The 556871-nt window shown below is 40.6% G+C and overlaps 9 protein-coding genes and 1 long non-coding RNA gene across 16 annotated transcripts; 6 read left to right on the top strand and 4 right to left on the bottom strand.

Moving 5' to 3' along the window:
• Positions 1 to 1935: 1935 nt before the first annotated feature.
• Positions 1936 to 11813, bottom strand: chrnb4 (cholinergic receptor, nicotinic, beta 4 (neuronal)). The gene is made up of 7 exons (XM_058628596.1): positions 11607 to 11813; positions 10847 to 11189; positions 7670 to 7815; positions 5527 to 5571; positions 5184 to 5293; positions 3742 to 4795; positions 1936 to 2896 (listed from the first exon to the last, which is right to left on the bottom strand). The coding sequence occupies exons 2-7, from the start codon at positions 10893 to 10895 to the stop codon at positions 2732 to 2734; spliced, it is 1569 nt and encodes a 522-aa protein (XP_058484579.1). The 5' UTR covers positions 10896 to 11189; positions 11607 to 11813; the 3' UTR covers positions 1936 to 2731.
• Positions 11814 to 26472: 14659 nt separating this feature from the next.
• LOC131459486 (ubiquitin-conjugating enzyme E2 Q2-like) lies at positions 26473 to 42603 on the top strand. Of its 2 annotated transcripts, none has more exons than XM_058629376.1 (13): positions 26473 to 27165; positions 27541 to 27645; positions 32063 to 32185; positions 33654 to 33707; positions 34049 to 34189; positions 34755 to 34839; positions 35396 to 35456; positions 35547 to 35637; positions 35734 to 35792; positions 35906 to 35954; positions 36375 to 36479; positions 37057 to 37123; positions 39305 to 42603. In XM_058629376.1, the coding sequence occupies exons 1-13, from the start codon at positions 27007 to 27009 to the stop codon at positions 39334 to 39336; spliced, it is 1131 nt and encodes a 376-aa protein (XP_058485359.1). In that variant the 5' UTR covers positions 26473 to 27006; the 3' UTR covers positions 39337 to 42603. The 2 variants fall into 2 exon arrangements, with proteins under 2 accessions (XP_058485359.1, XP_058485360.1); XM_058629377.1 differs by having other exon boundaries at positions 26474 to 27165; positions 36375 to 36470.
• A 47123-nt stretch (positions 42604 to 89726) lies between these two features.
• Positions 89727 to 181897, top strand: zgc:158464 (uncharacterized protein LOC791139 homolog). Of its 3 annotated transcripts, none has more exons than XM_058628930.1 (7): positions 89727 to 90609; positions 110769 to 110901; positions 156747 to 156965; positions 166268 to 166414; positions 172235 to 172409; positions 172545 to 172664; positions 178420 to 181897. In XM_058628930.1, exons 1-7 carry the CDS (start codon positions 90175 to 90177, stop codon positions 178604 to 178606), a joined length of 1416 nt encoding a protein of 471 aa, XP_058484913.1. In that variant the 5' UTR covers positions 89727 to 90174; the 3' UTR covers positions 178607 to 181897. The 3 variants fall into 3 exon arrangements, with proteins under 3 accessions (XP_058484913.1, XP_058484914.1, XP_058484915.1); XM_058628931.1 differs by lacking the exon at positions 166268 to 166414 and adding an exon at positions 157806 to 157904; XM_058628932.1 differs by lacking the exon at positions 166268 to 166414 and having other exon boundaries at positions 89728 to 90609.
• Positions 181898 to 185385: 3488 nt separating this feature from the next.
• Positions 185386 to 190721, bottom strand: ubl7b (ubiquitin-like 7b (bone marrow stromal cell-derived)). The gene is made up of 11 exons (XM_058628933.1): positions 190616 to 190721; positions 189806 to 189980; positions 189588 to 189707; positions 189410 to 189495; positions 187527 to 187611; positions 187382 to 187439; positions 187165 to 187298; positions 187028 to 187077; positions 186763 to 186939; positions 186367 to 186480; positions 185386 to 185745 (listed from the first exon to the last, which is right to left on the bottom strand). Exons 2-11 carry the CDS (start codon positions 189978 to 189980, stop codon positions 185605 to 185607), a joined length of 1140 nt encoding a protein of 379 aa, XP_058484916.1. The 5' UTR covers positions 190616 to 190721; the 3' UTR covers positions 185386 to 185604.
• Positions 190722 to 192568: 1847 nt separating this feature from the next.
• Positions 192569 to 258777, top strand: cd276 (CD276 molecule). Of its 2 annotated transcripts, XM_058630113.1 has the most exons (8): positions 192573 to 192883; positions 205424 to 205521; positions 216429 to 216779; positions 219214 to 219510; positions 240449 to 240586; positions 243927 to 243968; positions 248383 to 248421; positions 257896 to 258034. In XM_058630113.1, exons 2-7 carry the CDS (start codon positions 205476 to 205478, stop codon positions 248403 to 248405), a joined length of 897 nt encoding a protein of 298 aa, XP_058486096.1. In that variant the 5' UTR covers positions 192573 to 192883; positions 205424 to 205475; the 3' UTR covers positions 248406 to 248421; positions 257896 to 258034. The 2 variants fall into 2 exon arrangements, with proteins under 2 accessions (XP_058486095.1, XP_058486096.1); XM_058630112.1 differs by lacking the exon at positions 248383 to 248421 and having other exon boundaries at positions 192569 to 192883; positions 257896 to 258777.
• Positions 258778 to 274015: 15238 nt separating this feature from the next.
• LOC131459091 (uncharacterized) lies at positions 274016 to 361295 on the top strand. The gene is made up of 3 exons (XR_009240199.1): positions 274016 to 274287; positions 301048 to 301118; positions 361194 to 361295. It is a non-coding gene; the product is annotated as an uncharacterized LOC131459091 (long non-coding RNA).
• insyn1 (inhibitory synaptic factor 1) lies at positions 335054 to 381011 on the bottom strand. Its single transcript, XM_058628518.1, has 3 exons — positions 380808 to 381011; positions 378910 to 380491; positions 335054 to 336586 (listed from the first exon to the last, which is right to left on the bottom strand). Exons 2-3 carry the CDS (start codon positions 379051 to 379053, stop codon positions 335771 to 335773), a joined length of 960 nt encoding a protein of 319 aa, XP_058484501.1. The 5' UTR covers positions 379054 to 380491; positions 380808 to 381011; the 3' UTR covers positions 335054 to 335770.
• Positions 381012 to 470017: 89006 nt separating this feature from the next.
• loxl1 (lysyl oxidase-like 1) lies at positions 470018 to 487963 on the top strand. The gene is made up of 7 exons (XM_058629993.1): positions 470018 to 471570; positions 476149 to 476257; positions 477692 to 477829; positions 482926 to 483082; positions 483298 to 483393; positions 483735 to 483850; positions 485057 to 487963. Exons 1-7 carry the CDS (start codon positions 470415 to 470417, stop codon positions 485061 to 485063), a joined length of 1779 nt encoding a protein of 592 aa, XP_058485976.1. The 5' UTR covers positions 470018 to 470414; the 3' UTR covers positions 485064 to 487963.
• A 7987-nt stretch (positions 487964 to 495950) lies between these two features.
• On the bottom strand, positions 495951 to 501569 carry LOC131459720 (secretory carrier-associated membrane protein 5-like). 2 transcript variants are annotated; one of them, XM_058629783.1, is made up of 7 exons: positions 501403 to 501569; positions 500961 to 501040; positions 500753 to 500872; positions 499163 to 499319; positions 497914 to 498015; positions 496979 to 497096; positions 495951 to 496842 (listed from the first exon to the last, which is right to left on the bottom strand). In XM_058629783.1, the coding sequence occupies exons 2-7, from the start codon at positions 500965 to 500967 to the stop codon at positions 496663 to 496665; spliced, it is 684 nt and encodes a 227-aa protein (XP_058485766.1). In that variant the 5' UTR covers positions 500968 to 501040; positions 501403 to 501569; the 3' UTR covers positions 495951 to 496662. The 2 variants fall into 2 exon arrangements, with proteins under 2 accessions (XP_058485766.1, XP_058485767.1); XM_058629784.1 differs by having other exon boundaries at positions 500961 to 501020.
• A 9327-nt stretch (positions 501570 to 510896) lies between these two features.
• On the top strand, positions 510897 to 555849 carry igdcc4 (immunoglobulin superfamily, DCC subclass, member 4). Of its 2 annotated transcripts, XM_058629481.1 has the most exons (20): positions 510898 to 511383; positions 527795 to 528106; positions 533559 to 533700; positions 536054 to 536187; positions 538206 to 538340; positions 539208 to 539360; positions 540522 to 540932; positions 541027 to 541191; positions 541427 to 541564; positions 542001 to 542183; positions 542755 to 542967; positions 543308 to 543409; positions 543504 to 543693; positions 544468 to 544595; positions 546625 to 546795; positions 546880 to 547014; positions 548095 to 548197; positions 548363 to 548594; positions 548711 to 548839; positions 549605 to 555849. In XM_058629481.1, exons 1-20 carry the CDS (start codon positions 511317 to 511319, stop codon positions 550130 to 550132), a joined length of 3771 nt encoding a protein of 1256 aa, XP_058485464.1. In that variant the 5' UTR covers positions 510898 to 511316; the 3' UTR covers positions 550133 to 555849. The 2 variants fall into 2 exon arrangements, with proteins under 2 accessions (XP_058485465.1, XP_058485464.1); XM_058629482.1 differs by lacking the exon at positions 548711 to 548839 and having other exon boundaries at positions 510897 to 511383.
• The last annotated feature ends 1022 nt before the right edge of the window (positions 555850 to 556871 follow it).

Below are 556871 nucleotides of genomic sequence, written 5' to 3'. Positions count from 1 at the left end.
CGTCCATATTAAATCAACAAATGGCCTTCAAACAAGAATTATTGTTCTCTGTGTGCCGCTGTTGGGAGTTTTGGTGGCTCTCAGTGTGACAGATGTTTGATTGATTTTATTTTTATATACAAAGTTGTTCATATCCCCACCATCCCCCCAAAATGGCAATATGTGCAATGTTTCTTTTTTTTTTTTCGACTTTATCATTTTGGTCACATTTACCCAACTGAAACTGCCTTCGATGATGAATAAATCCCTAGTAGCACGTAGGGTGACCAGGTGTTCCACTTTGTGGGGGACTGCACAGCATTTGCATCCCATATGTGTCCCATATTCCACATAGTGAGACAACATCCCATACTGTATTATTGGAAAAAGAAATAAGCAAAGAAAAGAAGATGCAGCTACAACAAACAAACAAAATGGGGAAAGTACTTGTAACTGGGCCAAGCCAGCTGAAGGAGATTCTCCTTGAGTCATGTAGTCGTACAAAAGCTTTGGTCAGAATTACAAATACTTATTCAGTTATTTATCTCTTACAAGTTGTCATACCTGTAAATGATGGAGCGTGTGAAAAATTGCTGTTGACTGGTTGTATATATTATAATCCATATATTTTATAAAGCACCAGTAGCATAATTGATACATACAGTCTATCTTGTGTTGATTTTTTATGGTAAATCAACATTTTACACTACTTCTCAGCACTGATAACAGGCGTCCCACATCAAAATTTCTCTTTGTCCCTCATTTACTGTGTTGGGATCTGGTCATCGTAGCACCAGGGATGCCATCTGGTGTCATCTTAACTCCTTTAAGTGGGGCAAGCAAAAGAGAATTGCTCCATTGGGGGACATTCACAGAGCGTGGAAATGCTAATTTGACCTTCAAGACGTTTTCCTCGTCCCAAATGTTAGTACACGTACACATTTAGGTCCTCAGCTGTAATCATATCATGCAGTAAAAGCTGTTGATTTAAACAGACATGGAGAGAAACATGTTGATGAAAACTAAACACCATTCTCTGTAAACACAAGATATAGTTGTGGGTAAAAATCCCAGTAGATCAATCTCAACAATACTCAGACCAGTTGTTGCCGTGAACAGATGTACTTCATAAGGTTGACTATGTTTATTATGGCAAATCCTTGTTGGAGACACAGACGCTTGCATAACTGTGAGAGTGTTTCAGTTATCTCTTACTAGCGACTACTGACATAAGGTTAGTGATTAATGGGACCTTACACCGAGTGATGAAAGACAATCTGTCCCACCACCACCTCCTTTTGATTGAAACTGAAACACATGGTGAATTATTGATGGATAAGATGTGACCCGGCCTTGTGTCTTCACTAATGACAGGACACGAACAGGTGAGTAAGCAAGAAAACAAATGATGATGAAAACATAAAGTAAAGCACACTCGGTCATTGACTAGATACTGATTGCTATCACTTGTTTTTAATTGGTCTCGCAGAAGAACCAACATTCTGCAGAATCTCTAACGAGCCCACTCAGCACTGCTTATTGAACAGTAATTGTGTTCCTGCACTTGCCCATCCGTACTAATAAGCACTTAACAGAAATCAATCGTGGTGCGAAGGCACCAATCTGTGGCCATAAGATTTCAATGTCTGATACAAAGATACAATAGTTGTGGTTTTAATTAAAATCAGCTCCACCTCTAAGGTTTTGTTGTATCAGCATATGTTGCTTGATCCCACTTTGTGTGAGATGAAGTTGGCCCATCTTCATCTTCAAAAAAAAAAAAGATATGGGCTCATTGTGGACACATTTTATCACTGGCAACATTATGTAGATTAATCCAGCACTTTGGCAAACTGCTGACAAGTTTAAGACTCTATTGGGCGTACGAACATTTGGTCAAACTGAATCACAACACTGTTACGTCTTTATTATTTATTCTTTTCATTGCACATCACATTATGGTAATATAACTTACAAGCAAGATTCGTCACTCCTATCCCATCATATTGGTTATAATCCTGCAACAGTTCAGCGTGTGTGATGTCTTGCATAATTGTGTACAGTGACGGCTACGTTATATCCAGTATTGGAACAGTCCTTTGAAGTTATGAAGGGAAATGTTCTCAAGGCAATTAGTCACTTGCTACTAATTCCTTAGAGGGGGACATGTTTTTGTCTTTTCCACTGCTGTACATTTTTTTCTATTTACCTGTGAACCTCTCAGGTGCCATATTGGTGGAATTTGATGCCAATGACACACACACACACGAGGTTTGTGCAGCTCTTCTTTTAAGGACACTGTTATGATTTTGATTCATTTGGATAGCTTAAAGGGTTTCACCCATTTTTTTCCCCATTTGGTCAAATAAAGAGTAAACTGTAAACAATTACGACACTGCTGTGTTTGTTTAATTCACATTCTATTACAGAGTTGGATTTCTTTAAAATTTTATTTTATTTTTTACCTTTTACTCTTTTTTTTTTGTACTCATAAAACTTAACCACTTAATGCCTAACCCTAACCTTACTAACGACGACGATTCAAATGTTAGCCCTTAACTTAACCAGTTTCTCAGAAATGAGGTTCTGTCTCAGCAGAATCAGGTTTTGGTCTCCATGAGGACTACTGGTGCAAGAGAAGGTTCTAAAGAGGTAACAAATACAAGTATACACACACACACATATCTATTTGAATGTCTTTAGCAGCTCAGTTGCTCAGTAAAGACTCCAAAGCTGCTCAGTTTCCCTGTCATCAGATGCGTGGTGTGTCTGAACTGGGTTGCTGATTGGGAATAATCTGATTCTGGAAGAGGGGCTGAAGAAAGAGACCCAGGGTTCCCACCACACACACTATCACAAAGATCCACAGGAACAGGCGATCGACCACCATGGCCACGTACTTCCAATCCTCTATCACCTGCAAATACAAACATATCGGGGGTAAATTAATGAGCAGAGCAGGAGGGCACAATGTGTGACTGAGTGAATGAAACGTTAAATACTGAAGGTGTGTGTGTGTGTGTGAGAGAGAGAACAACAATTGCCAACACATAAACTGAATTGGAAGTAAAAGATTCTGACTAAGTGCTGTAATATTTGAATGGGGACGTATTTAAGTTACATCCTTTCAGGACCTATCCCTTGGTGAGACACACACTCTGAAATATCTACTGACCCTTGTGTCCTACTTTCAATGCTGTCCTTGATACATTTTGAAAAGGGTCATTTCTCATTTCTCAAGGTCCCTACCCCCAATGTATTGATTTGTCAGGGGAAGCAATTGATTAGCTCATGTCTGACTTCAATTTACTGAGTCACAGCTAATACTTAAGGTTAGTGCCATTCTTTCCTGCACCTCAGAGGTCAACGACTGTATGGTCAATGTTATTGTATCGATATATAAACACTTCTGGTTACGTTTACGTTCCATAGATACAGTGTATTAACTGTGAACTCATCACTTACGTTGAGGTCTTACAACAGCCATACTTTTAAAGGCATAGTTCAGGTTTTTTGAAGTGTGATAAATTGATATACTGGCACATCAGCGCTGCGTGAGCTGTGCATGTCCCCTGCTGACCCCCTGTGCCTGGAGCCAGCAGCAGACATGGTGGTCAGTGAGGACACAAAGAAACACTACTTTTATAGATATGTATATATATATATATATACATATATATAAATATGTAATGACATTAAACCTAACAAATGCCAAACACTGCATATTTTTTAATAAAACCTTTGGATTAATTGTATACATACACTCTGATCATCATCATCTCCCATCATGTGCTCAGCCACAAAGCGGACCCCGTTCACTGCCTCCTGGACATCAGCAGCCCACTCTGAGGTGCTTCTCTGATGAAGGTCCTTGGTGGAGGTGAAACCAGCAGGAAGGTAATCTGTGGAGTGTAAGTCTTCCTTCCTGTTGAAGTGACTGTAGCCCATTGAAGGAGCTGCATTTTTGTGTCCTGGGGTGGAGAAGGTAGATTCAGAGGTCAGCAGGGCAGAAGATGACATGGCAATGCCTGTTTTGGATGCAACTGGGTAACCTAAACCCAAAATGTCTCTCCTTGCACATAGGCACCGCCGGTGTCGAAGACGCTGGCGGGCGGAGTTGTTGTGAGGGCGTCTCATGAAGAGTAAGGCAGGAAGTTTGACAAGAAATACCAGCTTGACCCAGGAAGGCATAGTGTGGGTGCTGGGAGAGCGGTGGTGCACGTTGAGCACACACACACTGGTGATGATGGAGAAGGTCACCAGCACCATGGTGAACATCAGGTACTTGCCAATCAGAGGCACGTCCAGTGAGGTGGGAGGAACGATCTTGGAGATTAAAAGCAGGAACACAGTGAGAGCCAAAAGCACAGAGATGCAGAGGGTCATCTTCTCTCCACAGTCTGAAGGCAAGTAGAAGACCAGGATGGCCAGAGAGGTGATCAACACACAGGGGATGATTAGGTTTATGGTATAGAAAAGGGGCTTTCGCTTGATGATGAAGTCATACGTGAGATCTACATAAGTGGGATCCAGTGGGCTGACAGTCCGTCTGCCTGGAAGAGCCAAAATATCCCACTCGCCGCTGGGAGTGAAATCATCCATGCTAGCCGCTTCAGACTTCAAGATCAGGTCAATCTCAGTGTGGTCGTACGTCCATGAGCGGAACTTGAGGGTGCAGTTCTGCTGGTCAAAGGGAAAATGCTTTACCTCGATCTTACAGGCGCTTTTGTAAATGGCTGGAGGAAGCCAGTTGATGCTGCCATTGAAAAGAACAATGGCATTGGTGAAGACCGTCACCTCATAGGTACCATCAGCACTATCAGAAACAGAAGAGAGGTTGGTTTCAAGGTTGCAATCAAATAATCCTAAATACTGAAATCAAATAAACAGAAATCTTCACTGTGTATAAACTCTGGACGTCATCTCTGGAGATGTCAGAAGAGTAGGCAAGGAGAGCTTGCTTGTAATGTCAATTTTATAGCTTTTTATTTGCCAAGTTTTTTATTTGGTGTTATTATTTGGTCCTAACTTGTCAGACGTCTATGTAGTAAGAGAAAATTGATGATTCTGTTCAGAAATGCAGGATGAAATGAGGAAGAAAACGGACAAATCTTCCGCTCCTCATATTTTAAATACAAAGGTTTCTCAAACAAACAGAGATTTTATCAGCAACATGACATATAGGCTGCTCCAGTGACGCTTACTTATTGTACAGAACAATATCTGGCAGCCATATGTGTCTGGATGGAATCCGCAGCTTGTCGATGCCTTCGTACTTTGTGGGGTCCCAGGAGAGCCTGTAATCCACCCAGTGCTGCAGAGACACAGAGATCAGGCCGTGAAAGTCTGACTGTCACACTCGACACCAGCTCATTTCTAATTACATGCTTCATTATCAATAAAATACCCGGTGCGCAATTATAGAAGCAGTTGATTCCATTCTGATAGAGGAAGGGTGATATGGTTTAATTCAAGTTCAGGGAGAAAGACAATTAACAAGACAAGAGGTTACAAATAGCCTATAAGACAGAATTTCATCACATTTACCTGAGTGATCCAGACATTTGTGGTCATGATCTGCTCCCTTTCATTCTGAAAATGTGTAAAGAAAGGTTCAAAATTAGTTTTCAACACATGGGTGCTGACATTTAGTTGTTGTATAATTAGTGTAAACTGGTGTGGAGTGGTTTACAGGCACAAATCTCAATTCCCTGCCTGAAAGGCTAATTAACCGTGACATAAAACAGCAAACATATTCTTAAGACTAAGCTTTTATTAAATGAGCCTTTTGTGAAGTGGATGTATTATGTTCCTACTGGCAGTCATGTTTTCAATGAGTCTGTGCCCGACTGTCCCCTGAGATAAATGGCTAAATTAGCAAGATAGTAGTATAGAAGTATACTTTTTCATTTGTTTCCGTGTATTGTCACTAATTCTTGTGTCATTTCAGATCCTGCCTTTCTTCCATGCCAGGCAATCAACTAATTTCCCTCCCCTGGTTTTCCCCGCCCATCTCCTCACCTGCAGTCCATTTGCTCATTAGTCCCCTCAGTGTATATATACTAGCCCATTTTCATTTGATCCCTGCCACATTGTCTTGTGTTAGTTTTCCAGCCAAGTTCTCCAGCATTTCTAATTAGCCTTCTTGTTCTGACCCTGTTTCGCCTGATTGTGACTCATCTCCTGGGTTTGACCTGTCAGACCTAGTAAACTGCCTTTTCCTCTGCCTCGTAGTCCCGCTTTCGGGTTCTCCCCTTGCCAGTACCAGCAAACGTGACGACAACAAGTGATTGGTCTCTGTTGTTTTGACAATTCTGTCGAGTCACACAGGATGAATTACCATCTCCAGTGTTGGCAGGAGCACCAGCAGTTTTAACTGCAAACCATAACTTATAAAACGTTTGTATGACTAAGGTGTATCATCCTTCTACACCTTCTACAGTATTCTCAAATGCAATATATTTTAACATTTAAAAATTGAGGTAAAAAAGAGAATTCTCCCAATGTCAGGAGCCCAACACAAAAAAAATCACTCATCAAATGGTTGTAAAATACATAAAAATAAAAGTAATAATAATGAAATACAAGCAATAACAATTTGCACTAATGACTGATCGCAATGTCCGATTACATAATTGCAATTAAACTGTCCCACTTCCCTCTAATTGTCTTGTCTGACATCTGGTTTGAAGTGAGGTCAAAAGTAACTGTATCTCTTCTCCTGTTGCTTGTTAACATGCTTGTTTATAGCACTGTCATGACACTGTCATGACATACAATTCCAATAAAAGTCTGACCAAATGCCAATTGCCCAAAGGGCTACAACGGAAACTCATAAACTGAGCCGGTGAATGAGCCTCGCTGCCTCCGACTGTAGCTGGGAGGAGCCTCCACTGTAAATCTGAGAGGAGCCTCTGTCACTGTGGGTAAAACAACTTTACGGCCCCTTTTAATGCAATGTGCTGAAGTTTCAATCTGCACATGACAGAGGCAGAGTGACCACATCCACCCTTGACTTCATCCGTCCTGCTCAACACAGGCTGGATTGGAAATGAACTGCATTCTCAAAGCCGTGGAACACATGATCGGTCTTTCCTTTCATTTCTTTCCTCTTTCTGTCACTCTGGCTTCCTTTTCTGACACCATCTTAGTTGCTCCAACACACAACGGCTGGATGATATGACCAAAAATGTTTTTTGGATACTGATATTTAATGTGATAAATGTCATATAATAGAATATTGTTATTTGAAAAACCCTGTTATTTGTTTCTTTTCAGCGTCTTCATTGGTAGAAAATGACAAGCACTTCAGCAGTTATATGTAAAGTGTGTTTGTGCAATACCCACACTCTCCAGCCACTTTATTAGGCACACATGTTCAACTGTTGAACACAAATATCCCATAGACCAGTCACATGGCAGCAACTCAATGCATGTAGGCATTCAAACAATGGAGGGAAGGTGATTTAAATGACTTTGAATGTGGCACGGTTGTTAGTGCCAGACTGGCTGGTCTCTCAGTGTTTCAGAAACTGCTGACCTACTGGGATTTTCACACACAGCCACCTCTAGGGAGGATTACAGAATGGTCAGAAAAGGAGAAAATAATCCAGTGAGGTATCCAGAGGGTGCACACACACAAACATAAACACACACTACTAAATGCAAGCACATCCTCCCGATGTCTTACCACACTGATGAGCTGTGCAAGAGACACTTGGAGCTTCACTGTAACTCTTTCGGTCCTGTTAACAGCCGGACGGATGAGCGGATTGTAGCGCTCCTTTCCCAGCAGCCAGTTCATGAGCCGCTCCTCTGAGTCAGCACTGCTGATGCCTGGTGACACAGTTTGTACAGTATTTTTATTTTTATCCACAGTTACGATCAAAATGATGGAATCAAGACAACATTTTCAGACAAAGTTGCTGTGGTCGATGAAAAATTAGAATTTCAAAGTGTATTAATATTTTGTCTCTTTAAGGCTGCAGCCCCTACTTAATAAATAAAGTTGTCTAAAAAAAAAAAAAGAGGGACAGAAGTGTGGCCCTCTCAAGAAACATGAAACATAATTTGATATGAACCATGTGAAATGATGGGTTGTTACTAACCGACCTGTCTACCTGTGTGCATTCTGCCCGTGCTTTCATCTTCAAAAACCAGCCAGAGTGGCGGCTATATTTGTAAAAACTTCACACTAATTGCTCATCATCTCCCTGCTGAGACGGCACAGACATGACCCCTGTTCCTGTTTTTATACTTTGTACTTAATAAGACCAGCAGCTGTCAATTAAGAAAACCAGGATGGCTACTTTGTGAACGTGGCACTAAAATTTTAATGGAGACCCCAAAGCCATATTTAAATAACTTAAGATGAAGGCAAATACTTCTGCAGAATGTTATAAAATGAACATGTCCTTCCATCAAGACTAGGCTTATAAAATGCCAATACGTCAGCTCCATCCATCTCTTCTCCTCATCCGTGCTAAACGATGGCCGTGTCAAGGGAAAAGACAAGCTTGATGAAAAGTGATATATGAATAGCACTGCCTTCCTACTACATCTTTACATGCAGGCAGTTATGTATGTATATTAGTCTTCCTCTTCCCCCGTATCAAACTGAGTGTGTCATTATTGGCTCACAGACTCCTGGAGCTTTGCAGATTGTGGCACACTGACACTCCGGCTCCTCGGGTCACTACATGCTCTACATGCAGCCATGACTGTTGCCAATCATTTGGCTGCAGTTCCATCCAGCACAGTCAGATATCAACAACACTCTCCAGCAGATGGTGTGTTGTCAAAGCTGTTGGAGACCAGAGTCAAACAAGCCCCACTGTCCCCAGAGGCAAAGACCACATGCAGCTTGTTAATCACCTGCTATGTGCATGTGTGTGTGTGTGTGTGTGTGTGTGTTGGTTAGGTTAAAACAAACTTGAGAGTGTAGCATTGACACTGCATTGGTTGCGTCTGAGGTCATGTGTTTTAATGCAACAAGTCAATACAATAAGTCAACTGTTGGAGTTGGTGTGGTTACTGAGTAAGTGGGTATGTGACTGATGAAGCATCAGAACAAACCAAATACCAAGGTAAATGTTAAATGAGGTGTCACAGTATAAACACCCTTTTTTTTCCTCTTCTTCTCATCTGTACACTGCTGTAGCTGACGTCAGAACAAAAAAGACTCTATTTTGGAAAGAAGCCACACAAATCTCTTCACTGGCTGTATTCATAAAAATGAAAGATGGTATAGATAGCTGTTTGTCTCATGATGGGGAAGTTGGGGACATCAAAGCATAGGGTACCAGATCACTAAAGTGAGCACAGTAGACGGAGAGATGGAAACCCAGGGAAAACAGATTCCAAGTGTGTAGTGTTCACTAAATGGCTAAAGTTGTGAAGTAGTTGTGAAGTAGTGTTTACATCACACCCTTTTTGGTATTGGAAGGCCACCTAGTTCCCTGATCTGCTTGGGAAAGGTAACAATGAACAGATGAGTCCTCCATTTGTTGCAGTCCCATCATTAGATGTAACTAATTATTACACAATGGACTTCAAATTTGAAATGTACACTTTACATCGCACCCAAACCAGTTATCTGGAAAATGTAGAAGCACGTAAAGGAAGGACTATGTGGCAGTGTATTTATACACAACCTGTGTGACGGTGGATCACGTTAAAAAGTTAACAAAGATATATTAAGATGGAGTGTGTTGTTTTAACTCCATTAATCAGAGTGTTCAAACTATACTGTCCATCAATCACTTAGGTCATGGGAAACAGACAAAGTCATTTCCTGAAAATATTGTTGTATTTGTTGCTTTTGTTAAAAATTCAAAAAAGCAGGACTGTGATGGTGTTGAAATACAGAAAACAGAACACAATGTTATGAGCACATCTGTCTATGCAAATGCTATTTATTCTAAAATATTAGTGACTAATTTTATATAAACCACAGGCTTCATTTCTTTGAAATGACCATAATAATTCATTTTCTATTTTATTATTAAACTTTTTAATAATTAGAAAATAGTAGGGGTGCACACTATTATTGGCACAATATCGGTGTCTGCCAATATTGGCTTTGAAATGTATCAGATATCGGCAAGCACAGCAACATCCCCTGATATGGAGACTAAAACAGTAGGCTGAATAGGTTGCTGCCTCACCAACTATTATGTGTTATGTTTAATTATTTTACACAATGAGAAAATGTTTATCTACATCTGAGTGTGCAAAATATGTTAATTTCACGACAGAAGAGACTCTATGCCTAATGATCTATGCAGAAGATATATCGGCATTGGTTATTGGTCCAGGTTTATCAGCATATCGGCCAAAAGTCCAATATCATCATCCCTAGAAAACAGAATAGGCAAAGCTAAAAATCTGGGGTATGTACTAGGGCTATAACAAATCATTAATTTCATTATCGATTAATCTGAGGATTATTTCTGCAATTAATCCAAAAAATGGCAATGATTTCAAATGTTTTTGTTTTTTTTAGTAGTTATACATTTTGCAACTTTTAAGGATGTTTTGTGGTATGAAGCAAAGAAGCCAGGACATATAAATTCACATTTAAATAACTGACAGATCGAGAGCTTTAAACAAAAGAAAGAAGTGAATTTATTATCAAAATATTTGCCTAATAATTTAGTAAATGATTAACAATCGTTGCAGCCCTTGTACGTACTATACATGTTAAAATGTTTAAGAATTTAAAAAAAACTTCTCAAACTTCTCAAATCAAAAGCTGACATTATACTTTGGGAGAGGTAAAAGAAGAAGAAGAAGAAGAAGAAGAAGAGGCTCACAAAGACGCACATGCCAGAAACCAGTGAATAAATGAAAAGACAGACACACTCACAGTGAATCAGGGAGAAAAGGTAAGCGAGGACGGGGAGAACCCGAGTCATTTTCCCGACACCATCTGCTCCGTCAGTGATGAAGCCTCACGGTTGCCGCGTCCAGCGCGCTTCCTCTGGGACATGCCGGACTGCAGGCGCTCAAAGACCGGGAAACTGCCGTCACAGCCGCCTCTCTGCACACGCTCTGTCTTCACGCTCCGCCGCCAACGAGCACTGAGTGACCGTGCAACCGTGGCGCGCTGCTCTCGTCTCCTGCAGGACCTCCACCCAGTCTGACCAGCCACTGCAAGTTCTCACCAGCTCAGCTTTAGATGGTGGGTTTCATCTGCCGATTGCTCTTCACTGTATTTCAAATACAAATTAGTCGAATTTATTTATTAAGGAATAAAAGCTTTGTTGAGTTGTGGGAGGGAAGTGACTTTAGTAATATTTTCCCCACACTTTGATATATTGTTAAGATTCAGCATCTTCTTACATGATTACATAGAAACTGCAACATGTAACATTGTCTTAGAAATAAATAGAATGCTATTACACAGCCAGAGCAGGGCAATTTTTCTCGCAGAAAAAGAATATATACATAAAATGATTTAGAACAAACAATATCACACACAAAAAAAACAAGATGAAAGGCTTTGAGTGTCCAGCCTACACTCAAATTTAAATTGAAACCTATCCTATATTCAAATATTATTGTAAACAAAGAATGTGACATTATTAGTCATATTTACATATGACTAATAAAATATTACAACTTACTTCTGATAATTCCCGTGCGTGTGTGTGTTAATAACTGCCCAAACATACTTGACTTCAACCAAAAGTCGGCTTGAAAATCATGGACTTGCAGTTCATATTTATCCCGGTGCAGATGTTGATACACACAACAGGGTTTAATTCTCTTCTCGCCAGCAAACATTAGCGCGCTGCTGTATGTGACAATCTCTGTGACTTATGGCGACTTCACCCGGCTTTGGCAAGTGTGCTCAGGAGAGGACAGTAAATAATTCTCTGGTCATGCGTCCAGTCAGGACCGGAGCAGCAGTGCAATCTGAGGGGAGCAGATTTACGACGGCCTCACTGCTTAAAGGCTCATTATAAAAGCTGCTAAAGGAACTGTATCAGACATGAGATGCAGCCCCAATGACTCTCCTGGGGTTATAAATTTCAACTCCACAGATTTCTGTATGGCATCACTGAGAGCAGATCATTTTAAGGACTGATCTTTAGGGGGGGTCTGGTCTTTACTTATTCGATCAGGACCCAGTGGCAGAGCAGTGGATCCACAGTTTGCTCATTTGTTTGAAAAATCCTATATATGCCAGACGTCCATCCATCCATCCATCTTTTACCACTTTGTCCTCCACATGAGGGTTGTGGGGGGGCACTGTGCCAATCTCAGCTGACATAGGTACTATGGATTTTAAGGAAAAAAAAGGTGGTGAAAAGCTGGAAAGAAACACGTTAAAGTTCATATGCAGCTATTTGTGGTGGCCAATTTGGTTTTTCTTTGGTACACAAATGTGGCTGTGGATGAATGATAAACACTTAAACACTGAGGGAGAAAGTGGATGTTTCTATTGAATGAAAAGCACAGAATGACAGTTTGATAATATAGGGTGAGAAGCTTTGTCATGACAGTGCAGTGCACTCCGTGTGATTTCACATGGGGAAATGGGGATAACCTGCATTTTCTTTGAAACACCAGATTAGGGGGAAATGACATTGCATGAGCGATACATTCCACCAGTGTGGGTTTTGTCTTTTCATTTCCACACCAAAGTGACATTAAATTGACAATTGATTGTAATATTCTAAATTTACAATTAGCAATATGAGTGGTGACACATGCCTGCTCAGAAAAGAACAATGTGACTGTTCATTTTGTAAATGACCATCTATTTCATCAGTGATAAAAGCTCAGACATCCTCCTTGAAATGCAGACAGAATCATTGCTGAATGGAGAGGAGGTAAGTTGGACTTTGGCTTAAAGTCAAGGATTCCATCACTGATATCTCATCAATAGACAAATGAAGGCCTGTCAGAGTCATGAGGTCAAACATAAACAATACAAATTTCAAAATGTCCCCTTAAACATTTGTGTGATGGTAAGTGTGAGGCTACAATCTGTGTTTTCTGCACTCCTGCTCTCTTCTCCTCACAGCTTATGTCTTCACACAAATTACATTCATGCTATAACTTAATGATGCATTTCATGCATGTCACACATGGTGAACGATGCCTTCTTTTGAATGGTTTATGTTTTTATGCGTCCACTGCAAGACAAATTCCCTTTTGGGCAATAAAGGTTTCACTCATTCATCTTTTATTAATCCCAGGTGTGCAGCCATATAACTTTACTGGGGTTTTTTGTGCTAGTGGTGAGGATCAATGGATTGGATCTGTTTGTTGTTAATACTTCAGCGTGGTCCAGAATTTCTTACACGCATCGGCCACTTCATTAAAAACAAAGAATAAAGTGATAGACGATAAAGGATAGAGTGGTTTTCTGGTTTAAGACTAAACTTGTGCATTCAGAAATAGTCTCCTGTATATCTTGTTTTAGAGAGTTTGACCTTTCTTTAATTTTAAACCTGTCTCACCATTATCCTCTGACCTCTGGCGTCAACAAAGCACTTTAACTTAGAGAACTGGGTTTTTCTGATCATTCTTTGTGAACCCTGGGCTTGCATGTGAAAATACCAGTAGAACAGCAGTTTCCATTCCACATTGAAAATTGCTTTAAATCACCTTTTTTTCTCCCCATCACATGCTTATATTGTCTATAAGTTGCTGCCATGTGAATGGCTGATTAGATATTTGTGTTAACATGCAGTTGAAGTGTACCTAATGAAGTGGTTTGTGGGAAGTCTGTGTCTTTGTCCACGGCGTTACAACCAGGGGAAAACAACCTAAACAAACCATTTTAAAGGTTTATTTAAAAACAAGCACAAAATGTCCACAAACATATGTCATTCAATCAAACATGCACACCTGCAGCCCATCTCACACTCACATGCAGACACACACGCACAAGGAAAAAGTAGTCGCGACCCTGCGGTTGTAACATGTGGGATTGTAATAGATTTAATTTAATTAGATTAGGATTTAATCTAAAGATAACCTAGAGAAAGTGGAAAATACTGTTGCTGAAGCGGTTGTTTGACTGCAGCGTGAAAACGTGTGACTCCCCAACACGAGCCACATGACTGGTTGACAGAGAACGTGTTGACGCACCGACTGACACTAAGAGCATGAGCGTGAGACATTTTTCTGTGTGCCAGGGAAGCGTGATGGAGGAGAAATAGCTAATCAAAGAATTGCTGCTCTTGCAGTACCATGTTGCACCACTGCAGTCACATCCTGTGAGGGATATATATCAAGCAGGCAGTTCATTACCTGAAGTGCTTGGCTCCTCTACCAGTGAGTCTCAGCCTCATGTGAAGGCATCAATTACACGCCACACGTCGCCTGCACAGGGATCAAACTATCTCGTTGGTTCATGCCATTTCTTTAAGTACTAATGATGAAAGAGTCTGATATTTTTCTACATAGTCAAAAGGAAAATCACTTTTATCACCAAAGGGGTTGTTTACAGTATTTTTTGTTATATACTAAGCTCTCTGTCTGCTTCAGGCTTCTGGCTGGAACTAACTATTAAATGTTTGGCACATCCGCTCGGCCTGAGCCACAAACTTTGTATCTATTATACACTGACCACAAAAAGAAAAGTGGTTTATTGATTATTATTCCTTCATGCAAACTGTCTTATAGGCTGTTTTGAAAAGGGCAGACTTATCAAAGAGTGGACAGTCTTCAGCACGTGCTTTCAGACGTGCGATTGTCCACAGAAGTTGTTTTGGACATCCACCTGAAATTGTCCTGCCCAAACCTTAATGAGAAAACGCCCACAATTGTTTGGAAGCGAACCAATATTGGAAGAATGAACAAAGCACAGTAGGCGGCCAGTGGGAGAGGTCATGTTTCTGTCCAATATCAGTTATGTCAGACTGAGCCGTCTGTAATTAATAGTCTCAGGAGAAGACAGATTAGCTTGTTCATTAATGTATTCGGCTGTGGTGATATCGCTCCTCAGTGTCAGATTCAATATGTCATACAGCCTCAGTGATGAAGATAAATGGTCTTGTGTGACAGCAGCAGATAAAGCAGGAGTTAATGTGACCTCCTGAATGTACTCCGTAGTGCCATTTTTTTTCTTTCTTTTTTCTTTTTCAGCTGAGCAAGGGGTATAAAACCATACCTGTCTACAGGCGCAGCCTCACAAATCCTGAAGGGATCGATTGGTCTGAGCCATCCTTGATATCCTCTTTCCCACAGAAGTCTGATTTAGAGGTGGCCTTCTCCTAATGTCCACAGTCAAGGAGCTTGTACGGTCACTTTAGCCAACGGTGCCCTCACTGAGGATTTGGATTGAAAGATGAAAGGTTGGTTTTGCCAAATCGTGTGTCAAAGTGTGAACATTCAAAGGCCGACAGACAACTATGATGAACAGCTGTCACTTTGCCATTGTGCGCTGTTCAATGCATACCATAAAGAATCTACAGCCTTTGAGAGTGTCTTGAAAACAGTAAATGGACAAGAAAAAAACTGAGAAAGCACAAGTTGGTCTACATGTTTGAAAACAACTGTCCTCCTGTGTTGATAGAGCTGGAAAAATGATTCCGTTTGTCACTGCGAGGATTTTACTTTGACACTTTTTACTGACTTGCATTCCTGCCATCACAGCTGACTGGAATCAATTCTTTCTGCCCTAGATGAGATCTTAATGTGCTTAGGAAGGTGTGTCTAAGAGCTCCTGGATGTGCTCTCAGTTGAAACAAAGCCATGCAAACTGTATCTGTAAATCTTCTCTTTCCACTTCTTTGGTTACAAGACAGAGTCGGACATCTGTCACAGGCTAAATTCAGGGCGATACACAGATAAAACGGTTAAGGATAAGACACAGATAAGAGATGTTTTGTTGGTTGGTGGAGACAGTGCTCCTGGAATATCTGCTGTGTAACCGCCTGCTTTTAATTGGATGTTTTATTTATCTATTCATGTACTTTATTCTTTCTCATGTGTACATTTATAAAAGTGTCATTAGTATTAAGTATGTTTTTTTGTTTTGCGTTCATGTTAGTTGCCACAACGGATTTGGTACTGATACTGATGTGACACTCAGACTATTGCTTGTTGCTCCCCTTACACACAGAAATTGACAAAAGCATTAAACCCAAATTGTAGTGCTAGTTTATGATAAACCATAAATATAACCTGGTACCAATTTCTCTGAAACATAAAGATTACACATTCCACTAACAAGGTAAATAAAGCTTCTAAAGATATTGAAATAAAAAGTCTTAGTAGCTTCATGACGTCTTTTTTTATCATGGCAATATGTTTCTCAGATGTCCGAAAATACAGTTCCATCCTAGAGTGCGTTGCAGCATAGAAGCACACAGTCAGGTTGTTCACTCCGTCCATTTTGGAAGTAAAATGTACTGAGTCTATCATTGATATTGTATCAAGATGAAATAATGCTGCATTAAGTTCTCTGAACTCATCTAACAGGAAGAACAGGAGACTGTGGCCCTGGACATAATTATGATAGTTTAGGACTGACAGTGCAACTCTGGTGTGGATCTTTGAAGCTGAAGCCCTCTCCCGGGACTCATAGGGTGAGAGCTGCAAGATTCAATCAATGGCTATCAATACTGGACATGGAAATGACCTGCCTGGGCCTGACCAGAAGTGTGAGATGGGTAATACACCACTGGTCCCACAGGGAGAATTCATCTAGGGGAGCCCAAGATTAATCCACATTTGCATGAAGTGAGAAACTCATTATCTAGCACAACATACACGGAAAATAGCACATGTGGTTTAAGTCTTACTGGTACAAAAAAGTTCTAGTTGTGAAGAAAATTAGGCAGGCTGTTATCACAAATAGTTTGGATCCATGGTGGCACCACCATTAAGCATCAGTGCTAAGGAAATACCTGGAAAGTGCCTTTATTTTTGACTTGGCTGATACGGCCATGGTGTATCAATGCAGTGTGTGTGTGTGTGTGTGTGTGTGTGTGTGTGTGTATTGCGTCTCTGTAATATCTTGGGATAATGACGTACATTTGTCCAGGATTATGTTACCGTGATTCAATTCTGTGTCTGTGTTACCATCAAACCAACTCTCTGGGGAGAGGTCTGGAGAGGATGAAACCTCTCTGTCACATCCATGGTGCCCGAGAGACCACAGAGATCTCATCCTGGGGGGGGGGGGGTTGGGTGGCTGGGTTCAGATGGTGAAGTGAGTGATAGCACTGCGTCTGTCTGGACCGGCTGCTAATGATGCAGGGCATAGAAAATCAACTCACCACAGGCATCATGGCTTGTAGCTACTATAAAATAAGTTTAACAGATTTGACGTGAAGCAGCATTTCCCAGATGGAATTCTGACTATCCATCAATTAGCTGAAAACAAATACCCTCAGGCCAAAGAGGATCGTTTTCTTTCGTTCCTGGTGGTGGAGTTGTAGATGCTTTCCATTCCTTTTCTGTCTTGGATGTCACGCACCAATACTGTGAGCTTGAATTATGGGATAATCAACAATTTTGACAAAAATATGATGGTGTGTACTACTGATGCATGCACTGCTTGGGCAGCAAGTATTACCCACATTAGTTAGTAATAAGTGGGTAATACTTGCTAATAGGTTATTACCAACAATTTTACCACTCATTGCTATTCAGAACAATGAAAGCAAGTATGATAATTCAAACATATAAGGCTAAATGAGTCAGTGTGCCAATAAGCACACATGAACCTAGTTACAGTAGCTTTAGTGATGCTATTGGGCAGATTTCTGAACCATTTGATTAGCAGTTCCCATTCCAGTCATTGTGTTAAGTTATCTCATCAGTTTCTGACTGTAGCTTCACAGTTACTGTGAGTGGAATTCATCTTCAAATGCAACTCATTTGAGCATACTTCCAATGTGTTAAAAGGATCTTTCAAACACATGTCAAAAATCAGCTTGACGTAGACTGCTTCGATTAAATGCAAAGAAAGTTGAGAATTTAACAAGATTTTCTTTGACCTTGAGTACTGGACATTTGAGACATCTTATGTTTCGTTTTCTTGTAATGTAATGTGATTTATTTGTTTAATATGGCATTTGAAATGCACATAAGAAGAAGAAGAGGCCAGTTTGATATTAGAAACAATGATTTTCCATTTCCTACTTGATCAATTGTATGGTTGTGGAACCTCTCCTTGGCATTCACCAGAGAGAAATGTCAGGGCTTTGTCCTTGGATTGATTGGATCTGCGTTGTGATCCTAGCATTGTATAATTTAGCTTGAGTAGCTAATCTTAAAATGAACTATGTTCCAGTTCATTTTCAGCCTGCATGGCCGATTATACTGCTAATATATGAAGAAGTGATTGGGCCAGTGTGAAAAAGTGGCAGGTCTGACTGAATCTAATCGGTCCAGCAGTTGCCCTGGTGAGCTTTACAGAGAGGTTACTGACTGGTCCACAGGTAGAGGTAAATTGGATGTGTCACAGCTCCTAGGACTCCAGATGGTGTATTGCTCCCCTTGAGACTCTCTCCATCTTGGAATCTCCACTGTGAACACAATCATTGGTGGGATTTGTTATCTGCCACACACAGCTTCCCAGCACAGCCACCATATGTCCCGAAATTTGCGTCATTGTATGAAATCCCTCTCTCAAACCTGTCCAGACTCACAGGAGACATGAGGTAGAGGTTAGAGAGGCGCAGAAACTTTACTGTGAAAGTTTCATGTGAAAGACAGTGACGGGAATGGATCCAAATACCATGTGTCAAAGCCCCCTACTGGTGCATCACACTTCAAATTGAAAAAGAAAACTGAAATATTTTGCTTGGAACAATGTTTGCCTGGTATTGCTTTTCCACAAAAATGATAATGTCCATCTTAAAATTAGCTTTATTAAAAACTCAGTTATCTGTTCGAGCTTAACTTGACAAACCATCAGTCCAACGCTTCTATCTTCTGTATAGATTATTCATTTACCATCATAAACACTGTTTTCCCAACTTTTTTTTTATATTTGGACCATATTTTTTGAACATATCTGACCTGAGCAAATATTTTTACTGTACTATAACCCTACAACAAAAACACATTTAAAAGGAGCAAATGTTTCATTGTCTGGCTGGCTGGTCCTGTCCAAGGTTTTTCACTTGTAGATTTTTTCTCTATCTTTGTTCTGTTCTTTACAATCCTCTTTTTACTTCCTTCCTCACTCTCTCTTTCTCTCAACAAGGCTTTTCCAATTCTCTTGTACAGTTTAGTGTCTTGCATGACTTTTAAACATATATGTTGTTTGGGCACAGAAAGAAAAGCTTGCCACTATTTTTATTGAAGAGGAGCAAACTGCAAAATTTGTCTATGGCCAAAGATAGGAATTACATCAGCTCTAAAAACTTTACTAACTGTTGGATTTACCTTATGAAGGCTGTGATTCTTCTTCATTTGGTGGGGCATTGGCCTCGTGTCCCCTATTGACCAGCCAACACACTGGAGGCATCAAATAAAAAATGTTTCTCATTCATTTTAAATGGAGCAGTGTCAAGGGATGCCAAACTGGTCAGGGGTATGGAATGTTCAACTTCTCAAGTGGCAGCGTAAGCAGCATTTTGTGGAAACAAAATATACCAACAAAGTGCACTAGCCAATCAAATCACATTAAAATGCATTCAGCTCAAACATTACAAGGCCCAAATGGAGCTCTTGGACAAAGTTGTTCTCTCAGTTGATGGTGAGCCCAAGAATGGCAGACATGCTGCATATCACATCACTATCGCCCTCACTTTAGCAATGTTGGCAACCCTTGCTGCATCGTCAGCCCTGACAGACACTGCTCTGCCAAACACCGATAACCACCAAGCGTCAGCTCACTCGCCGTCAAGCATTAAAGCCTTGCAACATGTGTGAGTTTGCCGTTATATTTAACCCAGATTAAAATTTAAAGTCATGTCTTATAGTTTCACAATGTCAGAGGGCTTAGTCAGTGTACTGTGCACTGACTCTAACGCCACTGATATCCACATGTGATACATTTAAAGTTTGATCTTCATTTCTGTTGGGTGGTCTTTGACATGCTCACTTTGCAGCTTGAGTAAGTATATGCTTAGCTGTAGACACTGCAGTCATAACTCTGGCCATGACTGAGTAAAGTGCCAGTCTTTGCCTGCATGTGTCTTGCATATTCAGGCCCACTGCCCGGGGGAATTCCAGGGTATGATTTAGATGATATTAGTCCTTTTAGCTAATTGACTTAAGCTGGACCTCCTTCCCCCATTGTCAGCCTGTCAGGGCCTCTCACTGGCCCTGTAAACAGTATTAGCTTTAGGACAACAGTGGTGCATGCTCATTTACAAGACCCTCCACCAGTCCATTTTAGCTTTTCCAGAGCAGCAGTGCCCCGGGAAGTAAATAGACTATGGCTTGAATGTGATTAGGCAGCAGTTTACTTGGTTAGACCAAATGAGAAACAACAGATCCCACCGAGCAGTGATGCTCCACAGATAACCTTTATCCAATTAGGCTGGCGCAACACAGTCCATTTATGCATTACACTGTAAAACCTATGAAAAATACATGACTTTACAAAATAGCATACAGACATTAAACAGTGATTCTTTGCATCTTTACATTCAGTTTTGAAATACATTCAAACCCACCACTCTGCATTATAATGTGCATCATATCTTTTATGTTTTGTATTTTAAGAAAGTATGATCACTTCCTTGAGCTCGGGCTATAAAACCAGCACTCTGCACTGTAGATGAGATGTGTTTTTGACATTGATAGTGTTGTAAATAGTAGTCTGTCATTTCTCTTATGTGTGTTATAACTTTAATATATATTTTCTGGTTTACTTCCCCTTACCTGTCACAGTTTTGTTTTCATTTAATGTGATTTTGAATAAACAGAGTCACACTACTGCACTTATCCTTTAAATCCACCTGTAGTTAGAAAGGTACTGCTGAGACACTTCTTTCACGACAAGTGCACTTCAAGGTGACATGTGCTCTTTATTCAGTGCTATTTAAGAGTGATGCCCCTCTGTGGGCTCATTGAGAAAACACTTAAATCCACGGTGAAACCATGGAACAGATGTGCACCTTTTATTTAATTATGTTTTACAACACACAAAAAATTAAAGTATAATACACTGTAACCCCAGTTTACTTTTCTTTCTTTCTTTCTTAGAACTAACATCAGACGAGAGAGACTGATTTCTGGACTTTCATTGTGAGAACTGCAATAAGCAATGACTGGAGTTCTGGGGGAAGACAAGGACATGGCCGGGTGTCCCAGGTCCACAAAAAAATGACTTGATACATTTTCCCGATGTCAAAAATGGTGACATAATGTTTAGAATGAAAATCAAATAATATATATAATAATATAATAATGTTTATTGGACCATGTACAGTGGCGAACAGACAGACATGATAGTGAAGTATAAACAATAAAAAGCATCCAGGAGAGATATTGCACCAACAGGTTTTAATGATGTACTATGAATCAGGTGCATGGTGGCTACTTCCCATTCACATAGTAATAAGAAATATAAAGACACTGTAAATTCTATAGCATCTGTCAGTGGTGATGGTGATACAAGGACATATGCTTCACTCAGAGTTCTGTGTCCTGGGTGTGAACTGTTCTCTCTGTTCCCCAGAAGAAGAGAAGTGAGTATTGCTCCTCCTTGGTGGGAATGCTGCTGTCCCTGCTGACAAACTGCCCTGCTGTATATGGTGAATCAGCAGTGTGGGCGGTTGAGCAATGGCTCCGGCTTCTCCAAAGCTAAACACCTAAAACACCTCCATATCCCTACAAGACACCGGTTTAGCACCACTGTGGCTCAGCGGCAGCAGTTTTCTCAGAAATTCTGAACAATTTATGAACTGTTGTTTTGGCTATTGATGTTTTGGTAGACTAACACGTTTTGATTGGCTGTCACTATATCTATAACACTTTTTTGCATTAGAAAATTCACTTCATGTCCCCATTTCACAGTTTAATTCGGTCAATTATTTGCATATGTAATTCGTATGAATATTTAAATGGGATGATGAAAATAAAACATGGTGGCAGTTGTGTGTTTAAATCTCAAAAGAAAAAAATGTTTAAGGTCAAGCTAGATGAGAGAGAAGACACTGAGAGCCTCCATGCCATGACATGAAGGAATAATAAAGGCTGTAAATGGTAGGAAATGATTTGCTCTTGGTGTCGGGGATGGAATGAGGAGACAAGCCAGGGTTTTAATTAACTTTTGGTTGGGTGCAATTGGAGGACAGAGGGACAGGATAAATCACCCAAGACAACAGCAATCTGCCTCTTTATTAGTGCGTCCTGGGGCGCGCTGTGACGAACTACATGTCAGCTGCTCAATCATAAAACACTTGTGAAAAGACAATTGAGATTCAGCCACCGACATTTGTTTTAGTTTGTTCCAAACCCTGACAAGGTTCAAGCATTGCTTTGTGACATCCTTGAATATATATGCTGCGGAAATAGATTTTATATACTCTAAGGCTAGAATAATTAAACTTAAGTTCAGCACTGAGCTCTACAATCAATTTCCCAGTTGTCTGTTACCTCCCATCCATTTACATACTCTGGATTTAATATTGCAGCAGCATTCAACAAGAAACCATTTACAATATTTATTTTTTTGTTTGCAGAGCTATCCGGGGCAGCCAATACAGCCAAGCAGAAAGAGAATGTGGTATGTGACCGCAGGGTTGCTGGTTTGACTCCCTGCCAGATCAGGGGATGGGGTGCACTTGAGCAAGGTATCCAATCCCAATGCTCATTCTTAATTGGACACTCTAAATTGACCCCAACCAGTCCCAAGTCTGGATAAATGGGAAGGTTGTGTCAGGAGGGTCACCCGATGTGAAAAAAAGGAAATATAAAAATGTTCACTCACTCATCTTCTAGTGCTTTATACTCCACATGAGGGTTGTGGGGGGTGCTGGTGCCAATCCCAGCTGATAGGGCGAAACGCAGGGTACACCCTGGACAGGTCACCAGTCCATCACAGGGACACAGAGAGACAAACATCCATCCACTCTCAAACTCACACCTACGGTCAATTTAGAGTGTCCAATTTAAAATAGAAATGTTATTCCTTGTAAATACACAGTGTGTGTTTTATTAATTGGGGGAAATGTGGCTGTAGCTTCTCAGGAGCTTGTCAGTTGTGCAGGGATGCAACATGATCAGCACGGTGGGTTAATTGCTTTTGGCAGGATGTTATACAACTGCAATTTTCTATAACATGACACCCAAACAACAGACACGAGGAGAGAACGGTCCCTCAACACAATCTCCTCAGTAAGCTGTCAATACCGAGTAATTACACGCCAACAAGGATGGATACTAGTGATTTAGCCTACTAGTGAAAAGTCAGCCTGGGTTACACAGGTCAGAGGTAAAACCGCAGAATGTATGTGAGAAATTAAAGATAGAAAACATTCAGTCAGCTTTAGAATGTGTTGTAAATTTGGATAGTGAAGGAGTAATAACCAAGATGTGATCTTGTCAAGATTATGAGTTTTATGCAGACCTATACATTACTATGATCATAGTCTGGCCAGTACCCTGACTTCTGAATGACACTGCCTGAGACTCTGACACTCATAAATGCAGGTAATTAAAACAGAAAAACACACAAAGAAAAGCAAGACACAATTCGCCACACGAACAAACCACCATTGTTATTTGTACAGCGTCACCTTCACTCCCCTACCCCCCAAAAATGAATTACAACATTTGCCAGACTGGAACCTTGACCTTTCTTGTGAAACCATTACATTAACAAATCTCCTGACCTCCCTTGAGTGCGTTCAGGTAGATTGTTGGAGTTTATTGCACACAGTTGCAATTTTCAACACATGCAGCTTGACATATGGCTGGCAGGGTAGGTCAGTGAGTAAGGACACAGACCTCATTGGTTAATTCCTGGTCATTGTTGTCCATGTAAGGCCTTGGTCAGCAGCTGTATGTCCGCCCACATCGCCATTTCCACGAATAGGTTTGGAAAGAGGGCTAAACCAACCCGACCTTCTTAGTTTGGTAGCCTTTAAAATAACAAATCGATATGCTGTTATTTAACAGTGAAAGCTTCAATTGTAACATATTTTACTGGTGCTTATCCACAAAAGATGTACACTCTTACATTAGACACTAACCACTAAACTTCAGTGTGTCTCCTGCGTCCTTCTCAGAGGTTACCCAGTTGAAAGCAGGAGCTCATATGATAACATTATTAGTGGTGGCAGCACGGCACTATTTTGGACATGTCAGCTGCTCCCACAACCTCTTCTGATATAGCACACAAAGGCAAAGGCCTGTCAAGTATGGCTTCCCAGAAACCCACCCAATTTGTCTAATTCAATTCAGATACCTTCTTGAAGCTCTCACTCTGAAAGTGAATATTGGCCTTTATATAGAAATGGCCTCACCAATCAAAGAGTAACCTTGTGGCAGACATATTATTTAATTTGACAGAATACTGTAATTTGTTCAGCCATCAATACTGATGGAATACATAAATATAGAAGAAAGAAAAATATCCATGTAACCCAAAACACAAAAAAGCATAACAAACATCTTTGTGTTTTCCTTTGAAGCAAACCTTAGTTGTTGAGATGTTAAAGCTAGCACTGCCACCTAGTGGCCTTCAGGTACTACTACAGAGATGACCCCAAGTACAAATACTGGTGAAATGTAGCCTGCAAATAGCATACAACATGCAATACTCTACAGCTGATTGTTTTTCATGGTTAAATATAGACTATGGGACAACATCTCACACACACAGACAAACAAACAGGTAGAGGGACAGATACACACAAATACAAACTGGGGATGTATGTTATCAAGGATATTGTATTTATACCCTCCTGACATTTTGCCCTTTCTAAATAGTGACTAAATAGGGGCTTAAACTACCATTATTTGGAATAATATGCCATTTATACCTGAGCCGACTAAAGATGGTAAGAATTGTGTGTCAGCTTTAACTAACAATACACTGAAATGCTAATTTATAGAAGTACGTCTATTTTGTTATGACATCTGTGCCTGTGACATCTCACATGTGGCTTGGAGTTCATACTGAGCATTTAGCAGTATAAAATACTAAAAAGCTATACTATATTGCCACTCAGCCTAAAAATTGCAGGACATGAATATTATGCCATATGCCCCAGTCCTATTCATGAAGGCAATGTTTTTCCACTATTTTTAACGCATGTATAAAGCTTCCCAGCTTTAAGTATGATGGGCTTTTTGCACAGCAGCCATTCTGACATGTTTTGACAGAAATGCCCACGCATTATTGACATCACATAAGTGATGGCCCTGTTAAATTCATACGAGTCAGGACAGTGTGACTGTGAACAAGCATGCACCCTGAACCTGATAAAGCTAACTCAGCCATTGTGATTTGATTATTTACTCCTGTGGGTTTGCAACTGTGACCAGTCAATTGCTGAGGTGCAAACAGCTCATTATTTTTGATTATACTAAATGTTTTCTGGTCACTTCAGTGCTATAGCCTATATACAGTACATGGTTCTCAAATTGTGGTACGTGAACTTCAAGGCTAGAAAAATCAGAAATACTGTTCTACTGTATATATCAGGTTATGTAATCAGAGTGGATCTGAGGAATTTGACCAGATGTATAGAAAAATAAACAAATAATAAAAATAATAATAAAAAAAAATTAAATAATAATAATAATAATAATTACCTTATCTCTCACTATCTTAATCAAATTTGGCTATACCAGTGTTTGAAGTATAAGCGAGGAAGAGGAATAGCACTGTGTTTTAACATAATGGTGATAATGGTGTTACCACAGCTCAAATAATGCAACTATAACCATTACTATATATTATACAGCTACATATTACTGTTAACGTTAATATTATCCCCATCCATCCTTCATCTACAGTTTCACACCCTGTATGAGATATTGAAGATAATAGTGATGATGATAATTGTTTAATTATTAATGTTATTGATTTGTGGAATGTTCCTGGTCTCTATCTTTTTCTCTTTCTACTCATTGTTAATTTCTAGGAAGGTTTCTAGTAGAGGATAGGTTAAATGCAAAAAAGGAATTTCCCCAGCAGAACTGATAAAGGACTCATTTATTTTATATAAGAGCTCTATATTTTCACAGGTGGTACAGGTTGGAGAACCACCCATGCAAATCTATGCATGGGCTTTAGAAATTTTGGAGAATTTTTAATAGCTTCAAACCTCCAAAGCATGGTAACCTTTGTGGAAGATTTATAATTTAGTACCACAAAGAAATAATTCACTAGAAAGGGCCAGCTCAAAGTTGTGTGTTTATTCTCTGGTATGAAGCAGGAATGTGGTTATTCCTGCCTTAAAAACAACTCTGCATCACATTTAAGAAGAGTTTTTCCCCCGCATAAGTGTTGATTCAAAACATCCAATACTCCATACTCCAAACTTTCTTTTATTTTCCCACCACCCAGAAATAAATTGAGGACGCGCTGAATGCTGGGATTCTGCGGGAGCGGGGAGATTGCAGGACGCCATCTTTAAACCCCACAACAGGGCCAGCTACAGTCAAACACCGGGATGAAAAACACTGTCCCTGCCGCGGGATACAAGTTCCTATTGCGGGGACTGTGTAGTTATTTTCCGTTGCAGTGAAAAACAAGGAATTATCCGGTGGAGTCGTGGGGAGATGATTACGAGATACTGCGACAGCCTCAAAATGTTGTTATGATAGACAGACAATAACAATAGACGGAAAGACAACAACGGACAGGCTCACTAGCATTTCGCTGAGTACTACGCTGTCTCCATTGCTAGCTACAAGCTAGCTGGTTCACTAGCAAATCTGTCCGGTCGCGCTGAAATCTGACCTGGACGGTGTTAATAGCGGACGCTGGGTATCCAGCTACATCAAGCGTGACAGGCGGTCACATATTTGCCACTTCACAACTGCCTTATCGCTGGTTTTGTTTTAGGTTGTAGCCTCAGCTAGCTAAAAGCTAAGTCCCGACTTCTCCCCCTCCCCAGCGGCCCAGCCGGAGATGCATGGAAGATGTCGGTGTCGGGGCTGAAGGCCGAGCTGAAGTTTTTGGAGTCCATTTTTGATCCAAACCACGAACGCTTCAGGATCATCGACTGGAAACCTGACGAGCTAAGCTGTCAGTTTAATGTAACTGGGGAAAAGCTTCTTATTATCCACTGTAACATAACGGTAAGGGACAACCACACAAGTGCTATGACTTTTACACTTCCCCGTTGCTCGCTAGCAGGCTAAAGTTAGCTGGTTAACTTATTAGCCTTGTAGCATTCTACCTCCAAAACGGTTCGATTTGGTGCTATGCGGAACGGGTTTTAGCGTAGTTTCATAAGTGTCAGTGGTAGCTACGCAGTTTCGGTCGTGTGGACTGTCCGACGTTAGTCAGTGTTGACAAGTTAACCTAAGCTGTTAGCTATATCTGCACTCTGAATGCTAATGTCGACAGCCCAAATGTTGCGTTATGTTCCCCGCCACTGTACATCAGATGGATATTTGTGACTAATGCACATAAGTGACTGTCTCTTGTTATTTGTTACCCATTGCCTCCAGGAATCCTACCCATCTACCCCGCCAATATGGTTTGTGGACTCTGATGACCCGAGTTTGGCGCAAGTTTTGGAGAGGTTGGAGGATGTGAGGAAAGGCAACACTCTGGTAGGTATACCGACTTGTTTCACTGTGAATCAGGGAATAGTACTTAATGTTTAGTATATAGTGTGTGTACAAACCAGTCTACAATTGCATTATTTAATATGCAATAGGTCCAACAGTCACAACAGCTTCACGCATTTTAATTGCCAGATGATCGATCATAGTTAAACCAAACTTAGCCAAAATGCCTCCCTCATAGTATGCCTGCTCAGTAGAACATGTGACCTAATGAACTGGCAAGCTGGCTGAATAGAGAAAGCCTATGAGGGTGCAATTTTTCTTCTTATTATTATTATTATTATTTTTTTAAATCCTGAATGGCAATTTATTTTTTTGAGGCCATAATTTACACCCAGACAATTTTGATTAAAGGCCGTCTTTTAACTTGTATTCCAAACAAACTAACTCAGCCAAAATCACCACCTCCCTGGCAGAGGAAAGAAGTATTGACCAGGCTCCTCCCAGCAGGAGCACATACTGGGGTTTATTGTGCCCTAATGTCAGCCTGCTGTGATCGGCATCATCAGAAGGGACAGATAATTGTGGTGCTAAATAATCCGTGAGACCTCCTTAATTACTGGCTATTGTGCAGATGCGTTATCTAGTCTGTGCATTTGATGCTGTAATTTAATTGTTAGATAACACATGCTTTTGTGCTCAAGCAGACTTTGCTTTGTCATATTCCATAGTATTGACTGGTGCCATTTTTGAGTATTACATTTCTTAACATTACTCAGGGCTTATTTCACTTCCTGTGTGGATGTTCACTGTTCAAAGTTTAACTAACAACTTGCATGTTTGTTTATGCCTGAAACAAACTTATGGGTTGTATTATTAGATCACCTGGGTGAACTTTGAGGTCAAAATGTCTGTGACAAGCAGCTCATTATGTTATCCTGCATATATGGTGACACCCTGAGCTCCTCCTTATCAAAGCTGCATGCTGTTTGTGGGACACAAAATATGCTTTTTATTGACTTTTACATATTTCCCTTCAGAGTCTATTTTGGCAGGCTGTGCTAAACACATCCTTTTATGAATGTTGTTTGAGGTAGAAATCATCCAGATTTCAGTTGCGACTGATTACATGAGACTTGTAGTTACCACTGGTTAAAGGTAAATTTAGTTTCATACTCAACATCACTGAATTACGAGCAGCAGCACAAACAAACAAGCTATTGTTGTTTTTAATACTCAAGTAAGATATTGATCTAGTTCTGTTATTTTGTGAGTAACTGTAGTCTGACTTAATGCTGCATACAGCTTGAGTCTGCGAAAGGAGCCTGGATACCTTACTAAGAAGTCTCATGCAGCTCTTCATCAAAGAGCTCACTGTGGCTGCTGCTTCTTTTTGCCATTAATCCCTGTGATATTTCTAACTGATACACTATAAATACAGAGATCAATTATTGTCTTGTAGATAAACAAGAGTGGCAAATGTTAACACAAAGTCCCTGCTTCATTATGAAAGGTAAAATGTGTTTTAATATACACATATAGGGTTGCAGCAATTGGAAGTGTTAAGTGAGTAGGGATGGGCATTTCAAGCAAAAATGACAGGCTTGGTGTTTCTTCTAACATTATTTGGAGTCACATTTGTTTATTTCATTTCATTGTGTTTTTAGCACACATTTCTCTCCTTTCCTCTCATCCTACTCTGTTGCTTCTGAGGGCACACACAAAACATCTTAAAAATTAAACATGGTCCAACTTTAACTTGAAAAGCAGCCTAGGAGATATTGTTCTTTAACACCCTGCCACTCATCGAGAACTAGGATCAGGGCTGCAGTTCTGGAACGCTGCTGGTGTGGGGACATTCAGCTGTGTTTTATTGTGAACGTTGCTTTGACCTAAATGAGCTGTCAGAGGAAATCCTCCTATTGACTCTACAGCACAACACCACAGGTTTACAGGTGAATTAAATGTAAACATACAATGTCTCCATACATCCTGTCTGAGACCTAGACTCAAAGCACTACATGACCAGGAGAATAAAGAGATATAATCATCACTCTCTTAAGCATATATATTTTTGATATACTGATGAATAATCATATCTACTGATAGATGTTTAATAATCAAATAATCAATGCAGGCATATTAATCCCTATGTAGGAGTAACATGCATACATAATCTGTTTCTAAAGTGTTTCCACAGGCAGCCAGTTAGCTGTACTCCAAACACACACATATTTCTATACCTTCAATGGAGCGTATAAAAGTAAAAAGTAATTAACAAAGTCCTTGAAGGTGGTAAAGGGATAAGTGAAGACTCGATGAGCCCTTCAAGAGGAACGCCACACTAATATTGGGAAAGACCTCCCTTTACACTGAAGAGTCTTGTTTCTTTGTGGTATCAATTCCACAAGATGTTGCAAACAGCCATTAATTGAGATTGATGTCAACATGACACACATTGACACCATTCATCCTGCCAACTCTTGTTCTACCACATCCCACAGTTCTTTAATGGTATTTAGATCAGTTGCCTTTGGAAGTTCACTGAACTGATTGTAACGATCATGAAACCAGTTTGAGAGGACTTTTGTTTTTTTGACATGGAGCATTATGATGCTGGAAGTAGCCATTAAGTGGTAAACTGTGACCATAAAGTGATGAACACAGCCAAATTGATTAGACCCAAAGTATGCAGGAAAAAAATCTCCACACACTACATTAAGGTTCAGCATGTCATGATATCTAAAATGCTTTAATGTACAAAGCAGATGTTAAGAATTTTAAATTTTAGAATTTATGATTTTAAATTATCAAAGCCGTTATATGGAATCGCAGACCTTAATCTGTTATCAGAATATTTGCTGTTTATAATTAAATGATAGTGATTCTTAATAATTAAATGCAAGATAACGTGCTGCATTAAACTCACACTTGAATCTGCATGAAGGGCTCATGCAGATTTAGCCTCGTTTTTTTTTTTTTTAGTCTGAACAGAATAAAGATTTTTCATACAACTCCTCCTTCCAAGGTTCACAAAGAAGGAAAAAAAAATCTGAAGAGGTCAAAGTAAGGAGGGGTGAGGGAGTGTGGAGAGTAGGAGTGGGTGTGCAAAATGGGAAGAACAACCTCTTTCTCAGTCATGTAAAGTGGGTTTTTTTGTGTTTTAAATGTTGCTTGTGTTTCTTTTTGTGGTCTCCTCTTCCTTTTGATTTGTTTTTTTTTCCCCCATCATCTCCTCTTTGGTCCTCTTGTGAGACTGGAAAGGTCCTCTCTTCCTCCACACACATGCTCCTCCAGTTCTTTTTCTCCTCTTTTCTGTGTGTCACTATCCTCTCCTAGCTCACTTCTCTTGGCAAGCTCAGTTCAGAACCTCTCATTTACAGTGTTGTTCTTTGTCCTCCAAGCTTCCCCCATTAAGGAAATTTTCATCTCCCTCTGCTCCTATGCTAGTTTGTGGTCTGTGTGAGCCTCACAGAGAGATTCTCTTTCTACTTGACGTGCAGGATTTCTTTTTTCATTTTCTGAAGCTGCTCCTCAGTATTTGTTTACCTTTTGCTGGCTCTGCTCCTCCATCGTTTTGGGACATTGTTGAAGGTGGGAGATGAGCTCATCGTTGGGATATTTTTGAGCTAATCGCCTCTCATGATTTCCGTGGCGGTGAGGGCCAGTTTCTACAAATCTTACCCTTCTTTGTGGGTTTCTCTCATCCAGCCATGGTTATACAAGAGTTAATAAGGGCATTTCACTAAGTAGAGAGCCTAAATGGTGAGATGTTTGGTGATGCTGAGACGGCCAGCGTAGGACAGCCTCTTACTTTTTGTGGGGGGCTGCAGCCACAGCACAGAGAATCAAATATGCTGCAGAGGAGTGAATAGAATGTTTTTAGGCTTGGCACCTCCCTATATTAGACAGCAGTTTTGATAATATTGTCTTGTGGGTAAAGTACAAACCTTGCCTTCCTGTTGATAGATGAAATCAATCCTTTTTCTCACTGTTGCACAGATGTTTTTGCAGTGGCATTTGAGTTGCACCAGATTTGGCAGAACACACCAGCTGACGGCAGCTGTTTCTATCGGTGTTCCTGCTCATATCTGCCCCACTAGCAACTCACTGTTCTCTTAAAAATGCTCATTTTGAAGTAATTTGAATAATTACTCTCAATAAAAGGCATCCTGAAAACTGCTTTGCGTTACACAGTTGCAGTTAGAATGCCCAGCAAAACAATTTGTGAATGGTGCAGTTTTATTTTTCTATTTTTCTGTCTTGCACAAACATGAATTATTCATTTTGTAGTCAGAATCCTAGGATATTCAAAATATGTTTTAATGGACCTCACTCTCATGTGCTTGTGTTTGCATGTGTCACTTGTTTGCCATGTGAAATGGTTGTTGAGCTGCATTTGTGATGATACATGGTTTGTCTAACTCTGTGTCTCCTCATTTTTGTGGTTTGTATTTTTCAGCTTTTGCAGCAATTGAAGAAACTCATTTGTGACCTTTGCCGGCTGTACAACCTCCCCCAACATCCCGATGTGGAGATGCTGGACCAGCCCCTGCCTGCAGGCCCTGTGGGACTAGACCGAAAGGCAGGCTGTCCTATTTTGTTCTTGCCTCATAAGTATTTCCTTATGTAGAGCCCTATGAAATTTGTTTTCTTCCTCCAAATTCCATAAATTCTTAAATACTGTTTTCCCCCCAAAAAATAAACTTATGTATGCAACACATTGCACTATTTTCTCATGTGCTTTAAGTCTGAAAGGCGTATTTTTAGAGTTCGTAAGTAACATTAAGTGCTTTTAAGCAAATGATGGTGTTCTTCAACACAATCTACTTTAGTGTGTGTGTTTAACTTGGAGAAGTTAGAGAACAACATATCACCCGACTCCACTCTAAATTTAGGAGTTCGTTTTCAATTTAGCAACTTTTTAGATGTCGTGTTTGTCTCAGAAGGCTGCTTAGACTTTGTTGTGAAGGGAAGCTGCACTCGTCCCACACGCATAAACGTCCCCTCGGTCTCTGCAAAACATTCTTATCTATGAGAAAAACTGAAATTTCAGTGAATAATGACAAAGTCCTCTAGATTCTGCATTATGGTTGATTCCATTTTTATTGCCTAGTTCCAAGATTCCATCCTGGTTTTCTGATTGCAGTCATCATACGGCCCTACTTACTGGATAAGAAAGGGGACATGCATATTTGTAAATTGGTTATTACATTTAAATACTTTAAAACCATTGCAACTAATTGAATAATAGTATACAGTACACAGGGCCTTAACAATTCAGTGCATACAGTACGTATTCAGACCACCTCCCCCCCCTTAGGTAGCAGCCTTTTCTACATTTTTTTTCTCCTTGAGTCTGCACCCCATGCCCCAAAATGATGGGTATTTCTTGCAAATGTATTGAAATGGAAATATTGTCATGCACAACAGAGCCAGAGTGACAGGTACACAGAAAAGAGAAGTCCTTGGTGTCATTTAAAATAAATATGCAGATGAAAAAATGTCTGTCGATGCATCAAAAATGCACACAACGACGTAAAAGCACTCATGCAAACGAGCCGAGGCAACCTGCTCTAATTAACGCTGTACATTTATCTGCTACAGAACAAAGCACTAAGTTATGATCCTTTATGTTTTAAAGAGAACTGTTTTGCTTTATATGAAACTGGCAAGGCAAATTAGACTCGGGCAGGCAACCAGACTTCAAGTCACAGACCTGTGAAGAATCGGGAGGATGGTTAGTGAGTGGGCCAATAATCCAGTGGGAATGACAGCCCTCAGTGCAGCTCTCCATTGACCTCTGTTATTGCCACCAGAGGTGCTTCAATTACTTACTAAATAAAGGGTTGGGGTACTTGCATCACTTTAACATTTTACACACAATACAATTGCCTGACTTCTTATCCATCTGTATGTGACATTGATGTTTGAGCTTTTAAATGAGCTCTCCCTGTTTCATGGTCAATAAAGATGTTTTTGTGTGTGTGTGAATTTAAAAAATGTGTCAGACAGTCACGTAATAACCTTGTCTGTGACGTGTGTCTGTATAGCACGGGACAGAAGAGGTCACTTCTGAAGAAGAGGAAGAGGAGGAGATGGGAGAAGTAAGTTATAATCTTTGGTTTATTGACCTCATGTATTAGCAAACTTTAGATGTGTTTTTTTCCTGCTTTTTCCATCTGTCATATTCAGATCTATAGTTTCACAACCAAACATTTAACTTGTTGCATCTTTCTTATCTTACATTGGCGTTCATCCTTGAGCTACTATTTCAAAGGGATAGCTCAGGTTGTTTATTTTGTGTGGTTGTTTCTAATCTATGCTTTACTGCTGTGTCAATTCCTCATAAAGTCCTACAACCCTGAACTATCCCTTTATGTTGCACATATTGCTAAAGAACCAGGAAATATCTTGAATGTCTAAAATAACACAACCAAACAAACAGGACATAGAGGATCTGGACCACTATGAAATGAAAGAAGAGGAGCCCGTGGATGGAAAGAAATCTGAGGACGATGGCATAGAGAAGGAGAATCTAGCCATCTTGGAGAAGATCAGAAAGAACCAGAGGCAGGATCACTTAAATGTAAGTTTGTCTATATTTACTTTTTTTTTTTTTTAATCACCATGGTACATGTGTTTGAAGCCTACCTTTGATGTACATGGAATATGTGTGTGCTCACTTGATCATATTGCCAGCAGTGATTATTCTTAAAAAATTAAAACTAAGGACGTGACAATTCACACATTTATCTGACAGGTGGCTTAATCTGCTCCTGTGCAGTATCTTCTGGTCTTTCTCGGCATCTGCACATCAAAGCAGGATACTTGTGGTTTGTTTTTCTTTGAAAAAGGGCTCTCTGCTTGCTCATCCTGATCTCTGAAATGTGTGAAAAATATAATTATACCCGAACTGTGAACCAGTAATGCAGGCATCAATGGCTTATGTTTCAATTTCTTATATATTTTTTGGGGATCAGCAAGACATTCTCCTAAGGATTATAAAGATATAAATGTTGATGTGAAGCAGAATAAAGCTTTGTCTCTGGTGTTGTTTCATATTAAGTTCAAATGACAGGTTTGCTCTCCTGGTGGATTACAAAGCACTACGCGCTGTGTCTTGACTGTAATTGTTGTTTTGTGTTTTGCAGGGAGCCGTGTCTGGTTCAGTGCAGGCCTCTGACCGCCTGATGAAGGAGCTCAGAGAGATCTACAGGTCTCAGAGTTATAAGACAGGTACGCACCTGTCACGAAGGTCTCTTTGTTGTAAATCACGGTGAAAAGAGGACTTGCTAATAACTCCACTTAGATACAATCCTTGTGATGCCATAGAATGATATGGGTGCTTATTAAGAACGGTGATATGGGCACCATGATCAAATGAAAGCATTTTGGACTGAGTGTAGCTGTGCAGGATTCAGAAGATGACCTCAATCTTTATGGGTTCTCCTGAGGCCAGCACCACCTCTGTGTTGCTCAGTCTGCAGTGCAGTAAGCTTCTGCACCCTTGCATAGGACTGCATTTAGTTTGCAGTTGTGGCTTTTAGCAGGTTGATGCAGTTTCCTCACAAATGAAAAAAGAAAACATGGCATTCTTTGAAAAAAGAATAAAGTAATTACTCCCAGACCTCAGCTCTTGAATGGAGCTTCAGGAAACAATGGGCAGACTAACCCGATGAGTGGGGTACCTCATTGTATTAACTTTTAGTTTACATTGTGAAGATGTATAAATTATCATGGTTAAACATGCATTGGGAAATATCTGAGACTCATAAATTAATTTCTTTTGCAGGCATCTACTCTGTTGAGCTTGTTAATGACAGTCTGTATGAATGGCACGTCAAACTAAGGACGTAAGTAATGTTCAGATTTTGTGTTTATTTTATATTCATTTGCAATGTCATAGTAAACACAAATTGACTGGATAATTAAATGACCACCAGGGTGGATCCTGACAGCCCATTGCACAGTGATTTACAAGTGCTGAAGGAAAAGGAAGGAATGGATTACATTTTACTAAACTTCTCATATAAAGTAAGTGGCACTGACTTTGCATTTTTGAAAGTAAACTCTGTCTTTGAGTCTCTGGGATCTGTAAATTCACAGTTGACTGCTTTTTTGTTGCTACAGGATAATTTCCCGTTTGATCCACCCTTTGTCCGGGTAGTTTCACCTGTGCTCTCTGGAGGGTGAGTGTGTTCGGCTTGTACAATCTTGTTTCTCCCATCTCCATAGTTAATTAAAGTGTTATCTGTGAACAATCTGACATGTTTTAAACAGGCTTTTTGTCTATCTTTTTAAGTTATGTTCTTGGAGGAGGTGCCCTGTGCATGGAACTTCTCACCAAACAGGTATTTTCATTCTATTTTCTAATTTATATTTGATTATGTTTTCAAAGCCTTCATTTAATGTTAGTGTGTGCTGCTCCATGTAAAAAAACTGTAAATGAACATGAAGCACAAATCCAGTCTGGTATATACTTGCTGTACATATAAAGTTTATCCTGTAGCTATTTCTAGCTTCCAATTCTTCTCCCTGTTTTTAAAAAAACAAATAGTGGATATCAAACAATAGCAGTTATGATTTAAAAAAAAATGGAGGACAAGAATTCATGATATGCCGACACTCATAGAGGCAACAAACAGGAAGTTAGCAAAGGTTAGAGGAAGGACAGCATTGCTGATGTCTGTTTTAAATATTACTAGGATTGTATTTGTATTTTTATTTCCCATTTATAAAACCTGTTCTTACACTGGATTTGTTGATTGCAGGGTTGGAGCAGTGCCTATTCCATTGAGTCTGTCATCATGCAGATCAATGCCACTTTAGTCAAAGGAAAAGCCAGAGTGCAGTTTGGAGCCAATAAAGTAAGTGAGGTAACACTTGACGTTGTTTTTTTTTATTGTTTGTTTGTTTGTTTTGTATGTCCTTGAGTGTCGAAAAGAAACTTATAAATAAAATGTGTTATTATTATTATTATTATTATTATTATTACGACGTTTAATTTTAAGCCATTAAATGTCCTGTGATAATGTTCATCAACATGTAATCGATGTTCTGGTCCATAGTGACAAGTGCTCTCTATCTGCTGGATATGTGCAATTTCTTTTTTTAATCAAACTCAAGTGAAGCAGTTTGTTACCACTGGGATTTAAATGATGGATGACTTGCCTCATACTGCTGCAGTTTGCAGTTTCTGTCACTTGTTCTGTTGCTATAGGATTTTTCGGTTTATTGAGTGAAGTAAAGAAACATGGGCATAGTCTACATCAAGTCCTTTAGTATCACTAAGATCCACCTAAATTAAAAGTTAGACCTTCCGTAATGCAGAACGTGTATGTAGTTACAAAGCTGGTTCTTGTGAATGGTGATGATCAGTTTCTGTTCTGTACTGTCGTCATAATCACACACTAAAGTTGACTTGGATTTTGTTTATTTAATCTTTTCATGCAGAACCAGTACAATCTTGCCAGAGCACAGCAGTCCTACAAATCCCTTGTTCAGATCCATGAAAAGAACGGTAAGTATCTTTGTCTCTGGTTTTACACAGTGCATTACTGACCTTGTTTACTGAAACCGAATCCCTTCCATGCATCAAAGTTGAGGGAAATGAGTTCTCACACTGTCAATGTATCTACCAGACATTGACAGCACTACATGCACATTTTTTATATTGACTTTGTATGGCTGCATGAAGCCTAGAGCCTTTTACTGACGGCACCCTTTCATATTTTCCATAGTGCATATGTACTCTTATTCACACTTGAGATCTAACAATCAGACTTATTTTTATATTGCACATTTCATACAAATTGTAGCACAAAGTTCTTTACACGGCAAAAATACTGAATAAAACGAAAGCCAGACTGAAAAGCTTTTTCCTTCAGGTCTTCAGAAAGGATATTTCACAAACATAGGCCATAGAAACAAAAATCCGCCTCCATAAATTTTGGTTTACGCGCTTGGGATGATTTTAAAGGTCAGAACCAGAAGACCTGAGGATTCTTGAAGGATTTTCATGTAAAAGCAAGTCAGATAAACACGAAGGTCTAAGAATACTAAAGGCTTTAAAAACCAAATAAATGGACCCTGAAACTGGTAACCAATGTCAAGACTTCAGTATTGATGCGATGTGTTCTTGCATTCTGGTCTTAGTCAACAGATGAGCAGCTGAATTCTGCAGTAACTGTAAATGAAATATGTTCCATGTTGGAAGACCACAATCAAACCAATAGTCAATTCTACAGGTGATAAAAACATGAATTAACATCTCTGCAATGACGTGGGAGAGAAACAGTTGGTATATTCTTAAGATTAATACGATTAGATAAAATCCTGTCTTTAGAATTAATTTCATTTGCCCACACACCAATTAGTGTTCGTGAATTTGACCCCTGCATCTAACCCATCCTTTTTAAACAAACCGGGGGCAGGAGCAGTAGGCACCACTTACCCGTGCCTTGTGTTTTGATTTGTTTCTCGTGTGTGATTTAAAATAAAGATCTGAATCAAAGACAATTCCTAGATTTTTTACTTGATACCGGGAGTTCAGTGCCAGAGCTTTTAGTTTGCCATTGATTTTCTCTCTGAGCGTCATTACTGATGATTAAGACCTCAGTTTTGTCCCAGTTGAGCTGTAGGAAAATGTTCTGCCATCCATGATTTAATATATAAAATGCATTTAAAAAGACTGGATCATCAGGATATACAGCAACATAAAGTTGTGTTACCATCAGCATAACCATGGAAAGCATGGTAATAAGCCTCCTGATGACGTCCCTGATTGGCAGGATCTATAGATAAAACCTAAAAATAGGACCCTAAAAATGAGCCTTGTGGCACTCCATATTTCACATAGCTATTTGATGAAAAAAGCAGCTCCTGCAATTCCACATGCAATGATAATACAGCTTTCCAGTTCCACATGGTGGTCTGTTATCCGTCACGTGTAGTGTTGTTAAAGTGATATTCAAATGATCTTACTGACTCGACAGTTTGATTGTGCTCTTGTTTGAGTCTGTAAGCCTAACATTAATAAATGAATCAATAATATGCTCAAACACATCTGATGAATATGCTGTTTGACATCATAGTGATGATAAAATCAAGAAGGTTTGTCATTTAAAGCTGTAGTGCATGACTTTTAAATATTTACAAATGTCCATGATATTCAAACCATGTTCAAAGGAGTTTACACAATGCTGATAAAGACAAAGTCAAAACAGAGGCAGAATACCATCTACAACAAAGATCACCTAACTACTCACTGCAGCTTCAATTGGAGAAAAATCACTGGTTGTTCGAAGATGACATTTATGCTGCTCTTCTGTTTTACTCCTGTGACAACACACGCTGCATTTAGAAATGGTGTAGGGAAGAAAAAATGTAAATTACTTTTACTCTGTAAGAGGTTATATTTAATTGCAGTATAAAGTAAAAAATGTGTGAAGTGAAAGCCTGGCTGAACGTAGTTAAAATTCCTGACCATGAGTCTCTGAGGTCTAACCCCTAACACACTTAAAAGCCTGTAGTTTCTGGTTCTGGCCAGATGAGGTAAGAAATGCAGATACACATACTATAGTAACAGAATTCCTCTGCGCCTCAATGTGATACAATTAGTGGTAGAGATCTCTTGCATCTGGATTGTGATTTAATTGAACTTTGTTTTTTAATCCTTCTCTGTTGTGTTCTTTGCCCCTAGGCTGGTACACACCCCCTAAAGAGGATGGCTAAAACAGACTATTGCCTTTCCTGCGCCGGGACCACATGTCTTAGATTTTTCTTTTTCTTGTGACCAATATGTTTTTTAATCATGCAAACCATTTTGTTCTCTTCATGAGAGTTTGAAATCCAAACCAAATTCCCCCCTTTTTTCAGTTACCACCCAGATAACTAGCACATAAACTGTCTCGCATACATTCACTCACCCAATCTGACATCCAAGTTCATCGGCTACCCGCGAGGATGTCTCCTCCCCTGATATTTATCTCTCTGTGCATCTGTTGTCTGATACAATCTATTTTTTTTTTTTTTTTTCCATTGCGTCATTCATTCTGTACTCCCAAGAAAATGATGGAAGAACAGCACGCAAAACTCACCCTTTTGGTTTTGGTGTTGAGCATGTCCAGGCTACTCGCTGGCTGCGATTTGAAAGGTGGAGCATGGCTTTATCCTCCAGCAGTGGACAGTTCCTCTGTGGCCACAGACTGGATCTGAGAATGGCATGCGACATTCCCTGATATGATACAGTGGGGGGCTGGGAAGGACACTTACATGCCGGTGGTGGGAAGGACCACTGCCTTTTCTCTCCATGGATGACTTCTGTAATATTGTGCTCATATATTATCTTTGTGATGCCAAGATTCCTCGTCTGGAATAACATGCTTCTGAGGCTAGCTTGCTTTTAAACCTCTTATCTCCTAAAGCTCGAGGCCTTGAGGTGAGGAGGGGGAAGAAGAAGAAGAGACTTTTGACAGCCTTGGTGAAATAATTCAGAACAGCATCTAAAGATGACGGCCACTGTCGTCTTCATAACCAGCAGCTTGGACCGCTTCCCTGCTGGAGAGATCTGCTGTGTGTGTGTGTGTGTGTCTAGACTGGCAACAGGAGAAATATGGCCAGGCAAAGCACAGGTGTGTTTGGATAAGATCTCACTGTAATGTAGTTGATTTTAACTTCACATGTAAACATGTAAATTTGTATTTCTGCAAAAAAATTTAATTGTTTATAATGTAACCTTGTCTGGGTCTTTGACCAGGTAGAGACTGTATTACTATATTTCCCCCTGTGTATTAACTGCAGGGGCACTGCAACCTCTTGACCCATTTAGTATAAGACAAAGGTTGTTTGATGTATGCTCTTGCAGCAGAAAACACAAGTACACCATGTTCTTATGTAAGATTGATGACTACTGCAGTTTTGTTCTTTTTATTTTTTTTTTATATTGATTTATAATCTTCATGTTATTGGCAACAATGACAGTACCATTCCCCTTTATCCGATAGCACCTCTTCACAGCAATGAACATGACGACAATGGCATAGACGCAGCCTTCTCTGGTATTCCAGATGTTAGGCCATCCACATCCGATCTCTCAAACCGGACGAACCTCAGTAAGGCTATGCAGTGAAGACTCGGTCCTGTGGAGTTTTGTCGTACCTAAGAAAATGATTCTTAAAAAGCTCAACAGTAGTAGTCGCCTGCTTTAGTTCTTGTAGCTGGTTCACATCCCAACCCCTTCGCCAATCCTACGAGTCTGAGAAGAAAGTGACCTTTTACCTTCTGACTTTGACTTGACCTCGTCGCTGCAAAACAAAAACCCTGCAGCTACAACGTTACAAATTCACAGCAATAGTCTTTAAACATTTACCTTCTGGCCTCACACCTGGGAAGATCGACTGGAGTCTGTTCCATTTCCAGAATATTTGTTCAGGTTTTATAAATATTTGTTCAGATTTGTCGCAGGAGAGACCCGGCTCTTCCCATCACCACCTCCGTGGTTACTATTCCTAACCACTCGCAGCACCGCTGTTCCCCCTCAGCGTGCTGGGTCTTTGATGTAATGTGAATTATATGCAGAAAACTGTGTGGAGCATTCCAATTAATGCAGTTACATGTTTATTGTGGGTGTTCTATCGTGTGGTTATTTGTATATTGTCCTGATAAACCAGCATTGAAAGCTTAGTTATGCTAATTCACACAGTCATTCCTCAAGTTTCACCACCTGTAGGATTTCTTTGGTGATACTAACCTCAGTCACAACACCAGGAGAGATGGGTGTAAAATAGCTTGTTCATTTTCAGCACTTTTTTTTGACTTTGCTTTTTTGTTGAGGTTTTTAGCTTGCAGGGTTGAACAAGTGTCACCATCCTTTTTCTTGTTTCACCACAACCAAAATTTTAACATGACTGTGGCTCATTGTAATGGTTGTCCACTGTTGTGATACCGTTGCTTAGGTACTCATCGCTTCATTCTGGTCACATTGTCGAGTGCAACCCACCCCCCCACCCCCCCCCCCCCCCCCCCCGCCCTGCATTCTCTGGAGAAGCAAACTCAGGAATACATACGGCTCACGTGCTAATTGATTGCTTCAGAATAATTGTCTCAAAACGACGAGATTTAATGTGTTAATTTTTTTTGGGTCATTTAATAAATGACGCCCCAGTTTTACCAGTAGAGTTACAGTGTGTTTTGCTGTTGAGTTGCCCACGCTTAGATTTCCTGAATGCTATTGAGGTCGATGATAATCGTTCAGCAAGTTTGTTGGAATGACCAGATCGTGTGAGTAAGGACTTGCTCCCACCATCATGTGCTTAATCAGGGGTTCAGAGCACATCTGCCCTGTGTCTTTGATATTGCTGTATTTTGCATGTCAATATATCAATGGGTGTTCCCCCCCCCCCCCCGCCAAGCTACTGAAGGCAAAGAGTTGTTTAATTGGCTGGTTTGAACAGAGAAGACAAGTATCCCATTTTTATTTTTTTCCCCTTGAGTCGTTGACGTCAGTGCATGGGATGTTTCCCCCTGTGCGTTGTTTATTGAACCATGTCAGATAATATATGAGACACAAGGACTTTACAGACATCATACCTGCTTGGAAAAACCTTAACGATATTCCAGGGTTCCCAACAACAGTAGCCATTCAGTAGTTGTGTGCCGTCAGAGACGGATGGAAACCTACATCTTTAACCTGATCTTTGGAGTAACGCAGCACTCAAGTCTGTTACGCACTGAATAACAGAATTACTTGTCACACCGAAAACAAGCGTAACTAACACAAACCCTCTCTGCTTTAGCGAGCGACGCATTAGTTTGAGGTCTGCCTGTTTCTGGGTTCTTTACCTTGCTTCATTAACAAAGTTGGCCGGGTTATAAAGTTATGCACTGTTAGCATGCTTTGGTTTGGTTTCTTTTTTAAACATTGCAAGGGTGATTTTGACCATGTAAAGTAATTTGTAAACTTGCATCAAGTTTATGAATAAAGAATTTTATGAAATAGCTCTTCATTATGTTGTTTATTGACGAAGATTCAATAACACACTCTTGACAGACTATTTGTGACTCGGGAGAGTCAATTGAACACAGTAGTCTCTGGAATTATTGATTAGTTATCCGCTTCTGGCACCAACTGGCCTCACTTAACATTATGTCTGTATAATACAACATTAGATTGTCTTCCATCTTTCATCCTCACCCACATTACTTGCTTAAGGTGTCTTGGAGACACGGATGGGAGCCATCTGCGGATCCACCACACTAACAATCAGTGACGTGCACAGACAGTTAGGGCGTGGGCGAAAATTAAAAGGGCACCTACTTTGCGCCACTAGTTCACTTAAGGCAGGCATGTCCAAAGTGTGAACTGGGGCCAAAGACACCCCAGCCCTGGGGACTGAATTTTCATGTGGACCTCTGTATGAACCTCCACACATTATTCTTAAACGATCACTGAGATGGCCATTTTCTATAAAGCAATGAACATAATTTCTTTAAGGACACCCTTTGGGAAACCTTGTCATGTAGGGACAGTGGGGAACTTCATAACCTTTTTTCACTGGAAAGGCACTCCTTTTGAAACTCCTTTTTGAATTATTTTTTATATATATTATATATATATTTTGCTTTACATGTGACAAATGATTGGCAGCCAGTAGGGCACTCATGTTCTTACCACTCTAGAAGATACTTTAGTGTGCATCTTGTGACTCAACTGGGCACTCTAGTGTGTTTTTAGAGTGGTTTTGTCCATTAGGTCGCCCCACTCCCCTTGCACGCCCCACTGCCGACACGTATCAATGACCTGTAGTTTCTGTCATGCATATATGCTTTTCGGCTACCGGGTTTCTAGTGTTTTCCTGTAGATGATGTAGTCAGTTACCAGACTCGATCTGGACACGAAACGCATTTTAATGCCAGTTGAAAAAGGGGGCCTCGGTTGAACTTGGATCGGAAACAATGCGGAAGACCATGATCAAGCATTCACAACAGTGCATACTATCTTCACCAATCTCCTGCTGTGTATATACAACATAATCAACCATTACAGTGTAGATGAGTTGTATGTGTGCGGTGCCTTTGATGCTGAGCAGGACATACAAAGCAGATCACTGTTTGTGCCAGTTTGCTTTGGATGGTTTGTGATTTACTGCACCTTTCTAGACGTTAACAGCCAGAGCTGGTGGTGCGATGGTGAAAGATAAACACACTTTGTCCTATGTTTGTAAAATGTCTTCCTGTGTCTTGAAGGTTCATTGGCTCACCACTGTCCATGGTGGTGTGTGTGTGTGTATGTATAAGAAGACGCCACTAGATGGTAGTGGTGCACTCTTGTAATTTGAGAGAATATTTTGGTCACACTGGTGATGAAGTGGTTGGATTGTGCTTACAGTTAGTTTCCTTCAAGGTTGATGAGTGCACTTAAAAGGTCTTTGGTTCAACTTGAGAGGGTCACCTGATATGTTCAGCTCATGTTCCCCCGTCAGTGTCTTTGATTAAGATCTTATAATCGTGGGTTGTGCTGCTCTTGCAGATGTCAGATTTGTGAAAACCAGTTATTATGAGTAGCATGAGAGCTGTATCTTTAGAGTGTGTGGTTGATCCTGGACAGATATCAGGATGTCAGGGATCAGTCAAACCAACAAGCATGTCATGTCGTCTGTGGAACGACAACAATATCAAATGAATGGGCAGGTAGCGAGAAGTGGAACTCTGCAGTTTGCCAGTCTAGAGCAGCAGTTTTTATTTTTTCTTTATATGTGGGTTTGACTCGCCGGCCTCTTGGAGCAAAACCGCTTTATCCAGGTACAGCCATGCTCTTTGTCGAGCCTGTCCGTCACCTCAGACACAGCACAGTGTGATGAGGCTGACACAGCCTCTGGGCCCACAGGGAAAACTGGCTATGCATCTCTGTGATTAACTTGCTTGTACCCGCATTGAGACGGCAAGAAATAGCTGACTGGTCCTCCTTCAACCTGAGTGAGAGCGCAGCACAGGGTGGGCTTCATTCACAATCAGCAGGAGTTGATATAATGGCCTGTGGTGTAATGGCTGCATTTACTTTGCCTTCTATCACTAACTGTCTTGAGTGTAAATGCACAGTCACATTGAGTATATCAGAGAGGCTGTGTGTGGGGTTTCTTTTCTACTGGTCCAAGGAATGTTGAGAAATGGACATGTGCTGTTTTTATTTGCTAATACAATGAAAAGTCAGTGGATTAAGGGAAGGTAATGGGCTTATTAGTTAATGTTGTCTACATAAAAATATCTTATCCTCTTTAATCTGCAACACATTTTTACAAACATTTACAACAAAAGTATCATGGTTAAAATAGAATGTACATGGAGATTGTGCATAGGAATGAAATTTGCATTAAAAACACACTATATACAGTACATGCATATACACATGGGTCTAAAGTGAAAAGATAACTAGGATTAATAGCATTAAATAATAACAGCTCTCACATCTATAGTATTAGGGCCAAACATCTTTTGGGAATAAAGTCGTACTATTATGAGAATAAAGTCGTAATATTATGAGATACTTTTTTATCATAATCTTATTAATTGTATTGCAACCGAACGCAGCTGTAATCAGCAGACCCTGCAGTCTACCACTACCAGGCATTTCCTCCTCCAGTCCACAAAAGAGATGATTTCCTCCTCGTCTGTGTGATTGTCATCTGCGTGAGACTCAGTTTCTTGCACCGTCTGTTCAAAGTTCATTTTGGTGTTGACAAGTCAAACATATTAACTATTTCTTTCTTTGTGAAACCAATCAATCAAACTGTAACTTCATGAAATGCTCTGCGTTTCTCATCTTGACGGCTTTATTCTCGAAAGATTACGGCTATACTCTTGAAAGATTACGGCTATATTCTTGAAAGATTACGGCTTTATTCTCGAAAGATTGCGGCTATATTCTTGAAAGATTACAACTTTATTCTCATAATATTACAACTTTATTCTGGAAAGATTACGGCTTTATTCTCGAAAGATTACGGCTATATTCTTGAAAGATTGCGGCTATAATCTTGAAAGATTACAACTTTTTTTTCATAATATTACAACTTTATTCTGGAAAGATTATGACTTTAGTCTCGAAAGATTACGTCTTTATTCTCATAATATAATGACTTTAGTCTCGAAAGATTAAGACTTTAGTCTCGAAAGATTAAGACTTTAGTCTCGAAAGATTAAGACTTTATTCTCAAAAGATTAAGACTTTATTCTCACAATATTACGATTTTATTCTCGAAAGATTTAAAAAAACACTTTCTTCAGTTTGGCACCAAACCACCATCTCTATCCATCAAAAATGAACATGACAATGGGTAGAAAATGACTCTGTTTGTACACTTTATCTTGCGCCCACAGGATTTCTCAGCTCCTCCTTGATGCTTGCACAAAAACCTTCACTTCATATACAGTCTCATTAGAATGTAACTAACTGCAAAACCCTGCAGTTATCTCTTTTTTCCACATTCATTTAATTAATGTAATGTGTTGTTGCCAACTCCTCTGCCCAGGGTCCCAGAGACGCTTTAAACTGGACATCGGCATAGTAACTAAGACAGATGCTTTTGCAGACAGCAGGTGCTTCCTGATACACACAACCAACGCTTTTAAAGTGTAAATTGAGAGACGAGGCACAGAGCTGCAGTAATGACGACTGGCTTTAAGACTTGGCAGACTCGGCGGCTGTAGAGGAAAAGCCATTGTGTCTCTGAATGGCCTGATTTTAGAGCGGAGCATCTGGAGGGCAATAAGACAGGTGTCATCTCAACAGACACTGTCACTGTACAACCACACACAAGTCACACATTGTTCCCTTTGGAAACAAATCATTACGGTCAGTGAAATTAAAGTCAAATGGGAAATAGGCAAAGTGTCGGCAGAGTTGCGGGTCATTACAGTCTCTCATCATTTCTGTTGTTTTATTGTCAGGTCAGATCTGGTGGCTGTACTAATGATCACATGAGGAAGTGAAAGCAAGCGTGTTTGCACAAACGGTTGAATGGGTCGACAAAATACAGGACTGTCGCGCGCCAACCGCTGTGGTGGTTTGCCATATAAAACAGATAGTTCAGTTCAGTTCACTCGATTTTCTGTCTCACAATCCAAACTATAATGAAAACAGACACAAATGTGAGAAGAAAAATAACATCTATACACAGTAAGATTTTTTTAAAGCACTTTTAAAGCAGCAGTGTAAAGAGGGGGTGCAGAATGCCTTAAAGATCTTCTGTGGTCAGAGCACATATTGGGATGTAGTGGGGCACAAAAACCCACAGGAATCAAGACAACTGCACTGTATTTTATATTTGTTTTCCTGGAAATGTCAAACTTTTTATTATTATACTGTAGATAGCGCAGGGGAAGCAGTATTGATTGAAAAGTACCAAAGTAAACGGGACTGAAAATGTGCTTCCACTCCATGACCACCTTGTCTCCAGTAGACGGATTCAGAACTCTCATTGATGGCTAAAAAAGGTATGGATTTTGTTTGTTTTGTACAGTAGTTAAGATTTAATGATGCTTCTACTGCGCTTTATAGATCTTAACGTGACATTAGTGGTGGTTTAAGCTCTGTAGCATCCGGTTGAGAACAACTCCTGTATAACAATAATCACGATGGTGGTGGTCTTCTAACTTTTTTTGAACCTCACTCACCTATCACTCTACCACTTTATCCTCCACGTGAGGGTCACGGGGGGGGGGGGGGTTGGGGGGCACTGGTGCCAATCCCATTTTTGGACTGTGGGAGGAAACCGGAGAACCTTTTTGGAACCTAAACCTCAACACTGACTTGTTTTACAACTGCTGAGTTAAATTATCACAGGTAAACTACAAGTAACATTTAATTTCAATATTGAATCATTGTTTATTAGTAAAACTTGCACTTTTTAAAGATGGTATTGTGAGAATATACTGTATCAATCTTGCATCCTTCGGGACGTGGTGATAGTCTTCCGTTCTCTCTTTGTCTTTTTCATTTCAAAAAGTAATCGTCATCATCATGAAGATCTTTTGAATTTACCATTTGTCACATGAGCAGATCAAAGTGTCTCGCAGCCTTATCGAGTCCAGAGGCTGCAGGTTCCTCTGTCTTATGAACATATAACCGTGTTGCATAAATTTTACCTGATGATCTACGTACCCATCCATCCATCCATCCATCCTAGACCCCTGCCCTTGGACAGGAAATGTCTCAATAAACATCACCAGTCAGTGACAGATTCACCTCCAAGGACTTGGAAATGAATAGGTAGGTGAAATGGTGCACTGAAAATCCTATAACTCTTGGAGACACACACAGAGACAGAGAGAGAAAGGGAAGAAAAACAAGTAAAAAAGGTTAGACTGAGGGATAAACTATAACATTCTAAAAGTGATAGATATCATTACTCTTTCTGCTGCTTTGTGTCACCCTTACACCACCTCTGCTCGGGGGAAATGGAATAAAAAAAAAATTGCTTTTTATTTTCCAGAATTCATTTCACAGATCTATAGGTTTTTGAAATCGAGTGTTAAATCAGCATTAATGTTATAGATCATACAAATTACACCTAATATCAGCACCTGTATTCCTGAAAAGAGCTTTTAGAGATTTCCTGATAAACATTATCACCTGATCCCTGGAACATATTCGCGCCGTCCAGTATTTGCTGTGACAAAGAGTGCGACCGCAGATTTTAGTCGATACTGCAATTCCATTTTGGACGTCGACCAGGTCTTATTTAATTTTCATCAACCCAAGCATATTTTTTTTTTTTTTTGGGAGAGCACAATTGCTCACAGCACCACCGAGAGACTGACCTTCACAGTCCCTCTTTCATTTCTCTATTAAAAGATTCACTTCTAATGCATTCACAGTTTGCCTCTCAGGCTGCAGCATTGTCACATCCAAAGAGTCACAGTGCATACATTACACTAAAAGGCCAGCAGTAAAATCCTATTCTCCCAGGCTCTGAGTATATGTAAATATTAATGATCCATGGATCTGCATTTTTCTCCATATTTTGCTGCCGCTGTGGCTCTTTCTTTTTTTTTTATATACAAATCAGACCATTCTTTTGATTTTCAATCACCCTAGACATCCACTCACTGCATACATAACAGCCAACCACCACTTCTTAATAAACCACTGAGAATATTGTTAAAGTCTGATAAAGATCTAGACACCACAGTTTTTTTCAGTGTCACATAAGACCTTTAATGTTGGTTGTTTGGGTCTTTTCACTTTGAATGTGTCTTGCTCGTCCTTCCTTCGCTGAAAGATAGGCTGAGGTTCAGTACAGCGTGACGATGTGCTTCCCTGCACAGACTTATACTTCAGACCAAGCTAAATGGATTTCCATTAGAGGGGCTATGACTCATTCCAGATGCTTACTCAATACGGTGTGGGCACTGTAGCAGAAAGTTTCCTCTAGACAGAACAGAAAAGGGACAACAAAACCAAACACTCATGGAGGAGATAGTGTCCGCAGACAGCTGGGCCTTTTACCTTTTTGCATACACAGAGTTTGTCACTGTTATGGCTTTCTTGCAGTGGAGACTAAAAGGATGGCTGCGACTTTTAGGAAGACGACATAATGCAAGTTAAAGCAACACACAACATCTTATGTGGAAACTTTTAATGTGATAAAGTCATGTAATGCAGTTCTTCTTGCAGTCACTTGCCTGCAAAAATGACGTTGAGCCGATTCTTCTGCCCTTTATCCTCCACATGAGGGTTGCAGGGATCTCAGGTCATTTCCCTGAAACCGTCGTTTTACTTCCAGTTACACGTCCAATCAGTGACGATCCTCATTTGACAGCATGTGCCTACCTTTTCCATTGCGGTTAATGTCATTGTGTTTTAGTTAATGTTAGTGTTTTCCTATTTGTGTTGGTGATTTGCACTTCAGGGCCACCGTGTGTTCTGGTTGGCACTTGAGAGGCCTGAGTTTATCGGCCTGAGTCTCTTGGAAACCGCAGTTCTCTGTGTAGTTCTGTGTTTAAAAGGAAAGATACAGTTCAACAATGGTGTCTGAAATGCTCACTGTCTGATCACTCAGTAATTTAATCATTAGAAGAAAAGCAAACTTTAAATCTAGATGAATTCATTTCAAAATGTGAGATTAATTAGTTAATTTTTTTTAATCTATTGACACTCAGCAGCTTGCTGAGCTCAAACTATGCTTGCGTGTGTGTGTGTGTGTGTGTGTATGTCACAGAGAGTGTATGTTATGTGTTGCTACCAACATGGATATATCTCTTCAGCACCATGTCTGGACTGAGGCTAGACCTGCATCGGACAATCAATAGGGAAAAGCAATGATCTCAGTGAAATGGTCCATCCATCTCACTGTGATTCCCCCCGTGCAGCTGCAGAGAAGAGATAGAACTGAATTATTTTCTGGGCATCGATTTAAAACTGTCTATAGAAGCAGCAATCCCCTCCCTTATTAGACGTTCTGTGGGATTTTAATGACAAAAAGAAGACAATTTGACAAAGATAAGCAGATACAGAACCCATTTGTGTTTTGTTTTGAATCTATTGAAGCTTATATGATGTTCATTGCCAGTCAAAAAAAATATAGTGAAAGAATGGACTTCTTGATTTTCATTTCAGCTGTCAAACTAATTTTTATTTAAATGGGACCTTAAATTTGTTTCCTCTTTTGTTGGAGTGCTCCTTCTTTCCTTCCAAACATAGTGTAGGACACAGACTGCAAGTTGTCTCCTTTCTGTTTCATTTTGTCAAACTTAAGGTAAACATCTTTAAATGATCATGTATGCAATTAAGAAGAAGACTTTGTGAATAATATGCCTCTGTAAGAGGTGGGGTCACACACTCTGTTGTTGCATCGTGTTGAGGAAAAGAAGCCAGGGCCGGACCACAAACTCTTCTAGAGCCAGTCTGACAGAAAGGGCATTAAATGACCAAAACAGATCCCAAACAAAAGAAACAACAAAAATAAGCCCATAACCAAGTGGAAAGGGAACTTGTCTTGTAACCGGAGGGTTGCCAGTTTGAGTCTTCACCAGGTCAAAGGACTGGGGTGCCCTTGAGCAAAGTACCCAACCCCCATTGCTCCCTGGGCGCTGCTTAGTGGCTGCCCACTGCTCCTAATTCTTGGAAGGTTCCTAGTAGAGGATGAGGAAGAGGAATTTGCATGAGCGTATACTTTGTATAAAGTATATAAAAATATAAAATGACAAGAAAACATATCAAAAAACGAAAAAGAATGCATGAAAAAGGTCACGTACAGTATCTCTTTGCTGGTGTAACATGGGAGACAACTGAAAACACAAGTTCCACACAGATAAACAGTGGACAGCACAACTAAATATTTGTGGAATTATACATATTAACACATTTGTAATGCTGCAGGAACCAGTGAAACTTCTTTTAACCTGTGTAGCCTTCAGTATTTATCCTTTCGGCCCCACTAGTCTGTGTCCATGTCTGGACAGGTGTGTCAGTTGGTGATTGATGACGCCCTCTTCATGAAGCGCATAGTGCATCTCCTGGACTATGATTTCCCTCGATGGCTCCATCAGTGTTAGATGCTTGAGGAACTGGAGGAAGAAAGGGGGGGGGGGGGGGGTGAAAGGCAGGATGTGGAAATACTGGGTGTATAAAGCAAAGATGAGTGGGGGCAGGGGGGCGGGGGGGGATGGAGAATGAGGACGACTGAAGGAGGGATGATGGGGAATGATGGACCTCCTGGGATGAGGCTAAAAAGCTCCCCTCATCCTAATCTCCTGCTCTATATTGAGAGGCAGCAGGAGGGATGTTGTGGACGTATAATGGCAGCGACAGATGGAATCATCATGACCTGATGAATGGGATCTCTACATTGGCTAAATGGTTGCACCACCATGGAAGAGACAGGGGTGAACGGAAAAGACAAAGGACTCTCCATTACTGAGGGCATGATTGGATTAACAGGATTGGCTTTTTGCCATGATGTCATATTTGAATTGCTATTAACATAAATGTGTGGGATGTCTTCAGGGATAATGCCGGTGTTAATCCTGACCATGCAAGAAACAGGAACAGATTCATGATGGTGAGATATAAGTAATGGGGTTGTCTCCTAAATTAATTTTGCCCAGGAATTGAACCCACAACCTCCCCGTTGAAAGGCAGCTCACTCTATCACCAAGCTATTATTGTTCAATACTTAATCAGAAAATCACTTTTGATACTTAAAAGCACAGTAAATGTCATATACTTTACAACCTTTACTTAAAAAGTGACTTTAACTTCTACCAAGTCATTTTCTGGTAAGATACTTTTACTCAAGTATCCCTTTTAGGTACTTTATACAAGATAATAATAATAATAATTGTTATTATTATTATTTTTGGAAATATGACCCCTGGGTTATTGTCTCAAGAAATGTACATTCAACTTTGTCTCATGGAGGAAAATAAAATCACATTTATCAATATTAACGAATCACAACACATCTGAATTGCAGTACATATCGACTCACCACCACCAAAATATGAAAACTATTTAAAATCTACAATGTCCAAGCCACACAATGAACTTTATATCACTTGTATAATTGTAATAGCAATTCAAGCTGTTTTCAGGTTACAAAAATCTGACACTAAGATCAAGAAAACTAAATGTTTCTGCCACACGGACTGAAATTCCTGTTAAGAATGGATCATTGTCTGAATGTGTGAAAGCCAAAAGGTAGGAGCCGCTACAAGAGAGATAAGGCTATAGAGCCTCAGTGGTTGATAAGCATCTTATCAGCCTGTTGTCTGAACTCTCAGAGGAAAGCTGTTGTATTACAGAAGGTTGGACAATCCCGGCGGCCTGCAGATAAAGGACCGGCTTTTGTGTGTTTGCACTGTGCACATTTAAGAGGGGGAAAAAAAATCCCTTTGACTGAAGATCAATTAACTCATGCATCATTTCTCTCAGACAGGAAGTGTGCGATGCAGTGTGGAGTCATATTGTACTCTTACATAACTACTTTGTATTTTCATCTTTTTCTATTTCCCTATACAAGTCTGTATTATTATATTTTCAGAGGCTGATAATGCACATCACCGGCAGAGACATAGATTATGTTGTTTTTCTGTCAGCAAATACAGTACATGTGGGATCTTCTGGCTGTGACATACTGTATGTTAGTATTAGATTGCTTTCCTGGCAATCCAGTGTAGGGCCATTTCATTTTCACATATATATGAATTATACCACCCTAAATAGACATCCTTTGGAGCCGTTGAGCTGTGGAGCTCTGGAGCTGCCCTGCACCGATTTCACACAGCCAAGCCTCGTCAATCTTTCAGTCCATTCAGTTCACAAAGGGCTTCCTCTGTCACTAGATCTGTCAAAAGACCACTGCTACCCGGATGGGTGCAATTCCATTAAGAAGGCCCTCCACCTTGGGTCTGAGAAAAAGGTCTTATCAGAGCCCTGCAGCGAGCCGAGTTTTGCAGCCATCCATCGTCATCTGTGAGAGGAGGAGTGAATACTGCTGACAGTGTCTCCACCTTCCCTCTATTCTGCTGTCTTGTCCTGCACAAGGGAAACATCACTGCCATCCTCTCCAAGTGCAACCTCTGCTCCTCCTCCCAGACTCAGCGACCGCAATGAAGCATGGACACTCCGGCATAAGCTGATGTTTATTTGGCCACCTGGGCAGGAGGATGAATTTGATTGATGATTCTGATAAACCATCGCCTCATCAAATAAACCTATGGCAAACCGTTAATAATCTTCCCACTGAGCATTGACATCTGATGCTTCAGTCACTTTGTTTACACAAATACAGGACAATCACTTCTCTCTTTTAAAGTGCCTTCTTTTTTCTGTTTTTACACCGGTCTTGCTGCTATATTTTGTTATCTTATGTTAATTTATATATAGTCATAGTTTCTGGAAAAAATGTAAACAACATTTCTTATTCTTATTTTTTTGTTAATATTTCTATTTTCTCTTTTAAAATTGTTATTTATATATTTGTATTTTGCACCAAGGGAGTGGCACCCAAATTTCATTGTCCACAAAAAACGACAATAAAGGCTATTCTGATTCTGATTCTGATTCAGACAGAGCAACGTGAGGATTCTTGTATCCTTTGCCACCAGATGAATTCATTTTCAATAATCATTTTAATTAAGTTTTTGCTTGTTTGCTGTTTTTTTAACATCAGTGTCACTTCACTGTCCAATGCTCACACCAGCTGCAAATGTCCGAAATCCTTTGCTACCACACTTATTATTTTAATCAATAACAGGATTTTGAGGTTACTATATGGAATTAAATAGTCAGACAAAGGGCACAAATAGCACAGTTAATGTAAAGCATATATATAGATATAGAGTCTAGACAGTCTCTTAACCAAAAAATATTATAGAATCTAATTTTGTCACATTTTATATCATACCTTGTTGTTAAATAACAGATTATAGCTACTTTTACTATTCAAACCTAAAGTGTGTTTTCTCAGAAATCATAAAGAAACCTTTTTATTTTGCACAAACAAAAAGCATCACTTAATGTCACGTCACGTTTTATGTTCACTCAGAGCAACACCCATTTACATTTCTATACTATTAACATTCACCCACACACTCTTAATGAATGTGCTGAATGAATAATTACTCAGTATTGTACTCATGTCATGTCCCAGGATTGAGACTGTGTGTAAGGTGCAGATACTCTGTGCCTATTGTCAAAAAGTGTTATTGTCAAAGTCTGACATCTCATTCTCAGCCTGGTATGTATGAGTGGAATAGAAACCTGAAGCAGAGAGCGCAGCAGAGCCGCAGTCGTGCACATGATTTAACAGCACACGAGCTCTGTCACGTCCTGGAATCAATTTTTAGGTCCCAACGTGACACTTTTCAAATCAGTGAGCTGCAGGACTAACATGTCATTCATGTCATGTCAGGGACTAATAAAGTGGCAAGAGATTTGTTCCCTGTTAATAACGTCAGGAATCTTTTTTCTGTTTTTCCTGTTTTATTTTGAAACCAGCATTCATTCCTGTGCTAGTTCCTCATTTCCTGTTAAGCTCTTTCCCGCCAACATTCAACCACACCTGTTGCCAATTTACCTCTGTGTATTTAAGCTCCTCTGCCACAGGATGTCTTTGTTACTCCAGTGTACACAACATGTAAACAGTGTAATTGAGTTATACTGAATTATATACCGTTACTTATTTTCTTATCAGGAAGTTGGTAACCCTACCTGGTTTTGTGGATTTTGCTTCGCGCTTGTCTGTTTTTGGTCGCCTGGATTTTTTTGGACTGCTTTACTCTTGATTTCAGCTTGCTACTACTCCAGAAATGTGAGTTTGAACTTTTATCAACTACTGTATGTCTACTGTCTTCTCTGCACTGAGGCCTGTGTCTCTGGCCTCGTCATATACAGTTAAAATAGAGCCAGTTTTAGTTTGGTGAGTTTCTTTGTGCCTGAGTTTGTGATAGTACCGTACGAAAGTACAGGAACAGCAATTTTCTCGTTAACTAATATGCCAAAGAATACCCGCAGGTCTTTGTGCTGATGGGAGTCATGGGACAATTTATTATTTGCAGCTGTCAACCATTATTTCTTTTTATAAAAAGTGATATAATAGAAGTGGTATCTCCAGCTGTTTAAACATCACCTTGCTCTGCAGGTGTTGGCCTTAAAAAGTACCTAATAATGCCTCAGCAGATTTTTTGCACGTTCTGCGTTCCTTAAGTTGCAGCATCATCTAAAGTTCAGCCAACTTAGCGCATCGACTTCTATGGCATTTTTAGTGTGTTACAGGAAATGGCAGGGGTACATGACTTGTTTGTTAGCAAGAGCAAGTGCTTGAACACGCAGTAACAGTCAGCATTTCCATATCAAGCCAGGTTTTCGGTGTTGGTGAGAAGCTTCTGTTGGACACAGCAGATTTGAAAGGATATACGACAAACACGTTTACTAAAAAAATGGCTCCTTGACTGTCAAAATAAACTAAACCAGAACATTTTTCAATCAACACTTGCACACTGAAACATTTCCTCAACCTATCCACCTACCATATACAATATTAATACATTATATGCGGTCTATAAGTATAGAAGGCCTCCTTTATACCTGTTTTTTTGTGATCGGATTGCTATCGGATAGCACCTGACCACTTGTAAATACACCCAGGGACCTATTGTTACCTGATCTGACAAACCACCACAAGATCAGCAGAAACACATTGGTGGCTCCGAGCAGTGGCAACAAAACTGCATACAACAAAACATCTGAACAGTAAGCCTTGAGATAGTGTATCTGGTCAAGATGCCTGGTGCCTTGGTTTCTAGGGAGGGAACCTTGAAAGGTGCCTAGTTTGTGTCATCCTAAGTTATGGCTGTTAATATTGGTTATAAGAATATGTGATTAATTAAACTTAATGTTGGCTGAAGATCAAATTTTCTCTCACAACGCACCTGGAAATCTATGGGAGGTGACGTAAGTGGGGGGGATGACCGTGATCGGACAGTAATAGCATCTTCATGTGGACATTGGAGATGCATGTTAATTCCAGGTATAACTGCATGTGCTGCAGCGTTGTCTCATCACAGAAAACATATTCTAAAACCAGATGTAAAAGGGGGCCATAGAGATTAAAGGCAGGATGTGTGATGGATGCCTTCTAAGTCCTTCAGATATTTGATATACTCTGTATTTGATCTGATCTGTTCCTAGACATGTGTATAATTAAAGGTGAATGCTGGCAGGGATCTAACAGTGCTTCATCAATCAATCAATCAATCAATCAATCAATCTGGTTAAGATTCATTGGTCGACAGGTGGTTAGAAGCCTCAGAAACCACCAGAGAGCTACTACAACCATCTCATAGAAAGTTAGGATCCATTAAGAGGGAAATGTCTACCCAGGAAGCCACAAAACTTTCTCCCTCTGTGAAGCCATTTCCTGGCTTAAATGTCGGTCTGTAGTCTTCCACAGGGTCTCCCTGCTTTGTAGTAGAGTTTGACTGTTCGATGAACCACAGTCTTGCCTGAGTTGTGTCCTCCTCCTGTCACCGGGGCTTCTCTATTAAGTCCCAGCAAAGGAAGGAAAGGAGAAAAGTCACTCTAATTATCCACCACTCCCACAAGTTATGTTAATGGTCGTTTCTGGCTTAAGTAGGCTATCTATATGCAAAGTCTCTTCTGATGAATTTCTTCATTATTTATTGTTAATGTATTATTGTATCCACTGTGATGAGGAGAGAAGGCTGCAGCACACTCCGCCCCGTGGTGAGTGCGACAGGAATTTGGTTTGAACAGAGAAGACTGAGCTCCAAGGTCGAGCTTCACACTGAAGTACACTGAAGTACTCGGCCAGTGTTAAGAGTTAATGTCACATTATGAGCTTTCACTAGCAGCTTTTATTTGGTAGAAATCGCTTAAGAGCTCAACAGACTTCTTCATGAGTTAACTGCTCGTGTTTTCATGGACTATGAAACTTTAATTTCTCACTCGGATATAATCACTTAGACAAACTATGCTTATAGCTGTTTATTTTACCGTCTCACCTTGAACGTTTCAAAAAGGCAAAACAAAGAAGAAGGCAGCTCACAAGGAGAAATAAACTTACTGTGTCATGTGGAGGTTATAGACTTAATGAGCACTATGGGAACTCTTTTGAGAATGGTTTGAACGTCAGAGACATTTGTTTAGATTTAAAAGTGGCGCACAAACGCATCAAAGCGGTCATGCTCCGCCTACGTCTCCTACTTTTTCCCCCTGCACTCATCTCAGCATGCAATCAGTTCACCTGTGGTGGGAGCACAATTAATCTAATTATTTCCTGGTCCTCGAGCCTGTCATCGCCAGATTGTTACAGACCTCTCTCTGTGGTTAACATCACGGCGCTCTAGAGGATATCTTAGTTAGTCCTGCATTATTCATCTCATCTGTTAACCCACTCTTCAATAAACTATTAAACTGCCTTTGCCTGCCTAAAGTTTTTATAACTTTAAATACAAAGGCTGTCATCATGTCGTCAGCATCTCTAGTGTGAACACGGCGTCAGTCGCCCAGTACTCCCGAGTACTTATTGGGTCTTTCACCTTGAGGTTGCCCTCTGTGGTCTGTCCATTCCCCCTGAAACAGGAGCAGGATTGTGGTGAACCGAGCACAACTAATCCTCTGCTCTCAGGAACACTGACCTCAATCAAAGGGATAACTTGATCCACTGGCCCTGCACTCTGAAGCCCACCAGGAACTGCTCAGGCCCTCAGTGGATTGACGTGTGACTGTGTGTGCGTGTGTGTGTTTCCGAGTGGTATTTGATGCGCAGCTCAAAGCAAATTGTTCCTATAAATTCATATTGCTCTACTGTGAATCCAGAGTGGTATTACAACCATATCATTTTACAAAGTAAATTTTTCAGAATTTTATCACAGACTACTGTGCTTTTGTGACATTCTATTACAGCCTTTGAATATATTTCATGTGCCTCAAGGTCACTAGAGCATTACACATGGTGTCATCCCACCATTCAAGTGGAATCATGGAGACTGCTGACTCTGGAGTTATACAGTAAAAGGTTTTTCCACCGCAGCAACGATATGCAGGAAGGTGGCGATTGGCGACACACTTATCTCATTCCAGGTTCGATTACACTCTTAATGTTTCCTCTCTCCATTAAGTGTATTTGATTTCCCACTGAGGGGTATAGCGTGCAGGGCAAAGATACGAGAGCAGCGTCAGGGCCAAGAGGGCAGCGCTCGCAAGTATCACTTCCACTGATTTGCCTGGAAGCGGACAAAAAGTGGCAATGCTTATACAATTAGAGTGGAGACTTTGTCAGACCTCATTTTTGTGAGAGGGTTTCAGCCAGAGCCTGCAGAGAGAATTATTAATTCACTGCTCTGGCCCCGCGCTGTGGAGATAGAAGGATTATGCAGTGGGGGATGACAACATTTTGACCTTGGAGGCGCTTTTGCTCTGATTACAAGGAGGGAATTAGGTTAAAAGTTGCGGTCAAAGGGGGAAAACACTAATGTGGTAAAGGGATGGTTGAAATTCTTTGACATGAGACAGCGAGTACAACTCACTGAAGAAGATAACAATGAGTCGGCATTAGTAGTGGATTTAAAAGTGTCGTGGACAGAGATGCAGAAGCAAACTCAGTGATAGAACAATACGGTCACTTGTTCAATCCCAAGGGATTGGGTGCCCCTGAGCAAGGCACCCAATCCCCAATATCTCCCTGGGCACAGAATTGCTGCCCACTGATCCTGCACCCGCTTGTGTGTGTGTGTGTGTGTGTGTGTGTGTGTGTGTTAGGACGAGTTCAATGCAGAGGACAAATTCACAAAATCACTGATTGGCGTGCGTTCGCAAATAATTACTAATTCAAACATACTCGGATCAAGTGAAGTATTAAATCTATACAGTTGTAATTCATTATTTTTGCATGTGTTGTTACTTGGGACTTCCAATCACCTAAATTAAGCAATTAATCCACAGTATGCTCTTGATTAATAATGATTAATTGCATCTTTTGATCTTAATGTTGAAGCTTGTAATGACCAGCTGATGTGTGTGTTTTTGTGAAACAACAGTTCTTGGCAAGTGTAGAGTGTAACACGTCTCCCGGTGCTAGCTAAATGATTTCTGTCAGTCCCTCATCCTCTACACTGATCATTTGGCAAAGGTCTTAGTGATCCAGTATTAGTCGGCGTCTCGCTGTTTGTTATCCACCTATGATTAACGCAGTCCACCATACGACAACTTTTTTCACTCTCAACTCCATCACTGTTCACGTCAATCTTCAGCCAGTGTGGGTGTGAAGGCTCATTGTGTCTCGTTCTTCTTTGGACGGTGTGTGGTTGCATTTGTGGACAACGGTAACGGTAAACTGCCACAGGAAGAAACAAATCACAGCAGCTTTAATTGTGACAGCAATTACTGACTTTCTATTGGGATGCTCTTGTCTCTTGATGGACTTTGTGTCAGCATTTGGATTCAAAATGAGTTTTTTGCAACCAAGATTCTTTGTGTTAGTTGTTGGTCAACTGTGTAGTTTATTCTTTGTGTGTAGTTTAATTTTGAAACTCACTTCTTGTCTTGTTTCTGTCGTCAGTTTGCTTCCCATCCCCTCGTTTACTCACACCTGTTCTGATTGTTGTCACCCGTGTTCAATTACCAGTCCTTAACGATCTGTGCTCTCCAGTCTCTTTGTTATGGCGTGTTTCCACCGGCTCTACTCGCCTCGGCACGGCACGGCACGGCATGGCACAGCTAAATTGCTTTTCTACTATACAGTACCTGGTACTAGGTACGTTTTTTTTTAGTACCTGCTCTGGTGAGGTTCCAAGCGCACTAAGTACATACTATGCGTGACGTCGCAGGCCACTGATTGGTCAGAGTGCTGTCACAGGAAGAGACGTCCGACACAAAAATCAAGCTGAAAGTTGCCGAACTATAGATCAGTTAAAAATACTTAACAATCCTTAAAATGTGGGTTAATCTCCAACAATTACCAGGGAAATGTCTAAAATCTCAATATTTAACAGAGGAGTCTGGCATATTTTAGACTGTGTCAGACAGAGCGCTTGTGTGTGTGTGTGTGTGTGCGTGTAAAACAAAGTCGCTGCAGTTTCGTGCAGCCGTACAGTGATGACTTCGCCCACGTTGAGTAGGTACTTTTTTTCTAGTGGAGATGCTACCTAAACCGTGCTGTGTCGTGCCGAGGCGAGCCGGGACCATAGTGGAAAAGGGCCATTAGATTGTTTGCTCTGTCCTTCCTCTTTGGAATGAGCTTCAGTCGATTCTCTCTTGGATCTTGCACTCATTTACATATCAGAATCTTTTCCTTTTAACTGCCTCTTGTGTTCATCTACAGAGATCATTTTCATTCAAGAATTTCTTTTTCTTTGAATTCTGGGTCTGGTTTCTGCTTTTGTTCAAAAACTTTGTAGTTAGTTGAGCCAGAGCTACTGTTGGGCATGGTGTTTAAATGTCATCTTGTACTTTATATGAAAAGAAAAATTCAGTCAAAAATACAAGAGACACTACTCTCGGAAATGTAGTAGAAACAAAGTATGTTATGGGAATGGAAATGTAAAATAAAAGCACATGTCATTATTGAGTAAATGTTCTCCGATACTACTTTGTGCTTCCCATCACAGCAGTGAATCCACAGTAAGACGTAAATCAGCATATAGAGTACCGGTTCACTTATTATACTTTAACCGCAGCACAACACTGTTTAAATTGAGGTTTCCAATCATGCATTTTCCTGCTGATAATCCTGGTCTGAGTTGTGGTGGAAAAAGAGGCAATCAGAGAAATCGCCTCCTCTCACACTGCTCTCGCTGATTGTTGTGCTGCTTCTCTATCATGGGTAGTCAGAGAGAGGGAGATGGAGAAAGGGTTGTCATCTTGTGGAGTCTTTTTTTTATTTGCAATTTAATATTAGTTCTCTCTGTCCAAATGTAAATACTATGAACACAGGCTGTCACTGAGTAATAAATTGAGTTTTTCTTTGAAAGCCGGGGTTTGACTTTTTTTTCTTTTTGTCTTTAATAAATTAATGTTTTTGTTTTTTTTAAAAAACACCTTCCCCAGGAAAAACAACAGCATCAGAAATGTGTTTTCACTGAAGTGACAGCATCTTCTTCTAGAGGGAAGTGATTGTTTATTACAAAATAGAAGCGGTGCTTTTTATCATTAACATTCTCCAATCTGAACTAACTGGTTGTTATTATTAGAACTGTAAAATTACAGGTTCCATAACTTTAACAAATTAGGTCCAAAGCTATTTCTGTGTAACCATATCACTTCATAAACTCTGCTTTTTCCAGTTGTCATTCATCGTGGATTTAGAGGGCAAAGTCAAACAGCATCTTCCTGCAGATGTCACAAACAGTACATTTTGACATTTATTTTGAATGACTTGTGTCTGTTGCTTTGCTCATTTGAAATTGGACTGCCCTCCCCTGCAATTTATATTAACTTCTGCACATATACAGGAGTTTGTTGTACATCCCCCCCATGCAGATCTAGCGAGAAAGAGAGGGTGACGGCAGCAACATTACGGATCCCAACTGCCGTAAGGAGTCAACACTTTTCTGCAAAGCTACTAATATCATTTTAACTGAAGTCTGAAGTCAAGACCAATAAGGCCTGAGTCTCTGCTGGAAATGTCTTGTTGTTTCTCTTTTGAAGCAGGAAACACATGACTCAGTTACCATTGATTCTTACATACCTCAAGCAACACGTTTATTTCTGAGGTGATGGATGCTGCATAGAAAGAGGGAAGGGGAAAATAGATTTTTTTTTATTTATTTTTTTGTCAGAGGGGATTACGTAGTGCCAGAGCTTCCAATTAGCTGTGTTTCACATGTCAGTGTAAATCAGAGAAGCTGCAGAACCATGTGATAACACTGATGGGAACAGAAATTAACAGGCACAAACAGCAAAAAGAAGATTGACGCGCCTGTGTGTGTGTGTGTCTGTGCGTGAGTGTGTTGGGGGAGTAATAAGGAGAAAGAGAGAATGGGCAAAGCAGGAAAGTAGAGGGCAAGTGATAAATGGGGTCATAAAAGAGGAACAGAGATTGGAACAGGGGAGTGAGAGTGACAGGAGAAACTGATAGGGAAAAAGTATAAATGAAGATCTGATTGATTCACCTTTTTTAATTTATTTTACCGTCCGTCATTGTCATGGTGAGATGTCCTCTTAAGTAACGAGCAGTTTGCATGCACTGGCATTTAAAGCATGCATATCATCATCATCATCATCATCATCGTCACGGTGTGTGCTGTATTGCAAGGTTTTCTGCAGATGTTGCAAGGATACCAACATGTGTGTCCTGCTGCACACATGCAGCTTTCTGCAAATGGATGCTGAGATTGAAGGCTATGTGTGGGATTTAGAGGTTGTGTTCTGCCGTTACCCTCATCATCTCTACAAGACCAGTCCCATTTTCCACCCTCAGACTTGTGGATGTTGGGATTGAGCCTCCTCCATCTTTTAAAGATCATTTGTAACCTTTCTTTTTTGTATTAAAGTATCAGTAGGCAGGAATAATGTTCTATATTTTTGGTTGAGAAGTCGGAGTAGCCCACTCTTTAAAGCCATAGAAATGTGTATTTATATTTAAAGGCACATTCCACCATTGGAGAGATGAATGTCTATTAAAACTGGGTCATCTATGTAGTAGAAATGTGAAATAATATTTAAAGCAAGTGACTTCTAGGCCAAGAAAAATAAAATTTTGGCTCATGTAGATGAACGACAACTTCAAATTGGAAAGGGAAAAACAGAATATTTTACAACTCAGTGGGAGGGAAGCACAATGTTTAAAAAATACTATTGTTATTCTAGCGATACAAAGCCACATGCAAATCAGTGAAGTGTTCCTTTAAGGTTTTATTTTGGTTGCCTTTTAATTACGTCCTCCACTTACTTGTCTGTGAGGATGGAAATATTTAGTAGTAAGAGTTAGCCAGTGGGGCCAGTGGTTAGTGTAGTGGTTAGCCTTTACAAGCAGGAAGACCCAGGTTCACAACCCTGTTGGAACAAGGGCCTTTCTGCATGGAGTTTGCATGTTCTCCCCGTGTGTGCGAGGGTTTTCTCCGGGTTCTCCGGTTTCCTTCCACAGTCCAAAAACATGCAATATGGGGATTGGGTAAATTGGACACGCTAAATTGACCATAGGTGTGAGTGTAGGTTTGTCTATGTGTGTGGCCCTGTGATGGACTGCCGATCTGTCCCCACCTGTCGCCCTATGTCAGCTGAGATGAGCACAGCACCCCCGCAACCCTCATGTGGAGGATAAAGCGGTAGAAGGTGGATGCACGGAGTTAGTTTTGTTCTTGTGCCATGAGAAAATCAACTTTACGCTTTATCCCTGCTGTTTCTGACATTAATATATGACAATTCAAGCTGTGAATTATTCGTATTTTTGCTCCTTTTAAGATCAAGAAGTCAAGACATGATGTGTGTACCGTGTGTTTCAGGAAATCCTTCCTGACTTCATGATGCTTCACAGCACACAGTCTGATCAGCACTGAGGAGATGTTATCAAAGATGAGTGGGATGTCTCTCTAATGGCTGTGCATGGAGCAGTAAACATGCAGTCTCTCGCTCCCACACACACACACATACATACTCAGGTTTGCACAGCTATTCGTCTCCTTGACTTTCATTCGTTTGGACGGCAAAAAAATGTTATCCTTAACCATAACCAAGTAAAACCTAAACCTAACAGAACTAAGAGTGAGCCACATGCTTCCATATCATATGAATCAGAGAGTAATGCACTTTTTTATCTTGGTGTGTTTTTACCAGTGGCTCAGGAACCCAGACACAAAAATACATGAATATTAAACATATACATGTACTGTAAATCCATTTTTTTAAGAGTGATTTTAAGAGTGATTCAAATAGACACATCTATATTTCAGCCCTGTGAGTAATGAACACAGGGAAGAATCACACAATTCCTGGTCATTTACTCCCCTGAAAACAAGTCACACATGGGTCAGAGATGACCTGACATTTGGGTCCAATTTAGGTTGCCAAAAAAAACAACATTGTCCATCAGCCTCAGAAAGCCCCCCATGTGTGTCTGGCCATGTGGATTGCCATGGTGACCCCACATATGTCCCCATGCTGTGGGAATAAAGGTAATGGTTTGGGCAGAATCCAGCACAAATTGGGCCCATGGGCTCAGATTTTTGATCAACATAGGTGGAAAAGACCCTGAGCCATGACACCACTGACAGACAGATGTTTGCTTTTCCAGTTAGGACTCAACATGGAGCACATGGGACCCACAGCAGGTTTCATTAGATCATTGAAACCTATAAATCCTCTGTTGCACTAAGTCATAGAAAAAGATTTCACCTAACAAAGGCAATATTTGTCTCCACCTTTGGGCGATGACATATTGCCCACCGAGGATTCCCAGAAAACTGTGTCCTCATTAATCTATATAAAATGTGAGAGAAGTAATTACACAGTTCTTAAGGGAGTGGAGCCAGTGGTGTGCACCACTGTTCCTCATCGTACCACCTGATTCATGGGTTTTAATGGGCTTTTAAGCCAGATTAAAACCTGATGCCCGCCTCTGTCAAAGCAGTCTTCAGTTTCAGGGAAATCATTTATAAGATTGCCAATAAAACCAAAGGACCTCAGCTGAATGCTAAATGAGTCAGACAAACTGCCACATCATGTTAAAGTGCATATCGGTAAGGATGGATATTGCCTTTCCTTGATTCTTTAATTTGTCACTTTTCTTCCCTAGATAATGATAATAGAGTCTAAAGTCAAAAAGTAAAAACTCTGTTTTAACTTTGAAATTAAACAAAAGATGCAAATAAAAGAGTAAAATTCAACACAGGGTGGAATAAAATAGGAATAAATAAATAGTTTTAACTTTAAAATAAACTAAAAATGCAAATAAAAGGCAAAAACGGGTGGAATAAAAAGGAGCTAGTTGAAGGCTAGAGTTAAAAATATCTAGTGAGCTGGGTTTGTGATGCCGGTAATGATGAGCAGTGCTGTCACTAAATACACCGGACTCCTGTTATGTTAAATATTGAGATTTTAGACATTTCCTTGTCTAAAAACCCACATTTTTAGGATTGTAAAGTCTTTTTAACCGATCTACAGTTCGGCACTGGTCGGCTTGATCCTTGTGTCGGACGTCTCTTCCTGTGACGGCACCCTGGCAATGTCACACATAGTACCTACTAGAGATGTGGATGGAACCTCCATCTGTGCATCTCTAGTACCTATTCAGCGCGCTTGGAACCTCGCCAGAGCAGGTACTAAAAAAAAAAGTACCTGGTAGCAGGTACTATAGTGGAAACGAGTAGAGCCGGTGGAAACACGCCATAAGACTAGTGTGTTCCACTACTTCTGATATATCTGTAAACCTTGAACATCTGGCTGCAGAATTCATCTGCCAGCAAATCCAACGCTCGAGGAAGCGCATAAAACAGAGGTTTTTGAAGGAAAATTAAATGTTGGTTTTCAGACGGTTAGGAAACAGCAGTTAATATTTGGTACTGTCACAGAATATTCATTTTCTCAACAGGGGAGTGCAGTAAATTTATTTCCTATTTTTCTTTTTTTTGTCATGGATCATCTTTTGATGTGTTCAGCACTGAGCCAGAAACAGGGAGACGAGCCATATTAAGTGTAGCCCACTTGAGGGAAACGCAGTGGAAACTGCCTAAACTCTTGCTCAGCTCATATCTTCCTCAACACCCAGCTCTCCAGCGGTCAGATGGGTGAAATTGATTGCCCTGCTTGCCCTATATATGAACAGTCACTTTGGGATTTGCTTTGCTGTAAGGAGCATCAACCCACTCCACCCCTGAGTCCGAATTGATTATAAAACTGCTTTTTTGCTGACGCAGACATATCTGTGAGTTTGAATATGTGTGTGTGTGTGTGTGTGTGTGTGTGTGTGAGTGAGAGGAGGAGAGGGCACAGGATAGAGAGCGGGAGTTGAGGGAAGCTATAACTGAAATTGCATTAAAGCCAGAGCAGCAGCAAGTCATTTTTACTGGGCTTCACGTGTGTTGTCTTGATGGTAATGTTATTTAATCATACATCACCCTGGGATTATGTTGAACATTGTAACACCTTCCTACTTTTCCACATACACAAAGATAATTATGTTTACATTTTTCATGTTGTTTTGTTTATATTGCTTTATATAGTTATCATTATTCGTTTGATCTAATTTGCTTCTTGTTTTGAGTCCTCCTTTGCTTTTTTATTTTGACATTTATTTGTCCTGAAAAGTCTGACATTGCCTCCCTGTTGTCCTGTTTTATTTATTTGTTTATTGCTTTCTCTGTCAAAGAACAGCTAGTCCTGGGTTATTCACAACACCATTAATTAATGTTGGTAAAACTAAACATGATTATATTTTTTTTAAGTGTATGGCAAAATGCATTGTTTTGATGAAAATGTCGATGATAACTGTGACCTGATCCCACAATCACATACACTGCTGCAAAGAAAACATTATTCTTTAAACATTTTTAATGGGAATGCATTTGCTACAGTTATTAAGTTAGTTTAAGTAAAATGTACTTGTTGTTTAGTTTCAGATTACAATAACCAATTTGAATTATTAGTTACGTTCTCATCTTCAGCTGTTTATACTTCTCTAATACTTAGACAAAGTTGTAGAATGTGGAAATATTTCACGAGACAGTTATTTACTTTTTGATACAGTCAGGGTAAAAGTCAGAGTTTTATCAAGCCAAAACAAATTTCAACTTTGGATGAAGGTTACTAATGGCAGCAAGTGTGCAGCATCTCCATGCGGTGTGAAACGTATAAATAATAAATAATATCAGTGACAGTCACTGGAGTTGTGTGTAGATGCTTTTGTGTGTGTGTGTGTGTGTGTGCAGCCTTTTCTTCTCTCACTGTGAGAATTTGAACGCACAGCTTCATTATATCTTGGGAATATGGGATTGAAAACTTTGAAACAGCAAGTGAATACAAACGGAAACTAACAACCACCACAACAAAACACTTCCATTTGGCCAATATTCACACGTGTTCTCAGTGTGTGTGCTTTCTTTAAAACAAGAAACAGAAAGACAAGGTTGTGTGAATGTGAAGCCAAAGCACATTCCTACCAAATTAACACTGACACGAGGAGGAAGAGTATCCTGTCCTGACCTCATTAATGTCTCCACAGACATATACACACACACACACCTGGTAAGCACAGTCTGTATTTAATTGGCTATTTATTATATTTTTAAACCACCTGAGCATAAAAAAGGAGAACAGTCACTCCAAAACTCCGCCACTATTTTCTCATTCTCATTTTTAGATACATCATTGTTTCCTATTTCCCCAGCCTTCCTTGTACATGTCCCAACCCGCCACCTCCATAGCGCTGCCCAAAGGCAAATGGTGTTCCATAACTCCCACGACAATGATTATGTTTGACTTTATTATTATAGCTTCGCTTGTTTCGTGATTTCATTTTCCAAATGACAAAAGAAGACAAAGCAAATTACATTCACGGTTTGTATTCGCTGCGATCCATTATCAGTTTTTCCAGGGTGGATTGTGTGTGTGTGCCTCTATATCTCAGTGGAGACAAACAAATCCACCCATGGAGCCATGAGGGGGAAATGTTACAAACAAGGACATAGTGGTAATGCACAAGGAAGGATGGAGGGGGAGAGAGGAGAGCAGAAGAGCCTGTTGAGAAGGTCACGCTATTAAAGATGTCACATTGCATTTCGACCTCGCTCTGGCAATCTGCACACAAATGCCAAATACCTGAATATTGTAGGCTGAACAATTTAGCGCTTTGACAGGGAGTCATCCATCCACGCAGCTTTGGCTGAAGTGTGCTGAGCAGAGAGCAAGAGGCGGAGCAGAGAGAGCGCAGGGTCTTCTCCTCTCAGTGATGATGTCTCAAGCCAAAAAGGGGCTAAAACTGACAAATGTCAAAGACTGCCTCTCACTCGGCCTAGAAAGTGTAGACACGTTACATCATCAGATGAGGGCAACGTGTGGGAAGAGTGGGCAAGAAACCAGAGGAGGCAGGACACCAGTCGTTTAGAGTTAAAGCTTTAACATGCACATTACTGCCAGTATCAGATCATTAGACTATAATGTACTCAAACACTTATTTTGTCATTAGGAGTTGGATGAACTGCAGTGTTGCCTACGTAACAACATTGATCACAGTTTTCCAGTTTTATATGACATTACTTTGACCGTTAATGGAGAATTAAATGACAAAAGAAAAAATGCTCTGGTGCTGGCTGCCATTGGTTGCTAACTTTCCCAAATATGTTTCAGAAGGTGATATTAGTCTACGTTGACTTACAACAACCCCCATCAGTCTCATCCTCTCCATGTTTTATGGTCATTTACTGAGGATAGATAGGAAGATAGATATTTTTGTGTAAACTGTTAGTGAAATTGTTTTCAGGGAAACTGTAGAAACCCACAAGAATATAAGGTACATATGAGTTGTTGTCTTGTTAGGTTTCTCTGTAGGTTTGTGGTTTATTGGGAGAGATTCAGCAACAGGGCCACATGGTTGGTGTAGTGGTTAGCACTCTTTTCTTGGCAGCATGAAGATCTAGGTTCGCCATCCAGGCAGAAAAAGGGCCTCTTTACATGGAGTTTGCATGTTTTCCTTGTGTGTGTACTTCCCATAAAACATGCACTAAATTAACCATAGGTGAGAGTATGAGAGCGGATGGTTGTTTGTTGGTCCTTTTTTATTATTATTATTATTATTATTATTATTATTATAGCCACAAAGGTCCTATTGAGATACAATCTCTCTTCTTCAGGACCTTCTGGTCAAGATAGCAGCGTAAATAGTACAAATAGTTACAGAGACAAGACAATTTCAGATATAAAACTCACAAAAGAATATAAAAGTTAAAATGACATAATTAAAGGAGAGTAAAAAAAAACAGATCTATTAAAGTGCAGAACTATACAGGCCATACCAACAAGATCCTTAATCTCGATTAATCCCAGCTGACACACCCCTTGTCAACTGGGATGAATGGATTGATTCAGCACATGCAGCTAGCAGCAATGTGATCCATTGGTGACAAATGCACACAATACAATGTAAAAGAAAGAGACAACACACTGGCAAACTAGAACTGAATATTTCCTTATTTCATCTGACGTTTCATAGGGGATTTGCCTTGGAAAGTAAAGTGGATGATGTCATTAAAAGGATGATGTCTGTTTCCTAGATTTAAAGACACTTTGGCTAATGTACGTACACGAATCAACAAAATATATAACGCATTGTTTTACAATCAGGCAGAAATGTTGCGTGTGATATCAAAGATGGCAGAATATGGTACATTGTCATATTGGCAAGTGCGGAAACACAAACGGATCTATCACAAAAGGTCAGTAGTGTGACACCCAGTGGACAAATCAGGAACAACTAGTGTGGAAACACAAACAGACAGACACACAGAGCCACTAAAAACAATCCTTCACTCCCACTCTGTGGGGTGAAGTAATTAACTGTCCTTCTATTCTATTCACAGTGTGAGACTGGAGCACCCATTTCATTCTTTTGAAGGTGACATAGACCGGAAGCTCCAATTAACGCTGCGTTTTTGTGTGTATCTGCGTCATTACCTCGTTTATGAAACCCTAAAGTTTCAGAACAAACAGTTCAGCCACTGCTGAGAAAATAGTGTTGTATTGTTTTCCTGGGCTCTGCGAAGCGGATCGACACTTCCTTAATTTGATGTCGTCATCAGAAATCCTCACCACCGTAGCGCCTCCCGGTGCGGGCACTAGTCCGGGCACATCCGGTTGCGTACATTCAACCGCAGAAGAAGAAGAAGAACTAGTCTCGTTGTAGCTGCTGAGATGCAGAGCATCCACCGTGCCAGAGGGGGAGCTGTGTATCTGAGAGCTGGCCTATCTATTACGTCACTTCCAGGTACCTGGCCAATCACAGGACAGTTGTAAAGCTCTCGTTGGCTGGCCAATCACAGCAACTGTTTGGTCTGAAACAGCGCGGCTGACGAGAGCGTCAGTGAGGAGATATTTTGATCGGCTCGTTTGCAGCGATTAGGAGGTTTTTAATCATGAAAACATGTTAATATATGTAAGTAGACCTCCATAACTAACATATATGTGTGATACAAGCATTCGATGTCACCTTTAAAAGTATATCATGCAGCTTTTCTTCACACGACAACGTGCTGCACATTTCATAGTTGCAAAATGTTGCTCAAATTGTACAGAAGAGGGAAAAAAAAGGAGGCTGCATCTGAGAAAAGGGGCTCTGGAGGGCGTCTGTCTGGTCTACTTAGCCCTCATTTTCTGTCTGGGTAATTACACCTGAAATTGGGGGAGCCAGAACACCTCCAGTGAAACTCTTCAATTTCTCTACGGGCCCCTCATGTGGATGCACACAGTATACACACACGCACACGCAATGATACGCTCTGTCACACACACACACACGCACGCGCGCACGCACAACCACACGCGTGCAATCTCAAATGGATGTTTTTTCTTTGCATTTTTTTTTTTCTCCTCTCCACCTCCCAGCCTCTTTCCCCTCCCACACTCTCTTCCCATTTCCTCAGTATCTATTAGGTGTGACATTCCATTCTGCTTTTTAATCACCACTCTCTTCTTTGTCCTTCTGTGGCCAAATAACTTTGTAGCTGACGGCCGTAAAAAACCCATGAACTCCCTGTCAAAAAGCGGCTTGCAGGTACAAACACAAAATCACGATATTGGAGTTCACGTGCCTGACGTAAACCTGAATATTTGATAACGGTCTGTAATACTGCAAGTTAATTGGAGAAGAGCTATAGCCCCTTTAATGCAGCCTGTTCAAAGTGTGAATGTGGTCCCTTTATCCTGCTCTTTAAAAGGTATGAACAGGGAAAAAAAGACCTGGCTTTAGGCTGCCTTCCAATCAATGTCTTTGTGAACTTGTGAGCTGGATGTTGTTGTGTTACATGTCATGCCTCTGATTCCAGAATGCCAGCATGCTACTAAGCAACCACAAAGGCAGGGATCTGTCAGCTCTGCTTAGATCAGTGTAAACAAGCACAGCCAGCATAATGATGGGTCTTCTTGATGGAAATATAGCAGGATATCCATTTTAAAATGGCTTTAGATTTACCCGGGCTGTTGAAACATAAGTGTGCAGGCAATAAATACTCGGAAATACCCTCAAGAGCATCATGCGACACATGATTTATGGGCTTCAAGGGATAAATTGTGTCAAATAAAGGATAAAAAAAACCGAGAGGACAGTCACACAAAACATGCATCATAAGGTGTCTTTGCAGACAATTGAAAATACACCCTATTCATTCGTCATTCTTGCTACAGCCTTGGCCTTTTAACCTGGGTATGTAATATACGTATCTGTACCATGACAAGCACCCCGTGCACCCTGTTGCCGACGTCTCCGCCTTCCACTCGTGTCACTGATGAAGACGGACATATGTGAATGGTTTTCCAGGGCTACACGTCGCCGGTGGTGAGACAGAAAGTCAAACATATGCATTCAAAGTCTCAATCTCAGTGTGGCTCCACCAGCAACACCCACAGGTGGGTGCCACTGATGGCTGCATGAGCTCTGCCCGTGTTATGTCGGCTCAAATCACTCTTATCTCACTACAGAAAATGTCTTTGGCTGTCCTTGGAGGGAGAGCAGTCAGGGATGGAGGCAGGCAAGTGTGGGGTGGTGTGGGGGTACAGCAGTGGGAGGAGGAGGAGGAGGAGGAGGAGGAGAGCCGGGTCGTGGGGGCTGGGTTTCAAGTAACCGCAACACATTTGTATTCCACTCTCATCTGCGCCGGGGCGGGAAAGGTGGACAGACGTGGGAGCAAAGCACAGCAGGGTTTTTGGCAGGATTGTGGCAGAGGTTCAGGAATCAAAGATGCAGTGTTACAAGACCTTAGCATCACTCTGCACTGCTTGACCTCTGCTGGCAGGCACGGAGATGCTAAAATAAACAATGTGACGAGACGTCAGAGTGAAGACGGACTACTGCGAGGGGGGGAAAAATAAACAAACAGTGGAGACCGTGATCCTTCGTCGATTGCATTGCCAAACAAATATTTTTAGATTGCTGGTGAACCAAAAATCCACCAAATACGGCATCAGTCACATCTTGCAGCCGGCGGCTTGTTGGTCACTGCCTCCTCAAGCTGTAATATTATGAGGAATCAATAAGACAAGTCTGTATTATCGTTCACTCATACATCTGGTATAATCACTTTTTTTTCAGCATGCATGTGTTTGCGGGTTGTGTTGCTTCCTTTGGTTTGTTTGGAGGAAATTTGATCAGCGTAAATAATCCATTTGCTACGTCGCACAGAACTGCTCTAAATGCAAGCGTGCACTTCTTTTTCCGTGGACATTCAATTCCCCGCAGTCTATATTCAGTTTGATGTGTCACTGCACTTAGCTGATGGTCTCAACCAGATTGACTCAAAGATCAATGTTCTAATAGACACACACTATACCTAATCAGGCTTATGAAAACGGTTGTTTGACCCAAACAACTGCTGATTTTGCCCGCGCGCTGCAGAAGCAAGCGTTTAACGCTGAGTGATGAGCAGGACATAACCTTAAAATGAGAGGTGGACAGTGAAAATTATTCCAAGGCTGGATTATCGATCTGGTTGCAGGGCTAAGTGGCTCCAAAAGCCTCCCTGACATCATTTCACCATTAGTAAAGATAATGGCTTTTCCTGAGTGTGCACTTTTCATCATACGAACACATGCTCGCACACGTGTGCACACGCACACACAGATGAAGCCTGTGCAGCTGATCATGTGTCAGAGGAGGAAGTGTTGATATGGTGAAATGGGATTTATAGAATTAGTTATTTTTTGCACAGACACCAATTAGTGATAGTGGACATTTTTTAACGCTGCCTGATATGTTATGGACCAAACAATTACTCGATTAATCGTAAACAGATTAATGCATTATGAAAATAATCATTAGTTGCGGCTCTAGCAGCACTTTTCTGCACCCGGGAATCAATGGGAATCGGCTGCCTTGCTCAGGGGCACCACAGGCCTTGATCCATCCTGGGATTTGAGCGGTTGACCCTCTGGGTACAAGCCCAATTTCTTTCGTCTTGGCCATGAGCCATATAGGAAACCAATTATTTAGCCAGTACCTCAACAGAAAATCATCATCATCAGAATTCTAAACACTTACGGCAAGTGTGATCCTGATTTCCTTTATTTTGCATCATCATTTTCTTTTCCTAAATTTAGAATTGAACTGATGAGGTAACAATGAGTCATAGACATGTTGATGGTTAGCACATTTCCTCCCGTCTGTCACTGCACACGCTCAGTTTTTGTTCAAAACTAGATTTATGTATCTGATATTGCAGAAACAAATCATTAATGTGAACCTATCATCTGTTTTAACCCAGCTGCAGCACACACACACACACACACACACATCTCCCCTCCCACGGGCAGTCTTCACAGTATGATCAGATCCATCATTCTTCATCCTCCAAATCATCAAGTGCCATCACCGCCGATGTCTGGACTCCAAGGCGATGTCTCAATATTTCCCCCAACACAGACTGCACAGTATGTTATCATCACTTCTTTTGTACAACCTGCAATAAAAAATATATTTATATTCACTTGTCTCTCATGATTGAATGAAAATACCATGCGAAGAAGCATTTGCAGACACCAGTGTACAGCAGCAGGACAAGAATATGGTCGATTAAGACAAAAATAATTAAAATCATCTGAATACCAAATCATACATCTTCCGTTTCAATTGGAATTTTGCATATTTAATGAAGGTATCAAAAGTTAAAAGTACAAACGTCATCCTTGTGAGCGTAGCACGACTAATAAAAACATACAAGACATTACTGTTCGCAGCAGCTGGGTTATATTAAGGCTCAGTCTTCTCCTGCATCTACAGTAATATCTAAAACATGTAGAAGGTTCTAAAATAACGTTCCTTTTAACTTTATTTGTGTTTTTCTTGTTTTTTCTCATACGTATATGGGCAAGGAACCATACATTACCTTTACCATAACCTTTATTTTCTACATAAACTTTTGATAACAAAAGGAAAAAGGTGTTATTTTTCAATGAGTGCCATGTTACTCCATAATCTTGCAGGAGAAACAACGCTTTGTTTGTTTTCATATAACCGTCAACGGAAAGACATGACAGTTGATAATAAAACCTGGACATTGCAGCTTGTGAATGTGTCTCAGTCATCGCCCTAACAGACACCACAAAGAGGACGAGCATAGCTGCCGTGTGTGGTCCTTTTAGGCTCCACGCTTAGTCGGGCTTTACTGTCATAAAAAGGTCACAGGTAAAATATTGGAGCCTGCGTCGCAAAAGGTAACCGTTAACACATCACTGGCCCGTCACGCGTTCACGCTCTGTTGGTCATTCAGGATAAGGGTGCCGGCTGTAACTCAGAACTATAAGAGATCACAATGTGGAATGTAAGAAAAAGTCTGTTCTTTTCCCTGTATTATGTATTGTACACCAGTCTCTTAGTCGCATAATTATGTAACTGTGTGTGTGAGCGGACGCTGGCAGAAACTGCTCTCTTGAATTTGCATGCGTGTGTGGGCATATGTGCATTTTGATGCAGTTAGTCTGTCTGCAGAGACGCCCTGACCTCTGTGAAGCTTTGTCAGAGCTTTCATCAAACCAGGACAGGGAGGAGAGCGAAATCCAGAAATGTCAGAAATCCACATCCACAAAAACCTCACACACGAGCACGAAAATGACCACACACAAAACCTACAGGCAAATACTCAACACAAACATCCACACACACACACGTGTCATGCACACACAATTGTTAGGGAGGAGGGGGTCGAGGTGTCTGCATCCTGGTTTTAGTGCCATTTTATTTAATGAACGCCACAAAGAATATGACTGCGCCTCGAACAATACTTTATGGGTGAACCCTTCGGTCAAAGCAGCTCAATGCAACTCCCAATTTATCTTTTTATATCATTTACTTCAATTTAATATATTGTGAGTGGACAGCCCCCCCGGGGGCTCAGTTTTATCACGAGGTGCTAATTACGCTCACACAGGCTGGACATTGGCCTGCATGCATTTGTGGAGATGATCAAATTAAGCTCTGTGAGGAAAGAACGGGCAAACGGTCGTTCCAGTCCTGTATCTATACTGTTGGTTATTGTCTGGTCGTATTGTGTGTGTGCAGCAGTCACCACAGAAGCAACATTTCTTTTTTTATTTTTTTTTAAGTAAACATTATCGATAACAACTAAACCGAAAGAACAAAAGAAGGAGCAAAATTATAGTTTCTTAATGAATTTCTGCAGTTTCAATGTAAAGCATAGAGGAAAACACAGAGGTCATGGCCTTGAAGATGGCGTATAACCTCGTGGATATTTATAGCACAGTGAACCAGGTTTCCCTGTGTCTCCCTGACATTGTGTGTCTCTCTGTTGTTCCTCACAGCTTTTCTTACCCGTGACGATACAGACTGCACATTCTCTCGGGGGAGAAGCTGTCACAGGGTCTGTATCCTGAACAGAACAGGGAAAGATGGCATCGCGACATGTTGTGCTGAAGTTCGAGCTAATGCGAATGCAAAATAACTTCCCTACACTTCCTGTTGAACTGCTGGGTTCAATTATTTCCTCGTGTACTATATTCTGGAGGGCTTTACACTTGATTAGCTATCACTCCAGAATATATCGCTCTTACTGTCATTTGTTTTGTAATAAGGACATCTTTGTAAAAATCCAACAAGTCTAAAACTGTGAAATTGTTGTTTTGCTTGTGATTTATTTATTATTGCAAAAATGTAATTTCAGACCATGCAACATTTCACAGACATGTGTCTTTAAGGAAATCATCACATAGCCTTAAAAAGACGCTTAGGGGTGGAATATTTCACACAATTCCCCGTGCATACAAGCTACAAGGCTGCTGTATAATGCACACGATCACCATCATCATCACGACCGATGATCCCTCTACCTACCAGAGATACACTAGTGAAATTGAAATGTCCTTTGACTTTGCTCGGAGGTTTTCTGCTGGTTGTCTCAGACTATAACAGGCCCAGAGTAATGGCGGCTTCAAGATAAAAAGTCAGTGACAAAAAAAGAAGGACAAGAGAACCGCCTGCGGCTCTCCTACATTCCACAGCTCATTAAGGTACTATACATCTACTGCTGTTTCTTTTTTTACCACAGTCCCTATTTCTAGAGAAAACAAGCCTGTCTCTTTCACTGGGGACAGGTTCATTCTATGCAACGCAGCAGGATTTGAACAAAATGATACTTAACTGGATCAGAGGCGCGGTAGTCATTTGGGATTTGAGTGTACATTTTGCCTGTCACACATTTTCCCCTAATAGATAACAAGATAAGAGTGTTCATTTTGGAATGAGACTCTCAAGAGGGAAATAAAAAACCGGAAACACTGCTGGTTTTACTTCTCCATTAACGAGCCACAACTCATCGCAGAGTAAATTAGGGAGGAATTTAACTCGGGTTGGACATGAACGGTTCTCTGTTCTTAATGAAATTGTGCGGATGGGTGGTAGGTTTTTGTTGTGCTGATGTTGACATCATTGTCAGTCAGACATGTGCTTCAGCTCAGATTGACATAATCTCTGCAAATGTTTCATCAAGTGCCGTGTGATGACCTGACCTTAAATCTTCAGTCTGGAACATCACAGGTCACAGGTTACAGACATTGTTTTTGTGTGAGCTTCCTGAAATAAATAAATAACCTAATCATGTGCTCATTACATTTTTCCCAATCAACTACGTAACGAAGGTTATGTTTAACTTGCATAGCTTTATGTCCCACATTGTAAACAAAAACAAATGTTATTATTCACATAAACCCTAAAGGATTATGTATGAAATTCATTTATAAAGACTTAAACTAAGCACATTTTCACTACAATTTTTAGTTAGTTTTACTTAGTTTTATAAACAGTTTCTGTTAGTTATATGTTTTTTTTTACCTAATTTAACGAAATTTTGAGTTATTTTGGGAGTTTTCGTTAACCTTGATCCTTATTCGTATTCGGGTGGCCTCTGGCAAACCTCTATCTAAAAGGAAGGGATGTGAATCCTCCTGATTAATTGAGCGGGGGCTATTGAGATCACCTGTCTACTGTTCATGCCACAGGATAAAGACTTAAACTCATGCTATGTGTGTAATGAGGCTGCCAGTGGCAAGTCATCAGCCATTCAGCCTGGACATCCTCATGTCTCCCACATTACCTATCACACATCCATCATCCTCAGGATGTAATCATCCCCTCTAAAAAACGCCACTTCTATGGAGTGTCGGGGATCAGCTCCTGTGCACTGACAAAACAGCGAGAAAATTACTTATCACTCACAGTCCTGTGATTGTCGAATACTGCCAGTCTCTCCAGGTTTTTGAAGGCGAGTCTTGAGACTCTTATATTTCCCCCCCTCATGCTGTTGTATCCGTTTCCCACCTCAGAACATAAAATGAAGATGAGAAGCCCATTGTCTTGTGGTAATTTCCCTGGGGTGAAGCCCATTGAGTGCTACCGAGCTGTGTCTAATTTGTCTGGGAAGGTGTTATAAAGGTACTCAGGAATGCTGGATGTTCATATTTAGTGGCATGTGAAATCTCACAGCAGCTGCGCTTCTTCACAACCCCGGCAATGTTTTCTCATGTAAACTGTCCATGTCTCCCACTGCTCGACAAACTCCAAAGCTATGTTGTTATAGTTATTATGCACCTGGGTCGGAAAATAAATGTTTGTATACAACTCTGAGGAAAAATTAAATTGAATTCCACTGCAGGGATTTAGACTTCAATTGGAATTTGCCCAAAAAAAAAAAAAAAAAAGTTCAGCCGCAGAATTTATTCAGTCAATATGCAATTAGAGAAGAGAAGCTGTTATTGATACGCTAAAGATTCAAGAGAAGAAGCCGACCACAACATTTAAATACAAGCCAGAGATCAATTTATAACAAATACTATGGAGTAGTAGTGCCACATGTAAAAAAAAAATTTAAAGAAGAAAGAGACTTTTTTTTCTCAGAATTCTGACTTTTTTCTAAGAATTTAAAAAGTAAGAATTCTGACTGAATTTTTTTTCTTTCTTTAATTTTTTTACACGTATATATGTATTTATATACAGTATATATATCTATAGATATGTATATATGTATATATATATATATATATATATATATATATATACAGTATATATATATCAGGATAATAAATGTATCTTTAACACCATCCCAATTTTCAAAACACCTGTGTGTAGTAAATGTTCAGCGTGTTTTTTCACAAAACAGAATTACACAGTGAGGATTTTTGAAACAATATTTATGACGGCACAAACTTCAAGTAGCTGTGATGAAGTGCAACACCGGTGCAATCACTCGCTCGTTTTTATTTGGAGCATGTTCCCTATTTTAGTTCTTAATCATCCCGCCCTGCAACAAAGCACATCAATCTGAGTATCACTCTGGCAATTACTTATCGAGCGGGCCCATCAATGTTCTTTATTTTCAGCCGCTTCCTGGCAGCCTGCACCCATGTGCATGGAGAGCAGGGGAGGAGCACATTATATTATTGCAGATTTTCAGCTGAATACTCTGTTTAAAGCTGTGAGAGTTGAACACTCTGAGAGGAAAAGGCAGAAACAGGCAGTCATTAGAACAAAAAAGATCTTCGAGACAGATTTAAGAGCACACTCATCCCTGATCTGGATGTGACACATTCACATTAGCATGACAATGACAACGCAGGAAGCCATGGAGTAACATTTCTCATCTCATCTTCTACAGACACTCAAAACTGCAGCATGGTAATTCAACAATAAACACTCAACAACAACAAAAAACAACAACTCACAACTCTTCACAGCACCATGAAGCATCCAGAACCCTATAAGACCATCAGGGACAGGTTTACTGTGTGTTTCCCAGAAGCAGAACCAAACAAAGCGAAGCAGCATTCAGTTATTCTGCACCTCACTTGTGGGATAAACTTCCTAAATACCCGAGGTCTGCTCAGACTGTCGGCGCATTTAAATCAGGCCTGAAAACTTTATTGTTTACTGGAGCTTTCTATTCCATTTTCAAATAATCATTTTAGTGCATTTGAAAGGCAAGATTAAAATGATAACTTTTATTGGCGAATCACACTTTTATCTCTTGTAATTTCAATGTCTTGGTCTTATTGTGATTAAAGGTTGACCCATCTTTTTTCCCACTTGGTCAAATTTAGTGTTGGATTTCCGTAGAAATTGTATTGAATTTTTTCAGATCTTTTACTCATAAAAAACTTTGAATTGACAGAAACACAGTGAAGAGCAGTCTGGGGCTTTTATTTGCATTTTTTACTTTTTGTCGGTTTTATTTATTTATTTCAATCGCAACTTCCTCTGTCTGTCTTCTCATATCCACTGTCTGATGATCAAATAACACATTTATCTCTGGAAATTAGTATAAAAAATATATTTAAAAAAAAAAACTGAAGTGAAGTGGCCCTTTAATGTGATTTTAATGTCTTGCTTTTATTGTGTAATTTATCTTTTAATGTATTCCTGTGCCTCTGTAAAGCACTTTGAGTTGCCCCTGTGTATGAATAGTGCTCTACAAATAAACTTGCATTGTCTTATATAAACAAGCACAATCTGCTCTCCATATACACCCAGATCCAGACAATTCGTTCTACTGTGGAACTGCACTAATAGGTTGCTATGAGCTCTGCTTTTAAAACTGCAATATTCACCTTATCATACACCAGCCACAGTTTACCTGCACAGTTAGAGGCTTTGGAAGACACTGTCTGGAAATCCAAATTAAATGAAAAAGAGCACAAGGATGCCTCAAGCCAGGCAATCAATATGAGTTTAACTGTTGGCAATTCTCACTTTGGTAATTGTGGTTTGGAATAATGAAATCGTATTCAAGTGAAGCATGACCAACACAATAATCATTTTGTTCCTGCGAGGAACTGGAGGAAAGAGGTTGGTGGGAGTAGATTTGTAGATAATTATTATCAGTGGAAGAAAATCTTCCACTTAAAAAAATTATTTGCAACGCTGGAGTTTTGTAATTACTTGGCGGATTTTGAGACCCATAAAGATTCTGACGACAAAATTGGATGTCACCTCACACACACACACACACACAAGCACACACAAGCACACACATGCTGTCCAAAATTGCTGTTGCATATCAGCAGGGTATTGTGAAGGGACTTTGAGGCGACGAGAAAGCCAGCGTTAAATTTTCATTTATCAGGTGCCACTGACCATGTCCCACTGAGTGAAGAGGCAGTCGTTTGGACCACGCTGCTCTGATCCATCATAGTCACACACAATACGCTTACATCCCTAACAATGATAACAAACACCCGTTAAAGAAAGATTTGAATGAAAGAGTGCAACTAAAATAAACATAAAATGCAAGGGCTGTAAAATGTTGTATGATTGTTTAATTTCAAATGACTTTTAAATATGTGGAGTACAAACTCGAATTTTATTCCCTCTTTTCTATTCCCCCATCAAGGCCATAAATCACTCAGGATATATGCCAAATACTCTAAATGCTAAATACAAATATATGCCTCATTTTTCTTCTACTATTGGATATTTTGCACAGTGCAGATTCCATCAATCTGGGTGACGCACTTAGCCAGGTTGATTCAAAAGTTAATTTCTCATCTGGGCTGCTTCTCTTGCCAGAAGATTTTAAAGCCCTCCACAGAAAAGCGAGAGAAGACGAATAACTAAGGCCGGCAGAAAATATTTAAGAAGATAAATAATTGACAAGGCTGCAAGTCTCACTATCACATGCTGTTAGATCTGTAGAAAACACACAAATGTCTAGTGAGACAAGACTGATTCAGAGGACTGCCCCGAGCTGGAAATGCCAAAAGGGAAAGACTTTGCAGCCGGAAAAAGCTGACGCACACTCGTCCAACATCACACACCTGAGATTAGATTTGTTCCATCACCGAGCTGAGTCTGAAGATACTGTTTACTTTGCAAGAGCCGCGTTTCACGGGTTGTGTCAGAGGGTGAGGAATGAGCTTTTAGGAGAACCAGAAAAATAAAAAGACGGGAATCTCATTTCAGCCTTGATCCATGCTATGAATCTGACATATCCACCAACAACTAAATATCCCAGTTATCTAAGGTCACACTGGCTTCAGTCAAAAAAATCTAATTTTACACAGTTTTCAGGCTGAAATACTGTTTGCGTACGAAAAATAGTGGTTCAAGCTGCTGCAAAGCTGCTTAGTGTGTTGAAGTGAGAGCAATCAATACCCAAAGAATCAATATGAGTAACTCTAGTTGTAGTAGTTGGAGTTGAGTATCAGTGCTAATCTCTAAAGGATCAATACCAAAAACTAAATCAATCAGTCTCATGTTAGATCACATTGTGAACACATGAACACTCTTTTTGAGTGCAAAAATCTCTGTAGCTGTTGTGTACATGAAATATTGCCTCGTTCTTTCAGAAAACGCACCCTAGGAAACATTGTAACCAGTTATTTTGTAATAATAAATATGAAAATGTATAACTTTATAAGTGTCATGTAGCGGTGAGAAAGCTGTCATGCTCCGCCCTCTTCTCTGCCTTAGTCTCCTCCTCCTTTTCCTGCATTCACCACAGCATGCAATCACCAGTTCACCTGCAGCGGGAGCACACCTGCTCCCAATGTAATCGTCAGTGATTAGTCCTGATATATGAGTGACAATTTCACAGACAAAAAAATGAAAAAATAATTGACAACACACTAGTTTTTATTTTTGGTAAATGCTTAGTTTTTGTGACACACAAACATAAGAACATTAATAAATAACCCACAATAGACACATTACATTGTTTGCCATGAGTCTCAGGGAGTTCAGTCTGACAAAAATAAATAAATAAATAAAATAAACCCTATAAAAGACTAGATGTTTGATTCACTTGAACGTGTTTAACTTGCATGTCCCACATTGTAAACAAAAAGAAATTAAAGACATTTTTATTATGAATGAAAACGCTTTAAAATTTGACGGCAAATAAATGCACTTCCTATGAACCCAAAAAGATTATGTATTAATTTACAAAGACACATTTTTTGCTACAATTTTAGTTTGTTTTATAAACGCACAATTCAGTTTCAGTCAGTTATAATTCATTTTAAACTCTAGTTTATTTAGTTAATGAAACTAGTTTTTTAAATTTAGGTTTTTGTTAACTATAATAACCTTGTTCCTCACTTTGATATTTCATGGGGAATTTGCCCACACGGGTGAAGAGCATGACATCACTGAAGGGCAAATACAATGAAAACGTACCTAACCCTGAATAGAAATAGTTTTGTTTTTTTATGCATTGCGTGCTGGAAACAAAATAGATAACATTAGTGTGATTGTGTTTAAATATCATAATGAAGAAATGTTACATCTTATATCTTTACATGTAAGTTACTGCCAAATAGTCATACCTAAGTCAAGCATCTTCTATATAACTCTTCCACTGCTAACTGTCAGTGCAGAACAGACGGTGTTGTTTTAATTGAATTCACAGGATGTGCATTAACTACCAAGGATCAGTGACACACGCGCAGAGGTCAGGCTTCACTACACTGCAATATACTGCACCTGCTTCCACTGTCGCCACTGACATCTGCAATAAAATAAACTAGTGAATGTCCATTTAGCTCATATCTATGCTCACCTGCATCCGAGCAAACAGGGAGGATCGTACATGGAAATCAGGTTAGGCATCTGTTCTCGTCATCCTACGAAGCTAAGCCACCTTTTCTTGTGCAGTGGTGAAGCTTTGTGGAACAAAAATGCACCCTGCCACACAGTTTCTGGACAAGAGAGACATGAGGACGCAAACACAGTCGCAAAGGGTGCAGAAATGAGAAGGATTGATCACACACACACACACACACACACACACAACTGAAACAGAAGAGATGGAAACCCACAGGGTAACATGGTTTTATTGGGGAGCAACTGAGTGCTCTCACCTCTACTGTGTTAATACCATGGATGTATTTCAGTTTCAGATACATTTTTCTATTTGCCCATATTTGCTTTGTGTCCAAAGATGTCACACATGTATATTTTGAACGCAATTGAGTGAGGAGTTGATTAAAATAAACACTTAGAAATCAATTAGATCTTTAAATATCCACATAAACTGTGATTTCAAGATGTAGACTGAAAGTGGCGACAACATAATGACAGGTTTTTAAGTCTTCATCCAACTTAGACTGGACGTGTGTGTGTGTGTGTGTGCACGGTATTCCTTATGTTGTGGGGACCTAAATCTGTTTACACAGTCACATTATGGTGACTTGTCTTCCTAAATGACTAAATTTTAAGGTGCAGACATGTTTTAAAGTAAGGCTGAGGTTAAGTTAAGGTTAGGGTCAGGGTTAGGATTAGATGAGTCGGAATTATGGTTAAGGCTAGGGTAAGTCTCCAGGAAACGAATGTAAGTCAATACAATGTCCTCTGAAGTCATGTGCTGGGTTATAAAAGCTGATATTGGCCTTCTGGCCCGACAGAGCAGAGGTGGAAAGGTTACTGAAATGTTCTACTTAAGTACTAAAGTACGACATTTATTCTAAATAAGTGCACTGGTCTAAAAATGTACTCAAGTTAAAGTAAAAGGGTAGCTTGTTTAAAATGTACTATTTAAGTTACTTATTTACTTTTTTAACAAGGTTGGTGTTCTTTCTTGTGTTGTGCAAAAAGGACGAGGACACAAATCTCACATGAATTGTTTTTAATTAAAGGCAAACCTTTTACAAATTAAAGTGCTGACAAAATAAAATATGTACACATACACATAATGTATACACAAAGTTCACAAATGCTTTAACTTTCTTACTCACTCACTTTTTTACTCAGTAACGGATGTAATTTAAAACATAGCGAACAGTACTTGCACAAAACATGCACAAGTAAAAGTAGTAAGAGTATAACTAACTTCATGCAAATAAACTATAAGGGAGAATAATCCTGATTAATATCAAATTAAGAGGAAAGAAAGATAATAGACTCCTCAGAAGTCTTTACTTTTCTTCAGTTTTTCCTGACATTGAGTTGAATTCTGCAGCGATATTGACGTGAGATTATCCTCCGTTTTTATCCTTTTAAAGTTTTGTTCGACACACTTCCTCTTTATGAGCAGCTGTCTCACCTCCTCCTACTCAAACTGATTGTACATTCACAGAGGGAGCGTCTCAGCACAACCTCTGCTGTCTCCTTGAGCAATTACATATTGATTTCCCTGCTAAGGACCTTGGTGAAACAGTCGTTGACAGATGGGAAATTTACACCATCAAAGATGTTCCACTTCCATCAGTCTGCAGCACCAAATCAAAAATCAAACCCTTGAGTGACTCCGGGTGGAGAAAAAAAAAATAAGGACCTGATGCAATGCAACAAATCTTTCGTATGTTTGATTTAAAACGTCCGGCATCTGCATCTGCTTAAATCGCTTAATCATGTTTCCATGGAGACCACTGGAGTGCAGCTGTTCGCTGTGTTTACCAGACAGGGTATAAATATTTGGGATAAATAATTAATCTGTGAGAAAAAGCACACATTTGAAACCACATTTGGAAGATTTTCAGGAGCTGAATCAGATTGTATTAAAAATATAATATATTAAAATAACCTATGGTGGAGAGGTCATACGGGCACACAGCACACCTGTGATTAGGTGTGTGTGTGTGTGTGTGGTATTCATCAGTTGTGGGGACCTACATCTGTTTACACCTAATGTAAATGACTACATTTTAAGGTGAGGACATGTTTTAAAGTTCAAGGTATGTATAGATGTCAAGTATAGAAAGAGACCAAACTGTATTTATTGAGACTATTTCTTCCATAAAAGCTGACATCTGACCATTTATCAATTAATTTACGTGGTTGTGTTTATCTTTGTTGAGACTGGAGGTTCTCTGCATTATTTCAGGTTAGACTATAGCCCCCTTTCCACGGCACTGCACGGTTTAGGTTGGTTTTCCACTACGAAATAAGAGGGAAGAGTCATCACTGCACAGCTGCACGAAACCGCTGTGACTTTGTTTTACACGCGACACACGCAAACGAGTGACGAGTGACTTGTAGAGCTGTTGTTTTCAGGGAACTGAATCATTAGAATCAATTAATTAAAAATGTTTGTTCAGCACTTCCTCCATCAGACTCTGTCTGACACAGTCACTGGTCTGTAATACAGCGGCAGGGTTTATGATGCAGGTCGCCAGTCACGATCAGCAGTGCTGTTGCTAAATACACCAGACTCCTCTGTTAAATATTGAGATTTTAGATATTTCCCCGATAATTGTTGGAGATTAACCCATGCTTTTAGGATTGTTAAGTCTTTTTAACTGATCTACAGTTCGGCATTGTTCGGCTTGATTCTTGTGTCGGACTTTTGCTCGCGCCTCTTCCCGTGAATGCACTCTGACCAAGCAGTTGGCCGGCTGTCGAGCTGGTGAAAACACACCATATAACTGTACTGCATGGTTCAAATGGTTCTGGTGCCTCTTAGGACCAGAACCATAACCTCTAAGTGTCCATGTAAACATAAATGCCTTTGTACAAAGTGCTTCAGTTGTTTGCTCAGCATTTCTTTACATACAGGCCTCGTTTTCACCAGTGTAAAGTGACTCAGTTACTGTTGCTTGTCACTTAAAAACATAAAAAAGCTCTTCAAAGATTCATCGGGCACTCTTGTGCATGAGTAATGCAACACTAGCACATGTGGATAGTGTACACATATATATATGTATATATATATATATATATATATATATATATATATATATTTATTTTAAGTATTTTAAAATTCAGAAGCTTTCAGTGTCACAGTTGATTCATGAATTCCTTCTCCACTGCACTGGTGCTCCCGTCACACTAGACCTTGCAGCCACGCCCCCCTGTCCTCCTATAACTGGGCGTGAAACAAAGGTGAACTTTTACTCTGAGTCATGTCATGACATGTCATGTCATCATTTCTTCAACCTGAGTCGTGACGTGACATTCTGCACAATTCGCTCGACAGCTGAGGGAAGAAAACAAGGCATTACCGTAACAACAAAGACCTTACAGCGTACAAATTGGTGTCCTAGTCATATCATGCAGCAGAAATACTCTGCACACAGTAATGCAAATCATTTTTTGGGAAACATTCCTGTGACTGACTTTCTCTAAAATATGGTGCTGCTTTATTCTGATAAATCATTTTTGAGAGAATCCACCATGACATTACCTGGTCCTTCTTTAGATTCATTTCCAGTTGTGCCTGAGAAACCGCAAAGCCAACAGACTTAAGACTTTAGTGTGCAACTTTTAAATATAGACATATATTGGTCTGATTCAAACTACTGTGAAATGAGTTCACACTATGCTGAACAGTGTACCAGTGGTTCTTGTGATCTTGTGTTACCCGGTGGCGTCCCTGCACTGCACACAGGGAGTGATACGTTTAATGTCAACAACACCATTGCGCTAGTAAAGTGAGAAGGCTGCAAACTGGTTAATTATTGCACTAGTGATTCATAAGATTACTGGTATAAGCTGCCACTGCCACTGTAAACGCACAGAAGCTATAGTACTGTTTGACGGCGCACACAAATAATGTTACCTTCTGTCTGTTCACGGAGACTAACATCAACATAATAACATCAAAAAAAAAAAAAAAAAATCACCTAAAGTTATGCTGCTTTAAAGAGGAAAACAACATTTTATTGCACAGCCTTTCAAACGCTTGAACTGCGTACAATATCTTGAACATAATAACATTTAACTACAGCAAACTAAAGTGGTCACTGCCTGAGCTTTTGTTATTATATACAGTATATATATATATACCTATATAATGTATGCTGTATCTGAAAGGAGCTTTCTCATTGTATCTTTACTGACTGTAAATTAAATTCTTGGTTCAAAGCCAGTTCTGCAATATTTTTGTTTCTGTCGTCTGATGAGAAGTATTGACAATGCTAATAGACTAAAAGTCTGATAAACGTCTTCATAAATCCTCCCTGGCAAGAAGCGGACATGCTAGGACTTAAGAAAGAAGACGATTTTCATCCCATCCCATGACTATGAGGTAGTGGATTACAGGATTTGCATTTTAAAAAGCGTCCGTGATGGCAGTGGAAGGAAACGGGTGAACGCAATCATGGCAGTAATGCCAGTCAGACACAGTAACCTAAATAACACACCTGCTCCTGCCACAGATCTTTTAATATCAGGCAGGCTATTACCCTGCAGTTCTGGCAATATTTATATCATATCATATAAATGCAGCACTTAAGTTACACCCACAGTATAGTCGTACAGTTTACCATGTGTGAGCTGGGTTGGATATTTCTCTTTGCCCTTCTCTGCCTCAGAGATTTGGGGTTGTTGCAGGGCTGGAAAAAAACAAAACACCAGTGCTGCAATAAACAAAGGACCATCTGCAGCCATTTACTTCACCTTTTTGTTTTAAATCTTTTATGTATAATATACTAGTTAAACAGATTAAAGTCCTGGTTGTGGGATGAAGGAAATAACACTGGTTAAAATGTCTCTGTGCTCGGCCCAAAGTGCTGCAATGGCAGAATTTCAGGGCAGAGATTGTAGATCCTGTTTTGATCTTTGAGAGCATGGAGTTGTCTCTCCCAGTAGGCTGTCAGGGTTAAACTCTGATCTGTACACTGTGACTTGCTCAAGGCTGTGTGTGTGTGTGTGTGCGCGCTCGCGTGTGTGGTGTTATTAAAAAGAAATATTGCTTCATAAAAACACACTGTGCTGCAGAACATGACTCCTGTTAATGCAGACTGTTGCCGGTGTCTCTGGAAAGGGGGAAATGGGATTATGTTTCATCTGCCCACCGACTGCAATTAGTGTTTAACATGTGAAGCCATGACCATGCCAGTTAAAGAGATTGAAAGAAAAAACCCAGACCTGGACAGAAGTGTTAATCTGCATTTGTTGCTTTGTACAATTCTACTCGTGGATTTGTGTATTGGACTTAACTACAACAGTGTCCATTGTTACTACAGACTCCAGCATCTCTCTCCACTGGTCATTTGCAATGCAATTTGCAATTAAAACAGTCTGCAGTGGCCATCTGGACACGAGGACACTGAGAATGAGCAGAGGACATTTTAATTTTTGGCCCTGCTGGTGGGGAAGATGAGGACTTGAAGTTGTTTTGAGCATTTGGATCTATTACCTTTTTTTTGTGTAAATGTTTGGAAATATAATGTAGTTTAGATGAGGATCAAAAGGAGAGGGGTTTCATTTTTATTTTATTAACATTTAGCCTACTTTGTCCATGGATCCCTATCACTGGCAAGCTAATTAAATGCAACATTAACCATGAATATTTAAATGAGGCTAACCTCTTGCACTGGTTCACATGAAGTGGATTTACCATTAGATCTGAAAAAGACAGATCATGGTCAGAGGACATCATCATCAAGCGATGTGACAGTGAATGAACACATTTATCGTAGAACAACAAATGTCTGCTTCATTTACTGTTATTTTTGTGGTACCATTTCTTCCTTTCATCAACATATTCACAATGTGTGTTTTTAAAAGTAAAAAAACCAAAAAAAAAAAAACAAGCACACATTGTGGGATGAACTACAGCTTGCATTATGAAATCATGAGTCCAGGTGTATCATCAACTCCCCATAGACCATAGAGGACAATAAACAAAGACATTGTTGTGCTGTGCTACGAGCCGGCCACTTTATTAGATATTGCCTCTGTAATCCTATTGAACTCCAAACAGTTTGTAAAGAAATATAACAGCATATTTCACACAAAGAGCAGGGATTTTTGGTGCCATACAAACACTGGTCTATACAAGGGGCCTGCAACTTTTAGGATGAAAACATTAATTTTATCCCCTCTCCACCCAAATAAAATTAATCTTGAGCCGCAAGTCCCATTTGACCAATATAATGAAGATAATAACATGTATAACGGTTTTTATACAGCTAAACTATACATAATATAATATATACTTACTACATATTATATATATGTTACAAATAAAAGAACGATAGGAACTACAAAAAGAAAACTGTTGACGTTTCATTGCTGTTTGCACCCAGCCTCTTATAAAGTGGAGAACAAAATACAGAACACAGAATAATGTAGACCTAGTGCTTCCATTGTTTGTGGCAAATTAATGAAATTAAAATCAATCCACTTTAAAATAAATGAAGGAATATTTGGGTTACATGTAGTTCATGCTTGAGCAAACCTGCCTTGCTTAAATAGGTATGTGGATCCAACAGGACTCCAAATGTGTACTTCTTCATGTACATGTCATTTCATTATTTAAGTGTCGGTAATGGCTTTACACATAATCAAACACAAGTTTGTCGAGGCTTTTTTAATATTGCATTTGACCAAATGTTAAAACACTTATTATTATTTTTCTGAAAACTACTAGGAACCACTGCAGAGGGGCTGATGAGCCACATGTGGCTCCAGAGCCTCAGGTTGCAGACCCCTGGCCTGTACAATCACACCAGTGAAGAATGAGCGTAGTTTCAGATGACCGGTAGGGGGCAGTGAGAGTTCTCAGGTGGGGAGCGCAGGTTTGTTTGTCGGGGGGCGTGTGTTCGGTTGTTCCTCTTGCACAATCGCTCCCATGTTGTTGCGTCGTCTGGCAAACCTGACGTGGGGATCAGCGGAGCAGTCAGTCAGAACGGCGACAGAGTGTGTGAGTGAGTGTGTGTGTGTGTGAGAGAGCGAGAGAGAAAGAACGAGAGAGAGAGAGAGCGCGTGAGTACACGCGTGTGTTTGAGTGTGTGTGCGAGAGAGAGAGTGACAGAGTTGCGGCTGGGCAGATCAGAAAAGTGCCTGTGGTCTCTCTCTATTACTCCTCCCGGCTCACTCACACTCCACAGCCGCACCAGAGTGGCGACACGCGCTCCCAAGCCCGGTCGTCTGGCCGCGGGTGACCCGAGGATCCCACTGTGACCGGAACACGCTCGGGGCTCCGCTGGAACTAAAACTACATTCACTGACTTGTGAGCGATGCACTGGCAGCATGGCCAAGTGGTTCAAGGAGCACCTCGGATTCAAAACTACCAAAGCACCTCCTCCGGCGCCTCCGAAACCGGACTACAGACATTGTCACACCGGTGTGCCCGGTGCGCCTGGCTTCCAGCAAACAAGCTCCGCGGCCGCCTTCCCGAGCCCCGTCCAGCCGGACATACTCGCTGCCTACAAACTTCAGAAAGAGCTGGACTTCGAGGACCCGTACACTCCCGGTGGAAATATTTCGTTCGGGCAGAACTTAAACACCGTGGTGGGCTCGCCGGATATCAAGTATGTGTCGCCGAAGCACCGACTCATCAAGGTGGAAACCATCGAGAAGAGCAGCCCGGCTCCGGGCGGCCCGGTCACCGTCACCCAGGCGGTGGCCGTGGGCAGCGTCAAGTCTCCCACCTCACCTGCTCCGGACCACGATAACAAGGACAAGGTGCGTATAGGACTCGGCAAGTTTTTGGTTTAGTTCAACAACTTTTTTTTGTGAACTTGCCCAATGAATATTTATTTATAGATACAAAAAGCGGTTATTCTAATTCAGATTTTAGTTAAATATTCAGGTTTTACGCATTACCGCGTGTGACGCCATTAAAAAATATAAACCACTCTGCATTCCAATACAATAATGAAGACTTTAAGATTCAGTTGACCATGTCCGAAACAGTAAAGTATTTCAATCATTTGACAAGTGACCAATAACTATTTGCAGGGCTCTAACTATGCTGAACATCTCCCCACTGAGTCTACTGAATCACAGAAATACACTCTTTAGATTGTTGTCTCCATGGCACCCAGTGTTGACAGGTGTACATGATCAAATTAATGATGGCTGAGTTCCATTTCGCTTTCCACAAATGTTTAGAGTGCATGCTGACTCCCTGTGTGAATCCAAATAGCCCCAAAATAGTGTCCTCTGTGTTTTCCCAGTCACTTTTTCTTTGAATGAGAAATGTCACGAGGTCAAGGACTTGAATGTGACAAAGAACGAAAAGACAACTACGGTGTTAAAGCTGTAGTGCTGCATTTTTAACGAGTTCAGTTTTGTTGAGTTCAGACAATTCAAGTGAAGCTAAACAGCTCTTTGTAAGTTTTTGTTTCAAGTAAAGACTGACAAAAGGTAAGGAGGGAGCACAACCGCCACATTGTTGTCCAACATAGGGAAACAGGTTGGACTCGGGTTTAAAATGCACCTACAAAAAGTTTCAGTAATACATTCTAGGACTAAAAAAGTTGGATGATAAGCAGTTTGATGGGATAATTGCTTTTAGCAGCGGGGTAGCGGAGAGGGATGGGTGGTGCCAGATCCGTTTGGCTTACATCATTAAGAGGCACTGGCAGTGTTTTAATAATGGTGGACATCATGTTAGTCATAGATATTGTGCAATGTGGTCACAGTTACAGTCACTGATGAGATTAACGTAAAGCTGACAGTTATGCACAGGCGACGGTAACTGATAAGCATCAATCTCCATTGTAGTTTAAGTTAACTGTCGCTGCTGCTGCCTTTGATTATGTAGCTGCGTTATCTCCTTTCTTTTCATAAACAATGGCTCAGTCAGTTATGTCTAACGCTACAGGACATGCGAAAGCTACTGTATTACGGCTGCTTCGGACATATTTATGGCTCACGTCACTCGGGGTAGTAACTTTTTGGATGCGCCACGGCTCACTGGCTGTCGCACTCTGCTGACCTACACGGGCCAAACGGAGCCGTCGTTAATGTAATGGCTAACACCTGTGCCAGGATGTCTGCTGTGAAGCAGGCCTGTAGTTTTCACTGTCACGGAGCAAACAATCTGTGTATGAAGCATTTGACCTCAGCTATACTCGTGTCAGGAATGAATCATTACAACCGGCTCAACTTGTTATCACGACCGCACAACAGCTGTCCACACAAGTTGCGACACACATCCACCCCCTGTCAGATAAGTAACCTGCACTAACAGGGTGTGCTGTGGTGTGGTGTGCTGTGCCGTGCTGTGCCGTGCCGTGCAGTGGAGGGAGCAGCCCAGGCTGTGTTGACACACACATCTCAGTATTTCAGTAGATATGAATTTAATAGTGACGTCTGAGTGTCTTTTGTTCACTTTGTGCAGGGACATTAACTCACAGTTCACCACTGGGTGAAATGTACACATGCCTGTGCGTGTGTGCGCGCAGCCTTTTCCCAAGCAATTCCATTGATGTAGACTTAACCCAGTGTGAGTGTCTCTAATTTAACTTTAATCTAATCTTATTTAACTAGACAGATCAATTTAGTGAATGTTCTCATTTTGCAGTGATCCCTGCTGCTGCTGCCTTCCGGGGAGTGTGCGGGGGGTGGGGGGGTGGTATTACTGGTGATGAGTTTATGGATGTATAGCTCTAATTTGAGCCTCTCTCGGCACACTTCTGTGAGCATAACAGCTCAAACATTGTGTCTTTTTCGCGCGCCCCCCCCCCCCCCGTCTTTAAATGTGGTCCCAACACGGAGCTGATCGCACATTCATCAGTACAAAGTGAATGTGTGGAGACGTCCAGGCAGAATGCATGCAGACAGTTGTACTGTCATGTCAGGCCTCTCAGGAATTCACACAGCAGGTTCATTTGAAGGAACCTGAGACGCTTCGTGACGGCAAGGTTAAGGACATACTGTATGATGAGTGTGATCCCGCTGAGGAATGCGCCTGCACGACTCGCGCACGAGAGGAGAAATCACGACCATGTGAAAATACACACTGTGCACCACTGTTTCCTTCTCGGATCACGCCATTCAGTGACAGCCGTGCTCCGAAATTCTTGCGGTTGTCTTAATTTCACCTTCATGCTACTTCCGCCTCCTCCTCCTGCCCCCGTGTTTGCTTTTACACCTGTACTGTGTCCTGTGGCGAGCTCACAGTTGGTTTTAGCTCCACATTTTGAATCAGAAGCCCCGGTGTCTACAACGTGTCACAAGAGTGGTGTTGTTGTTTTTTTTGTCTTGTCCCAGTGTTTACTGGCATGGCTATTTTTTTCCTTTTTCCCCTCATGAAACATGAATTTCATGTGTTGATGTTTGTAGGATTCTGCCTTCAGCTGGTTTTCATTAACATCCATCTTTTATCAGCAAAACAAACGGGTAGCCAGAATCTCCACATATCATCCAACCACTGCAACTGTTGAAACTGATAAATTAGAGTTGTCTCTGGTTAACTAATGCCAATTTGGATCTGCTCAAGACAGGTGTACAGTTGCCTCCCTCCCCCGAGCTCTTTCACCATTTAGCTTCAACACACAGACAGATGATTATGTAGTGTGGTTTAATTACCTCATACCTCGTAGTGTGAATGAACTAAATCATTATTGACAACTGATTGACAGGTGCTGGGGGATACATTAAAATGGCGCAGTTGTGGAGAAGCAAAGTGTGATGGGGGAAAAAAAAGGTTATATTGGTGTTTTGCTGAACATAACCAGTCTTTTTTTTCTCAGTTTTTCATGAATTTGTTTCAAAATATTTTATATTGATGAAGAGGCAACAAAGTCATCACATAATCTGTGTCCTAACGATGCAGCAGTAGCAAGCCGCTGGTAAGGACACACACTTTTTCCCCAGAGCTGGTGTTGTGACATAATAAACACCCCAGTGTAAAAAAACATGGTAAATACTGAGTGAATGCTGTTTTCTTTGTGGTAAAATTAAGTTAACAAAAACCCCATCCCAGTGGTCAAGAGAAAAGGAAGTAGAGTTGTGATAGCAAGGCTTAAAGGGGACTAATATAAAGGTGTATAGAGGTGTTGCTGTTTTATGTTTTAACATAATACACACATAACATAGTGCCAATTTTAATCTCAAATGTTGTCCATTTCAGCTCTTCCACTGACTAATCCACAGATTATGTTAAAATTATGAAGACTGTGACTTGTTTTTCCAGTGCTGCTGTTGAATCGAGAGTTAAACCTTACCGTCGCCGAATTCTCTCAGGAGGAGAGAGAAGTTTGCAGCAGGAATAACTCTCACACATAAGACGCAGAAAACAAAAAAACAGTCTTGCAGTTGTCACATTTAATAAGCCACTGGGTGCAATATTTCTAAAATGTCAAGAAATGAGAACATGCCTGCAAATATATTAGCGGATGTATAATTGGCACTTTGAAACCTTTTCAGTAATTCACCGTGCTCTTCAGTAACTACACTGTTGCCTCATTGAGCGCTGCAAGGCTTACAGTGTTGTGAGGATTACAGTTCGACCCAAAGCTTCAACTGTGGCTGGACATGATCATTTTGTAAATCTTTGTCAGAGAGACTCTCCAAGTGAGGATTCTTTGAGCGCTGTATACAAACTTAGAATTTTACAATTATATATGAACACTTGTTTCAACAGTCTCTGTGGGAGGATGCTCATTTTGCTGTTACTCTTCCCTCAGGCTGATGTTGACAGGTTGAATGTGTTAGGTCTGTATTCATTCTGATGTTGCAATGCTTCATGTTGGAAATAATAAATGAAAAAATTGTCAGTCTTCAACAATATTGTCAGATTGAACCATGCTTTAGTGCATTAGTCTGTGGAATTAGATTTGTGTCAGTGTTATCAAACTACACTTCTAAAGAAGCAAACACTTTATGAATTGAGCAAACAAAAATGAACCACAAAATCAAACACAATATCGATTCAATCATTCAAAATGATTGTGTTTTACGATTTTGAAAATACACTTTTTGCTTGCAGTGATGTCCATGGGCGGGCCTTAGGAAGCTGTCTGCTGATTGGCTACTGAGGTTTGGAGTGACAGCTCAATTGACCGGAAGTAGGCACAGGCTTGGATATCCCAAAGATAATCTGAGAAACGTTAGATACTTACAATTATGTTAATTACTACAATTATTACAGATACAAGTATCATAAGTACCTTGTCGGATGTCGGCGGGGAAAACTTGGGGGAACGAGTTCCAGACGTAAAGAAATCACAAACTCAAGCGTATCTGATCCCTGTGAGCAAATTCACTGTCTAACCCCCAAGAGTTATCAGCACATAAACTTCAGTTTTATTGAGCATGAAAATAATAATCATAAATGACAGTAACTGTAAATCTGGCACTTTGCTCAAAGCCCGCACATTGATGCACTAAAGTTGAGTCAAATGAGTCGGTGCACTTGGACTTCTGTGCGCTACGGAATGTCATTTTGAACTTTTATCATACTTTTAATTTTAGCATGATTAGACTCAAACAGCCTCTCTCTGTCATCTAATATTTCATAACCTTTCCTCATACTTTAGTTTAGCCATTGTGTTCTTACTAATAACAGGAGACACTATCTGCTGTGTTTTCTACTCGACTAAACACTGACTTGCAGGAGACGGAGCAAAGAAGCCACTGTCTTAACAGCATTGCTTAGTTTCATTGATGATTTAATTACTTGACTCATGAATGCTAATTATATCAGTGCTTACCTAATTCCTGAAATGCCAATAGCAGCATCAAGTGAATTTCCTCAAGTCCATTTCAATTCACCAGCCTCCACTGGGTAAAAGGGAAGATAAAGAAGTTATCTTGATCTGTTCTGCAAATGATAGTATATCAGCTACATTTTCACATACCCTTTTTTCCCCCAACCGTCTCCTGAGAGGTGTTGTTGTCTGTTGAGAATATGTCTGTCTGTAGTTTGGAGTTTTATTGCTATGCCCATTGTCACTTGTAGTTCCGTGTTTTCAAAGCATTGTGATGTGTTTTGGTTTTTAATGATGCCAGGCCCTGGTCATGGTATAGTAAGCTGAGGGAAATGATCAATTATCATCTCGCCATGGAGCTAATTAAAGGCTTCATCTCCCAGCTCACTGCTCTACTCGGCACTAACCTAGCCTTTCTCAAGGACACCCGCAAGTGATGACGGACTCCACTTGGAAACGTGTAAACAAAAGCAGCGGTGCGGAGCTGACGGGCGGCAGCATCCTTGTGAAGTGCTGCCCGTCATCGTCAGTATCTTGGCTGATACTGTAGCTGCGCCTGAGAAACTGCTGCTCCAATCACGCTTACACTCCCTCCAGGGCTCTGGGTCCCTTTGACTCAGTGATCCTCTGAGCCAAGTTGCATATCTATCTATAGAAGTATGCATCAGAAGCTCAGACAGCTAATGTGCAGCCAGCAGAGGCGTATGGATTGACAGATGTCCTCTGTGCTTATTTTCCCTCCATGCGCTGTTGTATAAGACGGCACGCTCAGCCAGCAATTCAACTTATTATGCAGGAGGGCTAAAAAAACCTTTTCATTGCTTGAAAAGGTTATGTTTTGCTTCCTGTCAGTATGTGTTTCTTTGTTACTGGCATAATATCTCACAAAAAAACATTGCATTGAAAGCAGGTTGAATCTTTAGTATGTGGTAATAGAGGCACTCATCAGAATAAGGTGAGGAAAGTGTCGACCATTTTCACCTATAACTCGGGAATTGAGTCCAAATGTCCTGCATTATTTCTTACAGTTCATGTGACCCCATGAAGGGAAATGCTACGGATTTAAAATACAGCACAGATGTACACGAGCAGCGTCTTTATGACCCGTTTCAGACTGGACATTTAAAGCATGGGTTTAGTGCGCCTGAACATGTAGCATGTCAGAACCAGTAGTTAGTGGTGTAGTGTGGGCTACTTTAGTGGGTGTACTGTCATAGCCACTAACACCCCCACCCCCCCAACTCTCTCACACACACACACACACACACACACACACACACACACACACACTTTGTAAAGTAGTTATCAGTAATAATGAGCACAGCATCTACAAAATATAAAGAAATAACAAGCTGCATAGTGTAAGCTTGCTTATGAAGTGGACACAACAATATTAACAAAGGCAGACACTGAGTATAACATCCCTACCTATCACATACTTGTATACCAGTGGAGGTGTTTTAGGATCAGGCTCCCGTCTCGTGCTTGCAGCTACAGCAGTGCTCTGAAATGTCTGTAGATTCGGGAACAGGCTGTAGAAAACACTCAAAAAGTATTGCTTTCTTCCTTCTCATTTCCCCTTGCTTCTATGTTTATAACTGTGATGCATTAGTGTGCAGGGACAGTAAACTGCAACGGTCAAAAAACACACTAAAAGCAGCATGGGTTGCCAGACCAGCAGTGCAATAACCTACAAAAAAGTATGCAAGTGGTGAATTTTATTATATTTAATTAGTGTTTTTAATGAAAATGACTCCAATTTTAAATTGCAAAAACAAATTACATGGGTGCAATTTCTGTCAAAAAATGTTGATATGAATTAATGCACATTTTTAAGTGGTAATACGGAAATCCTGCACCCTTTTGTTTTGGGTATGCGCCGTATACCTGCATATCATGTAGACTACACCACGGGGAGTAGTGTGTTATAGTGAACCGCAGTCCTAGATGGATCTGGGACACCTCACAGCCTCCAGACAGAAAGTCCGGCATGTTCTGATTGACAAATAAAAGCACAGAAGCACTCTGCACGTGCAGAAGTCACTTTTACCTCAGGTTCTCGTTGAGGAACTGCTGCTCCGACCTGTCCTGAACAAAGCAAGAATCATTCACAGCACTTTGGACGCTGTTGTTTGTTTGTATTCAGTCCTCTGACTGTTGTCTGGCCCTGCCCCGCGGTTCCTTTGAATTTCATCACATCGATTGTAATGATTGGTCGAGTTTGGTACCGCTGTGTCATCTGTCACGTCTGCCGGTCACGCCACAGCATGGATTTATGGCTCTGTAATCACCTAATGCGACACAGTAACTGACCAAAAGATCATGTGACCTTGGTTGAGGCCTGCAGGCAAGTCAGATTTATTTTTTTTCTGGTCTTGATGCAGAACTCTCCTTAATATGATCAATAGCTATGTTTACATGTGGAAAATTTCTTCGTTCCAAAAAGATAAAAAGATACCATTCAATCGTTAACATGGATAAAAAATGATCCAATTGTGGTGTGTGTACATGTGCCTGAAGCATTCGGAATGGACTATTTTGGACTATAAGCTTCACTTCCACGTCCATGTGTCCACTCGCTCTCCACTATCCATCTCATTTTCCTCCTCTTCTGCATCTAGGACTTGCGTGGCTGGTATTTATTCCTTTTTTGGGATGGAAATACGCCATGTTATGTCACATTTGCGTGGATCAGACGCACCAAACCAGACTCTTTATATGAACACCAATCCGATTGGCGATCAGCATATCCCAGCCCTCTCGTTCGGAATGAAATAGATTTCCTAAGGTGTGTGTGTCAGATCAGCATTTTCGGATTTACATGACATATTTTGTATTCCGATTAGGCTTTTATTCCAATTACTATGTCCATTTTAACATAGCTAATGTTTGATATGTAGGTCTATGCATTATTTTGTGTATTTCTGTATTCGATCATGTAATTAATATCTCGGTTGAACTCTAGCTTGTTAATCACAGTCTGAGAGAAACCACAGTACTTCAGCACAGGTAGATGAGAGCTCATAGTGTGTGCAAGTGTTCGGCTTGTCTTCGTTTCACCACGCTGTGAATATCTCTGCTTGGTCTTCCACCCAGGCGCTCCAGATTTCAGTGCAGTTTTTATAAATGCATCCCACTGGCCTTTCATGCCCTCATCTTTGCTCGTGATAGAAGAAATGTCAAGCACAAATGTCAATATCACCTGAGTCTGTGAGATTGGTTTTCCTCTGGGAGCCAGAAAATGAATGAAAGCATCAGAAGCCATCATGTTTTGTTATATCGCCCCATTTTTAAGCGCGGTGCTTTTTGCTCTCGGTATCAGAGGCTGCCCAGGGTGATAGCGGGCTCGAGTGGACTAAAGTGTCAGATCGTTGCAGGATGTGTCCTTGTTGTGACGTTTTCACAAACCTGCTCTGTGACTGAATAAAAGTCATAGAGTTGAACATAAGTCTTTTTTTTCCTTTCTTTCTCCGTTGAATGATTATGTTTTTAAGAAGTCACCACAGCTCTGAATAAAACATAATCCCAGCATAATAAGTACAGAGTTGGAACAGTAATTATCCACAGTCCCAAAACGACGTTGATGTTTTACTTTAGTTTATCAGCACTGTGACAGTATGATACGCAGGTGGAACAGATTACTGTAAACGATGTGTTGTTCATGCCGTGGATTTTTTACAGTTGTTGTTTCTCTTCATCATTCTCAGCGGTGACAAATTTCTTACCATCAGCAGTGGAAAGATGTGTGACTCACATCTTAAGCAAGCACATAATTGTTTTGACAATTGTGATAAATGTATAACTAAGCCAGTGCGTTGCCATGGCTGCTGTGACGAGCAACAGTGAAATATAAAGTGTGATATTGCTGCTGTAAGTGTGAGATGTGTGTTCCCAGTCTGATGTTTTAACTTTCTACTGAAGTGTTAAAGAATGCCATGCATTTCCTGAGCTATTTTAAGCATCGGAAGCAAACTCACTGGGCTTCTTCAAGACTAGACACGATATTCAGTCTTAATTACCTTCGCCAAAAATATACAATAAAGTACTCTTTTCATGACAGACATTTTTTAACGCTCAGTTTTTTTTTTTTTTCCACCAGCTTTACTTTCATTGAGAAAAGACTGTCACAACACATTCCTGTGACCTGAACAAAATCCTTGAAGAGTACTTTGAAAGGGAGGAAGGAGCACAGTGCACTGCGGTGCACAGCTTCATACTGTGCGTGTTTAAGGTCCGCCTCGCTCTAAACAGGATGAAGTCATCCGGTGGATATGCTGGAAGCCATAATGTAACGCTCATTCTATTGAGCACTGAAAGGTTTTTCAGCTTTTTGTCGAGGTATAATTTTGGTAAATGTATACATCGCATCACATTTACATCACGGTGCTGCAATCCCGCCTCACTGGTTTAGTTTTACACACGACCATCTCACCACATGTGTGTGGAAGTTCCAGACCTCTGAAATGATGGCCTGTAGCTATTGTTTGCTTATTTTCCCCTCTTCCCCACCTTCTGGGAGCCTTCCCTCCAGTTTAAAGAGTCCCCGATGGAGGCTGTTGTGTTTGTTGCTCGATTTGCTTTGTCTAGCTTTGCACCAGAAGATCAGTCATGTGACTCCACCAGGTTACAATTAGTCTGCAGACTAGTGCCGCAGCTCTGGCCACTGGGGAGTTGTCAACACATGGCTCTGTTTTGCTTAATGACAGTGTGTATGTAGCTGAGTCTAGAAGGAGGGAGTCCTGGTAGGCAGGCAGATCGTCACACACCGATTTAAAAGGAAACAAATTGTGCCCTAAGGTTGCAAGCCATCTGAAAGGGAGAATCACTATGTGAAGTTGTTGTTTTTTTTTGCACAATTTTGGTGAAATCAGATTTTCCTCCCAGATACTCAAGAATTCTTTTTGCATCAAAATACAATATGCGGAAGAGAGCATTTCTCTGTGCGTGTGCAGGCAGTTGTTTTTGTGTCACACTGCAGCAGACGGTCAGACCTCTGTCTGGCCGTGGGATCTGAGCGCCCACCAGGAAGCTGAACACTTGCATTTCTCCTAGGTGGGATTCCAGACTCTTCATTTCATACTTTTTATAAATGAGACACAACTCTGATTCTGTTGTGACGTCGCTCTGATCTGCTTCCCATTGCGCTGGCATTGTTGAAGCTAAACCTATTTGATTATGTGATCGGAATGGTTGGGTTGCTCCAGGATTAAGGAAGTGCTCCCTTCCTGACAGGAAGTGTTTACAACTTGGTGACATTCCCTTTTTAACTTGACAAGTCTGCGCTCGCCTCTCTGTGTGTAGGCTGCGTGCTCTGGCTGCTGCAGCTCGCTCGCTAAAATATATCCATGGTTTATGTTCTCAGCTGTTTCGAGCCCGAGCAATCGAGATGTCAGAAATGGTGACAAATGGCGATGGCACGTACTTACACATTCTTGTAGCTGCTGACAGCTGTTTGTGGCAGCAGACTGGTGATTGTTCCTCACCCCCTCTTAATATAGCCTCTCTCGCCTTATGCTGTCCTACATGGAGAGGTGGGAAGCCACGTAGCAATGGCAGTGTGATTGCTCTCCACCCTGCATATTCTCCCTATTGTCGGATTTGGCGACATACAGGAACCTCGACGTGTCCTTGCCACACACACACAGGTGATCTGAGGCCACAGTTTCCCACCTTGACCCAGATGTCCTCGCGTTGAAACCTCTAGCTTTCCTTACAGCCAGACTGAGGCTGAGGTTTCTCTAATGGCTTTATGAATAACTGCCCTTAAAAAGCCATGATAAACAATGATGATTTTGCATAAGTGTCCTGTGAGAAACATGAAAAGCGGAGAGAACTGCATTGAGATTGGTAGGTTAGAAAATGTATATTCTGCCAGCCAGTGTATACCTCACACTTGAATGAAAAACAAGCTTTTTATTAATGTTGGAAACCTTTTGTAGCCATGTTGAGGGTCGCTCTATCATTCGCACGGGCACAGGATTATTGTATTTTATCAAATTTAAACTTTCCATCATAGCGCCTGAATTATTCTGGAGTGTGGTGCCGCACCACTAACTGTGTGTAGCAGAAACACTGCCAATAACTTAGTCACACAGGGATCGGAGCACGGGAAGGAAATTGGATTTTGTCAAGCATGTCTTAAAGTACTTAATCTTGGATATATCTGCCGCACATTAAGAACACCTTTACAGGGTGCAACCTTCGGGCTCCTCTCTCTTCTCCACTGGTGGTCGTGTGGAGTTTGTGTCAATGAAGCAGGTCCCTAGGGACTTCTTCACTGCCTCGGGAGGCCATGCTTTCATTTATCAGAAAAGAGCGGCCACCGAAAGAATGTATTGATTTGCGAGGGTCCACATTTAGCTGGTTGAAATTGTCAAAGACGGATAATTACCCCGTAAGTGACTTGCTTAAGTAGAATTTATAAAAAGGGATGGATGATTAAGATATATGTTTTTTTTATGGGTGCAACTGAGCGCGTTTCTCCGAAATTATCACTATTATTTATTCACATCTGCTTACTTTATAGCCTGAAAATGATGACACAGAAGTGGTATCGGGTGCCAGATGTTTATTTTATTCCTCTAAGTAGGATACATTTAGCAGTGCTTTAAGAACTTTAGAAGTGTGAAAATAATTTATGATGCATAGCAAAGCCATCCTTGTTACCTTTTGACCTTTTAAAACACACAAAATGTTAAACTTTTTTTGTTTGGGTATACGTTTTGTTTGTTTCAGAGGCCAGAATTGATAGATGAGATTGTACTTTAAAATCCTTTTTTTTTTAATTGCGTAAACTAAAGCAATAGGGCTTTAAAGTGTGTGTAAAGCGATAAAAGAAATCTCTTCCATCTTTGTCACCTCACAGGAAAATGTTGTGACTGACCTCCTTGCCAAATTCTCTCTCTGTCTCTGTCCTTCCGTCACTTCTATGCTTTTTAGTGGGGACCAAAGCAGCTGAATGTTGACAGTGTATGGGCAGAAGATTTTTTTTTTTTCTTAAACTTAATCTATAGTTTTAATAAGTTCTTTTCTGGTGTAGTTTTCTACGGGCTTAACGTCAGGTTTGCATTGATAATGAACACATTGTTGATGGAGATCTTGTTGAAACCTTTTCCCATGCATGCAAGTATGCAAATCATGCAGATGTACATGATTAGCGAGTGCATATGTGCAACCCCATACTGTGGTGTTATGGGGAACTGGAAGTTGCGTCCCTTTTCCTTCATGCGTCACTGATGTTTCCCTACAGAAGTGTGGTGCATGGTGTCAGTGTCGCTCTTGTTGCATCTGGAGACGTTCCCATGCAAACCGTGATCAACAACACACATAACCTCCGTGGGCCAAAAAGAACCCGGCCCCAGCATGGATGCCGTGCGGAAGCTGCCCCACATGGGCAAGAGTGCAAGAGTTCTGAGGAACTGATGTGGTCCCAATGTTAAAGTGGGGGTTGTGCGTAATAAATAAGTCGGCAGCCAGAAGGGAAGCTGTTAGACACATGTGAAATTGGTGGCTGAGCTCGGGGATGTATAAATGGTGTTACCATTAATCCAGTGTAGTATACTGTACATCACACACAGACCATAATAGTCCTGAACCTGCTGATGTGAATTCCAAGTAACCATGTATTGTAGTTTTTCTGAGGCTTATGGCTGTGCTTCAATTTATTATTAGGTAATACGTGAAGAAAAAATGAGATGTGATGTGGCCAAAAACAGTATCATGATTGATGATTTTATCGATTCATTCACTTTTGCAGTTCAGGTCAGATCAGTTTTCCCTTTAACTTCCATCCTCAACCTCCTCTTGGACCCCTGCAGTTAAGATAAGATCCCTGGAAGTTGGGACATTGATTGAAGACGGTAGAAAGCTGTAGAAAGATGTATTGTTGCTGTTGTTTACAGTGGGGCCTGCCATCTTGTATATAGCTTGTATTTTTTGAAATTTTGTTCAAATCCCTCAAGGGAAAATAAAAACATCAACTTGTAAGACAAGTAAAAGCAACTTGATAATTATTACATTAAAGTGTTAGCTGTATGGCAATGTATATATCTATTGAATTATGTGCGTGCCCTAGTGTAAAGAGATGTTTTCACCTTGTTTCCTCTGTCACTGGACAAATTGCATGTTTACCAGCGCCGCTTTTGAATAATTGTCCAATTAGATTCAAAGCAAACCAAAATAATACTTAATTGAAATAAAGATGTTTTTTTTTTTTGTTTATCTGCAGTGACGTGTTCTTCATCTCTGTACGGACTGCAGTAGCGTTTGACTGATTGTGAAATAGCGTCCTCATAGTAAATGTAATAATCTGATTAGCTGCCTCAGCAGACTCCCTTAAGTGGGCCTTTAGAGGAGGCACATCCCTCTTCTAGGCGCACTGAGAGGCAAAATGCTCAAGCAGCAGTCGTTTTTTTTTCAGGAAACATTTCAATAAAGTTTCATTAATGTCAGCTCTCTAGGGTGGGAAATTCACTCCGGCACTGTCTCTCTGTTACAGGCGGCACCAGTATTCCATCTGCCTAATCTGTTTCTGGAGATATAGAACCCAGTAGTGTTCAGTCTTCATGAGTGGGGGGCCTTCAATGAATTGTAACAAGATTTAAACTCGTGTCTCCGAAATATGAACGTCTCGTATTGATAGTAACTGCATTATTTCAACAGAAAAGCTGTGATTATTGCTGCTTAAATAAATTGCCTTAAGGGAGTGTTTCGTACCAGTTCCCAAACTGTGGCCAGGTTCTCTGCAGGTGACTGCACACCGAGCATCCATCCTGTGTTTAAAGACAAAGATAAGGTGCAGCAGCCGTCAGCAGAGGCACTTACCAGAGCTACAGCGTGCTGACTTTTGCTTTCACTGGACCATTTGAACCTTTTTTTTTTTTTTCACCCGGACGGTCGAAACTGTCATCTGGACTGAAAATAGCGTCTTTTCGTTCTTTTGTCTTTTATCCCTTGCCTTCCTCTCTTCTGTAAAATGTCTTTCTGTCCTGACAATAGTGGCGTGTTTAGTTTTTGTTTGTTTTGTTACACTGAAGAACAAAAGAGCTGTAGCAGCAAAAAAACAAAGCCTTTTCAAATGCCTTGATGCAATTGAGCTGCTAAGCACTGAGTTGTATTAGGTTATCAGTGGTTGAAATCCCTTGTGGCGCGAGACATAAATCACACACGTCAGCCCCCCCCCCCCCCCCCCTCGTCTACAGCTACAGCCTGCTGCTGCTGCTGCTGCTGCTGCTGACTTTTCTTCCAGTCTCAGAGGGGCTTTAACCTTGACTAGTCCCTGACGCATTCAATCCTTCCTAGATCAGCCAAGACATTAATATCATATTCTTGTCAGGACTCATTCAGCGGGAGTGAGACTATATTTCCATCTATGAACATGTCTGAAAGTGTTTGTGCTGTTTGTCGCATGGTGAAAATAACCAGTCCACCGCTACATTGCAGCGGCTTTAAGTTGTTTATCGTTTTAAATGGCCAACGCTGGACGTACTGCGTGCTCAAAGGGCCGACAAACACAGCCGCCTGTTATAACTGAATCCCCAACTGTGTGCTCATTTTCCACCAAAGTTAGATTCTTCTGCTCTAGATGAACTGATTAGCTGGCCAAACACAATCTCGCTGTCAATTAAGAATGCAGAAAGAGTTGAAGCCTGTGTTTTCTCATTTCTAATGAAAGACCGAGGCCCAATCGAATTGCAATCCTAGAGGCTCTGGCATCGTTGAACAATGAGCCAAAGTGGCAGGTGCCTACTCCAGTCTCCCTCCTTTTACTAATGTTCTCCCACTGTTCTCACTGATTTGAAATCAGCTTTATCGCCTGACAGCCATATTGCATTTCAAGAAGTCTGTTACGGGGCTGCCAGAGCTCTGGCAGGTGGGCCAACCTGGGATCTGAGCTGTGGAATGAAAGTAATTGAGTGAGTTCTCACTCTATGCTGCCGAGCAGTAAAGGACCCAACCAACACATGGACACGGCCTAAGCCTGTGAGGCAGCTTTGTGTGATTCGTACAGGCTTGCATCACAGCTTAGCCAAGACCTGATATATTAAGGCTCTCGGCAGTCCCTCCGCAGTGCTGAGAGGGGAATTTTACTTTCATGACAAGTGTGGCTTGGCTGCAGTCCTGACACACCCTGGCATGCCACAAGGCAGATGGTGTGTCCCCAGGCGACGCCATCACTCTCGAGCACCCCTCTCCTCAACAACCTCATGCTCCTGCTTCTGTCGAGTGCACAGTCATTAGTGCAGTGGGACACATTGCAACAATTTGGAAATATCAACCACATCTCCCACCGAAACATGAACCGGGCTGCAGTGGCTGAGGCCTTTTTAGAGGTGGTCTTTTGATGGTTTCAGTCCTGAGAAACCTGAAAAGGATCAGTGTGGGCCGCCTACCGTTGAACACATTACTGGGGTAGTGATGTTATGATTGTGACACTGGGTGGAGTTGATACTGACTTAAAAAAAAGGATAATTTGTAGGGATTTCCTGGTCATTCTGAACTGATTGGGAATTGGCAATCATCCCATACACCTGACCACACCATTTACTCTAGCTTTAGGGCTTTCATCAAGCGCGGGGCCAACAGCTGTACACTATAGCAGGGCTTTATTTGCGGTAGACTCCTAGTATTCATTTCATATTACTTATGTTTGATATAAGTGGTCATATTATAATATGATGCCTTGTTTTGATCCGCTCTGGTTTGCTACGACCTCTCCCTCTGTAAACACTCATGCACGCTTGACACTTAGTGGGGACACTGTGGGTGAATGTTGCTGTAACTTGAGTTTGGAATTTGTCGGTGTTTGTACAGAATGTACACGTAAACGCTCCAGCCACCACCTGCTCACCCAAACCAAACCGAACCAAACCACCTGTTCAACAAACATGTAGAGAAGTGTTATTCTCACAGTTTTGGTGGCAATTTAATGACATGTTGTCCACAAACACAGTGCTGGGTTAGCTAAAGCCCAGCCCTCCCTCTCCCTCTTCCTCTACCAGCAGTACCTGCTGCAAAGACGGATGACTTAAGTCAGGAATATGAGCTTGTTTTTATTATTATTATTGTTGTTTATTTCATTTTTAAAATTACGGACAGTAACCATTTTACGGTAGCCCGTGGCCAAGTGGAAAGGGAACTTGGCTTGTAACTGGAGGGTTGCCGGTTCAAGTCCCCACCAGGTCAAAAAACCTGGGGTACCCCTGAGCAAGGCACCCAACCCCCATTGCTACTCAGTGTCGCAGCCCACTGCTCCTAATTCTAGGATGGGTCAAATGCAGAGAAATGATTTCCCTAAGGGGATTAATAAAGTATAAGATTTAGATTTTAAACAAATGCTATGTACTTAGAGATTGAGATTTAGTATCCTCATATACTCAAATGGAAAACGACCAGAAAAAGCTGATTAGGACACCCGTGATAATCTGTGTGCCTAATATTGTTTGTAGAAGAATGTAGCTACACTTTTGAGACACTTTTGAGAATTAAGTCAGAATGAAAGTGAAACTTAATCCCACCACAACCAACTTCCTTCAGTGTAATTTGTTAGTAACCTTTTTTTTTTTCTTTTAAAAAAGGCTGGAATCAGTTTTTTTTTATCAGCTTAAATTTGCTTTCGATTGTTGGGGGGGGGAGAAAAACGATTGCCGTCCCTGCTGACTGGAAGAAACATGAGTCAGGTGCTGAAAAGAGGTTTCACTGCTCTACTTTGTGCTAAATATACACGTGCTTGTAAAATGTAAGTCTTTTTTTGTAGCGTAAGCCGTTTGATGACAAGCCCCTACAAACCGTATGTGAGTGTACAGTGTGTGCACCACAGGTGCCAAAATTAAGATATTCAGTGTTTTCAGCTGCAGATGTATTCTTAAAATCAGACCCTGAAGTTTAATTGAGAGGTCTTGATTTAATGTGTGATACAAGTTGTAACTTACCTCGATGTGTTATGTAAAAGAAGATTCTACTTAAATTATGTTAAATGGACATCAAGAGCCTTTAGAGAATCTGTGGAGAGTATTTTAGAAGGGTATGAAGGGTCTTCTTTAACCTTGTGGACTCCAAAAACCCCAACCTATTTTCTTTTTTGATTCTCTGATTGCATTAGATCCTGATATCATTCTCTCGGATGCTATCAGACATTTCCATCACATGCCCTGTCCTTAATTTGTCCTGCGTAATGTCAACAGGAAAGGCAAAAGATGATGTCATGCGCTTGGAGCGCCTCCACATGTACTGTAACTCCCGCCAGAATGTTGTGCTTTTATTTCCTGAAACATGCCCGAACATATATATTGGATAATGATGAAGGTGTACGAAGCGGCGAGGTGTAACGAGGTTAATGTGCTAAAACTTGACTGATGAAAGCGAGATTGAAAGCTACTTTTGTCATCTTTAAGCAGCTGAGGATAATATAAGAAGTGTTTAATCACATGTTTGTTTTTCACTCGCAAAGTTCTAGCCACTCTTCTCCAGAATGTGCACCACAGTCACATGGACACTGGCCATCATCCCTTCCATTTAGGTGATTCATGTGTTTTTTTAGTGAGGGTTACTTATTCTTAGGTTTGGGCTGTATTCTCAGTGATGGATCCGAAGTGGGTTTGGCACGTAACACTGTCATTACTGATGGTTCTGTTTCCATGCAACAAGGTGTGAGATGGTAATGACACTGTGGCTGTGATGCATAATTTGAGTTTTGGGACCTCTGGGCCTGCAAACATGTCGCTTGTTACGATGGCTGCATTTTAATTAAGCATGTGAGGGGAAATATGTACAGTTGTTTGTGGCCCAAAAACAAACCAGGGAAATGTTTGAACTGGATATGTCCCCCCCTGCTTCAATTCACAGAAGCAAAAACATTTGAAGAACCCATAATTATGTTGTGGTAGAATAAAAGTCCTGGTTATTTTCCCCAAAACAGATGAAGAGGGAATATTGAAGAAGTTGGATTAAACACACAGGATCTGCTATGAAACCCATCCGTGGTGTTTACTTCCTTTTGCTATTGTTGCCTAATCCATGTATAGTGCTGGTGATCTGTGCAGGAATATACCTGCCAGCCTTTCTCTGTCACTAAGCTGCTTTACTCATTATCCCCTTGAGCTTGTGACACTTTGGAAACATTGGTGCTTTCCCAGGTGAAGAGAAATCCAAGCGTTTGAGTTTTTGCGGCCTCACATGGGTGGCCTACATGGGGTGTTTTCTTTGGCAAAGATGGGCAGGGGATGGACAGCGGTTGTTCTCGGGAGAAGGGTTGCTACAGCACGAGGTCAGATCCACCTCCAGTTTGCTGGCGCCCAGCCTCATCCACCAGATGAGTGATGAGTTTGACATTAATGTGACCAAATCCCTTCCTGCTCACACGAGTCATAGGGTGTAGTGCGTAAGGGTAGTTATGTAAGGGTTTGCATGCTCACATAGGTCTGTGCATAAGCTTGTCCTTGTATGGGTTTAACATTATATACACAAAACGCACAAAAACACTTTTTTTAATCGACAGAAAGCTCAATAGAGGGAGAAGGTTAGTTTTTCTAACAGCTTGCCCACGTCTTTGAACTCAGAGCACAGATGGCTCAGATGGAACATTATTTCCTTTCAAATTACCTTTACTTGTTCCTGTGGCGTCCTAAGAAATGTCGCCCCAAAGCTCTATAGATGTGTGGACTGTTGCTCCTCGCTCCCTGAGGCTGTATTTCTGGATCTCAGGACATCCACCTAATTGCCATCCATCACAAAAAAAAAGACTGCATTTAGACTGTGGCTCACTGCCAGCTCAGCTCAAATCTGCTAAATTGTTTGTCTTCAGAAAGTTGAGCGGTTGTGGTTCTCTTCTGTCGTCAGGGCGATCATATAATTAGGCAGACCAGCAGTAGCAGAGAGTGTGCTGTGAGGCTAAAGGCTGAGGCATTGTGGTGGTGTGCTGAGGCACACAGAGGTAGAGCGTTGTTTATATACAGTACTTGTCCATCTCCTGGTCTGCCTCGGTGGATGTCACTTGATTTTTGCCCATAGGCCAAAGGAGTACTGGTGGTGCAACTTCCCTGATATAATTGTCACAGTGTTCCACGTTGTTACATTCAATAACGCTATTATTGTCACATATGGTTACATGTCGTTACATATAATAATATACGTTCATTCAGATTCATTTGCATACTATCACATATTGTTATATACCGTCACATTTTGTTGACAGTAACAAAAGTAACATAATAGTATTATTGTAAAGTACTATTATATATTGTTACATAAAGTTAGTTACATAGTTACATGCAGTCACACATTATTAGATACAGTTATATATAGTTATTTACAATTGCATATTAGGGCTGAACAAGTTTCAATATGCATTATTTTGGAAATTGCGATGGGATTCACGATATCGTGAATAAATATCATATTTAAAGGAGTAATTGTTCTCCTTTTCTTTTGAATAACATATTTAAAATGATTACTGTGTGTGATATTTGTGCAGGTCTGTGAGAAACAAAGATGTTTTCTTCAGTCTGTAGCATGTCATGTGTATAGGTCAGTTATTGTTATTGTATACAAACACTTATTGTTACATACAGATGCATATAGATATGTACTGGTATATATTGTTACATGTAATGCACCATTTCATTCGGTTGCATATTGTTACTTACATATTGTTAACCCTATTATGACCATCAAGATAATCAGGCTGCCTGGATTTATATTGGTTTTATGGCTGTTCAATGTGTGCTTCTGCCCCTTTCTGCTCCTTTTTCACTTTCAATACCTGGCAGTTATTCAATTTAGGAATACGGTACTGAGAAGCTGACGGTGAATCTTGTCTGTCCTGAGGGCTACTGTAATGACAAGTATATGGACGCAAAGCTCTATTTCTCTGCTTTCCGGTTTCCGTCCATCCATCTTCTACCACTTTATTCTCCACGTGAGGGTCGCGCAGGTGTGCTGTGCCAATCTCAGCTAACGTAGGGTGAAAGACGGGGTCACACTCTGGACAGATAGCCAGTCCATAGTTTTCTAGATGTCACAAATGGTCCAGGAGTTACGGTAATGAGAAGTTATGCATGCCAAGTCCTGTCTGCAACAGAAGGGTTAAATATGATTACATATGGTTACGTTATGTTAATGTTGTAAAGATGAATTGCCACCTTTCTATTTTAACGTCTGACCTTTGCTCTTTTATGTGTCCTACAGCTTATTATCCTTGAGGACTACGCCGACCCTTTCGATGCTGAGCAGGCTGGGGGCACACAGACCACCACGGAAAAAGTGACGACTGAGAATGACGGCTACATGGAGCCATACGAGGCTCAGAAGATGATGGCAGGTAGGCGGTCATTTGCACACTTTGAGTAACTACGAGTCTCAGCGGAGTGTTGATCAATATGCCGTGTGATTTTTATGTTTCGTAGCTGGGAATTGGGAGGAGAGGCTCAAAAGGCTGAAAGTCAATTTACATGACGGGTGCATCAGGGCAGAAATGGCCCGTGGTGTCATGAATGATACCAAAACCTTTTTCAGGAGCTGTGACTCTGTCCCCAGAAATCATTGCGGCCTTTAAGTGCTTCAAAAACATACCTTAGCAGAATTGGATCAATAAAGGGAAACGTTCATTCATCTAAAGTGTGCCCACACAGAGACAGACACTCACTGTGATTTCCAGGAAGGACTTTTTTTTTTTTTTTTTTTATAAAGACACAACAATAGATGTGTGTTAACATAAGAATTCGGCGGAACCACGTTCTCCGCACAGCTCGTGTCAGAGTACACACATCATTCTGTGGCTAAACGAGCACAGCAATGACAAAGACAAAGGAATGTGCGGAGAGTGATGAAACCTGAAACACAAAACATGTGGCAGCTGTTTCCTCCTCTGGACCGACATATGAAAACGTTTGTATTCAGACCTTGATGTAGTGACCCAGTCATTTCACCCGTCATTTGACGGTGCCTCTCACCCCCTTGCTTACAGCATTCTCATCAGCAATTTCTGTTCAATGGGCCTCCGGACCTCTGACCCCAGTCATTGCCTCAGCTGAGAATAAAAGATTTGAAGTTTTATCGGCTCTTTCAGGTGGAGGAAGAACAAATCCTTCACAGCGTCACTTGATTCTTTAACTTACTCCAAGGTTTTCTTTGCTTTCTACAGTGAACTCGACACACCTCTGAAATCTGGTGTATTGACGAAACACAGTGTTGGCAGCAACTGTGCGTTTGATTTGATGAAGTTGTCATTTTGCTGCTGTTGTCATTCCTGGTTTTCTTGTCTTTGAAGCACGAGGCTGTGCAGTTTTCCAGCTCCTTGCTTTATCAATCATATCTATTGATCAGCTGATCTTTCTGCTGTTTGGACTCGTGAGGCATTGTTTTTCTCTGAGGTGTTGGTGGATTTAAGTCAGATTCATTTCACACACATTAGTGCACACGGAGGAGTTCTGTTTTTTTGCACTGGGGAAAAATTGATAATATTGGCTCTTATGACATTGACAGGGTCATTATCTGTCTATGCACAAATCCATTGATTTTATGAAAGCATAAGCACAGACAGGCTATATTGACTATGCTGTAGAATGTAATCGTATTAATAATTATAACCTTCATTATAATTTGAGGGGTCCTTAAATGCGTGTGTGTAACACTAGTTTTGTTGCATAATTGAACACTTTGCAAACACTTTACATTTATAATTATGAGTAACTGAACCAACTTGGTAGTATGTTGTTTAGGGCCGCAATGATTCATCGTTCCATCACTTAATTAATCACCACCTATTTAGGTAATTCACCTTTTGATTTTTAATAATTAAAATGGATTATCTGATTTTGTTAGTGTCTTAAAATGTAATATTTTCAGATTTCTTTGCTCCATATAACATAGAGATCAATAGAACTGAATGATTTTGGTTTGTGGATAAAACAATTAAGAACATCATATGTTTTGAAGTTTTGGAAACGCATATGAAAAAATAATTGGCAGATTAATTAATTCTGGAAGTAATTGTGAGTTGCTGCCCCAGTGTTGTTAAACCTTTATGTATCAAGGGTAGAAACACTGAGAGCCAAAGCTGTTTTTCTTCTTTTTGTATAGCATCTTTTCCATTGCCCCCGAGTCAAGTTTGTACATTTGTCATGTAAATGTTTTGGTCAAGGTTAAGGAAACCTCAGTTGTGTTGTAATAAAGTGTGTCAGGTGCTGCTCTTTCAGTCATAGTCTTGCAGAGTAATCGCTGCATCTCTCAGTGACGGTGTGCTGCTCAGGCAGAACCACACACTCCGTTTATTTGGTTTAAAAAAAAAGAAAGGAGAGTGTGCAACCATTACATGGGCCTTTGCACTGCAGGAAAGAGAGGACATGAAATCTCGAAAAGTTAGCAGCTGGTATCTACCTCTTTCTGTCGCCGTTGCTCTCTGCCATTTCTCTTCTCTGTCACTCTGCAGGGTTTTTAATTCACCCAAATGTCGACCCGCTCTGTGAACAACACAGCTCTCAGACTTTTGGCGAACAGCCTCCCTCTCTTCTCAAGTCTCTTGCGTTCACAGATGGGTGCAGGTGAACACCAAACCTAATGGCCAACACATCACAAACTTCTGACTGTCAGAGCAGTCTTTTACAGTTCGCCAAATTCATTCACCTAGAAAACATTTTGTCCTCCAGCTCCAAGTAAAATCACCATTTTTTAGGGTTCACATATAACAAAATTGTTTAATTTCATGCAATCACTTTGTATACAAGCATGTTAGGGACATTAGTAATGGCGAGTATGAGGTCAGTGTTGTGTGCAAATTAGAACAAGTTTTGCTCACTCAAGCCATGCCGTGTTTTACCACTAGTAGCGTGTTCTGAAAGTCAGTGGAAGAACGTTCACACGGCGATGCATGAGAGTCTACTATCCACTATAAATCATTCTGTCAAAGTTTTCTGTGCTTAGAAGCATGTGCAAGTACTGATGACTCCGATTACACTCTGTCAGGTTTGTGTGCCGTCACAGAGAGATATTGATCTTAAGTGCCGCGTTTCGAACGACTGCAGTCTGAGACGCACACAGTCCAGAGTAAGATTGTTGCGTGGGTTTGAGAATCATAAAGCCCCTCCCATGAATGACATGTTGTTGAACTGCACATTGACAGAAATATACAGCACATCATGTTTTCAAAGCAGTCATGATGATGTAGTTATTTTTTTGAATACGCGGCATTCACATTTCCGATGCACAAACATGCACATGTGCGTGGAAAAACCCAAAGCAAAGAGAACAGAGCCGTTAACATAACCCTGTGTGCGTGCGTGCGTGCGTGCGTGCGTGCGTGCGTGTGTGTCTGAACGTGTGTGTGTGACTGAACGTGTGTGTGTGACTGAACGTGTGTGTGTGACTGAACGTGTGTGAGCTGAACTGGCCTCATCTCTTTCTCTCATAAGCCATCTCTAGTGAGGTAAAGCTGGCTGATTTATGGGCCTGCTGGAGGGGCATGTCACGACTTCCTTAACCTGAAAATCCAGCCCCACCCCCTCTACACACACACACACACACACACCACCCCTCCAGAAGCTGCTCTCCACCGACTGCTGGCCGGCACTGACTGCACCACCCCACCTGCACTTGTGTGAAGGTGTCTGCACAGCCACAGTGATCCATCCCCACGCTTGTCATGTCCACACGTGTCAGCCATTATTATATATACTGTCTTTATACTCCTTCAACTATGTCGATTTGTGCGTCTGAAATTCAGCTGTGTGCTGTTGAATCATTGGTCGGCTGTATGTGTTTTAGGTGTAAGTTCAAGACAGATTTCACAGATAACATTTTTCAACACATGATCACAGTGACACACACACACACACACACCTGTCAGTATGGACATTCCCTGCATACCTTGGCACCAGCACTAGCTCCTTATCAGAGGAAGAGCTGTTGGAAACAACGCTAGAAACACATTTTTTGTGTGTGTGATGTTACTTTACTGCTCCACTTGACTCTGTTCTCGCACACACACACACACACACACACACACACACATTGTTGTAGCTGTTGAGACTTGTTCCACTGACACAAGCACACAGGGCTGGGCCAGTTCTGCAGAGGGGAGTGTGCGTCAAGCCATTTCTCAATGAACACACACACACACTGATCCCTACTCCCTCTCTACACACACTTACACACATCTTTACTTCCTACTCACTCAGTCACTAAGGTAGACCGAGCGCTCACATGTTACATGCCACTGTGAGGCTTGATTGTGGGCACTGCTTTGGTGGCTCGCAGAAGTTACCAGAGCAGTGCGTGTCACTTTGTCGCAGGGTTTGCTACTGTTCATGCTATGCTAAAGTAATGGCAATGTGGTGTCTGCTGTTGTTGTGTGCACTCTGCTCAACAAAAGTGGAAGAACGACCTTGCTCGAGATCTCTGTTTAGACAGTACTGTTCTAGCATACACACGAAACATGAATTACCTGGCATCTGTGCTGGGGAAATCTGCATGACTTCACTTTTGCACTTGGGCGCTTGCCAATAAGTTTACGCACAGCGAAGGATCCACAATGCAGTTTGGCGTCGCGAGAGGATGCCCATTTCAAAGTCAATGTCGGTTAACCTCCACCTCACATGTGGGAGTGCGCTGTTCAGCAGACAGGCGAGCAGAAGGGCACATGACCATGTGACATTTTTTTTCCCACAGAGCAGACAAGGAGGCCTGTTGTACAAACGACTCATCCGAACAAGCACACAGTCATCTTGCCAGTCAGACTCAAACTACAGCAATGTTGGCTCCCAAAAAGAGTGTGTGTGTGTGGGGGATGGGGTTAAGTTTTGTTGCAGTGGTGAATTTATTACACACTGCGTCAAAGTTGAAACCTCAATTCCTCCTCATCCCGTGTTTCTTGTCATGCTCTTAGTCATTTGGCGGCAGGAGAGTTGTGCAACAAGGCCAGAGCACCCGGAGGGTAAAAAGCCTTGACGTTTTCCATAATGGTTGACTCACGGTCGATGGGTGTTTGCTATTTCTCCCGCTTGTCTTTATTCTTTCTATGTCTGAGGAATGTGTTGGGAAATGTCTCCCGGCACTGGCACCTCCTGCACTGCGCTCCTGATGATGTGGAGATGAACATTCAGTGCCAAGGAGATGAGTCATCAGCAGTGGAGCCTGATTAGTTCAATTACCCATGGTCGTGTGGCACTGAGCCCCCTGTTGGCCCTACAAAATAAATTCCTGAGTTGGCAACAACTGTAGCAGGTGTAGGGACACTGCAAAATATAAGAGGTTGAGGAAGATGGGTAAATTGAGATGAATGAAAGGGGGCGGAATCTAAATGAAAGCTGAATGCAAACACTGACTGAGACAGAAAAAGTAAAAAGAGTGACGGGACAGAAACGTTGGAGGTGTAAGTGGGAGTTGGGAACAAATTCATTCAGCACCTGTGGTTTAGTTTGCAGGCACAGTTTAAGAGAAAATAAAGGAGGCATGGTGTGCTGAATGGTTTCCATCTCCTCACTCACACAAGAATGAAAACTCACCCCAGGCAATTACAGGTACATGTGGTGGCACATTTCTGCTTTTATTGCCCCGAGCTGTAACTTGAGGAATATCCAGAGCGTGTACCAACAGCGACACCTTCCCGAAGGTCAATTATAACTTCTACACAACCTCTGGAAGTCTGTGCTGTCAACATGGGAATGCTAGCTCAGTGTCATTTGCAGTTGTTTTTTTTCATCTCTGATCATTGCTATCTGTTCAGTTAGATGTTGGAGGTGTTGGTAATTGTGTGTCTTAATTTGAAGCACAAATATAGTGTAGTTTTGTCAATTCTGTATTATCTGCATTAGAGCCAATCGGAGGCAAAGACCTGTCCCTTCTCTTTCTTTGGTTGGTTTTGACCACAATCATTTCCTTTCCTGAGTGTGAGTCACAGATGGACTTTAGGAAAGCGGAAAGGTCAAGGCACTTGAAAGGCCTTTGGTAGACCTTTGATATACAGCCCTGAATGCATCACCTTGAAAACCTCCGGTGTGGATCGTATTCAGTATTGATGCGTTGATACAGGTTGATGCGTTCTTTCTAAGCGATCATGACGTTTGCAAGTCCTCCGTGGGAATAATAACACAACTCAAGAACAGGTGTAAGTGGGCGACATGTGGATGCAGCTGCAGTGTTACATCCATCTAAAATTCAACACAGTCTGATGTCACCCTGCTCCCTGACTGTAGACATTACAGCTACAGCCTAGTCAGCAGGTGCCAGGTTTTGTCTGGAAGCATGGTACTGGCTTATGTCACATCTGCATTATACATGAGAAGTGACTGACCGTTATTAAAAACTGACTTGACATGGCGGTACTGATTGAAGCACCGAGTCTGTTTTTAGGCTTGGCGCTATTGATGGAGCCTTACTGTTTCAACTCATGAAAACAGTCTGTAAAAAAATGCATTATGCAATAAGAGCTGTGTCTGCTTTTATATCTATAATAGGAAGTGCACCCATACAAGTCGTTGTAGTTCCTTAGTTAAATCAGTTCCTTTGTTTTCTCCATCACATCAATGCTTTGTCCTGGAACAAGCATGAAAGTGTAAAACAAAAAGCACAAAGCAGAATTTTAATAGAAGTTGTTTAATTGTGCAGCAACATCTTTGATAAATGATTCATTCGAAACAGAAGACCGTCACTTGGCCATCCGTTCCTTGGTTGTTTCCAGTGTCGGCTGCAGAAATCTCTCCAGCTGTTTTTGTAGGAGAGAGTGAAGTTTCAAAGACCTGAAGAAAAAGCTGTAATTTGTATGTGACATTCAGTGGGAAGGAGAATGAGGTTGTACTGAGCTGTGTAACTGTGTTGTACCAAAAAAACGGCGCACATGCTCGGCAAAACATTTCCTGGCAAAACTGATGATTTAAAAATAGCCGTGTGTTTGACAGTGACATACAGGGTTATGGCTCTGTGTGTATGTGTGTGTGTGTGTCTCTGGCCTCCTAGATAATGGGCCAGCCGAGTGTGTGTGTGTGGTGTGGATGGTCATTTGGCGAAGCTGAAAGAGCGGAAGGTGTAGGAGGTAGGAGGAGGAGAAGAGAAGCGCAGCAAGATTGACGACTTATTGATGAAATGTGAAATCTCCAGCTCCAGTCTGACAACCTCCCTCCTCCTCACTTAGCAGCGAATGTCGCCCAGCATAGGAGTGTGCACCAGTCGCACATGCCTTTGTGCATAGCTTTGCTGCTGGACATTTGTCGATATATTTGACGTTTCCTCGAAGATAGTGAGGCGAGAGAGTGCAGGTGAGGGTGAATCATAATGTTAATTGTCATCATATACAACAGTTTGTTCTGTAAAATTGTATACTCAAACAAAATATATATAACAAAAAGAGCCGTCGTGCAAAGCTGTTTGTTTGTCATTGGATTTTATAATAGCTAAACAGAATAACACAATACCAGCAAATAATAAAATTAAAACTAGTGGTGAAACAACTGATTTATTAGTTGGACAATTTTTATAGGAAAGGCGATCATCTCTTTCTAATTCCCTCTGTGGTGGGGATCCCGTGTATCGCATTTTTAACAGACAAGCTGATTTCACACTGGCACACATGGGAAAACAGAGAAATAGTAGAAAAACGGAGAGGAAACGTCTCCATTGTGCTGTGGTGCCAGTCTCAGTCTGTTCCAAAACCAACGAATGGATGGGATGGCAGACCCACTCTCTATTCATTATGGCTGCATGAGTGGGGAGGGGCTGGATGACGTTGGAGGGACCAGGCAGCCGCTGTGGTGCAGGTTGGAGGTGCTGAAGTCATTCATTTTAAAGGTAAGATTAATGATACCATTAATCCATGCCTGTGCCACTGCAGAGGTACGACACTACAGAATTCATACTCACAGCTGGCCCGCAGCACACATCCATGCACAATCTCTGTTAATAGTCGCACACTAAGGTAGAGGTGTACACAGCTGCTGTTTTCCTCTCTGTAATTTGATGTGTCAAGTGTCCTTAAGTGGCGATGAGACTCCAGGTTGTAGTTTGTGTCCTTGTTGCAGACATTTATTTGTCGAAGATTATTGGCTTGATTTTATTGGCTTGTGAGAGAGTGAGAGTGACGGAGGGAGGATGACGAACTGTGCTTTTTGTAAGGGCTGCAGTCAAACTGCAAATGAAATCATGCCATGTTGAAATTCCTCTGTGACAGAGAGCTGTTCGGCGACCAGTTCTCTGCAGCTGTTGAAGGACACGACAGATGAGCACAAAAACCTTCCACAAAAAAAACTGACGCTGGGAACAGCAGACAAGACCTCACGACACAAATGTACTGGAACCAGAATCAAGCATACTGTACTGGGTAGTGTGGAAGGGTGTGAGTCAAAGACACACGGCTTTATTAACCAGCAGAAACATTGTAAGCTGTGTCCTTGATATGAAAAAGGGCTCTGTTCAGCAATACTATCAGACCTGACTGAAGGAGTGTTAGATACCATATAGAGTGGCAGTTATTTTGAGCAGTAGAACTTTTTGTAGGTGCTTCTTTTTGCTTTTCTTTTCTTTTAAGTCATACTTCAACAACCTGTTAGCAGCTGTCTTGCTTTACTAGCGCAGTGTTTCTATTGCCTCTCTCTGTCATGTCATAAAATACAATTCATATTATGTGTGCAGTTCGGGAATATCGCCAGGTAGAACAAGATCCAAACACTGCTATACTGAGTAACAGAGAGAGTCGTGTTGAGCTGATAAGCTTAATCATTGCTTAAATCTAACGAGCATTTGTTTATATTCAAAAGTTACTCACCATATTTTTAATTAGGTTTTTGTTTGTTTGGATTTCTGCTTTGGCGATTTGCCATCCAAAGCTAAAAAAAAAAAAAAAGAAGAGAAAAATGAATCTTATCTATCGTCCCCCTCAGAGTTAATGCTTTAAAAAATGTTTGAATAGTGGTAAAAGCTGAGCTCAGTGTTGGTGTTTGAGAAGGATTTTTCTGTAGCCTTATGTTTTAGGACATACTCATTTGCAGTTTGAGCACACTGGGATCAATACCTTCAAATTCACCTTGTCCTTGTGCTGTTTGATGAGGATTTTCCACCATAACCCAGAACTAATATCCTCTCACACACCCAGAGGCTCGTTTTGGTCCCTTTTGGGTCCAAAAGAGAAATGAAAGAAAAGATGATGGAAGGAAGACGAAAGGAATGCGACAGAATCAGAGAATGGAGGACAGACCTGTTCACTTTCCGCAGTTTTTCCTTGTTCTCGTATTTTTGCATGTGGAGCCTGTAGCGTAAGCTGTGCAAGTTCCACATGCATAAACATGCCCGCTGTCTCTGCAAAAGCTTCCGACCTCTCAAAAACGAAATTTCAGACAAATCATGACAAATTCCCTAACATTCCTTGTTTTAACATTTGAGCCAATTTGTATTGCTCAGTTAGGTAATTCCATCCGTGTTTCCGCATCACGGAAATCAAATGTATGGCTCCTAAACAGTATTCCTACATTACTACAAAATGTTAGAAATTTAGGAAAACCATCTCACTGTTTGTGTGCTGCTGAGGCCTGTTACTCCCTGCTACTATATATTTCATATACTAACTTGCGCCGTAGTTGTCATGAGTGTCATTAATGATGCGACTGGAGCTGCATTTCAAAATCCATAAGACACGCCTCACGTACACCCCGTCTCAATTGGCGGGCTATTTAAGCTGCGTTTTCCTCATCGCTCCCCTCTGCTCATCAGTGCTATCCATGCTGCTGTTGCTGCTCATGCATTCAGCCCCAGCATCCACTTGCTGGCTCCGGGGGGGTTTAAGATGCTTGCTCGTCACTCCCGCATATGGCAATGTAACAAATCTGGAGGGAGTGATTAACCATTTCACGCATATCTGTGCATCTATAATCGCACTCAGACGAACACTATCATTCCTTTCGACAATCATCAAGTTGTTGACCCCGGCACTTAAGGACAGAATAATCAAACTTGTTTTCTATGACCTTCTCATTCCAAATACTAAAGGTCAAGGTGGAAAAAGGCTAAATATAATATGCAAATATAAATAAAGTATCTTTCACAAAACAACAGAGTGCACAAATAACAGCCAACAGTTTAATTTGGGCCTATCATCAAGTTTATTAGTTGCAGCTGTTGTGACGAACCACCACCGGGTATTTTAATCCATATCGGTGACGCTCAGCACGTTAGCTACAAGTGAGAAGTTGCAGCCAAATGTTTTCTGGTAATGCTAATGATGCTAGCTAATGGTGTACACCTGTACACTTCCACGTTTTGACTGAATATAATTAAGCAGACGTCATCCAACGTAAGCTTTTAATCATTTTACCATGTGGTATGTTTGTCTCCCTCTATCTGTTTCTTACTTTCTACCGTCGCCATCCCTTGAGTTTCCTTCGTCTCATTCTCTGCATCCGTCTTTTCCTCCGTCTTCTCTACCAGTCTAGCCAGGAGGTGGTTGTCTGGGACATTCCTGTTTTCACTGTGATAGACTATAGACTAAGCTCTTTTATAGGATTCTTGTTGTCTTGTAAAATAACCCTGGAGTCTTTTTCTCTCTCGCGGAGCCAATTTATTGGTGACATTTATTTAGGGATGACCTTCTCTGAGTGTATCTTTCAGGGACACCCAGCATTATCTTTCCTCGCAGGATAATCCTGCCATTATTGTAGCTTGATTTAAACATTTACCCTTTTCCTTTTTTAGTGTCAGTTTACATCTCTGTGCTGAACAATGCATATTCATATAATATTAGGACAGTGCATCACTGGTTATAATGTAAGACCATGGTTCATGTTGAGACCACTAATTAATTAAAATAGTAAACCACTACTATAACACATGGGGGATTTTAACGGTATCGGAGCATGTCAACAGTGCACTCCAAAGATTCAAGATCCAATTAAACAGATGGATGTTATCACAGAATACACTCTCCTGTGCATGCATCCTTACCTGAGCGGTGTTCGAGTCTGACGGTAAGCCAACACAGATGCTTTTGGAAGTCTCCACTCGCAAATGACAAAAACAAATGTAAAGCCATTTAAATGAATTACTTTGAAACTAAAAAAAACAAAATAATGGTCTGTATAGTTAGTGCAGGCTTCAGGAAGACCATGAGGATCTTTGGCAATACTCACTGTTGCTATATGAATATAAAATGGATATCTTCATACAGACAATCTCTGACCTTTAACTCTCATTACTTATTCCATCAAGAGGATGATTACTCATCGGAAAGGCTGATAATTTTGCTCTCAAGGAAAATGGCGACGTGTGATTTGGCTCCCCCTGTCTCCCTCTCTCTCCCTTTCTCTGTGTCCTACGATACTGCCTTTGTTTGCATCACATCTTATCAATCCCGCAGTGCGATTATCGATGCAGGGAGGTGAGGTGCTGGGTCTGCCTCAGGCCCGGCTGGTGGATTTTGGGTTGTAATAGGTTGGCGCAGGCTGTTAATTTGATACGGTGTGTGGCCGAGGAGCCTCATTAGGGACGGTAGCTCAGAGGGAGACTGGGCCCTTCATCATCACCAGGATACCACTGGCAAGAGCAAAATGGGATGGAAGCAAAGGAGGAAAAGGAAGACAGTCGGAAGGTCATTTGGAGAGAGGTTGAATGTGATGGAGAAAGGACAACCGTCCTGATAACATTAGAGCAGCATGGGTCAGTGGGGAAAAGATTGATGACAGATAAAGGACAAGTCTTAACCATGGACTAGAAATGGGAATATAACGTTATTTTCAAAACTGTGTTTTTCTTTTCCCAGAACAATTGGCCTATCTAAGTCTTGGTGATATAAAAGTCAGATGTCGTCATTTATCTGCTGCTGTTATTTGCACCTGCGTCATCGGTAAATGCAGTGAATGTGTGAGGGTGAGAACTGGTGACTGCAAAGGAGGGAAAGAAACGGCTCAGGAGTGATATCACCAGTTGATCTGAAATTGGAAGGAAGATGTGGAGGGGTAAAAAAAAAAGGTGCAAAAACAAAAAAAAAGATGACAGGGTGAGAAGAGAAGCGGAGAATGAGCTAGTTCAATGTGAGAGTTCATATTCACTTGAACATTACATTTTCCTGCCTGCTGTGTTGCCTCAGTGTGGTCTCACAGATGAGATGCAGCCACGGACAAGAGTGAATTATTAATGTGAAGATCTCTTTCTCCACCAAATCCAATAACTTGCCTATGATTTGGCTGTCAAAAAGATTGGTTGCCTGCGTAAGGGAAAGTCCTTGATATCGTGGCATTGCGAATTCTCCTTCCTTGGTAATTGACTCATGCACAGTATTGACTTTCTGGTCACAGTGATTAAGGGAGCCAGACCAGACTGGAGCCCAGAGTGTGGCTCCTCGGGCTGGGTCACTGGACCTCACAGCAAGCCTTCCCTGGATGACCTTTGTGTAGAGCACTGAGCCGCTGTTAACCCGCAGCCTAGTGATCTGAAAATACTGATCACTGTATTGACGTGGAACAGTGGAAGCTGAGAGCTACTGAATGGTTGGCTTGACTGCTGTTCTTTTTTGTCTCATGCTTTCTGTCTCATACTTTACTGCTAGCTTTTTTGCAACTTGTCTGAGGTCTTAAGACATTTCAATATATTTTGTTGGCATGACATTCAAAGCACAACTACAATAACAATATGGATTATTAGTAATACATAAAAACAACGTACAAAGAAGCCAAAAATAATTGGAGATGTGGAGTTGCATGTGGTACAATCCCATTAATTCCCATTACACTGCCTTTTTCCTAATGCCAGTATTATGCTAAATTAAAGGCGACATAGAATGCTTGTATCACACATATATGTTAGTTATGGAGGTCTACTTACATATATTAACTTGTTTTCATGGTTAAAATCCTCCTAATCGCTGCAAACGAGTCGATCAAAATATCTCCTCACTGACGCTCTCGTCAGCCGCGCTGTTTCTGTGTTGTGATTGGCCAGCCAACGAGAGCTTTCCTACTGTCCTGTGATTGGGCAGGTACCTGGAAGTGACGTAATAGATAGGCCAGCTCTCAGATACACAGCTCCCCCTCTGGCACGGTGGATGCTCTGCATCTCAGCAGCTACAACGAGAGTAGTTCTTCTTCTTCTGCGGTTGAATGTACCCAACCGGATGTGCCCGGACTAGTGCCGCACCAGGAGGCGCTACGGTGGTGAGAGGAGTGGTGAGGATTTCTGGTGACGACATCAAACTACGGAAGTGCCGATCCGCTTCGCAGAGCCCAGGAAAACAATACAACACTATTTTCTCAGCAGTGGCTGAACTGTTGTTCTGAAACTTTAGGGTTTCATAAACGAGGTAATGACGCAGATACACACACACAAACGCAGCGTTAATTGGAGCTTCCGGTCTATGTGGCCTTTAACACTTAGCCTTCCAGTGACAACAATACTATCTTTAGCCCGTAAACACCAGAGTTGAATGTTGGTCACAAAGCCAGATTGTGTCCATTTGTTTCCCTCCAGGCTCTTGTAAACTTTCAGTGAGTCTCTGGAGTAAGATGAAGGGAAAGTTATCAGGAAGTTGGAAATGTCAGGATACTGCATGTCTGGAATAATGTCCTCTCCTGCTGTTTCAAAACTCAGTGGGGCATTATATGGGTCAGATATATTCAGTCTGTCAAGTTTTGCGATATATTGGTCGAGTGTGCAGTGAACTCCTACACGTTGGATCCAACAGGGTCCCATTCATTTCTGCCGCATCTTAGGTGCCCACATGGTGGTTCATAGGGACCGAGTCACGTGATGTCCGGAACTCTATAGCTGAAAATGTAACACTTGTTCACAAAAATGTAACACACTGCTCTTTAAAATTACATTTTGGCATCAAGAGTTGGGGAAAGTGTTTCTTCCCCCGTTTCACTGACCACAGCCTCTTTAGGAGGCAAAAGCAGACCTGTGGTGAGAAACCCTGCAGGAAAGTGACCTCTGTTCATGTGGGACTTCAGGGGTTCGATCATCACAGGGGACGAAGCACGGGCTGGTTGACCTGGACCTGGAGTCTCTGTGGTGGACATTTAGGCGTTTTGATTGCACTGCTTCATGCCTTCAGAATACAGAACCACAGGCAGAGGTAAACAACCATGAAGGACACTGGCTGCGTAGAGATTTTGTCTGTGTGTAATCTGCTTTACCTCACAGGTAATGTGTGATATATTCAGAAAAATTTGTCTTTTTAAACTGTCATTTTTCCATAGATTTTAACCATAGCAAAGGTTTTCACAGTTGACACATTAAGCTACTTTTTTGGGAGCTGTCATCTGACTTGACATGAGTTACCGCTGTAGAGAAATAAAATTGCAAAAAAAACCAAAACAGAGATGATTCCAAAATGCATCATAAAATTTACCACTCTGGTGATCTGTGACATTTTAAATGCTTAGAGTTCATTAAAATTTCACAGAAAGCTCCACTTGAAAAGTAAGCGTTGGAAACTCTGCAAGCTTGAGTCAAAGCTTTGCTCATTTGTTTTTTATTGATTCCACTTTGATTAGTACCCCACTGATCGAGACTCGGCCTCCAAACTGCGCTCCAGTGTGCACTTGTGTAATTGGTGGTTTGGAATAATGACATCAGTCTGACATTCAACAAGTATGTGTCCTTGTGAGCAGCCACACATGACGGCTGTCGTCTGACTCATCCTCTGAAGAAACATGGCGCCCTGTCACTTCACTGCACGCCGACCCTTGAGCAGTCTCATTCAGTCTCATGTCTCGACTGATTCCTCATACTTACTGACACTCATCTAAAACGTGTACACTGTAAATCTCAGTCAGAAACGTTTTTGCATTTAACATTTATTCCTGTGTTCACTCGTCATGTCTGATTATTTTTTTCTCAAAAAAAAGTGAAGAGTGTAGATTTGGACTTCAGTAAAATAAGACAGGTTTTTGTGTTTCAGCCTTGTCTGGCCCTGCAGCGCCTTACTGTCTGGAAATAAATGCTGTTATAAGCTGATGACAGCACTTTGGACATTAATGTGCTATCCACCCACCTATTCTGATATTATTATTGGCTTCCTGTTTTGTAATCAGAGCAGTACACTAGAAAGCTTAGACAATAGCTGGAGAGATTTTGAAATAAATTCTTCTTTAAATTAGCCTATGTAGACAACCAGGAAAGTCCAATTATTTTACACACTCATTATTAATTCAATTTAATTTTAAAAAGTTTTACTAAAATTATTCATTAATTTGCTAAAAGGAACGTTTAATGTGTTTTTTCTTCAATAAAGACACACCAGGCCTCAAATATTTGTCTTGACTGCTTCCAACCTGCATTATATTTGAACCAGTGTGTGGCTCAAACATTGGTTTGCCCTCACGTGTGACTAAAGCTTGTGTGGATGAAGGAAAACAAGTGAGGTAAACTGGCAACAGGTATCATCACATCTCAGCTGGTGACATTTCTCAGGTCTTATTGACAGCTCCACAAAATCCTCTGTCCTTACGACCGGCTTTACTGTCCACCTGTCACTGAATCTACCTAACTGAGTAGATGCTGTTCAGCAACATGTGTGGCGGCACATGTTATGCACAACCTTCAAATTTGGGTAATGAGTGCAGACAAGATGGCTGACAACATGTCCGTGTGTCCGTGTACATTATGTGTTGATATTGTCCTCGTGTGCAGGCACATCATCTTTGCACTCTTGTAATGAGTAGTGACGGCGTGTGTGAGTGATCAGTGCCCGTTTTGTTTGGTCTCCGATGCACTCAGAGAAAGGAAACCTCTTCTCACTGCTCTGTTGTGCAGGCATTAATATCATTATCAGGCCCCTCAGTAAGCCCAAGCAGATGTGATGTGATTGCTTGCACAAGGCAGCAGTCGAATTGCAGAGGTGAGTGCTTTGTGTTTTGTGGTATCTACAGTAATACCGGTCTGTACGTTGCATCTGTGTACACATTTCTGTGGGTATTACAGGTTCTATTTTCTGCTCAAGTCATAGCCCTCATGGTGGGAGACAATAGGACATGTCATCATAGGCACTATGCGTAATCCTGCCACATTGGTGGATCCCTGTGCTTTAAAAAACAACAACACATGCATGTGTCTTGCATACAACCTGTGCACACACAGTTTACTTTTCTGTTCAAGTCTGTGTGTATAAACTATATCAAAAAAACAACGGCACCAGAGTGAGGTGTGTCTAGTATTAGAGTTTCAAAGTTATTTATAATGTCGTAAATATGTACATCAGAGCGTGATCAATTTGACATGAGCAGGTAGTTTCGTTAACACAACATTTGGATTTAGGTCAGATGTAACCATAACAATTGTCTGTCATGGACAATGTAACACAAACTTTGTAGGAATGCACAATATTGGAGTTTTTGCCAAAATATCACCAGTGCTTGGGGCGGATTACTGATATATAGATATATATGTGTTTTTCCCTGCTCCCAACGGCACAGGTTATTGAGTCTCTTCTATAGTGAAATGAATATAATGTTTTGCATAATCATGTTGCAGCAGAGGTAAATATAATTCATTGAAAAAAATAAATAACTATAGAAAATAATAATTGGAGAGGGCACCAGCACAGGAGATATAGTCAATATTGGAGTATTTTGGCGTGTTTGCTGATATCCGATAATACATCTTAAAGCCGATGTCAGCTGATGCCGATGTGTCGATAAAAACTTAACACACCTGGGCTCAGGTCATGTTCGAACACACACAACAGAATGTCTGTCGGGATTTGGAGTTGGACAAAAAAGATTTGTCTTGTGTTTCCTGGGCAATGTATACAAATGAATTATGAATGTTTAAAAGTAAATCTCATCAAATAGCATGAGCAGCATGTAATTTCTCTCTGATAAAAAAAAAATTGATTCTTCCATAATGTTCATTTCGAAGTGAGATTAAAAAGTAATTACTTTATGGCATCCAGTGATGTTGGCCTTGTGAATATTATCAGTCTCTTTGTTTGCACAGGACCATTCCAATGTGGATTCTTTTTTGGCCGTGCACTGATTGTGAAGGTGATTGGATCCATGTTATTATTCTTGATGATAGGAGGGCATCTAAGTGATCCGAGCATGCACTGTATGCATTTTATCACAGTATCATTTCAACGACATAAGCAACCATGGTTAATTTGAAAACCATTAAGCTTGCCTTTAGAGCCTCCAACGCTGGCGATTCAATTTGATCCTCCTGACTTTTCGTATTTTGCCAGAGTGGAGTTGTTCCCAGCAGACCCGAAAATGTTCAACGTCCGTCATTCTCACAAACCGAAGAGTGAGTTGCAGAAGTGAGTGATTAACTAACTGCACTCAATTGCTCCATAATGCCCGGGTGTTCTGTCTGTAGGCACCAGTCTTTGCTCTTGCCGACAAATAAAGTAGGGGCATCCATTACTCGCCACCTCTCCACGTCAGCGTTGTCCCCCTCTGCTGCTCCACACAAATGCCAGGCTACAATGCCTCAACGTGCGCCTCTCAGATGCCCCGCGATGCGCTGTCAGCAGGCCTGCGTGTAGCTGTCAGCGTGCCACTAGCAGTTCATCCAGGCTGGGACACCAAGCCCATCAGCATGTCTGTGGGGACACTGAGAGCCCACCCACAGGCTAGCCGTGCCCGGTCAAGCTGGGCCAGTCGTGGGGTTGAATGGAGGTAGGCTATATCCCGAGGAGATGGATTGATGAAGAGAGCAGAAGCTTTGTTCTGGTTGGAACATATGGCCTCCCCAGTTATCCTGGAAGCTTTTGGTCACCTCTGAATCAAACCCCTCATGAAACTCGGCTTTGTCACTGTTTATACTGTTGTGAGACTGAGTCATCTCTCCTCTTGGCAGAGCGTTGCTGCTCAGCGGGCAATGGGATCTGTCAGTGAGCAGAGAACAGCTGGTCCTTTCAGGGCAGACTGCTACCCCACAGGACACCCTGCTTGCACACTGTCAGTCTAGCTGATCTGCACCCACAAACACACAAAGGAGACTTGGCTTTGTGTATTCCTCCTCTTTTTGTCCCTCCTTGGTGTCCCTTGGTTGACATTAGCTTGAATTGAGCTTAGTTACTTATTATGATTAATTGGTTTTGCGAAAGATTCTACCCTGTTTTCAACGTGGAGCAAATTATGGTGGGTCATCATTTTCATTCAAGTGCAAGCTAAGATACTGTGTATGTGAATTTTGCTTGTGGAAATGGTCTAACCATTAATCAGATAGTTTCTGAAAATCACTGAGTGAGAGGGTGAAGTTGTGGACAATGCCTGTTGTTTGGTATATGCTGATGTTAATTAGTCTGGCAGCGTGTTAGCTCAGATTCTGAGAGTGTGAAGGAATGAAGTAAGCCGATGTGGTTGCAGTATCAAGAAGTGAGACTGACGGCAGACTACGTCTTATGTGGTTCTTGGAGACGGCCTTTGGCTATAAGTTATAACCTCCCTCCCGTGTGTGCGTTTGTGCAAGTTTTTGAGGTAATCTATGTGTTCTGCTCGCTACCATTTGCGGATCTCATTTTATTTTTTTTTCTTCCATCCTCACCGAGTTTCCACTGCACCTGAGTAGTCTCGTATGCCCCCACAGCTGAGCCCATGCATTGATGTATAACGCTCTGATGAATTCCCCAGAAGAGAAACATACTTAGTGTCTTCAGGGGTTTTGAGGAGAGACCCTTACTATCTGACCAGAGTACCCTCTGTGCTGATAGGCGGATTCAGCATAACAAAACCCTTAAGCAGTAAAGTCTCTATACTTGGATTGCACCAGGTGGGTCATTTCCTCAGCAGAGAAAGAAAGGCAGAGTGTGGAGTCTGCAGAACCATAAGAATAACAATGGGCTCTTCTCATCCTGAATCAATCAATCATTTAGAGTAGTCTGCAAATGATTACAGTGCCGAAGCCATTAGGAAGGGCTCCAAATAATTATGATAGTGCTGGTTTGTGGCATTAAGGGGAATAAAAACCAGAGGAGACGTAATTTCATGAGATTGAAAATGGTTTTGTGATTATATCGAGGCAAAGTGGAGAATTGAACATGGACAGTTTTTGGCACAAGACCCAAATAACTGTGCAGCTTTTGCAAGCTATTTTAAACTCAATCATTAGAATTTCTAATTTTAGTATTCCAAAAATAAAATGGCCTCCAACACACTCAAGGGCCATTTGCAGCAGAGTGTAAATTGGTCAGGAAGTGTATCAGTATGTTCATTATTATGTCAGAGAATGGAGGACAATCTAGGAACAGAACAAATTAACACTCCATGGATTTTAGTTTCTTTGCACTAGTAAAGGTTATTTGAAGGCTGCGTTTGTTAAGTCAATTGTGATAGAATTTTCATCAATTCAGAAATTACACCAGGCTGAAGAAAAACCTGATACAAGCTCTGGGTTTCTCTGTGCATCCATACCATACCTGCGGTTTTAGTGACGGAAGGAGAAAGGCATCAGATATTAGGCAACCCTCTTTGTTAGGTAGTGCAGGACACCTGAAATGGTCCAGTAGATGGTTTGGGCGTCGATGAGAAGCCCAACCGGATCCTTTCAAAGTACATGCTCAGACACAGAAAAAAGAGGACAGATTATGGACGGATGTGGCTACAATGAGGAGCTTTTGTGGTCTGCTGCCTCCAAGTTCTGAAAAACAGAAGTACACCTAACATTTACAATGCAGTATCTCTTTTTTGTTAACCTTATTTCTCTGTTGCATAGTTGAAGGCACTATGTTAAGCTTTTAGTTCCTTTTTTTTGCATTGCTCCACCCCTTGTGCATACATCCCAAGGCAACATGTAGCGGGTTTTATCCTTATTTGTTGAAAGATGCATTGACTCTTCTCCGAGCCACTCCTCATCTTTAACTGGAAGTCCACTGGGATTGTTTGCTCTGAATATTACATTTATGCATGCAGGTAGTGATTATGCATGCAACTGCAGGCAAAGTATAAAGTGAGTCTGTGTATACACTTCTGGAAGTGTGTCAACAGAGTGATGTGGCTTCTCTGAGGGGAAACTGCCATGTTTATGTCCGTAAAATACATTCAAAATAGGACTTGACATTTCTCCTTACATAAGAGACATTTTTGTGGCGTTAGCCCTTTCATGGACAAGCTGTCAGAGAAATGTCAGAAGGTATATTTTGGACATATAAATGTTAATTTGTGTTGTCAGAGTGGACTTTTTTTCCCGATATCTCTGATCAGCATTCTGTAGAGTAATTGCTGTTTCATCTTCAGTAATTGGACTCTTTGGGCTTTCTTGGAGCACTCTAGTGTCATGCAGAAAATCCCAGCCTGAGCAGCCTGCAGCCTCTCTCAGACAAGTCTGACCTAGTATTTCAGCAGTGGCTGTACACTCTGAGGATACAGACAGTGGTTGGTGGGGGTTTCGGAAAGGAGAGGAGCGGGTTTATGCAAAGCTATAGCAGCAGTTTTACTTTTCTGAAACAGTACTGCTTGCCTTTGTTCTTCATTTCTCATTCTAGCTTCTTGTCGGCTCCCAGGAGAGATTTGTTATCACCCCTTATATTAATCAGAGTTTCTCTCCAGCTCCTTCCAGGCTCTTCTCTTTTTTCTGCCTTTACCTGCTCTGTAGCCCTCACCATGGAAGTTTACTTATGTTAGAAATCTTTTGGGACCTGGTCAGAGACCCTGTGACACACTCAGGTGGGCTTAATGTGTGTTTACTGCGGCTTGGCATTATTACCAGAGCTTTGTGGAGGCGTGTGGCAACAGAATGGCCATGTCTGTGAAGTGAGCGCGTGAAAAGAGACGGAAGCACACTGCTTCCCTCCCACCCACACTCTTCATATCCTGACAAAGGAAAGGCACTCACTGGGTCATGTGGTGCCAAACTTTTGAGGATTGCCCCTTTCTGAGCTCCTTTCATTCCCTCCCCGTCTCTCTTCCCTCTTTGCTCGGTGTCACTCCTCTCTGCCACTTAGCCTCAGTATTTGCAGGAGGAGGATTGTATAAGAGCTGGACTGGTTCTGCTCCTGGCAAGCGAGGGAGTTTAATTGAAAAGGAGATCCGGAAAGAAAACTCCCATTCCTTTTCAGGCCTGTGTTTCGTGAAAGCACAGAAATGTACAAGAGGAAAGAAGATGAAATGTACAGGAGAGTCCGTGAAAGAAATGGGTCACATTCTTAACAGACAATGAGGGACTTTAGACAGAGAGGATTTCTGACATCCTACTTGTCTCTGCTCTCAATAATGATCCCAGATTTTGGGATCATTATTGGCCTAACAAATTGAGGGCATAGAGTATATTTTTCTATACACAGGGCAGTTTATTTCAAATGAAGTGCACCAACACAGCTGGTCTCTAGTTTAAATAAAAATAGGCAGTGAACCATTATTTTGTAATGAACTAATATTGCTGAATACCTTTTGGGATGTTGGTTGAGAATGATGTGTCGTATGTACTTTTCTATTAAGTCTTCCAGTGGTAGATGGGTATGTGCTGGTGATGGCGCCGTTTAAGTGTGCCTGTTATGATGATATGACAAGTTTGCTCCTGTTTGTGATCTTACCAAGTAAGACTGACAGTTCATCTGGGAGTCACTTGTACTCTATTGCATGTTTAACTTCCATGTGCCTCTCCTAAGCTGCTCTTCAGAACACCAGTTTGTCTGGGCTTCCTGTGCGCGTGTCAGTCTCCCTGTTGTTGAGCACCAATTCCCCTATCCTCCTAACTGTGTCAGCATGCTGATGATGTTTACAAAGGAGATCGTTCAGTGACAGAGGTGGGACTGGATCAGCTGATGGGTATCGGTGTTCTCAACAAAGTTAGTTAATGCCAGGCCTGCAGCTGTACTACATTTTGCAGATTTGCCCAGGAGATCTGAGTAAGTCTAAAACGGTAAGCGAGCACCACTGCCCACACAGTGGAGCTTTCAGTCTGCTCAAGATACTATGTAAACACAAGATCCCTGTGGCTGATTATTTATTCAGGAGAACTGAAGGCCTTATAAGGTTGAGAGCCACGGAGTCAAAAGGCTTCTTTGCCTATTAATTGCCTTTGATCAGTAGTTGATGCATAATTGAGAGAGTTAAGCGGGCTATAATGCAGACAATGCAGCTGCTGAAAATGACCTTTCATGTTTGCTGCAGACTTAAGATACTGAGTTGAGATGTGACTTTGGCAGGTTTCTTTAAGCTCTTTTTAATGGAAAAAAAAATAATAATCATCTTTGCCTTTTCAACAGTCAATAAGCCACAATTTGACATATCTCAGACCCCTGTGCTGCTTGTGTTACTGTTATGCATTAACTGTTCTGGATACATCAGTCTTAAGATTGATTCATGCTGTCTTCGTAACGACTTGCAGGCATGCTCTTTAAGTTCAAAGTGTCCCTGAACAAGTGGGAACAGAGAGCCTGTTTGGCAAAGTCACTGTTGGTGAGCAAGAGCTGTCTGGGCAAATAGGCTGCCCGCCACCAAAACACGTGTTGTTAGAGGCTCGTCCGTTTAACAATTGCCTTATATTATTTTCTTTATGCTTCTGTGAACTGAACTGTCCTATTTTATTTTTTATATGTAGATTATATTTTGTTTTATACTGTAGTTAAATCTTAGGAATGGATTGCACCAATTGAATGGTACAAATAGTACCAAGAATAGTTTGGATTCAGGTTAAGCTTGAGAATCTTGTTGCTGTTGATCTGTATTGGGTTGGAACTCAAATGATTCATATTTGGTACACAGCATCACCACACATGTACACTAAAGATTGTTATGCTGCTGAAAATGACCTTTCTTTTCTTTCTTTCCTTTTTAAACAAAGAACAACCTTTGTAATCTTGCTGAGTAATGAGTCTACCTGCTTATTCTTTAAAGCTGCTTATTGCAACTACTTACTATTGTTGTTTTATTTTCTTGTATGTACTTAGATTGTGTTCCCTTTCGGTTCTTGATCAGCTATTTACCTCAATCCCCTCAAAACAGGGTTCTTGTAAAAAAAAAAACACAACTGTTTGTTGAGCACACAAACTGCAGATAAGTGTTATCTTATATCAAGTCAGGAAATAGTTGAGGAATTCTTGATTGCTTTCTTGTCAAAACAGGGACTGCCCTGTGTTCATTTGTATTTTCATCTGATTAGCTTTAAGTGGAGGTCAATAGTGCAGGAAATAGTGTTGTTGTGCAGTTATCGGACTCTTCTGACACAGCAGGTTGGTGCATCTCTCTTCCATGAAGATAAGTGAGTTGAAGCTAAATCTCTGCTCTGGGACTGTCAGCTCTCCTTCACAGCTGATTTGTATTCATGGGGTTTGTGTTGCATCGCATTGCCCTGACCTGACCTGACATTTTCATATTTGACTCACCTGATTGGCCCTGTGGTAGGAAGACAGCCTGCTGATGCCATCGCTTGATGAATGTGGTTAGGATGTTGCTCCTACATGAACATCAATGTTACAATATAATTAATATATATAATTTCAAATAAACCAGAGGCAGAAAATAACAAGGACACAGTGTCATCTATGGATGTGGTATTCAGAATCAGGTTTCATATCAGCTATAATAAAGATACACCTTTAATTTCCAGAGTAAGAACTATCCTTGTTTGCCATCAGTCTCAACTGAGACCTCAAGAGAAATCTTTATCGGTCTGTGGAAAAGCAGAAAATAGAATGTCTCCATCTTACGCAAGGAAGCTTGGTGTGGAGCACTGCCCCCCCCCCCCCACACCCACCCTGTCTATACCAGTTTAGCCGCCTTGCTCAAGTACTTGCAAAATAAACAGAACACTGGGCAGCAGCAGTTCTGCCTGGCTGGTTAATGCAATAAGAAAAACATCCCTCAAACTAAGTTGGGTCAGCCCGCTGACAGGCACTGACTTTCCTTGTTTACCTGGACTTAAACATTACACTGGACACAAACAAGAGGCCAGAATTGACATATTCCATCTAGTATTTTTTTGCCAATTGATAAATGGCCGATTGCCTTTCCGTCATTTGTAGATTTGTAGTTAGGCCTGTCGAGCTTTGTGTCCTTGCACAGTTAACCATGATAGCAGTTGTAGAAACATCCGCTGAAATGTATTGAGTTCCCGATTTCACACGGAGGTTGAGTGAAGCAGGTAATGAAATTTCTGGCCAGCCACTGTCGATGCTGCTGTCAGAAATGACAACTGCAATTAGCAGATTTCCTCCGTACAAATTGTGTGCGTTGGTTGGAAATAGTGTCTGCGGCTGATTGGTTTGGAAACGAGAGCGATGTAAAAGCTCTGGGCACTATAGTCAGCATTTTAACCAGATGAGTAATTAGATGCCTAAAGAATGGGGACTAACCAAGGGATTTTCCATACTAACGCTATGGTGTGTAACAATTGGGGAATTACATATTTAAGAGTAGAAGCATGTGGCACTGAATATCACATGTGACTCTTAAATATGATTTTTTAAGTAACAAAATGACAAAATAATATGCGGTAGCATTAACTAACACTCGACTTCCTCACTCTGTAGTAATGTTGGCTTTACTACAATAGTTGGTAAGCTTTTTGTTATGTTTTTGGTTTTGTAATGCGACCAGCCCCACCCATGATTGCATTTCCTACATCCCTGTGAACACACAGACAACATATGAAGAAAACCAAAGCTTGTCCTGCAAGTCTACTGTGCCAGGTTACAGTTGCCAAGCTCTGATTGGATGAAAAATTCATAGGTTTTTTTTTTTCTTTCTTTTTTTTGTCCACCCCCGTTCATTTCGTCAGATCCAGCATCCCAGGTGCAGTGTGGGGTTTAGTAACACCCTCTACTTAAACGGGCTCACAGCAGGGACACACCTTCCCTTTGCTGCTCCACATCCAACCAGCCACCTTTCAATAACCAGCCATTTTCTCCTCCCGACACCGTCTCTGCTACACGTGTCCTGCAATTATACCAACTAACAGACCCTAAAGCCCTGACAGTCACACCTACTGAGTCAAGACACATTTAATTAAAATATCCTCAATTTTATGATCTTTAAAATATATTCTGACATGCCGATACCACGGACAATAAAATGCTAAATGGAAAAAGCAGAACTGAGATTCCTCTGCTCTTTTGAACTTGAACACACGTGACTGGGTGACTGTCTATGACATTTAATGCTATCACATAGAGTTTAAGGCATTAGCATCATCTCAGTGGGAGCAAGTGTAATTGAGACATGGCACGTGGTCAGAAATCTGATGGCAAGCTGTGTTTTAAATGGAAATTGAGAGATCAGGCAACATCAGTTAGTGCTGATTATGTTACTCTGAGAACAGTTCAGAACTGGGATAGATGCATGTGTTTGTGGATTAAACCCATCTGGTTCGCTCTATTATGAGGGCTGTTAAGGAGAATGTTTAATTTTGCTTGACGTGGCATAAGGAATGGCATGTAGCAGGTGCTAAGTAGACTAACAAACTCATAAACTATATAAAAAATATATCCCAAAGTTGTGCTGCTTTTCTTCTCAGGCCTTCAGGCGACCACCAGTTCACTTGTTTGCACCTTTTTAAAAAGACAAAAGAGAAAAAAAAAAACACACAAGGCAAATGACTCGTTACATCTGTGCCACGAGAGTCGGGTTCTTCAGTGTATGACGCGCAGTATCTCATTTAGCAAAGATGTTTATTAGTTCATGTGGGGGGGGGGGGGATAATGCTGCGAGCAACACGCTGCTGTTTGGCAGAGTATCACGCCTCCATCACTGTCACAAGGATGACAGGAAAACTGAGACCAGCTGCCCAAGCCCATTACTGCAATTAACAGTGATGGGAATGTGCACACACACACACACACACAGTCACACACAACCATACACTCACGTCCTGTGACACATTTAACTGTCTGGCTTGAGTTCTAATGGAAGGACTGGCTCGGCTTTTAAAAGCGGTCAATTAAGCCCAGTTGAAGGAAGGAGGGAACTCGGCTTGTAACTTAATGAATGTCAGGAGACAAGTAATAATGACGTGTCTGGAGAATATGACTCTGGCATGAAAATGAGCTCATCCAGACTGCCGCCTTTGCGATAATAGTGATTTATGTGATAGGGATGTAACATGTACCCATCTGTGGAGCGTGACCTGTGAATGAAAATTAACTGATTAATACCGTCTCTGTTACAGAGGAGGATGGTAGTTACAGGCCATAAGGCACGAGGTCACAGGTTTGTCCGCTGCAAACATTAGCTCTTAGTGGTGTCTAATGTTTAATATGTAATTCACAAGTAATTCTCATCAGACAGTGCCAATTATTTTAAAAAGCCAGTTATCTGCCCAATTAAGCTTCTCACCGATTAATTGTTCTGTGGCAAGAAACATCCTTGTCCGATCACACAATCAAATTTCAAACTGTGTGGGTTCATTTCTTTAAGTGCGTGCTCTCAGAGCACCATGTGGATTCCTATTCCAGTTCCCACCAACCAATGCATTCAAAATAATAAAAATCATTTTCTCTGTACTGTGGTGCAATCCTAAACGTTGACATGATTGGACCGTTATGAAAAAGATCCTTATATTGTCCTGTTCAGTTAGACCCCTCTCTGTGTCATGTTCACTGTCATTTCTTTTCATGTTGCTTTCATGGCCTCATGCATTTTTATTTTTTATTTTTTTCTGGAAAAGTGCAAAGCATCTTCTAAATGACACACAAAAAAATCATATGTGGCACCAAGAATTAAACAAAGGAGAATATAGTTTCAAATAATAAAGATTTTTTTTTTCTATCATCACATGATAAAGTGTATCATTATATTACATAGCCCTAGTTTTCAGTATGCTGCAGCAGTTAAATCATTCAAGGCCTGCTTGTGACATCAGTGTGAACATGATGTACGAGGTAAATTCACAGCTAGTGAATTAGAGCTATACTTTCTTCTTCATCCCTCGCTCCCTTCTTGTTTCCTTATTCAGCCTCTCTCTTTCTCCTTCCTGACTGTCTTTTAAACCTACTGAAATTGATCCTGGCCTATTTTCTGCTCCTTATACTCCCTGAAGTCAGCAGAAATGGGCTTGTTCATTGTGTTATTTAGCTTCCCCTAACATCATGTCATTTCTGAACACACCAGCATGAGGGGAGTGAAGAATATATTGTGTTTTTCTGTTGTATTATCAATGGACACTGGGTGGAAAGTAGTTTCTTCTGCTATTAATTTTTCCTCCTTTTAACCGTGTTATATTTTAAAATTTGAATAATATCTGGTGGAGGTGGTAAAGTTTTCTTGAGGTCGATTCCCCTCTGGCATTAATAAAGTAGAGTAAAATAGAAAATAGATAATTCAGGAACGTCACCTGAAAGAGAGATGACACGTCAGTGCTTTAGGTGAATATTTAGGTCCTGTTTTATGTTGTCCCTCTTTCCCCACCGCGAGTGTACATTATATCTGTTTGTAGCTCAATGCAACTTTGAGATGACTCTTGTTCCACTTAGTTAGAACTCAGCACTGTCCTCCTGCCAGCCATCATTGTAAACACAGCAGCACTCCTTGCCAAAGTACTTCCACAGATGGCTCAATGAAGCTCTCTGCAGTGTTGTTCCTGTTTATTCAGCACTGCTCATCCCCTTAATGAAATAGCTTCATTACAGCAATTTGCACTCATTCAGCATTCCATGAGAGCACATACAGATGCTCGAGTTGCACCGGTAGCTGTTGCGGAAAATAACTTGCCCCGCTCTTTAAACACAGCGGTCATTCTGATGACTGGGAAACCTTACTTAATGTGTTTGTCACATGGCATGTTTTGATGCCTCTGATGCGTTTTACCCTCTCTGTCTTAGTCGCTCATTTCACTTGTGTACTTACGGCAGCCGAAACAAAACGTTCTAGAACTAAGCAGCGGAGACATTATGCATGTGGGAGTTTAGTTTGGTTGTCCTGAGGCCCATAGTTCATTTCAACATTCAGCCTCCTCAGCGCAGTCTTGTCACTGCTTTTGGAAAATGTATATTCACATTTTATGTCCACTTTAAGGGAATACTAAAGATAAAGTAAAGATATACTAGACCACCTTCACATCACTCAAAACTGCAAAGGTTGTTGCTCTGAGAGGGACTGTTAGTCTTGATGGCCATTTCCTGAGCACACTATGCACCATTTGTTTAATTATCTTTGTGTTATTAGAAAGCCAATATAAATTACCATAGGTTACCATGAGTCATTTGTTATAAGTGGCCATAAATCACAGTGAGTTCAATTAAGATATTGCCCACCTTTGTGTTGTGCTAAGACGTGCAGCTGAGAGCCAAACTCAAATGATTCACCTCACAGCCTCAGTAATCATCTTCAGACCTGGTTACACCAGCGGTGACCTAATATATCCTCCAACGACAGTAATCTTTCTTTGCTCTTTGCATAATATCACAGCACTTCAAAGCGCTGTGCTCTAATGACCCAACACAGTGTTGTCAAAGGGAATACAATAGAGTAGTGTCAAGTGCAATCTGAGGTGCACAACAAAGTGTCTCGCTGCCAACTCTAACTCATTGGATCCATTCATCTCCTGTCATTCCACCTGTTCATTGTTGAGGTGCAATCACTGAGCTGTATGATGGTTTAAATATGAAATTATAAATAATTTTCAACAGGTTTTACTCGGTCCCCTTCCCTTTTTTTATATGAATGCACTCTTCACATAAAATGTTGATATTTTAACTGAAATTGTGCATGGAGTGCTGCCTCCATATGTATTTTAGCGCGACACATAGAATATGTATCTGCTACCAATTCTAGCATCCAGTGGCTTTGATATCACCATGCTTAGTATTCATGCTTTTCCCTCGTCCTGCTCTCATCATGAAAGGATATGATTTTCACATTCCTTAAAGGTCATGAAGACCGCAGCCATGTTAAAGATGAAGCGCCACGTGTGTGTCTCTGTTACCTGTTCTAATAAACAAGCAGGAAATTGAAAGTAGCAATTCTTGACAGGAGGGCAAACCTGTCTGAGATGAGATTTTCGTGACATTTGAGTATCCTTTGCTTTTCTGTGCTTATTTAACTTTTTTATGTGCCCATGTGGGTGGTGGAGAGTTGTCTGGCCATTATTTTTTTATTTTTTTATTTTAAATAAACCCTTCTCAAGTGAGCTCTGTTTCTCATCCATGGAGACAAAGCGCTTTGCAACATCAGAAGACCGGGATTGTCTTTGATCCAAGGGTGCAGTGAAGAGGCAATCTGTCTGTTAATTGTCCAGTGTTAAGCAGACTGGTAGGATCTGCGGTCAGATCTGCACTTTCAGCTCTAATGCATTACTTTTCGGATCAGTGTTGCTGTGCAGCATCTCGCCACTAATTTGACATTTCACAGCTCCAACTTGATGATTTCATATCCTGCAATTGGAGTGCAAATCCCCAGTGGTTCTCTCCGTGGCTCTCATTGTTGAAGCCGTTGCATTTCCTGACAGATTTTGCCTATTGCATTCATGCATGCTAAATAGGCGCCAGGTCACTTTGAAGCCGATAAGGGACGACATGCTCACGCAAGAATAAAATTGACAATAATATCGATGAAAGGGGCTGGGAAACAAAAGATGACCGCTGCTGATGCCGGCAGCTGGCCATGCCTTCTGTGACAGGGGAGCCGCCAGTGCATTTGTCATGACATGTTTTCTCCCCATACTAAATGTTTTTTATCAGTTCTTCAGCAGAGTGTGAAATTAGCATTACATAACTGAATGACTGTGCCATCAAAAGATAAGGTCAAGAGAATGTTTTAAAACTGCTTTATTCAATGTTTTTACCGAATTGTACAAGAAAATCCTAAATAACATGAGCATCTACAAACAAGCTGAGCTAATGGTATCAGCTGTCTGGGCAACAGTGAAGCCATTCCTCATAGATACTATGTAGCATGAAACTGCTTTTTATGTAATTGTTTTTTTTTGTAATCTGTTTGAACTATTGGGTCATTTGTTTTGGAGTCAAAGACAAACCTGCAGATTATTTGCCTTGTGGTAAATATTATTTACTGGAACAATGAGCACTGAAGGAATCCTTACCCTCAAAATACAATGACAATGAGTTGTTTAGTAGTGAAGAAAGCAACTCCAATTATTGTTTACAATGATGTGATTCATTCATGTTGACAGCATTGTTTACCTGTTACACTTAATGGAAATGGAGTTCTTTTACTTTACTAGATCACTTCATTGCATTAAGTTAAATGTGGAAAATACAACCTTTTCTGTAGATATTTAACCAGACGTTTGTGTGCAGCAGATGGTTTCTGAAAACAAATCCTCCCAACACCTGACTGTCTTGATGTTGCCACAAGAAAAACACGTGTAAATCTCATCCTTTTATTACTTTATAAAATCCAACATAATTTACAACTAGCTCCCAGAAAAGCTTTCTCTATTTGTACATTAAAGTTTTTTTTGGACATTAAATCCGTCTAACCATAAAATCGCAATTGTTAATCCTATTTTTGTGCCCTCAGAGAAATTTGGATTCGATTTAGTTTGCTCCATATGTTTAACATTTGGGTCCAACATGAAACCTTGTGGATAGGCCCGGGGCCTTTCACATAGTGGCAGATGGTGGATTATCCAAACAAGCGGACAAATTACCTAGGATGCCCCTCTGTGCCTGGGCACTGTTGAGAGCGACTGAGGGGCCAGCAGACAGACCTGCCAGCAGCGGGTCAGCTGGCACCGTGGGCTGCTCACACACTGCCCTGTCTCACTTCCTGTCACCTACCTCTCTTCCCCTTCTTTCCCCATTTTTTCACTGACAGCTCGAACTCTTTCCTTTTCCTCTTGGTAAAGTCTTGGAGTAGATTCTGTTGTTTTTCATCTGTTTTTAGGCGGAAGTAATAGCTTTGAGTCGTGAATTATTTTGATCGAGTTCATCTCCCGTTGCTTGTCGCTAAAGGAGGCCGTGTAATTATACGGCCAACAAATGGCCCTTGTTCCACCAGAATGTGTTGTAGATAAAACAATAAAAAAACAAGGTAGCGGTGTCATTAGTTCAGCTGAGCTCCATTTCTGGAAGCGACACATACAAGGCTAATCTGGTTTAGTCCATAAGAGTTCTAGGAAGCCATGTGTCACCTTCCAGAAAATGTCCAGGACCCTTAATTCACTATTGTCATACAATAGACCTTGATGGTGATAAATGATGCTTTTAGGAGGTGAGTCTGAAGTCCTAATAGTGATCAAATGCCTCTTTCCTAATTGAATTGTCCTGCAGACATTACACAGTCCATGTAAGTGTATCAGAACTGAAGACTTTTTTGTGCTCTGTTCCAACAGAGCCTGAATGGCTGATGAATGTTATTAATGAAGCCTGCTAATGCAAGCAGACAGCCATTCAAATGTAACCATTTCAAGGGAGCAAAGCCGTTATGGTGGAATAATCCCCTTCATCCACAACAACCACATCATCTATTTAAGCCGTTCATGTATTTATGCATGAGTTCTCGGAGTCATCAGCATTTTTCAGCCCGCATCTCTGCCTCTCCGTTCCTTGCATCCGACCAGGACACACACACACACACACACACACACTCCTGAGCTGAGCTCCCCGTTTCACAGGCTGCCAGCGGGAAAAGGTCAGCCATCATTTAGCCAGCAGAAAATGTGTTTGCTGGTGCCTCATCCTCCGTGGGTATGTCCAAAAGAGTTTACACAACAGCAGAGGAAAATGTCAGTACATGGCAGGCATGATCACGCCACACTTTTGGCTTTATTCTACCTGAGTTGTGAGTTGCGTGGATTAGCAGAGAACGACCTCTTTGCAAACAGTAAAACGATGAATCATTGTGTTTTCTCTTGGTTTAATCACAGTGTGTGCATAGAAACATGACATTGAGTCATCAGAGAGCTTGTGTGTGTGTGTGTGTGTGTGAATCTGAAAGATTCTGGAGAATCTGAGCCTGGAGGAATTGGCCCCTCCTTTTCCTGACAGGATTCTGGTAGCTTCCTATGTCTCAGCAGGAAGTACAAGAAGTCAGACTTTATTTTTTTTATTTTTTTCAGGCTTTAATCTCCACACCCACAGGACAGAAGCCTCTGTTTTATCCATGTGTTTAGGAGGACATGTCTCGTACACTGCTGGAACATTCTGCCGTCATGTTTGTCAGTTTGTCTCTCTGCCTTTTGTCTGTTTCACATTTCACACACACATAGAAGGCAGGGAACATATTTAGCCAAGTAGACGCACATTATACTCTTCTCCCTCTCTCTCTCTCTCATCATAAATCACAAGTCTCTTACACGCTACTGGAGTTGGCAAACATACTCCCTCTAACCCGTTCTTCATCTGCCTAATTTCCTGTCACACTGACTTTTCTCAGTAAAAAAACCAAAAAAAAAACCTGTTTTATTCACTGGAGAAAACACAAGTTAGAATTGCACTTGTCAGAGGTTAACGGCACAACTGTGCATAGCAGAGAGATTAGGACTGTTCAACATTCAGCCCCCTCACTAGTGTGGAATCCAGTCTGTATGTGTGTGTGTTCCCCCGAACAGAGCTGATGGGCAGCAGTCAGCGAGGGAAGCAGCAGGTGCAAGAATGTGTCGGCAGCTCCGAGCAGGATGGTTTTTGTCAGCCCGCCCTCGGCTAACTCCGCGGAAGAGTCCGAGGGTGTGCCGTTGTGAAGGCATCTCGTACGTAGGTACAGGCGTGGTTGTCAGCCCCTAGTATGAACTATGTGCATCAGTTATCTGTGCCCTCCGATGTCTTCGTGTAAGGAAAAGGCCTCTTGTTTTTTTGTTGTTTTTTTTTAAGCTGGCCTGACTTGTATGAGCAAAGTCGCCCACACAGCTGGAGGAGGAGAGGAATCCAGAAACCTTCCATTTGCTGGTTCTGACTGGAAACCAGGCTCACAGGCAGATATGCAGCCTTGTGAGGCTCTGACCTGGTATTTTAGACCGCTGTAATGAATGGTTTTCCTCTACAAGGTGGAGTTTTCAGCATGTGTGTATCTGTCTGGGAGTGCGCGTACGCTTGCGTGCGTGAATAATTATAGTAGAAAATGAGTGGTGTGCTATTCCCTCTGAATAGCATGACGTAAAGAGGGAGATGGCTTAAATCAACACCAGCATTCCTCTGTGAAACACGTTCGGCAGCTGCTCATAACTCTGTGATAACACACTCCCTGCCCTTGTGACAGAATGAGCTTCATCATGCCCATCGTCAGGACTGCATTAAGATTTTGTCAACATGTTTTTGGGAATAGAGTTTGTTCCTAAAATAAAAACTTCGTTAGATACCTCAGTACTGCATGTTCTACTTTGACTAGTAATAAGATGTTATCCTTGTGTGCTTGTTTTTATTTTATACATACAGTAGCTGGGACAAACTTAAATGACACGAGCAGTTATGTAATATGTAATATATGTAATGTCAAACTAGCTTCTGCTTTGTCATGTACAGCATGACTAAAGATTGTTCTCAACCACCTCCAGAAAGTTTCTTTCCACAATGGCAGCAGCATGTTATTGGATTCGGGAAAGGGGGATGAAGCAAAGATTACTCATGTAGCATCATGCTTTTTTTATGGCTCTGAGTGTTTTTTTATGGGATTGCCACTGACTTGTAACCGCTTCTACTTGCTCACAGCCTATGAGAAATGACCGTGCAACTCCCAAGCCCGATTCCAGGCAGTTGTTAATACCGATGCAGCATTAGTGACACGGCCCTTTTCTAAAAACACTGCGTCGGCAGGGATCGCTCCTTAAGCCGTAGATTCACTCGTGGTATTTTCGGGGGATTTGGGTCTGTAAAAAGTCAGTGGTGCACTGATGGATGTTTGGCAGAGTTTCCCCCAAACGGCTAGTGGTGCTGCTGTTACTGTTTGCGAGGTTGGTGGAGGAGCCCACGTGGCACAGTGCAGCCACATGTCTGGGGCCCGGCCAAAAAAACAGGCGTCATAAAACTCAGGCGTGGAGCCTGACACAGCAGACACCGACAAAGTGTTATTAATGTGCAAAGTTATGATAGGTGGAGTTCAGTTTATGGTTGTTGGTTTTTTTTAAGTTATCAAATGATGTAACCGAGTTTAACAAGAAAAGACGTAATGAGGCGTCACCTGCGGCACGCGTCATATTTGTAAAACAATATCTTTAGCCTTCAGAAATTTAAATATTTTTCTGCCAATAACTTAATTGTGGTATTTTGACCCAAGGTCACCAAAAGTATTGTATATACTATCTCATGAAAGAATGACAGGACTGTAGGGGGGTGTTAAAAGATTAGCCGCGATAGCAGTAGCTTCGTCAAGGTGTACATTGCAGCTTTTGTTTTCATGGGTAATCAGTTTTGTTGAGCTCATTTTGTACAGCACACCCTCAGGGTCAATCTTTATTAATTGTCGCTTGGAGTTTCTCTTGCGTGTTTGACTCGTGATGGAAACTGAGCTTACCTTTTATGAGAGGGCTCTTTGTAGACTGTAAATACAGCAGATTTGACACTCCATTTGGAGCAGGACTGAGCTGGTGCTGTCAGTGTACTTGAGCGAGATTTGTATGTTGCTTTGTTTTTCTTTGTGTTTTGTTTTATGTCACCGTAAGTACGTACGTATCACTGCTCAGGTAGTTTACCAGTAAATCAGCCTCAGGTGGCCAAAGAGTGAAAATGTGTTTGTGTCTTTTCAGCCAAAGCAACATCCCCTCTTTTTTTGTGTGTACGTTGTGAGTTGTCTTGTTTACTCCTCGGGGGCAGGTGCTCAGCAGTATTGATTTTGTACACTCTCCTCATGAATTTTAAAATCCATTTGATTAACGGAGGGCTGTGAAAAAGCTAATGAAATTTCAGAGCCACATCCTTTTGTAAAAGAAGAAGAAGGAAAAAAAAAAAAGCATCATCTCATGCAGTGTTGTCAAATATTGATTTAAATGCCAACAAGGGATCTAGAAATTTTATTTGTGATGCTGCGTGACAAAACGCTTATGAGATTAAACGAAGGGCAATGCCAAGACAATAATAGAAAATATCAAATCGCTGTGGAGAAGGCTGAATAAAGACGACGTTCTGTTAATGTCGGTCACATGCACACGTTTCTGACAACATATGAGAGAGAATAATCAGCATGGACAGGATTCAGTGTTTTAAAAAAAAAAACTAAATAAATGCAACACATCTTGCTTACAACTTTGAAGTAAGCTGTGAAAGATGCCAAAGTCCTGCTTACTCACCCTCTATATTTCATTTCTGTCACGTCTTCAGACAATGTTGCTACAAAAAAAAAAAAAAAAAAAAAAAAGAAATGCAGATGACCATCTGCCACTCTGTGTTCACTCCTCCATTGTGTGCTGTAAACGGGCAGGTCCACACTCAACTGCACCTGCCTGGGGCTCAGTTAGCATATTCGTGCCAACTGGTTGGCATGCGGTTGAAATCGATGAAAAGATGTGGCGGAACATAAGAGGATGCTTTCTTCTCACTCGCTTGCATACCAGAGTCTAAAATGGCTGTGAGATCATGTCTGCTTACTTACGAGTTTTGTCTGTAAAGTCGTGTCATCGCAGCACAGACCGTATTTCATGTGCCTCCTCTGCCCCGGCCCGTCTGACCTGTCAGAGTGAATCAGATTTGATGGGTCTGAGAAGTCTGACTGGACTCCAGAAGCTTCTCTGCGGGCTCTTTTATCTTTGATCTAATGGGAGCTGAAGAGAACAGACACACTAACGCACACATTGTAGACGTTTGTCCTTTGTCGCTCATTGGTGGAAATACAGACGGAGAGAGACGCCACGGACTAGAGTGAGCTGATATTGTTGTCGACAGAGCAGTCACAGTGTGAATTGCGTCATGTTCATTATTAGGAACAGGCTTTTTATGTTTTTATTTATTATTTTTTATAGCCAAAAAACACAAATCTGGAGAGTAAACAACACTACAGCCTCAAGCTGTAGTCAGACACGTGTGCATTCGATTTTAATTAGTCTGTGTTGAATTGCAGGTGTCTCAGATAGCTGGCCTGGACTTTTTTTTGGATGTCGGATTCAGATCCATATGTCTGGCTGTGTTTACTCTACTTTTTTTTAATATTACTCTGCTTTGAGCCGTGTACTGTGTTGTGACCGATTTGAAAGAAAATGATTTCAACAGCAGAGACAAGACGAGCTGCTTAAGTTTCAAATTGCCGCTCTCCCTGAAGGATAAATTCATTTTAAATTCATTGTGTGCGCCACTGACACAAGTTGCTCTGTATCATTTGAAATCTTTTTGTAAAAGTAGTCGTAGCAGTAATAATAACATCTATGAACTAAATAAACACATGTACACTATGTACAAAAGTGTTGGGCCACCTGCTCATTACAACTACAGGAGCTTTTATGACATCCTGTTTAAATCCATAGGTATTGATATGGAGTTTGCAGCAGTCACAGCTTCCATTCTACAATATTTTCGGAGTGCATCTGTGGAAATGTTTGACCATTCACCCAGAAAAGCATTTGTGAGCTCAGATCTCCATTCTCGTTTAGCTCAAAGGTGCTTGATTGGTTGAGGTCAGGGCGCTGTGCTGGCCACTCCCCCGAGCATGCACGCCTTCACGGACCTTGCTTTGTGCACTGGGACACAGTCATGCTGGAACAGAAAAGAGCCTTTCCCAAACTGTTCCCACCAAGTTGGAGGTATAGAATCGTCCAAAATGTCTTGATGAGCTGAAGCATTAATATTTCCCTTCACTGTAACGAGGGGCCTAAGTCAACTCCAGAAGTCACAATCCCATACTATTCGCCCCCTGCACCAAACTTTACAGATGACACAATGCAGTCAAGCAGGTAACGTCCTCCTGGCATTCACCAAACCCAGACTCATCCATCAAACTGTCACATAGAGAAGCATGATTCATTAATCCACTGAATAAATCTGCTCCAGAGTCAAGTGGCAGCGTGTTTTACAACACATTTCAAACTGACTTGTGGCATCCTTGACAGGATCACACTCAAATTCACTTGGATGTATAGAATAACCCATTCTTTTTTTTTTTTTTAGAGCTAAAACAATTAATCGATTACTAAATTAATCGGCAACTATTTTGATAATTGATTATTCGTTTCGAAGCATTTTTTCCTGATTAAAACATTATTTCCGATTGTTTTAGCTTCTTAAATGTCTTTGCTCTGGATAACAAAGAAATCATTAAAAGTTAATCATTTTGGTTTGTGGACAAAACAAGACATTTGAGAACATCATTTCCAGGTTTGAAACACCAATCAACATTTTTTAAGGTTTTCTGATATTTCATGGACCAAACGATTAATAGAGAAAATAATCGACAGATTAATCGATTATGAAAATAATCCTTAGTTGCCACGCTACATTTTTTAAGGCAGACTGTATGACTTTTGTTTTATACCCCACCCCCAACCTCTCAGACCTCAACAGCACAGCCACTACACGCAGAGCTCACACTATAGCACTTGACCCCAGTCACCCACTTAATCTATACTTTGTGCTCCTTCCATCAGGCCACCGTTACAAGTCACTCAGCTGGAAAAAAGTCAGGTTCAGCAAAAGTTTCATCCCCAATGCAATAACTGAACTGAACAAGTTGGTTGGTGGTGGCTACATGCTGCTACATCATTGTTTTGTATTCACTGCGGAGAGTACAATAAAAAAAAGGACAATAAAACTAGTATTATCCACCTTAACCTCCTATGTTTTGGTGCTGTTAGTCTTACCCGTTGTGTAATCTGTTGGTGGTTATGTTGTGTTTTACTCACACGAGGTTATGGCCGATCAGCTTGCTCACTGTAATGTAAACATTGTTGGCAGCTTATGTGCTAATCCACCTAAACTGTATTTACCTGCTCGTTCCTCGTATGGTAATGTAAAACCTACATCAGAGAGTCCAAAAGCTGCATGCGCAGAGAAAGACCAAGGTCACTGCTGTTTAACTATTTGCATTGCCAGAGCTTTGTTAATGCACGCTTCCCAGAGGACATGCACGTCCTGAGACTGCATGGATTGGTAAACACATCACAACACTGCTCCAGATAAAGGGAACAGATCAATACCAATCCTTCCAGCATTCTCTTTTCCCTTTTCGTCTGAAGATGAAAACTGCTTTTTTATTTAAATTTTTTGGTTGTTTTTTTTGTTGTTTTGCTTTTTGGCTCCAGTTTCATCCTCATTATATATTTGATATGCCTCTTAAAAAGCTTCAGCGCTGAAGTTCAGGAATGGTAAAAGTGGTATTATGCTTGTAAAAAGCTGCTGCAGTTTCCACTCACTGTCATATTAGTAAGAGTAAAACTGGCTGTGCAGATCGCAGCAACAAGGAGAACATATTTGCTGCTATCCTCTGTTTGTAATCCTGTTTGTGAATAAAATGTCGGGGTTTCAGCATGCATCCGTCTTTGCTAACGAGAGACTGCCCAAGGAGAGTACAGTGACTGTCGGCTTCGCTCAGCATGGAGGCGATGGAACTTAATTTCCCACAGATTTCTTAGCGGTAGTTTCTGTCTGCATTGTTGTGCTGCAGGCAGACATTATAAGATTATCATTCAATAAGGGGGAAAAAAAAAACACATTGAAGAATTTCTTTAAACTTCCAGGAAGTTATGCACATTTGTGTGTTCTGGCTTTGTTTGAATAAGCATTCTTAACAAAGACGCTACTTGATCAGGCCTTTTTGAGGCGTCAGATGTAAATGTAGCTGTGTTGTGAATTCACACTCTGTCCGACCCATGTCTTTATTTGTTGCTTGGCTACAGTATTCCTCTTGTGCATGAATAAGACTCTTCTCTCACGTGTCTTCCGGCAGAGAAGAGTAGAATGAGCAGTCCTGACATTCCTCGTGGGAATGTGAGCTGGTTGAAGGGTTGAGTTAGCGAGGGGGGTGGGCGTATGAGTGGGTCTGCTGACTGTTGCTGGAGGCCTATCACCATTAATGGGCTATTGACCCTCCTTCGCGTGGGGGCATGAAGTGACTATTTATCACAGCCACATCCCCGTGTCATCAGACTCCCATGTCCCCATCCATTGCAGCCACACAGGCAGATTATTTGGCATCATGTCAAGAGGCGCTCACTGGTGTTGGCCAACTCATCCTTCTTCTCTCTTCCTATCCCTGCTTCTCTCACTCTCAGTACGTTTATCTCCTCTCATCCTCCCCCGTTCACTTCGCAGAACCAATCCCATCCTCGCGCTGCCTTGGCCTCTTTAGCAGTCACACACAATCTGAACTCTTGGTGCACCCTCCTCTAATCCACCACCAGTCTTATCTACGCGCAGGAACAATAGCCACAGAGCGAGCACGGCTCTGAATCGCAGCCTGCAGAAAAAAAAAAACATTTGCTCAACTTCCACAATGCTGCGGGCATCAGCATCCGCCAAGCAGCCTGTCACTGCCTCGCAATAAGCCCTTTTCACTGTGCTTCAAGAAAAGGTTCCAGCATCTGCGTGTTTGACGATCATCCAAGTGGTATTTCTGCAGTGCAATCAGGCAAAACCATGTCAGTTTGCTGATCTGAAAGCTGTTTTAGGATTCGTGTAGGTAGGTGTGGGCACCTTTTCAAACGGCTGTCCCCATTCATCTTATATTAATGAGCTTTCACCTGAGTCCTAATGACCTGTAATTGCAATGGTGCTCCACGCAGGATCAATGGCACCGTCCACGCAGTGGCCCCTGCAGTGGACAGTCATTTACATAGGTGAGGCATCGCCCGTGTTACGACGTGAGGCTCGATCAAACCACAGGGAGTCCCTCAGTGGTATTCCATCATTCCACGTTAAAGAGCAAATCCACTTAATTACCCGTTGAATGCCGGACTTTGTTAATTAACAGTCATTTCAGTGATCATAGGAAACTCTGTAGCTTGTCTGAGTTCAGCGCTTGACTTTGTGCTATCAATCTGTCCAAGAACTGTTATATTTACACATATTCAGGGTAACGCAGACATCTATCCACCATCTTCACAAGTTGCCTGCAGTTTGATTTATGTGTTGTCTAGTCTTATACGTCAATAGAGGTGAACAGTGTAATATGCTGCCAGAGGGCATTACCATGGTTGTGTGACATCAGTTATCGGAGCTCTACAGTATACTTGTTTGTATAATATAAGTTTGCACACAGCACTCATTCTTTATGCATCGTCTTCTTTTGTTTTTGCCGAGCAGCGTTACAGCACCACTTACAGGCCTGGCATATGTACTGCAGAGTCGTTTTGGACATTTCATATTGATAAAGACATTTCCCGAAAAGGCCGTGTTTACAGAGAACTTTCAAAGCGTCAAAGAGAAAGGTTTGTTAATGTTTCATTCAGTTTCTGTGTGGAAACGACCTATTTTGCTGGGAACATTTTTCATGGAAAGCGAAAGCGAGCATTCAAATAATATGTTCATTAGCTCCTGGACATAGAGAACCTTTTCACGACCACATTCTCCTCCCATCACTCTCCTTAACTTTTGCCGCATTCTCTGTTTATTTCTCCGTGTGTGACGAACTTGCATCACCTGCCTGTCTCTAATTCTCTAACCTCCCCCCCTTACTCTGTTCACCTGCTGTTGCTCTTTGTCTCTTTCTCGTTTTTGATCCATTTCCTCTGATACTTCCTTTTATTCATATGTGCTACTTAGTCTGGTTTACTTCTGTCATCAACCTCCTCCCCCTTGTTTTCTGATTTATCTGTGTTGTCTCTTTTCGGCTTACTCTCTGCTCCAATTGGGGAACGAATCGATGTACATGTCAGCATGTTGTGGAAGACACTCTTCAGCTTCTCTTCCTTTAGGCATTGAGGGAAAGCACTCGCAGACATACACAAGCATTGGCAAGACTTCACAGGGCCATGTGACTGGATGCACAAATCTTAACGCCCATTTAATGTTGACGTGAACAATGCACATACGTAACTCGTTTGAAAGGCTTTTAGATTGGATTTTCTAACATTAGTCCACTCGGGCAGCCCAGCTCTTTGGATCTGTTTCAAAGAGCCACTCACGTGTCATGACATGAGGTACGGCTTCGAGAAGAAAAAAAGCATTTGTAAGCAAGCACAAGCCAAAAATAGTGTAGCGAGACCCAAAATACTTGTCTCTCAAGGCCAAAGCAGGAATACACTTTGGCTGAACCTCACCTTCTAGGCTTTCCAATAGTGTGTGTGTGTGTGTGTGAGACAGGCAGGCAGAAGCCTGAGAGTGCACCCACCACAAGCCTGGCACAGTGTGGGCCAGGAGGAAGGAGAGGGAGAGAACAGAAACAGCATGGCTGCTTTTGTTTTTCTTCTGTTTTTGTTCTGTCACAAGGCTGATGGAGATGCAGCAGCACACAATTTCCTCACAAAAAGACAAAGCCTGTCATGTGAACACAAAGGCGGCAGGCGCATGGCTCGTGGAGAAAAAAAGAAAAGGGAAAAAAAAAAGCCGTGCTTATTGATTGCTGACACTTCAAATTGTCTCCAAATATCAAATCAAGCAAAAAGAGAGATTGAGGGATGAAGCACACATGCTAATTTTCTTCCCTTTGTGGAACAATGTTATCAGAATTAGGGAATACATCACCACAAAGCAAGGAAGGTTGTTTTATCTTTGCTTATTGTTAACCATTTTTCCAGAGGGAACAGTTTTTTTCTATCTCCACTGATGGAAGCAGAATGACACTCCGTGGTCGCAGGCCGCCATGGGTCAAGAAACAAACACCTTCACTTGTCAGCCAGCTCTTTGACTGACGCACAGTACCTGTGTGTGTGTATGGTCCCTGGTACAGCTCAAATCTGTGACTGGCGCCTGCAGGATCGACAATGTTCACTCAGAATGAAGTGAACCAGAATGAACAGAATGAAGCGAAAGCTGCTGAAATGTCTCACTGCGACATTCTATACAAGCCTTTCTGCGGACGCTCTGGAAAATGTGTCTTTCCTATGGAACAAGCTTGAACAAGCCAAGGCATGAGTTAACCGCGCATGCATGCAGTGATGTATACTCAGTTTCCTGTGTTACTTCATCGTATGAATGCAAGCAGCAAGAGATCTGTCTTGTTCATAACCAGCCTGACGGAAATGAAAATAGCTACGCCAGTGGAGGATTTCTTCAAAGGTGCTGTAGCTGATACAATTCTTGAAACCTTGGGGTTTTTCTGACCGTTGTTTTCCTGTGATGTAAAGTCAATCCCATTTAATCCTTCATGAGTGCAAAAAAAAAAAAGATTGTGCCCCTAAAAGCGCCCCTAAGCAGCAACGTCTGTCTGGCTCAGTTGGCGTGGGTGGAAGTCTACATTTATCTGTAGAGACGGATAAATGTGTGTTTCTGTTACATTCTAGAACCTTTAACCTTGCAATCAAAGCACAGTTATAGAGTTGTATAAATGATATCCCTTTTATTGGTGGGCAATAATTGGATGAGGACAAATTAGACAGGAGTGGCTGATGAGGACTAAATGGCCTGGTCAGTCTTTTACATGCAGCCGGATGCATCTGCCAGGTTGGTTGAAGTTAATGCTTTTTGATTGAATCCAGAGCTCTCTTCCTGCCCTCGCACGACCATGATAATATGCCCCGAGGACTCCTAAGAGGAACAGGATCCTCCCTGGGTTTATTGCAAGGAATTTTTTCATCTCTCTCCCACAGGATTAATCTCTCCAGTTCATGAACCAGGAGAAATGTTGATAACAAAGACGAGAGATCTGTTGCTTGCTTCAAAACATCTCCATTCTCCTAATTTGGAGCTCACATGTGGAAACCTACAGTGTATTCAACTGATGCATACTTTACAGTAGGGCTGGGCAATATAGGGAAAAAATCTTATCTTGAATATATACTTTCTTATTTGATGTTGATCAATATCACAATATAAATCAAGCTTAAAGGTAAGGCTGGGACATATGGCTTATAAATAATATCTGGATAATGTTAAGCTACATCCCAATAAGGGTTGCAAAGGGGCTGAAAATCCTCAGTAAATTTGAGAAACTTTCCATGGGAACTTTACTCGTGGAATTTTGGAAATCTTCCAAATACGAAACCTTCCATGGGAATTATTGGAATCTTATATATATGTGTGTATGTATATATATATATATATATATATATATATATATATGTATATATATATATACATATGTGTATATATATAGTTATTTAATTTATAATCTGTAGTGTATTTCACATATTTACCTAATATAATGATTGTCACAGATACCTTATCACGATATGTCGATATCTAAAATCTAAGACAATATCTTGTCTAATGTCCCGATATAGATATAATATCAGAATGTTGCCCAGCCCTACTTTTATGACAGTCAGTCTCATTAAGGAGAATTGGTTCTGGGCTCAAAAGCAGCTGTTTTGTTCACAACAGTCTGCTCCACTGTCCCCTGCTGCTGCTGCTGCTGCTATATATATATATATATATATATGACTGTTGAATATCCCTTTGAGAGCAAGAGCAGCCAAAACCTTTTAGTGATTTAGAGTAGATTCACAGGTGCTTAAAATACTTAAAACATTCAGCACTTTAAATGGATAGTGTACTGATTTTAGTCGCACCAAATGTCATAAAACTGTTAAAAAAAGACAGAGTAAAACTGGTAAATAACATTTTGCTTTTTTTGGGGGGGTGGGGGGGGTTGTAAAGACCAAATGAAGGGCAAAAGGCAAAAGAAAAGGAAGTGCAGCATCTGGACAGGAACTCCGACATCCGGGGAGGTACAAAGTCCATCGAGGGGGAGGGTGTGGTGCACGACCTCCCACCCTAAACAGAGGGTAGAGGTCAAAGGTGGAAGATAGACTGCAGCTGCGTTGCAACATGCAAACCCCACTGCCATGCCAATCACTGCAATTTGCCTAGACAGATGTGTCCCCACCTGGTTTACCAAGCATGCTTTTAAAAGGAGCTGTCAGAGGGAGGAGGGAAGGAAACACTGAAGCAAACCAGAGAGTAGCAGGAGGAGGAAGGGAAAGAGGCCAATGAGGTTCCTATCTGCAGGAGCAGAAGTCTCAATCCACTGCAGCAGTTAATCCAAGGCAGCGTGCATCCAATTAACTGTTACTTCCCTGATGTTTTACTCACCACCTCACCAGTAATACCCCATCCCCCATTTTACCCCATATGAGCAACCTCCGTTTGACTCTATCAGCCCTTTCTACAGCTATTTGTTCTTCTGCAGGGGAGATAGGACCTCATCATGTCAGCATCTCGTAATACCGAGTCTTTTAACTGCTAAGATCAAAGACTACAAGTTTGCCTAATGCAAGATTATGCTGAGATACCAGACCTGGCAGCCTCACCTCACTCCACCCCCTCTTCCTTCACCTCCACCACCACCAGCGGGTAGCTCCATTAGGCTGTTCGCATTGCTCATTTTTCCGCAAGAGCTCCCTTGGGCTGAGAGGCAATTATGCAGTAGTGTGGCATAATATTTCATTCTCTTCACATTGCATTGCACTATGGTGGCGCTGGCCGCTAACAGCTTCATGTGGCCCAGGAGGAAGGGTGCATGCTGCTAACAACTTCATTCGAGTAGAGGGAGATTGAAGACGGGAAGAGGAGGAAGCAGTAAAGGGAGGAGGAGGAGGAGGAGGAGGAGGAGGAGAGGAGATTCCATAAGGGCATGATGCTTCATTAGGAGTCTGGTCTCCACATGGAGAAAAGAAGGAATTCAATTTTATTTTTTGTATTTGAGGGAAGAATTTCATTCAGAAAACCTCTCTGAAATGGTAACAAAAGGACCACAAACCGGCAGCCAGCTCTTCTATATGTCATTTTGCAGCATCCTTAAATATAACGCCTGATATGAGATGCGCTGACGACGCGTTCGCACACGCGCACTTTGCATTACTGTAGGTGCGTGACGTTTTGTGCTATCAGAAACATTCCAACGGTTTCTGAAAGCTGAGAAGTTGGTTATTATTACCGTAATTTCACTTGTGCCGTTTCATGAAGCTGGAGAATCAGAGTCTTTGTCGCCAGAGAGGAGAGAGTGGGACGAACACGTCTGCATAGTTTCCAATTTTCTTGACCTGTTTTTGCACATCGAGAGACAAAGAAACAAGGCGGACATTTTAAGGGTTAGGTGTTAAAGGTTTATGACTAAACACACAGTATATAGACAGCAGTGACACAGCTTGATCTATGCACAAACCAGCATGCAGGAAAATGAGATTCAGGGTATATCGTGGAACAAATCACCACCATCATGCCCATCATTTGTATTTTCCCTACCACTATAACCGATAAAAAGCACACCATGTTGAGAGTCTAGTAACTGTCCGCTCCAATGATTTCTTTTCTTGCCCTGCTCTCTCGCTCTCTATCTTCAGATGAGTGTCACGTCTCGTCAAGTAGCTGCTTTTGAGACCGTTGAGAAATCTCTCGCCTCCCATGTCTGAGGTTGTAAAGTTCTGTGTGGAATCTTCTCGTGGATGTGAGCCCACCAAGAAATATCGGCGACAGTTTTAGCCCCAGTGGTGTTGAGGCTGTAACAACAATATTGTTTGTTTGTTTGCTTTTTAATAATATTAAATGATTCGACTTGATTGCTACGATTATTGTGGTCTTTAGTGACTGCGGTGGGATTTTCGACATTAACTTACGTCCCTACTGTATTTTTGAAGTACTAAGTGCTGTATTGAAAACTGCTTGGGTACTCACACTGAGAAGCAATTTATTTTTTAGTACTGTTTGGTGTTTGGTGTTCCAAATTAATTTAAATGTTTACCCTCCATTCAACTGCTGTTGGTTTGAGAGAGAGACGCTCACTGATGAGTGTGGTGTTCAGTCATACTTCAGTTCTGACAGAGCAGGCATGTATAGCTTGAGGCAAGGCAATTTTTTTTTTTGGGTGGTGTTCAGTGTGTTTCCATCTCCGACCTGCCTCCTCTCTCCTCACTGCAGCTCTGCTGGTGTCTCTGCTTCTTCCTTCTGTCATTAGTTCAGGAACAGTAAACTGCCTCCTCATGTAAGAGGCCCCTTCCTGCTTCCACGCTACCTCAGCTGAGTGAGATTTGCACTTGAGATACAACACGAGTGTGAGAGTTCCCAGCATACATTAAACACCTCGTTGACAGACCTGCTTACCAGCATCTGTGTCTGTTGTATGTCACCATTAAAACTCATAGAAAGTGTCTAACTGTATTCACATGTGTATTATTTAAATAAATTGTTTGACTTTAATTTTCACTTTTGCCCACTATAGCAATCCTACTTATCGTTAATTGTACCTGCCATGAAAGCGGGTAGTTTTGCTTTCTGAGTTTATAAAAAAAACTCAGAAATTATTATTAAATATTATCACATTCACCATTACAACGTGTGTTGTTTTAGTGTCTCCTAAAGTGCATTTACGGTGGTAAATCCTCTTAATGACCGGTCATTCTCCTCGATTGTAGAAATCCGATCCGGTGGACGAGGGCCTAAAGAAGGATCCGCGAGGCAGCTCCCTCTGTACGACACGCCATACGAGCCGACGGAGAACGGCGGAGACACGGACCCTGAGCACCCGCGCTGCCCAAGGGAAAGTCGGCTGCCCCAGGACGACGAGCGACCCCCCGAAGAGTATGACCAGCCCTGGGAGTGGAAGAAGGAGAGGATTTCCAAAGCATTTGCAGGTATGACAACCAGTGCAGAGACAAGAGACGACTGAACTTTATTACACCAAGATACCCATGATTTCGACATAATCACATCAGATAATATACGACTTAAGAAGATTTAAGTTAAACAAGTCTATGCATTCCCACTTTACTTGTCTTACATGATGTATTTAAGTTCAACTGTTTTTGACAGACAGTAAATTAGCTTTCTTCATCCTAATTTAAATGGAAATAGCTGTTGCATACCCATGTTTCTGTTTCAAGACTTTGAATCTACCCATGTTCAAATTCAGTGTAGCCAGGACTGCATTTTTTTCATTTCAATCTCAAATGTTTTAACAAATATATCTTTCTTTTCTGCTTAACTAATCCAGGTGACTGTTTTCCAGCTCTAACCTATTTGCTTATGGCTTCTGACAGGTTTAATGTTTCCGCTGCTGCTTTAAACTACGTACCTCCTCCTTCTTCTTCTTGTTCTTCTTCTTCTTTTTTCCGCCTGTGTTCAAACACCTGCTTAGTTCACTTGCAGGTGTCCAGCATATACTGTGTGCTGTTTCGATCCAGCTGCTGTCTGTTCAAACTAAGATGATATCTGCTGCTTGGGGGGGAAGGCATGATTGGTTGTGCAGGTGCATGTAGGTGCAGGTAGTCACTGTGTTGTGGGAGCTTTAGCATGGCTAACACAGCCATAACATCAAACAGGGCTGTTCCTGGAAAGAACATGGCTTTGGACTATAAATATGCACCCCAAATTAAAAAAAAGAAAGAAAGAAAGAAAAGAAACATCAAGCCTTTTAAGTGATTAAAAAAGCCCCTTTCTCTTTATATTTTTTCTTTTTTTTTATCCTTGAACAGCTCTGCTTTGTTATGACTGCATTAGCTACGAGGGCTCTGTAAGTGGCACTGGATCAGATCCCCACAGAAGAAAGGACTCCACCTCTAAATCCCTAACAGGTACCACTGGAGACGGGGCTGGGGGAGTGTCTCATGTCTGTCTGTGTTTTTGTTTTTTGTTTTTAACTTCTTTCATGTTCACATTGTGAAAGTGATGTCTGAACCTTAAAGGTCACACAGACCCTTGTGGTTTGGGGGTGAATTTCTATCTTAAATCCTCAGTACTAATGATAAAAAAAACAATGTAATGTCATCATAAAGTCTAGCAGTAGATTGAGGAAAAGGTCACTTCACCCACTCCAGAGGCAAAATCAGCTTGATTTGAGCCGTTTCTTGATTCGGATGACATTATCAAGATGCTACAGTTGTGATTATCCAGTGTGCTAAAAATGGCACCGTCACTGTGGAGACTCAAATCAGGATTTTAGTGGACACACCAAGTGTTACAAGTGGTGTCAGGCGAAGGGGTGATGGGGGGGGAGGAGGGTGGGAGCCACGTGAGAGTGAGTGAATATGTGTTCACTCCTCCCTGTGAGCGTGCTGTGGGCTGAGAATAATTAACACGACGTATAAAAAAAGACCTTCATCTTTGGGGATGTATTGCTCACAAACCTAAAACTGTCCATGTGACGTCTGTATTACAAAGCTGTCGTGACATTTCCCTTCTCCATAAAGAGACTAAACAAACACACCAATCAAACAATGAGCACATGTAGAGTCTTACCGAGACATTTCCTCAGTGTTGATTGGGGAATATTACCTTCAAGGCATGAAATACAAAGAAAAAAGGAAAATAATCACACTTTAAATATCCACTCTACTTCTTCTATTTGGTTTAAGATGCACAAAGTCTTGAATTGGAAAGTGCACAGTAACATCAGGATCATTAAATCGAGACGGTTACATTTCCTTTTTTTAATTATAGTCACTTGAACAATGCCTTTTAAAAAAAAATGAGTTTTTAAATTGAGCTTTATAGACTTGTTAATTTTTATCCTCCATCCGTGTGCTGAACATGAAATGGTATTTTAATAAAGGCAAATGGATATCTGTAGATAGATAAAGTGAGATCTATTTAATCACTGATGAACACGTTTGGGAAGTGGAGATCAGGTGGTGGATTTAACTTTCTATGACCTGTATTTATGAAGTTATGAAGGGCTTTACTCAAAGTGCTCATTCATACATATATTTTTAGCGTACTTTATATGCAGCCCTTTCCTGTCTATCACACATCTATCCTGTTTGGGTTAAGTGCCTCACCTACCCACTAAGCCACAGTGTCCCACATGTCTAAAACTTCCTTGATCAATACAATATCTGAAACCTTAGGGAAAAGGCAGTTTTTTAATTGATGAGATGAGCCGCAGTAGTAGAGGTCAGAGAGCAGAGATGACACTGACATGGTCTTCGCTGTAGTTGTATAGAAGATATAATCTTAAATGTGTGTTAAATCTCTTTATGTGGCATCAAAGGGAAGAAAGCTTGTGAATGTTATTTGTGAAAGAAGCATTAAAAAAAAAGAAAAAGGTTTGGTGTATACTGATGCTTATCTATAATGAGCATACCAGTCTAATACCTTCCACTAAGTGAACATCTTGTCATCTGTGGCAGCCGTCCTGATTTACACAGAGCTTACTCTTGTTTGGACAAGCTCTGCTCCAACTCATTCATACTGCACATATAATATACGCGTCTATAGACACAATGTTCTTTCTTTTTTTCTTGCTTTCTTGTATAATGTAGGCACTCAGGTGTCATTCTCATAGGAGTCACACTGTTCTTCCTCCGCCACTGATTAGTTAAATAAGGGATGCTGCTCTCTTAATCGCTTTTCCTCTCCCCTTCATTATTTTTCTGTCAAGCAGCACTCAGAGGAGGTTGTTTCGGATGCTGTTTACTAACGCGTCCCTCTTTCGACTCCCCTTTACAGGCAGTGTCCCTCTTTTGATGATGATTAATTTAATTTCCTTTGGATGTCAACGCGTTGGCTGGGAATTGGAAGAGCTAAGTCCTTAAATTGTCTTTCAAAGGAGAAAGGTGCAGGCCAAAAAGGGACTTTGATTTAATGCACATCCTCTATTTGGGCAGCAATAATTCCCCCCCCGCCCACACTATTTGGAAGACGGGGAAAAAAAGAATAAAGATGTGAAACACGTCTCGGGGACAGACCTTGTTGGTTTTGTTGATCGGCCTCAGATCCAGACATCAAGAGGCTTACAGAAAGTTACCCCGTCTTTCAAGGTTGGACTTTGTGCACCTGCACCTGAGGCTTTGATCTTTGCAACCAGCTTACCTCAAATGTCAAGAAAGCACACAGTGCCTCAGCGGTTAAGTCCATTTCTGAAGCAGTTCTTTAGGACTGCTGACAGCGCTGTTGTGTCCGCTTCAGAAATCCGTCCTGCATCACTTTTAAGAGTCAGCTCGGGGTAAATTGTCAGTTTGCTGTTCGCTTAATCTTAATCTAAAGTGTCCCATGACATAGAAAATTAGATTTCCATGTCTTTATTTTCTTATGACGCAGGTGTAGGTGCTGCGCAGTTCCCCTCGGGGAGATATGCAAATGCTGTTTGGTTTTTAAACAATTGCTTAAAAAGCAGATTCATTTTGATAACGCTACTCTTTGCTTCATTGTTGGCTTAGGTTCGTGCATCATGTTTGTGAAATTGATTTGAAGGAAAATATAAAAAGATCATCTGTATGTTTGGTATACGAACTATGACGAGTCTTACTTTATTTTATCTCCTTTTAGTATTTGGAGACCTTATAAGTTCTTATTCTCCATGGCTTAATGTGAATGAAGCCATTGTTTGTATAGGAACAAATAAGAACATGTGAGTATATTAATCTGTTTATGAAAAAGAAAAAAAAGTCATTTCTAAACCACATATTTGCAAGAGAATTTGCACGTCATATTTCCTAAACTGTATGTTTTTAGGATCTGTTTTGTTTTAACTTTGGCTGTCTGCAATGGATGATACCATTATTACACTAATTTACAACATGGTGTTTACCCTTCAAGTCATAGCCTGTTGCACATGGCTGAACAGGAAACGCATTAACGGCTCGGCAGTGAAATCAGTGATTTAAAATGTTCTCCCGTTGCCGTTTCAGCCACTTGTGTCGGCAGACAGCTTCATTTATACTCGGCTCTATACTGCACCATTTGCTGGGCCATTTTTGCTCCTTTATGTTTCTATAGTTTTCTGAAGCTCTTTATGGCTGTGTAATATCAATGACTAATGACGCTGTTCACAAGGCTGGATTTCAGCGATGCTCAAAACACTCGTGGTTTTACATCCCAACAATTATGTGGCACATCAAAACGTCTGCAAAATAAGTATTAACAGATAATGAAAAAAAAAAAAAGATGTATAACCTCACTAAACCGTGCAGTGTTTGTAAAAAGAAAAGGGGGAATAAATAAAGTACAGAGTAGTGCCTATGCCCTCCCTCCATGGGATAACACAATAATGCAATCTGCAGACTATTTGTCTTCATTAATGACAGGGAAAGGGACAGCAGACTAATGCTCATGGCTACAGCTACTTTTCCCTCAGTTGTCCCCATGGCTGCCTGCATTCTCACCTCTATACAACATGGTCTGGCGTTATTATTCACTGCTCGCCTCTATCCTGACAGGTATGCAATGGAATGTAAATACCCTGCCTTGTTAAGGTGCATGTTGGTGGCTGTGTATTTGCGGTTCGGTTAATCACTCATCCCTCGCTGTTTTTTTCGAAAGAACACACACACACACTTGTCACAGCCTCTGTCCCGCCTCTGTCCCGCCTCCCTCTCGTCTGTTGAGTGTAGGTTGATGGATGATCCTGAAGGTGAAGAGTGAGGAATACACATTAGAATATGACCACATGAAGACGCTCACATGCAAGGGCAGTGGAAAGTGCGCTCGCTCGCGCGTGCGTCCGTTTTAATCCTGCGCGCTTTGTCGCTCTGCATGTGGCACGCTCACTCACAGACACCCAGACACGGACACGCCACCGTCGGAAATATGAACCTCATCACAGCAGGAAGGGGGATCAAGAGCTATTGTTACCTAATCTCTTTGCCCTCTGGTACCTGTTAGTAACTCCTTTCTTCTGGCTCCTGGCCAGCGGGGTGCCGTGCATTTAACAGGGACGATTACAGTGGGTGCTGTCTGAAGTTTCTCCCTTTGGTGTTGCGGAGCATTATGGTTTCTTTTTAAATGAATCTTCATTGACTTAACGACCCAGAAATTCAAGGCTCATGTCCTAAAATAAACACCTGGTTTTGTTACAGTCCTGCAGTGGTTATTGGCACCAGCTGTTTTGTGTGTGCCATGGTGTGATTCAGGTTTTCCCAACTGCTGTCTGCCTGTTCTGGCGTCCTCCTGTCCTCTCCTGCGACTCCTTTCCCGATAACCTTTCCCGACTGCCCTCTTTCTCGAGCGTCTTTGTGTCATGCCGTCTTTCTCTGGGCACCGCCGCGGGCGTTATCACACTCGCACACATTGGTCGCGCACAGCTGCACTGTACACCTGCCTCACAAAGTATCGAAGAGACGCGTCGCCAGCAAGCCCTCCAGAAGCTCCCGCTGGCCAGCCGTCACTCACCTATCTCTCACTTCTTTCTCTTTTTAAGAGAGGAAGGAAAAGGAGCCCAGCTGTCATCTCATGTCATTCCTGTGCCACTATCTTTTTTTTTTTCAATACAAACAAACAGATCTGTGCTTTGAAAGAGAGCTGGGCCGAATAATGTGACAGATACCATATGCAGAGAATTATGAGGTGGCATTTCGCTTCCTCCCAGAGCGTTCCACGGTGGTTATCTGTAATGATTCGGGTGTAGCGATGGAACTAACGCATCTTCAAAGGAGGCTGCTTTTGTTTTCCCTGCGCTTTTTGGCTCGAAACGTGTGGCACAAACATCACAATCTCCGGGCTTGTTGTGAATTTGCATGCAATTAGCCAACCAGATTAAGCAGAACCAAATTAAACGGCGTCGGTGGAAAACAAGCGTCGCTGGTGATTTATGGCGCCGCAACTGTTTACAGGGATGAAGTCGCATGGGCTAATGAAAAGCCGAGGTAAACGAATACCCAGCTTTAAAAAATAGATGTGCTCCTCCTGGTCACAACAAAGGGGAGGTAAACTTTAATTTTGAGAAAACAAAAGGGAACAGGTGGCCATTTTTCAAAGATTCAAGCTTTCAAATCATGGATCGTTTATTATAGTCCAGTTTACTGAAACCTCATCATCAAATGTGCTGTGTTAAATCCAGGTGAAATGCTGCCGAGTATCCTGCAGATCCAGAGAATGTTGACCGGCACAAGGAAGAGATTTTTGTGTGGTTAACTTGAGTGACCGATGTTTCATTGATTTGGATTCATTCATAGTGGACGGCAGGTATCGTGTACTAATATGGATTGAGGATAATCCATTTAAGAGATAGTGTATTGATCCAAATGTAATCAGATAAAATGGCAAAGATACAGTCATCTTTGGACTTATTTCAGCTTCCCTTAGAAATAGTCATTAGGCTCTTTGTGGTCACATTCAGGGAAGGACAAACGTATGTGCACTGTAATCATTAATTGCAATAGTCAGAATCAGAGCCTCCAGATTGGTGTTTTCATCCGGACTTTCACCTCCAATCTTGAAATTATAATGTGGCTGATAATCAGCCGATTACATGGTTATTAATATTGTTTGTATGTTTCACAGATGGTCGTGTGATGTAGATGAAAGTATGAAAATCTTGGAGGCAGCGCGACAAAAACCTTCAGGGCTGATGTGTAAATAAGCTCCAGTGTGTTTACCGGTGTACTGCTTGGACAACACTTCTTGGCGTAAATATTGTCTCGTCCATTTCACAACATCACATGCAGACTCCACGGTTATTAAGGAGGGTCTCCGGAAAGGGCAGAATTTTTGAATCCTTTTGAGAGTGAGTTCCATTCGCCCCAATTTTGCAACAAAAAAAAAACAAAACTGGATCCGCTTACCTCGATTTCCACAGTAGCTTAATGTAATTATTCAACTGTGAAACCAAGCAAATCTGATCCACACTCGCCCGCATCATCTCGTCTTCCTCACAGTGACTCTGCGGAGTGCAGGCAGCCTTCTGCTCCCCGAACAATTACACACTAATCTGCAATGTGAAATGAGTATTAGGCTTTTAATCTCATAGGAAGAGAGTCCCTCACTTCACCCCAAACTAGAGGAAGTTATATTATCTTCCAGAGTTTGTGACCTTCTGTCTCCAATCCCCGCTGCGCCACCACCCCACACTTTTCCCCCATTAGTATAGGCAGCAAACGGCTTCTCCTTCCAGCCACCTTTCCCCCGATAAGCCCCCTGACACGGTAGCCCCGGCTATTTAATTGCTTGTCAGACCAAATATTCTCCAGCTTTTCCCCTTCATCTTTGCAGATATTGCTTCTCATTAGCATGTATTTCGAAACCACCGCGCTGCAATTCCTCGCCGGGTTATGGACAGGCAAGTCAATCAAATTATGTTCATCCTCCCACTGAAAAGCAGACCGTACACCAGCCCAATAAAAGATAGTGGCACACTCACGGTCATGAATGCGGCTCCCGTCTTTTTATTATAGGCAGCTGAAGTAGCACTTACCTCGCTTTAGACGAGCAGACACCGCGCTGAATCAAAAATGCGACTTTACAGATCTGACAAAATAATTGCCATTTAGTTGAGTTAAAACTCGATGTTTGGATATTGACATAATAGCAAGACATTTCCTGTTAATTACACAGCAAAAAAAAACACACATCCTATCATAACGAAGCATAATGAGCAAAAGGACAAAAAACAAGAGCCAGATTTCTGATACGCAACCTTTGTTTAACGAATGTCTCTAGCAACTTATCGTCGTGCCCCTAAGCCTCGTGTGCTGCTTAATTAACTTCTGCCAATCTGCTGTTGCCATTTTGCTGTTGCTCCTGTTTGTAAACATGCTGTTGAGTCTCGTGAGGCCGCCGCTGCCCTTACATGACTGCTGTGACTCGTATAGCTGTCAAAGTGATCAACTGAAGAGCTTCTGTTGCCAATTTTTAATCAGTTTAATCAGGTTTCTTTTTAATTTATTAAGAATAGCAGATCCATTGTACTCTCAGGACTGTCATTGTGTTTTTATTCTTCTTCTTTGTCTTCCATTATAAGCAATAACCAGCCTGAACTGTAACTCTAAACAATGTCCTTTCCTTACTCTCACCCTCACTAGTACCATGGACAGTGACATTGTATTGTTCTCCTGTTTTGATACTAAAACAATGTCAACAACAATAATAAACATATAATCGCATATGCAGTGCAAGAGCTATCCAAACACTACTACTGACAACGTGACTTCATTAGCCTTGGTTTCAAGTCCCTTCTCCGTCTCATGTCTTAAGTGTCCTCCGCTATTTAACATGTGGCTCTTCCTCAATGATGGATGCTTTTGCAAGAGCGTTCAATTCACTGAGGGTAATATGCTGGCTGGACATTATTTAAGGGACAAAGCCTGCCCGAGTGTCCATCATCAGGATGGATTCTACTGAGGTTTGTTCCAGTGGGAGATATTCTCTGCATCCTATGCATTATTTTCTCTGAAGGTGTGCACTAAAAATAACAACACACTGCTCCAGCAGCTTTATATTATTCATTTTTTTTACCTATGGGGCACGTTGTGTATTTTTTTTCTGAAGATGTGGGGTAACGGAGAGGGGAAGGACGACAAGGCCAAGCACAGATTATTTTCTCAATTCATTTTTTTCGTTTGTTGTTTGGTCCATATGTGATCACGAAATGATGATGTTGTTCTCCAATGTTTTGTTTTGTCCAGAAACCAAAATGATTTAGTTTTAATGATTCCTTTTGTTATATGGAGCAAACAAAGCTGAAAAAGAGGCTAAAAAAGAGACTTTTAGAGAGACTTTTATTGATTAATTGATTATCAAAATATTTTGCGATGAGTTTAGTAGACAATTAAAAATGGATGAATCGATTAAGACCAACATTTCTTCAGTGAATTTGATGTTCAGTAGCATTTCACTAACTCAAGCCCTCTTCTAACTTCAAGCCCCAAGTTCTTTCCTCATTTGATCTGCAAAGTGGAACCAGCTATCACCACCCCACCTGTCTTTATCACTAACGAATCTTCCTTTTTCAGTCCTGTTGTATTCTCTCCTTCTCTACTTTACAGCTGCTGCTGATTCTTGGATCAGAATATACTGTAAACCAGCTCTCTTCCACGATGCTGGCACTGCATACTCTTACGCTGTTCCTCACTTACCCCCTTCTTTCTTTTCTCTCTTTCTTCCCTCTATTTTCTGTCATTGTTCCCTTGTCTTCACGCCCTCTGTCGTCGTCCATTTATGCCTCTTGTTTCCGTCCTCTCCTTCCCTCCACCTCTCTTCTGGTGACTTGGGGGACCACTTGCAGTAGAGATTAAAGTGATCAAGGACCTACCATGGCCCCCTCCTGTTGGCCAACTCAACACCAGCCCTCCCCTGGTGGAGGAGCTGGAGTCTCCCTCCCAGACAGCTCAGCCCTCGCCGGGACAGACAAGCTGTGACCAGCACCACCATGGTGGGTGTTGGTGTTCACATTGTCCTGTGTCTCTCCCCCCCCCGGTTACTGTCCCTCCTTCCCTCCCAGTAAGTCTGTCCATTTGTCCATCCATCTTCCCCCAATCATCCATCCATTCATCCGGGACCATCCTTCAGTGCGGTTACTTGTCTGTCCCTCTGATTTCATTATGGAACACTGTGAACAGTGAAGAGTGTGTGTGTGTGTGTGTGATTGGTTTCCCTGTCATTTGCCGGTCAGTGATGACTCACTTGAATAGTTCACATCTTTCAGAGGCACAGTATAATGTGAATTTAAAGTCTTAGTTCAGTAATGGCTGTTCTCTTCCATCTGGATTACATGTGGCAGAAAATCTCTAACTCCTGTGCAGCTTTTTAGGGCTGAAGGCTCATTAGTTTTAATTGTGCTCAACTGCCTTCTGCATGGGTAATTGCCATTTGCTGTGACCCCCATTTCCTCTCGTCAACATACTCATAACTGTCCCAGATGTCTCTCTGGCCCACTGTTTTCTACAAGTGGCTCACGTGAATTGATGAACTGAACTCATTTGAGCTAATGTCAGTCACTGAGTCTCTTCACTGCAGGTTTAGCCGTATTTACCCTCTGATCACAAATGTACTGGATCAGCTGAAATCTGCCTTCAGTGGCTGTGAAGTGAAAATGGTGGGTAGTTGTTAGGTCCCAGGATGCCAAAATAGACCGCGAAAGAGCAGAGGTGGACAATCGCTTAGTAGGTTTAATATCTTATATATTTGACCTGTTTTATTCTGATTTCTAACCATCTCCAGTGTTGGGTTAGTGAAGGGTTATCAGAAAGATATTTCAGGTCTGGAACAATGTCTGCTCCAGCTGTTTCTGTACTATGTGAAAAGCACCTGTGCCATTACTGGCCCTTGGCAGCATTCGTGTTTGCAGAAGCTTCTCCTGCCAACATGGCAGTTTAAACAAACTGAGTCATGTGACGCCCCGGGGCTCTGTAGTTGATTTTTGAAGCTGTTCCACAGACAAACACTCCCACCGTCGTAATTACCCAGGGAAAAGAAGGACGTGGAGCAGCACTAATGCCAGGAATGGGATTTCCCCTGGCAGAGTGGGAAGACGTCGAGTGAGGCCGTGTAAGAGGACACCTCAGCGCGTCGTAGGCGAGGACAGGGCAAGCGCTTGATTTATGTCCATAAATCCATGGGAAAGGTTTTGGTTCCCTCTGCGATGTGAGTGGGTTTAAGATTGGCATCCAGCTGTAAAGCGATCCTCTCGCTGTCTGAGTCAGTATGGCCCCACTCTACATCTTTACGGTCAAAGGTCACTTTGCCAGACACAAGGGGGCCTAATGGCCTCCACGTCCCCCGTGAATACAGTTACCATGCACTCTCTTGACCCCGGCATGTACACGCAGCCGTAGTCACACACCAAGACATTACTCATCCATTATACACGGGATTGCTTACACTTACATTCAAGACCGGCTCAGCCATGGTAAAGACGACGTATGTGTTTGTAAAAGCTTAAAGGCTATGTGGTTTGTTTGAAAATCATCACCCCCCCCTTATCAAAATTTAAATAACGCTTGATATCACATCTACATGTAAATGAAGGCCACCTTTGTCAGAGTATAATGAAAAGCTTCTTTGCCTTTGTTTATGACATGAATTAATTATCCACTCTTTGAAGCAGATCTTTCACCTTCCTCTTATCGACACTAAGACGAATAGAAAAATCCCAACTTCGTTTCAAATAGCTGGCTCTTTAGAGGGTCACCCCTTTGTCTTGGAAAACAGCGTTAGACTATCTTTTGGGGATTTCTCTATAAAGAAGAAAAAGACCATGTATTCATAGATGTGAAATCCTCAGAGATTAAAAAAAACGTGACGGTATAAATCATTATTCGAGTTGCCATTGCACATTAATAATACCAACATTAAAGCAAGGGGCTTATTTAAAGGCATCAGTTTGTGCAGTATCATGTAAAGCTGAGCTCTACTTTCAGCGCGTGGCCGTGCATTCTAATGAGACGCAGACCTGCTAATCATATCACACGTTCCAGCTGGAAAAGCTCATTTTCACCTCACAATATAGCGGATGACGGCTCACCTCGCCCCTCAGACTGCTGATTGTTTTTGATAGGAGTACCATTAGTAAATGAGAATTAATTACCCTGCTTAATTAGAGGAATTTGTGCAGGAGTGTGTGCAGAGGGGGAGGAGAGGGAGAAGTCGCCGTGTTCAGAGAACGGAGAGTGTGTCACTGCTGTGTTTGTGTGTCGCGGCACTGCAGTGAAGAACGAGGCCGTCGGGGGGGGGGGGGGGGGGGGGCGTAAGGAGAGTGACACCCTTGGAAAGTCGACTAATCTATTCTCTGCTTCTTTTTTTCATTTGAGTGTTTTTGTTGTCTCGAGTCCCGCTGTGTTACAGTGTTGCATGTCACGTCGCTCTGGTCGCCGTGTAATCTTGGGAATGTCATTTTGACCTCTGTGTTTATCATCCCTCGCAGCCGATCAGCTCCATTTCTGACGCGCTGCTTTTTTAATTTATAGCACTGTCTATAAAGTAAGCTGTGTGTGTGTGTGTGTGTGTGAAGGGGGCAGGTCTTACAGCCATAAGTCACCATCTGACTGACAGCTCAATCTAATACACAGATTCCTCTTTTGCTGCACCTTACAAGCAGCAACTCAGGTGACCTACACACAGATGCTTGGATGTGTGTGCCACACTCCTTTCGGCCATGTTTCTCGGGGGAACGAGTTTGGGTTCAATCCCTTTTGATGTTCAGCCTTAAAACGTCATCTTTACGATATTCAGCCGCTGACATGATGCCATTTGAACCCGAGCAAATGGAATTATAGACTTTTGTTCCGTTGGCAGACTCTCTTCAAGGTAATACTCTCCCTTTTTTGAACTCTGCACTCTGCCTCTGAAGTCTCAGCTCTGACAGGAAAGGTTGACAGGGTTAGGCCTGCAGAGAATTGCACCTCAACCCTGTTTACATGGAGGAAGGGGAAAGAGGGTTTAATCAAAGTCAAATAAAGAAGCGATTGTGTTGAATTCAGGGAGACGGAGGAATTAGAAGGGATGATGTGTGAAGAGCTGCGGTCTGGCAGATGCTTTCGTGGGCTGCAGATATGGAATGTGTGGTGAAACCAAGATAACAGTGATTATCCTTATGCCACAGAAACAGATACCTTTAGAGTTCTGGTGAATGAAAGGAACATTATGTGCAAAGTGTGAAGTAATGCATTTGGCAGGTTTTTGAATGTAAGCAAGTAAAGTTGAACAATTTTGTTGCAGGAATAAGCACAAGTGATCACATGACATGACAGCGCTGCATTAGGACCAGCACAGACTGTGGACGTGACAGATCCGGCATGTCACTGCTCTGTCTGTCCTTTTCTCTTTTTCCTTTTCTCTATCTCTTTTTTTCAGTTTTTGATGTGTACACACACACAGGGAAAGAGCCGGAGAGGCAATGAGTTGAGTCGAGTGTGAGACGCAAAGATCAGAAGACGAGGTGTGGAGGACAGAGAGCGGGCCAGACATTCGTATGCAAACAGAAAGAGAAATTGGAAGTGAAGGCAGGAGAGAGAGAGCAATTTGCTGCATCTTCATGTTGTGATCTGTCAATGCTGACAGGGATGAGCGGAGCAAACGTGCATGTCCCCCTGGTCAGTTTCCATGGAAACACTATCTCTCACCCGTACACACATACTGTATGCTCATGTTATTGGCACTGTATTCCCAGACAAGTCAGTACATGGTTCAAAATGACCGACCTGCGAAAGTTTATTTAAAGAAGTGATGACTTTGTGTTTCATGCGGACTCACAGTAGCTTCATGTTACCACGCATCGGGCCCTTTAACGTAGTGAAGCTCAAGTTCATCATCTTCCCTCAGTCTGAGGTCAGAGTCACAGTTTACCCGGCTGTAATGCAACAGAACCATTTGGCTGTAGTTTTTAAAGGCTCGGCTACAGCCCGATAATGAACGGTAGTGCAGAAGCCACGATGACGGTGATAGCGGCGGTCATTTGAGAACAATCACTCCATGAGTTCATATTTAGGGAAATGCATCAGTGAACGTGAGGCCGGAGAGTTCACCCTGCAGTTGAGTGTGGAGGTGAAGGGGAGCCCCTGGTGGCTGGAGGGGAAACAGCACTTATCTGACTCTGAAAGACTGATCCTTTAATTTAGTAAAAAATCTCATGGTATAAACATATGAAAGTTAGTTTTGTTATTGAAGGTCTGTCTTCCAGGGACTCGGCTCCTTCCAGAAAAGTCACAAAATCAATCTGATGAATTTGGAAGTGATTATTGTGGAAGGAAAGAAGGAAGAAAGTTCTATATAAACTGATTTTCTAAACCCAGCTCAGATGTACTGTGAGGCAATTCATTTTACATTTACCAAAAGTCGGGAACTTGGGCCAGCTTTTTTGGAACTTATTAAATTTCGTAGTGTAAAAAAACAGCAAAATACTTCAGATTGTTAGAACTGAACTGCATTTCATGTGCATCAATTCCATTTACGGCATCAAAGAGTGTTTGTGTGTGTTTTCCCATGTCGCCACAAGAGTCAAATGTGTTGACATGATGTTGTCTCTTTTCACCTTAATTGATTGATAATATCAGACTCCTCCACTCAGTGTGATACAGGAGCTCTTGGCAAGCTGCTCACACACTGCACGGCGTCATGTAACCCCTCTTACTGAAAACACAGAGTCTAGACAGTTGCGGGGCCTTCTCCACTGACGTGTCATGAAGACCCACAGTGCCCGTCTGTCTGCAGTTGCTGCCATGTTACAGCCAGAGACCTCAGCACGAGACCAGTGATGCAAAGGTGTATTGTCGACGCAATGCAAAACAGTCAGTGTAGGAAGTAGGGCCTCCCTTTTTTTGTTTTAGTAGCATTTCAGTGGATCAAAAAAAAAAGGGTCTTACCAAAACTGATGGTGCTGTGACATAAATCACAGTGATGGATGAATGAGAGAATAAAAAGGTAGCCCTGTGTCGGGTGGTAGAAAAATACTGTATATAAACCTCCATTGTCCAGCCTTCCCGTTACCATCTGCCACTTTCACCCGTCCTCATGAATATTATCTCCTCTCTCGTTTTCATGTTTGCTGTTGTAAATAAATAGGCTCACAGGCCTTGTTTCCTCTGTGTGCTGACTGGCTGTGAATTTGCCTCATGACCTTGATGTCAGTCACGTCACGGGCAGAGGTCACCGCCGCCCCCTGCATACCAACAAACACATCCCTCTGAGTTGCCAAGAGAGCTTGTCGTGTCCACAGTAAACTGTGAGAGTTTATAAAAGCCATGTTAATGTTTAACTTGCTGCACTTGTGTGTGGGAGTTGTGTGTGTGTGTTTACATGAATATGTCCACATATGGCATAAGAACTTTAGTTTCAGGTGTGTGTGTGTGTGTGTGTGTTGCATACACCTGAATTTATACACACATTTGATTGTTTGAATGATTTGGAGGACGTTTGCATGTGTGTGTGTGTGTATTTGCTGTCACTGGAATGTTGACACAGTGAAGAATCGATTTCTTTTTGCCTCCCACATTGTGTGTGTGCGGTGACCGGCGCTGCGTTCGTGCGTTGTTCGGTTTCAGTGGAAACATTCACCAGCTGTTTACTCTGTCACCTATACAAATATCTCCTTCCTCTTAAGCACACTAGCATTTCCAAGTGACCTTTGACTAAACTCCTTGACTTTTGTTGTGTTACCAATGTTGTGTTGTCACGGTAGTGGATGCTTTTTTTTGGGAAACATCGATCATTTCCAGTGAGAATAATCTTTCAACTGACGTATTTTCTTATATTACAGTTCAGTTTGATGGTGTGGAGAAGTCTAGAATGTCTCCAACCAAGGATGGGAAAACTCGCCCGCTGCAGCGACACTCCAGCAGCTGTTTGGTCAACACTAAAATGACATCGCTGGACCACTGCAGCTCCTCTCTAGGGGAGCGCATTGACCCCACCATGCCCCTGGAAAGCCAATTGTGAGTCAGGTCCAACCATTTCTTTCCATTTTATGTTCTTGAGTGAGTTTGTCCACTTGTTTGAATTACTCTGTTCTATTTTGTGCTTGTTCCTCCTACTCTCTCTCTCTCTCATTCTCCCATGGTTCACTGCAGCTGGTACCACGGAGCGATCAGCCGAACAGACGCAGAATCTCTGCTCCGGCTGTGTAAGGAGGCCAGCTACCTGGTGAGGAACAGCGAGACCAGCAAGAACGACTACTCCCTCTCCCTCAAGTAAGGACAGCCATTACTACTGAGTAGGGCATTAATGACTTCTCATTTTTTCCAGATCGACTTATCTGTCACTAAAGTCGAGTCGACGAGTCGTTTGATGACGTCATCACAGTGGGGGAACGTAAAGTTCTCTGTACGCTGACAGTCAAGAAAAAAAAGAATCAACATGTCCTCTCAAAGACATTTAAACAAAACAAAACTTAGGCTAATACCTTGAATTTTCAGGTAATATTAAGTGCACAACAGTGATTAAGTGATTAAGATCTCAAATTATGGTACAATACGGAGCACAAAGTAGTGCACACGGCACCTTTGTGCATTTGTTTCAAAGTGTCAAAGCTGACCGGCGGATTACACAATCTAATGTTTGGCTTGTAGAGGTCCTTGTGAACATGTGCCCCAATTATCTGCTGACTCTGTGTTTTTGTTCACATAGTAATAACTTTGACCTCTCAGACCCCCCCCCCCTCGTCTTCCACCAACTTCCTATCTGTCCGTGGTCCTCCACCTCTCCTCGTCCTCCCCCTCTGACATTGTCAGATCCTTGATTTTCTGATGTGCACTCATCTCAGTAAACGGTGGCCTTCACTCTAAACTCCCGATCTCCACGACGCCGAGCAAGGAGTTCAAAGCAGCCGCTGATTGGTTTAGTCCGCTGTGACATCTGGTAGAGGTTAGCTTGAAGGCTCACAGGGCGGTCACATCCCATCCTTTTTGACAAACGCGTGACGTGCAGGTTTGATTTGCTGATTGTCACCTCTGTCAGCTGACAGGAGCAGGCTGCCAAAGCCACAGTGTCTGGAACTTAACACAGTATCTGACTCTATGCGATTCTACACCTATGTGTTTGTTATTAAAACCCAGTGTCTTTGTTGACGAATGCTCTTTTCACTGTTACTTGGACAGGCTCCGCCGTATGACATTTAGAAAATCTCCCCAGCTCGGCGACGACCTTCATGTGAGATAAAATGATAATATGCTGAGAGACATGGATTAGCTCCACTGTTACAACAGAGCTAATGTAGCTGCAGGCTTGTATATCTTGGCAGGGGACGCAAACTGCTTCTCACTGCTCCAGTTCTCTTCATGCTACTGTAGCTGACTGCCCCCGACTAACTGCTGGTCTCAGTGAGTGATCATGTGCTTGTGTTTGTGTGACTGCTTCTGCTTCTGCCTCACTGAATCCTCTGACTTCTATCCAATCAGCTACTGGCTGTGACTGCAAACAAGAACGTGATGTATCATCTTACATAAAAAGGGACGACCTGGACTTCTAACCAGTAGGGTTATATTGTCTTGTATTGACAACAATCTTGCTATACAATACATATTCCAATACAGGGCTCGCCGTACAATATATGGAGATATTTTTGGGCTGCTAAATGATGCAAAGAAAGCAGCCTAGAAGGAGTAATTGTTAGATCACGGCGATATTTTCATGTGCTCCATTGCTGCACGTGTTTATTTTGTAACCTTACGAGTGGGGATATCATTGGCATAAAAAAAAACGGTTTCCCAAAACTTTCTGCTCCCCCCTCTCTCTGCATGCTTACGAGGCATCTCCAGACACCTCATATCTCACGCCTCTGCCGTCAGTCAGATCAAGGTCAGGAAACAATCAGTGGGCCGATCGGTGGGAATGACAGGTGTCGCATCACTGCAGCCCGAGGTGATGTTTGAGCTCCGCACTGAAAATGAGCGGGGGCCCCAAGGTGAATATCTTCCATGTCTGAGGTTGCTGAAAAATGTATAAGGTCGTCAGGTGGCACGTATGTGTACTGCATTATTAATAAAGACAGACAGTGCTGCGAAAGACCCCGAGTCTCGAGAGTACTCAGGCCTGACGGAAAGCATTTTCCTGGTCTGCTGTGGCCTCCCTACCACCTTCTTTCTGCCTCTGTGTCCCTCACCTGTTACCCACCACTGTCTCCTTAACTCTCTTGTTTTTGTCGTCCTGTGGAGAGGAATCTTTTAGGTGTTTGAAATCTACCAAACCAGACCTCACAAGTCTCATCCTGTGTTTTTCCACTGGCTGAGCTGAGGAGAGAGGAGAGGAGGAGAGGAAAATCTCATTGATGCTAGATCTCAGGCGAGCCAGTTAAACAAGCAATCAAAAGGACTAAGCATCTCAAATTGTATTCCTCCTTCAAAAACTCATTTATTGGGTTTGTACACGGAAGATTTGGTCTCCCGTTTGTGACACAAACTACTTTAATTACTCTGTGGAGCATAAATCTAAGCTACTCTATAAAATCCAAGCCAAGAGTAAAATCAGTGTTTTGTTTCACTGCTCTCGTTTCATCCAGACTGAACCTATGAAGATGACAGCTTTTCTGTCTTCAACATATGAGCTGGACTGCATTACGCTAACAATATTATTAATATTATTATTTTTCAGTCGCATCTTCCAGAACGGTTGCGATTGTCCCGGGCAGACTAATTCAATTAGTGTTTATATGAAATAGTGGGAGCGCGCAGGATATCTGATGCCCAGTAATGCTTAAAAAGGTCATCGCTTCTGCCAAGAGTCATTATCCTTTGGCAGATGAGTTTGTCTCAGTTTCCTTTTCTTTCTTTCTTTATTTTTTTTTATTTTTTTTAAACTGGTGCCACAGATTCATAACACTGAGAGCATCATTCATGGAGCAATACAATATGTAGACGGCCGAGATAAGCTCCTGCCTTTAGGTCCTGTTAGGTTCAAATCAAAGTCATACTCCACCATGAACAGGACAGCAGACCTCCCCGATGAGATTAATCCTGATTAGACAATAGAAGCACACAAACATGGGGGGGGGGCTGATGTGATAACACCACAAAAGACCTGTCTTCTCAAAAATAGCCCTATATTGGTTTTATCAGCAGCTTTGCTGTATCGCTCTGTCGTCCCGACTCCTGTGTCTGCGGCGCTGAAACATGATAAGCTGCCCCCAAACACTGACTGGAAAGCCAGTTGGGAATCTAAAAATGATGCTATTGATGTGTTTGCCATTCTAAGTGTGGCTTTGTGGTAACCTGATACCTGTCTCTCAGTGCTCAGAATGAAGATTCACCAAATGCACTTAGCAGGGAAGAGAATGTATTTTTTTTAAATAAGCTCTCCAGGCAGCACTTGCAGAATGTTAGAGTTGCAGCAAATCATGATTATTTTATTAAGGACAGGCTCAGATATTGAGACCAAAGGCACAGTAATAGAGAATGCTGATTGTTGTGTCCTTCAACCTCAATGAAACCTTTCTAATATTCTCTATTATTTGGCAACATAGGGTTACACAATTCACTGAGGTAAAAAAAAAAGAGAAGAAGAAGCGTAGTCTCATATATAACCATTATTGGTTTAACCGTGTTCTCATGACAGATGCCCCCAAATTGAACCCAGCGCGCTTTTCTCTTCTCTTTTTTTTTTTTTTTATACCCCACACTTCACGGTTATCTCTGTGCTGGGTTCTCTCTCCGCGCATCAGGCACAGAACACATCCGCAGGCCGTACACATGCAATTACGAGATAAGTAAGAATGAACATGCCTCATGTTTTAAGGTGCCAAAGGCCCAGTTCGCTCTCCCGTTCATCACAGATAATGGACACATCCACAATTATTTACATACACGTCCACATAATGTGAGTATGAGAAATTATAGAGGGGGAAACGAAGTTGTACACCAGCGATATTCTTGTTTTCTTGTTTTTCCCTGCTTTTCCCTGCATCCTCGATAGAAAGAAACAACACCTGTTTCACTGAACACCTCGTGTACATTCATCCTGTGTGCACGCTGACCTTGTGAGTGCTATCTCTCGGATAACGCCGCGCCGTTCACAGCTCTCACGCTCGCCTGATGTCAGGTGTTTTTGGCTGCTTGTCACAGAAACTTGATAGTGTCATTCTCGGGACATGTCCGAATATTCTACGACACATCCGTCCATTTTACATGAGGGTCGCGGACATAGAGCGATAGGCGGGGGGGGGGGGTACACACTGGACAGATTGCCAGGTCCATCACAGGACCACATAGAGAGACAAACAACCATTCACTCTCACACCTATGGTCAATTTAGAGTGTCCGATTTACCTAATCCCCATATTGCATGTTTTTGGACTGTGGGAGGAAACCGGAGAACCCGGAGAAAACCCACGCACACACACGGGGAGAACATGCAAACTCCATGCATGAACTATGATATTAATTAATATTTGAGAGCTGATTAAAGGCATTTGCAGCAAGTGATTGAGCAGTGTCTGTGCCTACAGCAGTTAAATCCCGCTGATTGAAAAGGCTATTATGCTAATGCGTTTTCAGCATTTGCATTGTATTTGGCTGTTATGCTAATGACATATTAATAACAAAAGGGTGAATTTAAAAGCAGGATATAGGGATCATTAGTTTCGTATCAGCCCGTCGCTGAAGCAGAGCAGTTTTTTTTTTAAAGATCACTGGCGAGATGTAAAATGTATCGATCAGAGGCTCCTAGCAACACGGAGAGCTTTTAATTTGCTGTGCATTCATTGCTGTAGCTTAAGTGATTTATCCTGAGGGTTCATTAGCAATGCCCTTGTGCTCTGGGATGTGAAACCCAGAACCTTAAGCAGTCTGCCTCTTACTCTCCTCCCCCAGGCAGCTCCAAAGTTATCAGACGTAATCCACCTTTCAGAATATTGTCACGTACTCCCGGGAGCAACTACTGTGGGAGTAAACGAGGAATGGGCTTGTCGAGGAGCGGTGATGTGTTTTCTTTATATTAAAGTCAGATCCATTCTTACATGCTTTTTTTCCTTCTATGTACAAAAAGTGAATAAATAAATAATCTCCATAAGCAGGTCAAAGTGTTTATTTATCTGGTGAAATCTGAAAACCTTCTCTTGCACCAGCATCAGGCTCATGAAAGCAAAATCAATGACATCCCATTCCCATCCATCTCCAAATCCATCCATTATACTTTTTTCTTAGAGCCTTGCGCTGCAGCCCGAGCCAGAAGGGCCCCGACGGCCTGAGGGCCCCGGCGGCCTGAGGGCCGGGCCTACGGGCCGATTACGACATCATTTTATCTCCCAATTTGAAAGATGTGTTTGTGTTTAACTTTAAACTTTACACCAATTCAAGCGGCGACACTTGAACGCAGCAATCCACTCTGCGCTCACCCTACCCACTCCACGTCACTCACCTAACTGTCACGGAGACTCACAGATCACATTATCCCCCCTCCCCTGTCACATCACAAACATGGACAACATAAATAATCAGTGGAGATGACGAGCTGAAGATAAGAGAGAACAAGCGGGGAGTAAGTTTAAGCTCATTAGTACCAAGTGTCCAGTCAAAAAACTACATAATCAAGTGAACAACCTCTAAATTCACTTAATCCATCTTCTACTGCTTTTTCCTCCACGAGGGCCGCCTCCCATCTCAGCTGACATAGGGCGATAGGCAGGGTACACCCTGGACAGTTAGCCAGTCCATCACAGGGCCACATATAGAGACAAACAACCATTCACTGTCACATTCACACCTATGGTCAATTTATATTGTCCACTCCAAGAGTGCTAACCACTAAAAGAAAAGAAACACCCTAATTAACCTATTTTAATGTCTGAAATAGTCGGACTGGGCCGGGATCAAGCTCCACCCCCTATGGCCAGGGCCGGGCTGCTACTTTCTGGTAGCGCCAGACTGGGCTATAAGCCGAAAACAACACGTCAGCTGGAGAAGTCAACAGCCTAACGACTAACAACATGTCCTCTTGTCTTTCCCGTGTCTCCAGGAGCAGCCAGGGCTTCATGCACATGAAGCTGTCGCGGACAAAGGAGAACAAGTACATCCTGGGCCAGAACAGCTGCCCCTTTGACAGCGTCCCCGAGATCATCCATTTCTACTCCAGCCGCAAGCTGCCTATCAAGGGTGCCGAACATATGTCCCTGCTCTATCCTGTAGCCATTAGGACACTATAGTGCTACGGGCCACCTGCAGGCATCAGACGCCATCCACCCACCCCCTCCCCCCCCCCCACGCAGCACTCACTGGACCACCCCGGTGGCTCCTCTGCTCTTCTCCGTCCCTCTGGGCCGAGCCCCGTAGGCTCATGGGGAAGAAGAGCGGCGGGCGTCCCAAACTGCTGATCCTGACTCACCTCACTGGCCGACAGAATCCAGAATCCTGTTTCGAAGGCCTCCTGCATACTACGTCACACTTACAGACTCAGTGTTTTGCAGAAGTCTCTTTATTATTTTATTGTACTGTATTTTATTTTTATGTTTTTATTTATAACAGTCACCCGCTTTATCGAGTCACGGACTGATGAACGTCATTTCACCCTCGAGCTGATTTCTGGCACTTAACAGTCAAAGACAAAGAAAAGGTACACCGTTGAAACACTTGTCACGCAGATGTGCAGGACCTTCAGCAGCGGAGCGCGCTGTACCCCCCCTTTTCCTACGACAGTCGTGTGTGAGCAAGTGTGTCTGATGGTCTCGTTTGCTTAGGCTCTGCTGTTATTGTAATTGTTTGTAAGGGGACTTGAAGATTGTAAGAGCGGAGTAAAGGAAAGTGACTTTTATGAGACGTATTAAGGGATATTGTCCACATGGGCGCCGTACAGTGGCCAGGATATTGAATAAGCCGGCCTTGTATGAGTGGTATTTCCCCAGCTGCACAGAAACAACAGGCCTGTGAGCCGTGCCGACTGATCTCTCTATCTTGTCGTAGTGCGTGCTGTCTGCTATCCATCACTGAGTGGGTGTATCACATCAGTGACGGTGTAAGTACCATAGTGGTGAGACGGGCAGAGGAGCATGATGGATGGGTCGCCCCGTCCGACACAGTACAATTGGCTGAGACACGAGACCCGAGCCTGTCCAAATGGACCAAATTGCCCGCGCTCCCCCCCTGCTCAGTATGGCTTTGCATTGGGAGAATGAAATATGCCTGCATTGTCTACCTCAGAAAATCAATTTCATTCGCCCATCTGCAGATCAATAGGTACAATGGGATTGCAGACATCGATCTGTCCTCGCTTCAACATTCCCAATTCCTTCTTTTTTTTTTAACAATGACATCATTGGTTTTAGGAATATTTTTTTTATTTTAAATACAATTATTTCAACATTTTTCATAAAAAAAAAAAAAGAAACCAGATTTTTCAAATCCGCAATTGTATGTATAGTCAGTAATATGATACTCTGTGATGTCAGTAACAAATGTTTGGTTAATGCCTTATAATGCATGGGTCAAATCAGTCGGCAAGATCAGCTGATTTTCTAATTCCGCTTTTATCGATTGTTCTGTGTAACTGTAATTAATGCTGGGGTAATAGTTACTGTCGTGTTAGTCCTCCGTGACGGCCCGTCGGGCACAACCAACCACCCCCCCTCCCCCTCCTTCGCCCGCATCGTCCTGTGCCGGTGTGATCATGTTTTTAAAAGTCTGCTCTGGCCTCTTTTACTGTGGTGCTTTGCATTTCTTTTGTCGCTTCAAAGTTCTAAGTGCACGTTTTCCTCGGTGGCCCCGGCTCCGGAACGACACGGGAGTCTCCCGACCGGCGGGACTGTCGAGCACACTTCTTCTCCTCTGACCAATCACGATGCAGCCTGCTTGAACGCCGACCTTTTAACCTGTCTCTATCATCTCTCTCTGTCATCTACCCTTTACCACCAGAGGTGCATGCGTGTGTGTGTGCGAATGTGAGCGAGAATGCAGGTGTCCAAGGGTGCATGAGTAAGATTTATATATATATATGCAGTTGTGCACAGACGTTCGGTCTTGTCAGTATGTTTTTAAACCCTGCTGGTACAAACTGGTGACAGTTGTTGCTAAAGAAATCAGAGTTCAGCCCTTTTGAGTCACTGTTTTTTGTCGGGTTGTTATTTTTTGTTTGTTTTTTTTGCGTTGTCGCATTCACTCATTAACCACATTTGAATTTTGCAACTCACAGGAATGGCATGTCTGTCTTGTGGCCTGCTCTCTGCAGTTTATTGTATCTTAATATTTCAGCCCACATCCTATAATATTGACAGTAAATCACAGCGAGATGTCACTGCGAGACGCAAACTGTCCCCTGAATCTTTTCACACGAGTTGCAGAATTCTCTTGGTTTATGGTTTTTATGAGCAAATCCAATGGAAAAATTAAATTTTTTTTGAAAGCTGCATCCAAACTAAAAAAAAAAAGAAAAAGAACGACTGACACCGGGAGCTTGAAGCTGAGTTTAGCGAGCATGACTACAAATTATGGCTTTGACTATATCTACACACTGTGTTGCTATGCAAATATAAACTACAGTCACTGAAGGGAATCGTGTGCCTCCAACAAACGCTGACATGTGATGGTACAAAAAATGTCCACGGAGAGGAAATGGAATCGGCAGAATGACCTGATTAGTAAAAGAAGTTTGTAGAAAGTCGGACGTGCAGAAAGTGCTCTCGTCACATAACTAGTGTGTCATGGGAGAGTGTGTGTGTGTGTGTGTGATGAGGAAACCTCTACAGCTATAGTAGGGAACAGTATGTTGATGCAGTGGACCTATATAAGATGATATCCTAAGAAAGAAAGAGAAAATGCAAATTGAAAATAAACTATACGCGTGATGTATCCTTTATGTTATAAATGTTCCCTGTTTAAGAGATGAAAGCGTAGAGGCTCCGTATTCAGTTACTGCTGCTCATGAATATTTCTCTACAATCGGTAGAAAGAGCCTGTGTAAAATGGCCACGCTGCCTAGAGAGAGAGAGAGAGAGAGAGGCCTTAGTGTTGAAAGAGAAAGAGAAAGGGAAAACTGGGGGAGACGGAGAGGGGAGGGAAGTAAGGGAGAACCAGGAACACGAGGAGGGATTTGCTGCAATCGGCGGACGCAATCTTCACATTCATATATTTCTATATTGAGAATGTGAAAGAGCCCCTCTCCTCCCTTTAGAAGTGTCTTAAAGCACACACTTTTGTGCATGCATGAAACAGTGTTTGTGTGTCTGTGTGTGTGTGTGGGTGTGTGAGCGTGTGCCTGTGCACTGGTGTAAGTAGCCATCAGCCATTGACTTGCCCCGTGTGTGTCTCTCGTTTCACTTTGCTGAAAAGTGGTCAAGTGGCATGTGTGCGTTTCCTCTGTGTACATTTCCGTGCCACGTATGTATGCACTACTATAACATATCTCTGTACAGTCCCTCATGGCCAAATGTATATACTGAATGTATTGTATGGGGACATAGAGGCAACAAGGTTCAAAAATAAAGACAAATTGGGTTTATGAGTCATATCTTTCCTCTTGTTTGACGCGGACGCACCACGATATAAAAAAATCAGACACGTAATTATGTATTGGGAGAAAAAAAAAAAGCTCCTCTCTGTGTCTCCATCTTCACCAGTTACCATGGTGAAGCCCTTTGATAAACTGTGAAGGGTAACCACTGTTTGAGCCAAGGACAGAATGCTGGAGCTATTATGAAGCCAGTTCTCCAGCACTTACGCTCTATTGACTCACTTTGTAGCTCAGTTGTGTTTATATATTTTATTTGACTCTGATGTCGGTGACACGTCTGCGTGAATCCTGCTTGTCCGTTTGTTTCCTTGCTCCCAGCAGCACCTGCAGCACTTCTCTTTTTGGTATCAAAAAGTGCGTGCGCCGTGTTCTCGGTGTTCTATGATCTGTATTTAATGAAGTGCAAATCCTAACCGTGATCCTTGATAGTTGAAGGAAGTCTTCGCCTCGAGTGAAGAACTGAGGGCGTTTCTTTACCCAACAAGCGACGACACAGTCCTGTCGATTTTTACTGGCAACACTTTGTTTTATGGCTCTGTAAAATAATCACTTAGTTTCCTCAAGGGGTTCTCTGCACACTTGGCACTTAAAAATTCAATTAAATTCTCGATATTTGCTCGATATCTTCAATTCAACAGCCTCAAGTCCAACTGATTGTCTGTTTTTTTTATATATACTATAACAAATATCAACAAACCCTCATTTTATGTAGGTTTTTATGATGCAATACTATACTACGGAGCCCCAGACATGACATAGGGAAAAAAATAAAATGAAATGTTCGCTTGAAATACTAATTAGTTCCCACGAAATACTAATTCGTAACTACCTTGTCTTTTGAGAATATCGTTGTAAATCATTCCCAACCTAATGAGTTGGGAATTCTTGTAATTCGTTTAATTGATTTCTGATCTTTTTCCCTAAAGAGCACAGGTAACATTTAAACACGTTGTTATAGTCATGAGTAACTTAAAACGTGTTTTTTGACCCATTTTCTTCAAAATGGCTGCACAAAATACATTTAAAGTAAAGAAAAAAAGAGAATCTGTTCAACTTTATTTAAAAAGGAGCACTGACTCCACATGTCAGCTTAGATTTTGTGGTTGATTTTCTCTCATCCAACTCGACTCAAATCAAATTCACGACTTCAAACGAGGTCTGATGTCTCCATTTTAAGTTTCCTCTGTGTTTTTTTTCCGGCAAGATCTCTCTGCCTCTTCTGTTCTGCAGCAGATATGTCCTCCTTTTGAGAAGCTCCATCAAGGGTTAAAGCACCTGGGAGGAAATGCATCAAAGTCGCTTCTGTGGGCAAAGAGAGACGACGACGAGGCATGGAAGGGGGAAGAAGAGAAAATGTGGCTTGAAAGCAGTGAATGAGGGCCACCGAGGGATATAATGGCCTTGTGTCAGAGGCTCATTTCATATTCTGCTCAGTCACAAGTGGGCACAAAACAATCTCAGGTAACAGACCGTATGTTAATAACACGTTAAGTGCCCCTTTTCACGGAGACAAAAGCAGGTGAAGCACATCATACCAACCTTGTCTCCCCCTCTGGCACGTGGGAGGATTTCATCCCCCGAGAGAGTCGTGTTAGTATTGTTCACCATTTCAAAAGATTTGGCACAGATGATTTCTATTCGCTTAACGCGGCGTAAGGACATGGTGCAGAATCTCGCTCGTTATCGGAATCACTGGGGGCGAGTAATTGGGCGGATTTATGCCCGTTTCAAAGCTGTGGATTCGTCCACTGCCTCTTCACTGTGGCTAGTTCTGAAGAAGTAAATAAAAGTTTCTGCGTGACTATCGACTCAGTGAAGAGGGACTAAAGCAGGGGGTGTCAAACTAATTTTTGTTCAGGGGCCACATACTGCACAATTTGATCTCATGTGGGCAGGACCAGTAAAATAATAGCATAATAACCTATGAACAACAAGAACTCTGAATTCTTCTCCTTTGTTTTACATTTAATGTAGGATATTCTTACAAAACATGAATTTTCTTGAGAGATATAAGTGCAATTTCAACAATATCATGCCGAAATTTACCATTTACACATCACACTGGATCTATAAAGGCACAAACATTTAGTCACAGGTATCTGGTAGTTAGAAATAGTGTATTTGACATTACGTTTAGATTGTAATCGTAATGTGAAATTTGAACAAATTCATCCTGAGGGCCGGATTGGACCCTCTGGCGGGCCGATTCTGGCCCCCGGACCGCACGTTTGACACCCCTGGTCACTTTAGTCACTAAAGTGACCGTGAAAACAAAAAGTAGTGTGACTGACTGCTGCCTCTTTTCACGTTGGATGTCAGAAATGGTTTGTTTTTCAAATAATTCAAAGGCTATGAATATGTTTTTCACGTTGTAGGAGAGTAGCAAGTGTATCCGTTTATATGCACAAGTCAATACACATAGGTGACACTGCTTTGAAATATGTTCCCAGTTGCACATATGGTGTGCAATAACATCTTTTCTATACCATATGCCATTGAGTGTCTCCATGACAACTTCTCATGGTGATTCTCCACAGTTAACTGTTCAGCGTATCCTGAAGCGTGGGATGATGTGCTGTGCATTAAACACATGAAATAGAGGTGATGCACTGTGATGTATGTGTGCTGTGACATCTGATTTCAGTGAAGCACTGGAAAAAAAAAAATAAAAATCTGTGCTAAAATTATTCTCTATAAACCCCAGCTTGGTTTAGAATTTGGCTTATTTTGATGACTCTTTTATTCAGTTGTTTTGTCAAAGCTATGACACCATTTCTTTCAGGGAATGTTTTATTTTTAAAATACCCTTGAAGGCAGATGACAGCGTAAATTGCCCGCAGGTGTGCGTGCACATAAAATGGAAATGGGGACAGACGGACGGACACAAAGAGCTGTTTGGGTGCTCGTGCTCGTGAAAGGGCAATCCACTGATTGAGCTGTCACATTCACAGATGCACTAATAAAACTAAGCAGGGCAATTACTGTAGATGGAGAGCGGTAAGTAGCAGAGGGGGGCCGGCAATATGTCCTCCCCCAAAACACCATGACGGGAGACAATGAGACAAAGCAAATATTTCTGCCTGTAATAAGGCTGAGGTGAGGAAGAGGCATGCAGGGACTCGGTTATGAGCGTGACGCACTTATAGCACAAATCTCAGGGGATGCTAAGAAAGCGATCACCTTTTCTGTGCACCTTTCATTCTTCTGCTGCTCGCCGTCTCCTGACATTGTCATCTTGGAAGAATAGAATCGCACAATTACAAAATAAAGCGACCATTTATCAGAGAGTATTCCACAGAGACCAATAATAATACTTTAATTTTAGGGAAGGGAAGAAAACAGCAAACACAAAAGTGGTATGTGTGTTAGAAAGATTACTCTGGATGGAAACGCACTACTGCACTGCCATCTAGTGAAAGAAAAGGGAAACTGCATGAAGCTGCAGGAGGATGATGTAAATGCAATGAATAACGGCAAGAAACGTTTATGAGGTAAGCAATATTAAATTTATTACAAGTCTGGTCACATCAGTATGAAAAATCTGTCATGACTTTAGGGCTCAGCTGAAACGGTAACGTATGTGTTCTTTAACATTTACAAAGTGTATGTTATTATTTATCATCTCTGAGCAGCATCGTTATGAACTCTCTCTCCCTCTGTCTCTCTTCTCCACAGAAGCTTTATGTCCATCGAGTAAGGCCTTTAGAGTCCTGGGCCTCCAGCGAATATGAGCTCGAGGGCAGCCTGGATGTCACCATCTGTAGCCTGCAGTGCCCTCAGCATCAGCTCCTCGTCCTGGATCCCCATGTCCCTCAGCTGCTGCATCTGCGACTGCCAGCGGCCCTGGCAAAAACAGAAACACATTTAAAGAATAAGTTAAAGATCACCAGGTCAGCCCTGCTTTACAGCGGCAGTGTGAAACGTCCACTCATAGCAGAACAGAACGTACGGGTCTGTTTTAAATTGAACGTCTTATTTATTTCATCTTTCTTCAAGAACACAGAGCATTTCGGCTGCTTTTTTCCATTACTATGTTAAAACGTACAGTATATACAGAGGCTATAAGAGTGTTTTATATCCTTTTTTTCAGCACAACCTAGAGATGTCGGATGAAAGATTTGCCACATCTATGTAAACACACCTGAGCAAAAAGCACTCAAAAGTCGTATTGAATTTGTGAAAATTTGAAATATGAACAAAAAGAAAAGAAAAATGTTGTGACTTTGGCATAATTATTGCTACATTATATCACTGCTAAAAATGTGATATAAAATGAATCATAAACTTTGACTCAACAACACATGAGAAGCCATTTTTAAAAGCCTGAATATGTGACCTATAAATACACACCCCCAAGTATGTCCATATAAGGAGTTGTGTATTATTCCCATGGCAATTTACCATGGGTGCACCTGCGGCACTAAGGGTTACTATGGTGATGAGTTGCCCGGTACGTAGCCTCACCTGCAGAGCGGACATGTTAGTGGCTTGCAGGGCTTGTTGCAGAGCCTGGCTGAAGAGGTCGTTGCTGACTGGGGTCCCTGCTGGCATTGAACCTACGCCACTGGAGGGATCAGTCTGAATCACAAGACAGAGATGGAATGAAGGGGGGGAAAAAAGTTGTTTTAGTATTAGTGGTAGTTTTTCTCTAGCAAAGACGGTATTTTTGGAACATAGATCGTCACGGAAAAAAGCATGAAACCATTAAAAAATAATAAACCTAAGGACTATTTTCTTACTGCAGAAAGACTTGGAGACCTGCTGAACAGTTTTTCAGAGGTAACTGTCACCGGTTGATTTTTATAGTCATAGGTCCGCATACATATATTTGCATTTATTTAAAAAGTGAATAAATCTCACCTGGCTTGTTGTCGTAGGAGTGACTGCGCTGCTGTCGGGAGTGCTAGCGAGGGCCAGCGCTGTTGCCAGCTCGCTCTGTGTGATTGGTCGAGGGCCCGTCGCTCCACTGTGGCTCAGAGACACTGGTCGCATTCCTGCTGAGGCTCCGACTCTGTTGGAGGGTCCTGCTGGGCTTCCCTGTCACATGCATTAAGACACACACACCTTAAGACCTTAAGGCCCCGACCATTATCGGCTCTCCCCTGAACATGAATCAGTCACTCACCGACTGGAAATCCTCCTCATCGTCAGACATGCCCTCAAACATGAAGCCTCCTGTGAAGTGATCCATATAAATTAGACGTTTCAATATAGGTAACAGCACTTCCTTATAATTATACTTATTAATATCGCTACTCTTACCTGGCATGTCACTGTAGGAGCTGGCAGAGACATTTCGAGAGGAGCTGGCACTGGACTGACTGGGCATACTGCCCGCCACAGAGTGCAGGACCAGGATGATGGCATTGACAAGCGCTGGGTGTGAGCTCATTAATCTAATGGACAGACAGTCGAAGGTGGAGATGTGAATTACATCGCACTCACATCAGAGCAAGCAACAAAGACGAGTTGTACTCACACATCCAGCATGCTCGGGTCCGTGAACTGCACAAAGAGATCTTTGTCTTGGAGCACACCTGAAAACATGAATGGTACATGATTAACATACTGTGCTTGTGTGTTTCAGTGAGATGAGAATGTTTACAAAACTGAGTAGTTCTTACCTAAGGCCACTGGGTCCGACCTGAGCCCTGGGGTGGCCACGATGATCTGATCCAAGGACTCTTTATTTGTTAGCATTTTATATACCTATGTGTGGGGAAGACATTTGTAAATGTAGCAGCAGAACGCAGTTGTTTTTCCATAAGAAACTTTTTACATCATTTCATATACTACAGCAAATCATTTGAATAGTTTGAGTGTGACAATGACCTGTATTATTCTATATTAGTTCTCCACAAGTGAAACTAGTGCTACATGTTAGAGAGTTATTTGTGTTACAGATTTTGTGGATGGAGATAAACCAGTGATCTGACAACTTGATAGACAAAAATGAGCAACAACAAATGAAACCACTTTACCACCAGGAAAAAAACATTATTAGTAAATCTCTGTTAGACTTAAGCTAGACTTAAATACAATCCTGCTTTATTATTCAATAAATAAAAACAGTTCCATGAGAGGAATCATTTAAATATTCTGAAGTCTGTCACTAGTTCTGTGGTTGAAATATAATTTAAAGGATTTAGTTTGTCAGCTGCTGAAATGTATCTCCATCAACAAAATCAGTTCTAAACAGATTCCCTAGCCGGTACCGACAATAACAATAAGTCCCAGGACTTAGAAGACTATAACTTCCTGTACTTTTCTGACAGATGTAGTCCTTAAGATATGATGGAAAGCCAGACCCAAAATGGACTTGTAAATTAGAATATGCCAGTGTTTCCATCTGACAAAATCACACCACCAAACACGAGCATACAACAAACAACGACGTGTCAGCTCTGTGATAATCATCATCCAGAGCATGTAAGCTTTGAGAGAATGCATGATAACACATATAATACACACATAACTGAAGTAGATGAACTCGTTTTCTAAAACTGTAGACTTACAGTATCCAATCTACCCGTCACAACTAAACCTATTACTCAGTCAGTCAGTCATCATCTACCGCTTTATCCTCTGCCAGAGGGTCGCGGGGGGTGCTGTGCCAATCTCAGCTACATCGGGCGATAGGCGGGGTACACCCTGGACAGTTCGCCAGTCCATCGCAGGGCCAAACACAGATAGAGACAAACAACCATTCACTCTCACACTCACTCCTATGGTCAATTTGGAGTGTCCAATTTACCTAATCCCCACATTGCATGTTTTTGGACTGTGGGAGGAAGCCGGAGAACCCGGAGAGAACCAACGCACACACGGGGAGAACATGCAAACTCCATGCAGAAAGGCCCTTGTTCCAACCGGGGCTCGAACCCGGGTCTTCTCGCTGCAAGGCAGGGTGCTAACCACTACACCACCGTGTGGCCCTAAACCTATTACTGTTATGGATAATTTTTAACTACTCAGGTCCTGTTTGCATTAAATCACAGCTGATATGTCAAGTCAAAGAGACGTGTGACCAAAACCTGATACAATTCAAACAACACGGTGCATTCCTGAATTCTGCAGTAAAGGATAATTGGATCCACTTTTTCATTTATTATGTGTAAGGCATGAGAAAGTCCTCACACTCCCTTTATTTATCTTATTGGCTGTGTCAAATAAAACAAGAAAATGTTTGGATTGAGGGCAAGATCAAACCCACATTCCACACCTGCCCTGTTTTCTACATTTATGACCAACATGCAACTGTGTACATTCAAAACACAGAGGGTGGTGTAATACTCTGGATAATGAGGATTTAATTAGGATACACAAAGGGCCCTGTTTAGACCTGGCATTAAAAAAAAACCATGACTGTTTGCAAGAACAAAAGTATGCTTTTAACAAATCTGACTGTACAGATGTGTCTGCGGTCAGCATTTTTGTGAGTGACACAGAGAAAGAGAGAGAGAGAGCGATAGAGAAGACTGTGCTGGACAGTATGTCACCTACTCACCGAGTCTCTGTAGGAGGAGTTAAGAGAGTGAAGAGCAGCATGAAACACCCTGAACTCCCTCGCTGCAGCTGCTCTATTCACAGGCTCTAGAGAAGAAAAACACACATATTGTGGTTGACATTTTCTATTTCACTAACAGTAAAACATATGCACAAATAACACACACACACACACAGACCTGAGTTGCTCTCTGGCTCTGGCCAGGTCTTTTTGAGGATGTGAAGAGTGGATCCCGGTTGAATCCCACAGGAATCGAGCGTCAGATCATCTTTAAGTTTCCGCCCACAGTGGATCAACTCTGACACACAACACAAAAAAAAGACAGAGCAGATAAATGATATGCGCTTCACTAGCAGCTCATCTGTTTTGTTGAAATGCCACAACAAGAACAGGAACCTATTAGTTCAGGGTCAGGGATGGAGTCCGGGAGTTGAGCTGCCACAAGTTGTTTTAACGTAGCGACCCTGTATCCTCCGGGTGGAACGTCTCCTGCCATCATCTCTGGAAAGTGGAAGATGGATTTTGGCTGATCCACCATCTTCAAGGACAGGTGCCAGTCTGGAGAAGCCATCTATATATCATCACAAAAACAGAAGACAGCTTTAATATGGGGGCATGTATGGTGATCCTCTGAGAGTGCAGGCATATGGATGGTGTAGTGACAGTGAGTCTGTGCCAGTCAAAACTCTTCCAGCTATTATCAGTCTCAGCTCAGCAAACGTTGATACAGAGAATATGTCTCCTTTTAAAAGTATAGTTCTTTATATCCACATTCAATTTTACATACTATTTATTATTTGGAATATTTGTGTGTATTCTATTGTGCTATCTATTGTTGTATTATTTACTAGGATTAGGAGTTCGTAATTAAGTCTGAATTGATCATTCATAAACAAGAGATCGTCAGAAATAACCGGTGTGGTACCAGCAGTCTCGGTGTTAACCAACATATACATATACATGTATATATTATATACATTTTTCAATGAATAGACTGGAAATAGGTTTATGCTTAGTGGTGTCATGGATGATAGCTATGTTAGCAACGACGGTTAACAGTTCAGCGTTTGCTAAAGAAGGGCAAATGTTTGCTTGAGGTGGACGCATGCTCTTCGTAAAATACAACTATTACATTATAAAAACGCCGCATAACATTAGAAGAAAAGTCAAACACAAACAGTGCGACAGAGATTACTGCACACTCACCGTTTTATTGTTGACTGCAAATCCACTTCCTGGATTTAGTCACGTGGAATAGGTACTTCCGCTGTCGTAAATAAAACTGTTGGAACTTTGCTTGTTTGATTGTATCTCGATCTTTAATCACCTGTAAGATCGAGCTATCCGTCACATTAAATTGACATTAAAGCAGTCCATCATTTTATTCAAACAGATGTTGTGTCAAATAGCCGATTTAAACGAAACAGGCTGATGTGCGGGGTTACCAACATCCGGTTTTCAAAACAAACGCTTACTCTGATTTATGACATGATACATAATATACATTTCAGGAAATACATAATATCATTTTCAGAAAATAAGATTTAATTTATTAGAGTCACAGTAATACAACATTTCCCTGAAAATATGTCTTTGTAATAGAAAGTCCATAATTTGCATGTTGAAATAGCTTGAATACAAAATAGTGATGAATATTGTACACTATTTATATACATTACGTCTTGATATTATTCTAATCCGGATGCTGTCAGTGTTATTTTATTTTAATAGTATCAGAAATAGGTGTGTTGTGTGTGGGTGGGTGAAGTTAGTTTTAATTTGGATACTCGACGGCTTTTCTGGCTCTAGTCCTAAACCAAGGAGTTCCATTTAGGGATCATCAATAAAGTAATGTTGAAAGGACAGAAAACCTATGTTACTTCATTATATTGTGATAACGTATACATGCATTTAAGTTTAAAATAACTGTTTGTTTTTTTTTGGAAATACTGCAGTGAATAACTTTGAAATATAAACAAATGTCTGCTACATTCAAACAACTGTCAAATTAGTTCACACAATGCTCCTTCTGTTTATCAGTTCCTGATAAAACTTAAAATTATTTAGTTACTTCTGTATGTTTTTTTAATGAATATATTTGTTTTGCATCATAAATACATTTTTATTAAGAACTATATATTGTTCCATATCAAAACACTTTTATTTAGAAATTCTGTGAAATATTGTGATTGTGATAGTACTAACACATATTCCTCATTCTTGTACACACTGTACAGTCAAAATACACTGTTTATTGCACACAGAAACAGCGTTGCAATATGTACACGGATATAAATGTAACAGTATACACCCCTTGTACACTGACAAGGAGTGGGACAGTATGTTAATGGTTGTTTTTCTCCTTTTATTAATCAGAAATTGAATTATTTTTTTTATTTTTTATTTTTTTGTCCGATAATGTATTAAAACATGTTTAAAGTATGTAGAATTATTACTTTCCACTATCTAACGTGATGACATCAGCACACTCAGGTCAAAGTGTAAGGGTCAACGCCGACCCAGGGAAAACAGTGGCACATAAAAGCTCTTTTTTATTTTCTAAAAACCTAAAAGCAACCAAAAGTGAGTGAGGATGCAATCAGTGCCCCGTTACAGTACAAGTGTGTCAGCTAATGTTACGAGTGTGTTGAGTTCCGCTGGAGAAGTTCAGGAGGCTGAGCATCAGCCCCCGTTAGCCCAATAGGAAATTAATATTGAGTAGTCAAGTAGTATTTCACTCATAGCTAAATTAGATTAGGTTGGAGAACGAGATAAGGTGACACTAATTGTTATTGTTTAATTTATTTAATTTTTTTTGTTATTTGCTTCAGTTTCTGCACCTTCCTCATGCTCCAATCACATACCTTTGTATATACAGTAGAACAGTATTTCTGATTCTCCTCCAAGTACCACCAGAGGAAGCTTGCGTATAACTGTTGGTACACGTACCACAGTTTGAGAACCAAGGCACTGGACAATTAGAACTCCCCTTCCTCAACAATAAATTATTGATGATGCCTAAGTGAAATCCCGGTATATCCCTGGGGTTTGATGTCGAACGTCCAACCTAAGACTTACTTCATCATGGTGGTGACAGACTGTATACACCGTGTTCACTCATGGTTAACTCGGGGGTCGGAACTCTTTCCCCTCAGCTTCGACGCTCCTCGACATGACGTCACTGCTGGACAAAGCAGAAGGAGTGGTCTCTCGTGAACCACCCAAATTCAATGGTTCATACCCACACTCTGAAAGAAAGGAAAAAGAGTGGAAAAACCCTCCTGTGAATTTGGCTAAACAAACTGTTATCGAGTGGGCAGCAGTTTCTGTGCTGATGCTGGCTGTTACCGACAGAGGAATGAGCTACTGTGGAAAATAACATCATCGTTTTGTGCAGTGTTGCTGTACGGAGGAAAAAAAGATTTACCGCCGCCGGGATTTTTGTTGGTTTTTAAGTTCCGTCCTCCTAACATGGTAAGACGCTTTCTTTAAAAGCAGAGCAGGTTTTTGTGAAGTTGAGTGAAAGCTAACGGGGAAAGACGAGCACCAACCGGAGAGCAGAGGAACCACATGAACTCAGGGCAGCAACTGGTCCACAGAGTTGTCGCAGTTCTGTCTGCCCCATTATAGTCTGTCTCTAGTCTATAAACGCGAGTAGAAGATACATGGATATAGATTCATATCTGCGTATATTGTTGATAGTGCGTATATAAGTGCATATATAAGTTAATTGACAGTTGAATGACAGTTACTGTCTCGCCACACGGTGGCGTAGTAGCTAGCATTGTTGCTTTGCAGCTAAATTAGTTTTCTTGCTCTTCGTTGGGTCTTCCGGTTCCCACCCCAGTCCAAAAACATTCTCTCTCAATTGAATGTTTGAATGAATGGTTGTTCGTCTCTGTGTGTTGGCCCTGATGGACCGGCGACCTGTCCAGATTAGAGACGGTCCTAGACTCAGGGGGGGCCAGGTTAAGATATGATAGTCCTTTATTGGGTGTTCCAGGTGTCCAAAGGACGACGTGACAGGATTATAAATTTAGTGTCACAGCAGCAACACATGCATTCTCACATCTGTGAATGTAATATTGGAAAAATATCAACAATAAGACTATAAAAAGTTCAAATGGGCTGCCAAGTGGGGCAAGTGGTAATTGAACTTGGCTTCTAACCAGAGGGTTGCTGGTTTGAGTCCCCACCAGGGGACCCCTGAGAGGGGTACCCTTAAGCACGGTACCCTACCAACTTTGCTGCCCAGGTGCTGCTCAGTGGCTGCCGGTTGCTCCTAATCCTAGGAAGGTTTCTAATAGAGGATGGGTTAAATGCAGAGAAGGAATTTCCCCTGTGGGGCTGATAAAGGACTCATTTATTTATTATAGACATTAAGTTACAGAAATATATACACTATACACTGAGTCTAAACAATCGGGACCCATCACCATCAGCCCTCATAAAAATGTAATCAGTGTTTATCAAATGTCATGAACATTTTATTTTTAAACATGAATAACTTAAAACTATACACACTTATAAACATCAAATATTCTTTTATATTCTCTATAGCACACACACCACACACACACACACAAATAAAAAACAGCTGTTGGGTGGGTCTGTACTGACTGGATTCAATAGTGAGGGGCTCATTACTGCCACTTGCAGGTCAGTCTAGGACATGGCTCATCAGAATCAGAATCACCTTTATTTTCTTTATACAGTGTACAATGAAATTAGAGTTGGTCAGTGTGTTTTGAGACAGGGTGAGACCCTTTCTCGCTGATCCTCCCACCTGTCAGAAGAGGCACATTAAGGAGGGTTTGATGTATCAGTGGTGAGTTGCAGATTTGTGAGGTTTTAGGGGCTTCATGGATGTCATTGCAAAATATACCATTACAACAGGCTCTTGGGAGCCCAATTGTATTAAGCTTTTTTGAGGCCCCAGACGTGCTGCTGCATTACACGACTCATAAAGGGGGGTTGGATGTAACGGTGGTGAGCTGCATGTTATGGGGCCTTTCCTCAGGGCCCCAAGCATTTGCCTGGTATGCCCTGTCCTGTCGGTGGGCCTTTGGTCCAGGGTGTACCCTGCCTTTCACCCTTTATCAGCTGGGATTGGCGCCAGCTCCCTGTGACCCTCATGTGGAGGGTAAGGTGATAGACAATGAATAAATGAAATTTACTGCGCCCCCACTTGACAAAAAGAAAGCACGGCATCACTGTATTTAATCAGTGTAAGGGCAACCATCATAACTCAAAAGGTCATAAAAGTGCATTCACTGGCGAGTGATACACTTTAGCTTTATCTACAGCCTTTCACTGAGATCATAAAGAACACATCTCCCCGTGATGTGACTAAAATTAAAAAGCAGGGTCTGCACAATATGTATGTATAGTCTAAAAATGTACATATAAGGCTGGACAATACAGCCAGAAATGTTATCATGATGATTTGAATAATAAGAATGATACATGTCACAAATTAAATATTGATTTTTTTTTGCACCTGAATGAAAGTGGAGGAAACCACCTACTGTATTTGTAGTTCTAAACAGAAACAGAGAACAACAAACACTTAGAAAGATAAACATATCACACACCTTAGGTGAAACATTTGTTGTAAATGTAATAATATATTGATGTATACTGAACCCTTGTTAATTTGCTTTTGAAGAAAATATTGCCATATAGTACATTGTCACTGAATTATTACCCAGCACATGTTTCTACAAACAAACATTTCAAACACATATTTATACATAATTGTTATTATTCGGTCTGTGTTTCTCCACTTTGTGGATGGAATAAACTCTATCAGTTACAAACCCCAGCCCATGTAGCTCACTTTCCCACTAAGTCAGCACACTCCCCAATCTTTCAAGGTTAACAATTGATTTTTTAAAAATCCATGTCACATCATAATTTAAGAATGTCTTCCTTGGGCCATAACCATTCTCCACAGAATTAAAGCTATTCTGCTTACAGAGAGACTAACTTTAAAGAGCACACACAAGCTTCTGCCACAGCTGCTCAGTTTGCCACTGATTCAATACACTCAAAAGGTGAACTATCTTTAAATCACAAACACATTTTTATCATTTCACCCTTGGGCCATAACCTACAGTACAAACTGTAAAAAAATTATTTTTCTGCTCATAAATGTTTCACAATCAAATGGTGTCTTCGAATTGCTCTATTGTTAATTATCTGACATCTATCTTAAGAAATGTCAATACTGACTGATTTTTAATATTAGCCTTTTTGACTATAATGCCCAACCCAAGTTTCCAGCTTGAGGGCTGAGGACCAGCATGTGGTAAAAGCATAATCGGAGAGGTCAGTAAATGTTAAATCGTACGAGAAGGAGAAAAAACTTTATTTTTCAGACTTTCTCTGGTATTTTGTTTTTTTTTTTCTTGTGAAAAAGGGAAAGTCCCTCTGAAGCTCACAAAAGACTCCTGCAAACAGTGATGTGTTGCAAGGACACTTTCCTTTAGGAAAAAGAGCTATTGATTAAAAAAACTAAAAGGATTGAAACCACCTGGACAAGATATGGTGTGCTTTAGGCTGCAGTGAGATGTTTCCTGTCCTCATGTTACCCTTATCATCACATGATAGTGCAGCTGTACTGTTGGCAGGTACAGCTTCCTATGGGACGTAGGAGGATGTAGTATTTACCACACTGACAGCATGTATGGCAAATGATCACTGATGCAGCAGAGAGATCATAATATTATGTGACATTCTGCGAAATGCTCGGCTGCTATTTTTATGCCAGGGATGTGTCTGACATTTGTGATCCTACCTGGTTCTTACCATTATTTTATAATTATCCCTACTATTGCTCAGATATATATACAGTACAGTATGTGTCGGGCTGACATAAAAATAAATCTTACATCAAAGTGGATCCTGTGGCTTCGATGTTGGAGAAACTGTCTATACTGGTCTGTCTGGCGGATAAAACTATTCAGTCTAATGCTGCCTCCCTTCTATTTAGGGTTCGAGCAACAAGGTTGCAAGAACCCTATTGAAATGCAAAAGATTATTATTATTTAGGGTTCGAGCAACAAGGTTGCAAGAACCCTATTGAAATGCAAAAGATTATTAGGGTTCGAGCAACAAGGTTGCAAGAAACCTATTGAAACTGGAAGGATTATTATTATTATTATTATTATTATTATTCTTATTATTCCCCCAAATGAATTGCCTTTTTGAGGCCTTTCCCATACCCCAAAACTCACCAATTTTTGTGACCGCATCAATCCTGGTGTAAATTTACGTCTGAAAAAGGTTCGGGGAATGTGCGTCGAAAATTGAATGTGGGAGGGGCCAATAAGTGCGGCGCCACCTGTCCAAATTCACCATGACCAACACAAATATCGCACATGCACGAAATTCGGTACACATGTGTAGTGGGTCAGGATGAAGAAAAAATTACATTATGACCATGATCCAAACCCAACAGGAAATCCGCCATCTTGGGTTGATTGGCCATTTTTTGGCGATTTTGGCGAATTCGCAGCAATGGTATTTGAACTAACTCCTCCTAGAGTTTTCGTGCGATCACCTTCAAACTTGGTGAGGTCCCTGTGGACCAGTTGAGGAGCTCACGGTATCAAAAGTTTTTTCAAATGTCGCATGGCGCACGAGATAGGGGGCAGCAAAGTTCGTGATGATTCTGATGTTTCGCATCAGAAAAAAAAAACTCTTATAACTTTGCGATGGAAGGTCCGATCCGAACCAAACTTGCTATGATTGATGATGGGCCATGGCTGAAGACGTCTATGAAAAAACGGTGAAGTTTGAAAACAGCGCCTCCTTGTGGTGAAAGAAAATACACCAAAAAAAAGTTTTTTTACGATTTCGGGAATAACTTTTACACAGATAATCGTACCGCACTCAAAATTGGTGACAACAGTCAAAACACATGGTAGATGATGCGTGATCAATATGACGACAAATCGTTTAACGGTGTTGCCATGGCAACGACGCAAAGTCGGATTTTTGGGACAAAAAATCAAACTGCTACAACTTCGCGAATCCTGGTCCTATCTGAACCAAACTTGCTAGGATTGATGACAGTCCGGCCCTAAAGACGTCTATATGAAAATATCCAATTTCGAAAACAGCGCCCCCTGGTGACAGCAGACAATATGACAGCTTGTATTTCAATTATCTCCTCCTAGAGCTTTTGTGCGATCACCTTCAAACTTGGTGAGATCAATGTGGACGAGTTGAGCATCAAAAGTTATCAAAAGCTTTTTAAAATATTGTATGGCGTAGGAGATAGGGGGCGCCAAAATTGGAGATAATAATAATTTTTCTGAACAGACAATGAAACTCTTATAACTTCGCGATGGAAGATCTGATCCCAACCAAACTTCCTATAGTTGATGATGGTTAGTTGCTGAAGACGACTATGTTGCTGAAACGGTACATTTTGAAAATAGCACCTCCTGGTGGTGGTAGAAAATTCTAAAAAAACAAACTGTTACAACTTTGCCAATCCTGGTCCGATCTGAACCAAACTTGCAAGGATTGATGACAGTCCGGCCCTGAACACGTCTATATGAAAATATTCATTTTGAAATACAGCGCCCCCTGGTGACAGCAGACAGAATTACATTTATAGTTTTGGATGCTGCTCCAACAGGGATTGTTGTATCCACTTGAAACTTAGTATGTGGGACCCCAGACCCTTCCTCAACATGTCCGTAAAAGGTCACCTCCCTACAGGAAGTGGAACGCCCAAAACAGGAAGTAAAGTCTTACATTGTCCAATTGACACGAAACTGGATATGTGAGTTACGGGACCTTCCCTGAACATGTTTCCGGAGACGAACAGGAAGTCGGCCATTTTAAACAGGAAGTGCCCTCTAACTTTGCCGTACATTGTCCGATTTGCACAAAACCTTATATGTGACACCAGGGACCTGTCCTGAGCATGTCCGTAAAAGGTCACCTCCCTACAGGAAGTGGAACGCCCGTAACAGGAAGTAAAGTCTTACGTTGTCCGATTGACACAAAACTAGATATGTGAGTAACGGGACCTTCCCTGAACATGTTTCCAGAGACGAACAGGAAGTTGGCCATTTTAAACAGGAAGTGCCCTCTAACTTTGCCGTACGTTGTCCGATTTGCACAAAACCTTATATGTGACACAAGGGACCTGTCCTGAGCATGTCTGCAAAAGATGACCTCCCAACAGGAAGTAGAATGCCAGAAACAGGAAGTAAACTCTAAGATTGTCCGATCTAAACAAAACTTGATATGTAAGACAAGGGAACTTCCCTGAACAAGTTTACGGACACGCATTTGACCGAACAGGAAGTCAGCCATTTTAAACAGGTAGTGCCCTATAACTTTGCCATACGTTGCCCGATCCCCCCCGAAAATTTGGATTGACATGCGCGGGGACGCCGCTGAAAATAGCTATTACTGAAAATAACTAGTACTGAAAATAACTAGTACCGCGCGCGGTGAATGAACGGGTGAGAGCGCGAGGCACGCGGGGAGCCGTGGCACACGGCGACCCGCGTGGGTCGGCTCGAACCCGTTCAGAACCGCGCGCGGTACTAGTTATTATTATTATTATTATTATTCCTAAAAGTAAATCGCATTTTTGAGGCCTTTCCCATACCCCAAAACTCACAGATTTTTGTGACCGCATCAATCCTGGTGTAAATTTACGTCTGAAAGTCGTTCGGGGAAAATGCGTGGAAAATTGGAGGTGGGAGGGGCTAAAAAGTCACGCAAAAAACTTCTATTAGGTCAACTCATGTCGGGTTTAACGTACGTGAACGAAACTTGGTACACACGTTCATTAGGTGGGGACGGTCAAAAAAGTCGATGACGACTTTCCCGTGAAACCTACAGGAAATCCGCCATCTTGGGTTGATTGGCGATTTTTGGGCGATTTTGGCGAATTCGCAGCAATGGTATTTGAACTAACTCCTCCTAGAGTTTTCGTGCGATCACCTTCAAACTTGGTGAGGTCCCTGTGGACCAGTTGAGGAGCTCACGGTATCAAAAGTTTTTTCAAATGTCGCATGGCGCACGAGATAGGGGGCGGCAAAGTTCGCGATGATTCTGATGTTTCGCATCAGAAAAACAAAACTCTTATAACTTTGCGATGGAAGGTCCGATCCAAACCAAACTTGCTATGATTGATGATGGGCCATGGCTGAAGACGTCTATGAAAAAACGGTGAAGTTTGAAAACAGCGCCTCCTTGTGGTGAAAGAAAATACACAAAAAAAAAGTTTTTTTACGATTTCGGGAATAACTTTTACACAGATAATCGTACCGCACTCAAAATTGGTGACAACAGTCAAAACACATGGTAGATGATGCGTGATCAATATGACGACAAATCGTTTAACGGTGTTGCCATGGCAACGACGCAAAGTCGGATTTTTGGGACAAAAAATCAAACTGCTACAACTTCGCGAATCCTGGTCCGATCTGAACCAAACTGGCTAGGATTGATGATAGTTCGGCCCTAAAGACGTCTATATCAAAATATTCAATTTCGAAAACAGCGCCCCCTGGTGACAGCAGACAATATGACAGCTTGTATTTCAATTATCTCCTCCTAGAGCTTTTGTGCGATCACCTTCAAACTTGGTGAGATCAATGTGGACGAGTTGAGCATCAAAAGTTATCAAAAGCTTTTTAAAATATTGTATGGCGTACGAGATAGGGGGCGCCAAAATTGGAGATAATAATAATTTTTCACAACAGACAATGAAACTCTTATAACTTTGCGATGGAAGATCTGATCCCAACCAAACTTGCTATAGTTGATGATGGTTAGTTGCTGAAGACGACTATGTTGCTGAAACGATACATTTTCAAAACAGCGCCTCCTGGTGGTGGTAGAAAATTCTAAAAAAAGAAACTGTTACAACTTTGCCAATCCTGGTCCGATCTGAACCAAACTTGCAAGGATTGATGACAGTCCGGCCCTGAACACGTCTATATGAAAATATTCATTTTCAAATACAGCGCCCCCTGGTGACAGCAGACAGAATTACATTTATAGTTTTTGATGCTGCTCCAACAGGGATTGTTGTATCCACTTGAAACTTAGTATGTGGGACCCCAGACCCTTCCTCAACATGTCCGTAAAAGGTCACCTCCCTACAGGAAGTAGAACGCCCGAAACAGGAAGTAAAGTCTTACATTGTCCGATTGACACGAAACTAGATATGTGAGTTACGGGACCTTCCCTGAATATGTTTACGGAGACGCCGTTGACCGAACAGGAAGTCGGCCATTTTAAACAGGAAGTGCCTTCTAACTTTGCCGTACATTGTCCGATCTGCACAAAACCTTATATGTGACACCAGGGACCTGTCCTGAGCATGTCCGTAAAAGGTCACCTCCCTACAGGAAGTGGAACGCCCGAAACAGGAAGTAAAGTCTTACATTGTCCGATTGACACAAAACTAGATATGTGAGTTATGGGACCTTCCCTGAACATGTTTCCAGAGACTAACAGGAAGTTGGCCATTTTAAACAGGAAGTGCCCTCTAACTTTGCCGTACGTTGTCCGATTTGCACGAAACCTTATATGTGACACCAGGGACCTGTCCTGAGCATGTCTGCAAAAGATGACCTCCCAACAGGAAGTGGAATGCCCGAAACAGGAAGTAAACTCTAAGATTGTCCGATCTGCACAAAACTTGATATGTAAGACAAGGGAAGTTCCCTGAACACGTTTACGGACACGCACTTGACCGAACAGGGAGTCTGCCATTTTAAACAGGAAGTGCCCTATAACTTTGCCATACATTGCCCGATCCCCCTCAAAATTTGGAACGACATGCGCGGGGACGCCGCTGAAAATAACTAGTACTGAAAATAACTAGTACTGAAAATAACTAGTACCGCGCGCGGTGAATGAACGGGTGAGAGCGCGAGGCACGCGGGGAGCCGTGGCACACGGCGACCCGCGTGGGTCGGCTCGAACCCGTTCAGAACCGCGCGCGGTACTAGTTATTTTTTTGGATTGCAGTACGAGGCTGATGCATGGCAACTGTAAACTGTAAATTAGACTTCTTCATAGTGAAAGTTGGCAAGTAAAGCTTTCATAAAACTCCTTAGCCATAAAGCTTTCTGGAAGTTTATGGAGCTCCTCCTTCCTCAGTTTGTCAAACTAATGTACTGTTTGACTAAGTAATGTACTAATTGATATGCGCACACATCTCCCCCACATGAAAGAGGGCTTGGTAAATTTTAACCACGGCTGCCATATGGATTTGAAAGGCTCGCTCCCCTCGATGGGACCGCTGCCATACAGGTTGGAAATGTGCCCATCATCAAGGGTTGAATAGTTCCCAATGGCTTGAGAGGGTTGGCAATGATGCTAGCCATATGCCAATGAGACATTTGAGCCCAGAAGGTCAGTCGGATCCATTATATTAATAGTGCTTATGAATGGCCTTGTCATCCAGGACAGAATGGAAGCAGGAGATTCACAGAAAAAAAAGTTACAAACTTTTACAAAAACAAACTCGTAATAACAATAATAGTAGTGATGATAATAATATAAGATACTAATAACTGTTTTAATAATAGTGGCAGTGTAAATCTTAATGTTCTGTGATACCCTAACATTCAGTGAGAAGCTTAGTAATCCTCAAATTGAAATGCTGTGGTTATTATGGCTCAAAAGCTGATCACCAGTCTTTGAAAGAAATTCAATTCAGAGAGTCTTTCATGTTTTCCTTATTTTAATAGTCTTCATTTTGGAGATAGCTATTACTAATTAATAACATGAGCAGCAAAAATTAGAATAAAGGGCTGCTTGTACTTTTGATTCATTGGTTCAATATAATGTTGGCCTTCATAGCATTATTCATATTCACATCATATTTTTATTTTTTTTTCTTAAATACAGCCTTGTGCAGTGCTACCTTAGTGTGCCTTTATATTCTTAAGGTTCTGACTTGCAAGGGCGGTGAGCTTGTTTCAATACCCGCTGTTCAGCTGAATCATGAAAAAAAACACATCCCGGCATGGGGCTGGTAAAGTACTTGAGTCATCCAGTAAAAAAAACAAAAAACCTTTGATGGCTTCTTGGTGTCTGGAGATCACAGACAGTCAGGCTGTGGTTTGCTGTGTTGGCACAGTTCGGTTTATACTACATTTAGAAAGAAACATGGATATATTTTGAGAGGGAATCAGTGTGATGTGGATTTTTGAACACCTCCACGTGAATTTTGGTAGATTCCAGTGGCATTGCTAGCATTTCGAGCTGGTCTCTGGCAGGCAAAGGCCTCCTGAAAGTCCAGAGAAGTGGTGAGCAGCGGTGCTGTGTTGGCAATTATGTGATGAACCCCTGACCATATCCTTTCTGCTGAAGCCAGTCTTATGGAAAAAAACATTGGGTTTAGTCATGAGGTGGAGCTACAGCTGACTGCAAGATCAAAATGAATCACCACGACTGATCAGGTTTCTCTGAATTTGTATGTATCTCTATGTCTGGTACATGCCCGTATGCTGAATTTACAGTTTTGGATTTGTTCAGACATAGTGTATCTAGGTATCCACCCACACCTCGATGTTTATACTGTAGCTCTACAGCCTAGTGGTAACTGTTAACCCGGGTAATTTCCCATTCATGTAGTAAAAAAGTGGAAAACTAGTATTTAAAATCTTTTCAATTGCAAATAAATGTATAAAGATTGCTCTGTATAGTACAGTGTGAATGTATAATTTGTATTTTGTAAATGACTCGGCCACAACTTGTTTACATAATGTCACGCTTTCTTATCAACCCGATTTAACAAAAGTGTGTGTGATTATTTGAGTTTCACAGGGGTCAACATTTAATGCAGAACAAAACAACCAGATTTATTCAGCAGTCTGCTACAATCTTTACATACCAGCAATAGAAACATTTTGTTGCTTTTAAACAGACATGAACTTTTGAGAAGAAGAAATATGACTGTGACTTTTCGCTGTGGCTGTTTCCTCACCCAGTTTTATTTTGATATTTATTTAATATCACATTAACTTAGTCCTTAGTCCTTATTCAACAGCCTCCTGGATGACATGTGCAGCCAGTGTACGCATCACCAGTCTGCTCCTCGTCACTTTTTTAATTCTCTCTCTTACTGTGACACTAGTTCTTGGATTTGTTTGCATAATTTGACATGGTCTAATGTTGGCGGCTCCCGGGGTTTCGTTTAAAAACATGTTTAAGCGCGTATCTAATCTAACGTGAGATCACTGAAGTGAATGGGCTGAAAACGGAGGAGCAGTGTTGCATGTGTTCAGTCTTGAGGAGGATATTCAAGATAATAGTAGACGTTAAGGACAAAGGAATGACCCAATGTTACATTAACACATGACTGCTCTGTAACAGCTGCCTGAAGGAAGTGAGTGGGGGAAGCTGGAGCTAATCTCAGCGGATGTGTCATGATGTCATCCCTTCATTCTCTACTATGAAGGGATGCACATTTTTTATTGTCACTGTCATTGCAGTTTCATTATTGTCCATTCTCACATTGAAATGGCACACACATAATCTGCATGCCCACTGTTTAATGTGGTGTCCATTTGTGCTCCCTAGTGTGCGCAGGTTCACAGATCCTCACCTCTTTTATATATTTTCCCTAGCTTTGTTATCATTTAAAACTCAGGCAGTAACTGTCACACCAATCATTAAAGGTGGCACTCAGTGTTACTATGGTAGAGACACCAGCTGAGCACAGGCCCTCTAATGCACTCAGAAATGATGACATGCTAATACAGCTCAGCCTAGATGTACTGTATGGCTGCTGGTCAATTATTACTGGCATCCTGCCTCGGTCAAGGATATTCCTTTTGCAAAAACAGCTGTTGAAAGTATACTATGTGTGAATACAGCACATTACAACACAATGAAGAAGTCTTTTATTTTATTCTGTCTAGATATTTTACAGTAAGTTTATTGATAATTATACCTAATTTGCTTGGAATTTATTATGTTGAGTATGTCTGTTGAAACATAGAAACTACTTTTACTACCGTTTTTTTCCTTGTTTTTGTTTTTCATCTTCCTCTTTTTCATATAAGCTGACACTTAGACACTTAGACACTTGATGTACAAAGCACATCAAGTTTATCTGGAGTACATATTATTTACACTGATTATTTAAAATCTCCCCATATCTTCAATGTCATTTTTGGTTTAATAAACAGAAAACATCAACCTGCTGAGTTATGAAACTTGTCTGACTTAGTACATTTATTTAGTTTTATGAGTTTCTTCATAATACTCCTTTTTAATAGTCACATTGCTCCAATGCCGTTGACACTAGAGGCTACACTGTTTTGTTGTTGAAAAGATTCATGACAACTTTTGTTGTGTTTATTCCTGCAGACAAGTGAACAAATAACGCTGATATAATTATGGTTAAAACAGCTTTTTAGTAGCCACAGGTTCTTATACTGTTTGTAACCTCAATTATTACATGTATTCCATATTGATGGGACAAAGCTGTCTTTCAGTATTGCCCAGAATATAAATAAAATATTTTTGTCACAGCAAATACAGATGTATAAGATCTCAAAAAATCTCATAAATATTTCATGCGTGGTAGTCGAGTGGAAGTAGACAGGGAGGGGATCGGTTTGTTCAGTCTAGGCTCGCTCCTCAAGTAGTGTTTTCCCCTCAGTCGAAGGACACGGCTGTTTCCTCTTTAGGCTTTGGAAGTCCCCATTTGTCATCACTGGTCCAGTCACATTGAGAGAGAGAAAAGCTTTAAGGCTCAGGTCAGAGAATGGAATAAAGTCATCAACTTCAAACTAGATAAGTCACTGCAAATTGTTTTAGACTTTCAAACAGCCTGTACTTCAATAAAGACCGTATGTTAGAGTGTTTCATAGCTGCCTGGGAAACAAATCTAGCTAAAGTAAAGATCAAAAAGATACACACATGTCTATGACATGTCACATTTTGTTGTACATTTTTCTGTGTGATATTCCTCCACCTTTGATATCAGTCTGTTTTTGTCCTCCCTTACAGCGCTGTGTCTGAAGAAGTTTCAACCCACGGTTTGAATCCACCCTGGAAGACCATGCTGTCCCTCCTGCTTCCTGTGATGCTCGCCGTCCAAGCTATGGGTGGGTGTCACCGCTGACTATGCTCTGTTGTCGTTATTTTCAAGTCACCGCAATGGGGAACACCACTGACTGTTTAACAGTACACCCTGCAGGGCCTGTTGGTCTTCAACTTTCAAAGGCTTCCCTGTGCAAAACAGGAGTTCAAAAGAGGCAGTGGCTAAAAATAATACATCTTTTTTTGGGAAGTCATTAAGTTCTCTGTCTCAATTTAAACTCGCATGCATTCAGATGAGATGACAGGCAACACTTTCCTATTTATATTGAGAGTCTGCCTGAGGGAGTAACAGTGACATTTTTCACAGTAATTCCTTTAACTTTGCTTTTTATAGGGTTACAAAATGATATGGGAGTAATTTTTCCACCGAAATAATTGAGCTAATGTACAACAGAATAGCTTTGACCCTTTCCAGACAGGTGAGGAGTAGAGCGCTCGGGGCAGGGCAAGCTTCTCTTTGGAAAGTGCTTAAAGTGCAGTTTTTCTGCTGTGACTCAGGGAGTGTGGTGAAGAAGTCATCCTCCAAAAACTCATGTCATCATAAAATGAAACAAATAGTTGGGAGAGACTCGATAACATCTCACAATGAAGTAAATAACAGACAGGGAATTGAGAACGTCAAAGGAGATATCAACAGGGCATATATTTTTTATTTATAGTTTTCCCAGTTTGTTTGGGGCTGACACATAACATAAATTATAATGTCGTACTTGGTGATTTATGTTGATATCCACGTATAGCCTGAGGCAGCCTGAGGCAGCCTGAGGAAGGGAGTGTTTGAAATACTTTGGCTAACCTCAAAGATGTCCTCAAGAATTTGAATTAGTCCAAACACCATCATTTGTTCTCCCATTCTGCTCTTTGATTGAGTTGACACAACATCCTTTCAGCCATCAGTGGCACATTTCAGTCTGGACTCAGCGGACCCAAGTGTCTTCAGTGGTTCATTAGGGACTTATTCTGCCCCAGCACAAATGGGCCTATGGCCTGCTCATTACTGGCTGTGTGGTATCCGCTGCCTAACTCGCTCTTCTCACCAGGAGGGAGGAGGAGGAGGACGAGGTGGTGTCGACTGATGGAGCTCTTTAACTCTCGTATAATGGGCTATTGTTGCTCACGCAATTATTCCGTTTTTTTCTCTCCCAAGTGGAGCACTAAGTGAATTATAGTTGGAGTCTGTATGTCTGCTACATGTACAACTGTCTGATTAAACAAAAAAATACCCTAAATTTAAAGTGCATTTCACTGAAACACATAATGTTTAATCTTGAGTGCATTGGTGTTAACTCTGTTAGAAGCAGTTCATATTTTTTAAATCAGATAGTTGTTTGGGTGTCTATTTACAACTACTTAAAGGTTGACTTTGGTTGACTGAATTTTTTTTTGTTAGCCAAACAAACAGAGATATCTGTAGTGACACGAGCAGCTGTGTATCTTCTGAAAGTCTGGGTTCATATGATCCATGGTCCACTATTGGTGCCTTCCTACTATAAAGTTCCAGCACGACTCGGCACAACTAGTGACTTCTAAAGCAGTTTTCGGTGTACTGAATCATTAGAATCAGTTAATTAAAAAGATGTGACCCGCGATCGCCGGCTTTCGGCAGTGCTGTCGCTAAATACACCAGATTAAATATTGAGATTTTAGAAATTTCCTAGCTATACCTTGGAGATTAATGCATGTCTTCAGGATTCTTAAGTCTTTTAAACTGATCTACAGTTTGGCATTGTTCGGATTGATTCTTGTGCCGGACGTCGGGCTCAAGCCTCTCTGCCAATCAGTGGCTGGCAGTCTGTCAACGTCACATTTAGTATTGCCTCAGCTCTCTTGGAAACTCGCCAGAGCAGGTAGTAAAAAAGAACCAGGTACTATTACTAACGGGAAAGCAAAAAAACAAGTAGAGTAGAGCTGAGTCATGGTGGAACTTTGTAGTGGAAAAGCATCATATGTCTGCAGGCCACGTTCTGGGATTACTGGCTGTAATCTTCCTCCTATTCTCAACCTTGTCATTGCTTGATAACTTCAACCAGTGTTTATATTCACACAGTTACACTATGTGGTCTCTGCTCAAACACTACCTATTGTGAGAATAATATGTGTGGAAGAACAAGACGAGAAGTGCACATGACAACACTGTCATTCTGTTGCAGTATTGTGTGTTTAGCCCCCAGCTGGAAACTGACTCAGGAGTCAGATGATGGATCATTCACAGGGGAACGTCGCCCTGATGTTGCACACTGAGCACTGCACAGCTGTTATGTCACTACTGCCGCGAAGATGCTTTTTGACAAAAGGTTTTGTTGTTTTTGTGCATAGCTACACTTTTGAAGAAGCAGGAGTGTGAAAATGTACAACAACAACTTCCTGTTGCTTCACCCCTTCAGGTTGTTTATATCAACTTCATTAATAATACATTCTATTGTTTTTTCATTATGCATTTCTTACCCCCCCACAACTTACAATAGTTCAAATATATGCACAAAAAGTGAAGAGGTAAGAAAAAGGTTAAAATCTAATTAGAATAGAGAGGCATAGAGACATATAAAAACAAGAATAGAGTTTAAACCAGGGCAAAAAGTTTATTAACAAGCCTTATAACTTGATTTAGGTTATATTGTGTGAGCTCATATAAGCAGATATTTAAGATCAGATATGTTTGTCACACTCATCATTGACTTTTGTGAAATAACTGTTTTTTGGAAGTTTATTCTCTTAATTTACGTCCGGTGTATAGCCTAATATGTATATTTATTTGAATAGGGACAATGCAACCTTCATTAACCTTATATAAAACAAAGAGATGTTATGTAACAGTTTCTACTGAAATTGTCCACCTACTGAAAGACAATGTGTCAATAAAAAACTAAATGGTTAGAGGTTAAGTAAAGAAATGGTTAAAAAACCAAAAAAAACAATTTGGTTGGTATATGATAAACCATCATCTTATCAGGAAGCAGAGCAGTAGTGAAGGTTTGAAGTGCATGAGAGGATGCAAGTGCATCTGTCCGTCTTTAAAATTGCACTGTTGAAATTTTAAAATGATGTAGCTGCATCTACTGAACATTCAGCAGTATTTGATTTCCATTGTAAAAAGAACAGCTGCCTGGTGAGTCATATCAAATTAAAAAGAATGGAATTTTAATTTAACAATTTAATATTCAATTAAGGTTATTTAAATAACAACTTTAAACATGAGAGAGGTGTTCCACAACTCTGGATCTGCAGTGTGTATGTACAGTAACATGTGATTGCAGCTGTGTCAGCCATGTGCAAAGCTAACAGCTTGTTGTTGTCATACTTTCTGTTCCGTTAACGCCATGTGCTACTCTTAGCTCCCAAACAATGAAAACTGACCTGATTCCACTGTCAGAGATGGGGGCTGTAAGGTAATTCAAATTAATTAGCATAATTGGATAGATTGCATCTAGTGTTGCAGTGGGCAGGCACACATTATGGCGGTGCCGCGGAGCGTGAAAACAGCCTGCTCATGCCTGCATCTCTGGTGGACTTTTTAAAGGTCTGCTAACTATGAATGTCCTTCTTGTCCTCCTTTTCTTTTCACAGCAATTGATTCTGCAGCGAGGGGGCACTTTAGCCTGTGCAGAAATTCAATTTAGGGTTATTACCCCGTATCAGTGATGTTCTTGCTAATTTGATTGCGTCCAGTGAAGTATCCTTTTAAAAACAATCGAGGACAAGCTCAACAAAGATTGGTTTCGCCACAACGCATACATAATGACCAGTCTCTATTGGCGTGTCTCTGTCTCACCGTTTTCCCACTCATCAGACCCTCTCAATGAAACACAGTGCATTACCCAACAAGCACCTCATGATTATTTCAACAAGTCCTTAAAAGCCTGCCCAGTGGGATCCTTAAAAAAATGATATGTGTAATATGCAGAGATAGCAGTTCTAGAGGGGTAGTCGGGTTTGTAGGCATGTGTGTGTCAAGTGGGCTGTGATGAATTTTTGAATGGACGTTGATCTGTGCTAGGACAGCATCACAGCTACCGAGTTGCTGAGGAAGCAACTTGGGAGACACCCGTCCTCTAGCATGTTGCCACGGCAAATTGTGCGATTCCGGTAAAGTCAGACACGGCAACTCATTCATCCACAACGCACAGCTGGTGACTCTTGCTTAACTCTCTCTTCACCCTGGGGTTTGAAACTATGAATCAGCATAAGAGATGAACCTGTGGTAGAGCTGGAAATTTGATTTCACAGGGCAGCGGATGCAAAATGCCTGCCCCATCAGTCTGCTGTTAGTATATTAATAGTAGCAGTATACTTTATTCAGCCACAAAATCAAACAACAAACAGTTACACACAGCAGAGACTGAAAAGGCCCATACACAAGCAAACAAGTATACATGCTGGTCAATTTATTGCCAAACATATGCTGCCCTTCTTAAAAAGAAAAGGAAAAAAGGTAAGTAAAAAAAAAAAAGTACATAGTTAAGGGAAAAAGAAATATGCATGCACACTTATATATGTACACATATAAAGTACACATTTACATTTATGCATGTACAGTAAATATGATATACTAATACTTTAAATTAGCTTATATCTAGGAATGTGAATCGTTATCGGTCCTATACTAGTCAGAATCACAGGATCAGATATTGGACAGATTATAAATGTAAAATCTGATACAATCCAAAAATGCTTCACGATGCACAGATGAATTACAAAAATGTAAATAAATATATAAAAGCAATTTAGCTGAGTCATATTTGGGCTATCTATTTCTTTTTAGAGAGAACAATATTTGTTACACAGTTGGAGAATTATGTCTTTGGAATGACTCGGCAGAAATGTGTTGTAAGCAGCTTCATAGTTCATAAATGGTCTAAAACGACTGTATTGGACTAATATCAATATTGGTAGATATTGGTATCGGACACAAAAAAGTGCTATCGTCCCACCCCTGCTTATATTGCTCAAAAATATCAGTACAAAGCATTTTTTCTATTGTCTTCCATTGTCGTCATCAGCTCTTTCTCTCTCTTTCGCTCCTCTCTTATTGTGGTTGTTGTGTATGTAGATCGCGATGTAGCCTGCTATTACTAGAAATGGCCTGCTCTTTTATCAGATCTAATCCTGTGGCCCTCCTTCTGCATTGATGTGCTTCCTTGTCCACCTCCCCAGCCCCTCTGTTATCCATCCTCAGCCTCCTGTGTCTCAGGCTCGCTGTCTCTCTCACTCGTAAGCTAGAGCTAGAGCTTTCCTTATCTGCTTGCTGTTCTTCAGCCAGCGCTATTATCTGAGTGCGGGTGCCCATTAACAGGTTATTGAAGGGATATGAGATGGCATACATCTCCGAAAGAAGCAAGACAGAGGGAGCAGACAGAAAAAAAAGAAAAGAAAGATCGCATAGAAGTGGGTCTCATCTTGATTAATCACATTGCTGGGTATAAGCAAGTTCTTGTCTTGCCCATCTGCCATCACCTGTATCTCTCCCTGAGCGAGGGCACTCACACTCCATGATGAGTTTCTGGAGCAAAAATGGGAAAGGAAGAGATTATGTTCAGAGCTTAATGTTGAAAGTGACCCCTCTACACTGCAGAAGGCTTTAAGTCACACTTAATCTCATCCTTACTGTGGCTCTTTTACTGTGGCCATTTGAAAACCACTGCACGAGACAAGATTTTTCACACGGCTGTTTTCTGACCAAATCTGTCACATATTCTGTCACATAATCTCACATAATCGCCAAATGCATATTTTTCAAACCATTGCATTATGTTAATTTGCAGCTCCACCTCAACATCGTGAAATCAAAAGCTTTTCCCTCCGACTTGAACATCGATTGGTTATATTATGAGAATAATCAGAATGAAAGGGCTCACGGATCCTTTGAGCAGAGTCTTTTGATGTTCAGGTGGTGCAGAGTTGCCTGAAAAGAAAATGTCTTGAGCTGCAGTCCCATTTTTCAACAGAGGGGGGCAGTGTTGTAAAAGTATATTTCATCTGTTTGTCTCCTTGCTCAACTGAAACCATACAGTCATTGCAATCTGTTAGTATTGCACCTGTTTACTTTTGCTGTGTCAATATTACTCCTGCAGTTTGTCCTCCAGTGCTGGAGCTTCATTTTTCTTTTTTTCTAAAATCACAGTAACCTTTAATCCCCTGATGTATCTCACAGCGGTGGGTTCTGATATACAGTACAGCTGAAATAATGTCTATACTTCGCTGTGTTTAATGTATAGCTCCACTGGTTGTGTATATAGCTGTGCTCAGTTATTGAACTGTTGCCATTTATGAGAAGATACTGAGGTGCTAATGTTTGTGGTTGAAATGGTATTGAATTGTAATTACACTGAAGTTTGAGTGAAGCTGTGTTGTTTAATGAGGTGGAAGGCCTTGGTATTGCAAGGAGTGTGTGTGTGTGTGCCGATGACCACTGACTCATCATGACAACTGAATTTGAGGTCAGTGAATCATGTTAATAATCCTCACAGATGGCCGTAGAAATGTTAGTAGCTTTAAACTACCTCGAACAAACTGTGCTTCTCCTTTGTGTCTGCGTGTGTCAGATACAGTATTATGGCTCTGAAGATTTCTGCACTACAGTGCTGGGTGCATGTGCTTATGTGTCTCTTGCTGCTGATGCTGATATGAACCTTTCTGCTCCAGAGCAGCTTTGTAACAGTGTCTCCATTGTAGTGTCAGCGTGCCTCATGTCCAATTCCTCAGACAGAGTGTTGCTGTGGTGCTGTCAGCAGTCATACAGGTGTGGAATATCAATGTGTTCTCTGGCCTCTGGGCGTGTGTGTTCCTCTATGAAGTCGTGTGTGTGTGTAGGACTGGATGTTGTTTGGATTTTATTGATAACACTGCTGCTCATTGATACTAATACTTAACAATACTCTGATACTTTGTTACTGTTAAGTTACAATAGACAACCATTCATCTTTTCCTTTTCAGTCAATAAATGTCAGGAGAAATGAAATAACAATGAACATAATCACACAGAATTGATCATTTCTCGCATTAGTGTGATTACTTTTTGAGGATTTTCTTCCCCCACAGGGACTGAGCAGATAGAATTTTGTAATGATGGGCAGTTTGATACAACTCACTACCACTGCAGCATGCTGCGGCTCAGGTTGTTAAATTAAGGATGATCAAAAGAGTGATTCCAGCCTCTGAGAAAGACAGAGCTTTGCTATTTCACACGTTTTCTCAAGTACTTCTTCTTAAATTTGTTTAATTTGAGTATCAACCCTTCTCTCTTTGTAGATGCGAAATGTGTCTGTAGAAATAAATTTCAGTTAATACATTTTTCGCAGTGGAAAAATTTGTGATATGAGAACTTCTGCAGCAGTATTCACTTGGTCTGCCGTGCATCTGTATTCACACTATGTTCCCAACAGTATTTTTGCCAATACGCTGCCGAATGCACATTGTATCAGTGCATGTATCTGTATCTGCCAGGGGGATATGAAATTTTCACTGGATTCTTTTTTCTTTTTTTTTTTACCAACGGCATCTCACATCACCCTGAATGCCTTCTCCCGATACAGACTGTGATCCTCCTATTTGCTGTCTGCTTTCATCCCACGCTGTCTCAGTGTCACACTCAGCCTCCACGCTTGCCTCATGGGCCTTGCTAGCCTCAGTTCACTATGTGAAAACACTGGGTATCCAGCAGCACTGATGCTTTGTACACCTGGGTAAAACAGGACAAAAGCAGGTGTTGATACTGACAAGGTGCTGGGAAGACTTAAAAATAGAGTGGAGAGCTCTATGAAGATCTCTTTGCAGCCTTTCCTAGCCAGACCCGTGCCTCCCTGTTAAGCGAGGGCCCGTTGCCAGTTCTCGCAAAGGCTGTAATGAGTTTATTTCATGTCGGCTGTGAAAGTGCCCGTCTCTGTCTTGCAGGCACTCAAACAGAGCTAAGGCCCATAAACACAAAGTGCAGTGTGTAAATCCCTACAGCCTGACATCTCCCAGCCTGCCCTCTACGGCTTCTGAGCACCTCTTTATGGAGACAGAGAAGGTAGAGGCGAAATCCCCACTCAAACCCAGAGAGGACACCGTGGGCCTGGCTGCAAGGCATGAACTAGCTCTCAGACCCAAGACATTTCACGTTGTAATCTTTAACGCCTTCTACTTACATTTGTTTCTCAGAAGGATACATGTTTTTGTCATGTTGAGCACAGCTCTATGGAGAGACGATCAAATTGCCAGCTGATGTACAGAACGTGCTGCTTGAAACCAGCTCCAGATCAAAACCAGCCAAGTGTGCAGAGTGATTCACTTTGTCTCGTGCAAATTCATCTCTTACGAGTAGGACATCAGATGTGTCTTTTCCATGATGTCAGTCTGCCTCCTGCCCATTCCTCTCCCCTTGATCCAATGCAAAAATGTTTCCTTTGTGTTCACTCTCCAACAGCAGATTGGTGTCTCCACATAATTTTGTACCGCATCCTCCTTGGGCCTTGGGCCCAGTGGTTGGACACTGTTTGAAGAAGCAGTAAGTGAAAGATGAAGGGTGAGACAGGGATGTAGAATACAATGGGGAAGGAAATTCTATCTCTGTTTCCTTTCTTACATGGCTTTGGTCCGTGTTGAGGGAGTAGCGAGCAAGGCTCCACCACAGCCTCTTCCTTGACTTGCTTCCAGATAGTATCTCTAAGTGTGAGCTTGACGCCGGCCTGTCTCTCTCTTCTGTTTCACTCTTTCCCATCCTCCTTCCTGTATGAACTCAGTGGTGTGAGTCATCCAAGGCTGCTTGGGGAGTGATATAATTGCTATCTCTCCTCCTCCTTCAACATGCACATCTTGCAGAGGGCTGTCACTGACCCTCCACTCCTACCAAAAAACACTAGTGACCTATTCATTTCGGGAAAGGCTGGGCCACCTCCAATGAAATTTGCTCTGTTATCCCCACTGAGGGCGACGCAATGCTGTCTGCCTTTACCATGCTTTGCCCTGATAACCTCTCATGCATTGTTTGCCACGTTGTTGTGCTGCTGGGTGCTTGTTGGCAGAATACGGGGTGATAGGAAAACCCCATAGCAACGGCAGAGCTTTTGTAATCACAGTAAAGGAAATTAAAAAAAAAACAGAAAAACGGCACCACTTTCACCATAGGGGTCAGAATTTCCATGTTGCTGGCACTTGGGTTGTTTAAACACTCTGATATGTTCCAGGTTGAATTTGTATTGCCAAGGCATGAATCAATTATGCAAAATAGTGGAGCATGCAAAACAACCAGTTTGGTCTCCCATTTTTCAGGATTCATTTATTTTCGTTGTGTTTCTGGAGGAAGATATTCATCATAATTGAATTTTACGAGAGAAGAAGGAAGTGCTGCATAGCTCCAGCTGGTCCGACAGGTGCTGTTTAGTGAGGCAGGTAAAATTACACAAAAGCACAATCCCCAGTATCCTGCTAGATATTAATATTGCAGGTCACCCATGAAAAAAAACTAAGGCAGGTGAGTTTATATTATGAATTTATTTCACAAGGGCAAACTTTTTTTTTCTCTTTTTTTATTTGTTTGTACCAGGTAAAGTACCTCAGGGGGAGTGTCAGTGTATCAGTAGCGTTCTGTGCTGTTCATCTGTGCACTTGTAAGTGAAGGCAGCAGGTGGCACTGTTCCTACAGATGAGCAGGTTAGTATGGGGGTGTGAAGCTGAGAGGCTACTTCCCTGGCATTGGACGAATAGGATTGAAAATAGGTCTGCCTCGACTGAACAAAACCCATTTATATATGAGCCCCCTCAGATGTAAGACTTGTTTGTTGTTAATGGGGGAAGTAATTATTGCACCTCTGCAGCAGTCAAATCTCCTTCATGGCAAAGTGATTCAACATTGATGTTAGCTCTGTGATAGACAGAGCTCAAAAGAGGTGAGGAGGCTAAAATGCCACTGTGATTATAACAATTAGAGAGGCTGAGCATAAAGTAGAGTGCATTGCCTCAGGGGCCGGCTGACTTTTTCCCCCCCTCCCCTGTGATGCTGATGAGTGTCTCAGAGTTGTATAACAGCAGACAGGGATCAATGGAGATTGCTGACTCTTGAGAATACTATGGATGTACTCGGAACAGCCCAAGATGGCTACTAATCCAGAATGATTAGGCAGTGTACTCAATGCTTTTGGCCTAGTCTAGACAAACAATACACTCGCATGCATGCATTAAGCACAGATGCACAGAAAACTCACAGTTGTTCCCAAGTGTCGCTTTTTATTCCCCCTAAAACACAAAGTCAAGAGCTTTGCTGCAGTTATTCCCCACTCTACCGTTTTTTTTCGTTCTTTAGATTTAACTAACGATTATCTAAAGCTGTACAGATGTTATTGCCGCCATCTCTGATTTTCAGTGCACTGAGCCATCGCCAGGAGGCAAAGCCTATAGGAACACAAACAAAGTCCTACTGCTTCCTTCCAGATCCCTCCTTTTCTTTCCACTTGCCTTCATCCCGTCTCACGCGCTGCATGCTGCTGTGCTGCACAAACAGAGTGGATGTTTCTGACGTAGTAGCAGCTTATATTGCATTGATTGCTGCATTGATTCTTCCTTCAAAAATATTCATATTTGAGTAGGTGTCAGTCACATTTGAACACAGTGCACTAAATGAATGTTGTGATTCAGTGAATTCTCTTTTTATGAAACCGTTTATATGAAACCAGGGCTACTGTTTACTGTGTATTTTAGAATAGCTGGGTGACAAATCGGTTATGTTTGGCACAGGCGCTTAGAAAGGAGTTTAGATAGTTGCAGGGAAGACTGTGCACTTTTTTCTTTTTTGTTGACATTCATCTGACATCTCCTCCCATAAAGGGAAATGTCACTCTATGTAGATAAAAACACAATTGCTAGTTTTTTTTTTCCATTCGTGTTGAGGATATTTTGTATTTATTGACACTACTCATGTGTGCCGTCTTTTGTCTTGTAGCTGTGATGGAAGTTGAAGTCCCGGAGCAGCCAGTGGTGGTGCTGCATGGCAGGGAAGCCATACTCAACTGCTCCTTCAGCCACGCTGGCCCCTTCAACCTCTCAGATTTGAGCGTCTTCTGGCAGCTGACCGACACCAAACGCAACGTGCACGCATACTGGGGAGGGCATGACCAGCTGGCCGACCAGGCCGAGAGATTCGCCAACCGTACCAGCCTGTTTCCTGGCCAGCTGGGCCTGGGCAATGCTTCGCTCTTGCTGAAGAGGGTGGTGGTGGCAGATGAAGCCGGCTACACCTGCTTCGTCAGGGTGCAAGACTATGGCAGTGCTGCTCTGACACTGCAGGTGGCCGGTGAGTCAAACTCTATAGCCCATGACACATGTAGTAACAAATGAATGTGCACATGGGCTGTTACAAACAGTGGCATGCAGAGGATAGACACATACACAACAAAGACTTTGCACAAACCAATGTGAGAGTTGCAGTTTAGCTTCAGCTTGACATCGTATGAGGTACATTTAACAGGCACATTTCCATGAACGGCTCATTAATCAGTATTCACTTGAATCCACTTTTATAAAAAAAAGAAAGAAAAAAAATGACAACTTCAAACTTAAAGTTCTCTTAGCCTCAGTGTCTTAGAAAATACAGTGGGGCAAAAAGTGTTTAGTCAGCCACCGATTGTGCAAATTCTCCCACTTAAAATGATGACAGAGGTCTGTAATTTTCATCATAGGTTCACTTCAACTGAGAGTGACAGAATGTGAAAAACAAATCCTGGAAATCACATTGTAGGATCTTTAAAGAATTTATTTGAAAATTATTGTGGAAAATAAGTATTTGGTCACCTAAAAACAAGCAAGATCTCTGGCTCTCACAGACCTGTAATTTCTTCTATAAGAAGCTCTTCTGTCCTCCACTCGTTACCTGTATTAATGGCACCTATTTGAACTTGTTATCTTTATAAAAGACACCTGTCCACAGCCTCAAACAGTCAGACTCTAAACTCCACCACGGCCAAGACCAAAGAGCTGTTGAAGGACACCAGGAACAAAATTGTAGACCTGAACCAGGCTTGGAAGAGTGAATCTACAACAGGCAAGCAGCTTGGTGTGAATAAATCAACTGTGGGAGCAATTATTAGAAAGTGGAAGACATAGATTAGCTGATTACAAAAATAAAATAAAATTCTAGTTGCAATCCTTGTTTATCTTTATTTTCAAATTATTTAAATGTTATAGAGGTAAAGGAATGTACTATTGCTGGAGACAGATTTCAAAACAAACAAACAGACTTAGAATATTGAGAGATAGAGACATCCTGACTTGACACTTTGGGTCAGTCTTAAGTTAGTCTAACAGTATCTTTTGTCTGTCTTCTCTTGGCCCATAAATAAATGCCCTTGCTTTAAAATGCCATTTCCTCAGTTTGCGACTGTTTTTACAGAGTGAATAGGACTCTTGATGAGTAAATGTGGTGTTGTGTCCCTTTAATTCCTTCCCCCACAAGTTAACCGAGCATACTTTTATATTCCATTAATCAATAACTAAAGTAATAAATGCTGTACAAATATTATGAGTGGATTGTATAAATGCTGCTTCATTATACTTTGGGTCTTTGGATCAAAGTTTCACTTAACACTTTATATTGATTATGCTAAAAGTCATTTGACCCCAGTGCTTATTCACACATATACACTAATAGTATGCAGTAAAATGTGTCGTACATTTACTAATGTAGACAGTGATTTAGGGTAATTTCTTCTCACAAGATGTAAGCAGGTGATAAACAGTTTCCTCAGGGCTGCTGAGCAGTGTTTTTGGTCAATAAGCACTGATTGTGGTCTCTGTCATGGTCAATAATGTGCTGACTTTGATTATTAGCTGTTGTTACGGTCAATTGGCCATCACTAACATCTCTGCTGTGTGACTACATCCCCACCTTCACAGCCGAGAGCCTTTTATTTATTTATAATGATACTGTGTGCTTCTCCTCTCACATTTCTATATCTGCTGTGAGATTGTTTCTGTATTCTCTAAGGATGGATGTGCATTAGGCAGCGTTAATGAATAATATTTGTTTTCTTCTGGCCTGGGAGAGGAAAAACAACATCTCCAACAGTGACAAATTGACTCAATTTTACGTATTAGATTTATAGATGTTTTATTTTTAGCCAGCTTTTACAGTTCACACTGCAGACTTCCTTCATGCAGTGGAGGCAAGGCGCAAAGTGTAAGGAGCCCTTCATGGAAATCTGCCCATTAATGCTGTCTGTGTGTTAAGAGTTTACATTTCAGACAAAATGAATTTTATCTCGCACTTAGCTTCACCCAGCTGTCTGCTGTGCTACGATTGGTTTTGGCTGTGGGGAAAAAAAGCAGCCTCTTTCTCTGCCACCTCTGTAGTCACATTCCAGCTCTCAGGAGATGAGAAGTGATGATTTGCCACATAGGGCGCTAGCCAGTTTTCTCCCAGGCCGGCTCACTTTCACCCCCTGACTGCCACTGGATTTCCTTTCTGGGAATGGCTCAGTGCTTTGGCTCTGTAGAAAGTGTGGGGATGCAGCATCAGGAGCATGTACAACTGATGTTGTCTAATGTCTGTGAGATCTTGAGCACCAAGTTATGCTAAGCTCCCTAAATATAATTAAGCATTTAATTCGAATCGCATCAAACAGTTCCCAGGGCTGCAGAGAATCTAACTAAATTCACTGTATGTACCAGCTGCTCCCTTATCTTTTCCCTTCCTCTTTTTCTCCTCCCCCTCCAACTTTTATTTCTCTCAGCCCCCTACTCCAAACCTGTGGTGACTTTGCAGTCTGAATCCGATTTGCGGCCAGGTGATGAAGTGGCCCTGACTTGCATAGCCTATGGTGGTTTTCCTGAGGCTGGTGTGATATGGCAGGATGGGGGCGGGCACAACCTCACAGAAAATATCACCACTTCAGTGGTCGCCAATGAGGAGGGGCTGTTCACCATGACCAGTGTGCTGACGGTCATTTTGGAGCCCAATAGCACCTATAGCTGCCGACTGATCAACCCTCTTCTGGGAGAGGAGGGCTACGCTTTTGTCACAATCACAGGTGGGTACTGGCTTTCATCTCCCTTTAATAGTAGATTTAGCTCTTTTAGTTAATGTTGGCAAAGTAAACTGGCTAATATTCACTAGCTCCCTGCTTTGTTTTAGTGTTACCAGCACAGCCCAATCTCGTCATGCATTTGCAGAGTTTCTCATTAAAGTCTTGCATGCTTTTGTGAATCGATCTTCATTTAATTGTTATTCTTTCAGCTTCTTTCTTTGTTTCTTGAAGTCTCAACTCAGCTTCACAGCAATGACGGAGGATTAATGAAATGTCCAATTTGGGCCAAGAAGCACAAGTTCTTGTGTGTTGTTAAATTACCAGTGGGTTATTATTTCCCTGATGATAGTCAAATATCTATTCATTACAAATTTCAAAAGGCAAAACAGAATAAAACAGTATGTAAAATAAAGTGATTGTTCTCCCTCATCTGCAGGGATTATTCTAACCAAAAAGTTTGTGATGTAGAGTGACGTAATCTTGAGCTGTGTGTGTGACAGCACCTAAGTGATGGATCTAATGATCAACCCATCCACCTCCCATGCCCCCCTGGCCCTACTGGTGTTAAGTGCAAGGAGAGTGCCATGTAAGGTGGGCTGAGGCAGGGTCTCTAATGGGAACAGCACTGTGTAAAATGGCTCATAAATAAGTTGAGGTGGCCCAAGCCTGCTCTCCAGGCTGGGGCTGGTGCTGGAGCTGGGACTGTTGAGGCAGAGGTCAAGGCAGAGGTCACGGAGTGCTGCTCCAGTGGGCTGGGAAATGACTGTGCTGTCTGGAAACAGGATGGCCGATTGGCAGGGCAGGGTTGCTGGACAGCTGAAGGAGGTTGGCCTTTCCAACGGTTTGGTTGGCCACTCTCAAAACAGTACAGAAAGCTAGTGAAATGAACTATTAGGGGAGTGGAAAGGTATTAAACACATGGTGGGAATGAAATACTAGGGAGAGTTAATCGTGTTAAAGGCGTCTGAGTCATTGTGACTGCTATTTCCCTTCTCCTTCTTTCTGGATCAATGCACTATTACAGGTTTATTACATTTCATGCCAGGTTTTTTCCTTCTTTATTTCCCCTCTTTAAATGAGATTCACTTGGAAAAAAGATTGAATTGTCTGAATTGATGACTTAGGTGGTCATGCATTCTTATTATTTTCCAGGCAGGTGATATGAAAGAGTGACAGTGATATTTCCAATTTTTCTTCCTTCACCCCCATTTAGTTTGAAACCTTACATTTTAAATCATACCTTAAACCCCTTATACACATGTGGAAACGTTAACATATCAACAGTGGCAGTGATTCGCCCTCACTATAGAGGAATCTGGCAAAGTACCAGGTGTAAGCAGCACCCCATTACTGTGGTTCCCTCTCCCTGCAGTTTGAATGGAAGCTCTTTAAAATGGATACACTTTTCTGCTTTAACTGTCTCTGTTTATAATTTTAAGCAACAATGGAGAGGAAGCTACACCATTTTCAGTTGCTCCAACATTAATGATAAAATTCATCTTTGTACAAATGACAGTGAAATAAACAAGGCTTTACTTAATTAAGAGTCTCTCTGTACAACTTTACGCTATTTTTTTTTTATTTGTCTGTTCTGTAATATAATTTTTTTTACAATTTTGATAGTTTTTTTTAGCAAGCAATTAAGTCACTGTTATGTCAGTATATCACGCAGTACTTAATTTACTGTAATGTGGTATTGTTGACGGAAAACTATTACTTTTATTCAAAATTGCTGTTCATATTGTATATCCCTCAGTGATTGGGGACACTGCCTAACCAGACAATCTTCAGCGTACATCATCACAGACAGTACTTATTTGAGTTTGACTCCAGATCTGTGGTTAACATAGCAGCGCACTACTGGTGACATTTGATTTAACAATTTATCTATAAATGTGATTTATTCTTTTGTTATTTAAATATGTTATAAAATTAGGTGGCACAAACCCACCCAGGTACACCTTTGCTCATGCATATTTCAACAGATTTAAATTTAAGGAAGTAACACAATTTTATTTTTATATACTTGTGCTGATTTCCGTTTCCTTTGCTTTGAGTGTCATGGTCCTGCTGTTTCAAGAACTCAGAAGAATGAAGATGAAGGAATCAGCTTAAACAACCAAGACTAGAAAAATACTTTAGCGCAATGGTGTTGTTGAAGTGTAACGCTGTAATGATTGAAAGAGAGACAGCAAATGAAGCAAATCCACAAGAAAACTGAGGAAACTCTTTAATTAAAACATTGGTAATAGTGATTTTCAGCAACTGGGTGTTCATTAATAAGAGTTTCTCAGTAGGGGCACAGCTTGATGATGGCCCGAGTTGCTCGTAAACACATAAAAGATTTACAGTATTTTGTGTGCCGTGATATAAGGGGGCTTGTTTGAAATCAAAATATATTTGCGTTTGTTTACAACAGCTGGTGTGTGCTTAACAGCTTCTGTAATTAATTTTGACCTAGCAGAACTCTTCTGCTGGAGTGCGCTGAGCTTGTGTTGATATAGCGAACACACTTTCTGTATACCCACCATGCTCAGGCACTTCAGAATCCTATTAGGAGAACGGTTGAAATCTGCTTAAAATTTTAAATGGACTATGAGAATGAGTGAAGGAATAGGAGAGTAAGAAAAGCGAGAGATTGTACGGGGAAGACGACAAGCATGTTAACATTTCACACTCTCCCCAGTCTCTGATTGAAAAATTACAATTGTAATACAAATCTCCCCCAGGCAGAACAGGAGTTTGACAAGGTTAATTTTGACGAAATGAACCCTTTACCCGCACTGAACGAAGCACTAGCATGAGCTGCACTTTAGAGTCTGTGTGAAGTCATCCATGTTAATCCTACCTCTCTCATAGTTCTCGCCAGGTTCCCCACCGCACCACAAACATCCCAAATGCCAACAACGTATGCACAGGGCACACATGCACACGGATCATAATCACATGATCACCAGGCACCTCAGAGATGGTCATTTTTTTGTAAATACACCCTGCAGACAGAGTGCTGGCCAGGTTGGCACAGGCAGTGTTTTTGTGTTGCCGGGATATTGATAGATGTGTCTGAGTGCAGCAAGGCTTAGATGCGGGGGGAGACCTAGAGAAACAGCTGGTATTAATGAAGAGTCGAATGATGGAAAGGAGCAGCTTCAGTCCTCAAATGAACCGTGGCCTGTCTGCTTGCCCGGCAAGTGTGCTTGTGTACAACCCCCCCCACCCCCTCTTCCTCTTCCTCCTCTTGCCCTACTTGTCTTGATGTCACACTCCAAGCCTATTCTGACCACTTTTTTCTCCTTTAAATGAATCATGTTTTCAGATTTTTGAGGGATCAAGCGTCTATGTCCTATCATTTTTTTACTGATCCTTTTCTGAATGTGGAGCTTTTACTGATGTAGCCCATCGACTGAAGCGGTGTGATTGCAGTGTGTTGTCTGATGGCTGGGTTTCAGGGCCTGTCACTGAACTCCCCCCACCCCCCGGCGCCACCCCCACTCCATCTGCTTGCTCTCTCAATGAGGATGGCGCCATCTCCTCGGCACCACTCTGCTGGCACAGCATTTACAGAGAACGGTGTGCGGATGGAGATAGATAGAGTGGAGCAAAGAAGGAGATAGAGAGATGAGGCAGGAAGATAGAGGGAGAGGGAGACGGGGTTAGGAGGGGTGAGAAGTGGATGACAGGAAGCAAGATGGAGATGAAAACGTTTGCTGAGCTCAGAGCTGTGGCACAGCGACCTGACAGGCAAGAGATGAACTCGCCGACAGGAAGGGAGATCACCCCACATGGTGTAGAAGAATTTCTGCAGAATTTTTTGATCTAACTGGCAGCGGCATTCACTGGGCAGTTAGTGGATCAGTGGTTAGCACTGTTACCTGATAGTAGGAAGAACACGGAGTTGTTTCTCATTCCCAGACCTTTTTTTATTGTGACACTGGCACTTATTTGTCTTGTATGTGTTGGGCTGCTCATTATTTCATCACACGTTCTTATACAAGTGAATGAACTTTACAAAGTCCAAGCTGCCTTTTTATGAAGTGTAACTGTTTATAAGTCTGACTGTCTGTATTTTTTTAAGCTGAAATACTAAATAGAGAACACTTTGAATATTGGTAACTGTCTTTATATTTTTATTTGTCAAAGCTGCTGCACTAGTTTTTTTTTTTTTTAGCTTTGGGGAGAGGAACATCTTTCAGAGGAGAAAGCTTTCCAAGCCCCCCTCCCCCATGATCCTAACTCCAATTAAGCATGTGCATACTGCTAGTGGTACTCGCAAAGCTTCAATGTGTTTCTTTACTCTCTCCTCTCTCATTAATACTGATGTCTCTCTGTGTAGCTCAAATACTTTCTGCTAAACTTAAACTACTAGAGAGCTATCACACTTCAGAGTGTCCAGCATTCACGTCCCTGCAAAGTAATTGCAGTGTCCTTGACATAAAATTATCTGCAGTCACAGCCTTGTTCAAAGAATAGGGAAAACCTGGTGTCCATGCTTTTGGATGTGAATACAGATGCAGCATGCAGTGCATAACAATAACCTTTAGGTCCATGCAGTAACCCCACTCTTTTAGCTTGTAATTGCCACCGCACCATCCATACAAGTTCTCACTCCACTCTCACTTAAGTCATGAAAACATTCAGTCGTTTATGACTGTCGTAATATTTCTTCACCCCCTTTCCTGCCTGATAAGGCATAATTTCATAATTTCATAATTTATAGCTTTTTTGTTGTTGTTGTTTTTTTGATGATTCCAGGGCCCACTTTGAGAAGCACTGTGCTGCGCTACCCACAGTGCAACGTGTCTGCCAGCATTTCTGTTGGATATTTGGACATGTTTTCTTTATGGTGGCTAATGTATCATCTAGCTTTTAGCCCCAAGCAAATATGAGGAGCAGACTACAGACATCTGCTAAACTTGTTTCTTACTAACTGCAAACGCTTAACTCATTTATTAAACTTCACTCACATCTTTAGTCTAATCTAAATCCATCTAAATCAGTGCTGCTCCTCTTAAAAAACAAATCATGTGTTCATGGCTAATGTAAACCAAATAAATTATTATATAGTCGTCCTTCCCTCTGTACCTAATAAAATACAGACCCACTTGATAGAAAGGATTTGTTGTCTTAAAATGTTTTACTAGATTGGTGTTTTAGTAGACTTTATATGGTCGGGGCTAGTGTTAATCTGTCTTGCAGTCTTCTGTCTCGCAGTCTGCAGACAGACCCTGCCTGCTCCTCTCTCTTGGCAGGCATGACTGTGTTAAGTTGATTTGGTGTGGTTTATTTTCTTTGCATCGATCAGTCTTTTCTTTCTTTTTTTTTTGTCAAATTGTTTTTTAACCAAATGTCATGGGCTCTCATCCAGCTCTTATTAGTCTTTTCTGAATCCACTACAGTCATGTACATGTGCAGGAATACAAACCATCACTTTTTCCAAGTTTATTCCCATGTGGAGGAATAATCATAATTCCTAAGAAGCACTGGTGTCAGATCAGACCAGTGTTTCCTAAATGTAAGGATCTACATTTGAAAGATTACAAACCATTGTGACCCACTTTACAAAATAAATTGTGACATTTCAGTTATTCAAAATATAAACACATAAATGACATAAAACACATAAAGTGAAAGGCAAATAAAATGTTGAATGACTTCTAAACTAGACCACATTCACTCACACGTGCAAAGTTTTCAGTTGGATCCTCCCAGTTTCCCCACGACCTTCCACTTTCTTTCACAAAGTCTGTTTCTGAGCCAATATATTTTACTCCAGGTATAATGCTGTTTTTTTGTGGTTCATATTTTCCCAAGGGGGATGTTTATTGTGAAGCACATCCATGCTAAACCAACCTTCGCTGGATAAATCAAGGTTAAAAAACATCTTTAATTGCTATATAAACATTGACCTTTATCTTGGAGATGGAATCTAACACAGGTGCTAATGGTAGGTGGTCTGTGTGAGAGTATTAACCTATTCATTATGCAGTTTTCCCCTTCATTAGATGTATGTCAGCTTGTTTCTTGCCCCTTTCACTTCACTGTGTTATTATGTCTTCAGAGCTTGATCCTGACAGCATGTTGCCACCTAAATAGCTACCTGCCGCAGCTTACTCCAGCTATAAGTGTTCATTCCAATAGTGTTTCTAAGATGTCTCTCACTGAGGGTTTTCTCTTAACATTGTATCAAACGTTGTTGTTTTTTTTCCCCGGAAAATATGATGTGGCCGTTTAAAACACGTATTAAATCAGATTACAGTTACGATCAGTACTGTGCTTATGTTGCCAAAGGGCAACATAAGCAGCAAAGGAAAAGCTTTGTATTATTAGAATAGTAATTTTGAAAAATTGTTCTTCCCAACCGTGCCCACAGTGACACTTGGTCCAAGCCTTGGTCCGAGGCTTGAAACTGCAATTCTAATTCTGCACATTTTAGACTCACTCGTAGAGGCTGGGACCTCATTCCCAAAATGTAAACAGTGTCCACCATCTTTGCTAACGTTACGCTATCAGGACCAGGTGTCACTGGTGGGCACGTAACAAAGAAAAGAATGAAGATATTTCTCAACTCGGGGGAAACTGAGGTTGGGAAGCACAATTGTTTAAAAAGACTACCCCTATTCTAGTAATACAAAGCTAAATGCACATTGGTGAAGTATTCCTTTAACAGAAGAATGCAGATATCTACTGGTTGAACTTTCTCTCTCTCTCTCTCTCTCTCAGTAGAGCAGCTGCTTTGCTGAAATTGCTGTAATTGCAATTATCCTTCACATCACACAAGCATGTTCAGGTTGTTCTCTGCAAGAATCTCCGTTAATCAAGTCTTGGTTAATATATTGCCCAAAATCATGTTTTGCCTTCCAGATTCTATGACAAACCACTGTGCCTGTCTTTATTCTCGATGAAATGAGGACTAATTTAAATGCAATTAACAGAGTCTTTGGAGAAGCAGAAAGCAGCGGTATAAATGAATTTGTTGTCAGTGGAGCAGCAAGCAGGCTACTTTCCCAACGGAGCACTGTATTAATTAGTGTCCAGTGCACAAACAGGCTTTCTTTCTCTTGCTGAATGCCTGCTCTGTCTTATCAGGAACCCAGCCAGGGAAAACAACCAAATAGACAGATGAAGTAATGTAGGCAATCTAAAATAAATCCAGGTAGGCAGGAATGGCACTATTTTAATCACATTAATTCATATGAGAATTATTAATTCGGGGCAACTTGCCACTGCCAGTGCTCCAAAAGGTTTAAACCTTATCTTCTGCATCTTCAGTAAAGAAAACATTATCCCTGTATTATGGCCAGGGCAATGTTGTATGTCATGCTCTCCTTCTTACTGTTAGTGGCTCTGAGGAATTGTTTTGTGTTGGATTCAGTTGTGGGCAGTTTCTGATCTGTGTGCTGCTATTTTAGAATGGCAACAATGGCACAATCAGAAAGATAAAAAAAGGCTCATCTTCTTTGTATTGGGATTTATTTTTCCTTTATACTACCCTCATCTCTGCTTTCTTGACTTTTTGGTATTGAAGGATATTTTTTGCACTGTTGGGGTATTTTTCTTTGCATCGGTTAAAATCTATATCGATGTAGCATCTCCTCCTGATGTGTATGTATGTATGTTTAAAATTTGTGTTTGTCTCCTTGTATATGTCCTCTGCGTATCCATCTTTTCTATAAAACCACAGTATCGTTGTAGTGTAATCCCCCACCTTTGCCGCCTTCCCACAAACCGCAGTCTGACATCTTTATGTCGGTCCTCAGCCTTGTAGAAACCTGTGTGTCCTCTCCATCCTTCCTTGCTTTCCTTTTCAGTGCACTGTATTTATGATGGCAGTAAATGCACAAAAGCCCTCTTTTGTTGTTGATCAGGTTCACTTTGGACTTTAAATTCGGACCTTAAAAAAAGGACTATCATTGGGACCGTTATGGCCCTGCAGCATACATTTCAAACAGCTCCCTCTAAATCCTGTAAGAGGGATTGGTCTGGCATCAGTCTTGGTTTCCTGATATGAAATCATATTAGTTTCAGCTTTTCAGAGTCACTGGGAGAATAGCCACCAACAAATGGCTGGGCATGCCTTCAAAGTTTGGTTATTTAATTATTCAGTCCATTTATTTGATGTTTAAACTCTGCACCTGATAACACCATGAATTATTGTCCTGCAATGGATGTTTGCAACCTCAGTAAATTGCTTTGTTCTTTGCATGCAAACAGTCCAAATTAGTGGCTGGCTATACACAAAGAGCATTGTCTAGCACCATAATGTGTTTTCAATTAGGAGGCGTTGAGAGATTTAGCTTATTCTCAGGATAGGTGGCTCCTTTCTTCAATAGCTCTAGAGACCAGTAATTGATTACCAAGTGTGAAAATGGAAGTTAAGAACGGACTGAGTGTGGCCGTGTCACAGATGAAAGAAGTTTGGCAACTGGGGTGGTGTTCAACACACTCACCACTCTCTACACTGACAGCTTGACTTGGAAGTAAGAACACAGTCACTGACTCACTGCATGATAAGACACTCACCTATTACAGAGCCATTTGTTTCAACCCCAGAGTCGAATATCACATTAATGCCTTTGTGATTAAGCCATGCTGCAGTCGTGCACCTTATGAGACCAGTATGAATGGACAGTGGCCTGCATTGACTCACATCCCCTTCAGTTTGTATTAATATCCCCCCGCAGGCTTGGACTCTTTGCCACACCGGCCTCCCCAGAGTCTGACAACTTACAGCTCACTACAGATCAACTGCTACAAGGAAACAAACTCGCTCCTCTTACCTTATTAATATTGTCAACTGTATTTAATTTCATCACCGTGTGTGTTGCGGCAGAAAGTGACACTCTCAGTGGCAGAGACAGCTCAGTGACCCACACCACCAGAGTCTGTCATATCTATAATGCACCTCTCTTAATGCTTTCAGTCACTCATTCCAACAAATGAAGAATGATGGCCGTTTGTTAGGTTGGGTGTTTTTTCCTGATGCGGTTGTTACAGGGGTTGAGCAAACCAAAACAGTGTTGAGTACTATGGCTGTGAAACCAAGAAATCAAGTTCTGCCTAACTGAAGTCAAATGTTTGTAACAGGAGTCAGACACTGAGCCAGATTTGCTGATTTGTCCAATGTTATACTAAATGAACATTCCTTGAAAAGCTTATTTGCTTCCGGCTGCACAGTGAAGGACTGATGCACAAATAACAATAAATACACAGTGAGGCTAAAGCTAGCAGACACAAAATCATTACTCCATTGTTAATATACCATTGCTAAGGCTTTGTGTGATGGCCTGTGCTGTCACTCAGCAAGAAGGTTTCCACTGGAATACCAGTCTGCATTTTCTCCCACGTGTTCTGGGGGGTTGTTGTCGTCCATGCACTCCAGTTTCCTCCCACAGTCCAAAGACATGCAGTTTTATGAGATTAATTGGAGATTCAAAATTGACCATCGTTGTAAATGGTTGTCTATCGCTATATGTTGACCCTGTTATAGGCCGTTACCTGCCCAGTGTGTTCTATGCCTATCGTTCAATGTCAGCAGGGATTAGCTCCAGCTCAACCACAACCCTCAAAGGATAATCGGTATAGATAAGGGGCGGATGGCTTTGCCTAAATCGAAAAACTTTCCCAGAGAGTTTGTTAAACATTGAGCTGGCAGAGACTGAAGGTAATGAGAATGTAACATATTTTCTCTTGCAAAACCTGTATCCCAAAATGTCATTGTATGCCTCAAACATGTCACAAATACGATGAAACGTCTAAAGCCAAAGATTAGGAAGTGAAGTTAGATATTTTCACATTCTTGCACTGCGCTTTCGGTAAGGGTGTTTCAATTTCAGTCATAACTCTCGTTCTCACAAATACATTTAATTTGTCAGTGTTGGTTGTGCAGACTGAGAAGTGATGTCCTTGGATTTCAATATTTCACTGCATCTGAATGAAGCCACGTGACATAATGCAACGACATTGTGACATGTAGATCTAAGTATTTATGGGCTTGAAATATGTGCTGCTTCAGCAGAGAGCTGACTTGCATTTAAAGATGAAAGCAAGTGTGTCCTGTATTGTATTGTGTGCCACGGTAAGAATTAGTGCTGGCACTCCAAAGCAGGAAGAGAAGCTGTCAAGGTTGTAGACTAAAATAGGATTCAAGTTGTAATCCTGCACATTGTAAATCTGCCACTGATTCTTCGAGAATGTCTTAAATAATGTTCCTCCCAGTATTTACCTCTTATTTATCATACATTTAAAAGCAAAGGGGGCAGACGGCGTCGACGACAACAGTCATGTGCATCGTAATGGTGTCAGAAAAGGATGAAAAAGGTATGAAAAGAGGACACACTTAATTTTACATTAGCTTGAAGGTCTCCCTGGCATGTGTTTGCACATCAGGCTATGCAGGTCTATTGTGTATCTGAAAAAAGAGCAATATGTGGTGTCAGTAACTCATTTCTGGGAGACATAATAATCATCCACAGTGTACATTTGGACACATTTGCCCTCACATTTCGGAAATTCAACCCAGCTAATCATGATGACTGGACACTAAAACTGGCAATAAACGAAAGAAGTTGTCAGTATTCATTTTTGGACATATGCAATTTTGCAGAAAAAGCATTGTCTCAAAGCCATTGCTGTCAGTTTTGCTTTTATTCACCCACAAAGTGCTTGCTTAGCATGCACGCTGTTAACAGCAGTGGCCAGATTAACACACTCACTACTGGGAACAGCCAAGTAAGTGTAATTGTGCCCGTGTAGGTCAGACTTTTATAGGTTGGTGCCTTGCTCAAGTACAACTAAATAGTAGTCTGTAGCACTGTGGATTGTTCCTAGCAAGTTGTTTAAACAAAATAAAAATGAGGTGTGATATCTTTTATTTGCTTATTTCTTCATGACATCTCTCTGTGTCTTTTCCTGTACACTTTTTTGTATTTATCTATGAGAGGCTTGTACTTAAGAAGAGCAAAACAAGCATTTTTGGCGGAAATTACCTTTCTTTTTTTTATCGTTGTAAGAGACTTACTTAGACTTTGTCAAAACTTACTTACATGGCTCCAAGCCCTCATTTTAGACACAGTAAATGTGAGGATATATTTCCTTATTTGTGCATTAGGAAGCCTTATTTTAGTCATGATGTATTATTTGTGTGGAAAGTGTGTGCATCCTTGTGGGACACTGATGTGACGTGCGGTCAGAGGCTGAACATTTTCACAGGCAAAATAACTTTGCTAGACACAGGTTGTGAAAGTGCTATTAGCTATATTCCATGGAGAGAGATTTACAAAGTAATTTTTACAGTCTGTCCAAGATATCATATTTTAACATTGCTGGAAGGAGACAAAGTATATTTAAGCTATAAGCCATGAGACGCTTTACTCAACAGTGATCTGTGAATAGCTTAGAGACATTGTTAGGGACACTTCTGAAGCAACTGTCAAAGCGGAGCCTCAAGTAGATTTTTTTGCTTTTGTAAAATGACTGCAGTATAGTATAAATGTTCCCTTTAAAGTAATATCAGTAATGAATATTTATACTCATAACAGTTTTAAGTGGTTATTTTGGGTTATAATGTATTTTTGCGAGACTTATGTATGCACGTCATTTAGTTTGGTAGTGGATATTACTGTAGGCTAACATACAGCAGTCATTTGTTTAAACTAACAATGTCAGTGTGAAACAACAGCCAGCCAAATTTAATGGGACTTGTCAATGAGGCGGTTAAAGATATTAGAAACAATTAAGGTGCCACACGTCACCATTTTACAATATGAATCCTATCCTGCTTTAAACCTATGCATGTTGTTTCATTGAATCAGAGTGAGTGAGTGAGTGAGTGATGGAAAATCTTGAAAAAAGAAAAAAAACAAATGTGGGCACAAACCTGACCTCTGACCGAAGCATCCGTGTGTGTATTTGCATTCAAACTAGGCAAATAATCATGTGAAGAGGTTTGGCTTTGTTTTCGAGACACACGGCTAACAGAAACAAGCTGACCTACTCCAAAGTCGGAGGCCAGGCTTTCTCAAGTGCTTTGAGAATATTCATCTGTCTCTTCAATAACCACTAAAGACTGATGCAGAGGAAAATGAGAAATGCTGTTTTATAACGAGAGCCCTAGGCAAAGACATACAGAAACATGTCTTTTAAAAAAAAAAAGAAGAAAAAAATCTGTCATCATATATTCTCTGAGTAAGACTGCAGTGGCAGAGGCATACTAAGGAAGAGCACTCTTTGAAGTGGTCCAGGCAGCATTTAAATGTTTCAAATGGAACTCGCATGCCTTTGTGTTATAGGGCTGCGCTTGCCTCCTGTCATGGTGTCTGCAGAAATGTTACCTTGTAAGCGGCGACTGATGCTGTTCTTCAAAAACAAACACTGATTCCTAAAGGCCAAACTCCAACTCAACGATATTACTCCAGAAACAATGCGCAAGTGCGTAGCTCTGCGAAAGACTTCTATAAAAGCAAGTGCAACTACTTAGATTCCCAACTAAAATGGAAACTTAGATGGAAGGTTCAGTGAGCATCATGTTATAGTTCACATCCTGATGTTTTTTCTCACCCACTTCACACTATGCTGATGCAACACATGAGTTGTTTCAGCAATAGGTGTGCACCTCACAGACCAACTCAAGATCAAGTTTCAAGCTGCAGTTTGTTTTTGGTACAATGAGCTGCTAAAATGAGCAGAAATTGTCCTGTGTTTGTTTCATGCAAGTATTAGTTGAATCTGTTTATGATTCTACCTGATCTGTATCCTGTACATACAGCAATTTCCTGGTGTTAGCATGTGAATTTGCACTCAGTGTGGATTGCATAAAGCTGCATATTGCAGTGGAATAAATAAAGGTGCTGCTTGTGGTAAAATAATCACCGACTTTAGTTACCCTCATTTCTGCAGAGCATTTCAGCTCATTGTTTTGATGCGCTGTTTGGTGCAGTCTCTCTGCTCTCATCATATCCAGCAGCGGCAGACAGCTGTTTAAAAAAATAAAAAACTCTGATAAATCCACCGTAGGCTACTTGACCAGCACTAAATGGCAGGCTGACAGCCCTTGCAACTACCTTGTGAGCAGTGAGGCATTTAGCAGCTAAAGAGCAAGATATTTCTCCCAGGGGCTGGTCGAGGAAAAGAAAAGAGCTTGAAGGAGAGTGAATATTGAACTTACATTTATGCAGTGGCCAGTAACACAACCACAAATGAATGCTAATGTTGGTTTGTGTCGGCTAAATGTGAATATGGAGGTTAAAAGTCTGCAATAACCTTCACCATCCCCAACAGCTTTAGAGGAGGATAATGTGCCATTGTTGTGATTATGTTTTGTCAGAAATCATTACAGGGCTTACTTACTTTAGAGAAATAAAATGTAGTTCGATTGATGAAGAGTGACGTTCGGGTTTGTGTGGCAGGATCAATGCATCGCCTCTGTTTTAAATGTCTCTTTAGTTCTTTCATACTTATTTGTCCTTGTCACTCTGCTCCCAGATCCTTCACTTGGCATTATCAAGCAGCCAGAGAGTCTGTTTGGGCCATGATAGCTGTCACTAGTGATTCTCTCCAACATGTCCTCAGCATCTCAAAGACAGCTCTTGTTTAAAAGTCAATTAAAATTGTAGACAACGCAAAGTTGTAAACTGAGTTTTCAGCCCAGGTCCTGCCTGCATTACTTAGATGGCCTGGTGAAGAAATGGTGCAACTAGAAGGGAGGAAAAGAAAAGAGAAAATCAATAGTCCACTCTGCCTCCAACATCTTAATGCCACTCTCAGTGGAGAGGGATGTGTGGAAGTGATGGAGTCTCTGTCAGTTTCTAGACATCAGAGGAGTTTTTAATTGAGGCCCCACTGGGGCTGGGGGGGACATGGGGGATGTTGAGAGAGAGAGAGAGAGAGAGCTAGAGTTATATGAGGTGGACAGACCTGTTTTGTGGTGATATAGTTGTCCACTTTCATCTCCATCTCAGACTAGGGCAGAGCAGCATGACCTGAAACTTATATTAGTGTTTTCATAAACACTGGTAAGACCATGACACATACAGTAGTGATGGGCATTAATAAGGGCTAGGGATGGATATCACAAACCCGAGTGTGTTCCAATGACGAATCCGAATACAGTCATTTTAGACCATTTATGAACTATGAAGCTGTAAACAACAGCTGAGTCATTTCAAACACATAATTATCCTGCTGTGTAACAAATATTGTTGTCCCTATTCCCATCCCTAGAATTATTTGATTATTTGTTGATCAGTTAATTTGACTATTCATTATTATATTAAAATGTTACAAAACCTAATAAAGTTTAAATCAATTTCTACTCCAATAACTGCCTCGTATAGTGCCTGTGTTTTTAAATGATGGCGGCAGCAAGCATTTATTTAGAAGTGATAACATTTGAGAGGGTTCTTGAATGCATCTTAAGCTCATCACATCGTGAACACTGCATTACTCTCACTAGCTCTTATGCAGAGGAGTCGAGAATATTTGAATATTCGATGAATAACCATGTTGAATATTTGAATAGCGTTTTTTCTTGAAATTCAATGACATTGAATAATATACAGTATGCTGCATAGCATACGGTATTTTTCCTCAGATCATTTCAGTAGAATGTGATTCTAACAATTACGGTTATTGTTAGAATCACATTCTACTGAACATCAGGTAATTGAATTACCTGATGTTAAAAGTTAAGCTCTATTAAGAGTTTACAGCATTTGTGGAGCTTCATACCTGATGGTGCAGCACAGCTGACACTGTATGTGTATGTCTGTGTTGTTTGTTTCACTTTGTTTTCACTTGCACACAACAGCTGCAGTACAAGTTCATTTTGCTCTGGGTGAAATTTTCCATGAATCTTTTCATGTACCATGAAACCCGTGTTTTTACCTGGCATTCTACAGCTAACTTGTCTCATCACAAGGACAGGCACTCTGCAGCAATGTCGACATTGTGCTTTTTCTTTTTTACTCCAGTGGAAGTGCTGCATGTGTCACAGCTGGAGCACATTCTCAAACATCCCTCATACTCGCTGACATGTTTCCTCATGCTTTGCTTCTGTCTCTGCTGAGCTGTCTAACTCAATTTCTTCACCCGCCCTTTTCCCGGCATGCAAATGTGTGTTTATTTTAGTGTGAAAGAGAAGCGTATTTGCTCACTGGTTAACATGCAGTAAGTGAATACTCGCAGTGCACTTGGACGTGACATGTACCAGAACAAATGGGGTGGCCGAATCCACATCAGGGCACGTATCTCCACCATTGAAGTTTATTCCGGTTATACTGCCCACCTCCATCTGTCTTGCTAACCTGACAGCCATACATTTGGCTCTGAGCTATGTATTCAGTTAATTAGCCAGTCTACTGGGTATGGGATTACCTTCAGTTTTAAAGATGAGAAAATTCACTCTTACCTTGCCCTTGGCATATATGAGTAAGATTTAAAATCATCCTTATAAATGTGCTGTGACTTAGCTTTGCCCTTCCTCCCTCCTCCCAGGCAAGCCTCCCTCTCAGATATCATTGTAGGAATTTTTGTATGTACTGGGGTGACACACAATAACATTCCTGACAGTCACTGAGATTACCCTGTTTTACCCATCTATTACATTATAAGACACTGTTGTGGTGTTAGCCAACAAGAGATGTTCTCTGCATTATCAAAGAATCTAAAAGTCACATCTCTATAGTTATTCAAACATAAAGGTGTTCTAAATGTAGTTTTAAATGTATTATACATTAATAAAAAATGTATATATAAGATAAGCACCCTCATAGATGGGTACATCATATATAAAGATGGCCAATGTGCTTCCTTCGACCGCACAAAACTAAAAGCCCCATATGTTGGATACAGGTGCTTCCATCTTGCACCGGTGACCTAATTTGGAGTTTGCACAGTTATATCGGATATTGATAATTATTACCATGAATTATTGAGTTGAGGTGTTAAACATCTTAATAGACTTAATCTATAAACACTTTATTAAACACAGAAACAACTTTAAGTCAAAACATTCATATCAACTATGTGTGTGTGTGTGTGTATGTGTGTGCATAAACATAATATTGATATTATGCCGAACCCGTGTTATATTGATATATTGATCATTTGTGAGTCTCTTTTTATAGCATCAAAAACAAATTAAAACCAAACTTACCAGAAACACAACCCCTTTGAAAATATATCACTGTGGTGAGGATGACATAAAATGAAAGAAACCACCTGTGAATTTTGATTTCTTTGCTGTGTAGTTTGACTTTGACCGATCAAAGACTCACTCCATCATCCACCTTTCTCTCCCATGTACCCTTAACCACATCTCCCACCACCACTGCCGCCAGATGGCTTTTATGGTTCTGCTGAGAGAAAAAAAAAAAAAGCAGCGTTGTTAGAACCTTTATTCCTATAAATGTGGAGCCATTACTCTGTTTTAATGTGCACGTCTGCATCATACATTCACATTTGCTACGAGCCTACGGTGTCAAGGGGAGGGTAAAAATGTCAGACAAATTGTTTAGGTAAATGGGTGCTAGGTCATCTTAGAAAGAGGCATGTTGTTTCTCAGCATGCAAAAAAGACATTGAGGTATCATCTTGCTGAAGAGCAATTTATTGGAATGCAAAAAGGGGGGAGGAGGCTGAGAGAAAACATGCTGACAGGACAAAAACCTGTCGCCATCCATCTCAGTTTGCCAGGTTTTTCCTCTGCAAGTGAGCTTCTTGTCCTCTCCCAGAGAACAGAGGTGTTCCTGGAAATCATACAAGAACAGCTGGCATTGCTACACAGTCTCACACTTTCATACTGGGGCTGAATGAAAGACGGTTTTAGGGCTTTGATGGACACCTTTTAGGTTGATAATAAAGGCCAGTAATTGAAACAGAGGCTGAAATAAATTCAAAGTCATTCGTTGAATGTGATGCTAATATTCATGCTCATGTTTTCCATTCTGGTTAATCTGTGTCCTCTGACACCAAGGCCATCTTCTTTCCATTAGCACTGTTGTTATTGTTTCTGCCAATCTCCTCCCTATGAGAGTACCAGTGCTATACAGAAACTGAATAAAGACGTTTAAATCACCACTGTCGGCAGTCCAGTTTGCGCCCGCTGAGGTAGTATGCATCAATCACCCCACCAGTGTTGGGTGAATGTGATTTAAGTGTGAGCCCCTGTTTTGTCTCGCTGAGTTTTATATCTCATTCACTTTACTGTTTCTACCCTGCCTTACTGTACTGTGTGAATGAATGTCTTTATCTCTGCCATGTGACTCATTGTTAGGGGGATATATAATCCTATTTCCAATCCCGGCCATGGCTGTGCCTCTGTGATCTCTTAGGGCTGTGTAGGCCCCAAAGCAAGGCCAGGACCTGATACTGCTCAACCCCAGGGCTAGCCTCTAGTCCACCCCTTTGTGATCAACACTCCTCCTCTACATGCAGGTCCCCCTTCTCTCTTCTTTTTTCACATCCAAGCAGGATAAGCCCAGGTTGGTTATCCTGACAATGAAAGAAAAGCCTAATTGACTCTCTGCTCTTCTTCCTCATCCCTCCAGCTTGTCTACAATGAGCCTTGAGGCTCTTTTTAGCCTGAAGCCATCCCTCTGTCAAAGGACATTATTCTCCTTTGGTCACATCTTAAGAGGCTAGGTTTCTTCTAGGCAGGTAAAACTGGGGTGACAGTTGGAGGAAAAACAGCTTTGATCCCCCTCCCCCCTCGCCTTCACATTGCAGAAGCAAGATGACAGGCAAGGGAGTCTTAGGGGCACTTTATTCCACCAAATGTGCGGGACAGAAAACACTCGGGCTTGTAAAAATGCCTGCAAATCTTGGCTCACACATTCACCAAAGCCCAAACAATACCAGTGCTGGCCCCTTGCAAGTCCCCTATAGTGTCTCCCAGAGACTAAAGGAGCCTCATTTCTCACTGGCACTTGAGGCACCCTGAGTTAGAGGCTCTGCATGGAGGTAGTATTTTATCATACTCTTGCCTGCCCCCATTAAATATCTATTTTTACCTGAGCAGCCTGTTGTGGCCCCCTGTCATATACAAAACACCTACTGTGAAACAGCGCCTAGTATAAGAAGTAACAGTAGAGGATATGCTCAAGGTGTGGTTGACCCTCATAAAAAGTAACTGAAAGTAGATAGGTAATGTTTATATAGAATATATATAAAACAGAATACACTATGAATGTACAACATCATAGTAAATAATACAACAACTCCATTTTATAGCCTCTAAACCAGCCATAGTGCTGACTTCACAGACACACCAATATTTGCACTATATTATAAGGTATATGCAAGGATGAGAACTGTATGAGTTACATTTTAATCAAAAATATATTAATTACATTTGCAGCCTTTGCAATTTGCTAAATGCATTGATTCAAATTGCAATTTCCATCTGAAAACCATTAATTAGGTTCCATCATTACTAATTGTTTCATTGTCTGTAATATTGTGTAAGGTGCACTTTCCACTTAAATCTGTGCCTTCTGCTTTGTAGGTTTTTAAAATTAAAATGACTATAATTGTTCTTCACAACTTCAAATGTTTATTCTAATGAGTGCTACCAATTTAAGTGAGTAAATAAAGTCAAAGACATAAGGATAACTTTGCCCTGTTTGGTGCAGCTCTCAAATAGTGCAGACTCTGGGTAATGTGACAGTACAGCCCAAAGCACTCCATCCTTGCCACTGCACAGAGGGAATAGGGAAAAGGGGAAAGAGACGATAGGTAAACAGAGCCATTAGAGAGAAATCTATTTCTGAAGAAAACAAAATCACATCATCAAACAAGAGAAAAAGAAAAATATGATCCTCCATCCCTTTGGGTCCTGGCGTAGCACTGATATTCGACTATGGCATTTGTCTTTATCAGTCTGCCTTAAGGGAGGCAGAGCGTGGTGGGAAGGTGTGAGAATATAAAGAGAATGAGAAAGACAATAGTAACAAAGAATGCCACATTTTCTTTACCCATCACAAAGAACAAGACACATTTTGGTAGTTTTTGGCTTTATGAGTCATGAATTGTGTGTCCATGATTATTTCCTTTTCACATATATATATTTTTTTGCAGTTCTCCCCGTTGCTACAAAGTGGCTCTTAGAAGTCATTCTTTAAATATAGCAGAGTGAAGGGTTCGGTGGACAGCAAACTGCAGCATCATCAGTCATGACTAGCCTGGGGAGGGATACGCAGCTTCATCAAAATGACAAGATTGACTTTCCAGATTTTATCCTCTCTCTGTGACATTCCGTTGTTTAACCTCTTTTGTAGCGGCAGTATCGCGGAGTCTTTACAGTGTCCCGTGTTTTGAGACCGTCTTCAAATAGATGGGTTGTGATTATAGTGATTATTTCTAATGTTTCTGCCATTTGAAGCGTTGACGTTACAAATGAGGTCGCAAGGTATTCGGACAAAATTGAAGAGAGGGGCCAGAAAAAGACTAGCAAGACTTTTGCTATGCGCTCTGTGGGGCTGCACATACACACAAAAGTGCTTTGAGGTTATTACTATTGTCAGCATTTTAGCATATTTAAACATATTAGTGTTGCATTTTAGAAGGGTAATATTTGTTACTTAGCACACATTTTTTTAAACCATTAAAGGATTAAACAAATGGAAACTTCCTTTCATATAACATGGAGCGGTTGAGATATTTTAGCCTTCACCAAAGTGGTGGAAAGACTGAATGATCGATGACAGACTGACATTGCTATCACGACAGCCATGCTGCTTGTATTTTAAATGACCCCTTTCTATAAATGGTGAGGACACGTCCTTCATCCTCCTGTCTGTGGCCCTCCATGGCTTTCTTTGGTCTCTTTTTGTTTTTTGCAGAATAATCAGCTACATTTGTTTCTCAGCGTCAGATGGACTGGATTTCCATCTGAGAATTGATCACCTCCAAAACGATGTGTTTACTTGCCCTCCATCCTGGCAGGGCCATATTGTTGCCTGTCTGCCAGTTGTCATAGCTGATGCCAGGTCCTTACAGATGCTTCATCATTCTCTTTTCCCAACGCCAGTCATTTTTCAGTTTTCTTTTTTTGTTTTGTTTTTGTTTTGGGCACTCTCTGAAGGAGATCTGTTTGTGCTGAAGCCAGGCTCACAGCTATTTAGTGACTCTGCTGTGCTGTTTTCTTTCCCTCTCCCTCTGTTCAGTTTGAATACCCGAGAGAAATTTTGTTGTGTCTCTGATATCTTCTTTTTTTGTGTGTGCCCTGCTGACCAGTTTTTATTTCTCTCCACCAGTTTGCCAAGAAGTAGTCACTTTGATATACATGTAAAGAAATAAAAATGTTTGAAATGTTTAAATATAAAATCACATGTTGATGGCTAGTTTGTTTTAAATGAATCATCTATCATAATATAATTTTTATTTACTTTCCAGGTGATAACAATGTAAAAAAAAACATATATATTATTAAAAATGATAGATTTTATATGTCTGAGCAATGTGTAGCAGAAGGCAGGGGGTGGGATAGTTAGTGCCAACATCCACTTAAAGCTATGCCAAATGCTGTTTGAATGAAATGACAACACAGTCATCTGAGCCTGGTGAGCTATTTGCCATCTGGACGCAAGTGTCTTAATTGGACACTAGTAAAGCAAATTTGACTCAGTTTACATAAAGCAAAGGTTCACGCTCATGTCTGTGTTTTTTTATGATGGCTAAACTGTTTGTGGATTTGACAATGGTGATGATGATGACTGAGATGATGATAGTGATGGTCATCAGTATCCTCATGTTGTGCTTTGGCAGTTTGGCAGTCTGGATAATTCAGATTTCTTCATGGTAACACACTAGAACAGCGAAATTGTCAAATGGTGAAATAATGGTGATGGATACAGCATTGACAGTTGGGCTCTTATTTTAGCTCTGCAGGTTTGAATAATGAGTCTCTCCCTCTTCTGTCCCCTCTCTCCCTCTGCCCTTTGCTTCAGGTCAGAACATCGCATTCCCTCCGGTGGCTCTGTGGGTTACTGTTGGCCTGGCTGTGTGTCTGCTGGTGCTGCTCATTGCCCTGGCTGCTGTCTGTCGCAGGAAGATCAAGGAGAGCTGTGAGGAGGCCAGGAGAGAAGGTAGAGGGGATGGAACAGTGGGGGATAAAATGGTAGAAATGACTGCACATTTTGCACCAGAGTACATGCTCATATTCATTAGTGATGACTTTCGAAATCTGTGTACCATGCCCAAGGTTACATATCGGCATATTTTCCCTCATTAAGAGCAACATAGAACATAGATCTGAGAGTGGTGGCAACTTAAGAAAAAAAAAAAGTAATGTTTTCTTTTCTTTTTCTTGAGCTTTGGTGACGTATTACATACACAGTTCAGAAGCTTACTGAATAATGGATGCTAACCTATCATGCTCCTCCGGTCCTTTCAACCCTTCCCAGGGCCTTTTATTAAAATTCAGAAAGATGCTGTTGATAGTGGGGCATGGGTCAGTAGATAAATGCTTTAATTGCGACGTGTTGCTTTGATCATGTGGGAGGTTTAACGAGAGTGAGGGAGATGGAGCAGAAAGCGGTACTGAGATGTTAACTGCTCAAGGAACTTTGAGAATCTGGAGGGAATTCTGCTTAGTGTGTATGAAGCAGAATCTCGGATGGCGATGGCGGACACATATCTGTGGCAGGGAGAACCGTCATTACTCAAGTTCAGTAATTAGCATTGTGGAATGGCTGAGGATCGCCGCAAGTGCAAAGAGAAAAAGTTTTGAAACGAGATAGATGGAGCTGGTGAGTGCAAAGCCACCAGCTCTGCTGTAATGAGATCCACTCAGAATGGAGGAGACATTTAAATAAAGGTCAGCCTGTGTCTGTATCAGGGCCCAGAGGTTTAAAAATAAATATGGAAGTGACAAAAACTCAGAGGAAAGTGTAAATAGCTCCGTGAAACATATGAAATCAAATGAAATGGAAAGGGAGAAATATAATGCAGTTCTTCCCACAGGCAAAGGGCTTGCAGCGTTGCTGGGCCCTTTTCTTAGTGGGTTTCATAAGGAGCAGCGTTTCTCCCGAGCAGCCTTAACACACCAATGGCAGGATTGATTATATGGTCATCCACTGTCCACCTTACTGAAATATGATGTCCCATTCTGTCCCCTGCTAGCGATGTTTTCACAGTCAGTGGCGTTTTCAAAGCATGAAACCGATGACCGAGAACGCTGACATATTCACGTATTATGCAAACTCTTGCCACTCCTGAAAGAATAAGACTGTATGAATACAGATGTGGACGGGCTTAAAATAGGACAGTAATGCACATATCCAGAGCTGTGGGGAGAGCAGCAAGCCGGGAAGTGCAGCCTAATTGTAGTTGTCTTATCTTTTAATGGTGTTCCCGGGTATAGCCTGATTGAAGTGAGTCTCCCTTCACTGTGCGTTGGTCGTGAGGGTGAAAAGGTCTGTGGAAGTGGAGAAGTGAGTTTCTCTTCCCTGTCATAATGTATGCAGGGCACCCAAAACATTGCATCGGAACAGAGCCGAGCAGCTTGTGGCATTGCATCTGGAAAAAGATCAGTTTCACATAGATCATCACTCTCCTTCATCCTTCCCCAGATAATGACCATGACTATGTATCTCATAAATGCATTCAGTGACCTATTCAGGGCCACATTTCCATTTCTCCAAAGCTCATTTTACATGTAGATAAGCATGTGATTTAATCAGACCCACACTTGAGATCATCTGTAGGTGACATGCGACAGATTTCCTCCTGTGTGAAGGATGAAAGTTCAAAATGAAAACGGTGTTTCTCTCAAGGGATTGTTTTTCCCCACCGTGATGTTCATGTCCACAGCTTCACCGCTGCACAGGAAACCCATGCAATAACATACATAATGTCACATAGATTTACAGTACATTAGAAGGCCACATAGATACATAGACATACTGTACTTCTTAATCCTAAAAACTGGGAAATATATGTGTTACAGCAGCACGGTAGCAGACCCTAAACAATTAAAAATTGGCTTAAGAAATCTCCGTATTGTAATTTATTTTTAAATGACTTTGCTTGTTTTATTCATGTCACTGGTGATTCTAAGGTGGAGAACATAAATGAAAAAAAAGCTATACAGCACAAATGCTGCTGTCATTAAGACTTTGCTGTGTGTCCTCATGTTCAGAAAGACTCTAAAAGGAAGACTACTCTGCTTCCAGGGTGCAAGAATGGATTAATCAGGCTATTACAGTATGTTTCTTTTAGCAGTGATGAAGGTTTACAAATTGGATCCATTTGGTTTGGCTTCCACTTGAATCACGAATGACATCACAGCGTTTATTTATTTTGAAGTACAAAGAGGTTACTACACAGCAGGAGGGGAGGACGAGCAGGCACGGTAGCACTCTTCTTGCTTCAGTGAGTAGCCGTTCCTGTCCTCTGACTCTCATCATATAACATGGTTTGTCCACTTTTAGCACTTAAGCCGTAGCCCTCCTCCATCTCACCCCCACACATTGTGGATGTAGCCAAAGGGGCATAAAATTGATACATTCTCAATGTACAGTGAAGGCCGTCTTAAAGTTTACTTAAAAGTGTATCTTGGTGCCAGTCTGACGATTAAAATAAATCCCCCAAAATCTTAAACTGAATGACTGATGCCATTGTTTTGGCTCACTAATGATAATGTGTGGGCATGAAGTGTTTTTCAGAAGTCTGATTTAAAATAACAGAATTAGCACAAAGGAGGACAAACGAACAAAGCCGGCGTATGAAGTTTCATATGCAGACTCTTTGAATCTAGAAGCTCAGCACATTCTGCTGCTGTAATTTTTTTTTTTTCGCTTCATTTCCCCTGGAGGATTTTAGTCTCTGCTGTCAAACTCAAGGAGCGTCAGGCAAATGCACAGCAATATAAACAAATGAGTTCTCGACATTTAATTGTGTTCAATTATCAGTTCAATCTTATGTATCTGATGCTAAATAGTGATTCTCACATCCAATGGCAGTGAAAAGGGTGTCAGAGAATTGATATCAACAGCCACTTAGATACTCTGTTCCAGAACAATTTTTAGCCTGTGTGTGTGCATGTGTGTGTCTTTGTGCCGCGAGTGTATGTCTGACAGCCATCACTTGGTTGCCTCCCTCACTCTGTTGACAGTGGGTTTTCATAAAGCCAGCAGCTAAAGCCTAATATGATTACCGTCTCTGTGAATGGGCGCGATAGGAGGTTAAAGGGTGGGTTTGGCTCTTTGTGTATGCGTGCGTGTGTGCGTGTGTGTGTGTGTGAATGATGTGGCAAGGGCACCATTGTGTACAGCTTTGTCGTCATATAGACTCGCTCATCACAGCCTGTGTCCTTTGAGCTGTGAAGGATCAGCTCACCATGGGCCTGTGATGACGTTGACGACATTGTGTGTCTGCCTTTGTACTGTAGCTCCCGGTGATAATGGCTTCTCTGTCCTCTTACAGCTGAAGAGGCCAAGGAGCTGGAAGAAGAGGAGTCAAAGACAGGTCAGCCAATGAAACACCTGGTCAAGCTGCCGCATTCATCAGGGACCAGCTGTATGTTTTAGCTGTGAATTGCTGTGCAGGTGGAAAATGCTGGTCAGGGAACTGCAGCAGCCGGAAAAACAACTTGGTGAAAGTGGCCCCTTTAGATAAAACTTACTCTGAAATATATGAAATCTTTTGACATGCAACAATCTAAGCCTTGTTATCACCAAAGGCTGTAAACACTGTCATATATTTTCATGAGAAACAGTACATTTTTAGACACAGTGATCAGTATATCTGTACTAAACCTCTAATAATTTTCCTCAGGAGCAGATATCAAAAGCTTATTATCAACCTTCACAGTAACTAGGTTGTTGAAGTGGTATTTGAGTTTTGAGAAATTAAGTTTGCCTGAAGTCTGGCTTGGCCACATTGACCGAAGGATCTCAACTCCATATCTCTCATCAAGAAGCAGCAGAAAGAACCCCCCCCCCCACACACACACACACACACTGTTCTGTTTATAGAGCATGGATATAAAAGGACTAACTAATATATGACTAATATAATCCACGGATGAGTCTGACTACTTGAAAGAAGTCCAGGAGGCAGGATGGTAGAGACCAACAGAACACGTATCTGAATGTCAAACTTGATCACATGATTGTGAGAAAACACTGATGAATCACGAGGGCATGCCAAAAATGACCACATCACTGCAGCCCAGTGGCTTAAAACCTGTGTGTGTATGTGTGTTTAAAGCAAAGATAGAAAGGGAGACAGACGCACTAATTTAATGATGCCAACAAGCTGTTTTACATTATACACCCCCCCCCCAGCTAATGCTGTTAATGTACGATCTATCTTGACTATTAATTTAATTTAATGGTAACACGTTCTACAAGTTCCGAGTTCCACAAATGCCATCAATAGTGCTGCCTTGTCTTGCACTCAAATTATTCTGTTTACCATGCTGATGCTTGGCTAGTTGTTTTTCCCCCTGCTCCCAGTCTGTGCATATTCTGCTAACAAGCTGCTCATTCCATACACTATACTGTATATATCTTTATTTTTACTATACTGATGCAAGAGTGGTTCAATATTCTAACCTGGTGCAAGAAAGCAAATAAATATGCTCAATGGTAATGGTAATGGGAAATTACCCCATTCAGTACTTTTTTTTTTTGCTTTGGGGCAAAAAAAGTTCTGGTTTCCTGAAAGATATTTTGCTTTTCAATTGAAGCCAGTGAATCACGACAACTATCTCAATGTGCTTATTTTTCTGTGATGAGAGCAATGTGATATTTTACCAAATATGGCTCTGACCTTATGAGTCCAGTATTAATTTTGCCATTAGTAAGCAGTGCAAGCTTCTTGTGCCTGCCAGTCCTGAGCAGTTCTCCCTCAAGCGTTAATGTCATTACAGTTATTCATTTGACTCCTTCTTTAGTCTGATTGAATTATTTAGCCTTTCTGTGAACAGCAAAGTTAATACCATGTGATTTTAATAAGCTGAAAGGTAAAGGGGAGTCTTCGAGTGAAGGGAGGGGGGGGGGGGGGGGGGGGTTGGGGCAATGACTTTTATTCTCTAATGCCTTCCTCATGAATGTTTTAGTGAGATCTGTGCAGCCAGGCATGGGGTCATCCAACCCACCACTAGCGAGACTTAATAGTGCAGCCAAAGGATCCAGGAAGAGGAAGGAGACCAGAGCTGGGAGGCAGTAGTATGCCTGCAGTGACTAGACAGCGACTCGCAGCCTTCCTCGCTCATTGTCCACGCACCTGTGTGATCCAGGTGGAAGCTGTGGGCAGTGAGCTTGTGAAGTCAAGCTAATGGCTCTGCCTTCAGAGATCACTCAATAAGCACTTCAGACAGGCAGCTTTGTTTAGCCATCTGGCTCCAATTGTGCTGACAAAGGCAGAGGTTCCTGCATGAGACAAAAGAGCTAAAATGAGCCCCACTTTAATAAACCCAGGATGATGGGGAGCCACGTTTGTGTGTTATCTTAATGAACTGTCCAAAGGAGAGTGTGTCTCCCCTTTCAAAGCCAGCCTGATTTGAACAATAACCAGTGATAACTAGGGACCTGGGCACATTCATTTGCAATACAGTAGGATCACTTTGTTGCCTTTACAGCAGGGGCAAATAATATACACATACCACACAGAGAGGTAATTGCTGTTGCACTGATGCACAACCACATGCAGAGATGTGTGTCCAGCTTTTCTGACTTGATCCCTCAGATCTTCACCTACTTTCTTTAATATGTTCAGTAATCTGAGTGCGATGTGCTGTGTAAAAGGGGCGGAGGTCATGCAAGGGCATCTCCTCCTGTCAGAAGTTGGCTTTAGTTTGTGTTTTAGTTTGTGTTTCCTCCATCGTGGACTCAAATGTGTCAAGTCTTAGCAATGAGGCCCTGGAAGAGAGCATTATTCCGTGACCCAGTTCTTTCAAAGAAAAAAAACTGATTGTAGAAAAGAACAATTTGACAAACCTTTTAAAAAAAGGAAGCTCCGAGCAAAAAAAAAAGGGTTTATTAACCCGTCTTAACTGAGGCAAGGTCCCATGATGGTGGATGGTTAGGAAATATCAGGCCCTTTAAAGCACACAGAGGTCCATCCCTTCACTTCCTTCTCAATGTTAAGTCCTTCACTGAAAGCCAAGCAGCTCCTCCCCCTGAATATCGTCTTTCTGCATGTTTGAGTCTTTGCCTTTGACTCATCTGCCATATATGAAATTGAAGTGTTTATGTCCATGCTGTTTTTCGTGGAAGTCAAAGTGTGTCCTCCTGAGTAAGTGAAGTTGATGAAATTTGAAAGTACAGCTGGATGTTCCTCAGAATGACATAATTTATTGCCTCCATATAATCCTTTGTACACACGGTACAGTACATACAGTATGACTAGGGAAAGAATAGTTGTATTAAAACTGCATTTTAGGCAATCGGATGGGATGTATAATGTATAATTTCATTTTGTAAAACCTGCGGTGGTGTAATCTCCATCCTGCTGTTTGTTCCACGTTAGCCTGAAAACATGACCAAACAGAAATTGGTCTGCTGATGAAAAAAAATTAATCTTCGGTATTGCCAGACTAAGGCTTATTAAAAAAAAAGTTGCATACAGGATTGTTGTAACACAGCTGAGACCTGCAGGTTACTAATTTAGCATTCCTCATAGCTACAGTTTGAATTAAGAGGGCCCTGGAAACCAGCTCTCGGCATCTCTTCTTGTCATGCCCTTCCTTTTCACTGGCACCACATACTCAGCCACTCTCCCAACGGTCACACATTACTGACTAAACATATGTAAATAGAACATTCATGTTGCCTTCATTATTAGATGTGGGTCACCGGATAACTTCAAGAGCACTAATTAAAGGAGCTCCCTGCACACTATTGCTTAGTAGCTATTTAAGTGCTGCACTCATGTTCCTTGCTGTTTCAGCACCATACAGTAAGCTACATGTTTACAGCTGTGTTTTCTCCAAGGATTAACCCGGAGAGAGGATGTTTCATTGTTGAAGGCCATATAACACTGGGATGATAACAATTGCAATTATAAAAAATGATACCACATAAATCATATAGTTCTCCTCTGGTTCTCCCCTTATTATGTCTGTATGTATCATGTCTTCAAAGGGAGAAATTGTCTTTATTAAATATTATTAAATTACAAAAGTGGGTTGCCAGTTGTTAGAGACAGTGCAGATGTGCTGCACACAAAGGAACCTCTGCAACCTCTCAGTGGTTATCTGTTGACCTATGAGCAAAAGGCCACCTGACCATTGTCTGAAGAGACGGATGAAAAGTCGCTGCCCTTTCATAGTTTGGAATAAAATAGTGTTGCCACAGAAATATTCAGAGCTGTGCTTCCCATCAGGCCAGTCCCACTGAAATTACAAAAGTAATTGTGCTATGAGTGCTTTTGTGAGAACAGAGCGATACTAAAAGTTAAGGAAATCTTTTTTTCTCCGGATTAATCCTCCTGTACAGCACCATTTACATCCTTCTCCTACCACCCCTCTCACCCACTTACCCAATTTCCCCCAGTCTGTCTTGTAATCTATGCTTCTCTGACAGTACTGCCAAAGTCCAGTGGGAGAGTGCCTATCCATCTCACTACCCCAATCTGTCTCCCCTGTTTGGTTCCACATGAGCACTCAGCTGCTGTGACTAATTAAATAAAGCACTGTGCCCGCTGCTTCCTGTTAGCCATTGCAAGGTTGGTGCACAGAGATGGAGCAGAGGAAGGAGGAGGAGGGAATTCAATAACGAACGCATAGCATGTGAAAATTCTGTTGGTCCATGAGAGAATGGACATGAAAGTGGAGAACAGTATGACAAATAAATTATAACTCCATTATGTTTTTTGTAACACTACGCTATATCTGAGTAGAACAATTCATTTTAATTTGTTCTTTTCTCCCCAGCCATGACGCCACTGAAAAGTTAAAGCCAAGAGAATGAAGGTGAGTATGGTTTTACCATGTGCAGGGATGTGTCTTTCAGTCCATTTTTGTATGTGTTGCTGTGGCGTCACAGTTTGTTCACTTATCAGAATTGCCCAGTGTTCTCGGTTAGTGCTGCTGTAATGAGGCTAGGCTGCATTCATTCAGCAGACCGCCTGGAATACTACAAGTCTTGGCATTTTGATTTCAGGAATCACAGGGTCACTGATAAATCTGTCATGCAAAATATAAAGCCCAGGATTTCCTTGAAGAGTCCAATTAAAGTTAAACTTAAATCAGACAATTTGTCAATGAAGCCTTTCCTTCCGTTGGAAACTGATATTTATGTGGAGTTTCTAAACTGCAAGCTTCGCCTCGTGAGGAGCTGCAGCAGACCATTTGGATCATTTGGCTGCATTTAGCATTTTACTGCTTTTCTCATGATTGGAGGTTTTGGGTGTGGGAGGAACAGGTGACATTTTGATGCTGTGCTGGAGCTCAATTTATCCAGATATGTTTGACAACTGCTGGGGGTCATGTGACAGAACAGCTAGAGTTGGGGTGTCATGAGCAGCCATTATGAATCAATAGTTGTAGTGTACTTCAACCTGTAGGGGGCTCGAGCACTAACTCTTGTGGGACACCTGTCCATGGAATAACATAATGAATGAGTTTAAGCAACAAGTCCAGACCTCGCAGTAATAATTAATAATAATAATTTAGCAAAATATCTGTGAATGAGATTAGAAAGAAGCCACTAAAACGCAAAACTTAAAAGAAATGGCATTACAGGAGGGGGGGTGATCCCTCAGCATGGGCCTCTGTAGGCCATCAGTAACTAACAAAGAATAGAAGTTTATGGCAGATTTTCTTGTGTTCAAAGCAGAAAGAAATGGTTTTTTTTGTCATGACAGATGTTTTGTTATTGGATGGTGATATTTTTGGAAACATTTTAGAGGTGCTCCATCAATTCTGAGTCGAATCTTAATGATGTTTTTACTGATTTGTTGGTGCCGGAGAGACATCACGACTTATTTTAGCTGTTTATTGTTTCCTATTTCTCGCTGTTCAAAACCACTCCAACTTCATCAGGTAGATAAGAGAAGCCTACACTGAAAGTCTTTGTATTTGTGAGACTGAAGAGCACCTCCGAAGCACAACAAATGTGACATGCTAATTTCATTTAACAGGCGTTTGTGTATGCGTGTCTCCAGTATTGGCACATATTTATTTGGGAAAAGGGTTCAAATAAAGCAAAATAAAATAAGTTGAGTGATACTCAGTCACACCACTGTCAGCAAGCAGTTTCTGGTTTCTGTTGTGTGACTCATTTTCATCACAATGATGAACAGTTTCAACTATATGATTCTCCGATTGGGTTTTTTTTTCCCATGAAGCCAGAAAAGACGGTGATAGAAGGAGCAATTTCCTGTAACTAACCAAAATAAAGTCTGGCCAGGAGGAACCACAGAAAGGACATTAGTCATTACTGTAGTATCCGCTGACCTTCAGCAAGACTGTTACTGCTAGGTAATGTCCCAGAGCCTGTAGACCCATCCACTGCTGAATCATCCCGGATCAATTATTCTAATATTTGTGTGGCATTTTTTCTATCGATTAACGGATTTATGCAGAGTGCAGCATATCTTATTTAATAACGGAAGCTTCTGCATTTAATTAAATTGTTTAAGAGTTAGTGGGCACTTTGTTTTCATAAACCTTTACATTATCGATGCATGTGTTCATCAGTGACTTATGTTTATCCACCCGAACTTTTATGGTTTCATTACCAGCAGCCAAACACAAATATGAAAACAAATGGCTATCTGCACCCCACGGACTGTCTTGTGCACGTTGATTTGTTGCTGTCATTATTAGTGGCTTTGTCTTATTGTATGTTATAACAAAATGTGACACACTGATCATTATCAGGGTGGTTTCCAACAAATTAGAAATGTAAATGTTGACCCGCTACCAAGAATACAAATCTGGAGGCAAACTGTGGTGTGGGGAATGGTCGGTTGCATTAATCCATCTCTAAAATCAACAGTTTCTCATTTTCTGCAGTTATTAGCTTTTTTCCTATGAAATGTCCTCAGTTATTCATACTGTACTATTGCAATAATGTTGTATAAAGCAGCGTTAGAGACATGTGAGAGAGTGTCACGGTTAAATGCATCATTGGTCATAAACAAAAATCATATTGTAAAAAAAAACGTGTTTTTCCTTAAGAATCTTTGTACATTTTCAGTGGAAATTCTTCCCCAGGTTCATAATTTACAATGATTTACAGAGTCTTGTTCTCTTAATATATAAAAGGGTAATAAGGAATGGCGTAGTTCAGAACTTTGCCCCAGCTCGAGATGACTGCAAATAAGAAGATAAATATTCAAAGGAAGACATGAACTGAATAAAGGAAAGGAGCAGCAAGAACCACCCGGTCATCTACCTGAGGACTTTTGATGAATCCCAATGAGAGCACAGATTACATTTTTAAGATAGGCCCTATAGGTGCAATTAGTGCTACATAATGGTACTTTCTCAGCTGCTTCAGCAGAACAGTAAAATATTGATTTAATTCACCACTACACTGTATATATTCACTTAAACTCTGGACTGTCATGCTAGGAATCTCTTTTATCATAATACTTTTAAGCAGTAATAGTCAGGATTTCTTCTCTCATAGCTTTTTAAGTAGGGAGTGCTTATAGGGAGTCATGTCTCTGAGGATGCTTTGGAAGAGATAAAGGTGTAGGGAGAAAGGAGAGAAGTGGCCTCCGTGTGTTTAAAAGTCTGCTGCAGGCTGATGTAGGCGCTAGAGTGTGAGCTCTCAGATGATGTAAGGTTTTTGAGTTTGGTGTATAGGCGGTGAGAAAGACGGGGGCTTCTCCATTTCATCTCTGCTGCATGTGGCAAGTGAGGCCTGGCAAACACTGATGATGTCAGACAGGACACTAGGATGGGCTCTGGTCAGGGAGGGGCGGTGTATCATCAAGTGGCGTTTGACTCTCCATTCCAGTATCTCTGGTCCCTGCATTATTTATGCTTTTTGTCTCTGCCATTTATCAGCGCTTTTATACCTTGCAGCCTCATTCTACTGTACATCACCTGTGATGGAATAGGTCGCAGCAATCATAGCCCCTGAAGGAAGCCAATAACTGAATATAGTCACTCATATTAATACCAGAAAATAGACAAGTGTGCCACGCAGCAGTCTCTGCATACCAGGGAAACATTGGCAAACATTCATCCACCACTGAATAATAATACGTAACAGGGAAAATGTGCTGGCGCCACCGTCATACCTTAATATTAATTTTCAGGTCATGGAAGTGGTAATGATGTGAGCTGTGGTAGGAGTTGCACAGCGACTGAATCACTGATCAATGACAACTAATGAACACAGTAGGAGTTCTGCTCTGTTTGCCTCTCGACAGAGAGCCGCCTTCTCCTCCAGAGAGCTCTTTTTTTCTTTTTTTTCCTGTTTTTGCTAGAGAAGCACAGGAGCCTTCATTGAAACTAACTGCCTGTGGGCTCAATTAACTACCATAGATTACTCATGATGCAGATCAGAGATTGTGCACAAGAGCAGCAATGTGGCGATGTTAAAAGACTCACACACACACACACAACAAATGTGTGAGACATTGTGATGCTGAGATACGTTATCAATGTATGGATTATGTAAAAGTCCCATAACAGGGTCCGTAGCAATTAAAATCAACTGATTACTGAAATGATCAAAACAGACGTTATTTACACGTTTTTGTTTTTTTTCCGGTCGCTTGGTAAGGCTCTGCACCAAAGTATGGATTATTATTATCAGATAGAGCAAATGTAAAAAGCAAAAGGCAGCACCGTGACTCTGTGACCCTGAAGCAGATGTATGTTTTGTTGTGTTGTTATGGGCAACTGAGAGCTCCATGGTAATGGCGTGGTTATGTGTGGTCTCAAGGCTATGGTTTTGTCACAGCTTGTTAGCATCACTGAATGAACCCCTCATTGCTGTCAGTTTCTCCACCTAAACAACACGTCCAAGCAAACGGACACAAATGAGGACACCTCTTTCCGATCATTTGTCTCACTCAAGCCTCTTTGCTCTTGTTTGTGACATCTGGGTGTTTTTCCAGGATTTCTGAACGTTTGCTTATTTGAAACGTTGCAGCAACCAACAATGCCAGGAATACAGTTTGTATTCTGTCCATCACAGGGCCACATAGACACAAACAACCGTCCATTCTCAGACCTATGAGGAATAGAGTTTTTATTTCTAAATCAGTTTTTTGGACAAATGTCAAAGCTGGCATGTTTGAATGGGTTGCAGCCTATTGTTTACAAAACATGGCGATCAAAGACGATATGTTCAGCATCGGAGGATTTACAGATGGCTCGAACTTAAACACTGAGCAGCACTCCTGCTGTGATGAGAATATACTTACCGTGTTGTTTATTAAATGAAGAGATGACTTTTATGCGTATCTTTCTGAAGTGTGCATGCATAATTGTGATAGTTTAATCACACATGTCTCTGCAGGTTACCCAAGCCTTTTTTTTTTTGTTTAGTTTTTTTCACTTACTGTAGCAGTGAATTAACTAATAGGTTAAGGAGTACCGTGATCAAAGTTGGAAAATTTCCATTGGAATTAATGGAAAAAGGTTGGGGACATAAATATAGTTGGTAAAAAAAAAATATTGTAGCATTATCTTTGCTAAAACAATAATATAAGCAAAATATCGATTTAATCATTGAAAAAATATTGTATTTTCATAGTTTGAAAATACACTTGTTTTTTGCGCTCCCTGATTTGTTCTTTGCGTCATGGTTTTTTGTTTGTCTTAAGAAGCAGTGTCTGGAACTTGTTCCCCAAGTTTTTCCCGTCAACATCAGACAAAACTACAAAATAATTGTAAATGTCTAACATTTGTCAGGTTATAAACATTATATAATTACAATTATTTGGTCAGATGTCGACAGGGAACGAGTTCCAGATGGACAGCGACTCTAAGCCCGTGTCTACTTCTGTTCCTGGTTTATACAACATATATATATATATATATCATACTTCTTCTTTAGGGTCATCTGGTCTTCTAGCTGTCTCTCCAAAATTCAATAGCCAATAAGCAGGCAGCTTCCTAAGGCCCGCTCGCAAAGAACAAATCAGGGATTGCAAAGAACAAGTGTATTTTCAAACAATAAAATACAATATTTTTGAATGGTTAAATCGATATTTTATTTGCTTCTTAGAAAGTTTTGTTTGTTTTCGTTGAAAATATTGACACAAATCTAATTCCATCAATTTCCAGTTAATTCTCATTCATTCCTGTGGAAACTTTCCAATTTGTACTATTTCCACAATTCCCAAACTAAAGTTTCCATGGAAGGATGGAAGGTTGCAGTATTCTGCGATAATCAGTATCAGTAATTGTTCATCAGGCAGCAATGACTTGTTCAAATAAGATTCTGTACATACTAGGTCATTTTTTCCTGTTTGAAAATCAAATCAAACTCACTGACGTCAACATGTCCCAGTTCCTCGCCTCTGCTCAGTTTAGCATGTGAGGGGAAAGTCACCTTCAAGCTGCATCAGCAAACAAATAAATCACAACACGGGTTGAAGATGGTCACGGCATGCCGCCCCGTGTGACTCTTAATATTCATCCAGATTAGCATACTGAGAGTGTAAGTGCTACAGGGTAAATGACTGACTCGCTTACCGAGGTGGCCAGCGTCCCAGTCTGAGCATGGAATAAACTCTGACTTTTTTTTTCTATTTCCCTTCCTTTTACATTTCGCCTGGTACTGACTCACCTCGCCTTTGGGGCTTACCACAGGAGTCTCTTCAAACGATCCTTTAGACTGAAGTGAAGAATCAAGATTAATGCACTTCCACGTCCCACCGAGGCTCAGGGGGAAAAGTCTTATAATTAACACCAGGGGGCTGCAGGTTGATTTTAGAGAGAGGTCAAGGGTGGGGTACCTCAACCACAGAAAAAGAGCTGAGAAAGGTTGTGAGAATGTGTTGCTGATGTGGCTCTGCTGCTCCAGAGTGTCAGTTGAGTGATTAAAGAGATTTTTTTTTTGAGTAACAGAAATACTGAATCTTTTGTCTTGTTTATAAATAGTTTGACGTGAAATAAATTGAAAATATAAGCACACTTTCTTGATGTGAGGTGGATTAGTAGTGACAGCACTGTTATTGTTACTGTTATTGTTGTTGTTGTTGTTATAATAATAACTTATTAGCCCAGTTTAGCACTGGAAAGCTTTCCAACAGTGAAGAATTCTATCCACTCACATTTCTAAAGCTCATGATACCAATAATATCACGATACAATGATTCTGTGATAATCAATATATTGCTAGACAATCATGTAGCGATACATCACGATACCTGTCTAACTGAACTAAAAAAAAAACATCCGTGAAAAGTTAACAGTGCTGGGTTTCTCTATTTATTCACAACAGAGAGAACCAAGTGCATAAAGTCTATGTATTAAACGTGGAGGGAACATCTCTTAACGTAGCTTTCTCCCATAAACTCCCTCTTCCTCGGCCAGGTAACACCACCTAAATGTGTTAATTAAAATATGGATATTTCCCCTGGTGTGTCGATAATCATATTGCACGAGGAAGGACAATTATGTGTCACCAAATCGATATTTGGACCCACCCCTAATTATTAATAATCAATGTCACATTTGTGTTGTACTAAAACAGGTCAGTGGTGCGAGTAACCGCAGCGGCAAATAAAAATCTCAGTTTATGATCCACTGTAGCTTCAATTTTTTTCAATAATTCAAATGTAGACGCCTTTACACGACAATCCTTTAAAGGTTCCTCTGCACAAATCATTTTAAAAAGTGGGGGTTCGTTCAAGACACAGAGAGAGAGGGACAATGCAGCGCTAAACTTTATTCGGTGGCGTATTTGGAGACATAAACCATGCAATTTACTAGAAGGCTATGCATTTACGCGCATGGTTAAGTCTAATAATAATAGCCTCTTATATTTCTTCCCACGCTGATGATACTAACCGCTATTTAAATATCACCCACACTTCACTATTTGTGTCCTGCAGGACCCATGGATCGTGTCTCTATAGCCGCCCTCTAAGGTCTGTGGAGTAATTGCTGAAATGTAAATGTATCCATGAAAGCAGGTCTGAATGCCCCCCTTTGAGTCGTACACACGCAGGCAGTTATCCAGTTTTGCGTTAAATTGTCACAGTGCGTTTGATCATCTGGTTATGTTCTTTAATTATCGCCAAGGTTAAGCTACTCTCTCATTATCCTGAATGCCTCTCCAAGGTTATTTTCAAACACTTTACTTTTATACTCCCATGCCTGGTGTTTGTCTTTGATGCTTACTTTGGTTGATGTTTCTTTCGGGGTCAGAAAGCAGATTTGTGTGTTTCAGAGACAAACAAGAAAAGAAAGTGCACGGGAAGTTTAACGATGGAGAGAACGAGATATGGCGATATACATTTCGGTGGGAATTAGGAGAACGAAATGGGCCCGGCGTGGATTTGCTACGCTTCATTAGACTGAACCCATTGTGCCGCTGCATCTTTCACATGAGCAGTCTCCTATAGCCAGGTTAAATTAGTGTACAATCGTGTGAACTTGGTTGTAAATGGATCTGTCCATCAGCTCGTGTCTCAGGTGTTGGAGTGGATGAGCACTTATGCTCTGCCGCGGCCGCTTTGGATTCTTCCGTCAAAGTAAAGCTGTCCGTTAAAGACTTTAGATGGAATTTGCTTTTTTCCTTGCGAGGTGCGACGTGTCTGCTATTTCCTGAGATATAGATGAACTCAGCGACAGATGTTCATCCACTGTCTGGGGAGGGCCAAGGAGGGCTAGATGTGAGTGTTGTAAGAAGCTGCACGTATGAAAATTGTATTTTGTTCATTTGGATGATGGATAAGTTGACAAGTTGTATTACTTTCTGGCAGGAAGCAAATGGAAGCCAGACTGTGTTTTCAAATAGAGCTCTGCTCCATAAAGCAGATATTCTGACAGGGAGCTTTGCTATTTGCAAGGATTCCTATCCTGCACGAATGACAGACTTTATAACTCTTTCTGTTTTTTTTTTGCTTTGACATTTTGAAGCTGCTGGCAAATGCCCTCAGGGTTTCACTTCGGATTTATCTACGTCCCACCAGCCCGTCATGTGTAAAATGAAATAAAGGGATGATAATGAGTGTCAATTAGGGAAAGGAGGCGCTCACTAAGAGAAACTATTTTTGTATTTCCTGTGATGTCATTTTAGGGAAGACAGACACAGTCAGTGCTTGGAGTATGATCATTCGTAGTGAGCACACAGACTCGGAGCTACTCAAAATACAGTAAATCAAAAGTCGACTCGCGGTCGGTTTTGATCCGCTTAAAGGTCTCCGCACATCAACAGCAGCGCAAATGAGCGGCACGAGGTGGGAAGAAACGGAGTGGTGATGAACTGGTGCACAGTCATTTTAGTGAATAAAAGAAAAAGAAATAAGTGCAGCCAACACTGGAGAAGAGCAACTGCGCTGCTTCAGGGAGAACATTAGGACGTCAGTCTGACAGTCGGAAGGTTTTGTTTATTTTAAACAGTCCCAGTTGTGTACATTTGCTTGTTTTGAAGTAAAAGCTGCGGTATCCCTCTGTGAAATTCAGTCACTGATGTGAACGCTGCATTGACTGAATACAGGCTCTGAAAATATTAATGTGTGAATAAATCACGCTGGTGTCTTAAGTTTTAACCCCCCCCCCCCAAAAAAAAAAAAAAAAACACAAAGTTTTCCACTGCAGAGATGATTATCTCCTCGCTGTGTTTTTTAAGCCGCATCGCTCAAAAGGAAACAGTAAATTAAAAGATCAATCCTTTTGGGTAAACCCACAGCATTCATTTAGGATTTCAGTTGCATGCAAATATAGCAGACTGCCTTGACTAATGTATCTAAAAACCAAATCACCAAGCATATCGGCAACTATATTGCTTTTAAAAGCTTCAAGTAGGAGAGCTTCATGTGTGACATAATTAAATTCCACCCAAGTTAATTCAAACTGTTTAATGATGCAGGAAGAACAATTTATTTCGCTGCAGTGGCGGCGGGGTGGTCCACGGGGGCTACGAGGGAAGAGAAGCACCACGAGTTCAGTAAGATAGGTTACGATGAAGAGGACGACTACAGGGAGAGAGAGGCTTGGAGGTTATTGCATCCTTGAAAACGCTCCTCCTCCACTCGGTGTTATTGTTTACGTAATGGTGCTTCATTTGCCGGCTTTTGCATGTAATAGTGATAGATAATGATCACGTCAGGCCAAATTTTAGTAGCGGGATTAACTCTTGTTTACTTTAGTTATTGGATTCGTGACTGGTTATTGTGACCAGGTGCGCAGTTGTTTTTTGTTTGTTTTTGTTTTTTCATTATTTTTCAAAGCTAATATCCTCTCTCTCACCGCAAACAGCCTGACACTGTATGAATTGTGGTTTTTTTTTGTGTCTATTTCCAGGAGTCAGGGCCAGACTGCGAGTCAGAGATGAGCCTGGCGGGTGTAATCCCAGTCCACCTATCCATCAACCTGGAGACTATTTCCAGCGTCCCCTACAGAATGTCAAAGTCTCGCTGAGCGGAAGATGAGTCCATCATCTTCTTTCTAAGACTTTCCCTCGAGTTTCCATCAAAACACATAAACACATCATGTGCCATCATTTTTTTTATTGCCCTCCCTTTTCTTGTCGACGCAGAGCCGAGTGAACGCAGCTGAGAAAAGGTTGTGCTCCGTTGCTGTATGCAAAAGAAGGAAAACCATACAGGGGTGTGACAGGATCCTGTCTCTGTCGCCGACATCAGTGTGCACGGGGCTATCGCGAGGCGTGTGCCACATGCTCCCCTGTCTAATACGAGCTGAGACACTTAAGGAAATGACCGTGCCTCAGTCGCCGTCACCGACTCCCTGCCAGCGAGAGAGCTCGGCTCTCCCTTCTACTCCACTTGCACTCGCTAATTAGCGTCTGTCGCTGGAGTAGCTCGTACCCTGTCGCTGCTCTCTTATTCTCTTATTCAGTCACTTGAAGGAATTGGAATTGAACGCCAGCTAAGCTCCAGCAAACCGCAAACGGTGCATGGGATTCACCCGGATTTTCTCGCTGACCTGACAGCCTTATATGTAAGAAATTGTTTTTAATGCACGCTGACTATCTCAGCTAGTTGCTCACACCTGCTGGTGTGGGATGTTTTATCTCCTCCAGACACAGGACTGGACAGACTGTTTTATAGCTTCTTCTTTTTTCTTTTTTTTTTTTCGGTACTTTAGCAAGTCCCCCACGCCATATGTCCATGTATGAATGCCAAAGCCATTTGTGCCTATTCACATTAAAGAGACATGTTTGAACTGCCTGGTCATTGGTAATTATTGGTTCCATTGCCAGAGCCACTTTGTGCGCTCTCAGGCAGAACACAGTCGAGTTTATTACAGACACTTCTCGTCCCGCAGGACGAGCACGTTGCTCCAATTCATTCTTCCATTTTTCCAATAGTTGATTTATCTGCCAAATAGACGATTCTACATAATGAGGAAAACATGAATTATGGTCAAAGTAATACAAATATTGCATTCACATGCAGATCAGCACTGACAAGTCAAATTGTTTCCAGTTAGACGCAGTCCTATTTTCGGGCTAATCCCCCTCTGTTTGCAGATGTGCAGTCATCCCGAACATTTGACTTGTTTTGAATAATGGATTTTCTCTGAGATTGTTTGTTTTCTGTCACAAGTGAAATAGCTACCTTGCATCAAGGCTGACTTATACAAGCGGTGCAGCCCGACCGCACAGGAACACGCGCCTATGTCGTGTCCTCCTCCTCCTCCTCCTCCTCCTCCTAAGCTGGATGAGACTGTTGATCAAACACCCGGCTGTGCGCTAGTGCACAGATTTCTCTGTACAGTAGCCCTTGACCTTGCTGTGTGTCCTCATGGCCCAGACGCCCGTCTGAAATTAAATTACAGATTAGTGGCTCCAGGCCCAAAGAGGGTTTTATTTGGTTGGCCCCTTCTCTGAGATGTGCTCATTCTCTCATTCAGGAAGTGGAGAAAATGCCAGTGTTGAAGACTTCTTCTTTCTTCTGACTGCAAGTGCTGGAACCAGTGGGCCGCAAGAGATTGTAAGTAAAGTCGGAAAGAGTAAGAAAAAGGCACAGAGGAGTGGAGGAAACAGGTTTGTATAAACACCAACAGCCTCGTTAATTTAGTCTGTTAAGCCTTTATTGTTCATTCATTCATTGTCTACTGCTTTATCCTTCACAAGGGTCGCAAGGCAAACGTATAGAGACGGAACAGCCATTCGCCGGTGTCAGTTTAGATCAGTGGTGTCAAACATACAGCCCGCGGGCCAGAAGCAGCCCATCAGAGGGTCCAATCTTGCCCGTGGGATGAATTTGTGAAAAAAAATGACTATATTTTTCAGTTCCAGATTCTTGTGACTGAATGTTTTATGCTTTTTGTTTTGTAAAAAGCTACTTCATTAAATGCTCTTGTTTGTTTCTTGTTATTATGCGGTTATGATACTGGTCCGGCCCACAAATCAAATTGTGCTGTATGTGGCCCCTGAACTAAAAGTAGTTTGACACCCCTGGTTTAGTTGTTTTGGTTCATTTTTTTAAGACGATAGTAAGTTTTCCTGAGAAAGGCGGAAGATACACGCCGAAACTGGTTAACAAAGGTAAAGGAAAACTTAAAAAATTAACCAAAAACACTAAGTTCAATCACAAGACATAATGAACTTTCACAATATACGCCTGGTTTAGTTTCTCCAGGTTCTCCGGTTTCCTGCCATAGTCCAAAAACATGCAATATGGGGATTGACCGTAGGTGTGAGTGTGAGAGTGGGTGGTTGTTTGTCTCTATGTGTCCCTGTGATAGACTGGCAAACTGTCCAGGGCGTCCCCCGCCTATCCCCCTCGGTGACCCTCATGCGGAGGATAAAGCGGTAGAAGATGGATGGATGGACCCCACGGTTTAGTTTGTCCTCTGTGTGTTTCTGGACTGTGGGAGGAAACCAGAGAACATGGTGGGGGGAAAAAAAAACCCACACATGCAAACTCCACATCAAAAGGCTCAAAGCGGGATGCAAACACGCAATCTTCTTGCCACATGTGCCACTGTGTAGCCCACATTTGTCATTTACTCATTCCAAATTACAGTTACCTCTATCGAAATTCAAATATGAGGGACAATCAATTGATACTCAAAAAGTAAGGAAAAGACGAATCGTGGCCATCATCACAGGTGCATTTATTCTATAAAGTGAGATGTGTTAATAAATAAAACATCTAACATAAAGGATAGCTTTTAACAAGACTGTGACTTTGAAGAATACGTTCCCTGGATTCTGCGACATCAGCAGCTCTCTGTGCTTCATAATAAGTGACAGTGAGCACAGACTGAATTTGGAAATATGGAGTTGTGTTACGACTTTCCCGACGTCCCAATACGTGATGCACAAATTTGTTCTCGGCTGACGACACTTTTCAGGGAGTTTATCGTTCTCCACTTCACTTCACTTGTTCATAATTGATCTCACCAAATGCCACCTTTTCATGGACCCAGGTTCAAGAGCATAAATGTTTAAGATGCTAATGTCTCCTTTTATTTATCTATCAATATAAAGGTTTGGCAGGGTTTCGGGAGTTTGCCCCACGGCCAAGACTCACATTCACAGACACAATCATTTCAAAGATGAAATGTAGAGATTCTCCCCTTTACGTATTGTGTACGTTAGAAAATAGTGGTGAAGAATAACGTGGAGGAAAAAAACAAAGATAAGAATTGTGCAGTAAGGGCTTAAAACTGTTTATCTCCCGTCTTCCGTGCAGGATTTTTTTTTTTTTTTATATACACCCGTCTAAAAATATGACGCACCACAGCCATCTGCTGTATGATTGTCCTGCAGTAAATCGACGAAACAACCCCCCCGTCACCCCCGTTTGTTAAACAGGTGGTTTGATACGAGAGCATTTACATTTATATTCTGTACAAACGCAGACAAACGGCCACGTTCAGCTGCTTTGGTCCCCAATAAAGTGTAAGCATCCACGCGCGTGTGCGTGCTTGTGTTTCAGACATTAGTCATGTTGTGGGGACTTAAATCTGTTTACACAGTCACAACATGCAAGACCCCATAACTTTAATTATTCAATTTTATGGTGAGGGCATGTTGTACGGTTAGGGTGAGTTAAGGGTTTGGTTAAGGTTAGGATTAGGGTTAGAGAAGTCTAAAGGACTGTTTTAAGGACATTTTGGCTCCTCCTCACTTCTTTTAAGGGCTTTTTGGGGGGGGTTAAGATCTGGTTTTAGGGTGAGGGTTAGAATTGGGTTTAGGTTAGGGTTAGGGTAAGGGTCAGGCACTTAGTTGTGATGGTTAAGGTTCGGGTTAAGCCTGTATTAGTAATGGTTAAGGTTAGAGAAGTCTTAAGGAATTGAATGTAAGTCAGACTGTGTGTATGTGTGTTGTATTTGTTGTTTTTTGAGGACCAAAAAGCTTAAGGGCATTCACTGAAGTAAGGACATTTTGGTTGGTCCTCACTTCTTTAAAGGACTTTTTGGGGTTAGAATTAGGTTTATGTTAGGGTTAGGGTAAATGAATCGCCAACATGTGTGTGTGAGACAATTTTACATGATTTGAAACCTAAGTTTTAAACACTTTTTATCCCTTTACATGCACTTAATCACAATATATATACTAGCGAAACAAGATTAAACCATAATGCATTTGCCTCTTTCTTAAAGATGCCTGGCGTATAAGTGGAAAATCCTATATCATTAACTTAACTGATGTTACCTTTCAAGCAACTGCAGTGGGATCACTGTCCTTATAAATGCACATTCTAAGCAAATCCGACAAGTGATTAATTACAATAAAATGAATGCTGGTCTTGATAACAGCTCAGTCCACACGTTTCAGCGAAAGTCAATATTTGCAGCAATTTGTTGATTTGGACGTTTAAGCACTTTTTAAACCTGGAAACTTTCAAATCAAGTTCAAAGTAGAGGATGGAATCCACGGAATACAATACAGTATAACGTAACGAATATGTGTGTGTGTGTGTGTGGGGGGGGGGGAATTGCCGTGTATTTAGATTTAGTTTCAGATCATTTTCATTCCTCCGCGCACACGTGCACAGAGGCACACTTCTCACCCTGGCTCGGTACAAGTTGTTATTGTGAACACATCTGTCGGCTGTTTGTGGCGAGAAAACGGCGACTGGGCAAACACTCTGGCAGTCATAGCTGCACAAATAAAGCAACATTTGCCATCCGTGCAGACGGGATGATCCAATATTTAGAGGCGAGAGAGAACATCGGCGCTCCCATTTTGTCAAGAAAAAACAAAAAAACACTCGAGGCAAAACAACCCCCCCCCACTCTACACCGCTCTCACGCTCTGGCTCAGACTATGGTTCAAGCAGAAGAATAGATTTATATTAGCACTTCTGCTACTCTGCATTTGACTTAATTTGAACATGAGGTCCCAGTGAAGTAGTCACTCAAATATAGCCAGCTGTGCCCCTTAAATTTTAGCACACACTAAATGCTTAGTGTACTTTAGTAAATGCCGCCCCCACCCCTTTGGTTTTTCCCGCTTTATATAACCGATGCTTTCGCGTGCACAAATCATGTCTGTCCGCACTCTTAAAAGTCATTTTAGTCCAACAGAGAGGAGGCAACTGGCAGCTTTTTCCCGTTCATACTTGGGATGGGACACCTGAGATCAGCGGCTCTGTGTCCAAACACTCGGGGCTGTTTCATTCTCGCCGTCTAATCAGGACCTTATTCACACCAGGGACAGCAAGTGAATGCAATTAAGTAACAACAGAAATAAGAAAAAAAAAAAAAGTGTCGGCTCCAGGATCAGGATTGAAGAGCACTGTGTAATTGGTTTATTCATGGAAACAGAGGCTACTCTATCACAAGTTATCTAAGGTGCATGTAAATAGCTTGGGCTTTGGCCAGTAGTCAGTTACCCTGAATGTGAGCACAGTGTGGAACTTACTTGGAATTTTGCTCACTGTAAGTGTCCTCACATCGTTTTTATGGTCTGCTTGGGTCTGTTCTCCGCTTTAGGAGAAAACGCTGCCAACATTTTACAATTTTTTATTCTTTTTTTTCCCCCCACTAACGTATTTAGCATTCATACAATGGAGCTAAACATAAAACAGGCAAAGTGACCTCGATGGTGTTCCATAAATAAGGGGGTTGTGAAGGGAGCAGCACAGACAGACAGACGGACAGACGGAGAGCACCCAAAGGCAGACTAGTCCACACACACATGGGTATTTTTTTGAAAACTGACGTTTTCCTCCTCAGTTTTTAAAAATTCTCCTGCCCACACAGGTTCTCAACAGCCATGTTTAGATACACAAACAACACAAATAAGAAATGAACTGTGTATGCATGTAGTGCAATCCTGAGTAGACCTATTCATTTATTTATTTATCCTTTATTTAACAGGAACAATGCATCTAACCGTAGTCAATTGTCATGGGGAATAATTCAGAACTCCTCATATGGACATCGTGGAGGGTGTGTGTTTATAGGTCACATCTTCAGACTTTACAAAATGTGTTTTTTCGTCTTCTTGCATGTTGTTGAGTCAAAGTTGTGATTCATTTTTGTATCGCATACATATTTTTAGTGATAAAATAGCTTCCTTGTCGCTTCCTTGATAAAAATGAGCCAAGCCAACTTTGAACTTGTGGCATAGTATGTCTACATTTCACAAATTCAATCTGATTTTGAAACATTTAAGTACTTTTTGCTCAGGTGTGTTTATATAGTTGGTGGATGAAGTGGAAAAAAAATATAATTTCACAAGACTGTCTATAGGTTGTGCTGAAAAAAAAAGGATATAAGACACTCTATATTGCACTTGTAGCCTCTGTATTTACAAAAGAGTACTGCAATATTATACTATAATAAAAATAGTAGTTTGTTTAAACCCGTTTTAAGAAGGTTTGGGTTCTTTCTTGTGTCGTGCAAAAAGGATAAGGGGATACAAATCTCCCGTTAATTCTTTTTAATTAAAGGCAAACCTTTACAAATTAAAGTGATGAAAAAATATAATATGTAAACACATCATCCGCTGCCAAAGTTTTTGATGCATGAATTCTTTCAACAACTTTTTACTCAGTAACGGATGTGATTTAAAACATAGCGAAGTACAGTACTTCCAAAAAAACCTACTTAAGTGAAAGTAAAATTGCAAATTTTAAAAATTACTTAAAAAAAACCTACTCAATTACAGTAATGCGAGTACATGTAATTCATTACATTACTACACCACTGTTTTTAATAAATGTCACGTCATCACACACACACACACGTGTTACCAGCCTAAAACTCACACATACAAAGTGAATAAAGATTATAAAATTCTTCACCCTGGCAGGAGTTTAATCCTCTCTGTATGAAAGACCAAATGCATAGAAAAAGCTATATATTTACAAAAATACCATGTAGGCAGGTTCACTGTCAGGAGATAAATGAGTGGTTTTAAAAGACTGGTGACCATTTTCCAGAATAACTTTCACTATCTGGCAGTTAAGAATGTCAAAATAGTGTATTAACAACTTAAAATGAAGAAAAACAAAAAGTTTTATTGAAAAAAACAAAACCAAACATATGAACACCATATTTTTCGTGTTTTTTGTCTCCTTTCTTGTGACAAAGACGCTGATTCGCCGGCTTCCTGCAACAGCATGAGGGAAATTACCGTAATAACCACATGTTGCCTTTGACATGCAACTTCTCAGCTTTCAGAAACCGTTGGAATTTTTCCAATAGCACAACCCGTCGCGTAACTTCAGTAACTCGCGCAAACATATCGTCTGCGATACGCTCGGTGTTAAAGGGCTATTAGGGGACTGGGTTGAGGAGACAGCAGCACAGGTGATGGAAGCCAAAATAAACCCCATTCACCCAGGAACATAAAATGATGATAATTCAATTACATTTGATAAATAACATTCAGTCAAGGGCTGTCCATAGTCTACTGTGTCTTTATTAAGATCAGACTCTATTGGTTTAAGGCTGCACACAAATCCTGGTTTATATCACAATGCGGAAAAAAACAAAACAAATCAAATCAAAACAAACGAAAGTGAAAAACACAGGAATTCATAACGTTCTTATCCTCCTTGGTGAATTCCAGGCAGCTTTAGTGAGCATGAAATGTTTGTATAAGGATTTAGAGTCAGACAATGTCATGCTACAATGAAGGGGGGGAAGAAAACAACATTTGATGCTCCTACTGTAGAAGTAAAGCCTCAATCCAAACTTTCTTTAAAAAACAGCAGTTTAGAGAACCGGCATGTCAGACCTTTTTGATATCAGCTTAAAGAGAAGTAATGTTTACAGCAGCCGAGAGAATAAGATCATGAATGGGTATTTAAATTGAGGTAAGCAGAACAATAGGCCGCCGTGGTGAAGAGCAACATCAGACTGAAGTCAAAGTTCTCTTGAATAAGAATCAGAATCTTTATTATCGACGAGAAACATTTACAAAATATAGAAAGTAAGATCATCTGTTAAAAATGCTACAAAATCCTAAACTAACTGAGAAAGACAGTCACACGCAGACGCTTTGCACGTGTCCTGAACTATGAAAACCTGGGATGTGCTGGATGGATGGATGAAAGAATGATCACGTGATTAAAAGAGATGTAAACAATGTCATAGAAACTGTTTCGGAGTCTTTGACCATGAACTCTTAGTCGAAAGAAAGATTCAAACAGTTAAAATAGCATTCTCTGGATCTGGTTTGTCCACTTTGGCCAAGAGAATATCAGCCTGGGGAAACGTTGCACTCCCTCAGGAGGGATTGTAAAAATGTGAATGTGAATGCATGCAAGGTTGCATTAGTCTTCTTTTAGTTTACAGGTGAAAGAATAAAAAAGAATAAAAACAAGTAGCCTATCTTCTTTGTCCTGTAATGCAAGCCATTGAGCCAGAGTTTTCCTCATGTCAGGAATACAGATAGATAGTATTCAGCATCATGAGCAAATTTTCTGTTTCTACTGAATAAAAGGCACGTTTTAGTTTTAGTTTTTTTTTTTTACTTTTGAGCAGCAAGTGCGTTAAAAAAACTGCCCATAGTATACTGATACATACAATAATAAAAATAATAATAATAACATTATTAATAAAAATAAAAATAATAACATAGTAAAATAATAAATAATAATACAAATAAATAGGGATCATTCTTTTTCATCCATATGTCACAGTCATACAGTGTGTACAGTGTTGTAAAACTACACACTGTAATGAATTTGTCTACTGAGCCTTGAGTGGGACAGTATATCTTAGCTCCTCCAACGTTAAATGTGCCATTATCTTGTCCACCCGTCGGCTGTGGAGATGCAGCACGCGGAGAGCTAGATTTCCAGTTATAGAGTATGAGGTGAAACAAGTCAAACAACATGAGCTTTGGTTAGCGAGTTTCAAGATCCAGAGCCAATTTTGGCTCTGGATCTATTATCTTATCACACATATATGAAATAGTTCATCTTCAATCCAAACCTAAAGATCATCTAAAGAAGCTGCTGACATTAGAACATCAGAAATCTGAGATCTAGAGTTGTCACCAAGATGTTTTCACCGTTTCTGTACATTTGCATGTCTCACTTTGCAAAAGTCACAGCAGAGAAAAAAAATCATATAGGACATGAAAAGATCAGACACAAAAGAAAAACATATTGTTTAAGGTGGAGATAGCTGAAGGCATTAGTCTTCTGCTGAAGTGGGCTTTATTGCAAAGATTCTTAGGAAAGCACTTTTCTCACCAGTGTGTGGGGTTTGGAGAGGAAAACAAAGTGTTGTGATTTTTTTTTCTTTAACAATTCTGTGATGCAGGTACCTAAAAATATTGAGATGATGCAACACCAAACAGACCGCTTGGGTAAAGGACATAAAGATGTTAGCTGTAAAACAAGCCTGCCAATTTTTTTTAGTCCGATTCTGGGCCACTGGCGGAAACGCAGATCCAACGCAGAGGACAGAAACAATGGATTGTTGGGAAATGGCATACAGGTGAGCGCTTGTCCTCGTCCAAAGTGTCTTTAATAACCTCTTTTCCTGCAGACACTTGCAAATCAAACTTCCCTTTTGGAGTCTCAAGATTCACAATTTGACTGGCGCCGTTACAGTTTTTGCTACCGTAAGTTCACAGACGTCACAGTCTGCCACCAGTCCATTTATTGTTACCCGCAGCCTAGGGGAAAAACGTGTGACAACAGTGAACAATTTATTATAATTTAGAGTGAAAAGTGACAGTGCTTGTCACGATGAGATTATAACGACTTCAGGGTGAATCCAGGCCAAAATAACAAACAAAAATCCCAACTCCCCACCAACCAGAAACGGAGTAAACCCTATCAAACAAAAGCAAAGACACACACTAATCCCTACCCCCTCCTCCCAGCCAGGTAAACAGGAGAAAAGCAGTGCTCAAAACAAAGGTGGCGATTCACCCCCACCGTACCGTGACTAAACACACAAATGTCATTTACAGCAACATTTACACTATTTACAATCAGCACACAGATCTCGACCAGACTCAGGTAAGTTTGTCACGCTCTAAAAAAACATTGTTGCCTCCACAGTCTCCCTCCTCGACGCCAGTCCCTGGGGAGAGCAAAGATTCTGAAGCAACGGGAGTACTCACTCCTGTCCCACACCAATGGGAAAGTGCAGGCAGGTTTTATCTGACTCAGTGTGCTTGCATGTTTGATTTTTATCCCAAAATTCTATTTAGAATCCTATTACCGACAGTATAATCAGGATGGAGTGATACGCTCGGTTCTCGAAATAACTTCCCACGGAAGGTGCTGAAGTAAATCACCGGCCCGAACTTGGGAAAACAAAAAGTCAGAGGCTCATTTTTAGCAAACTGAAATGTGTGCTTTGTCAGACTCATTCAGTTGTGCTTGGCTAGGCTGTCCCTAATTAAAGTGTTCTGCTCTACAAAGTCCCAGGCTGGTCCTGAGCATGCAGAAGCTGTCTTATTCTTTCCATCCATCACATCTACTGTAATTACTTTTGTTTACAGTGGAGGAAACAGCAGCTGTCTGATTAGAAGTTATTGAGGAGATAACTCATAGGTAATTTAGAAATGGTGCTCTGCTTCTCTCGTGGATGCAGATGAATCATTTCATGTGTTAAGTGTGGGCATGATGTTGAGACACTCGTGGAGAGCAACCCTGACAAATTACCGCAAGCCTGTCAAGTCTCCGAACCATCTGACTCTAAAGCCTTACATTGCTGTTTTCTCCAGCTGGTAATGATCATTTTTCTTTTCCTGGTTGCAGATTATGATAAAAACTTTGCCGACCAGTGTAACATTTTGTGCTTGTTAAGTTGTTTTTTTTTCTCCCTCAGAAAGTGATGGTATATGTGTGATTTATTGTTATATTATTTTGAAGTATAGGCTCAAGCTTGGAAGCACTTAATGATGTCAGTGAGACAGATACAGCGACGGAAGACAAACTTTATAAACTAAACGCTCATTAGCAAAGTGAGAATCAGCGCACACATCGTTTTCATTATGCCGTTATTCATCTGTGCTGTTGATGTGTCGCAGCTTTATTGTCGTAATGCTGAGACTTTAATGCTGAGATTTCTGTTGTGATGTATAAAATGGATGCGTATCCAAATTGAAAGTCAATACTGCATTATTCTCTTCAAACACAGGAAGTGGATGCTGTATTATTCAAAACATTATTCTGAATTTTGCTGACCTGCAGATTTAGGCAGTGTAGATGCTGCCCACATCTTTACCAGTCCTTTTTTTGGGAAATTTTGATTTAATTGCGTGTACTTTAATGAATGATTTTACGATATATTTCATGCATATTTGTTCCCCAGTTTATACTGTACATGCAATCAGTCGATATATTATTAGTAGGTGCCTGAAAACAAAAATGTGCCACCTGTAAGTGACCCGGAAGTTAGCAGTTCATTATTTTGTTAGATTTTTTTTTTTTTGAAAGTATGACACATAATATTTAACATTACTATACAAACTGCCAAGATGGAGCTGGTGGTTTTTTCAAAACCGTCAGAATTGTGTCTTTTGTTGTTGATTTGTTTTGGGATTTGTAAAAGTATAATAAATGTTTGCACTTCCAGGCCACCATAGATCAAGACTAGAAAAAGCGCCATATAAATACAGACCATTCACCATAAATACAACATCAAATGGCAACTAATAATGCAGCCTGTTTGTTATGAGCTGTCCATGGTTCTGAAATGTTCCTTTCATTCATTTTTCCCCTCTGAGCTTACGTTAAGATTACTCTAGAGACCGGACGGGAGTGTATACGGATGAAGCAGCTCAGAGACAAGGTAGGGCAAGACCATTTAATGATTTAAAAACAAAAATAATAAAAATTTGAAAATAAACAGGCAGCCAGTGGCGTGAGGCTACAGTGGGTAGTGGGTGTTGAGCAATGAACTTAACGATGCTGTACATTCTGTATCAAAAGTCATCTTTTTCACGAAATGCTTTTCAAACATCTCCAAAGATTGCAGACAGCAGAATCGCATGTTTGTGGTCGTCTCCTGGTGTCCTTGAGGGCTGAGTGAGTTCAATCAATTAATGCCTGTAATTGGACTGTTTGGAATATCAGAACAGCTAACGCTGCTTTGACAGTGATTTAATTTGACATGTTAATCAATCATCAACATTGCTAGAGCACACACTAATATATTAATGGGGGGAGATATAAATAGCATTTACGTCGTATAGACGAAGGTGTGGTATATGAGTCGCTGAGTATGATTGTAATATATTTGCATCTTGTGTATTGTTTTTTTTTTCTCTATTATCTTCAGCCTTGGTGTCAGGAGTGTGTTTTTTTCCCCCCTCAGAAATGTAAGAAAATGTCAACAAATAAACATCATCTGATAAACTATTGTGTTGTGAAGACATGGTAACTTGTACTGCCTCACTTGCTTGCATCATTAATTTGTTATTCAGTGCCTCTTCATGTGTAAATACTATGGCTCAAAATCAGTTTCAATGAACTTGTTGTTTATACAGCCGATCCCCTCCCCTGCCAAAGTGTTAGATTAATTACTTTGCTTTAATGGGTCCTACTGCGGGGTACTAGTAATTAAAAGATAATGATTGGTCCCTTTGAATGTTACTAATAAAGATGCACACATTCATTTGTGTTATTCAGGTTCTTCAATAAAAGATTAGGCCGTGTGTGCAGGTGGGGTTAGAAGTTTGTGTGTGTGTGTGCGGGGTGAGTGAGTGTGTTTTGTTGTTGTCAAGGCCGCTTGCTATTTCTGTCAAATTATGCATGCTTGTGTTTGTGCTCGCTCTCAGAAATCCATATCAGATAAACTTTGGATTATCGCATTGGATAAGAATAATGAATAAATGCATCTGGCCGTTGACATTTATCTTCACGCCGGTTTCCTCCAGCAGGGGAAAAATAAAACTGAGGTCATTTAAGTTTTATTGGGTGTTGACAGCTGCATTTGTTGATGAAAACAGTCCAGTTATTCTCTCGGATGGATCGGTGAAACTACATATGACCCCGCCATTGCATGTCTTCAAGTAAGGGACCTGCTGCAAAATGCAGTAAAGCTTCAAAAGCTCTTTTCTTTTTTTTAGACATCATTTAAGGCGCAGGATATCTCACATTCTTCCATTTTGTATATTACAGATTCTTCATACTTTTTAAACTGTTTCTTTATGGAAATTCAAGCAAGCAATTCAGTTTTGCTTTAGGTGGTGCAAAATGCACACTGCACTTTCTTCAGAAATTATCTTTCTTTAAGGGCCACACGGTTGATGCAGTGGTTTGCAAGACCTCGGGTTTGTGACCCGATCAGAACAAGGGCATTTATGCATGGAGTTAGCATGTTCTCCCCATGTGTGCGTGGGTTTTGTCTGGGTTCTCCCGCTTCCTCCCACAGTCCAAAAACATGCAGATTTGGGGATTAGGATTAAACTGGACACTCTAAATTGACCGTAAGTGTGCGTGTGAGAATGGAGAAATACCAAATTATTCCCTTATGTGTTCAAGTCAAATTTATTTATAGACATTAACTGTTTATGGTTAAGGTTAGTGATAACAGTTCAAAAAGAGTGGAAGTCAATGCAGTGTCCTAATAACTGATAACTGTGCAATAACCTGGATGTGCATGCACCTGTGTGTGTGTGTGTGTGTGTGAGAGAGAGATAGGGAGAGTCATGTTCTGCCAGCCTTTAAGGTGTAGCCACACTCTTGTATCCGGTGTACTTCAGCTATTCCCATGATTCCTTGTGCCTGTGAGCGACTGTGTTCTCCAGTGTTTAGAATTCCCTGCACCCACTTCCCTCCGCCTTCTCTCCTCACCTTCCCGTGCCAGTTCACCCTGCCAATCAGTTTCCTCGCTCATCTGCTTGCCAGCACTCTGCCTCAGCCGTGTCTCATCTCCACACCCATAGTGACTCCCCCTTTATTCAACAGCAAACTCACTTTACCCTGGGTCTGCTTTTGGATCCCTAACATTTACACGTGGTGATACAAACGGCTCATTTGCAACAAGACACTAAGGTGCACACAGGTTTGATATGATCTAAGGATACAGTGTGTATAAAATTGGCAACAGGGTGAGTGAGATGTGTGTGCATGCAGATATGTGAGCATCTGGAGGGCAGAGAGAACCAGGATTGCTATATACACATATGGTATGTGAGGTAGTGAATCCACTAAGGGATATTGTGTTTGATTTTCATCTTCAGTTTGCGCTTTACTTTAAATGTCATAGGAAGAGTGCAAGTTCTTTTCCACAATGGAAATGTACAACTCCAAATAAAAAAAAAACTAGTGACCGATGGCCAAATATGGCAGGTCATGTGACCTTCAGCTTCCTGGTTGACTAACTGGGTAAATCTAAAGAATTGCTCACATCCGATTCACAGCTAGTGGTCACAAGAGAGCAAGACGCCGCGGGGACCCATGAACACAACTTGTAATTAACACATGCCAGTCTATTTCAAATGACAGGCAACATGTTACATGAAAAGCAGCACTCAGACACTTGCAGTTGCATCTCAGCAGGAGAGGTGGCATGAGGCAGTGGAAAGCACCACAGTGTTCGAGCCTTTCTGCTGTTTGTCATTACTGGACACACTAGGGGCCTGTCAGGAATGTTCCACTGCCATATGACAGCCTCCAGCTCTGTGATGTAGAAATGTGTTCTCGAATCCCTTGAATTTCCCCGTCACCATCAGATCAAGCCAAATGATATCATTATTTATTTAAACTTCCCCAGAAATGTTGCAAAATGCAAGGAGGAAGTCCAAGGCAACTTTTTTAATGAGCCTTCTGATATTAAAAGAAACTTGGGTAACACTTTAGGGTCAAGGTACATGAATGATCATGAATTCATGCGTGACAAATCATTAATTAATTCATGAATTACCGGACGAACTCTCAGTAATTTACATGTACTTCATGCCTGACTTCATGGCATTCATTAATGCATTAACTAAGGTATTGGAATCATTGTGACTTATGAGTTATTGATGATGTTCATGATGACTTAGTAGACTAGTAGAGCCTGGAATTCAACTGGTAACCAAGCAATGGGCATTTGAGACATGCATAAGTCCTGAGAAGTAGCATGTGCATATAGACATACATATATGTACACGCCTCATGATCAGCAGCATCGTACGTCAATGTCGTTGTAGTAGAGATGCTTCATTCATGTCCTTTATGTATGTATTTGTGTCTATTAAAGGATATTGTACAAGCCAATCTTTGATTTGGTGTGAAATTCAGTCAATCTTAAAATGTTTTATAAGAATACTGAACATGAAATACTTGAAATTACATTTGTCTTCATGAAGATGAACGTGAAAGTACTTTCATATTGTGATCATGACTGTGATTAGTGCAATTATAAATTCATTTAAGCATGTTATTAACAATATCTATAAGGCCAGAATTTTTATAACGTTCGTGGATGTTGTTTGCTTTGGTCACAGCTGTATTGTGATTATTGATACTTACACTACGTGATGTTCTATAACAATAGAACAATATCTATTGGAAGTGTTTAAAATGGTCACTAACGTTAAGTAATATTCACCGACTTCTTGACACTTTTGTGTCTTGGAGGAACAGTAGGACGCAAAATAAAATGGACTGTGTTTGAATCATTGGTGGAAATGTTAAGCATAGTCTAAATATACAAATTGGCAAAATGTGTTTTTTTGTTATTTTATAATGGACTAAATAGATGTTGGTAACTTCTGGTATGTTTTGTTTTCTGAAAAACATCATTTAGTGTTTAATGCTTGAGTAAATCTTTTGTATAAGGCTGGTATCAGCACTAATGTTTCCCACTTCAGACACTGGTGACATGTTATTGTACAGGATAAAATGATTGTGAATAGTTTGCAGTCACAGAGTGTTTAATTTCACTCTTAGTTGCAGTGTCTTGTTATTTTGACCCCCGTATGTGATTGCCATTGTTAGTACTTAAATTAATACAGATAATTGAATATAAAACGACTCGTCATGACGTTGGAGTTCTCGGTCTCCACGTCGACCTGCCCAAGATGGCGGACACGCTGACGTATGGCGTCAACGGGGAAACAGCGAACGCGGCGTCCAGTGTTTAGTTTACACAGTTTGTCAATGAGAACGTGTACAAAGTTGTGATTCTTCAGTAAACTTGACTGAAATATCACAGGTGAGAAAACGATATATCAGCAGGAAAACAAACGTGGCGCGTGCTAGCTAATTATGAGGAAACGATCGACACCTGTTGTTTGTTGGAACATGTAAACCGTTCACTCGGAGAAGGACGCGGGCTCAGTTTCTCTGGAAAAGTATTCAGGTGAGTTTTACTGTCGTCTGTCTGTTTGTTTGTTTGTTTGTTTGTAACTACTACAAACAAACACATAGGAGGTACACGCTGTTTAACTATGACCAAGTGTAAAAAAGCTGATTTAGATGTGACACTTCACTAGCAATACTACTATCATGGTTTGATTTATAGAAATGTGCTTTTTCGATTGAGTTGAATTCACTTTTATTTATGTAGCTCCAAATCACAACATACATTATCTCAAGGCACTGTACACAAGGCAAACACCTTTACAATATTACTTGTTATTTGTAAGTTACTGTTTTTGTATGTTTTTTTAGATTATGTGTAGTAGGGCTGAGTGCTTTTAGGGAAATAATCTAATTGGGATTTTTCTGATATCTGTTGTTGTGAAATTGAAAATGTGATGGAGCATTTAAATATGATACACTATACTGTAGTACAAAGACCACAAGTTAGATATTGATTTTTTTCCAACATGTATGAATCACATTTTCTTTAAAATTTGCATAACACAGAGCAATCGAAAATAGAACAAATACAGGAATATGTTGGAGGTAAGATACTGCTCTGTGGGTTGTGTCAGTCAATTTCAGTGTGCTGTTTTTATGAGATATTTCTGTGGATGTGGCTTATGAGAAAGTGATGGATTTACTGACATTGTTGTGTATATTTGATGTACAAACACCTTTTTTTTTTCTTCTTTTTTTACATTCTTGAAAGCCACTATGTTCAGTTAGAGACAGCCACAGACAGTCGATTGGCATCACACCAACATAGGATATTATCATTGTTCCTTTAATGTAAAACACTGTGTGATGGAAGAAAATTAAGAGCTGTTTTGCAGGAGCAGTTTTGAAAGCAGGCAATTACATTCTCTCAAGTTCCTACCTAAAAGCCTTTTGATTTCAAAACCAGGCAAACTAACAAGAGAGCCTTTCGTTAACAGCATTTTCCAAATCAACATCTTGAGGTAATTATTAACATGTTTTCAAGAGCAAATGTTGTCATGGTGGCTAGACAGTGTGTTGATAATTGCATAGTGGATAATGGACAGAGGGGAGCAGCACATTGCAGGAGGTGCTGGACCCAATGGGCCATGATAATTAACCAGAATCTTAATGACACTGGGCAAAATGATCCCACGACTCTTATATGAGAGATATTTAATGTTTTATAATGATGGGAATGCAAAATGCCAAACCACTAACTGTCAAACTTTTGCTACTGTTGTCTTATAATTAGTGAAAGCTCTTACTGTGGACAATTTCCCAGTGCGGCCCCTGCCAGCATTTAGCACTTTCATAAAGAAGTGATGGCATGGATGGGAATTGTGTGTAGAACCGAGGTGGACTGCACATGATAGAGTTAACAGTTAATTCAGTAGTTGGCATCCGTTGCGTGAATGTTTATCTTTCTGACAATTAAAGAGGGACAAGTCATAGACCTAGAATGCTATCCTTGGTGTACATTTAGTATTTTCAGGACAGCTGTCATCTGCGAGTCAGCCAAAGTTGGTGCTTTGTTTCCCCCCCAGAGAGATAGCAATATCTTTCTAATATTCACATAGAATTAGTTTTTTTTTCTTTTGTTACAGCAGTAACCAGATTAATAAATGAGCAGGCTTCTCATAGAAATGATAAAGTGGTTTGACAAAAACACATTAGTGAAGTTATTCTGACCACTGTGGCCCTGTGTAAACTTCCTTCTCACAGCTGAGCTATCACAGTTCAGTCTCCTTCCTGGCTGCTTTAACCCCCATAGACACCAGAGGGGAGCGGTAATCAATACACTGTACTTGGTCATCATTATCAAGACTTATATCCCCTTCAGCTCAGGGTCCATTAAATCAAAGGACCCCATTCTTCCCACCCAGTGTCTCACCAAGACTCCTGAATCACATTAAGGTCTGATTTATGTGTCTTTAATGACAGGTCAACCTTAATTAGCTGATGGTGCAAAAATGCAGCTAAATGCTGAAAAGGATGACCATCCAAGGCTCAGATAGACGTTTGCTTCAGGCCAGTCTGAATCTGTCATCCACATCAAGCCACGCTCACTTTGCTAAAAGGGAAAAAAAAAAGCAGCTTCCTCTTTTAGCTGTGGCCACACTTCATATGTTGAAAGATGCCAGAGGCAATAATGAATCCTCGCTGAAATGCCTGCTTCACTTGCATTCAGGACACCAACTATGTGAGGCTTTTTGTCTGCAGCGAGGTCTTGAACCTCTCTTTCCTGAAATATTTGCCATCAAACAGTAGATTCTGATGACACCTTTGCTCTCGTCTTTTTTTCCCACTATCCATTGGTTCGGGCCTGTGAGACTGTCCATATCATTTTCAAAGAAAATAATTTGGTTAGTTTAATGGAGTGACTTAGACTAACAAGTTGTTGCAACAAGAGTACCCTGAAGTGACTTGAGATGTATTACCACAGTAGTAGCAGCTGCTCATTAGCTCCTTGCAGTGTTATTGCAGTTAGGCTCATAAGAAACCTGCATAATATCCATGCATGCCTGTAAAAGAGAGACGGCTGATAAATTGCATAATAACCAGATTAGCAATATGTCATGCTAAGCCTCTGGCAAATGGCAAGGGAATTGGGATGATTCTACCCTCCCTGTAAAATGAGAATGATATAAATAGAAACCTTGAAGCACAATTTGTCAAGTTACATGAGCAGGAATGCATTCCCTTTCCACCCCACCCTAAATATATGATGGCCCATTGAAGCAGATTTCGTCAAGTCATAATGAAGACAGTGATGCTTTTGTGAAAGCACTGACAAATGTTAAGTTTAAAGGACACTTTCATTTGACAGCCTCTAATTTGTGATCTTTATTTCCGAGCGTGTGAACTGCAAATTTGCTACAAGGCATTACAATCCATTTTATGAAAATGTCTAATTCTGGACACTGCATTGTGTTAAATAATTTGGCATTAAGAATATGCTGTTTTGTTGTGTCCTGTGAGGCACCCCTGCTGTGAATACACATGGATACTGGATGAATGTTATTAGCGTCATTGTTTCGTACTTTCGTACAACCCTGGTTCCTTTATGCCATAAATCGAGTTGTCATTTTTTTCCATTAAACCCCATCCTGGTGGTGAAAATATATAGTGAAAGCAATATAAATGCAGATGGTGTCACACTTTCTATTGTCATTACACTGTGGTGTCAGTTTTAACGGCGTCACCACAAGCTTCAACCAAACCAAAACAAACCAGGTACTATAAATCTCTTAAAAGACAGTAAAAGCAGAGTATCAAATGGATTTCAGGAAAGAGCACTCAGCAAATGTATATAATGTATGTTTTACATGTAATGTAATGTATATACATGTTGAACTCTAACATTTGCAGAATGTCCTCATAGTTAGCATTTGGATACAGTCTTGAGCTTTGTATGCTTCACATGGAGATGTGTTTTATTTATTTATTGAGCAGCTCAGACTTATTATTTTCTTGCTTTTGAAAAGGTAACTCACCTGCATTCTATGGAAATGCAGTTTTAAAGAACAGGAACACATTTTGCTGGGAAACAATTAGCTAGTGATTACAACAACATTGAACATATGTCAGGTCTCAAATGCAACAAAGCAACCAAATAGCACAGGCTATGATACCTAATTAAAGATTAAGATTAATTTTTATTAATCCCCTTAGGGAAAGTATTCCTTTGCATTTGAACAATCCTAGAATTAGGAGCACTGGGCTGCCACACTGAGTAGCGCCTGGGGAGCATTGGGGCTTGGGTACCTTGCTCAGGGGTACCCCATTACTTTATAGCAACAAAAAAACGATTCAGAACTCTAGACTTTAGTGCATCAGTCACGTAGTGGGTCCACCACTTTGTCCAAACTGAGACATCCTAACAACAGTGAGTAGACCAGAATAACGGATTGGATTGTCAACGTTCTCAACAACTACTGAAGATCAAGTTTACGTTTTTTGAACGTTCTTCAGAAGTTGAAACCTGCTGATTCTGTTATTTCCCCAAATGTTCCAGCAGTTTCATTTGACACATCTTCAGAACTATTAGATCAATCGCCTTGAATTTTGTTACATATCCATGGTGCCCTGAAGATAAATCTAATGACTCTGTGATGCCCTGACCTTTCCTGTGGTGCTCCCGGCAGGTCAAAGTTTCCCCATATCCACATCAACATCTGTTAGATGGACTGGCACAACAGTTTGCGCCTATATTCATGGTTCACAGAGGATGGCATTTGTCATTTATAGTGTAATGTCTTGGCAACTCATGAAATTTTAAATGTCCCCTTTGCTCACAGAATGTGATCATAGTCGCTGACCATAGAGATTACACAAATCAGATTATACATGTTTGATTTGACCATGACATTATGTTTATTACCACCGTGCTGCTCACCCGTTCTCTGTTGTGGTCGTGAAAGTTGTGTGGTTCTCTTTCTAGTGTCGGTGGAGTTGCAGCGTTTCTGTTCTCCACAGGGCAACAAATGAAAAACGTGTGTGTTCCAGTGACGCTGCAAACAAGCCAAGCCATGAATTTAGAACAGGATATTGGCTAGAGGGAAGCTGTTTGGAAAGTAATTACATCAAAGGCTGCTGTGGGAATATTTGCCACACAAAAATTGCTGCTGATGATACGCACGGCCCCACAAGGCAGTAATTAGGAACTCCTGCCTTATGGTCAGTGTATTGTGGCTCTTTCTAATGCTAAACAATGCTCACATTTATGAACCTGCCAATATATAAGAGCTACAGTGAGTGCTGAAATCCATCTGTGTGACTTCCTCTTATGCCTGTAAATAATGTCACATACTGATGCTTGGCGATCAGGACCATATGCATTAAATATGAATGAATGCTAACTGCCCATGTTGGCCCTAATAACTTTACTGTAGTCAAGTGAAATGAGGTGATTTGTGTAATGATTCTGCTTCCTGATCTTCCATGAAGCTGTAAAGATGTATCACTTTAGGGCCAAAATGTTCATGATTACTTTCTGTGCCTGTGGTTAACTTTAATGGTTCAAGGGTTTGTGTGTATTTGTCTCCGTGCATGATCCTGTTGACCTTCCTTCTGCCATCCTTCTGACCTCTTCAAAGCAGCAATGTGGTAATAATTATTATTCTTCCTTCGCCTGCTCAGCCTTTGAAACGAAAGAGCTACGTGAATACATGGAGTCAAATTCGTGGGCATTTTTATTTTTGTATGTAACCTTACTAATGGCGCTTTTCCACTATACAGTTCTGGCACGACTCAGCTCGACTCCACTTGGTTTGGTATCAGACATGTTGTTTCCATTATTATAGTACCTCCTCAATGTGGGCGGGGTCGTCATAGCACTGCTGCATGAGACTGCAGTGACGTTGTTTTATACGCGACACAAAAAAACAGCAAAGCTGTTATTTTCAGTGTACTGAGTCATTAGAATCAGTTAATGTAAAAGATAAGTTTAGTACTTCCTGCATCACCGGAGTGCAGACTCCATCTGAAACAGTCACTGAACTAAAATACAGTGAAAAGTGGACAGCAGTCTGTCGTCATCACATGATGGTATTGGCTGAGCTCGCTTGTAACCTCACCAGAGCAACTAAAAAAGCAAACTAAAAAAGTACCAGGTACAATCTCTAATGGAAAAGGAAAAATAAAACGAGTAGACTCAAACCGAGCCGTGTCGACAATCTTTAAAGATTTGTTATTTTATCTGCTTTGTATGTAACATTGGGAAAAACCATCCTGCTCTAGTAAAAACATAACTGTTTATGACAGCAAAACACTGGACTAAGATTAAATGAGCACAAATAAGTTAGGGAAATAACAAAAACATAATTTTTATTCATATAATTTGTGTTTTTTTCCCCTTGTATTTTATTTGGTGGGTAAGTGGGCGTGGGGCCCTGAAGTTGAAATTACAAAGCATGACCTTTTGTTTCCAGAATAGCAGACTGAAATTGGCTTAGTCCATTCCAGGAAATGAAAAAGTAAAACTACTGCAACACTTTGCAATCCTTCTGTGCCGCCACATCTTAAATAACACCAATTCATAGTAGAAGATTTTTTTTATACAATTTAAGTTAATAGCACTGATGTAAAAGAAATATGGGCTGTTCAAAGCTTAGACTATGACTTCATAAAATGACAGGCCCCTATAATAATCTAATTTGTACAACATAAAATCTGATTTCGACCATCCAAAGAAAATGGTGCCTGGTGCTTGAAGGAAAAAAAAATGGTGTGAAATCCTCCAGGGGCTCAGTGTGCATTGATCCCTATATAATCTGAGTGAGAATGATTTCCAGTGTATAAACTTGAAATCTGTGCGGAATAGCTTGAACAGTTTGAACAGTGCAGGGAAGCACAGGGAGTCTGTGCACTTGGGCTGTCGCAGTAATTGCAAAAATGAAAAGACTCTGGCAGCAACTAAAAAATGTCTGCAATGGTCCACATTTAAATTAGCAGCCATAACATATGTTGGTTATTAACCAGTGTTGATTAAGATCTTGGTACCAAAATTTCAGTGAAAAATCATCTGTGTCAATGCATCTTTGTATGTAGAATGCACGTATATATGATAATGCCAATGGTATAAAGCTTTATGTACCAAATATAGTTAATATAAAGTGTTTAAATATGTATTTTATTATGTAGTGACTCTATTTTGGACGTTTTGGATGAGACCTGAACTAACTAAAAACTCTTCTTATCCAGTTTATTGTTTTTGGGCAAAAAAGAACATAGGTCCATGTAATATGTAAAGATCCCTGAATATTACAATTAGAGTAATATACCTGTAGGATATTGTAATTGAATGAAGCATATGTTACTTTATTTTTTTCTGACAGAATGTCTGATACCTCTTCATTTTTGTTGTTGTTGCCATCATGATGATTGACTACTAGGGATGTTGATATTGATATGGCTGATATCGGTTCGATACCGGTATCGGTCCTCACGCTCTGGGTTTACCTGCGGGACGAGTCACTCACCCTGTGTGGGTTGGGCTAATCGTGAAAACAAGGGGGGTGTTCTCTGAAGACACTGTTAACTGTGAAACACGGGTGCTATGAAAACACCCCCATTAGCACTTGGTACTTTCCTCCTGATGAAATTAACCATAGACTGTATGAAATTAACATGGCAAAAAAGAATATTCTTATGTTGAAGGTTCGATTTTATGTAACCCATTGGTTAATAATAAATGGGTCAGTTTTTCTCATTCCTACTGTTACTGACTATTGTTCTCTGTTTAAATAATATTATTTGATCAAGCCTATTCTAACATCCCTCACTACAAAATATGTAATTAAAGTATGTATGATTCGTGCTGATATCGTATTGGATCAATATCGGTGTAGGCCAATACTCAAGGCTGCAATATTGGTATTGTATCGGAAGTGAAAAAAGTTGTATCGGGACATCCCTATTGACTACATTCATTATTTTTACATGAGCAAAGTTAAAGGAGGGATTAGAACATGGCTGAGATGGTACAAATAGACTTTAACATAAAGACATTTATGTGTTGTGCTGTGGCAGTTAATAAAATAGAATAGCATAGAAAAGCTTTGTCATCATTAAATATACCCATACATACCCTTATTTGAAGACCCACACACCTATTGTGCAGTCATCTGTCAAGATATAAGAATGAGATGTTTAGCACCGTTAAAAGACGAGTGTCTCATTATTGCACATTGAATTCGATTCCGTGCTCTGTAGCGCCTCCAAGAGGGTAAAAAGGAGAACAAGTATTGACACTGGTGGGACACTTTGTTCAGGATGCCGTTAGCTCCGTTGAGGCATCACGTCCTGAAAATGTCCTTCAGAGAGGGCAGTGCAAGTCCAGTCATTTTTTTGCCTGTGTGCAGTTGGCATACTAGGCTGTCATAGGACGCTTTCGATGCATCAGTGGTAAAATGCTCTAAGCAGCTCTCAGGTGGTTCAGTGTCCATAGAAATTAGAGCTACTTCACCTTTTTTAAATTGTTCATCTGACGTTCTTACTAATGTAAGTCCCCAGAAACTTGAATCCTTCCACATGGTGTCTCCTGAAGTCAATCATGAGTTATTTTTAGCAATGTAATGATTTTCTGAACCCCCAACGTGATACGATTCTCCATTCTGAGCTCACTATTGGATTTTTTTTATTATTTTTTTTATTATTATTTTTTTTTAATCATGACAATTGAAGAAGTCAAAGGCAATAGCAAAACATTTGCTCATCAATTTTTTAAAACAATTCACAGCTTTTTCTCTGAGGGGGAAAAAAAAGGAACGTTTTGTCTTCAAATTAATGTCCATTTCTCTGTCAAACTAAAAATATCTGTCAATATAAGACTTAATTGAAACAAGCAAACCATTGCTTGTGCTGCATTCTGTGCCTGCTATAGAGCCTGCACCTCCTTGGTCATCCAGGGCTTCCTCTTTGGGAAATATCTGATGCATCTATTTGTTATTTTTTCAATGCAGATCCTGGTGTAGAAGTGGTCTGGGTCAGAGAAGCAATTCTGTAGTTGAGAAGATGCGTCTTTAGGCCATTTTGTAACAGTAATGGGCTTCAGTGTTTTAATAATGGGTCTATATGCAGGGGTCAAGAAGAGACAGGGTGGTCATATTGGCTGAGGTTGGGTAAGGGGGAAGGCGCTGTATGTGTTAATGATGTTAGAGTACCCACAGTCATAATAGACTTGGACCTATTTGCACATTTGAAGTGTTGGTCGAACTTTGGCAGCACGCACACTTCAAATCGGTGTGATTGAAGTCCCCAGCAGATATGAAGACCCCATCGGGATGTGGGTTCTTTTGTTTATTAATACCAGATGGCCAAGATAACTTGGCAATGGTTAATGGTCTGTATTTCTAGTAGTATTTCTAGTCTTAATGACCACTCATGGCTGCTTTACTCTACAGTTTTGCCATTCACACCCATTCACTCACACATTCATACAGCATATCTATCACTCATCTTTGAAACCCATTCACAAGTGAGCTACCGTCAGGTGGTATGTAGACGATTATCACAATAACTAGTTATGAACGGCGGGGGAATAAATTAAACGGACAAAAGCAAGAATCCTTGCAAGCCCAGCATGTTCATGTTTATTCAGTCGGTAGAAATACTGCTCCGTTGTGTTGTGTTGTGAAAACCTAGTCTTGTGACTCCAGTTGTCTAGCCGTGCGGAAGTAGGCGGACGTGAGACGCAAGCAGTGTCAATTGGCAGAGCTGTGTGAATCAGAGCGCAGTGTGTCCATTCTGCAACCAGTGTATTTACCTGGCAACAGGAATTACTTTTTTCTGATTGTCTGATAGGTTGCTAATTCAAGACAGCTGTATGAATGAACTGCACAGAGCAATCTGCCTTCACGTCATCGATTCATAGATTACTCATTTGTGTGTGGTGACTTTTATCACTTATCAGCGTGAGAAATGTCATTGGGGGCTGTGAGCATGTGAACTTATTGAAATGCGTCTGTCTCATGCAAGAGCTCTGCCTATTATTGCACAAAAGGCAGTTATTCATTTTTTTTTTTCGTGCGTGTGTCTCAAAATAATGTGCATGTATATATGTGGGCGTAGTATTAGGATCTTTGCACATAAGCAGATGTTTTCTTGGGGGGTTTGTGTGGTGCTCTCAATAGTGTTTGGAAAAGGAAACATGCTGTGCTCACTGTAATTGGCGCATATGTTAAAGCCATTTCTCGTGGAAGTCCCTCGTGCAGTTTGTTATCCTGTATCCCACCTTCTTCCCAGAGGACTAGAATCCCAGTTGTCACACTGCAGACATCGAAAAAGGCAATGCAGGAAGACGGATTGTGCTCAAAGACATTTTATTCACAAAGCATTTGCTCCTGTTGAGCTCATCATCATTCTATTGACAATAACCCAAAGAAATGTGACATTCTTGACAAGACTGTGTGGAGAAGACCTTACAAAAGTAAAACAACACACAGAGACAAGTCAGTCCCAAACAAAGGTCCTTGAAGTATGAAGGCAATACATCCACAAGCCCATTTAACTGCCAAAAAGTCTGAAGTGAGGGTGACACCAGAATTGGTCATGAAGTACACCAGTATTTCACCAACACTTAGGTTTGGGTGTTGTCCAGATTTGATTAATTCTGAGTTGGATTATTGATTCCAGTATGGATAAAGAAAATAAACACATAACACAATATCTCATTCTCTCACGGGGCAGTGAGAGCAGTGCATTCTGGGAGTTGTTGTCGTTCATCTACATGAGCCAAAATTAAATTTTTCTGCCTTTCTCGGCCAAGAAGGCACTTAAAATATTATTTCACATTTCTACTACATACTGTCAGCATACTGCACATTTCTACTACATCCATACATATTGGACCTGACTTTAATTTAATTAGACATTCATCTTTCCAGTGGTGAAATATTCCTTTAATGACTTCATACAACAAGACTATTCTTGCATATTGTACCTTTTTAATTGTAACATGACAATATTTATAATTGTGTAGATAAAACAAGATAAGATAGATGGATACATGACGATAATGTAGTGCTTGTTCATAAATCATAAGTAAAGACAATAATGCAAATATTTTTTAAATACTTAACATATCTATCTGTATAATGGTAAAATGGAAGAATTTTACAGTGAATATTATTGTAATAAATCCATGTGTCAAGCTTCACATCATCATCATATCACCACAGAGGATGCTGGGTCAATAACGTCAATAGTGGTTGTGTTTTCCATCATTTGCACAGTATTAATGAAGCTGTGTAGCACAGGCGCAGCATAACTATCCTCATACAGCCTCTGACTAGCGACTGTTATCAGTGACAAGAATCATAAACTAGATGATGAGCAGATGCAGAGTTGATAAAAGCCATGCAGCCGCTTTTACAAAGCCTGTTATTGTGTTGGCTTCAGGGCTATACTACAAATAAATTTAGATTTGCACAACATAAAGTCATACACAGAGTGATAGAAAATGAGAAAAGAATGGAGCTGTAGTGTCAATACAACAGGAGCATAAAAACATTAACTGCAGTAAAGCCATAACAAGCCTAAGTTCAGCCTAAGTTTAAAGGCACAGTGATAGGATCTCATAAAAGCCTGCCTTTATGTCCACACCCTTAAACCCCAATAGCTGAATCTCTCTGTATGAATGCGCCACACTAAAATGGCAAATTAATGTGGAATGATGATGATTATGGATCATATTTCTTGGAGAAAGGGATAACGCAATCTCCACCGGTGTTGCAGTCATGCTGTATATATACCGAGTATGACATTAGACAAACTTGACTGTTTCCTCATATTGATTTGCCAGTGCTGATGGTCGGCAAGAAATCCTTCATAACAGCGACTGATATCCCACATGAGATTCATATAACGCTATAATCCTTAGGCTTTTCATTGTAACATATGCAGCTGGCTGGTCATGATGCTCCCTCTGTGCTTTGTCAGATTATTACCTAGACCCTCAAAGTAGGAGACTATTTTTAGATGGCTAATAAGAATGTATTCAAGTTAACACCTTTACATAAATGTTCAGTGAACAAGCCAGAAAAATGGGAAGAAACGTGAGCAAAGGAAATTAATTTCCAAGATTTTCAGTTTGACTAAATTAATAGACTTATAAGAAAATAATAATAAAAAAAATTTGGATGTTTTACTGAAATATTAATGGTTTGCTGTGGTTTTTCTGTCATGTCACACTTGAGCTACAGCAACTGTAAGTGGCTGTGATATCAAATAAATATTTAACACTTCAACATGATAAAGCCCTCTTCCCCTGTGTTGCCTCTCTGAGGCAGTTCTTTGATACCGATTCCTCTTCGCTCAGAGATGTCATGATCTGTCCCTGACCCAAACGCACCATCTAGGTGCACTGCAGTTTCACACACTGCGGCCAGCTGTCATATGTAGTTCAATAAAACATGCTTGAGCATGCATTATTTAACGCAATATCCACAAAGGCGCTTTCATGGACACAATTGTTGCAAACTGCTTTTCTGCTTTCACAATAAATATGCCATTTATAAAAAAAAAAAAAACCCTCACAAGTGAGGAGGTTATACCTGAGCCAATGGACTGCATTCATGTTTTAGTGATGACACAATGCACTTCCTTATTTATTTATTTAGCATTTTTATACCGAGCTTTGAAATAATTACGTAGATTTTAATTGGCAATTGGTTTGTTCGAAAACCAACATTGTGCTTATTACGGTAATTTCACTCGTGCTGTTGAAGGAAGCTGGTGAATTAGCGTCTCTGTCATCAGAGACGAAAGAGTTAGAAAAATGTCTGTACATAGTTTCAATTTTTTGGCCTGTTTTTGGTCATTGAGACAAAGACTCAAACAAATGTTATTTTAAATATGTGTTTTTTATATATATATATGTGTGTGTATATATATATATATATATATATATATATATATATATATATATATATATATATATATATATATATATGTGTGTGTATATATATGTGTGTGTATATATATATGTGTGTGTATATATAAAAAAAAAAATCAGTCAGCCAATTATTACACAATTCTTATGATCTTGTTCTCAGGAACTTGATGAATGCTGCTCTGTCACTAAAACTTTTTAGTTTTAGTGAATTTTCATCCAGATGTTTAAATGACAAAGTACCTCTTTAAATGTGTTTAGTATTGTTTTTTAATTAAAATATAAAGTGCACTGTGGTGCAGACACAGAATGATGATTGACTGACCATAAGCAATTCCGTGTCATTTTGTTATTACGAAACTGTTGCATCAAATGGCGATAAATGAAAATGGGCAAAATAGTTCAATGCTCCTACAAAAAATCTTGGCATCTTGGGCCAATGGTACACTGATTTATAAAACTGGCATCTGCCATAGGAAACACATTTATCGGTCGACCTCTACTCGGAAGCATAATATCCAAACTGAAAACATACAGAGATCACATCAGTAAAGGATGGTTGAAAAAAAAAAAATGATGGTTGCATCACGGCTTTATTGAAGACTGGCAGATCATCTTTTAATCTAAATTCTTAGTGCGAATTAAGCATGTTCTCTTTGAGGTAGGAGTAGTACCAGATGGTGTTTGCATTCACTTCCCTCCCCATTGTCCATGAAAGTTATGAGGACAGCAGTGTGCTTTAAAATGACTATAAATACAGGCTCATGATAGTCGACAGTAAAACAGGCAGTGGGATTAGTTACTTTTATTTATTCAGCATGTAATTGTCCCAGTGCAGTGAGGATTTGCATTCTCACCTATTAAAGCAGGAAACATTTGTTGCTTTCATATGCCTCATCTACATCATTCAATTGTTGCAGGCCCTGAAAACCCATTTTCTTAATCAGCTTCTTAGTGTGGGTGATGGAGTTTATTGTTCTAGAGAAATATTTTATTACCAACCACGTCTTTAGGGGATTGAGGACGAACAAATCTAACTAATAGATTATTAGTAGGAACACATTTTCCACATAGTTAACAGAAACTACTGCTGTTACAGTTTGAATTAATGACCATTATTTTTCGATAATGTGGAAACTAACCGGGTTCTCATTTTAAGTCACTTTGATATTAAAAGCAACAAGAGCTGAGGTGTCAACAGCTGTTAATTTGTAAGTACAAAGCTTGTTATCATGTCGGTCTAATTGTCATGTGCAGCTTGAAAAGTGAACGCCGGATACTGAGACAGTGAAAAGAGGAAAATTATCGAAGGGAAGGAGATGCAGAGTAGACATGGATCAGACTGTGCGGCAAAAGAAAGTGGTCATTATACATTGTTGGTGTGTTACACACCTCATTATTTACAGAGACAAATCATGTCAAAATAAAGAAATGGTTAAGTTAATGAAAGAGAAAGTGAACAACTTTCAGTGAGTGTGCGTCTCTAACTAGGTCAATGCCTCAGTATCTGGCTGTTGAAGAGAATAATGCCTGTACCTGCCTTTCTGAATATAGACACAGAATTCATGCCTCTTTCATTAATACCCCATTACCAGTGGACATGTGTTTAATCGGCATTCACTATCTGGTCAAACCATTCTGCAATGCATGCATGTTTTTATCGGTGCTGACCGGCATAGTGAGAATGTAAAAAACCAGGTTAACATGCTAATTTCCTCTTAGCCTGCTCTATCTTTACATTACATGTCATTTAGCAGACGCTTTTATCCAAAGCGACTTACAATAAGTGCATTTAAACATTTGGGTACAAACAAGAGCTAGAAGTAAGTAAGTGCTTCAAGTAAGCCAAACTATAAAGTGCTAGTCATAAGTGCGATGTAAAAAAAGTGCTTTTTTTTTCTTGTTGTCTTAGTCGAGGTAGAGTCAAAAGAAATGTGTTTTTAGTCGGTGGTGGAAGATCCGGTGGCTTTCTGCTGTCCGGATGTCGATGGGAAGCTAGTTCCACCATTTGGGAGCTAGGACAGCGAACAGTCTCGAGTTCTATGAATGCCTCTGCGATCCTCTCAGTCAGGGGGCAGCAAGCCGGTTTGCTGATGCGGAGGGGGCGGGCTGGGGTGTAGGTTTTGATCATGTCTTGGATGTAAGCTGGACCGGATCCGATTGTAGCATGGAACGCATGAACTAGAGTCTTGAAGCGGATGCGAGCAGCTACAGGAAGCCAGTGAAGGGAGTGGAGGAGCGGTGTAGTGTGGGAGAATTTTGGTAAGTTGAAGACCAGTCGAGCTGCTGCATTCTGGATGAGCTGCAGAGGTCGTAGGGCACACGCAGGGAGACCAGCCAGGAGGGAGTTGCGATAGTCCAAGCGTGATTGCTAAAGATGCGCCATTTGAGGTGCAGTGCTTTGAGATTCTGCCTCATTAGGACCAGGTTTTGGTTTCCATGAGGACTACAAGTCAGTGTTAATGAGGAAAAAAAGGGTCCTAATCAGGTAACAAGTAAACGCACCCTTTAACACCTAAGCCGCAAAATGTTTGCTTATTTTAACCATGAAAGGGCCAGAAAATGTCCTGGGAGTGCTTTTGCCCATTTTCCCAGAATAACTTTCAATATGTGGCAGTTATTTGCAGTTTACCTCATGTTAAAATAGTGTTTTAATATGACAACTGGTCTTCATATAACTTCAACTTAAAATTCTCCCACTACACCGCTCCTCCACCCCCTTCACTGGCTTCCTGTAGCTGCTCGCATCCGCTTCAAGACTCTAGTGCTTGCGTTCCAAGCTACAAATGGATCCGGTCCAGCCAACATCCAGGACATGATCAAAACCTACACCCCAGCCCACACACTCTGCTCTGCATCGGCAAACCGGCTTGCTGCCCCCTCACTGAGAGGATTGCAGAGGCATTCGCAGAACTCGAGACTGTTCACTGTCCTAGCTCCCAAATGGTGGAACGAGCTCCCCATCAACATCCGGACAGCGGAAAGCCTCCACATTTTCCGCCGCCGACTAAAAACACATTTCTTCCGACTCTACCTCGGCTAAGACGATGGCGACCAAAAAAACCCCAAAAACTTGCTTATACATTGCACTTATGACTAGCACTTCATAGTTTGGCTTACTTGAAGCTCTTACTTACTTCTAGCTCTTATTTGTACCCAAATGTTTAAATGCACTTATTGTAAGTCGCTTTGTATAAAAGCGTCTGCTAAATGACATGTAATGTAATATAAAATGAAGAAAAACAAAATGTTTAATTGAGAAAAAAAACACTGTAGATGTACAAGAACATCTAAATTTGAACAGTATTAAAAATTTAAGTAGACGTTTGAGTTTTTGTCTCAATTTCCAAAAACAGGCCAAAAAATGGAAACTATGTACAGGCATTTTTCCAACTCTCTCTCCTCTCTCTCCTCTCTGGTGACAAAGACACTTATACGCCGGCTTCCTGCAACAGCATGAGTGAAATTACCGTGACCGGCTTTGACGTGCAGGTTCTCAGCTACCACAAACCGTGGCGTAATTACGATAATGCAAAGTGTGCTTGCACAAACGTGTCGTCAGCGATATGCTCAGTGTTAAAGGGTTAAAGTATTAAACATCATTCAAGTAGACATCAGGAGGCAACATTGTGTGAACCTTGGAGATGAAGATAATGTTTATTTTATATCTTTTGTGTCTCATTTTTGTAACCAAGATGGGGTATTTTAAGGCCTACAAATTCCCATTATAAAGACTTTTTAAATGCATTCATTTTTATAAATGACAACAATATGATTTAATTAGTTTGAATTGAAGCCCTTGTTTCTGTCATAATGACGGATAATAATCTGGATGTGGGATCTTACACTGAGTGCCAAGGCAGTTGGCATATTGTTGGCATATTCTCATAAATAGGCAGCCGCCGCAAAAAAAGAAGGCTATGATACAATAACAATTAGAACATTTCAGAATAATGTTCCAGAGCAGTATAGTATTGCATTAATCATCAATCATGCATTCATGCATTCATCTGTTCAAAGTGATGGTAATGCAGCTGTACTGTTTCATTTCAGTCTTTCTGCTTTTTTTTTTTTGGGAGGTAGGGGAAATGAGACGACACTTTAACAACCTCAACTTGAAGTTTTTTAACATCACTTGGATGGCTAGCTGTCATACTTTTAACCAGCCTTCAGGAAATGTAGCTGTGAAGGGGGAAAAAAATATCTGAGTGGTTGTGAATGAGAGACTGGTTGCCATGGTGATGCAGTGGCAGACGGGCCAGGAAAACTGAATGTTGCCTTCAATGGGCCACAGGACATCAGACAGGGTGTGGAATAGCCGAGGTTGTAATGAGTGTTTTAAGGTGTGTTGATGAGCCATTTGATGGGCCGCAGCAGTACACCCGGGCCTGGGAATTTATGGAGCTTGCGTTCTTTATCTCCCGTGTGTAACCCTGTTCAAAATGCAGGCGAGAATTGCATTCACTGAGAACCAATTTTACAGGCTCCTCTTCATATGCAGATGAGTATATTTAATTGTTGCGGTGCCTAATTCCCAATGTATGAGAGGAAAGAGGAAATGCATCCGAAGATGTGTTTTCAAATGAAATATTCAAGGCTTCTAATGAAATATTCTGTCAGTTTGGAGTTTCTATGGGCGAGTCTTCTACTGGAGCCGCTTTTAAGAAAAGTGAGGCAGGCTGCTTTAATGAGCCTCTGGGCAGCCACAGCCGGTCCTCTGCACTTTGCCAGCCCTGTTTGTTTAGTGGCCTTTTATTCTTTGTCTGCTGTGGACTTTTCCCGGCACAATGATGGACCAGACATCGCATTAATGGCATGTTGAAATCATGCGCTCCTGATTTCTGTCTCAACAATACGCAGAATGATAATCCAACATTTATGAAGTCAGCTTTCCCGTCTTGATGTGTGTTTCTGATATGCTCCATCATGTCTTGGGGGAATAGAATATAGTGTTTATTTTTCATCTTTAATCTCTAGAAACATTTTGTAACTAAATTAACAGGGAGATGGAAATTGATACTCCGTCAAATTTGATGAAAACAAATGGGGTGATATTTTTATTGTTTTGTTGTTACTAATGGGCATATCCAGATTGTTTAGTTAGAGTCACACTTAATTATGCCAAGAGGAAGTAGCTGTATTGTTAAATTACTTCACAATGCAGTGGCTCATCCACTATAAACAAAAGGACTTTTAAATGTTTGAAATGTAACTGTGGTCTGAGGTAAAACCACAAACAACAAGAGGAGCGTCATACTCAAGGGAGGCGCATATCAATGTTGGCTTCCTGTTGAGCTTTGTAATTATTATCCGTGGGCGCATGCATCAAAGAGGCTGAACTTTTAATTATGCAGTGCAATCAAAACTCTTCTTTTTTAAATAAATTAACGGATACTACGATATTTCTGAAATTACACACAGTAAACCAGCACATAATCACCAATTAATTGGCTCTCGCTCCAAGAAACGTTGTTTTATTTTGTAGCTTTGTTAAATTATTTAGACCTTTTTATTCTTTCTGTTGACAGCGATAATGCTCTGTTTTTAGATCTCTTGCTGTCAGCACTAGGTGGTGCTGTCGAGGTTGGCAGTGCATTACCTGCTACAGGATGTTGCGCCATGTGCAGGAAACATTGGCCTAGTAACTTATGTTGGTTTTTAATAGCATGATACAGGAGATATACTGTAAGCTCCTTAGCGTGTCACGCTCATATTTAAAAAAAAAATAAATAAATCTTCTAGCACCCTCCAGACACATTACAAGAGTCAAACCGCACCATCCGAGATGCAAAAATCTTTTTAATCAACCACCTGAGCTGATCAGCGCCACCACCCACTCGCCCCCTCTCTATTCGACACACATGTGAAAGAGGAGACGTGCACAGACGACGGGCATGTCATCTTTTCCCCCTGATCATGAGTGCAACATTGAGTGTTTATAAAATATAAGTAGACCTATTATTTGGGCCATTTTTTAATGATTTTTACATATTTAAGTTAAGCATTTTTACACTTTTGTCCTCTGAAAATGTATATTTTTTTTGCAGCGGCTCCCTCTCTATAGGACACTACAATGATCCACATATTTGATTTGGCATAGATTTTTACACCGGATGCCCTTACTGACGCAACCCTCCCATTTATTAAGGCTTGGGACGGGCACTAGTACAGTGGCTGTGGCCCAATGTAATTTATACGAGGTTTCCACTACATGGTCTTTGCTCGCCTCGCCTTTTCACGGCTTGGTTGGTTTTCCATTACAATGTAGTACCTCCTCAACATGGGCAGTGTCATCACTGCACGGCTGCATGAAAAGGGGCTTTAGAGTGTCCTATTCCCCTGACCTGGTATAGACTCGAACCGGCAACCCTCTGGTTATAAGGGTATAAGGGTATAAGAGTTCCTTTACTACTTGGCCACGGCTGCCCAGTCCTCACAAACTTGATAAATGTTCACTAAAAGTCACTATATTTTAGGTTTATTTGACAAAGTTTAGTTTTTTGATTATCTGCATCATGTATTTAATAGATACGTTTATACTTGATTTTTATTTGGATTATATAGTGCACTGCAGTGCAGACACAAGATGCAGATTGGAGAGATGGACCACAAGTGTTGTTCAATAAATGTTTATTTAATTGAAGCACTTTTGTGTATCCTCCGTTTTATGAAACTGTTGTACATAAATTGGCATTGACCATAGAAAACCCCGTGTTCGTTGACCTCCACTGTGAAACACTGCGTCACATTAAAACAAACTGTCCCGCATCCTCTCTATAACCATCCCAATGCTTTTGAACATGAATCGATCCTACCTGTTCTCTCTGGAGGTTACAGCGCGCACGTCTGCTGCTGACTGCGGTTCTGTTTTTTTTCTCCCTCTCGAGCAGTAAATTGTTCGGCTGCTGCTTCAGCTGAGAGTCCAATAAACGGCAAAGTATCTCACACTTTAGTGCAGACACTACTCATTGTCTTCAATTTAACACGGCGTTTATTTGCATCGTAGCTTCACATCATGTGAGACCGTGTGCACGTTTCTAACTCGTTGAGTTAGGCACATTTCTTAAGAGATCCTCAAACTTTTCTTTTTAACTCTGCTTTTTTTTCAGCCTCACAATTTTTTATGCTTCATGTCTTCTCTTCCATTTGTCACTCTCATCCCTCTGCATCCTTTGCTGGTCCAACCAGCCTGACTCACAGAGAAACATATGTGTGACAGCAAGTAGGCTATAGAAATTTATGAAAAAACGACTATTTTGCAGTCGTTTTGGTCATATTCCACCTTGTCCTCTAAAATAATGTGTGTGGCGCCCAGAAACATAAAATCCCTGTCTGGTTTGAATTCTGTAATAAATGATCCCCAGCATGTTTTGGAGAGACATTTGATGAGATGTGGGGCACATTCGAAATGAATGTACGAATGAATAGAAAAAAAAATTATTCAGAAATGAGTCGTGTCCAGAGTTTTCTGCCCTAATTTATCTAACAAAACACAAACACTGATGGAATTCTGTGGTTTCTTTTATGTTCATTTGTTCAGCGTCGGTCTAAACATGTTTGAATGTGTAATACAATATTGTCTCTATGGAGCAACATAGAATCTAATTAATCACTGCAGAAAATAACCAAATCCTATTAATAATACAATGTACTTACCCCGTCTGTGTGTAGAGAGCAAAAATGTGGACAGTATCACTGTGTGTTTAGTGATCAAAGATGATTTATTGGGACTATTTAAAACAACTACTGCAATGCTTGCCCAGCTTTTAATTTTACAACTGGGGAGAAGAGGGGGTCCCAGTGCCTTTTATTGTAAAGCATTTTTTAATTTGAGTTTTGTCCAGAAAAACAAGATATTCTGAACTTGGTATGAAGTCTGAGTTTAAAAGATGTCTAAAATCTCTGTTCAGAGTCACTGTCACTGCTGCTTGTCTCTGTTTGTTATGCCCTTCTTGCCAATATACAACATCACTGGGTTCTCAGATGTTGCAATAGTTGTCTGCGAGTGACTGCACAAAGGCGCTTTATTTATTTGTGGATATAAAGTGTCTCTTGCCTTGTGTTTTCCTCCATCTTTCAAGGTAACATGTACTGTAACTGTATCCGTGTTTCTTTCGTCTTTGCCTTTTAATAGGACCAGTGGTGTAGCAGATACAACAACTTTACAATGAAACGTGCATGGAAAAATAAAAGTCCCGAGGTGCAAAGTGGTGCATGATGCATTTATAAGTTAACAAATATTTAATGCATCCTTCTGAGGAAAGAAGATGCATGAATAATGCATGTAGCTAAACTAGTGTGTTACACCAGCCGGATGGTTTAAGTGTTACTACAGTCAGTGGTTACATTATGGAACCTTTCCCTCGCAGGAGGGATTTAACCAGGTTATAAATGACTAAAATTTTAGTGAGTGATTGATATTGACTTAGGTTATCATTGCTTCACCTCTGTTGCAAACACAATGTACATTTCAAGTGGAATGGACTGCTTGCATTATAATTAACTAGAGCTGAAGCGATTAATCGATGAATCGATTATTAATCGATTACTAAATTAATCGACAACTATTTTGATAATCGATTAATCGGTTTGAAGCTTTTTTTCATGATTTAAAACAAGATTTCTGATTGTTTAAGCTTCTTAAATGTGAATATTTTCTCTGTTTCTTTGCTCTGGATAACAAAGAAATTATTAAAAGTCAATCATTTTGGTTTGTGGACAAAACAAGACATTTGAGAACATCATCGTTTCCAGGTTTGACGAACACAAATCAACATTTTTTAAGGGTTTCTGATATTTTATGGACCAAACGATTAATCGAGAAAATAATCGACCGATTAATTGATTATGAAAATAATCGTTAGTTGCAGCTCTATAATTAACATCAAATAATCGTATGCGATTTATATATCAAGCTACAAGGCATGAAGTGCAATTGTTTTTTAAGCAGTGCAACATTTGTTAATATCCTACATTAACGTTTTCTTGATATATTTGAGTGCAAGAGAACTTGGCTTATCTTTTATCCCGAACTTAACAAATGAGAAACACTTTTTTTAAAAAATTGTGATAGGTTTTTAATAATTCAATAGATTGTTATATTGTTGTGTCAGCGTCTTTGGACTGAGAGTTTTTCCCAATTAGTTTTACCTCCCTGTTCTTCCACTGTGTTGGATATTGATTTTAATTTGATTTTACCCAAATCCTGAACACATGATTTATTTAAAACACATGATTTATTTAAAATATAAAATAATATTAAAAAAAAATGAAATGAAAATATGGATATGAAAGAAGCCTTTATGTTTGTGGTAAATCAACAAAACAATCCTATAAATACTTTTCCGAATCTTGATGGCTTATTCTTTCGTTATGCTCAGTGTTCTGTGTCACAGGTGCACTTATCTCAGCATCTCAGCAGAGGACACATGGCGTAGATGGTGCACTGAAATGAAGACTTCTTTTTGACATTGATGCACCTCTGTGGTATTATATGCAAATTGCCCAGGATGAAGGCAGATGCAGTTCGATGTGCAAATGATGATTTTGGGCTACTGCAAATGTGAACACCACTGCCTTTTAACGTTAAGTGCCTTTCCTGTGGCGTCAAAAAAAACCCCAAAACATTTTAGAGAAAGAATGGATGTGAACCTATAGAGAAATGTTTCCAGGTTTCAGGGTTTGAACCTCTGAGTGATACAATGTATTCAACATTCCAACAGTGAGTAAAATCTTGGAATGTAAGCAATGGTTATTTTCATGATTGAATTATCTGCCGACTTTATTTATTTATTTATTTATTTATTTTATTAATTAATTAATTAATTAATTAATTAATTAATTAATTAGTCTATTCGTCGTTTGGTCCATAAACCGGTGTTTCCAAAGCCTTAAAATGCCAAGAACCTCAAATGAGTAGTCAATGAGGACGTAATGAAATAAACCGAATATTACAGAGATTCTCAGCCTACTAAGGGGCCGTCCAGACAGAAATGGGTTTAGGTGAATATGCATACATACGTGTAGACGGCAAATATGCTGCTTTAGGAAAACAACGTCATATTCCCAGCTTTCTTTTGCACTGTCAACAGCGTTACCAATTGCTGTCAATGAAAAGTAACTAAAGTCGGTCTGAAAAGACGCTAGATATCACTAGAACACATCCTGTCTTTAGAGATTTCACACACAGTTTCTTGATTAATCAAATAATCGTTGGGTCCATAAAATGTCAGAAAATGTTGATCAGTGTTTCTCAAACCTGGAAAGGACGATGTCCTCGAATGTCTTGTTTTGTCCAGAAACGATTCAGTTTGAATGATTTCTTTTGTCGTTTGGAGCACAGAAACGAGAAAATATTCACATTTCAGAAGCTGATAAATCAGAAAACTTGTTTAAATTTCTTAAAAACAATCAAACCGATGAATCGATTATCTAAGTAGAAGGCGATTTATTTAGTATTCAAATTATAATCAAAATTGTTTTTAGAGTGGAGAAAACACAACATTTTTTTTTTTTTTACTTGAATAAACAAAACAGATCTGTGATTGTTCCACACAGTCGGCTGCACTGAGCATCCACAGCTCCACAGTGACTCCATTTATGTGCGCTGCTGCTCTCACAGCGCTTCTGTGTGTGTGTGTGTGTGTGTGTGTGTCTGTCTATCTGTCAACCAGCAGTAAATACAGTTAGATGGATCTCACTCATGCAGCACAATTGGGCATTACCTTCTCGTAAAGTATTTAGGCTTATGACAGAAAAACAGCAGATTTGTCGCTCATCGCTTCTTTAAAAAAAGGATAAAAGTCGCCGGGGGTCTGTGAAGCCACTACATATGCACAAGGAAACAGCAAGAAACGTAAAGAAACGGACTATTTCCTTTCTTTCCTCTGACTCGGTTCATTCTGTCGCTGTTTCTGTTATTATATCTGTAATTTGTAAAACATCTTCTTCTGTTTTTTTTTTGTGTAATTTTACGGCGCAACTACAGTGCTGGCATATGTACTACAGCGTTTTGAGTTGTTTGAGGGGCTTCCGTGTAATGGGGATATTTCCTGAAAGGATGCGGTCTTTGCAGGGAACTTATTACTTTTTACTCATTCACGTTTCGTGCCATTTCTGTCTGGACGTTGCCTAAGATACACATACAGCGATAATAACTAAGGCACAATATACTAAGAAAAAGAAACTTAAACAAAAGAAAAATAATGAAGATTATATACAGTTAAATATTTACCTCTGTGTCAAACATCCAAGAACTGAATGAATAAGTGGTCTTATCGGGTATCACTATGGCCTGGCATCTTTTTGCAGATAAACGATCCTGAAGAAAAGTTGAGAGTAGTTTTACAACGTCTTGTGACTGGCATTATCACTACACATAACTTTTACACACATGCTAATTCCATCCTTTTTAATGGGCCTCATTCACTTGTATTTGTGCATATAAATGATCTTACTCAAAAAAGTAACTGTTGGATTTGCATCACAAGTTTATATTAGGTGAGTGCTCACTTTCTGAGATCAGCATACTGCCATTCCTCTATATCAGCACATCCGTTTGGTTTATCTTGAAGAAAGTCGTGTGCTAAACAAATTGGTTGAACAGAGGTGAGTTACAAGAGATGGTCCCAAAAGGTTTAACAAAAAAAAAGAAAGAAAAGTATTGTACAACAGCAGAAATTGAAATAACTGTGTCAGAGGTGGAATGTCCTCTGGAGTGAAGATGAAGCCTGCAATAACTGAAGCGCTGAATGCTGTGTCCCCTGAGCTTCGGATGGTGGCACAATTGAAAAAATTGCTTGACATCAAAGTAATGCAAAACAAAAAAAACAAAGAAAAAAAAAAACGACAAGAGGACAATAAATGCAGATTGAGGCTGGCAGTCATCATTGAGTGGACATTTTTTCAAGGAATGAATGTGATGACATTCAGCAGTAATTGTTAAGATTATATTTGCAATTTATTGTGTCTTATGTAATTAAGAAGTGTAGTTTAATTGGAACAAATTGCTATTTAAATGAAAATAGCATTGCTGCTTGCAGAAGTTAATTAAACAGGCTAAACAATATAATTTGTAGGCCCGGGTGATGCAGGAGCAGAGAATACAAACATTCTCATATACTCTATTGTAAATTAAGCAAACAAACTGGTATCATTTAAGATTTTAATCATACACAATAAACAATTAGGCTGTCATTCTTGTCGTTAAATACATTTATTTATGAAATGTGGTCAAATATGTATTAAATATTATACTTATACACTATACTTAGGAGTTGTTATTATTAGAAGAAGAGTTTTTATAACTTGCATAACGCAGCAATGCTTGTGTATACATTCACGCCATGCCACGTGTTAGGTCATGTGTTAGTGATTTATTTATTTATTTTTGGTTTGGTTTCAACACTGAAAGGGACCAAAGGTTATGTTCTGTTTTTGAGGTATATCACAACTTTGTTGGGCATAAAAAAAGGTTAAGATCTACGTTGAACAGAGACTGTACATGAATTCATGTGTGCTTTCCGAGTAATTTTTCCGATGAAGAGACACTGCTCAGCAGAGCATTTCACACATCCAGGAATATGAAAGAGTCCACTTGGATCTGTGATGTGACATCAAAACACATCTTAAAACCCATTTTTACTCTTTGGCTTTCGACCCAGTATGAGACGCTGCTTTTATCTTTTTTTGTACCTTTATTGTGTGACTTGTTTATTTGTGTTTTTATACTTTCTATGGTATGTTTGTTCTTAGCTCTATTAGGTTTTATGTTTTTATTTTTACAACACTTTTTTTAAAGTGCTTTATAAATAACATTGGATTGGATGAAATCAGGATGTGCACAAGGCTGTCTATTAATATATCTACCTTTGGTGTCTTATGACAATTCATTTAGTTTTTTTCGTCTTTAGAATTCAGTCATTAGACAATTATGATATACTTGTATTCTGAAGGAACTGCTTTTATGGATAGCCAAAACATTTTTTATGTTTAATATGGACATATTCTCAGTCTGGTCATGTGCTCACTGTACGTTATGGAATACCTAGAAGCCACGGTTTGTTGTTTTGACTGCGACTGCACCAGCAGCAGATTGTATGATAGGAACATAGCCAACTTGTGAATTCTCAGTGGTGTTCTGGCAATGTGTTGGTCTGGGTTTCCAGCACCACGGCCATCTACTTTCTTGCTGCAGGTATATTCTTTATTTTCTTGCTTCTATAACAGCATTTGAAAAACATAGGCATAAATTCAGCAACATTTAGGTAAAATGAGGAATTCAGGTATTATCTTCCTACATTCCAGGAAAAACTTTATTGATTTATAGTAGCTTGATTCATAAAAATTCAGCTATTGTGAGCACTCGCCCTGTTGGTATATCAGATGAACTGTGTATTATCAAGAAGTATTTCAAATATGTCCATTTACAAAATGAGTTTACCGTCTCCAGAATGCTGAACAATCCAATGCATCACAAGCCAATCTGTGCTGCACTGAGGAGCTGAATCATTTGCTCTCTTAGCACGCTCACAGCTGCCTGTAGAAAGGGCTTTGTCTTGCGTTTTAAGCAGATATTTGACATAAAGATGGGTGTTTTCTGTGCCTTGGAGTAGAGAGCAGTAAAAAGAGGTGCAGTAAAAATTGCCAAGGTTGACTAAGGACAGATAAGAGCCACAAATGTATTATAATTGAACAAGCTGTCCCTGCCTCTCAAGCTTTTGTACTATCTTCTTCCCTTGAAAATGCACCAAAAGACCAAAGGAAGACTAATATTGAATATTTATCGGTCAATTAGGGCAGTATCAGGGCTAGTCCAAGCAATTGTTGTCACATAAGTTACCTTGAAATGTGGACACGTGTGTAACAAAAGAAACTTGTGGATGGATGATACAACAATATCCAGAGGTTGAAAACTCATTCAAGCCAAGTGTTCTTGGGAATGTTTTTATTTGGTGTTACTCATGTAAACTCATGTACTTCATGTTTATTGGCTTAGTGATGCTTTTGAGACTTCTGATATGGAATGACATTACAATATTAGGGGATACGGAGGAAGTTCGATACCCAGTCGACACCACAGAAGTATTGAAGTTTTGATACCTAGCCATACCTGTGACCACAGCAGATTGGAACTTCCCAGTCCTTAAGTCTGTTCGTGAGGCCAAAATCAAGTCTGATTAGGTGTGTGCAGAGTTCTAGCCAGGATTTCATTTTAGTGCAATCGTAATGGTGAGGGAGTGCAGCGACCAAGCAGGGGGTTGGTGCGGAGCTTTCAAAACTTTAAGGTGAAGGTTGGCCATTCTAAGGGTACTCAAAGGGGAACATTGTTCTTTTTACACCCTATATTCTTGATGGGTCATTTTTATACCTTTTGTATCGTTGCAGTGTGTAACCTTCACAAAGGATGTGCCAGAACTGCGCTGGTGAATTCGACATCTTTCAAAGAGCGGCGTGTGGTGAGTGTCTCATTAACTCTTAAGCATGGTTGGTAATGTTTTTTTTACCTCGATAAAAATAATGCAATTTAGTCGTGGGTGATGCTCGGAGTTACGGCAGCGCGATTGACACATTTAAGTTGAGAATGGGGCGAAGCATACTTCTAAAGTTGTTTACGCCGGAAATTCCTTTGTTCTGCTCGCTTGTGGGGGAAACTTAGGGTAGGAGATGTTACGTGCTGCTAATGTTTTGCGTCTTGTGGCTTAATGCAGATACATTCAAAATACTAACCCATTTCCTCAATTTTGCGTTTCGGCCACAAATCATAGCTCAACGGGCCGATACACCGCCATGTGCTAGCTAGAGCCCTGGTGTGATGTCAAAGTGTTTGTGCTAGTGTGTGTCTGGGAGAGTGAGAGAAAGACCAAGAGTCAACAGAATCTGAGTGAATGAAAGCTCTACTCACACTGCTGTAATCTGAAATAAGATAAAATAGAACAAGAATGAATAATTTGGTGATCAGTGTTCATATTGTGGGTCAGATTACTAAATGCTCTGGAATGAATGCACTCAATGTAGTTTTTGTGTTTGAGAGCATTCAGTCCTGTTATTATTACATGTGATTTGATCACTCAGGCCAGATGTTAATGCTAAGTTTGAATGACTCACCAGCTTATGATCCATGTTGACATCAACAGCAGCAGTGATTTGCAGGGAAGAGCACGGTAGCCTTTGTAACACTTCAGGCTATGGTGCTGTTTTGATGTTTGGGTTGTTGAATGCTAAGCTTACCTTTTACAAGGGAGAAAGCTTTGAGGATGAGGACTAATCCTATGACACGTACACTTGACTGGGATTTCTGAAGGATAAACTTTCCCAAAACAAATAAAGAACAGGGCAGGGTGATTATTGTTACTTTAAAAGCTGATGCTTGAGTATTTTCCTCCCCAGGATAGAAGCTGCAGTGCAAAAAAGAATTTTTAGAATAATGCTGCAGGTAAAGACAGGCGACATCTGTGGGCTGTAACCCAGTTAGCCAGGCACACTAATATTTGCAGCTTAGTTTGAACAGATAATTTGATAATAATACACTGTGCAAACACTTCCTTCCCTGCATCCTTACAATCCAAAGATTGGCCATTTGGTTATCTTTACCACTATCACTTGCATTTTAGCAGATTTTCCACAGAAAATAAGAGACTATGAAATATCCCAGGTCATTATTTCCTACATAAAGCTACAAGAATGGCAGTTATAAATGGATGTATTTGTGTTTCAGGTGTGTGTAAGCATGTACATGTGGGTGTATGTGGACACCCAATGACAATACAACCACTTCTAGAAAAAGGGGTTTTGATTAATGTGAGGAGGGGCTGCAGAATGATTAATTGAGCTCATGACCTCATCGGCAATGTGTTGATGAAAATGAAGAGAGAAGGGTTGAAAATGGGGGGATTAGGGTGGTGGCATAGCATAGTAGCTATAAGGCAAGTAACTGTGGCAGGTTGGTTGTGTGAGTACAGTTGGTGTGGATGGTCCCGTCTTTATGCATCATGCTTCTTTCTGGCGCACATTCTTACATTTAAATTAAATATTACCAAAACTTCAGAGAGATCCAAATACTGTCTCCCCATAGATGAATAAATTATCCAATCTTGCCAAACACAAAATCACAGTTAACCTTGACTGAGGAAAACAACAGTGTGCTTCAGTACCTTTTGTCTTGTGCTCTGCGACTTCTTTTACTGTTGCACAATTGAGAAACTAATTCAAAATCGGGGAACATGGCAAATGCGGATGCACCTTAGAGAGCGACGAAGAGAGAGAGCGAGAGAGAGCCTTTTCCAATGAGCTGCAATTATCACTCAGCATGTGAAGGGCTGAATTGTGCTCAAGAGGAAAGTCACTCTGCCGCGTTTGCCTGATTGAAAATCAGTTCTCATAAACACTGCAATCACCTTTATAGTCTCCCCTAGACAGTTTGATCCCCAGGAGCTGCAATAAAAACCCAGGGGAATATGAGGTGACATGCAGTTGGCGTCTTGTGATAAGAAAGAAATGATAGCCTACTTTGTCGTGGATGTATTCCCTTCAATTGACATTAAAGATTGAATGATCTAATTAGTATGTGGGCTGCATTGTGTAGATTGGTTTACAGTATATCAAAACACATTTTTCAAACAGGCCGAATTTTCTGCTTCTTCGACCACTAAATAGTTCTTTTGAACACTGATAAGTGTATATTACATACATACATACATACATACATACATATCGGTCATTTATTTTAATCTTTTCAATAATCTAATCCCCCCCTTAAAAAAAAGAGAAGAACATTTCCCCGCCCCTGACACAAACTGAAGCTTAACATGAGATTTTCAGACTCAGTTGGGCATTGTATTGTATTATATTCCATAGTGAGGGACCTTCTCTTGACAATTCAGGATATATGTACCTTATCCTCTACTTTATTACCTATTGTGGAGTAAAAGTATGTGCAGAGGAACCAATTTTATAGTTGTCCAGCCATATACCAGAGGTGTTCATGCACGTGCCTGCAAAAATTTACACATTCCAAAAAGCTAAATGAAAAACTTCTATCTACAGGTACCTCAGATGTTGCTTTAGCCTGCATACATGGGTTGGTTGGATGGATTGCTTTGTGATATTTTATCCAGTAGATTTTTGGGGGCCATTGTGGCTATGACACACCAGAATAAAAAATGCATCAGTTTTCAGTATAATTTGTCACAGAGCTTTTCACTTGTTCCATAATCCTCTACACTGGGTTATTAAACAAAAGAGGGTTCCAAACACGCCCAAGCCAACAGCTCACAGGTTGCAATGTTGTTAATGCAATTCCAAATCCAATTGTAAATCCACATTTTTACATGAAAGAAGGCTGGAACCAAGTAAACACAAAAACATATATAAGTGACTTTACATAAAGATTTAAACTATATCTGTACTTTTATACCTTAGATTGTGGCTCTAACAAAAACGACATATCTAGAAAATGATACATTAACAGTTTATTTATCAATATTGCTGGGGATTTTTCCTTTTGTTTCATTCCTCCTTTGTCACATTTAAAGGACAACAAGCAGAGACAGGTACCAAACATTTAGCTGCAGACACACATTTTGAGGGAAACAACACTTTTCTCTGTAAGCTTGATTACTGTGCTGCTTCTCTTGGGTTTGCTTCAGAGTAAGACAAATGGTGACAATAGAAAAAATGCTACCCGTAACTTCTACCCATAAACTATATGATGCTTCACGTAACAATTATATTTGATCCCAGTTAAAAGATTAGTGTACACTTATTTATTGATTTATTTATTTATTTATTAATAATGAGCCTGTGTTTCATTTGCCACTTATCAAGCAAACACAAGGCTTAATAGAGAAGTAAATTATACTAAAAATAGAACTCAGCACAACAATATGTAATATTTGCTGTGTTGTCTTGGTCAGCTCATGAAAGACCTGTTTTGGTAAAAAAAAAAAAAAAAAATACAAGTTGATAGAATGATATAGATTTAGAGTGATATGGTACATCTACTCAGTACAACTGCTGTTTTGTTTTTTCCCTCTGGCCAGTCTACTGTAAATACAAACGAGATGTAGACATAGAGAGGGGGGGGATGGTATGTGTTTCTAGGGTTCCTTTAACTCCATAGTTTAAAGAAGTGAGTTTTTAAATCGATCCAATAACGAAGAGACCTTTTTGGGGACGCTTGTGGAACTGTGTAATTGTGTATCCCTAATTTTCCTGACACGGGGGCTCTGACAGAGGCCTGTCATCTCCCTTAAGCCTTCTCTCAGGCATGATGCTGGAATGAGATCTGGTCTTACAGCTGCAGAAATGCTGAAAGTAATATAACAGACACCAAGAGAACAAAATCACCTTCTTACAGCAAAATCCCTCAGAAAAAAAGGGCTTTAGCTTCCATATCTACACTGGCTTCTCAGCTGACATGATGTAGTGAAGAGGGCTGTGTGATATGCACTCACTGTACGGCCTAGCAGAGGAGAGGAAATGTTTCATCTATTAGGATGTGGCGTCATAAAATGTCAAAGTATGATTCAGTTATTAATTCACATGTAGGCTTATGCGTGCAAACAGTCCCTGCTGCACCGAAGAAAAAGACTTAATTAACCTGGTGTGTGCCCCTCCCCCCTTTCCGTGCCTCTCAGACATTATAAGCAGAAGTAGCATCATCCAGCATGACAGTCTAATGGCTCATAAATGTTTAATAGCAGTGCATGATAGTGCAATGACATCCGGCTACTTTGCGTCTACCTTGACTATTGCCAGTTCTTTTGGAGGAGCTCACACTGTGATGAAAAGATGCCTATCGTCGCCATGATCACTGGAAACTGACTATCGTGAATACTGTATTCCAGTATATTTGTCATTGGATCATTATCTCTTTACATGCTTATACACTCAGTTAAATACAATCATTTTATATTTATACATACCCATGTTTTTATTTCTGACTTCTTTGAGTGTCTGCTATAAAATGGCACTTGTATTGCTTCCTTTTTTGTTGTTATTTGTTGTTGCTTTCTCCTATTGTTGTTGTTGTTGATTTATCCTTTGAATGTGTATATTTCTTGGGGAGGTGCTTCTTATAAGCCCATGTAGGGTTTTTTAACCTCTCCTGCACTTACTATTCTTCTTTAATTTCTGTTTTTTGTAATTGTCGTTTTTTTTTATGGTGCAAATAAATAAATACAAAATACAAATACAAAAATATATGACCAGCCCTAATATGAAGACTGTTTCTTCTTCTTTTTTTTTGAAGCTTAGTTCAGATGTTTTAGTTGTTCTTATCTTCAAAACTGACTGTGTGATATGTTTTTTTTTTTTATTAACTGTCTCACATTAATAGAGGGTGAGTAGGGTATAGGTGTTTAAAATTACTGCATATAGCTGCAAATTTCCTGCCTTTGATATTTGTAGCCATCAAAGATATCCATCCCCCCAAAGTCTGACACCGGGCTACATGCGGTGCTGCTGCTGCAATTTATATGGTTTGAAGGAATGTCAAGCAGCATCTATTCTTTTATGCTGGTCAGTAATCTCTTCACAGAAACAGTGTGAACTTGTTGCTTCCTGTAGATGACTGTAGCCATTTAGCATATAGCTACCACAATAACAAATGTGTAAGCAAGGTGCTGCTGGTAGCTATCAGCATAACATAAAATAAAAAAGAGATGCTTCGGTTGTTTTTGTTATTCATTTGTCTTTGTTATCTTGTTATCTGTCCCTTTATTAGTTTGCAGCAGTAAAAGCTCAGCGAGCCAATAGGAGCATCAAGAGTATACTTCAGCACTAGAGTGTAATATCAAATTGTAAGTTGACTAACAACTCTGACCCTGAACAACCATAACCATGAAACAAAAATCTACAATTTCACTTGTAATAAATTGAGTTTGCACAATCCACCACTATAACCCCAACCCACTGCCACCGCTGTTCACCTCCAAGTTATTATTCTGGTAAACATAAAGGAAGCTGGAAATAATGTGAATGTTATACTTAAACAAATACAACTAGCCTAAGCTTTACTGTAGGAATGACCAAAACACTCATACAGTATGTCATTTTTTAGTTGAACAATAACTTAGTCTGCAAACCCGCTGGGCAAATACCAAGTCATCAGTGTGGGAGCATTTTGGAATTAGTCAGAAAGAGAATTTGCAAAGCTTTGTTTTGTTTCTGCAGAGTAGCTGCTAGAACTGGACTAAGTAAAAAGAAAAAAGAAAAAGTCAGTGTCGGTTTGTCAAAAGACGCAGAGTGGATTACTGATAGAACACAAAGTATTGAGAAAATATGGAAGATGCCAGGATTTCTTTGCTGATGTTATTAAGCAACAGAAGAAAATTAAAAAAACAATCACTGCTTGACTAGATATTTTTGATTCATGATACCAATTTCAACTGGGAAAACAGCTCTGAATATATCAGCAACCTATGACTGCGGTCCATCCCCAGTAATATCTTTTTTAACTGGTAATTACTTGACTTACTTTAACTTTGCTGCACTGACACTGCTCATTAATCTTCTAGTAATTATATCTTTTCATAGAAAATTCATCTTTCCATGAATAAAATACACCAAATCTTGCAAAATGGTGTCACGTTTTCCATTATACTGCATTGTGCTCTCTACAGAAATGATACAACCTTTAAATAACCTTTTACTCCTCCATGACTACATTGACTATAGCCCAGAGGTACCGCATAGCTGCACCATTTTTCTGTTCACATAACCAACAGGATTGTTACAATATTTACTGTTGTAAAAAAGACCTTACTCATTTTGATTCTTTGGGCATGATATGTGACTTTTTAATTTGCCGTCTTCATACACAGAAAAACATGACTTATGACTCTGTGAAGACAGACCTTGAAGAGCCAGAGCGTAATTAATCTTCCTATGCTGCATTGCACACTGTCATTTTTGATTTAGCTTACACAAATTTCTGCCTTTCAGTGGAATTTGAAATCAGTGTACTGTAATTTGTCACTTATCAAAATGAAGTTCAACATCAACATTTTGAGGTATACCGTATACTGTGGTAAACCATTCAAAATGTGGACTGTGATTGCTTGTTTTTTCAGGGATGGAAGAGATGGCTTAAAGGTAGGGTGGGAGATTATATTCTAAAGCATTTTTTACTGTATTGGTTAAAATCCTCTTCACATCCCGATTGTAACCAATTAATTAATGCATTGTCACAAAAATGAAAAATGTCAGTCACCTGTGGAGCGCACAGGCCTGTAAAAACAGCTCGGATAAATTAATTGGATTGTGATGTATCAATCAAACTGCCATTTGACCCCCATGCGAGTGCCCCTCTTTGTGCACTAATTGTGCATGCTCAGAAGACCAGAGCTTATGCTAGCTCACTAAACATTTAACGAGACGGTTGCAGCAATGTTATGGCAGAAAAGTTGCCAACAACAGGTGTTGGCTGAAAACAAAAGCAGTTTTTTGGGAAAGCTACTGCCAAGAAAATGGCTGATCCAGAGTAATCTATGACCACAATTAACATTGGTGCTGCGTTTGAACCGTGGCGACAACTGAAAGCCCTGAAAGGGCGACAAAGTGATGTCATAGTGGCACTGTTCCTTCTGGACAGGTGGGTTAACTTATGTCTGTGATCTTTAGAGAGTGTTTGTAATTTTTTGCCAACACGCCACCATTTGAACAAGTATCCAAAGAAGTTAGCGACGCCGAAAAGACCCAGAGGTTACCGATGCTGTGCACTCCTCGTAAAATCTGTGTTCATTGTGCCTTCCTTTGCTCTGGAGGTGCAGCTTCAGAGGTCTTAAGAAAGGGGCTTGGACTTTTGAATTCAAAAATGTAGCCTGCTCGATCAGTTTTTCCAGGATCTCCAACCATACCTTTGAGATGTTATTTGTGACCCCACTTTCCCATAACAAGATATATCAGTGAATATATATAGCCAAAGACCCATGACCATTTTCTGTGGTGGACAATGAAGGATTCATAAGCTTAGTAAATAGGCTGGCACAAAATATAAAACCGATAATAAAAACTGCTCTCTACAAAGTGACAAGATGCTAAAGTTAAACATAGCCTCAAGCGACTTGAGAGCATATCACTTAACACAGGTGGGTGAACTGAACAACACAATATCATAAGAAATATTTTATGTGGATAGGTGGGGTGTTATAATTCAAAAAATCAAGTTTGAATTCAGTGACACATTATTCTTTTAAAATAAAATAAAAGCATTTTGAACTTGAACTGGTTTTTAAGGTTTAAATGAATATCTGATTTACTGTCAGTAAATATCATGGCCATTATGGGTAGACCACTGGCCAAGTTGATTGGAATTGGGCATGTAACCGGAGGGGCACTGGTTCAAATCCTGAGACAGGTCAAGGTACCTAATCCCCATTGCTCCCCAGGCGTGGATAAATGCTGCCCACTGCTCCTGTGCTTGGTTTATGTATAAGGTTTTTATATCTTCACATCTTTATTTCCTTTAGAAACCTTATATTAATATTACTGAAATTATGCTTGTCATTTTTGCAATTATGTCATTGTCTTGTATATAGTTGTATTTACGGGCCATCTTACACTATTGCCTTGGTGTCCTCCTTCTCATGATGACAAGTGACACATTATTTACCAGTAATGATTGAATCACTTGATACAAGATTAATAAATATAAATTCAATTACCCCTGTACTTTTAATGGCATTCACACGACATTGGGACTATGCAGGTGGGAATTTGTCGTTCCGGGGACATTTATTAAATATGCCACACACAATTAGCCCATCAAATCGAGTGTGTCCTCCTCTCCTGTGGAAAGGTAATGTCAGAGTTTTATGGGGCATTAGGCAGTAGTGCCCCTTGTATTTTGTTAGAGATCACCAGAGAGTAAGAGCACCAGAAGGGAATCCCATTTGCAGGCGGTTGCTGTATAAATAGGGAATTGTGAGGCCTGCAGGGTAAGGAGAAGGCTTAACTGATCCTTTTAGACCAATGTCAATACTGATTCCCATCACTGTTTGCCCTCCCAGCAGGGTCCACGGCCCGTCTGTAATGTCTTTGACATCTCAGTGATTGAGAGAAGAAATGACAATGAGACGCATTAGAAGAGCAGGCAGTGATGGGCATAGCTCCTTATTCTCAAATGCAAATGGTCTCCTAATACTTCAAGGTTCTTCTCAGGCACTGAATATTGAACATCAAGAGTTGGTTGTATTTTCTCCATGTTTATCTTTACTCTGTATGAGGTTCTCTTACTATTTCTCTTATGCCTAACAATTGCTTCTGTACGGACTGTTTTATGTCAAGTCCCCAAAGTTGCCAACAAAATCAACATATCAGAATAATTTGCTATGAATTAATCAATTATTAACCGATTGATCGTCGAAGCTGTAGTTGCACATATGAAGTAGGTTATTAACAGGATGGGATTCAGTCATGATTTTGAAATATGATGATTAGGATAATGGCCATCTTAATGCATAGAACTGTTGGTTTATTGCAGCATTTATGTTTGATGAAGTTTCCAGTACAGTAATAATTCACTTGTGGGATTAGTTTTTTCAAACCTCTTCATGTATTTTTTTTACCACTCTCAGCAAATATGCAATATTTATAGTATGTGTTATCTGCCAACCAGGATGCCATGAGACATAATCATAAATTCATTAACAAAGCTCCCTCAGGCAGAAGTGTGCTTCTTTATCTTTGATTTTGCAATGACAAGCGTCATGGTTTCTGTCCAAAAAATATGCTGCAACTTCATCATGGTAGCCTCAGTTAACCTTGTCAGCCTTTATTTCTTCAGTATTCCACAGCTATTTTCAAGATGATTGGTGTGTGAGCCATCCCTTTCCAAGGCTCTCCTCAGAAGTTTACTAAAGCTGCAGTGGTTGCTGCTTTTGTTTATCCTCCATGTGACAGTCATTTCAATTCTGAAGGTCAACGTACAGTTAAGTCAGCACAGTCTGGATAATGTTTCCATGACAACCATTTGCCAAAGGCCTGATTATAATAACAGAGGATAGCAAAACAAAAAAAAACTGACACTTTTTGAAACATCTTGTGTGATCAGGGTAAATGATAAACTGTCTCCTCTGAATGAAATGAGCTTTAGCTTTTCAACCCATTTTTCTGTCATGTACAGCACTGTGCAAAAAGTGTCAGGGCACCCCCAGCTTTGCTGTTTTTATGTCTGTCAAATTCTCTGATCATTGGCTTTTGGATTTGAATGATGTGGCTGAAAGTTGGTCTTAACAAAATTGAACACAATTTGAACAAAACTTTTCAACGCATTAGAAGCACAAACAGTGTTTGTACACACAATCACAAGTACATGACATTGCTTCTCTCATTAGATCAACAAGGAATATCCAGGTTTTTTTTTTGTAGTGGCTATTTGTATATAGCATGGCATACAAAGACACAATTAACAAAATTAATGGCAAGGCAGAATTTATTCAATTATTACTGACTCACTATTGAAAATATGAACTACTATAGTATATAAGTGGGAGACTGAATCAGTTCGTGACGGCCAGTGTTGCCACGCAACAACCAATGTATGGGAAATGTTGGGAGCACCAGTGCGACCAAAGAAATTATTTTGTCGCACTCCAAATATTTTTGGAAGCATAAATTGGTCGCACTCTAGAGCCCTGCTCAAGCATGTCGTCAATAAACCTGGTCTAATAGACCGTTAATGCAGCAGATATTACTTGACGTGAAATATTAGGACACACAGGTTTTACCAATAACAATAAGACGTTTGCACAGTGCTGCATAGTGCGATATTGTGTAATGGAAGGGACACTGCTTTGAGAGTACATTGGACAGACCGTGTGCTTGAGGTAAATGGGTAACAGTAAACAGAACTTGTTGTCTGTTCATATTTAGTACTATGATAGAAAAAGTTGTGCGTAAGAAAGGTCAGATGTAAATGGGATCTACTGCACCATTAAGAGACCGTACCCTACTTAAGGGAAACTATTGATTTTCCCTTTAATGTGCAACATTTATCTACACATTTCTATGTGGTCAAAGATAATAGCTTCATGAGTTGTAAAGAGTATAATATTTACTGAGCGTCCTATATACGAGCTGTGGTTACATGTCCATGTGCAGCAGGCTTCTGCATGAGCTTGACAACATGGCTAATCCTACAGTGGGTATTATATTACATGCTCAGATGTGCACTGGATTTTATGGTCTCATTGCATGGAGCGCCCTCTCTTGCAGATGGCTTGGAGGGATATGGCCTGTTCTAGTGTTGCTGGGAATAGTTATTTCATGTGATAAATACTACTCTCATGCCATTATTATTCTGTCTCTTTTCAGGAAAGAACCGTAACTCCCTGAAGCTACACACACACGAACAGTCGCTGCATAGACCATATCAGTATAATACTTATCTGGAGTCGGATCATCATTTTAACCTCCTCTTGATAAATCTTGTTTATTGATGTTTTTTACATCAAGGTGACACATTATGCTTTCTCAGTATCTTTTTAGGGCTTTATGTAGGATTTCTTTGCATGTGAAATGTCTTTTATATGTAAAAAAAAAAAAAAAAAGAAGAACATTTGTGCTCAAGGACATCATCCCCTAGACTGGGAATGACCCCAGACTGAGCAGTGGCTGAATCAGTAGAGTTTTGATATTAGTATTATGTTGAGGAGATGCTGTGAGTAAATGGAAGGTCTGGAAGTTTTCTTTTTAATCCCTGCCAAATTATGACGACGAGTTAAAGAGATTAAACAATCACAGCAATGTTTTTGTAGTTGCTAAGCGGTAGCTCATAGTGAAGTTTTGCATATTTATTATACTGTCCGTCCACTTTTACCCAAAAATTATGACAATCTCAAAATACTGAGCACCTGTCAGCTCTGGCGCCTGGGCCTGCCTGCACTGCTATTGGCTTCTTTCCCCTTGCTGTTGGACTATGGGTAAAACAAGTATGGTCTGTAACTCACCATTGTTGTTATTGCAGTTGTTTTAAGCAGCCGGCTAAGAGCCTGGCACATATCTAAATCCATTTGGATGACCAAACATGGCATGCTAGTGAGAGCAGACTAGGTTTTTGAGAGGGTTGGGGGGAAAAGCTGTGAGCAGGTGTTCAACACAGAAGCTGAAAATAGAGCTAAAGCAATTTAGTAATGCAGTTTGAATAAGCTGAAAGATTTTCTGAGAATTTGAACATGTAAAGCTGTTCAATTAAATCCCCTCTAATTCACATTTTTTGTGTGCCAAATCAGATATTTAAGTTGTTTTATTAATGGGATTCTGTTTACACCTGGGCTTTGTTACAGGAACCCAGTGATAATTGATGAAAGGTCTAATGTATTGTTTTATTTGTCCAGGCTAAAGGCTATTGTTTCCATTTGAAATGCTCTATGTGTCTGCATGTGTGTGTGACTCATCACACAAACCTGTTTTCTATCCTCCCTGGCCTTCTTTCTGAGATAACGGGCAATAAATGTGTCACTCTGAGACCAAGGTATGACTCTAAGGGAAATCTCAGTTCATCCCTCTCAAATCATCACCATTAGAAAAGAGGGAGAGAGAGGTCACAGAATTCATGGCCTTTTTTGCTTGTTATTTTTTCATCTGTCCTTCTCTTACGGCAACCATCTGTTCGATGGCTCAACTCACTTAACCAAACTAAAAGCCTTTAGGAGGAGGAGTTAGCCTTCACTTGAAGGGGTCAAGCTGGGGTCTTTATTCCTGTGTTATCAAAATGATATGTTCCAGGCCAGATGGTGACACAGTTAACGGAGTGGTGTGCCCAGATCTTTGTCGGATATTTTCCTCGTATTAAAATCCAAGTCTGAGTTTAAACTCAAGACAATTTGCAATCTGCATGATTTCCTTTTAAAAAGCAACATTCAAAACACATCACAAATAGGAGCCACTCAATGTGTTCAGTGTACTTTCTCTGAGACAGCAGGCCATTGTATTTACAGTTCATCCTTCTCATGTCACCTGCAGACCTTCTCTGAATCATTAGTATCACAGGAGTACATGATAAATGCACTCCTATGATTTGACAAATGTTAACAAACTTTCACAGACAACGAAGACAACAGAGGCTTTGATACAGGTTTTGTATGAGTGAGATAATTCCTACAAGGCACAAACCTCATTTAGAAGGATAACGTATGAAGTGACCTGGTAATGAAGTAAGAGTTGTAACAAATGCTGCCCAACTATCCATTTTTTGTATGAGACAGTTTGAGACTGCCAAGTTTGACATGGTATCATTTGTAAAATTGCTGTGCAGCAATTATAGGCAGCGTATATTATATCAGTAACACAAAATCTTCGTCTAGGAGTGTTGTGGATAGTGTTTACTTTGTGTCATAAGTGACTGTCTGTGCTAGAATTAGGCAACTTTTATTGGCAAAAAATTTTATCTCGATATTTTTTGATTTTGACGATATCGTTATTAAGCCAATTTCCTTTTAAAAAGTGTGATTTTAATTGTCTAAGTTATAACTCATTAATTGTTGCTTACAAATGATATCAATAGACAATATTAGACGAAACAACTCTTATTTATTGTCTTTAAACTAAGGATTAAAGTAAATATTCAAAGACAAAACACTCTATGCATGTTCTGCGTAACATTGCACACAGACTTAATCTCTCTTATTTATAAACAAATTAAATGATTAATTTAAACCAGGATTGTACAAAAATCACACAATCAAAAAAGGCAAATTTGTCCAGCGTGCTCCAGATTATTAAACAAATGTCATTCATATTAACAAAATCCTAACCCTAACCCCCAGTCAAATAGAAAAGAATACTAATACTATACTGTATACTGTCAGTCAAATTATGTTTGAACTAATTCATGACCTGTAATTCGTTCAATTAATTCAACCCCCCCAACCCTGTGAGGGCACACCGCTGCCCTCCACCACTGTCACTGCTCAAATGAAATAATATTACATCAAGTAGCCATTTGGCAGTGCAAACGGCTCAATGTCTGATATTATTTGATAGAAACACAAGTCTGTCAACTTGATTGGGATCAGGCTCTCTTTCATTTACATTATTACCCACTGATGAGCCCTGCACTACTCCGCTGTGCGCTGTCTGTTTGTACACAGGTGTTTACATTATATGGCACTTTTCTTCTGAATGATGCAGCAAGGTTTTATTAAGTGTTCTGTGCCGGTTTACCGGGCTTGTCTTGAGCTGTGGGGACTGACGTCTCCCATGTTTTCTCCGTTCATTTACATACTTTACATACATACTCAAAAATTATGATACTATCACAAACAATATATATCGCCCACCTGTCGGTGGAAGGCAGTGTGCAATTATCTATGTTCAACCTACTCAGAAATATCTTGGAAAGAACAGTTGCTAATCTAGTCCATCTGCATATGTCTAATCACTACAAAGCCCTCCCTCACCCCTCCAAGACAGTTTCAGAACTCTCCATCTTATAGAGATTACCCTCATCAAAATGACTAATGACCTTCTCATAGCCGCTGATGCAGGCCCCATGAGCAATCTTGTCTTCTAGATCTCTCTGGTGCATTTGAAACAGTCTCTCATACCATTCTTCTCAACCACCCATACACATACCCCTGCCACACTGGCACCATCTCTCTTAAATTGGAAGAACAAAATCAGCCTGTTATCCAGTCAATCAAGGCGTACCACAGGGCTCTGTTCTCGTAACCCTCCGCTTTACCATCTACATGCCTCCACCTATTGCCACTGCTATAGCGATAACACAACTCTAGTGATTTGACATGACTAAATGAATAAAAGTACCAACACATAATCGAGAGCATTCACCTGACATTTGACACTTTTACAACTCATGTGGCAGTTCAGTAATCACCAATTATTAACTTTAGCTTTTGCTTGTCTACATTACCTACAGTGTGATTAAATGTAACTCTTGTTTGCCATCTAATATGTGCATGGCAAGGTAATCCGATACAATAAGAAATGATTAAATGTCTCAAATAGATCTCATAATCTTTATTTGATGTAATGTTTGCTTTGTCAAAATGCAAAGCAGATGGTAACACACGTTTCCTCTCTCAGGTTTCCTGTCAAATGGCGCCATGTCGCTGAGGTCCCAGGCTGCTTGCTGGGAATTGTGCCACACGGGTCATGACAATTACGCCCTTCGGGAACACACTGAAATAGCAACACATACATCAAACAAGGCTCTTGTTGTGTTATATGTTTTCTGTGTGAAGCCCAGTCCTGTCAAGCCAAATGACGCATCATTTTCCACTGTTTTGATTTGGTTCCATCTGTCATTCGGTTAGGAGCTAAATATATTACTGGACACCCAAGGTTGGCAAGCACACAGATGAGTAACCTTTGTGAAATGCTGGGTGCATGTCTTTCAAATATCAATACAATGTAGGGAATTTAAAAGCAACTCCAAGGCTGAGCTTTATATAGAATCTGTAAATATCCTTAAGGCACTGTGAAAGTGAGAAGAAAGCTTATGAATTTAAATATTAATTTAATGATATACATGTCCAAAGGCAATATACTTTATAATTTTGTATAAAGTATGACGTTTAAGCACAGTGGAAATGTCATATTTGTATTCTTTTTTTTGGTTATTAGTGACATGCAGGGCCACTTCAAGATTTAATAGCTCATGATAAAACCTGTGATGCTTCATCTTGCAATTCATCAATAAGATTGAGCTGGACTTCAGCATACCAAGAAAATATAGGTATGCTTTGTAAACCTATGGGTGTTATCTGTCCGTTTCCTCTAACCAGGTCATGGGGAATGTAATTACGATTGGAAATATTAAATGTGCCACTTATTGTACTCCTGTGTCAGAGTAGTGTCCAATCAAGCAGGATAATGTGCAGCACAATACCATGGGAATTGTCCCTGTACTGTGCTGATATGCACTGGAAAGAAACATCTGGTCTCCATCAACACTCAGACCACAGTGAAACTCACTCCCTTAACCCCTTTGTCACTAAGCAGAAGGAATATTACCGCTTGCTGGAATTATAATCCTCTCTGAATTGATTTTATGCTTTTAAACATGTATCGAGAAAGACTGGAAGAGTAATGGTTCAACTTAGTTTACAAAAGTGAGTAGGTGGATGACTCTCGCATCAAAAGCCCTCACAAGCTCAATACAAAAGTAGGAGAAAATCCACTGAACTAAGAGGAAATCATAAAATAAACTAAGCTGAGAATAGGATTGTTGCCACTGCCGCATTAACAATCTAAGGGTTTAAGTCTGGGAAGAATTGAGAGATAGAAGTTTTCATTTGACAGTAGAAGAATGCTACTATCCTCTAAAGCTGTTTTGCATGTGAGCTTTGCTATGAAATGTGACAGTGAAATCAAAATGATGTCTTCAGTAAACATACTGCTTGGGTATGTAATTAGGTCCCCCCGCCCCTCTTTGGCTGCCAGTCTGCTGCAAAAATAAGTGTTGACAAATACAAGCATTGCCTCTACACTGGCCCATGGAGAGGAAGCTTGATGTGTTGTGAAGACCTTAAAGAGAAGCAAATATCTACGTAAGGGTTTCGTCCTTATGTGCCACACTCTCAGTGGTGGTGTAGCTCAGGTGCCATGAGCAGTTAGTAATGCTCTGTACAAAGGATGAAGCGTGTGGGAGACCCTTCATCTATGGCTGTTGGATTCATTTTTCGCAGTTTATCCTGGATCCCGGCCAGAAATGGTCCCATCTGAAATTACATTACCAGTCTTCAGAACAGCTATTTGTTTAGTGACCCAATGCTGGGGTTTCCTCACTGTTGAAGCACAAGATGTTGGCACTCATTTTTCCTAGGATGTGCGCTTAGTTCCTCTTCTTTAAAACACCATGCAAAACATAACTGATGTTCATTTGAGGTAACAGTGCTTTTCTTTAATTTAAGATTATGTGTCTTAATAAAATAATCTTCAAGCCTCATATCCTCTGATCACCAGTTTGTGGGTCAATTGAATGATCAAGAATTTAATTAAGCTCCAGTTTGGTTTACAGTCTTCCACCAGAGTTGTGATTTTTACTCTTAAGCATCAGCAGTAGAGATCAAATAGGAAAAGGGATGCCAAGAATTTTTTTTTACAGATGTGAGCTCCATCATCTGGTGTAATTCACAGGACTGAAGTAGCATCCATCTGTGTGATCTCTGATCTCTCCCTATAGAATGAGTGTTATTTTCTTCTCTATATGCAACCCTCATCATTACCAGCATATAATACATTATATTCAGTTTTTAGGTAGCAGCTCTCGAAGTGAATTGACAATGTTGCTATGGTCTATAGTAGGCCAATTTGACTCAATGATGCATGAGTAAATTGTAAATGAAGCTAGTCAACCCTGCAATATGAGACTACAGTTAACATCACCATGTGTCTCCATATGTTATTGACATTGTATGTGTTGTGTGTGCACAGCAGACTTTTTTTGGGAACCTTTTGGGATCCTGAGTATTTTTTTGATTTGCTGTACTAATACAGTGAGTGTCCCAGCCCAGCACAACAACAAACAAATGGTTTAATCACCATTTGTTTAGAAAAATCAATGCTGCATCTTTCAGTTTTATGTAGCTGTTCTGTATAGGGACTTAAAAAGGTCTTACTATTGAAGAGCCTGTGAATTCAGTAAAATAATGCAATTAAATGAAAAAAAAAATAGCCAATATACTGCAGGTCCAAACAAAAGGTAAGAAGTATATCAATTAAATCTAGTGTGGATAAGATTTTGCAATTTAATTGCAAGATCTGTACTTATTATTCTTAATATGGCTCATTATCTATATTAGGGCGGTCTCTATTTATCTACTGCAGGACTGTTGGAGTTTTTGCCAGAATATGCAAACTCCACACAGAAAGGCCCTTGGTCGAACTGGGATATTAACCGTTGACCTTCACGCTGTGAGGCAACAGTGCTGGCCACTACTAGCCAGTGGCCACAGGACAATCTCTGTAGGTTACTAATCTCTCTACAAGTTAATCAAAAGCTTTTTGCAAGTATTTCCATTGACTCTGTATAGTGAGCTGTGTGCATGGAGGGTTTTTGGTATTTGATTATTTAAATGCACAGTATGTAATTTCTGCTACTTGGGGTTTCTCAGTGAAAACAACAGAAACCTAGTTTGATGGCATCATGAGGCAGCATGGAATCATGGGAATTGTTGTGTGGGTAGAGCATTAGCAGCAGAACATGGAGCAAATGGCTAAACTAGTAGTACAGAATATATCCTTCCTCATTTTTTGTTTCATAGGGTTTTGCCCCGGAAGTAGTGCTGGGCGTTATATACCGGTTCATACTGAAAACCGGTATTTTTTTATGATATGAATTTTTCTTCATCTTCGTCTTGCGGTATACTAAAAATGGAGCATGCTTCAGGCTTAGCTGAAGAAGTAACTGTGACATTGCAGGTATCTATTGCAGTATATCTTTTTACTGCATCATCTTAGCTGAAAGAACCAAGAATGTATGTAGTTATGTTCACAGACACACTTTTCTGGAGCACTCACTCATGCATAAAAAATACCATTGTAAACCGTTGATATTTTGAAAAATACAGTGATATACATTTTTGGTCATACTGTCGAGCATTCCCTGAAGATATTGCCGTTACTTAAAGTAATATACAAATGTGGTTGTGGAAAATGCAACCATTATAATTGTGGCAGTGAAGGTGCCTTGTTGAAGAATTTGGGTGCACCTAGACATTAGTCTGGAGCACAAACTCTAATCTTAACCACTGACCTAAAAATCATCTTTTGTCCCCTACTGAAACTATGAAATTTGTTTTCAAACGTAATCTACGAAACAGACAAACACACACACTCTCTCTCTCACACTCTCACACACAATGCTGATATGATTTACAATGTTGTACACATTGTGCTGACACTGGAAATCACACTTTGCATCACAGCACCTGATGAATAGACCCAGTGTGAAGTTACAGTCGGGCTGTGATATATGCAGGTTTCAAAGCTGTATACGAGGACCTACCTACACATAATATTTCTGCAGCACTGATACAACCCAACTCTCCGGATGTCTTGTTTGCTGTAGTGTATTAACAAACAGACAGCTGTCATAGCTCAAAATAAGATTAAAATGACTTCCTCCTTTCAGCTGTTCTATTCAAAGATTTTGATTGTAACTTTTGACATTCAACAATGAAGTTCCCAGGGGAAATGAACATTTTCAATCACTTTTGCTATGTTTAGTTCCAAGTTCCAAGTATGTCATTTGGTATTCAGATATAGCAAACTCACAGATGTGTACCTGTAAACACAGCTGGACAACCAAGCTATAACATGCACCTTCTAAGGTCATGCTCTGTTGTAGTTTTCAGTGTATATCTATTGTTGGATCATGCATACTCTCAAACTACAAGGTTTAGAAAAATGTAGCACACACTAGCATAAGGATAATCTGTTCAGCAGTGAGTATGCAGTGTTCTCTCACCAATAGGCTCATTGGCCTTATCCTCTTTATTTTTTTTCACTCTCACAGATACACACACACACGGTATACAGTAGGACTCTCACTCTATCTCTCTCTGTGTATATATGTACATATATATGTACCCACACAGATGTTTCTCATCTCCAAATATTTATCTGTACACTGAAGACACATTAAAGCTATCAAGTTAATTCTGATCACATTTCTGTCACCCTTTCCTTCTGTAGCTTGTTTCCATTTCTAACATCCTTTTCTTGTCCCCCTTATTTGATCTCTAATTGCAGGTCTGCTACAGCCTGCTCGGTGAAATCCAGATTCTTGTACAGGTGTGCAATTATCTGGGTGGCTGCACTTTTGTGTGGATACAGTTCAGGAGGTGGAAATCTGTAAGTTATTCACATAGCTGTATATTTTGTAGAAACTGGCACCAGTCCAGGCTTCCAGGCAGAACTACTGTATGCCTTGATTGTGAAAAAGGTAAACTGTGGGAAAACTGTAATATTTAGTGAATTAAAAAGGGCATAGCTTATAGCTGGTATTGATTACATTGATTATCAGGGAATCATTCTGTATTTGACTATTCATCATTTGAATACTGTAGCACAAAAGGCATTGTGCATCATGTCTGTGAAGTTAATAAGTGCTCCCGAATTTAATTACAATGGTGCATGAAGCCTGTTACAGAATAAACAGGAGACATAGCCATACACACTTATTTAGTTCCACAATGATGGTTTCGCACTAATAAATTATGCAGCCAAGCTAAAAGACTGTGTAGCATCATTTCCTTTTTGGGTTAACAGATTTTCTTGCAAGCCACAACCTCACTTAGTGTTTTCACTACATTCAGCTTTAGTGTATTATCACTTCATATATTGAGATCATAGTTTGTAGTATAGTGGTTAGCATGTAGTAGAGTAAGTTTACATATAATATGTGTTTCATTGTCTAATAACAATATGTGAAAACAATTTGGTGAGAGCAAATGTATTGTGCTCACTTTAAATATAATAATAGTTACACCATAGAAATTAAGCTGTCCTAAATCTTGGATGAGAGATGAAAAAAACACAACAATTGGTTGAATTATTTCATTCATATCTAAAAATGAGAACAAAATGTGTCACTGAGTATTTTGGGCCGGTTAGGACTAATTTTCTACTTAGACACTGGATAAAAATGGGCCCCAATTTAGTTGATACAACTGTAGCAGCAAGTCAGAAAATGTGCAGTAATAACACATATCACAGCCCATTTCCTAGCGATTAGACATGCATCTCGGCTGCTAAAGCGATTTAAGACAGGATAATGAAGATAAAAGGAGACATTAATAATTTTGTTATGTTAATTAAAGGCAAGAGGATTAACAACAGCACTTAAGCCTTATGAAGAAATAAACAGACAGGGGTTCTTATATTTTACCATAACCATTAAAATCATCCGACAAATCATACAGAATAGGGGGGAAAAAAACCCACTTTGGTGCACCAAATCGTTCAGTTGGTCGAGCTGGCGTCTCGCACGGCGGGGCATTGCTGTGACTTGGGTCTGATTCCACCTGTGGAGACTAAACTACTCTGACCAAATTCACTGCAAGAAAATAATTATAGTACATTAATAAGGCTGCTTTTAGCTCTGCACTGTAACTTGCAGCTGTTGGAGCTCTCTCTACCAGTAAACCTTCTCTCCACCAATTTCTCTTCACCATTCGAGCTGTGTCTCAGTTCAGATGCACATACATTTTTCACACTTTGTTCTTAGTAGTAGCTTGAACTCTGCCAACCATATGGATGTTGTTGATATTTTTTACCATATTTTGGCAGTGGGATGCTCATGCAGCACATTTGTGTGAACTTTAAATACGACTCTGTTTCTCTGATATTTACACTTATTTTAGCAGCCTTATGTAGATGATTGGTTACGTTTGCCTTTAATTTGAGTTGAGCTGAAATGCATCACTAGTTTAAATCCATCTAAAGCTAGAAAGTATAGGTCCAGCTCACGTTGACTAACCTTCGTGGGCTGTCATTTAAAAGAATCATTTCTCGACATCTTGGCACAAATGTGTTTGCTCTTATGTTTCACCTGACAGTAAAAGGACAGTTTCACAAAATGTGGGAGCAAGACAAAGATTTGCCACTCTCGATGTCATGTCATCCAACTAAACAAGCCTTGTTTACTGTGACACCTGGGTTGTCAACTGAGCTGTCAATTGCAGTCAGCTTTGACAGTTTGTAAAATGCTAACATTTGCAGCTGGTATTCTAAATACTGGCTTGGTGGCACGGCTCACTCACTAAAAGCCCTAATGTACTGGAGCCAACATTAATATTATTAGTTACACCTATGCCTTTCCTGCAGGTCAACATGTTTGCCATGGGAAAAGGTCTTTGGGTGTTTAAAGGTTAATGATGACTGTAGTCACAGCACCTGTGGATTTTATTGCTACACACACACTGCTGGTCATGGTCATTGATTTGTACACAAATGTCATAAAGAGCTGCAGACAGTTTTTAAATGCTAGCTTCTGGAACAATACAGATTGAGTGAAACAGACGGAGCTGTGAGCAATGGAACTATGTTTGTGTAATGGCTGCCGTCCCTCCAGATGGCACATAGCAATGTGACAGTAACTGGTGACATGTCCATAGTGTTGTTTAGCCAGCTTGATGCATGTGGCTACGTTGATGACCTCAGTGTTTGAGGGGTTAATAGCCCCAGCCAGATCTAGGTTAGATCTTTGGCTTGCTCAGAGAGATTGATATGTTTAATTGATTTTTACATTAGTTTGCATAATGAAATAGTCCAGTGGAAATGGTTTTTGGTGGTGTGGTTACTGGCTGTAAAAAGCTAATGAATATTTAACAAAGGTAGCAATGTTTGCTAACCTCATGGCAGGCGAAGGTGGTGCACCTGGGCTGACGAATGAAGGCTATATTATGACCTGTAGATGATGACAACAGTCTTGTCTGAATAGATCCTGTAAACCTATTGCCTATGCGAATAAAGGTGTGCACTTTCATTTTGAATTTTGCTTCTGTGGGCAGAGGTTATTAGAAAGATTAAAACTCATTAGTGTATTTAGCTCTCTTAGTGTTGTCAGCAAATATAATGACCAATTCCTCACCTTGTTTTGGATGCAGAATCCTGGTGGTGGGCTTATTTATAGAACAGAAAGCATTCTTAAAATCTCAATTAGGTACTTTGGTAAAGGAGCAGATGTTTGGACCTAGATGTACTGAGGTGTTAGTATCTCTTAACTGTGTTTCAAAGACAAACTGGCTGGAAGAAGAGAAATGACTAAATTCATTGTGGACGTCTGGAGCTGTGAAATGGGTGTGGAATAAGTGAGGTAGCTAGTTGGGATGACTCTCTGGGGATCATACCTGACCCTGGACATACCCATAAAATGTATGAAAAATGATTAGGCTGTGACTAATTACCCGTTTAGTGTCCCCGAAAGTTGTTAAACAGACCATTGCCTTTTAATACCCAAAGTAAGGAATGGGATTAATTAAGCAGAAATGTATTCTTCTTCTATGCCAAGTCTCTTTCTCACAGTCTCTAAAAAACACTGTGATGGGGTTCTCACCTCAGGGAAAAAGTTTGTAATGGCCTCAGAAAGGGATCTCCTTTTCGTCAACCTGATATTTCTTTTTGGTTGAATAAATATATGTATAAATATGTGAGCAGTTGCCTCGGTAAAATGGACGGCACAGGAAATTGAATTTGAAAGACAAAGGATTCATGAATACACAAATGGCCCTTTAGATATTGAAAGGTGAAATGCATAATGTTTAAAATAAATACATCATAAAATACTGGTGAACCACTAAATATAGCAGCATTTTTGTCCTGTTTTATTCGACCCTCTGGTTGACGATACCAGAGCTGTCTAATTTCATCACTTTAGTAACCACTTCCATCAGCCAGTGACATTTATACTGCACAACAGTGGATAGGCGAAACAAGCTCACAAACACAGTGTTATATGCCACATCTCTAGCTTTAATCATTATTTATTAATGGCAGTAGATATTTATATTGTCAGGCTGGAGTCTCTGTGGAGTATGTTTTTTGCAGATGATATTGTGATATGTAGGGGCAGGTGGAAGGGAGCCTGGAGAGGTGGAGCTATGCGCTTTGAAGAGGAATGAAGGTTAGTAGGGGCAGTGAGACAGATAGTACGGTGAAGATGCAAGGAGTAGAGGTAGTGAAAGTGGAGGAGTTTACATTTTTATTTTTTATTTTATTAAACCTTTATTTAACCAGATAAAAGACCCATTGAGATCAAGACCTCTTTCACAAGGATGCACACGTCATTGTTAATACATAAATACCTGGGGTCAACCATCCAAAGCAATGGACACTGCACAAGAGAGGTGAAGGAGAGAGTGCAGGCAGGGAGGAGTTGGTGGAGATGAGTGTCAGAGGTGATGGGTGACAGAGAGATGGCAGCAAAGGTGAAAGGGAAGTATGGTTTAGAGACAGTGGTAATGTCTAAAAGACAGGAGGCAGAGCTGAAGATGCTGAGATTTCTGTCTGGAGTGACTAGGATGGACAGGATTAGAAACAAGCATATTGAAGGGACAGCTCAGGTTGAACAGTTCAGGTTGAACAGCGGATGATCCACTGTGGTGACTGCTAAAGGGAGATGCCGAAAGAAGATGTTTATATTGTCCGAGCCATTTCATCAAGATTCCCACAGATGCCCATTACAGCTGACTGTAGCCAGTGGAGCCATGTAGAACCCAGACTATTTGCACATTTCCACCGGCACTACTCGCCTCGCCACGGTTTTGGAGCGTTTCCACTAGCATTTTTAGTAGCTGCTCAGGTGAGGTTCCAAAAGCGGGCTGAGTAGGTACTATGCGATGACTGGTCAGACTGCCGGCCACTGACTGGCCAGAGTGCCATCACAGGAAGAGACGTCCCACACGCAAATCAAGCCGAAAAGCGCCGAACTGTAGACCACTTAAAACTGCTTAACAATCCTAAAAATGTGGGTAATCTCCAACAACTACCAGGGAAACCTCTATATTTAAAGAGGAGTCTGGTGTATTTAGGGACAGCGCCGGCGATCGCAAGCGGCATCACAGACTGCTGCCGCTGTAGTCTGTTGAGTAGGAGTCTGTACTCCGGAGACGTGTGGACAGAAATCAAGCCGAACAGTGCTGAATTGTAGATCAGTTAAAACTACTCAACAATCCTAAAAACGTGGGTTCATCTCCAACAACTACAGGAGTCTGGTGTGAAATCACTAGTCACTTGTATGTGTGTGTGTCGCATAAAACCGCAGTTTCACACAGCCGTGCAGTGATGCTCCGCCCACGGTAAGTAGGTACTTTTTTGTAGTGGAGAAGCAACCTAATCGTAACGTGTCGTGCCGAGACGAGGCGAGTAGAGCCGGTGGAAATACGCCATATCTGGGAGACTGTGTATGGCATGTGTATGCACTATATCTGTGACATGGAATTCATATGTTGATGCATACTCATATTTTATTGACATATATTTCATCAAGCTTTTCATGTACGTCCATTTTAAATTATAGTAGACTGTCAGCCAGCTGTCACCCATAGCTTGTCCTACATTGTGTCAAAGCATCCTCTTGTATGTATACAATGTACAGAATATAATATAACTAAATCTATGATGCATCATATGATGGCTTTCTCCACATAATGTCCCATTGTGATTTGAACACATGCATGTCTTGCCTCAGTTTCCCCCAAAATCATTTCTGCTTAATAGGCTGACACAATGGAAAGCATATCAACTTAGGATGTGGCATTAGGCAACCATAGCAACACTGAAGTTTTATGTCAGTCCGGTGTGTGTGATCAAAACAAAGGTTGTTATGCATGTATCATGCTGTGAGTAATTTGTCTGCCCCTCATTAAAACTGAGTAAAACCTAAGTGGCAAACAACTGTCCTAATTTGACAGTTTTCTCAGTGGTTTTTCCAGCATTTTATTTTTAATTGCAGCCCATCACTGTGGCAGAGTGTTGGAATATGAATACCATCAACTCAGTCATTATAAATGTCGGTTGATAACGGTCAAGGTTTCACACCACTGATTTACCTCTAGCTTTACCTGTTCTGTATACTCTCGTAGATATACAGTATACAGAGGCTGGATGTTACTCGTAGGCCTTCTCACATCAGGGAAAAAAACAGAACATTAATTATAGTATGCCTCCTCTATTTTAGAGTCATGCCAGAATGCCATTATAGTCAAATAGGACTCTAGCTACTGGTACATGTACAAGCCCTCCTTAATATAAGTTACACCTGCATTTGAAAAGTGAAAAAGTTCCTTATGCACCTTAGAAATAAGATGAGAACACAGAAGTGAGTTTTTACTTTCAGCTCCATAACACTGTACCATGTTGCTTACAGCTTTTAGGAGACGGGAGCTGTATGCCAGCCTCAAACACACCCATTCACCATGTATTAGTACCCGTTTCTTGCTGTTATGCTGCTAATACATGTGCACCTTTTTTTGGCACCAAAGGGGCCACCATTTTCCAACATGCCTGGTTATTCACGAAGTTCTGCTAAGTACGAACGAATAACTACTCTGTAAACACACTCTACACTTCTCTAGAGAGAATTTTGACTGTCTGATGTGTTTTGGGCAGTTTTTGGTGAGTCAAAACCCAAAAGCAAACAGTCACGGGTAACTAAATGATACTCTTTAATGCAGCTAGTTAGTTTGACACAGGTGAGGCAGGTGGATTCTGGAAGTAGAAGTTGTCTCAGAATGTGCTTCTTCAGGCAGAAATATACTGCAAATTGACGGTAAACAGACTAAAAAATACAATAGCAGGAGCTGTACATAGACTACCATGTGTGGTACAAACAGTCTGGCAGAGACTGGCAGCATGAACAGGCTTCTTAAGCTGAGTCAATTGGCAGACATCCAGGTGTTCTTGATTGATGATGGCGAACAGGTGTGAGGAGACCAAAAGGGGCAGGGAGGCAGGGAAGAGGAGAAAGAAACCCACTATCACTTGCATCCTATTTGGTGGGACCTTTTTCTTTTTCCTCACCATTGTGTGTTAAGAATGCAAAAGGTAGAAAATTATGTTTCTCAAGATGTAATTCAAGAGGCAACATTCAGCTTTTGTGTCACTAACAGGCCTGCTTGGTACTGTCATAAAGAAACGACTGTATCAAGATGTCTGTAAGGTTCTTATAGCTGGTGGTAAAGTCTGGCTAAAATTGTTATTGTTTGCTTTATGTTCTATCATATTTCCTTAGCATTTTAATCATCCATTCACCGAGAAAACCCTGGACCAGTAGCTAAGAGAATAAGGCTTATAGGGACCTGTGTAAAAATGGATGATGTATTTCAATATCTTTTTTCCCAGACAGAGATTCAAATAGCTTTATCCTTTATACAACTCTATATAACTATACACGTTTTACCGTAATTGAATATTTTCTTTATTATATATTCATTTTATGAAGATTGTAAGTTGTCACTGCTCTTCCTGATAATAAGATTGTCCCTGCAGCTCAATTCTTATTTCTCTGTGCAAAGTAGTAAATCCATTTTGAAGACCACAGAGATCGGTCCGTCAGCAAGGGAGATTTACACTTTACATGCTCTTAAAGTCCTGGTCTGACACCACAGGTGCCAGAAACCTCTGCCAGATTGCCAGACACTAGGCCAGCAAAAGGCCCACACAGCAATTTAACAGCTGTGCTTTCCAGGCTTTATAGTCCACGCTGATGCACTGAGGACACAAGCAAAAGAGGGCATTTATTGACCACTTGGACAAGGCCAAGATGCCATAACTTAAAACTGCTGCCTGATTGCTTTTATCCAAGCTACATTACAGGCCTTTTGCTGCCTTTGGATCAATTTTAATCGAAAAGCAGTGATGTTTATTTGTAATGCGACTTGGCGGCCCACCAAGCATATATCCCATACTAACCACGACTTAATACCTCTGTTAAAAGAATAAACAAACTCCTTTTGAAAATGTGTTACTGCTGTTTCTACACAGATATTTACTGGTCCATTTGATACTTAACCAAATTTGGTGAGGTCTCTACTTGATGGATGTCATACCTCTGTTTCATTGTGAAAATTACTAAGTTAGATGTCAGAGCACTTTAGAACATTGCAATCACAGCAACAGAGTCTTATCAGGGAATCAGTGGCCCATGTGAATTCTTTATGCAATTAAACTTACTATTGCTTATGGTGTTTAATTCAGCACAAGTGAGCATTTAGTTCTCAAAACGGTATCATGCTTCCTATTTGTAACTGACCCATACTGTACTGCTGTCTGAGTGTCTGCTAGATGTTTATTGGGATCTTTTTGGGTCAACTGCATTTTGGATTGGATCCAATTATCCTCTCGTTCATTCAACCGGAGTCTGTTTAGTTTTTTAAATAATTAATTCAAGGTCTCCCGCTTCTCCAAAATGTCCATTTGATGACCTCCAGAACCCAAAATTTGAATAATTACACCATGAGCGAGACACTTGCAATGGACTCTTACTTGTGTTATTTCAATCATGATTTGAACATACTACATACGTTGGTTTTCTTCTATCGACAGTCCCGACTCGCTGATTGGAGTAGAAATATTGAAGTCGTTTGCTGACAAAGATACTTTAAATAGGCTACAACTTGGTTTTGACATTGACACGATAAGAGTTTTAAAAGCTTTTTCAGCAATGGCTGTCATGTGTAACTTGCCGAGATCAATGTCTCATGCTGTTTAATTATGATGTACACACTTTGTGCCTAATTGTAAGCTGAACTTAAGGGAAAGCAGTAAAGTTTTAATTAATTTGTGTTTATTCCTCCTGCCTTTCAAGCACCTGACTTAATGAAATCCCACAGCTATTAATCTTTTGACATACCTTTAAGCTACTTGGTCAGCAAGCCACAGTGAGAGCATAAACCAAGCCTGACATTTGACTAATTGCAGTCATTTGAGAATGATCACTGCCATAATTTATGGGAAATGTACAGCAGTGTAACACAACATTCACATACCCCTCTCCTGCTTGTGACCCACTTTATATTCAGGGTAAAGAGGAAGCTGCTCAGCCATTAAAAAAAGTTTACTAATTGGAGTGAGGTACGTATTACATTAATTACTGAAACGAGAGCCTTGCTGTGTTTCCAAGGTCTTGGCAGAGAAGTGGCGAAGAGGAAGGAACCAATACATGGTACAATCAATCTTCCGGCTCCATGGCATTACCAAACTCCAATTATATTCCCTCCCTTCTGTTTCGTAGAGCAGCCTCCTAAGAATGACTCTTACCTGTCCTTGGCACTTTGTGGATTGCTGTGTGTTTGATGGAGACCTCAGTCACAGCCTCCCAGGCTGGAGTGGAGAGCTCATTACAGCCAGAGGAGACGGGTACATTGGAAAAAAAAAAAACGAACAGAGGAGAGTGTGAATGAGTGAGAAAGACACATGGAGAGAAAGAGAGAGTACAGAGAACGTAGTAAATATGAGCAATAGGAAAAGCCCCTAGTTAGGTGAAATAAGGGGCACTTGGGGACTGGCTTTGTACATTGCACCTGTCTTATCACCATTTAACTCTTATTTGTTGGTCTTACTAAACTGTCAGCAATTCCCTGCCTTCTTGGCCTTTACCTGTAAAATGCCATGGAAATGCTGACAGGCTGCCAAACTGGAGCTGTCTGGAAACGACTGCAGCCGCCTTTTCTCTGACAACCACCATGTACTGTCAAAAGTAGACATACACACACATTGGGCTCCACTCACGTGCGTTCATATTCCTTGGTCTACCCAGTCTGCTAATACAAATTGTAATACAAATACTAATTGACTCTTTCCTTTCACAATCCACTGGTGACTTAGTAACATGCATATTTCCCCAATCATCCTCTTCTCCAAAACATGTTTCACCCATTCCTGTAGTCTGCCTCAGTGAGCTCTGCTGTGATTGTCTATTTTTCTGGATCGATTCAATTGTCTCTTGATGTATTCCTCGCTCAGCTGAGCATGTCATTACACCCATCATTTGTGTGCAATTTAATGTGGTATGCAACAAGGTTATATTTCTGTGGTAGTTCAATTTGAGGACTGGAAGCATTTCAGATGCAATCATTTCTGTCTCTGTTTCTCTTTTTCACTTGCACTCAGAAATTGCCTTGGAGATGATTTTGCACCTGCTCGGTCATGCCACATTTTGAGTTCCCATTGATATTCCAATTATCAGTCAGGTAATGTGATGAATATGGTAAATTTAGCCGGGGTGTGCTGATCAGTTCCCTCCAAGTGCACTGCATCATGAAATTATATCCATCTGTAGCTTTATGTCTTTTTCATTGGATGTAGCGGTTTCATTGTTGTGTCTAATGTCATCTTGGAAGATGATTGCTGTGTTTCTGGTTTCAAGACAGCTTATGTTGTGCTGTGCTAACAAATGGTAATAACCTGGGATGTAATGACATTAAAATCTTACTATAATCCAGCGATAAGAAGTTAACCGTGCGTTATTTATTACGATATTTTGATAGAATGGTACAATATTTTTTTTCCACTATTGAAATTGCAATATAGCTCATCCGTGGTGAGTGGGATGTCTTATGTTTGCTTGAGGTTCTGTGTAATTTTAGCTTTTGTATTTTTGTAGAGAGCTGGTAATAGTAATTAACTAAAGTGTGTCTGTGAAAGGATTTTACATTTTGGCTTCAGTGTGTTCACTAACTTTCTAAATCCTCTGTTTTCCACTACAGGAAATGAACATAGGTCTTTGGGTATCAACTGATACATCTTGTCACCTCTTGCGCTCTCAGACTGTTAAAGATTAAAAATGCTTCATGCGAATATTTTTCTTTCCCCTGCAACTTTTCAAATAATTTTGCAGTGATGATTTACCAAGAGGCCCCTCAATTTACTCATATTCCCCAGTGTGTTGGCCACTGCAGTCATGCAGTGTCTGCATATTGTTATTTCGATTGCCCGTCACCTTCTCTCCTTTCTCATTTCTTGACAATGGGAATCCGAAATGCTTCCAAATGTCAGAGTGGAAAGCTGCTGGAGCATCCACTCTTTCAAAATCTCTCTTTCTCTCTCTCCCTGACATCCTTGCTATGGTCTCCATCACTACAAACACTGGACAGGATGATGGACAGGGGTGGAACAATGGTCTCTATAGTTCTCACTTCCCTTTGTTTTGCTCCACGGCGTTTTGCAATTTTTGAAGACCTTTTTGTTTGACTTTCACTGTTCACTTTTGTGACATCTTTATTATTGTGACTATGAAATAGACTATATGTGCACCTGTAGCAGTAACCATTACATTTGTACAATTAACTTGACCTGTCCTAGGTAACTGGTGGTTAGTTTGCCTGAAAAAAGTCAGTGATACAAGTACTTAAATGTCACGTTTGTGTGCTGTTTATGTCCATTACCTGACCTGCAGTAATAACCATTCCCCAACCAATGTCCAGCACAAACATGAACAATGATTGGGTAGCTTCATTTGATCAAGGTCTTTTGGTTGCCTTCTCTTTGACCTATCATAGAATAATTATCGCCTCCTATTACCTTTCTTTGTTTTGCTCGACATACTGTTCAATCACAATGCCACAGTGTAAGTGAAAGTGGCAGGATTCCCATTAACTTTAATTACTGTGTGCCAAGTCATCTGAAGGCAGTGTTTTGTCTCAGGAACCGCCCAGCCCCCCACTTACACCCACAGGCCCTGTCCTTCATCACCTGTGAAGGTCTAATCTTATCTGTGGCTGTTGCATGGCTCTTCATTAATCATTCCCCCGGCCCAATCAAATGGTGACTGATGGTTGTCGTGGCCTTGTCTGTCCATACCACAGGTGCTGGGTTCTGCGTGCTGTCTGTCGGTTGGCCAGGCCACATTGTGGTATAGTAATCACTGGTGTCTCTCTGCTTGAGTAAACATGATAATATTGTCTACGTAAGACAATTGTAACCGCACAACTATGTGCCATAGTAACGATGTGTCCAAAGTACCTGAAGGTCAACATCCTGGTCTCATTGGCAGATTTGAGCTCACCTTTGATTTGGTCAAATGTGATGGCTGCGATATTTCAGCTTGATAACTCTTAACTTTCCATGTTTGATCAGACACTGAATGATTGTCCCAGCTCTTGGTGAGCTCAGTTGTCGATGTGCAGTACATGACAAGCAATATCATGAATGGAAAGGAATCTGAAAAGAGCTTCGGTTATGAAAAGGAGAAGGGAGGTGGAAAGTAAATATCGTTATTGTAGCTGCAGGGTATAAATGGCACAAAGATGAAGCAAATAAACCTTAGGTAGCCACAGCCTTTGGCCAATCCATAGTAATCAGTGAGACTGCATTGAAATCTCTGCTTCATGGACCCTTACAGAAAACACAGGGCTGTCATCTCTTTTCCTCTGCTCAGTGATGGAGGTGAAAGCAGTGAGAGTGAGGTGTGGTAATTAAATCTAAGGATAGTTAAGGACTGGGCTGAGAGGCGCATATTTAAATTGTGGTTTTGCTCCACAGTTTCTTGTCAGTCATTCAACAGCGTGTCCCACTGGCTGTGATTAGAGGATTGATCAGCGATATGAACTAATGCACACCCACTGCTCATGTCAAAATACAGATGGCATGACTCAGTTTGCAGCCTTCTCGAAGAGATTTTGTTTAATCTTGTCTTATGGACAAGTCTGGACAAATCTCTACTTAGTATTGATCATCGTTAATTGCTTTGACAGTGAAATATGAAATTCAACCCAAGGCGATGGTGTTGGTCTGAGAATTATTGCTCATGTCTTTACACAGTGTGGCTATGGACAAACAGACAAAAGAGACACATATGTTTGCTCTCATAAACCGATATCTGATAATGCAGTGACGTCATTAAAAGATCGTCTCTGTAGGCAGACATTTTGCCATCGATGTACTCTTTGAATGCCTCCCATCGTTGTCCTACAGAGAACAGAGGACAAAGCTCTGCCCTGTTAGAAATGAATATTAATCTTTTTTGGCAAAAGAGACATCGCTAATGTTGTGTCCATATGTTTCAAATCTGTCCCTGATGATAATGTATTCTGCATCAGTGCCACACAGCTCCTTATACGTAGAAGTGATGTCATTGTAGAAAGACGAAAAAAACGTCTCACACTTTGACATATCTCGCGGGTGTATTAGCATCACCCTAAAAGCTGAGTTTGTTTTTCTACAGTTTATGACTTCCCTGTGTGGTGACATAGCTTTGTTTGTTTATGTTAATGGATGTGATGACCTGTTGGTCCCCAATCTAGCAAGGAAAATGGCATCCAATGCTTTGGGGAGTGAGCCATTGATCTCTCTCTCTTCACCGCCTCATTCTTCACAGGTACTTTGGATTAACTGAGCCACAGCATGACAAAGAAAATGTCAATAAATGAAGGGGGGGAGAAAAAAAAACTAAATGACCATATATTCCTGCAATATACATGTATTGTACACCATCTTCACCACAACTGATGCTTATGCAGCTTTTACTAAGCTGTCGGAGGAAAGAAATGCTCACTCTGCTTCTCTTATATCTTGCTCTCAGGGCTTGATGTTGCAAACAGCTGAAATTCCCCTGGGAAATATGCTAAGCAACTGTTATACATGAACATGCACACAAAAGCTAATATGGATGTGTTTCTCTCAGACCTAATAATCTGTAAAGCTGCAATGGTCAGCTGGAGAAGATAGGGGACAATGTAAGCAACGTCGTCAGACAAACGGTGAAGTCTAAAATCACTTTCAACCAAATCAGTGTTTGGAAAAACTCGCAAATAACGTATACCTTAACCTCTCCTTTACCAGTATTTTAGTATTTACCTTGTTCTGTAATTTTGCCAAAGTTGTGGAACATTCTTTTTTTAATGTGCTCTGTATATACGGTGTGAATATTTTAAGATAATCATTTAAATGATATTTACTTTTCTTTTTTTTTTACTACCACATTACAATTTTGAACATTTCAAAATCATACCGATTCCTTATGCCTGATGGATATAAAACATATAGCTATGACCAAATGTAGATCGTGTGAGTCTTCCAGTTTCTACACAAATTCAACTATTGGTAAAAATAGAACAGTGTTGGAAAGTCTCACATATAAGAGCTTGTGATTTTGATGTCAAAATAATATTGCATGCTCACATAATGATGAGAATATTCACACCGTGTGGAGCTTTGGTGTGAAATCTAATTCACCAAAGTCCGTTCGGAAGAAAGGATGCATTAAACATGTTAGTAGAGTTGGGATTGGTGTTTTTTTCTGGGGTGATAATTGCAATAGCTTTGACCTTTTCTCTCTTCTGCAGAAGGTCCACATTCGGTGATCAGAGGCACAAAGGTCAGCTTCACAGGAGAAAGCATGGACTTTCCTCTTTGAGGCTATGGCATTTTACTTTTTAAACTGGAAACACAACATTGGGAAAGTTTAAGTGCATCAAGGTGGGAGTCTCACAAAGCTGTCCCCCCACGATAGATTATTGCATGGTTAGAAAAAAAAAAAATCTTTAAACAGAAACGTCAGCTCTCGCTCTTGGACACCTTTTTTAAAATGTCACTTCTTTATGGCCCAGTTCTAATTTTTGTTCCACTCAGTGTCAGTAAATAGGTCTGACTGTGAGTTTTTGTTCACAGATCCCAGGGGAGAGGCTTGCATGCTCAGCAGCAAGCCCTCTTACTGCAGCCTCCCTCTAACATATTGATCAGGAATGGCTATTGGTGTTAGTCCTGTGAATAAAATGCTGCTCTACGGAGTTCACTTTCCCGCTGAGTGATTGCATTGAGAGACAAAACCTTTAACAACTTTTTTTGTCGACTGCCATTTAGCAGAGATCTGAAGCCTAATAGCATCACCAGCATGCATAGAGGAAAAGGAAGAAAATAGGAAATGTTGCTTTTGTGGACCGCAAATCTTGAAATGACTTTATATTTCTGTCCCCCCCCCCCACCACCACATATATGTCCATATGTTTTGACCTTTGCAGCAGACCAAGAAGAGATCACATTCAGATGATTTATGAAATCAAGGGCAGGTAAATATTTTTCTGGCTCTCCACGTAGTGTTTGTTGACATCAAAAAGAGGGTTGACATATGTGCATCTAGATACAATTCCCTGCTGAAAACAATAATCCCCTTGACATTTGAGAAAAAACTTGAACATGAAAAAAGATGCCTTTACATATTCAGAATACAGAATGTGCAGCGTTTTGTATCCACATTATAGGAACAAGCATTGTTTTCTCTTTTTGTGATTTATGCTATTGTATGAGTCGATGAAGGGACCTCTTCACACTCTTCATACTTCACCTCCGGATTTCCACACCAAAATGATCTATTAAAAATGATTGCTTTTGTAATCTCCACCATTGTTTCAGATGATTACACATAGGGAATTCATTCAATCTATCTTTAAACATTAGAGCAGGCACTAACCTTTTGGTCCATCTGTAACTTTCATCATAAGGATCTCAACTTTAATCACTTCACTACTTCATTTCATTGTGTTTTCCCTGAGCCTCAGAATGACTTTAGGTAGTCGAGTGTTTTCCCATATATCATTTATTTATTTAGTAATTAATTATTTGTGTAATAATCTATGAGCTATGTATTTAATATTAAATAGTCCACAGTCCTCCTCTTGAGATTTATGATAAACTTAGGGCTTTTTCAGTGGTCCTTTGTTTTCTGTTTGGTTGGAACGTAGGGCAGTACAGTTTGGGTGCTCTTGTCAGAGACAGTTTGTGTGCTGCTGTTTCGTAAAAGTTTTTTGCGGCAGCCGGGGTTCAAGAGGCCTTTCCTGGGTAGTGTGTGAGCTCCTGTTGTCCCCTTCATTGGTGAGGAGATGTAGGAAGGGTCCAGACAGTTATGGAGAAGTGAGTGCTCAGAGGAAGAACGTTTGGGTGTGACTGAGCTGGCCAGGAGATTGGACTCAGTATCACTGTCTGGTGTAGCACAGCCACTCTTGTCCTGCAATTCATCTTGCTCCTCTTCCTCATCATCATCGCAGCACAATGCGTGGTACAGGATTTTGTCACTGAAGCGCACTCTTTCTCTTGTGCCAGAGGTACGGGAAGTCTTGTGGCTGTGCGTGGAGCTGCTTGCCTCCTCGCTGGAGGAATCTGGAGTGATAATGCGGGGCCCGTTAGGAATGGGCAGCCCACCATTCATCTGGGAGTAGACGGAGGCAGTGGAAGGGGGTGGGGTTGGGGTCTGTGTCTGGGTTGGGATGGTCCCACGACCAATCTCCGGTCGAAGATCCCCCAATTGCTCACCGGGTCTGCGGGAGGTGGCACCAGCAGCCTCCAGGTAGCTGCAAAATTCCCAGCTATCAGAAAGCACATCTGCATTGAGGAAGTCCAGCCTGAAGGCCTCTCCCAAACCTCGCTCACTGCTGGATGTGCTGCTGGCTGTGGCCACTGTCCAGTCATCTTGATCCAGGTCAAAGTCAAAGTCGGACGTTAGTTTATCGATCTGACCCACCACCTGCAATAGAAAAGGGAGAGCATGAGTAAGAAAAAATGATTAGATATAAGGCCTTTTAATTCAAGATTTAATTTTTAGATGTAGGTTGTAAAGTTCAGTTTCAAGCTGTAGGGACTTGAAAAGCATGCATGCTGCAGTCTCATAGATCATTTGAAGTAGTACCCGTTTGGATCCAGCAGAGGGCGCTATTAAGGTTTTATACTATAGAGCTCCTGTTTGGGGACCTGCATAAACCAAGTGAATTTGGCAAAGGAAGCAGCGACAATAGGACATTGGAGATACAACCTTACATGAGGGAGACTCCTCTCTTTACAGGCAGCATCCCACTGCTTTGGTGTATACCCACAAATCTCAACGCTGACTCATAAATATCTGTGTGTGCCAGGGACATCTGTGCATTCTTAAAGCATGTTCCCATCCATGGGTAATAATGAAAATAAAAAGAGAGTTGCACTTCATCCCGATCAGATCAACAAACGTGTGTTTCTACATTATAATATTTTTGTTTAAAAGCTTTTGGAGCCTCCTCCTGTTGTCAGTGATTTTCCGTTCAGGGAGTGTTTATTCCATCCTACTCTGAGTACTGTATGCTATGTTATGAATAATCCAATGCTAGCAGCACTGCTAATAAAGTCAGTCAGTCAGTCATCATCTACCGCTTTATCCTCCACCAGAGGGTTGCGGGGGGTGCTGTGCCAATCTCAGCTACATCGGGCGATAGGCGGGGTACACCCTGGACAGTTTGCCAGTCCATCGCAGGGCCACACACAGATAGAGACAAACAACCATTCACTCTCACACTCACTCCTATGGTCAATTTAGGGTGTCCAATTTACCTATTCGCTAATAAAGTAACAATTATTGAAATTGTCAAAGTAATGAATCTTTGTGGTGTATTAGGTGAGCGGAGAGCTGTGGCATGACCATTCGTATTTAGTAATTAAGTCATAATGAACTCATGAGTCCTCCTGGACATCAACATGTAGCAGGTGTCACAGCTGATGTGATCCCATCCCCTCGAGTTCCAGCTGGATTTTCATATACAGTACGCACCCACTTTTCTTTCTTGATAACATCATTAGTGGCACAACAAAACAAATGGCTTTTTACACCACACAATGTACACAGGGGGATCATTATTGCATACAAACGCACAAACTGATATTTGTCTTCACACACATGAATACACTCACTCTAATGACCAAAGTTGACCAAAGTAGGAAAGAAAACTTAACCAGAAGTATTAATTGTGACAATATATTTCTATAAATATTGGTGACAGGTTACACAATACTCTATGCAAAGAAACTTTTAGATGTTTGCAATTCATTGATTTTACTCCCAAAGGCAGGTTGAACCAAAGCTGATATTTATTCTCAACTGCTAATAGATCTTTGTTTGCCTTGACGGCTTTCCATTACACTACATTTTATCTATAAATTGTATTTTTCATGCCTCATTTTTTATTTTTTTTTAACTTCTGCCAAGGCCACCTGGATGTGGATGTGTCACAGCTCATCAAAGAGGCATCTTCAGCTCTATGAGTGAAGGAGATGAACTGAAGGAGTCTCTTAGATGAGTGGTGAAAGCTGCGAATACTCAGTCCAGTGGTTGATTAATTTTGTTTTCATATTCCACTCTATAGTTACTGTGAATGAATGAGATGAACCCACGCACGCATATATATGTGTGGAATGGAATTAAAACACTGTATACATACATATATGTATGTGTGTGTATATGTGTATATATATATATATGTATGTGTGTGTATATGTGTATATATATATATGTGTGTGTGTGTGTGTGTGTGTATATATATATATATATGTATATGTGTGTGTATGTATACAGTGTTTTAATTCCAGTGCTATTGCTGTATCCACAAACAATATGCAATCAAATGTTCTCTCGCTCCATGTAAATGCATCACACACAAAGCATTTTATTTATTGCTGCGTACAATTTCACCCCACTAGCCACAGTGTTGAGTGTCAGATGAACAGAAAGCACTTAAGCTGGAATTGTACTGTTTTGCAGACAACACTCAAAATGCATGCCCTCTATACTCGACATTTTTGCATCTTCAATCAGCATGTTCTGCTCTCAATAACAACCTATTGTAAAATGGAAGCACTCGGCATGCATGTACTGAAGCTTGTAAATTATACATTTCCTCAAACCATTCAGCAATTAAGCCTTGTGGGTTGAACTCCAAAAACTTTTAAATTGTTTTTTAGAACATGAATATATGGGCTTGCAACATAATTGCTGCTGAGTAGCAGAGAGCGTGTGGTTTTACCCTGAGATTTGTGGAACATGATCCCTTTTTTGTCTCCATAATTATATGCAGTGCTTGCTTCCTTCAGCCTCTTATGACTACAAATGAGAATGGTTGTATCAGCAGCACAAAAAGTCTTATCGGTGCATGTGGGGTAAAAATCCTTTTTTTTCATTTTTTGCTGCCCAACTTTAAAAGCAAAGTTATGAGTCTGAAGAAAATGAAAAAGCAAACAGGAGAGGAGTACCGCTCTGCTCGCTAAAAGCCGGTGATCGGCAAGGCAAATGAGGCAGCTGACATTGTTGAGCCCAATGATCTTATGCAAATATATCAAGACGATGTTCTAAATCTAACATAAATTTACTCAATACATCCTTGAATTAAACATGAGAACACTGACTTATATTAGCAGCAACAAATTTAGGAAAGAATAAATCTTTAAAAAAGAGTGTAATGGATGATTCGATGCTGCATATCTGTTTGTAGCTCCTCTGCTCAGAAAAGTGATATTTTTGTGCTGTTCAAACCACCTGCATTTACTCTATATCTGAATATGTTCATCTACGTTCGTGGCATTCCCTCTTCCGTCTGTTAGCTTCTTGGTAAATCGTGTTGGCCGTGGCGTCGTACATCTCATGAGCGCGTTGGCAGACTTCCCAGAGAGAGTGGCTCTGTATGAGTCCCCTAATACTGGGATTACTTAACCTGTTTGCATTATGATTTGCAGGTTTTCAACTCACTCACTTGTTCATGTACAACGTTTCTCAGACGCACGGGAGCCAGAACAGCTTTGTTTACTTGATTACATAACTTGAACGTCGGACTTGATTTAATCAATCAGGGTAAAACAAAAAAGCCAGCCACGTTACGAAGGCAGATATTGTAATGGAACCAATAACTATTATTATTTAGAAAAAATCTGACACTATACAGTGATATGTACTGTACTGTAGAAAGAAGGGTGAAGTAAATAAGTAAAGTTTCCGATTATCACCCATTTTGATGCCTTGTTTCATGTCTGCTTATTTTCCATTTTCGGACGCGTTCTTAGTGCACTCACTAAGCTGCACAAGCTGCCCTACTGGGTAGTCTGACCCCTGCTTGCAGTATGTGAGCTAATCTCACTTGATAACTGTCTCAGCTCTAAGGGTCTGCTGGATCTTTCTAGGTCACAATGCAGCACAAGCGCAATGCTTTTTCTTCCCGTCCGAGAATGTGTGACGAAGGAGCTAAGGAGTGAACTGCAGGAGCAGATTGCGTTAGCGCAAAAGATGAATGAGCACATTGGGAGCCAGTCATGAGCGATGTGTTTTTGAAACTGAAACCGCATTATAAAAATCTACATTAAAGTCTAAATTAGAGGTCAAAACCAAGTTGCACGACTTGACAATTAAACATTTTGCAGGGGAGCATCATCATCATCATCATCATATTTGCATTAGTGAAGGAAACATATCTGTAGTAGGTGTGACTTTGTAGTAACATGCACAATTAGGAAAGTGAACAAACATTCTGAGAGTAAACATAATTATTCCAATGCTCTTTCCTTATGAAATAAACAGCCTGTGTTTACAATGCCAACAATTAATCCTGTTCACACGAGTCTCATCAGCCAGAGTAATTGAAAATGCTTGTGTGAGTGGATGAAGCCGTTATGTTTGATACACAGACCTGCAGATTCAATTCTAGCATTAGCGGTCTATATAGTAGGTATATGTGACATGGCCCTTTGTTTTGTGTCTTTAAAATGTTGAATGGTGGATATGCAACTTGAAGCTCTGATAAACCTCTAAAGTCAGACTTTGTATCCCCCATAGACTTTATGGTGCTATCACTCTACAGAGTTTATGATGCAGTGATGGCACATCCTTGTGACGGAGAAGACTCCATTTGCAACACAGTTAAGCTGTAATGTATAAGTGTCCATATAAGTGCAGGGGATTTGAGTTTAAGTTAAGTCTTTAATTTATATCTCGACGCCTGTTCTGACAACCTCGACTATATTCTTAACTGTAAATGGAAGCTACGGAAACTCCTGATGGCTACAGCAATTACCAGTGATTAGCACACAAATCAAAGCTTTTTCAGTGACAGTTTGGGTGGAAACCTTGCAACTCTATATTTCATCTTATTTTTTTTCCTGTCAATCAATGCTTTCCCCCCTTTTTGTCTATCTGTGTGTTAACTAATGAAAAAGCATTTCCTCAAAAGTAATCAAATCGGTAAAGGTTTTCTCTTGGCCGTGATAATATAGTCTGTCCATTGTACTGCAGATGCAGTGTTGCTAATAAAACACACCCGATTTAGTTGATATCTTCTATACATCCATACAAACCACAAACTGGTCAAAAAAAATAAAAATTGATTTTACTGCAAACTGTCAGCTGCCAGCCACAAGTCAAGTGTTGGTCACAGCATCTGATCAACCTCAGGTTCAGTCATTTCAGAGTTCTTGTAGTTGCTCTAACGGACAGGCTGCCTTGGCAGCATCAGGCGAGAGTTTATTACTTACCTCAACACCTGTCTGAAATGATTGGGCTGTGTAATTGAGGGTCAGAGTGAAAGATGGGCACTTGGAGTCTTGTCTGTGACAGAAGGGTACAGTGATGGAAAAGACAGGCAAGGATAATCAAGAACAGAGTGATGGTCAGTAATGTAAAAACTCTCCGAGGAGCCTCTTCTCAGGTGGAGTGGTAAATGAGGGAAATAGTGGGAAATAGATTCAGTATACTGTCCACTATCATTACAAGAGTCCTTCTCTCTAATATTCAGCTCCACCTGGTATCATGATTTATTTATTGTGAGTGGGTACGGTACCGGTTTCTCCCAAAGTGACTGCCTGTCCTCTGTTAATGCTAATTGAAAATGTGCTGGTACATTAGTTGAGGAATAAGTTATTGCGCTGTGAATGTTTAACGGCGTGTTGGAAAGGCAGATTGTGGTCAAAATCTGCAAACATGAAAGTTTGGGTGTAAAATTGCGTCTGGTGAGGATGGGTATATTTACCACATGGTCTTATCACTCTGTTGATCTTTAAACAGATGTTCAGTGGGAAGAGCTGGTTTTGATGGGCATTTGTTGCTTTTAATATGAAAAGAGAAAAACTGTCGAGCAAACAGACGGAAGTGCCTTCCCTTACAAGTCTTATATATGTTACTTATGTGAAGTGACTTCTTAAATGTGTTTCTAATGATCCTTAACGAAAAGGGTCTTTCTCATTCTGTGCTCGGCTGCGTTACTTATTCTATAATTTATCAGCAAATAAAAACTGCTGTGGCACATGGCATCTGCAGAATTCTATTTTGTTTCAGTAAAAAAAAAAAAAAATCCAAAAAAAAAATCAGGTGCGTTAACAAAATAAAATACATCCTCACTTCATTTGAAATACACACTGTACGAGTGAATTTTCTGAGGATTGCCTCATTATGCTGTGTTCAAGTGGCCTCACTCCATCTGTTCCTGTGCCACCCGCTCTACCAGGAGTCATTTTCAGCGTAGACTGCGAGATGTTTGCTGTGCGTGTTTGTTAATTATGCAGCATCCAGCAGCTCGCGTGGCTTTGCATTTCCTTCATGGGAACAATCTGAAACATGTTCAGTGGAGCCGTTCGAACACATCTAAGTGTTATTTCTTTCTCAACATGTCACAATAGATTTCCAGCCTGCCCCTGCACAGCACTTTGAGCACTGCAAGCCGTGTGTGCCAGTTTAAAAGTCTCAGCAATTATCAAAATGGCCTTGCATGCTGGCTTTTTAAAAACACACAGATATTTTTTAATGCCAGTAGCTCCTGCAGATTTTGCAGTTCCACCTTACGTGCTTATTTCCCCTGTTTAATTTGTCTCTAGATGTTAAAAGGGGAGCATCCAAGCCACTCACATTGCGGGGATATGGTTCATCTCATTCCCCAGAAGCTAATTTATCATCCCTGACGTACTCTGGAAGAACATCATTACGGGATTCACCAGAAGAAAATGTCCACTGTGCACTCTTTTTTACGACCAGCTTGTTTACAATTGGATGAAACAGCATTCTGGGAACACTTTGTATTTGTGGCTCTGTATGTAATATTACCCAGCTGAATGTACTGTATGTTCATCATGCACAATGGTCCATATCGGCCCAGCAGTGTTGATTTAAAAGCCTGGGCTTTGTGATGTGAAAGCTCGGCCCGGAGGAGGATGAAAATTTTGCTAGAGACTTGACAGTTAACAGTTTTTCCAACTTGACCAGAGACTCCTTTCTTTATGACAGAGCACGTTTTGAATCAGATGACAGTTGATGCCTCTTTAATCTATGACATAAAAACCCCTAGGCTCTCAAAGCAAAGTACAAGAAAATGTGGCTTAATAAGTGCTATATGAAATTAAGGGTGCATTCACACCGGCCCTTCTTAACTGAACCCTAAATTGTTTGCTCGGAAAGTCCGGGTTGTTTGGGAAAGTGGGAATGCACAACCAAACTCTGGTCCGCCAGTAAAGAAGCTCTTGTTTGCTTCAAGTGAATGCAGGACGCAGACCACAATGCAGGTCATTGTGGGAAAACACAACCAAAACATACACGCGTGTAGAACAGTAGCCGGGAGAAATGGCTGAGCCCATTGTTGCAGCATATGTTGTATGTGTAGTATGTTCGCGTAAAACAAAATAAAAAAAAAACCCAAGACCGATAGGATTTGATGCAGCTCCATGTTTTTCTCTCAACAATAGCTGAGCGAGATTTCTTGTTCATTGTTTGTCTTCTCCTACGGTAATTCTTGATGCAGCACCGCCTCAGGCGAGGAGGGGAATAAGTTCTTCAAAAGGTTCGGTTTGTTTCACTAAAAAGACCTAAATGTGTTCTATGAGCGATTCCTACATCACTCAACCAATACACTACTGTTTATGCTCGATCATCATCTTTGGCTGCTTAGCACATGCAGAAATGATTCAGGGCCTGAATAAGGTGGATTAAGTATTCATGTGTTTGCATGCATGTTTCCATAGAGTGCACTCTGTATCCTTTGCTCTCTTCATTAACACTGCATGCAACGTCCTGCGACACACAATGGGCCTAACCCTGTCAATATGTTTCTGCGGCAAAGTCAGCAAGGTAATTCTTGTATATTTATCGCATTGGTATATTGAGTGTATTCTAATGCAATTGACTTCATGGCGCGCTTCAGTGAGTCTGTGGGCGGGCAGCTATGCAGACAAGCCAGGAGGACTGGATTTAGGTCAGGCCATCTTGATTGGTGAGATGTGTTGCATGGTGTTGGCACAGAGATGAAGTGTCCTTTGAAGTGTTCGTTGGAAGCATTTTGTGTAATTATCCTGTCATGAGAGGGGCTATAAGCCCGAGACTTCATTAGGCACATGCCTCCCGCTTTTTCATCTTCCCCCCCCCCCCCAACAACTAATTTTTATACAAGTGCTTTAAAGCCTTGTGATGAACGTAGGTACAATTCGTCCTGACAACTCACTAATCAGAGGCATCATTTCAAACTTAACCACATAATGGGCTTTGTTTATCCCTAGGAGAGGTGGGAGTCCTTGAGGCATGGCAAAACAGCCGCTTCCTTAGCCAAATTTAAGTCATTAGACTGGGCAGACTAGACCTCCTAATGTATGGGAAATCTGGGAGGTTGTATAGTCGTTGAGGGTGGAAGACGGGAACAGCAACAGCTGAGCAGATGCTGCATGCGCTGGTTCTGGCAGAGCACGCTGATCATTTATTGAGGTTCTCCTTCATTGCTTCTATCTGTGTTGAGAAGCCTAGGGCCGGTAATGAGCAGAAAAAGATGGTAGTGCCACGCTACAGGGCTCCTCAGTCTGTCTGCTTCCCCGAGATAGCACTGGGATTAGGCCTGAGTACTCTCAGGTCACGCTGTTCAAATTTTCGAGGAAAAAAAAAGGTGCGCTTGTGAGCGCAGCCAGACCCCACTGACCAGTTTTAATGACTTGGTAGTTTTGACTCTTAGTTTTCATTAACAACATGTTTTGGTGTAGAAGGCCAGTGAAGGTGTGTAATGGTTGTAGGTTTTCAGTGCGGAGCAGACATGTGCGACCTGTACAGGAGAATCACTGTGGCAGAGAGAACACAACTACAGGAGCCAGGTCAGACAATCCGGCAGTAAATCCCTCACCCAGACACTTCACATTCACACTGCCAGTGTATCTAGACCAACAAATAGATTAGCAGACTGCACTTAAAAAGGGGCAGGAAGATTATTTTTTCTACAGTAGTGAAGCTGATTTGTCTACTCACATAATTAAATATGCACAATGTAATATGGTAACATTTTAAATTCTGAGGCATCTACAGCTATTTGTAGTAAATCAAAATAATAATAATAATAAACACAAACTTGGTAAAATGTGATGTAACGTAGTGTAATGGTCTAATTACAGGCTCACGCGGGCTGTTTATGAACAAATAATTCAAATAGTTGAAAATGTATTCAAGTTGAATAGAAAATAGAAGATGGTAAAAGCTGATATCCTTCATGTAATGGGAGGACATACTAAGGCAATTTCGTCTCCGGTTGTACAATGATGCGTTCATTTGTCATGCGTTCTGATGCCAGCTGTGAACTTGCCTTCAGCTTCCCACTCGTCCATCAGATCACCAGGATAATATCAGGTATGAACAGCACATTGTCCTACATAATATGTAGTGACACAAAGCCGCCAATAGCTTAATCATAATTAAGAATGAATGAAACAAATATTTTGAAGTAGCCATTCCCTTCAGCCAACAAGTAGTTTTTATGCTTGTGTGAAAAAAAATATCCATGTCTAATGACCATGCAGATGATACCACCTGCTCTCTGTTTCTAATTAAAAATCCTTCTTTTTGGATTTGTGTTATGGCTCCTATCACGGTATTTCTTCCTGGGCTGGGGATAGATGATATTGGCTAATGACAGTTTTCATGCAACAGTACTGGATGCTATTTCACAATTTTGGGGGTGTAAATGGATTTCCACACCCCCAAACATCTTGAATAACATGCCAAGCTGCCAAAAACTACCCCAAGGGCAAACCCTTTTTTTTTTTTTATCACAGGCGAACATATTTTTACTGTTTTCCTGGCAGATCTATCAGCTGTTTGTAGTGAAGGGAAAAAAGTGGAGGATCTAAGCAAAACTGAGTGTAACTTTTGACTTGTATAATCCATGACACCTTTCCTTATTCAGTTGTTGACCTATAATTCTGCACTCATGTCAACAAGTACCATCCATCCATCCATTATCTACCGCTTTTATCCTCACGGGGGGTGCTGTGCCAATCTCAGCCGACATAGGGCGATAGGCGGGGTACACCCTGGACAGTTCGCCGGTCCATCGCAGGGCCACACAGAGAGACAAACAACCATTCACTCTCACACCTATCGTCAACCAATTTACCTTATCCCCTATGTTTTTGGACTGTGAGAGGAAACCGGAGAACCTGGAGAAAACCAACGCACACAGGGAGAACATGCAAACTCCATGCAGAAAGGCCCTTGTTCCAACCGGGGCTCGAACCCAGGTCTTAATACTTATATTTAAATACTTAATACTTAAACAGAGTAGCTCAAAGTAAGTAAATGTAGAGCATGTTCATGATGCTCTAGGCATTCACAGTATTGTGGTAGTTCGTGATGGGTTCTTTTTTGACATAATTTCGTCAGACCATCATTATATTCAGGCCGCCTGGATTTGTTTAGTTTTTCTGGCTGCAGAATTGTCAAGTGAGTGCTTATGCCCCTTTTTCCAAGATAACTTAAACTTTCAATATCTGGCAGTCGTTCAACTGTTTTAATGAATTTGAATTACGGTACTGAGAAGCTGACGTCACAAACATGTGATGCGCCGGTGAATCTTCTGCGTAATTAGAAGTAAACATGGCAGATCCTGTTGGGTTAATTTTCTCAAACAACAAATGCCATGTTGTACAAAAAGTGCGTTAAGTCATAATTCCTTTAGCTACGATTTGATAACTGCAAGAAAAAAAATGACTGTTCTTAAGATGATGGTAACCCTCAAATAAGGGAGATTTAATCTCCCTTTCTTAATTTCTCACAAGGGAGAACACAACTAGCCCAGTCGAGCAGTAAATCCTTCAGCTCGACACTTCACATTCTCACTGCCACTTTATCTACTGGCCCGACCTGCAAATAGATAAGCACTAAGTCTTTGCTTCAAAGGCCCCGAGGAAACAAACATGTGTAAAAAATTAGGCTACATCTATATTTCTACGCTGTAATGACATGATCTGTATCAGGAGTAAAATGTATCCATACTAATGCACCTTGATGCCGATGTAAACAGGTAGCAGGTTGTCGCCACTGCAATCGTTTTCAGAAAAGTAATGACCGCGATAATAAGCTTCAATGGAAATCGTCAAAAGCACTTTTGGAACTAAGGAGAATAAGTCAGGAAGCAAATACAAGTTGTGCCAAACATCTCTGTTTTTGTCTAGCACTGTCATTTTTCAAACTAAAATAGAGCCAGTTGGTTTTCGGATGTAATATGAGGTAAAGAGGGCATACTCGCAGAATTCGTAAAACTAATGTCAGGACATCATGACGTATGGAACAGAGCTGCATATCTCACAATCATAGTGTCGTAGTCAAATAGTCGCAGTCAAGTGTCATCCCCAAACATCTTTCTTTAAGCTCCTTCCCACTGTGTAACAAGCTCACATGACTTTTACCTTTGCTACTGCACAATCTAAAAAGGTCACATGTCAGGAAAAACATGAAGAGATTGTTTCAGTTTCTGAACAAAAAAAAAAGAAGTGCTGTGCCGTTTTCCAAAATATTTAAAATAAATTTTCAGCCAGTGAAATGCACTGAGTTGGCTATTTACATGCCATAATATTTCACCACAATTATTTATCATTCACATAGCAACTGCAGCTCTGCTCCATATGCCATAATGCATTACACATCATCAGTATAATGAATAATGTGAGTGTTTTTTGCAACAGCGCTAGTTTACTATGCAGCATTTGTAGTCACACTCACAGAAGTCACATTCCCTGAATAGAGTAAGACATACAGTTTCAACCACTTGCCAACAACGAAACCAATAAATCCTGCAGTGAAATCTAAGTGAATTGTCTTTGTATCGAGAAAAAAAAGGTCTATTTGAATACTCTATGTGTTATAATGTCTGTAATAATATCATTTAGCTAGTTATTGAGTGGAAACAATAGTTGTTTTTTAAAGGAATTTAGCTTCCCCTTTTGGTCTTGGGACAAACATTGAGCTGAAACACATCTAAACAGACTATTGAACTATTGACTTTGCTCGGCTGTGCATTTCAGTCCACCACAACTGTCCTATCAGCTTCACAGCAGTTGCACCATTTTTCTTTTGAGTTAAACGTGGGGTTAGCTTTCATTGCTGCTCATTGTTCTCGGGCCACGGATTTGGATGAAATGTCCAGGCTGAGAAAGCAGAAGCTAACCCTACTATTAATACAGGGCATGCAATCAATATACCACTGGCATTTCTAGGTTTCCTTGGCCTGCAGTGCTTATCTTAATGGGAGTGTGCTCCCATTTTCTTTTACTGTGTGAACCCATATATCATTTTCAACCAAATCTAAGCTGGTTCCGAACAAAAAAACAGAGAGGGAAAAACATTTACGCAACCTTTTCCTTTTGTTGTCGTTGCTGTAACTTCCTTTCTGCTCTGTTATGGCTTGTGTTGTTAAACCTCAGGAATGCGTTTGTAGATTTGGAGAATTTCATTTTTGCTCGATCCCTATTGTGTATGCTTTGGTTCTCTGTGGTGACTACCAGTGAGCCAAGCAGCATTATTACGGGATGATTCACTGCAAATCAAGAACTTGATCTATGGACAGAAAATAACGTGTGAGGGCAGAAATACTCAGTCACCCTGAAAACTGAAATAGCAACTGCAATAAATTGAAATAGAATTGTATACTGCATTGTAGTATAAACATGCTTTGATAATAAAGTAGCTAATACAGAATGTACCGAGGAAAAATGCCTCCCTCCTTTACTGACAGTGACAATGACCTTCACTCTCTGTGTTACAACAAGCCCTGAGATTTTTGTGGTTCCTCTGTATCATAAATTGGTGATCATGAGCCTGGAGAGGCCCAATCAAACACTTCACTTGCATGAATTTGAACACAGTCGTGACACTTTCAGTTCTCAATGATGTATCTATTCTTGGATGCCTTTTTTTCACTATGTTGTTGCACTAAGCTCTTACTTGTGGCCACTCTGTCAGCTTGAACAAGTTTCCTCTGACCTCTCTTTTACAAAGCTTTTTCACCCTCAGGCCTGTGACTGTGTGTGACTCAATATCAAGAGGAGTGTGCTGTTTGAAATGAGCACTCTATTTTCCCTTGATGTAGAAATGGATACACCATAATAGGGTCCCATTTACAATGACCAGGGTTTATTTACTTTAGATAAATTCAATCCTGCCTCATGGAGACCTTTACTTATTATTATTAATTAGATCAAATAATCTACATTGTTATCCATTACACATATCAATTAATCATTATCTTGTGAACTGAAACACAGTATATTGTATCATTGCACTGTGGTAGAGGCAGAGGGGGGAAAAAAAACAATAGTAGTAAAGACTTCAAGAGATAAAGACCTTTAGCTGTTGTATTAAAAGATAATTGGAGATTGAATTTGTGTACTCGTAAAATGTTTGTTTGAGCTTCTACACCCAAATGAGCTTTATTTGGTGCGGTGCTAGCAGTTACGAACCAGAAAATGTGCCCATATCTCCGTGAAATCACCCTGGCTTCTGTTGCTGTGTTCAGTGTCGTTTTTGCGCTCACTCAGTGGAGCACATCAAGGATTGTTCTCTTAAAGATATAACAAGAGTTTTTTTTTTTTTTTTTTTTTTTAATAATGGAATCCTCCATGTGCACATACACACTGTACTCTTTATTTGATTTATTTATACAAATGTATTTATGTGTTAAATTATGCGGTGTGTTGAAGCGTCCCTCTTTTCTTACAAGTCTTCAGTCATTTCTTTCTCCACTGAGAACCCCATTTGGAAAGGGTCGTGACACCTATACACTTACATTGATGGGAAGTGAAAACAGAGATCTTGAGTGATGGCTTGCTCCCCTCTTTCCCCCACTACCGTGCTGAAGTAGGTCACAGATATTGGCATGACTCGCTCTCCTACTTATTTCTCTCAAAACAATTTGTCATTGCTGCCAGGGTTCTGCCATTTCTATCTGTGACAATCTGTAGGGCGGTCACCTCAGAGAGTGACAAAACCTGTCACAGTGCGTCACTTTCACTCTCTCTCTGGCAAGCGGCAGGACATCTTTGAGTCTGCAGCACCTTTATCAGATATGGCAGTTCCTAAAGCTCTGCAACAGCAGGCGAGTTGGAGGAGAGGAGCTGGTGACTTTACAGAGACCTATTTGCAAACAAAATCACTGGGAGACATTTCCCACAAGGCACCATCTGGCTGCCACACATACCTGCCTCTATCACCAGTTTTTCTATTTATAGACGTTCTCCTGTCCACCCACCCACTTGCACATTGCATCTTGTAAAAAAAAAACAAAAAAAAAACAACAACCATAATCTAACAAACTGAAGAATCTCCTGCAGGCAATCGATCATCAGAGTGACAGGTATGTCACCACATCTCGTTGTAATCTGAGGATAACATCTCCCTAACGGTCTCTTACTGTTGCTTACAATAGAAATGAACAATCAGTCGGCTCCTTGCCAGACCTTATAGAGATAGCGAGGCCGACAATGACCTTCTTTGTCATTATCTAAACTCTTCACCTATTTTTAGCTTTGCGGTGTTAAGGTAGTGAGCTGAGCTATGAAATAGAGAGAAGCATGTGTGAGAAAACTTACTGCAGTGTCTGGTGAGGCCAGATAGTGAGAGCGGGGTGTGATCTAATCTTCATGTATTCCAGGTTGAATAGTACTAAATTTGTGATGATGTGATACGCCGGTTGTCAACCACCACTGCACTATTAGAGTTATCAATAAGGCAATTAGTGTTTCATATTTGAGGGGAGGAGGCTGATTTCTCATCACGGGTATTATGTTATTGAACAAGCATTCCCTAGTGGGGGAAGGATATTGAGAGGACTAACACAGCACGCAGATGTGCACAGGCATGCTAATCAAACATTCTTCTACATTTTGATAAAGCCTGTTGTGACAATATTTCCCGATCTTTAACATCCCTTGCTGTAGGAATATTTACTGTCTATACTGTGTATATATATGATATTATTATCAGCCTCTCATTGTGCCAGATCAGATGGGTGTGTTCATTACGCTTTACCAGAAAGTCAAAAACGTGTTGATTATTTGCCTGAAATAAGCAGAGAATACATATATAACTCCCCCTCCCTCATACCACAGCTTATTTTTTCTTAAACAATTCTCTTGATTTGACTTTTAATGTGTTTCTGTGTGTGCGAGTGTCTGTGTTGTTAATTATAGGTTGGAAAATTGGCAGGGAAGCATGACGGTATGTGGAGATGTTCTACCTTGCTGTCACAAGCCCTTCCGGGCAAGAGGAGCCATTAAATGAATCTTACCAATGTAAGGGGAAAAATTGTGTTAGTGCTGAAGCAGTACTTAATTGGATTATTAATATTTTCCTGCGATGTTATGGACCCTTTTTTTGTTACAGTTCCTCTCCCTACAGGAGGGAAAGCAGTTGTGATTGTCCAGATAATTATAAGATGAAGACATTCTGCTGTCTCTGTCAGGGTGAACTCGGGTCACTTGCATTTCAAATGTCTGCCCAGTGACAAACAGCAAATAATTCAAACTTCAGAATGGAAGAATGTGTATTATAAAGATCATACTGTATAGTTAATGTAAATGAGAAGGTGGCCAACTAGGAATACAGTCCATTGTAATGTGCATCATCCATCCATCAGCCTTCCTCCTATCTGCCAAATTCTGCTCTGCTATCTTGTGGGAAAAACACATAGCACATTGGAATCTCTATCCTCATTCTGGAGGAGTATTAAAAGGGCCAATTACCACAGACAAATAAGCAACGTACAGTGAAGGTGAAGGACAGGAGAAGCAATTTTCCTTCCTTTTCTCTTCTCAGTTCATCTTTTGCTTTCATGCTTTATATTGCCAGTCCATAAATAGTAGGGGCCATTGCACTGTGCTGTTGACACAAATTGGAAGGTGTGAAGAATGGAGATGTATTGTTCCATGTAAGGCATATTCGTCTTCTCAATAAAGTTGGCATTGGAAGGAAAGGGAAAGTGTGAAGTCAAGCGTAGCGTGTAATTAGCAGGTACTGTGGGTATAGTACGGATGCCTCACCGAGCCATCTGTGTGGAACATTTGTGAGAATCTCTGCTACTGGTCTTCCCTCGCTTCTCTGTCTTCACCTGCATTGCTCAGTGACCTTCGCCTCTATATTTGTAGTCTGCCAGCGAATTGCCTCCTACAAACCTGCTATAGTGCAAGTCAACATGATGCAATAACCAGCATTCACCAAGTCACTGTCTGATGCAAGCTCCCTCTATTTCACACACTATTCTACAAGATTCCTGGAAAACATTTGAAAAGGGCTGCATTAATAATCCATGGCTTCTGCATCGATGCGTAAATGCAGCGCCTGCCTACAAGGGCAAGTCCTTAGTTGGTCCCTGTTTTCACAACTTCCAGGTTTTCTACCTCGCTCTCTTTCTGGCAGTCGAGCTTTGATTGATGACACCAATAGGAGTGGTGAAATCTAAAGGCTGGATGGAGAGATAACTGACCAGTTGAGAATGACTCAGTCTCGAGCAGAGAGTCAGAGAGTCTGCTGCGGGCTGGGGGAAGAGAGTGAGGCAGTCGTGCAAGAGGGGAAGGCAGAAGATATCAATGGGTAAATGAGGCTGAGCAATTTGGTAGTGCATGTCCATGCATTTATCATCCGACCCACATATTTGTGAGGCGAATGTCGACGTTATTTGACTTTATATGTGAAGAGAAGCATAGCTGACAGTCAGAATGATGTGACCAAACACACAGTGGGGCCTTGCCAACAGCACTCCATCTAATCAGTCTACTGTGGGAGGACAGACAACTTGCCCAAACAAACATACACTTATGCGGAAACATTACAATTGGCACCTGCAAAACTACAATGCACACACACACAATCCTATAAACACACTGATTTGAATACACTGTGGCACCCACACACATGTATCAGACACTGCCCCCTTTCCCCCCCCCCCCCTTTCAAATAAAAACATGTTCTTATGCACATATAGCACACACCAAATCAGTCTGACTGCCAGGCTGGCTCACGCTACTTTAATTCTGATAGAAAACAGTGATTATTCTGATGGCAGCTGGTAGACTTATATTTATAGGCCAGCAATACGCCTTAAAATGTGTACCTCAGCTCCGACTGCATCCCTGACATCATCACACGATTTCCCTTTCTGTGTGACCTTGGCTTTAATATGCAAAATCTACACGGATGCAGGGAACGTGCAACATGATTGAGTTAGTCATGGCTGTACAAAAAAAGCACACACACACCCTCCCCCCCAACTAAAGCCCCCTTTGTACGCTGAAAAAGAATGTCATCAAAGAACGCTTATTTTTTGTCACAGGGTGATGGTTTGCGGGTGTAGTGTGGACACTGGTGCTGGGGGGTTTGACGGGCTCTCCCTCTTTAAATAGCCCCAGATCTAATCTGCAGACAGCAGCAGAGTTCTGACAGATCCTGCCACAGTGCCTCCTCCCTCTAGGTGACACATTATTTATTTTTTTCTCTCCTCCGCTCTAGTATTCACTCCATGGAGCACTGGCCCCTCAAGCTATTGTCAGTTCCGTTCTCCTTCTATGTCTGAAGAACCAAATGGATTTACAGGGTTTACTGTCAATCCCTCCCTTTTTCTGGCCTTATGAATGTGCCACAACTTTTCGTTTCCACTGTTTTATTTCCACACGCTTCAGCCCTTCATGATAACTTGACCCCTCCTCTCATAATAGGCGCCTGCTGCTGTGGCACAAGCTGAACTTTCTCAATGAACAACTTTCACACGTGATGTCAAAATATACTTACAGTATGTCGCCTTAACCTGTGCACCATAGTACAGTCTGACTCTAATTCTGTGTATTGCAAGTTTATGAGGCGTTCACAGCCATTTCAAAGACGGACAGCAAATCTGTGTGATTTGAACCTTTAGAACCCTACCTTTCCAGTATGTCCATTAGTAAGATGGAGAACATATTACAGTACATTAGGAGACTGCCCTGTCTGCAAATAAAGTTCAGGAAGTGCTACATATTGACATATGTTTGTGTCCGCGTGAGAAAGCCCTTTAGCAAACATATTCATTTGGTCAGTTGACGTGGATGAGAAACAAGAAGAAAAAAATAGCACCTTAACAGATTTCTGCTGCTAGTCAACACTAACTGAACTCATGTTTTGGTCTAAAAAGATACTCTGACCGAAACCATGGATACTTGCTTGTATTAATGTCAGGAGATCAGTACCCACACATGTACAACCCATTAATCAATGAATATCGACATGCAAACAGGAGGGAGCTCCTTGTGAGAGACTGCTGCTACTGGCATGAAATGTGAGATCAAGTACGAATACCTGGAACACTATGTTGACGCAGACGCTCATTTTATTATGAATGGACACAGCTATCTCTGCGCAAGTGGAAATTCTTTGCTGCTCTCTGAGGACATGGAAGGTGGATTGTTTGACCCAGGCCTTAGCTGTGTTTCCATCATAGTGCAGTATGGTACAGTACGGTACGGTTTGGAACTGGGAATCACCTCAGTCAGGCTTGCGTTTTGACTTAGGACAGCACCTTTACTAGTAGGATGGGGGGGTGTGTGCTGTCAGCGAGATACGTAGCGTCACATTTTACCAGCGCAACAACAATGAACAACGACGTGGAACACGACACAACGAAACAATGGACAACAACGGAGGACCTGCGGGTGTTGAAGAAATACCAGTCGCAAGGGAGTGATGCTTTTCTGTGGCCCAATCAGCTGACTGTGGTGGGTCTACCACCATCCATACTGAACCATTACTCTGGTACCCTTACGATAAATGAAACAGGGCCAGTTATTTTGGTATTAATTCTAATGGAAATGCAAAAAAATGACATACTGTACCATACTGAACCTTTCCACTTGGTGGAATCACACCATTGACACCACTTCCAATCCTTTTGTTTACCTGCAGGCCTGCAGCTTCACAAATGTAGCTCAACCACTCACAATGGAAACTACACTTCACTTATAATACAAAGATCAGCTAAAATGTGGAATACCATGCACAGTTCACTACTTCACAACCTGCCAAAGCAACAAGTTATATACCCTTTGAACAGTGTTATGATGGAAGGTAATTGTCAGCTTTGTGCTGTAATTGTGCTCCAGTGAGGTACCAAATTACTGTTGGCTTCATCACACATATAATTCAAGACATGAGCTTCTGATTGTGTGGAAGTGTGAAAGAAATGTATCAAAATAAGGTGATAATAATATCCAATGATGGCAGCAACTGTTTGAAAGGTTTTGCTCAAATGACCAGCATCATAGCTGAATGTTGAATACTACAGCAGCTTCATCTACTGTGAAACAATATGAGCAGCATCGCAAATATCACGTCCAAATTTCCTCAAGCTTAAACCGTGATCCTATTCGTGAGCCTGTGAAGTAATTACTTTTCACCATTTAGTCGCAAGTATCCACCACAGTAAGAGAAAACTTCAAAGCTCTGAGATAATCCTGAGGCTGTATTCTCATCACATGTTGGCTCGCATTGCCATTTCAATGGAAGTGCCATGCATTTACATCCCTCTGCACACCACGCTGACGAGCTCGGAAATTAACTACACGATGCCACACTATATCTCGCCACTGCACAGTGGAGACAGCAGTTGTGTGGCGTTTGCTGGGATGAAAGAGAAGGAAACGCGATATAATTTTAGATCATGCAATTATATGATGACATGTGAAATCCAATTCTCCGAGACGTTCTCTTGACCCTTCTCACTCCGTGCACGATTAATTTCGTACAGACTAGAAGCATAAATCCTAGATGATTGTTCTGTGTTCAGAACAACAGCAATGAAAATCTTCCTGACTCAAGTCCAGTAGGAGACAGGTAAATTTGTTTTGTTGTATTATTATGTAGATGCTGGTGCATTCTGCAGCATCAACAGGATTCAGCAGTTGAGCTGTTGTGTGTGTATATGCGTTTTGGTCAAGGTTATGAAAACTGAAAAAGCTGCAAGTATATTTACCCTTTATATTTGTTTTTATAAACACTCTATTGTTTCCCTACAGAAAATTCTATACGGCAGCTGTTTTTTATGGCTTAAGGTGGTTGTTGTCATTCTGTCTGTCTTTGGAAAAGATTGAAATGTGAATGCATTCGTAGGAGCCCCTCCACCTTCTTCACAACACAATTAAAAGCGCAGTTGTTCAGGCTGGAAAGTGGCCAGTTGTTCTGGGTTAATAGATGGGCTTAGCCAGATGTCTGCGAGGTGACCGCAAGCTGGCAGCCTGCTGAATAAGGCTGCAGATTGTAAGTGGACATGTACTCTGCTTCCCTCTGTGTGCAGTTGTCACTGGAGATGATGAAGCACCCTGAATCTTCCTCCTTCTCCGTCTTTAGCTCCCACATCTCCCATAATTCTAACTTTCACAATCCCCTTTTCTCGCTCCAAGGCCAATCCAAGCATTGTGCTGACACGTGGGTACCTTGTCCTTGGCCCATGGACTTGTGTTCCCCCAGAGTTGACTGTCTCTATTGAGTCTGGGCAGTTCAAGGACTCACTGTAGCTCACACGATAGAACAGAATGAAAGAGATGAAGAACGAGAGATGGCAGGGACCCTGTGCCTCACTGCTGCAAAATATCATTATACTTGGCTATCCACTTACTATACTTTTACATCAACATGCTCTCAAATGTTAAGTCACTGAAAACAACAGATGTGAAATGCTTTGACCTGGAATTACATGAAATGGCATGCTAAAATATGTACATGTGCTCTAAATATTCAACCAGTGTGACCTGGTTACAGCCATTTCTTATTTCAGTACTGCTCTGCTTAGTGGTTTCATTTGGCATGTGCTCTAATTTCCAAAGGGACCTACCACCACCTTGGTAGTCTGCAGCCATGGATGTTACTCTAGAATTCTGCAGAAATGTGGCCTTATAAGTAGCCTTGAAAGCCTTCTATGCCACCACTTAAGGTAGCATGAATTATACACGTGTTCCTGTATGTTTTAAAAAAATCAAAGACTGGAGCAAGATTTTGATTGACAACTTATTTTATGTTGAGCCTACACACCACAAGTTAAGTCTGATTTATAATGTAGTAAAACATTATTCATCAGCAACTTTAGTTGCACAACCTACATTCAGATGCACTATGATCGATGGAACACAAACACAAAATGCTAATTTTCCATCTACAGGTCCAAGTCGTAAATTATGTATGTGAATGTATACTGTACCTGCTCAATAATTTATATGGTCAAACAAATGACACAAGTATTTCTACATTTAATGCAAAATGGAGGAAAATCAGAAGATGCCACTAAGTCTCTGACAGATCCCATCAAAATGCATATGAAATATTCATTTAATGGATCACACTTTATTTTTATAGTCCCTTTAAGTGGCTTTAATGTGTCACTATAATGCCTTAGTTGATTCAAATGCGACTCATAACTGTGTGAGAGGAAGTCGATATATCTTTGGGTTAAGTAAGTTTAACTTATCGTTGGGGTTACTTCAGTGGTCCAGAGTCCCTGAAGCCCAAAAGCTTTAATGCAGTAGAAATAGAGGAGGAATACAGGAGTGGAGTCTCTTGCTGCTCTGGCTTTGGCTCCATCTTTTCGTACTGGCCTGATTAGTATTCTATCTGCAGTGTAGGACAGTGATCTAAATATAACCAGTAAAAAAATAAGAAACCGGGACCCTTCCAACTCGGACAGAACGTAGCTGACCAGCCTGGACTGCTGGAGGACCAGCGTTTGTTTGTGTGTGTGTGTGTTTTTAGCCTCTGGCCACAATTCTGGCACTTAAGCAACACTCCGGTGTCTGGCCTTGATTGGATGCTTCTAATGACATGCCTCAATGCTGCTGACAGGGTGCTTTAGGCTCACACTTACACCAGCACAGCTCTGCCATGGTGTTGCTAGTATCCACCTCAGAGATGACACATCAAGAAATATTTATTCTCTCAAGTTGCAAGGCATTGGGGAGATACTTTAATCATCGGCATGACTAAACATGAAGGCAAGAATGTGTCTCAAAAGTGCAAAGGAATACATATGGAGTAACAGAGAATAACGTTGCTGGTGTGTAACATGTGAATGCTGCAGTAGCTTTAGTTCCTTGTTGCTCTATTGTCTCTCTGAACATGCCACCTCCGTGTCCTCCGACAGCAAAGACAGACAGTGTAGTCCACCAGATACCCAGCACGGATGTCAAAGACAAAGAGAGAAAGAGTGAAGTGAATTAATATAATCCAATGGCCTATTATTTCTCTCTCTTAGGAAAACACCAACACTTAATACAGGTAATAATTCCAGTATAAAATAATAAAAGTATAAAATGGATGGAAAATACAGCCACTGGCTGTCACAAAAGTTTATAGTGGGTTTTAATGTCAGAAAATGTGGCTCTATATTGAAGTCATTCTATTAAGAACGGCTTGCTGTGGTGCACCTTTCATCAAATAAATTCTGTTTCTAAATTGAACTGCTACTGTATCCCACATTGTTTCTTCCTCTATTGTCCTCAATATTTAGAGCGCACAGCACCACCCACAAAGTCCAACAATTTCTGCAGCAGTTCAGAGGCATGAAACACTTCTTACAGTTATTTTGACAGTGTGGTGTGAGAGGAGGATAAGAAGTGGGTGGATGGGCTGAGTGACGATGTTGTTAGCAGTGCCAGTGTACATTTTTCCTTCCTTCCTTCCATCCTTGAAGACTGCGTTTGCCTTTAATGGCTCAATGCCCCTCAAAGAGATGATACCCGAGGCGACCTACAGTTGTTTGTTTTCCCATCCTTTCCTTTTTAAAAAGGAAAATCAAGCTGAACTTCTCTCACATTATTTGTAAACCCAAGATAAAGGACACAAATCTTGAAAGCAGTACACGAGTAGAAAATAAAATCCAATTGAAGCATCTTCATGGATCAGAGGTTTTAGTATCCAGGGGATTTGATCCAGTCATCTAAAATAATATGCTTCTCTGAACAGCTCATTGTAATGCTAAACTGTTGACATTGCGGGCCTTAAACATTATTTCATTATTTAGTTTGTTTGTTTGTTCTGGGATGTAAGGCTTGGTTGCATCAGATCTTGTGTGCAAAGCTGTAGGTACAACGGGGGGTTTTGAAACACATCAGATATGTAACCTCTGGCTCTGCAACAAAGTTATGAAGTGAAAGAAGTATTTAACGATCTTTCTCCTATGCCTTTTGGTGGTTCAAGAGCACAAAGGAGTTTAAATTAATCTCATAGTCTGCAACCTTTGCCAGCAAACCATATAGCAGATCAGCCGTTTGTGTGTTTCGCCCATTACTGCAGTGGCACGTCGTCTGTCACTCTCTGCTGTCCTGCTCTGTTCTGCACAGTAGTCACGGTCACTTCTCCAAACCTGTGCCTGCTGCAGCGTTTTGCAGCTGAGAGGTCTGGATATTAATTCTAATAGGCCTACTCGGTAGCAAATTATGATTTTAAAAGTAACTAAGCAAATGACAATGTGATGTAAAATTACAGACTCCCAAAAATACGAGTACTCCACAATGAATAACCTAGGCAGCCGCATGATATTCGTTGTGAGGTTGACCATAAGTTATTGTGCTGATGCTGTTGGGAAAAAAGTCCCATCTGTTAATATTTTTGATCCACGAACATCGTGGTCCTCTGCACGTCCAGGGAATCGATTTAGACCGTATGGCCGCAGACAGGGGCACTCTTCATGAGGTAAAGGTTTGTGTAGTTTGCATTCAGTTTTTATCCAAATTTGAAGTTTCCCATTGCTGTTGGTGCAGCCGAGAATTGCACAGGTTCTTCCCGACTTCCTAGACATCGTTGTCAAAATGAATGCGGCATAAAAAGTACAGGTAAAAGTAGAAATGTACACTTCTTATGACAGCTCCCATTCAATCGCGCGTATACGTGTTTACTTCCGGTACTTCGCCGGATTTGTCTATATGTTTGTATGTGCAAATAAATGGGAAGAGAAAGCTTCAGATTCAGCTTTCAAGAAAATAAAACTCCTATTATATCATGGTATATTGGTGAAACAATACACTGGCCAATACAGCTGTATCCAGGAAGACAAACTGTATCAGAAATAATAAAAAAGAGTTATAGGTGGTCTGCTGCTTTCTACCATCTTCTGGAGTTTACACTCATACATATGTATAATGCTGAGGCAGACAGGCAAGGAGTGGGTTGAGAACAGCATGAGGCTGTGTTTTTGCACTGTGTTTATCTAATTGCCTGACCACCAACAGCTATAGCCAGATTCAGATCCAGCACTAAATGTTTCCTGAGCTGTTACAGCCCCAAAGCCAATCTCCCTGGAGCCCCGCGGAGCCGCTTGCCTCGCCTTCACGGGGCTCGCTACCTGCAGTGTGTGGGGGCCACAGTCGACCTTTATCAATCTATCAATCAGGCAGTGACCGTCATCATGAATTTCAGAGTATCAAGCCCTTGCTACCTTTCCTGCAAAATATGGCTGCAGAATAGTTTCCCATCTGCCAATGTTACACCCATACAATTAGACTGTGGTAAAGGGTAATAGAGCCTGAAGCACATAATATAAAGCACATGGAGTCGGTGTGATTTGGGTGCATCCGAATCAATTTTAACGGTGAACGTGCCAGATGTATGGTTCATGAGTGCAATATTTGGTTTCTTGTTTAACCATGAGTCTTTTAGATGTCACATGCAAATGTAGCACCGTCACTCATTGCTTTTTAAAAGCCAGATATGCTTGCGTCTTGTTAGATTGCTGTTATAAAAGGGCAGATTTTCCAGGTTTGAGAAAGAATGCTTCCCTAGAGGAAACAGTCTCTCTTCGTGCACCATTGACTTCAGACCAGGTTTTTGTTGGTCAAAACACAATTGCTTTTCACTGCCTCAAGATACCAATGTGCCAACCCACGCCTCGTTTTAAGTGCAGCACACCCATGGGCGATTAAATGGGTGCAAGTCTTTTTTAGTCAAACAATGTGGGTGTTGGGGGGGGTGTGTGACAATTGCCTGTCCGTAACTTGCAAAAACCCTTGTGTTGTGCCTGTTGTAATCTGGGGCTCATGGTGTCACTCTCCTCCAGGTATCGATGTGGGCTGCATCTGGCCAAGTAGAGAAGAGGCACTATAGTCCAGACCCCTGATATCAACATCTTCAATACCGTCAAAAGTGGACAGCTCTAAGTAAGTCACTTCATACTTTCATCAGTGTTTTCTTCATGTGTCATTTGTTGGAGGGATACATACTGTATGTGTTGATATTTTAGCAGTAGCCGCCAATAAATAAAATGCTTTTTGGTTTCATATGACACAGCAGGTCAGAGGTCTGCATTTACACCAAGGCCAAATGATTTGGGTGTAAGCTTCAAGGTGTAGTAAAGTTTCAGTTTACTATTAACTGTCTTATTGTTTTAAAACAAGATGGAACGTTTCCTACCCAATTGCAAAGTGCGTCGAAATATTTATAAAATTTTGAATGGTCGTCAAAAGATGACGAGGAGAACGAGCACGATACTACTGTGCTAACCAACCGGCGTGCTATTGTGACATCAGTGAGGGAGATCATGGTGTGAGTGAGCACCAATGACACGCTTAATATAAGCATGATGACTTGAGCAGTGTACTGTCAGTAGAAATGGGGCGATACCACTTTTTAGTTTTCTGTGTCCTATACCGATATCACAAACTCAAACATCTACTGATACCGATATTCGCCGAGACAGTCATTTAAGACCATTTATGAACAATGAAGCTGCTTACAACATGTCATTTCAAAGAAAACAAGGGCTCAGCTGAAATGCTTTTGCTGATTTTTTTTTTTTTTTTTTTTTTTTACTAAATTTTGTAGTGTGTGCATAGTAAACCATGCAATATATAAGAGTTTTGGATTGTGTCAGATTTTACATTTGTATCTGTCCAATATCTGATCCAGTGATTTTTGACCAGTATCGGAACAATATTGATTCCCATCCCTAACTGTCAAATCCCATTTTAAACTAAAGCAACTCTCAGCAGACACTTTTTTTCTCTGGTTGCACAGTTAATGGAGTCAAAAGCACCCAGGATATGCTGATTGTATGTGTTGCTAGGTTTTTTTTTGTTTTTTTTTAACAACTCGTTAAATTGTTGTAGCTTCTACATTTCTTTTTTAGAACTCTTGTATGAAGGCAATACCACACTCAATGTCGTGTTTATCAGCACAATTATAATATCTGTGATTGCAGCTGTTCTGACATTTTGTACAACAGTGCTCCCTCTTGTATGATGCTTAATTAACACCATCAAAACATTATCTACTAAAGATATGAATTCTTTCCGTCATATATTATTAGACTTATTCAATTGGCATAGAACACTCAAAAATCGATTAGCAGCCTTTGCATACTGCAGTCAATTTAAAAACAACTAATTGTTCATCCCTAGTTCACACTGTGGCCACATTTGTCTATGTTCTTCCTCAACCACCTCCAAATTGTCAGGTATCAAAAGCGTCTATTGTGAATAATGTTAATACCAGGTGTGAGCAGGGTCGAAGGGCCACTTAATGTTCTGCTGTAGGCATCATTTAGTGGACGTGGACACCTTTGTGAAACCTCATGTTTTGTGCAAAGGTCATGCAGTCTCCTGTTCGTATCAAGTGGAAGACTAGACTTTTTTTCCGCTCTCTGTTTCTTTGCTGTTTAATTTAAATCGTCTTAAAACACGTGACTTCCCTGATGTGCAAACTATTTTTTCTGGACTTCAATGACAACAAAAAGTAGAACAAAAAGTCAAAAGAGTGTTACTGAGGTTCTATTCAAGACTTTGCCTGACATTATAAAATAGTCAGCAGGATCAGCACCAACAAAGAAATGAAGCATTGACAAAGTTAAGATCCCTTTTGTGGAAGAATCAAAGTGGGGCATCACAATGGCAACAAATGGCACTGAATAGAATGCATTGTGGAAAAAGGAGAAAGGGATGGTGCACTTGTCTGAGCATAGTCTTTTGCTAAGTAGCTAAATTAGTTTTTTTTTTATTTTCTGTGACGGCTTTTTGGTAAAGTCCAGCACTGTTTGTTCTGTTGTGACGTCATGTTTCTAAGTCTTAATCCATACTGCTTTGGACACTCCTATAATTAAAAAAAATGTTGACTTTAAAAGAACTTGTGTGTTTTACAAAATCACATAGTGGTTAAGTTTTAAAATGGGCAATTTAGATTTGCTTGTACAACACTAAACCCTTTGAATCGAAAGACCCAATAGTCATTGATTAGGTTTTCTAGTTGAGCTGCTATTTGTTTACAAGTGTGTATGGCTTAAGATACTTATGAAGACAATGTGAGGTAATAACCCCACACTCACAATGATGTGTTGATAGTTATTTAAACACCTCCTGGTTCAACACGTTTATGTATGTTTATACAGCTGGGAATACACTGTGACAATACTGTGACCTCATTTTCCCCAAACAGCCATTATATTTTCAGATTCAGGCTGTTTACAATTTGATTCACTCCGGTTTTAAATCCTGTGGCAAATATATTGGAGCAAAAAATGGGTGCAAATATGTGTTGAGCCATGTTTTTTTTTTTTTTTTCATTTGCTTTACATATGCAAAATACAATCAAAAGACAGCGACTATGTGCTTTTTCCACTGATTGTATGCAACCACCCTCCCCCAAGTGCCCTTTCAAAATGCTATTGTAGTTTTAAATCAAAATCCAATTTGAATACTAATTTTGTTCCTGTACGTTGTGGAAATGTTGTCTCCACTGTGTGTGGCACCTTTAGCCCTCTATCACTTAAAAAAAATATTCCTAACAGATATTGCATTACATTACATTTCTGAGCGATGTTGCCTCACATTTTGCCCCGATCTAATATGCTGTATAATCTGAAAACTCAGAACATTACCTAAAGGAAGCATGAGGCTGTCCAGATGGTGTTTTGTGGCTTTAAAGGCATTTGAATTTTTTTTTAATGTGTGCTTTTTTTCTTGTTTGTTTTTCTCCCTCTCTTCATAATTTAGACTTAAAGCTATACTGAATACTTGGAACTCCTTCAAAGAATGTGTGCCACAACAGGTTTAGCTGCTCACAACCCATTTCAAATTTCCTACATCTAGGTTATGGCAAATGACATTTACTAAATGTAGACCAAAGTTGTTTTTGGTTCTTACAAATAACTGTAGAGCAAAGGTGATGCAAGATGGATATATCTGAGGTTTCTTTGGAGCAAAGGACTTGTGAAATTCAAGAATCAGTCAAAAATAAATGGGAAGGATACACAGAAGAAACCTTTCATAGTCCTTTGTGAGCTCTCACAAATATGCTTTGACTGACAACTGCTCTTCTCCGCTCTCAGTGCAGATGCGGGACTGACAGGTGTTAAATAGCTCGATCCATTTTTTATTGTTTTGAATGTGCAATTCTGGCTTATACACTACAAAGAGGAACAGCACTCCCCCTCCCTGCCCTGGGCACAGGACCCCAGCTCTGAAAAAGAACTGCCTGCTGGCCACTTTTTCACCATGCCTCCATCTTCTCTTCCTTTACCTCCTTTGATCCCTGACTGTGAAATATCCCCCCTCATACACATGCACACTGCGATAGACATCGTATGCACTCCTGTGCCTTATACCCTTGTACTATTTTTAATAATGTGATATTTTTGTGCTGACAAAAATCTCCATATACCAGCAATGGATGACCTGTGTGTCTTCACCCTCACCCGAATGAAAGTCCTGACTGTGCATGGGCAGACCACTCCATCAAGCTGCCCTCTTTGCCAACACAAACAGCTGATTCTAGGAGTTAGAATTCCTATGATGACCTTGAAAAGCAATGCAGAGGTCATCATTTCAGCCTCAGTCTGCTTCACATTCTCCTCCTTTTTAATCCATGTCAGTGACTTTAAACCCAAACAAGGAGAGAGTCTAAACATCAGGTCAATTAGTCACATGGTTTGCCTTTTGCAAAGTCACAGATGCACACAGAATTGGTAATCAACCTGAAGCTGCAGACCTGGACGCTATGATTTATGTGGTAGTGGCTGAAAGTGTAGCTTGTCCGGGTCAAAGCACACAGTCACAATTTATCAATGGTCACATACAACCTTCTTCACACTGAACGGCATTTTTGTACTGATTACTACACTGTATATTGGCTTTAAGTGAAATATACTGTAATAAAGAACAAAATAGATTAGAATATATGTTCATCAAGAAAGAAAATGAATGAAAAGGAGACTTATCCTGTCACAAAAATCCCTTATAGTACCATAGCATCCTTCCCACTTCAACTGAATTATCCGTGCTCACTCGCGAGGCGTCACACAACTGTGAGTCATAGTGGAGTTGAGGACAGTGGAGAGGCTTTACTTAATCTCAGGGCACCACCAGCTTTGTTGTCAAATTCTGTGATCATTGACATTTTGAATGAAATGATGCGACTCAAAGTTTGTCTCATATATTAGCAAAGTGTCAGTGAGTTTAACTTGTGCAACATGCGTGTGTAGTGCTCAAGCATGTCTCGAATAAACCTGGCGTAATAGACCGTTAATTAGGGTTCGCTCCAATAGGGTTGTGCTATTGTTCAAGTGTAGGGGTAAGTGACACTAAATACTTGATACTAGTTGAATTCTTCTACTACCTGTAGGAGCATTTGTTCTTAAAAACAGCATACATGTTTCTATGGTTCAATGTAGTGATTGAGAAATAATTACACTGTATGGTCCTTATTGCAAGCCTCAATGAGCAGGGACAAGGTATCCACCGCTATAATCAGTGGGATCTGTCACTGAAATAGTGCTCTGCGTATAGGTCTTCACTGTTGAATGAATACAAATAGTAATTCAATTGACCTTTAAACTGTTTTTACTGTTGATGTTCAATACTTGCCCTTTTAATAACCCTTTAACGCCAACACAAATCATAGTTAAATAAAATTATTCATAATCATATTATTATGAATTAGAAAAACAACACAAGTGTTGAATTTGAGTGAATTGGTCCTTGAAAGGTCCTGGAATTGATGTCATTTAATGTCAACCAAGGTGTGGGACCCTGCAATGCTTAACTTTAGAAATGAAGGTAGCCAATGATGATGTATGACACCATCTTCCCCCCTCCCCCATCTCTGATGCCAATATTTCCATCAAATATGATTTATTTATGATGTGTCTCTCCAATCTGCACTTTGTGTCTGCAATGCAGTGCACATGAATTTTTAATAGAAATAATGTATATGCCAAATATTAAATTAAAAGTAAACATCAAAAAAGGAAACGCTGTCAAATAAACCTTCAGATGAACTTAGCAATGTTTATCAAAGCATAGACAATACTAATAGGTGAGATAGGTGAGATTTTCAGACACGCAGTCATGTGCCAGCAGAAACTGTTTCTCTCACTTGTGATCACTAATATCTGCATTCACTGGTCCTCAAACGTATTGTTAACAGCACCTAGTCTGCCCCATGTTACATTACAAATGGTAGCCCTGCAATAAAAAGAGCTAATATTTTTCACTGAAATGAAACAGATACAACACACACCCTCCCCATGATGGCAGAGGATATTAAAACTGAAAATATCAAATGTAGTATGCACAGTTTGTAAGGAGATACAGAGGACAGGAAGGTTATTAACCTTGGGAATTTATTAAAACATGCTCATAAGTAAATCCATCGATGAATGATAATTTTTTTCCAATCTGCCTTTTGCATAATCATAATTAGGATTTTTCTCTCCCATCAGCACCTAAGGCGTTCGGTCTTCTGCAGCCCCACATCAACCTGCAGTCTCATCCCCAGTTAATATCCTCGAAAATAACTAAATAATTATATTTTTTTCTTTTTACCCGCTTACACTTTCTGTATCTTCTACTTTGCATAAAAGTCCAAATCTCAGCCTTCATCTTCTTAACTGCACAGGTGACTGAGCCAGTGACAAAAAATATTAATCACCTACGCAGTTTGTTGACATTATTCTGTCCTCGTCTGCTCTTAGCTGTGTGTCTGAATAATTAGCCCTTCCTCTCTGCTGTGCCTCTTTCATCTCGTTGTGCCCTGCATTAGATGGTGTGTTGTCATGCGATTGACAGTGACAGTGGTGGCAGCCGTCTATGCCACTGGCAGGGTGTGAGCTGCCTGTGCAAGGTGATTATGGAAAGAGAGGGAGGGAGGGAGGGAGGGAGGGCGTGCTCATATGGGTGCTTGAAATCCTTGAAAACGCTTGAATTTTGATGTTGTGTTTTCATGGATTGAAAAGGATGAAATGCTTGTAAATGCTTGAAGTTGTTGCGGTATTGATTTCAGAACAACCAGCTATCTGACTCGATAGATAATCACATACCCGTTCTAAAATGAAGACCACTCTGCTTGGATCTTACCTACGCCTCTACGACTCATCTGCCAGTAAGTCATTTCAGTGAGCGCTGGCTGGAAAATGTACAAATACAAAATTTGAAATACAAACCATGAGTAAAATCCTTGTATTGCCTGCTGCAAAATTGGAGTCCCAGCTACACACACTCTGATTTGTTTTTGCTCACTACAGGATAAATGATTGAGAGATACTCTGTGTGTGACGGGGCCGGCTCCACACTGCTGCAGCGAGTGTCTTGCCCCCTCAAACCAACATTTTGGGATTAGGAAAAAAAAAAGCCTTGTTTAACAGATTAGGTTTAGGGAAAATTGAGGTGTTAACAATTACAGCAGTTGATCGAAAAGTCCTCTGAAAACACAATTTGTTAATGTCTCATCTCTCTCCTTTTTGTGTATCTGTGGCTGCCACTGCACTGGCAGGTGAACTTTTCTGCTTGATTGGGTTTTGTACAGTTGCACCAGCAGCATCTGGGGGTCCAATAACATTTTACTGACTATCGTGATAATTTTTGTGAGCTTACTTTTTGCTTCCATATATCCACCAAACTGGTGTACCTTTGGTTGTTAATAGTGTGATATCGTCTCTGTTATTATGGTGAATGGAAATTACCCATTTTCGTATGTATTAGAGATGCACCGAAAATTCGGCCAACGAAACATTTGGATTTCCAGCCAGCCAAAATACTTTTAACACCGAAATTGGACGTTGTGTTAAAAAAATAAAAAAATAAATAATTGGACGTTGTGATGACGCATGCAAAAACTGCGGGCAGCAGGCGCCTGTCTATTCCCGCTTGGAGTCTGTCCAAGATCAGTTTGGAACACCAATAAAACGGTTCCAACATGTGAGTACACGGTGGAACAGCAAAGGGCAAAGTTGGCTGCATACAGTGCAGATTACGGACTCCCCAGACATTCACTCGGATCCCCTGCACTTCATCGCGTCTGTACTCGATCCTCGTCATAAAGATCGTTACTTGGATGTGGGGATAAAGCAGCGCGTAGAGAAATGATCCAGGCTGCGTTGGATACAGAGAGCCCACTAGGAGACGGAGAAGCGCAAGAAAAGGCTTGTCTGTCTGCACCAGATGGGAGGCATGCACCCTCGTTATCTGATATATTCGATGAGATCCTCCTAAATATTTTCATAGATTCTTAATTGATTTATTATTTGAAGCATGAATATTAATCTTTATAATTGCAATGCCTTGACTTTAGTGAGGTCAATACACACAGTTCCAGCCACAACAAAATTAGATTAAAATTTAAAGCAAATAATGTATTTTGGTGTTTCGGTTTTCACCCAAGTATTTCCTAATTTTCGGGTTTTGGCCAACAATTTTCATTCCGGTGCATCCCTAGTGTGTATTCATATAAAACAATTCATTTTATGACCGATTGAACTGGACCTTGAAAGTGCTTGATTTACATCTGAGACATATTTTACAGGTTGCAGAGACTGGTGACAGGTGTACAAAAACATAACACAGGCCTCTTATTATTAGCTGAGAAAAAAAGGGGATTTTAAAAATGAATTGAATGGAAATATAAGTCATTCACCTGCAGCCTTAAAACCTGCTTCATCTGTGCTTGCTGGCTCAAAACTTGTCAATGTTGGGTGTACAAGTCTGTTCTTGTATGTGGATCCTTAACAAGATTTAACACCAACAGTCAAAGTAATTGAGAAGAATATTGAGCACATTTTATAGCAAAGATAAACAAAGGAATAAAGGAACTTACGACCAGTGGTTACAGTCTCTTATTCTCTGTTTAGGCACCGAACAGACTTCCTGAGTGAACTGGTGTCCAGCTGTAATGCAGCTCTGCAATGCAGCTCTTTTTTTTATTTTGGTGATTTTTCCATTCATTTAAAAAGTGTGTGATTTATCTGTGCAATCAGAATCTGTGTTACAAGCTGGGTCCTTAAGCTGTACATTGCACCAAGTTAGATGAGTTTCAGTAATCCCTCTTGGCCTCGGCCTCTATATGAGATCAGATGATCACTTGTGAAATAAGAGTAACATTAAAATATAATGAATACAAATTAAGCATTCAGGAAGACAGATCCCACTCAGGTTGACGACGCAGATTAGTTATGACACTGCTCAGACACTTGGGTCAGATATTCAGACGGACAGGCTCCTCACAAAGTGAAGTAATTAATGACATTTAAATGTTAAATGGATCCCTGTCTTGTTGGCATTAATTAGGTGGATTAGAAACAAATCCCACAAAGAGAATCTAATGTTTTGCCATTTCCAGAGTTCTGATGCTCACATGACAAGGTGAATTACCTCTGTATTAGCCCACTATTCCCTCCGGGATTGTGTGATCTTATGTTCAGAGAAATTAATGAAAATCACATCCGGCCCTCTAATACTTAGTAGGACTGCCAGATGTGTCTACATTTTACATTTCCACATCAGGACAAAAAAAAATTCAAATTAACTTGAGCCTAAGCCATAAATATGTAGACCAATTTACCAATTTGCAAATAATTTCAAGCTGTAGTGTGTAACCTTTAAATATCAACACATTATCTGCTACATTCAAACATTGCCAAATGAGATCCAGATAGCGGTCTTTTGTTTTTGAGTCTGTCGAGACTTTCCTGCGCTGCGCGCAGAGTGACATATGGTTTTTTTTCATGGCTGATGAGGTGCAAGCACAATGGCTACATATCACTAGTGAAGCAATGTGGCTGAAAATGGCAGAAGTCCACGGGGGGGATCGAAGTTTGGCACTGGATCTTTAATACATCTGGGCTATGTTACCCAAATTTGAAATACGCCATCTCTATCTCTTACATTTTACAAGCCAAAACCTAAAACCATAATATTTTACTTATAGGTTGTCTCTAAGAGAAAGACAATCCCCCCAAAATCAGCGACCAACCGATTACTTTTTGCCAATTCACTATCTTAACAGAATATCTCATAGACTGACTTCACCATAGGTCTGGTCTTCATTTAAAGTAAACCAAAGCAAACCGTCAAAACACATTTATCCAAATCTAAATTCTAAATTTTCAAAGACAGACCGATTGCATTGTACAAGAATGCAGCTGAGATCATTACAAAAGATATTTAGTTTGCAGTTTTGCTGCCTGTATTCAAGGTAAATTAATGAAGCAAGTCTTAAAGAAGTCAGTAGCTAAACTGTCCTTATTTTGTCCTTTGTCTCTGTGTGTTGTTTTTCCTCTACACAAAAAAATGACTGGGAAAATGTACTTATTGACAAAAGACTGGAATCCAATGTATAACTCTAATGTATTTCTCTAAATAGAATGATCAAAACTGTGTTTCAGTATAAAATAAGAACTCAACACAAAATTCTTAGTAAAAGTGTGTATTGTTCTTCACATTAGGTTTTCCAAAACAGACGAAGAACATAGAAATCTTCCTTCATCATAAATTCAAGACTGAGGCTTCCTAATGAGCCATGTAGTCTTTTAATGTGTCAAACTACAACCGCCAATACATTTTTTGCTGCCTTTAAGCATCTTCCTCTTGTATCTTATAGTATATCTTTGTGTTTTGGTTTATTCATAGCCTAATACCTACACATTTTGTGCTTCCTGTTAATTGTATTTAATTAATTTATATATATCCTAAGTTGCAGGTTCAGTTCAGCCATTTTTTAGTGGTTGAGAAGACGGAACAATAACAAAACTAGGTTGTTTTGTGATGCATCACAGACTCTGGCTAAAAATAAGAGGAACAACCCAAAAAAAAAAAAAGAAAAAAGCCTCCTGATGATCATCACTATAGCACATTTCCAAAGATCATAGCTGGATTGGGCTGCTACACTGGTGAGTGGGTTGGCCCAAGCGTCTCTGACAGCTTTAGCAGGCTACAAATATATAACACACCCCCAAAATCAGATGATATTAATAGGTATTTCTTGTATGTCTTATTTGCATCAGTAAAAGTAGTAACCGCACATGTTGGATGAGACAGTCTGATGGTCTAATAGGGAGCAAGCTGCCCCTCTGCGTACAGTATGCTTTGACACAATGAGATGATGTAGCTATTCTTGGAGGCTGCTTGTGCACTACGATGGATGCCATTTTTCACACCATTAACTACATCCTACTGGTTTTATTCACAGCACAGCGACAGGCCAAAACAATCCTAAACACGCCCACGAACCAGCACAATTGCAACAATTGATCTGAGCTGTTCCACCAAGTCGGTCGCGATGCTGTGCACCAGAAGAAACCATTATCTTCATCCGCCTTTCTTCTCCCTGTCTCCTTTTCTTTCTCTCTCTCCATGTCTCTTATTCACATTCTCTGTCTTTGCATTGTCTCTAAGACCCCGTTTCATCCTCCTCAGCTCTTCCATTGCTGAAGTATATGCGAAAGAGCTCTTGGTTAAAAAAAAGTACAAATGTGCACTGTGTAGAATAAATATATAAATCACTGCTTTAGCTGCATAGGTCAACCACAGTAGGCGTATATGTTGGTAAAAAAAAATCAATGAGCACGACCAGTGCAATTTTTGGACTGTTTACCTCAGCAGAGGTCTGACCAAAAGCCCTCATTATAGTCTATGCTGAGTGCAGTGTTCACAGGGGGAGGCACGGCTCAAAGGTCCAGCTAATCCGGTGGGTCTTCCAGGTATGATGGGCTAGTCAATATGCTGGGCCTGCATCTTAAAGGAGCTCCACAGCCATGCTAGGTAAAAGAGGCTCAGGGGAATGCTTTGCATGGTGCAGTTTTATTGTATCAACAGCTCTCAAGGTTAGATGCCTCTAAAGTATTAACCCGTTGTGTGCCGCTTCTCTCCTTTCTTTGATTCTGCTCTCCTTTCAGTCAATGCCGCTTTCTTCGGAGTTCCACAATGGTTTTTTGTAAAAGCAACAGCTTAATCACCACGATTTTTAATATCCTTTCCACATGAAGTGGTTCTATACGTGATATCTGTATCAGATGATGTGTAGCTAGCACGAGCATCTCTCCCACCGGGTCAAATCTGACATTCTACTTGAAATCGTGAAGCAGTGTTTCATCAGTGCAGAAAATAATTCATCCTCTGTTTCATTCCAAGAACAGATGTATTCATGTGGAGCTCAGCTCAGATAGCAACACAGGTGTGGAGAAGGCAGGGTGTTTTGTATTCAATGAAGAATAGATAAGGCTTGAGGGGCCGTGTTCTTGTTGTTTTCCTGAGCAAAGAGAGCGCTGCTACAGGCACGTCACCAAGTTTAATTTAGGAATTTAATTTCCACACACAAAAGAGGTCAGGCAGGGAGGAACAAATTGACAGACATAGTAGGTGGGGACTTGTCATTTCTTCCAAATGACTTTTAATGAGAAGAAACCCTTTGGCCCAGGTTGAAGGGTACCTTCTTCTACGCGTGATTAAACTTTCAGAATTGCCCACTGAGGGCTTTTGCCCTGCAAGGACAGCTGGTCTGCATGTTCACAGGTCAGAAACTGGGCAAATTCCCTGCCTTAATCAGATGTAAACAGATTCTCCAGTTGAGCTCACTGGGCTGTGGTCAACTGAGCAGTAAACACAAAACACGGGGAGCCAAAGTGGTTGTTTTGTGGGGAATGATCCACCATGACACAGCTTTGTGACTGATTGTAATTTCCGAATGTAGGCACTTATTTGGACAAAGTATCACATCCTCCTTCTAAATTATACATCATTCTGAGCCATGTCAAGTCACTAATTCTTGTTTTGATGGCAAAATTACTTCAGCATGCTGGCACATGCACAGTAGATACACATTTTAATAGAGTTTTCCCCATATGTTTTCTTTTTTTCTTTTCAGAATTGTAATGGTTTGAAGAGAAAATCAATTTCATAATTTAGATTGTGTGCCTCGGTAGTGACCCATCAGTCAGTAAATGTTTTAATACTGTTTTGAAGCCCCAATCTTTCCATAGTAAAAGTGTGAAGTCATGAAAAGAGTTTGTGTTTGTCAATGTCACTGATATATGTCTGCGTCCTGAATGAAAGTGTCCCCCCCGTCACCCTTCTCATGGTTAAATGTTGATGTATGCTTCCTTGGCAGTTTCCTCACTCAGCAGCATCAGCATCAGCAGAGGGAAATGCAGTGTGAGGAGAGGATACGGCCCCTGTGGGAGGAAAATAGACTTTTGATTTTGGTTCTGGTCTCCCGTGTGCTGCCTCTGGGTTTGGAACAGATTTGGTTCGTAGCCTCAGTGGAGAGGAGACTGTGGCTCTTTTCTTGATGCGGTTTGTGTTGCTACTGGTTTCAGCCACAAACATGGGACCCTGCTGGCTGGCTTGCTGACTGGTTGTCAAACGGGCCCAGAGCAGGCTATCATTTTGGATGACTGGCTGCAGCATTTAAGACAGACTTCAGACATAAAAGTGCAACATATAATGGCTTTTCTGAAGATTATTAACTCTTTCTTTGGCAGGCTTCGTTTTAACTAGGGCTGTCAAAGTTAACGTGTTAATCGTTGCGAGTAATACAGCGGAGGTTAACGCGATAAAAATAATTTAATGTAGTCGACGCAAGTTTATTTACTTCTGGTGTGCGCTGACCTCCGACATGAAACCCGGAAATGAACAGTCACTTGCCTGCAGTCAGACTGAGATAGTAGCGGAAGATGGAGGGACGTGAGGGATTGTTGGGCAGAAGGTTTCATTTTAAGAACCTGAGAACCATCGATGAAACATTTTTTTTGCGATCCTTTGCCTTGACTGTCAAAAAGAACAGATGCACGACTAATTGCTGAGACAGAGGAATTCCTCGACATCGCCAACGAGTGGAAAGTAAGTGACAAACTAACCACTCTAGGCACCGTAATATGCTGGCAGCAGGCGACTTCCAATTTGGACACCTACCCTGCGTGGTTGTCTGTGCTTTCGTTCTCTCTCTCTTTCGCTCTCTCTCGCACTTTATCATGTCTAAGGACATTCTCAGGTGGATTATTTTGTTGTGATGTTAACACATGTTCTTGTTGCATACAGGATGGCAGTCATCCATGCTGAGCTTTTATTTTAAGATTACCTGGTTGGCACTTCATAGGCCCGAGATAGAGAGTCGTTTTGAAATCCCATAGTTCTATGTGTAGTTCTGTGTTTAAAAAGAAAGATACAGTTAAGCAATGGTTTCTGAAATGCACACTGTCTGATTGATTTAGACATTAGAAGAAAAGCACATTTTAATCGCGATTAATCTATATGAACGAATTTCAAGATGTGAGATTAATCAGTTAATTTTTTTTTTATCTATCGACAGCCCTAATTTTAACACAAATGCCTTAATTTGGTTCAGTCGAATTAGTTCACGTGGCTGGTATTTGTAAATGCATAGAACCTAAACCTAAATGTACCAGACTATTTTCCCAAAAACAAGCCACATCTGAAAATGAGGGATGAATCCTGCTGCACTTGCTCACAGGTAAAAACATGATGACTGTGATTTTTGTTGCATCAAAAGTGACACACTTTCAAAAACCCATGTAACTGCATGCTGGCTATTGTCATTAACAAAGCTATTACTCAGTACCTGGTCCCCAAAATGCTGACATGTGGAGGATGGATTTTTCACCTGACACTAGTGTTTTTCCTGCCGCCTCTCTTCTCTTGTCCTAAGGCTGCTGGTAGCTGAGAAGAAACAGTCTCCAGCATAAGCACGAGGATGTGCAGGAAACTACACCAAGGCTCACTGATGGAGGCAGATGTCCTGAACATGCTGTTCTCTGCTGCTGCTAATTGCTGTTTGTCCAGCTTATATTCACTCCTCTCATTTGGAGCTTTAGGTCTACAAGTCCTGATTGCCTTTCTGTGTTCATTTGCCTTGAGATGAGTGCAGACATACAACATTGTCTATTATGATTATTGTTGTTATCCCCCAACACACAGCCAAACCTTCCTCACTGCCTCCCTTTTTCTGTTATTTTTCTTCAGCACTTTGTTAAATTATTTGAATTTACCAAGCCATGTCTCTTATGAACACCATTACAGCACTCCTCCATTTTAGATGCCTGGGTTGCCCTTGTTTCAGTGTTATATAATTTCTAAAGAAGGAACTACTTAACAACTGAAATTTCTTAGTGCTTTCCAACTTGCTTCAGTGTCATTTATTTCCCATTGTTTATCCTCTGACTTTCCAAGTCCAAGGTTAACATGATACCTAAATGAATTACTTCCTCTAGAGTTGCCAGTGCTGCCACTGTTATTATTACAAATGGAGTAGTTTATCAGAATATTACTTTCCACTGTCCTCCTTTTAGATCACACTTATTTTACTTGCCATACATTTTGTAATGGGATTCAACAGTAAAACAGGCTGCATTTTGAAGAGAAGCAGAGGATGAATGCATGACTGTGTCATATGCTCCATGAAGGAGCCTCTGCCTGGTGCTTATCTCTCGTCTCCATTGCGCACGGCGATGGACTAGCATCCCCTGGATGGAATGCTTGTCCATTGTACAGTACCTCCCCTCATGAGTGGTAAGCAGAGACAACTACTCAAACCATTATGCCATCTGGTTAGTGAATTTTAAAGACATCGCTCTTAAAAAAACTCAAACCTTGTCTCCTGTGTTACATTTTTTGACATGTAAAGGAGATGGGCCACTTTTTACGACTGTCCTGCAGCATGACATGAACACATCATGGCTCATGTTCCCGGTCTCTGCGTAATTGTTTAGTGTTTAGTTTAGTTTTTTTAAGCACGTATCATTTGAGATGTTTTTATCTGCGGCCAAGTATTGAGCTGTTAACAAAAACAACTAGATTGACTTCCTCAACCAAGTAGGAAAGAAAAGGTAGACAATGTAAGAACCAACATACATTTAATCAGGGATCAGTGACGGATGGACAAAAACTACCATATGCAACATAGGTGTCCAATATATGGGAATTTGCTTCTGATATCAATTAATGCTCATTTCAAACCCCTTAAAATAGTTAAATGCATAATGACAATTCAGTGAAATGTCAGTAGAAATACAACTAAAAATTGTGTCGATTTATGTGCTGGACACTCAGGAAAGCATTTTTATTTATGTGGTTAAAGTTTAGTATTACCACAGGGTTGGATGAAACTGCGCTTTGTGTTGCTTGCAATGATTTAAGCTCTCTGGTGAAAATGATGAACCTATTTTCGCCATTATTTAAGATGTGAGTTAAGGCGGTCCTTCAGGGAAGAGATATTTAGCAATGAGGATGATGGATTCTGGCAGGCAAGAAAGTAAGAGTCATGGGTGACCCTTTTCTCTCTCGTTAAAGGTCTTTTAAATTGAGGTGAAGGTCATGCTCCTGTGTGTTATTTTTTTTCTCTGTTTTGTCGGTACTATCACACTGGCCGTATTCATTTCATTTTCATCAGGTTAATATTGCTTGTTGATAGTTATTCAATTTGGACTGTGTGTAAACTTAGTTCAAAAACAAAACAGCGTTTGTAAAAGCATCCCTCACACTCCAATGTCCTAAAAAATCTACAGAAGACAGATTTTAATGGCTGCTGCACTAGACCACAAAGATGATTTGACTAAAAAACCTCACATTTAAATTCATGCAGAGGTACCGATTTCGACAAAATGAGCACTGCAGTATATAATGTGTGCAGGTTTGATTTGATGGATAATCACAAAATTGGACGTAGAAAACAAATCGTTTTCCAGTTGCGACTAATCGTGTCTCGAATGTGGGGTTGAATTCTCTTTCTGGATATACTTTGTGACTCAGCTGGCTCTGTGCACTGTGAAGTGAACAAGGACACTGTAGGTATGTGATCTTGAGCTATGAAAGCAGTGCTATGAAGTACTAACACACCAGTAACTTCTTAATTTCTGGGCCGCTCCGTGCTCTGTGGTGTCAGCTTTAACTCCTTAGAGCACTGCAGTGTCTCCACTTTCCCAAAGCCCTTGTGGGAGATAACCAGTCGTTACTGCTCATCCACTGGGTTATTTATTTCACCACATTCATGTGGCAATTCATCATTTATTTATGTGACAGTTGTTATCTATTAGGTTGTTCCTTTCATGTGGCTAAGAATGAAAGATTTAATGGAACATTAAGCTTCCATGCATCTGATGGCACTATTCTGCTTCTGTCTCTTCATCTTCCATTGATACATTCTCCAAACTCACCGGTCAGTTAATTGTAGGATATTGATACCCGTATTGTGTCCACCACTGCAGCTAATGTGATGCCTTAGCCCTTACAATGTGTGGGATTCTGCTCTCCCAGTAAGAAAAATGACATTTGAGCCACTGTGCAGAGCCCCCTCTAATGGCGTCTGGGATAAGAATGGTAAAATGTGTTGGAGCTGGCAGAGGCACAGGCTGTGTTTTTGTTTATAAATAGCTCCAGCCAGCTTTATTCCACTTGCAGTTGTCCCATAATCATCAATCACCCCCATGCACAGGCCGGCTTCTCCTGCTCACCAGAGAGAAGGTGCGCTGTTAGTTGTGGCCTTGCACCTACAACTGTGCAAGTACATAAAGTTAAGCATGGTGAGTTGGACAGAGCTGGGACTCGGGTAGAAGGGAGGGCAAAGGTTCTTGTGGGGTTCCGGTGATGGAGTGAGTTATGGCGGCTTCACCGTAGCTGTTCGCCCGCACCCTCACCTCCAAAGTCATTACATACACCAACATCCACTGTTTCACCTCAGGCAGCACACACACACACACACACGTATGCATGTTTCCCCTGCATCTGATCCGAGACAGTTGGGAGGCTAATCCTGTGATGTGCTACACACACACACACACCTGTTTGCTCAGCATTAATTTCTTTCTTTCTCTGGAGAAGCTTTGCAAAAAGAACTCACTGTTGTAAAGATAATTTCAAAAAAGATGATGATGGCCATTTTATAATCTTGCAGACATGAACAAAAGTACTCTGGAAATATCCAGCACACTCAGGTTATTAGTCCCATGTAGTTTTAGATACAAGTGAGAGCAAATGCACACACGCAATATGTCTTTCCTGACCCTTGCACAAACACAGACAGGTTTCCAGTGTTACTATGGGAGTCTGAAAAATACATTACGATCCTTAACAAAATAGTTATATAACTACCGCAGCGCTAAATCTCGTGTCTCATCTAAGCTCTGCCTGCTTCCTTTCAGCCTGGCTTTGCTGCTTTTTAGCTGCTCGTCACATCTACGGTGCCTGCCTCGAGACACCACTGAACACATGACGAACATTTGTCATTGCTGATCAGCCATTTTTTTTGATAAAAAAAAAAGAAAAAAAGACAGATTTGCAGTCAACAATATCCTTCCGTTATAAGAATAGACAATTGATATCTCATCACTTTCGAATCTTAATCAAAATCTCCATGCTGTGAAAAGAATTTCACACCTAGTTAAATGCACCCTACTTGATAAGCGCACCCTCGTTCTCTCCCTCCCTCCTTCTACTCTTCACTAAACCCCCCCCCCCCCCCCCCCCCCAACAGCCTCATGTCTGTGAGACGATTTTGAACCTCACCTCCCGAAGTTCCTTGGCCACATCCTTCAGCTCTTTGAGAATGCCTTCCAGTTGGTCGATTACCATCTTCATGTGGCTGCGGATGCGTTCTCTCGGGCTGGGGGTCTCAGAGGTGTCCCGGGCCGGAGCTCTGCTGAGGGACATCCTTTACAGGGTGACGTGGGGCCAGTGGCCAACAGGCTGAGGGCGTGGGGGAGCCGAGTCGGGGTCCATGTCTTTGGCTACGAGGAGCCTCAGTGCTACTGATCCGAACAGGGGCCCCGGACACGCAGGGATACCTCAACATCTTAAAAGCACCTGGGCAGCCGAAACGCCTTGCCTGGCCCACTCACTCGGCACCGGGTCACACTCTGACACTCATGCCTAGACGCTTCCAAAAATGAACAGAAAATGAGCATGGGAAAAGTCAAATGCAGTAAATCCATGGAAAAAGGGATGAGGGGAAAAATGCACAGGCTCAGGCTGGTATGAAACTCTTACATAATCATGTTGAGCCAACTCATCTCATGTGTCATTGTGTGTGTTTAAAATTGTTCTTGAGGAGGAGCTATTTAAAACACCTGTCTATACAGGGAAGAGACTTCTTTCCTCGTCAGTGTGTCCTGTATGATCTCTTTCACTTGTGAAACACAGCGACATAATGGCAGACAAAGGAGCTATATAGCATAGATAGAAAAATAGAATTCCCAGCAGTGGCTCAAATGCAGAATGATCCTGTTCTACATCATCGGTGGCTAGAGGGGGGACACAATTCACTGTCTTGCTAGAGTCCTTTAGCAAGAGCCACTGTCTTTTATAGAGCAAAAGGAAAAAGGGGGTATTCCTCTGTGCAGTGCGACGCTTTCTCCTCCAGGAAAAAATTATTTAAAAAAAAAAGAAAAGAAAAAAGATTCTCAGTACAAACTTTGCCTCACATCCATTTTCTTTGAAAATGATGACTTTATCATGTTGTCCTTTATTTCTCTCCTATGAAAGTGAGAAAGGTAGGTGTGGGCTTTTGCCCGGAGCGTCCAGTATCTCCCAAAAGCAGGGCTTATTCCAGGAGGCGTGGGATCGGAATGAATTGATTTCTAAGCCAGCGGAACGTGACTTGTGATGAGAATTTGTGGAGGGATAACAAAACGATCATGGTATCGATGAGCCACAGTTACAAAGCGGGCTGGAAGGGAAACAAGCACCTTCTTCTGGAATTTGGGTGGCAGCTCTTCTTAAGCAACAGTGCTTTCCAAGTCCTCTCACAAAACACTGACCCCCAGCAGTCCACAGGGGTGTGCCCAAAAATCAAGGGAGCAGAAAGAGAGAAGGATTATCTTCTCTTCTTCAGTTGTTGCTAAGGTAACCCAGTCTTCCTCCTTGTGCTGTGATTGGATAATTATTTTATTTCTTATCCATGTAGTATGTGTTTTTTTTCCTCTGGACTCTTTTCAGAGAGGCAGAGAGCTCTGTGCCATCCAGTCGGATGAGATAAATCCCCTGAAAGCTTCCCAGAGGAGCCCCAGAGAACAAGCAGGGGGGAGAGCTACTTGCCTAATCCAGGGCGATGCCACTACCACAGGGTGTTTTGGCCAATCACACATGGCACCTGGACAGATGGAGAAAAAAAAAAGCAATCACTTATTCTGTCCTTTCTATTCCTCCCCGTTTCTCTACTTCACAGAAGCAGGAAAAGAGTAAGGGAGAACCAGAGATGGACAGGAATGAACTACTTACACACACACATACACACACACCCCTTTCCTGTGCATCACTTTGCTGTTGCTATGCCCTGAGCTCACTGTCCATGCACTAGGATCGTTGAAGCTACACACAACCCAATCTTTAACAGCTCCTCTGTCTCTCTGTCGCTCTCTGTCTCGCTCACACACACACACACACACACATGCACACACTCTACTTACTGTCTTGACAGGGAGAGGGAAGCTTCTATTAGCGGGGATATTTCACTCTGAGGCTGTGGCTCATCAGAGGAGGAGTAGATTTTGAGGACGAGGCTGTGGAGGAGGAGGAGGAGGAGGCAGGCAGCATGAGATGGGAGCAATGAATGGCCCTGAAAGCACTCTGAGAATGGAGAGAGGAGGCTGAGGATGACTAAGAGCCAGAGCAGTGAGGAGAGCTCCTGCCTTGGATTGTGATGCTGCTGCAGCCGGTACCATCACTCAGATCGCTGTGCTGCCGGAAACCAGCCACCCGTCATCGCTGCCAGCGTTCGCCTGCATTGGGAGGCAGCAAACAGAGCGGCAGTTCTGCTGCTGTAAAAAAAAAAGGAGCTTTGTGATTCCAATGACAGCCTCTTCTGCTCTGTCAATCTGCCTGTTTTTATCGCACTACTCCCTTTCTGTCACTCTCTGTCTCTGTCCCCGTCTCTCTGCCCCTGCGCCCTCACAGTGTCCTCTCTGACTGCCGGATGAAGGGAAGCTGATGCCAGAGTTTATCGTGGGGCTCAGGTTCCTGCCAGCACCACTCGACTGCTCTGCTCAGCTCTGTGGAGGAGGGGCTTTGTGCTTTAAAGGCACAGTGAGTTGCACAGTCCCTCCTGTGCCTCGCTCCTCTCCCGTCTCCTCTCTGCTGGCGCCTATATGTGCCTCACTCTACCTATCTAGCCTTTGTCACAGTTCTTTCAAGGGTGTTAGCTCTCCCTTAAATCAAGGTGAAGACTTTCTCTACTGCCAGCCAAGCAGCCTCTAGGGTCTCTGTAAATTATCAAAATTCCTGGGTTGTTGCATCATTAATATACAAAGCAGGTTGGTGCTTGATGACCTCATCTGACTGAGAGACAGAAATAGGGAGGCAGGGCCAGAGTGACTTTTCCTCTCCTTGTCCTCTTCATCAGGATTTTGTTTTTCAACACAAGACACAGCCCTGCATAAGACAACCGGAGGTGTTTGCCCTAATATGAAAGTAGTTTTCTAAAGGAGATAATGGAACAGTAAGATAAATTCACAATGACAACTTTGTGAGCAAAGCACACAGTTACCAGGGGGGGTTTGGCAGATTACTGTAGTGAACAGCCAGCGGGTCAATGCATTCTTTTGCATAATTGTAAAGAGAAAAGCAGAGTGGATTAAAGTTAGATAGGCAGTCCTCTGTGGTTTCTGCTACCAGGATCGCAGATGCTCGGCTGATGCTCGAAGGCTAATTGGGGGAATACTCTGCTGTATAATTCTTTGATTAATAAATGAACAAGTTTTTTTTTTCTATTTTGGTTCATTTTTAAAGAAGTTATTTGCGCATAATCACGCCGTGTTAGTACTTGATGTTTTACGATGTACAATGTTGCTGTGTATGGAAGACGGAAACTGCAATGTGCCTGCGTCTGATGATGCAGCATCACACCTTCAAGATGCTGCTCACAAACTGTTCCCTCTAAGAAACAGGTGTCCTTGACCATGTTTCTTTTCTAGCCTCACTTTACTTTTGTCTGTCTGCACATATGGGAGGCTTCCATCTCAGTTTGCAACACGTTTCTCTTCTCCCCCTCTTCATTGTTTTCTGTTTTCCTTGACATTGCAGAATACCTCCTTTGCTTGGATATGCATGGCGTATTTTATTGAACTGTCCCCGAAAGAGAGAATGTATACTCTATGACCCTTTAGTTGAGGAGGCCCAGGTGCACAGCATAGATAGCTCTATGTCAGTGATGCCTTCGATGGGAGGGAATTGGAATATCTTCCCCTGTAAAATAAATTTTTTTTAATCCTAAGGTCATCTCGACTTGTGAATTTTACTAGGCACCTGGAGTGGGTCCAGCAAAATATTGGTTCCACTTAATATTTCTGCCTTGGATTTATTGTGCCATGCCATTTATGGAGACATTTTACAGAACATAATTTTTCCTTTCTTTTTTCCCAGTTGGGCACAGGCTCACAAACAAGCACAAATATGCATAAACGCACTAATACAAACACAATAATACACTGAGGCACACAGATACTCTGAGTACACACAAATAAACAGCAGGCTGGGCATTTCGATCCAGAGAAAACTATATTAGTAATTTGGTACCATAAGAATAAAGGATGGGATGGATTTTAGTTGGCTTGCTTTGTTTACCTCCCTATAAGCTATCATACTCTCACTTATCTGATAAACAAAGAAGCAGTGGTTTCCTATGGTTTCTGGGTTCATGGCCACTGAAACAAGATGTGCAATGGATTTATTTTTTATTACTAAGTGGAGAGAGAGAGACAAACAACAGCGATCAATACAGATACCCCTCCTTGTGTTTGCACTTCATGCATACAGTATGTGTTGGGGCTGACACGATTCCTCGAATAACTTGAGTAAAAAATCCTCGCGGCAAAAATGCTTCGCATTGAGGCGTTGAGGTTTGACTACTGTTTAAACAGAGCTCTGCGTTTTGCTCGGAGGGGACAGGGTGGCAGTAATGCCATGACATGTTGAATGCCAAATGCAGTCATGCTGGCAAAGACATGCTGTGCATTCCTGCAACCTTAACATCGTCAGAGCGACTGTTTTCTGCAGCGGGAAATATGGCGTCAAAGCACAGGGCAAGGCTGAGTCTCATTTAAACTCACTCACTCACACACACACACACACACACTCACCTGAGTGTTATACACATTTTACTCACAGTAATCTCCTAGCAGTGCACATGGTAAGGCACACCAGCAACAACAATGTGATATGTACATCTGTTTCAAAGATCATTTCAGAACTGCAGGGAAGCATTCAAAGTTTCAGTTAAGATAAAGACAGATGGCTGCTGTACCAGTGCTGCTTAATGGTGAGGGAATTTGTGTTTGTTTATTGATTTTGGTATGTTTTTTTTGTGCTTATTCCTGTAACTTTACTCAAGTGTTTTAAAGTAAGGCTCATGATTGGCCTGAGGAACTGGTTCTGAAAGTGAAGATACACAACCTAAAGGCAATGGTTATTGTGTATTCATATGGATTAATATATTTTCAAACAGATATAAATTGTTTATATCTGTTTGAGTTTTCAAATGTTATTTCAATGTAATTTATTCATATATATATATATATATATATATATATATATATATATATATATATATACATGTATGTGTATATATGTATATGTGTATATATGTATATATAATATAATATAACAATACAATTATGTAAACTATTTAAAGAATCCAGTTTGTTATTTGTGGTTTCAAAGTATTTTTATCTGATTCCTCGATTAATTGATGGAATACTCTGTAGAATACTCGATTAGTAAAATAATCAATAGCTCTAGTATGTTTGATTACATAGAGGACCAACTTTAGTGCATTTTGTATTATTTTTAAGCAGGTTCACTCAAGTGATGCCAATTTAATGTGTAATAGAAAATCCTTGGAAGTAGATGATGAAATAAAAGATGTCGTCTGTCATCCAAAAATCTGTTGTTTGTTTAAAGCCTGACACTGGTAGGTGAATATCAAAGTTGCATGAGAGGAAATATTAAACGCATATACTGACATATTGGGAAAGTGCTTAATAAGTGTCCTGCCAGACAATTGGACAATAACAATCTATTGTGTGTACAAAACAAAAATTGGAATAAGTATGGACACAGAAGCATGTCTTCTGCAGAGGATTTTGTTGGCTCTGTTGACCATGTGTTCTTCATGTCCTCCTCCTTCTCCAGTGTTCATGTTGTCTGTGCCATACACAGCATTGGTCATTTACCCATTTTGAGCTTTAAGGCTGGAATGATTTGCATAAATGTCTGACACACATCCTCACGATGTGCATAATTGATAAATGTGTCCTTTTCTGACTTGTAGTCGCTCATTCCCTGCAAAGTGACTGAGACGGAACACCTCAGTATTTCTGAGACTTTCACATAATGCAGCCTTGTTTATTTGAAACGATGCTCAGCATCCAAAGTCTGTATGCTGGACAATGCAAATCCTTATAAGGCTATACATCCCGCAACTAAATTTGCCAGTTCTTTAAATGTCAGCTAGATTTGTTTTTAATATTAAGTCATTGATATATATGAGCCTCAGTATCGTCTATTGTCCCTTTAATCGATTTGTTACAATATGCTTTTCCTCTCCTGGACATTGTGTGGCACTAAGGTTTACTTGATTTTTTTCTATTCAGTTTATTCAGAAAAGCTGCACAAAAAAAATGTATTGTCACATGGCAAGGTTCCTGTGTGAAGGAAATCACATTATAAAATATAGCACAATCAAAGGATGATTAATGGCAGTTATACAAATACAAATATAACACATCCCCATGAATAAATGGTAAACTTGGCAGTCACTTCATGTTAAGCATTATTTATTTAAATCTATGAATATTCACATAACTTCCACTGATAAAAATTACACTCACTAAGAGGCTGAAGACTTTTTCCTTATAAACTTCCTTGTGGTTGAATTATTGGCTTTTTGATGACTGAGGGCGAATGGTGATCCATGACCCAAGGAAATTTGAGGGCACATTTGGCATCTACAGCATATATAGCCAAACACTGACAATGTGCTCCATTTACAATTTCCACTTGTGCACTCGACTCCACACAAACACCAAGGAACAGCGACCTCAGAGGCCCAGTCTGTCTTACATCGACACCGTCTCTCCTCTTGCCTGTCTCTTGACCTTTTGATATTTCAGTCTTGTGCGTCTGTGTGTGTTTGTTTTTTTCCAGCAGTCATGCAGAGGAGCAGAAGCTGTCTCAGACCATAACACCCGTGATGGATCAGTGCCCTTACACAGTGAAATGAAGCTCAAGTGTTTGATTGATTTCTCATTTACTTTCCTCACCAGTGGTGGAAATGTGGAATGAGCATGCAACTGTACCAGGGCCCCTGGTGTGAGAGGGTCTTTGTGGTTCAATTTTGAAGAGTGGTCCTATATCATATTCAGGACATGCTTTTGAGGTGAAATTACTCAGCAGTCCTCTGTCTTTTTATTATGGATCAATGCAGACCTCAGTAATTTAGAATTTGACACGGTGACAGAACAGGGAGTAGGGGGTTGCATGTATCTCCCTGTATGCACTACAAGTGGAACAAGGTGATGTTTTCCCTCCTGAACTCCCTTTTTCAGAAAAATAGCCACACAAAAAAGGGAATATTGCCACCATTTTCCAAGATTTCTTATTTTTTTTGGCCTGTGTGGCTGTTTTAAATTTTGATGATCTTGGTATCAAAATAAAGGTTTATGTGCATGAAACTTTAATTTCTGCATTAAAAATGATTGCAAAAATCAGTCAGGAAGGGTGCTTAGTGTTATGTTTATTTAATTTTTTTTAAGGGACGTCACAAGAAAGAAAAGGATGCCACAGGATTTTTTATTTCCCACATTCTTCACTATCTCAAATTTAATCCACAACTATTCTAAGCCTGCATCGCGGAGAGTCACAAAAACACTGATTGCAAAAGCAAGAATGTCTGTGTCACGGGCCTTAATCAACACAGATGTGTTCTGTTGCTCAACTGCACAATCACTAAATTGCCTGGACACAACATCACAATTCTGTAATTCCGAAAGCTCAGTCTTGTTGTTATTGTGTCGTAGAACGCATTTGCAGTTAGTTGGTGCTTTGGTTTTGTCTGCTTTTCAGGTGGTTGGCGCCCCAATAATATAATGGTAAGGGAAACACTGACTAGGATGTGCAACAGTTTTTGTGTCTAACATGAGAAGGTTTTTGCACTCCTGAAAAGGGTTTCCCAGGTCCTTCATCACACCAAATACCTTCTGGACCTTCTGAGAGGGGTTAGTCTGCTGTTCATGGGCTTGACCACTGGCCAAGCCAGAGAACTCCTTGTGGACAAACAAAAAAAGAAAGTAATGACCTCCATCTGTCCACCCACCACCTTGTAGCAAGGTATGAAGTAGAGTTGCAACTAACAATTAATTTCATCATCGCTCAATCTGTCGATTATTTTCTCGATTAATCGTTTGGCCCATGAAATGTCAGAAAACGTTAAAAAAAATGTTGATCAGTGTTCAAACTTGGAAATGAGGATGTTCTCAAATGTCTTGTTTTGTCCACAAACCAAGATGATTCACTTTTAATGGTTTCTTTGTTGTATGGAGCAAAGAAACCAGAAACTATTCACATTTAAGAAGCTGAAACGATCAGAAATCTTGTTTTATTCAAGATATTTATGCTTCTAATCGATTATCAAAATAGTTGACAATTAGTTTAGTCATCAATTAATAATCGAGTAATTGTTTCAGCTCTAGTATGAAGACACCTGATCACAGCCAGTCCTATGTGGAGCCCCCATGACAAATGTATGCTCACCATACAGTTCAGGCCATTGTCTTTGGACTTGTTCGGCATGTAAATAGACTGACTGGTCTGCTGTTACTGTATGACAGGGACCTGATCTGGATTCAGATATGCAGTAGCATCTCTTACTTTGTCCATGGAATGTTTCTCAAATCTGAAATTGATTATAACATGAATTTTGTGGACTTTGGGCCACTTTGTCAAATTTAAATTTCATCTTAAATTTTGACCAGCCACCAAATTGAAATTGTATTTGCACCATTGAATTTGTCATGTCTAAAAACCTATAGTTTGATGCTTAGATCATTGACACATGAAGTTCTACCTTAAGTAGACATTTGATGTGGCAGCCATCTTAAAAAAATGGCCATCGTGTTGGATTTTGAGGTGGCTAATTGGCTTTTCTGAAAAAGTAAGCCTTTGCCATTGTTCATGCCAAAATTGGTGCTTGTATCACAAAGTGAAAGACTCTGCTGGATAATTGACTTAATCTGCTGCACTACTGGGAACTAATCACTAAGTCAACACGAACACCTTGAATGAACAGGTTGAGATAACTGTGGCATCAACCGCAAGGATGACGACTACCATGCATGGTTAGACGCTGCTTACTGTGGGTGTGTGTGGTTTTCTCCTGCTGTTCTGATGCAGTCTCAATAGACATGGGCACAGACAAGACACGCAGTACTTACCATTATACATACTTTAACTGCCTCGAGGGTGAAAAGCCCAGTGGAGTGAGAACTCTGAATGCATAAACATCAATAACAGCCGCTGGTTGATGCATCGCTTGTTAATACATTAATCGCTGTATCTAATAGAGAGAGTGCTCGTGTATTGTGTGCTGGCTTTGTCAGTCAGGTTGAAATAACAATTCCGTAAACGGAAACCTTTTCTGAACATAAATCATGACACACAGTGGGTTAGGGGATTAGCTTTGATAGCACATTCACCCTGATTACAGTTCTGCATGAGCTGCTAAGAAATGTTAAATTCAGAGCAGCAGTGGGAAATAATATTTGCATGATGGAAGGTGGAAGAAAATGTGCATTATCAAATATACATTATATCAAATCAAAATCCAGTCTTTGAACAGGAAAGTAAATGGATAACGTCAGCCGAGTTATTCGAAGCTGTGGTCATACAAGATATATTTGTGTTTAACTTGGCAAGCAAATGAATAAAAATTAGAGTTGTTATTCAAGCTGTCTGTAACTTGTTCAGTTCAGTTGTAAATGTTTCACCATTCAAGCTTTGTAGTTTACATAAGTATTTAGTTGTTTATACTGGAAAAAGGGCATGTCAACACACCTGAAGGTCAGACCCATTTGAGCAAAAAAAAAGAATTGAATATAACCAATCATGTTTGAGGACCAAGAGCATCATCTCTGTATCATCCACGCACAGATGCATATGATGGGTGTATGTGTATCTCTGTGTGTGTGTGTGTGTGTTTGTTTGTTTACTGCTCGATACAAGACTTGCTGATTTGCAGGTGTTCCCATTATTCTCACTCTGCCGAATAATGAGCAGAGCACCCTTTACATTGGCTGTAACAGTTGGCATCTCTCAAACTGGCACAACACTTGAGACTGCATGACGGAATGAATGTCACTCGGAAATTATTATCAATATTCCTCCAGTCCAGGGAGAATTTTACAAATCCTTTTTAAATTGTGCTTGGAATAAGACATAAAGGTTCACATTCACACACAGATCAGACAAAACTAATCCAAATCAGCATTTAATCCCATATTAAATGCTGATTTGGCATCTATCTATGTATCCATCTATCCATCTATCTTCTTGTGGGGGGGTGACTACTTGAAGTTCTAAGTAGTCACCCCCCCCCCCCCCCCCCCTTTAACCCTGTCCTTCTCTCAGATGCTCAGTCAGAAGTATGTTTGGTGTGATGTTTGCCAAGAGCGATAAACAAGTGTAATAGAATTGCTGAGCGGTGAGCTGAGATAGCCGATTGTGCATCTCCCATCACTGCCGGCTCCCCCGTTGTGTGCTAACAAGCCCAGCAGCATCATTGCAAATTCATAACGAGTCAAACCAATGTGGGTCATCTCTGCCGCTGCTAAGTCTTTCTCATCGCTCCTCCTAATCCACCTTTTCCCCGACATACTTTTTTTTTTTTTTTGTCTTTCACCCGTTTGTCCATGTCCCATACGTTATTTTGTCTTTGCTGCAATAAAGACAGTAGTTAGATTTGTTCTTCCTCCTCTTGCAAGTACCTCGCTCAGTGGTACAGTAAAATCACCACTAATGTACCTGTCACCAGTACAAGCAAGGGCTCAATTAAAGAGCGCACTCAAGAGTAGGATATTCTGGAAGAAAGATTCTTAAAAGCAAGCTTTGGAGAACTGCTGCCATTTCTTCATGTGTCAAATCAATTTGATATGTTCTTCCTCTGGGAATTTAGACATTCACTTTAAGAGAGCAATGTGCTGCTGTTGTGATGGACCTGTTATGTAAATAGAGCTGAAATGACATGACAAGGAAAAAAGAGAGAAAGTATAGTTGTATCTATTATATATTACATTTGTATTGATTATTTGTGTGTTGACTTCAAAAGTATATAAGAAGTATAGCTATTTATACCTTCAGGGAGCTGTCGTGGACGTTGTAATGCATGTGTCAGTTACAAGCGAGCGGATGGACTTGTCTTTGCTGAATGTCGGTGTAAGAGCTGCCACACAACAGACATGTATTAGTTCTTGACTATGTACTAAGTTTATCCCAATTGAGTTCTGCACAAATACCTTGTAAATAAGACATAACGAGTCTTCAGATCGTGTGTCAACAAAGGCAAATGCTGTACATGAAATGCACTCCGTGTATCCTCATTACCTGCTGTATGTCTTTGCAGTGATACAGACTCAAACCCTTGAGACAGTTTTCCCTAATCAGCATCGACAAAATCCTCACAGTACATCAGACCCAACCTTCAGGTGCTGGCTAATGATGCCTTTTTAATTCCTCAAGAGGAGTCATTAGTTAAGTCAGATATGTATGGGGGTCTGAATGAGAAGATGCATTCAAGCAGAGAATGGGAGGATTGCTTGAATAAACGTGCCAGTGAAAATATGAATATGAAAATGTACTGTGATCCAGGGGCTGAATTATTCAGCTCAGCCCTGATGCCTAGTGTCTTCTTGTTTCATGTCATTGCCTAAGGCAGCCCAAGTTTCCCCTCTCAAAGCCCTGGTCTGGGATCTCACTGAAGACACTACAGACGGAGACTGCTATTCTCTACTTAGCGTTTGCACAGAACTAGTCAAGATCTGCTGAAAGGATGCAGGCAGCTATTAGTGGAGCAGTGGCTCATGATCTACTTCAAAGTAAAGCCTCTGCTAAGCTTTTTTGTGAATGGAGAGCCATGTTTTGTAAGGAAAGTTCATATGATGTTCAAATGAACGGGTTGCGTTTGAAGCCACTGAAGATGATGACCTCTAACCATCCCAATAACCATCCTGCAATACATACTACCATGAACAGAAGTGAGAATAATTTTTTTTTTTACATTATAGATGTTTAAAAATGCTGAAATCATGTGAAAAGACATATTTATATATAACTGAGTAGTGCAGTTAGACTGTTATTCATCACTTTTGTATTTGGAGCCAGAAATCCACTGATGGATAGATGGATGCACTGATACTGTACTTGGCTTTCCTAAAACAATAATATTACAAAAACGATGTGCTCATACCTCAAGTATCAAGTTAATACACCACCTGCTACCTACAGTTTGCAAGCCAGCAACACATGTGTCCTGCAAAGGATACCAGACAGCTTTACCATTTAACATTTTGTAGGAATGATGACATAAGGAAGCGGTCCGTGTATTTTACCATGTTAACCTCAAACCACCCTCTTGTACCTTCCTGTATCTTTACTTTTAATCGTAACATTTTAGATTAGGGAACACATATTCACCATTAATAGTTGCTTATTTGCATGCAAATTAGTAACATATTGGCTCCTAATTGGTCATTATTAAGTACTTATTAATGCCTTATTCTGCATGGCCTTATTATACAAGCAGTAAGCCATTCACTAAGAGTTTTCCCTCAATAACCTTGGAATTATTGCTTATTAGTAGTAAGTAAGGAAGTTCTTAATATGCTTTGAAATCGTATGGACTTTATAAGGTGGTAGTATCACACGAATAGTTATTCTTCCTTAATAACACCAAATAATTATGATCTGTTCTTACATACCACAACACAAAACTACAAGTGTTAATCGTGTCCAATAAACTCTAAATGAGTTCAAATAAGCCACAACATACATACAAAACAAAGTAGAAAACATGCAGGGAGAGGCCAGAACCAATTGAATAAAAACAGCCGTACATTTATATCACAACACCATTGGAGGATGATAATGAAACCCCCAGGAAATCTATAGCACCATCAGCACCATCACCAACAACACAATTAATGTGTGCATGTTGCCTGATGTGTTCATGATTAAAGTTTGCATAGCCAACATGGAGTGAGGACATCTTATTTTCCTCTTAGGGTGTAATGTTATCATCACCTGCTAACCTCCATACACTGATGATCGTTTTGTCTCACTGTGTAACGTTATAGCTTGTGAGTCTTGCAGAGATATTAGAGGTTGTTTTTTTTTTTTTTAAAAAAAAAGGTGGGAGATCACATTTTGTTCTCATACCTGTGGTTAGATTGTTTTTTGAATTAAGTGCCCGAATACTTTTAAAATAAAACTAAACTGAGACTGCTTACAAGAGGTTAGTGTCAGTGTCTGACACATCCCCAGGGTTTCAGGGGAGAGAATACTGATTGTTTTCCTCCGAGTATGAGTTGTGCATGTATCTAGTGGGTGAAGGAGATTGTGTGCTGTTTGTGCAGCATGTCTATCTTACATGTACAGTACTGTACAAAAGTCTCAGACCACCATTGGCTTGGTTGTTTTAGCAATGTTAAAATGACCCTACTATATAATTCTTATTTTTAAAATCGCTTCATTAGAATACACCCAGAAAATACTGGAACAATCTATGTCGTTACTACTACTCCTACTACAGGTTAAAGTGTCAATATTTATGCACCAATTACCAATTCTGTACCATTAGTTTCTTTTTTATCTGACTTATGGCTTGAACTGTGTGCACTTACCTCACTTAAGCCAAGGCATTGCAATTGTATAAATTAATATTCATGCTTAAAAGAATAAAACAATTTTGAATCTATGAAAATATTTCTCATTAAACATATCAGAAAACAAGGGTGCATGCCTCCCATCTGGTGCAGACTGACAAGCCTTTTTTTGCGCTTCTCTGTCTCCTAGCGGGCTCTCCGTATCCAACGCAGCCTGGATCGTTTCTCTACGCGCTGCTTTATCCCCACATCCAAGTAATGATCTTTATGACGAGGATCGAGTACAGTCGCGATGAAGTGCAGGGGATCTGAGTAGATCTAAGTAAAGCGCGTTGACGGACTCTTACGGACCTTGTTTTTGTTTTCACTCCTGTGGTCCGTCTCAACCTTTTTTGTGTAGAAGACGCTTCAGTGCTGCAATTAAGGGAATAACAGATGCGTCAGATGAGCTGATCTCTTTAGTTCAGTGCTCAAAGGGGGTGAGAAGATAGAGAGTGTTCTCTGGTCTGAAGTGAATGTCGCGGGGAGTTCATAATCTGCGCTGTATGCAGCCAAGTTTCACTTTTACGCAAAGAGGCTTTCCAGCATTTAAAAAGGTGCTGTTTCACCGTGCACTCACATCTTGTTGGAACCGTTTTATAGGTGTTCCAAACCGATCTTTGACTGACTCTTGTGCTGTTTCGGTGTAAAAAAGTCTTTCGGTGCATCGCTATCATTTAGTGTGACCTACCTTTACACTTGAAAAATAGCATAACTCTTTAAACTGGAGCCAAACCCTATTTATTGTTACTGTTAAAACCTGTCTTTGTCCTGCTATTTCATGTCTATTACTCCAGGTTTATTCCAGACATGCTTGAGCATAACATACACATGTAGGTGTTGACAGCTTGCTAATATAAGACCAACTTTCCCTCACATCATTCCGATCCAAATGCTGAAGGTCTCAGAATTTGACAGCCATAAAAACAACATATCTGGTGGTGCCCTGAGACTTTAACATCGTCCTGTATTCATCCACCACGGGAACCTTTACAATTAGGTCGAGACATTCATGGTCCACAGGATCGATTCTTCTGACTTTGTGTTTTACGACATTAACTTTGGCACCACATCAGATCAAGTAATCTACAAAATGAATGATGTTCCATTCAGCCTCGGGTGTATCTCATGTGCCAAGTCAAAAATGTTGCCTAAACTGAGATGCTGAACATGGTAGACAGCTCAGAGAACTCTGTAAGGCTGCAGATTCTTAATCTTGTTTAGTCACAAAGAATACAAAGCCGTATTTGTAATTGTACGTACATTTTTTATCTTGATATAATGATACATGTTTATGTAAGTACCTGTTGAGTGCGCCAGTAGTTAAGCTACAAGAGCTCATTTATATACAAATCACATACACTGTACAGGTTAGAGCACCTCCAATCTCCATTCTCGCTACAGCAGATTTCGGGCCAAGCAGGGCCTCCGCCCTCCAATTCTCCCTGCTCTCATCAACACATCACACAGAGTGCTCTGCTCCCCCCCACCCCACCCCGCCATGACACCCACTCACCCACCCCTCGTCACTGACTCATCACAGCCTCTCAACATGTGTCAGGCCAGCCAGCAGCCTCCATCTGTCTCCCCTAGAGCCAGCCAGCCATGTCCATCCCATTGAGCCACACAGGCAGAGAAAAAGTAATTCCCAAGACAAAGTGCGTTATGCCATGCAGCCATTCCCCTTGAAAATGAGAACTCCATTTGGGCAGCCTCTTACTTTCTGTGTCAGAGAGGCTGAGAAACATGGCCCCGGCCCGCCGAGTGGAGAGCTGCATGCCTGTAGATACAGAGAAGGAAAGTTGTCATCCTGAGCCAAAAGCTGACATGTTGGGCGTCTTTAATGTAGAAGAACAAACACACCCAAGCTCAAATGAGTACAGATGGCACAAGTATAACAGACATGCACCACACTGACAGTAGTAACATTTGTATTTCTTATTGTGTGTATGTTCTGTAAATAGAACACACTGTCCCACTTGTAGGCCACCTGTGGGTTTTAGTTCTACTTGGGCTTGTTTTTGTCTGCACCATCTTCAAATTAAATTATAAAGAGTTATAAATGTCTGCTGATGTGATGTGAATCATTTTAGAAACAGCTGTATAGCAGCCGGGAATCGAACCCACAATCTTCAAGTTGAAAGACGACTCACTCTACCACTGAGCTACTGTCGCCCAGCGAAAAAAAGAAAAAAAGTTGCTGGGGGAATTTTGAAACTGGAAACATCCATAACTCACAATTGGAAATGTAACTAACTTGGCAAACATGGCAGACAAATTGAGCCTAGACAACTGTATGTTTTTCTTCAACACACATTGAGCAAACTCACAGCTGGCTGTTTTGGAAAACAAAGAGCTGTCACGCTATGCACTACACAGTTGTTGTTTTTTCCTCTTTTTTTTTTCTCTCTTTCTCTCTCTCTTTGTCACACACGCACAAAGCTCACGCACAGTATCTCAGCAGGTAACCAGAGCAAGAAACAACAAAAAGTTTAGTACCCACTGTGTGCTGTATTTTTGGGACTGGATATGTAGAATATCTAAAGAGCAGACAGTCATGCCTCCATCCGTGGTGCTAACAACAGTGTGAATAATGTGGACAGAGATGGGGAGCAAAGGGCAAGTGGGTGGCTGTAGAAACTACTGAATAGCTCCGTTGAGGCATGTACTTTTCCTAATTTTAGACATGTTAGGAATGAGTTTACCTTAATTTGTGGCAGACAACGTGGGTTTAATCCACCAAAGCTGGTTGGAACCATAACAGATGAGGAGACACATTTTGAAGATTCAGGTGCATGTTCTGTTTAGATTAAGGTTAAGGAAAGAGGAGAGTGATCATGTTTCTTATGTCAATTTTAAGACCTGTACTTTCTGCCGTGACCTGAATTAAGGTATTAACTGAAGGGAGATCTCTGCTTGAGGAAAGTGTATCATAGGTTTATTAATCTGTGCCTACAGTTGGGATTGTAGGGAGATTTTTTAGTTTTTTCTCCCTTCTCCCTGTCTGGCGTCGCCACAGCGGATGATCCACACACATGATTTTACGCGTAATTCAGCTCCTGATGCAACCCGCTGGGTTCAATTAGGAGTGTCCAATTAGAAATTGGGATTAGGTACCTTGCTCAGGGTTACCCCAGCGTTTGACCTGGCGGTGACTTAAATCAGCAACCTTCCAGTCACAAGTCAAGTACGCTTTTAGCTCAGCAATGAGCTTCCCCATCTAGGTAGAAACACATGACAAAAATGTAAACGGAGCACTTTTTTTTTTTGCACCCATCTACCATGTATTGAGGTAAAAGTTGTAAGCTTTGCTATAAACAAACAAACAAGGTTTATTTCAAATTTGACATATCAAGATGCTGATTTATTAGCATGATTAATGCAGAGGACTGGTCACAATAAAAGGTGCAGTTCTTTCATGCATGTCACGAGTGAGCAGTTGGCATGCTAACTGCATGAATGTCCATCAGAGTGGTTGCTGGCGAACTGAAGGTTGATTTCATCACCATAAATCACCTCTAACATCTTTTCTTCTAACACTTTAACCATGCTAGCCCCGGACGCATCATCAGGTGACTTCACCTGAGAGATGTCCGGTGCAAAGACCCTGATAAAAGCTGATTAAACAGTTGTTTTTCATCCATCCATCCATCCATTTTCTACCGCTTTTGTCCTCGATGAGGGGTGCTGTGCCAATCTCAGTTGACATAGGGCGCCAAGTTGTTTTTCCACAGACACTGGATTTCTGCATAGAAACCATCTCAGGGAAGCTCAGCAGAGTGCTTGTCAGTCTTACCTGGGTCTTGAGCTGACTGCAGCAAGTCGGCATAACCGACTCATCTTAATTGAAGATGAGCGTGGGCAAACGCTCATCTTCAATTAAGCCTGAACAGAAGTGTTCTCTTCACACATGAATCCCGGCTTATACTGTATCCACAGGTAGCAAGTATGGCGTTGTGTTGACAAGTGGTTTGCTGATGTCAGTGGTGTGAGAAGAGTGGTGGTGGTTATGGTATGGACAGACATTAGCTATGGGCAACAAACACAAATGTATTTTACTGTTGACAATTTGAATGAGATCTCTTATCAATTTGTTCACTGGCATTAATGTTGCAGAATAATAATGTGTGGCCCCATGTTGCAGGAATCTGTGCACAATTCCTGGAAACAAAAAACATTTCAGTTCTTGCATGGCCTGTGTACGATGTCGGTTCTATTGAGCACATTTGGGATGCTTTGTACAACAGCAGATTCCAATTCCTGACACTGTCCTGCAAATGGTGGTCATACAGTTATTGACAGGTTTTCTGCCCCCTTTAAAAATGGCTTCTGTGAAGCTTTAGAATATCTTTCTTTAAGATGAACTGCACAGTCTTTGATTGTGACCAGTTCAAGGAACACCAGTGCAATAACCATGCTCTTTGATCAGCATCTTTACTGTATGTCTTATCTACCAGGTGGTTGGATTGTAGTAAAGGTGAAGTGCTCATGAATACAGGTTTACATATGTGTGAGCCAAATAAAGAAATCTTACATCTTTTACTTGGGAAAATGAGAGCAAGAAAAAAAAGTGTTGAAAAATTATATTTTGGACTCAATTAAAGCACAATAATATGTGTTATTTTGTAGGGAGTAGTTTCATAGGTAATTTTTTTCTGTCAAACTCTGTAAAAAAACAACAAAGCTGGGGAAAAGGTGGCATTATATTGATACACTGCCTGTATGCTCATTTAATCAAAAATGTCTCATATATTGTGACAACTTCCTCCTATAATATTTAATTGTGTTTTATAGAGAAGGAGGAAAAACGATTTAATCTTTCAAAAACATTGCAGTGTTTTTCACTGCCACTGTGGATATAATCGTTTCCTTTGGACTGGGTGTAAGTCACACTGCACTGAACTTTTAACTCTTAGAGTTGGAGATCAGAATGTGAATTTATCGGTTTTTGTGTCAGAAATATTCCCATATCTTATCCCACTAAACTTATCCCACATATAAATGCATACCTGTCTTATCATCATTAAATTTTAAGAGGGCGATGGTTATCGGAAGCTGGATCATGCTCTGAATATGAAAGGTTCTCTTGCTGTCAGTGTTCTTTACTGAATCTCTGACGGGCACTGATGCCTTTCCCGTTTACAGTCCTCTGTGTACAACATTTTGCTCAGAGATGATGCTGATGTGTTGTTTCTGTGGAGAGAAATTGTGCTATAAGGGGATCTTGCTGACACATTGGGTAAAGCCAGTTTTTCTTGTGTATAATAATCCCAAGGAGGGCCCATTTATTAAAGCACCCTATGAATTTCATAGACTCTGTGCTTTGCATTAATCACAGACCTCTATGGCTGAGGGCCCTTTTAGTTTAAAGATGGTTTATTGTGTTGCTGCAGTGCTAAATGCATGGCTTTCTGGGAGTGTGTGTCTTTGGTGCTGTATCACTGAATTCACAGGTGCGTGCATAAATTAATTGTTGCATGCAATCACATTCTCTCATCAGAGGGGGGGGAAAAAAAGAAAGACAGAAATCAAGAGTTCCATTATACATCCTGAATGAAGGCAGCCTATGACGACTTGTAAGTGCACGGAGACCACAGCTGTGAGGAATATCAGTGGCAGAGAGAGACAACGATGTGATTGTCGGTGTGTGTGTTTCCTCATCGAGCTGAATGCAAAATGAATGCTTTCATTTCTACCCCGCTCGGCACACGTGTGGCTGTATAAGACTCTGCATGCTCGCAGACCCATTTACATGCATGCGTTCCAAAGCCTCTGCATCTGCTGACACGTGTTTGGAAGTGTAGGCGTGTGGATGCACATAGTGGATATATGCAGTGTTATTATCTATATTTTACATACCACTTGAGTGTCAGCATTTCCATGAAAGGGGAAGGGTCCTAACAGGGCACACCACTCAATGCCAGCCTGTCACTTAACACGAGGACTTCTTCCATCTCTTCACTGCTCATATGTTGTTCTCTGTTCAGCTGTCTCCCTGACTGGCAAATGATGAGAAGTGACAGCCAAAGACAGCTCTGTGCTCAGCCACAGCCCCGGAATTGAGTCGCCATTCAAAGTAGCAGCATACCCACAAACACACACACACACACACACACACAGACACACTGAGACAGCCAGATATAAACATTTCCAAGTATACATGCCAGGATTTTTATTTTAGTTTAATGTAATGGCGAAAGAGAAAGGGGGTTGGTGTGGAGCTTTTGAAATTTGAAGGTGAAAATTGTCCATTCTAAGGGTACCCAAAGGGGAGCATTGTTCTTTTAACACCATATATTCTTGATGGGTAATTTTTATACCTTTTGTATATTGGCAGTGTGTAACCTTCACAAAGGACCTTGACAGAAGATATTTAAACTCAGAGATAACACTTAAGAGTGTTATCTCTGTTTGTTTCTTTTACCTCGATATAAATAATGCAATTTATTGCGGGGGGTTGCGCGTGGAGTTACGGCAGAGCGATTGACATATTTAAGTTGAGAATGCGGTGAAGCATGCTTCTAAACGCTTCTAACACCGGAGAAATTGATACACTTCAGCAAGCGGCAGTCCAGGCCTTCACAATATGGTTAATGTATGGTTAATGTAAGCTAACGTCATGAAAGTGCGACACTGCTGGGGATGTTTTTTTTTTGATTAGCCCCAATTTTGCGTGTTGGCGTGCCTCAGGTTAACTGGTTCAAGGTCACTGTGAATGAATATCATGGTCCTTTAGAATCCTGATTAAGTAGAACATCTGCCCCACCAACATGTAATGTCAGTCTTAATTGCACACAATATGTTGTGATTTTTGTCTGCATATTTTTTGTGATAACATGTCCACTTATTTTCTTTAACAAGGCCATCAATCATTCTTAAATGTACTCCAAATCAGCCCAGCAATGACATTTTATTGTTTTGGTTAAGTTTAAGAGTAACATTTCACAGTTTCTTGATCTTGAGTCACGTCAGCCTATCTGCTCCAAGGGTCAGCTTGTTGCACATTCAGAGATGGTCCAGTGCATACCTTGGTTGCAAGGAGTAGTTATTTGAGTTACTGTTGACTTCTCGAAACCCGTCTGGTCATTTGTCTCTGACCTCTGGCATCAACAATGCATTTTTGTCCAGAGAACTGCTGCTTACTGGATATTTTATTCTTTTTTTTTTTGACTATTCTCTGTAAACCCTATATATCGTTGTGTCTGAAAACTCCAGTAGATCAGCACTTTCTGAAATACTCAGACCAGCACCCGCAACGATGCCATATTCAAAGTCACTCAAATCACCTTTTTTTTTTCCCATTCTCATGTTCTATTTGAACTTCATCTACATCCCTAAATGCACTAATTTGCTGCCATGTGATTGGCTAATTAGTTATTTGCATTAACATATGGTTGAACAGATATCTAAATAAGTCAGCCTCTTCTAGTCTCATATATGTAGTTATAATTGTTGAAGTGAACATTGAAGTGCTGTTAAAAGTGAGAGGATTAGTATGCTGTGGAATAAACAATGGGAGGGCTGCATTTATCTTGATGATGCATTATTGATCAAATGCATCTCTCCCATTACTTTGGGCCAAAACATGAGGTGAGATGAATCCTGCGAGTCTACCAGGTGCCAAAGTGAAACTAATGAAACTACATCTTATTCATAATAAGACCGAGTTATGGGTCCTTCAGAAGCAAGGCTGCTTTTATTAACATTTTATCGCTAAAATGAACCTCTCCTACGTTAAAGCATGATGGATTGTTGAACTGCCAACTTAGGTGTTTCTTAAAAAAAACAACACAGATCACGTTAACGTTATCTGCTGAAAGTTGACGGCTTGCTCCGGTCCAATTTATCGCAAAACAGAAGGTGACAGTCTGGTGAACAAAAATTTGTAAAATCACAAATTAATAATGGATGTATACTTTTATTTCTGGTGGTGAAAGGGCACTCTCTAAAAGCCCGTGCAAAATTGAAAAGACAGGCAAATTGCTGACACTGATTTTAATGCAATACCTTTGCATAGACTTAAGAGGACAATTTAAGTGGAAGCTTTATGCGATACTTAATTTGAGCCATGTGGGCAGTCTGGAAGTTTCCATAAAAGGAACAGTAATTGTACTGTTGTAGAAATGTGCATTAATGCAGCACTTTCATTCATCAGAGAATGGTGAACACAAAAGGAAAAGTAATGCTAACTTTTGTGTTGATCAAAGACAACAGCCTTTAGAAGGGTTCCCCTCTGCACTTGGCAATATTGGGGGTACTGTAGAGATACGTACACATCCGAACATGAAAGAAGTGAGCCTGGGATGCCTTCACAAACTTTGGTGAGCTACAGCAGTGGCTCGCTCCCTGGGGCACAAAACAGATCATGCTTCACACAAGCTGGATTGCATGAGGTCAAAGAGATTTTTGGCCTTGGTACACAGGAGCTGGGGCCTTGAGGGCTGAAACACCAAGCAACAGACAATGATGCCCTCTATCTGTCTCTCCACTCAAAGCTGAGTAGAGTACTCTAGGCCTTTGTGAAATGACTATATCATTCCTGTCTCTCTGGAGACGGCTTTTTCTCTGCCAAACCTCTAGACACAGAATGACAGAGCCCTGAGGAATGTGGCTAAAACCACACAGTACAGTTTAGGCAACTTTGCATCCATGTTTCTGCATGGTTCACCCTCGAGGACCGGGTTGTTTATCGCCTCAGTCAATCAATCCATATATTGACGTGTAAAATGATCTAAAAAAAAGTGCATGCAGTTTTAGTTTTGAGTAAAATGTATCTAAAACTGGTTATGTGTTATTCAAGTTCTGTCAGAAGGAATGACGAATGAGCACAATCAGTGTGGAACACTATTGCTGTAATAGCCAAGTTTTATATTTTAGTGGGGGGAGCTCATTTTTCACTGACACCTTCCCTGTCATTCATTGAATTCCTAAAACAAGACCAAATAAGAATATGTCATGAATTCCTATCCATCTACAGTGTTTGAGACAGTTATTGTCCAGGAAGAAGCCACATTTTGATTTTATTTATTTATCAACTTCCTTTTGTTTCCCTTTTTTTTCTAATTCAAGGGAGGTAATGAACATTCCTCTACTGTGAAAATATTTAGGTTAGTGTCGCCATTTACCATTGAAATAATACAACAAATAATCATCTTTTTAACAAGAATCTCAATTTACTTTGTACCTCTTTCGCACAATTTCATCATTCAATAATTCTTGTGCTTGCTTATCTGATTTTACATTTTGGAGCCGTAACACAGAGACCAGTGAGCCCATTATCCACCAAGCGGTACAGTTTGGTTCAGTTCGGTATGCGATGATGAAGTTATTTGTGTTTCCACTCAAACTTGGTGAAGGATACCAAAATACTGTCCCAGGTTTGACAACCTCCTGTTTGGGTCCAAGTGCCAAGACAATGGCTGTGTTTGTCCTTGCAGCCTGCAGCCTTCTCTCAAACAAAGCTTGTCTTCTTCTTGTGGTAAGCAGCATCATGCCAAGATGAAACTGCATGAAGGCTTAAGTTAAGACACAAGATGATGACACAGTTACCAACAATTGTTACCAGATTACGTCTTACCAGTCCTAAGAAGCTTAATTCTGTGATACATCACACTGTTTCAACATGACCATGTTCTCGGAAAGACAAAAACAGCCTCAACCTACAGTGGTGGATATTGTTGCTAATTACCATACTGCTTACCCAAATGTGATCTAATCTGGCCTGATGTTGGATTGGAGGGTTGTGTTTTCAGTTAACTCCCCCCTGCTTTTTCCCCCACTGGTGCATAACGTCAAACTAATTAAAATTAAAATTAAGCTTGCTGACTTAGTTAAGAAAAAAAATTGTAAAAGAAGTTAATTTAAAAGATACAATTGTACAATTGACTTTTGTCTTATATCTGCCTGCAAACCACTGCTCTTTTGTGGAACAGTTATTACTCCACTAGTGGAGGTTAAATAAAAGCAAATGGTGCAACACACCTAATAAGCTACAGTAACTCTCCATCCCTTCAAAGGTCAGCACTGTCAAGACAGCTTGCAGTTGGTCAAGCAAACTCTGCTGCGAGATTAATTTCTTCTTCTTGAGTAGATCTGAGATCATGGAAATTGATTCATTTAGAGAAATGCCCTGGGAATGTACAAAAAGGAAGGAAGCCCTGCTGACAGTTGTTTCAGGAAATGTCCATTTGATGAAGAGAGACCTGTCAACGTTAGCAGACCTGGAAAAAAAAAAAAGCATAGCTCACCTGACAGACTGACAGCCACTGTTGGGGAAATGTGCAGCTTTCAAACCCTCACTGCTTCACAAGCAAGACACATTCTCCAAGCCCTGTAAAATATTAGAATACTGTTTGCAGGTGTAGTACATATATATACTGTTATTATTTATTTGATATTAGAATAAACCTATGAAAGGCCTTACCAAACATATCTATTAGTGGTTGTGAGACACATGCTTTAACATCCAACAGACGCTATAGGGCTGGTTATTGGTTATATACAACACTCACATACTGTATGCATAATGTGCTGAGATGGTTCTCCGAAGTTTCCCCTATAAACTTGGTCTGAAGCCAAAACTAATATGCAGCTCCATTAGTCTGAGTCAGGTCTGTTTTGAAGGGCAGTCATTTTGTGTTTGTGTGTCTTTGTCGATACAATCTGGACTTCAATAGAAACCGTAGTGAACATTGGTTTATATTTAAATGTGGAAAGGCTAAAAAGGGACAATCAAAGGAAACCATCAAGGACATAATTACATTGTGTCACAAAACAGTGGGATAGTCAGTTTCATCCTTGGATTTGAACCAGTGATCCTCCAATTCCCTTCCACTTATCCATGGGCTACCATGCTGACTGAAGTTGCAAACTGAGACATTTGTAGGTGACAGGTCACAAACTTGCAAAAAGGAATAACAAGCATCTGCTCTGCATCATGTGAGCTTGCTCGCTTGGCTACTTCGGTAACTTAGTTCTAAGGAATTAAGTGAATTTTTCACGCGTGTTCAAATCAAAATGATTACCCTCACCTTTTATTTCATTAAACAAATTGCTTGAGTGTGAGTTTTGTCAAAAATTGTGACACTTTTATCCAAAGCGACTTACAATAAGTGCATTTAAACATTTGGGTACAAATAAGAGCTAGAAGTAAGTAAAAGCTTCAAGTAAGCCAAACTATAAAGTGCTAGTCATAAGTACGATGTATAATTTTTTTTTTTATTTTTGTCGCCGTCGCCGTCGTCTTAGTCAAAATAGAGTCGGAAGAAATGTGTTTTTAGTCGGCGGCGGAAGATGTGGAGGCTTTCCGCTGTCCGGATGTTGATGGGGAGCTCGTTCCACCATTTGGGAGCTAGGACAGTGAACAGTCTCGAGTTCTGCGAATGCCTCTGCAATCCTCTCAGTGAGGGGCAACACATGGATCAACTATTTTGATAATTGATGAATCAGTTTGAGTGTTTCTTTGATCAATATAACACAGACATCTTTAAAACTGAATCATTTTCGTTTGTGGAGAAAACAAGATTTTCGAGAACATCATCGTTTCCAGTTTTGCGAAACACTGATCAACTTTTTTTTTAATTTTCTGACCAAACAAGTACTCCATTTATCTAGAAAATAAACGACAGAATCCAATATTAAAATAATCATCAGCACAATGATAAGATGAAGGATCCGATTGCACTGTATGTGTGTTTGAAGGGCATAGATTTCAACATGTGTTGACGCCTTCCGTATATTTATATTCTGTGTATGTATATATATATATATATTTATATACACTTTATATTCCAGCTGTATTGTTTTGTTCTGCTGCTTCCTTACCACTCATTCTTCTCCACTTACTGTTAATCAACTTTCCTTCAATGTTGAGGGAGCCTTACAGCAGTAGGAAACAATAAGTGGAAGGAGTAGAGTGCATGGCCCACTAATGTGACTGTTTCATTCGATTTAAAAGGGCAATATTCAACCCGTCTGTTTAAATAAGCATTGCTAATGTACCTCGGGGGCTTGGTGGTGGGTATTATCTACCAAACAGAGCTCCATCTGGCAGAGGCTCACATATTTTAATTTTTATTCTCTACTGTTTTTACCCAGGGTTTGTTTTACAGAGAATGGGGAGACCAAATCCTAGTTTGGGGGATCACAAGGATTTTCCTCTGAATAAAGCGACACATTTGCTGAGCTTGATGTTTACTGCTCCCTCGCCCAGCCCCTGCAACCCCTACCCTCAAAAAAATCATTCATTCACAGCATATTCAGTGTGTTTGGTGACACACTGATCCTGTGGCTGGAAACAACTGGCAATTTCTCTAAAGACTGACATTTGCCGTTGACTGCCAGCTGGGAAAAATGGTCAAGCTTGCAGCCACCTGAGCGAGGCATTTAAATGGGAGTACCACAAGTGTGTTTGCTCCACTACCTGAGCACCATCTTGCTACAAGCGCTGCAGAGCTGCAGGCTGGAATGATGAGCTTGTGAGGTCTATGTTCAGCTTGATCAGTTCCTCTCTGACTTCAATCAGATTCTCGGATAGAGGAATTTAATTTGCATCACACACCTCACTGGTCAAGTCTCCAATTTTGTCAAAGCATTCTTTGAGGTGTATCACCCCCACTGACTACTCGCATCTTGGACTGAAATGTACCCTGTCATTTAAGCTTCAACATGGACATGTGGTGATTTAATCAATGCCTTTGCCATTTTGTTTCAAAAGGGAAATTTTCAATTTTTTATGATCCTCTGCACTGTATCTTGTGTATCTCAGTTTCACAGGCAGGCAGACGCTGTCAGAAGCACTAAACCTACTAGAGAGTTGACCCAGTCTGTCAACCCAGTCAGAGGTATCCCCCCCCCTCGCTGTCAAGAGTCTGCCAGTCACAGAAAAGAGGCTGTGTCAGGGAGATGCACTGGCCCAAGCTAACCTAATTGGACATGAATGCTATTAGCCCTCCAGTTTCTAAGGTTCAAGTTGATTGGGGGCCTGTCATTACAGATTCTCATCTGATTGGTGATATGGAGCCAAAGATTATCATCACTGCTTTAAAGTCCCTGTTCATGACAACTGAGTTCAGTGTACCTTGACCCTGCATGTTCTGTTGCATTTTGGCGATAAATGAGGAAGTGCAATGTTTAACCCACCTCTGTTGTGCATTATACATCAAATCAATTCACATCTTTAATGAAGCGGCCATCAAGCACGGAATTCAAGATGAAAGTACAGCTGAACAAAATGAACAACACAGCAACACAAAATACTTTTTGGGTGTCGGTTACATTTCTAGAAAACTTTCTGTAAATATAAGAAACATGGTTAGTCAAATAGTTTGAAAACAGGCAGAACATAATCTGCACTGCCAGTTTCCAGTCAACCAAATAAATACTAGACTTAACTAAAATAGTGGCTCTGACACTGATGGTTGCATGGTGACAGAATGTGTTTTCCTCCTATTGTACCTGAGGTTTTTCTAAAACATAACCATAAATGCAATTTGACTGCCGTGGCCTTGGTGCATTTTAGTGTGCCAAGGCTTAGTAAAACAACAGCATTATTTGATTCTGAGAGTTGATTGTTATTGTTGAATATTTTAAGGAAAGAAAAAAAAAACAAGTTACTCGAAAACCTGTAAAAATAACTCACCATTTGAGTATTTTATATGACTTCTTCATATTCACTGCAGTGTATCAACATGGGTCGTAGAAGCAGATTAATGCTTTTGTAACGGTTTCTTTATTATCTGACCGGCTGAAAAGAAACTGATTTCACATTAAATCATTGTAATATGACAGCATTGTACTCTATTTTAACTCTGGATTTTTTTTTTTCTTTCACATAATTTACACTGCCTGCCACACACCCACAGACAAAGCAGCCCATTTTACATTGTGCTGAAAGTGTGATTGAAATTACTCCACCAGGACTAAATCATCTCTTTGAATCAAGAATTTGACATTATAAACTCATATATTTTTCTCTTTGACATATCTATGTAGTTTGGGTCCCTAATATTTCAGGTTGACATTAATATAAAATGAAGCAGTATATACCACAATATGGAGCATGCATTTTACTGTTTCCTAGTTTTGAGTCAGCGGAAAGTTGAATCCAGAGAAATTTCCACTTAGTTCACTTCACTTCAACATTCTTCTTGCTGTTCACACGTCTCTTCTCATTTAGTCTTTAATAGCAAATTAAAAATGGACCCTGCCAAATGCACAACACTGATTTAAACAACAACTAAATCAACACATTGCAAATGCAGTTTGCTGTAGCTGTAAAATAAAGTTTGAATAGAATAACAAAACTTTGCGGCCAGTTGTTGTTTAACGCTGGAATTTGTTTTGCTTTTATTTCACTACTAGTTTTATTTCACCTCAGGCTCATGTTGCCTACTGAGTTCAGAGCAATGGTGCATGGTGACCAGAGAGAATAACTACCCAATTTCATCTCCATTGTACTGGGGTATACTTTAGTGAAGCCTTGACCATCACAGCATAGTCCAATCAGTGGACAGATTAAGAGGAGAACAGTGTGAGTTTTGGAACTGTATTTAAAGCCCCTTTTCCACTAGCTCTACTCGACTCGCCTCGGCACGGCACAGTTATTTCACTTCTCCATTAGCGATAGTACCTGGCACTTTTTTTAGTACCTTCTCTGAGCCGATAATATGCATGACGTCATCAGATTACCGTGCACTGATCGGTCCGAGTGCCGTCACAGGAAGAGGCATGAGTAAGACGTCCGACACAAGAATCAAAGCAAACAATGCCGAACTGTAGATCAGTTAAAAAGACTTGTATGTCTTGAAAATGTGCGTTAATCGCCAACACTTAGCAAGGAATTGTCTAAAATCTCAATATTTAACTGAGGAGTCTGGTGTATTTAGCAACAGCACTGCTGAGAGCATGCGATCGCGACCAGCCAGCCGCATCACAAACCCTGCCACTGTATTTCAGATCAGTGACTGTGTGAGTCTGTGCTCTGGTCACGCAGGAAGTACTGTAACGCTGAATCAACTGCTTTACTAGTCACTATCACAGCACGGCACAGTTTCATGCAGCCGTGCTGTGATGACTCCGCCCACGTTGAGGAGGAACTATATATATGTAATGGCAAACCACTGAAACCGCGTCGAGCCGTGCCGAGCTGGGACCATGTAGTGGAAACACAGCATAAGTGTGCATGTGTGTGTCTGTCCTAAAGCTAACAACACTTTTTAGCATCATTCTGATTGATAGGGGACATAATCTCTTAATGTATATGGTAGTTTCAAGCTATGATGTTGATTACTGTGGCTTACTTTGTGTGTGTGTGTGTTGAACGAGTGCTCCACTTTGGCAACAGAGTAATGAGCCATAGAAAGTATTAGACATGTAATCAGCGGGGCTGCTCGTCTCTCCATTTGGGTGAGTGAAATCCTGAGGGGCAGGTCTGAAGTGTGAATACCCCCTGAGGGCACAGCACTGTTGCCTCTCATGCCTGCCTTTGTAGAGCCTTGTGTTGCTCACACAGGAGAGGAGCTGATGCAAAAAGAGAGGCCCCAACAGAGCAGATTTCCCTTTATATGCATCCTTCTTTCTGCAGCTGCTCTACAGTCTGGCATAGTCTCTTCTGCTTTGCCCCTTAAAACTCACTACCTATCCTTACTCATCTCTCTTCATTTGCTGATACAGCTGCTGCTCTTCCTGTTGGGCTGATTCATTTGAATATACTGCAACCAACTGAGCCAAAGGAGTTGGTTTGCTATAATATGAAAATCTGACCTCATCTCGCAAAGGTCATGGGCAATAAACACCTGACAAGAGGGTGGGCCGACAGAGCTTCAAATTCTAATCTTCTCTTAGCACCCTGTTGGTTTTCGGTGTTACTGGGGTCAGCTGGCTGCTCCTTCCCAGTGGTCAGTCCGGGCCAGAATAGCGTGGAGCGTTTTATTTTCATGCCTTTGCCCTCCTCTTCTCTATTGCGTCCAGATTTATTGATATTGACCTTTTGTTGAAATTAAGCGTGCAGATCCCTGAGACGCGAGAGCAAAGTTTAAACCAATTAAAATGAACTTCACTAATCAGCCAGGCAAGGCAAGAGCTGTCTCAAAGGCTTGCCTGGTGAAATTAAAATCATTTGCACTGTATCCAGACCTGTTCACAGGGCAAAGAGTGACTGCGTAATCTGATTAGAAGAGCCATCTTAAAAAGGACATCTCTGTAGGTGTCTTAAGTATTACAGCGTTAACAATTAATAATCAAGGCACATATACTTAGACCCCTACAGGGACCCATACAAATATTAAAACAATGTTTTTCACATTGCTGTCATTGTTACTTTGATCATGCTGTTTAAGCGTTTGCATAATTGTTTGCATTTAAATGTGTTCCAAATGATCTGCCACTGAATTAACTGAGAGGAGATACCATTTATATTTGAGTGTGTGTGTGTGTGTGAGAGAGAGATCAATAAATTAAAGGGTTTTTTTTAGGTGTAATTTAGTTTTTTTCTGAATTCATCTCTTTTATGCACATTTAAATTTTTCATTTATATAATATAATTGGTGATCAAACGTTGAGGTACCTGCAAGAATGATAAACTGGTTCTATAGTGAATGTAATGAAAAAGACAGTAATTCATTCGGTTAACATTTCTGGCAAGAATTGCTGATTGCTGTGGCAGCAGTGCAGTCATTGGCTTTGATTGTGAATTGTTGCTTCAGTGGTTCAGTGGCTTTAGCAACTCATCCTGACATTTGAGACAATTCATGAACAGGAACCTTTTAGCCACACAAGTGTGAGCAGGCAGTGGAGTAAACCACAAACATGTAACACAGTTAACACTGTTTGACTGTGAAGTTAGAGTCTTATCTGGACAAGTTTGTTTAGCCTGTTGCCAGATTTCCTGCCCCACAGTGTTTGAAAAATCTCATAATTGTCAACAAGCAAGTCAATTATAGAAAGGCTATGACTGTATAAGAATGCTCACTTACCAGGTTTCATGTGGCCAAAATGTTGGTAGGGGGTTGATATGGAACGCCAGTGTGACATCATAAGCTTGGATTTGGAGGCAACATATTTTAATCACTTCATGAAAATTAATGAGAAATCATCTCTTTTTTTAATTTAATACATGGATAAAAGTAATCAGAAAAAAAGACAATTGTCTGTTCATCCAAATGACTTCTGAGATTCTCATTGGACTACTGGTGTTACACCCCCTAGCAAACAAACTAGAAGGCCACCTCTCCAGAGGACACCCAAAGTGTGTCTTCCTCAGGTGGAACCCGTGCGGCTTTGTGGCAGGTGGTCATTCAGGGAAATGTGGATGTAGGGATGTTATGGCAGTGTAAGCAGCAGCAACCGTCGCCCTTTGCCTCATCAGTCTGTAGTCGGAGAGCTGGCTGTGAGCCTAAGAGCCACTTTCCAAAATAATTCTGTTAGTTCCCATTTTCACTGCTATGAGAGTCCTTGTTGTCTTTGAAGTTGAGGCCAAACTCCTGTGTCCTTCATGCGTGTCAGTCCTTCCTCACACATCAATCTAGCCTTTTTAATGTCATTACCCCTGAAGTGTTTTCATAACGTCCCTGCTTCTGTTTTTTTTTTATATACATAACCCTCTCTGTAATTTCTCAGTGGGGGGGTGGCTGATCATTGATATCCGTTACCCTCTGTGCTGTCATGACTCTCCCTAAATGCAGAGCTACATATGCATGGACATGTGTACAAATGTGCCCCTTTCTGCCTTTTCTATGAAGCCATGTTTGTTCATCTAGGTGTTGTTGAGCAAGTGTGAACTTTCCTATTCTGGTCTGAAGCCCAGCTGCTCCCCAGGTGATGGCTGTGTGTGTTCTGCATACAAAGAAATCCGTCAGACTGCAAGACATGCTGTACAGCTCAACACAGCACCCTGCTACTGTCAGAATACAAATGTACCTCTGCCAGTGTAATGCAAACAGGGAAAGGAACATGAAACTGTGCCTTAAGTGCATTTTGATTGCAAATGGGGTCCTGGGGTTGTAGTTGAGTCTTTTTAGAGCCAGCAGGGGTGTCTTGCTGAACAGTACATCCATGCTCTGCATCAAACTCCCTCTTGTGATCAGACTAGTTTGTCCTGGCTTTTATCAGTACATATATCTGCTATAATTTATTCATGAGTGTAATGTGTTTGTTCCCTGTCTTGTCGACATAATCTGTATTTTGGTGATGAATCAGCTCTGTATTATCCTCTGAAGTTGACATTTTTTTAATGCAATTTTTTTTTGTTGATTTTCACTCTTATATTAAAATAAATGTGTGTTTGCGTGCGCACATAAATATCCCGCGATCCATTTTATGGATTTCTTGCAAATTAATCAACGTACAAGATATGGATATTTTCTCTAAAATTGACCTCAGGGTTATTTAGCAACCTTTCAATCTGCTTTACAAGAAGATATTTGATATCAAAGCAGGGAACAGGTGAAACAGAGAGAGAGAAAGTAAGAAAGAAAGAAAGAAAGTAAAAGGATAGAAACCATCCTTTCAGCAGTGCACATCAAATAATGCAGATCAAAGTCAAATATTAAGAACAGAAATTCATCTCTGAAGTTTTCCTTCACTGAGTGTGTGTGTGTGTGTGTCAGTGTTTCTTTTGTTATCTCACCAAGACTGACAAGGAAACATCAAAAAGAAATACAATATTGCTTGAAGATGTTTTGTCTGCCACAAGAAAATGATCACACCTATTAGTCTTTGCCAAGAAATCATTGTATCCCCCCTGAATGCCTTTCCTTTTTCTTTCCCTTCCTTTTCCTTTCCTTTTCTTTTTTTTTATAAGTTGTCAAACTACTACCAATCCTTGTGAGTGTTGTTTTGTACTCTTGTCAAAGATTTTAAATCCACTCTTGGAACAGCCTCCCTTTCAACCCAAACTCATGCAGCTTGGCATCTATTGCAATCCAATGCAAAACTGCGTGGTGTTTCACTTGAATGTTTACAACCTTCTCATATAACATTGATCGCCATTGCATGGCTGCACAGGAGGCTTAGTGCACATTCTGTATGCTTGGCAGTGGAGAGCTCCTGACCTTCTATTGACAGTTCTCATACTGGGTGTCACCTTGTGGATCAATTCCCCGTCCACAGTAGAAAACTGAATGCCACCCCACCTCTGGGGAGCTGGTATATACACACCATGTCAAAATTTCTTATGGATGATACAGGTGGGGGTGGAAAACTAATCATTCCCTCAATGCTCGGGATGAAGCTGCCTGCAAAGCACTATTCCAATCAAAAACATAATCTCCTAAATGTTTGTATTCATCAACCCTGTCACCTCTGCTAATCCGCGCCTCTGCTTACTTCTCATTGGGATCCCGGACCTACGGTAAATGCTGCTTTCCACATAAAGTCATGAATATGTAACATCGCTGCTGACTCACAGGAGAATGATTTTCATGCCAGCACCTAACAAAAGATTTACATTTTTTAACATGTAAATATGGCAGAGACAATTACAAAGCAACAACAAGAGGCTTTTATTCCATCAGTGATACACAACCGTAATCCCTCCTCTCAGGCGATTTGTCCTCCCACTGGTGGAGATTGAAAATGTGATGTGTCTGAAGCTTATAGCCCAAACCGCCATACCCTTTTCACGCAGTATTTGTTTATTATTCTGTCCAACCTTTATTTTCCCTTGGCCCGGTGACAAATTGTGTTTATTATGAAATGTCTTAACTGATATACAGTCCACTGTGTTTTGAATTCAAATTGTATAAAACCTTGCCTGTTTGTATATTCCTGTATAACATTTACTGTGAGGGTAAATGTGAATAAAAAAGATCTGCAAATCCTGAGGAGGAAGAAGTAGGTGTGGTTTTGTGCTATAAAGCCAAAGAGTACCACAAGTTTTGCAGAATTGGCAATATGAGTAATACGAACCCACAGGAAGTGACTTTTGCAGTTAAAGGGGAAAGGTGAGGGAGTGGGGTCAGACTGTACTGTCAAACCATGGCCTGTGTTCATTATCTTTGAGGGAGCGTAGGTTTAGTACAGTTTCGTTATTAGAGAATATGTGGAGGTTGGAGCTATGATTGATCACCACAGGCATGTGCAGATATTCACCTGCTGATATATGACAGTGATCATGAGACACCATGAAGGATCATTAGAGGTGGATGCTACTGCAGCCATGAACCGTGTTCATTATGTAAATTGCATGTGTGAGTGGTTTCTCGATGAGAACGTGTCAGTCTGAGTACATTTTAGTGCGGCGTGTAAAATCAGTGTTAAATTTAACAAGGTTGAATTTACTTTATATTACGTTTTAAGGTGACCCCTCTTGAAGCTCATTGGTACATTTGAAAGTAAATTACGTGGATGACTATTTAATAAAGAATAATTTATTTTTAACAATATTTTGTTTTAATCAAAAATATCAACATCACATTTCTGACTCTCTTTGTTGTAACCTGAGTGAGAGACTTTTATGTAACATACATTTGTAAAAAAGAAAAAATGCTATAGACTGCAAGGAATTAGGTAAAACAATGCCCTAAGATATTGTTCACCAGCTGTGTGGGATGTTGCATTTTTATGCTTTGGTCTTTACATTATGTATTGCGTTGCCCCATTGTGACTAAATAATATACTGTGTTGGTACCACACTGTGTGAGTGTGACAGGTACAGTAATGTGCTTCAGGCACAGGAAAACAACAAAAACAGAAATATAGCTACAGCAGTGGATCATACTATGATTAGCACTGGCACATTTTTATTTAACGTTAAAAACCTAATGTCGTGATTCACTGAATGGCAACTACTTTAGAACAAAGAGAATCAATGGAATCTGCAGAATATAACATTTGCATTATACATTGATACATGATGCTCTGTACAATAGAAACTGTTGTCCGAAAGCTTGGGCTATTTCACGGAAAGGGAAGAATGGCATTTTTGTTAGTAAGTTTGTTCATTAACAACACCAACTCCAAACAATGTGCACGTGTTAACCTTCTCTGAGGATCAGTTTTATAATAAAACCTGGTCACTCAGTAAGTGAGTGTACATGCATGTTTTGCAAGTATTTGGTTTTAGTCAAGGTCAAGGTTTCTTAATGTCATAAAATCAAGCTAGTCCTAGTCGGTCTGGATAATGCTATTCATAGTCCGATTACTCCTGCATGTATACACTTAGTCAGACTGGAGTTGGCGTTCTGTGCATGCACCAACATTTCCTCCCTGGTCTTTGACTCTGAAGCGCTCTCGGATCATAATGCGGCAGCATCACAAGATCCATGCTCCATGTAATTTGTATCATGGTTAACATGTACAGCAGGTATGAAACATACAGAACCGCAGCACGATCCATCTCACCGTCCATCTCGTTGTACACTGTTTGTTTTTCTGTGACGTAAAGGAACTCAATACGTACTAGCTTATAGAGGGATATAGCGCCATGTACGGAGTCAGACGTACACTGCCATTAAATCAATTTTTCTCCTCCTCCTCTGTATACATGGACTAGGCAAGTTGTCTGATTGACTGTCTTAGTCTGACTATGGCCTTAGCTTGATTAAACTGTGCATGTAAATGTACTGTATGATGGGTAAATAAGAAGTAAGAGTCTGTTCCGTTCTCTTATGTTGTCTTCTGCTCACGGGTGCAGCAGCCTTAGCGAGGAAGCCCAGACTGCCCTCTCCCTAGCCACTCCTAACCCTCTTCCCCCGGGTCCTCTGGGGGGATCCCAAGGCGTCACCAGCCCAGGCCATAATCCCTCCAGTGTGTCCTGGGTCGGACTCTAGGTCTACTATAACTGTCATGAAGACCAAAATAATTTCCAACCTGGTTTGCAGTATATGTCTCCAACCTGCAAAGCTATGCACCAATATTTAATCATGTAATAGCAGCCAAGGTGTCTGTTGCTTATATTATACTGCAGATGACACTGTGGTCTAACCCCTGACAGAACAGGATGAACTGGTCCGTAATGAGCCGACAGCAAATGAGTCAACAACTTTACATCAGTCTCTGTGAAGTGAACATCTACTATTAAAAATATATCAACTCAAGGTGAGGAGAAAATAAATTAAATATGAATCAATACAAAAGCAGGACCCTTTTGTATGCATGGAGGCAAAATGACTGTGAGTTATGCTTCAGCTTGAGGTTATTACAGTAAAACGCATATGTAGTATGTGCTGTGTTTTTGTGCCAGGTCATTGCTGTGAGCAGAACCGTGATTGCACATACAGTATGGGGAAATTTCTTCGTTATTGTCCTTCCTTTGTAAGATTTAGATTTTTTTAACCAAAGGTGTACAGTTCCTCTACAACTGGGCCCTCAAACTCAAATGACCTGGTGGCCAATGAGCATCTAGTCTGGTCAAGAGGGGGTCGGACTGGAGAAAAAAGTGGGAAGAAAACTACTTTTAAGTAGTGGGTGAGAAATGTGACCTTTAAATAATAACGCAGTAAAGATATTCATGATGATATTTCAAAGTGCTATTTCAGATATGGAACAATGTATACCTCACAATAATTACATATTTATGATGCAAAATAGATCTATTAATATCAAAAACAGAAATGAATTTAAAACTAAGTAAAAATTAACGTGGACAACTGTAATGCAAAATTGAATGTTTAATAATGTGACAATTACAAGGGAATGTCTTATTACTATTATATAAAAAGTGTGTTTAAAGGAGGAGGAGGTTGTGGGCCATGGCTTTATAATAACAAGATATTAAGTTTGTACATATTGACTAATAACACATTCAGAGGTTAACAGGGATCAGCTTACTTAGATTAGTTAACATGTAATTAGCTTCTTGGTGAACTTGTTTCACCTTCAAAGTAGTAGTACGACTCTTTTTCACCTTCGGATCTCCGTTAAATCATTCAGCTGTGGCTCTCTCACAACAGCAGCAGCTGCATTGTTGAAGGGCACGATTGATTCTCCCTCGCCACCTTCTTTTTTTTTTTCTTTTTTTCTTACCTTGTCTATATGTTCAACTTGTCTTCATTCATCTTAACATGGGACAAGTGTGGTTCGCGGCTCTGTCCTCTTAAACGGAACATTGGCTCATTCATTAAGAGGCAAAGATTGTGGATTTCTCCAACTAACTTGATTGACAGAATGTCTTTTCTCTCTTCGCTCTCGCTTTCCTCGCTCAGCTGTCACCGCTCGCTTCATCTGACATCCCACCAACTCTGCCGCTCGGGATCTCAAGCAATTGCTTTGCTTTACCTGTGGGTTTAATGGCAGCAAATGAGCAAAATGGGGTTCACAAGGGACACAAGATACTTTTTCAGTCATTGTGCTGAATGGGTTTAAATATCTGAAGAACATCCACACAGGATTTGGAGATGATTCAGAGTACAGTCATTGACACAGAGTCATTCATAGTGTGGCAGTGCTCTCCCAAATCATTGTCAACAACAAATGTTCTAGTGGTTTTGGTGCTACGGAAGTGAAACTATGGGGAATTTAAGCCATCTGCTAACATATAGGTATGATTAGTGTCACTGTAACTGCAGTAACACATGGTGTATAGTTGTCACAATGGGGAATTTAATTTTAAAACAGTGACACTATATAACCTTGGGTAATGACGTAGAGTCATGGAAACTGTGGTGGCTGTGGAACGGGCACAGTATGAGAATCAGTGAATTAGCAGTAGGGGGCGCCAAAGCATCCTCCTGGTACTTCCCACCAGTGTACTTATTCAAATTAAAATACTCAGCCTTTTCACAAAAAGGTTCCACATGTAAATATAACATCAAACTCAAGAATCTATTTGAGTCCAAGTTGTCACACCATCAGTCCAAAACCTTCAGACTCATCATGAACTATCATATACTGTTTTATATCACAAAGCGCTTTTAAACATGACAAATTGTCTGACCCAGTTTAAAAGTATAAATAGTTACATGAGCAAATGTGTGTGTAATATAACATTTCTTACTATTTAACTGTAATTTACAGAAATATCACATGTCGCTGTTCCAGACTGTAACACCTCATATTGTTTAGAATATAATTTTGAATAGGTAAACCAGACATTGTCAAGGCATATATGTAATGAATCAAAATACCATTTTATGCACATGTTATTCAATAAATCTTAAGTGGAAGGCTACAAAATGTATTTAGCTCCCCTAAATATGTCTCCAGCGACTCATCTGCGGGTCCTGACCTAGTTTCTGGCAGTGACTGATGTATGATAATGAAAACAACAAAAACTCACCTTTAAGAGGCTGCAAACAGCAGGTGTTTGATGTCAGGCCGGTCGGGTCCAAGCTGTTTCACTCATAGGTTTTCCTGCAGTGTTCTCGTCTCGAACGGCATTGTTTTTAGTCGCTTAACTGAACCTTTTTTTCTTTCTCGATATTTGTTCTGTCCTCCATGACTCTTCCTGTCTCCATCCATTTCTCTCTCCCTTGCCCTTCTGTGAAAATCAGTGCCCTGCGAGCCCCTGTCTTGTATTGAAGAGGAGCAAACAACATTTTTTTTTTACTGCAAATTATACTAATTTTACTTGGTGACTGTATATCATTTTACTAAAAAACAAAGCAAACAAAAAGAATTATCTTAAGAGATGTTTTATAAATCAATGAATCATGTGGGACCAGTGTAGAGCAGGTGGGGCAGTGCCCTGGAGCCCATATTGAAGATCTGCCATCGAGAAGGAGTGACATCAAAAAGCACAATGTGTAAAGAAATAAATGAAGACAGTGAAACAAAATAAATAAAAAATAATAATAATATTTTTCTTTGCAAGGCATACCTTGAATGTGGCACCATTTCTTTTTTTTATTTTTGTTCATTTATATATTTATTTTTTATTTTTTCTTTAAATAAATATAATCATGTCTTTGCTGACTTTTTTTTTCCTCTGGGTCTTTAACTTTCCATATTTTATATAATGTCATTTATTTTATCCCTTCCTTTTTCTCTCTTTCTATTTATCTCTTGTGATGTGTACATCAAGAGTGATGGGAATGTCCATCCATCTTCAATCGCTTTATCCTCCATGTTAAATTTAAACTCGCTTGCATGTACAGGCAGTATTGCTTGTATAGAATGGAGGCATATTAGATTTCCCATAATATTGATGCCCTAAAAACTGCAGCCCCAGGGTCCTCTCTTGTCCCCCCCCACTTGGAATGCCATAAATCATTTTCCCCTACAATATTACTCATCATACATGTGTGGTTTAACAAATGTGCAGTTTAATTTAAGTCTCATGAGCTCACCAAACAAAGATATCCATATGCATATCACTGAATGGTTAACATCCTCAAGCTCTTTGTTTGTTGTCCATTTTTAAGAGATCTGAGGCTCAGCATGTTTCAGGGGAAAATGAGCACTCACCAAGACGGAGAGACATACAGGACATGGTGCAATTACTCAAAGATCTTTCATGGGACCGTTCAGCCTCTCCTTCAGTAATAATTTTGTCTTTACACCAGTTTCTTTAGTAGTGGAATGTAGCAGACAAAAAACATTAAATGTTTAATCTTCAAGTTTCACTTGGGGCTCGCAACTGCCAGTATGTGGATGCAGACTACAGAAACTGTGTTAGTATTAAGTTTAGAGACATCACTCTGATGCCAGGTACGGTTGGTGCTGAGTCGCAAGGAGGTGGAAATTGATTTTGTTTTGTTCATTATTATTATTCTTTGCTTTTGGTTAACCTTCCAGTTATTATTACCTCCGCCAAAGAGGATGAGTTTAAGCCCACATTTTTTTGTCGGCTGAGCAGGATAACTCAAAAAGTAAACAATGGATTATTATACATTATTCTGGGGGATGTAGGTGATGGCCCAAGCAAGAGATGTTGTGTTTTGTGGTGATTTGGATACGGAAACTGAGCGGCCTTGACGGAGGTTTGCGCTCTCTGTGTGCTTTCTCTCGTTGTTTTGATTGTTTGTTCAGTGGCCAAGAGGCAGATATTAATTGGCTTTTTATTTTGACAGACTTTTGTTACAGACACACTAGAACGCCATGTGTCTCGTGGATTGACGCTCATTTAGAAAAGCATATAAAATGCATCTCCTTCTTAAAGAGGGAATATTTCTGGAAACCAATAGCCACTATATGGATGTCAACCATACTCTGTGTGTGTATTAGAATGACATTTTTTGAGAGCATTGCCTCATTTATATGAGCTGTGACATGCATGCAGCATTATTGCTCTTCCGGCCGTTGAGCCTTTTGGAATAATCTCAATAAAGTTAAAAGGCAAGTAAGGAAAAAGCAAAAACTCAGCTTTTTTATCTCCATTTTGAAACACCCTTTCATTTTGTTGTTGGATGCCTTCATTTTGTGTGGAGGGATGAGATTGATTGTGTGAATAGTGACTGCTCAGCAAGGCTTTGATGGACATGGAAAAAGAGACATTTACAGTGGCAGAGTACAGCAGATTAAAGATTAGGCGACGGAGGTCTGAATGGAGAGCTTGGACTTCTTGCTGGATTGCAAAAGCTTTAAACACTGCCTGACATTTAAAATGGACTCTTTTGTTCAGGCAAGGACTCAGAAGTCCTACAGCAATTCATTATGATAGGCTCTACACAGAGAGGGAGCCTTGACAGTACAGCCCACTGCTATTATAATATGCAAGTCCTGGGAATTGAAGCCTTTCTGTGTTGCTGCTTTGTTCAAACAGAAAAAAGAATTGAGGTAAAGGTGCTGAATTTTCCAACGGAATTCATGCAGTGACGATTTATTATTTATTGTTGCTCTCATAAATCTATAGGATGTTAATGTACAGTTAGTCGATATGATCTGAATATTGCTCCATTTAACACACATTTTAACTTAAAGTGGCTTCCCACCCTGCTCAAATGACAAAACTAAATTGGAACTAATCATTGAGTGGATGTCGTAGCAGAGGCAGCACAAAAACCCAAGAGGGTTCAGGAGAGAGTGATAGAATAGCAGGCAGGATAAAGGAGAATATTGGTCCGGCTTTCCCTCGCTAGCGAGTTTGCTTCTCATCTATATCTAGAGTGTTCGAGATTGCCGTGCGTCAGGCCGTGTTATTGAAGTCATCTCGTCCATAAATCAAGTGATTCAATGTGCCAACAATGAGCAATAGGTTAAATAATAAATAATCGAGGTGACGCAAACTAAAATACTATTGTTTTTTTGTCTTTTTTTTCGCAGTTAGGTTTTGTTTCTAATATCCTAAAAAAATAAAACAATGTTATCATATAAAACGTTATAATATACCTGAGCATAGGCTACTGTACCTGGTCTAAAGTCAAAAGGTTGTTCTGCTTCAGAGTTCAGTATTTTAAACTGTTTTGTAATAATCCGACTAATACTCCTACACATCCACATATATAAACATTTGGAACACTGGACTTTTGGGGGTACATCTGTCATGTTTGTCTGTTATTCTTTAGCTGGTTACCTTAATATTCTATATGTTGCTTTAAAGGCGTATTAAGACCCCTTTGCAAGGTTCTTTGTTTATAATGCAGTGCTGTGCAAAAGTCTCAGGCCGGCTTAGTTGTTTTTATGTCTAAATTCTGTGATCACTGGCATTCGGATTGGAATGATGTGACTGAAAGTTTGTAGTTATATATTGTGGATATATAACCGTCAATGAGATTAACTCTTACAACATGTGTAAGTAATGCTCAAGCACGTCTTAAATAAACCTGCTGCAATAGACGGATATTTTTAAGACTTGACACTTAGTCTCCGAGAAGCTTTTTTGCTGAAAATCCTGTTACTTTGAAACTGCATAAATGTTTCCCGTATTTTCTGGATGTGTTCCAATGAAATGATTGGAAAATAATTCTACTGTACAGACATTATAGCATTGCTGAAACATCACATCCAATGGTGGCCCAAGACTTTTGCTCGGTACTGCAAGTCGGCCAGAAACATTAACTCAATAACACAGTTCGATCCACATACAGAATTAGCCTCTGCTGATTCTGGAGTCTCTCACCTAATTATATCATAGTCATATGTTTTCCACACAAAATGTATTCATTATTCAATAGCCCGCCAGGAATTTATAATTGAAAGAGATGTTCTTCTGGAGCGGAGACGAGAACAACATTAGAAAGCCATGAAAAAGTGGAGAAATGGTTTGCCCATGACGACCTCTAATACAGAAATGTTCGCATTTTTCGAATCTAACAGCTTGTAGTTTCAGATGTTTCTGAGAGGAAAAAGTAAAGAGCAGAATGATACTGATCCAGCAGGTTTAAGCCTGTAAGCCTCAAGCTCTGTGCGCTGCAAGGGCCACTGGGATGAATCTTTGAGTGGTTTCCAGATGGTGTAAGTCGGACTTCACAGAATTCAAGATCAACAGAGTCCCACACTATGGATTAAACTCTTATGCAATTGGGTTGCAGGACTGTGTTGTTCATATGAAGTTTTATAAGATACAGGGCAAACTCTGCAGTCTTATTTTATAAAATTCAATGTGACAAAAATAAAGCAATCACTGCTTCTAAATGTTCCTGATGAATCTGCAGTATATCTAGTTTGCCCCATTCTTAAACTTGGTGTTTACACTTCCATCTTGTGATTCAGGTAAATGGTGTACTTTGTCAGCACTTTTTCCACATGGTATGCTATAGAAAACAAAAAAAGGAGAGATCACTTATTCTCTGGTCCGTCTTTCTTCTTTCACTCTCATAGTCACAGAGAGAGGGAAGCAAAATGTTCTTAGAAACCTTTGATATAACTTTCCCATGGCAAATAAGGAGGTTATGCAAATATGGATGAATGGCTGGCAAACGATTTGGCTCCATGCAGTGTTAGGAACATATCTCTCCTCTGCTCTCAGGATCGCTCCAAGGCCCCTGCACAGTGGTTTTACTTACTTCCTCGTCCCATGTTAATGTAAAATGGAAACCGAATGTTTAAGATGTCTGTGGTTTGCCTCAGGAAGCATTATGTCAAAGTGTTGTAAGTTTTTTTTTTTTCTAACCATGCTAACGGCATGAGAGTATGAAATGCAAGGTAAATGTGTGTATGTGCTGTAAAAACATAAATATTGTAATTTCTTCTTTTTGAGAGCACGAGGGGTGAATTTGAAGAGAATAAAGTACAAATACTTCTTCACTATACTTAAGTACAAATTTCACGTGCCTGTACTTTACTTCATCTGTATTTCTAGTATTTCTTTTTCTTTTACTCCACTACATTTCCACTAACTATCTCTGTTACTCGTTACTACCAAATAAAATCATAAGAATAATTAATTATTATAGAGCTTCTCTAGTCTTGCTGAGCTGCTTTACACTACAGTTTTGTCATTCACTCATGCACACGCTTCAAAATGGGGTCAAGGACACAGACTAGCAAAGCCAGGAATTGAACCCACAACCTTCCAGTTCCTTCCACCTTCAACTCACCCTACCATGGACCTACTATGGCTCAATCCTAACTGCTCACTTTTTCAAAACGTTTACTTAAGTACATTTTAAATCTGAAAATGATTGTCCTTTTAATACTTAAGTACAGTAAATGTTATATACTTTAAGAGTTTTACTTAAGTAATATAATAAAAAGTGACTTCAGCTTCTACCAAAGTTCATTTTCTGGTTTGATACTTGTACTTTTACTCAAGTATCACCTTTAAGGTACTTTATACAAGACTGGCTATATATTATGGGACATAGGACTCTCTTGAGGTGGGGCGACTTCCACAGCTATGAAGATTCAGGTGTCTCCTATTGATGGCACAGTGACCCTCAGACCCTAAGCTGAGCAAAGAACATTGATTTGATAGAGGTTGCTAATGTGACCATAGATCTGTTTACTATTTAGGTTACTGCTACATTCCTGTGATTGCCGTGGGCTGCAGTTGTACTCGAGGGAGAGGGAGCAGTTCTGCTTGGCTTACTCTGTTGAAACAGAGCAGGCTGTGCTGCCTCGAGTAAAGGAAGTATTGTGGTGCATTTGCATTTCCTTATTATTTTCATTGGCATGACCGAGATTTGTGAAAGGCATATACTGTAATGACTGTCTGAATTAATTGCGTCCTGGAAGCTGAAACAAAATCCTGTCGGAGCTTTCAGTCAAGTGCATCATCTGAGCGTTTTAAACAAGCAATAACAAACTGTCAAAAGAAATTGTGACCTATTTCTCTTATCAGCACAGTGCATGAATAGGCTTCTAACATGATGGATCAAGGAATGACATGGCTGTCAGATAACCAAAGATCAAACCTTTTCCACAAATATGATGGATCGCGTAGCGAAGATAAAAAAAAGCATGTACTTCCTTTGCTACCGCATTATTTGTTTGGGCAGCTCATGCATGTTAAAGGCTTCTGATTAAGTAAATTATGCTTAGTTTGCAATTCTGGTGTATGACCCATTTATGAGTGAAATTATTTTGGATTTACAGTGGGTTTTTAATGCATCATGAAATGAGCACAGTGTGGTATTTGCTATTTACTACTCAGCAGATTACCATTTTAATATTCTCAGTAGCATTGTGGTATTTGAATGAATTTGTTGCACAGCAGTTTTCATCGCATGAAACCTCTATTTCCTAATTGTCTCTTTCCTTCAGTGGTCTTTAAAATGGTGTTTAAATTGTGTCTCCTAAAGTTGCATCTTGTAACACTGATCATTTCTAAGGCACTTTAGATGCAAAGCACTGTCAACATCTTTTGTGGGTAAAATGAGAGAGGAGATTGCAGTGGTGTCTATCTTTTTCACCAGGGACAGTGGATCCAAGCAGAGCGTACTTGTCTGGTTCCCCCTTTGAATACGATTGCAGTTTTCTGCATAGATTCCGGTTCGCTCCTTGCCTGAATCTGCTGCGCTAAACACATTCTCATTGTGATTAAACATGTTTCGAAAAGTCATAAAAGGTAACATTCATTCGTTCGTTTTAAAGGGTCCTACTCAATGTAATGTGTGAACATTGTTTGCAAGACATTTCATTAATGGTCACACACGCTTGCACACATACACAAGAGCGACTAACAGGAAATAACTGTTTCATAGGAGATTAAATGTGTGAGCTGACCCCGAAACCATGGCAAAAAAACTACATATCAAGCAGAACTACATCAACAAAAACGTAGTTTTGCTACTAAAAAAGCAAAACACAACAACGTTAAAGTTTTTCTTTTTTTAAATGTGATGTATTAAGCACATACAAATACACGATGCAAAGTGCACCCTCACATGGTTGACAGTGGAGAATCGACTGAACAGTTTTAGCCACTTGTTGAAAGGCTAACCTAAAAGTCGTATCATTTATTTATCTTGCAATTAAACTTTAGCTTTTTTTTTTGACTGGAAACTAAAGTTTGTGTCACTTTAAATATCACTCTCTCCCTGCACAAAACGTCCACAGAAAAATCACGATACACAGGAGCTGTTGCTCCACTACAGTACGTTCAAAAGTGTGGTTTTGTGACTTTGGTCTTAGGATTAAGCAGCAGCAGTAAACCAGCAGAACGATTTTCTCTGCCGACTTTGGAGTGGGACAGAGCACTTAACAAACCTCAGTTTGCAGTCTGGTGAGGTAAAGTGGCAAACTTATCTTAAGATGGCATAGATTTAGGAGAGCCTCTTGTTAAGTGGTTAAAATCTCTCTTTGTTTTGTTTTTTTTCTTGTGTTCCTGCTGGCAGCCATGTTTCCAGTGACAGCGAGTGTCTGCGTTACAAGCTGGTGGGTGTGCACACAGCACTGTGAGCAATGACTTTGTCACTACCTCATATGAGCATCAACACAGCCATCATGGCCAAATACAGTATAATGTAATTTTGTGAGTTGAAATTACTTTTCTACTTTTAATATTGAAGGTGACATAGACCGGAAGCTCCAATTAACGCTGCGTTTTTGTGTGTATCTGCGTCATTACCTCGTTTATGAAACCCTAAAGTTTCAGAACAAACAGTTCAGCCACTGCTGAGAAAATAGTGTTGTATTTTTTTCCTGGGCTCTGCGAAGCGGATCGACACTTCCTTAATTTGATGTCGTCATCAGAAATCCTCACCACCGTAGCGCCTCCCGGTGCGGGCACTAGTCCGGGCACATCCGGTTGCGTACATTCAACCGCAGAAGAAGAAGAAGAACTAGTATCGTTGTAGCTGCTGAGATGCAGAGCATCCACCGTGCCAGAGGGGGAGCTGTGTATCTGAGCGCTGGCCTATCTATTACGTCACTTCCAGGTACCTGGCCAATCACAAGACAGTAGGAAAGCTCTCGTTGGCTGGCCAATCACAGCAACTGTTTGGTCTGAAACAGCGCGGCTGACGAGAGCGTCAGCGAGGAGATATTTTGATCGGCTCGTTTGCAGCGATTAGGAGGTTTTTAATCATGAAAACAAGTTAATATATGTAAGTAGACCTCCATAACTAACATATATGTGTGATACAAGCATTCTATGTCGCCTTTAAAGTGCTTGCACATTTTCCTAAAGACAATTCTGCATCAGAGCCCCCCTATGACCGCTGTTCAAAAAGTAATTTCACCTCTTCTGTCAAAAACAGCTCTAAACAAGTAATTGTTAAGAGACTCCTATCACCATCTAATTATCTCATCAATTCAATTCCTCAATGCGAGTGATGACTTAATTAGAGATTGGTCTTTATAAGTAAGAGTCTTGAAAAACAAAGCTGTCAAATCCACAAGTGGTGACTCCGGGTTGTGCGATTTTTCACCCTATCCCCAGACAGCCGGGGCCATCATGTTGTAATGAAATTCCTGTGTGTAGCTGTTGCTCTCTTCCCTCCCGCTCAAGCAAGTCTCAATACTTCAGCACGAATGATGATGCAATGGAGATCTCTCCAATTCCAGCAGGGTTAGTGTTCAATCTCAGCAGTCCAAGAATCCTCTCTTATTCTTGCTCAATATTATACAAAACCAGATACACAGGCCAAACTAAATATATAGATTCTAGTGATGCTCAGGTCGAGAATTTTTAAAAAGCTCAAAAAAACCCGCCCACAAAAGTACGTGTATATGTTGATTACGACCCAAACCTGCCTGACAACAAATTTATCAATCCCTCATTTATGTATTTAGGATTTATTTATCTTATTATAGAACTACAATTATCGAAGGTCTCACTCTGTGTTCTGTCCTGGGTGCTGCTAACTGCTCTTTAAATGTAGCGACTGAAACTCATATAAGTTATAATTTGAATAATTTGAATACCACACCAATACCACACCCCCATGTATTCATATATGCATGACCCAGACTGAGGCAAAAGGGGTTTCCTTCAATGTCACACGGCACAGACACAACACCGGTGTCTGAGCCAGATAATGGTAAATATTAAAACGTGCCACATTCACAAGAATCCGCAGAGTGTGGATATTCTTTAATTTATTATTAACGCAGCTTTTTAAAATGTGTATATTTGCACCGTAGACATTTATTTCTCTTTAATTAGATGAATAGTCGTGCGGCAGCTTGAGCCAGATAGAGCCAAGCAACCACCAGCTGATAGAGGAGTTATGTTCTCCACCTCCACATCCAAGACCCTGGATTCTCACTGCAGGAGTCCTAGAAACAGACAGAAATGTGTCGATTAATGACTGACATAACTCGCTCTCTGATTGTAATAAATTACCTTTGTGCATAATTGTATATTATTAATATTCTTATCGTCATCATTATTTTAACACTAGTAAAATTCAATTTTTTTCGTGCAATATCTAATTGACCTGCAAGTCTGGGAACAATCTGCACTGCAAGTCCACACTGATTTCAGACTTGTGTTGACCTGGTCTGAGCTGCTGTGAGATTTGATCATACACTATGTCAGCGCCCATATTGATAAATGCCGATCTTTGCTTATACTTTTTCTTTTGCGTATGCACTTTTGATAAATGAGGGCCTTTAAGTGGATTTATCCTGAACTTATACATATGAAGAAGGACAGCGCCACTGTCATATTGATTTGCACTTTGCACCACTCTTGACCTTTAATTATTTTAAGTGTTACCTTTCTCAACATTCAACAAATCAGTCCAAATCAATTTTGAATAATGAGGGACTTATTATTCAACTTAAGACTTAAATCATTTTGTGACTGGTGGCAGGACAGCCCATTACTAAAAAAATATGTAGTGTCTTTGCTCATTTCAGGCCACTGCAGTTGTCATTATCCTGTCCAGTACCCTTGTTTAAAATCAAATGCAACCACCTGAATGTTTATGGTCAAGTAAGCCTTAAAGATAAGTAAAATTGACCCTTAAGAGTTTACAACTCTTCTTATAGAACAAAAACAGATTTATTGATTGTACAGTATGTTTCATGGGTGTCTTGTTAAGCCCCTAATGAATCCAATACAGAAACTGAAATGTAATGTCTTGCTTTCAGCAAAATTGCTATCACAAAATGTCCTGGATTCATTTTGTGACATTTAAAATCGTATTAATAAAAATCTAAATTAGTATTTAATGAAGCAACGCCGTATGAACTTAGCATTTTGAAAGTGATATGCAGAATAATTAATTTAACATAATTTAATGTAACACCTCTCTTCCCGGGCTACAGAAGGAGTGAAGATGACAAGAAAGTTGCTCATGGAAGACACCATCCTTCCCGAAAAGAACCAACCTTCTTTACAGACTGTATGTGCTCTCTGCTTGACCTCTGCCTGACCATCACATACTTTCAATATAATGAAGGTTTCTACAGACAGAAACCGGGATGTGCCATGGGGTCACCAGTATCTTCCTTAGTGGCCAACATTTACATTAAGAGGTGGAAAGCAGAGCCTTGACCTCCTTCACAGGAACTCTATCTAGCCACCGGTTCAGATACGTGGACAAAACCTGGGTCAAGATCGCAACTCACAGTAGCTGTGGCGCAATGTTATATTCAACAGTGAGTGTTTTCTGGACAAGACGGAAGTCTCAACAATATCTGGTGTTTGTGACACCCACAACCCACTGGAGCACAAACTCATCAGAACCTTGCAAGAAAGGAGGGAAAGTTTCAAGGAAAGGAAACATATCAGGGAAGCACTTAAAAACCAGAGGCTATCTGACCATTATTTTATGTTATTTTAATATGAATGTTTTTTATGAACAAGACTATCCCAGAGCGAGGAAGGTGCTATCTTACTACTGAAATGGCTGCAAATTTTTTTGATCACTCCACCTGACATTTTTTCTTCTCCATGTGATTTTATTTTAGACCATAAACTGCACTCAACGCTAGACAAAGTAGCCCCACTCAAATGAGAAAAAAATCAATATCATTATCTCTGGATACATGAGGAAATCAAAAAGAAAGAAAGAAAATGGAGAAAGAATAAGTTAACAACATAATTATCAAATATTGCTCGTGAAACAATGCACTTGATCTGCATATTTTTCAAAGCTAATTGACAACAAGCAAAACTATTTTTGACAAATCCTGTTTTTACAACTCCAGGTACTCTGTGCAGCACTTCAAAATGTGGACAGTTTGCAAAAATAGTTTTCACCACTTAGTCAAAACTGAAGAAGCCTCTTGGATAAGAGGTGAAACATCTTCACCTTCAAGCTGATCTCAGCTGACATAGGGCGATAGGCGGGGGACACCCTGGACAGTTTTCCAGTCCATCGCAGGGACACATATAGAGACAAACAACCATTCGCTCTCACACCTATGGTTAATTTAGAGTGTCCAATTTGCCTAATTCTTAATTAGCAACTTGTTAAACACAATAGGATTATATTTGGGATGTAATGATATCAGAATCGCACAATATAATAATATTGCACTAATGAGTTCACAATACTATATTTATTGAGATACTTTAGCCATGGTATGACATTTATGGCAATATTCCCACCCATCTGTGGTGTGTGATTCTCTCTAATTGCTTGTTACTTTAGCTTTTTTAGTGTAACAATGGTGTTAGTGTCATGTGCGATCTTCACCACTGGAACACAAGTAAACGTCACTGGCGACTCATCATCTGGATCTAATACTAGAGTGTCTCTTTGTTAAGCCCTCTCCCTCTTCAACCAGTCTGTTGGGTGATTAGTGTGTGGACTGTTGCTACAGCCGTGCTCATCATATCGCGTATGATAGATCAGAGTCTATGAGCGCAGTGCCAAGGATGAAGGGTGTACAATGGAAAGTGTTCTCTGTAGTTGTCACTTCTCAAAATACAGTTTTTAGTCAGAAGACCTGTTCTTTAATTCCACCACAGGTCCATGACAATATTGAGACACTTTTAGTATTGCAGTAGTGTTGGGAACTGACAATACTATTACGTTCCCTATTTGAAATTCCTTCACCAGAGTACATCAGTTAGCAGACTAGAATGTCAACAGATCTTTGCAGATCCATCACAGTGCTACACATTTGTCACTTACAAAGAAGTCACAGTTTGAACTTGTGGCCAGTTACGCAATATCTTTTGGTGGCCCCACCCCTCTATCTATGTGCCTTCCATCCCATCCTCCCGCTCTATTTGATCTCTCTAATTCAGCTAATGAGGCTGGGCCTCTGGCAGACAGCTGGCACACACACACACGCAAGGCAGCAGCACGGAGATACGCCCCTAGATCTCAGCACAATGCATAGTGCCATCCCATCTGACTCAGCAGCCAACTCGGAAAACAATCAGGGTCCCACTGAACAAGGTGTGAGAATCACGCTTAATTACCTGCTGTTGGAAAATCAGCACAATTTAGATATGACGAAATCTAGGTCAACTTGATCTCAGCAGTTTAACTGCGAGGAGAGTAAATGCACGATGACAGTGTTGCCAAATTCATTCAGCTCATTATTTTTTTTTTGTACATGTTAGGAATATGCGGTGATTCATCTTGATTCGCTGTTCCACGAAGAAGTGCTGACTTGTTTTCCTGTAATGAATGATTTATTTATTTTTTTTTTATTATTGTAATGGAATCGTCCGCGCGAAGTTGTCCCAGGGGTTATTGTCAATTTGTCGGCGTCCCCATTTCAACTTTGGCATAATGTCATCAACAACCTACATTTTCTGAAAGAGTTAAAAAGTTACTTGTAATGAGGGATATGAAATGTGCCAAGCAACTTTGTCCCACTTTGTCTGAGTGGAAGGGAGGGCTGGGAAACATCAGAGTCAGCAGTTTGTTTGTTTTTTTTGAGACAAATGAAAACCCCCTCAAAACTGCTAATCTTTGATTTCTTCCAGATTAGCGGGACTCAAGCTGTAGATACAGAAACACAAGTGGCACGCAGCCTGTCTCCTAAGCATATTATCAAATGGAGACCCATTGATGTATTCTCTTGTTGGTCTTGGGAGAAGAACAGTCCCTGCTAGTTTTTTTAATGTTTATTTTTCTCACTATGTTTTATGTTATCAATATTCTGAAGTAGAGTAGAGTTTGAGTAAAACATGGATTGGGTGTGTCTCGCCCTCCGACTGTATCTGGCCTGGAAAACAACTCATAATAAATACAAATGAACAAGGAAAACACTCAAAGAATGTAAACCTGTGCCAAGGCTGCTCAGTTTTCCACCGTGCCAAAACACTCACCTACCTTGCAAGGTAAACAATTAAAAATAATAAAAATCCTGATTTGGATCAACATGGAACACTTTTTAAATGATGCTTCTCGCAATCAGACAGATAAAACAAACAAGCAAATGCAGACGCAAACATACATTTCTTGGCAGAGGCAAAAATTGGCAATTATTATTCTGAATAAAAGAAAATAACAGAATAATATAGTCTACATGTCATCACTGGTGTCAGTTTGTCTCAAAATGTACTCGTATGCAAGTAGGTAAATTAGAATTACTAGTTAATTACTACCTTTTTGCCATTGCATTAAGTTAGTTTTTATATTTGTTCAATTGAATTAATGTAGTTTGTCCTTCAGAGGATTTTATATATATAAGTAAATGGATTTTGACATATGAAAGGTTCCTCACCCCTGGATTTGAAGCTGATCGTGTCATGTGGAGGCACACAAGCAATCCACACAGATTTAACAAGTAGCAACTTAACTTTATCTCATACAGAGAAATTGTCTTGGCACCTACAGGTTGCTCACAATCCCATGTCTGTTTGCTACGAGTAGCCATCTGACCTGAGGTTTTTTTTTTAAATTCAAAGTGAAAGCTTCCAGCCTCTTTGGAGCTATGTGTGCAGTAGCTGTGTCTGCTCTGTGCCTTGCTTGAGTGCCATGTCCCAGAGCCAGGCACAGATGGCATGAAAGAATCCCTGAACTGTAGAGAAAAAAACCAAAGGCGTCCACCTGGAGGCCCGCGCAGTGGCATCATGGTGGAACAAACTCAATGTTCACACCACCAGGATCCAGTTCTGCCACAACTGAGGGCTTTTTGAGTTCACGTATTATAGCATCCTGCTCTACTTTCTCTGCTGTGAATATTTAATCCACAGGAAATAGGGAGTTACACTGACAAGAGTCAGCAGTTGTGGAACGCTCCTATTTATCGAGCTTACCGCGGATTTAACGCATTCACAGGTGCAGCATAGAGGCGCTACCAGCTGTCGGCATGATCATAATGCGTTCACATGAATTCATCAGTAAGTACACAATGCTGGCAAATAAAAAAAAAATGTTTTAATTAATGAATTCATTAATTAGTTTAATCAGACATGACACAGTGGTCCATATTAACATATTCATTCAACAGAGAAAACATAGCAGAGCCTCTAGCATGAGTGTCATCAAGACAGGAAATTTGAAATTCCAATTCAGTCCATGTAGAGACATCAACAGAGGGTGTTAAATGGGAGTGAGGAGCATAATCTGGAAAAGCATTGACTTGACAAATTGAATAAATCTTAAGCGACATATCAGTCTCAGTAGGTGGGAACTTCTTCCAGGTGTGTGATTGTGGAAATGTTGTTGAAGTACAGAACAGACTGAACATTAAGCCACAGATTACTTTAAAATAAAAAAGCAACATATTCGTACATCCTACTTCCTCTCACCGGCTCATTTGTGAAAGCCACAGTATGTCCCCATGTTATTGTCTGTGGTTAAACTTGGAGTCTCGGTTGCACTTTCTCTACCATTAATCTGGGATTTCTTTTTGGTAACTTCTGTCTATTGTCTCTGCTTCAGTGCCTTGAATCAAGACTCATGCTCAGTGGGAGCACAGGCAGGATATGTGCAGATTATCAGTTAGACAGTTAGTGACAGACAGGTATGAGTATGGTCCAAATGAAATAACTGGTTGTGATTATTACAGTATTGCAAAGCCAAAGTCCCCGAGGATCTGCTGGACGTCTTTGAAGAGAGTGAAGTGGAAAGTTTTGCCAGAAAGTTTGGGTTCATTGCAGGGCTGATGCAGTAGATTACAACAGTCTGTATACCTCATACCTTAAGGTACCTTAAGACTGCACAACCTGCAGTGTCAGTCATTTGTCCTGACCACAGCTTCGGTCCGGAGTGAAATATCAACTTCTGTGATCAGCAGGTCAGATATTTCAATTATTTTATATCAAGTGCTTGATTGATTCTCACAAAACTTTGATACAGACGTTCATGGTTCCCAGTCAGTGTACTTACTGACTTTGTGGATATCTTCACTTTATCTTTAGAGCTCCAGTGAGGTTTAGTTTTTTTTTTTTTTTTCTCGAAATAAAATGTTCCGGGCAGCAAAGATTGAAGTCACTGTTGTGGTTGTCCCACTTGTGCTTTATATTGTAGAGGACGACCTGTCCTACCCTTCCATCACTGTGACTGCGAAAAGAATATCACAGATTGGTTCACGGTTCACTATGTCTGTACATTTATCATGCTCAGTCTTTTTAATTCAAATTCTGAAATGTAATTAAATGGAAGTGATGGAGTTTGGAATGGCAGGGGTGGTTATGGGTAGGTAGACCCTTGAAGAGCCAACCATACATGGCCCCACAATAATAATGAGTTGAAGAAGTCCAACAGTAGGTGCAGGGTGAATGTGCTGAGCAGGGAAAGTGAAGGTGAGCCCCATAAGACTCATTTAAAAGGAACATGGTGCTGAGATCAGCCCAGGTGCCACACACATTTCACAATTACACACAATTACAGCCTGAAGACTAGGCAACATGGCTATTTATCTGCCTGTATTGGCACAGCACATCTCTCTTTTGCTATCCTCCTACTTGTGCACATTCCACACCTTGGCTTTGCTTCGAAAATAGAATTGGAAAAAAAGCTTTAACAGTTTTGATTACCCACAGTTGAAACTCATGGGTTTTTACATATTGTCCTGTTTGTAAAAGAGACATGTGCTGCAGGATACTCTGCTAGAACCTGGCTTGTTTTCAAATTCTTTTTTTTTTTTTTATGCCCACCTGCTTTATTTTGCATGCATCTAGATTACAGCTTTCTGTGCTTGCACAGCTTTGGTTTCACAGCAAGAATTCATGTTATACAAAACATCGCCCCGCTGCTCTTCAGACAAAGCTAAGTGCATGTGGCCAGTATGTGGATAAGTGTATATACTGTATGTGTAAATACATTTGCCAAGGGGTGTTTCGGCTCTGCTCTGCATGAACACAGGTACACAATCGTTGTTTTTCCTGCAATTCTGTCTTCTAGTTTCATGAATGACTTCCTGAACAAACTATTGGCCATTGGGTAACTTCTCTCTTTCTTGTGTTCTTTCTTGTTTTTAATGAAGATATTATATACATTTATGTGTGTATCTCCCATTTTCCATTTTAATAAACTGCATCTTTGTAGCTGTGTTTGACAATTAGTGACCCCCATTCTAGTTCCTGTAACTGCCGTGCTTGTCAGTGTCTGATAGGAAAACTAAATAATGCCAAAACCTACTGTATGCATTGCAGTTTTCACACCTCATGGATCAAATTTTTAATCTTCTTAACCCGTCTACAAATTCTTCTTCATTACTTAAATGTGTAAATATGGCTTCTCGTCACATAAAATGCATCAAATTTTTAATAAATTACGAGTCACGCTTTAGTACTAATTATCAGCATGTGTCTGTAGCACCAAGGAAGGAGTTTACAGTAGCAGTGAGTAACTGCTGTGTTAGTGTATAGTTTAAAGGATTTCTTTAAGCCAATTTGTGTGTGTGTTTGTTACTGTCGATGTGTTTTCTTTATCCACTCTATTGATATGTGACTTATTACTTTTCTTGTTTATCGGACTTTGTTTCCCGTTGGTCTTGCTATGTCATTGTCTGATTCATTAGCTCCCTTCACAGCACAGCCCAGTATTTGCAGATATGCTTTGTCCCTCAGTCTCTGTAAATATGTTGTCAAAATCCAACAGATTTTGTTTTCCTTCTGTGTAAATGGAGGATCTGTAATTAGATTGATTATTATATTACAGCAGGGCAAAATTAACCCCCACTGAAAAAGAAATTGACATTTTCTACTAAAGTGTTTCCTATACTTGTGCCACGGAAACAGACCTCAGAGACAAAAGTTTTGTCAAATGCAGACTTAACATTATGCATGCAGTGCTGTTGAATAAGTAATGTGAATGCCTTTGATTTCCATTTCTCTTCTGATCAGAGAAGTTAGTGACATAAATCCATCAGTTGCTTGATGAAAGAAAATGTAAATCTTGGACCCTTTTGCATATCATGCATTGGCTTCGGTCTACGACCAATTCTGCCTTTTAGATGAATCTTTATCAGATGAATAGTCTGCTCCTCTCATTTAATAACCCCTCTGTCAGATCCAAACGGACAGCATGATGAGATGATCTCACCACACCTATTAGAAGAAAAAAAAAACCCAATGAAGTGAAGTGCTGTCCACATGACCGATATTTTGTCCAGCAATGTCAATTTATTCAAAGGTTATTTCTGGAAAAATGTCCTTCTTGGCATGTACCCTGTAAGACCTGGTTCACACTGGATGTGTGGCGCGTGACGCTACTGCGTCTCACTTGCGGGTGTGTGTTCACACTGGCATTGTGTCTCACTGCTGTCTCCCAATATCACCAAGAGAGAGCGAGAGAGAGAGTTAGCCCTCTTCCATGTGTTCAGCTACAGCCTAGACACTAAAACTATGACAGCTGTCAGTGTACGTAATGTTCCTAACAGAACGTCAGTGTCATTATCAACAGATCTTTTCTCTGTCTACTTTTGTTGCGAACTGCGTGTGTCACGCCAAAACTCAAAAATAGACGCAGTCGTGTCTCACACATGCAGTGTGAACAATCTATTCTGTTAACACGGGCACCGAAATTTGAAACACGATGGAACTCAGCTGCAATGCACAGGTCACACATCTGATGTGAATCAGGCACCTGGAATGATTATTTCGAACACCTGTGAAGCAGAGTGATACTACAGTTAAACGGTTAAAAAGTCCCAGTGCTGTTATATCAGCACTTATGAAATGCCTACTGTCCAATCAAATGACTTCCTCGCAACTGGTTAGAACCAACTGTTCTATTATATGGCAGCTTATTTTCTACCATCTTACTAGCTAGACAATACTTCACCCAAGTTAGTGAAGTCAACTGAATCAAAGAGGAAATATTATGTATACTATTTAGATAGGTCTGGTAATCTGCAATTCACAAGGTTTTATATTATTAAGCCTTAAACACACCTAGACACATTTTTGTGTTTTCGGCTTTTAATTTCGCTATTTGTTAACAAATATGCCAGATTGTGCATTTTTGAGTGTTCTCAATTTTTTTTCATGTATCTTTTATTTTTAGTATATTGTAAACTAAAATACTCACACTAACACACTCATGCACAGAAATGTGCTCACTGAAGCCCATTCAAATCACCATTTTTGATGCATCACATGGCAATTTAAGGGTTAAAATCATTAAAAATGTATTAATGTTTGATATGTATGATGAGGCCTGATAATGTATGCATTTTGTTTAGCTTCTTTTTTTATGAGCATATTTGGTGCTCTGGGTGTGTCAATGTGAGTATTTTATGAGATCTGACATTGCAAAAAAAAAAGAATACCATACACCAGGCTGCAATAATCAAACCAGAAACAATCCATTTTGCATGACATATATCGAAAATAATTCATTTGTTGTGTTTTTTAGACCATAAAATGAAGGTGCGTCATAACAAAAGCTTGGCAAACATTAAAAAAAATAATTAATATTTGATATGTATGGAAAGGACTGGTGTTGGTTTAAAATCATTTTTATAGCTTCATTTTTTATGAGCACACCTGGTGCTTTAGGTGTGTTTATGTAACTTTTCTAAAGGTGCATCTAAGGGTTAAAAGAGACAAATTAGGAATGTTTTGATGTTGTGACCATAATTTTCAAATATGAAAATGACATATCTTCTTGCAGGGGCAGTATTGCTTGCTTCTCCAAATGCTCCCCTCTGTTTCTGAAATCTATAGCAACCATCTTTTGGCTCTGTCATGGTTTACTGACAGGAATTCACATTGCCGGCACATCAAGGATTAAGGATTAAGGATCTCTGTCAAACTACTCTAAAGAAACCCTGATGAATATTCAGGGTCGATAAAGGCTGGTCTCATAATATAACTAAGCTGCACAGATTCCCACCATTTCAATACATTCCCTTATCTTGTAATGTTAACAATTGAAAATTGAAATGAGGAAAGAGAGGAAGAAGGCAGAGGGGAAATGATAAAATCAGCAGGGGAAGTGTGGGTGGGCCATCAAGGTCCCTTGTCAGCAGGGCATATCATTTTTTGAGGGGCAAACTGAAGGAATTACTTTTATCATTGCATTGGCATATTTCATTACAGGAACACACCCATTTCAGTTAGTGGGATGACTCAAAAACCACTGAACAAATACCTAGTTTTTTTTTCTTGCAAGATAGTTCAAGAATCAAGAATTTTTTATTGTCATTATGAGGACTTAACGAGATTTTGCAGCGACTCCCGTCTTAAGGCACACAAAAAAATAACAGAGAATAACAAAAGCACTTAAAGAAGACAGAGTGAGGTTTTTATGTATAAGACATAAGACTAGTTTGACATTTTCATAAATTTCTCAAGAAGTATGGGTCATTATTTAACAGAAGGTGTCATATTGAAATGCTAAAACAACTCATTGGTTTTGTCAAAATCTCACATGCAGCTTCCTAAGTATATTGTGTATATCTAATCTAATTGGTAATACATGTGTTTCTCAAAATACCACAGGTGGCAAGATGTTTTTAAATTTTATGATAATTAAATGTAAATTATAATATCAGTCATAACGCTGTAATTATTTCTACTTTTTTTCCTTAGACCAGACTGGGCACACACTGTCTCCTTATCACCTTCAGACTGCTCAAGCACAGAAGCTGAGAAATCTAATATTCTTGTTCATGGTTATGGAACAGACTAGGTCACCACTCATGGTTTAGCACTTATTAATTGCGTCAGGGACAACCAGGCAATATTCGTATTGCACCCTAACTCATCAAGCACTACGTACAGTATTAGCGTAGGCTGATGCAGAGTCAGTGCAGCTACAGCTGCCAGCATCAAGGTATTACATATTAAAGCAGCAGCAGATTTCCACAAGTACATGTAAAGTACAGGATGTCATGCACAATTTATTTGATTTGATTTGATCTATGTATACACTCCAATATATGTATATCTATATCTATCTATCTATATATATATATATATATATATATATGTGTGTATATACTGTATGTCTGTGTGTGTTTTATATAACAATTCATTTGAGACAATAACAATAAGTTACAATAACAGCTGCAAATAAAACTGAATAATTGATCAAAATGAAACATGTGTGTTTACCGGTGCTACTGTAGGTCTGACAGACTGTAAACAAAGATATTTTCCAGCATATTCCATTAACAGCTGTGCCTTCCTCACTATTTTACGGAATGTGCAATAAAAGGGTGGACTTATCTATAACCACACATCTTGAAAGAGCATTATGGCCCTTAAGAGGTTACAGGCCTGGTAAATAGGGTGGATGTGTGCATTTATCAAGTATTACTTTAACGATGGGTCTATTGCACATTAAAAAAAAGGGGGGGAGGGAGCACACTAAAGGAATAACATGTGATTTAAACACCAATTGAAATGGTCTGGTATGAGGCTCTGGATGTTGCAGCCTGAAATTTTAGTCTTGATCATTTGGAATGTTATTATTTTTAAACCTAGCACAAATGAAAGACCAGTAGCCACATCAAGAGAGTAAGTGTCACATAACTTTGGCAAAAAAAAAAAAGAATTGTACATAATTACTAGATAACTGTTTTCATCTCTTCTTATGATTTAATTAGAGACTGTGCTTTAGAACATTATCCTGTTGTTTGAGGAAACTTGCTTTAATCATCCAGTGTCCACAGGGTATGGCATGTTTTAAAAATTGGCTAATAGCTGTCTTTTCTCGTGATTCCTTTTATTCCATATAAGTCCCTCAGTAAACCATCACCAAAGCACCCCAAACAATTAGATTACCTTCACCTATTTGACAAATTATACCAAGCACTCCTCCAGCATTGTTTTATTTGTTCTCACAAATGTTTGTCCTTTACTTAAATTGCCTCAACGTTAGATTCATCTATCCGTAATGGGTTTTTATTTTTCCAATCTTGCTCTGTCCACTGTTAGTTTTTTTTACCCATCTTAATCTTTAACTTTTATTGGCCAATTTCAGATATAGCTTTTCTTCTCTGCCTAGAAAGTCAGTATACTGGAGTCACTTCTTCACCACTGACATTCAGACTGGAGTTTTGTGGGTACAATTTAAGGAAGCTTCCAGCTGAAGACCTGTGAGGTTCTCAAACTAGAATCCAGTGTGCTTGTCCTCTGGCTCATTTAGTCAGAGAGGCTGAGGCACTTCTCTTTCTACCCTGGACAATGCCAGTTATATAAGGTGAACTACAAACTATAGGGCTGCAATGATTAGTTGACATTGTCGGTTACGTCATCACACAGCTTTTACACGCTGTGGACCTGACCTGAACAACATTATTTTTTGTACAGAGTGAGGCATCTTGCTTTCTACCTATATTTCACATGTAGTGAACAGCGGGTACACATCAGATCGACATGGCTGCTGCCAATCTAGCACCCTCTCACCTGAAAATATCTAATGTTTGGTCGCATTTCACTCTGGACCAACCAACAGGGGAAAAAATCACTAAAGCTGTGTACTCAGATCTCTCAATCTTAAAAATATTTTATATATACTGTATATATATATATGATAAAAATGACCCAATTCCCATTGATGATAGATGTGAGTCCCTTGCTTTGCTTCGCTTCTCAACCTATTTTCTCCACCACAATCACCCCATCAACTATATAAAAGTTACATGTGGTTATGTTTGTGTGTGTTCCATAGTGCACCAATGTGGCCCATGCATGAGACAGTACTTTTATTATTTTAATACATATTTAATATTTTTGAATATTTTAAATATGAGGATCAATATGCAATGTGTAACAGTTGTTAGCCCGAAGAAGGTGTAGCCAACCATCCGCTACCTTCGTGACGCATGGTGTCACCAGCTGCTGCTTGTTTTTTTTTTGTTTTTTTTAATCTACAGTATATAACAAGCACTGTAAGTGAGCATAGTTCCCTTACCAGTAACACACTACAGTTTTTAAAAATAGCACATCTCTGGAGATGTGGTTTTAGCATTCTTTGCTATATTCTGAACCGACTTTCCTTCAATAATTATTTATGGAATTTGCACATAAAGTATGAAAGTTTGCGATTAAGTTGTGTTCATTGTATTTCTGTACCGCTTCAGCAGTGTGATAACTGTTGACCCGAACTCGGTGTGTTCACAATGCATGTGCGCCGGCTGTGGATGACCCAGATGGAAAAATATTCAGATTTAATGTACCCCTTCCCTAAGGAACTGCATTTTTTATTGTGTCATATGGTCTGCACTCATGCAGGCAAATGAGAATAAGTGCTTTTCACTCCAGCTAGGATGTTGCTTTTCCTCTTGTTTAAGGAAACAGTCGTACTTGGGTCTTCTCTAAGAGTAATTAGCAGTTTGGAAAAGCACTGTGTTTAGATGGACCCTATACTAGCGCTGTGACAATCCTATTAAGAAAACAGTGTGTGCTGTTATTGTGACGCAAATTGGCTACAAGTAGTCTGGCTGTTCTCCAGGCATGACTCAAGGTGACGGCGGCAGCAGCAGCACAAAAGGCACAAAGTTACTGTCTCGATCAATACAAGCATATTGAAGGCATAGGTCACGTAGCCATTTGTTGTTTAATGTAGTACTCTGTAATGAAACTAAATAGAAAGGATTGTTACACAAGGCATAGTGAAGCTAGACAAACAGTGTGCAGTGGTTGTATGCTGCTCAGTCAAGAACAAAAGAGGGAGATCATAATCATCTGTTCCCATCCTTAAACCAGACATGAGATCCCTCAGTAAACATAATCACTTCTCAGATATGTCATGAGAGAAGGGCTCAGTGGGCAGCAATAATACAATGAAACACACACACACACACACACAGTCAGACAGACACAAAACTCACACTGTTTCTGAAGCACTGCAGAATAGATACACTTGTATTTGCGTTAAGATGATTTAGAGGATAGACATAATATCTAATAAATTACACTGGGGTTTTTTGGTGCATACTTTGTGTTGTGTGACAGTGTGGGAGCCTGCAGAGAAAAACCCTAGACACCACAATAGAGGGAGAGCAAGTTCACAGTGAAGAATGGTATCGCAGGTCAATTCTTGCGTCACGAGAAGAATTATAGTTCATATCTCTTGAGCTATACCCTCATGTTCCCTTTTGTATTCAATTCTTGTTCACTTTCTTTTATCTTTTAATGCAACCATTTGTCTCATTGTCTAACTCTGTGGCAGAAAAAAAATACGGCGGCATCCCATTTCCTCACAAGGGCAAATAAATCATAGATTCCACACAGAATCCTTCACCATCACTCCATATAACCCATTAGAAGTCACGTGTGTGAAGTCAGTGATCAAACACATATCTTTTTGTCCTCAAAAACAGTTCAACAAAAGTAAACTTTTAAGACAAGTCACCATAGGAACTCTGTGATCCATCTTGTAATACTGGCAAAATAAAACTCGGCACCACCTGACTGATATTATTGGCAACTTGCAGGGGAACTTAGCTGCCAACATAGTGGCGGAGGCACAGCAGAAAACATGTCAGTAACAACTATGATACAATGCAATTTTGATATTGAGGCTTTCCCAGCTTTGCATATAAATGACCTGCTTATTTAGGCCAGGCCTGAAGTCCACTGGATTAAACACTGTCCAATATTGTCTGTAAACGGTTATTGCAATTTCTCTTTTTCTGTCTGCCAAACAATTAACTGCATCAATGTTCACTTTATCTGGGAGCCTCAAAAGAAAGAGAGTGTTATATTTCCCACAATAAGACAGTGAGAAGAGACTTAGACTTAATAGCTGGAGACAAATGTGTCTGTTTTGTTTGTTTGTTCAGACTTTTAATGTAGTCCTTACATCCAAGGCCATTATGAGAAAATGGTAAAGAAATTGTGACTTCAAGGACTTCAGATTACTTTGAATAAAAACAAACCCTTTTTGCTTTGGCACAAATAATATTATCTATGTCTGTGAAAGTTCTCAGTCATCCAGGTCATAGTCGTCTTCAGTAGTTAGCTGCAGGCGACTAGCCTTGCTAGAGTTAACCCGCTTTAATTCATGCAAGTCCAGTACACTACACAAAGAAGAAAAAATATTATCCTTTTTGCCATGCTAGAATCACTGTATCAAATCATTTCATTTGTTTGTATGATACTAGTGCAGTGCCCATGCAAAATCTGTTTTTGTGTGTGTTTTAGTAATTGTTGGTTTGGTGTGTTATGCTCATTGTTACTATTACACAGTGACATTTTTATTTGTGTATGGTAGAAAGCAAATGCTGATAATGACATAAAGGCATACCATAAAAATGGAAAATTTAATGTTATTGCATAACGGTTGGTTGGTTGTCACCGGGATGCAGAGCTAGAGTTGAGTAGGGTGACAGCTGCAGGAAAGGAGCTTCCTCTGAACCTGCTGGTTCGGGTGTGGAGAGACCTGTAACGCCTCCGAGGGGAGTGGGGTGAACAGTCTGTGGTTTGGGGCACTGCGTCTGTCATCTGCCTCAGCTTGACGGAGCCTTGTCTCGCTCACAGTGCCGTATGAGTGAGAGGGGGAGTGGCTCCAGTAGAGCGGCAAAAGCCAATGTGTGCTTCTTTTACAGATACCTTTTGCATTACTTACCCAAACAACGTGAAAATTGGCACTGCATTTACTCGTGCCTGTAGCAAAACACCTGCCAAGTTTGAAAGCAGTCGGACCATCAGTCCGAGAGAGACAGACGTTCCTGGAATTTATAGATAGATACATGTGCTGTTTTTTTTGCTGTTTATGAGTTTAAGCAGGCATATTTTCCTCTTATTATTACTAATTTCAATGTACTGATCAAAATCAGTGTCACGTTCTTAAGTGTCACAGAAACAAGCAAGTAACTAAAACAATGTTGTTAAAATTTAGAGGAGAGTGAATTTTAATGCCACAATGAATCACGCAACCTACAGTGTTTTGGCACTGCTGAGGACAGCGTTTGAAGCTCTCTGCCATTCTCCTCACACAAGGTAGTCATTTTTAAGGTTAAATTAAACCAAAGCTTCTTTCAGGCATGTTCAGATGAGTTAGCTGTCATTGTATGACTAATGATTTTCGTTAGAGCTTTTGTTATTGACCTGGAGAATGTAGAAAGAGGGAATGCTGCTGCTCGTTGTTTGTGTAATTTGAAATGAATAGGCTGACTGTATTGGCATTACTCATTGTCATCTGTAATATTGAAAACAGATGTTGGCTTCATGTCAAGGTATGCATCAAGAGGATTCTTTCATGCACAAACATTATTAGGGGAATAGGATACGAGCCAGTGCTGGAGAAATGGTTGTGACGATTCTCAGACAGACAGCAAGGCCAGTTTTGCCAAAAAGGACAGCGATGGATTACAATTAGTTTACCCACCATTACATGGAATGTAAAACAGCAGATGCATTCGGTGTAACATAAGTGACTTTGCACTGCAATATATTTAATATTCATAAACTCAAGCACACTGTACTCTGTAGTTTAATATGAATAAAATGCCACAGTTTTGTTAATTTATTCCATAATTTGACTAAGACGACGCAGTAAGTCTTTTAAAAATATTTGGTGACATAATTTGTCAAGATTTATCTATGTATCCAGACCTTATGCGGCAGTTGATATAGGATTCAGCAAATTTGGAAGCGGTCCATAGTTGTGTTTAATTTTCAGATTTGTCCAATACAAAAAAGGCTGTGAAAAGTTTCATGTCATATTAAAACTAGTCTTATACGTGGGAGTAAATGATTACAATATCATAACTACGATCATTGCAGTGATCTGACTCATTAGTCTTTCCGAATGCAGGAATTTGTCCAATTGAGCGGGCGTCGTTTTGCCTTTCCAGACTTCTAATTTCTTGGTGCCCTGTGTACATCATTTGTCTTGGACCAAAATCTATTCGGAATGGAATGACTTTCATTAAGTCATCCAATAATGAGGCTGTTTGTCAAGTACAAATGCCAGGGTGCTGAGGGCAGTCATTCAAAGGCACATTTTCCATGCGGTGTCAATAGGCTGCTCTGTTCACCCAATACTAACGAAAGAAAAATCCAATGTCAGTTTCACTCACGGAAAATGACCTGAAATTAAAAAGAATTGGCATGTTTATGCACTGAAGTGTGCGTGCCATGTGTGCATGATATTGCAAGATATCAGCACTTTCAGCTGTATTCTTTTCCCACCCACTTTACTTACAGGCCCATACATTTTTAATTTGAATGGACATGTAAACTGTCCATTCACACTGTGAATGGGTTTTTACCTCCACCTGATCAATACACCAATCTCAGCGAGTTCTCTGTCACTGTCTGTCAGCAGGTTATCTTGTAGGTAGTACTGATAACAGCTCTGATCTTTTTTCTTTCTGTAATGAAAAGGACACATGTCAGAAAGCTAATCAGTCTATTGGACAGTTAATTTTCTGCAGGAGAAGGTTTTCAAGCCAATTCCTGCTGTTGAAGGCTTTGTGCAAACCTCTTGCCACATATCAACTTAAAGAAAAGGTAAAAGCTAATGTTTCCCACTGTTTGGTTGAGACAGTAATCATCTCTCCCTTACTTTCCTCAAAGTTAAGTATCTAATTCTGTTTACAGCTGTTCTTCACTGTCTCTAACATCTGCTGCTGTTCTATACAATGAAAACAGTGCTGACAATGATGAATAGCGCTGTAGTCGCCATCAGCCATCACCATAACCACACCCTTGGGCAGGTGAAAGGAGGCTGACATATTACATACAGTATGTGCAACAGTCTCCACTGCATCATGGGTCGATGTAATATATTACACCTCGGAAACACGAGAGCGACAGCAAGCGGAGACGTGACGTGCATGCAGCAGAAGTTTGCAACAGACAAAGTCCTGAATTATTTAATACCAAACAAGGTCTGGGTGAGCGCTGAGGATAACGGTTCGTTTAGGTAATGCATGGTGTGAGTACTGTCAAATTTCCCCCCAGATACATTCTTAACACATCCAAAAGAACAGAATTATATTATAAAGCTGCTTTGTCTACTCTAACGTGATGGGTTCCCAGTGGCCTTAAAGGCCTTGAAAATAGGCCAGTTTGAGAAAAATGTGTCATTTTTTTTTCTCATTTAAATATAATATTATCAGACCTTTTATGTTTATCGGTCTGATTTCAAAGGGGACCTTTAGATTATCATGCATTCATCAAAGAAAGAGACATTAGGTGCAGTAATGTGGTCTTAATTTAGATTGAAATGGCTATTAAGTGCTAGTCCTGTGCCATACATGTCCAGCAGAGCATCCCTAAAATTAATCATGTTTTACGTGTTGGCGACGTTTGCTCAGCTATCAATGCTTGGCATCATAAAAAAAGCCACGAGATGCAATGTATCCCATACTAAGATGTATTTCTTGCCCAGGCAGCACAATCCTAATCTGTCCTAATACACAATCATGGGATATTGGAGGGGAGGTAGAGGAGATTTTGGAGGATCTTAAAGGAACAAGCTTCAGTCTGAATTAAATATCTAAGTGTGTGTGTGTGTGTGTGCACAAGTCTGCATGAGCACTTTGTCTGATGGGTTTTGAGTGGAGATGATAATTTCTTTTTCGCATCTCAGTGTTTGCCCAATGTCTCCACCCTAATGTTTCGCCTCAGTGTAACCACATCTTTAATGCATAAAACACCGGGGGCTTCACAAAGTAATTTTCCATCTTTTATGGTACATATTTTAAAGTCTGAGCTTTGTCTTGATTCGGAGGGCACTAGTCAACTCACATTTTCCATGTGTCAGTAAAATAATTCAACTCATTATGTTTCCAAGTCTTATCATCTGCTTATGTGATCACAAGAACCAACTTTATTGGTGGGTGATTCCCTCAGGCACTCTTGCTTTTTATCGCGGCCTGTATCTCTGTATCTTGTGTTAAGCTTACTGTCATCAAGCAGCCCTTTCTCATCTTCATCCTCAGTAGTTATCACTGTCCCTATTAACACAGAGCACCAGTGGAAAAAGCAGGCAGCCTCCATCTGATCTTATCAAGGTCATCCCCTGAATAGCGCTGAGGAAAATAAAACAGATAAGATATCTTCCATAACTTAATTAGCTTTTTATCACACAATGCAATTACAAAATTGTCAAGCAGTTGGTGTAAGAGGCCAGAAAGTGTTTGAAGGAATGAACAATAACAAAGTGGTCAGTGCCACTGCGAGAGTGATGTTCCTTTTCGTCTCTTCAGCAAAGGGCTGTAACTCAGCACTGAGGGTAAATCAAAGAGAGCAATGTGGTTTATTTAGCATCCATTGAGTAATGGTAGCCCGATGCAGAACATACCATTCTGGGGGCAGAGCACCCACTAAGATGCTGATAAGAGAGATTAATGGTGTTGTCTGAGAAGCTGGCGTACGATCAGTGCTTGAGCAACCCAAATGTGTCTGCTATCTAAAGCATCTGTAGCCCTACGACGCACTGAGCTGGATGAGGCAAAAGGACATGATGTCACATGAATAAATAAAAAACAAGAACAGGAGGGTAAACCAGTCGTGAGCTCGTACATTCTGGTCAGTGCACAAAACCTGCATTAAGGCAACACATGAGAAAGAAAGAGCAGACATAGGGATGGAGTCAGGGAGAAATCAAATACAGTAAATATAAATAAACCAAAAGGTTACGCAGAAAAAACAGAGGGTTTGAGTCACAGTCGCACTGAAGATGGAAATTTTTTTTAAGTACATTCCAAATTTGCATGGAAATTGCATTTTGGTTCGATGCTCCTTTTTTGTGAGTGTATACTTGGCGGGGGGAGGCAGTGACGTATTATCACCTTGGTAATCTCAGCACTGCAGAGAATCACGAACCAGGCTCTGGTTGTGATTTGCACTTCCTCACATGGACCATCCATGTTTTCCAAAGTACACCGGCTCCAAACAGGCCCAAGTAATGAATGATTAAATGGCTGTTTGCACAAGAAAATAAGTTTTGTTTAAGATATTATGCCACGTATAGGTATTTTTGGGAAAGTTGTTTCATTAGTTTGAAATGTGTAAAGTAAAATAGGGTAAAGAGGAAAAGTGATGATAAGATTATTGCACTCAGTGTTTCCAAAGCTTTTAAAATGGGGCCCTACCTTTTAATGATGTCATCTGTCGTGTTCCATCACAATATAAATCGTGACAGGAGGAAATGTGTGTGTGAAATTCTGACTAGTTTCTATTTCTTCATTTCTGTAAAAACCATTTCCAACAAACGTCTGTTTGATAAATGAATCATAACTTCAACATTTTATGCATGTGCGATGTGATAAATATTAACAAAAATGGTGATTGAACAGCTCCACAACATCTGGGCTTAGTAGGAGAGCCGTGTTCATTCCCCCACAGCAGCAGTGTAGATGGAGAACTGTGTAAAGATTAGCCACATCTACAAATGAAGCCTCTAGTCATATTAGAAAAAGGAAATTGTGTCTCTTAATCGGTTTCCTATTTATCACGTTAACTGCTGTATCCAGGCCATAGAGACTAATGGCCTATATTGGCCTCATTTTGTAAATGATGCCTGTGTGAATATATAGTTTATCACTGTAGGGTCACAGCTGGAAGGTTTCAGGGTGACGTTGACAGGCTGTTGGTTGTTGATGCTACAATTGCAAAGAACAGATTGATTGGTTGTGCATCACAGTGTGATGAGCCTTCTTATTGTATTGCTCTTTAACCAATGACGGTGGATCCGTTTGAATATAGCAGATCGTTAAGACTTTCTTCAATATACAGTTGAAAATGTCAGCAATATGAATTGAACCCATGTCACTACAGGTGATAGCCTGTTATTTTCTACAGACAGTGTCTCCATAACCGTCTTGAATAATGCCTCAGCAGTTTGTAATAAAAAAAAAAAATACATTTTATCTTGTCACATTTTTAAAGTACTTATAGCCTCACTCACTTGAAAACATCATCTATGTTGTTTCAGTTTGTGTGTGTTCACAAAAAGACTTTGGGGCACGTGTACAGACAATTATGAGACTAGCTGAACTGAAAATGGTTTTTTTTGTTTCTTTTAAACAAACTTTATTTAGCAAAATGTACAGTCAAAGTCAGAATAAAGTAACATAATGAAATAATGTCAGATAGCTAATTATCAACAACAGTACATATAAGCAAATAATATGTACATAGATATGTGTACACATTTACATGCATATACATACATAGACACATATATGCATAAATACATACATAATTAAGGGATGCAGGAATTCAAAAATACAATTCAAAAAAATTATATCATTTACACTGCACTGCTCTATCATAGCGACAGAATGATGTGAAACAACCAAAACACCAAAGACTCCAAAACTACAGAATGTCTGCGTCCTTAAGTTTATTTTGTCCTTAAACATGTCACTCATTTGTGCCAACCATACTGCGACATTTTGCTGTTGCCTTTAATATAGAGGTCATGTTTTTGCTGTTGCTACAAGATAATTCTTAATGAAAACATCATAATCTCCTTTGAAACTGAATATTACATTGCTGTAGGCTGGCCGATTTTAGAAGATGGCCTTTCATTTGAAGTATAAGTTATGGTGCCCAACACAGACTAAAATCGTAATTCTACAACTGGCTTTTTAACCTATCATGTATGGTAGCACATGCCTGAAAGGTGCCGCAAGGTATAGCTGTCTTCAGTGTGCATGAACACTTTTTTTGTGAATGTACGTTCACTTTCACAAAAAAAAAGTTGCACCTGTTTGGATTTGAAAAAACTAGTTCATTTCTTTGAAACTAATTAAACATTTAAAAAAAAGAACCATGCACTATGAAATATTCCTGCTGTTTTGTCATTGCTCATTAAGCTAACGCTTTACACAAGACCAAAACAACCTTCAGGCTACCAGAAAATGTGCCAGTACACCAGACAGGTTGTTCTCCACTGTGTTTACAGCACTTTTTTCAGTTGTGCTAATAATAATACTAATAATAATAATATAAATGACAAGTCAATCAACATACCAACAATCAAACAATACAACTGATACAGTATGTTAAAATAGGAGGAAATGGAGAAAACAAGACAAAGACGGAATATGAACGTACAACAAAAGAACAAAACAATAATAAAATACAAACGAGAACAAACAAAACAACAATAAAATACAAGCAAAATAGCATAAGAGAAGATTTCTTTACATTTATCTCCCAAGGTTGATATGTGGAATATTTACAAGTGCCCTTATCAATATTTTAGACCTTTGTTGCGTTCAGGGTGATCTTATTATCCGGTTTGCTTTACTTAATGCTTGTTTAATACACCAGGTAAATTGTTTCATAGTTTACAGTGGTGTTTAAATAATTCCTGTCATGTTTTAGGCATACAGTATGTGGGAGCCAAAGCTGTGCTTCATTTATCAACCCCTTCCATACTTTGCGCATCCAGTGAGAGGCCCTGATTACCTTGATGCATTATTCATAGTCAGTGGGTCTTGGTTGACTGTGTGAAGAAACAGGGTATAATTTAAAGGGCGGGGAATAGAGGCTTGGCCTGTCTTGGAGTGCTGCCCAAGGAGCATGTTGAAATGAAACTACTTTTTGTAATCTGTCTGGCATTCGTCAGCAGGATTGCTCTAATGGGGATGTCATTGGAGAAGGAGAGGAACATCTCACTGGGCTTCAGAAGAGGCGCCGTGATGGAGATGGAGAGCTGTGTCAACATATCTCCAAATGAGACCTCTCGTCATATTAGAAAAGGCAAATTGTGTTCTTAATCTGTTGATCATATTACACTAATTGCTGTATCAAGGCCAACGATACTGATGGCCTTGCTTTGTGACTGATGCGGGATCATCATTACATGAATGTCCAGTCACTCACTGAGGGATCACAGCTGGAGGATGCCAGGATGGTGATTGATTACTTAGTAATGTGTAGTTAAGTATTGGTTGTATAGCACAGTCTGAGAAGTTCATACATTGCAAGAGCCTTTTGTATTATATTGCACTGGACAATGACCACTTTGCCTTTTGTGAATTTAATGGCAGCAAATTCTTAAAGGGACAGTTTGGATTTTTGAACATTAAGTTGTGTGACACAGATCCAAGGAGTAGAGTGTATGCAACGTTGTTAAATCATTTAATGAGGCTCCGGTTCGGAGATCTTGCCCCGCTGCAGATCAGTATGCAACAGTTATGCACTATTTTCTCTCTCTCTGGTAAAGATCCTCGTCTGTGTACTATGGATGGATTTTCTCTACATGTGTCATCATCTGAAAGCGTGTATTCAGAGGATGACACCTTAACAAACATAGTCGGACGTGTTTGTTTATTTAATTTCTCTCACTCTCTCGGACTAAAACAGCTGAAACATCACGTCTTGTGACTTGCGTGACTGCGCGCCGTGGTACAGGCCAGAAAATAGTGCCTAACCGTTAGCGCGATGTGACGTATTGATTTGCGGAGGTTTTATTGTTCAAACCTGTTAACATAACATATGCATGCATGTTTAGTTATGTGTCCCAAACTCTCCCCCAGAACTACTTTTCTCGACTCTGGATCGGAGCCTCGTTAAATGATTTAACAACATTGCATCCACTCTTCTCCTGGGGTCTGTGTCACAAAAATCTGAACTATCCCTTTAAGGGAGGTGGGCGATGAAGAACTGCAAACATCCCATGTGTCTGCTGTGGTCAAACAACAACCTGTCAAGCCACAGAAATATGCAAATGACTATACAAAAGTTTGACAGTCATGGACTTAAGTGACTGGGCTTTTAAAGACATAAATAAATGGATAAAATGTCCACAGCGAAGCTCTTTATTTGTTGCTTGAATAACACATTCAGACGAAACTTAGCTTTGTGTTGAGTCTAAATGCCTCAGGCCTTTCAGCATTAGCTTCACCACTCTGAAATAGCATTGGCTGCATGATACATTATGCATCATGGACACAGATAAACACCTGCACTCATAAAAACACACACAAACAAAGACATACAATGTGAACATAAGGAGACGCATCCTTCAGGCAAACTAGGATCACTGCAAAGTGTGTTTCTATAGCTGTATGTTTCCCGACTTTAGCAGCTAATTACCTCGATGACGATGTAGGCAAGTGGATTAATGTTTTATGTTGAGAGTAATTATGTAAAATACATGATGTGAGATACTAATTGCTACTGCTTGTGTTGCACTTTAATAATATACCTTGACAATGTCAATTTATTAAGGCATATATCTCCAACTTTCCATACGTAGCTGATGTTATAGCAGATGCACTGCATGAAGATGCATTTCACTGAGCCTTGCTTCTTGTTTATTTTCTTGTAAATTTGAAGCCAGTGTAAAGTGTTTCTCTGCAAAGATGTTCATTTGATCACGAACATCTGCACTGGATGTCTACTGTGTATTATTGATACGGCAAAATGCTCAAGATGCCTTCGTCAACATTTGGAAATAAACAAGGTTGTAGACGAGTAATTATTCATGTTTGAACATACGGCACGGCGTGCGGAACACTATTATCTCGTCAACATATGTGGTTTATATGAAGACGTCTTTACAAGGGCAACCCCCAAGTGTTCAATCAAAATGATTCACTGGAGGTGAAAGGATACAAAAAGATAGTTTGTTGACAGTGTATGCTTAAATTCATTCTGTCTCCTAAAGGCAGAGGTTGATGAAACTGCGTCAGAGTGCAAAATGAATCTGTCTTCTCCGTCTTGTAAGAATGAGAATCTTCTTTAGCTTGTTTTAAAGTAATCCGGACTGCTGCGCTGTTGATGCCGTCAAGAGCAATCTTGCAACAGACAGTTCAGGCCCCGGCAAGGGCCAGATGACAGGATCCTCTACACTGTTGTCCTGCATAACCCATGCAGACTGACAGAGAGTGTTAATTAATATCACTCATAGTCCACCTCTTACTGAGAGGTGCTTCAGTACAGGCGCTTGCTTTAAGCGCAATCTACTTACAATCTACTCACTCGCTCTTGCTTTAAAAACCCAGGTACGTTTACAGTTTGATTGAAGTGTTGCTGTTGACTCTTTGCTGCTTATGAAAGGAAGACACTCACAGCACACTTCTGTGTTGGAGAATGTTACACCACGCATGTTTAAAACATTTGTTAACAATGGACATTTTTGGTAAATGTTTAGCATTTAAAAGCAGAAAATTGGGAAAAAGTGAGTGTGGTATTGTATGATATGTGTGCGACTCAGTGAAGCACACCACTACTGTCCTGCCTCTGACCCCCGAGTGCCCATCTGTCACAGAAGCCCACCTATTCATTCTGCTCTGTTCTCTCTGGCATTACTGGAACACGGCCAGTATGTTCTGTGACAACTGTCCTTTACTGTAGTCATGAGAAACAAAATGGGATATCAAGATAGGATGAGCCACTCTGCTCCATAAATTCCATTTACATAGATATGGACATAGTGAAATAGTCTGTCGTGTAAAACCTGCTTTCTGATCAAGTGCTACACATCTCTCCTCAAGACATGTGTTTAGCTCACTTCCACCCAAACCCATTTGTTGGTTTAATTCTCAGAAAACCACCACAATCAAGTTAAAGGATGAGCATTTAAACAATGACCAGGTGTTGTACACTATATTAGTAGTAGTAGTAGTAGTAGTAGGATAGTTGAGACCCAAGGAAAGTTTGTCTGTGGTGTGAAAGCATGCAACGAAAGCAGTGACAATGCTCTTTCACTAGAGGGCACAACCGTGTCACGGGAGGCACAAACTTAGGAAGTCACATATCAATATACGGTATAACACCAAGGAATAATAAAGATGCCTAGATGAAACTATTCCCAACAGGGGGAAAACACCCTGTAGATTCATGCTTGGGATTATCTTCCATTGAAGATGCACTCTTGTCATGCCACACTGAGAATCGGTTGTATTGCCATATAAAGCTTACACAATATGAGAACTTTGTTGGTGCGAACATCTAAATAAATAATAATAAATAAATTGTGTATTTTCTGGTAGGTGTTATTATTATTAATTGTAATAATAATAATAATAATAATAATTATTATTTTTTGCTTTTATTAGAGAAGACCAACAGGAGCACCAGTAGGGAAAAATTGGCTAACAATAGCTTTGAACCATGTATATAACCATCTTCAACTGGACTTGAGAAAAGCATGAAAACCAGTTGATGAAGTCCGATTGCCTCCAGCTAACTCCTGCAGCCAACTTTCACATATGTCAATGAGCAGTAAATTGGTGTTGATGTTTCAACTGTACTGAGCCTATATTTACTATATCTGTATGTTTGTCGTAGGGCTACACTGTTGGAGTGATTTAGCAGTTCAGATGTTTAGATCCTCATCTCTTGTCAGGGCTGAAACACCCACAGCTGCACTAGTGCTTAGATTTCCACAAAGCCCCATTTATTGCTCATTAAACTTACCAAGCCCAGCTGGACAAATTTATCTAGCTATTACTTTATCATATATGATTAAAATAGAGGCTGCATGTAATTAAAAACATTACGCTCTGTAAGAGTGCTGCACAACTAAGATGGCTGTGCATGGTTGACAATAGTGTGTCCTATCCATCCATCTATCTATAATCTTAGATTTCACCATTCATGTTGCACCTGATCATCTTCTCTTATATCATTAACTGTCTGTTTTTCTCAGTCTTGTCCTGTGTGAGTTTTGATTGATGCAATCTTTTCATTTTTGATCTGTGCCAGTGACAAATGTAAACACAGGGTCAATGATAATTTATATGCAAATGTAAAAATAAATCTTGGAATGAAAATGAATTAAATGTGCGGTACATTTCGGTACGCAAATTTAACTTCATCAAATGTCATCTTGTTACATTAACCAAATGGAAAGAAAGGCATGTGCACTATAGGTGAAAGTTAATGAGTTTCATATTGGGTGAACAGATTTCTTTTGTTTGCTATAGGAAGGGTTTTGTGTAATGTAACATGTTCACTTAGGATCCGTCCTTGCATGTATTAGATATGCTGAAGTTCAATAGCCTGGACTTTTCCATCTCTGATTCTACCTCTCTTGCTCCACACTGCTAACTTAGAGCCACTTCTGGCTGACACTGAGTGTGAGGCACGGTACACCATGGACAGGTCACCAGCGACCTGCATGACCGACATACAGAGACAAAGAACCACTCACATTAACATTTACAGTACTGTTAGTTTAACATCTCCAAATAACATAATCCCAATTTACATGTCTTTGGGCTGTGGGAGCAAGCCAGAGAGAGGGTGAGAGAGAAGCCAAGAACATGCACAATTAACTGAATAGGTCCATTACCATTTAATTTCTCTTTAAATTTCTTATTCAGTGTTTTAGGAAGTTTTTTAGAGTATGTTATAGACCGGAGCCTGACATTTGATACTTTCTTAAATCAGTCAACCTGACCAGATAGGAATCTTTTTAATTGCCCATCACTGCTGTGCAAGACTAATGGGCGACAAGCACCTGAAGTACAGGAAATATCATCCTAACAAAATGTTTTTGTGCAGAATGATGGAACATCTTCCCACTTTCACAAAAGCCAACAGCTGTTTGCTAAATCACCTGTTAAAGAAATCATAGTGCAAAAGTTCTATTTAAATAGCACATGTCGATGCCTCTCATATTTAATCGCTCTCTGAACAGATGCTGGCTTCTTTTAATTAAGCAACCTCTGAGTTTTGTTCCTTCTCAGCAAGTCCTAATGCAATCTGCTCCACAAACCTGTAACTAGAAACGCTGAACATCCCATTTTCCACGTTGCTGAACTGGTTCTAATGATCAGCTTATAATGGCCTATAACCATATAGCCAAGTCCTGAGGTGGCAAAGTCTGCAGTTATCAGGATTAATCCAACTTGTGCTGCCAAGCTTAATTGTCTAACTTGAAAATAATGTATCATGATTAAGCCAACATTGCTTTTGTTATGATACATAAGCGCGATACGTCTGAATGAATTTGATCTATACTGCGTTGCATTTTTAAAAGAGTGAGACAGTAAATGAATAAAAATACCTATTTAGCTGCCAGTAAATACTGATAATTGTCTGCTGAAGGATCATAGCCAGAGGCAGTCGGAGTTTCTCAGGGCAAAATGTTGTCTTTTTAAAGTAACTTGAGGTAATGGCCTCTCTCTGAAATTTTGCGTCCTGGCAAGGCAACACTGCCAGCCCCTGTGGTCCGTGACATTGTTTGTGAGGTTTAATTAAGTCACAGCCACTCTTGATGGAGTTAGTTTAAGTCATGAGCCCCTGTTGACTTTGGAATGGCTGAATGAAGCACATTTGTGCTGTTACTTTGATTGTTTTTAGTCACTAAAGGATCAGGACCCTGGAGAAGTCAAGGAAAGGTTACAGCCAATTCCACTTCATCTCGAAAGAAACAACAACAGCGGAGTTTGAATAAATCTGTTTTGAATGAATCCATTGGATCTCGCCTGGCTGCTGCACTGACTGCACTGCATCACGGGCACATGTCACTTTCATTGAGTTCAGGGGGTTCAGCCCAGTTCGATTGCAAAGAAGATCATTTGCACTCTGAAATCTTCCATTTTAAAGCACTTGGGAGTTTGGTCTGTTGTTGGCAAAATTGAAAGAACCTTAAGGTCAAGTTTTATGCAAACAATCTGAGCTACAGTTAACCAACTGTTCCAGCACAGCCATATATCTAAAACATGTGCCAACCCATATTAATCCGCATCATCATTCATAACATGGTTTCAATGAGGATCACCTGGACACTGTAGCATGTGTATAGTCACATTCTGATGCAAGAATAAGCCTTTGGGAAGTTTCTTAGTGGTGAGAGAACATACGTGTGTCACGTGTGTGTCTTTGGCCTCGGGCCAGATCCTCCTGCTCAACACCTCAGCTTCTGAAGAAAGCTACCACTTACCCATGCAAATATTTCTCATAAATGCTATGAATGACTGTAACTGAAGCCCCGACACTGCCTGCACCATCATGATAACCCTGTACACCATCAGAAGGATGAGGAGTGAGGAAATCTTTATTGGACTCTTTTAAGATGAGGGGAATCTGGCCTGAGGCCAAAGACACACAAGTGTCACATGTGTTCTCACTACTTGCTCGCCTGCTAAGATTCTTCCCAAAGGCTTATTCTTGCATCAGATGTTTGAAGGATTGCTCACCAATTAAAAAAAAAAAAAAAACAACCCCAACACAGGAAACCCATCACTTATATTCTGGAGGTTAGTAAAGAAACTAACTTAATAATGACATTCACATGCATTTGGTGAAGAAAGTGATTTTTTTTTGGAGCTAAACAAACCAAAACATACAGTGGTAAGAATGAACATCATTGTGCCTCTCTCATGCTCTCTCACTCTCACTGTCTACATGCCCTGCTAAAGCTGAGGCCATTTTGGGTTCATTTGGAGCACAGGCCTCTTAATCCCTGGAGTCTCCAGTGAAGAAAGGGACATGAGGAGCATATGGAGGGCTTTTGATCCTCAGTGCATGGCACAGGCAGCTGGAAAAATTCAAGTCATTTTACAAAGCCAGACTTTTTTTTTTGGATTTATATATTTTTTGTTCCCTTCACCTCACCTCATTTCATCCCATTTTCCTTTTCTTCTTTTGTAAAAACTTCCTTTAGTGAACAACATAGAATGTTTCTACGGTGTTTTGAATGACGCTGCAACAATTCAACTTCTACTTGTTTCTGTATGTGCTTTATCCTAATGCCTTACTTTAAGCACACTGCTCATTCATGTGTTAGAGCTGCCCACTAACACCACAGTCTTTGACTGCAGGTCTCTAAATAGCTCCACTTAAGGTGTTGGGGTTAGGAAAAGGGGATTATTCATTCCCTCCCAAAGCCAAGATTTAAGTGCTTGTGAAGATTTCTGACCCAGCAACCTTCCAGTCACACATCCTTTCTCCTTGTGGTGCATGATTGGACTTCATCAGGTACATTATAATGTTGCTGTGAGAAATCAGAGACTCTCCAGTTCACGAGGTATTCTCTAAATGTACTAATTAATCGAATATCTGGAATAAACCCTCACACTGTCTGTGTCTGAGGGAATGTTATGCAGCAACCCAAATACCACAATCTCTTTTAGCTATCATTTATCATTTGTTACTTGAGTTGTTACAGTTTATTATCACTTGCCGCCCTATTATAAACATATTACCTGAGTGTTACATAGATAACCGCCTTTGTCTCTGCACTTTATCCTCTTGGGGTTGAAATACAAAGACTAATCCTTACTGCCTCTCCTGACAGCAGTATTTAATTGTGTATTCATATATTCATTCATGACGCATCTACAGTGTGTACTTGATTAGAAAGACATTTGTTTTTGTAGTGTTGACCCTGGGATTGGCAAATCCTGTGCAAAGCGGGACCCTTACTTTTGCACAGAAAAAATTATTTACATTTAGTCTTTTTGGCATATTTAAACGTGTCATATTCACCATAAACATGCCCAGCCTCCACCTATCATCAACCTATTGATACTGAAAGCACCTCATGACTCCGTTGTGAAGTAGTACCACAATTTCTTAACTGTCCTTGAACTAATTGAATGTAACCTATACTCTGTATATACTATGTATATAAAGCTCTGCTCCAATCTTCACAAACTGTTCAGACAATATTAAATACGACCTGTGTCCAGGTTAAAATTAATATGGATCACTCCTTTGCTTATTATGGGCTGCAAATGTCAGAGATTGCCTTAGCAAAGTAGATTTATTAAGGAGAGCAAGGGCAAAGCCTTTCATTCTGCAACTTCATTCAAATCACTCTTGCCCTAAAACTCCTTCTGCCGGAGTCTCTGATCCACTGCTATATTTTTGTTTATCAGAATCTTTTTTATTTATTTATTTTTAAATCATAATTTCTTCACTCTCAGAACTTCCTAATGAACTTCCTAATGGGGGTAATGTATTTTATTTATTATTTTTTTTCCATTTCTGTGCTCATTTGCATAACTAATCTGGTATTTACATTCATCAATTGCTTCATTAATTAGGTCCGTGATCAGAGCAGGTTTTCTCCGTCTCCCCGAAAAGGGGGGAAAAAAAACACTTTTTGGTGACTTTCTGCTGTAGTTCTGCGCAGTAACAAAAAAGGAATAAGAGCAGGGAGTTTGAGTTTAGATCTAACGCATAATTTCTTATGGAGAGCCTGCTGAGAGATACTGCACTCTTATGTAACTCAGCAACATCATTATGAAGGCAGTGAGAAAGGCCAGAGAGCCCCCATCTTTAGCAGAATAGTCAGATCACCCATGCCATCTACTGGTGGATGGATAGATGGACTAAAACCGTCACTAATACCCACCCAGGGGAAACGAACACTTTTTTTCAGGGGCTGGATTTGAGGCTTTTGAACACAAGATGACATGTATGATCCACCATTGGTCGGTATCATTAGTCATGTGAGACAAATCCAGGCTCCTGGAACTGCAGTGCTGTTCGGCTGCGCCTTTGTCAGTGGTGATGTGTAATTTGTCTACCTTCCACATTCATCTGACCTTCCTCTTGACAAGGCATCGCCTAAAAGACAGGGTTGTGCGTTCTTGCAGGCATTTGTTGTATCTTGCTGACACACACGATGTAACAATAGAGCAGTGCTGAAATCCCTGCTCCACTTCTGCAATCTCTCATCTGCCAGCAGCACTACATCATCATCTGGAAACACCAAGCACAAGACAGGAGAGGTACACAAATAGAAACCACTGAGTCAGGTCGTTTATTTATGTGTAAAGAGGAAAAGAAAATGAAATACAGTTAACAGGATTCAAAAATGACTTAACAGTTTGCATCACAAAGGTGTCATTTAGATCTGACCACAAAAAACATATTCAAATTTGGTGTGGGGACATTATCTGAGTGACCATATTCTTAATGCAGAGCCTGCCTTATGCTGATGTATCAGTGTCCATTCCTTAAATTATTTGTAGTCTCTGCCACGATATGCTGTATGTACACTAGCAATACTGTTTTTTTTTTTCTCATGGTTAAAATTTTTCATTTTTCATTTTACAGCAGCATGAGTAGTGCTTTGATTCACTCAGCTCCTCCTCTCCTCTCAGTCTCTCTCTCTCTCCCTCTCTCTCTCTCTCCCTGTTATTAATGATGATACAGAAACAGACCACACACGCACTGACCTACACGCAAACACATTCACCAGTACATATGTGTAGTCAGGCTCATTAAAAATTATAAATGTGTTCCTGCCAACAGGCATGAAGTCCACAAATATTAGCATACAGCAAAATGAATTATGAAGATATGATCACAAGTGATTCCAGAAGCATTGATTCATGATTCTTTCTTTCTTGGTCCACATAGATTTAGCCCCGCCTCAGACATGGTATTAATGTCTGCCCTGAGAGATGCAATGTAACACCTAAATACATTCATCATTTTGTAAAATAATGGCTTGTTTTCTTATCTTGCAGAGCTACTACTACAGGACCTCAATCCACTCTTACTTATCAGACAAAAAGAAAACTGGCTGCTAATGATTCTATATTATTCCATATTGACCCCACAGAGTCACACGGGAGCCGTCAGAGACGCCCAGAGGTCACACAGTGGATCTTTGACCACTGTGCTGAAGATACACATTGTAGCAGAAGTTTCTGTTGAAATTTGTCAACTCAGAATCTGAGTTGCTTGCTCTCTATTTTTGGCTCCCCTGCCTTCTCCTAAGGCATCAGTAGAGGCTTTGCAGTGGGCCCCTGTCGCCAATCATTGATGTTGCTGTTTACTTTTTATCTTTGCACCAAGCTGAGTGGTATCATCACATTTATACAAAGAAAGAATTTTGCAGTTTTAACACATGGAGGGACAAGGAAAAAAAATATGTATGTGCTGTTCTCTCGGCATCGCGGCATGTTTCAGCAACACCAGCCATGACTAATCCAAGATGAAATGAGCTGGAGGAAGGGGACAAGGGTTATTGTAGCTTCAAATGGAAAGAGGAGATAGTGTTCATGTACTCGTACACACAGACACACAAATATTCACTATCATTTACACAGAAATCCCTCCATGAGGCTCAGAGTGTGTGCGAGATTACATTTCATTGAATTACCTGATGTTAAAGTAAAAAAAAAAAGGTGCTGATTGCTTTTCAAGATTATTTTATGCATAGTTTGATTAAATAAATTGCACAGGAAGTACAAAGCTAAAACTTGATAAGATAGAATATGTATGTCCTCTCATAGTGGTGCTTGGAGAAACGGGAGAAGAAAAAAAAAAACAATTTCAAAAGCAAGACAAGGCAAATCATAGTAGAGGCAACATTGTCCATTGCCACATATTCAGTGATGGCTTTGCCCCAACAACAGGTTACAGCCTGCAATTCCCTGGTGCAGCAACAGAAGTGTAATTGCCTGCTGTTGCTCTTATCAAACTCCTGCCACTTTATAATGTTGAGCTTCCTTTTGCTGGCCTACTCCAGCCCCAGGGGAGGCGCTTCAGATAAACAGAAATGATTTCAACAATGCAGGCTTTTTGTCTTTTCCTACCATGGGAAAGTTTGCAATGCATCATCACGTCCTGCAGTTTAATGACAGCACAGTTGTCTTCCTTCTGTCTGCTGTCCTTCAGAGATGCAAGAGGAGAGCAGGTCTCTTTTTCTTTAGTCTTATTATGCATATGTGGTTTATCCAGTGGACTGGGCATGGGATTGTGTTTGCCATCAATTGTCTTATGTAAGTTGTTTTGATACACAGTGGCACCGTCTATGAATCATTTATTTGTTCATCGTCTACTGCTTTATCCTCCACATGAGGGTCGCGGGGCTGCTGGTCCATCCCAGGTCCAACATATAGATGCAAACAATCATTCACGCGCACCTTTGGGCAATTTAGAGTGTTCAATTCATCGCTGCATGTTTTTGCACATGTGGGAGTAAACCGCAGTACCCGGAAAAACCCACACACTCACACAGGGAGAACATGCAACCTCCCAGAACGGGACGCAAACCAGCAACCTTCTTGCTGTGAGGCAACAGTGCGAGCCACGTGCGCCCTTTCTGTGAATCACTCACTCGCTCGTCTTCTACATGCTCCACATGGTCACTGGTGCCAGTCGCACGTGTGCCTGTACACCGTAGACAGGTCGCCAGTCCATCACAGGTCATCACAGTTGTCACACTCACATAATTTTGCCTAATCCCCAAATGTTTTTGGACTGTGGGAGAAAATCGACACATTCACATGGGGAGAACATGCAAACTCCATGTTCTGAGTGGGTCCCAACCCCAGGTCTTCTTGCTGCAAAGGCAAGAGTGCTAACCACTACACCAACTGTGTGGCCTATCTGTGAATCAAGTAAAGTCTTTTGATAATGGGGCTTTGTGTTTATACTTTGTTTTGGGTTCATCTGATAAGAGCTTTACGCTGCCTTATTCTCTCTATAAACAATGAAGTGGTTTTTGTGTCAATTTATTAGGGCACTTACACTGTGTCTGCACTGTTCTTGATGTCAGCAAATACTCAATGGAGCATTGTAGCTAACGGGTTTAATGTCTGAAGTCGCCCAGATTAGACCTTTTTTCAACAGAATATTATGTTTATGTGTGTGATTTCAAAGTAAAGCCTGGGGTAATACCACAGACTGCATATACAATCAGATACAGCGATGGATGCATATGCACCTCTGCCATCCAATGGCCAGAGCAGGATAAAGTGGCATGAAAATATTTTTTGTTTTCGGCAGCCATCAACAACAAAATGTCAGCAGTGAATTAATTTATACTTTATTGTTAGTGGTTTAGTGATGATTGGAACCTTGGCTGCCTTTATTTGTGCAGTTGTGCAAGTGTGTGTGTGTGTCAGAATGGATGCCTCATTTACTGCAAAACAAATGTTCTCTGAGGTCGACAAATAACAACCTGGAAGACCAGAAATGGAGGGGTATCTCGGGGTGTGTTTGTCAGGGGAATAAAGACTTGTGTGGATGATCGAGATGCACTTCACTGTAATAAGTAAACATAACACAACTCCATGCAATTTATTGCACTGCCGGATGACATTTTCAGCTGTGGACAGGAGGCCATAGTCTTGTTTTTTTATTATGATGCAGAGGACAAATCCTGCATTCTTATTCTTACATTTCCTCAGTGAAGAAAGGGCACTCTGCTTATCTCTCGAGAAAAAAAAATAGGAGAATATGGCCACTTGGGCTGAAAGGGGTGAGAGATACAGTATTGAAAAATACGGGTGGGAAGTTGCAGCTTGATAAAGACCGGAGAAGTGCACCATAGCTAGAATAATAAGTGACTCCTGTTATTGATTCCTTTGTATGTATATTTATTATGCGGTTAAGGATTCCCACCTCTGGCAAAGGGCATGCTGAAGTTGCACTAGGAATCCAGATCTGGCAACAAACACTGGTAGTTGGCTGTACTTGTGTCAATACCTTAGCCATTTTTTTAGAAAGTGAGATCATGGCTCATCAAACACTCTGATCTTTTCCCATTTGTGCTTTGATAAAAGTTTTCAAATTCACATTGCAAAAACACTGATTCATTCGGCCAGATGTGATTTTTAACTTGTTTCATTTGCTTCAACAACAACAACAAAAAAGAAAACAGAAAAAGAGAGACTAATTTGTAATGCAGACCTGAACTCAAAATAGTTAAAAGAAACGTCTGGCGAAGCAGCTCCCATGCTAGTACTCTAGGTCTATACTGCTTGCCAAGGGAAGCTCATACACAATAAAGGTTATTGGTGTTGCGAAGAGCTAAAGTAGTAAACCATGTCTGTGCTGAGGTGCTTGTATACAGTAGCAGTATTATGTGCTGTCACACTTGCATCAGGAGAAGCCGCATCATGCACCATTTTACCACCTCAACATATATATATGAGCTTAATTTTTTACCAGCAAAAACAGAATGTGGACCTCTTGTCTTCAGGCTTTAACGGTATATCAGCAGATGAGCTTTGGGCTTTAACAGGGTTTTAAAGTGAGAACATTGCCAGTTATTCAATCACTCGTCTAAGATGATCTGCATAATAACAGATAGAAGTCTTCCTAACCCCAGCAACAGCTGACACAAGCTAGATACATAAATGTGTACAAGGATGACGATGCATGCGCTTTGACGGGTGAACATTGTGGACACCAATAAAAGCACCCATTCCCCATTATTCTACTCATAAATGCCTGAAACCAACAGTATACAGAAAGTTTCCATAGATGTGAAGGGAGTCTGCGTGTCTCTGTGCTGTACTGTGGATTTAGCCATAAAGAGACCCACAAGATGGCAGTAATTTGTTGATGCGCATGTCAGTTTAGATGTGTGTGGCAGTAAGGGGAAGTTAATGCTGAGTCTCTTTCCAGTGTGCCAAGCATATTATTGACATCCTTAGCTTCTCTGTAAAGTTCCACATTTCATATAGAAGGGTTGTTTTTTTTTAGTTACTGTTGAAAAAAGCTGTTTCCCTTTGTCCTTTCGTGCACAGTCGGTACATTAGAAAGGTCAATACTTCAAATACTCCAAATATTCCAGTTATCATTATTATTTATTTATTTATATTCCTGGCTTAGTGTGTGGTTGTGGAGTTTGCACAGCATTCTCACCGTCTTTCATCTCCCCTGAAGTGCTTTGGCAGTGACCCCACATGGCAACATGCATTACAGATACTTATGTCTTCCCACTGGGCCAAGGCAGCACGTGTTTGTGAAATATTCATTACATATGTACATAAATTCTACGGCGAGGAGCGCACCCCCTGCTTTAACGTTGGCGCTCTCGAGCAAGGCATCTAACACTTTATTGTGGTTGCCCAGGGGGAGGTCCCGTGGGGGACTGTGTTTGCACTGAGCAGTTTTTAGGCATGACTGTGTGAGATTATGAAGCAGGGCAGTATTGCAAAAGATCACAAACCTCCCATGATAAATAAAGGTCTAAAAACCAAACTTAAGCACTGGCCTCTGACTGTACGACAGATCTTGTGGTACAGTAAATCTAACCTAAATTGTGGCCTGCATCCTTATTTTTCTCTGCTGTAATTATTAATAATAGCACGTTTGATTCCTGGCTCCGCTTGTCTAAATGCCGATGTGTCCTTGGGTGAGACACTTCACACCCCATATTGCTCCTGACGGCTGTGTCGGCAGCATGTGAATTGTATGAGAATTGTGAAATAGAAAATGCGCTGTATGAAAATGTGAGTTAATGGCAAAACTGTAGTGTAAAGCAGCTTTGAGTGGTCATCAAGACATAAAAATGTTATATTCTAATGTCAGATGAAAAATAAAACCGGCCCATAAAACAAAAATAAATAAAGCACCTTAGATGCACATATAAAATAATTTAATTTTTGGGACTGAAATAAAAAGTGTACAATAATTACACTGAATTATGTTCATCTTTTAACTTCTTTTTTCTTTTTTTTTTACAAAAAAGCATTATTCCTGTTTGATTAAAGCTCAGTGCTGTCTTTTTTTTCTCTCACATCTCTGATAATCGATCTGTTCTTCCACCTTCCTCATCTCTCCTTGGAATGTGTGTCTCACTCACTCTGTTGTTCACACAATGAGTTTGTCTGCTGTGGAGCTGCTGCTATGTTTTATACATGGTGTGTCTTTTATATGACTGGAATATACATTTAAATCCTCCTCTGCATTCAACTAATGCCAGAACTCTTGGTTGTTCCTGCAGATTATTTCACAGTAAAAGCATAATACGCGACAGATTGCAAGAATGTGATGTGCCATGTTAAAACTGTGGTCATTTTATCTCTCTATTTCATTTGGTTTATTTAGCTGTGAAATGTAATTCAAAGAAAACCAGTGCAGTTCACTCAGTGTGGCTGCTGTAATCATGAGTCCCGACCCAAAATGAGGCTGGACATTCATCGTTCCAGCGTCCGGTGTGGCCCCAATTTACTGATATAATTGGCTGAGAGTTGTGCAAAGATAATTGCATTTATTGGGCCTCAAGTGACATAAAGGTTGGAAAAACTGCCCCAGTTAAAATAAAATAAAAATACAAATGCTCCATGAACACGTGGCAATTATGAATGATTTATAACAGTTGCAGGTCAGCAGAGTTAAGATCTGGACCATGGTTTGCCTATTAGTGACCCGGGTTGTACAGGGAGTGGCTGGTTAGTTACTCTTTGTGTTCTTCCCAAAGAGAAGGATACATTCTCACATTCACTGTCCTAACCCTTGACTTTACAAAGGACAAGCCTTTAAAGATGGAATGTCAGGATGGAGCTCCACATTCAACACCTGACCAAAATGATTTAGATGCTTTAAATTTCAGGGTAAAATTATTTTCTGGTGTAACCCAGTTGCAAGTGATATTTTGGATTGTATCCCTCAGGAGAGAAAGAGAGCACTAGTCTTAGTGCTGACCATTTATGTGAAATTTCTGGGCGTGTAAAATGTAATCAGCACTGAAGGTCTTGGATCAAAATGAATAATGATATCTGGCCGGCGAGGCTAGTTCTCCTTTTAGAAACACAGCCTCTTGGGGGAGATAAGGGGAAAGAAAATAGTTGTTTCACTATTTTCTTATCAGTGAGAACTGCATAATGTAATCTGACTCAGTGGCGTATTAGATCAATCACTCTGTCTGGGTGAGGAGGGACGGCGAGAGAGTGGAACAGAGAAGTGAGTGGGGAGACTTTTCTGATGCAGGGAAAAATAAAATAGTTTTTTGTAATAATCAACATTTTCTTTCCCCCTATTGCTTTATCTTACCTCATACCTTATGAGTGTAAACATCCCACTAATGAACAAACAAATAACAATAATGGCTCATTAACTGCAGTGTTAACTGGATTCATTCATTTTTAACTGTGCAGTGTACTCTCTCTGTCACTTGTGTTTGCCACACGTACGGTAGTCGTAATTGTTGTAAGTAAAAACAAGGGTTACAGAACAAAATATGTTCAATTGATCCTCTGCCTGAAATTAAACTCCATAGTAAAAATAAAATACATGTTCCAGCGGTTAATCTGCAATTAGCAAAGTTTCAACAACAGACGAGATGTACAACTCTATATATATCCTGACAAATATAATTCACTCCACACTGCCATGAATCCATTAAAAAGCGTCTCTTTCATGATGTTTGTACATTAATCTGAACGTGGGTGTGTTTGAGTGTACCTGCCTCTGTGTCTGCACAGAGGAGCTCCTCAGATGACTCTTTCTCCTTGAACAATATCAAGTAGAGGTGTGAGATGATTTCACATTCAGCCTGTTGTCTGTCTCTATGCTCTGTATTGCGAATCAGCCACCGTCTGATTACCAGGACATTGTTGTGTTGTCTAGAGAATGCAACAAAGAGGGGCGAAGCAAGTTGAGAGAAGGATAGACAGAGAGGCTGAGAACAGAGGAAGGATAGTTCTCTGGGGTGTGGAGACAACAGCACACAACACATCTGTCGACATGACTCTCTGGGGACCAGCTGTGGATTTCTGGAGCTAATTGAATCGGCTGCTCGCACACATTTACAGGCTCCCATTTCTTTAGGAAACGCATGATAATGGAATTGTCCCTCTTGCATCACTTGCCCCCACCCACCCCACCTTACCCGTTTTGACTTTGTTTTCCTTCTTTTTCTTTTTGCTCAATATCTCCTGGCAGTCATCGCTGTGCACAGTGTGTGCTTGAGGTGCCCACAGACAAGCTGCAGATGCTTACTATGCCAGTCACTCCCTTCCATCTCAATGTCCCTGAGAGATCTAATTGATATTCCAAAGCAGAGATGGAGCTGTATCTCAGGCTCACCTTAGTCATTAGTGAGCCCCTCAGGGCTGTTTGCATTATAATCTCAGATTTAGATTGTGTGTTGCCCCTGTGTCCTTCCCTCGAGGTTGAACTGTGTGTGCAAAAGGCCATTGTGGTTTGAGATTCAAGCTTAAATTAGCCCGTGCCTTAGAAGTTTACCTCTAAGATAGGGGTTACAGGTCGTGAACTCGCACTTACGCAGACAGATCTGTTGTGTCACACCGTGTGAAGAGAGAACACCACCATCTAAATGTCCATCTGAGCATATATGGTAACACACAATGTGCATTTATAAATGTCTCCTTTTTTCTCATGAGGCTTTAAAGGCTCTTGTTTTATCAATTAATGCAAGACGCTTTAGCACCAAGTGTGAACTTCACCCCACAGCTCTTGCTTATCACTTCAATCACTAAACTCTCCTTTCCTGGATTTGCACCGTATATTTTGGGAAATAACCCTCTCTTCGTCTTCTGCCTCCTTATCCTCTAATATACAGTTCAGTAGGTCAATGGCACCCAAGTATGGAATTATCTCACTGTTTTGGCTCAAACAAAGTTGGAGGTTTTCTGTGAACACGGTGCCTTAATTACAGATGTTTGCCAGTTTAAGGAGTTTCTATTATTTCTGGACAACAAAAAAGCATAAATGTGCTATAAATGTCCCATTTGTTGTTCTTTCTTTTGCTCCTTCTTAATGATGCAGTTGCTTATCAGAAGAATGGAAGCAACATTAGCAGCTCTGTTATGTCCAAAATGATCCCACAGGGAACAATCAAGACAATCTTGGCACTTACTTCTTCATGAGGAGGGAGTTGGAGACCCAATTTATTTGCCATGCGAATACTACATGAAACACGAGGGCTTTTTCAGCCTGGCACACACAACATTATGTATTTGGCTATAATGTGCACCATGAAGCGAGTGGTATTGTCTAACGAGAACATAATCTTCTTGGCTGCAGCCTTATTATTAGCTTCTATTGTTTCTTGTGTTATTGAACTTGACTCATTACATATATTCAGTAAGCGAGCAAATGCACTTTACAGACGTGTTTAGCATGTAAGAGCAAAGTTGTTGTCCATCTGTTTGTGGCCTTTTTCTTTAAGTAACAACACATGCGTTGTTTTAATCTCTCCTTGTTCTGGGGGAAAAACTCAAAATTGCCCAAATGACTGAAGGGATTTTTATTGTTTTTGTCTCTTGGTATCTGATTACGAGCCAAGCACCGCCTTCAAGTGCCTGATGACTCACCTTGAATGAAAATTAAGTTAATTGAAAGCAGATGGGTACTTCAAAGACCAACTCATCCAATGGTATGATCACATGTACTTGGAATCGTCCGACTTCAGCTGTTGTACTGTATTTCTGACATGAGAAGTAGATGAAAATATGGAGTAAAGCAGATGAAGGATAAACAGATTCACATAGTGGTTAAGCTCTAATGATGCTCTGTTTATAGGAGTCATTTACATATGCTATTATCATATATTGCATCCTGTTGTGGCTCCTTCTTGTGTTTCTGTTTTACTAAGCAATTATAAGAAATGCAAATAAAACGAAAGCTCCTGAGCAACGAACGACACGGCATTCCTTAAGGTGATAATAATTACAGACATTTTAATTCATGACCCAAAAATTATTTTTCACAAATAGTTGGAAATTTTCCTCACAGCAAATGTTTCATATTTTTCAATCAGACTACAGCTAGGAAGGGAACTGTATAACAAAATGTCTGCAAAAAAGGATAGTGAATGCAGGGTAATCTCTTTATTTCAGACAGGGAGGATGTCTATACTATACAATGTCATACAATGTACATGTACATGTATTGCCTATGTACATTGTATGACATTGTATGATTTTAGAATTATCAAATAAATACAGTATGTTGGAAAAAAAACTAAGCATAAAAAAATCATTTTCTTATCCTTAGTACCTGGTTTCAGGTAAGGAATTACATTCTGTGCAATTCTGGGATAAAAGCATGCGCTAAATAAGTTCACATATGAGAGCTTGGATCTACTATTTACGTTGACTTAGAGGATGCATGTAGATGTTTAGATATAAAAGCATCTCTAGCTCTGCTGAGAACGGTTTCACTCAGCAGGATGCCAAATCTCTGGGCTTTTCTCCTGTGCAGCATAGTCTCTCAGATCAATCGTTCTTTTACCACACTTAACAGGGAACACGATGTTTCAAGCAGGAGACGCACGCTGCAGTCCCACAAAAACAACCAACCTTGCCTCACAACTTAGTCTAATCTCTGTGGAATGTTTCAGTGACAAGATTTCAAGGAATTGTTGGTCTGTAGCAATTTCTGTCTCAAAAGAAAATCCCCTGCGATCAATTTTTGATTAGGGAAAAAAAAAATTGTTCCTAATTTAACCACTGAGAAGATTAAGGGCATGTTAGACAAGTGCAAAGAGTAAAAGATGAAAACAAGAATTATCAAAAACAGGAAAGAAATAAAGAACAAATCCCATAGCCTCAGTAAGCCACAATGGGACAGTGCGTTTACATGCACAGTTTAATCGAGCTAAGGCCATAGTCCGACTAAGTCAGGCAAGCGGACAACTTGCCAAGCCAGAGTATACATGCGATGCGGAGGAGAAAATCGATTTATTGGCCACGTCTGACTCCGCCTCCTTAGGTGGCACTGTATCTCTCTCTATAAACGAGTGCGTATTGAATCAGTTTCCTGTTGACCTTTACGTCACAAAAAAATGTACAGCGAATGGCGAGATGGACGGTGAGATGGATCATACTGTGGTTGTGTATGTTTCGTACCTGCTGTGCGTTCATCGTGATTGGCTCTTTTGGTTTCCAGCAACAGTACTGCAGTTTTTACGCCGTCTCCTTCTACTTCTGGGTCAAAGGCCTGGGAGGAAATGTTGGTGCATGCACAGAATGCCAAGTCTGACTCCAGTCTGACTAAACATAATACATCCAGGAGTAATCAGACTATTAATCACGTTATCCAGGTATGTTTGTCCGATTAAGCCTGCCTTGATTTTAGTCGGACTAACTTGTTTACAAGACATTAAGAAAACTGAATTATTGTCTTAGTCTAACTAAAATCGGACTTTTAACATGAGTGTAAGCTCAGAAGAATCTGACACTGCTTTGGCAATTTGTGTCACTTAGTAAGTTTCCCTCATAAGGGATCACAAAAAAAGTCAGTTGATTTCCATACACTGTAAATTAATGAAAACAAACCTCTCAGAAATATCCTTTTCTAATTAATGTTCTATAAGAGCAGGATGCATTTCATAATTAGGCTGACTTTGTGTAAAATTTACAATGTTTTCCTAATTTAACATTTGCATCATTTTCACATGGCAAAAATAAAAATAAGCAATGAGACATTGTTGAAATTCAGTCATGATTGTGGTGGCCTCTTATGAGTTCTGAGTTTCAGCATATAAATATGAGGGACCAGCTTACATCTGCTTACATCTATAGAGCCAGGTGAAGTACATTTTCTTATTTTTGATTGGAGCAAACTTCTGATGATACTGGTTCAGATAGACAAAGCGAATTGTTACAGCACTGTGGTTCTCTGGCTGTTTCATTGGTCAGTAGCTCTTAGCCATGCAATCCATTCCAAGGGAAATACCTCGCAAACTGCCAACTCTGATAACAGGGTGGGACCTGACTCTGTCTGCGTGTGCTCTTTCAAGGCAAACAGTCACCGAGCTGTTTCAAATCCCACCTGAATTGTGCGTACTAATGACTCAACTCTCGGATCATTTGTGTAAATGAGCATCTCAGGGTGCAACAGTGCTTTGATAGTATTCACAGACTACAACGCACACAGTGTTGTCTTGCTCAGGAGCTTGGCATGTATGTATGTCTTTTGTGCATTCAGTGTACTACAAGCAGCAAAGGGAATGAGGGGTGGAGAGGAAGGGGTGGGTGTGCTTTGCGCTGGTGCGTGCATTTGTGTGTGTGTATTTGTTGAGTTGTTGGGAGGAGGGCTTTGAACACTTAGTCTATTGAACCCAGGTATTTTTAAGGATTTTTTTTAGGTTTTAGGGGCTGGTGATTTCCCAATACATCCACCACATAAAGAGACAGAGGATTGTTTTGTGGGTGGGGGCATGGGGTGGAAGGATTATATCATTCATATGAGGTCATATTAACAGTGACTGTATTCCAGTTATTTAGTCATTGTTTGTGGAAAAACATCTCAACAGTGCTTTATTCTGTATTTTACAGTTATGTATTGCCCCTGTTACCAGTTAGGTAATATCCCATCTGCACATGTTTATTGTAATTGTTCAAGATTTAAAGGAAACGCAGGAACATAAAAAGCCTTTGAAAGATGTGGAAAGCCAAGTTCTATCTAAGCTCATACAAGATGAGAAAGGAATTCAAACCAATAAAAGTGGGGTGTTTTACACTGTAAGACTGAATGCCTTTACAGATGGTAATGTTGACTCTGGAGCCCCGGTTGCTGCAGCCCAAGAAACATCACTAGCACTAGGGCCATGTGGGACCTCTTTAAAAAAAAGGGGGAAAAAAAGAAAGTTTGAGATTTTTTTTCACAGTCCATTGTAAGCAATCAGGCAAATAGAAGCTTGCAGTCTTGCAGTGTGCAGGCACTTCTTTTCAGAGGGCAGAGAGCGATGCTGAGTCTACTGACAGGCGAGCCAGCAGACCAACAAGAACATATTCTTGTAGAACTAACAGATGGTAACACCACTAGTGGGTCTGCTGAAGTCCACTTTGAATCTCTGGGACCTGACTCTACTTGTATCCTCATCTACTGCTTACAGTGAAGACCTGCAGATGCACTCGACCACAGGTTTACTTCTCGACCCTGCATCTGTCTCAACTATCACTCCAAAGCTGCAGGAAGAGGATCCACATGTTTTACTGACAGACTTACTGGTGGTTTGAGTTTTAGCCTCAGGTGGACTGGGAGGTTTATTTTCTTTGATGTCGTGTGGTGTCTTCAGAACCAGCATGTTTCCTATTGTTGTGGCATGTGTGGGATTTGTCCTGCTAGGCTCAGGAGATGCTCAAGTTGCTTCAGAGACTCAGGGACAGAGCCAGGGTCAGGACCAGACCCAGGGGCAGGACAACTCTGCCGCTCCGTGGAGGCAGGTAATTCGATGGGAGAACAATGGCCGACTATTTAGCTTGCTTAACAGTGGAGCTGAATATGTCCCTGCTCGGGGAGGTGCCCAGGAGAGAGGACCCAGGGTGGTTGTTGCAGATTCTCTTCCACGTTCATCTGGCAGACGTCCGGGAGGTAATGTCCGCCGCCAGGCTCCCCCAAGAGGATCCTCTGAGACTGTCCGTGGTCAGGCAAGGCATCCCTTTGGCTTTGGGCAAGTACCTGATAATTGGAGACGAACTGCAGGGAGTGCCGGTGGTACCCAGTTCCAGGGATCATCTGCCACTCAGTTCAGGCCATCCACAGGCTCTTCATCATCATCTTCATCCTCATCATCGTCATCGACTTTCTCTTCATCCCCATATAATGTACCATCCTTTCCACAGTATCCTTATCCTCAAGAGCCTCCATTCCAACCAGTACCTTATGACCCTGGATTTATGGAAGGCCCAGTGAGGAGCTTTGAGCCTCCCTTTCAGCCTGTTGGTGGTGGAGTATATGGCGGTGGAGGGTATGGTGCTGGTCAGACTTATACTGGAGTGGGGTATGGAGGTGGTCTGGCTCCAGTGCTCCCAGGGTCCCCCTCTGATTTTACTGATGAGAGCTACCGTTACTACCAGCCCTACAATGTTAATCCGAATCCTAATCCTAATCCTGCAGTGCCTGCACGTGCTGCCCAGCCACCATTTGCAAGTGGACTGGACCACAGATACACCCACAGTCTATACAATGAAGAAAATGCTCCAGCCGTCCCTGTCCCAAGTGTCAACCAGGCAACATCCATGATTACGGACAGGACAGGAGCAGCTGGGCAAATACCAATCAGGAGCCCTCAGTACGAGCAGTTTCCTCCATTTGGAAGACCCCAACCTCGTGCCCAGCAGCCCATTATTCCAGGCAGAAATTCTCCAAACTCTGCCTTAGAGAACGCCGGTATGACTGTTGGAAGTGTGTATCAGCCAGAACAACAGAGAGGTAGAGTAAACTGTCTATTTGGATGTTTGTGAACTAACACAATGTATCCTTTATTTCACTATTGGGTCAGAAAGTTTAACTAAACTGTAAAAGACCTTGCGACATATGAGAAAAGTGACAGGAGATGTAGAATCTGAGGAATGTGTTGTTGTGAGGCACTTAAAATGTTTCACATTTCCCATGGAAACATGGATTGAGTTCACTCGGAGGCATTCACCCAAGATATTTCTGTCTTTGAGAAAAAAAAATGAAAAGCCTGCCATTAGATCCCTGTTACTGATGGACATATGAATTTCAAATATGTAAAACCCAGGGGGGTGTAGAAAGCTCCCAACCTCCTCAAAGACTCAGTGACGTTTTTCTAATATTCAGCATAAATGAGTGCTTAAAAAAATTGATACTTATCCAGTTTATAAACAAGGTGAATTGGACACATGGTTCATCTTTTCTCACTTAAAAGGTTATTGAAACCAGGTGTCGAGTGAGTGCCTTCCAATATACAGAGAGCACACACAAGAAGCACTGTGTTTTGTGAGAGGGGTTCTGTGCTTCAAAAAGTGGAGGACTGTTTTTTGAGGCGTGTGGAGTTTTGTTAGTAGTGGTGACCTCATGGTGGGGCTGGTGGTGGGCAGTGGTTGCTTCTGACTCAACAAGAGGAGAGAAAAAGAAAACAAGGGAAAGGGGTTACAGTACCTCACCACTCCCAGAGGGGGGAGGGAGAGCGTGGAAAGTCCCAGTAACACATGGGGTTCATTGCTTTAGCTACAGGAAATCAAACAAGTATTTAGGCAGAGTTATCTGGACCGGGAAAAAGGAGCATCAGAACCAGGTTTGGCCCTGACTTCAAAAAGGTTTTTTGTAACAAAGAGACTGTTTATTTAAATCTATCACCTATGTCTTATTAACAATGTTACTGCAGAATTATTCTCTGCAGTGAATTGTCAAAAGAGGGGTAAAAAAAAAAAAGCAAGCAGAATTAAAAAACAAAGTTTGTCTGAGTTGAGTGGACACCGAATGCTCAGACACTTAATTAAAACAGGTTTGCCTTCTGTTTTACTCAGTGATCTTCGTCACTGTGCAGAACTCTCTGGTGTGCTGTCTGCCTCGAAACCACCATTCATTAGACATTAGAGAGCGAGGAGGAGTCATTTCTGTGGCACAAACAGACACCACGTGCAGATGCCTTAATGCTCTCAGCAAATCATTGTGATAAAGATTCAGCCACAGTTGATGAAAAATTCATATTTTTTATGACACTGTATTCACTCAAGTGACCTACAATTATTAAATCTGGCTTAAAATGGAAGTTTTGTTAAAATACAAAGCTGTGTGGTATCAGATGGCATAAAGTTCAGGCACACTAAAAGATCAATTCCAGCGCCCAGGCTGCTGATGCCATTTTTGTGTGTGACACTATGTGTGGCAAACAAAGATCAGTATGAATAAAAAAAAAAAAAAAAAAAAAAACATCACTTGTGAGTGTGAGTGGCATTCACACAACTTTTACATCAAATCTTAACTTGTGTGTGCAACGTTTCACTTCATTGCAGAGTTGCAGTGCACTGGGGAACGTTGGGGGCAGATGGCTCTTTCTTTGATCAGCAGGGGTAATGCTACATGCCAGAGAATGTTTATGACATTATTTTAATCTGTCAGTTTGTCCCGGTTTAAGGTGATAGAGCCACTAGAATAGAATATTCCCCCATGTGCTCTCTGACGGCTAGACGTCATGAGTGCCTGGTTCTGACTGATCTAAAATGTCATGAAAATAATGGAATACACTCTGTGGTTTCTAAAATACAAGCTATAACGATTAGTTGCAGCCACATCAGTGTCCCAGAGAAGTGACTTGGTTAGATGTGTATGTTCAAAGCACAGTAAAGTGACACCATAGATGCTAAGTGTTTGCATCTTGATTCCTTTCTGTGGTTTTCTGCAGAAATCAAAAGCAATTTCACAACAGTTTTTAGAAAGATGTGGTTTGCAGTAAAATCACATTCACTGTTTCATCGTTAAACTAAATCCTAAATCCTACACACCAGTAGTGATCACACACAATCCAGACACAGAAGCAGTGGGTAGCACTTATCTGCACCTGGAGAGCAATCGGGGTCAGGTACTCCAGCCCTTGACTTGTGCTGGGATTTGAACTGGTGACCCTCCTGATACAAAGCCACTTGGCCATGGACTGCCCAGGACACTGTCCAGGAGCATTCACAATCGGTGGATTTGTGACATCTTGAAAAAGTAACCTGGTTTTAACATTTTGTGTTGCAAAATCAAAAAGCAGTTGTTCAGGGTGTGTTCTTCAATCTAAGCCACTCGATTCTCTTCTCTCAAAAGCTGTCTTTTTGCAGACTTAGGATAAACTCACCATGAATGTGTTTTAGTTTGGAAAGCTCCGTTGGCCCAGCCGTCACCTTAATGAAGTGACATGGCAAAGATTGCTATGATGAATTTATATATTGCCCCAACTGTGCCTTTGTGGCATATTGTCTTATCATTTCAATCTTTCTCACTCCCTGACAAAGCCACTAGCAGTTACAGTACACAGTAGTTTTAGAATCCATGATTAGAACTGAGTGATCCATCAAGACATCCCCACAGTTAGTCCACAGTAGTGAGCAAAAGAACTGGATCACTTAAATTTTAAATTTATAAAGTGTTTATTTCCTCACCAAATTAGTATTTCAACTAACAGTGAATCAGTGGTGGTTATTGCAAGTCTCGTGGTATAAACTTTGTGAAGCTGTGAAATTTAGAATGTGGCAGTCGCCTAACCAATCTATAGTATACAGCATTTTGAGAGGGAGTCTTCTTGTGTTTTATTATGCTATATTAAATATAGAGCCAGATCCAGTTTCTACTCACTGTGCCCCACTATGTTTGACTTTGTCATGCTGTCGAGAGGTGATCAGCTTTAGCTTCTCAATACATTTTTGCCTCTCTCTCTCTAAGACACCCACTTTTCCATTCCATAAAGGGCAGAGTACAAAGCCTTCTTAGGAAGAGCAAGAAAAAAAAAATGAATTTAGAGTACTATTGGAAAAACGTCTGCATTTCGCACTGCTCTTACAGTGTTTACCTAGTCTGTAGCTTCCATGTGTCCTATATCTTCAGTTGTTAGCTGTAGGGACTGGACTAGCCTGAGTTAAGTTGAAGACATTTCACCTATTATCCAAGAGGCTTCTTCCGTTCTGTCAGTTGCGATGTTTACACAGCGCCCGCAAAGGCAATGCCCTTATTTAAACTTGCAGCCAGGGAGGGAAGAATCACCTGGTTGTTAAAAATGGGTAGCGATAAAGGAGGAAACTCACCGTCTGGTATCCATAAACAGACAGTAAATAAAGGCCTTCATGCAAGCCCAAAATATTATTAAGTTAGTTATCTACTCTTGCATTGTTTAGAGAAAGAAGAAATGTTTTGTATCTGTGCTGGTCAGATGGGTTGACTTTCAGTTGCTTGAACACAATATACAATAAAATATGTTTGGCCTCTGTGGGCTTTGTGAGAGGGATGATAAATAATGCCAGAGACCCTTGCTGTCAAGGCCTTTATTGGGAACAGGACAGAAGGACATTCACTCTGACAAGTCAGGCCTTTTTCCCCCTTTTTTCACTTGTTCCTCAGGTTTTTCCGACAGCCTTGGTGAGCGACCCACTTTAAAAACAGGAGTAGTACTATGAGATCACTGTTGTTTTACTCAGCCACGCACATTCTCCCCGTCTGTGTAACAGTCTGGCTCACTTGCCGAATCTCATCGCTTCATCTCTGTCACTTGTGTGTGCAGAAACCAAAGAATGAAGAACAGGCTCTATATTGCGTCAGGCTCTCTCTGATACTTAATCCCAGAAATGGCCGCTTGATGTGATCCCAACAAATATCACTTGTTATCCTGTCGTCGTCTGTGATAAATATCAAGCTGAAGTGGCACATGCATATTAATATTACAATCATTAAATTTCACATGACTTAACAGAAGAAAGCAACAATAAGCTTATAACAACATAAGATGCTGATAATGAGTCCACTGTATATGCATTTTTATGTTTTTTTGGGAAATCGAGATGTCAAGATTGTGCACTCAGCCTCAGTCCGGGAGTGAAGCCAATGAGCAAAAGCATTTTGTTAGAAAACCATGATAATAATCTGGAATGCTCAGTGATTAGTGGCCAATTACTTTCTTGAGAGTGACTCAGTCCTGAACTGCAGGCCCTGTCACTGTATCCTCACTCATCATAACCTCTATCCACGCCACACATATTTACCAGGTATTAAAGATGGTCAATCATTGACAATTGGATTACTTTGGGTTTAAATGAGAATATAATAACAGTGCAACAAATATTGCTGTGATCTTTTTTTTTTTTTTTTTTTTTTAAATGTAGCTTCTTCTTTGGTGTTTAACAGCAGTTGTTGCATTACTGTCTTTCTCTACTCTTTGACTTGCATTATGTTACAGAGGAATTTAAGTAATTATGCTATTTTTTTTGCCTTTTTTTCTTTGCAAATTTGTTGTGACAATGTTGTGATAAATGAAATGACAATATACAGTAAGCAGTTTGTCTGTCTTTTCAGGTTTGCCTGACCTTGTTCCTGATCCCAATTATGTCCAGGCTTCCACATACATCCAGAGAGCTCACATGTATTCTCTTCGATGTGCTGCAGAGGAGAAATGTCTGTCAAGGTAAAAAAAAAAAAAAAAGAGGTGGAAGTCATTTACTGTCTAGCATGTATTTATTTATACATTTCTTTTTCAGTGGGTTGTTTCTTGTGTCAGTGTATCAGAAATGGTTTTGTTTCATGTTTACTACCAGGTAATATGTCTTAATGTCTTGTGAGCCAGAGTGCATCTCGATCTCATCGGAGATGTATGAGTCCTTTAAGGTGTGTAGTCACATCCCACTTGCAAGAGGTGTGACCAACAGACGTAGATCCAAATGTTTCTGTATGTTTCTCTCTAACAAAGCAGACCAATGATCCAGATGATGTATGCAGAGCGACAGAAAACATGTCAACAAACATGCTTTGTTTTCTAGGAGCGATGGCTATCTAGTAATAGTGTCTAATGACTGTTATCTAGCCTGGCTAATGTCAGACTGCGTCTCACTCGGGCGAAGCTACAGCTGAATTGAAAGACATTGATAAGTTGCTCTTTGGTGGCCATGTTGGATGTATACAAAAGCTGCTAGACGTCGCTTCTCTGGGGGAAAAACCTGTTTGTGATTGGTTTTAAGTTGGCCAAAATGATGTCCTTGCCAGACATGAAATCAAATCACTGGTGGACTCGGCTGGGTTCACCCTAGCTAATATGAATCGGAAAGAAAATGGTGTTTTCTGTTTTCTGTAACGTAGCCTTTTGATAGACTGGTCGTATGTTCTGGTCGTTCCCTGCTTCACATCGACAAAATATATGTTTGTGAACTGTTTCACCTTTGGTTACAGTTACTCACTGAGTGAACATCCACTTCTCTGACATAGCCTTTAATAAACCCATTCTCTGCAATAACATCTGAAATAAACAATAACAAAAAAACACAACAACACCACAAAGAAAGGGATTTGAAAGAATCTGGTTATCTATGGGGATACAAGCTGTTTCATTTCTCTGTGTGAGTAGACCCCTTTCCCTGGTGCCCCAGCCCTGGGCCCTTGGACTGTCTCTTCACTAAGGACACTACTGAAATGACAGAAGCGTGTTGTCCCTGTGGCTGCTCTATTTGCCCTCTTCCCATCAAAAGCACAGTCATCCCTCAAAGCCCTTTCATATCCTGTCTGAGTTTGCTGCAATCACCGACAGATAGGCTCTTGTAATTTGCCATACACTCCAATGTCAACAACAGCCAGAAGACAAATGTGTTGGATCTTCAGTGTTATTGTGCTGTTGTTCCTCCATTTTCACACAAAAAAAGTGAGTGTTTTCTCTCAATGTTGAAACTGTGGAGAGATGGTTGTAATCTGTAGAATGAATTATTTAGTAGATATTCTCCTGCCTTCAAGCCCTTACACTCCTGCTTTTTTTTTGTCTTTTCTTGTCTTTGTTATGAGAAAAAGAGATATGCTGAGATTATTTTGTGCAGTTTCACTCACAGGTTTTGTTTGTTGTACGTCTGCCTTTCAGCTCTGCCTATGGCCCTGAGACCACCGACTACGATGTGAGGGTCTTGCTGCGATTCCCACAGAGGGTGAAGAACAAGGGCACTGCCAGCTTCATGCCTAACAGGCCACATAATACCTGGGAGTGGCATAGCTGTCATCAGTAAGTGCTTAAAACAAACTAGGTTTTTATTCACTCCACTTAGGTCAGAACAATATTAGCTTCTTTGGCAACAACATGTTTACTGTAGGTTTTTCTCTGACAGAGAGTTTTTGTTTAACTTTAAGTTACTGTGTGTATTTACTGGGTTCTTAAAGTTTTGCCTTCTCAGCAACTTTATAAGCATTAAGGCAAAGTTAGTGGTTGTTGGTTTCCAAGCTAGGACACCAGTATGACTTCTTATTCCAAAGGTGAAATCTGCTTTCAGTCTAAACTGAGGTGAATATCTTTGAACACGTTTGTTGAATTTAATGGCTTCGGTCTGTTCAGTCACCTCCATCGATGGATACCAGAGGAGGAAAAGCAGATATACTGTACATTTTACCACTGAGTGATTGTTGACTTCAAACATATAGATGTCTAATAAAACAATCTAAAGGTGGGTAGTGCAAGTGCATTAGGGCATGTCCAACTCAAATTTAATCTTGGTGCAAAGTGAGGTGTAAAGGGGTTGTATTTATTGTCTGTTTTAGTAGCATCAACTAAGCCAATCAGACTTTCTCTTGTCATATTCCCTTTCAAAGCCAGGTGTGTATGTGCCTGGTGCATTGCTAATTAAATGGTGAATGCAAAACAAACTGGACAAGTGAACCATTCTCTGCTGAAGAGATGGGTAAATGCAAAGGGCTGGAAATCTGTGTTTAAAAAGAAAGGTTTAAGGAACTTTAAAATAAAATGTGCCAAAGGCAAGTTTGAAGTTAATTAATCATATTTCGATTTCTCAGCTATTGTAACAGTTTACTTTAATGGAGAGGGAGGAAGAGACTGAGGTACAGTGGCAGATAGGAGTCCTGTTGAAAATGAAGGATGCTCCTGTTGCCAGTGGACCCTCTTTCTCCACCATCAACAACTCCATTAGACTGTAAAACACATTTAACTGATGAGGAAGAGGAGGAGAAGAAGGAGCGCTGAAGAGCGTCCCGGTGTGTGACACAAGCAGAGAGGACGTGGATGTGAATCCGCGCATGTTGGTGCATCTAATGCGGTGCTTAAATAAACATGAAAATGATGCGCCATTGACCTCGAAAAATCGAGTCTAAAGTCAATGGGGCAGAATTTTCACGCTTATTTGAGCATTAAGCACCAACATGAGCACAGTGGTTTTCTGCTGCCTCAAGATAGCGACCCAGCAACATTGCACCTAACCGTACCGCATTTCAAGACCAACCTCTGGCACGCTGATGAGCACAAATGCATTTGCTACCTACATGACATGGGCACTGGGCGTGAAAATGACAACCGCTCCATTTGGAAACCAGCAGCGGCACTTGCGCTGTGGTTTGCGTCACTTTGTGTCAGGTGTAAGACGGGGCCCACGGAGTTCATCTGAACGTTGATCATACGAGAAATTGAATATCTGAATTTCACATTACATGATGAATGATGATATTTCGCTGCGTGGGTCTGATCAGTTCAGAAAGCAGTTATCTCATTGTGTCCTCTTCTGAGGACAGTTTGAGATGTTTTTGCTGGGGGAGCAGTGGCTTCAACTGAATCCCTGCGGGGAGACTTCCGATGATGTGATTCAGAGGGTACTGTCATTATTTTATGACAGTATATTCCTTGTAGACCAGCTCCAATCTCAATTTCAGCGAGTCCGCCCACTTCCTTTACACTAAGGCTCTGCTACTGTCCTCATCTTAGAGGAATGTTCACTAGCCATTTGGAGATTGGCAGTGTTGTTTCTGTCTGACATCAGTCTGCGTTTACACAGTGGTTTCCAGGGGGCAGAAAGCCAAAGCAATCATTCCACTGGCTGTGGGATCAGAACGACAAATCAGTCCATTTTTACTTGTCAATCTGTGACACCAGATGAAACAGTTGTTATAGTATATGGGTTACTGGGACAGAGTGTTTGGTTACTGAGAAATATCTTAAGAGGAACGGAAATCTCTCTCTCTCAGATTCTCACCATTAACTTGCCTGTCCTACATTTTTCTCAAATAAGCTGTGGTGGTTGACAGTTCAGTGCTGACAACGCTTCTCTGTACAATCATGCGTGAGTATTTGAGAGAGCAAAGAGACAGAATTCCACATTGCTTTTATACTAACCACGGTGTGAAGCACAGACATCAGAAATGACAGAAAAGACTGCAGTTACCTGGACACAAGGTCTTCATTAGCTGATAGTACTACATGGAAGGCAAATGTCAGGCCCCTGCTGGATGGCACTAACAACAGTAATCCTCTGTGTTTTACACTCTGAGCTGTGATCAGTGAGACCCTGAGAAAGTCTTGTATGTCCCAACACCAGTGGAAAATGACTCATGACTATCAAGAATACCTGGAAATGTTTTGCACATTACGAGTGTAAGCGATGCCCGTTATAGACTTTATGTCTCTCCATCACCACATTCTCTATCGCTGACATAGTCAACGAGGGCGAATCCAAGAATCCAAGGGGGGCTGAGGATCTTTCAGGCACCTCATGGTCCAGCTTCCACCTCTTGCAATTATTTTCCTCTGCTCGCCACACTCCTTTGACACTAACACACACACACATACAGTAAAAATAAGCTCAAAATTGGGAACACAATCATAATTCCTGGCTCTCCAATTCCCACACGGTTTTTGTATGTAGTCCGTTTGAATGTGTACCCGTGTTCCCCCGCATGGCTCAAAAAGACATGACATTGGACACAGACACTTAGATTTGCATGTCAACAGACACTATAAAGCTGTTTATGCTTTTTATTTTTGTTTTTTTTAAACAAAGACGTGTTGACAGGTGTCCTACCTGTGAGTAGCCCCTAATTGGTTTCCTCTCCTGTGTAAAGAATGAGTCCTTGTCACTTGCTCCATCGGTTGGAAAATAACCACATTTCCCTTGTCAGTCTTTAATGACTGTTGGAGCAAACGCTGTTGCTCTGTTGAAACATGGGCCATGAGGTAAGGCAAAAGGGCAATATTTATATAGTGTGAAATGGTGTGACTGTATGTAAGCCAGTGCTGACCTCACCAGCGACAAGTAAAGTCAACACCAGTTAAGGATACTGTATGGCACCATTTAAGAGTCTTTGAATGATGGAAACAAACTTTCTCTAAGTGCATGGAGGAGTATTTAAATCTTGTATACTTCCATTTGAGTTTCTCTTATAATGAACATCATTTTGCTGCCAAGTCATTTTTTTGTATCAAAAAACATTTTAGGGTTCACATTTAATTGAGGTTTTGCTTTTAAATCTAATCATTAATGTATACCACTTCAGTCCTCATGTTTTATTACGCCTAAACCTGTAATTATTTTAAGGGAAATTGTTATGTCTGTATTATTCCTGAGGGAGTGAAGTTACAGTCTCCATAAATGTTTGGGAAATCGAAATAATCAAACACTCAGACCTCCGGTACTGCCAGATCAGAAGATTTGTGTTGCTATTAATAATTGTTTAATTAAATGAAAAAAATGAGATCATAATAGTGTGTTAACATATCTCAAATCAACTTGGCTTTTTCATACCACTGAACAATACAAATATCCTCCAAAATGGCCATAAATGCAGGATTTATTGTTGGGCAACCAAACCTAGAATCCAGCAGGTGTTTTGATGAAAGCAATGCATTTACAAAGAAAATAACTTTGCAACTTTGTGCTCAGTATATTGTAGCCATTTATTTGTATCTCCATTTATTGGAGCCGCAGAGCTCTGGCTAGGGTAGGAGTGTGGATCCGGCTGGAGTTTGAGTGCTGGCCTGGGGCAGGGGGCTGTGGAGCTCCACGGAGGTCTCGCAGGGAGCAAGTGCCATGCATGGCCGGGCAGGGCCACCTGAGGGCTGGGGAGAGTCGGGGAGCATCAGGGAGGGAGTGTGCAAGGGAACGCAAAGGTTTTGTAAGGAAAAAGTTTGCTCTAAAAAAAACGGTCCACCTTGACCCTAAGGGGGCACCATAGTAATTAGATTGCAGTAGATGTGTAAATGTTGATACAGATTGTGGGACATATCTTGCCATGTCTTGTGTATGTTGTGTGTGTGTGACAAATTGTCATGACCAGAAATCTGACAGCCATGCATCAAAGTCAGTAGCACTCCACCATCTCCAGTTTTGTCTGTATCCAATCTCTTCAGAGTATGACATTTAGATGTCTGTTCTGTGGAAACACATTGTTTGCTTATTTTATTGGATAATTTCAGCCAGTCCGTTTCTGCTGACAACATTCCATGTACTTATATTTTCTCTGAAAAACAAGGCTATTGAAACACACACACACACACACACACACACACACACACACATACGCAGGTTTAGGTCCCCACTACATTAGTAATACCTGGACACTCACACACACACAAGTTTGCATAAAAAGTTAGCATAAAACCAAAACCATTGTGAAATGATCTTAATTATATAGCCACAGTCAGTCATGTGGAGTGTTCTAGTAATTTTGTTGTTATCTCTTCTGCAATAAATCCTTCAAAGTAATGACCAAAGAGCTTTTCCCATCAACATGAAATTATGTTGTCACCGCACTTCCCTGCAAGTGTACCCCTTGTTAGCATGTTGCACAATTATGTGCAGTGCAGTGCCTGTAAAGAGTGAAGATCACCACGGGGTCACTTTGACATCCGGGGGAGGTCTGTAATAATGTAAAGGACGTCGGATGAACCAGGCGCCCGTGCTTTTCTAAGCTGCTAAAGCTGTGGCTAATACACAAATACACAGTTACCAGTGCGATGCAGTGCACACACCTGATCTTTCAAACTGATACAAGCTAATTAACAGCATTCATACATCATTAGGGTGTTAATGTCGTGCTTCAACAACACCGTATTCGCTGACATTAATTAGTATCCGTTGTTCTTTCATATTTAATGACGTGAGGTGCAACATCACTTATGTAAATGTTAACAAATGAGACCTACAGGTTCTATGTACAACCGTTGTTTATCTTAAAACCAACTTGGATATGGCTCAATAGCGGCATCAAATTATGATTTTCTTTAAAAAATACACTTGATTGACTTCTACTTATGTTAACTACAGTGAGCTTATGTTTCTTTTTTTTGATTGTTTAGTGTTTGATGTATTTTGCTTGTTGCTATAGGCACTACCACAGCATGGATGAGTTCAGCCATTATGATTTACTGGAGGTCAGCACTGGCCGCAAAGTGGCAGAGGGTCACAAGGCCAGCTTCTGCCTGGAGGACACTACCTGTGACTTTGGTCACCTGAAGCGCTTTGCCTGCACCTCTCATACTCAGGTAATGCAGCAGACACGGCCGCCCACAACACCATATGCTTCATCAAGAGCGTGTCAATATTCCTCCACTACATGTATTGACTATTGCAGCTGTAAAGTAAAGAAAGAAACTAGAGATGGATTCCACTCCAAAGCCTGTCATGTGCTGTATGCTGCAACATGTTATTTTGATGTTCCTTTAGAACTGTCTCTCTCTCTCCCCCTCTGTGTCTTTAGGGTCTGAGTCCAGGCTGCTACGATACGTACAATGCTGACATCGACTGCCAGTGGATCGATATCACTGACATCAAACCTGGCAACTACATATTAAAGGTAAGAGTCAATGAAGCCTGGGTGGGCAAGGACATAGAGTGTGTGTGCCACAGGTCATGGATGACGGTGAGGATCGATTCCACATCGAGATTTAAACATTTTTGAGGTTTTCATGGCTCAGTGACACTGGTTCCCCATCCATCACATGGTCCATTTTTCATGCATATTTTATCATGCATGGAAAATGGCCACTTGATGTATAGTACACACACAAAATCTATTCACAGTTGTATTCAGTGTTTTCTTTTTAAAGCATGATTGGTCAGCATTAGCTGGTTGTTGAGATCTAGTGATTATGTTGAATTGTAATTTGCTTTCCTGTTTGTTTTTTTGGTCTCCAGCTCCAGGTTAATCCCAAATTCTTGGTGCTGGAATCAGACTTTACCAACAATGTGGTCAGGTGTAACATTCACTATACAGGACGGGCTGTTAGAACAACCAACTGCAAGCTAGCACAGTAAGTAAGAAGGGATTATCACATGGTAAATTAGAGACTTTACTGGGAGTTGGTATTCCTGGTCAGTTTTCGTACATTGTGCTTTTGCAGAAAGGTTTTTTTTTTCATATAAGGTGGTGGCTAAATGCAGTTTAGCCACCAGTGTGTTTTAAATTACTTAGTGAACTTAATAGGGTCTTGGTTGAAATATTTGATGTAATGAATTATGGTCTCCAGTAAAAATTAATTGCCCCTGAAACTTTAATTTTTTTTTCCGAAGGGCAGTAGGGGTGTTTAACTTTTCAGTGGTGCTATTATGAAGTGTATGATTGCATTAAGAATTACCATTACATCCCTGTAAAAGGACCTCACACAGAGAGGTCCACTCTCTGTAAGAGGTCACGTGTGAGGAACATTAAGTTCTGTATATATGAACATGGGAGCTCCATTGTCTGTGTTGGTTTTCACTGTTTACGTGAAACCAACATGAATTAATATGTTTGCCTTCACACTGTTCCCACAAAGTTGGACACGGTGGTTAATACCATTATATACAATTACATTTAATAATACAGTATATGCTATGTCCCACGACCATCATTTAAGTCATTGATTTTTTTTTCTTAACTCTTTCGTAGCTGTGCATTTATTGATATCTCGACAAAGATACTCTGACCACAATGACGGGCTTATGTTAAAGTTCATCCAACCAAGCAATTAGTTTACAATCAAACCGTGACTACTCCACAACGTTAATCACATGTTTATTATTGTTAGCATGACAATTAAGGTCTGTTACTACAGGGTTCAGACAAATGACCCATGGACAAAAAACATAAAACAGCATAATATACTAATGAAACCTATATTCTGTGCTAAGTCACAACAACAGTTGGAAGCAGTAGAAGGCGGTTTGATGTCCATTTATGTTCAGACTGTCCCCATATACAGTGATGTAAAGGTAACAAGTTTATATTATTGTAACATTTATATTTACAACATTGTTTGTAGAGTTTGGCCATTTTAGCGTCAACATCAATATTCTACAAAATGATCTAATGAGAATAAATAAACACCCTTCCTGTGTAATTCCTCGGATCAGGACATTATCAGCCACCACTGTTCTTTACTGTTTATATGCTGCAGTATTTCATGTTGTGTCAAAATCCTTCTCTGAATGTGGATCTCTACATTTCCTCAAAATGTCATTTGCTGTTTATTTTACAGGTCTTGAACAGGCACTGGATGCCAGGCTGCCAAACTAGAGTGACCGTGATCGCTATTCCATTGAAATGTGAATGGAATCCATTTATTGTTGGTTTGTTGTTGCTGGTGTTGTTTGTCTCTATTATCTTGTGCTGTTTTTGGTATCTTGGACCTGAGAAGAATGTGGTTAACTAGCGTTATGAGACACACGTGTGTGTGTGTGTGTGTGTACACCACATACACACAGGTTCATGTGAAAGTCAGTGCAGCGGACACTGCATTGACTTTCATTAATTACGAGAGCCTAAACAAAGCGTTATCCCTAATTTTATTCATAAATAGGTAATGCCTTAACCTAACCTTAACCTAACCACAATTCAAATGTTAGCCCTAAACGTCCTCAGAAATGAGGTTCTGCCTCATTTGGACCAGGGTTTGGTCTCAATGAGGACTGGTCCTGGCAAGGTCAGTGTTTATGCCAGAAATGTCCTAAAGGAGTAACAAATACAAACACACATAAAGCGTTATGTAATCCATACTTCTAATTGATATTCTAATGATATACTAATAAGTAACAGTTTGTTTTAATTGTGTCCAAACAACTATATTTCTTGTGTGTAATTTCTTTTTAAGAGATTTTTTTTTGCTGTGCTGAATATGTGACCTTAGGTAGGTTAGGGTTCATCAAGAATACAACAAATAAAATTAGGGGCTAAGTCCCAAGTGCATCCAGTCATGCAGGATGAGGGCAGACAGACATGCCCAGTGGCATCTCCACTGCTTCAGTGGGTCAGGCTGAGATGCTGTGATTCTCTAAACACATCCTGTTAAATGTTGTGTTCTCAGCAAGAAGAAAAAACAAGGTCCTTTTTTTTTTTCCTCCATTTTTCAGCTCCATCAAACTTTAAGTCAGCAGGAAGACAGATACTGTCAGTGCTGCATACCCCCGTGCATCCTTTCTCGTTTTAGTCAAACATGAACAAGAAGCTCAACTCAACTAGAAAAGGCGAAAACAAGACAAGTATTTTACCTCTGTGTTCAACTAACAACACCGGTCAGATGGCATATAAGGCATCTATACCTTTTCAAGAGCAAATATACAAATATTCCACTGTTGCATGACTTTAATAGTGGAGATTATTTTGTTTGTACTGTGTTTATCCATTCTGACCTTTATTATAACTTGAAATGTAATGAAATTATATATTTTTTTTCTTGATAATCTGAATAATTCAAAAAAAAACTACTGCTACAGACTTGCTATTAATGCAGAGTGCCAGAAAGATGTCTATACCTACCTCTCTGAGTGGGCTGTTTGTTTTTGATAACTGCGTAGTTTCCATTTGAATGCCTGCGGTGGCTGGCTGTGACTCTGAAATCTCCATTTACCACGCATATTCAAGGATGAAAGACAATCATTTAGTGACGTTCTTTAAATGTAAACATTATACTCCTTAAAGATTTCAGACCTGAAGATAAATCAAAACAACATAAATACAGTAAAATGAAATAAAGCAAAGAGTGAATTATAGTCTGTCTTCTATCATGGCGGGAGCAACAACAGAGTGATGGAACATATAGTTTCCACACAACATTGGGCACAGTAACAGGAGTTGTATTATCAGTTGCCTGTGACTCTTCTCCTCTCTGCATTGTTCTTTCTTGTTTTATTCCTCTGGAAATGCCCATTGCCCTGATTTCAACTGTATTGGTGCTGCATGTCTATAAGAACCAAAATGAGTAAAGTTGGAAATATTAACCCATGCCCCTGATGATAAAAACAACTAGTTAATGACTGAAAGTGAATAAATTAATTGCTTATGCTAACAATGAATAGCAGAAACAACTGAAGCAGCACTTGTCCACGAATACTGTGAATCAAACCCATACCCACAATATTTTTTCCCACCATTCAATTTTTGTTTGTTTCTTTGTTTTTGAAAAGACTGTCTGTTTTAAATGACTGTTTGCAATAAGCCTAAAAATGCAGGTCTTTCATATTGTACTGTAAATAGGCAGCTCTTTAATTTGGCCCACTCTAGCGGATTACACTGTAAAAATGCATCAATGTGTGATTTTGACATTCGGTGGAACAAACAAATGAAAGGAGACAGTTGCGCAGCATCCTTGACATGGTGATGAAATTTGTAACATTGAACACCTGTCAACGTGTCATATAGCTCTCAATAAATACCTTTACACGTCAGCTGTTTGCTCAGAACTGAAGATGGATGCAAGGCTTCGCTCTGGTCCTCTGCATATGAGACCATATCTGAAGCGTTATATAAAATACATACTGTATAAGTGCCTCCAAAGGAAATGCCATATGACAAGTGTGATAACTTATTGAAATCATCCCCCTTATAAAAGCATAGGGGTGGGGCCTATATGTTTAATGCATTAAGGGAATTTCCCAGGTATTGTATGTGATTGTGTAATGCATTATTCAGGCAGGGATGCAAATCTGACCTTCACAAATACAGAAAACCACACACTTCCTATACAATAAGCTGCTTACCAACACCAAGCAGTGACTGCAGCAATGGCGGAGTGACACCACTGTGCATACATAAGCCGGTCTGACTAGTTTTCATGCTCTTGATGAGATTCCACAATCTGTCAAGTTGAGATATATGTGAAGAGACACTGAGAAATAATAATAAGACTGGATTTTATTTCCTTTATTGCCTCACACCATCACCACACAGCCAAAGACACATTCATTCTCGGTTCACGCTCTTTGATTTCTGGCATCTTAAACAGACAAGTCACGTACAACGTGACACTGTGTTGAAACAATGACGGATGCAGGATGATGAAATGTTATCTGAGCTTGTGTTTGCTTCATTTGCAGTCGTGCATTGTGCATTTCTCCAGATAATGTATGTTGTGATTCAGCGCTATACAAATAAAATTGAACTGAACTGACTTACTGAAAGCCAAATAAAATACCGCCAGTGACTTGACTTAGCATTGATGTGCGCCACTGTCATGTGAAAGTCTAAACAACTTATGTGATTACAAGCTTCATCATACTTTGATTACTGCAAATCAAGATAACATTCAGTTCACACACGTCTCTATCTCTCAAAGTCTTATGAAAACTGAACCATGAGAGATAAGATTGCGTTGGATTCTGCCCTGTACCTAATAAAATGGCACCTCAAAGGCGCACAACTGTGAGGTGCTTCTGCTGTGAAATAATAGTATTCGGAAAAACACAGAGACATTCCTGATGGAAGAATTTCCTGACGCCCGGAGGACTGAGAATCCATTATCTGGTTGTTTTGATACGCAGTTCTTGCTCTCATATTTGGTCCTAACAAAGCTCTGACCCCTGTGATGGGAATTTCTGTTGTTATGGACTGTTTGTTCAGGCTGTTCACATGAAATCACCACATTCCACCTCTCTGTGACACGTTCTGTTGTTTTGTCAAAGTGCAGCGTGCAGCACGTGCCTTCTGTGTCTGTACTTTTTTGTGAATGTGTGAGAGAGGGAAGGATAATGCTCACAAGAAGCCAAATGATGTATCGAGTGTCTTTTCCTGTGAGAAATGGATAGAATAGCATGTCCAGTTGAAAGGTTTACATTGTTCTTAAGCACGTCTCTGGGTTGAGTAGCATAAATTGAGAACTGTATTCATTCATAAGCATATGCCACATTTTCAACAGCTGAGTTAAAGACGTTGGACATCCACGACCATTTCTTGCAACAAATGAATGCAACAGTTTTATTGGTTTGTTGTTTTTGCTTGTTTTTTGTAGTTTTGTTTTAGAAATGTGCTGGAAGGGGTTTCCCAAGTAAATCCAAATAGTGTAAGATTCTGAATGGGACACACAAAAATACCCTAAAGGGGTGAACGGAACGAAGCCTGGGAGACACGTACTGCAAGGCTGAGATATGGCACATGATACACAATAGCAGCAATGTCAACAAAAGTAAGTATGGAAGTTGGAAAGTAGAAGAGGGAAGAGAAAAGGGACGGTTTAGCACAACTAGCAGCATGAGGCAGGAGTCCGTGTTGGTCTAATGTTCAGAACAGTTTGCTAGATCACATGTCAGATGTTACTGATTAGCTGAGAGCTTGTGCCGTGTCACTGCCGTTCCCGATTCAAGAGTTGAACCAGGGTAAAAATGCTATTTGTGTGATTTCAGTTTCTGCACTCACAGCCATGTTGTTGTAACCCCGTCTGAATTGTGCAGGCCCCTTCAATTTCAGCGCATGAGCTGTGCTAACGGTCTGGAACCTTATCAAAAAAAACACGTCAGACGATAATGCATTAGCATCCAGACGAATGAGAACGAAGCTGGACTGCACGCACATTAGGTTGTAACATGATAAGAGCAAATCCACTGCATTGGGACTAGCAGAATGCGATGTCTGATCGTTGATAAGGAGACGATCTGTACGGAGAGCCAATAAAAACCCCCCGAGACAAATATTTCCTCTTACAACAAACTGCATTTACTCCACCAGCAAACCTGTGTAAAGCAACGAGCGATTTGCAGCTGCAAGCATCCGACCTAATTGAGGAAACAGATCAAGTGAAGTGAAGCAGGACTGATTAGATCGTCCAGCATTCTCAGTGGCCAGACGTCATTGAATACACAAGACCCCTGCAGGTATGGAAGCCATGGGAGTAATGCTGCCGATGGAAAAACATGAGAAAAGCTCTTCTCTGGGGTTTGAGGTTGTCAGTCAGGGGCCAAATGAGTGCTGCCCGATGACAGTGGGCTATATCAGTTTTACTCTCTGCACATGATGCTGGATGAGATTGAGCCTCGGAGATCCGTGATTGATATAGACAGGCTGTGGAGGTTGTTATGACTGTGATGACAACTTTGACCTGCCATCGCCTACTGAGACTAATATGTTCCGCCTCACATCCATTACCACCTTTCACTAAGCCACGGTCGCAAGGTCGTGCTTAAGCAGTCAAAAATGGCTGCTTGGCTCACTGGCGAGTTTGGTGTGCACTCTCTCACTCGTCGTCCCAGCAGAGATAAGGCGAAAGGGGGGGGGGGGTGTGCAACCTGGACAGATCGGCAGTCTATCACAGGGCCAGACGAACTCTGTCAATTGTGTGAGTGTCCGATTAACCTAAATGCATGTTTTTAGACTTTGGGATGAAGCCAAAAATAACTGAAGAGAACCGACCCACAGAACGACCCACGGACTCTGTGACCTTTCTGCTATGAGGCAACAATGCATGCCACTACACTGCCATGTAACCAGATTTTGGTGTACAGTTCCTCTAAATAAAGCTTTTACTGAATTTTTCATTTGATAGTTTGGACGTTCTTGTGGGCAGCTTTGTGGTAATTTACAAGACTTGTTAACATAATCTCAACAGTAAAGGAAAAGTTCCTCCCGAGCAGAGTTGTTTGCTCCTCCTTGGTCCAGTGAAGTTCTCAGATTTTAGTTCGATTTTCATCTCAATAAAAAAAAAACTAATGCTGACAAAAAAACATAAACAGCTCCACCCTAATTTAACCAGCTGACTTACAGCGAGCCAGGGCTAAACGTCATAACTTAAGATCTCCATTCTCCACTATAGCAGGTTTATGTGAGGATAATTGAATTTAGTGGAAAAAGAAAATAGGGACAAGTCAGTAAGCTGACATTGCCAAAAGCCCACCTCCAGTTTTTAGGTATAATTTCTGCTACTGTGGAGAGATTCTATGGCACAATATCAAGGCCACAGATAATTTATCTTCTGGCTCTAGCACAGCTTTGAGACCTAATTAAATGAATAAAGATGTGAAGAACTCTTCATTTCCTCAGGGATAAACCACTGTTGAATGGGAAAGGTAAGAGGAAAGGCTGGTCGGCTTTGTCAAGGTAGAAAAGAGGTAGATGCGAAACCCACCGGCTGCAGATAGTCAATGGCTGAAGACATTTGAATAGTGAGGAGGGGAAATGTGTGCTGATTTACATGCAGCTGCAGTTTCTGCCTCATTTGGCTTGATAATAACTCATCCTTTCCACGCTTTATGCAGAGCTGTGGCCACCACATATATCTGAGTTAATAAACATTTCACTTGTGTTAGAAATCCACATCAAAGGCTGTGGAAGTCATATGAAGATGCAACTTGTGTCAAATGTACGATGAAGTAGGGGGGAAAAAAAACCCTGCTTGAGAGTTTAAATACCACCTGCCTCGTCACAGAAACATCTGGCTTGCTTTTGGTGTCTGTTGCTGTTTTTTAAATCTTAACTTTCCTCACTTTACCCACTCATCAATTTTAAGGTGTATGCAAACGGATCCCTGGGAGTTCACACGGTTACAACAACAGGGCAATAAATTCTCATTAAGGCTTTCCTTCCTTGAGAGGTAGAGACTGAAGTTGGGATATTCATGTTGATAGTCCCGGGCAACTGGAACAAATGAGGAGATCTCGTGAAAGGAAGATAGGCTGACAGCATTAATCGTGTCCCCAACTTCACCACCAGTGTCTCCACTGGCTCCGTGGGGAGTGTCACTGATGAAGTCAAGCACAGGGAATGATGACCCTGCCCCTCTGTGCTCAGCCTCTCTCCCCTCCGACAGGCCAATATTTCACCACACTCATTCTCCAAACTCGACTATCCCTGTTTCCTGTGCTGTCAGGAGGATGTCTCCCATCATCAGATCTATGATTTCACAGGCTGGTGGCAGCAGCACTCTCTCTCTGTAGCTGAGTAACGTGGCCCTGCTCCAGACAGCTGGGTGACCCCTCCTTACTGGCTGGCAGGATGCTGTTAATCTTCTCACAATCTAGGGTGGGAATTGTTCCTACATGATGCCAGTGGCTTTTGGGAGCTGATTTGTGTATTTGTTTAAGTCTCTGTCAACACAAATAGTGAAGTCCAGCTGGGACTGCACTGTTTGTTGTATTTCCAAAGTTGGAGAATGTCAGAAGTCACTTTGCTTTCAAAGGAATTGTCTGACATTTTGGGGAATGCACTTCCCCGTGGGAGTTAGATGAAATGAAAATCAATACCACGGCCACAAAGTACCTGCCTGGGGAATATAAAACTACAGCTAACAGATAGGATTACCCCTCCTTGGCTTGGTCCATAGGTGCAAAGATCTAGATTATTTCTTGGCTGTGACCTTTTGCCCCATTCAGTGAAAAGTGTGTGTCATGTAAAGGTCACAGAAAGGAAAGAAGTAGTCCTAAAGTGGTGAATATCCCTCAAAGAAACATAAACACATGGCTTTAATTACTATAATTAACTGTAAGCACTACAGGAAGTGCAAATCACCAAGTTTTCATTTTAAGCTTTCATATTTTTCTTCAATTTTCTTTCTTTCTGTCTTTCTTTTTTTTATTCCATTTTAAGTCAGCTCGATCATGACCCGCCACGTTTGCAAAACCTCAAGCTGCAGATTTACATTGAAAAGATTCCAGCCAATGTCTTTAGGTTATTTAAATGAGCAAACTCAGTCTAAATGACTGTTCTCAGTGTAAAATGTGCTATATCTACATCCAGTACATAAAATGAAAACTACTGTGAATGGCAACTTGGCTGCAGTAGGCAGGATTGGTGGGAAAAAGTTTATAGTTTCCTCAACAGGTTATTAAAATATCCAGTTTGAGTCACATATCTTCGTCCTGAGCTCTTCTCATACACAGACTGACACACACAATCCTTTTATCTGAACATGTGGATATAGAAAGTCTTTTTCTATGTCCATATGTGTTTTATTGTGGTTACTGACCAACACTTTTTTCTTTTCTTTTCTTTTTTGAGATATCTTTGCAACAAAGGACATTTTTGTCGTTAAGGACCAATCTGTGCAGTTGGTGCAGACTGCTCTGTGACCAGTCAAAGCCTCCTGTGACACTACAGATTTAGTTTGCGAGAGCTCAGAAGACGTGCAGAAATGTTGTTTACTGTTGTTTTGTAGAATGCTTGCTTCCTGTTCAGTTTCTTATTCCCCTAAGACAGTCTGTGACCTCAGAAGAAGACAATTTTAACAGACACGTTGTATGTTTGGTCCCAGCACCATATGAACATGTGTGTCCGTGTAAATACATTTCTCTGTGAGTACATGATCCTACATCTGTGTGTGTGTGTGTGTGTGTGGCACCTTTGCACCATCTCTCCTGAGAAATACAACACAAGGCCCCTCTGTGCTCTGTCACCTGTAGGTCAAAGTGGTGCCCCTCAGGTGAACCTCACCTCCTCCCTCTTCCCTCCCAGCCTCTCTGTGTCTCTGTGGTCCTTATCGCCACAAAAGCAGTAGTTCACTTCACTTATTAATTCCCACTGGAACTGAGCTGCCTTTTCTCCTTCAGACTTCACCTCACCCCCTATTCCAGTTTACTCCAGCCACAGTAAATTGTTTCTTATTAGTGGGATATCGCTGTAAAAGCTGCAATTAATTCTTAAAACTGTGTGACAAATAAAGGTTGCTATGACAAATTTAGGATTTGAGTGTGTAGCGTTTCAGTTTCTTAGCATGTTGTTGGGATGTTCTGGCCCTCAGCTGCAGTGTTCGTGATTACTCTCTAGCAGTGTTGTCATGTACAAATACTTTTACTCTTACTTTTACTATCTTTGTTACTCGTTACTACCAAATCAAATCAGGAGAATTGGGAATGGTCTGTATTTATGTAGCGTTTTTCAAGTCTTGATGAGCTTGATGATCTTTCATATCCATTCACATTGCTGCAACACTGGATTAAGTTTCTTGCTCAAGGACACATATAGACTAGCAGAGCCAGGAATTGAACCCACAACCTTCCAGTTGAAACAACTCGCCCTACCATTAAGCTGCTACCATGGCTCAATCCGAACTCCTCACATTTTTAATACTTTTACTACATTTTATATTAGACACTTACTTTGGATACTAAGTACAGGAAATGTCATATACTTTAAGACTTTTACTAAGTAATATTGTAAAAAGTGATCACTCAAGTATCGCTTTTAGGTACGTTATACAAGACTGCTCTCGAGTTGCATCTATTTTCAGTGCAAAAGGCTTTAAATTCCCACTGCATAACGATACCAGAACAGCAGCTAACACATAGAAGTTTGCTAACTAATTGGTGAACATAGAGACACATGGCACATTTAGCAACAGACAGTATTGCACTGGTCTGTGGATTTGAGTCCAAAACAGAACAAGGAGAAATGTGAGGATAATCACATTCTCCAGAGGGATGAAAACACAACTCCAAATTATTGAGAACAAGTATTTAAAAGACTCTCTTTTATGATAATGTGTCACACACAAGCCACTACATTCCCAACTCAGATGTGGGAGAAAAAAAAAGGAGCTTGATCAAGAGTAAACCCTGTGGAAATTCCACACCGTGAAAATTGAACCGTCCAAAAAACATATCTGGCAGACCTGCCAGAGCTGGCAGATGACAACTGGAATGCAGTCCACCCTCCCATTTTTCCCCAGTGGTCAGAATATGGTTTAAAAAGAAAAGCACAGGTATTCTCTTGATTTGATATGAATCAGTGAACATATTTTATGGCTGACAAACACTCTTGTTTAACTGAAGGCGCAATTCTTTGCTGTGACAGTTTGTCACAAGAGATTTCCATGTTCATGGCAATTACAGTGTTTGTTGGTGGCTGTTGGTGGGTCCTTTGGGTATCCACTTTGTCGTATAAATCCACCCCCATCTAAGTAATTCTATCACGCTCAGAATGCAGGCAAAGGCAGACAGAGGGGAATACGACATCCACAGATAAATCCATTTAAAGGCTATTTTGAATCCAATTTATGATGGTCATCTGCTCACAGGGTGTCAACAGAGAAATTGTGTTTGCCAAACATAACTTTAAACAAAAAAAATAATTACATTTTTGGTCAAGCAAGTGATATCAATCTCCTTAACTGTCTCAGATTTCATGTGCTGAGGCAGAGAGGAAAAACAGGTCACACAGTGCCCCTAGTGGGAAGATAGTGCATCACAAAGCTATTTACTGTAGGGCCAATACTGCCATCTGAAGGAAAAATGCTCTTCATGCTTTTACTTGATCATTTTCACACTAAATAAATGTAGGTGTATTTTTTTTAAAACATTTTTAGGATTGTTAAGTCAATATAACACAGCAATCAAACATCAAATAATGTGCAGTCTATAGATAAATATAGTAAATACATCATTTTTCTATTTTATTCAAACAAGGTTTTGAATGTAAAGTCTTTCATTTTCGCCAAAGTACATGTTATCTACTGTGTGTTAAGCACTTTCTGTACAATGTCCCGACAAAAGATGGGTTATATATAATATGTTTGTTCATTATAAAGTGAATCATCATCATCAAGACATCCACCTCTCACTGGAATGCGGAATCCAACGTTAAATGCAGTTAGTGCGTCACATAAAGTCAGACATAAGCTTGTTGTCTGCATTTCAAAACCCTTGGTCAGTGAGTGATGATGTGCTGTTCACGATCAACTGTCCTTGAAGTATCATTGAGCAACACATTTTCTCCAGTGAGGCTGCACACGGGTGCAAATGACCATGGATGTGACACAAGAATAATGTCACATGTACCATAAGCAACACAATATTTCATATTTGTTGCCGTGAGTGCGTCTTTGGTGATTACGTTGATTTCCGTTGCTCTTATTTGGTGATATGGTGGAGAAAAAGTTATGCAAAACTGGCAAATACAGAGAAACTGGAAATAGAAGGACCTACTGTACATGTAGCCTATGATTTATGAAGGATTAATGAAGGTAATCTGTACATGTTAAGAGTATTTTATTTCATACTAAAAGCACCAGCGCCTCTCTGTGGTCAATCAGCCATACAGCAGCAGACACGTCTGCACACTGCAGGAAAAAAAAACCCACCTGAACTGACATTCAGTATAAAAACAAAGCCAACTACAACACATTGGTTGCAAGTATTTCAATTTTCTCATCTTTCTCTTTTCTAATAATTGTCATAGAACAAATTTAAATAGTTTTTTAATGTCAGCAACTTACCAAAGAAACAGTTTCAAGGACGATTACATTTTCTGTGTCCAAACCATCTAAAGACCTGTAAAAACTGTGCAGTGTACATTTTACACATTTCATTTTCATGATTTATCTTATGCATAGAAACACGACAAAGTAGTGCTGAGGTGAAATACAGTCACACAATCGCAATGAATCTTTTGTTTAACCTGAGTTTATAATGAAAGAAAACCTAAAAATATATTAAATGATATAATCTTTCATCTTTTTACACATTTATACAGCAACAATACTCTTTACATCAACTGATACCAAATATTTAAATCCCAATGACAAAAAAAGGTTTTTTTACAAACCGACTCACTGCACAGAGCTCTCATAATGGAGCCACTAACAGAAATACACATTTAAATAAACTAGTTAAACATTTCAAACTTATGAAATAATATAGAACATTAAAAGTAATCAGTATGCCCTTTAAAAACCAGTGTCCCCTCAGAGGTGTTTACTTATCCAGTGACAACAGTGTTTCAAATGATTGACACTGTAACCAAATTCTAAAGATATGCTACATTTTTATTTATTTTTTTCTTCTGAAACTTTACAGTACACCGTGGGAACTCTCTAACCATTCGGAAACCCTCCTGCTCAAACTTTGGCATTACTGTCACATCCTTTCTTTGACACCTCTTGCTGTTAAGAGATTACATCTGGTTGTCATTATACTGTGGGCTGGAGGACTGGCTCTGCATGCCTCCGGTAGCTGCTCCCATGGCGGCCTCCTGGGCCACTGCCTGAACATGAGGGTTCTTCCAGGCTCCTGTGGCCCATTCCTCCTGTGCTCTGGACATGCTGGCTCCACTGCCGCGGTACGAATTATGGATCTGGTGACAAGTTATAATCCACAAATTATTTATTTTTGATTTACTAATATGAAAAAAAGTTGATGAGTATTAATAAATTCAAATATTTTCCCTATTTTGCCCCTTTTAAAAGTGCTATATAGTGTTTTATACTTACCCTGGTGAGAGCAATGAAGGACAATGAGGCCACAGCAGTGAACATGATTGTAGGAACCAGCATGATCAGTGCAATCAAAATATTATAGCTGAAGAAGGAGATGGTTGCCAGCCACCCACTGAGAAAGACAGAGATTGTTCTATTGCATCAAAACATTTAACACAGTGTGAATTGTTTTTTGGAATATCTGCTGTTCCCCAGAACACCTGGATGTTAAACGCCAATAATAATGTGGACTTAAAATGCTGCGATACGAAGCTCACGTATGTATACATGAGGATCTCCAGTTGCACATGCTGACATTTATAAACTTTATGGAGGCCGTCATAATGTTCATTTCTGATCATCAGCCTGAGTCAGGTGACATTTTGAGGATAATTTTTTAACGGTCTCTCAAAATCTAATAACAGGACTATCATAAATGTTATATGAGGGCAATTTCTAATGGTCCATCACTGTCATGTTAATGGAGCCAGTGAAGAAGGTGTAGAAAAAAAACTGTCTACCTGACTGGATTTACTGCTTAATCCTCAAGAGTTTAATTCAAAGCAGGCTTTCACATTCTTATTAAAATAACTTTGATTTTTTTTTTTTTTTTATGCTTGTGGTATAACTATAAATTAATCTATCAATGCTTGAATAATTATGCAGGAAACATTCTTCTGTTGCTCTCTCGACTGATGAAGTACAAAGCATTGTCACTTCCCTTTTATCCTTATCCTAACCTAACTAACACCGAAGTTGTTTTTGTGAGAATAATTTATTCAAATCATTCTGACTTTCTTCAAAGAAATCTTCTTAAAGAAAGGCATTCAATTAAGATTTCAATCCAAATCTTTGTATCATTCTGAATATGCTGAGTAACATTGCTTTTATGTTTATGGCTGTTAAAAAAACGAAGTTGAGATAAATATGTGGAAAATGTTGATATTTACCATACTCCCCATCCAGGGATGCCTATGCTTTGGATGATGCTGATTCCAACTTGGGCCATGAACACAAAGAAGAACAGCATGAAGTTGAAGGAGCTGTCACTCCTATAAAAAAAAGAGAAAATATTTTTTCATGTTATTTTTTGTTTGCATATTTTAGTCTTTTCTCCATTTTTCTATGACATGCAGCCATAATTGAACCAAAGAAGCTATGGTTATGGTTATGGTTATGTGGCATGCACTGTGATTGTCTATACTGACAACTGTCTGGGATATGTTGAGGATAAAGTGGTAGAAGACGAATGAATGAATGAATGAATGAATGAATGAAGCTGAGTAGTTTTCTCCTTCACCAGTGCTTTACGGTAATAATAATTGGTCATGACCTCTCTTCCTCTATCACCACAATGTGCCACTGTTTGGGTTATGTTTTGTGTGTCCACCAGCTGATGCCCAGACCTTGCTTTTGTATTAAAGCATTTGGATACTGTAATATGTGCACAGGAGAGTGCAGCAGCTCTTTGCTCTTCTGTTCAGGGATCTCTTACATACTGTACGCACTAAACAGGGTTGAATAGCATTACCTCACTGGATTCTGTACGATGACAGTAAAGCTTTCTATTCTATTGTCTGTGAAGGTTCTTGGTCATCATTGTAATCTTGAGGAGGTCAATATATGCGACTAGATGTCCTATTCTATTCTTTTTTATTTTATTCTATTCTATTCAATTCTGTACTGGTCTGGTCAGGGACCAATTTGCAGGCCAGGGAGATAAACAGTACACAGGTAGATCTGGGTGTTTTAGTGTTTCCAGAAAGAACTGTTTACGTTATTTTAAGTTTCTCAAAGCAGTGCATGGTGGATGTCACTTTGTTTACAACAATGCAACATCATACAGAGTTTTTGTTGATGGACACTTGAGAAGATGCAATGTAAGATCTCAGAAATCGGCATCTTCAGATGCCTTGTTCCCTACTGTGGTCTACGAGGAGAATGATGCGTGGTCTACAGGAGTTTTCTGATCTGTCAAACTGGAGAAGTTGCTCATAGTGTATTATTAAAATGACATTCATAACAAGGGCCATACCTCCAAAAAACAATTAACAAGGTGAAATGTAATACAAAACTATCTAACTTTTATGAATATCTGTCTATAAGTAGCTTGAACCTCAATGAAACAGATTACTATTACTGTGTTGCTTAAAACAACCAAAATACAGTGAGAATTTTACTTCTTCACATGTGACTTACTTGAAGGCCTTGTAGATGGGCCTAAACCAACAGACATAAGAGCAGGGAGTGAACATGAGCAGCCAGATGATGGCCAGTCCAAAGTTGGTCACTCCACCTCCACCGAACATCCAAACAAAGCAGCCAATGAGATTCACAGTGAGTGTGGCGCTGTTCACTGTGGGACCACAACAGACATTTTTACATTGTTATTGGCATCGTTTGCTAAAATGTCTTCAGCAATGTAAATGTACACATGCAGATGCACACTTGAACACACAAAAGACATGCTGTGGTATTGACATGTGGCTTACACTCTGTGTTTATCTCGTTTTCTATTCATTCTCAGTAATATTGTGAATCTACTCCAGCTGAACAGTAAGTTGCACTTGGTTCTAATTGAAGTGCTGTGCTTTGGTTCCACGTGTCTTCACTAAAACAGCAAAGGCGGCCAATCAGTTTACAATTTTTGTCCACAGAGGGAATGTAGAGTGCCTCAAAAGAAAATTACGACGCGGAACGCAGCTGTAACATGACAGCTACTAAGTAAACACTTTAATTTTCCTTGATGCACAGTGGGGGGGGAGCATGCTTTTTAAAATCAAATGATGGAGTAAGAATGAATGATCTAAATGCACTGACTGAATGTAAAAAGCAAAGTGTTAAACGCAAAGTGCATATAATGTTTGCACAACGTAATCATGTGCTAGATGACAAGATACACAAAGACAACCACAGATAATTGGTACAAAGAAGGAAAAAGAAGCAGCACACCCAGAGACAGACGGAGCGTTAGAATACCTGCTTATGTTTATCAATTACAAATAAATTTAAACCTAGAAAGAGAAAAGTGACAAAAGATTAGAGTGGCAAGTATGTGTCTCTTGATGTTTACATGTTTATTTCATATGAAAAACCTTGTTTGACATTGTTGACTGTGACAACAAATCAAATCAGTGGGGGGTCTACAGTTGGGAGATGATCTTGATTCAACCAAAATTCCCCTTTATTTTCATTGTTCGCCTGTTTTTCTTTCACAGTTATCTTTGTGATTTGTGATATTATTTTTCCTAGAGCACCTGCTTTGGGCTTTATCTAATACCACACGTCCTGCCCTTGACTACCTTACATGCCTTCATTGCCAAGCAGGGAGCTTCCAGAGCAGAGCGATGTAACAAACACCATTGTACTGCTTGTTTATGGTGTAATAAACTTTGATGAAAGTGCTTCTGGCAAAATTATTTAACACAGTTTCAAAGTTAACTGCTCTGCTCAAACCAAGGCCATCTGGTCAGTGCTATGACTCATTAGCAAATAAACCAGTCAGGTTATTACAGTCACAGCCAATAAAAATAAAATGTTTTTGGAGCAAAAGGATTCATATAAACCATTGCCCTTCTGTTACATCGCTGTAACACAGAGGAGAAGTCGGTTTATGGGACCTCCAGGAGAATTCAGATGATTTCATTTTCCTTTAAGGACTTCTGCCTTGGCATATTCCACCGAGTCGATTCAAAGTTTCATCGTCAACAATTAAGCTCCAAAGTCGATTTAATAGTGAGGTGTATGGATAAGGTAAAATGGTGTGCTGAAGCTGCTCAGTGCACTCACACATCCACAGGTGGTACATCTTCTTGCACATGCTGCGGTGCTGTTCGGGGATCTCGTCAAAGTCCTGATAGAAACATGGCTTTAGTGGAATGAATCCAGGCAGCGGGGGGAAGTTGTTCTCTGCAACAAATGAATTCATATCTGTTATATGACAGGGAGCAGATGGCAATCTTTATTCCCTGAGGTGCATGACAATGTAATAACTGACCTGCCATGTGGATGCAATGTCAGGTTTGCCTATTAGATCCACTCCCTCAGTCTCTTGATCCTGTCAAGTCAGGGGGGGAACTGCAGGTTGAGATTAAGTTGTTAAAAAACATTTATAATGTCATTTGCAGTTTGTTCTCGTGTGTGTGTTCATGAGAATGAAACGTTTCACAGAGTGGGGGTATACTCCACCCGCTAACACTGTGCTGGGGGATTTAATATCACAGCCCTTAAGGCACGTCTTAGCGGTGGCGATAACGGTTACAATTACATTAACGTCAAAGAGACCGCCAGAAATAGCGCAAACATTGCAATCAGATGCAAAACGCATTTGACGGATGCAGAGCGCCAGCAATATGTACGTGCACGTGCGAAGACAGATTGACAGAGATGGACATCATAGCCAGGAATTACGGATTCCAAGGGACACCTAATCTGCTTACCTCCTCCAGAGAGCAGCCCGCGTCTCTGCTCACACTCGGTCTTCGCTGGAGGCTTCAGCTGCGCCGTGAATGGACTATGACTCCCAATAGGACGACGTTTACTCGTAAACTATTAGATTATTGTAATATTTTCTAACTGACGGTTTGACCGGAGAAACTAATCCCAACTGTCCTAACTCTGGACCAATCAGACCAGTGGGCGGATTACTCTAATCCTTGACGTTGTGTTGTTGACCCAATCACTGTTCGGCTCTCTGTCCATGGTTCTGAAACATACATTTACAGTAACCTACAACGTAGACGACTCACTGTAAATATTAATATTCACCCAATAATGAAACAACAGATTAACTCTACATTAGTGCTACAGCCACATTTACATAGGATTGTGTGACAACATACGTTGTTTGTACTACTTGTATTTTGAGTTTATGATACTTGTGTCACTCAAAATATGATGCATTGCTTTACATTTGGTGCCTGTGGCTACAGTGACTGAGGCAATGCTGTATAATATGACTTTTAAGTACAACATAAAGTAGTTTTATTGCTTGTGGTGAATCTGTATTCTATACTTAAATGCATTTTTGCAGTGCAGTGTTGCTATTCTGCCTTAACCAAAAAAATGTTTCCTGCACCACAATTACTATACTATACTATGGGTTTTTTTTTTTTATACACAAAGTCAGCTTTAGCGTAGCCCTTGTAATACAGAGCTGTCCTATGCCATTCTGGTCACTGCTCCTACCAGCGGAACTTGGATATGAGCCTTGAATTTGTTGCTGACCCTTTACTTTTATTTTGACTCCATCTAGGTTTGCACAATGAGCTAAACAGTCTTGGCAAACTGTTTCTCACACCTTTCAATTGGCTTTCACTTTCAAACGTTCTTTTAATTAGCGGACTGATAGTTCACCTATTAGCAAGATCCAAACTGCAGCAACAAGCCAGTCCCAAGACCGGATTCATGGGAGGGTTGTGTCAGGAAGAACATCCAGCGTAAAAATATCTGCCAAATCAAATATGTGGATCATTCCTTGTGGTGAACCTTAGAGAGGGAGAAACTAAAAGACAAAAAAAAGAAGTTATACAGCAGTGACATGTCTCAAATAAGCTACATGGGTCAATACGCAGACAATTAGTTAAAAGATAACTGTGACACTGTGACTGTGATCAACATTGATGATTGTAATTGTGTAATTTGCCAATTTTACTGATTATCTTTAGCTTTGACTCTGACCTGTAGCACTATTTTTTCTTACCTGAAAACATAAGGATTTCTAATTACCGACATTGTCATAGAAAATCTCTTCCAACATAATGTACATGATGTCCTTGTCCTGTAATCACAAATAAGTGTAAGCATTAATCAGCTGATTTTCTCTTGAGTCTTTGTCTAAAGTGCTTAGTATGTGGTAAGTGTCATTCTAGGGAGAATGTTCTTTTGGGACGTTACATTACCCTGTTAGTCTAGTCTAATAGTGTAGTTAGTGTGTTATTTTTATAAATATTGTGTAACACAATACCAGTGTGTTGGTGTTTCTCTCTCACCTCATTCTTTGTTTTAAGTAAATCATGAAATCAACCTGCCACTGCAAAGGGATTATACACAGAAGAGAAAATAAACAGGTTTCAGCTGGCTCTCTGTCAAAAGATACTTCCCTGAAGCTGTTTAATACAAACTGAGTTATTGCGCTTTCACTCATCTACGTGTTCTGTTGCCACTGAGCAGCAAAACCTGAGCCAAAGTGAGTTCATCAATCTCAGAAGTAGCATTTGTCTATACATATATCCATGTATATATATATGTATGTATATCTATCTATCTATATATATATATATATATATATATATATATATATATATATATATATATATATATATATATATATATATATATATAGTTCTAAATGTTTAGAGTTCAATCCCTGTGGCTTTGGTTGCAAAGTCCTGGGAATTCCTGATGTGGTGATGTATGCTGTTGCTAAAATTGTGGCAGAGTCACAGAGTTGATGCTGCTGATGATGTGTCTTATGATGGGGCTCCTTTCCTGTGAAATTTGGGAAATCTACAGATGCAAGAATTGGAATTCCCAGTGTGAGAGAAAATGTTATCTTCAGCCAACTTTAAGTTTAATTGCTGACATATCACGACATTTGTCCTGTATCCGCTGGTGGGGTCCCACTTCAGTGTTACTGAGAAGACTAGTCACCTTGACACGATAGTCTGCAGCGTTGAGCACCACCGTACATCTCCCCGGTATGATGGCAATGTCCCGATTTGTGTAGCGATGTGAGCACCTTCCCCCTCTTCTGTTGTGAGATTCAAGGGAGGTGCTTTGGCACTAGACAGGGTGGCTCATACTTTGAGTTATACTTAAGTTTAGCCCTTGGCCAAGATATTCTTTTCCAGGTTGGGTGAGGATTCTCTTGTTCTCCTACACATCAAATCTTTGTTGTGAGAGGAGTTATCGCATCTTGACTGCAATTTTGTACATTTCCTGATCTGCCTTTCTTTACCTTTGGTGTGTTGTGATGACTGTGTCTTCTCCACAAAAGTGTTTGCTGCTTCCCGGGACCTCAGATGAAAAGATGTGATGTGAGCTCTTCATGTTGCGTCGACTGTAAAATGGATCTTGTTGAGGAGCTGGTTCTGGACTCTCTGTAGGATTCGCTCAATTCTGTGTCTCTTTATTGTAGAACCCCAGGCGAAGGCTGTTGGGGATGATATGATAGAGGTGAACGATCTGCATTGTTAAACTTAACGACACTCTCAACAGGTGGTTCCAGCTTCGGAGGCTAAATAACTGTATTTTTCCACCCGTTAGTCAGAGCTGAAGAAGCCTCTTGGATGAGAGGTGAAACGTCAAGTTGAAGAGAAAATTATTTTTAAAGAGCTGGACAACCTCTATCCACTCTCATCCTCTCCAGCTCGGAACCTTCAATGCAACACACGCCAATATGAAATTGAAATTCCACGACATTTTAACTGTAACTGAAACATTTCATTTCCGTTTTTTTGTGAACGCTTTGAAGTTCGAATGAGGTTTCTACGTTCAAGTGTGTGGAATTAGTTAATGGCCAAATAAACGGCAGGATAAGAATAAGAATTTAAGCATGGCCGCCGTAGAACAACATATAGTGGGACTGTTTGAAGCGAATGTATAGTGGGGTTATTAAGTGTCGAATCTGTCAAATTCGAACAGTTGCCAGGGCATCAGATTACTCCTCCCAGGAAAATGTGGGTAAGTGTTATCCCTGTCCTCATGTCATTCTAGCCTATTAGTAATTTCAGTGGTGCAAGGCAGTAGAATAGACCGATCCTTGTCATTTGAAGTAATAACTCATGCTGTGATGAATGACTGCTGGAGCAAAAACAATTGATGCACTAATTCAAAGCACATTTTAAATGCAGAAATATTGTTCAGTGTCTTTTCCACAAAATACTGTGTTTCCAATTGTACAGATGCAAATACCACACAAACAGTGGAAGCTCTAACCATGCAACAACAACAATTATAACATGATTAAATGATAAAAACAAGTCAATTAAGAGTAGCAACCCAATCTGAGACACATAAGCAATTGTTTGATTAGAGGAATGAACGTGGCACAACCAGCTTTATGCTTATGTGTCTCTTACAAACGCTAACAATATTGCTTTGAGCATCCATTTTGCAAACCCTGAACGAGGTGTCCTCAGACAGTGTGATCCCTCGTATGGGGCAGATGCAGTTTATACTGGAAAGACGAATTTAAATTAGAAAGCCCATTAAAGTAACCATTGATTATGTAATTGGTTATGGGCTGGACACATTGATTGATAACACAATTAAGTGTCATCCAGACAAGAAAGAATGAAAGCTTTGCTTTATAAGTTAACAGACAATCTTCAATCAACTGTCAAACTACCATCCACTAGATCAAGGCCATTTTAGATGGGAAGCTGGTAAATCTGTCTCTTCTCCCTCCCCTTATCTCACACCGCCACTCTCCTATTTTCCCTCTCCTCTCTCCATTAATATTTATCAGAGGTAGTTCCAGTCTAGACAAGCTTCTGACATGTTGTTTGAAGACCATCATGCCTAAATCCCTTGCACAGAATCCCATGCATAGCAGTGCCGTCAACAATTGGTTCTCCCTTGTTTCTTTCTCAGTCATTCTCATTATTTTTTCTACTTCTCGCCCCCCCCCCCCCCCCCCCCCCCTTTGCAAACAACAAGGAATCTATTGACATGACCAGTAAGATGAGAGCCCTTCTACAACACTTTGCTTCTGCTGAGATTTTGATTAAGAATCTACTCTTTAATTAGAAGGGCTGTCTCTTTCTGGGAGTAATGGTCCTCCTCTTTAAAGACAGCCCACCCACTCCAGCTCAACAGCAGTGCTTGGGAGCCAACACGGCACTGACATGCCACAATGACTTTTTCGACCCTCTGCCGCATGATATGTAATCACTGTAGATATGGTGTAGATAGACAGCAGGATATTAAATGTGTGGGTGAGTCGGGGTGGGGGGGTACAAAGCAAAGAGGAGAGGAAATGAAGGGTGATGTTAACATGGACATTTATTCATTGTCACAAAATAGGTGTATAGAATTTTTAAATCATCATTTTCAGGATGCAGAAACACAATACATTTCTTTTAATATTATGGAGAAAGACTTCTGGACATGAACAATATAAACAGAAAATGAATATGCTTAGTATTAAACACAAGTTGAAAGGGGTTTCTGGACAAAACTAACAGCATACAATTTCTAAAACGCATTTTCCAACTCACATCATGGTATAATCTAATGTTAAAAAATTCTATTTCAAGTGCATCATTTCACAAATATGTGTGAATGAGTCACTTATTATACTATGATAAACTTTTCACTTTTATTGATTTATTGACAATACCTCTAACATCTTTTTTTTAATGTTTTCAAAAGATTTTCTTGTGTAATGTGCAATGTTTTATTTTACTCCAGCACATGTTGCACTCATGTTAGCCCAATCAATTGATCCCTCTCATCATTGGCTGAGTAAATGCAGTTTAAATTAGGTAAAAATAAGTGACTCTTGTTCCACACTCAATGTCCCTGCTTGATGCTCTCCATCGCAGTCCAGTGCCAACGCCACCCCACTTTCATTGTCCTGTGAAAGAGAAAACATTTGCCCAGTCACCCTGGGCCCATGTGCCATAGTTGTTTCAGTTTCTATGGAGACGTTTTCCTCCAGGCCAAGTATGTGGAGGGCACCCCTCCAGCGGAAGGAGGTGGAATAACATTGTGGCAGGGCAATCATACACCCACCTCATTTACATATCCAAATATGAACCATGGACTGCAGCATGCAGTGTTTGCTCACTAAATATTTCACTGTCGTTTATTACACAGATAGAAATGGAGGACACGTGTCCATATGTGATGATTATAGGTTGGTTGTGTTCTTTGTGAATTAAAGGAAAGTTAATGAAATCACAATGACAGAGAAGTTACAGAGGAAATGTAGAACAAAATCTGTCTTCATTCACTCCTTCATTATTCTGATTGCTGGTGCTTTCATTGTACAGTTGACGTAAATACCCGTGTCTGTGCCTGATGTGGTCGTTCCTCAGTTCCCCCAGCAGGGGACAGTGTTCTATCTCTTTGTCAGTGATCGTGTGGTATTTTCCTTAACTATTCAGGAGACACTCTGCTGTCAGATGGAGCTAAGTGTCTCTGACCTTGAGGAAAATAAAAGACAGTAACCATGCAGGCTACTGTACTCACCATTTAAAAACACTAACCGCACAGACTCAGGATTATAACACGATTGACCAAGAGTCAAGGATACAAAGAAAGGGAAGAAAGGAGGGAAGGTTGACTTGTACCATTTGCAATTTGACATTTAAACTGCTGATTTTCTAGAATACTATGCTAAAATTGTACTTTTGTAGTTTACAATTGTGATGTTGCGTGTTGTTTTGGTTCAATTTCAAAGCTTGTGCAATGTCATGCTCACGTTCTCTTGCCCAATGTCAGCTGAGATTGACTTCAGCTCCCCCCGGTGACCCTCAAAGCAGGAGCTGTACATGGATGGATGGATGATGGATGGATGTTATTTATGACTTTTTTTTGCATTGGACATTGACAAATTAAGCTGAAAAAGCATAGTTTTCTCACTCATTTAAAGGATTAAAGGAGACGTTGCTACATAAAAGACCAACAAATGAAAGCAAAGAGACTGCTTGGCAAATCATTTTCATTAACATATCATACATGGCCAGTAATAATGACTGAGTGTCTGATTGCCACACAGTCACATTGATTGCCATACAATCAAGCAGATTCTGAAACATTAGGCTCGACTGCTGTGAGAATGACAGTAATGAAAATGAGTGTTTTAAAATCACAGTTGTATGAACTCACAAGCACACAGGCATTTTAAATAAAGGCTGAAGAACCAGGAGATTAAATAGTTTTAGAATCACCCTGTGTTCATTTATTCGACACAAAAACTTTGAAGGCTAAAGTATCACCAGTGTAGGCACTTTATAATCTATACCCCACAGAGTGACTAATGAGCCTCGTAATGAAATCATCAATACATATTTCTTTATAATTCCCTTTTCCCTGAGAGAAAAATTCACTCAACTGTTTTCATGTTCATGTGCAGACAATTTACTTAAACGGCTGTTAAAATGACCTATAATCTCTTGTAGCAATCACTGGAGATGATCACTAAGTATGCAGTATATGTTCTTTATGAGTGGTGGTAATGAAGAGAATGTGTCATTACCATTAGGCAGGGCGAATAATGTGCTATTAGTTCAGAGAAACATACCCGAGCAGGCTTGTTATCACAGTTAAACTATATTCTGCTTCAAGTTCATAAATAAATGTGTCCTGTAAGTGTTGTATAATAATGTTATAATGTAATTTACTGGGCAAAAAAACAGGTAGGATAGGTTATATTTATTTTCCATTCTTAAAAAAAAGGCATGTATGCAACGTGTCCATTACATCCTATGTAGTTATTTAAAGAAGAGAAAAAAGCCTTTCTCTATACATGAACAGATTGTTTATCTGTATGGATATTGGAGTCCTGCAGAACAGCTCAGCTCATCACCAAACAATTACATTATTATCTGTAGTTAAAAAAAAAAAAATCTAATTGATTTCAGAGAAAAAAACAGTGACATTGAGCTTCTTCCTACTGCCAAGAGAAACTACTCAAGCCGGAAAATTCACAATACTAATTGCTCTCAGTGGGCAGAGTATCAAATGTGAAAGTAGATTTCTTATTTTTGGGCTCGCTCTGTTTTTTGGCAACTGTCTTTTTTTTTTTGTTCAATGAATTTGAAAAGAAAATCTCCTCGATCTCCATTTTGTGCTGAACGTCCTGAAGCACATTGGTCTTAATTTGTACAAAAGTGCTTTAAATATGGTAACGGGAGTCCAGTGTTCAGTCATAGATCCACCAATCTCATAATCTCAGCCACAGCACATTGCCAGCCAGGTCTGTGGGGAGTAACAGTTTGCAGATGGGCTTTCAACTGTTGCTGCGTTACTGTGTTAGGTTGTGCCTTAAAGGAATCAGGTTACTCATAATTAAGAACAGAACTGGGAGCAGGTTGTAGCTCCTGGAATCAGCTTTTGAGGTTCTGGCGAGGCACAAGTTGTTAATCTGTCTGTCTGGACTGTTGGCACTACAGCATGAATTTATTTGACATATTTTCTGTATTTAACACTTTCTGCTACAACTCTTGGCTTTTTAGCAAAAAGGCCTTTCTGTACATGCAAAAACATGCACTATGGGGATTAGGTAAATTGAGAACTCTAAATTGACTGTAGGTGTGAGTGTGAGAGTGGATGTTGTTTGTCTCTATGTGGTCCTGTGAAGCCCCCCCCCGTGCGCCCCTCATGTGGAGGATAAAGCGGTAGAAGATGGATGGATGGACTTTCAACTTCAGCAATAAAGCAGTGCACACACGTATGATTAGAGGGACACAGCCAAACCAGCATATGCGGAAACAGCATTTAATTAAACAAAACTAAACAAAGCTATTTCTTTTATATGATTTATACACTGATATTGTAGTATTTTTTGGGATGTGCAAGCAGCTGGTAGTTTGTGTTCATTATTTCAAAAATGAAAAGTGGGGAGATTATGGCTTGAACACAGTCACAGAGGACACAGCGATGCTATTAGATTTCCAATGCAATCACCTAATCTGATGGTCCAAACATTTGCTTTAATCAGACACCTGGGAGACGCAACCTTCCCATTTCATTTCACTGGCTCAAATCAATCATATATCCGTAGATTAGTACACCGAGTTGGAGAAATCTGGTAGGACAAGCTTTTTTATTATCAAAGACATCAGAAGACACCTTCATTACTAGTTCATATAGCTGCCTGTCTTTCTTCTCCGTGCTCTCTGCAGTATACAAAGCATTCGACTCACACACGTTTTTTTTAAATCTAAAATGGGGCAATGTTCAAAGCCATAAATGTTACACTATACTGGAAATGTTGCAAGATTGCTCCTTAATAATCTGTAATAGGTCTTTTTTTTTACCCCCCTTTCATCCCAACAACCACTTTATGAGATGTCACATCATCAAAAGGTGGATATTGCACTTATTGGAGTGATTCATCACAATGTAACAAGTAGCTTTTCTGATGTCTACGTGAATGGCTGTATCTGTTTACAGCCTTTTTTGTTGTTGTTGTTGTTGTTGTTGTTGTTTTGTTTTTACATTCGCATCCTGATGAATGTAGGGATGCTTCTTATATCAGTGATGCTGGGAGTGCTGCACAAGTCTTTGTCTAATCTGGGGAGGCAGGGCTCCAGCTGGCTCCTACTCTGTGGTTTCATGCAAAGAAGGAAAGGGGAAAAAAAAAAAAAGTCAGTGGGTCTCTCAGCACTGCCTCAGTGCAGGAGGAGCTGGCTGATTGATTGGGATTGGGACCCCCCCCCTACCCACACCCCCTTCTCACACACACACACACACACACACACACCCCTCCTCTTGCTTTCTCTTGCTCATGGAGAACATGTGCCTCTCTTGCCTTTTTTTTAAGAACTGCTTTATCACACACAAGCATCCATGCGTGCATGTCCATGGATGCGCGTAAACAAAGGTGCATGGTCGCACACACACACACGCACACACACACACACTGTTGACATTAAACACACAGGCACACACAACGATACAATGTCAGCATATACATTAAAGACGGCAGATTCTGCGTGATTACAAATATTCTCAATGGAACATGTACATCTGAACATGCGATGCTCAAAAGCATCCAACACTGGGTTCATTCAGGGCAACGCATGATCAGTTATTACAGATGCTTTGCCTTAATAACAGATTCATCGTCCCAGACAGAGGGCGAGATTGAGGAGGAGGGGGGGGAGAGAGAGAGGGTGGCTGGGGGTAAAATATATTTCTTGACAAAAATCTGATTTGAAGTGTTTCTGTAACGTATCCGCTCTGACCTGATCTCCCAATTGTCGGTGGAAGACATGGAGCGGAACAAAAAGAAAAAGGGGTGTGTTGAGTATCACCAGCCTCGCAGGACTCCAGCGACGACCAGCCAGCCAGTGTCTGGTGTATGTGCACGCGCGCGTGCGTGCGCGTATGTGTGTGTGTGTGTGTGTGTGTGGACCAGCAGCAGCAGCCAACACACACTTAACATTCGTTCGCAACATGGCGTTGGAGCGCCGAGAGACACGACGGCCGAGCAGCGCAGCCGCATTGTGAGGAAAGCCACGGCACTACTGACCAAAAGAGAGCGAAACACTCTTAAAGACTGTTTTACGCACCGGAGGAGACAATAGCGCATTCCGGTGTATGCATGTCGTTCTAACGGTATTGAGCTGATTGTATAGACGCACGCTGCTACCCCACTGGTGGAAATCAAAGACTGTACATGGCGGTGGAGAGTACAATCTGGCTGTTGTGTCTTCTTTCGCTGTTCTGTGGTCCATCCAAGCAAGGTAAAGCGCTCACTTTATTCATTTGGAGGGTTTCTTTTCCGGTGGAGTGCATGTGTGCGGCAGCGAGACACGAGTATTACACTGTTTTACACTGTAAAATAAAAGTGGGCTGTGTGTTCAAAAAAAAGAGCCACTACCGATTTTGCACCTTGCGCGGTCCGTTCAGTACCCCCCCGTCCCCCTCTTTGTATTTCATACATGTGTTCACCTCATGTGGCCTTTCTGCTGCTTATGATAGAGAGTGGCGCACTGTCACTTCACGCGTGTGTCTCTCTCAGGACGGGCTGCGGGGCTCGGGCGATATGAAGTTGCAGCACACTGCCTAAAGGAGCAAAGCTGAATGTCGCCACAGGGCGGCTCGAGGGGTTCGAACTGACCGGGGGGAAGTTTATATTAAACTGGGAATTATGGATCCCGATGCGGAGGACGCGTCACTGAGCCGCCTGTAAACATCCACGTCTAAAACGTGGTGATTCCAATTACACGTAATAGCAAATACTTTCCTCCACAGTTTAGTGGAGGAACTCGTGTGCACATGTGGCTCAAACAGTCAGGGATATGTGAAAAGGTTACATGGGGAAAAAAAGTAAAATAAACACACTTTCTTCATAAATGTGTTATTGTGATTGGAGCCACAAGATTTACATGATACAGACTTGTGACAGATGTGTGGGATGTACAACTAACATGCTCTTTAGGTGAAAACTGAATTTGACCTCTCTGGAAACCTCTCACATTCAGTAGTTTTGCCCCATGAATGACAGCTAAGACTAATTCTAGCCACAGGTGAAGCGGTAACAGAGGTAATATTGATGTGGTGATGACAATTCCACACTTTACCTACTGTGTTACCTTTGCACAGACCTTTAGAGACTGAACAAGGGGCGAAATGTAAGCAGCTGCCATATGACTGTGGAAACTCTTGTTGAGTGAAAGAGAGAGAGAGAGCAATGCAGAACTTATAAATCCACTCACTTTGGACTGCGATCTACAAGAGTGGATATTTACATTCAGGCTGGATTGTTAAAAAAAAAGTATGTTTGATGCAGCCTATATTTTACCTTTATCTTTTGTGGTTTGCCTTGAATGGTCACATGAAACCAGAAATCTACTACTGGCCAACACATCTTGTTTGTCGTAAACATCTCGATGCTGTCTGCTGTGTGGTTGTGTTTTGTGGCAAGTTTTTCCTCACAGTTATTTATTCTTGTCATGTGTTCTGGGGCTGGAGCTCGCACCATTGCTTTGCTGCTGCTTAACTCTGGCACGTCTCGTTCTGCACTCGTCACAACCAGCACTGATGAGACGTACGGCAACATAGTGCACACGGACTGGTGTGGCAGACGCTGGTGTAACTGATATATTCTACTGTCTACAGATAGACATCACTTCCTTCTGTGGTGTACTGTCATTTTGTTTCACCTGTTCCCATATCCATTGTTCAGTTACGCAAGTAAAGGCTTTAGAAAGGAAGCACCGAGCTTAAACCCTCCTGATACCCACCTGTATAGCACTAGAAGGTCAGAGGGTACAATTTATATATAGAGTAAGAGTATCATGTCCAACAGACACCAGCAGAGACAGAATAAGGAATTACTCCCCTTGAGATCCTCCATGACAGGCGAGTGAATGCCACGCTGGGGGTGATCGCATCTCGATGATGGAATCTCTTGCAGGTAAATGACGATTGTGATGAAGGACGTCTGTGATAAAAGCACAGGGGAAATGGATTTATTTGCTCTTAAAAGATGTATGACTGAAAGTTTGTATGGCGGGCCATGGTATGACATTGCATCTGTTGTGATAATTAAGACTTAAGATCCGAGCGTTTTCTTTACGCGGAGCAAAATTAACATTTGAATTTATATTTATGAGCGCTGCTGACAGCAGCACCATGCTTTGAAATCAAATGAACATATTAATATGTATTATTTACAAATAATTGCTCAGCTTTGTCATTATTCATCCAGATCAGCAAACAGTCATGAACGGGGACTTGGTTTGTTCAGGATCCTCCCTCTCTCTCTCTCTCTCTCCCTCTCTCCCTCTCTCTCTGTGAGTGTTTTGTTAGGTTTGAAACTGGAGCATGAATGTCATCGGTGTTGGTGGTTGTGGGAACTGAAGCTGCCTGTGAGCGGGGGCTGGGGGGGGTGATTCTGGGATGGGGATAAATTGACGGGTGCTGCTGGGGCGAATCTGAGGGCAAAGGGCCGCTGCTACGTCCACAAACAAAGCGTTTGTTGTGTCCTTTCTAAAGATCACTTGAGAACACGTCAGGCTCACTTAACACATCTCAAGCAAGCGAGTGCCTGAGTGTTCGCTGTCAATAAAGCCCTGCTCAGTTATTAATGGACGTAATAATAATAAAAAAAACAGATGCAAGTCCTACAAAAAATGATGAGCAAATGGGTCTGATTATTGTAATCATAACACCTTTGGTCTCTTTATGTGCACACGGACATTTTTTGACAGTTCTCTATCACTCCATGTTTCTCTACGGTTCTTTCATCTCACGGAAGAGTTTTTGCATTTACACTAAAACTAATTAGAGCTAATTAAAGCTGCAGTAGGCAGGCTCGCTTTAAATATGTTTGAGTGTTACGTTTCATGCACAGGTTATTGAAGCTGTGGTGCATAACTTTTAAGTATAAATACATGTCTGTTACATTCAGTCCATTGCTGAACGAGGTCACACGATTAAGTCTGTCAGCTCCACGCGACTCAGTCATGATGCCAATATGTTGTTTTTGTGTAGCTTGACAGTATTTTACACACACGAAGTGATTCCTTTTTACGAATCAAGTGATGGAGGCACGTAACAGCAGCGTCGTGCTAGTAAAGAGAGCGTGGCAGCGGCAAAGCGCTGGAATGTGTCTGTGTGTGTGTGTGTGTGTGTGTGTGTGTTCAGAAGTGGTTTCTCCTGCTCAAAAAAACCTGGACGTTCAGCACATTGATCGGATAAATGCTTATTGCAAATGGGCCGTGGAGGGGTAGCGTGGGATCACCTAGACATATACCATCACATAGTGATGCTAGCAGTGTTTTAATGATTATTCTGAATCCCTCTGAGGGCGATAGCTGAAGCTGTGAAAACTACTCAGGTTTTTTTCGGGATAGCAGTTCTCCGTCCTCTTATCAAATGAGCATGGACTGACACATTCCTCATATGGGACAGAAGACCAGAGGCAGTCTCTCCATCTCTGAACCTTTCTGCTGAACATGTTAAATTGCTTTTAGACCCTTTCTCCTTTGCAGGTGTGCTGGGGTAGCAGTTCTTCCACTGAAGGAACCTGTATGCAGAGTAGGGCTACGCGTTTAGAAAAGCTGCGGTGTCGCTTGGAATGTGAAAACTCCAGGCCAGTGTTTTCGTCTGGACAGGCAGAAACAGTGACCTTTGAAAGTGATGACACAGTCACGCCGTTTTCCATTCCTCCATACTACCCTCCGCACCGTGGGTCATCACAGCACGCCTGCGCTAAACTGCGTCTAACTTAAATAGATGAGCTTATTACTTCCTGCATGACTGGAGCGCAGACTCCGTGTGTCACTGAACTAAAATACCAGGTACTGTCCCTTCTGAAGAAGCAAAAAAGAATGCAAAAAAAAAAAGAATAGATCTGAGCCGACCTGAGTCGAGTCGTGCTTGAACTGTATAGTGGAAAAGAGGCATAACATTCACTACCTTATTGTTTTGGGTTTTTTTTGTGGCCTCAACTTGTACTTGTGGATGAAAGCTGTGCTAACACTTACTTTCAGTTTCACGTACACGTCATCGTTAGTTCCATAACAAATCAATAATGGAATTATTGATTTTTGGAAGCTGCCCATGGAAACACAAGTGCAAAAGCAGCAATGAGTGATGAAGGGGCAGAATAATTAAAATAATTGACATTAGCTGCACTGAGTGCCATTCATTGTCTCAACAGCTTTTCTGTGTGTGGGAGAAACTCAAGAGTAATACGCTCAGATAAAGTCCCTAGAAAACAAGTTTCGTTTTTCACAGCTTCAGGAATTATAGCACAATACAGTCTTATTTTAGGCCATCTGGTGAATGCATGGCCAATCCTTATTCTGTTTGAACTCTGCTTTGGGTATCCATCAGTGCCCGGGGGAGATATCTGGCTTTATATTTGCCAAATGTTCCGCGACTGTACATTGACCAGATATCTCTGTCTGTCTGATGTGTGCAGAAACCAAACAGTGTGCACAGTGAGCTAAAACTCACTGTAAAGCTCTCTAAAGCCAAGGTGAGCTGCAGATTCAGGCGACAATGCTGTGATAATTCTAGTGGTTAATCACTATGGCCTTCAGTGTCCAGTGTCACACAGTTCTTAGTTTGATGGCACTGGTTTATTGCTCCATCATTTCATGTGTGCCACTAAACATATTGTTCGTAATAACAGAAGAATTAAAAGCGGGAGAAGAAGAAAGGCAAATAATCCTAAAAACATCAGTTCAAATTCCTTTTGCAACGCTTTCATTGTTGTTGTTTATTAAACCCCAGTAGCATTTTACTCGCACAGTGGAGCTAATTCCTCTGGATTTTAAGCCGCAATTATATTTGGTTTAGTTTAATTTTCATTTGGTTGAGCAAAACTGAAGACGCTTCACGGATGGTGTATTGAACGATCACAGACAAATGATGACACTTCAGCTTGAAAGCTTTTGATTATGTACTGTATATATACCTATGTGTATAATACACTGCTGATGTGTTTTATTAAGCTTGCTTTAAATCACTTTAATCCACCTATCTGTGATAAATTCTGTGACACATACAACTGTATTCTGTCTTTATAAATTGGGGAATGTAGAACTCGACTGTAATGTCTGTCCGAGCAAAAAAAAAACAACGTTATTTTTGCAGTTTTCTCAGGTCAGACTCAGTGTCACCTCAGCAGCTTGTTTCATATAAAGTTAATAAATCCGCGGAACACCCGAGGAAAATGAGCGTGTATGAATCCAAGTGACCCTGCTCTGTGTTCTAGACATGGCGGTGGGAGGGAACTGCTTTTTGAGTCAACCATTTATTTCACACAGTGCACCAGGGTTCTGTAGTGCAAAGTCCGTTCTCTAGCTTAAATATCATGGAGATGTTAAGTTACACAAGGGCTCACATGCTGAATGTTCTATCTATTCCAGTGAGGATGGTGGGTTTATTCAAACATTTTTGAAAAATGTTGTTGGTCATGACATTTAAAGTTATCATTGAATGCACAAATACCAATTTACAGCAGCGGGAAGTCACAGAAGTCATTGTTGACAAAAGCTGCATTACTGACTGAAAGTGGACTGATCTTCTGCATGACATTTGTTGTTGTCGTCACTGTCTTCCGCTTATCCGGGTCTGGGTTAGCAAGGAAGCCAAGACAGCCCTCTCCCCAGCCACTTCCGCCAGCTCCTCCGGGGGGGGGGATCCCAAGGCGTTCCCTGGCAAACCAGGAGATAATCCCTCCAGTGTGTCCTGGGTCTGCCCGCGCTGGACCAAAACACCTCTCCAGGGAGGCGATCAGGTGGAATCCGAACCAGATGCCTGAACCACCTCAGCTGGCGCCTCCTACTCTGATCCCTTTCTGGATGTCTGAGCTCCTCACCATATCTCTAAGGCCTTATAAGCCCAGTCACCCTGCGGAGGAAACTTCTTTCAACCTCCTTGTATTTCCCAATATTCATCTGCATCTGTTTTATTGCACTGTGTTGCCTTCAAGGTGTGTCAAAATACCTGGGCACAATCAGGCCAAATGCTGAAATATACCAAATGAATAATTGATTGTTTTAGCTGTTCCAACAAGGAATCATTGCAGTTTAAAATTAAAAATGAAATGCTCTTGTTGTTGTCACCAATAAGCCTTTTTTTTGTGACACTGTGCAACATTTGCAGCAGGACCCGATATAACTATACCCAATATAAATATAAATCCTCAGTATCCTTTTATCCATTGGCCTTGGTTTGATCTTCCAAATTAAAGCACTTCTTGGTCTGATCCTCATCGCCCACTACACATTAACTTTACATCTCTATGGTCTCATTAATCTCTTAATATGCTGTGTATCTCACACTGCCTGCAGGTAACAAACAGCTTATCTCTCTCTATCTTACAAAAACGACACTGCAGTGTATCGCGCTGTATCGTATGCACTTAAAGCGACACAATATATATGTTTATATCAAAATAAGTACAATTTGATTGTACACACGCATTTATAACAGTATGTAATAATCTAAGTGTAACCTTATCAGTGTCATCTCTGACTTTCGTACTCCTCGCCTGTCTGAGGTCAACCTGCAAATGTCTATGCTTTTCTGATGCTGATATGTTTGCTCTGTCTTTGCACATCTCACAACAAATAAGCCCGGAGAGAGCTGATGAAATATTATAGCCAACACTGTATTCCATTACGCACGTAGTACACATTCAGACCCCAAAGCAAAAGACGACATATCGGATGAAACCGCAAATGGTATTCTGCTAAATGAAGACGCTCTGTCTGTCTTTTCTCGTTCTTCACTGACTTCACCTTGTCAGTGCACAGCGCTCCACGGGGAGGCTCAAAACTGTGATTCGATCAGAAGAATTTTGATAATGTTACCTAAGCCTGCCATCTGAATGGGGACTCTGAATGTACAGAGAGCACTTTTTACACTGCGCTAGTCTAAAGCCATGAGCTGAAAGATACTCGGCTGTGCTTTTGTTTTAGGATTCAGTCAATCGGGTGTTTTCACCTTTAGTTCTCCTGCTAGTTGCTGCCATTGCCTTCTCCTGAATTAATCTCAAATGTTCTCAATGTGTTCAGCTCCGGTTTGTTGTGTCTAGACCACAGGGCCAGCTGTTCAACCTTCTGTATAGCAGCAGCTATAGAATATTAAACATTTGAATTGTTAGAGGGATGTATACTGTCTGCAGTGTGTCTTGCATTCGGCCCTTGCCCTTTATTATTCTGTGCGTATCTAATATCTGATGATCCTTTGCTATCACGGAAAGGTTTTTGTGTGGAAACTGCCGTTACGGTTCTTATGGTGACGAAACTTTGTTTGCTTTGTTTATTCCCATCTCTGTAAAATGGCCTTGGGTACCTTGAAAGCTGGTATAAATTATATTATTGTTATTGTTGTTGTTATACTGTACCTGCTTTCTTCTCACCATCGGTTATTCCCTAATGATTCTGTAATGCCCTGCAGTACAGAGTATATGCACTCTTAGTCACCTTAAGGGCGTCACGGAAAAGCGTTATTAATTCAACTGTAAATGATGTATTCATGTAAATAGGGCTTTTAATTACTGAGTTCCAGTAGTTAGTCTTATTTGAACTTTTCTCCGGGATCAAACGTTTCATTTTCCACTTTTTCACTCCCGTAATTTTAAGAACATTAATACTTGGATCCCTTGAGACTTAAAACCAGAGCTTGTTGGACAGGAGCGCCTGTAGAGAATAGCTCATTAGATATTTGCAGTAAATGATGTGTGTGTTTGCAGAGGCACATGCACCCTGCTTGCTTGTTTGTGTATGTGTGGGGGCGTGTCAGCTGCGATTTGTGAGTGTATCTTGATCTGCTCCCCAGAGAATCCATGCTAAATTAGGATGCATATTATTTAAAGATGCCTTGGGCTGAGTATACTTGTCCTGTGAATACGTTGGTGTTTTTTTATGGTGCCCTGTGTGCGCCGTTTTGTGCTTTCAGGGAGGCAATCTAAGCTCAGAAGTGTTTGTATGAATACAATAGACGTCCCGAGCTCCATTTTGTCTGCAATGAATTCAAATGATATGCTCTCTTTGGGTGTTAAATTAAATTAGCTTCGTCAGTGTTTTTTCAGTCATGGCCTTTTGTATCCGATAAACAGATATTGATAAAGAGAGATAAAACAACACATCTAATGGTTGCCTAAGACTTGCACAATACGTTTTACTTTCTTTTTACCTCATATGGTTGTCCAGTGTAGATATATTACACATATATAAACCTCTTTAAAAAAAGTCTAAGTTAAAAAGGTCAAAAAATGTGACTAATTTTTGACCTTTTCTATTATACAATCATGACTGAGCTACATATAAAGATAGCCTTTTGCTTCAAAGAGAAAAAAATAATATTTAAATTGATTAGCTGACCAAAAGTCCAGAAACGTTGTTTCACACTCTTTATTGCAAAGAAAAATTATCTGCTCTCTCCAAGAACTGTAATCTTGTGTGTTTTTACTTGTAGTCTGATTTAACTCTACCTTGAGCCAATTTTTTTACAAGGTCCTAGTCAGGCAGAGATGTTGCTGTTGATTTTGAAGAATCTGTCTATTTTCAAGTACTTCCACGAGCACAAGTGTATTACAACTGCACTGAGCAAGCATGGGATTGTTCACCCACTAACATGCAATGTGAGCTGGGATTAGACCATTGTGACACAGGTTAGTTTCCCCCTACTGATGATGTGCGATAGTAACATACTGTCTTGTGTGTTTGCCCCGCAGCGTATATTTGGTAAGTGTCCGTGATGGGTTTTTGAGCTCATCCTTGGGTCACAGTCACACTAAGAGTGGTGTGCTCTACATTAGCGACGCTTTATCCAGCATCCAGGATCTTATCATGAGTTGAATCACAGCAGCCCCAGCTGCATTGACGGTGCAAGCTATCAGGAACACAATCATCTGCATTTAAAAATTTCATTACTTTAAGAATGATCAGTGAAGCTGAAGCAATATTTTATGCAATGTGGTTATTAGACATTAAAAGCAGCGGTTTATTCGCGTAATTATCATTCTGTGGCTGTTTTTCCTGATAAATATGTTGTCATTATTGTGATGCTTATTATCACTATTCTCTCTCTCTCTCTCTCTCTCTGTGAGAAGCAGCTGTCTGGTTGCGCTCACTCCATCTATTAAAGCCCTACACAGTTTTCCACCAGGTATAATGAATAAAACTCGTATTGCCCCCTCTCTCTTTTCTGAGATCACAAAAACATTATGGAACATAAAAGACAAGACATCATTCACGATGCATGACTGCGGGACACAAACCATTAGAGACACGTCATCTGTGCATAGCGTGATTTCATTAAGTGGCGTTGGTGCTGCAAGTCGGGCAGAGGCTGGCGAATATATTACAGTATATAAGACATAATGTGTTGCAGACCCAGTCTCATTTGGAAACATTGCTGGAAACTCTGTATGTCTCTGGATGTCTTTGACATCTCCAACCACAGGAAATCACGTCATCTAGTGTGGGAAACGGTGATCCTCCAACTCTTACAGTTGTGTATTGTGAATATGGGGTAAGGGTTTGATCGTCATTTACCTGCCCTTCCCGTCTCATTGGAATGCAGCAAAGATTGTAGTACATCTGTCTCAAATCAGTGACGGAAAATTAGAGAGAACCCACTGTGAGCATAATGGGTGCAGTGGCATATTTGATCTCCTCATGAGCACGGAGTCTTCTCAGTGCAGCAGCTTTTCGTCTTCCTGACCTTGTGTGATGTGACGCTCGGCTCTGATCCTGTCACATAAGCACCGTAAAATACATGTGCCTCTCTCACCGTGGGTTTTTTTTCCCGTCTTTGCATCCACACAATCCCTTCTCCGCAGAATTAATTCCAGTGTTTCCCTTTGTGCTGCACACTGTGACACTCTATATTGCCAATCCCATGCACCAGTGTTTCTAGGATTCCTGTACATTCACTGTGCTGCTGCGTTAATAAACAGATTCCGACACAGATCTCCCTTGTTTACTCCCGTGTTAGTTTCATTGCTTGCTTTGTTGACTCATGAAAGTGGGGCCTGGCACTTGACACGACCATGCGGGGGCCCCATGCTCCTCGGTCCTGCCTGCAGGAACATTGCCCTGTGATTGGAGGAAGTCAGTCTGGGATGAATGAGCGCTGCACGTAAAGTTGTCCCCGTCTCTGAGTCTCACCCCCATTCTCAGTTCCCTTTCTCTCTCACACAGTTCAGAGGGACTCACGAGTTGTGTTTGTTGAGCCAAACCTCCCTTTTTCATCGTTGTTACTTTTGACTGTGAGAGAAGAATCCCACTGAGATCAAATCACTGAAGCAAAAAGGGTAAATCAAATATTTACAGTCCAACACTGTATGCAGAACTCGTACTTCATAGCAAAGACTAAAGCTTTTGTACATGACAGTGCAGAGTGACAGGTGCAAAGACAGGTTGGCAAATGTATAAATGGTTCTTCCCAACCTACCAGCAAACTATGATTTTTATATTCACATTTCTCTCACTCTCTCACAGTGGAATAGTGTTCTCTCCATTTTCACTATTTTATGATTTCTTTGAAAGTGAGGTTGTTTAGAAAGATGCCCGCAACAGTTTTCCATTCAATAACAAATTGCTACCATTAAAGCGAGTACACTTTTCTACTGCCCTGTCTGTACGCGTGAACTATTTTACCTTTCCAATGGTCTGAGTCAGAAGATTATTATTACATTTTGTGTTTCTGATAGTGAAAATCAGCGCGTGTTTGTGTTGAGGATGACTTGGTTTGAGAAGAAGCCAGTAGCTGATGAAACACAACTGGAACAGTTAACAACCGACACGGCAGCTGTTCAGATTGCTGAGTGACTCACAGTCTCACTGTGGATTCAGTGAAAATGTTAAGCCCTCTGTATATCTTTACTTAACTAGTAAACAGAGTGTTTTATATTGCGTCTGATCAATTTAAACAAATACGGATAAATGCAGCACATTTCAGACTCGTGACAGCGCTTAACATTTTAAGCGAAAGGCCCCGGGACAAAGCTATTCAAGATAAAGGCCTAAATATTTTGACAGTGGCAGTTTCTGGCTCTTACTCAGGCATTTCCACTTGAATGCTGAAACATTAGTCACCATCTCCCTGCAGGGATTTACTTCAAGCTGCCTCTCTTCTCAGATTATCACAACTGTGGCTTCAAAATATCGATTTATTCATACACTGGTTTGTTTTGGCCACAAGGAAGTGACGGCTTTTTTTTGTTTGTTTTTTTTACTTTGTTATCAATATGAGGTCATTAAATTAGCAAAGACATGATAGACAAAATACTCACCTAATTGTTTAAATTTGTTTTGAGGTTTGGTTTGTGGCATCCAGACACAAACACACACACATGCGCACACACAGTCACTTTTTAGTGCTATCAATCAGACCATCTGTCCTTGTCCACAGCCTGTATTTAAGGTTTCAGTGATGTCCTACAATCCTGGCCTCCCTGAAAATATAATATGAGATGTATTATGCAGGAAGGGACGGCAATTGACTTTAACCGCTGTGCCAATTGAGCAGATGTATCTGGCACTTGGTTTTTGAGTGCTTTTGTGGTCCCTCTTCACAAAAGTGTCTGTAATTCATTTCACTGCTTTCTTTCAATTGCATCTCAAGGCTAATCTTATCTTCTCTGCTCAAGTCAGTCCTCCATTTCATTCTGTAAGTCGGAGTCACTTTCTCTCTCTCATATTGTTTTTCTCCCTGTCTTACCACACATTCTCCACCTTTTTCAGTTCTGACTTTCTTAAGTTTAGTTCGCTCTTGTTCCTGCAATATTATAGTGTATTTTTTTGGCCCTGCTGGTTATGTTGATGACAGTGGATGACAAGGGATGACAACATCAGTGTGGTCAAACCATCACATTGCTCTAAACTGTGGGATTTACTTCAGTAAAGTCCAGTATTGTTTTCATTTTTGTTTGTTTTACACATTTTGTGAAATGATAAATGTGACCCAACATTTGGTTCACAAATGAAGGATGGCTTTGACGCAGCCATGTTGTACTGTAATGCACTGTAGTTTAAGCTGCTCTTGGTCAACAGGATCCTGGTTTGATCTTCCACCTCCTTCACTGTGGCTTTAGCTTTAGCTCCTGTATGAAACAGTGGAGTTATCTTTCTACTTCTCTACCCTATTGAATGGAAAATGGAATATTTATCTCAGGATCCTCACTGGATGATATTTAAGTTAGATTTGTTTTTCTTGAAAGATATCGATAGATTTTTTTTCAATGGAAAATGTGTTTGCTTGCAGACTTTGATAATTGCCTGTATGAATCAGTTTGACATTAAACATAAGTGAATATGGCCTGACTGTATAAATTGTCTGGTTCCAATAGATTCAGGTGTGGTGGGTCATTATGGGATTAGAATTGATCAGTTGTGACTTGGTTTTATATATGATATTGACTTTAAAATGTTGTGGCACCCTGTGTACATGTACATGTTACACCATGTTATCATTGTGAGGATTTCACCAGGTTCCCATGATGCCTGTGGCCTCACTGAACACCTAGCATGGCTGTAAAACTCAAAAACTAGGCTGTATTGTCCAGATAATGGACATATATATATATATATATATATACATACATATATATATATATATTTACATATATATATTAATATATATATATATATATATATATATATATACATATATGTACAATACAGAAATAACAGCATCAGGTTTTGAAAGAAAATGCACTTTCTGAATTCAGAATTTTGTCATTCATTATCTGACCCTTTTAGATGAATCTCTGTGCATATCTGTCCCTTTCTACATGAGGTACTGTATCACTTCACTTCAGACGCTGTGGAAACCTGAGCTGGTGCCCGAGGGTCATGGGGTGTCCATTCTCTGATGGCACTGAGCTTGAGCGGGTGAAATATTCACTGCTTTTGGTCATTCCTTCCCCCTGCTCCTCCTCTTTGTCCTATGTTCCGAAATGTTTTTGAGAATAGGTTAGCCATTAACAGAAATGGGCCAGCAAAATAAGTGTTATAGTATATGGTATAGCGATCTAGCTGATATATGAACGGGTAATTTAAAATGATGGGGATCATGCAACCCCTTACTTAATTCAAATGTGAATGCTATTAAAGTCCAGACCTGTTCAGATCTTCTCTTCTCTGTTGTCTGTTCATCGCTGCTGTCCCCTCTCTCGACATGAGTGAGCTATGAACCTCTTGGCACAGTGCCATCACAATCCATTCACTACAGCTCAGCAAGACCGCACAGCCACTACTATACCCTGAGTGTGTATCATGTTTTCCCCAGCAGCTCCCACTTGTACAGTTAAATGGCCAAATGGCCACTTCACAAATCCTCCCAGTTCACCACATTGTGTCCTCGTGAGACACGAAGACATAGTGTGAGTCTGTCTATGTTTGCATTGAAATGGGTGTTTGTGTGCACGTGGGTTAGCTGGTGATTATGTGTGCAGATCTCGGTGACAAATTCAGGGCATGTTGAGGTTGCGGGTGCAAATGTGTGTGAATATCAAAGAGTTTTATTCCCAAATGAACTACTACTGGAAATATGTAATCCAGTGTGCTTACCTCAACCTTTTTAAAGGATAGTAGGTCATGATAGTGTTCTGGTTGTTGAAATATGCGTTTCCATTTAGTCTTCCTGGCCATTTTGCTTGTACCCAGTTGGACTTCCTTTGACTTGCATAACTGTATTCATTCTTCATGGTATACTTACTCGAAACCTTCCACAGAGATTTTGGTCCATATTGACATGATAACTTCATGTAGTTATTGACTGCACATCCATGATCCAAAACAGACCAGAGTGCACTGAATTCATAGCTGCTTCTGAAGATGACTACTGTTGCCATGAAAGGATGCACACATGGTTAGCAACAATACTCGGGTCACCTGTGGTGTTTGAACAATGCTCAGTTGGAACTAAGTGGCCCTAACTTTGCCAAAAAAAATGTCCCCACACCAAGACACCACCAGCCTAAAACACTCATACAAGGCGAGGTGGATCCATGTTCTTTATTGACACTACCATACAAACGACTCATCAATCTTCTATTTTCCAATTTTGATGAGCTTTTGGTGACTTTCAACCTTAGTTTCCCATTGACAGGCCCGGAGTGGCACCAGGGGTGCTGGTCTTCTGCTGCTGTCGCCCAGTTTCTTCAAGGTTTGACGTGAGCTCATTCTGAGATGGTCTTCTGCAGACCTCCAGCAGGTTGTCTTGACCACGGTTACAAATCCAGTTGCTTGAGTTGCTGCTATGTGCTTGGCTGATTAGATTATTTATATGAATGCACTCAACAGTTGAATGAGTGTATCTAATAAGGTGGCCGGTGAGCCTATACTGTATAATTAGCTTCACACAGGTTGACATGATTTGTGTGTTTTCCGTTCTTTTCTTTTTGTTTTTCCTTGTGACCTATCACACCTTTAACCAGTTGTGTGAGACATAATGGCTTCCATATGCAGCAACGAATGCTCCCCACCTCTTGCCAAATGAAACCGTGGGCCGTGAGCTGGGAAATGGCTGCTAACATTTTAATGACTTAATGAAACCTAATTAGTTGAAATGGGAGAGAGGAAGAGAAGAGCCATGGAGGTGATGTCTGTTAGTGTGTTTAGGTGGGCGTTCCTGTTCCACCAAGACTGTGAGTGCTCTTCCTGTGTGTGTGTGTGTGTGTGCATGTGTGCTGGTATCTCTTCTCTTGCATGCATGTGTGTTCAGGTGCGCGTGAGAATGAGTGTGCCACAGAAAAGTGCAGGAGCTTTCCTCTGCATTACAAAGCCTCTTCATCAGGACACACTGGAGGGGGGTGGCGGGGGGTATCAGGCCTCATTTAATCAAGGAAAAAATTTCATCTACCATTAACTTAATTAATCCAACGCTAGAGAAAGAGAAGCTGAATAAACCTGCATGTGTGTGTGTGTGTGTGTGTGTGTGTGTGTGTGTCTGCCTCTGTGACAAAATAATGGTTCTTAAATTAGATTCAAAGAGGTTTATGAAATTAACTGTAAGGGGTAGGTTTGAATGATATGACTTACACGGGCACATGTGAAATCATGTAATGACTTCATGGGAAATACATTTCAAGTATCTTAACCTTTCACAGTATTTGTCAGCATCAGATAAATCACAAGCCCGTTATTGAAAAGGGCTCATAAAAAGGGCTTTGTAAATGCTGTCAGTGTTGTCAAATAAAAGTTGTATTTTGAAAAAGAAACCCACAGATTAAGTACAAAAGCACCGAATATGCTAAAACTAGGTCAAGTGGACGTACAATCGTGATATAAATATGGACATGACACAGACCTGACAGTGAAATTATTTATACAATTCGGTGCTTCCCAACCCTCAACATGGCAATAATCCACAAACCAAACATAATTGGTTCCAGAAACAGGGAACCAAATCATATTCACCTTCAATTAGTTGAAATTAGAGAACGTATATTGATATTCAATTGAATTGCAATGAATTCAGTAACTGAGTATTTAATTCACTGATTTGTCGTTGCAGTCCTATACAGTATAATATATATATATATATGTATATTTATCTGTTGTTTTGCAATCACTATAACATAAGGTAACACAACATAAATAGTGTGATTTGCAGACTTCTTTTCACATGGTTTTCAACTTACATGCACACTAAAAGAAGCACTGGTGTTATGTAGTACTACTCTTAACCCCTCACCTTTTCGAGTTTTCCTTGATGTTTTTTGGCCAGCTTCCTCATTAAAGATGTCTACCGTTCTCCTCCTAGTTTTTCCAGTCATTTTCATTTTGCTCCTAATAAAACCCAGTAAAAGTGTCCTTTTAACATTTTTAATACAGAGGGTGGAACGGGAATTATTTAATTAAGATACATGGAAAAGATGAAACTTAAGTATATTAATCATTTGCTTTTTACAGTTGAGTGGAAACGGACCTGTTGTTGTCTGGGACCATTGTGAGTGTATTCGCTTGCATTTAATTATCTGCAATTTTCATTTTAAATTAAGTTTGCACTCAATAAAACACTTTGGGTCATTTTAGATAAGTGGTAAATTGTTGAAAGATAAATCATGATCAGGTATCAGCAGGGTTAAATTGCTGTGGTCTCCTTGGACTGCAGTTTATGTAGCACTCTGCTGCTCATCTCACACCAGCTCATCAATCACTCACTGCAGGACTTCCCCTCTCCCTGTGATTTTAATGTCCTGCTGCTGACATACAAATCCCTTCATGCTTCCACACTCATTTAATTTGCAGAGCTCCTCCCCCCTCTCCCTTTCCTCCTTGGGCCTCCTCTCTCTGTCCCCAAAACACCCTGCCTCTGGAATGCACCACCCTTGTCCATCTGTGCTGCCAGCGCTGTCGACTCTTCTATGCTATGCTACAAAATGACAAATTGCCAATACCTGAAATGGATAAAGTTGACAAAAATATGACAAATGGAGCAGATTTAAACATGTGAAAATAAATGGATTAACATTTAAAAGCCATGGAGAAGCGACTTTCTAGTTGAGTTGTGATGGTGTTTACAGAGTACTAAAACAACAAGGCTCAATAGCCACTTTCTACTGAAAATACAGTGACAAATGCAATAGATAGTGAATAAAGAGGTGTATAATAGAATAAAGGTGATCCTATTCTATTGCGCAGTAAACACAGTTTTCTTCCTTCTCCCAAACAGAAAAGCCTGTTTCGGTGGAGCTGAGCTGTGGAGCTGGGCCCAGCCATGTAGTATTGGAGCCAGGTTTGCCCCTATTGCTGGATTGCAATCTTGGGGCCAGCGAGACACCTTTTAATGTCACCTGGCTTCAGGATGGCCAGATCCTGCCTCTGGAGGGGGAATACCTGCAGTATTTGGGCAATGGATCCCTTCTCTTGCTGCCGTCTTCCCACGATGGCCACCCTGCCCAAGACGTGGAGGGGGGCTATAGCTGCGTGAGTGCCAGCACCCATGGAGCCCTCACCAGCCGGACTGTGAATGTACTTATGGCAAGTAGGTATCCAGCAACACACAGAGCATGTTGATTTATTTACTTTGGTTTCCTTCAACACGAACACGTGTAGTTTAGTCAAGCTGGAAGAGTCTGTGATGTCTGCCTGGTTGTTGTTCAATGACGGAAGTTCATGTATTGATGTTGAGACAATGCACTGTAATGTGTTAAATTGCGACACCCACACACACAATTACTAGCCTTTTCCCCTGTTGTCACGGTTTATTCAAAGCAAAGCCAACTGAGTGTTATTGATCTTCTCACCCAGCTCTGCAGGAAAGAGCACGAGCTTGCTGGCTTGCTTCAGTCAAATAGCTGCTTTACCTAAAAAAATAAATAAATGATGCTTTCATATACATGGAAGAAAAAACTCATTTACACATGTATTATCAAGCAAAATGGTCTGCTTGTGCATCTATTCTGGGTGGCCAAACAATCATTTGGTTTGTCAGGTAATGAAAATGGGGTTTGACTCAGTCGCATTCATTAGACATGGATGCACAGAAAAGACACATGCATGTACTCGGAGAGCAAAGGGGAAGAGAGACAGAGAACGATGTGAAATGTAATATTTGTCTGGGGAATGTCCTTGCCTAGATGGAGATGAACTTGACTCTCCCGTGACACAGATCGGAGACAGGTGTCCCAGAAACAGGTACACACTTAAGCGAAGGCCCGTTGTTTGCAGTTGTTTAGAATGACAAAAAAGAGAGAGAGAGAGCATGTGTAAATGAAAGAAATGAACAGGAGCATGCAGGCGTGAGAGATGAGAAGACCGGCTGCGGCTCTTTAATCGCCCCTCCAAAAATCGCCCCTCTTTCCCCTCACACTTCTAAGTGGTAGTCTTTATTTAGTCATTAGCTTTGTGTGAAATGAGACAGTATCCTCTTTGGATCCCCTACTTTTGTCCGCTGTCACATGCCTATTTATGAGGATCTCTTGTTTGAGGAACAATAAGGAGTACAGGCGGGGGGGGGGGGGGTTAGATGAATGGTGGGAGGGTGGAAATGGCTGGAGTTTGTAGTGATGGTGAAAGGAAAAGGCTTCAGAGCCCATTAAGGATGACCTTCCACTTGTGTGTGTGTGCGTGCATGTGTTTGTTTGGTATATGTGCGCAAGATCTGAATGAAATCAGTGGGGAGAGGCTGTGAGATAGATATGAGCAGTGTGCATGAGGTCCACGCTGAACTGCTTTGACACCTACTGCGCATTCACAGCCAGAAATGAGACAAAAGAGAGAGAACATAGTGTACTTTTAAAAACACATTATGAAAGCCCCGTGGTTCAGGTTATTTACTTGTTGCAGGATATGATGCACGTTGCTTTGTACAGAAACATGGGGAACATTCAGCTCCAGAGGGAGGGAGATACTAGAAGAAACCATCTATTCAAAAAAAGAGTTGCATTTTCAGCTTCTGCCAAAGGTTGCATACAGTGATGGACAAATGATGATGCTGTTTATGAAACTTGCCTTTAGTGTTAATTAGATCCCTGGTTCTCAAGCTGTGGTACCAGCAGAGGAAGCTCACGTACCACTGGTGGAGTAGCGCTGAGGAATTTTGAGCGCAGTCAAAACTAATAATAAAAAAAAATGATATTAATTAGAGTGACCTTATCTCTCGCTCCATCTTAATCTAGGACGATGAGAGAGATCGAATTATCTAATTGGGAATAAATCTGCCTCCTTTGAAAAGTCTGTAGCTGACTTTGACGTTGGTGATAATGGTATTACTTCGAGAGCTCTATATTTTCTGACTCGGTATTAAAAGTTTGAGAACCACTGAGTTAGATCATTACCTTTTCTGATTATGAGGAACGCTGGAGTAAATGCCAAATTTTCCAAATTCCTACCAGCTTTCATAGCATTACATTTGAGTGAAGGAGGTGATGTCATAACGGGGCTTCTCCTGTGTACTTTCGTGGCTTTACTCTGGTGCTGAAATAGTTTGTATTTGTATTGAGTAGTCACATAGTCTTCTCTTCATTTTTTTTTTTACCATGTACCATTTTGCGAAGTTTTTAATGAAAGTGTTCAATTTATAACCATAATTTGAAGACATGCCTCTTGTTATGGTAAAAAGGTTGAGGTATATGTACTGTATGTTTTTTTTTTCTATCCTAAAACCCTTGTTTTGAGTGAAAAAATCCATCCATCCATTCATTTTCTACCACTTTATCCTACACTTGAGGGTTGCAGAGGGAGCTGGAGCCAATCCCAGCTGATATACCAGCATATAGTCCACAAATGGCCTTTTTTGGCATGTCAGAACGGACATAACTTAGCACTTTTATACATTTAGAACATGAATCCAAGTGCAATTATTCACCAGAAGGTTTTGCATGTATCCGTTGAGGCTTGGGTCACGCTTGATGGGTTGAAAGCTGGGTAGCAAAGAGGTCACGGGTAGAATTATCTGCTTGGACAAGGGGAGGGGAAAAACGCTGCAATATGATAGCTCTGGGGCCAAAGAGTGAGGCAGATAGAGGGACAGACAAAGACAGAGAGAGAGTTGGGGTAAAGTCAAGGGCAGGAGAGATAGAGAGAGAGAGAGAGAAATGAGAAATGAGAAAAGAAAAGAAAAGAAAAGAAAAATTAGACGAGTAAAGAAAGATGGGTAATTTCTACGTGAAGTATGGACGCTTTACACACTTTTCGCGAGAGAGGTGTAAGGAGCTGCCTGAAAATGTTCCTTTAAAACAAAGACAGACCTTGTTGCTAGGTAACAGTTGGACATGTTTTGACCCCGTGGCTTGATATGTCACCTTTTCCCGAGAGTGTCACCTCAGAAATCTTGCCCGTTGTATCAGCACGATCCTGGGCAGAACCGTGTCAACTTTGCAAAATCTCACAGCAGGCATGGTGGCACTCATGGAATCCTGGGAAAAGACTAATATGATTATGCTTTGACAGAGCGAAGGTGGAAGCCCAGCCAGTTGCTTTTGTTCCATCAAAGCATAGAAAGAGGGTTTTCTTTGTATTAATGCCTCTGTCGCTGATCAGCTGTTGTCCACTCCTCACATACACTTGAATGCATGCGGTGATCCAGTAAAGTAACCACAAGCAGACCGTGTGCAGACACCAGGAGGCTGCATGCATGCAAGTAGCTCTGCACACATACACTCCAACTCAAATTTACACACTCAGTGAGTCTGGCACCCTGTCAGGTCCTCTCTGGCAGTGTTACAGGTGGTGTGTTTACATGGGGCATCACAGTGTGTAATGGCTTAAAGAGGGAGGGGTTAATCATCAACTCTTCCTAATCTTGCCACGTTACAGTCGTTCCAAGTTTTTTTTTTTTTTTTTTTTCTTTTTTCTGAAATGAATCAAATGCTTTCCTGCTTCAATGGCCCGGCATGTGTGTCTGCCTCTGTGTACTCATTGAGAAACTTTGTTCCTTTAGTGCAAAGGGAAAACACAGATGGCCAGTTTGTTGCCATGACTAACAGTCGGTGTGATGGGGTTAGTTGCTGAGTCTCATCCAGCTCACAGCAGTTTGGAGAAAATAGTGAGACTTAAGAGACGTTTGGGATTTGGAATCTCAGGGCAGTTATTTGATAGACTGTGCGTCTTAAAACCGCCACATGTGACAACTGCTAACCCTTTGCACAAGGTAGAAATAGTGCTGTTTGTCAGGTGACATGTGACTCAGTGGTGGCTCTGTGGATGGCATCATTAGGCCATTATACAATCGGATGCTCAGCCCACCTCCTGTCTTTCTGACATAAACATGAAATGGGGTTTTCGTTCATGTGGTGGGTTTGGGGTAGCAATGGAAACGTTAACAGATATTCATTGTTTCGGTAGGATAATAGTGATTCACCTCTCAATAACAGCTGTTACTCAAACGTCACACTGGTGTGATTATTGTGCTGACAACCCTGCTGGCATTTTAGGGATGTTTGAGAAAAAATAAATTACCTGTTGACTTTTAATATCGGGTAATGTGTTCTCACTTATATCACATGTCATAAAGCTTCCCTCATCATTACTCAGAAATGCATTCATCTCTTATTATCAGTTGTTTTTCTCTGCTTAGTGTCATGCATTAATACACATAATTTTACAATTTGCATATTTCATTAAAACAAACAGTAGGCTCCATGTAATTTGTAGCCAAGTTATATCAGTTGGAATTGTTTTTGTTTTTTTTGTTACCTCTTTCTTCAGCTCTTCAGCGTCTGCTTTCCCCTTTGATCCCCCCCTCCTCTTCTGTTCTTTACTCTTTAGTCAGAGCTGCAGGCGAAGCAGCTGGGACAGCCAACCAGTTTTGTTCTCTTCTCCCACAGCCTGTTTGGGGTCAGAGGTTAGAGGCCCTCAGACAGTGCTCACTGCTGGCCCCTGGTGCTCAGCAATACCTGCAGTTGAAAGCTATTCTGTCTGTGTGTAAAATGTGTTGAGGCTGTGATGAAATTTGGTGCCATGCCAAGACTCAACTTGGAAGAGCGAAATATTTCAAACCTGATTAATGTCTAATTTTCTCCTACACAGGACATTCAAGGACATTTAAATGTCGTAAACAAGTCTTAAATTAAGTTACTCATGTGAAATGGTACATTTAAAAGCCTTTAAACTGAATGTATTATAAGTCAGAAATAGATACTAAGGATTTACATATTCTTAACTTCATTGGACATTCATTGGATTTGTTAAGCCAAAAGCTTTAAGTGTGTACTTTTAGGGTATTTTTTAGGGTATGTGATGCAAGCTTGTGTTATGGCTGAAATGTGTTGTGTTTTTTGTTGTTGTGTTTGGTTCTTCTCACCTCTTTGCTCCTCCAGGTGATGTTCTCACACCTGCCTGAGCCTGGCTGTGTTGCTCATCAGGGTGTGGAAGATGCAGGCTGTGCCAGTGGGCTGTTTGGCAGCTTTCAGGCAGTACTGAGTTGAGAGAAGGTTGCATGCTATGACTGCACGATCAGTTCATTTAAAAAAAACCAAAAAAAAACCTGTGTTTAGGTTTCTTCCTGTGTGTACACACACTTCTTTGACTTATTTGAGGATGTAACTGCTCAAATACCAAGTTTTTATCAATATCATCACAGGGTCACATTATGTTTGCACTGAGTATCCTGTATAGAAGTATCTAAATTGACTTCACCTGCAACAAAGCTCCTGTTGGACTGTTGTCAGTCACATTGGTGTCCACACTATGTGCTGTGATATGTCTGTTTTCATTTAAAGGGGAACATCATTTTACAAAGTTCACATTATGTGCTGTTGAAGAAGACTTGCAAGTGATTAAGATCATTCACTCCACAGGGAAATCTTTATAAATCAAGTTAAGAGCAGGCTCATTTTCCCACAGGCTTTCATTCAATGGACTTTGATTTGCAACGAGGGAAGTCGACACCTGGTGGCTATTTAATATAATTTCCCTCCCTGATTAACTTCACCTGGCAAACTGCAAGATTATGTCCACTCTTTATATTTGACCAAGTTTTTTTTAATCCTCAGGTCTGTCTAAGTTCCACCAAGAACCATCAGCCCAAACGGCGCCTGCTGGGGGAGCTGCCCGCTTCGAGTGCCAGATTGAGGGAATACCTACACCTGTGATTACCTGGGAAAAGGATAAACTAGCTGTCCCTGAAGAGACAAGGTGACCCTGCTTCATGTTTTATTTCCCATCGTCTCCTTCTTATCTAGTCTTATCTTCCTTCTTTTCTACTTCACCACAGTGTTATTAATGACTAAGGTAGGTGATTATTCTGTGCTGGGATTTCGTGCCAGTTGCTCAGAACAGTCTGTCTTCCCTGGGACTTTGGTTGCCTGAAGGCAGCATCTCACTCAAACCTTTGAACCAAAAATGGAGACCACAAGCTACGAGTCATTAGCTCATGGAATGCATGAACAGGCTGTTTGAGCTCACCGAATTTCTGGTTTAAAGGAGGTACTTGCACACCATCTGCTAATTCCTCATACTGCTAATGCCTGCAACTGGAAACTATAATTACGGTTTACGTTATGGCTCCGTGAGACGAGGACGATGCATCTGGATTGAATGTGACCTTTGTGACATGAGTGTCCAAGAAAGTTCTTCAGGAAGGAGATCCTGATGTCAAAATTCTGAAGAATATTTATTGTGTGTGGTGTGATGTCATAATTCAAATGTTTGCAGTCACATTTTTTTGGCCATAGTGCCACCGTTCGATATTTATATTACATTCTGAAAGATATGCCTTTTCATTTGCGTATGTTACTTTTAATTTTCAACGGGAGGTCAGCGTGAACCTGGGAAATCACCACTGCTACATCCATTAAAGATGTGAAACATGAACGTAGTTGCAAATCTTGTTTAATTCTTCTGATTACGGCCTCCGCCATTACCCCATCAATTACTCCTCTGGAGTGATTGCATGCAGTTAAAGGGTCTACATTCACATAGCACTTTTTGTCTTGATGACCACTCAAAAGCACCTCGCACCACAGTTTCTGCGATTTACCCACTGAGCCCCACGTACAGTACACACAGCGTATGTCTATACGCAGCACTTTTTCTATCACACATCTGTCAAATGCTGCTGACACAGCTGTCAGACGCTATGTGGGGTTAAGAATCTTTCCCAGGGAGGGATGCATAGCTGGGGATCAAACCCCCCCCTCCCCCCCTCTGTTTGAAAGACAACCCACTCTGCCACTGAACCACAGCAACTCTGTGGTTGCCTTCTGCGCTGCGCTTTTTTTAATGTGGAGTGAAGTAAATGAAAACTCTGAAGTGCAGAACAGTTTTCAAATGAAATATGTCCGTATATTTAACTGTGAATAGAATGACCTTGAGTTTCAAAACAGCTAATCATTGTGTTCACCCCTTAAAATGTCTTCCTGCTACCACATCCTCAGTTGGTCTCTCTCTCTCTCCCTGTGTCTCTCTATGTGTCAGCTCCCTCTCACAAATGTTCTCATTTACTCGGCCACTTAACAATATTGACATTTCACTGTGGCTCCACCACCCCGTCGCCGTGGAATTTTTTGTAAGCCTTATAGCACGGGGCTAAGTGCTAATGGCTGCTGCAGCCCTGCATGACCCTCAAACAGCTCAGTGCTTGCGGGGTCTCATTGGTGGGACACAGTTCTCCCACCTCAGGCACAGTTAATGGCCTCTCACAAAAGATGAACCAAAAGAAGACACTAGTTTTTCCTGGCTGTGCGCTCTCTTGCTCTAATCTGCCATTTTCCTCTACATTCACCCCTCTGACTTCTGTTGCTCTATTTATTTCTACTATTATCCCCTTTCCATCTCTATTTCTGTTTCTTTTCAATCCCTATGTTTTTCCAGTCTTCCTTTCCGTATGGCTTTTTTCATTCATTTTCATGTTACCTTGTGCCTCTCGTTGTTTTCTCTTCTACTGCCACTTTTTTTTTTCGGTCTGGTAAAAGCCACATGCGTGTGTGGGATGTGAATATTAAACTGCATTAATCGACATTGTTTCCAACGCACATGCATTTTTATATAGTGCTGTTTAGGAATTGTGTGATTCTATAATTCTATAAAAATAATTAACTGTATTTCAATTCAATTCAATTCAATTCAATTTTATTTGTATAGCGCATCTCAAGGTACTGTACATGGACAACATCACCAAGAGCAGAGAAACCAAGCAATTCACACAATGAGCACGCACTAGGCATCAGTGGAGAGAAACAAAACCCTCCCCTTTAACAGGAGGAAAATCTCTGATTTGTTTAAGTTATAAGTTTAGATGCGACAGTTCTGAGTCAGTGATGACGTTGTTTATAGAACGACAATGTCATTTATACAAGCAGCAGCAGCAGAGATTGTTGCATCCACTGAGATGTACAGTTCAACCACAAACTGTCATTCCTGTTTGTAACACAGAATCCTTTTGGATTAGGATTGTGTTCAGAGAGGATCCAGTAGAATCCCATTGTTGTTGTTTATCAGTCACTGTTTCACTTCTCTCCTCTCTTCTCTTCTGCCGTATGGGCAACAGGTTCATTTCCCTTCCTAACGGGGTGCTCCAGATCCTTGAGGTGACCAAGGAGGATGAGGGTGCCTACCGCTGTGTCGTGTCTAACTCTGCCAGGAAGGACGTCAGTCATGAAGCCAGACTTACTGTCACCACAGGTGAACTTAGTTACAGTGCTTTATAGTGTTTGAAAAGGCATCCAGGCCTCACAGGGAGCTGTGACACCGGGTCAAGAAATCTAATTTAAGTTTGAGTACAACAACAACTGGTGTTAACAAAGCCGCACCTGCTGACCCCTGTCTTTTTATTGTGTCGGTTCCTTGAAGGTAACACAACAATATGGCCGCAGTTAGATTTGTGATGTAACCACAAAAAAGAAACACCATAAAATACAATATATACCTTCCACTTTAGTTTCTTCAGCTGGCCAAATCGTGCTTCACATTTTCAAAAGCTGCTCTCAGTGAATGGTGATTGTAAAGGACAAAGAATCTTTTATTATTTTCCCTGCAATATAACTAGAACGACAAGAACGGCCTGGGTGTAAAGTGATCAAAAGGGTGCACATAGAGTCATGTGAGCAGTGAGGTGACATCCACCATTAGGCTGTCCTTACAAAAAACATGCCGCATTATGCCCCTCTGCCACGAGTTAGTGAGAGATCGTGAACTTTAATTGGCTGCTCTGTGCAAACCATTGGGTCTAGTTTGAGTCACAGCTTTTGTGTCGTTCTAAAGAAAGATAAAAAGGAAAATAGAGAGAGAGAGAGAGATGATGAGGCCAACATGAATGAGTCAGATGCAGTGCATTTACCTTTAAGGTTTTCACACAGTTGATAATGCACCCTTTCAACTCGCCACGCTTTTGTTTCCAAGTATTAATGACACAACATGATGTGTTCTTATGCTTCTTATGCCATTTTATTGCAAATATTCAATTGGGAAGAATATTGTTTTTTACAATTTAGGATTTTTTTTGGAGGAAAGTAAAGTATAATTTGATGATCATACACCTTGTGTTTGTGGGTTCTTGGTCGTCTTGCTGTGAAAACCTTTGGAGGAAACTACTCTCGGCTCTCGTTGAGCTTTTACATAAGTTGGTTGTCAGATCTTATGTCATCGCTTCACTCTAACGCACAGAAATTGACGAGCTCTGCTTGCGTTGGCGATTCAGTTTTCGTGTCATCGAGTTCATGTACGCAACTCAAGAGGATGTCGAATATATGAAGTTTTTCTGTTTCTTTCTGTATTTTATCACCGTCTTTTTATATATGTACATGCTTTACACTGTGCCGCACTCATGCCCACAAACAAGACACCTACAAAGACACACCCTGCTCTTCAGTCACCACAGAGACAAACATACACGTACCATATGCATAAGCAAGGGCTGCTCTATCTAATTTCAATGATTAATTCATGATATTTTTTAGAATGCCTACATGTTACTCTCTGGCTTTCATTACTGCTGAGATTACCCGGGCTGAGCAGAAATGGGGACGGAGGCGTTGGGGATGCGTGGTGTTGGTGGCAGACCAATTGTCTCGACCCTTCAATCTGTCTCACAATGTGCTTTGACTAACAGTCAGAGAAGAGGAGAGGTGCATCTCATTATTTAAGGCCGTTCTGTGAACTGAATGAATGGTTTACATTTTCTCTCAAAGAGTGATTCTCTCTCTCTTGCCTGCTTTTTATCACAAGAGATCCTTGTTTCTCATCGGGGTCTTTTATCACTATCACAAGAAACTGGCTTTCTCTGTCTCACCAGCTCGCCTCAGTTGCCTCTTGCGGTTGATGGTTTTTAATACAATATCTTTTGAATAGTGCGGCCGTCGTGTGACACAAGATTGGTGCTGCTCCCTGTAAATAATAATTTGAGATACAAGGGCTTCCGCCTTTTGCTTTGAATCCTCCCACATCAGAGCCTCTAATCAATTTACTTTTAGATTCATGCCGTATTTGCAGTCACCATCTAATAAGAATTAACGACGCCTTAACCAGGTACCAATCAGCCACTGCAGTGACAGTTGTGATGATGACATTAATTGCTGTGTGAGAAATGAAGTCTATCTCAAGGTTGCTAGAAATTCTTCAGAGGTCACTGCTGCTCTAAATCTTTTTTAAAATGTTTTAAAAGTTACAAGTACAAGTTTTTATAACGTCGTTTGTTGTTGTAGGCTCTACTGAAGCCCTGAACAGAGTTGTAATTGTTGCACCACCTCAGAATGCCACTGTGGTGCTCGGCCGCCCTGCAGTGATGGAGTGTATGGCACAAGGCCAACCTAAACCACTGGTGTCCTGGAGTAGACAAGGTAATGCTCCAAATTCTTTTTTAAACACTGCTAATTCTCATCTCATTACTCTTTTAATCACGTCTGCCATTGTATTATTATCCATGTCTGATTATGTCGTTGTCTTGCACACAGAGAACAACGTGTATCAGTCATACTTCTGTGGATGTTACGCTTTTTTCTTAGGTGTTGTCATAGCTGTCACTTCTTATCCTATCCCGTTGCTCTACTCAACATTTTCCGATGCTTTAGATTTAACGACGTGTCACACTAATTCATTCACACCTACCTACGATTCTAATGCACGGACATGGACGGTAAACTCTCACACTCAATTGTGGGGCGAGTGATGTTGAGAAGCGTCACTTGAGGAACCATTGCTTATTTGTATTCTGATTGTCAGAAACAGCTCTGCGACAGTCAACATCGTACGGTTTTCCATTCCATTGTGTCAGTTGTCAAAAACTGCATTACACTCTGAAGTGGTGATTAGTTCCTTGTTTGTATCCATATTTTTAAACATGTGCTTTTCAAAGGCAACAATCAGTATCTATAGGAAATCTGAAAACACTAAAATAGTGGATACACTACATAGTGGTCTGCCTTAGGCTTTATGGTGAATAGTGAAGTGATATCACTCACAGCCTCAGAGTGTGCCAATGCAGCTGGCTCAGTCAACCCAGGCTGAAAAATAACACATCACAGAGCCACCTGTTGGTCAGCTTGTGTAATTACAAGTCCCTTGCTACTACTCTTGAGTGCTGTTTAGCTCAAAGCCTGTGAAATTATTACTTTTCTCAAGGCCAATCTTTTTTCTTTTTTTTTTTTCCCCATCTGTATGATCTAGCACTTTAGTCTGTTGTTCTTTCTTGCTTCTACTTTGATCAGATGGAAAATCCATTTCCACCGATGTGGTTGTCCTTGCAACAAACCTGGTGATTAGGGACACAAGGCGTCACCACGCCGGCGTCTATGTCTGTCGCGCCAATAAACCCAAGACCAGGGAGTTTGTCATTGCTGCTGCTGAGCTGCATGTGCCTGGTAAGATTCATATAGTGGATAACTAAACTGTTATTTTCATGTTATTTTAAGACGTGTTGAACAGAAGAGAATGCTGTCTACGGTGTCGGTATGCAGCACAATTTATGAGTCTGTTATCTGAGATTGAGGGGGCAAGAGGGTGTGTACTTGTATCTGTTGCCTCTTTGGGACTTTTTCTGGCATAAACACTGACCTTGTTGTCAGGACCAGCAACCCTCATGGAGACCAAAACCTGGTCCTGATGAGGCAAAACCTTATTTCTGGTGAGAAATAAATTAAGGGCTATGATTTAAATTGTGGTTAGGTTAAGGTTAGTGGTAGGCACTGAATGGTTATGGTTATGGGATAACACTGTTTCTGCTGTCTAAATGAATGCAAATCAGAGCAGTGTGTGTGAGAGAGATTTTTGGGTGGTGAATATATGTCGCCTTACTCAGGGAAGAAAAACATTTAATGTTGTTTTTTTTTTTTAGATTAACTCATTTTTATTCCATGGAGGTTGAATGACTGATTATGCATTATTCTTGTGTCCATTTGGTTGCATTTTAATCTCACTAGGGTCGGGTCATAAATCTCTCTGACGTGCTGAAATCTGGACACGTCGTGGGTGTGGCTCCGTTGCATCTGTTTCATGTCACTATGATGGTTTAGTTGTGGGAAGGGAAGGAATTGAAATCCTTGCTGCATGAAGAAACTGAATGTTCCACCGCCGCTGTGACATTTATGGCTTATCACTGATGCCAAGCCAGGTCCACTACATTATGTTGAAGTACACTGATCTACAAAAAAAAGAAAAATAAATCAGTATCACACTCCATACAGACAATTAGGTTGTGCCTGAGATCAATGATCCATTATTTTCAATCTGACTTCCTCTTTTCTTTTAAAAAGTTTCTTCATAGTACAAGAACAATAACAAAACTCTCTTTAAAGGTCCCATATTTTACACTATAGGGGTTTGATTTCAGTTTTGATGTCCATAAGGCAGTATGTGTGTGGTTCTGGATGATGGGTCCAGCTTGGCAGCACTGGGGGCACAGTTGAGGGCGTTACAGTTGTCCAGTTGAGTTGTTATAAATGTAATGAAACAAGGATGTGCATTTTTGTTCTCTAAAACATGGGACTGTTTTTAGTCAAACAATTGTTTCATATTTCCAATAGCCCCTCCGGTGATTCTCCAGCCTCCTGAAACGGTGTCCCTCTCCCGGGGAAACACAGCCAGGTTTGTGTGCAACAGCTCTGGGGAGCCTCCTCCTGTGTTGCATTGGCTGAAGAATGGTCAACTCATCAAACCATTCAGGCGAGTTAAGACCCAAAGCCCTGGAGTCCTGCTCATTAACCAGCTGGCACTGGAGGATGCAGGCTATTACCAATGTATAGCAGACAACGGACTGGGCACGGCCTGTGCCACCGCTATGCTGACAGTCATTGTGAGGGAAGGTCTCCCTAGCCCTCCTCGTCATCTGTCTGCTACACCGTACTCCAGCACAACTGCCCTGCTCACCTGGGAGAAACCCGAGTTCAACTCAGACCAAATCATTGGCTACTCTGTCCACTGCCAGCGTGTTGCAGGTATGCCTCTATTTTAACTTATAGAAAGCAGCTCAACCTTTTAAAAAAAACAAATAAAAGTGTTTTGATTTTTAATATTTTTCCTTCTCATCAGGATCAGATAATGTGGAGTACCAGTTCGCAATGAACAATGACACCACCGAATATCACGTCAGAGACCTTCTACCCCATACTGCCTACACATTTTTCGCGGTGGCTTATTCTCCCATGGGTGCCAGTCGTCCATCCCAGCCTGTCACTGTAGAGATGCTGGAGGATGGTGAGTTATCAGACGCAGGTTAAACAAGGCCACATGTGTAGTCTGGGATCCAGTGTTTCAAGGAGTAGTTCAGTTGAGTATTTATTTACTGTTACTGTTAGACTGGTCAACATTTGATGTCATTATTTATTGTAAAAGAAGACAGTCCAACACTGAGATCATACATAAAGTGTTAAGTGGTTGTGCTAGTAGGATATGGCTTAAACAGTGTCTTCTTCTTAATTCCCTCCTGTAGTACCCAGTGCACCTCCTCAGCTCTCTATAGCTAGCACCTCCCCGACAGACATCAGGCTAATGTGGCATCCGCTCTCATCACAATACAGTCGAGGAGCTGTGACCCGCTATCGCATTGAGTACAGCTCTCTGGATGATGGTAAGTGACCTTTGGTGGACAATGATGGCAACACGTTGATTTTAACTGCCCATGAAAATAGTATAATTTAGGACGTATTGTTTATTCGTTATAAAAGTGTTGACAGTATTGTACGTGGTGTGTAATGTATTTTCACACTGGTTTTCCACTGTGTGATCTAAATTTATATTATCTCTTGAATTGTCGGAAAAACTAGAAAGGCCACTCAGACAGCCAAACCCAAACTTCCACCAAAGATGCTCAGTTAGTTTCCCACTGTGTCGTTACACTCCTTTATCTTGCAAGGTTAACAAATATTAAAACTATTCTGAATCTAATAATGTTTTTCTTGTGCCATTTCATCCATATCCAACCTTGTTCAGTGAATTTGGTAGATAGTACTCATAGTACAGAATATACATTCAATTTGCGTGTGTGTGTATGTTTGCCTCCACAGTGGACACTGTTTTCTCTGTGGAAGTGGGTGGTAATGAGACTCAGTTTACACTGAGAGAGCTGCAACCTAACCAGGCCTACCGCCTGAGGATTGCAGCAGGAACAGGCATTGGCTTTGGAGTCCCGTCAGAGTGGGCCCAACACCAAACATTAGCCCACTACAACCACAGTGACCATAGCATGGGTGAGCGGGACATGGACACCTTGTTTATGTTTGAAATTCTGTTTTGTTTAGTCTTTTCTCTCATTTTTTGGATGTTAAGTCAGCAGCCAATTGTATCCAATTTCAGCTTTATTTGATGGGTAAATACATCTACTAGACTCTAATTTGAGACATTTCTAAGAATTTTAGAACATGTTTAAATGTGTTTTTTTATTGTAGTAACTGTAAGCCTTCTACAGAACCATAATTAGACTAGCTTGTAAATAATGATCAAGCATTTTAAAGGCTTACATTGATGGCTACTAACAAATAATTAAAAATGTATGCTCAAATTTCAAGTAGCATTTTGTTCTTTTAGTGTGCATGGGTGTGATAAAAGTTAATATTATGTCTTTGTTGTTAAGATGTGCCTTAACGACACATTCATTTGAAGCATTTACAGCATTTCCTCAGCATTTAGTCAGTAAGCAGATCCACAGAAAAATGAGGGCTAACTCATAATTTTTAATCTATGCCACATTTTTGGAGATTTTGGTGTAGTCTTAGTCATATTGCTGCATCACGTAGACTTTTCTTTCCCTCTACCTTTCAGTCATTTTTGCCCCTACCGAGCTAAAAGTCAGAGCCAGAGTGAACACACTCAATGTGACATGGCATCCCTCACCCAATCACACACTGGTGTCTGGTTACAAGTTGTCCTGTCGAGAGGCTGACGCTGAGGAGTCGGCCAATGGAGAAAGGACGACACAAACCCACACCATCAGGCTCCGTAAGAAGGATAGGTATCATCTGCTCACTGGACTAGGTGGGTGACCTCTCTTAATGTTTGTTACATACTTTACCTGTTGTTGTAGGTGTATTATATTAAAATGTATTCTAGGTAGACGCAATGATTATAAGTTGTTGTTTTTAATTTAAATGAAGTTGAATACACTCAAATGCAACTTTTACAAGAAACTTGCATCATATTATACTCAGTAATTTTGCATGTCACGATGTGAAAAGGAGGGTTAGTGAGAAGGGTTTACTTGTAACATGTACACAGCAAGTATGATGAGGAAAACCTCTCTCTGTTCCTTCCTCTCCTCCTTTTACTCATCCTTGTTCTGCCAATGTGTGTTTACGTGTGTGTGTGTGTGTGTTAGTCTCTGACCGGCAATATGAGGTGAGGGTTTGGGCATTCAATAAGCAGATAGATGGAGCAGCTGCAGTGTGGAAGGGAAGAACAGAGAAGGGCCAAGAAAAAGGTGAGTTGTCTCTTTGCACATGTGAGTGAATGACGTTGATTGACATTGATGTGAACACAGTAGTATTTAACCATCTGTATTTGTGCCTTTAAAGCATCATCACCCCCAGTGCACTTCCCTCCACCTTTGCCACCGAGCAGCATTCAAGCCAAAGCCAACAGTTCCACTTCCATTTGGCTGCGCTGGGAGAAACCACGGTTCAGCAACACACGCATCATCAACTACACAGTGCGCTGCAGCCCAGCAGGAACCACCAACGCCTCCCTGGTCTCCTATCACACCAGGTCAGAACCTCAGTATACTACAAAGCTGCTCCGAGCAGAGTATTTGTGAGTGAACACACACACAGCGTCATTAAGGAGTAAAAGTGAACTGATTTTACTACTTAGAATCATCAAATACATATGTTTTGTAGATAGTCTTATCCAGAACAATAAGAACATGTGTATTTAAAGCCTTCAGCTATATTGGAATTTTTGTTCTTTCTTTTCTTTTTCTTTTTTTTTTTTTTCAAATAAGACCCTCAGAGGACAAAATCCGTTAGTGTTTGAAATCATTCAGTAAATAAAAGCTTTAAGTATACACTACCTTTTCTTCTTGCACTGGCTAACAGCACTGGAGGAGTTTTTTTTTATTATTTTACATCTTTAAGAGCACCATATTTGTATGACTACAAACAGGTGTAGTTCACATGGGAATGCTATTTCATTTTGAATTGTGTTGACTTGGTTAATTATAATTACTCTTAAAGGTGACATGGAATGCTTGTATCGCACATATATGTTAGTTATGGAGGTCTACTTACATATATTAACTTGTTTTCATGGTTAAAAAGGTCCATGTCGCCTTTAAAGCCACTTCAGGCACCAACTGCAAGTGCGCAATACTTTCTCTTCCTTTTTACACATATATGCTGAAATGTTATTTATGTGCAGTAATATATAATAAATAACTGTCATATATAAATATAAAGGTAGTAGACATTGTAGTGTAGAATAAATTAAACAGTGTCAGTGTTTCTTTCCTGTTCATAAGTCTCGCCTTTTTTGGTGTTGCAGTCCTGCTCAGGAGATACTGCTCAGGGTGTTGAAGCCATTCACCCGTTATGAGTTGGCGGTGCAGTCTAATGGAGTGGATGTGGTGGGACCGTTCAGTGGCACTGTGGAGGAGTCGACTTTGTCTGACCGTGAGTCTGTAAATGTAAACAGTATTGTGTTGTTACCATCGACAAAAACCCTTCAAATTGTTTTTTGGTGCTTCTTATGCTACGTATAAATAGGTTTAAACCCAATCAGCTGTCTGTCTATCATAGATGAGTGCTTTTTGACTCATTTCTCCTTTAGAGACTCTCTCAGGTGTGTACTTCAGCTCTTTTTCTATTCATTTGATATGAATGAATGAATGAATGAATGAAAACAATCCGTTCCCTTACATTCTTTACACACCCTTGAAAAAAATTCCGGTGCTTAAAGAGAAATATACTGAAAATAAGAACATTGTCCTCGCAGCAGTTGTTTTTTTTTTTTACTACTGACCAGATTATTTGTGACAATGCTGTTTCACACATAAAACAATCACCTTCAACTGCCCACGCGCACTGAAAAAACCTTTAACATCAAAGGTGTCATCACTTGTATCACCATCAATGTGACCTATGAGCTCAAACGCCCATGTGGTCTTGCTCATACTGGAAAAACCACAGGACCTTTCAAAAATAAGAATATCAAAGCATAGATCCAATATAACAACTCAGGTCATGAGGAAGTCACTGGCAGTGTATTTTACACTTTAGCTGCTCGTCAACAATTCACTGTTCGAACCCCAAAGGGTTTAAATGAGGACTTTGATTGGAGGCCATTTTCATAGTCCTGTCTTGTAGTGCTCATGTTTCAAGGAATGCTTTATATATACATGCTCATAACTCTTGTTGCTGTGTCTTCCTTTGACAGCATTCATCTGCTCGAGTAACAAACGTCATTTGTGGGAGGTGGAGGGTACAGGTTTTTCTTTTAGTGTAAGGGTAAATGAAAAGATCTTCAGCTGTTTGATATTTCTTACATGTTTAGTTGTTTTTGTTTACCTATGGGAGCAGGATAGAATGGTTGACATCAGCTAGATGTCCTCACTTGGCTGCATGCAGAGCCTCAGGCTAGCTGCTGGGGAAGGCAGCCAGCTGACTTGGCTTGACCTGACGGCACTTGACTATGATGACCAGGGTTGTGGTTGGCATGCATACAACAGTCTGGTGTGTTGGTTTATCCAACAGTAGTACTTTTTTTTTGCAACTGTAAGATCGATCCAACAACCAAACATGCTATATACTGTACCTGATTTAGAAGTAACGACGGCAAAACATTCAAGCTATAGAATTTTGATACAAACTTAGGTATTAAAATCAGATTGAAACAGGATTTAAAGGTGTTTAGGGCAGAAGTACTGAGGTTATTGCTGTATTGCCACAGTATGCATTCATTTTCATCCGTTTAAAGATGCACAATATGAGAGGGAATGGTAATTTCTTTTGCATAATTACGCTCATTTTGATTTGAATAACATATTTAAAATGATTACCGTGGGATATTTGTGCAGATCTGTGAGAAACAGCGATGTTTTCTTCGGTCTGTAGAACATGATGTGTATAGTTCAGGACAATATTTAATCTAAAATGGTAATTTGACACACATTTTGGCTGTAAGAAATACTGCGCCTCCTGCGATTTGAAAATTGCAGTAGGCAATTTTGATAAAAAATTTTGATTAATTGTTCAGGCCTACTTTTCAAGTGAATGTATACTTACTCATACAGATCAGTGTGTGGGCTGGAGAGTGGCCAGTGAACAGGCAATTTGGTTGTTGGCATCAGTGACTTATAAATGACTGTAATCAGGCTCCCAGGTGTTGTAGTGGCTCTCGTGTTGGCCAGCAGCTTTGTTTGCCAGAGGCTGGTGAGTGAAGACTGGGATGCATTTAATGACATCATTACCACCCGTCACCCTTTCATGCTCTCCACTACCACGTATCATCACCTGAGCCCCAGCCCATTCCCCCATTACCCCGTTTGCCCCCATTCTCTTGCACCAGGTGGTGGGAACATGAGGACACAGATGGTTGTCGCACAACATGTCAGATCCACTACAAAGACAATATACATTCCCCAGCTGTGAGGCCTCGTTTCTGTGTTTTAATTACTGACCCAGTCTTCTTTTTCTTTTCCAGGGCCCTCCTCACCTCCAGAGGAGCTGCAGCTGAGTGCTCTTGACTCCTCCTCTGTGCTGGTGAGCTGGCGCCCCCCCCTGGAGCCTAATGGTATCATTACCAGCTACATGATCTTGTACAGTGGCAATCTCAGCCAGCCGGAGCACATATGGAAAAATCTCTCTCAGGATGGTAGGTGTGGGCAAAAGTGACAGGACTTCAGTGATTTGCTCAATAAAATCTGTATCTTTTATTATTTGTTGTTGTCTTTTTCAGGGAGCATTACAAGTGTTGAGATCCAGGGTCTGTCCAGTGGCACCCATTACTTTTTTAAGTTGGGAGCATCTACAGAGATGGGGTCAGGACCTTACTCACCTGTAAAGGATGTTCACACTCCCCTTCAGAAATATGGTACATTGATGATTATTACTAGATTAATTGCATAGAAAATAAAAGTCACCTTTCACTGTGTGATACCTTTTCCATTCTTTTTTTTTGCACAAGAAATTCTAACGTTTTTAAAAGCTGAACAATTTAACTCGTTATATTAAAAACAGCGATGAGTGGACATAAAAGTATCCTCATTTCAGATAAAAACTGAAACTCACAATCCTCACAAGACAGCAATTCAAGGCCATTACGTACACGGACATAGATAGTCGTCCCTGTTAAAGTGGGTAATTTGTTACTGCCAGTAGAGAAAGCACAGGACACTGGTATTTATCTCCTGTTGTTCTGATACAATAAACGGTAGTGCAGATATTAAAGGGGCAGCGTCATCATTGACCCTCCAGGGACACATTTGAATTATTGCTCTCTGTACATAGCAGAACCACTGTGAAAAGCACTTTCTTTACTCGAATGTCACTTTTTTGTTTGAGCATACAACCTCATTATATCCCCTTTAATTATACCTGTCAGCGTTTCATCTTTATAGGACGTGTAATTATTGTATGCTCACTTGTCATAAAAGAAAAACCATTTACTCTGTTGCACTCTGTTGATGCTGTGAAACATCTATAGTACCACACTATTCATATTCATTTTTATTCCAGCTCTTATATATATATAAAAAAAAGACATTCACATGTTTATTTTGTTCACATGGGTATTGTTTGTTTTGCCAGTGAGCAGCATGAATGGGGCTGGTGGGTAGTGAGAGCTCTGGCCATCTGTTTCCTCTTCATGTCTAAGCAGACACCCACATAAATGAATATTAATTACAGTCCACTCTCCCTAGTTAAATGTGTCCTTAAATAATGTTGTTAAAATAGATTAAATTAATCAATTTAATTTAAAATTAAGAAATTTTCACTGGGCACCAGTCCTGATCCAAGTAATATTTCATCCATGTTATAACAACTTTCTGTTTTCGTCATGTAGATTTTATAAGCCATCATTTGTAATGTGGAAATAAATATATTTCATGGAATGACGATATTTCTGCTGTGCGTAAACCCATTTCTCCCTTGATGCCTGATATTGTAACAGAGCTGGACATCCACACAGTGATAGGCATCATAGTCGGCGTATGTCTGGGACTGATATGCATCCTCCTCTGCATGTGCTTCAGCTTTCGTAATGGCAAACCCAGGTACGCTAACTCTACAGTGTCGGTCACAATTCTATCTTCCAACTGTGTCCTGCGTGTTTTACTTGCACACAATGTCTTGTCACAATCATAAATCCTGTATGCAATATGTAAACAAGGTGTGTATAAATTCTCACAGCCAACACTCTCCTTCTTGTCTCTACGAAGGGAGATCTCTGGGGGCTTGGAATCCACAGCTGTGACCCCTCAGTACAGGAGAGGCGGCTGCTCCACACCCTCCGACTTGCCAGAGTGCAGCGATAGCCACGAGCTGGAAACCCTGATGCCCCCCGGCAGCCAAGAGTCTGGTCAGCTGTTAGCAGAGGCCCCAGAGGAACAGAGCCTGATGGCAAGTGCTAATCCAGGGGAAGGGGAGGATGACTTCGCACCTGAGACCAAGGTCAAAACCACCGCTTTTTTCAGATGGGCCTTAAAATCTTCATTTTTTTTTTCTTTTCATGTGTCATGGAGGAATTATATAATGTTCATGCATTCACTGTGTTGTTCATCTTGCAGGTGGCTTGGAACGGCTCTGTGAGTCATAATTGGGCCAATAGAATCACTAGATACAGAGACACCATAACAGAAGATTGTCCAATACTCATTAATGGAACTGTCAACATGCTTATTACTGATAACAACACGGTAAATGAATGCACTAAAAACAATGACTTTGTATTGTATTATTGTAGGTATTAGTCTGTCTGACAAGCAGCATTAACCCAAATGCCCACCTTCACCCCACAGTTACTGTTGGCATGTCTGTCAAGCTTTTTATTTTTCCACAGTACATCTTTGAGAATGTAAATGGTGGCAGAGTTAGCGGGAAAAAACAACAACGTTTTGATGATTCAAATAGAAGATAAAGTGAATACAGAAACGGCATTGAGTGCTCTTATGAAAACAAGAACATTTTTAAGATGCTGATGAAATTTCAATCGCAACACCGTGGTCCTCTCATAGAAAACCTTGAAAAGAGTCAACATAACTGCTTCAGGAATGTGTTAATACTGGCTATAGCAGCCAATTCCTCAAAAGCCATTAAATATGTCAAATATGTACCAAATATATCCATCCTATTTTTTTTGCAGCTGTCACTTGCTTTTGCAGAGTTTGTCCTACATAAAGCATCATCATTCACTGATACTTGTACATCCCAACTCAATCATTTATGGCTTGGGTAAGCCGCCCCAAAGCAGGAGACTACTACTAATGTAGGTCAATATGTCCATCCATTACATGCCCATGTCCAACACTGGAACTTGTTGGAGCCGCACACTTAGCCTACATACCCAAAAACCTGTTGATTATGTATCACACAGTCACACGATGTAATCCACACACCTTAGTGTAACGTAATAGTTGCTCATATATGAAGTCCTTGAAGTAACTGGCGTTGTTTTGCTGCAGGGCTTGGACGGTCATCTGTGTACATCTCCGTGCAGTAACCAGGTCGAGGCAGAAGTCATAGTTCACTCAGAGCTGTCAGATCCCGGGAGGGAGAAAGAAGAGGAGAGCGACGAGAGGGAGAGGGATTCTACCACTACCGGGGGAGCCTTGTTATCAGAGGACACATATTCCCCTTTGAGCCAGCCAAGTCTGCCAGGAGAGAAGGAGCCTCTAGAAAAACTGTCGCTGGCCCAAAGACCCTCAAGTTTATCGTCAATCAAGTTGGTGGAAAATGGGGAGCAAGAAGGCTTGAGAGACCAGTCGATTGTAAACAAGGAACCACATCGGGACACGGGGCTTACCAATGGCTTCCACTCCCCTAAGACTGTGAGGTCTGTGCTGAGGTCAGAGCATCTGGAGAACGGGGACTCGAGACACTGCTCCTCTGCACCAGTGAAGGCCATCTCTGTTGGACTGTCCCCTGCCCCCTTTGTCAGCTCCGGCCTTGTACACTCTACCTCAGCAGCACACAGTTATCTGTGCCCATAGCTCTTATGTGCAGGGCATCAGCCCTTACACAAACATTGAAACAGCTTCTTTTAAAATTACAAATTCACCCAGCAACAGGATTCTTCAAGGATTATCTTTATTGGATTTATTTCTCTCCCTTGCAAAGTTTTTATAAATTCTTTGACTCCACTGTTTCATACTTGTGTACAGACAGTATACACATACAGAATATTTTTTAGTGGTAGAGTCCTGTAAATATGCTTTCTCTAGCATCACCACCATGCTTTTGTCTGGGTCGATGTAATTAACTGGATGGAAGTGGACTGAAGGAGGGTATTCCCACTACTGTGTCTCTTTTCCACTCAGTAATGAGAGAAAAGCAAGGAACACTCCCCGAGTTAGTGAGTGAGTCAGTGAGTGAGCACTTGGTCAGGCTTTAAACAAGGATGAGAGAAGTGGAAACTCAACAGGTCTCCCTGGGCTTCGTCATGTGGATGCCGCATTACAGTGGCACTGTGGAATAAGCCTTCACGAGTACCTGCACACTCTGAGAGTGCAGAGCACCCGTGTCTCTCCTCAGCCTCCTGTCGTCTCAGGGTCCACGCACAGACACACAAGTACACAGAATTACACACAGGAAACAAATCCTGATTACACAGGATCTCACAGAGTCCAATGGGTCACACATTTGTACACATGTCTCCTAAATTGAAGTGTGGGGGTCTCAGGTGCCTACGTATTCTTAGTGCGTTTAAAGAGTCTGTATATTTCTATAGATTATTGTATTCAGAACAAGTAAAAAAAAAAAAAATGTCAACGTGTTAGAGTAAAGTAAAAGTAAAATGTTGAGTATACAGATTCGGTACACATGAAGTATTCCTTTCCAAAACTGTACATATCCAGGTGGTGTGACTTTGTAAACCAGGGACCCTCAGTTAAAAAGTGAAGTGGCATTTTTAGGTTTTAAAGATGGTGGACCTCTCATATTGGAATCAGTATTGACCTGTTTTTGTTAATACTAGTGTAATTATGTAGGTGGGAGAACTGGAGATGTTAAATATACACCTCTGTCTGGTTTTGGCTCCCAGTGAAGGATACACCTGATGTCCATCGTGGCAACAACATACTGGGCCATTTTTTGGAGCCGATTTCGTACGTTTCCAGCTTGATGTAATAGTTCAATGTGAAGTGCTTGCCATGATTTTTTCAGGGGAAATAATACAAGGTTTTTGTCCATTTTCAGTGGAAATTTTAATTTCATTCTACTCGTCTGATTGATCTGGAGGGGACATTTTCCACCATAGTCTAATCTGACATAATACAAAGTAATTTTATGTGGAAAAAAACGTTGATTTATTATTATTTTTTTACTCTCACCATTTTCATACCTCTGTGGTATTCCTTATGTAATCAGGTTGCTTTTCCTAATTAACCAATTTATGAGGATGCATTGCTACGATGGGTAACTGGTGCATCCCCAATCCTTATCAACAGCACTACCTCATTTCTTTTCAGGATGCTTTCCGGTGTGTGTATCTTACTAGCACCTTTTAAATTAATTTGTCTGATTTGACAACTTTTGTCCGTTGCAGAAATAATTGTCCTACACTGCCTGTATGTTTTTATGTTTGTACAACAGAAAATCGTGTCACATTTATGCATTGCAGCCTCTTAAAGATCCTTAAAGGTTGCTTCAATAATCCCCTAAACAGGTCCATCACAGTCACAGTTCCAGTCACACTGACACCAAATATAGACAAGGAAATCAATAGCTCCTTTAATTTGCCACTTGTGCCACTTGTATGGCTTGTGCATTTATGGGTGATCCATGGAATATATAGTATATAAAGTTAAAAAAAAAAAAAAGAATCTGCTTTACCAAATTGCACTTGGTTTTAATGCTTCTTAGACTTTAGCAAGAAGAAAATAAATTGAAATGGTTGGCTGTGTGTTAGGGGTCCCTTAGAACTTTGAGCCAATCCTTTTGTAACCTAACTTTACCGATTCCCCGCTAGGGTTTGGAGATCACATCCAATAATCCGAGCTGCAGTATGCACCACTTTGTCCAGCTGTCTTCTCTCTTCGGCGGCAACAGTCTGTCAAGAAATAGTATGCAGGCACAATGAAACTGCCTGAGTCATTACTTCAACTGTCAGCTCCATATTCAAAGTAATAAGGCTGAATATATAATATGGACAGATAGCGGCTGAGAGTCAGCTGTCACTGTGGCTGGATACATTTATACAATCATGTGGATGAAAGATGCAAATTCCAAGAATTTAGAATGGTCTGTATTGGATCGGTTTCTCCAGACCAGAATAATCAGTTATAGACATTATCATACCAGGTAAACAATGCCCATGGGATCTTCACCAAAAGGCCTGTTCTTCTCCATTCTTTCCATTTTCTTGGTTTAAAGATCATCATTTTTGTATACATCGGAATAAATCAATTTTTTAATATTTGATTGAACATCACGCACATTCTAAAGGAATATTCAAACAAAGAAATGTAACAGCAGGAGAAAAATATTGCCATTATCTAAAATCTCCAAAAATCTCTAAAATCTTGGCCATGTAAGTATAGTCACTATGTATCTGCCTAATTCATGTCAACAAACTTCATATCATCTCCCTCAGGTGGCACACGTGTTCAAATTACAGTGGCTTCAAAAAAAAAGTATTGTTGTGACAACTGATTTGTCTTGACATGGGTAAAGTATATTATATTATAAAGTCTATAGGATGTGTATCGACGCCATCATTTATTTTCCCTTGTGGTGGAAAGAAAAAGGCGAGCGTTACATCAGCAAGACTGCAAACTTGTTACAATAACCACAAGAACATCCTTTTAAAAACCACCATCCAAGCGGAGAATTTAGCCCAGCCCTGCTGTGCTTGATGTCTCGTCTCCTCTCAGGTGGTTTAACTCTGGTCTTTCATCATCTCTCCTGTCCTGCCTATGTTTCTACTCATGTCCACAGAACTGTAAAAATCATCAGCATCAGCATCAGCAACTGAAATGTACCTGGTTCCTTGACACATGTATGAAACATATTCATATTGTGTGTGTGCTCTAGACCTTGTATTGCTCTTGAATTTCTTAATGAAAACGCATGGTTAGTGGTCTTGTTTTTTTAGGCTCTGCCATGTACAGTATATACAGTCAACATCCTGTTTTTCTTTTACTGCAGTAGCAATTATAGGGACAGAAGTGAATGTGCTGTTACCTGGGTCCAACATTAATTGTAAGCTCATTGAAGGGAAAATCCTGAACTGTCACACTTATTATATGTTAGTTAAAATACGCTCTTATTGGACTATGGGCGTTCAAAACACACACTGTGCTGTGTTGAATACAGCCGGCTCGTGTGGGAGGCAAAATACTCCTACGCCACACAAGTCACCAATCTAAAGTGACGGGCATGTTTCAATCATTTCATCCAACATCATTGATTGAAATGATATGATTTCCATCACTGTCTAAGTGAGACACCTGTTGTGATATCATTGATTGTGGCTACTGTGTAACTGTTTAGGGAGCAGCACAGCTTTCTGCCTTGTGGTTTGATAATGTAACCACCAAACTTAGTTTTTCGACCCAGGTTCTGTATTGTTATAGAAAAGTGTTTGCCATCGTCTGGATCGTCTGAGTCCAGAAAGAAGCATTCTATTCTCTAGTCTGAAGCATTCCAGTTTAATATCTTGAACATACCTCTCTCCGTCAGCTCAAACTCAGGCTGCGTTGTCACCGCTCTGACAGGCTTCATCCCCACACGTTCAGTTTAGATGCTACGTTTACTCGTAGAGCAGCCGATACCTGAACCCGAGCTGCAGTGTTTGCCTAACTGCTTGGACTATGAACAAGTAAATAGCGATCAGTAAAGTATCAGTGAAGACCGGTGTTTTGAGTCATAGGCTTTTTAACATGTGATTTTTGTGAAACTGTCTCATGCCCATAAAAATCTGATTTTTTTTTACGTATATTTCTCATTAAATACCAAAACCAACATAACAGTTGTTCGCCCTTTCAACTTTTGTGTAAAAGCCTCTGTTGTCACTGCAAACATACCCCAGGCATTTGGCCGTTAGGTAGACCAACACAAAGTATATATTATTTTGTTCCTCTGCCCACTGAAGGGCCCAGATTTGTTCTTAATGGACATTAACACATTTGGAATCGGTTGATGTGTGCCAGTGGGATGCAGTTTCAGGTGACAAACAGACAATACTACATCTGTGATGTAGTTTTTATTTGTTTGTTTGTTTTTGACTTTAGCTGCTATACATTTCTCTTAGTAGCATACAACATTTAAAGTTAGCAGTTTGAATCAGGGGTTTGTGCTTTGGCTGTTCTGGAAGTCTTGATGCAATAGTGGGATATTATGGCATGTGGAGCTGAAATGGGAGATACTGCCTGGATATACTGTAGTTTAGCATATGAGGATGAAACTTCTCCTTACAGGAACTTGTTTTTCTCCTTTAACCACAGTTTAATGTAACCGTTTCCCCTTTTGGTTTGTTTTTGTTAGTCATGCATACTCTCATTTCAAATAGTAGACCAGTGCTTCAGTAATTATGCTACAGTTTCATTAAAACACGATACTCTTCTTTTTTTTTGATCGATTTCTTGATACTGCACATTTTAGAAGATGTGTACTTGTAATTAGCCTGTTGTTTAGTTTAGCCAAGTCATTTACAAAAAACAGTGCAGACTTCTTCTTTTTTCCTCTTTTTTACCTCAGTGTGAGTTTTTACTCTTTATAGTCTGGGTGGTTTCTTTTAAGTGAAGCAGGGTTTTAAAAAAAAAAAAAAACATGAATAAACAAGAGGATGGGGTCAGTGAAATTAATAAAAACTGACTTTTATTGTGCTATTTTGCAATAGTGCAGTACAAATCAGATAAAATAAAGAACGTGTTGGGAAGAATAGCCTAAAACTCAGTCTTTGGTACAAAACCACTTCCATACATGCAAGTAAGTATTAAACAGGGAGAAGGGCTGTAGCAAAATCCTTCCCAGACAGGTCTTACCTCTCAGTGCAGACAGTCATTTAGAAATAATTGTCACATCTCTACTCAGGTCCCACATCTTTGCATACATTTGTGGAGGATCGTGCCAGCATATCTTTCTCAGATACATGTCATTTGTTGTCAAACATTATATCCTAATTGTGTCCTTTTGTAAAGTAAATCAAGGAAACCCTGATGCACAGGTGATTTTTTTTTGTTCTGTTTTGTACAAATCACAAATGTATGTATGTACTGTATCACTCAATCTTTCTGGCTCTTCTCTGTACATTCTGGTGCTTTGTGGTGAGCTGCTTTGTCCGGTGACGTCACACTGTTGTGCATTTTCTGTACGTCTCTTTCTCTAGTTTTGTGTGCACCAGCTCAGTCGTGCTCGGAATGTGTAAGCACAGGCTCAGACTCTGGGGGGGTCATGTGCCACCAGTGATGTGGTCTGCAACTACTCAGATACCTATGTAATCAATGTGTGCCAAACAACACCTCATTCATGTCAGACACTACTGTAGGAGCAAGTGACTCTGTGGGCCATGATCAACTTTGGACTGTCATCTTTACACTTAGAGAAGTGCCATTTCCTTTCTCTTCACAGGATAGGTAGTACTTGCGGTTTGTAGAAGTATTTCGTCAGTTTTGCCGTATGTGAACATGTCAAAACTCACAGCAACTTTCAGAACGTCTGTGGAAACTACACTTCTGTAAATAAACATCAAAGAAAAGTAAAAGTCTGATTCCTCGTCTCCGCCGGAACTGTCAGCAAGTAAACTCTTACCTCAGATCTTACTTTTTTCTTGTCTGTCACTTGTGTTTCAAAAGATTGAACTCAACTCATTAAGTTGTGTGTTTACCATATTATTTCATAGAAAATTGTGCAGATTTTTAAAGCCTAGGGTTTATTGTACGGAATGCACTGTATCATGTACATTAGTAATTCAATTAATGACATGTGTGCTTTATACATTTACAGTAAAAGTATGAAATAATTTAGTCAAATGACAATTTATTAGATGGTACTATCGTGTTCACTCCATTCAGAGAGTATAACCACTGAAATCTGCATGTTACTTTTATACATAACATGCTGATATGTGATTTTAGGTAAAATCCACTGGACCAAAATTTGACCTTTCAAATGTGGCTGCTGCCCTTCTTGTTCCACTCGCTCCCCAGTGCTGCTTGACTTCAACGTCATATTTAAGAACACTTAAGAATGATGTCTTTTAACCTAACCCTTGGGAAAATTGCAAACACAGTCAATCGTTCGTGTTGTGGAGATTCTTTCCAAGAGGACAATTATACACTAAATCCATGGAAATGATGTCATTTGTTGGTAGATTGAACGGTAAGTGCACAAATTAATTGGGGTCATTTCACTTTCTCCTCAAAGGATAACAAATTACACACAAAAAAGGCTCATTCTCGAAGGCCATGACTCAAATTAACCCTTTTGGACCCATCCCGCCCCTTTATGCCCCACCCTTTCATTCCATAGCTGAGGACAATCATCATACTTAAAGTTGCCGTTCTTGTGTTTTCCACTTGAGGGCAGTGTGGTCATTCACTGTGACACAGAACTGCTGCTTGTGAGCCAGACCTCATGTGCTACTACGTCTACCTCATTCCAGCTTTGGTTATAGATGTGGATTCAAAGGTGAAATTTTGTGAAATGCAATGATGAGTGTATGTCAGCCCATCCTTGCCCATTCATCTGGGATGAATGGATAATCCGTGTGTGTTCACAGGGGAGAGAGAC

This window comes from Solea solea, chromosome 5 (genome assembly GCF_958295425.1).
Source record: "Solea solea chromosome 5, fSolSol10.1, whole genome shotgun sequence".
NCBI classification, from domain to species: domain Eukaryota; kingdom Metazoa; phylum Chordata; class Actinopteri; order Pleuronectiformes; family Soleidae; genus Solea; species Solea solea.
This window is presented reverse-complemented; position numbering and strand designations above follow the sequence as displayed.

What these genes read in the sequence shown, in the direction of transcription:
- chrnb4 (XM_058628596.1), bottom strand. Translation starts at nt 10,895, where the DNA reads ATGACTCGGGTTCTCCCCGTCCTCGCTTACCTTTTCTCCCTGATTCAC. An exon ending in CCTTTTCTCCCTGATTCACT is followed by an intron (nt 7,816 to 10,846) that starts GTGAGTGTGTCT and finishes CTGTGTCACCAG; the next exon opens with GCATCAGCAGTGCTGACTCA. An exon ending in GAGATGATGATGATCAGAGT is followed by an intron (nt 2,897 to 3,741) that starts GTATGTATACAA and finishes TTGTATTTGCAG; the next exon opens with GTGATAGAGGATTGGAAGTA.
- LOC131459486 (XM_058629376.1), top strand. Translation starts at nt 27,007, where the DNA reads ATGTCGGTGTCGGGGCTGAAGGCCGAGCTGAAGTTTTTGGAGTCCATT. An exon ending in AAGAGGAGGAGATGGGAGAA is followed by an intron (nt 33,708 to 34,048) that starts GTAAGTTATAAT and finishes CCAAACAAACAG; the next exon opens with GACATAGAGGATCTGGACCA. An exon ending in TACTAAACTTCTCATATAAA is followed by an intron (nt 35,638 to 35,733) that starts GTAAGTGGCACT and finishes TTGTTGCTACAG; the next exon opens with GATAATTTCCCGTTTGATCC.
- zgc:158464 (XM_058628930.1), top strand. Translation starts at nt 90,175, where the DNA reads ATGGCCAAGTGGTTCAAGGAGCACCTCGGATTCAAAACTACCAAAGCA. An exon ending in CTGTGACCAGCACCACCATG is followed by an intron (nt 166,415 to 172,234) that starts GTGGGTGTTGGT and finishes CTTATATTACAG; the next exon opens with TTCAGTTTGATGGTGTGGAG. An exon ending in GACTACTCCCTCTCCCTCAA is followed by an intron (nt 172,665 to 178,419) that starts GTAAGGACAGCC and finishes CCGTGTCTCCAG; the next exon opens with GAGCAGCCAGGGCTTCATGC.
- ubl7b (XM_058628933.1), bottom strand. Translation starts at nt 189,980, where the DNA reads ATGGCTTCTCCAGACTGGCACCTGTCCTTGAAGATGGTGGATCAGCCA. An exon ending in CCCTGACCCTGAACTAATAG is followed by an intron (nt 189,708 to 189,805) that starts GTTCCTGTTCTT and finishes GTTGTGTGTCAG; the next exon opens with AGTTGATCCACTGTGGGCGG. An exon ending in CTCCTACAGTGACATGCCAG is followed by an intron (nt 187,078 to 187,164) that starts GTAAGAGTAGCG and finishes ATCACTTCACAG; the next exon opens with GAGGCTTCATGTTTGAGGGC.
- cd276 (XM_058630112.1), top strand. Translation starts at nt 205,476, where the DNA reads ATGCTGTCCCTCCTGCTTCCTGTGATGCTCGCCGTCCAAGCTATGG. An exon ending in CGCTTTTGTCACAATCACAG is followed by an intron (nt 219,511 to 240,448) that starts GTGGGTACTGGC and finishes CCTTTGCTTCAG; the next exon opens with GTCAGAACATCGCATTCCCT. An exon ending in AGAAGAGGAGTCAAAGACAG is followed by an intron (nt 243,969 to 257,895) that starts GTCAGCCAATGA and finishes GTCTATTTCCAG; the next exon opens with GAGTCAGGGCCAGACTGCGA.
- insyn1 (XM_058628518.1), bottom strand. Translation starts at nt 379,053, where the DNA reads ATGTCCCTCAGCAGAGCTCCGGCCCGGGACACCTCTGAGACCCCCAGC. An exon ending in TGGCCAAGGAACTTCGGGAG is followed by an intron (nt 336,587 to 378,909) that starts GTGAGGTTCAAA and finishes TTTCTATTGCAG; the next exon opens with GTGGTGGGTCAGATCGATAA.
- loxl1 (XM_058629993.1), top strand. Translation starts at nt 470,415, where the DNA reads ATGTCGTGTGGTGTCTTCAGAACCAGCATGTTTCCTATTGTTGTGGCA. An exon ending in GAGGAGAAATGTCTGTCAAG is followed by an intron (nt 476,258 to 477,691) that starts GTAAAAAAAAAA and finishes TCTGCCTTTCAG; the next exon opens with CTCTGCCTATGGCCCTGAGA. An exon ending in CCTGCACCTCTCATACTCAG is followed by an intron (nt 483,083 to 483,297) that starts GTAATGCAGCAG and finishes CTGTGTCTTTAG; the next exon opens with GGTCTGAGTCCAGGCTGCTA.
- LOC131459720 (XM_058629783.1), bottom strand. An exon ending in CCCATCTACAAGGCCTTCAA is followed by an intron (nt 498,016 to 499,162) that starts GTAAGTCACATG and finishes TTTTTTTTATAG; the next exon opens with GAGTGACAGCTCCTTCAACT. An exon ending in CCTTCATTGCTCTCACCAGG is followed by an intron (nt 496,843 to 496,978) that starts GTAAGTATAAAA and finishes ACTTGTCACCAG; the next exon opens with ATCCATAATTCGTACCGCGG.
- igdcc4 (XM_058629481.1), top strand. Translation starts at nt 511,317, where the DNA reads ATGGCGGTGGAGAGTACAATCTGGCTGTTGTGTCTTCTTTCGCTGTTC. An exon ending in CTGTGGTCCATCCAAGCAAG is followed by an intron (nt 511,384 to 527,794) that starts GTAAAGCGCTCA and finishes TCTCCCAAACAG; the next exon opens with AAAAGCCTGTTTCGGTGGAG. An exon ending in TGCTGAGCTGCATGTGCCTG is followed by an intron (nt 539,361 to 540,521) that starts GTAAGATTCATA and finishes TATTTCCAATAG; the next exon opens with CCCCTCCGGTGATTCTCCAG.